Source organism: Panthera onca, chromosome B3 (assembly GCF_046562875.1).
Source record: "Panthera onca isolate mPanOnc1 chromosome B3, mPanOnc1 haplotype 2, whole genome shotgun sequence".
NCBI classification, from domain to species: domain Eukaryota; kingdom Metazoa; phylum Chordata; class Mammalia; order Carnivora; family Felidae; genus Panthera; species Panthera onca.
This window is the reverse complement of record NC_138344.1, coordinates 133,135,582-133,693,438: the sequence shown is the minus strand read 5'-3', so window position 1 is coordinate 133,693,438 and position 557,857 is coordinate 133,135,582. Positions and strand designations below refer to the sequence as shown.

Genomic DNA, 557,857 nt, shown 5'->3' with positions numbered 1-557,857 from the left:
ATGTATTCCTAAAGAGTTCAAGAAAAAAAGAGGGTTTTGTTTTTTTGTACCACCCTTGAAATTTTTCTGTCACTTTGTGATTGTTTCAAAATTTAAAAATGACAAGAAACAAATATAGAAAATTAAATTGTAGATAAATAAAATGTAGCATATACATATAATGGAATATTATTTAGCCTTTAACAGGAAGGAAATTCTAACATGTTACGAACATGGATGAAGCTTAAGGACATTATAGAAAGTAAAATACACCCATCACAAGGGACAAATACTGTATGATTCTGCTTATAAGAGGTTCCTGGGGGCAGGGGGCGCCTGGGGGACTCAGTTAAGCATCTGACTCTTGATTTCGCCTCAGGTCATGATCTCATGGTTCAGGTCATGATCTCATGGTTCATGAGATCGAGCCCCATGTTGGGCTCTGTGCTGACAGCACAGAGCCTGCTTGGGATGCTCTCTTTTTCTCTCTCAGAATAAATAAATAAGCCTAGAAAAAAAAAGAGGTACGTTGAATAGTCAAACTCATAAGGACAGATAATAGAAGGGTGGTTGCGAAGGGCTGGGATGGGGGTAACGGGGGGTGAGTGTTTACTGGGGCCAGGTTTTAGGTTTGGGAAGATGAAAAAGTTCTGGAGATGGAGGGTAGTGATGGTTGCACAACGATCTGGATATATTCAAGGCCAGTGAACTGGTGAGGACAGTAAATATTATGTTACGTATATTTTGCAACATTATATTTAACTTAAACAAAGGAAACTGTGATTTGCTAAGGTGCATTCTGGTGACATGTTTAGTTTCAAATTGTTGCTGTGAAAAGTGTCACCAGGGTCGGTGTGTGTCTTGAATTAAATATCAAATATTCTCGGGGCGCCTGGGTGGCTCAGTCGGCTAAGCGTCCAACTTCAGCTCAAGTCACCATCTCGCAGTTCGTGGGTTCAAGCCCTGCGTCGGGCTCTGTGCTGACAGCTCAGAGCCTGGAGCCTGTTTCAGATTCTGTGTCTCCCTCTCTCTCTGACCCACCCTGTTCATGCTCTATCTCTCTCTGTCTCAAAAATAAATAAACGTTAAAAAAAATTTTTTTTTAATAAATAAATAAATAAATACCAAATATTCTCCAACTCAGGGTTCCTGTTCCAGCTCCGTGAAAAGGAGCTTACCCTGAAAAAAGGAAAGATTTTGTGTAAATGCTTCACGTCGCCAAACATTAACTTTATGACTCTGTGACAATTTAGGAAAAACTCTTCCCGCCAAACGTGGTGGTGAATGTCCATTCTTAGAGAGTGATAGAATATTTGGGAGCCTCATTCTTCAAAGTAAATCTGCTTTTAGTTACTTAGCTAAATAAAGCAACCCAACCAAGTGGCAAGACTCCAAGGTACGACATTGCTATGGGCAAACAAGGCGAACCCTTCTGCTTCATAGTTTGCCTTGCTTGTAAAACTAGAGCACGCATGTCTGCTTATTTAATACAGAGGTTCTGCAATGCTCTGTCAGAGCGAATTCCTGTGGCCATGAAACATGACACACAAATCCAGACGGAGGTTAAGTCTATGATGTTACTAACAGTAAATGCTGCCTTGTAGTTCCTTGGGTGAGTCCTAGGGATAAACCAAACAGTTGCTTTGATGTCTAGCTCCCCATCCACTGCACTGCTCAACCAACAGCACGACCTACAAGCCTACCTCAAGGTCACAATGAACACTGTTCTCTGGTTGGAGGAGCTGGAGGCTCCATGCCCTTCCTTGGCTGGGAAAGGTCTCACCTAAGTGGTAATAATCTGGCACAACGTAGAAGATACAGTGAATCAAACAGCAAAGCACCTTGATTCCTTTGGCCTGGTTCCTTCGTGTCAAATGTCAGACGTGCCAGGATAGACATTTCTTTAGTGCTTTCCAGTCCTATGGTTTTCACAATCTGTAACTACTCAGGCAATAATTTATGAGTTGATGGTGGTATGGGTTACTAAAGTTTTGTTTTTGTTTTTTTTTTTTTCCTTAATTCCTGTGTTAGGGATATGTATGTGTGTTTCTTTGAGAGTAAAATTAACTCTTAGTTGGTCAGTTCTTGGAATGATTGGTCTCAGAACCACACATTAGTCCGGAACTATACTTACCCTACCCTGCAGGAAGTTTGCCACCTGAGATCATAATTGTACAGAAACAAATATATTCAGTAATAGAGCCCCATTCCAGAAGTACATATTATGAGACAGATATAATGACACATGTCCTTTAAACCTAATCCTCTTATGCTGGGCCTAATATAATTTAGGTTTCAAGGCCATATGTATATATGGGTTACATTTCGGAAGACAGGCAATTGGTCTAAATCCAAATAAAAATGAGCTAAGTTTGGCCCCCTTTCATTTATATCCATCCATCAACAGCTGTACAGAGACGGTTGTGTAAATGCTACGGGATGGCTCAGGCAGTTGTTCCAAAGGGTCTTTCAGTCCCGTTAAAGCTGCATCCAGAAATAGCTGAGGCCGAGCCAGGGTCTGCACTGCCTGAGGTCTCACAAACTGAAAAACACACTCTCAGACATGATTATGCCCTTCCCTGCTCTGTTTTCTGGTTAAGATTCTCTGAGATTTCATTTTATGAGTATTCCTGACCACCAGATGTTTGCGACTCAGGGCCTACACCGCAAGCTCTTTATTACCTGTTGCATAAAACCAGTGACAGCTGTACATCTAGGCAGGATGGGGACAGTGCAGGGGACAGCGCACTCCCAACGCTGGGGAGGGGAACCACGGCGGGTGCTAGTTCAGAGGCCGCTGTTTGCCTAGGTGATCGGTGTGCTGGGGCAAAGGGAAGAGCTCCGTAAGGGAGTTGCCCAGGAGGATGCCCCCGCGGGCGCCCTCAGAGGGAGACCATCAGAGGCCTCGGACAAACACAGTGAGAAAGTTAAGAGCTTCAAGGGGCCTAGGAGTCTCTTCTGACTAAGCAGTCGGCAGGTGGGACAGGGCCCTTGGAAGGTCCCGTTGTGCCCAGCAGCCAGACGCAGCGGAATCGCGGTGCATTTCCATGGGAACGGCTGGGCAGCCCCACACTCAGCGGTGTGCTCCGTCTATTTCTATGGCACCTATCACCATGGCACCTACTTGCTCTGAAAAACACAGGCTAAAAACAGAACCTAAAGTAAAGGGGGGCAATCCGCTTCCCCGCAGTCACCTTCTGCAGCTGCTGTTACACTTTGTGATTGCTCATGCGGACCTTTTGCGTTCTGAGTTTCCGTGTTTTTGCTGTCGGTGGCTTTAAAAAAATAAAAGGCTTACTATCAGCATCAGCATCATCTTGGGGTGATGTGGCCTGAGGCTCCAGGAAGTCTGTACTTACTTGCTGCAGGTGTAAAATTTCCAGCCAGAGGGAGCTCCTCTGAAGTGGCTCCTCCTCCCAGGGCTTGTTCAGGGCCTCCTGTAAGGTGTTTGGGAAAGTGGGGGAAAGCTGGGGGTTAGTGGACAGGGACAGTGACAGTGACATCAGTATACACAGATGACCCAAGAAAGGACCTGTGTTTATCCCAACAAGTGGATCACAAGCTCCTCTGGGAGCGAAATCCACAAGGACAAATAGCTTCCCTGAAAGTTTTCCCTAAGTTAATGGCCACCCTTTGTAGCACAGCCGTTAACTCAGTCTCTGGAGTCAGACAGAGCTTGAGTTTGAATCCTGACTCTGTCACTGGCCAGCCATGTGAGATCGGTGTGCAACCTCTGAGCAGATGGTTAACGTACTCATCTATAAACTAGGGATGAGAAGACACAACCCACAGGAACAAGCCACTTCCTGTGATCTCAGCCTTCGTGGTCGTTCCTTCATTTGTCCAGCTATAAAATGGGGAGAATAACAGCCTCGAAAGCTCAAAAGAGCTTTGTGACTGTTGAGGAGACAATATATGAAAAGCACTGAGCAGAGTACTCACAGCTGCTAGAGAGGAAACTGTGAGCAGGTGGGCAATGACAATGGCCAGGACAGAGTGCTCAGCCTGCCCTGGTTCTCCAGGCCTGACTTCCTGCCCTCAGGCCTTAGAAACAGGGCCCTCAGCCATGAGTAGCTTCCTGCTTCCAGACTCCCACAATTATCAGTGTCCTTGGGCACAACAGATGTGGCTAAGGACAAGCTCACTCTCTGCAGCAAGAGTAACCATGCAGAAGGGTCATCAACCTGGTACTTTCTGTGATACATAGGACAACAAAATTCTCACGAACTGGAGAAAACCCCAACGCAGTTCCCTGTTTGTAGGCTTTGGAGTCAAGCAGGCCTGGGGACTCAAGTCTCCCCCCTGCACATCTGTTGGCTGAGTGACTCAACTGAAATTCCCTTTCCTCGCCCATCTGTGAAGTGGGCTGCTGCCTCCTATCTCAGAGAGAGGTTGGGGCATTAAAGGAGAAGATGTAGGAAGTGCCTCCAGCCCAGAGTCCACACAGAGTGGGCTCTCAGTAAATGTGGGCTCTCCTCTTCTCTAACCCCCACTGAATGTTTTAAGGTACAGTAAATACTCTATTTAATGAATTAAGGGTTAGCCTTTATAATAGAAGGAAACAGGCGTGTTTCCTGAATTTGCTGAGGTGCTGGTAAATGCTGGTAAATGCTGAACTCCCAGGCTCACACAACACCCGGCCCAGGGTTGGCATGGCCCCCCTCCAGGGCCCCCGCTGCCCTTTCTCACCACCCCCTCTCAAGAACGCTCTGCCAAACAAGCCTGTAGGCTCGCTCTCACCACTGCTTACCCTTTCCTTTTTATTTTATGAAAGTAACTTCCCCCTTGTGAGCATTGTGGCTGTCTCCCTACCAAATCCCACCCTCCAAGAGGTCCCCCTTTCCACTTGAGGCTTCACGTGCTTCCAAGAAACTGGGCACGACTCCAAGGTGCTGGGGACGGAACATGTGGCCTGAGCTAAGCCAATCACATAATTCCAACCCCCCTGCATGCAGGGATTGGTTCATGGGTTCAATGCCACTTGGAACTGTCTGGAGAATAGGGAACAGAAGGTCTGCAGGGGCTGTCGATGTGAGGCTGGGCCGCTCCAGTCATTTGACTATCATAAGCAAAGCCAGCCTGTTGGCAAAGCCAACACATGAAGAACAACAACCAAAGCCTCACGAAGAACGGTTGCCAGGAGCCATGGCGTCATTCGTAGGCCTAGATCAAACTGCGTCTCAGACTTGCCCCGCCTCCTTCTTGGGTCTGTGAGTCAGTATAGTCCATTCATGGTTAAACCAATTTGAGTTGGGTTTTCCATAACACGAGGATACAAGCACCAGGAACATTACTTCCTCTTTAGAGTTCCAGAGCCCTCATCACATTCAGACCTCAGTTCCAAAGCCAGGTCTTGAAGAAAGCCCGCCTAATTCTATTTCCTCCTTTACCCCCAGCTCCCGTGTGTTGTTTGTTAGGAATCGACCACGTGTGTGACCCTAACAATAAAATCGGTCGTGTCTCCATTTTCCCACCGAGGACACTGAGGCCCCAGTGAAATCATTTTCTCCATGGCTACACATTTAGTAGTTGGTAAGATCAGGACTAGTCTAGAAATGAGGACCCTGTATGATAGGTAGGCTATTAATAAGTTTTCATTTTTTTCTAAATATGAAATTATTTTAATTCCCCAGTTGGATTATAAATTTATTGAGTCCAAAGCTATTTTTTCTTCCTATTTTGACCATCCATTGTAGTCGCTTGAGACATGTTTGTTACCAAATGGCTAAGGGAGTCTCCTGGCCCAGGGGCCCGACAATGTCCAGAGGTCTGCTGAGTACCAGGCATTGGGTGAAGTGCTTGACATATGTAATCTTATATTTTTATTATTTTTTAAATTTTTATTTATTTTTGAGAGAGAGTGCTCATGAGCAGGGGAGGGGCAGAGAGCTAGGGGATAGAGGTTCCAAAGCAGGCTCTGTGCTGACAGCAGAGCCCGATGAGGGGCTCAAACTCACCAACCACAAGATCATGACCTGAGCCAAAGCTGGACACTTAACTGACTGAGCCACCCAGGTGCCCCAGTAATCTTATTTTTTTTTTTAAATGGCTTATTGTAGGGGCACCTGAGTGGCTCAGCCAGTTAAGCATTCAACTCTCAGTTTTGGCTCAGGTCATGATTTCACAGTGTGGGATCAAAACCCGCATTGGGCTCTGCACTGACAGCATGGAGCCTGCTTGAGATTCTCCCTCTCTCTGCCTCTTCCCCCTCTCAAAATAAATAAATAAACATGAAATGAAATGAAATGAAATGAAATAAAATTAAATTAAATTAAAAAAAATGGCTCATTTTAGGGGCATGTGGCTGGCCTAGTCAGTGGAGTGTGCAGCTCTTGACCTCGGGGTTGTAGGTTCAAGCCTCCCAATGGGTGTAGAGATTACTTGAAAATAAAATCTTAAAAAAAAAAAAACCAGCTCATCATATTTATGTGATTCTTAGACCCGAGGATAAGTGACCTTTTGCCAAGGCCTGTGAGCAGAACCTGATTGTACTGGAAGGGGAGGATCTATCCTGAAGAAGGAACACAGAGAGCAGTGGTCCCCTACTGTGGCACATGGCTGTGTGGAAAGGGCAAGGACTCTGGGTTTGATTCTCAGGCATGTGTCCCCAACCCCCACCCCCACTCTGTGGATGATGGCCAACCCTACTCAGGAGCCAAAGAGAGATAAAGAAGTTCAAGGAAACACTGGCCACCAGGTGGGGAGAAGTTTCCATCCCATTCCTTGCCAAACATAGATTTGCTGCTGGAAACCCAGAGTGCGCCAAGAAACAGTTATAGCCCAAGCTGCTCTATTTCCTTGAAGATCATTGTGTTTGGATTATAAGAAAGTGTTTTTCCTTTTGTCTCTGCCCAGCAAGCCATGAACAGTTCCAGATCTGACAGCCTGAGCACTGGGTCTAACTTATTAAAGAAAGGGAAGGGGATTTGCTGCGTGGCTCAGTGTGTATTTTCAATTAAGACGTGAAACTGTTCCTCAGACAAGCCAGGCTTTGCTCAGGTGTTGAGCGTCATCATATAACCAGTGTACCTCTGCTCAGGGCTCTTTGTCAGTCATGGGGAATGTTCTTCCTCTTTGGGTAAATGTGACAGAGCAGCCCTTCTCTGTGGCTTGGGTGGGGAGTCGGGTAGGGAAGCCTGAGGGACAGGAAGAGATAAGATATCTGACATTTTGTCACTTCTTCTAATCTCCTCTTGCATTCACAGAAGGGGGTAGGCCCAGCAGCTTGTTGCACCCCAGGGTGAGGCTTCTGGTGTTAAACAGTTCTACATTTCTGCTGGAAGCCATTCAGTTTCCATTTATGGGAGGCAGTGTTCTCAAAGTATAGATCTCTAGGACACCTGCATCAGAACCCTGGGGTGCTTGGTAAAATTGCAAATTTCTGGCTCCAGAGGATTCCCACTGATTTAGACTCTACCAAAGATTGAGAACCTTGGGTAGCAGGTGAAGAACGTGAGTTTTAGAGTCAGATCAGTAAGGGCTGAACCCCAAGCTGCAGCTCCCCTACCCACTACCTGTGGATCTTGGCCAGGTTATGTAACCTCTCTGGGTCTCCATTTCACCTGCACAAAGGGAATGCTGAACAGTCAAGACGGACGGAGCTCATGTGGTTGTTACACGGATGAGGTGAAACATCACGTGTTTAGCCATGCTCGGCAGAAACATTCATTGCATGGTAACTCTTCTTTTTATATAACAATACCTGTACTCAAAAAGTCTGAGGACTTTACTATTTACAAGAAACAATAAACTTGGCCATCACAAGCAGTGTTAAGAGTCCTACTAGTACGTTCCACTGGTACAGGTTTTGATAAGTCTACAGACCAGCACCCAGACCTGGAGGTATCTTGAGCCACATGAAACGCCACCAGAACTCACATCTAATCCTCAACAGTGAGCCAGCCAGGAGAGGGCAGCAAGAGAGAGCCAGAGTCTAACTCTAGCTGTTCACGTCACCATGCCTGAGTGTTAGAGGCACTTGGTGTGATCCTGGTTGGTACTAGTTTGAAAAGACACTGGATTTGGTGGAGGGAGATATGGTAGCATGGTTTTCCTGCTGTGCGGTGGCTGTCCCTCTGACTCTTGACTTCCATACATATTTACTTTAAGAAATCACACAAGCATCACTATATTGTAGGAAACAATAAAACTTTATTCAGATGTAGATACTGGGAGATAATCTAAGTCAGGGATTGGCAAATTCTTCTGCATAGCCTGTGAATTAAAGAATAGTTTTTTATATTTTTTCTTTTTCTTTTTAAAGTTTATTTATTTATTTTGAGAGAAACAGAGACAGTGTGAGTGGGGGAGGGGCAGGGAGAGGGAGAGGGAGACGCAGAATCCCAAACAGGCTCTACGCTGTCAGCACGAGCCCGATGCGGGGCTCGAACTCACGAAACCTCACGAAACCATGAGATCATGACCTAAGCCGAAATCAAGAGTTGGACGCTTAACTGACTGAGCCAGCCAGGCACCCTAGTTTTTATATTTTTAAAGCATTGTTAAAAAAAGAGGTGGAGGGGAACAATATCAGTAACAACAAAATAAAAATAATGAAACAAATAAATAACAAAAACAAGAACACTGTGATAGTTAATTTTATGTGTCAACTTGGGTCGTGGGGTGCCCTGGTAGTTGGTTAAACATTACTTCTGGTGTGTCTGTGAGGGTGTTTCCAGATGGGATAAGCATTTGAATTGGTAGACTGAGTAAAGCAGATAGCCCTCCCAGGGTCGTGGGCATCATCCAATTCTTTGAGGGCCTGAATAGAGCAAGAAGGCAGAGAAAGGGAGATTTTGCTTTCTGCCTGATGGTTTGAGCTGAGACATTGGCCTCCTCTTGCCCTCTGACTAGGTCCTATACCACTGGCTTTCTTGGGTCTGTAGCTTGCAGCCAACAGATTGTGGGACTTCTCAGTCTCCATGATCCCATGAGCAATTTCTTCTATATTATATATAAGATATAATAGATAATACAGACATAATATATCTCTCCTACTGGTTCTGTTTCTCCAGAAAAGAAAAAAATAACAAAAAATTTATACCATGCTTAATGGTGAAATATTGAAAGCAGTCCCTTTAAGATCCGGAACAAGGCCTAGGAAGTCCCATTATCACCACATTCTACTGGTGAGTGTGGTAGAGTAAGGGAAAAAAGAAAAGCAAATCAAACTGTGTAAGGATTGGAAAAAAAGGAAAAAAAACCTTTCAGGTCTTATGATTGCACAGAAAATCCAACATTATCTACAAGTAAATTATTAAAATTGGTATGAGAGTTCAGGAAGCTTTCCAGATACAAAACCAATATGTGAAAGTCAATTGCATTTCTGTTCATCGGCAACTGTTAGAAAATGTAATTTAAAAAGATACCATCTATAATAGCATGAGCAAATGTCAATACTCTAAATCTAACAAAAATTGCGAAAGCCCTTTATGGAGAAAATTGTAAAACTTTACTGACTTTTTACAACACCTATGTAAATGGAGAGACAGCATGTTTGTGACAGGAAGACTCAGTATTGTAAATATATCAGTAATCCTCAAATTGATGTACATGTTTTAGGCAATTCCAATCAAAATCTGAACAAGATTCTAAAAAAGAAGCTCAACAAATGATTCCAAAATTTGTTTGGAAAAGCAAAGGGCCAAGAAATGCCAAATCATTTTTTAAAAACAGACAAATATGTCTCTTTTTGGCGGGAAGTTACCTTTCCTCTACCGGATATCAAGACTTGTTATAAAACCATAGCAATTAAGATTAAATGAAAGAACTCCCACAACTCAACAGCAAAAACAAACAAATTAAAAAAAAAACAAACCCTCAACCCAGTTAAATAATGAGAAAGGACTTGAATAGACATTTCTCCAAAGAATATATACAAATACAAACGACTAACAGGCACATGAAAAGATGCTCAGCATCACTAATCATTACAAAAATGCAAAGCAAAACCACAATAAAATACCACTTCACACCACAAAACACAAAAACAGAAAATAACAAGTGTTGGCAAGGATGCGGGGGAAATTGGAACGCTTGTATATCGCCGGCGGAAATGTAAAATGGTGTAGCCTCTGTGAAAACACTGTAACATTTACTCAAAATCATTACGTATCAAACTGCAATCACACTTCTGGGTATATGCCAAAAAGAATGGAAGGAAAGAACTCAAACAGACATTTGTACACCTATATTCATAGCAACTATTCCTAACAGCCACAATAGGTGGAATATTCACAAAATTATTGTTTACGGTATTTCACAATAAGTGGAAACAATCCTCATGTCCATTGATGGATGAATGGATAAACAAAATATGGCAGACACAGACAATGGAATATTCCAAAAAGGAAGGACATTCTGAAATACCCTGCAACATGGGTGAACCTTGCTGACATGTTTGTGAAGAAAGCCAGCCACAAAATGACAAATACCATATGCTTCCACTTCTCTGAGTTAGCTAAGATAATAAATTAATAAAGACAAGAGTAGAATGGTGGTAACCAGGGCTTGGATGAGGAGGGAGTGGGGAGTCATTGTTTAATGAGGACAGAGATTCAGTTTGGGATGCTGAAAAGTCCTGGAGATGGATGGTGTGGATGGCTGTATGTTAAGTGAATGTACTGAATGCCACTGAATTGTACATTTAACAGTGGTTAAGGGGCACCTGAGTGGCTCAGTCAGTTAAGTGTCCGATTTGGCTCAGGTCATGATCTCACGGTTCGTGAGTTCGAGCCCCACATCAGGCTCTCTGTTGTCAGCACAGAGCCTGCTTCGGATCCTCTGCCTCTCTCTCTCTCTCTCTCTCTCTCTGCCTCTCTCTCCAGAATAGATCAATATATTTTAAAAAGTAAAAATAAAAATGGTTAAGATGGGGAGCCCCTGGGGGGCTCTGTCAGTTGAGCGTCTGACTCTTGATTCTGGCTCAGATCATGATCCTGGGGGTTGTAGGATCAAGCCCCACATTGGGCTCTACACTAAGCGTGGAGCCTGCTCAAGATTCCCTCCCTCTGCCCCTCTCCCTCGCTCACACGTGCAGGTTCTCTCTCTCCCAAATTAAAAAATTTTTATAATGGTTAAAATGGTAAATTTTAAGTTATGTATGTTTTACCACAATTTTTCAAAAAGATTGGGGGATATTAGAGCAGGAATAAACAAACATATTAGTAGGGCAAAACACAGTAGCACCACTCAAAGTGTAGTCTGAACACTGCTTGTCATCTCTGAACTGTTTGCCATGGGCCAACCATCAGTACAGACGTGAATAGTAAGCATTTGGAAACTTGGATAGCAACTTGACAGAGTACGTTTAAATTTGCTGGGTCTTGGGGCGTCGGGGTGGCTCAGTCAGTTGAGCGTCCGACTTCGGCTCAGGTCATGATCTCACAGTCTGTGGGTTCGAGCCCCGCGTCGGGCTCTGTGCTGACAGCTCAGAGCCTGGAGCCTGCTTCAGATTCTGTGTCTCCCTCTCTCTCTGACCCTCCCCTGTTCATGCTCTGTCTCTCTCTGTCTCAAAAATAAATAAAACATTAAAAAAAATTTTTTTTTAATTTGCTGGATCTAATAATAAAAAACTGGGGACTTTATTTTGTGTATCTTTTTGAATTTCATTTTTCTAGCAATTGATTTTTATTGTATTTCCAAAACCATTGTTCTGCAATGGACTATGGGAAAAACTGGCATTCAACACAGAACGTTTGAGAGGTCGGAGGAAAAAGAACAACCAGTCACACATGGAAACTTGATTTCTGATGGAGTGGGGAAAAAAGTAGAACTGGGAGCCGATCATCTTACAACAGTCACAAAAATCAAATCCAGGTAGATTAAATACTTAAAACATGAAAGATTTCATACTTCAAATATGAAAGACAAAATATGAAATTCTTAGAAGATAATAATAAATAAGATCTTTATGACCTCAGCTTGGAAAAGTTTTCTTAGACAAGAAAAATTTGGCATGAAAATGAACAGCTTCTGTTCAAGTCACTACAAGTAAAATGCAAAGGCAATCCCAAACTGCAAGTAAATATCTGAACATATAGAACCAATATCAGATTGTAACCCTCTAAATCCATAAAGAGCTCTTATAAATCAAGAAAAAATACCAACAGCCCGTTAGAAAATAGAGAAAAGACACGAACAGGCATTTCACAGCAGAGAAAAAGCAGATGGTTCAAAAGCATGAAAAGAATTTCCAATCGGTGGTAAGCAAATACATGCAAATTACAACCATAATGAGACACAGGCCATGCCCATTCAACTGAGAAAGTTAACAAGAATGAGACCAACCAAAATATTGCCGTTGACTTCTAGTAAAAATACAGATTATTATAATCATGTGAGGGGGGAAATTAGCATTACCCAGTAGACTTGAAGGTGTGAGCACCCTTAAAACTAGCAATTTCATACACTGGTATACACTCTAAAGAATAGAAGAAATACATGCCATGTGGGATTATCCCACAGTGGAATAGTATGTAGCGGTAAAAGTGAACTACAGTGATTTGCATCAACAATGAATCTCCTCAGATATATAATGTTTAATGAAAGAAGTCACAGAATATGTATTATATTTTTTTAATTTATTTACTTTTGAGAGAGAGAAAGACAGACAGAGTGTGAGTAGGGAAGGAGCAGAGAGAGAGGGAGACATAGAAAATGAAGCAGACTCCAGGCTCTGAGCTGTCAGCAGAGCCCGACATGGGGCTCGAGCTCATAAACCGCAAGACTATGACCTGAGCCGAAGTCAGACACTTAAGCGACTGAGCCACCCAGGTGTCCCTATCATATTATTAAATGTAGCATTAAAATAGGCATCCATGCTCTACAAAATCAAACAATATACTGCTCAGAGATTTAAGAGTGTGTGTGTGTGTGTGTGTGTGTGTGTGTGTGTGTGTGAGTGTGCATGTGGGTAATAAAACTGTATGGAAAAGCATGGCTGATAAACATAGAATTCTGTATAGGTTCTCTTCGATAGAGAGAGGAGTGTTGACTAGGGAGGAGCATTCAGAGGCTTCTAAGAAACTCACACTGTTCTATTTTTTAACTTGGGAGGTGGATGCAAGTGTTTGTTTCACTGTTCTTTAAGCTGAACATATGGCTTATATGTATGTATGATACATTTCACAATAAAAAATTAACATAAAGGAAAAAAGGCCTCTCAGTGATGGGTAAGGATGCAGAAGAAGGTCAAATCCTCCGAGGGTGCGAGCGAAGGCTGGGCAGGCTGCCATGCTCTGGACCAAAAGGAAAATGCAGATCAAGAACCTGCTCAGGGGCCTAGCTCCTACACATTTATTTTTGCCTTTCAAGCATTTTTTTCCTTTCAGAGACTACCTTTCCCTGCAACCCAGAGGGGCTGTCTGGTGGGCATGTGACTCAAGGCAGCTAGGCAGGATACTTCTGCTTTTCTGGCTTCAGTGGTTAATACAGGGATGAACAGAGGTCCCAAGCCAGCCCAGTCAGAGTCATCCATGTCCTTCTGTTGGAACAATCAAGAAAGAGGTAACATTACTATATGTAAATGCATGGCAGGCCCAGAGCTCCATGAAATCTGTCTGAAAATGAAGCTAGCAGAGAAAAAAGCAGAAAGGAGGACTGGAGAGTCACAGAGGGGTAGAGAGAGGGGTAAGACAGAGACAAAGTCCTCATCCTGTCATTTGAGTGTCTTGATCCAGCCATTCCTGATACCCATTATGCAGACAGCTGCAGATCTAGTTGCAATCAAAAGTGTGCTGTGTGTAGTGTAGAATTGTGTATCATGAGCAGGGGTTTACAAGAGGCAAGACCTACTATGTGGAATTGGCTGTGCTGGGGTGGGGACCAGGGCCGTGTGGAGCTCCCTTTCCCTGACCAGAAAGTAAGCAATATCTGCTACATGGAGCAAAGCTGCTAAACTCTCTCCTGTTGGGTCTGGGGAGTCAAACCACATGCTCAGTGAGGTTGGAAATTTAAAGAGCGTATTTTTTAAAAAGCTGGGCTCTGGAGTGCATTGGCTACTTCTTCAGACTTTAGTAAGGTTCTATAACAAAAGACATACTTGAATCTCAGCTGGCCTTTCTGAAAGCAGAGAAATGGGAAAACAGAGCCACGAGATCCTCCTTCTGCCTGTGGCCGGTAATTCAACTGAGCTGAGAGCCAGAAAATTATCTTTCAGGATCGCAGAAGTCAAATCCCTGCCCAGGCCAAGAGAAGGAAAACACAATGGGAGATAAGAGAGGAACACTGGAGAGGGCCTCTTGTCCTCCAGCAGCTCTTGCTGGGCCCTCCCTGCCTGGCCAAAGTGACCATTCCCCCCCACTGTAGACAGCAGTCCACTGGGAAAGAGCCTGAGGGCAAGTGGTCAAATCAGCCCTGCCTCTCCCCCACTACTCAGTGTGTCCAGGGCAGAGGCCAAGTGGCTGTGCGTCTAAATGAAAGCTGGCGGAGGGAAGAGCACGGAGATGACTGTTAGCAGACAGACATGGTAAGGACAAGGTCCAGATTCCAGAGCATGACTTGACTGGGCTCCAGCGTTGGTTGCCAGCTTATGGACTTATCAGAAAACTAACTGCCCAGCAACTGTCTCCAAGTTTAAAGAGTCATACTGCCAGTGACACCCCCGTCTAGCAAACCACAGCATGAGATTGCTCAATTGCTGGGTCCAGCCCCAGACCTCTGTCCTCAGGTCCTCATCTAGTGGCCTGCTAGAGTATACAGTTTCCAGAAGGCGCATTCTCTCTGATGCCACTCATGGAGGGTAAAGAGCAACAGAGAGTCTTCCGGAGAGCAGAACCCCAGGCACCCCTGGACGATTGAGGAACTCAGATCTTCCAGCAGATATGAAGTGGCTTCTTGCCAATTCTCTTCTGTAGAATGTTGGACGAGTGACCACAGTGTGCTGTTGCCCCATTCCCTTTAATAAAGGCAAGTGGTTTTTATTTTTTCTCTCGACCATTAAATGCTGGGGTGTTTGACTTGACCACTTGCTCTTAATAACTGACAGATTATTAAGAGTAACATCCAGACCCGACCAAGAAGAATGCACATCCACCAGCTTGGCTGACATGTGGGCAGCTTGTACCATGTTGGGGTGGCACATTTCTGAAATTGTTTGTATGGGGAAAAATGTTTGTATGGTGGTGCATTTCTGAAATTGTTTCTATGCTAGGTAGTCAAGGGGCACAGTGTAGTGGCTATCTATTACTTACTTTCTGCCCTATAATTAGTTGAATTATGCCTCCTCCCCCCAAAGATATGTCTAAGTCCCAATTCCCAGTACCTGTGAACGTGATCTTATTTGGGGAAAGGGTCTTTGCAGATGTAATTAAGTGAAGGATCTCGAGATGAGATCATTGTAGATTAATCAAGTCGGCCCTGAATTCAATGACAAATGTCATTATAGGAGGACAGGACACCCACATAACAAGAGAAACACAGAAGGAGCAGTCATATGACAGTCAAGGCGGAGACTGGAGTGATACAGCTATAAGCAAAGGGACACCAAGAACTGCCTGGGGTCAAAGAAGCTGGATCAGGCAAGGAAAGATGATTCCTGAGTCCTTGCAGGGAGTGTGGCCGTGCTAACAACTTGCTTTCAAACTTCTACCCTCCAGAGCCGTGAGGTAATATCTCTCTGTTGTTTTTAGCCACCAAGTTGTGGTAATTTGTTGTGCAGCCCCAAGAAACCCATACATGCCCAGACATTTTTAAGACTGTCCCTCCCCTGGTAGGGCTGTCAATCACTATCTCAGACCCAGGTGACCAATCAAAATACTCCATCCCCAAGATCATGCTGTTTGCCTTGGGGATGGTCCTTGCAATGGACTGTTTATCTGTTCCCTAAATTCATATACTGGAATCCTAACCCCCAATGGGATGGTATTAGGAGATGGGCCTCTGGGATGTGATTAGGTCGTGAGAGTAGAATCCTCATGAATGGGATTAGTGCTCTTACAGAAGAGACCCCACAGAAGAGTTGCCTTTCCCATTCTGCCTTGTGAGGACATAGTGAGAAGATAGCTATTTGTAAGCCAGGAAGTGGGCTCTATTCAGACACCAAATCTGCGGACACCTTGATCTGGAACTTCCCAGCCTCCAGAACCGTGAGAAATAAATGCGTGTTAAGTCCCCCAGTCTGTGGTATTTTCTTTTTAACGGCCCAAACAAACTAAGATAGCCACATGACCCAGAGTAGGCAATTAGAGGTACCTTTTGACTCTGTATAATTGTTGGGAAAGAAGAATTTCTTGTCCTGAAATTGCTAGATGTTAAGGACAATTTCTGTCCCTCCATAGAGAGCTTGAGAAGGAAGCCAGCTAAGAAGGAAGCAGAGCCAAGGGTACACAGGGAGAGACATGCCTTGACGATGCTATCCCTGACCCTAGAAACAAGCATATCCAAATACAGATCTCCCTCTAGCATTTTTCAGCCAGAGAATTCATCTTTCTTGCATAGGTCATGAGTTGAGACTATCACTTGCAAACCCTGGGTCTTGATTTGCACATCCTGTGAGATTCCAGCCAATCTCCTCAGTCATGGGAAGCCCAGACTCAGGGGAGCACCAGAAGTAGAGGTCTTACCTGGTGACAGGAATGAGGCTCCTGATATCTCTGGCTCTCATGGTCTGGGAGATGGGACCAGCCTAGTTCCACACTGCTGTCTAGCCAGCCAGTGCCGTATTCGAAATGCTGAGGCGACCACCAAAGACTAGAGATAGAATCTCTGCTGTTCCAGAGAACAGATTTGGCAGCAAGTAAATTTCAAGCATGGCAGCTAAAACTATCATAACAAACAATGAAAACTTCTGTAAAACGAGAAGATTTGCTTCTGTGCTGCTGGAGAATTAGAGCGAGACACAAACAATCTCTCTGGAGCACTATGCTTTCCCTGGCCAGGGCAACATCACCTCCCCCCAAAGCTTTCTCCAAACCTTCAGTGCTCCTGGCTGAGGAAAGTCACCGTTCACAAAATGTCCAGTCCACCATGAATTAACAAGCAGCTACCCCCACAGAGACCCTATTTCCTCCCTGAAACCTTGAATCCTGCTGAACTGTCAACCCCTCCGGCCTAATGCAATAATATAATGAATTCAGAAACCCCCAGAGAATAAAGGACCCCAGGGCATATGCAAAAATACCGTGCACGCTGACAGCCCAGAGAAAGGAGGCAGTGGGGAAGAGGGGCAGTGGTTCTTCCTTTTGCTCAAAACTTGGGAGTGAATGAGGAACGACTAACTGGTCTACCCTCAGCTGACTGGCTGCGCAGCTTCTACATGTCTGGTTGTCAAGGTCAAACCGTGCTTCTATTAAAAAACTGGAGACCCCTTGAAGAGCTTTTACAAGGGACCTTAACTTGATGCCTCAGGCTTCCTGAGTGAGAATTAAAAGTTTCTGAAAAAAATAGTCCATGCCTTCACCATTTGTAGAGCACCTTGTGTGTGCTTCGGCCCTGGAGCTGCTGACAGGGAATCTGGTGTGTGAAGTTGTGACAGCCGTGCCGGGCAGACGTGGCCTGTGAGATGCTGCCCGAGCTGAGTTTTGACAGACAACCGGAGATCAGCACCAGGAGGAAGGCAGAAGGTGCTGTAGGTGAAGGCATGTCGCTAGGCATGAACCTGCACCGCCCCGCGTGGGGTAAAGATGGAGAGGGGCTGTAAAGGTAGACCCGGAATTATCAGGAAGGGTTGTGTGATTAACTGAAGGAGTGTGAGCTTTATCCAACATCTCTGGGAGCACTGAAGAGCAGGAGGATGCCCTGAGCCAATAGCATTAGAGGGACGACCCTGGCAGTGGAGGATGGAAATAGAGGCGGTCCCTCAAGGGCCCTTTGCCATGGCTGTGTGAGAAGCAGTACAGGCTTTTCCCCCAGCGGCAGGAGAATGAGGGGCAGGGAGATTCAGGAGCTGGAGGAGCTAGACTCACCAGAACATGATACCTGTTCACTGAGATGCAGTGAGAAGGACGGATCCAAGATAATTACTAGACTTCTTTGCTCTGACATGGGCAACTGGGGTAACGGCACCGTTCCTGACAACGGGGGGCATAAGAAGAGGGGCAAGTCTTGGAAGAGCCTGACGAGGAGTCTGGCTTTAGAATGCTAAGTGGGAGGAGCCTGGAGAGAGCCAGAAGCAGTAGTCCATGAGAGGCTGGACATTCAGGACCAGATGTCAGGAGGGAGAGCAGGAGAGTGTCGGCTCATATATGGTTGAGGACACCAAGGGAGAGGGTGAGAAGGGCAGTGGGTGGGACAGAGAGACCCTGGAGACATTCAGGGAGTAAGTAGAACAGGAGGTCTCCATGAGGAGATAGGAAAAAAATATCCAGCAAAGTAGGGTGGAAACCTAGAGAGCAAAGTCATCTGGGAAGAGAGGCTCAAAATGTGTGGGTGTGTAATGGTACCAATGCCCTCGAAAGATGGAGTCATACCAGGGAAGAAAAACAACAACTAGCTCTCGGGAATGGCTGTCTTTCATGACGTTAGTCTGGGCATTTGATCATGGGAACATACGCCAGACGGGTGATGGCGGACTGAATGGGCAGGGGGGCAGTGTCAGCAGCCAGTGTAGATGATTCTTTCAAGAAGCCTGGGCTGCGAAAGGACAGAGAAAGGGAAACTGAAGGCAGAAGTAGACAGAAGTATGGGTTCGAGAACAGGGTACTATTCAGATTGGAGAGATTGAACAAGTTCAGGTAGTGATGAGAAATACTGGTAGGCAAGAAGCTGAAGATGTGAACAAGAGAACAGAATGATTGGAGGGTGTCTCTAGGGGAGATGGGAGAGTGTCTGGAGCACAAGGAGTGTTGGCCGTGGGCAGGAGCACACCCCTTCCCCAGCACGGGGGGAGTGGAGAAGCAGAGTAGGAGACATGCTGGGGGGACTGCCGGAGACGACCTTGAGAATTTCTTGGGGCCTTAAACTGTGCTCAGTTTTATCAACGGACAGGATGGATTCCCTGTCAATGAACAGTGACAAGCAATGAAATGGAGGTTTAAACAGGGCGGATGAAAGAGGAACAGCCAGGAGGAGACACCAATAATAATGGGACAGGGGAGGCCTAGGGACATCTGGGAGGGTTTCCAGGCAGCCTTGGGAACCTAGTACTCTAATGGTCCAGACAGACTTGGCAGACAATTCCTCCAGCTATAGTCAGAGCCCAACAAAGGAGCAGGGCAGAACTGTTCCAGAAGTGGGGTTCCACCGGGTGGGTGCACAGAGAAGGATCAGTGGGCAAGGGTGATTAGAGAGAGATGCAGGTTAGCGCAAAAAATCCAACCACCACAGTCAAGTGAAGCCAAACCCCTGAGTTTATAACAGTCACCGTTTCAGGTGTTTAGCACAGGGGACCACGTCTCTCCTACATATAGGCTAGATTCCCTCTTCAACACAAAAAGTGTCTGGAGGCCGATGGAATAATAATGGAAAGAGCAAGAGTTTTAGAATCAGGTAGATGTAGGTTTAAAAGCATCCTTACCATTTCCCTCTCTGAGCTTGAATTTTTGGCCTACAAAATATGAAAAATACACGCTTTGCAGAATTTACAAGGATTAAATGAGATGGTTAATGCATGGTACTCCTGCTAGGTTGTAAACTCCATCAGGTGCATGTTTTGTTACTTAATGCCTGGACTGCTGCCTTGAGCAGGTGCTTGGCACATAGCAGGCCCTCAACAAATACAAATGTCCTCCTTCATCTGTTAGGCAATATACCTCAAAGTACCTTCTCTGTCCCTGGAGTAAGCTCCCGCTAGACCATTGATGTGCCTTTCTTTGACCCAACCAATAAGTTACTTGCAATAATGAGAATGGAATACCGATCCACACTTCCTTTCATTGAGCCAGGCTGCTACTTAAACTAGTGCTTTCAGGAAAGTATGTATCACCGAAGTTGAACTAAAAGACTACAGAGCTCTGGGACCACGTGGCTGCCCATCCATTCAGCAAACATGTGGCTTGATTTCTTTCTTACAGTCCTGCGGGCTCATAGATAATCCTTGATGAGGTGGGGAGAAGGTTCCCTCTTCAACGCATGCAAGGATGAGCTCTAGGAGAATGGAAGGACACAGGGACCCTTCCTTAATCAGCCACCCCAGACTCAAGATCACAAGGAAGAGTGACTCTCTGGAGACAACAGAGTGTGGAATTTACATTGCCTGTTGGGGAAGTTGTCAAAAGAGCCAGAAGAAAATAAACAAACAAAGAGAGCCAATGCCACTCTTGCTAGGAGGTTTGGGCAGTAAGGGGACAGGCTGCCCAACCCTGTGGACAGGCAGTCTGACCAGCCAGCAGGAGATACCCATGCTGCCACCAGGGGTATTTATCTGAAACATGAACCAAGAGCTGTCCCTGGATTTTTCTAAAGAAGAAATCCACGAGCAAATCAGGCATCCAGTCGGAAGTAGAGCTCAGGTGGGCTAAGAACCCAGTGACCATGAACTGTTCCCAATTTCCACTCTCCCTTTCTTCCTTTTAGTAAGAGAATTCCTAAGTTTTAGTTGGGCATATTTAGTTGGCCTAGCTGCAGACTACATTTGCCAGACCCACCTGCAGCTAAGTGTGCCCAAGTTCTGGTCAATGAGGGATATGAGTGAAAGGGCATGAACAGCTTCAGAGTTACAACATTTGGAAGGGGGCCGTTTGCCTGCAGGCAGGAGCAGAAAGGAGATATAATGTTGGGGAGCTGTAACTAGGCAGAAGAGGGGGACACCCTAGGGGATGGGAAGAAACACAACACAAGGAACCTGGGTTCCTTAATGACCCTGTGGAGCAGAATTGTTTACCTGTCCTGGACCGACCATCTACCTCCAAGCTAGCAGGTGAAAGAGAAATAATACGCTTCTATCCTTTTTGAGCAAATGCATTTTGGGGTCCTTTTGTTACAACTTATCCTGTCGCAAAGGTACCGATAATAATAATTTTAGTACTGATAGTAATATTTACTGAAAACTTACAGCGTGCCAGGCGTTGTTCTGAACATTTTGCATGTGTTATCTCATTTAACCCACACAACACTCCCTAGATAAGGGCTGTCATACCCATTTTACAGAAAAGGAGGCACAGGGAGATTCAGTACTTTGTCTAAAGACTCACAGCTACCGAGTCACCTAACCAGGAGTCAAGCTAGTACTCTGGATGGACATCCTACCTATGGTCACTATGCTTTTCCAAGCCTAGCTTTTTATAATTCCATGCAGTCTAAGGGACACAGCTTACTTTTATTAACTTTTCTTCACAACTGCTGCAGGACCAAGGCATTTAGTTTCTCTACTGTCGGTTTTCTCCAAGAGAGCACAGGAAGGGGGCCCAAACTATCCACCTCACGGAACTGCCGGAAGGAGAAAATGAATTCGTGCATGTTGCAGAAATGCTTTAAAAGCTAGAAAGTGTGGCATACATGAAATATTGCCTTCAGGCAGGCTGGGAAATACTTAAACCAAAATAAGAAAATGCACTCAAAAAAATTTTTTTAAATGCAAATACCATCTCGCAATTTGGCAGATAGCCTGGAAAGGCTGCAGAGTCTGTAAGGAGAGGGGTACATTTGGTTTTCTGCATCTGCCATCCTCAGCTGAAAAGGGGAGAGATTAATTGAAATTAATTGAAAGACAGCCTACCTGTGTGCTTGGCATGTGCACACACACAGCCTCACGCGTGCACGCACGTGCGCGCGCGCGCACGCACACACACACACACAGGCTCAACAGAAGAGAATCCTTATGATCGAGACCAGGAGTAGCAGCAGTTTGCAATCAATGCCTGTGGGAACCCGGCAGGTAACAGAAGTTGGGGAGTGGGGGTGGGGAGAAGACCAAATGCTTGCGGTGAGTGGGGACTTCGGCGAACAGGTGCAGCTCCAGCTTCAGCTGCCCTTCTGCAGTTTAAGCCTGGTGTGCAGACCTTTCAGAGTCACACGTGGAATCTCCCCACTTTCCGAGGGTGCTCAGATTAATAAATAAAACATGCCAGGGGCCAGCAATTGATCTCTGGGATCTAGCCCCCGCAGCCAGAAGCCACATCTGGCTCTTGAAGATGCTTCATCGTTATTATGGGCAAGCTACCACTCGGCTTCCTCTCCACGAACCCCGTCCTGCCCTGCCCTGCTCTCCCCATGCCACCTTCCTCTTCCTTCTTCCTCATCTTCACTCCACCCACCTGTAAAGCCAACTTTCTCTTTGCTCCCTACTCTTGGACCTCCCCTTCCCTTCCTTTTAGCTTGTACCCAGTTATCTTGAAGACACAAAGTAGCTTCCCTCCTCTGCGTGCCAATCAATGCCAACCTTCTCTCTGCCAACATAATCTCAACCTGCTACCCGCTCCCAACGCATGATAATTTTCGCATACGTTCTCAGGCAGTAAGGTGGAGTATAGTTAGCTCTCAATTGTCTGTAATGGAGGAGGGGGCAGGGCAGCACAGATGACACGAGAGAAGAGACACCCAGAAGTCACAAGGCTTTGCCTTTAGCATTTGGTGGCACACACGGGTCAGGGGCATGCCACCGTAGCCACCTGTGCCAATTGGTCCTGCCCCCTCCCAGTGGAGACTGAGTCAAGCGGACTCAAGGCCTGGAGAAAGTCTTGAATAGGATTAACAGAGCTCTGCCTCCAGCCAAGGTGGAGGTGATGTCCTGGCTGCTGTCTCCCCTCCACCTTTCCCTCCTCGAAGTCCCTGCCTATGCCCTGCAGGTGCCTGGGGAAACTTGGGACGCCAACTGCCCCGCATCTGTCACAGCCCCCACAGCCACCCCCATTTTGGCCATTAGCTTCATTGCCTTGTTCCAGGCAAGCTGGTGGCCCAAAGACCGACAGTTAAACTGACAGGTTTCAATTTCACTTTCTCTGCTTTCACGACGGGACCAAGGCATTCTCAGGACAAGGACACGGACCTCAAGGCCCCTGCTGGCGGAGGGACAGAGTGCAGAAACACCACTCACACCTGAGGTGTGGGCAGTCATCAGGTGCTACCTGACCTGTGCTGAGCCCTGAAGTTCAGAGCACACCCCCCATCCCCCAACCCTGGAGAAAGAATTTCAGGGAATTTTCTGTCCTGTTCACTGGCTTGGCCAGGCTGTCCCTGGGTGGGCTGTGGGCAGAGCCTGTCCCTTAGCTGCAGGGGTGTGTGTGTGTGTGTGTGTGTGTGTGTGTGTGTGTATGTGTGCATGTGTGTGGTGTCCTGGGGGAGGGGCTGTGCGGTGTTCGTGCCCTCCTGACTTACTGTTTGTTTGGGACGTCTGGACTAGGGCTACAAACAGTTCCTCTCTTTGTTTCCACGGCCTCGCAGAATGTGTGCTTCCCCCAAAAGGCATAAAGGTCCCCTTTCTTCGGCTTGCCGGCGCCACTGCCGCTGGGGCCGGCCTGCGGGGCTCGGGTCTGCAAGCCCGGGCGGGCCCAGCGCTGACTGTCGCCGCCTGCAGCCTGTGCTCACGTGGCCCGTGCAAGATGGCAGGCGGCCTCCCGGGGCCTCCGTGGCTGGCAGCCAGCTCCCCTTCTTAAAGCTGCAGAGCCTCCGGGGGCCGGGAGCCCAGTCCCCCCTCCCCCTCCCCCTCCCCTCTCCCCTCCTTCCTGCAGGAGTCAGCCTGACCTCCCTGGAAAGGGGGACGCGTCACGCAAGGGCTTGGGGGAACTTTGAAAAAATCCTGATGCCTGAGCGGCAGCCCCAGAAACTCTGCAGTCCTTCATCCAGGGGTACAGTCCACCCAGGAGAGTCTCATATGCAGCTGGTCCCGGGAGTCACCTTAGAGCTTCTCTAACTTCAGTGTGCTCAGGAATCACCCTGGAGGATCCTGTTGAAATGCAGATTCCATTCTGGAAGGTGTAGGACCAAGGTTCTGCATTTCCAGCAAGTTCCCGGAGATACGGTTGATTCTGCTCCCCAGACCACACGGAATAGCAGCGGTGATGGTTATGATGACGTTTTGGGGGTGATGATGGGTTCGGAGCTGACGGCCAAGAAAGAATTCTTGAAGATGTCTTTGGTGCAAGAAAGGTGATTTTGTTAAAGCGCGCGGGCAGGAGGACCCTTGGGCAGAAAGAGCTGCACTGGGGTTGTGAGGAATGACTGGCTATGTACTATAGAGTTGGGGAGGTAAGGTCAAAAGGGAAGTTTCCAAAGAGATTTTCCTGTGCTGAAAAAATTCACAGGATACTGGAGGCCTCGCTATTGTCAAGCTAAAGTTGTTTTCCCTCTAGCAAAGCATTAATATTAAGACGGTGGGGGGTTCCTGGGGAAATGTTTTCTCTGTATTTGCCTCAAGTATTTGTTAATGGGCTGCAGGTTATAAGGAAATTTAATTTTACCTGCCATTTCTTTCTTGCCTTTGTTCCCCATATCACTGAAGAGGAGATGTTGGGGCTCAGGAAACTGAGCCTACCAGTTTCTAGAGATTAAGCAATTGATAAGGTTGCCTTTTTCTTGTAATTTACTAAGATATTTGTGAACTGATGGAGACTCATGTCCTGCATGACTGTGATCTCTATCAGTTAACCATTTGTTTTCTTTCCTTTCCTTTGGTCTTGGGCAGCCGGGAGTGCCTGAGAGATGTCACACACATCCCACCTATATTTGTACTTTGCCCTCAGCCTGCCTTATGGTCCCTCATCAGTGGGATCTGCATCCTGCCACCCACGCCTGGAGGCCTTGGTAAGATTCTCTCTAGGTCTCATCATTCATCCTGATCAGCTGTTGTGAGGGTTAACTGAGATAAGCATGAGGCCCCAGAGCAGCACTCAGGCCTCAGAAATGCTCAGTAGATGTTGGTTCTTAGGATTTTCAGCTGGATGCCTCCTTCAAGGGTAGAACAGGATCTGCTTTCTTCCCTGGCTTCAAAGCCCTCAGAACTTCTCTTTTGCCCCAGGGTTGAGCCCAAACACCACATGAGTTCCCCTCTCCAAATGATCCCTGCCCACATCTGTGGCTTCACTGCCTCTGCCTCTCACACATCTCCACACCCCCACCTCAAATCCCAAGTCACACACGTAAGCCAACTACAGGTCCTTCCTTTCATCTCTGGGCCCTTAGGTGACCCTCCCTAGGCCTGGTTCACCCTCTCCATCCTCTGCTCCCTCTGGCTAATTTCTTCCCTTCCCTAATGACTTGGCACAGGTGTGAATTCCTTCAGATAGCCTTTCCTGGCTCCCGAGGACAGGAGGGGCACCTCTCTGGGTTCCCATGGCATGCCATCCTGCTTCTCCCAAAGCCCTGAATGTTGGGTTTTGTCAGTGTCAATTTACGGGCCTCTCTGCCTCTAACGGTTAGAAGCTCAGGGCAGTCTGAGCTCATCACTGTGTTAAATAATATTGGAATGAACGAGTGGGAGAATGATAGAATGAATGAGTTTAATGAATTGAATGAATGAACGAATGAATGCAAGTTCTCTTTTATTACAGAGTCAGAACCCCCGTGTTGTGCAATCCCACTCACCCAGGGTGCCGTCTCCGACCAGCTAGACCCTCAGGTGTAGCTCTGCAAAAGTCCATAGTGACCACGGGTCCTCATCTTTCACTGACTATCTCCAGCACCAGTTTTGCCTGCAGAGCCCTGGTGGTGCTCTAATCGATGTCCTATTTCTATTTTTTTTTAATGTTTATTTATTTTTGAGAGAGAGAGAGAGAGTGGGCCTGAGCAGGGAAGGGACAGAGGATCGGAAGGGGGCTCCATGCTGACCCCAGAGAGCCGATGCGGGGCTCAAACTCACGGACCACAAGATCACGACCTGAGCCCAAGTTGGACAATTAACGGACTGAGCCACCCAGGCGCCCCGATGTCCTATTTCTAGAGAATGAAATGAAGTAAAAGGTAGTTGTTACGCTGGTCATAGGTCACAGAGGAGCCAGATCCCATGTATTTATTATGTTAAACTTTATTAGACACTAGGCCAAAAATGGAAATAACCCAAGTGTCCACCAACAGATGTGCTGGATAAACAACATGGGGCATATATACACGCAATGGGATCTACAAAAAGGGATGAAAGTCTAATATATGCTACCATGTGGATCAACCTTCAAGACGTTACGCTAAGTGAGATTAAGTCAGACATCAAAGGACAAATATTATCTGATTCTACTTATATGAGGTAGTTAGAATAGTCAAATTCATAGTTAGAAAATAGATTAGTGGTTACCAGAGACTGGAGGAGAGGATAATGGGGAGCTACTACTATTTAATGGGTACAGAGCTTCTGTTTCAGATGATGAAAAATATCTGAAAATGGATAGTGCCAAAGATTGCATGACATTGTGAATGTATGTGATGCCACAGAATTGTATGCTTAAAAATGGTTAAAAGGGTAAAATTTACGTATATCTATTTTACCAAACACACACAAAAACCTTTATTAGAAACCTAAACTATGGCAACATGCTAACATGCATCCCTCAAGGGATGACTATTATTTTATTTTTTATGAAATTTTTTATTAAAAAATTTCTTTTAATGTTTATTTATTTTTGAGAGAGACAGAGTGCAAGCAGGGGAGGGGCAGAGAGAGAGGGAGACACAGTATCTGAAGCAGGCTCCAGGCTCTGAGTCGTCAGCACAGAGCCTGACATGGGGCTCGAACCCACAAACCATGAGATCATGACCTGAGCCGAAGTCTGTCGCTTAACTGACTGAGCGACCCAGGTGCCCCAATTTTTTATTATTCTTTAAATGTTTATTTATTTTTGAGAGAAGGAGAGAGAGTGCAAACAGGAGGGGGAGCAGGGAGAGAGGAAATCTGAAGCAGGCTTTGTGCTATCAACGGAGAGCCCAACGCAGGGCTCGAACTCACGAACCATGAGATCATGACCTGATGCTTAACCGACTGAGCCACCCAGGTGCCCCAAGGGGTGACTATTTATAAAGAAGCAAAGTTTCAGGGCCTAAAACATACCCCAGCCTTTTCTTTCCATTTTCCCTTGAGGCTTAAAACTGAAATGGAGAGCCCCAGAAGGCTAAACAGTGCGGACTACCAGAAGTACAAGGAATGTCAAATATTTACAGTTGGTTTCTTCAGTGGGTGAGATCCAGGCAAAACTGCTGGGGGAGGGAAATATTACAATATTCCGATAGCTCAGTGCATGCTTTGGAAAAGAAGCAGTTGCTTGTGTCAAAAGCATTTAGAAATATAATCAAGCTATTGTTTGTAATCGCTTAGCTAAAATGAGTTCCCCTCAAAAAAGAAAAAAAAAAAATTAAACCCAGGTGACTATTGTATGCCGGGTAATTGAAGCTATTTCGAAGTTAAGAAAAGGGAAGACAATTGAATGGATTTAGTGGGTGATAGAAATAAGAATTCAAGGCTGCTTTTTGCAGCCTGAATTAGATGTGAAGCTTCCAGAAGTGGCTGTCCCTGACAGCGGGGAGGCTGAGGGATTAGTCCTCAAAAGTTGATTTGGCCTCTGCTTGGAATTGAGCTTTCTGCCAACTGCTGAAGAGAGATCAAAGTCCATGTGTTGTTTTGACTCCACGGAAACCTCAAGGAGAAACCACAAGCCATCGGCCCGCAGCCAGCACCCCTCAGCAGCCCAGGAAGTATCCGTTAGGCAGGAAAGATCCAAGTCCCCTTCTGCCGAGTCCACAGAGGTAGCTGGGAAGGGCTTGGATTCTGGTTTCCAGCTGTCTTCCGTTCGGGCTGGGTCTCTAGCTGGGTCTCTGCCTTCGCGGGCTTCATACAACTTCCGCTTTCTGCAGAGCACATTTGCACCTCTGATCTCCAGTCTGCTGGACCTCTCGAAGAGAAAACAGGGAGGGAGGTGACTGTAACAGTCTGTGCCTTACAGCTGGCGGGTGAGACTCCCAGAGTATAGGGGAGCTGAGATGTGAAGACCTCCAGGCATCAGAGGGAGGGACACGGGGGTGGACTTAATCACTTCCCTCATCCGCAGATCTCAAATCAAACTTTATTTCCTCCAGAAGTCTCCTTGACCCCCTAGGCCAAGCTGGCACCTCCTGTTATATAAGTTCTCATAACTGCCAAATATTTCCTTCAAAACACTCATTACCTTTGGGAGCTCTAAATCCGTAAAATTATTTGATCGTCTGATTCTCCCACTAGATCTTAAGCTGCACGAGAGTAGGACGCATGCCTGTTTTGCTGGCTGCCATGTCTCCTATTCTTAACAATGACCGGCAGAGAGTAGATGTTCAATAAATGCTTGTTGACTGAGTCGGTCAAAAGGAACCAGAGGAGATGGAAAGGGAGTTCTGAAATAATTTCACTGGGGTCCTGAAATTCAACTTGCACCCATGTTATTGCACTTTATTCCAAAATGAGGCTGGAACAGCTTACCATTTCCAACCATGGCAGCAATTATATTAACCATTTATTGAGTTCTTACTGTATGCCATGTTCCTATTTTATCTCATTCAGGGGTTTGTCTCATTTGATCCTGACAACTAGGCTCTGGGGTCGGCACTATTGTTATTCCCGCACCGAAGATGAAAACACCGAAGCTCTGAGAAACTGGCTGAGCGTCTTGCCCACGGTCACACAAACGTGTGGCAGAGTGGGGTTTTGACTATTGTTGGGTTTCGTCTCACAAACGCCATGGAGGGTCTGGGGCTCAGAGAGGTTAAGCAATCTGCGTGAGGCTACCCAGCTAGGAAGCCACAGAGTCAGGTTTCAAACCGGACTCTGATTCCACAAGACCACTCTCCAAAAGAACATCTTCATGGCCCAGTGAAAAATGTCATTTTAGAAAATGGCTAGAGATGTCTGAGCAAGTGAGGCCACCAGAGTGAACCGGAACTGGCAATTTCATTTCCGCTGAACAGAAGACTGGAAGTTCCTGCTGAAGGGTCTGGCCTCCCAACTCCAGCTTGGTACCGACCACACATTCCTGTCTGCCTCTGTCTCCGGGAATTACCTTTCCTCTGAGTTTCCCCAGCCTGCGGCCACTACCTCACATTGAACCCTTTATCTGGGACCAAAGCCTGGGCGGGGGGAGGGTTTCCTGTGACCTCCCAGTAAATCTCCCTGCCTTCACAGTGCCCGCCTGGCACTCAGCCAGCCCCTCTCCACTGCAGTGCCAGGGCCCCACGCAGCTGGGAGTTCCCGAAAGTCTAAGCAACCTTGTCCCCTGTCTTAGGAACAGAGCCGCTCTTGAGTTCATTCTGCTGGCAGAGCAGAGGGAAATCACGGCCCCTGTTGGAAAGGGGCCCACCCGACGGGAGATTCCATAAGCACGGCTGAGCTAGTGGCACAAGGGACCCATGGTTTTTAGAGTTCTCAAAAGTACATTGCTCGGCCACAAATAATGCCATTGTCACAGCAGAACTTCCTGTTTTGCACAAATCAACCATATTAAAAACAGAAAGAGGCAAGAGGCTGGCATTCATTGTGTCTGCTCAGTTGTTTGGGAGATGTTGACTTCTGGGGGTGGTTTAGGGGCAGGCAAAAATACGTGAGGGGCACAGGGCCACCGAGCTTCCTTTCTGCTGCCTACTCTTCCAGCAGCCCTGGGCCTGACTGTCACAATACATTTCCTGACTGGTCCCGGCGCTGGGCTCATTCCCCTTCGGTCTCCACCCGGCTTCCAGACCAACAGTCCTCAGGTGGTATTTTCAGTCACATCATCTATTTGCTCAAGACCCTCTAGTGGCCTTTCCAAAGACCACAGAGGAACTTCTGAAGACTTAGCAAAGCATCCGAAGCCCTCCTCTGGTGACTGTGACCACATTTACACAGACCCTGCTTCCGGGGCTGAAACCAGGGTGAAACCAGTGTGCAATTGAAGAGGGCACCAAAGAACTCAGTAACCAAAAGTACCGATCTTAAAAAATCGAAATGAATGCCCCAAACCCCTGCGATGAACAAAATACCAAAATTTCACATAAAGACAGGGTCGGACCCTGTACTCGTAGCAGCCCCTCAGGGGCCTGTTCCCTGTCTCCCACCCTCCCCCACCTGGTTCCTGACCTGCTTTAGTTTTTCATGGCATTTCTCACCATCTGATGCGTCATTTTGTTTACTTCTCGCCCGTTCCTGTACTAGAATCTAAGCCTCACGAGAGCAGGGCCTGATGACCCATGGCTGACTCCCAGAGTCCGGAACGGGGCCCGGTGTGTGGCACATATTCAATTACGTTTGTCAAATTAAATCTCTTCAGTCTAACTCCTATGTGCAGCCTCAACACATAAAGCAGATAAATGAAGATTTTAGTTAGTATGAAATAATTTTCTACATTTAAATTTATATAATTACTTAGGCAGCAGAAGGAAATATTTTATGTTCACTTGAGCATAAAAATTTGAAAATTGATGTTAGGGACACTTGGCCTCACCACACAGCATCCTCATTTTATTTTATTTTGTTTTTAATGTTTATTTCTTTTGGGAGAGAGAGCGAGAGCGCATGAGGAAGCGTGAGTGGGGGAGGGGGAGATAGAGAGGGAGAGAGAGAGAGAATCCCAAGCAGGCTTTATGCTGTCAGTGCAGAGCCTGGCACGGGGCTCGATCTAGTGAACCATGAGATCATGACCTGAGCCAAAATCAAGAGTAGGACACTCAACAGAGTGAGCCACCCAGGTGTCCCTCTTATTTTACTTCATATTCCATTTTCTTGGTACAGTCTCAAGAGAATCTTGATTGACCAAGATAAGCAGTTGAAATTGTAACTATTAAAAAAACAACAGCCTTTCAATGGGTGAATTGTATGGTACGTGGATTATATCTCTCATAAAGCTGTTAAACAAAACAAAATTGTTCCCCTTGCAAGTCTCTAGATGAATGAAGATTTTCTTTTATGAAATAGAGGTGGAAGGAGACACTTCCCCACAGTCTGGATGAAAATCTATCAACCTGAAACCAAGCTTACTGTGTCGATGCTCTCTACGATCTTGAAATTTAGCCTGTAACCTGTCATAAGTATGTTCTTATTTATTACAATTAAAAAAAATTTTTTTTAGTGTTTATTTATTTTTGAGAAGGAGAGAGTGCAAGCAGGGCAGGGACAGAAAGAGAGAGGGAGACAGAGAATCTGAAGCAGGCTCCAGGCTCTGAGCTGTCAGCACAGAGCCTGACACGGGGCTCGAACCCACGAATCGTGAGATCATGACCTGTACTGAAGTCAGATGCTTAACCGACTGAGTGAGCCACCCAGGCACCCCTATTATAATTTTAAAATAGCTTTTTTAAAATTTTTATTAAAAAAAATTTTTTTAATGTTTATTTATTTTTGAAGGAGAGAGAGAGAGACAGAGTGTGAGTGGGGAGGGGCAGAGAGAGAGGGAGACACAGAACCCGAAGCAGGCTCCGGGCTCCGAGCTGTCAGCCCAGAGCCCGACGCGGGGCTTGAACTCACAAACCGCGAGATCACGACCTGAGCCGAAGTCGGACGCTCAACCGATGGAGCCACCCAGGCGCCCCTAAAATAGTTTAAAATAGGGGTGCCTGGCTGGCTCAGTCAGTAGAGCATGTGACTCTTGATCTTGGGGTTATGAGTTCAAGCCCCATGTTAAGTGTAGAGATTACTTAAAAATAAATTAATAAAAAAAATCCTAAAACAACTTTTTAAAAAACTTAATAAATTTTACTAAAATCTTATCATTAATTTAATAAAATAGTTTAAAATACACCTCAAAACAGAAATTTGAATACTGAATCTCTAGTTTTAGCTGTGCGCCTAAAACCTAATATTATGTGTCAATTATACCTCAATAAAAAAAATAGAGATTTGAATTCAAAAATTTGAGGACCCACCTACTTGAAGTGTCCCTGATGAACAGGTTTCTGAAAATCACTGTCTTCCAGTAGTTGGGCACCCATCGTATGCCAGCCATTACTTCCTCGTATTTTCTGGGTTTCTGTCCTGTGTACTCCCAGCAAATAAGCTCTCTGGGGCAGGAATTTCCAGCTGTGCCTGGCGCACAGCTCATGCTCAAGCAGTGTTTTTGTTTCGTTTTGTTTTTAATTGGCTTGACCCGTCTTGATTTGATCTGGTGAGTCCTCAGTGTCTATCGGTTTTTGGCCTGTCTGGTAAAAACTAAAAAGACATGCAGTTTTCATGTCAAAGAGTCGTAAACACCAATAATAACAATTAACATGCGTTTAAACTCTCTGTTGTGAGATTTACTTGGTTTTCTCCATTTGGTGATTACAACTCTGTGCACTAAATGCTATTCTTATCCCCATTTTACTGAAGAAGAAACAAAGGCTGCCAAGTTTCTGAGAAGAAATTGTTACTACGGTCACACAGCTGGGAAGCTGAGAGCTGGCACTTAAACCAGACAGGCTGGCACCAGAGCCAGCGTGCAAATGATAGGAAGTCACTGGATGGGCCAATAGGAAGAGAAGGGAAAGAGAAATACAAGAAGAAAGCCCAGAACTGAGTCAGGTGGAGGAGGAACATGCAAAAGAATGGCCCAAAATATAGGTGAAAACCAAGAAAGAGAAGCATCACAGAGTTCAAGGGAAAATGGCTGAGTGTGTCGAGCATGGAAAATAGTTTCTCAGACTTAGGCATCATGGGAACTCTTGGAAATCAAGAGTTGGAAATCAAGAGTTGGAAAACAAGAGCCCGACGAGGGGCTCGAACTCACGAACTGTGAGATCGTGACTTGAGCTGAAGTTGAACGTTCGACTGACTGAGCCACCCAGGTGCCCCTGTGGCTAGATAATTGTGTGCTGTGGGGGCTGTCCTGTGCATTGTAGATCGTTAAGCAGCATCTCTGGACTCCACCTGCTAGGTGCCAGTGGACCCCTCCCCTGAGTCATGAGGACCAAAAATGTTTCCAGACAGTGCCAAGTGTCTCATGGGGACAGAAGCTGGATTGGAGTGAGGAGAGGAGAGAACAGGAGGTGCGAGGGGAGATCCAGAAATGAGGGGGGAGGCAGGGCCAAGGGGGACATCTGTTGTTGTCTTTAAAACCCATATATACTTAAGAGTTTTATATAGATGTGTATGTATATATACATGTAGATGTGTATACATATGTGTATACATGTATACACATATGTATACATAACACATACATCTACACGTAGGAGTTATTTTTACATGTATATTATGCTTTAACGTATGCACATGTATTTTATATTAATACTATATGTTAAAGTTTTAAAACTCTTTATGTACATATAAGAGAGAGCAGAGAAAGTCTATAGGTTGGTCCAGGGGAGAGTGAAAATTTGCAGATGAAGGAGAGAGAGAGAGAGAGAGAGAGAGAGAGAGAGAGGAGATGTGATTTTCTGGGATAGACAAGAAGGAGTAGGATCCAGGCCACAAGCTGAGGGGTTTGCCTTTGAAAGGAGTGGGGACACTTGCTCCAGTGTAAGAGAAGAAAGAGAGGCCTGTTGCAGAAGTAGATGTAGGAAGGTGTGTGCATTTGGTGGCAGCAAGAGGAGGGAGTTCCCATCTGTTGGCTTCTATTTTCCCAACCAAACACGCGGCTGGGTCAGCAGCAGAGCTGGGGTGGAGAGCGGGGTGGAGGAGGGAGGAAAAGGCCCAATACTTGCATTGGAGCAAAGCAAGCCAAAAGGAGAAGAGGCAGTGTTGATAGCCCATTTGCAATCTGAAACCAGGAGTTTGGACTGAAGACAGCCCATGGTGGTGTAAGGATTTTCTCCAGTAACCTCATCTGTGCTGGTGTCAGCGTGGAGCAGGTGGATGAGGCCTCTGGTCCCTGGCAGTAGCTCCCCCAGGCAGCGTTCCGGAGCCAAGCCTCAACATTTGGTTGTTCTTCCTTTAGCCAGAGGGAAATGTGCACCTTCAAGATCAAGAACTGGGGTGGGGTTGCACAGCACCCTTTCGTCCCCAGGAGCAGGTGCACAAATCTCCCAGCCCGTCCCCCGTCCTCCAAGTCCACATTCTGTGCATGCACCTGTGAGCCCTGACTCTACTCCACTGAGCTGCAGCCAAAGTCCACTGACCTTCCACATCCTGCCAGTGATGCCTCTGCTCCTCTGCAAGTCATGTCTGCCCCCCACTTCCAAGGACACCTTCCTTTTGGCTACTGTTCCCAGTCCCAGTGAGAGGAACAGCAAATATGAGCAATGATTCCATGTAGGAATCAACATGCAAAATTCTATACCTTATGATCAGCTCGTCTTCAAATGAAGCAAGTCTTCCAGTAGACACGAGACAAAAGGAAATTCCAATGAGAGAAATTTCAATTCACCCCAACACCTCCTTCTAGAATCCACTCATCTTCCCCTAGAGAGCATTCTGGAATGCTGATCACTTTTTTTGGAGCCAGGAAGTCAAATTAGAAAAACGATCTCTGGCAGCTTATTTTGACTTGATTCAAGAAGGATTCAATAAGCCAACTTTATGGTTTCTGTGACATTTGGAACACCCATGATGTCAGGATATTACCCCCAAACCAGGGAGTGGATGGTTTTCACTGTCCTGGTCAAATCATTGTGAGGGCATAGGAAATGTTGGCTCTCTGAAGATCTCCACAATGTGACTGCTGACCAAGCTACTGGCAAGGGACAGCCTAACATCATACAGGGGTTCTCAAATGTGAACAAGCATCAGAATCCCCTGGAGGGCTTATTGATTCAGTAGACCTAGGGCATTTGCATTCCTAAGCTCCCAGAAGATGCTGCTGCTCTGGAAGCCATACTTTATAACGCCGGCATAATGGAAGAAGATAGGCATTGATTGGCGTTAGATTCGAGTTTGAATCTGGGTTTCATCGAGCTATGGAAGCCTGGGAAAGTTACTTCACTGCTCACTTATAAAATTGGGATCATACTGTGCACTTGTTTTGAAAATCGGAGAGAAATCATGTCAAGTCCAAGGCCCTTAGTAGGCAGTCAGTAAAAGAAAGTGGCAGCTATTTTTAATCACTATTCTAACACACCTGCACAGCTCATAGTTATTTGGATTAGGCATTCAAGACAAGCATCGACTTGGCCTCAGAAGTCGTGAGGAGGTTACTGAATTGGTAATCTCTCCACCCTCTCTTCCTCCTCTTCTGAGCATCCAGGCACCAAAATAGCCCCCCCAACGCCCACCAATGCACTTCCAGCGATGACATTGCCAAGCGGAGGAGATAACTGATCACTTTCACATTTTGTAATATTTTAAGTACATTATCTTTAAAATCTAGGTCAGGATGAAAAATGAACTTGGGCTCATGAAATGTTAGAGCTGGGAAGAAACTTTAAAACCATCTAATTTTCTTGTTAAAGATGGGAGAGTTAAAGGTGAAGAAACTGAGACCCAGAGAGGGGCAGTGACCTGTGAAGGTGGCACAGTAAGTCAAATGGCAGGTGCAGACCTGGAAGCCAGGTATGTTGCCTGCCAGCCCTGGGCCATCACCTCCTGATTCTCAGCCTGCGGGGTGAGCATGGAGAGAGGTCATTGAAAAAACAGCCCAATCGTGCTTTCTCCTCTAGGGTTTTGATGGTTTCCTGTCTCACATTCAGGTCCTTTATCCATTTTGAGTTTATTTTTGTGAATGGTGTGAGAAAGTGGTCTAGTTTCAACTTTCTGCATGTTGCTGTCCAGTTCTCCCAGCACCATTTGTTAAAGAGACTGCCTTTTTTCCATTGGATGTTCTTTCCTGCTTTGTCAAAGATGAGTTGGCCATACGTTTGTGGGTCTAGTTCTGGGGTTTCTATTCTATTCCATTGGTCTATGTGTCTGTTTTTGTGCCAATACCATGCTGTCTTGATGATGACAGCTTTGTAGTAGAGGCTAAAGTCTGGGATGGTGATGCCTCCTGCTTTGGTCTTCGTCTTCAAAATTACTTTGGCTATTCGGGGCCTTTTGTGGTTCCATATGAATTTTAGGATTGCTTGTTCTAGTTTCGAGAAGAATGCTGGTGCAATTTTGATTGGGATTGCATTGAATGTGTAGATAGCTTTGGGTAGTATTGACATTTTGACAATATTTATTCTTCCAATCCATGAGCAGGGAATGTCTTTCCATTTCTTTATATCTTCTTCAATTACCTTCATAAGCTTTCTATAGTTTTTTTTAAATTTTTTTTTTCAACGTTTTTTATTTATTTTTTTGGGGACAGAGAGAGACAGAGCATGAAGGGGGGAGGGGCAGAGAGAGAGGGAGACACAGAATCGGAAACAGGCTCCAGGCTCCGAGCCATCAGCCCAGAGCCTGACACGGGGCTCGAACTCACGGACCGCGAGATCGTGACCTGGCTGAAGTCGGACGCTTAACCGACTGCGCCACCCAGGCGCCCCAAGCTTTCTATAGTTTTCAGCATACAGATCTTTTACATCTTTGGTTAGCTTTATTCCTAGGTATTTTATGCTTCTTGGTGCAATTGTGAATGGGATCAGTTTATTTGTCTTTCTGAACAAATCAGGAGACTATAAATGCTGGAGAGGATGTGGAGAAATGGGAACCCTCTTGCACTGTTGGTGGGAATGCAAATTGGTGCAGCCACTCTGGAAAACAGTGTGGAGGTTCCTCAGAAAATTAAAAATAGACCTACCCTATGACCCAGTAATAGCACTGCTAGGAATTTACCCAAGGGATACAGGAGTACTGATGCATAGGGGCACTTGCACCCCAATGTTTATAGCAGCACTCTCAACAATAGCCAAATTATGGAAAGAACCTAAATGTCCATCAACTGATGAATGGATAAAGAAATTGTGGTTTATATACACAATGGAGTACTATGTGGCAATGAGAAAGAACAAAATATGGCCCTTTGTAGCAACGTGGATGGAACTGGAGAGTGTGATGCTAAGTGAAATAAGCCATACAGAGAAAAACAGATACCATATGTTTTCACTCTTATGTGGATCCTGAGAAACTTAACAGAAACCCATGGGGGAGGGGAAGGAAAAAAAAAAGAGGTTAGAGTGGGAGAGAGCCAAAGCATAAGAGACTCTTAAAAACTGAGAATAAACTGAGGGTTGATGGGGGGTGGGAGGGAGGGGAGGGTGGGTGATGGGTATTGAGGAAGGCATCTTTTGGGATGAGCACTGGGTGTTGTATGGAAACCAATTTGACAATAAATTTCATATATTGAAAAATAAAAAAAAATTTAAAAAAAACAGCCCAATCAACCAAAACCATTATGCTTTCATAAATAAAATTGCAAATCCCCTGGGCTGGCGGGGAGACCCAGGAGTTCTGAGTATGAGAGATTGTCATCCAAAGGCAATGGTTCTACTCCCTAGGGGGACAGATCACAATCTCTGAGGAAAAGGGGGCATTTTTTATGCTAATCAGTGAAGGGTATGTGTTCAAAAAAGTTTGGAAACACTGACCTTATGCCATGTCACCTTCCTGCTTAATCTTTCATTTAGTAGGTCAGAAGGTAAGCCAGATTCTTTGCCTTAATTCTTCTAAAACTACTTCCTATAAGCAGATTCCTCTGGTCTCCATCTTCCATCATCTTCCTGTAACATTACGCTCCACAGGCAGAGAGATCTTGTTCTGTGCCCAGTACAGAACAGACATCTTTCACTTGTATTTAACTTATTAAAATGAATAGGTTAAAGACCGATTTGCATTAATTTTTCTCTTACTCCATTATCTTCCGCTGTTCAGAAGCCTATTATTTGCCAGTCTTTAACCGCTGTGGTGGTTCAAAGATAACCTCTTGCTGTCAGTCAGCGAGCATGTGTTGAACATGCCTTGTAACTGTTGGCCACCGAACCCCACGGATGATTAGATGATCAACAAGCATGGGCCCTGTCCCTGCTCTTGGGAGTGTCCAGGCTGCGTTCTAGGAAACGATGTCTTTCCGGCAAAAGGGCAGGCCTGGCCAGGTGGGATGCTAGAGCTGGCTCATACAAGCTTGTAGGAGCTGATGGTTAACTTTTCAGGGATTTTGTGAGCTGGTGATTAAACACAGCCATTATTTCAAGTTAAGTTGTATAAACTGACAATTAACTAAATAAAAGACAGAGGTACACCCTCAAAGCTCATCACAAAGATGATGGAAACACACTCAAAGTTGATGTGCACTCAAAAGTCCTCATTTCCCAACCGTTTTAGGATGTTTTGCCATGGTCCTGAGGTAATTTGCATCTGTATGGTAGAAATGTTACCTAATGGTGTCCTGCCAGGCACTTCCCAACTCTGCTTCAGCGGTCAGGTACTGTAGCTCAGGTGTGGTGTTAGTATTTACATCCCAGAAATCATCAAATGTTACAAACTAGGGTGTGGTTGGTTTTTTTATTTCCCTGAAGAGCTGGTTGTTAACCCTGTAGTAGCACACCGCTGCATAAAAGTGACATAGTATAAGGTAGAGGAACCAAATGAGGAACGAAGAACATTCGGAGGGAGTGGCTCCAATCGGTCCTTGAATGCTAAGCGGAGAGAGACGGGGTGAGGGGTAATCGTGGGTAAATCTGCCTACACACCTGTCTTGAGGGGATTGTCTTTGGAGGGAAAGATGAGGCTATTTGTTTCAATAATCGGTTTATTGAGATTTAACTCACATACATGGCTTATTTAAAGGGCACAACTCAATGACTTCTTAATATATTCACAGAGTTGTGCAACCATCACCACAATTACCTTTAGAGCATTTTCATCACCCTGAAAAGAAACTCTGGTACCTATTAGGGGACACTCCCCATTTCCCCCCAAGTCCCTTCCCCGCCCAGAATTTTAGGCAACCACTAATCTACTTTCTGCCTTTATAGATTTATAGTGTTGTTGTTTTTCTTTTTAAGCTGACACAGAAACCAGAAACTATGAGTTAATCTTGGAGAGTGTTTCGTGGGTTCCATGCCCCTGTGCCAGTCAGTAATTTACCTGATTTTCCCAGTGTGAGCTTGATAAAATGGCCTCTTGACTGTCGCTGACTCACCCCCTCATAGTGGGCCAACTGGTTTCCCTGGGATGGAGCGAGGAGGAAAAATTCATACAGGTGAGCTGAGTTGTCATTAGAGATAGCTTCAGGCTGAAGGTAACAAGCTGTGATCTTGATAGTTGAGGAATTCAAAGAAGCAAGCCAGGGTGCTGCTCACGTTGGGTGTGACTGGATGTAACTGTACACCCAAAACATTCTAAGGGCTGACAAGCCTCTCTGGAGAACTGTGCAGTGGTCAGTCTCCAGACATTTCTAAGAAAGCCCAAAGCCTGTACAGCTGTACAGACTGTTCTACCACTGACTTGGTGGCCCCAGGAGGAGTGGAAAGAGGGTCTTACTTCCTACTTCCAACAATGCATCACTCCACTGGTTCAGGTGGCCACTTGTGCAATATAACTTGAGGGCATGACGAAGACTTCACCTATCTTGAAATAAATGCCCATCTCTAGCCTACAACAGTGCCTGAAATCCCTGTCATTCCTCTGAGTTGCACCATCATCCCCAGAGGCTACAAGAAAGGTTCCTGTGATGTGGGCTAGGGTCAGGTGGTTCAAGCCAGCAAGATGTTACACTGGGGAGCAGGGACTGGATCCTGTGTGCAGTGGGACATTGAGATGTGAGGTGTGGATTGAAGTGGTGAGGAGTAGTGACCATTCTAGATTATAAAGATAAGAGGGTATATTTTGGGGAAAGATGGGTCCAGATGAGAAAGTGAGGAGAGTAGAATAGGCCAGTGGAGAGTACCATTGAAGAGATGTAGAAAGGAAAGGTCCCTACATTTAAGGAAAAATATGGGGCGGTCGTCCCATCCCATCTAGTTCCTTCAGCCACCATTTTCTCTCTGTTATTTGCACAGTCTTTGTCCTCTCCTCCCATCCATATGACAAATAATTGCAAGTATTTATTTTTTGCGTTTGATCTCCTGCTGTTGCCACATATCTGAACTGAATAAAACATCTCTTTTGAAATTCACAAAAGAAATTGATTGAACTGTGTTTTTAAAATATATATATATTTAAAGAGTCTGGATTCCATTAGGAAAAAACACTCCCTTGGAAGAAAAAAAGAACATGGAGTGCATCAAATACTCACTTTCCTTCATGCGCAAGGATGTAGTGGTGAGCACGCTCTTACTGGCCACTTGCCTTGCTGTGGCGGGAGGTGAGATAAACAAGTATAAGCTGGAAGTAGGTCTGTACTCTGTGAGGATCTTGAGAACCAGCCCCCACCCACCCCCCCCCCCCAGCCCTCCTGTCCCCTCCAGGGGACAGCATTTCCCAGCCAGGACTCTTGGAGGTTCTTTGGGCAGTGACTGATTAATTTCTTAGCAATCATCACTGTTTTTATGATCTCCAAGTGATCCCACCTGTGTCTATAGGCTCCCAAAGTGTTATTTCTGAATGGTCACCCTGTCTCTGGGACCCTGTCTCCACGCGGGCTACTGTTGCTATTTTTGTTTGTTTTGTTGTTGTTACTGTAAATTGTGGTAAATTCCCATAACATAAAATTTGCCATTTTTATTTGTTTTGAATTTTTTTCATATTTATTTATTTTTGAGAGAGAGAGAGAGAGAGAGCAAGAGGTGGAGGGGCAGAGAGAGAGGGAGACACAGAATCCAAAGCAGGCTCCAGGCTTTGAGCTGTCAGTGTAGAGCCCATCGTGGGGCTCGAACCCAAGAACTGTGGGATCATGACCTGAGCCGAAATCGGACGCTTAACGGACTAGGTCACCGAGGTGCCCCCAAATTTACCACTTTTAAAGTGAACACTTCAGTGGCATTAAGTGTATACACAGTGTTGTGCAACCACCAGCACTATCTACTTCCAGAATATTTCATCACTGCAAACGGAAACCTCATATCTATTAAGCAGTTCCTCTCCCCTTCCCCACCCCTTCACAGCTCTTGGCAACCACTAATCTGCTTTCTCTCTCTATGGATTTACCTATTCTGAACATTCCATATAAATAGAGTCATAGAGTGTGTAGCCTTTTGTGTCTGGCTTCCTTCATTTAGCAAAACACCTCAAAGTTTGTCCATGTTGCAGTGTGAACCAGCCCCTTGTTCCTTTTTTATGGCTAAATAATATTCTATTGCATGGATAGACCACACTTTGCATACCTGTCATTGCTGTTCTGTATCTCATCTACCCACATGCAAAGCTTGAGCCCTTCCTCCATTTTCACAATGACCTCCACTCACAGTTTGCTCCTGGGAATAATGATACTTCATAGAATTCTATGACGGGTAAGTCATACGTAACAAATAAAATGACCTGGGGTGCCTGGGTGGCTCAGTCGGTTGAGTGTCTGACTTTGGCTCAGGTCATGATCTCACAGCTTGTGAGTTCGATCCCCACGTCGGGCTCTGTGCTGACAGCTCAGAGCTTGGAGTCTGCTTCAGAGTCTGTGTCCCTCTCTTGCTCTGCCCTTCCCCTGCTCATGCTCGCTCTCTCTCTCTCTCTCTCAAGAATAAGAAAAACATTTAAAAAAAATGACCCAAAGCATCCAACAATTAGTGCTCAACAATAAATTATTAATGCTATCATTATGAATCTATGAATTCTTCCTAACCCCTTTTTCTGTAGTATCCATCCATGTATTTTACAAAATATCTTTTTTAAAAGTTTATTAATTTATTTTGGGGGATGTGTGTGGAGAGAAAGAGAGAATCCAAAGTAGGTTCCGTGTTGTTAGCACAGAGCCCAACGTAGGGCTTGATCCCACGAACCGTGGGATTATGACCTAAGGTGAAACCATGAGTTGGATACTTAACTGACTCAGTGACTGGGAGCCCCTGTTTTATAACATATCTTAAATGCAATCAGGGTTTGACAGCAGAGAGAGAAGGTGCACGGATTAGGTACTTATAAGCATGGTGTTGAATGCATCCCCCAGAGGTTCCCAATCTGTAGGCCACGGAGTCATAGGGTCTCTGCTACCCAGTTACAGCAGAGAATTCCTGAACCGTGTCTGCAGCAAACATTCTCCAGTGCTGAGTGGCCACTCTTACTCTGCTGCATGGCATGACTGTTTCTCAAATGTGTTAGTCGCTGTTGGGATGAATAAATGATAAGTCATCCAAAGCATTTGTCATCATGTGCCCCCTCAGTCCAGCAAAACTCACAATACCATTCATCTCGGGCGGAGGTCCTCCTGACTTTGAAAAGGTCAGAAGCTACCAGCACACAACGAAACCAAATGGAACCAAGGCATTTCCTCTTAGTCTGAATATCAAACCATTAACAAGAGTTGATTGAACATCTATTGCGAGTTCGGTACTATCCCAAGCAGCACGGTGGGGGAGTGGGAGTATGAATAAGCAGAAGGTAGTTTCTGTCCTGCACACTTTGAAACTGAGAAGACTAGATCCGGGGGCAGTGCAATAGTGGAGAATGTCTGCACAAGATTGTAGGGAAGAAAAAATACATTTTCCTCTACCCTTCCAGGATCTTGGCGGAGATACCCCCTGCAATGAAAGAGAAATTAACAGAAAAAAATTAAATTTGTGTGTACTGGGGTCCCAAAGATATGAGACTCAAAGAAGTGACCAAAGTGGGCAGCTTTCATACTTTTTAGACAAGGAAACAATACCTTTGTGAAGAGTTGACAGGACACACAAGTATGGGTTTGGGGGTAGAATATGAATGAAGAAGTAAGAGGTTTGTTTATATGGCCTTCTCAGCACTGAATTCCTTTTCTCTGGTGATAAGGATGCCTTCTATACTCCAGGTGCAGAGAGAGTACCCTTTGCATGGGGGGTTTATTTTCTGCTTTCAGGGGGACAGAGAAAGTTCAGAGTGTCCTTACACTGGCTGTTTCCTAAGTAACTTTAATTCAAAATAATCAATATGCTGGAATGGCACACCTTGGGGCAGCCCGCCCTGAACCCCATCAAGATCAGCTGTTAAATTAGCCAGGTGGATACTAAATAAACTCAACGGGGGCTGATATCCTCAGGAAAGGATTCAAGGAAGAGTCTGTCTTAAAGGACAGGGGAAGCTTAAAAGGGGCAGGGGGTTCCAAGCAGGTAGAGACGGGAATGAACAAGAAAGTGAGGATATGGGAGGATGGGTATTGGCTTGCCTGGAGTCCAGGGTCTGATTTGGGAGACATGGTCAATTCCTATGATGAGGAGGTCAGAGGACAGAGCACCAGAGTTGCAAGGGTGACTGATGGGCAACCAAAAGCCCTGAAGTTTTAGTGCTGTAGATGGCTGAACCAAAGCTGTGTCCCAGGCAACTCAGCCTGGCTGGAGCAGGAGAGCCGGGGGCCAGGGATGGGTTCAGGGGACTCAGGGACATTTATTCCAGGCTGCAGTTATATCACAAAGACTCCACCAGGGATGAAACAGGAGTCTGTACCCATAGTGTCTCTTTCTCTCTCTCTTTTTAATGTTTGATTGTTTGTTTGTTTGTTTGTTTATTTAGAGTGGGACAGAGGCAGAAAAGGAGAGAGAGAATCCCAAGCAGGCTCTAAGCTGTCAGTGTAGAGCCCGACACGGGGCTTGGTTTCATGAACCAAGAGATCATAACCTGAGCCAAAATCAAGAATCAGATGTCTAACTGACTGAGCCTCCAGGTCATAGTGGTCCTCATAGTGGTCTCTTATGACAGGAACTGAACGTGTTTTCCCTGTGTACCAACCATCTTGTGCCCTAGACATGCAAATTTGAATTGCCCAGACAGGCTATGGACTTTTGCTTAGCTGCCAGAACTTTTTGCATTATTTCAAGGTTTGGGGAAAGACCTATGCCCCCCGGGAATGGATAAATGGACTGGAAATTTGCTAAGCTGGTTTTATAGATATCTTCCCATACTTGACACTCCTTAGAACAATAGCCCTTCACATGGCAAAGTCCACACTGGCCACACCTTTCACCCACTCTTGTTGAGCGCAAAGGTGGAAGGCTAAGAGGGAGGGTTGTTTAGAGAAGCCAGAGTACTTGGCAGATTTACACCTGAGGATGCAGCCTCTGGGGCTAACCCTTGATAGTCCTTGACAGCTCACCCTAAGTGACCTTGGAGGATGGGGCCTTCACCACCCTCAGCGTGTACATTTCCTTGGATTCTGGCCAGAACAGCATATAGCAGACAGCCTGGCTCCACGAGAAGCCATGGGCACCTCCCCCTTCCTACTTGTCATGAGAGCTGACCTGTGTGATTCCTCAAATGGCACCAGGTTGGGGGGGGGGGGCTGGACCACTGGATCATGCACTCCAGGGCCATCAATGGACTCTCTTTCTTAACACCAGCAATCTCCTGCCAGTGTGGCTCCTAGTTTCCTAACTAGGTTGCCCCCCTCCTCCCCCAGAACCTAGGCGGGAGACACTACCCAACCCTCAGGAACATCTTGTCGTCCTCAGCTCGGATGAGTAGTGATGCTCATGGTCAAAGTAACCTGGGAGGTGAAGTTTTAAAAAAACACACAGGCAGGTGGTAGCTCAGGAGGCAGTGACATCTGAGACAGGAGAGCGGAGCATGTGGGGACAGCATCCCTGCCATTCAACAGCCTACCTTCCCTTCTTCTTTTGTGGGTTGAGAAAAGTGGGGTACAGGGATAGTAAATGATCCTTCCTAAGATCCACCTCTGGGGCCGGGACCCTCTAGTTCCTAATCTGTGGAGGTCTCCCCACAAGAACCCCACGCAGTTTGGAACGCCGGGAACAAGGTGCTTTCCTCTCTGTGCTGTAGTGAAAGTGTGGCCAGGCAGTGGGGAGGGAGGAAAGGCTACGTGGGCACACAGTTCTGCAGCTGCCGACTCCATACCTACCGGATCAGGCACCCCCTCCATCTTCTCGGTCCCGCCCACTACACCTCAATGCTGGACGGACTGATTTCCCCCATCATCATATTAGTGGGTTAAAGGGAGCACCCGCCTGGGACTGCCCCAGGTGACATCCGTTGTCCCAGGGTAATTATTACTAGTGGCGTCTTTCATTTTTAAAGTGTCCTGGGTTGGACAGTACATTCCTTGGTCGTCCTAGTTATGAGGGACAGGCTTACATAAAGCACACAAGGTAGCTTAAGCAAAGTGACATTCTGTGGTCACGTCTGCGTGACAGTCGGATACAGTGGGAACCAGGGACTTGCACCCCACGTGACCCCTCGCTGTCTGTCCTGCTTTTCCCTGAGGCTTCCGTTGCCTTTTCTCTCTGCACTACTGTCCTTGTCTTCGTGACAAGAGCTGCCACCAGCTCCTGAGTTGCACATTTGACAGCTTCCATCATCAAAGGGACACCAACGTTCTCAGGTGCAAGTGTGAAACTGTCCCAAGGCAGGGACTTATGGCCACATTGTGGGCAGGCGGGCCAGGAGGCTTCAGAATGTTGTAACTCTCTGGGCAACCAGAGACAGAACGGAGGAAGAGGCAGTTTTTAGAGGAGAGAAGGTGTAGAATAGACAATCCCTTCAGTGTCCAACACAGACAACTTCAAGTAGTTATTAATGATCCCCGTGGCGTGCATCTGATCACTTGTCTGTTATTTATGTACCAGAGAGGAGGCATATTCCTTCTCGGTCCCCCAGAGCGATGTCATTTGATCTGGAGCAGGAGGCGGAGGGGCTTCCTTGCTCAAGGGAGGGATTCTTGGGGAAAGATGCTGGTTCCCAGAATGCATGTGGCTCTAGTTTGGAAGTCCCCTGCCCCTGAAGCTGTGTCTGTGTGTGTGTGTGTGTGTGTGTGTGTGTGTGTCTCCACAGGACCTGAGGCACTGGGGTTGAAGTCCATTGTGTCATGTAGCATCCCTCATTGAGCGCGACTCAATGGAAAGGAGGCCTCTTCCCTTCCTCTCTCCCTGACTGCAGGCCACATCTCTGCCCCCGATGAGCTCTGTCCCAGGTCCCCGTGTGTCAGCAGAGGCACTGCGGCAACAGCAGCAACAATAACAGTGTAGAACACAACCTCCTAGGGGGCTCCTCAGCTTTTCTGATTTTCTCTCCAAGAGGCAGAGTCACTAGGATGCCCTCGTGGACCGAGGAAGGCCCTGGGATTGTGGGATTTATCGAGGTACTCCCAAGAGGGGGGAAAGGCATTCTCCAAACAATAGCGGGGGGCTCAGAAGCACATTTAAACTGTCATTTTATTGGGGCACCTGGCTGGCTCAGTTGGTAGAGCCCGTGACTCTTGATCTCAGGGTCTTGAGTTCAAGCCTCATGGTGGGTGTGCAGCTTACTTTAAAAGAAGAAAAAAAAAAGAGTGCAAACTCTCATTGTATTAAGTAACCCCTGGAGAGGTGAAGCTGAGAGTCGTGCTTCGAATTGTTACTTATTTCACTTTTCATGTATCTTTTACTGTAAATTCTTGAGGGCAGGGCCTCTGTTTTCCACATTGTGGTAACCCCAGAGCTGGGAACAGCATTTGGCACGTACACTGAATTCTCAGTAATTTCAGTAATTACTTGCAGTTCCCAATGGGGCCCTGTTCTGCCCGGCTTCCGGCTTGCCTTCTCTGCCTGGAACATCTTCTTCTGACCCTTTAGCTGCCTAACCCCTCCTTGTCCTGGGAGACCCCGTTCAAGTGTCCCCTCTCCAGGACGCCTCCTCCAATTCCCAGGCTGGGCTAGCGGCTCCTGCCTAGGGCTGTCTCAAGGTCCAGACCATTCTGCACTATTGTGGCTGGTTGTGGGTCTGTCTCTCCTACTTCTGGAGTGCAACACAATTCCTGGCACACGGTTGGTGACCAATAAATCTTTTCTGAATGGACAAGATGATTTTGCAAGCAATGTTTGATTCTAGGCACAAATCAGAGGAATAAGACAATGGCCCAGTCCCTTGAACTTCTTTGGGGATTGACTTTCTCAATCTGTGACAAAGAGACCAGGTGACAAGATCCATTTATGTCAACATTGTAGCAAATTGCTAGATTCCGTCTGTGACTCTGACTTTCCAAGGTGGGTCCTGTGAACTGCACCTGCTTTGGACCCTGGGATCAGTCCTGTCCTTAGTCAGGGGGAATTGAAGGAAGCATAGGTTCTTTCTTTATTTAAAAATGCTGGGCCACCTGGGTGGCTCAGTCGGTTGAGCGTCCGACTTTGGCTCAGATCATGATGTCGCAGTTCGTGGGTTCGAGCTCAGTGCAGAGACTGCTCCGGATCCTCTGTCCCCCTCTCAGCCTCTCCCCTGCTTGCCCTCTCCCCAAAAAATAACTAACTTTGAAAAATGCTTACTGAGTGTTATGGACAGAATGTTTGCACAAGTTCCCCTGTCCCACCTCTCATTCATACATTGAAAAAGGGGCTTTGGGGAAGTAATTAGATTTAGATGAGTTCATGTGGGTAGAACCCTGGGCTGATGGGATTAGTGTCCTTATAAGAGACACCAGAGAAGTGCCTGGGTGGCTCAGTCAGGTGAATGCCTGACTTCAGCTCAGGTCATGGTCTTGTGGTTCATGGGTTTGAGCCCTACATCAGGCTTACTGCTGTCAGCACAGAGCCTGCTTCCTATTCTACGTCTCCCTTTCTCTCTGCCCCTCTCCTGTTCATGCTCTCTCTGTCTCTCTTTCTCTCAAAAATAAATAAAACATTTAAAAAAAGAGACACCGGAGAGCCTGTTCTCTTTCTCTCTTTCTCTACCATGTGGGGCACAGCAAGAAGGTGGACCCCACAAGCCAGGAAAAGAGTTCTCACCAAACCTGAACTTGCTGGCTCCCTGATCTCAGACTTCCAGCCTCTAGAACTATGAGAAAATCATATTCTGTTGTCAAAGCCACTCAGTCCACGGTATTTTGTTATGGTACCCTGGGCTGGCTAAGTAAGATACTGAGTGACGGGGAATCTGAACAAGTACAAAATAATTACCCGTCAGAGCTGTGGACACAGTGCTCTGAAGCTTAGGGAGTGTGCAGTCCTCTTGGCTGAGGAAGAAGAAAAATATGTGGGCAGGCATCACAGAAAAGCCCTTTGAACTGGCCCATGAACAGAAGCAAGGATTTCCTAAGCACGGATCGGGAGGGAAGACCTGCCTGGGTAAGGGCAGGGTGAAGGGGTGAGATTTCCCAACCTATCTAGGAGTCAGGGCAATTGACTGCTCCCTTAGTTTTAAAAACCACACCCCAGCCTCCTTGAGAAGCACAAAATTGTAGGCCCTTCCCTAACATTTGATACAGAAAATTAAATACTGCGAGTATAGAACAAAGCAAAGCTACGGGGAGGAAGCACAGCTTTGTTTTCAACCTGCACGTCCACATCCTCAATCTCACCACCAGCTTCAGTGCATCCGCGTGGTAAGGCCCCCCTCTGCGCTGGACAGCACAAGTTTGCACGGGGTGGCAGCAAAGGCAAAGCTTGTACACGGGGAAACACAGGGAGCCCTTGGTGGCAGGGTGGGACAGCAACTGCGGCAGACAGAGCAGGGAGGACCACTGCCATTGTCTTTAGGGCTGAACATTAGTGCTGGGGGTTAGGGAGGGCGGAGAGGAAGAGAGGGACTCGAGATGGGTGACGGGGGAGAGAACTGTTAAAGCGTGGAGCTGAGTGGATGGGGGGCAAGCAGGAGCTCAGGCCCTTGGTCCAGGCAGCACCCCTCCCTCATCCGACAGTATGTACCACTAGGGCTGCTGTAGCCAGAGACGGTGCTAAGCACTGCGCATGCAGCAAAGACCCGCAAAAGCAATCCTCCTATTTGCATGGAACTTGTGTTTGAGAGGGGGGAAGATGGGCAGCCAACAAACGAATGAATGCATGAGCAAGATCATCTAGTTAGTGGTCGAGGCTGGGAAGACAATACAGGGGGGTGAAGAGACGGGGATGGGACAGAGTGGAAGGAAGCTTGGGGGTCATGGAAACCACTCTAAGCTGAGACAGCTGAGCTGAGCCCTGAGCAATGCGTTAGCAGTGAGCTATGGGAAGTCTGGAGGCAGAGCATCTAGAGCTCTAAGACAGGAACACGTATTTCTTACATACTAAAAAACAATTTTTTTAAGAGTAAACATTGCTGGTATGCCCGTTCTTAAGTTGACATGGAAGCAAGGAGACATCCCCATTCCCCAGGAAGGAGCTTCAAGGAGCATATTCTCCCTTCTCCTTCTGTTCTTGCTTGCCCACAATTGGACATATGGAGACCCACTCTTTTGTGGGTCTTTCTCACTTTGTTCTATAAGAGCGAGGCAGACCACAACCCTCAGTGTGGTAGAGGTGTAAATGTGCTTAGAGCAGGCTCGCAAACAAGACTCCTCTATGCTGTTCTCCATATGCAGATTTAGGGTTGAAAGTGGGGGTGGGGCACACGATGCCTGCCCTCTTTCAGAATGAAAGATGCCCACCTAGAGCTCCAACAAAGTTAACCAAAGCCATTGTTGGGGATGATGGAGTCTACACTGAGCCTGAGCTTCACTGGGATCCTTAAGTCCTCCTTACACTCGTTTTCAACACTGAAGGCAGGAAGGGTGGTTAACTGTCACCCTCCAACCTCTAGGAGCTGGCCTCAATCTTATAGAATATCAGAGTTCCACACTGAGGGCTGGGAAATGTTGAATTACAGGAGTCGCAACCTCAATAAGTCAAATGTAGGCCATATGCTCACAAGATTTGCTGGTCTCCCTGGCACTGAGACCTAAGAAACCCTTCCCTTCGTGAAGGGCGTGATGAGGTGCACTTGGTTCTCAACAGTGTCCCTGAAGTGACCACAATAACAAGTTCCATGTGGCTGTTTGTTAGAAGGTCCCTAAATCAAGGCCAGAGTCTGAGTAAAAGCAAACCGATTTGGTCAGAATGGTAGGTGGGAACATCACATGGGCCACACCTGGGTCGTGTACCTCTTTCATGGGAAGAGGGTTGCCTGTCTCACACTTTATCTTGGAATCCCTCCCAAATATGAAAGGGTTTTTGCATGCTGGTGGTCCAACTGACAAATACCCTTTACATGTTCTTTCGAGCACAATTTCCCTCATTTCTGCTTTTCCAGATGTTGCTCAGCTGTGGTAGGTTGAATAATGGCCCCCAAAGATGTCCACAGTGATTGCTGTAACCTGTGAAAACATCATTCCCTCACATAAAGGGGACTCTGAAGATGAGATTAAGCTAGGGATCTTGAGATGGGGAGATTTTCCCAGATTTTCGAGGCAGGTCCTATGTAATCACAGGGTCCCTATAAGAAGGAGGCAGGAGGGTCAGAGAGGAGAGAGGAGATTCAACAATGGGAATAAAGGTTGGACAGATAGTCTTTGAAGATACAGGAAGGGTTCATGGGCCAAGGAATGCAGATTCTGGAATCTGAAAGAGCATGTAAAATCAGATTTTCAGAATCTGGAAAGGACAAGGAAACGGATTCACCCTTGGAGCCTCCAGAAGGAACACAGCTTTGCCAACATCTTGATTTTAGCCCATAAGACCCATCTCAGACTTCTGACTTCTGGGACTGTAATAAATGTGTGTCGTTTCAAGACACAAAATATGTGGCAATGTATTACAACAGAAAGGAAACTAACACACCAGCTAAAATCCTCCAACCTTTGGAAAGGTTCTGTAGGCCCAGACCTGAGGTCTTCAAGAACTGTGCTAGTTTATGAATGCCTATTACTTGCTATTTAGGCATTCAAAAGTTAATACCGTGCTGCTGTGGGATGGGCCTCCCGTTTTCATCTTGGGCATGTCCCTTGGGTTAGTTGACATGGCATTTCTAGAACACAGAGCAGGGCTTTACCTATTTTGGTGAGTGAAAAATAAACTATTTTTTCCCTGGGCTTCTTTGCATTTCTCGAGAGAACGAACACTGCACGAAGCACACATAAGGTACTCATATATTTGTTGATCATTTTCCGGAAGTTTAAAGCATTTTCCCCAGGACCCCTCTTTTGGCACTGGTTTCACACTTATAGTTGAAGGCTTTTTTTTTTTAAGTTTACTTATTTATTTTGAGAGAGAGACAGTGTGAGTGGAAAAGGGGGAGAGAGAGAGGAGGGAGAGAATCCCAAGCAGGTTCCGCCCCACCAGCACAGGGCCCAATGCAGGGCTCAGACCCATGAAGCCATGAGATCATAACCTAAGCTGAAACCAAGAGTTGTATGCTTAACTGAGTCACCCAGGCACCCCTATAGTTGAAGACCTTTTGTATGAGTTTGGGACTGGTTGAATAAAATGGGGGAAACCATTAAAAATGGCAACACCTTCTCTATAATCATTTATAAACGTGTAATCATTCACCAAATTTTGATGGAAGACCAAGGACTTGTGTGTGCGCTAATAGGAGTTCCTGCTAGTCACGCTTGCCTAAATTACATACAAACCTCATCTGTTATTTCCAGGTTGGGTCTCTATAAAATGGCATGAGGTTCCTCAAAAAGTTAAACATAGAATCACATACTTCTAGGTATATAAAAGAGTTGAAAGCAGGGACTAAGACATCTGTACGCCAATGTGCAAAAGAGCATTGTTCACAACAGTCAAAAGGTGTAAACAACACAAATGTTTACCAACGGATAAATGGATAAACAAAATGTGTGATAGTGGCAATGGAGCACCACTCAGCTATAAAAGCAAAACGAACATTTGTTGGATGGCCCTTGAAAACATCATGCGAAGTGAGATATGCCAGTCACAGAAGGAAGAATATCATATGATTCCACTTATATGATAAGTGCCTGGAAGAGACAAATTCATAAAGGCAGAGAGTGGAGTAGAGGTTACCACAGGCTGGAGGAGGGGGTCACAGGGGATTATTGTAGAGTACAGAGTTCGTGTTGGGGTTAATGAAATGTTTTGGGCGGGGGTAGATAGTGGTCATGGCTATTATAACATGGTGAATGGATTTAAGCCACTGAACAGCACACTTACAAATGGTTAAAATGGTAAATATTATGTTTTACATATTTACCACAAATTTTAAAAGTTATAAAAACAGGGGCGCCCGGGTGGCTCATTCGGTTGAGCATCCGATTTCAGCTCTCACGGTTCCTGGGTTCAAGCCCCACATTGGGCTCTGTGCTGATAGCTCAGGACCTGGAGTCTGCTTGGATTCCGTGTCTCCCTCTCTCTCTGCCTCTACCCCACTTGCGCTCCCTCTCTCTGTCTCTCAAAAATAAACATTAAAAGAATTTTTAAAAAGTCATAAAAAACATTCAAATCTCTTCTCTGAAGTTATTCTAGTGTAGTAATATGAAATGCAAGCATCCCCCCCCCTTTTTTTTTGCAGAAGACTCTTTACCACATGGTTGTTTCTAATTATAAAATATTCTAAAGACCTTATAGTTTACTAGCAGGTGATTTGTTAGGAAATTACTATGTGTCCAAAGTATGGACAGGCCTTAGAAGTCATGTTTACGAAGAGATTTTGCTGACACGAAGGAATGCTTATAATACAATGTTAAGATAAAAAAAGCAGAGTAGGGGTGCCTGGGTGGCTCTGTTGGTTCCGCGTCAGACTCTTGTTTTCGGCCAGGTCATGATCTCAGGATTTGTGAGATCAAGCCCTGCATTGGGCTCTGCTCTGGCAAGGTAGAGCCTGTTTGGGATTCTGTCTCCCTTTCTCTCTGCCCTTCCTCCACTCACACACATACACACACTCTCTCTCTCTCTCAAAATAAATAAATAAACGTTAAAAAAAAATTTTTTTTAAAAAGTCAGAGTATACTATTGTGCTTAGTATGATTCCCAGGTATGTTCAAAATAAAAAACCCCAGGGCATCTGGCTGACTCAGTCAGTGGAGCATGTGACTCTTGATCTCCAGGTTGTGAGTTCCAGCCCTACTTTGGGGGTAGAGATCACTTAAAAAAAAAAAAATCTTAAAAAAAAATTACAAACCTATATAAGAAAAATATTAGGAGAAAGTACTCTAAAATGTAACAGAGGTTGCCCCTACATGATTGGAAAGAAGGTTACTTCCCCCCATCTCTTAATTACTTCCCTGTACTCTCCGGTTTTCCTCAGAGAGCCTGTATTATTTTAAAGACCAGAAACCAAAACCCAAAAATGTCCCAAGCCCCAAAACTTCAGTGTGGCATAGTCCTTGCTTATTTGGGCGTCTGCCACATCCTCCCTGGTACAAGACTGTCTGTCTTCTTTTCTAACAACTGCTACTTTAATCCTAGTTGTTGAGGTCAACCTAGTGTTTTCAAAAAGAGGCATAGGCTTGTCCACAGAAACGCATACATATCTGTCAGTGAATGGATGGGTGAAAAGACAGAGAAAGAAAAGGACTCCAAGGAGGAGACCCACTGCGGGCAGGGCGGGGAGGCGGGGGAGGAAAGCGTTTCATTCTCCCCCACTGTAACCTCACCATGAAAAATTAGGTTCTAAAACCACAAGTTTCTGTTTTCAGTATAAAAGCAGACGACCAAGTCCCCTGAAAGTAAATGTAAGGCCAAGGTTATTAAATTCAGTTTTGAGTTCAATTGTTCACTAGCTTACCATCCAAAGTAACTTTTACGGACGTTGATATTGTCTTTAAAAATAATCAAAACAAAATAGTTTTTTAAGGCCCACCAATGCGTATTGCACCACAAAGACCCTATCAGCAGGGTCTGTATTGCAGGATGTTATTAAAAAGAAATTTATATATTTTTGTTCTGTTTACTCTGCCATCAGTGATTCCCCAGCTCTGCGTGGTTGCCATGGCCCCAGGGCTTGGCATATGACGCCCTCCCCACGTGTAGCCTCACTACGCTGGGCGTTTGCTGTCCCCAGAACTTCCTGGGCTGCGTCGTGCCTTTTTGTTTTTGTTCTTCTGCTCCGTCTGCCTGGAATGCCTTCTCCAGCCCTTGCCCGTGCCCACACGTCTTTCGGTACTTAACCCTAGTATGGCCATCCCTGTGAAGTTTCCCGTCCCTCTCCTAGTGGGCTTGAAGCCCTTGCCCCTTCCCGCCCCCCCCGCCCCGCCCCCTGATTAGTCCCTCTGCAACCTGCCTCTGTGCCCTGATAAGTTACCTGGGGTCTGCTCTGTGCACACCCCAGGGGTGATGAGACAGATCACATGAGCATGTCCAGAAGAAAAGTTTAGGACTTTTGTTATCATCCCATTGTTTTAAATTCTGCTTTGTGGTGCGCGAATGATAATAGAATGTTTGTACCATTATTAATAACCCTTATTTAGCACTTATATACTGTGTTTCAGGGACTGTTCTAAGCAAGTTACATATATTCACTAATTTAATTCTCAAAATAATCCAATAAAATAGATACTATTTTTATCCCCATTTTTCAGGGGAGGAAACTGAAGCATAAGGCTAGGAAATTTGTCCAATGTCATAAAGCTAGTAAGTGGTAGGTCTGGGATTTGAACTCAGGCAATTTGACTGGATAGCTCTAAATATATTCATAGCCCTGACTATGCTGCTTGTATACATTAGTAATGTAGTATATTACTACATATTATACATATTTTTTAATTTTTATTTTATTATTTTTTTAAATATGAAACTTATTGTCAAATTGGTTTCCATACAACACCCAGTGCTCATCCCAAAAGGTGCCCTCCTCAATACCCATCACCCACCCTCCCCTCCCTCCCACCCCCCATTAACCCTCAGTTTGTTCTCAGTTTTTAAGAGTCTCTTATGTTTTGGCTCCCTCCCTCTCTAACCTTTTTTTTTTTTTTCCTTCCCCTCCCCCATGGTCTTCTGTTAAGTTTCTCAGGATCCACATAAGACTGAAAACATATGGTATCTGTCTTTCTCTGTATGACTTATTTCACTTAGCATAACACTCTCCAGTTTCATCCATGTTGCTATGAAAGGCCATATTTCATTCTTTCTCATTGCCACATAGTATTCCATTGCATATTATACATATTAAGTAATAATGCATGTAAAGGATGTGCACGCCCAAACTTTTTCTTGGTGAGAGTATACAACAAAAATAATTATATTCCATAACTTTCTTCAATCATTGGTTATGCCAGGGGTGGGAGATATTTTTCTGTCAAGGGCCAGATAGTAAATAGTTTAGGCTTTGTAGGCCAAGAGGCAAAATCAAGAAAATTATATAGAGAATCATATAACAAATTTTCACAAATTTTTATTGAGGTCAAAATATAATAATAATTGAATATTTTATCATAACAGACTACTAATGAGAAGAATGGAATTCTTTCCCATAGGATAATATTTCACCTATGACATTGGGGCTCAAAGTTGGTATTCCCTATCATCAGATCTGTAAAAACCACTCTTAACTTGTGGCCCCCAAATAGACAGCAGATTCTGCCTGAAGGCCATAGTTTGCTGTTCCCCTGTGCCACTATTGCCCAAATTACTGCAAACTTCTCTGCAATACAGGCCCAAGTACCTTTCCAGCTTTGATTGTTGCTGTTCCTCTGATGCTTTTTTTTTTTTTTCCATCCAACTGGATTACTGGTATTCCTCGGACATTCTCTGATTTCTCCTGAAAGTGCTCATGGTCTAGTAGAACAAGCAGAAGTCAAGAAGATCTGGGTTCAAATCTGGATTGTCACTTTACAGCTCTACACCTTTGAGCAAGTGATTTGGCCTCTTTGTGCCTCACTTACCCCATCTGCATGTAACATGGTTTCTAAGCCTCAACATGTTGTGGGCAGAGACGGGAGTCACCAGTTTTCCTGGTATTCATCCCCACCATCTCATTTAGAGCTTCTTGGTCCCTGTCGAAGCCTTCCTCATGACTGCTAGGGGTCCCACTCCTAGAAGCCCATGCCTGCTGGGCACCACCATTGTCCAGCCAGGCACCATGGACCCTGCTGGTGCCCTGGGTTCAGACCCCACCTGTGATATCAGAGTGGTTTGCTCAGTCATCTGGGATGACTTGGGGAGGCGGTTGCCTTGTCCTGTCTACAGTCCACTTAGAGGGGTGCTAGAGCAATCTACTTATGGCCCAATGTTTAAGAATTTCTGGTAATATAATCCTTCCATGTCAGCCCCCACGCTACAGAATTCAAAAAGATCACTAGAGCCCGAACCAGGAGAAGCCTCAAAGGCCCCGCCTGGAGACTAACTTTAGAACCGCCCTGTTTCTCCAACGACCCTGACATTCTTATCAGAGAAATTTCCTAGTGCCTGGCTGGGCTGCTTTTTCTCCTGGGATGTTCACTCTGGAAGGCTTAATGGCTCCTCTGAAAACAGTTCTCTGTTGAGCTTATCCCACTCATTCACTTGGACTTGAAGTAACATCCCCCCAACTATCACATGTCCCAGGGTCAAGAATAAAAGCAATGATTTAATTGCAACTTGCTTTTGCATTAAATAACAGCTTAGAATAAGCATACGGAGCTCGGCTTCTGCTGATACACACTGCTGAGTTCCTCTTCGTTCTTTTGTTCCCTGTCCTGGTGACCTGGCTCCTCTCACTGCAGATGACATGGCCAATGGGGGCAGTGTCCCCATATGCAGCCTTCTCAGAAAATATACACTAATGGCTTCTGGGGGATTTCCCAGATGCAAGTGTGCACAGAGTATACAGGGTCTGTAGCGTTCATTTCCCCTGAACGCTCCAGATGTGTCTGTCTGGTGTGAACAGCGTCACCTCTGACAGCTGCAGACCTCACCTGTCCATAGGCTGCAGACGCTTGTCCACACTGCACAGCTGTGCTGCGTTATTTCAAGTCATGATTCCGTCTGCTCTCAGCTGGCCTGTGCTGGGCAGAAGTGGATGTTCCCAGCCTGCCTTGGTCCAGTCCAACAGAACCACATCTGTGTTGTTAACCATTCCCTCATAGGAACCAGTGTGCAAATATATTTTTAATAGCTTCCTGATCCTTCATCATCAAAATATGTTGTATTTAACCATTCTCTTACTGTTAAGCAAACATGTCATTTTCAAATTGTTTGCTTTTGTAAAGATTGCTTCAGTGAACATATTGTACATGAACCTTCGTGTCATTCAATATGAAAGGTACACAATAATGATGAAACTGAATGACAAAGCAGACACTGTTTGAGTCTTGGCCATAATCTCCCAACCAAAAGAAATTTAGAAGTGCCTGCTCTTCTTCTGGTAGCTGAGTTGTCTTAGAACTGAGTGTGGCCATGACACCACAATTCTCTGTCAGTTTCCCAAAAGACTGCAAGTCGTAAAAGGGATTCTTTGGGAGGAGACCAGCACATAAACAGAGTTCTTAAAAACTTAAGAAGGATGCATGTGTTCCAGAAATGCTCTTCGTAGGTCATCATTGGATACAGGAGTCAGCATATTCCAAGGACTTCCGATGAGAGGCTCACTTTCTTTTCTAATGTATTTTGTTATTTCAGGTGTCTGATTATTTAAATAAGTTTAATTAAATAAAATAAACTGCAGCCCATTTCATCAGACAGGATGACATCAACCTCAAAATGACTGGAAATTTCATCACAGGGTAACCTTGGGATATTTCTGAGGTTTGTTTCCTGCCCCCACGTTGTACCATCCAAATGCATTCTTAATTTCTCCAACAGAGGCGATAGTTTGTTTGCAATCACAATACCACCACTTTGCACATTATCTCATTTGATTCTCGGAACAATACTCTCAAGTACAAACAGCTATTTTTATTATCTCAGTTTATTAGAGGCAAGAAGCTCAGGCTCAATGATATTTAAATGGTTTCTGGTCCATTTCCCAGTTTCCAGGCAGGCCTCTGGCTAAAAATGGCCCCTGTCACCAAAGTATGCAAACCTAGCAGATCAGCTACTCAAGCACGGGTTCACTCATGGGGGTTCTGGTCTTAGTCCTCACCCCCCCCCCCCCGCCTTTGATACCTGAATATAGTATTCATGAGTCCTTCATATGTGCTGTTGGCTCTGTCATCCAAAAGGAAGAAGATTTTTTTTGAGCCCAAATGACTTAAGAGAAGAAAACGAGAGAGACCAGCTGGTTTAGGATCTAAGAGAGGCAGTGGAGTTGTGAATGTTACAAGAATTAGGAAATGATCACCAGATCCACTCTAGAAAGTGTCTGGCTCAAAGAAGACACACCGCCTGGGTTTGTTTAAAACAGGCTTCTGGGATAGGCAGGGGGTGGGGGGGGGGGGGTCCTGTGATGGCTTTTACTTTTGTTCCATCTACAAATCTCATTTCAGGTTTTCTATCCCACAAGCAATGTCTAGAGGCAGCAAACTAGTTGCTGCAGCTGGCCTACAGTCACAGTTGAACTTGAATTATTTGCCAACCTTTAAAATCATTACTTAATATTACTTAGTAATCTGGATTTTGGGAGCACCTGGGTGGCTCAGTTAAGAGTCCAACTCTTGGTTTTGGCTCAGGTCATGATCTCGTGATTTGTGGGATGGACCCCTGCCTCAGGCTCTGTGCCGACAGCATGGAGCCTGCTTGGGATTCTCTGTCTCCCTCTCTCTCTGCCCTCCACCACTCACGTGCATGCTCTCTCTCTCTCAAAATAAATAAATAAACTTTAAAAATAATAATAATTTAGATTGTGATGTTTCTTGAAAAATCACAAGACCGGGCTGTGGTTGGCCAGCATTCCTGCGTGGCAGCAGCTGACGAGTGACTGACTGCCACTTTGAATGAGGTATGTGTATTGCCACCACCATCCCCCCCACGTACCCCCCACGCCCAGTGGCTGCTTCATTTTACCTCTCTGGCCTATGTAAATATTTAAGTCTGAAATTTGTGAAGGAAAGAATATGATCCTAAGGCATATAAGCACTGAATAGTGAACAAATCTATGATATCTGTTGAAAAAGAGGCCCAAATTTCTCACCCTTCTTTATCAGTCCTTAAGCATGTAGTTCCTAGAATGCTATGGTTAGTGGCAGGCACCTCAGCTTTGGAATCAGAGAGTGGGTTTGAGCCCTAGCTCCAGCATTCATGAGCTTTGCGATGTCAGGGGGGAAAATAAAAGTCATGGTTTAGATAGGATGGTTCCCCAAGTGGCATACAAGAATCCAAGGAATGGCAGGGGACCACTCTTTGGGGTACACATGGAGGAACAGGAAGCTGAGCTTCCTAGCTGAATCTCAGAGAAGGCCAGGATGTGAAAACATCAAATGCCACAGAGGATGTGAGACACAGGGCTGGAGACAAGAGAATTAATTGAAAGTCTGAATATGGAACAATTGGGCCTTCTTATCTCACCCCCTATCCCTAAAGCAAGGTCTCTATCGCCCAGGAAAGGTACTATCAGATTCCACTCTTTTTTTTAATGTTTATTTTATTTTTGAGAGAGAGGGAGAGTGTGAGCGAGAGCGCGCTTGTGAGCGGGGGAGGGGGAGGGGCAGAGAGAGAGCGAGACACAGAATCTGAAGCAGGCTCCAGGCTCCGAGCTGTCAGCACAGAGCCTGACATGGGGCTTGAACTAATGACCCTAAGATAAAGACCTGAGCTGATATCCTATTGGACACTTAACTGACTGAGCCACCTAGGGGCCCCCGGATTCCACTCCTAAAAAAAAAAAAATATTCAGTACCTCTGGAGGGAGAAAGTCAGCACATTGTAGGACTGCTGGGCATTTACATGAAGCCTTTACAAGCCCAGGCACACAGAACTAACCAGATTTTTGGAGCTTCACTCTTTTTTTTTTTTTAATTAATTTATTTATTTATTCTGAGAGAGAGATATGCCTTAAACTTATACAGTGATGTACATCAATTATTTCTCAATAAAACTGGGGGGCGGGGATGAAAGTAAATAGGAAAACACAAGAAGCTTGGAAGAAACAATCAATTATTTTAAGAAGAGAACCCAAATCAAAGCAAACTGAACAAAAAACCTTTGGTTAATATATTCAGAAAGACTCATGAAGCTATTTCGTCCACAAAAGAACAGAATGCTATGACAAAGAAAAAACAAGATGAGCTCTTACAAATTAAAAATATGCTTGCTACAGTTATAAAAGAATCAATAGAAAGTGTGAGAGTTAAATTATGGTACTCTCTGAAAGTAGAACCAAAAGACAGAGATTTAAAAAAAAAAAAGTAAGGAAAAGGAAAGGAAAATAAATACAGGATGTCCAATATCCAGTTAATAGTAGATTGAGAGAAAGAGAGCAAAGACAACCAAGGAGGAGGACAGTACCAAAGAAATACGACAGGGGAATTTTCCAGCACTGAGTGCCACACATCTTTAGACAGAAAGGGCCCACTGAGTGGTAAACACAGAGTTTGAAACAAAAATCCACTTAGTCACATAATCTGATTTTAAACATCAAAGTTAAAGGGAACAGTTGGAAAACTTCCAGTATAAAAAAAAGGTCATCTATAAAGGAATGAAAATAAAAGAGATTTCTCATGGGCAACCCTGGAGACTAGAAGGCAATAGTGTAACGCCTTCAGTATTCTGTAGGAAAATGATCTTCAATCTAGGACGTTGTACTCAAACCATCAGCCTACTGTGGGTGCAGAATAAAGATCTTCTGGGACAAACAGGGCTCAGAAAATTAACCTCTCACACACCATTTCTTCGGAGGATACTTGAAAATATGTTACAGCAAAACAAAAACATAATCTAAGAAGTAAGAAGATATTATCTTGGAAAATCTAGAATTGACCCAGAAAAGCCATTAAGGGAAATCCCATCATGTGAGCACTGCATGAGGATGGTGGGCCTCGGGGAGGGGGGTGGGGGCTTAAAAACTCAACAGAATACCTGATTGGTTGAAGAAGCTGGGGGAAAAAAGAGCAGTAATAAAGAAAAATGCAACAAGATAAAAGAAAGACAAATAGAAAACCCAAGAGGAAAAAACGTTGTACCACAAAAAGAAGAACAATCTTCATAAACATTTTGCCTCTTCAGAAAACAGTATTTATAGAGTCACAACGATGTAAATGCTGTTTAAATGCTATTCATGTTTTATGATAAGTCTGTGGGAAAATTAGTTACCAAGAAGAGAATGCAAATATTCTTATCTTTCAAATTGTATATGGCAGAGATTTGGAGGTAGACGTGAAAGAGAAGTGTAGAGACGCTGTTACCTTCATCCTTTTTTCTGAGCAGTCAGGAGATAACTACCCTTAGTTGATGGAATAAGAAATAAAGGCACATTAATGTAACACAGAAAACCTATAGAAAAACAGAGTTATGTAGCTATATAAAGAGGAGAGTGGGTGTGGGTGACTATGTGTTCAATCCTCATTTATCATGTAAGGACGAAAATACAGGAGGCATAAAACAATCAATAGTGATAAGAGCAAATTACTTAAAGGTACAGAGATGACACCAGAAGAAATATCAGAAAGAGATAAAAATGATTATTTCTGAGGACCAAGAAAAAGATGAGGTGGGGCAGAGATATTTTCACTATGTTTGTCTCCTCAGGCCCCCACCATGTTGCTTTCCTACCCACTCCCTACCCATTGCCTCCCTCTCTCCTTCGTCTCTAGTTCTCTGGCCCCATCTTGTCTACTTATTCATTTAAAACCTTTGCTTGTTTGGTTGGTTGGTTGGTTGGTTGGTTGGTTGGTTGGTTGGTTGGTTTAAAAAGTCAACTAGTACAAAAGGCATAATCTGACTCAAAGTCTCCGTGAACATCCCATCCCAAACTAGAGTCTTCCAGCTGTCACATAAAACAGTCCCCATTTTCTCACAGAGTCTGTGGGGGCTTCAGGAAACGTTCTGAGCTCTGCAGATAAAGTAACGAGGATGTGCAACAGGGTGAGGATAGCATGGGCAGGATGATGAGGTTGATGATGATGATTGTGATTCTGTAAGTCTGGCACGGAGCAAAAAATGTCTACTACCTTCTTTAGTTTTGTTAGTTTTTATTCTTGGGTGGCAACTGACTGCAAACTTGAGCAGCTTAACACAATATCCACTTAGTCATTCACAGTTCTGTAGGTCAGAACTTGCCAGATCAAACAGGTTACCTGTTTAAGGTCTCATAAACTTGAAACTGAGGTGCAGGCCAGGTGGGGTTCCTAGCTGGGGGCTCTGGGAGAGAATCTCCTTCCTATTCACTTAGGGCAGAATTTAGGTCCTTGCAGGAGTAGGGCTGAGGGTCTTGTTTTCTTGCTGGTTTTTGGCAGAGGGTTGCTATAGCTCCTTGTGGCTGCTCTCAGGGCCTTTCCGTATGGTGCCCTCTATTTTAAAGCCAACATTGGGATATCTCTCTTGCATGGAAGTCTTTGCATGCTTCAAATCTCTGTGACTTCTGCTACCAGCTGGAGAAAACTCTCAGCTTTTCAAGTGCTCATATGATTAGGTTGGACTCACACAGATCATCCTAATCTTAAAGTCAACTAATTAGTAACTTTAATGACATCGGTAAAATCCTTTTGCTGTCTAACATGACATAAACCCAGGAGCAACACCCAAGGACAAAGACCACAGGGCCATTTTATTGTTCTACCACACTCCCCAGAAAATAGCTGTTATTTTTATATTTGATGTGTTTTATGATAAAAAATAACATAGAACAGTTCAAAGAGGAAGTTTCAAAAAAATGCACCCTAAATCTCACCAGAAATGACATTTGGAACGATCATCTCAACAGGTCCTTGTGCATAGAACCAGAGCAGCCAGATTGATAGACAACAGCGGGATTTTACTTTGCAAGTTACTTTTTTTTTTTTTTTTTGAAAATATTTTATTTTGAAGTAATCTCTACACCCAATGCAGGGCTCAAACCCACAACCCTGAGATCGAGTTGCATGCTCCACCAACTGAGCCAGCCAGGCACCCCTGCAGATTACTTTTAAGTAAAATGATTAAAATTAATCTAGGGGCACCTGGATGGCTCAGTCGGTTAAGCATCCACCTTCAGCTCAGGTCATGATCTCCTGGTTTGTGGGTTCAAGCCCCGCATTGGGCTCTGTGCTGACAGCTCAGAGCCTGGAGCCTGCTTCAGATTCTCCCCCTCTCTCTGCCCACATCCGCTGCTCATGCACTCTCTCTCTCTCAAAAATGAATAAACATTAAAAAATATAAAAAAAATAATCTAACAGAAAGAGAAATGGAAGTAAAATAAAAGCTGTTGAACTTGAATTAAATGTTTCGATACCACAAAAATTCTTACAATATCCCCTTTAAATATAAGAAAAACTGAATATAAAAATCATCAAGAAGTTAGAATCCTGCTTGCCTAAAAAGCTGCAGTCCATGCATTTTCTCAGAGTGATTATTTCCTTGCCATTAAACATGAGTACATGTACATCCTTCCAGTCCTTCTGCTGTGACTTTCCCCTCATTTTTGTTAGGTATATAATTACTTCTATAGTGTTTACATTTTGTTCTTCAACAATAAATTCCATGGCTGTTTCGTCTTAATTCTGTATTTAAAATGTTCAAAACTGATCTTCAGTATTTTTAAAAAATCCTTAATTTTTCTCTTGATTTACTTGGGTTCATCCAAAAACTGACTGGATTTCAGTATAAAAGACTTTTTTCAAGAATGTGGAAACCCTGAGTCTCATGTTCGAGAAAGACTGGGAATAGCCTTTATGCTAATGGACAACTTGGCAGAATATAAAATTTATGAATCATACCATCATGCTCCTAACGTTTGTAGACCTTGCTTTATTGTCATTTAATATTAGGTGTGGCTTTTGCTTATTTTTATCTGCTATATTTTATTATTGATGACTCTGAACAAATTTTACCTTGACAGTGTGTGCTTTCTACCTGCTGACTCAATCTTCATTCCAATCAAGTTCCTTCTGTTGTTCTGTTTGTTCTGGGCATTTCTTCAGGCATGCCAATTACTCATATACTGGATCTCCATTGCTTTTTTTCCATAACTATCACATTTTATAATTTTTAATGTTGTTTTCCATATTGTTCCATTATGTTTTTACTGGTGTCCATTCTATTTTTGGCTGATTCTGTTTTTAATATAGTTTTTAATGTTTATTTATTTATTTTGAGAGAGAGAGCAAGCAGGGGAGGGACAGAGAGAGAGGGAGAGAAAAAATCCCAAGCAGGCCCCGCACCATCAGCACAGAGCCTGATGTGGGGATCGAACTCATGAAACGTGAGATCATGACCTGAGTCAAAGTCAGATGCTTAACCGACTTTGGGGGGGCTTAACCAGGCCCCCCAATTTTTGGCTGGTTCTAAAGTTGCTTTCCTCTCTTTCCTTTCTTGAGCTTTGCCACTTGGTTTCATTGTCTTTTATTGCTATATAATTCTTTATTTGTACCCCTGAACGTCCTCTTTGAGATTTTTTCCTGTAATTTGTAATTTTTATAATATTATTTTGTAATTTTTTCCAGTGAGATAGGGCATTCTTTGTTAAAGAATAACATGGGAGGGGTGGAAGAAGAATGTTGAGGCACTTGGCAGCTTTCTTTGGTGTGTTTCCAAATCTGTCAATTTCTTCTCTATGAGAGAATGTCTCTTAGATTCCCAGGTTTGGGCACTGAGGGGTTACTGAGGTCTCCAGCAAGCCTTTTTTGGGATAAAGCTCTCTGGATTACAATCTAGCAGTCACCTCTCCATCCCTTACTCTCTCATCTCCGGGAGACTCCCTTGGCATAGAGGCCAGGTCACAGAAAAAAATGAGCATCCACCTGACTTCTCCTTGGCATTGGCCCTCCCTGCTATCATCCTGGTTCTTTGCAAGAACACTATTTCTCTGTGAGGTCCTTGGATCTCGTTACTCAAGTCTAAATTTCAGTTATTTGGACGCCACTTCTACAATTTTTGCTTCATCTGAATATCACCTCTATTATAATCAATGTTCTTCTTTGAATCAATTCCCAATTATTACTTATTTAAAAAGGAGGCATATCACTATCAGAAATGAAAAGCCAGTATCATTTGTGATAAATAGGAAGTAACTATTAAGGCAAATGCTGAAACAGAACAATGATAGTATGTTCTACCTAGACACAGTTGTCTGCTGGAAGCTGAGTCTGAGGGCTACATATTCCTGGTTAGAAAGAGACATCATTACAAATTAGAGACAAGTTGAAGACCATTGGCCCCAAACCAAGACTTTCTTCCTGATGTAATCACAAGTGGAAGAGAACTCAAAATAGCCTTTTCATTATGTTATTTGATATAATCAAATGACTGTCCGTGCACCCCCTAAACTTATTTCCTGTTCCCCAAGTAATACAAGGCCCCCTTGCCTTTGAGAAACCCCACTCTCATTCAAGGATCAATGATTTGGTCCCTTGGGACTGTGACACTAACATCTAAGAAAAGGTGTTTCCTGCTCAAGGCTGGAGACAGTGTATATTGGCTCTCAGCATTTTAACAATTTCAGTGCAGATTTTACAGTATTTGGCAGGCAAACTTCATGGTTTGTGGTTTGAGGTTTTGAGAGTTTCCTTGTTTCATTAAAAACGGGGCTTTTTCTGTGTTTTTGCTTTGTTTTGTTTTTCGTTGCTTCCAGCAGATTTGGTGTGTGTGTGTGGGGGGGGGGGTCTGGGGAGGTCGGAGGTAGAAATATCTTTACTATCTTTCACTGGATCTGTATGTGATGTGCATGCCTCTCTCCCACTGTGCACTAGTTGGCACAGTTCCACGCTGCCAGAGCTCAGACCAGAGACTCCAACTCAGCCCAGCACTCCACATCTGCCACACTCAAGGATTTCTAAGCTTGTAGATACCTTATCTGGGATACCAGAGGGAGAGTGTGAAATTGCCTTAATGCTTCCGTCCCCTTACAGAACTTCCTTCCCGTTTTGTGGACTCAAGGTGTGTGTGCCTTCCCAACATCCTTTTTGAGAACAGTGGCCATATGTCAGCTTCAGCAGTGGATAGGTGTCTTCAGAGAGTATGAACCTTACACCCCCTAACTGTTGGTCTCTGTATCCTGCAGTGACTCCCTTAAATTTGCTGCATCTATATCACACAGAGGAGGTTCTGACCAGGTGAAAGATGTTGACAACGTCACTTTTGACTTTTCGAAAGAAGTTCTTTCTTCTCTGAGTGTTTACCTGAGTGTTTTGATAGAGTCAGTTAGAGGGGGTCAAGATGTGGTAAGCCTCTGGTGTTCTCTAAATCTTATAAATCCAAAGGTGAGGAGCTTCCCTCTCACACTACAGGAAAAACGAGATCATTAAGCCCTAATGGCTCACACCAAATGAGGTCCCCCTCCACTTTGCTTCCACCCTTCCACTCATGCTAAGGATAAGTGAAGCCACAGCATGGTGCCATAGACACAGGCCCACAAGATAAAGGGGTGGTGTGCACACCTTTGGGTGCCCTCATTCTGGCACCAGGAACCAGCAAGCCTTGTGAAAGGCAGTTTCTAAGGCGAACAAACATATTTTCAAGCTTTTTCTCTATTACTCTTCTGGGCCTTAGCAGAACCATGACACCTTCCCTTTCCCAGACAGACTTGCCCTGGCTACTTGCTCATCTCTCAAGGCCAGAAGGAACAGGGATATTTTGCTTAATTCCAGCAGCTACATCCAGCCCATCAACCATTGTCTCACATGCCTTCAACAACTTCCTCCGTGGATTTTAAGCCATCTTCTCATATCACTGTCTCGTTAATTAAGCCCCTCCCACACATTTTTTTTTTGGTGTTTTCAGCCACTGATTTATAATTTTTCTTTCTACCATACCTAGCATCATGATCGCCTATGAGAAGTTGTTGTTTCAAAATTCCAGCATGTCCTTATTTATCTTCCTCTACTCTAATGGTTGTACGTTACAAAACTGGTTCTACCTCACAATCCCTTGGGGACCTTTAAAAAACATCCCAAAGTTCAAGCCCCATTCTAGGTGCCAGGGATACTGAGATGGATGCCCAAGAAATCCCCAAGCCCACAAGCTAATCCATGCCTGCTTCCAGTCCCTCCTCCCTCTGTCCAGCCACAATGAAGGACTAGGTTTCACAATGAAGGACCTCCTACTCAAAGGCAAACCTCTCAGTGAGCTCAGGTTCCCAGCCCCACTCACTTTTTCAGAGATTCTCTTCATTGGTTCTCCTACCTCTGCCCCATCCACCTATCTCATGACCATTCAAACATATTCCAGTATTTCTTATCTTAAAAGACAGTCAAATAGAAAATTACCATTAGACTATCACAGTCATAACTGCAATAGGCAAGACCCACCAATGGATGCTAAATTTAGTGGGAGAAAGTTTAAGGAGAAACCAGGTATTTGCATAGTCTACAAGTACCTCACACATTCTCCCGATACTTATTAATTACAATAGAAAAAATAACACCGTTAGAGTAGAGAGATCTGGCAAGTGCCACCTTAACCAAGTGTTCAAGGTTAACACCAAAAGTAATAAGAATATAAACTTCTTGTACCTCTGATATGGCGAATTGACAAAGAGCACATCACGTCTGTGTTACTCTTGCCAAAAGATGCATAACTTCAATTGAATCATAATAAAACATCAGACAAACCCAAGTTGAAGGGCATTCTTCAAAATACTTGACCAGTGCTTTTCAAAAGAGTTAAGGTCGTTAAAGTCAAGGGAAAACTAAGAAACTGCTGCAGACTGGAGGAAACTAAGGAGCCAGGACAACTACATATAATGTAGGATCCTGAATTGGATACTGGCACAGAGAAAGGACATGGTTGTGTTCCAATAAAACTTTATTTATGGACATTGAAATTTATATTTCACATAATTTTTATGTGTCGTGGTATACTCTTCTTTTTTAACCATTAAAAAAATTAAATCATTTTTATGGAAAAAGTGGTGAAATCTGTAGAGTCTGTAATTTAGTAATGTTGTACCAATGTCAATTTCTCAGTGTTAATGATTGAACTATGGTATGTAACATATTAACATTAGAGGAAGCTGAGTGAAGGGTATGTGGAAACTCTGCACTGTTTTTGCAACTCTTTTGCAATTTAAGAATTTTTTGAAAATAAAAAGTAAAAAATAAAACAAGAAAACCTCCCTGGGTCCCTCCAGCTAGGGCTTTCTCTTCTCTATTTTCCTTCAGGGTCAAACTCCTTGAAAAATATGTCCACACATGCTGTTTCTACCCCTTCACCTCCCATTTGCTCTACCAAAACCACTCTGGATATTGTCACCAATGGCACCCAAGTTGACAAATTCATGGGATCTTTCCAGACCTCATCTTATATGACCTCTTAGGGCATGTGACTCAGCTGACCGTTCCCTCCTTCTCGAAACACTTTGGCTTCCAAGAAGCTATGGGTTTTCCTTCTACATCTCCAGCTCTACCTTCTCATTCCAACATCTCAATGTTGAAATTCCTTAGACATGAGTCCTGGGCTCATCTTTTCTTCCTTCTGCACATTTTTGCCCCAGGTGATCTTATTCGTACCTCTGACCTCAAATACCATCTATCTGCCAGTGATTTCCAAATTTATATCTCTATCGTAGAACTCTCTGCAGAGCTCCAGGCTCATATATCCACATAGCTACCTAATATCGGACTTGGATGTCTCAAAATAAAACTTTTGATCTTCACTCTGGTATGTGTTCTTCCTTTAACTCACCCCTCTCATTAAATGATACCAGCATCCCCTCCCATCCACCTAGTTGCTCATATTAAAAACTTTGGTGTCATTTCAGGTACCCCATTTCCCTCACCCAACAAGTCCAATCCTTTATGAAATCTAAAATACATATCCAGAAACATTCCATTTCTTACTATATCTCCTTCACCCACTGTCATCTTCTGCCTATACTATAGTGATAAGTTCCCAACTGGTCTTTCTGTATCCCCTTTTGCTTCCTTCAGCCCAGGCTACAAACACTAACCACAGTGACCTTTTGGAAATAATATTCCATTATATCGTTCTCCTGTTTATATTCCTTCCATTGCTTTGGACTTCACACAGGAAAAACTCCAAAAATATTAATAAGGTTTACCACATACTTCATGACTGGGTCTCTGTCTCCCTCTATTAACTAATCTCTTGCTCACTGTGTTCGGGCCCCACCAGCTTTCTCTCAATCCCTAACATACATAGACTCTTCACCTGCCTCAGGACTTGGCATCTGTATCTTCCTAAAATTTCCTCCCACCCCGCCAACAATTCACTTGTGAAATAGTCAGGGTAGACTAGATTTTGCTTTGGTAGCAAACAACCCCAAGATCTTGGTAGCTTACGCCTAAGATTTATTTATTGCTCATATCACTTTGTATGTAGGTCAGGGAGGCTCTTCTTCAAGTGGAGACTCAAGGGTTCAGGGTTCTTATAAATTGTGGCACCCCATATTCGAAAGTTAGCCTTTGTAGTTGCTGTGGAAAGAGAAGAAAGTGTAGGTGATTATGTAGGGGGTCTCTGGCCAGGCCTGGAAATGGCACATATCATGTTTGCCCACACCCCGTTGGCCAGATCACAGTCACATGACCTGAGTCTAACTACAAAGGGGAAAAAAAGTAGTTTTCCTGTGTGTCCAGGAAGAGGAAATGAGATTGGTGAGCACCAGGCCAGTTTCTGCCACATCCTGGTTAAAACCTACTCATCTTTAAAGAATCAGCTAAAATAACACTTCCTTATTAAGGCCTTCGAGCTCCTCCAGCCTAAATTAGGTTGATATATTTTATTGTAACAGCCTATAATTTTCCTTTATAGCATGATCACAATGGAAATTTTGCCTTTTGTTATGTGATTATTTAATATTTATTTCCTTTTCTAAACTGTAGGCTCTATGAGAGCAAGAAGGATTACATCTGTTTTGCTTCCACTGTTTCCAGCATCTATCACACTACTTGGTATATAATTGGCGTAAAAGTTGTTGAGTGAACAAATGAACAATTACACACAGTCATTCCCTGGCTCCAGCTAGCACACTACTTGTGGAGGAGAAAGGCAAGTAAGTAGGCAGTCATGGTTTAGTGGGATAAATGTTCCAGGCAGGTAAGCCCAGGTTGCTGAGGCAACCTGAATGGGCTGTCAAAGCTTCTCCGCTTTCTCTTCCCTGACAGTCTAATCCAGGAGTCTGCAAACTATGGCCTGCAGGCCAAATCTAGCTTACTGACTGCTTTTTACAGCCCAAGAGCTAAGAATGGTTTTTACATTTTAAATTGTTGAAAAGAATTAAAAGAAGAGTATATTGTGTCACATGAAAATTATGTGAAATTTAATTGCAACGTCCTTAAATACAGCTTTATTGGAACATGGTCATACCCATTAGTTTACTTATTGTCTATGGCTGCTTTCACACTGCAATAGCAAAGTTGAGTAGCTGTGAAAGAGACCACTTGGCCCTTTACAGAAAACGTGTGCTAACCTCAGATCTAATCCATGCTGAGTTTAAAAAGTCACTTCTATGTGAGTTACATCCAAGAGGCCATCTTTAATCCTCCCCTTTTCCTATTCTCAGGTCCACTGCCAGAAATTAGGCCCCATAAATTGTGTGAAAATCAAAAAAGGGAAACCTCACTAAAGGGGAGCCTACCACTCCACAGCAAATACAGGAAGAAATTGGCAATTACAGACTCCAGTAAGTGAATAGTCAAGAGGAAATAATGGTCAATTACAGGATCCATAGGAAAAGATGTACATTGTATCTCTGATAAGAAATTGACTGTCTCTACAACTCAGCCAATGAGAACCCATCATTACCCTGAACTCTTGCTTTTCTCCAATGGACTTTCCTTCAAAACAACCCCTGCCAACTTCCTCCTTTTCCACTAAAAAAACTCCTCTCCTTTGTTTATTGGACCTATGATTTTTCCATAGCTTGCACCCTCAAGTTGCAATTCTCTGATATTCCTAAATAAACCCATTTTGCTGGTAAAATAAATGGCTATTTTATTTTATTTTTTTAGGTTAACGGTTCTATCTTTGCCACAGTATTCTTGCCCTGTTATTTTTCTTTTTCTCCAGTCCATCCTTCTCACTGTAACTGAAGCTAACTTCCAAGAGAACAGCTTTGGTATTATAACTACTCTTTGAGACTCCCCAGCCTGGACTGCAGTGCAGTACGAAATCCGCACTGCTTAGAATGGTAGTCAAGGTTCTCTATTGTCTTTAAGCACCTTACCTTTTTTAGCTGTTTCTCTTAGGTCATACTTCCACCCAGTCTTATCAATCACTTAACCCACCCTTGCCTTCTCTACTTCCAGGCTGAACGTCACAGCTCATTTCTGCAAGAAATGTCTGCTGCTGGTATTTCTATCTAACCCATCCTTTAAGTTGGTTATCTCAAATTCCTTCTTGCCCTAAGAGCTTTCCCTGCTCCCCTACTGAGAATAATTATTGCCATCTGTGCAATTCTCTAACAGTTTGTACCACTGTTTTGTTTCACTCTGCTTTATATTTCCTGTGTATATACGGATTGTTTCTCACGTTCTATTGAAAGCTGTTTAGGGGAAGGTATTGTATTCTGTTTTATTAATCTCTGTATCCTTTTGATGACTTGGAGTATTTTGTACAAAATGGAAATGTCTATCCTTTGCAAAAGTCCTCACCGAGAGAGCTGGGATTGTGAATTTTTGCAATGTCTAATAACTACTACCTGCATTTACGCACAAATTCCACTTAACTTGTACAGGGCACACTAAGGCAAGTAACATCTTTTTTAAGACACGCTGTCTTTCCGCTGGGCACACGTCCGTGGATCGCTGCTGGACCCCTCAGGTGTATCCGCAAACACGTGTGTGAGAAGCTCTTCCCTCTAGGCCCCTCCTCTGTCCATTGTGATTGGCGGACCAAATGTTCCAATCAGCCCTCCCCGCCTCTTTCACCAATAGCCAATCACAGACTCCAAGCGCCTCCTGACTACTAGACACTGTTTACTAACAGATCGAAGCTGGGGAATAAGGGGTGTGACAGTTCTGGAGAGGTGAGGGAAGGGAAGGTCCTGACTGCGCGTGCGCAACAGCGGAAATGGGCGGGGCAGGATCTCAGGTCTCACCAATCAGAGTAGTCGCGTTTCTCCCTCTCCTGCCTCCCCGCCAAGCAACAACAATTCGAGGAGCTGGGCGGGGCGGCCCCCGAAGCATCAGAGAGGATTGCCCAATGGGAGCCGGCGTTCACAGATGCGCGCGCCCTGTGCCCAATAAGCGATGGCGGCTAGAATGGCTTCTCTACCTTGCTGACTGTGGGCGGAGCGGCCAGGAGGAGGAGGCGGCGGTGCAGGGGGCGGTTTGGTTGCGCGGTACTAGCGGTGCCCGCCGAAGGGGGAGGAGGCGGAGGAGCGAGCCGTGCGGCCAGAGCGGGAAAGAGACTCGTCGCTGCGTCCGAGTTCTGGAGCCGCCGCATCCCGGCTCCCGGAGCTGCAGCGCGAGCCGTGAGGAGCCGGGCGTCCGCTGTCTCCCGGGTTCCCGCGTAGGACCCCGCGGGATCGGAAAAGGGAGAAGATGGAGGAGGGCGGCAGCGGCGGCGGCGCCGCGGGGACCAGCGGGGACGGCGGCGCCGGGGGAGAGCAGCTCCTCACTGTCAAGCACGAGCTGCGGACGGGTGAGCGACCCCGCCCTCTGGCGGCCGGGCCCGGCGCGGGGGCGCGCCCTGAGGGCACGCGGGTGCCCGCACGGGCCGGGGGCGCGGGGCCGGGCAGTGGGCGTGGGGGGCGGGCCCGGGGCGGGGCCTCGCGGGCGGGGCGGGAGCCCGGGGTCCCTGAAGGTGGGGGCGACCCTGAGGGGGGCGCGGGCCGAAAGTTTTCCCGAGCCCGGGAATGAGCGGCGGGCGCGGGGCGTTGGGGCCGGCGGAGCGGCGGACTGCTGCCTGTTGGCACTCATCTCTGAGGATGTCTTCGCGCCCCCTTCCCTCACAGGTGACAGATCTGTCACTGCATCCTGTCCGGGGCGAAAGGTGCGCCTTCCTGAGTGTGGGGTGAACGACGGTTTGTTGGGGAGCCTGAGTCGCTTCTCCTCCCCTCGTGTCCTTCCCTAACGGTGGTCCCGGTGGGGGTTTGTGGAACCATCCCCTAAGCCCCGGGGTCCTGTACAGAGTAAAGGGTGGCTGTTCCCCGGGGTGTTTCACGAGTCCAGTGTCTTGTGAGGTAGATAGGGATCGCGGGGTTTCAGGATCTGAGTGCTTTTATTTGCAATTATCATGAAATACTATACTTGGCCTTGAAGTCTTTCAAAGGTCGCTTGCGAAGAAGGTTCTGTAAATTTAAAGCTCTAAGTAGAAGCGACTAACCAGCCTGGTTAAGCGCTCACGTTGTAATGTTCTAACATTTGAGATCACTTGAGTTGTCCCAAGCTTCATACTTGTGAGATTACTTTATTCGTTGTGTGGGTCCGAGTGGCTCATTTTGGAAAATGGTTATTTTGACTAATCACTACAGTTTTGGGTTTAGATTTGTGGAGCCCGGTCTCGTATTAGAGATACTTTTTCATTTCTGGACAATACATTTTAATACATTTAACGAGTTCGTTATTACTATTAAATGTTCTCGTGAGCATTTATTAAGGGTTATGATTCAGTTTCTTTGGCATATAAAGATGTAGATACAGAGCTTATACAGCAGATATCAGGTGCATACCTGGTACACCTCGTTATCATTTTGAACAGACTGTAAAGCTAACATCTGTCACCTGTTCTTTTAGTTTTTGTTATTTCTAAGGAGATTGCTGGTTAGCATTCCACTGCGTGCCAGTGTGGTGACTTAATTGAAGAGGGATGTCAAATGCATGTTTACTTATTTCAACATTTTTGAACTTTTTTTTTTTTTTTTTTTTTTTTTGGTCATTGTGAATGTCTTACGTATCCTGAGCTAGTTACCCCAAATCTTTTTGAATTCCTAACATAACCTGTGTGGGTTTGGTTGGTTTGTTTTTTCTCTCTCAATTTAATAGACAACTTATGTTTTGAAAGAGCCATGAAGTCAGTTTTTTTTTTTTTTTTTCAGTAAACATTTATTCAGTATTAAAATCTGATTTGTGCCAGCAGGCTCAGTATCAGGTGCTTTCTGGTGTGGAGATTTTGAATTTCTTTCCTTCTTTCTTTTTTTTTTTTTTTAAATCTTATGTAACAATTCACCAATTTATATATGTAGAATTGTGCTGTATCACAAAAGCTACATACACTCCTCAGCTGTTGGCCATGGTGCAACAAGCAGCTTTTTGCTAAGTGACCAAAGAGCAACCTATTTGTTATTAGCAGTAGACCAACTGCTCAGTTTCTGGGTTTTGCAAACAATGCTAGTTTTATAGATAACAGTGAGTGCTGCTTTACTTCTCCTTCTCTGCTAACCCTGTGAATCATCACCTTCAAGTTTGCATTTTAGAAATTGTTCTGATAGATGGTGAGATTATCCTGAATTCATTAGTACTGTTAACTGTCAAAGGAAATGAACAGTCATTTTGATTTACTGCTGAACACTGGAACAACTGACCGGATATAGTGGTCAAAAATAGTGTTAAAATATAACTTGAAAGATTTGCTCATCTATAGCCAACTGCATCCTTGTCAGCACATGATGCTATAACAGGCGTCAAAGTAATTTGATCTGATGTGGTCCTTGGCTTCTCACAACGTGGACAAGCATTATAGCCGTATCAAGTCAGCAGCTGGTGACTGTCCATTTGTGTCCAACACCATGTTGTATGCTCTAGAATGAATGAAAAGGCAATGAAAGTCACATGGAAAGCGTTCCACTTGTGTAGACATGGGAGGTGTTCCAGTTGTGTAGATTGAGTGGCCTGGTATACGTGGACATGGGATCGGAAGACTTAATTCTGAATCCTAGCTCTGCCGCTTATTTGCTTGGGCAAGTCACTTCAACTCTTTCGAGCTCACTTCTCTCATCTACGAAATGGGAGAATTAAATGAGACCCTGCTGAAAAGGTGCTAAGCAGTTTGCTTGGCACATGTGAGACACTCCGGAGATGTTGGTTGCATGTAAATCTGAAAATCATTTAATGATAGTATCTTTTCTTAAAGTGTGCAAATTAGTCCCATGTAACCAAGAAAATAAATCACTAATTTGGTGCTTAGCCTATGTCACATTGCTGGCTCTCCTCTTTTCCTGGGTATATTTTGCCTTCTGGAGTAGAGTGGAAACTCCCCATGATCCCTGCTACTGCTTAGCAGCCTGTGTGTATCACTTCAGTAACATTTAACACACAGCGCTGTAATAATGGATTCACTCGTCTGTGCTAGACTGTAGGGTTCTTGAGGGCAGACACCGTGTCCTTTGTCCATTTTCAGCCCCTGGTGTATGGTATGGATTCAAATATTTGTTGAATGAATTCGTTGAGTAGATGAGAATCCAGGACCAAGCAACAACCAATAGTTGATTGTATTTCCCAGTATCTTGTAAATGTTAAGTGTTTGATAAATTGATGGCATTAATTATAAACACTGAAGAATGGAGTAAACGATTGCTTGAATCAGTTAAGCATTTCTTGTCACTTTCTGTTTTCTAGGCTAAATGGCACTGGTGATACCAAAAATGATAAGCAAATGTTTTGCGCTCTGACAGGGGAGGAGACGATGTGGACCAGTAATTAGGATATATTGTCGTAATCACAACAACAGAGGGATATACAGAATATAAAAGCAGCAAAGAAAAGGTTAGGACCTTTAGGCTTCAAATAATCAAATCTCTCTGTTGAACAGCAACAACAACAAAAAAAGAGGGAGGGATTATTGGAAGGATATTGGATTACTTTACCCACTCATTTATTCAATAAATATTTCATTACCTCTTACGTCCTGAGTGCTGGTTTAGATGGTGGGGTTACAAGATAGATATGGTCTTGCCATTGGAAGGGCAGAGTCGCGTCAAAAATCCCTTGAGCCAGAGACATATGTTGTTTGTACTCCCTCCATCTTGAATATTTGCTTGTTTCTTAGAAAAAAAGCTTTTTTAAATGTTTATTTATTTGAGAGAGAGAGAGAGAGAGAGAGAGAGCGCGCGCGCGCATGAGTGGGGGAGGGGAAGAGAGAGAGGGAGACACAGAATCTGAAACAGGCTCCAGGCTCTGAGTTGTCAGCACAGAGCTGGATGCGGGGCTCAAACTCACAAACTGTGAGACCATGACCAGAGCTGAGGTTGGACACTTAACCGACTGAGCCATCCAGGCACCCCAGATCTTTGTTTTTATGTGAAGGCTTCCTTCTTATCCATTGCTGTCTACCTTTTCCCACACAGGAGAGATCATTGTTGCTGACAGACCCCAAGTTTTACATCTTACAGCCGTAGGTATTGGAGAGATACTGCCTTTTTCACAATTTCAGGAATAAAAATTTCAGGGGAAGGACCTTATTGACCTGGCTTTGGTCAGATGCCCACTTTCAGATCATTCAGTGAAGGCCAGGGAATGGGATCATGATTGACTAACATGACAGCTACTGTAGTGAACATGTGGATGGGGGTGAAACCAAACTCTTAGAAGAGGAAGGGTTGCTGGGAAGACATTTCTTCAGATGTCCTGCATTAAGAGAGAGAGCCCAACACTAAAGAGAGGGTCAAGGAAGGGATATTAGTTACCTATTGCCGTGTCACAAATTACCCCAAAACTTAGTGGCTTAAAACAACATGATTTCAGTGAGTCAGAGATCTAGGAGTTGCTTAGCTTGATGGTTCTGACTCAAGATCTCTCATGAGATTGTAGTCAAGATGTTGACCAGGACTGCAGTCACCTGAAGACTTGTCTGGGACTGTAGGGTCCTCTTCTAAGGCATCTCTCTCTCATGTTGTTGGCAGGATGCCTCACTTCCTTGCCATGGGGACCTCTCCATACTGCTATTTGAATGTCCTTATGATATGACAGCTGGCTTCCCCAGAACAAGCAATTGGAGAAAAAGAACAAGGTGGAGGCAGCAGTATTTATTAAACAGAGTTTTTGAAATATAATTTACATACCATAAAATACACTTGTTTTAATTGTACAATTTAGTGAATTTTAGTATATTTATAGAGTTCTGCAACCATCATCACAATCTAATTTTAGAACATTTCCATCGCCCTGAAAAGAAACATCTTGCCCATTTTTATCAGCCACTCCGCATTGTCACCACCCATTCCCAACCCTAGGCAACTGCTAATTCTACTTTCTGCCTCTGTACATTTGCCTAGGACAGTTCATGTAATAGATTTTTACGATATACGTATCGTATATCCTTTTATTGCTGGCTTCTTTCACTGAATGTAGTGTTTTCAAGATTCATCCATGTTACAGCACGTATCTGCCCTTTATTTTTTTAATTGACAGATACCATTCCATTATATGGATATGCCATATTTTGTTTATCTGTTCATTAGTTGACTGACATTTGGGTTGTTTTCACCTTTTGGCTGTTGTGCATAATGGTGCTATGTACATTTGTGTACAACTTTTTGTGTGTGGATCTATGTTTTTGTTTCTTTTGTGTACATTCCAAGAGTAAAATTACTGGATCCCATGGTAGGTCTGTGTTTAACTTTGTGTTTTCCAAAGTGGCTTTACCACTTTATGGTCCCAGTAGCAATGTACAGGGCTCCAGTTAACATCCTTGTTAACACTTGTGATTATCATTTTGTTTGTGGCCATCCTAGTAAGAGGTGGTATCTCACCGTGGTTTGGATTTGTGTTTCCCTAATGGTTAATAACGTTAACCATCTTTTCATGTGATCGTGGGCCAGTTGTATATGTTGAGAGAAATGTCTCTTCAGATCCTTTGCCCATTTTTTAATTGGTTAATTTGTCTTTTTATTATTGAAATGTGAATCTTTATGTATTCTTAATTCAAGTCTCTTACCAGATATGTTCTCCCATGAAGTGGGTTGTCATTTTGTTTTTATTTTTGATGGCATCCTTCTAGGCACAAAAGCCTTTAATTTTGGTGAAGTCCAATTTATCTTTTTTGTTTCTTGTGCTTTTGGTATTGTATCTAAGAAACCATTGACTAATCCAACGTTCAAGAAGATTTATACCTATTTTCTTCTAAGAGTTTTATGGTCTTAGCTGTTGTATTTGCGTTTTTGATCCATTTGTTGAAAGACTATTCTTTCCCATTTTATTGTCTTTCCACCCTTGTGGAAAATCAATTGACCATAGATGGATGGATTTATTTCTAGACTCTCTTTCCTTATGCCAGTACCACATTGTGCTGACTATTGTAACTTTTTAGTGAGTTTTGATCTTGGGAAGTGTGAGTCCTCCAATCTTGTTTTTCTTTTTCCAAATGGTTTTAGCTATTCTGGGTCCCATGAATAACCGTATGAATTTTAGGATTAGCCTGTCAAATTTTGCAAAGTTGTCCACTGGCATTCTGTTAGAGATCACATTGAGCCTGTAGGTCAGTTTTAGGAGTATTTCCATCTTAGCATAGTAAGTCTTCTGATCCATGAACATGGAAGGTTTTTCCATTTATTTAGATCTCCTTTCATTTCTTTTAACAACATTTTGTAGTTTTCAGATTATAAGTTTGTATATTTTTGTTAACTTTGTTCCTAAATATTTTATTCTTTTTGACGTTATTGTAAAAGGAATTGTTTTCTTACTTATTTCAATTTCTGTTCATTGTTAAGTATGTAGCGATATAATTTATTTCTGTATATTGATCTTGTATCCTGAAACTGAACTAGTTTATTAGTTCTAATAGTTTTTTAGTGGATGTCTTAGGATTTTCTACCTATAAGATCTTGTTATCTGCAAGTAGAGATGGTTTTACTTCTTCCTTTTCAATGTACATGCCTATTATTATTATTATTATTATTTTTTTTTTTTTTTGCTTAATTGCCCAGGCTAGAACCTTTAGTATGATATGTTCAGTAGAATTGGTGAGAGTACACATCCTTGTCTTGTTCCTGATCTTAGGGAGGAAGATTTAGTTTTTTACCATCTTTCACCATTATGTATGAGGTCAGCCACAGGTTTTTCATAGATGCCCTGTATGAAGTTGAGGAAGTTCCCTTCTTTTCCTAGTCTATTTGGATGTTTTTTTTTTGTTTGTTTTTTTGTTTTTTGATCATGAAAAGGCATTGGATTTTGTGAGATGCTTATTCCGCACCTATGCAGATGATCATGTGGTGTTTGTTTTTTGTTTTATTGGTATGGTATATTACATTAATTAATTCGGAGGTGTTAAGCCAATCCTGCATTCCTGGGATAAATCTCACTTGGTCCTCAGTCCTTAAGTCAAGAGGGATTCAAGTATATCTTGGGCAGAAAAGCCTTCTCCGGTGGCAAGTCTCCTGTCGTATCAGACCCAACATTAATCTTCTACTCCAGAGCAAGAAAGAATCTTGAAACCTCAGCTTCCTGGAGACATAAGTGGTTTGGTGGGCAGGATTGAATTCTTCCTGTGAAAAAGAAGCTGATGCTTGGTGAAAACCCCTCTCGGGAAAAATCTAACATAATAACATCATGTGTTGATTGAAACTTCACAATTAAATCCACCATGGAGAGATGTCAGTCCCAGAATGCAGTGGGGGTTGTCACAGTTATTTCCTTTGAGCTCCCATAATGATTTACAGATCTCTTTATGCACCTCCAAGGTGTGAGCACTCCTACATTCCTCTGGTTTGTGAAGGAAGATGAATAGGGTCTGAAATAGAATCTTGCCCTCATTATGTTTGTCCCTAGCAATGTCCCTTTGGGTTCAGCTATAGTTGTTCCTCCAAAAATCAAGTGAGCTCTCTGGGCTTAATACCTTCCTAAAGTATTGAGTGAGCTGATGATCTCACTTTTTTTTTTTTTTTTTTTTTTTTGACATTCAGTAGGCATTCTCCCCTGTGACTGCAGACAGAATAGGGAGGTAAAATTCCCAATTTTTAGTATAGTACTTGGTATTGCAGTTACTTTATTTCACACTCAAGTTTTTGTGTAGGTGTGCTTCTTTTTATAACCAGTGTGTTCTTGACAAAAAATTGTGTAAAATTTTTGTATATCAAACTATTTAGGATATAGAAGGTGAACTTGCTACTTAAAAGAATTCTGAGGTTAATTCTTGAATTAAAACTTTTTGATTGGAGCGCCTGGGTGGCTCAGTCGGTTGAGCATCTGACTTCAGCTCAGGTCATGATCTCACAGTTTGTGAGTTCGAGTCCCACATCAGGCTCACCGCTGTCTGTGCAGAGCCTGCTTCGGATCATCTCTCCCCCTCTCTCTTTGCCCCTTTCCTGCTTGTGCTCTTTCTCTATCAAAACTAAATAAAACTTAAAAAAAAAAACCCTTTTGATTAAGTTCTCCATTGGTAAGCTTTACCATTACTTTGTAGATTTGGCCTTACATTGCTGTTTTCTGACATCATCCTCACAATTTAGGTAGGTGCAAATAGGTAAATGGTGGAGTCTTGTGTGGCAGGCTGAATAAAGACACCCCAAGTCCTCCAAGGTGTCCATGCCCTAACCTGTAACCTATGAATGTTTCCTTACAAGGCCAAGAAACCCTGCAGGTGAGATTATCCTAGATTATCCAAGTGGGCCTCATGCAATCACAGGGTCCTTATAAGAGGGAGACAGAAGGGTCAGAGTCAGAGAAGGGGATGTGACCGTGGAAGCAGAGCTTGAAGTGATGCCATTGCTGAAAGGGGGCCATGAGCCAAGGAATGTGGGCAGCTCTCCTGTCACCTTGATTTTAGCTCTGTAAGATCCAGTTTCAGACTTCTGATCTCCAGAACTCTAAGAAGACAAGTTTGGGTTGTTAATAAACCATGAAGTTTAGGGGTTGTTTTTCTTTCTCTTTTTACAGCAATAAAAGGAAACTATTAAACCTTGCTTAAGATTGGGTGAGCCAAGAGATAATTTTGCCCCAAGCCTGGATAACTGGGTATGATAACAACGTGCAGCAGGCAGTTATTGAAGCAACTATTTTAGTAGAAAATGGTAACAAGTGTTTTTCTTAGTAGAAGCAGAGTGGTGTCCTCTCTAAGGAATCCCCAAGAAGACATTCCTTTCTGATGTTAGTACCAACCCTAGCTGAACTGCTTTTGACCAGCTGTTCTGTTTTTCCTAGGAACGCTGTGAAATGGGTCCCTCTTTTATCAAGTTAGTGCTAGAAAGCTTCACAACTCAAGCCTGTATCACATAAAATTGTGGTCTGGCATGCATCTTAAGTCTTTCTAGTATCATTTTTTTGTCTCTAATCTGCCTTCTTTTTCTGTTTTCGTTCTTATGCTTTAGTTCATCCAAGTAATTTGCCTTGAATCTTTTCTAGACCGGAGGAAGGATTAGGTAAATATGTAATTAAATGGATTTATATTCAAACACATACAAACAAAGCATAAATAATATTGGCAATATGGGAAGATACTTGACTTTCTCTTCGCTGTTTTGCTTTCTTAAATAAAATCTTTGTCATATGGTGTTCATGCTATTTTTATATTTCTCCTAAAAGAAAAAAAGTGAGGTCTTTATTAACTAATAGCACTTTTGTTTTTTTATACAAATGATAAAAATGAGAGAAATAATGAGAAATTAATAAAATAGAGGCATACTTTTAAAAATGAATTCTGTTGGCAGAAGGGTGGAGAGCGTACACAGGGCTGTCTTTGTACCAGGCAGTTTTCTACGTTAGTGGAATATCCCTTCATCAACTGGAAAATTCAGTCAACTGAAGCACTCTGTCCTCTGACCACATCAATACTGGAGTGGACTTATATGTTTTTCCTAAGGGAGAAACTATTCAAAATATGCAATAAGGATAATGTTGCACCTCAGGTCTAAATATGATGCTGCCTTAAGAGGGCATGAATGCTGAATCCTAGCAGAATTGCAGTGACACTTTCCAGTGAACTTGCCCCCGTATGTCCTTTGTATTTATATCATCTGTTCGTAAGGAGGCATTATAATTACGGCTGGATTAGGGCAAATCTATGGTACACACACAAATCAAACTCATCACCTAATTTTGCCATGTATAAGTTGGGCAAAACAGCCACAGTTTTATTCATTCATTAAGGACTGTTGAATTCCTACAGTGCGTCTGGCACTGTACCAAATGCTGGGTTTTAGCAAGGAACAAACTGTATGGCTCCTGCCCTCACTGAGCTATAGCTGAGAGAAAGACCTTAAATACACAATCATACAACCAGCTATATGATTGCAATTGTGATAACTCTGTGAAGAAATACAGGGTTCTGGGGTGCCTGGGTGGCTTAGTTGGTTAAGTGTTGGACTCTTGATTTTGGCTCAGGTCATGAGCTTGCGGTTTGTGGGATCGAGCTCTGCGTTGGGCTCTGTGCAGATGGTGCAGAGCCTGCTTGGGATTCTCCCCTTCTCTGTCCCTCCCCGCTCTCACTCTCTCTCTCTCAAAATAAATAAATACTAAAAAAAAAAAAAAAAGATACAGGGTTCTGTGAGAGTCTGACAGGAGGGCCTGGCATCATGTTAGGGGTGAGAGAAGGCTTCTGTGAAGTGGTGACATTCAGCCGAGGCCCTGGCCATCACAGGGTGGTGAGTCGGGGGAAGTGACACAGATGGTCCTAATGTGGGACATGGTTTGGCACACCAGGGTTACTGGAAGACAGGCCTCTGTGCCTCGGACATCATATCCAAGCAGGTGAGTCACAGGAAATGAGGCTGAAAAGCTGGCCAGAGCCATTTTGTGCAGGGATTTGAAGGTTATGATGAGGTGTTCAGGTGTTACCCTGAGTGCAGCATGAGGCCGTGAAGGATTTTTCTGAGATTAGTTTTGCACTGTAAAAAATGGCTCCCGCTCTTGTGAGGAGAATAGGCAGGAAGATTGCATGAAGGGAAGCTAGTTAAGTGCTGTTGCAGAAGTTCAGATGGAACGTACAGTTTGGATTAGGTAACAGATTAAGAATCGTGAATATGTTTGCGATGTATTTAGGAGATAGAATCTCAGCAGAGCTTAGTGTTGTATTCATAGAGCGTTTTCTGGCTGGAACAAATGTGTGTTTGAAGGTGCTCTTTGTTCAGATGGTGTATTAATTTTCCATTGTTGCATAACAAATTGCCACAAATCTAGGAATCATAATAACACCCATTTATTAGCTCATAGTTCGGTGGGTTAAAAGTCCTCCCTCCCAGCATGGCTGAAATCAAGGTAGTAGCCATACTACTCTTGTCTGGAGGCTCTGGGTAAAAATCCACTTCCAAGCTCATTCTTGTAGTTGGCAGATTTTAGTTCCTGTAGTTGTTGGCCTGAGGTCCCAGCTTCCTCGCTGGCGGTGAGCCGGGGGCCTCTGTCAGCTGGTAGAAGCCATCTGCATTCTTTCTCATTTGGCCCTCCATCTTTAGGCAACGGAAAGTCTTTGACTCCCTGACTTTTAGATCTTCTTCTGTGATCTCTAGGCCCGTGTGATTAGGTCAGTTCTACCTAGTTACTCTGCTCATCATAAGGCCAACTGATTTGGGACCTTAGTTACATCTGCAAACATCCTTTATTGCAAGGGCGTTACCAGATTCATTCATTCAAGGGGCAGGAGATCATGCAGAGCCTCATGACGGGCTCATCTTAGACCTCTGCCTTAGAACTCACAGATGGTAAATCATATATGGGAGTGGGCAGAAAAGATAGGATCCAGTTTTACGTGGATCAAAGCAAGTTTGAGATATGTTTGACATATTCTAATGAACATACATGGTAAGAGTAATCATGGGTAATGAAAGCTTGCTGTGTGCCACCTAGTAGGTAGGTGCTTTCATTGACTCATTTAATCCACACCATAACCTTATGAAGTGAGTGCTATTACTATTCCAGTTTTCCAGACGGGGAGGCTGAGTCTTAGAGAGGTTCCCTGACCTGTTCAGGGTTACCCAGGAAGTGAGTAGAAGAACTAGTTTTGAAACCCAGGCAGTCTGGCCCAAGTCCCATCTAAGTCACCGTGCTTTAGTTCATTAGTAAGGTGTGGGTCTGAAGCTTGGGAAAGATGTTTGTGCTGCAGGCAGTGATCCTAGCATCGGTGGCATTTAGGTGACATTGAAGGCCCAGGTGGAGATGGGATCAAATTAGGAGAAACTGTAGAATCGAGAGAGGAAGAGGACTCAGAAGCAAGCCCTGAACAGCTGGACAGTTCAGAGGATGTGTAGAAAAGGAGGTGCTACAAAGGGGCACCGAGGGGAAACAGCCAGAAGAAAAGCCAAGAAAGAACCTTGTGGAAGCCCAGGTGGAATGGTGCTTCATGGGCACATGTCCAGTCCGACTGCTCAGCTCACCACCTTATCTAGAGTGGCCGTGGCCCCGAGTTGGCAGGAGAAGCCAGAGCGGATGGGCTGAGGGAATGGATGCAAGGGGAAACAACTTTGAGAGACTTGGTTCTGGAGGGGATTAGAGAGAGGGACTTAGCCAGACAGAACCTGGGGGTTCAAGGTGGGTATTTCTGGTTATTTTAATGTGAGTGGTGTTAGAACATGCTAGATACCACGAGTCTGAATCCATTACAGAGAGAGAGAGAGATTGAGATCAAAACTCCACAAGTGCGAGCAGATAGCTGATAGCAGCAGGGTCCCTTAGAGGAAGGGGACATGAATTGGGAGCAGAGATTGGCCTCTGATAAGAGAATGCCACCGCTTCTAGGATAATAAAAGGGAAGAGGGAGAGGATACAGGTGCATTTGTTGATTTAGTGGCAGGAAGATATGGGAGTTTTGAGCTCTTGTATTTTTTTTTTCCCTCTATGAATTGTGAAGCAAAGGCAATTCTGTATTCAAGAAGAGAAAAAGAACTTCATCGTTTAAAAAAAAAAATTGTTACTCTGGTCTTTTAAAAATTCTTAGATCTAGAAAAACACCCAGAAAGTTGACACAGAATGTGCCCGCTATAAGATGAAAGTTTACAGAACGTTGTGGAACCGCTTATGGAAAAGAGGTTTTCAGGCATAGCCATTGAAATGCTTCTGTGCTCTCCCAGAGGTCAGTTCTCTGAACATGTTCTCTGGATCATGCCAAAATTCTTAGTAAGCATAATGTTCTTTTTCTTCTTTTTGAAGTGTTTTATATTTAGTTCACTTCTTCTAAGTTAAATTTATTTGGTACGCGTATTGGAAAAAAGGCTGTTTGTTACTGCTTTATAAGCATTTTGTTTTCTTATTGACTCCATTTTCATGCTGGCCCAATCGTGCCATTCCAAAATCAGCTGGATAAGTAAACATGACTGTTTTATACACCAAAAGTACAGTGAGTCTTCAAGGTAAGTGACCCTGGCAGTAAGAGAAAAGTGGGCAGCATTGTCTTAAAGTACACAGATATTAAATATAACTTTGTTCTGCCTCCAGCAGAACGCTGTCCAGAGACATGGTTGGAGGCCCAACCACAAATCTAAACAGCTTCAGAATAGCTTACCACCTGGCAGTTAAAAGGAACCTGATGTGCTAACTATTTAGCGTATTTTCCGGCTCTCATATATTCCCTAGAACTGGGCTAATTGGACCCTGCTGACAGAGGTTAAAGATTCTAGATTTCAGAGTTATGTATGTGCTGGCAATACTGTGCTGGACACACAGAGCTTATCTGATAAATTGTTTCATAAATAATTTAGTTCCCCCTGACACAAAGAAAAAAAGAACTAAAACAGCAGAGGAAGATTTGTTTCTCACTGCATACAATTGTCACCTTTTGACTGAAACTAAAATTAATCCAAGAAGCTTATGTTTTTGTAGTGTTGAATAAGAAAAAGCAAGATTTCATAAGAAAAGTTATTTTATAACTTTATTAGGTTGGTCTCAGCAAATTAGATGCTAAATACATATTTCCTAGTTGGCATATTAAAAATAAAGCCAAGCATATTAAATAAAGATGATTGAGTCAGATCGTGCTCTCACACCTCTTTCTGAAATCTTCCACTTCCTCAGAGAACTTACTCCCATTTTCTCCCTCCCCTTTCCCTCATCCTCAAACTCTCCTTCCCACGAACACATTTGAATCGTCTTGTTAAGAAAAAAAAAAATCTTCTGTGGCCCTCGAGTCTTTGCTGTCGTTCTCTGTTCCACCAGTTTTTGAAAGAGCAGTTTATACAGCTGTTTCTACTTTGTTATCTCCCGTTCATTCTTTGATGTGCTGCAGCAGAGGGCTTCTGTCCCAATCTGTCCAGCATGACGGTACCCTCTGAAGTCACCAAGGTTTCCCTGTTTTCCTGATCCGGTGGAAATGTCTGTTTTACTTAACCTCTTTCAGAGCACCTGGCGCTCAGGTGCTGGCACTGTCTTCCCTTCACCCAGGGACACTGTGCCCTTCCTCCTGGTTCTTTTTCCCTGGCCTCCATCGCTGTGTGTGTCTCGTAAATATTGGTAATCCATCGTCAGCCCTCTTTTCTTGTAAATATGCATACTGTTTCTGGGAAATCAGTCATCGTCGTGGCCTGAACTACTATCCAAGTCTATTTTCAGCATGGCTGTCTTCATTGAGTTTCTGATCAGTTATTCCCAACTGCCTACTGAACAGAAAACGGGCAGGCTGCCCATAGGTACCTTACACTCTCAAGTTGAATAATGCTTCTTCCTCCAGCTTTCCATGTTGTATTTCGTGGGACTGTCATTCTCCATCCCTCCAGGACCCTAGCTAGAACCATCCTGGACTTCCTCCTCTACCTTACGTTCTCCCTGCCTACCTGTTCACTCTCCCCGTTGTGTAGTTTATAAGTCTGCAGTATCTCCTTTATCTGTTTCTTGTTCCCCCATTGCCGCTGCCACAGTCTTAGATCAGTGTCTAACCTGATGGTAATACCTATCATCTATTGAGCTTTGTGTGTGTTAGGAAATCTGCCAAGCATTTTGTGTGTTTCATTGAATTCTGAAAACATACACATGATTAGTATTGTCTCTGACACCCGCAGTGCCCAAGCCCATTTTCTATCTGCCTCACTCTAGAGTCCAGTCGTAGCACAGAGTTCTGTGTGGGCTTCGGCTCACTACAGTTTGATGGTGTCTAATTTCAGGTATACGTGCTGAACATTTTTACTTTCTACCCCAGGACTTTGACTTTAAGGTTTGGGATCCTAGTGGGAGCTGGCTTGGCAAGCACAAGTGCGTATCCCAGAAATGTACAGAGTGAATGTCCCACTGGGGCCACCCTCACCTAATGGGGGATGATGGAAGCTGATAATAAATGCTTCTCTGTATTGATCCGAGAGTGGAAAATTCTGACGGGCATTCCATACATTCCTCAAAAGGTCCAGTTCCAGATTAGATTGAGTTGATAATGCATCCTTGTATTGGCTTTTCCTTCTTCCCTATTCACTCTCCTGAGTTCTTCCTCACTCCTTCTCACTGGGATTACTTTCCAAACAAACTATGTGCCCGTGAGCCCCAGCTAAGACATTACCTCACTGGCTCTAGGAAGCATACTTCAGATAGGGTATCGGAGTGGGTCGCCCACTGGTGACATCGCAACAGGGAGGGACACCATTGCTGGCGGTAACCCCTGTCATGTGTGACAGAACAATTACTGAGACTCCGACCTGCAAGGCATTGGGACTGGCATTGAATGGAAGGCGAAGCATTGGGTCATGTTGCAGCTCTGTGACTCGAGTGGTATGGGGACAGTGGTAATTATAAAAGGACCCTGGAGTTGACTGACCTCTTTTACCTTTGGAAACGTTGAAAATGAGGGACTGACAGACTTAGGCCAGCCAGCTATCATTGCAGGACACACTGTGAAAAGACAGCCTCCATGGCAGCATTTGAAAAGATTGTCATTGCCTGCAACCAGAGGACAGCTGATGCTAAGGAAGCAGGCCCTGGATTTAATCCTAAGGGTGGGAAAGCCGTATATCTTCTTGGGTAGGTTTGTACCGCGGCGGCTGAGCTAACCTGAGAATTACGTTTCCCGGAACTCCCCTCTGGGTTCTGGGTTAGCACTGGCCACAGAGATATTTTGAGCAAGATTTAAAGGCAGAAGTGAAGCAGCAGCCGTATTTCTTTTACGTGTGAAGGTTGGTACTAGGCACTGCTGCGGCTCCCACACGTCGTTGCCAATCTGCTGTGTCATATTGTTGGCATGCAGCTTTAACCGCCAGGCCTGTAGCTCTTTTAGCTCCTGTTGGTTCACCTCCATCAACTGCTTAGGATCCTTGGTCATAATGTGCAGCTTTTCCCCAGGGTGCCTGCGTCATCAAAGTTGGAGGCGCGGAAGGTATGAGAGACAGACAGGTTGTTACTTACCTTCATGGGTTCCAGCTTGTCTTTGGGATTACAGTCTATCCTTGCTCCTGCCCCCTTCACGTTCACCTTTCCTTTCCACTTGCTTGCCCTGCTCTTTTCAGACTCAGCTCCAGACACAGAAGCAGCAGGATTACGTAGACTCTTGAACTCTCATACGTGTGTGGGATCAAATCCCTAAGTAAGTCCTTTATTCTGTGTTGTTCATATATACACCCTGCCTCTTCTATACACCTGAATACATACCTAGGGTATTTAGAGTCAAAGTCAGCACCCTCAGATGGAAAGAGTAGGACCCTGAGATCTCTGATGGGGACATCTGGGTGGATGAGCCTGATAATTTTGGACCCCTGAATTTCCCTGATCCTCGGGACAGGCAGAATCAGTGTCTTGTTAGAACAGAACAGCCCTCCCTTGTTTGGACACCATGCAAAGAACTTGTTGAGGTTCATGCCTCCCAGAATGATGCTTGTCCTCTTTAGAATCTGCCCCACCCTCTACCCCTGTTTCTTCTAGAACAACTAGATGCAATCTTTGCATAATCTAATCAGGGATATTCTTGTTCCGGGAGGAAATACTCAGACAAATAATTCCAGGAGCCGGCTAATAAGTACCAATAGGAACAGGAGGAGTTTGTGGGGGAGTGGATCTTGAAGGTACTGGGCCAGGAGTGGCAGAATAATAAGGCTGGATGGGGGAGAATTTATTAACATGGGAGCACTATTCATAACTCAGGATTTAATATCCTAGTAACCTGGTCCTAATATACTGCAGGGATAGTTTCTTGAAGCTTGGACATGCATATGACTTACAGTAAATTAGATAAATATGTTCTTAGATAAATATGCAAGAACAGCTTTGGCAGAGTATCAAAGTCAGAAGTCTCAAAGAAGAAAGAATATTAGAATCGTTTTATTGTATGAGACTAGAGAACATACTATCTGATATGTTCCTTAGGAGGGTCCAAAGAAAACACTTCACTCAACAAGGTAATCCAGAATGCACTGGTGATGGGAAACAGACTGGGGTTGATAGGAGGTGCTACCATGGAATGGGGTTCCCTAGTGTCCATAGAAATGATAGGATTCTGGAGACACAAAAGCCAAATGGTGGTACTTACCATCAGGGGCAAGGTCGATGTAATTACCATAATGGTCCAGGTAGCATTCAGGGTGCCTTGACCTGCAGAGATCTGTGGCAATGGCACCAAAAAAGGTGGACAACCAACCAGGATGTTAACTTGATTAAGACCTTCGTCTCTGAGGGATCTGAGCCTTCACTTGCCCTTGGACTCTGGTTTCTCCAGATGCCTCTTCACCGTTATTTACCAGGCACAGAAGCACCAACAAACATCCTAGTAAATTCCTTCAGTTCAAGATAAGCTCTTCCCTGTCACCATTATATGGTAGCAACCAGCTCCTCCTTGAAAGACTCAGTGACTAATTTATTTTTTTCCAGATTTATTTGAGCTATAATTGACATGTAACATTGTGTAAGTTTAAGGTGTATAGTGGAATGATTTGGTACACGTGTGTTCAGTGACAGAGATGGGAGGGAATTTGAGCTATGGTCTATCAGTTGCCTCTGAAGCAGCGCCTCACATCATTTTCAAACTCTTTCAATCAGGTTTTGACTCACTTTGCCCTAACAGTGCCTTCTCTCAAGTATGCTCACCACCCATCTTTTCCTTTCGGCTCCAGGGCTTTTCCAAGGTCCACCACCCAGCAGGAGATAGTGGCGGGAGGGTTCAGAGGCTTATTCAGACTGGAAATGCCTGGAAGTTAATGTACCCTCTAGGACAACCCTTAACTAGAGGGAGTCGGAGCCAGTGGTGAAATGCTTCTCCTTGTCTTTGCACAGGCCATTCTAACAGCTTTCTAATCATTTTCAGAGAGTCTGGTAAGATTAAGCTCCAGTTGCCCACAGCAATGAGCATCTCAATACAGCATCCTCGTATTGGTTCAGGCTCCTTTCCAGTTTCACCCTCTGTGGTCCTTTTTTTCTCCTGCCAATTAAATTGTCTCTATACAAGTCCTCTGTGATGCTCTGTTTTTGGAAGGAATCTAGATTCAGACAAGTACAACTCTGTGTGTGTGTGTGTGTGTGTGTGTGTGTGTGTGTGTGTGTGTGTGTGTATGTATGTCGGTGTCTCCCTACCTACCTATCCATCCATCCATCCAACCAACCAACCACAGATTATAAATAAGAGTCTTAGAGGGATAGGAATAATTTCTTAGTGCAGCTTTAGTAACCGGTGGAGATTGAATTCATCTGAAGCCAAAACACAGCAGTGCTCTTCTTCCTTGATTTTCTGCCTCCCCACATTTGAAGATGAAATCAGTAAACCTTAGCTGGTCCTTCAGTGTCCTTAGTGATCTGGCTCTACCTGCTTGTCCATAGGGTTGTTCATAGTTCACTGGTCTGCAAGTTGGTGCCAATAAGTTTCTTGCCTTTCCTTGTGTTTTATTGTAGGGAGATGCACCCCTCACAGTCTGTTTGGGAAAAGTGTACTTTTTCTGTTTCTTTTCTGAGATCAACTCTTGTTGTGTTTCTTTTTTCGGTTGTTGTTTGTTTGCTGGTTTCTGTTCTTAGTTTTTGTATTTCTGTTTTAGGACTTTTTTTTTTTTTTTTTTTTATCCCAAATGCTTGTTTGAAGATTTTAAATTGCATTTGGAGTGTTGTGCTGCCATTTTCTTCAGCTTTGTGTCTTTTCAAAAGGAGGGGGAGGGATTCACTGGCTGAAATGCTTTTATTTAGCGTTTTCTGATTTTCACAGTAGTTTTTCTGTGTCCGTGACCTGCTCTTTCTGTGTATCTGTTAATTCCCTACTTGGAGAGTTCTATAGCACCCTCCTCTGTGCACTTTCTTTTATGGATGGTGTTGGGACGGGGGGCATGTCTTGTTTGTCTTTCGTTTCTGTGGGATCTTTCATTTTTTTCCTATTCCCTTCTTTCTCTCCACTTCTGTGTTCCCAAGGGTACATCTCCTTCTCTCTCTGTCTCTGGTTTGCCCTCAGAAGTTGTGCTTCTCTCTCCAAGGCTGCCATTTGTGTCCAACCCCACTGACCCTCGACCTTCTTTCCTGGCTAGTGTTTTGAAGTAAAGTGCTGGCCTATGTGTAGTCTTTGGGCTTTTATCTTGGGCCCTTTCTGGGCATGATTTTTTTTCTTGCTTTGTCTAAGTCCTCAGTTCTCCTCTGCTCTTTTCAGTGCCTCATAGGTGTCCCTCCCTGCCTCCAAACCTGCAGGCTTGGCTGTGGGAGTGGCAGGAGCTTGGTTGGAATTTGGTCTGTTTTTCTAGTACAGGTCATTTGAAGGTTGTGGTATTCCTTGGTCCTGCCCAAGGCATGGGTCACATGTGGCTTTATTTCCTCTCTTTGTTGGTTTTATGGTGGTTTTTATTTTTTTTGGGGGGGGGGGGGGTGAACAGGAAGCCTTTATCATCTTCCTAACCTGAAGTTTCTCTGTACTTTGAAACACTCAGCTTAGACTTTACATTCTTCTCTTCTTTGAAGTCTTCCTTATAGTTTTCCAGTTTCCATGCTCAAATATTTACTACTTGTGCTCCTAACTACTTTTACTTCTAATAGGTGCATTTTTATATTGCAGTGTAATCATATATTTGTGTTTCCCTTCACCCCATCAAATTGTGACTATCTCTAAACCGACAGACCACATTTCTTTGTTGTGTTACCCTAGTAGGTACCCACTAAATAGATTACTTTACTTAAAGCAGCATAGAAACTGTCAGTTGATGAATGCCACCTCTATCAGCTATGAATAATGTGAATATTTTTAAGTCATATTGTTTAAATTTTTTTTTATTTTAAAGAGAGTGCGAGTGGGGGAGAGAGGACACAGGGGAGAGAGAGAGAGAATTTTATTAAGCAGCCTCCACGCTCAGTGCAGAGCCTGACATGGGGCTCGATCCCCCCACCCTGGGATCATGCCCTGAGCAGAAATCAAGAGTTGCATGACCAATCAACTGAGCCACCCAGGTGCTCCTGATTTTCAGTTTTAAAAGAAGATAAATAAGTAGAAAATTTGAATAATGATCAGGTTTATATTGTAATACTACTAAAATTTAAGATAGTAAAAATAACACTCTCCCATTGAGCTTATAATGTTAATTGTCAAATTTAATAAAGTTGCAATGACTTTCATATATACCTTTCCTTGCCTTTAATATTGCTGACTAGTTAAAACTCTAGAATATGAAATTATTCATGGTTTGTTCTTTTTTTAAAAAGACTATCTATGAAAAGGTTTGGCAAAATTAATGTTTTTAAAGGATCATTTTAATGTATCAGTGTCCTTTTACCATTTTGGTATACAGGAAATATTTTATGTGTTACATGGCTAAAGTTCCATACTTGTGGAAAAGACAAACTTGGGTTCTTAAATGTCCAAGGCTCCATTTGCCTGATTAATTTCGGGTGTAGGTGTCCCAGAATCTCATCACGGGGTCAGTTATTGCTACTTTCTACCACTTTGCTGATATCTGACTTGTGCTTTTTCTATAACTGGTTTTGAAATAAAGAATTTGACAATATGAATGTATATCTTTAAGGAAACTCTGACAATTCAGGCCCTTGACATAAAAATTATTAAATATTCTATTGATAGAAATTGGTTTTTTTGACCTAACTTTTCATAACATAAACATTTTTTTTTTTAAAGGGAGCAATTTCTTCTCAAACTAAGGGATCCATTTAATCCATTTGTTACCTACAGTATTTCATTTGGTATTGTGGGCCATGATTATTATACACAAAAATTAGACAAAATTTTGGAAGATCAAATAAGAGATATATAAAACTTTATTGCAGTTCATGGGATTAAAAAAAACCTGACTTCATCCAGAATTCCCTGTAGAAAGATATTGTTATAAATAGCGGTGTTAGTCAACATTGTAGTGCATTGATTTACTAATGTACAGGTCAGAAGGGAAATTTATTTCTGTAAATGAATTTGTTCAGAAAATACATTTGTTAGTTTTCCATATTCTGAAATTAATAAGGAAAAAGAGTGAAAGGAACAGAATGGATAGTCATCTGAAATTTGTGTGCCATAATTATAGGCATTCTTTCCAATATTTTTTTGTTAAAAGATCATTTTCTTTAGTTTTACTATTTGTAAGATAATTTTTGAATTGTACCATTCTGTATTTTGACTGTCTTTACTCTATTCAAAAGAAATACAAAGTAAGCCACATGAAGCTAGATTTGTGGAGTAATTTCTTTGGAAACACTTTAATTTCAGGTGGACATTACAGGAAGACATTTGACCCTATTTTTGTCAGCATCACTTACGAGCCATTCAAAAAATTGGAACAAACCTCTCTTTTCTTTTGAGGTAGTGCATGAAATTTACTATACCATTAATCAGTTTTGATTGCTATTATTAGTAGTATAATTCAGGTAGGTACTCTATCTATGCAATCTCATTAAGTCATTAAGTGCCCTGTATAGTAAATGCTGTCACTCTCTCTGTGGTACAGAAGATGAGACTAAGGTTAAGGGCTCTGCTCAAGTTTACACCTACTGCAAGTGGCAAAACTGTGTATGAATATTTGGACAGATATTTGGACTCCAGAAACTGCTCTACCTAATGCTTTTTCCACAACTGATTTTTCACCCTGCCTGAGAAGAACATACCTTTGTGTATTCATTTATTTATTTTCAAATTCGGGGTGGTGCAAGCTTAGGGGTGGTGAGCGAGCCAGGAAGGGCAAGCTGTTTTTGTATCTTTAGAAACTGGTCAATTCTCATTACTTTAGTTTTATTTATTGTTTTAAGAGGTCACTTTTAAAAGCATGGATCTTTTCTGATAGCTGTAAAGAGTGAACACCCATAAACCTACCAACTAGCATTATGTAATCTTAAAATTTTGTGATATTTGGGGTGTCTGGGTGACTCAGTCAGTTAAGCGTCTGACTTCAGCTCAGGTCATGATCTCACAGTTCATGGGTTCGGGCCCTGCGTTGGGCTCTGTGCTGATGGCTCAGAACCTGGAGCCTGCCTCGGATTCTGTGTCTCCCTCTCTCTCTGCCCCTTCCCCCGTTCACATTGTATCTCTCTCTCAAAAATAAATAAACGTTAAAAAAACCCCAATTTTAACGTTTTGTGATGTGGAGCTCGTATCTGTTTTTCAAGAAACAAAGCATTGCTAATTCAGTTGAAGCCTCTGTGCCCCTCCTTGATCCCATTCTCCTCCTTGTCTTCCTTTCCAGAAGTAACCGCTATCCTGAATTTAGTTTTTGCCATCCCAATTACGCTTTTATACTTCTACTGTATAGGTATATGTCCGTAAATTACAGTACATAATGATGTTTTGCATGTCTTTGTCTTTACATAAAGGACATTATGTTATATATACATCTTTATTACCTGTATGCATATCCTTGTTGCCTATAGTACCTATATCCTTCCTTGCTGACATTGTAAGTGAGAGCTGTTTGTATGGACCGCTTTAACTTTTTAAAATTGACTTTCACTGCTGTATGGTATTCCACTGTATGACTATATATATATAATAATTTATCTGTTGCCCTGTTGATGGACATTTAGGTTTTTAATTTTTTGCTCTCATGCAGTAATGTTGACTGTGGCACTGTATGTCTTCACACACATATGTGCAGGAGTTTATCTGTGGCGTATACCTAGGCATGGAATCACTGAGTTGTAGGTAGGCACACCTTCATCTTCACTCGATACTGCCAAGTTGCTTTTGAAATTGTACCAGTTCATATCCCTGCCAGTGTGACGCAGGAATTAATTCTACTTTGTTTGCCAACCCCTGGTATTACCAGGGTTGTAATTTTTATCAATTTGATGGGCGTATTCTATCTGAATTAGCAATTCCCTGAAAACGGATAGATTTTACAGGGTATTGACCATTTGGTTTTTCTCTTTTATGAAATTGTCATTCTGGTCCCTTGCCCCCTTCCAAACTGGATTTTCTGTTGGATTGTTTCTCTTTGTGTAAACATAGTTCTTTATGCTGCCTGCCTTGTATCCCTAAGTTTCTTTCTTTCTTTTCCATGTTTTTATTTAAATTCCAGTTAGTTAACATACCGTGTAATATTAGCTCTGAGGAGCACTGAGTGTTGTATGTAAGTGATGAATCACTGAGTCCTACACATGAAACTAATATCCCTAACTTTCTTAACAGAGTATTCTGGATATAATTTAACCTTTTCTTTTTTAATAGTGACTGTGAACAACATTTATTGTGCTGTGTTTTGATAGCAGTGCTGAAGATGTATGAGATCGTTGGTGTTCCCATACTCGATGGTCCTGGGCTGCTGTGCTTTTTACAGCTATTTTGTTTACTTTTTATAGTATTCCCTTTTTCCTCCTTTGTTTCTTGTTTCCATTCTTGATGCTTGCCATCTATTTCATTCTTGCTTCACTGTTGTCTGGTTTTAGATAAAATTATCTAGGTGAGGCTCTAAGGATTAGTATTGTCTTTTGTGAAGTGACTGTGCCGTGAGGAGCCACTTTCTCAAATCTTGGAGACCCATCTTTTTCAGTTGGGGGCTTGTATTTGAACTCTGGGTGTTGGATGTGCTCAACCTCCAGATTAGTGTGAGCACTGCTATACCCTGTCAGTAGTGATGATAAGCTTTTGAGACTGGCATGTGTTATTGTAAACCAACATAAGTTATCTTTAAACCTTCTGAACTACAACTTTCCAAAGTCACTTTTTCTTTTGGGTTTCTGAGTGTTGCTGGATCAGTAAAGAAATCTTTCTGATTTTATGCATTTGGCTGGGACCCTACTCTGCTTAACAATGCTTGTAGAGTTTTTATGCTCAACAGACTTTTCTGTGTTTGGGCCACATGGTGTCATATGGCCATCTTTCTGCAAGGGAAGCTGTGAAATTGAATATTTAGCTTCCCAACCTCTCTAGACAAGGAACAAGGTGATGGAGACTTGTGTTAGGTGGACCAACATGTAATGTCTGCCATAAAGAATATTCAACAAATTAATCCATGTAAGTACTTAGTCAAATACCACTACAAGGTTTACACCAAAACAAAATCAGCAGTCCCTGACCCTCATCTGATATTCCATTTCCAGTTTCTACTCTCTTAGAATATTGTCTACCAGTGGTTAGTGACGTTTAAGAGCTCTTGAGTCCTTAGTTTTAGACTTTTATTTCTTTGCTCATCTACAATAATGGAGTTACGTTACAATTTTGGTGGAATCCATATTCAACCTTTAATAGCTATATAAATATCCATTGCTGAGCTAAGTGTCTCATATTTTTGTTTTCTTCATTATATAATTTTTTTTCCTGGAGTTAAATTACCCCAATGTTTTCATTTATTTAATTTTCTTCAAGTCTCTGGGTGTCCCCACATGGTTTTAATAGCTCTGTAAAATAATTTTCAACATGATTTTCTGTAGATCAGATAACCCATGAGCACTCCTTTTTTTTTGATGACATTCCTTCTGGAGCTTTCTGTCCTTTTCCATTGGGATTTGTTGGTCTCTCTGTGACTGCATAGTTGTTACCATGGAACTTTACTTCACTATCATCTTGGGAATGGTGTGCTTATTTATTGCTGTTTCCTGGATCCTGTGGCTTTTTATTTCTTAAAGATTTTTCAAATCGGAAAATGTCTTCATTATATTCTTTTATGTGTGATAGGTTGGCTTGGTACAGAATTCCAGATTGAATTGTCACTCAGGATTTTGAGGCTTGTCCCACTGTCTTCTAGTTTCTAAGGATGGTGATGAGAGGTTTGATGCATTCTGATTCCCAGTGCTTTGTACATAATTTTTTTTTTTTTTTTAATCTCAGGAAGGTTTTAGGATCTTCTCTTTATCCTTGGATTGGAACTTTGGACTTTCACATTTACACGGACATAGAAATTTCATATTTGCATGTGGATACTTTTTTATTCAGTATGCTAAACATTGAGTGCACCCCTTAAAACACTCTCAGTTCTGGGAGTATTTTTTAAATTATAGCTTTGATAATTTCCTCCTCTTGGTTCTTTTATACACACTTTCTAGAATTCTGTTAGATGTTAGGTTTCCAAGATATTCTGTAACATTCTTATTTTTCTCTCCTATTGTTCATCTCCTTCCATTTTTTACTTTACTTTTGGCTTATTTCTTTAACTTTATCATCCAGATCTTCAAAATACAACTTTTATTCCCAGATTTAAAAAATTTCTAAGAGCTTACTTTTTAATTTATTATAATCTTTTTTTTAAAAAAAAAAGATTTTATTTTTTTAAAGTAATCTCTACATCCAATGTGGGGCTTGAATTTACAACCCCAAGACCAAGAGTCACATGCCCCACTGGCTGAGCCAGCCAAGGGCCCCATTAATTTATTCCTTTTTAATTGTACCCCATTTCTGTTTCATGGCTAAAATGAATTAAGGATTTGATTGTACTTTCTATAAAGTTTTATTTTTCTTGTACCTTGAATTACCACTCTTTCTTCTGATTTCCCTTTTTTTCTTATTTATTTTGATGTCTTGTTTGTAGGGATTTTTCTCAATTACCTTGCGATCCTTGACTGGTAACTTGAGTAAGACACTAAAGCACTGGTTAGAAACTCTTTTGTGAGGGATATGTCGCTTGCTAGTTGGAGGCTTATACAGTAGAGCTTTTGTATTGGGAACCGTATATGTCAATATCAGTTAGGCTTTTACTCAAGATTATCCATTTCTCCAGAGAAGGATCCTCCAGACTATTATTTGGGGAGCACTAGCCTGGCCCTCTGCTTTTGAAGCCAGCAGGAAATATGTGGACTTGTATTTAATTTTTTGTTTTCAGTCTACTATCTCATCCTTCCCCATCGCTATGTCTTATAACCCCAAATCTGGTTCTTTTCCTCCCCAAATTATTAATCCTGTATCATGTGTGAGTGTGGGGACATGGGGAGTAAAACTTAAAAAAGGCTTTCAGACATTTTCCCTGTTTTCATGTTTCACTTTGCTCCTCCTGGTCAGCCCTCTGCCGTCCACGGTTACCTGAGCCTCCGTATCCCAAGCCTTCTTGGGGTCCCCTGGGGGTAATTCAGCTTCCTCAGGAATAGCTCCATCTGCAGGCGTTTTGACTTCACCTTTCTCCACTCTGCTGAGTCACTTTACCATTCTTTCAAATATTTTCTATCCTCACACTTTGCAGTTCAGGATTATAGATGTCTTTGGGTATTATTAATTGTAAAGTGAATTTCTGTTCCTTGTTTACCTTGTTTGGGAGCAGTTTTTTGGAAAAACTAGGATGTAGAAAGGTCTTTACCGTCTTGAAATTGGAAGTCAATAAATGATTTCATTTCAGTGAATTATATAGCAACCCATTAACCTATATTGTGCACTTACTATCTATGCACCACCAGTGTGTGCATGCATTATTTAATCTGTACAATATGTGGTTTGTGCCATGCATGGACTTTATTCAGAATTTTAAATATTTTAGCTCTCTCTATCCCATGACAAATTTTACAGGGCTGGTACTATTAGCATTCTCATTTTATAGATGAGGATACAGAGATACAGAGAGGGGTTAAGCAACTTGTCTGAGCATGCATTGCTAGCAAATGGAGCGTGCGTTCTAATCTGTACAGTGAGACTCTAAGCCCCTCTTGTTCTAGATAGCTACTTGTAATTACAAGTGTTTAAATATTTGTAGAATAAGTGTTTTAAAGTACACTCTGGGTTTTAATTTTTTAATTAGAATGATATTTTTATAGGTATGCTTTTGCTTAGCTATTGCCTAGTTGCTATGCTTTTTTATGTGAAATCTTAATCTTTTTATTTTCCATTTTTTTGGAGTCAATTTCAGTATCATAAATAAGGGCAGCTTAGCAAAGTAGAAAGGCCTTTTTAAAAGCTAGTATGTTTTTCATCTTCATTTTAGTAACTATTGAAATGGAAGGCTATAATAAGGCAAATAATAGGAAAGCAGAATAGAATTTTTTATGTCACTTCCCACAAGGAGTCTATGGGTATTCAGTTTTTAATTACTGTAATATTCCTTTAAAGTTCCCTTTTGCAGGCACATAGCAGAGAAAGGAAAAATCTTCATCAGTGGTTAATCTTCTTTTACCATGGGTGTCCTTGACTTATTTAAAAAAAAAGAGTTTATGCTTATCAACTTACTGTTGTCTAGATATTTTAGATACTTTAGAATTTGCCTGTTTATCTTCCTGATTTATAGCCCCAAATAAGAACAACTATAAATCCAAAATAAAATAAATACTTTCCTTTATTACCCCTTCAGATATACTGATGTTAAGCAGGTAATTAATAACATGTAAATTTATATGTAGATAAAGATCTCTGGGTATATGAATGTCAACCTATGTATGCATATATTAGCGGTTTCCTTTATTAAAATCATGTAATTCTCTTCATAAGGGTATTATGGATACTGTTATCTTCCATAATTTAAAGTTTGTAATAGGCTTGCATTGGCAATAGCTAAATCTGTTTGATGGGAATTTTTCTTTTTCTTTCCTTTTTTTTTTCTTTTTAGAGAGTATGTGTGCTTATGTAAGTGGGGAGAGGGGCAAAAAGAGGGGAGGGGAGAGAATCTTAAGCAGGCTCCATGCTCAGTGTGGAGCCCAATGTGGAGCTTGATCCTATGACCCTGGGATGATGACCTGAGCTGAAATCAAGAGTTGGATGCTCAACTGACTGAGTCACCCAGGCACCCTTATTTTATTTTATTTTTTTTTCATTTTTTGACATTATTATATTTCCTTTTATTTAGTAACAGTGTCTCATCCTAATGTGCTCTGGAGACTGAAGGCTATAAGGCTATTCTTTTTTTTTTTTTTATTATTTTTTATTTTTTAATATATGAAATTTACTGTCAAATTGGTTTTCATACAACACCCAGTGCTCATCCCAAAAGGTGCCCTCCTCAATACCCATCACCCACCCTGCCCTCCCTCCCACCCCCCATCAACCCTCAGTTTGTTCTCAGTTTTTAACAGTCTCTTATGCTTTGGCTCTCTCCCACTCTAACCTCTTTTTTTTTTTTTTTCCTTCCCCTCCCCCATGGGTTTCTGTTATGTTTCTCAGGATCCACATAAGAGTGAAACCATATGGTATCTGTCTTTCTCTGTATGGCTTATTTCACTTAGCATCACACTCTCCAGTTCCATCCATGTTGCTACAAAAGGCCATATTTCATTTTTTCTCATTGCCACGTAGTATTCCATTGTGTATATAAACCACAATTTCTTTATCCATTCATCAGTTGATGGACATTTAGGCTCTTTCCATAATTTGGCTATTGTTGAGAGTGCCGCTATAAACATTGGGGTACAGGTGCCCCTATGCATCAGTACTCCTGTATCCCTTGGATAAATTCCTAGCAGTGCTATTGCTGGGTCATAGGGTAGGTCTATTTTTAATTTTCTGAGGAACCTCCACACTGCTTTCCAGAGCGGCTGCACCAATTTGCATTCCCACCAACAGTGCAAGAGGGTTCCTGTTTCTCCACATCCTCTCCAGCATCTATAGTCTCCTGATTTCTTCATTTTGGCCACTCTGACTGGCGTGAGGTGGTATCTGAGTGTGGTTTTGATTTGTATTTCCCTGATAAGGAGCGACGTTGAACATCTTTTCATGTGCCTGTTGGCCATCCGGATGTCTTCTTTAGAGAAGTGTCTATTCATGTTTTCTCCAGGCACCCTTATTTAATGGGAATTCTTAATAAAGCATTTTAGTTTCCGTCATTTGGTCAACTAAAATATTGCATGTATTGGACAGGCTTATTTGGATTTACTGCATGTCATTTGAATTTCATTAGATTATGATTTCTTTAATTTTAATATTAAGAGTCAATCTAGTTTTCACATACTAAGAAGTACATTGTCTTATTGCTGTTAACAGTATTGGGCATATTTTAGGTTTAAGATGCAGTTTCTATTGTAGAGATTTCTGATTCTCCTGCTGGCACAAGACAGGTGCATTTGTAGTTGGGTGGAGTCATGTGACTAGTTCAGGTCAACGAAATTGATCAGAAGTTACAGGTAAGACTTCAGGCCTGTGTATTTAATTACCGGTATGACACCCTTCAAAGCTTTTATTCCCACTGCTTCAGCAACTGACAGTACTTTAGATGGTGGCTTCTTTGTAATCCCAGGTACTGTAGTAGAAGATATGGAACAGGTAAGTCACGATGCACATGAAAAATGAATAAAATAAACTGTGGTTTTGAGCCACTGAAATTTCAGGATAATATGTTATGGCAATATAATTTAGGTGATTCTAAGTGATAAAACCTCCTATAGGGAAAGTGTTATATGAAGGCTTTCAGAATTTGTTAAGACTATAAAGCTGCAAAGAATCCACCATTTTTTAACAGGAAAAGGATGCTGACATTTAGCTTTACATTGAGGGTCAGGTGGAGATGGGTTGGAAGGTTTTTAACTTTTGGAACACCTCTAAGTGACTCCCAGACCAAGCTGGAAACTTCCTAGTTGCCTTGAAGAATTTTTAGGGGGATGGGGGGAGGACTTCAGAAATGACACTTTAACCATGAGCAAGGATAAATCTTTTAGGTTTGGAGGATAATGACAGTTGTCTGATTGCAAATCTCCATTATACATCCCTCCTGCAAAAAAAACCCACACCCCATAATATTAATTAGAAGCTCAGATAAAACCATCTATGATGCTTATCTTCAGCTTTGCTGGGAGATAGGGAATACCATAATATTCAGATTATATCCAAGGAGGGAAGGAAAAATAGCACCAAATTCCAGCAGAGCTCTTGCAACAGCAATCCTGTGGGGCATAGAGTGGGAGAGGGGAGTCTTAAGAGACTCTGAAAAAAAAGCACAGAAAACCGAAGCAAAACACAGGCAAAAAAATCGCGCTCAGAAAGAGAGTGTCAACAGTATGTTGCAAAATACTGATCCCCAGCCCTGGTGCTTGGTAGCTCACAGCTTTGGCCACAGAAAGGGCTTGAAGTGAAGAGGATCAGAAGTGGCAGTGTTAAAGAACTGCTTCTATAGGAAAATAGATAAGGAAGAAGTGAGCACCTTGGGAATGTGGCTAGTGAAGAGAAAGAAAGAAAAGGAGAAAATAACAGACCTTGCAGAAACAAGATAACTTAACCTGTCAGTGCCTTGCTGTCATCCATTACACAGTGAACCCCACTAAACTTATAGGCCTCTTTTACACCACCAGGAACCCTGTACACCAAATACCTAAATATAGAAAAAAAAAAAAAAAGAATACAAAACTACTATAAAAGGAAAATAGAAAATGTAAATCAAAACATTCCTACTGATGCAGTCCCCCCTAAATCCAGCAGCTATGCAAAAGAAACACAGAATACAATACTCCTAACTGAATAAATATCCATAGAAAAGCACCAGATGATATTAAAAAAACCTTAAATCATATATTCAAAAACAAAACAAGAAATGGGCAAAAAAGCAAAAACCAAAAAAACTAGGGGAACTGCAATGAGAGTTGATCAAACTTAGGGAGAAAAAAAAAAGAAAAAAGAAGGAAGGAAAAGACAGAATCATTTTGGAAATGAAGACTAAATAACAAAAACACCAAAGAAGAATAGAGCCACATGAAAATTAATAGGAGGTATTGAAGAAAGCAGGGAAACAAATTGCTAAAAATTAGATTAAGAAAGAAAAAAGGTCAGAGATAAAGTAGTTGAAATAGAGGACAAAGAAGATGTAGCATGTTCAACTAGAGTCCTAAGAGAAGAAAAATGAACTATCTAGGAAATATAGTTCCAAAAATCAAAGAATACTTGAGCCTACACATTGCAATGGCCACTGGGTTACTGGGAAAAACTGATGATATAATGATCAGCTCCCATAGTGAACAGCTCTGAGACGTATCTTAGTAATACCACTAGACTTTAAAGATTAAAAAAATTCTCAGAGCTTCAGGCCAAAGGATCAAATAAATTACACAATTGTAGGATAATTAGCTGGCATCAGGCTTCTCAAAAGCAACACACATGGCATGGCAACTCTGGAGCAACTTTTAAAAGAGAAAACTACTTAAGGAAAGGAAGTGCAAAGAAGAATTATATACAACCAACTGCCTTCATGATTGAGGTTATAGAGAAAGTTTTGAGTATGCAAGAACTCAGAGAATACCTACACAAGTGGTCCTCCTGAGGAATCTGTTGGATTGAGTTTCATCCAAATAGATTGGGGAAAAGGACTGATGATGAGCCCGTAATATTTATTTATAGAGCTGAGACTGAAAGAAGATGGGGCCACAGATAGAAGAAAAGCATGTGAACCTTAAAGTTTTATTTTGTATATAACTATTTGTAATTTGTATCACCTAAGAACGCTTAGAGCATAAGTTTGTGAACATATTTGTTCCCAATTTTAGATTCAGTTTCAATTTTTCTTGACATTACAGAAAAAATCTAGTTTTTCACAATGAAACACACAGAAGCAGAACTAAGAAACCATGCAAACCATGTACACATTCTCAGATTCAAGTATTTATTTCCAAGCTAAAAAGGTGGTGGGAAAGGGGTGTAGGACCTGCCTCCTCAAATTGCTCAGCCTCTTTTTCTGCTTCAGCCTCTACATCAAGTATCCTCTAGTTGCCGACATTCTGACATTTCTTGAGCATTCAGGTTGTTTGCTGGGAAGTGGCTTGGTAATGGCATATGGCAGACCATCTAGATACATGGACATCATTGGTGTACTTCACATTCCATTGGTTCAACATTATAATATTTGGATTTCATCATTCAGCATTAGATCATTACTCTTGTACTCATCATGTTCTTTTATTTCTGGGTGAGTTGGCCATATGCGTTTTGGTTCATTTGGAATGACTTAAACCAGTAAATAAATTGAAGGTCAAATAATTTCATATAGAATAATTTTCTACATTAGCAAATTGTAAGCAAATAGTTTACACCCACTGAATGAGGCATCTCTTATAGTATTTTGGAACACATACCACATGTGTATACAGTGTATGTCCATGTACAACATAAGTCCATATAGAACATAAGTATACAAATATATGTACAGAAGACTTAAATATATATGTAATGGCATAAATATACATTCCCCAGCTCTGTTTGTGAAAAGGCCTAGAAGGCAAGATCTCCCAGTAGCAGTGAGCACACCTGGCACCCAGATTTTGGCTTCTAATGCCATTTACCATTAAAAGGAATCAAGGCTACTTGTAAGAGAAAGCAAAGAAATGCTAAGAAGAAAGGAAGAAAATAAATGAAGGGGTCATGTCAGGACACAGAAGCCAGCTTGCAGATGCTTCTACCAACCAAATCTGGGTCCATTTGTGCAGGAAAATAATTGACAGGAGTGAATTTTAAGGCACTGAAAAAATGGTAATCCACGAATTGTCTGATGATAGATAGATAGGAAGAAGGGAGGACTCTTCTTGCAATACAGTGCTAACTGGTAGACATAGAGGGGCATGGAAGAGGTGGAAAATTATTATTATAAAAAAGTATTATTTTGTAACCATTATAGCAAAGATTGGTTTAGGCAAGAATCAATGGATGCTAAATCTAGGTGTGGGAGTTTGATGAGGAATGGGATATTTTGACGGCCCTGTAGTGTCTCTCCACAGATTTCTCATTGCAAAAGGGAAATTAGTACCTTTATAATGGAGAAACTGGACAGCACCTTGACTTGGTGATCAAAACTAACGTTGCCAAGGCACCTGGCTGGCTCAGCAAGTATAGCATGCGACTCTTGATCTCAGGGTCTTGAGTTTGAGCCCTATGTTGGGCATGTAGCCTACTTAAAATTAGAAATAAATAAAATGGGGGTGCCTGGGTGGGTCAGTTGGTTATGAGACTTTGGCTTAGGTCATGTGGGTTTGAGCCCCATGTTGGGTTCTGTGCTGACAGCTCAGAACCCGGAGCCTGCTTCAAATTCTGTGTCTCCCTGTCTCTCTGCCCCTCCCCTGCTCACACTTTGTCTCTCAAAAATAAATAAAAAACATAAAAAAAAAGAAAGAAAGAAAAAATAAAACTAATGCCACCAATGAGACTGACATTGTCTCCTTCTGGTTGTGATACCCTGAGAAGCACGCATCACTTAAGTAGTATTCCAGCTGGGCATGTACAACCTGAATCATGAGCAGACTTCAGTCAAACAAAATTCTGTTTGAATAAAAAAAATTAAATAATTATATTCTTCAAAAAACATCAGTTATACAAGACCAAGGTTGAGGAAATCTTTTGGATTAAACAAGACTAAAGAGACATGACAAAATAAGTGCAATATGTGATTGTATACTAGATTCTACACTCAAGGAAAAAGTGCTATTAAAGAATGTATTAGTCAAGGGTCTCCAGAAAAACAGAACCAAAAGTGTGTGTGTATGTGTGTGTGTGTGCACGTGTGTCTAAAAAGATCTATTTTGAGTAATTGGCTCGTGATTATGGAGGCTAGCAAATCCAAAATGTACAAGGGTGGGCTAGCAGCTGGAGGCTGAGGAGAACTGATGTTCCAAGTCTAGTCTGAGGGAGTCTGCTGGAGAATTCTCTCTTCCCCAGGAGAGGCTGGTCTCTTTGTTCTATTCAGGCTTTCAACTGATTAGATGAGGCCCACTTACATTGTGGAGGGCAGTCTGCTTTACTCAAAGTACGTAGATTTAAATGTTAATCAAAAACACTGTCACAGAAACCCAGAATAATGTTTGACTGACCAAATATCTATGTATATCTCCTTAAATCATACTTAATCTCCAAGTAAAGACAATAACAAGGTCAAGGTTCCCATTAACATGATACAACTATCCTGTGTACAACAGAAAACATGCTGTTTTCTCAGAAGAGGATTCACAGTCCTTGAGTGATGTTTATTCTTCTCCTTGGTATCCATCCTGTAAGTTAAATACTACGATGTAAAGTCAATACATCATATATGTTACATGATAAAGGAACAAGAGAGGGAAGAAAACAAAGATATTTATTTTACACACACACATACACACACACAGAAACATATTAATAACAATATAAGGAAGAAATACCCATGACAATTGCAGTCTTCATTTCTGTAACTGGTCACATGGTGCTTTCACATTTCTTCAGGAATGTCCCAGAAAGGAGCTGTGGTGTTGTAACTGTCCATTTCCAGGTGGTGATGGCATGTTGTACAGAGCCATCTATAACCAGTCCTGGGTCTTGTCTCTTCTGTCTATTGATCTTAGGGATCTCTATGAGGCCATAACTACAGGCTGGGAGAATGAAGGTAGTGTGGCAAGAGCGGTGACCACGGGCATTTGGGCCACTTGTTCTTAACTTGTCTGCTTTCAGGACCTGCTCAGCCCCAAGCTCACGTTACCACTTCCATTTGATAATGGAGGCTTCTGTAAACACCTGACTTTATGGAGAGCAGTTTGCTTTACTCAGAGTCCACCGATGGAATATTAGTCTTATCCAAAAACACCCTCATGGAAACACCCAGAATAATGTTTGACCACATGTCTGGGCACTGTGTAGTTCAGCCAAAGTGACACATGAAATTAACCATCACAAGGAACATCAGACAGTTGACAGATTGGAATGGGAACCACAGATTAAAGTATTTTATCAGTGTTAAATTTTCTGAATTTGATAACTACACTGACGTTACTTAAAAGCATTTTTAGGAAATGCATACTGAGGTGTTGGGGGGCAAAGATGCATGACATGTGCAAACCACTGTGAATAGATCAGAAAAAGTAAGTCGTGTGAGAGTGTGTACATACACGTTGAGTGTACGAATAAGACAGAAATGTGGCAGAATGTTAAACACTCGTGATTCTGAATATGAGAGTTGTCCCTTATTTTGCAACTTTAGACTTTGAAATCATTTTAAAATAAAATAAAAAATTCATGTGACCAGGGAGCACTATAATAGTGTTTAAGAGGCATGAAAGTTCTGTAATATTTTCACTGGCAACACCATTGTGCTGATACCCTTGTCATAAAATCAGAAGCGTTCATTGCTTGACTTGGTTTCAGCGGAATGGGTTACATGCTTCATGTGTGAAATAAAAAAAGGAGGGGACAGCACAGGAGCACGGTCCTACAGAGCTCTAGTGCCGGCCCGTAAGTCCTTCTAGAATATTCTCTGACCTTTTCTTCTGAATTGAAGACTTGGTAGGCGCCTGGGAGGCTCAGTCAGTTAAGCGTCCGACTCTTGATTTCAGTTCAGGTCACGATCTCACAGTTTGTGAGTTCCAGTCCCGTGTTGGTGTCTGTGCTGATGGTATGGAGCCTGGAGCGCGCACGCTCTCTCTTTCAAAATAAGTAAATAAACTTTAACAAATAACAAATAAAAACGAGGAAGTAAAATGCAGACTTGGTGTCGGAGGCTGGTTGTGGTAGAGAAGACCGTTAAAACTGAGATAGAGGAAGGATGGGATAAGACGGGATGAATTTAGTCTGTCCGGTCCCCAGTGTTCATAAGCGTGAAGTTAGTTCATTCACTAGGAGTCAAAATTGATACTTTTTGTAAGTAGAACTGTTCTTGAGAAGCCAGTTGGCGGTTGCCCCTCTGGAAGTTTATAGCCATAGGCACATATTACTGCAAACTGATCTGATGCAAGGCTGCTACATTTAAGTGCTAATAGAAACCAAACTGACACTATTAGCAGCATGTCCTCTGGAAAATAGAAAAAGGAAAGGGTGTCGGTAAAGTACTTTCTCATAATAGAATCAAACGTAGAGGCGACACTAGAATTGCAGTGGAAAAATGAGGTATGGCTTAGGAGGAACAAAGTATTTTCTGCTGCTGTATTTTCTTACATCAAATTGAAATCTGACTCTTGGGAATATTACTTTGGACTATTTGAAAACTATATCTTGCGTGGAAGGTACAATTTCAAGTATGTCAACAAATACCAAAATAATTTTGGTAGCACATTGGAATCTGGAGTATTTACCTTCTGTAACGGTTTAAGGTTTTTATCATTTGTAAGTTGGCTAATTTTTTGCCTACCGAAATACTGCCGCATGATTTCCATCGCAAATGAACATATACCTTAAGAATAAGGAAAGCTGTGCCGAGTGTCAGTAACGTGGTTCTGTTGTCTATCCAGATTCAAGTTCAGAGCACAGTTGTCTCTAAATTGTCCGTCAGATAGCTAATGACTAAAAATTAACACTAAGTGATAAACTAACACTGAGGGAGCTTACTTTTAAAAGGAAGTCTTCTAAAAACTTCTACACAATCCTTTCGATGTGCTATATTCCCTAAATTATCTTTGTCTTCACATCTTTGTATGTATTAAGTTCAGTCATGCGACATGGCCAGGAAATGAAGTATTCAAGTTGACTGTTCTTGTAAAGCTGTATGTTTTATAATAATTGTGAATTTTCAAATCATCTTACTACAGTAAAATTCTTTACTGTGTATTGTTCATCTTCATTTGGAAATCCCACAGACATTTTACATAGTTTTAACTCACAAAGTTTATGTTTACCAAATCTATAGACACCCTCCCCCACATCTGTATCTTACGATAACCAAGTACATATCAAGAAAATTCTAGTTGAATCTGAAAATCTCTTCTATGTAACATTTGTGTTTAGAAAATATCTTCATGGGGAAAACCCCCCAAAACAAAAAAAAAATATTTATAGCTCTCATATTTTTATATCGAAGTATAACTTACATACAGTAGAATTCATTCTCACTGGCATACAGTTCTGAGTTTTAACAAATGAATACAGTTCATGTACAACATTTTGAAGATTTATCTTGTCTTTTATTCCAAGTACTTTGTGATTTCGTGGTCATTGATGGATTACCATTTTGAATTGAAGGGATTGTACTACAGCTTTTCAGAATTTTGTAATTTTAGTAATTTCCGATGTTTTGGCTTTGTGCTTAGGAGTATTAATAAATAACATACTAAGGAATTTACTTTTCTTCTCTTTTCCTAACTTCAGCACCTTAGTGTAGCCTGTATCGTTTCTGGCCTCAACCATTGTAGCAACCTGTGCGTCGGCTTCGCTGTCTTCCACGTGAATTCCTTTCTAACTCATTTTCCACGCTGCTGCTGCTGCTGCTGCTGGTCTTTCTAAGGTACAGAACTGATTATCTCAATTCTCTGCTTAAAAGCTTTCATTGGCTCCTGTTGCCTGTAGAACAAAATACGAACCTTTTCAAATCAGAGTCTTTCACGAGCTGGTTCCTGCCTCAAGTCTGGCCATGCCTTCCTGCCCGTTCCTTCTTTTGCGTTTGCCTGTCCGCGCTAATTGCTGATTCCCAGACATGCCGTGTTCTCTGTCATCATGGTAGTTTTGTGTTTTCTTCGGACATGCAGGCCTTTTTTTTTTTTCCCCCATCGGTGCCTCACTTCCCCAAACCTTCAGATGTGGTCAGGTGTCCTCTGGGTGTTCTGCGTGCCTCGTGCCTCTGCAGTGGTGTTTGTGCCTGTGGCTTCTTCACTTGCCCAAGCACCTCCTCTGGCCCCTGAGCTGCTTGGCATCAGGGAGGATGTCCACTCCGGTGTTGCCACTGGTGTGCACAATACTGGATACAAGTAAGCGTTCAGAGTATTGTTCACTTAGTATCGTTTGCTCTAGGTAGGGAGGAGGGAAATGTGTTATCACAGCAACGGGCACCAGAATTCTTTGTATGGAGGGAGCGGCCTTGCAGGCAGGTATTGCCTTGACCTCAAGCTCACTCAGGGATGGGAGTATGGGTGTTAGCTAGGGCTGAGAGGTCAGAAGTAGAGGAAGCTGCCTGACAGGAAACACGGGGACAGATTTGTTGGGTTTGCTCCTCAGAGAGAAAGAGAGAGAGAAAAGGAGGAAAGTCGGAAAAGCCTTGTGAAGCCAGGGAATAGGTGAGCTAAAGACCCCCTCCTTCAAAGACTGGAAGACGGTGAGAAATTAAGACTGTTCCTCCTTCTGGTTCCCTTTTCATTGCTGCCCTGTGTGCCAGAAATCTCTGCCTTTCTGCAGAAATCTCCACCAAAGCCTTTCTTACCAAGGGATGCTTTCTGCTTGTGTTCGGGTTTTGTTACTTTCATAGAACTCGGGAGGAGCCCCTGTCACGCAGGGATCGAGCAGTGCGGAGCAGAGGTACCTGAGGATCTCAGAGGGCACTGAGGATATGTCAGCTCTCCTGGGAATTGAGAGAAGCCTTGGAGGGGAGGGAAAGGCTTTGGACCAGCACAAGTCCTGGCTCTGCCGGTGTGAGTCCTTTGGTTTAGATTATTGAGCTGGCAAGCCCCAGCCAGTAACTAGGATACATACACGAGAAAAAAGTGGAAATGAATGTACAAGATGAGAGTAGCTAGTATTAGGATGGGGGGGTTATAATCGCTGCCACCTCTGAAACTGTTTCTGTTACAGTTCGTGATAAAAGAAAAGTTCTAAAAAGAGAGAAATGTCTACAATATCGTGCTGTGATCTTATTCTCCCCAGTACTTGGAAATTAGAGGTCAGTGTTGATTTCTTTAACATTGAAGGTGCTAGAAAGGGGAAGGTGAAAGTAATTATTGAGGAATAGGGAATTTGAGCCAGGACTGAAACTCCTTTCTTTACCAAAAACAGGAACTTTTTTTTTATTGACTTGTTAGGCTTTGTCCCCCCTCCCTTTTTTTTTAAATTGATGAGATAATGTCTCAGAGAGGAAAATTAACCTGTTAAGTGCCTGAAAGTTGGGCAAGCTCTTGTGTAAGACAAGAGTAGTGTTTAAGCTTTCTAAGTTGGTGTTCTGTAGATCACAGATTTATAATAAATCATGGCTTAATTGTTTTGGTTTCAGCGGGGACAGGCTGTTGCCCGACTTCCTGTTGCACTTGCGGCTAATCTCACAATGCTGCTTTCTGTAATTGTTCTCCTTTTCTTCCGAGATGAAAAAAGTCACAAAACCATTGACAAGGTCACAGTACGCTACTATGTTGTCTTATAGTTATTGCTGTTATTGAAGTGTTCTTGATAGTGACAAGATTGATGCTGGATTGTTCTGTCATTTGTGTCTTCTCCTCGTGCTCGGGTTTCATGCATGTAGCTATAATTACAATCTCAAAAGATTGACGTATCAACTCAAATGACACTTGACCAATTTAGAGTGGGAAACACAAACAACTACCTGAAACACTTGTGTTTGCTTGATGAGTGCATGTTTTCCTTTTGGGTAAGGCTATCAATGTAAAATAGGGCTGCTTGCAATGCATGGAATTAGAAAAAAAGGGAGTTGGTTGTATACTCTACCAGAGAAAGGCTTAGGAGAACAATATGGCCGTCTCCGGGATAGGGGTGTTGCTTCCTAGGGGACCTGGTATTTGAAGCTAATGATCAGGGTGTCCCCTGGAAAGTGCTAGAAACACATTACCTCATTTAGCATTCTGTTTTTTAGTGTTCATTTTTTCCCATCTACCTTTTGTTGTCCACTCTTTAAATATCTTAGTTCTTTCTGTAGTTTCGACAGTTCAGATTCTAGGTTTATAGTGGTTTTTGTCGCGTAAGGTGACTTTTTAGAGATCTCATTTCATCCCCCTGTGCATGTTGGCCAAGCTGATTTCTGAGGCATTTTGCTGTTGACTCAATGCATTGCTTCTCTGGTACTCCCGCCTGGAGTAGAAAGACCATGGATAATCTTTTTTTCCATCCTTAACACAGCCTTATTCTTCTCTCTGTCTTTTAATCCTTCTCTCTTTCTGTCCTGGATCCCATCATTTATCCCTTCCCGAAGGATCTACTCTCTCTGCCCACAGGCCTTCTCTTTCATCTGACTGCTGAGTTGGAAAAATATTTCATATAATTCTTTTCCCATTCTCACTCTGTTCCTTCCTTTCGTATCCTTAAATCGAATGAAGTTTTTAAGGTTGTTGTCTTGTTTGCCCCTCCCCAGCCATATACCCTGACCTCCCAGCCTAGACTTGGGGATGAAACTATGACTCAGGAACAGCCAACTGGAAGAGATGCTCAGGACAAGGTGTTGGTAATAGGGGAGCAGCAGGGAACTGTGCAACTCGCGTGCCCCGTCAGGGAGCACCACCATCCCAGCACCTCTGTGTTCACCAGCCCTAAACTCTCAGAACCCGTGTTCAGGGTTTTTTCTGGAGATTTCATGATGTAGGCATGACTGGTTAAATCACTGGCCATTGGCGATTAACTTAATCCCTAGTGCCTCTCTCTTCCCTGGAGGGAACAGAGGGGAGGGTGGGGCTGAAAGTCCTAGGTCTTTCTAGCAACCAGTCCCCAACCTGAAGTTCTCTGGGGCCCTTAGCCCCCAGTCATTTTAGCATACAAAAGACACTCTTACCACTCTGGACATTTCCTAAGCTTCTAGAAGCTGTGTGCTGGGAGCCTCGACAAAGACCAAATCTACATTTCCCGTTGTACCGCCTTTTGACTTCATCGTTAATGAGGGTTGGGTTTTTTTGTTTTTGTTTTTTTTGTTTTTTCCTGGCATTCTTTCTTCGGATTCTGTACACTGTTCATTTCCCCACCTTTTCTCTGGCTCTTTTTCTTCCTGCATCCTAACTCCTGATTGTCAGCAAGACTTGCCCTTCTTTTTGTGTGGTCTCCTGAGGACTTTTTTCTTAAAGTGTTTGCTCCTCTCCTAATAACTTGTTTTCCCTCTGCCCTTCTAAGTTCTTTGGGACCTCTGGAACAAAAGACAGATTAATATGAGAAGAACATACAAATTTATGTAAAAAGTCTTATGTGACATGGGAGCCTTCATAAGGAAAGGAAGACCCAGGAGACATAAACCTGTGCATTATCGTGTTAGGTTTGATGGAGTGGAAAGTTGTAGAAAAGGAGTAAGAGAGGACCAAGGTATGAGGTAAGTGTGGTAACTGGAGAGAAACCTAGCAAGGCCTGTTTGTTCACACTCCTCCCTGTGTCCCTTGTCTACAGAGATAGGGATGCTCATGGGACTCCTGGGTGGCTTAGTCAGTTAAGCATCTGACTCTTGATCTCGGCTCAAGTCATGATCTCATGGTTCATGAGTTCATGCCCGGCATCAGACTTCTGCACTGATGGCGCTGAGCCTGCTTGGGATTCTGTCTCTCCTTCTCTCTCTGCCCCTCCTCCGCTTGTGTGCTCTCTCTCTCTCTCTCGCTCTCTCAAAATAAATAAATAAATTAACTAAAAATATTTTTTTTATAAAAAATAAAAATGAAAAAAAGAGATAGGGATGCTCCTTCCTCTGGTACAGGGAGGGTGCGTTTCACAGGAGGTCTTGCTTCAGGGGAAGGTCAGAAACTCCTTCCTGTACCTGCTGTTGATTCTGAGATTACTTCAGTTTAAAATATCCACCATGCCAAGGTGCTGTGTTTGGTGGGTGGATGGCATGTTCTGAGCCCCATCAGTGTGCTGTCTCTGCCAAACTTCAGTTCCTTGTCTAGAACTGTCTACATGGCAGCCTTTTCGGAATGCCTAGCTGTCCCTCCAAAATCAGTGTTGAAACCCCAAAACTTCCCCGTTCAACTTCCCCTTTCCACAGTATTCACCAGTAACACTACCATTCACCAGACTTTCATTTCTTGTACTTTAGATATGGGGCCAAAGGGCAGAGGGAGGAACAGAGTTTCGTTTATTTATTTATTTTTGAAAGTGGGGACCCTGTCCTGTTTGCTTTTGTGGTCTCAGCACCCAAATCCCAAATCAGGGGTTCAGCAAATGTTTCTTGAACTGAATATTGCAGTGATTCTTAGGTTCGCCCGTTCCTCTTTGCTCTAGTGTCTACTCAGACCAGAGTCTTGTTAGCATACATCTGGTTTATTGCATTAACCTCACCACCTTTTAGCTTTAGTCTTCCCCTTGCTGCTTTCCACATGGCACACTACTGCCAAAACAGTTTTCTAAAACCTTACTTTCATCTTGTCAAGAGCCATTATTGTTTATGGATTCAATTGAAACCAGTCTGGCATTCTAAGTTTTGAATCCCCTAGTTTCCTGTTCCTACTTGATGTAATATTTTTCTGTTTTTCCCACATAAGCCCATTGTAGCTAATTAGAACAATCCTCTTCTTATTCTGTGTTAGGAAAAGACTTATTCCTACTTACGCTTTTGCTCCTGATATTCTTCTAGCCCAGAATTCCCTAGCTGATCTCTTATTTTCAAATCATATACTTCTTAAAGACCTAACAGCTGGCTCATGTGTCAGTAGGTACTCAGTGAATGTTTGTTAAATGAGTAAATGAGAACTTGTATTCTCAGTGAGCATTTGTAAGTAGCTTTACATGACAATGATATCCCCCCCAATATCCATAGACTCCATAATCCTTTCTAATCAATTACATTTCTTGTAGTTTATTGCAAGTTTATTAAGTGATTAATCCATTGGATAAAATGGTATCTGAGTACCTCGCTCATTTACTAACAACTTACTTGAAATGGCTTCAAAAGCATTCTTCTTCTTCTTTACTTTTACTTTAATTGTAAAAGTGCTTTAAATTAAGCCTTTTCTTAGCTTTAACACAAGTGAATTCTTGGATCTAATCAAATGATTTCGGCACATGCTCTGAGCAATTACATTTGTGCAGCTTAGCAGAAACTATGGCAACAGAATGAAAAATGTGTTTTTCCTGATTGTTTTCCTCCATGAGATTGGGAAGTTCCAACTTAAACATCTCAAGTTAAAAGAAATGGTCATAGATAAGATGCGTTACAAATTACTTTTGGTGGAATTGCCTAGAAAGTTGGGTTAAGAAGCCATTTATCAATCATAAGTTTATGGCTCAAATCCTGGAAGGAGGTGCCAAGGATTACAAATAGTAATCTTTGCTGGGAATATGGGAGATTTTCAAGGTTTACTTTAGACCTATTTATATTGTCTATTTTTTTAAGCCACAAACCAGGATTATTTTATAATAATAGAACAAACAACAAAGTTATTTAAATTTGGGAGAAAAGACAGTTATCTGGTTTGTCTAAATTTATTATTTAAAAAAATACATCAGTCATATTTTCCTACACAGGCACACAACCATATTATTATACAAGGAACCAAAGGAATCCAGTTGTAGTGTAAAACACCAAGTACTTTATATTCATTGTGTAAGACAAGATTTTTCCTTTAAGAGCTATTAATAGGTCAGACTGTTTTCTAAAGAGAATCAGTTAAACAACTGAAATTCGTTTAAGTTTTGGCAAATCTTTTGTAAAGTTCCATTGACTTCTTGTAAAGGAACTCATGAAATTCACCCTTAAAAGTGATTTCCTTATCAGGAAATATGCATTATAGGATAATAACACTAATGAAGAAGTGAAAGATTTTCAATGGGGGTAGTTTCCAATATCTTAATAAGAAAAAAATTGGTGAAAATTGCTTTATGAAAGCATTATCTTTTCTAAATGAATAAACTGAGTAATGCATTAATGTAAAAAAAAATCCTTTTGATGAGAAGAGACTGTCTAAGCTGATTAACAATAGAGATAGGCCTAACATAGATCTTGAAAGGTTTAAAAATATTTTCTTTGTTTTAGTCTGCGCTTACTAATATTTAACAACTCATGAGATAGGCATTGAAATAGCTGCTAGACACAAATAACTGACATGGTTGTACTATTATGTACTAATTAATAGCTTATGTAGCAACTAAATAGTTTGTTGATATTCTTTGTTATTTTATATATTTGTGAAGAGGTTTCATAAGGCATTCTTTCTGTGGGAAGGAGTTAATCCTTTTAGTTAGGATTTGGGAGCTGAGGGTAAGGTTTTGGTGCCATTAAGTTATTAGAGCCAGAAATCCAGAAATGCCCAACCTCTGCCCAGCCAATCTACTCTTATCCTTTGGGAGTCATGAGGGGACTGTCTGCAAGGAACAGTAGTAGCCAGTGGGACTCAGAGGTGCCACATTAATAAAGGCTTGTAAACTTCCAGCACATCAGTGTAGAAGTCTCCTTAACAGTGGCCTTGGTGCAAGCAGTTTGGGCTTAAGGCCTATGTCGGGACTCCTGCTTCCCTTCCAACTTCATCCAATCACCAATCACCCCATCACATTCAATCAGCATGTTGAGATGAGTGTTTGATTTGGAGGGGAGGGGCACCTGGGTGGCTCAGTTGGTTGAGCATGGGACTCTTGATTTTGGCTCAGGTCATGATCCCAGGGTTGTGTGATTGAGCCCCATGTCAGGCTCCACACTTACTGTGGAGCCTGCTTAAGATTCTCTCTCTCTCTCTCTCTCTCTCTCTCTTTCTCTGTCTCTCTCTCTTTCTCGCTCTCAAAAAAAAAAAAAAAAAAAAAAAACTGGAGGGGAGAACAAACTAGTAAGTGAACCAAGTCCCAAAAGAACCTCTGAATCTGCTTAGTTGATTATCGTATACAGTAGTCTCCCACCTTACCCATGGGAGATCGATTCCAAGACCCCCAGCAGATGCCTGAAGCCACAGATAGTACCAAACCCTCTATATACTATGCATTCTCCTATACATATATACCTATAATAAAATTTACTTTATAAATTAAGCACAGTAAGAGATTAACAACAATACTTAATAATCAGGACAGTTAAAACAGTGTACTGTAATGAAAGTTGTGAGACTGTGGTCACTCTCTCAAACTATCTTATTGAACTGTACTCACCCTTCTTGTGATGATGTGAGAAAATAAAATGCCTGTGTGATGAAGAGCTGAGGTGAGGTGGATGATGTAGGCATTGTAACATAGCGTTTGGCTACTATTGACCTTCTGAGGATGGTCAGAAGGAGGATCATCTGTGCCCGGCCCATGGTGAACTGTGAGTAACTGAAACCACAGAAGGTGAAACTGTGGATAAGGGGACTGCTGTGTAGTGAAGGAGAAGTGCAAGAGAATGGCCACTGCGCCCCAGGAGGTCAGGCCAGGCCAGGCCAGGAGTTGGAGGCAATGAAACAAACCTTGTGTGGAGACTGTTGCTTTAACACAGTGACCCCACCTACTGTTAACTGTGCCCAGTCAGGATTTTGGACTCCTGAATAATTAGATTAGTAACTGCTCTTACCTGTGGGTAGGACTAGACAGGGGGTGGGCAGAGGCTTGCCTGGCACAGGAAAAGGAGCTCCTGCAAGCACAATAAAGTGCCATTTACTTTCACTTAGGAAGGCAAACAATGGACAGTTCTGTCTCTCAGTTCTAAATGCTCGGTTCTGGTACGGTCTGGCCCCAGGGATGGAGTAGCTCCTGATCAGCATACATTTTGGACTTTACTAAGGCGTGTAATGACTCAGAAACGCAGATTTCTGTGATTGGCTGATGTTTACTTTACCTCCAGGGTGAAATACAATGTGTAAATATTTTAAGTCTTGTTCTAATAAATGTTGGTATTGTGCTGGGAAGTTGGAGCTCTTGATCTTGGCTTAATAATTTAATTAAGAGGAATATAGTTTTAGACTTTCATATTCAAAGGCTTCTAAATAGTGACAATAGCACAGAAATGAGAACCATTTAGACACCTAGACTCACATGCCCAAACATATGTTTGTTGGTTCTTAGGATTCTATATATAGTATCATATTTACCATTTGTCTATATGTGTTTTATTGTTAACACAGTGAAAAAAGTCTTTATAACTGATAAATTCTTCCTCATGCCTAAATATTGATAGAGCTTCCTATTAATTTGCTTCCATATGTCTGATTACTCACTTTGCCTAACAGATGTCGTGTAAAAGAATTATATGGATATTAAGTTCAAGATCCCTGAGTTGGGCTTATAACAAATTACCTTTTTAATTTTATTTTACTCTTTGAAGTTAACTTGCGAAGGGAGCAGTTAAAGTAGAAACTCTGTAATTGTAGGGGAGGAGAACCTTTCCCTTCCTTTCTTCTAGGTTCTTTGGCTGGCCTAATAATTAAATTGATATAACACAAGTTAACAGGGGGAAAAAAAACACATTTAATTTTGTATGTACAGGAGCCTAAAGAAATACAAGACTGAAAGAAGTGACCAAAGCAGGTAGCTTTGTGAAGAATTGACAAAAGGGTTTAGGCTTGGGTATCGAATTAGGGAGGCAGTAACAGTTTGTTTATATAGCTTTCTTGGCCCTAAATCCCCTATTTCTGATAATAAGGATGCCTTCTACCCTCCTAGTACAGGGAGGATACCTTTCAAATGAGAGATTTATTTGCTGCCTTCAGGGTAGACCCAGGAGGTCACTGTCCTTTCACTGGCTGTGTCTTAAGGAACTTTAATTCTAAAGAACCAGTATGCCAAAGTGGCGTATTTGGAGGGGGCGTGTTCTGCTCCCCTTCATGATGTTGACTGTAATGAGGGAAGACTTATGTTTCTCATAATTTCACAAAAAGACCGTCTACTGGAGAATTCCATTGTAGAAAACAGCTGTAAAATCTGGATTTAATGTAAAAAGCAACTATTTAAGGCACTGGAGAGTGAACAGAAGCAGATAGACTCTACTGGGGAGTACACAGTTGGAGGAGGGAAGGGAGGGAGCTATAAGAAGTAACTTTGCCTTTTCACTGATTTTAGCTTCAGGCTAAGTACAGTCTACTCTGGGGACTCTGGTGGAAAAACAGTAGTCTCTTTGGCCAGGGAGACTAGAAAACTGAAACCAGAGAACCCTGATCACTGAAGATAGGGGAGAAATCCCAGAAAAAGAAGAGCCAGAGGAGGGGGAGTCCTTAGCTTTTGTGAGCACACATCTCTGACTGCCCTCTGAGCCCTGCGTGAGTACAGTGGACTCAGAAAAACTCGGGTAAAGACAAAGAATCTCAACTGGACTGGAGCTGCCTCCTAAGAAAAATAGTTTACAGTTCAAGCCGACCCAAGATATTTGCCGGCTGAAGGAAAGAAACAACTGTCACTGGAGAAAAAAACAATCTCTCATCTCCACAAATTAACATTTCTACAGTCCATAATTACCCCATATATGGAGAATCAAGAAAATGGAACATATCAGAGAGGAAGAAAATCAGTTGAATTCTACCCTGAGATGAACGAGATATTGGCTGTACCAGGCAAGACTTTTAAAGCAGCTGTTATAATATCCTCAGTGAAATAAAACGTCATGCTCTCAGTGAAAAACAAAACAAGAAATCCTATCAGGAAAATAGAAACAATGAAAAAGAACCAAATGGAAGTTCTAGAGTCGAAAAATACAATATTTGAAATAAAAATTCAGTAGCTGGATTTAACAGTTGAATGGAGGTGCAAAAGGAAAAGTACATGAACTTTGAAGATAGAGTAATAGAAATCAATTTGAAGAACAGAGAGAAAACATATTGGGGGGGCGGAATGAACAGAGTCTCAGGGACTTTTCAGGTTGAATCAAACAGTCTAACATGGACATAATTGGAATTTCAGAGGAGAGACAGAATGGGATAGAAAATTTTCTTTTGAAAAATTAAGGCTGAAACCTCCCAAATTTGATGAAAAACAAACTTACAGATACAAGGTCCTTAGTGAATACCAGGGTGACTGAACCCAAAGAAGTCCACATCAGTACACATCACGGCAAAACTTTCAAAAGCAAATGTTGAAAGCAGTAAGAGAAACATGATACATTTAAATTACTGCCTTCACCTGGGAAACCATGGAGGCCAAAAGAGAATGGAAGAACATGTTTATATAAAGTGCTGGATATTGAGGAGGGCACCTGTTGAGATGAGCACTGGGTGTTGTATGGAAACCAATTGGACAATAAATTTCATATTAAAAAATAAATAAATAAGCAGGAAAAAAAAGTGCTGGAAGAAAAGAAAAAAGCCTGTCAACCCAGAATTCTTTATCGAAGAAAAATATGCTTCAAAAATGAAGAGGATTCCAGATTTAGTTAGTGGCAGCAGTGACACAACTTGTGACTAGACTAAAAAGCATGGACAGATACGCTTTAAGAGGGTGAGTTTTATGGAATGTGAATATCTCAATAAAAAGATTTGAATGAAGGTAAGAAAGACTCTTTCAGATCAAAGAAAACTTGGAGAATTCTGCGCTACAAGAAATGTCAAAGGAAGTTCTTCGAGGCTCAAGAAAACTTACACCAGATGAAATTTTGGATCCTTGGAAAAGATAAGAAAGATCATCAAAAATGATAAATATCTACAGAAATGCAGAAGTCTCTCTCTTTCCTCTTTCTTTGTAAATCATATAAGGAAAACTGATAGCATTGTCTTGTGCATAATCGCATATATAGAAGATATTAACTCCATTTAATATATATCAATATTCCATAAAGAATGATTACAAAGTTTCTACAGTTTTAGGGAAATGGAACAGTATTAATTATAAGAGGACTGTGGGTAATTAAAGATGTACACTACTCCTTAGGGCAACAACTGCACTAATAATGTAACAAAGTAGAGCTAAAATGCCACGTGAAAATTGAAATGAAATTCTAAAAACCATTTAAATGTTTTGCTGTTGCTGTTTTTAAGTCAGGAAAGTAGAAACATGGGAACAAACAGAAAAAACAAGTCAAGGGGCGCCTGGCTGGCTCATTTGGAAGAGCATGCGACTCTTGATCTTGGGGTTGTGAGTGCAGGCCCCACGTTGGGTGTAGAGGTTACTTAAATAAAGGGAAGAGGCAAGTTAAAAACAAGCAATAAAATGGTAAACCCAAATCCAGCCATCTCAACAATTTCATTAAATTGTCAGTAGGTTAAGTTCAATGGGTGTAGGGTTTGGTGTGCAAAATTAAAAAGTTCCAGAGATCTGTTGCAAACACAGTACATGTACTTAACACCACTGTATTATATACTTAAAAATGGTTAGGGTGGTAAATTTTATGTTACATGGTTTGACCACAATTAAAATATTTTAATTATGCATTTAGTTAAACTTTGGAAGGACACTGAAGTCACTTATCCCCCTGAAACTTTTAATTCTAGAAGTTCGCAGTTGGGTCTGACTTGCTTGAAGTTGGAGGCCCAGAGCATTATTTATTTGCAAACACTTATAATGATGCTCAGTGGCACACAACAAGCTCCATATAAATTTAACTCCTTGAATCCGCATCAGATCCCTGTGAGGTAGGTGTTATTTTATTTTCTGCCATTTTATTATGGACATTTTCAAATATACAGAGAATTTGGAAGAACTACATGTTGAACACCCTCCCACTCACTGTCTAGATTCTGTAATTAACATTTATCGTATTTGCTTTATCACATATCTGTCCATACCTCTATTCACCCCTTAATCCATCTTATTTTTTTAAGCATTTCAAAGCAAATTGCAGAAATCAATATGCTTTGAGGGTAGATATTTTTATTATCCTCATTTTACACTAGAGGGGACCTGAGACACAGAGAAGTTAATTAATTTGTTCAAGGTCACGTGGCTTTTAAGTGGTAGAAATAGAATTTAGCTTAGGCCTCCTTTAACCACATCTATAGAATGCTGGTTGGCACAATATTAATAGGTATTGCCATAAAAAATAATTTTGTGATCCAATAAATTTGGTAAATATAGTATCTGAGTTTTAGATTCACATGCAGATTTTCATGGTGTAGAATCTATGAAGTTCAGCAGTAAAGAAACCTGTAACCTGATTAACTTTGTTTAAGCCGAGAATTTCAGGTTTATTTGACTTGAAAGTATCTTTTCCCCCTAAACATAACACCAATTAACATCTTGTAGTATAGGACCAGAATCAATGGAATATATTTTGGAAAATGCTCATTTGTAAGATATCCTAATTTTGTTTATCTAGGACAGAATATTTTTTTATTAAATTTTTTTTTTAGCATTTATTTATTTTAGAGAGACAGAGCATGAGTGAGGGAAGGGCAGAGAGACACAGAATCTGAAGCAGGCTCCAGGCTCTGAGCTGTCATCACAGAGCCCAATGCAGGGCTCAAACTCACAAACCACGAGATCATGACCTGAGCTGAAGTCCAATGCTTAACAGACTGAGCCACCCAGGTGCCCCTGAAGACTTCATTTTTTAGAGACTTCATTTTTTAGAAGACTTCATTTTAATTTATAGAGAATTGAGCAGGAAGTGCAGAGAGTTCCTTCAGAGCACCTGCCTCCACCTTCTCCCAGAGCCTCCCCTCTGAACATCTTACATTAGTGTGTCTCATTTGGTACAGCCTATGAGCCAATTCTGTGACGTTATTTTCACCCGAAGCCCACAGTTTACAGAGCTCCTTCTTTCTTGTAGTTGTGGTAAAATACGTATCATATACATATCAAATTTACCACTTTAACCAGTTTTTAAAAATGTTTTAAATGTTTATTTATTTTTGACAGAGAGAGATAGAGACAGAGCATGAGCAGGGGAGGGGCAGAGAGAGAGGGAGACACAGAATTTGAAGCAGGCTCCAGGCTCTGAGCTGTCAACACAGAGTCCTGCGCGGGGCTTGAACCCACGAACTGTGAGATCATGACCTGAGCTGAAGTCGGACGCTTAACCAGCTGAGCCACCCAGGCGCCCCCAGAATATGTTTTTAAAGAGTTAATACTTTCAAACAAATTTTAGAGCTGGCAGAGATCTTAGATTTTATTCAGGTCTGACTTTTGATTTTGGCTCAGGTCATGATCTCGCGGTTGGTTAGTTCCAACCCCACACTGGGCTCAGTGCTCACAGTGCAAACCCTGTTGCACATACTCTGTCTCCCTCCCTCTGCCCTTTCCCCACTTGTGCTATCTCTCTCTCTCTCCCTCTCTATCTCTCTCTCTCTAATAAATACATGTTAAAAGTTTTCCTGTAATATATAACATACAGAGAAGTATACAAAACATAGCTGTGTAGTTTAACAAATAATTATAAAGTGAACCCTGGCTTAACTACCCAAGTCAAGTAGTAAAATATTGCTGGTATTTCAGAAGCCCCCAAGGGCCCCCTCCTGTTCCTGACCCTCTTAATTATTTCTTTTTTCTCTTTCTTTTTTTAGCTAATTTAACAGGACATGCAGAGAAGGTGGGGATTGAAAATTTTGAGCTCCTCAAGGTCCTAGGAACTGGAGGTAAGTCTTAAAAAAGCATTTGTTACTCCTATGACAAAGGATTGGTATCTCCAATACAGAAATCAGTTAAAATTTTAAAAGCGTAAGGAATCCAGTGGGAGAACTGTCAAAGAGCACAAACAAACGATTCATAGAAAAAATACAAAAGGAAAAATTTGGAAGAATTGGCAGGGATTTAGGAAAACCAATTTCTTTTACCCTGCTGTTGGGAATGTAAATTAGTTCAGTCTTTACATAGGACACAATACTAAAATCCCTAAAATTTATAGAGAGCTTGTTACTTGCCAAGTATTCTGTGAAATACTTTATGCTGATTAACTCATTCACTCCTCACTCCATTTTATTCATATCCACTGGTCATCATTGTTAGTAACGAAAAACCCAAGACCCTTCAGAAACATAACAAAAGTTAGGTTTGAGTTTGGTTAAATTGAACAGGGATCTTTATGTTTTGTAATTTAGACAATAGGATTGAAATGATGTGTTTTTAACATTTTTGAAAATTCTCCATAATGTAAGAAGCTTATTAATAAGCTTAAAAAAAGGCTACAGACGAGAGTGTGCAACATACCACTTCTGTATGAATCAATGTCTACATGTGCACTTGACCCTTGAACAATGCAGGGGGTTACCGGTGCCAACCCCTGCACTGTTGGAAATCTGTGGGTAACTTTTGGTTCCCCCAAAGCTTAACTACTAATACAGTCTACTGTTGACAAGAAGCCTTACTGATAGCATAAACAGTTGATTAACACATAGTTTGTATATGTATTATATGCTGTATTCTTGCAATTAAGAAAGCTAGAGAAAAGGAAATGTTATTAAGAAAATCATAAGAAATAGAAAATATATTTGCAGTACTACACTGTATTTATCAAAAAAAAAATTACATGTATAAGTGGACTCATGCAGTTCAAACCTCTGTTGTTGAAGGGTCAGCAGTATATATGAATATAGAAAATTCTGTGGAAAATCACCAAAATGATAACAGTGGTTGTCTCAGGTGGTAGGATTTTGGACGATCTTGGTTTTCTGCCTTATACATTTCTGTGCCTCCTGGATTTTTGCTGCTGCCATTCTTGCTGCTCAAGAGTCAGGGCCTCTTGGACGTACAGCCTGTGCAGTTGCAGAGACCCCCACACTCAGAAGAGCCCCATGTTAGGTTTAATGCTCTGCTTTCACTGTCCTGAGATTCTAAGTACTTCATGAGCAGAGCATCCCACATTGTCATTCTGCAGTCGGCCCACCATTTACACAGCTGGTCTTGCCAGGAACGCACCTGGTCTCTTCAGCTCTCTCTCTGGGATGTGTTGCTCTGTAGGTATGCCGCTGTGAGAACTTGGGACTCTCATTTTCCATCTTTAAGGTAGGGATGAAAAGGAGGATTTTAATTCTTTATTTTTGCAGTCTCAACAGGCCCTATTGTCTCTTTCCTGGAAGGGGAGGGAGAGCCTCAGAAAACAGACTATTTTTCTTCTCCACTAAAGTTTAGCTTCACACTCTCAGGGGCCTGTATGCCTTCCTAGATTCCCAGCCTCTTACCCGCCGTTGTCCGCAGGAAGGCACCTGCCCATAGATTCCTAAGTGCCGAGGCTTTTAGCAGGAGAAAAGTCCTTTCTCCTGGGCTTCCAGGATCAGTCCCAGCCACTGCCCTCGCATACCACGTATGCAATTTGTCTTTAGGTCATTCGGTATTGAGCTGTCATGCCTAGGGCCTTGTCATATAAATTTTCATGATTTTCCTGAGTAGTTCAGCATATTGTATAGAGCCAGCCTTTACAGCTGCCAGTGCATAAGCCCTATAATTTATTTTCATCAGCTAAATATTTTATTGTCAGGAAGAGTTTAGTATAATTGTCAACTTGGGAGAGTTTACTGTGCATTCTCTCCATCAGATCATTTGTAAAGATGTATTTTTGAAACAAACTAGCCTCACCCTACCATATCATTAAGAAATCATGCAAAATATCAAAATAATGTCTTTTATTCTTAACATTTGTTTCCTCTTTCAAAGGCAGTATCTCCTCGAAGAAGAAGAAGGGTCACAACTGTATGGTGACTGAATTTCCTTAGAAATAGTTTGTGGCATTTTGTCAAAGGCTTTTTCAGGTCAATTTATGTTATAGCCACAGAATTTGTTTTATCTGCATGTTTTTTATTCTAATAGCTTTACTGCAATATAATCACATGCCATATAGTCCATCCATTTAAAGTGTACAAGTCAGTGGTTTTAGTATATTTACAGAGCTGTGCAACCATCCCCCCAGCCAGTCTTAGAACATTTTCCTTACCTCAGAAAGAAACTATGAACCCTTTGTGTATTACTTCCCAAGCTTGCCATCCTCCTAGCCCTAAACAACCACTGACCTACTTTCTATACATTATATTTGCCTGTTCTGGATATTTCATGTAATTGAATCATATAATTTGTGGTCTTTTGTGTCTGGCTTCTTATAGTTAGCATAATGTTTTATAGATTCATCCATGTGGTAGCATGCATCAGTATTTCTTTCCTTTCCATGGCTTAATAATATCCCTCTATATGGGTATACCACATTTTGTTTATCCATTCATCCGTCAATGGGGTTTTTGGATTGTTTCTGCCTTTTGGCTATTATGAACAATGCTGCTGTGAGCATTCATGTATAAGTTTTTGTGTGAACATGTGTTTTAATTTCTCTTGGGTACATAGCAGTGGATTGCTATTCCATGTGATAATTCTATGTTTAATTTCTTGAGGGACTACTAGACTGTTTTCTAAAATGGCCACATCATTTTACATTCCCACCATTTTATACTCCCACCAGCAGTGTATGAGGGTTTCAATATCTCCACAACCTTATCAACACTTGCAGCTGGTCTTTTAGAAAATAAGTTATGAAAATCAGCATAAGATCATGTTTTATTCCAGATATGGTCAAAGCCAAAAAACTTTTATTTAATATTAGTGGATAACCTCTCTGAAGCAAAATAGGCATAGAAACTACAGATCTCCTCAAGCCACTATTAACATGTAATATTAATTAATTTTCATCGCTGAATTTTATAACATGTAACAAAAACCATGAAACTAATTCTGTTCCTTGATCTGTCAATTTTATATTTGGCAGTATATTCCAAATACATAAGTAGAAATAGAAAGGCAGTTTATGTTCTCTTTCTGATAAGATGACAGCTTGCATATCTTGGAAAATCTTCCTCATTTTTAAACCCCTGAAGTGCTGGATAAAAACCTCTAAAGAAAGTCTACTAAATAGTATAGGTCAGCTTGTAAGAAGAAGAAAAATCCTTGGAATCCAAAAGGAAAACAGAACAGGAATCTAGAGAATAAATAAGCCCCTTGAAGGCAAAGGTTATTCTGGGGAAATGTACCAGTAGATTGTGAGCAGGTTCTTTGGACTTAGCATTTCCATGCCTGGTATGAGGGACATCATCTAAGACTCCCGAGAGGTAGAAAAGGCTACTGCTTAGCAAACCACTAAATAAGAAAAAAAAAAAAATCCAGTCTGCAAAGGGAGGTGCAGAGGAAATTTTTCTGCCTCAGCATTGGCTCTGGGTGAAGGGAAAAAATAAATAAATAAAAGCGTTCCCTGAGCATTCACAACATAAGCCAGGCATCATGCGGGTTTGCAGCTTGAATTTGTACACATTTGTGTAATTCCAAAGAACAAAAAATAGGTAGGAATTTAGTTTACAGTCGTACTGAGTTGGTAGTATTCCCAGGTGCCTAGGAAAAGCAAATGTAAATCCTCTTTGAAAGAATAAACTGTTACCTAGACCATAAAGAAGTATCGAAGAAAGTTTTACAGACATGGTCTTAATTGTCAATGATCACAACATCCAAGAAGCAAGTCTCCATGAGTGAAAGACGTGGAAACAACAAACAGCAAAATTAGACCTGTAGAGACTATTGGAATTATTAGGTCTGAAATATGATATAAATGTTGATATGGTCTTTAAAATTAAACAGAGCTTTGATGGTAATATTAAGGAAAAAAAGCATGCTACAAAATGGACAGATTTGAAAGAGAACCAATAGTAGTTCTAGAAGTTGAAAAAGTAATTCAGATTATAAACTCAGTAGTTGGTTTACTAGCAGATGAGATGTAGCTAAAGAGAATTAACATATTAAGAGATGGATTTGAGGAAAATGTGCAGAATATAAAATGGAGGAAAATGAGATGGCATTTATAAAAGAGAGATTAAGGGGCACCTGGGTGGCTCAGTTGGTTGAGTGTCTGACTTCAGCTCAGGCCACAAGCTGGTTAGTGAGTTTGAGCCCTGCATCAGGCTTGCTGCTGTCAGCCCGTCAGCCGGTCAGTGGGGAGCCCACTTCGGATCTTCTGTACCCCTCTCTCTGCCCCTCCCCTGCTTGTCCTCTCGCAGAAATAAATAAAAATTTAAAAAAAAAGACACTGTAAAAGAGAGATTAAGACATGGAGGACAGAGAGAAGGTACAAGGTTGTCTGATCAGAAATCCTAGCTGAGAATTTACTAAGATTGATTAAACATGTGAATTCACAGGTTGAAGAAACAGAACAAATTCCAAGCAGACAAGTATATAGAAATTCTCACATGAATACATCATAGAGAAAGTGATGAGCACCAGAGAAATACCCTAAAAGCAGCCAGAGAGAAAAGACTTATTTATGAAGGAACAATGATCAGATAAACAGATGACTTTTCAACAGCTACCATGAAAACCAAGGGAGAGTACACAAATATCTGCAGAATGCCCGGAGAAAATAAGTCCGTTTAGAATTGTATACCCAACAAAACTATTTTTCAGAAGCGAGGGCGAAATAGACATTTTCAGACATACAAAAGCTGAGTGTGTTTTCCACCAACACGTCCTCACTAAAAGAATTTCTAAAAGACCTAGTTGTAGGGAAAAAGGAAAGTAATCTCAGGAGAGTTTCCGAGATGCAAAAAGGATTGGATCTAAAGAAAATCTAAACAACCATAGCTGTAATGTTGAAATTGTGGGGTTAAAAAAAGAAAACTGAATCACTGGACAAAAATAGCATACAGTTTGGGAGGTGATAGGAGTTAGTGTTCTGAGGTAGTATTCCGCAAACTTTAACATGCGCATAAATCTTGCAGTGTGTAAATTTCCAAACTGATTAAAAAAGACCAGTCAACCTTAATATTCTGTAACTGTTAAGGAAATTAGTAAGCAAAAACTTTCTGCCAGGACAATAGTTGATAGAGTTTTAAGAATGAGTTCTGCCAAGCATTCAACACATAGATAATTCTCATCTTCCACAAACTCTTTCAGAGGATAGAAGAGTGGGATTCTTTTTTTCCAGTTCATTGGATGCGGTATGGCTTTGATTTCAAAAACCACAAAGAGAATATGAGGAAGGAAAATTATAGGCCAGTTTCATCCGTGTGAAATTTTTAATAGCGAATTTATCGAAATCAAACCTGGGGTATATTTTCTTTCAACACAGTTAATACTTTGTTGCATTACCTGCTTCAGCTTTTTGAGTGGTATGATTCCAGGTCCTTAAGATAACTCTACAAAGGTGAAGAATGAGTTTATCAAGAACGTTTTACTTGGGCATTTTCATTTCATGCTTTTTCGTTGCCATATTACCAATTATACTCTTACTTCTCTTAGGAGAAGACGGAATAACTAAGGTGTCATTTGTAGGTATTTCTGTATTTAAAATCACATTTTTGATGACTAAATGGAGTAGGTGGAAACTTTTCTTATGAATATAATAAAATCTCAATTTTTATTCAAAAATTTCACCACTAATCTTTCAGTTTCATTACCTTTTTAAGATAATTTTTTTCCAACACCACCTAGAATAATAGAAAAGCCTCATCAGATGTCTTTATGTGTCAAGCCAGGTTTTCTTTGGAAGTGAAACTGAAAATTCTTCTGATGAATTAATTTTTATGTGTTTTGAACTATGTAAAATGCTATTCACCCAGTATCTTGAAGACTTTGTGGAATATTAAAATATCAAAGATTTGCTTTTTGATCTCATACTTAAATGCATGTAATATTCATTTCAAAACCTCTCTTTCACTCAGAGTGTTGATTTATTTCTCTTTCCAGCTATCTTGTTCCCGTTGGTCTATCACTAGTCTGTCGATCAGTTTCCTAAGATAGACACTTGGAAGTAATTTTTGATTTTTCTCTACTTTTTATTTCTTATTTCTTACAAAGTCTTATAATTTTTCCTTCGAAATGACCCTTGGATTGACCTTTTCTGTTCCTTGTGCCATCACTGATAGATATTACCTTGTACATGGATTGTTGCTAGGGTTTTCTTAACTGATCTGCTTTTCTGCAAGTTCTCTCTTCTGTGTTATGCATTTTACTTATATTCTGTTATAAATGGTATGCATCCTCATTAAAATTCAACATTACTGCGCTTTTCTCCTATTTCAGAATTTATAGTGCCTCCCCCTCCCCCAGTTAATTAATTCAAATCCAAATCCTTTTGCCTTGTTTTCAGACTTAGCTTTGTTTTCTCCTGTCTTTTTTGTCCAGTTACCCTGATATTCCACCTACTTTCTAATCTGGTTACTTTTGTTTTACTCCCCTACATTTAGGCATACTTTCCCATATTCTGATGCTCTGCCTTATCTTTTTTCCCATAATCCTAGTGCTCCTTTTCTCTTCTGCCCGTCCAAATCCTGCCTAGATCCCTTCCTTCTCTGAATTGGGGTGCTGAAATTTCTTTGCAGAGAACACAGCACTGAGTGGTTCTCTGAATTTTCCTTCTTTTCTGCTATTTTCCTTCTAGATTGTAAGCTCTTAAGATCATTTTCATACATCTGTCCAACTCTGTAGCCCTGCCCCATCTCCATAGCTCACAACAGTGTGAGATGATAATGGTCTAATGAGTATATAATTCATGCTCTTGTCTCTAGCATGATTCTTGAGATTGATACCTCCAAGTCCAGGAAATAGCTTTGGTTCATCTTTTAGAATTATACTTGACTCTTGACCAGTATGGCAGTTAGGGGCACCAACCCCCTGCCTAGTTGAAAATCCGTGCATAACTTTTGGCCCACCAAAAACTTAACTACCCTCCTGTTGACTGGGAACCTTACTGATAATATAAATAACTGATCAACACATATTTTGTGTGTTATATGCATTATATACTGTGCATTTAACAATAAAGCACGAGAAAAGAAAATATTAGGAAAATCGTAAGGAAGAGAAAATACATTTACGATATTGTACTGTATTTATTTTTAAAAAATTTTTTTTTTTTTTTAACGTTTATTTATTTTTGAGACAGAGAGAGACAGAGCATGAACGGGGGAGGGGCAGAGAGAGAGGGAGACACAGAATCGGAAGCAGGCTCCAGGCTCCGAGCCATCAGCCCAGAGCCTGACGCGGGGCTCGAACTCACGGACCGCGAGATCGTGACCTGGCTGAAGTCGGACGCTTAACCGACTGCGCCACCCAGGCGCCCCTGTACTGTATTTATTTTTAAAAAATTAATGTGTAAGTGGACCTGTGTAGTTCAAACCCATGTTCAAGGATCAACTGTATTTTGTTTCATGATGAAATTTTAGATTGTTTGTGCGAATACTGATTCTGTTTTCATTTCTCTCCTTACCTTTTCTGCTGCTTTACTTTTAACCATTTGCTTTCTCTGAGACATGTGCCCAGGTAGAGGTGAAGAAAGTCTTTAAGCATACCCATTGTGTACATTCTTAGTACTTCTAATGCTTAATGGAATGGAGCATGATGGTTTTAGCTAAAAAAAAACTTTAGTATTCTCCTTGAATTTTCTTTATTCATCATACATGATCCTGTACTTTGGAGATCTTTTGTCATTACGCCTCCCCAAAAGTTAAATAAAGTTTGCCATGTGACCACAAAGGGTGCCCCCGAGTTGATTTCCTCTTCCAGTTTTAGTGCATTCACAACTGTGAAGTACTTCGTATCCAGGATGACATAGCAACTTCAGGCTTGAATCTTGATGTTTTCATTACCTACTTGTGTTCCCTGGGTAAATCACTTGAACTCTGAGAGCCTAAGTCCCTATTGGCATAAGTCAATAATACCCATCTCACAGTGTCGTTATAAGATTAATGAAATAATGGATACGAAGTGCTAGTTGCTGGATAACCATCAGTTGTGGTTGTTTCTTGAATAGGAAACTCCACTGTAAAGCTATATCCTAAATTTGAAAAAAAAAATTATTTGGGACTTCTTCATAAGGATAATTAGTTTTTTCATATAGATATGTTAGCATATCTGGGAGTAATTTCAACAGAAGTTATATTTCTAATAAGAAAAGTCTAACAAATGAAAAACTGCTTCATAAATGAGATATTGGTAGTTGAAATTTGATGAACATTTCTAAGAAGTTGATTTGTCTATTACCTTAAAAATAACATATCAAATGAAAGGATTGTGTTTCTTATTCTGCTTTCTTCTTTTAACTATACAGACATTTTAGGTTCTGAACACCCTTTTATTTTAGGTTGGCGATCTTATACTTAAATATGCAGAAAATGAGTAATAAAACATTTAGAGTGCCTGACACATAGTAACTGCTGTATAAACTTCAGCTAGTTATGTAACTAAAAGAGAAAGAAGCCCAGCTTCTTAAAAGAGATAATATAATGCATTAGCGAGGTCTCACATGAGTGTGATATGTGTCATTTTTTAACAAATATTTTATGGTACAGCCTAAAATATGTCCAGCAAGAGAGGAATAGAGCCACCAAAGATCGTCCAGGTTTCAGGCTGGTTCTTCTGGTCCATTATCCACTCCACAGCCTGAGTGATCCTTCTTAAGTGCAAAATTGGACATGCCACTTCTCTATTTGAAACTTTCAGTTCAGGGGCACCTAGGTGGCTGAGTTGATTAATAAGCATTTGACTTGATTTCGACTCAAGTCATGATATCACGGTCTGTGGGATGGAGCCCTGCATTGGACTCTGTGCTGACAGCTTGGGGCCTGCCTGGGATTCTCTTTCTTCCTCTCTCTTTGCCCTTCCCCAGCTCGTACTCATGCTCTCTCTCTTTCTCAAACACTAAAAATAAACTTTCAGTTCATTCCCATTGCTCTTGGGATTCACTCATTTACATGTGTTTATCAAGAGGCAAGTACTGTTTTGGGTGCTGGGCTTAGAGTAGGCAGTATTAAAAAAAATGATAGATTACATACAAATCTGCAAATTGAATAATAAGGATCTAGGCATTTAATGTAGTCATTTAATATAGAATTATTCCTGAGCTTATGAAACCTTAGAATGAGTACTGGCAAAGTACAGAAATTCAAAATGCCTTACCTCTAGGAATGTCTAGTGGGCAACTATCATTTGTGCCTACCTCAGCCCCTGGTGCCCTTATGAGAAGATAACTTTTTCCTTATTGTGTTGATTTTTTTTGGGGGGGGGGGGGTCATCTAATCAATAGCAGATCTTGCAAGCTGTTGCATGGAAATACTTATTTATCCAGTAGAGAGACCATCTTTTGGTTGCTTACCCCAATCTTAAGTGCCATCCTTGAAATGGTGACTCTGGTGTTCTTTACTCATTTTCCCAGACTCTATGAAAATCATCCTTGATGGGACAGCCTTTTTTTTTTTTTTTTTTTTAATTTATACTTCAGCGTTATCAGAAGCACATTTTCTTTATTAAATGAGACAGATTTCTATTTCTCTTGGGTAATTTGCCACTAGAGGGTGCTAGAAATCACACTAGGCAACTTAAAGACAGCTACTTTTTGGTGATAGGATAAAGGGGAATAAAACTTTGGTTGAATCATGTAAAAGACTATTTTATAAAGTATGCTGACTTAGTCATCATTTGTCATTTTATTCCCTTAAGTGTTTGGAAAATATCCCTATTAAAATAGTACTTTTCCAAGCATGTATTCATGAATTGTCAAAATTGTTATTCAAAAAAGTTTATAATTCTGCATCTGTATATATCCACTGTACCTTATGCTTCAGTGTAAACCTACAGTGTTTATGGAAGCCTTAGAGGTTCAATGTTTGTAATGATTTATGCCATGATCATAAAATGATTCCATAGGAAGATGTTGGTTGACATTGACATGATACAACTTATTACTGATGCTGTCGTAGGTCATGTCAGCTAGAAGCAGAGGCCAGGACAGGGATTTAGGTGCATGTGATTAATTGCAGGAATGCTCTCAGGAGAGAGTGAGGGAAGCAGAAGGAGCAGGGGAAGAGCCCAAGCAGCATGTGGTCTAAGCTCGGGTCTAGATTCAGCCTGGACTCATGGGAAGTTTTGGAGCAAAAGTAAGGAGGCAGGCCTTTTGCACCTATGTTAGTCACTGGCTGTAGGCTGCTTGGGTTGGGACGGGTTAGGGTATCGCTGTCTACCTTAGGCCTTTCTCCTGAGAAGGAGGCAGCTGTGGATTATCAGCAGCTCTGGTGTATGGATATATCAGCCTGTCCAAGTGTCACTGGCAGAGCACCCTTCACTTCTACTACAGATGGTATGTAACACTGGCCAATAAGACATAACTGTGTAGCTAAGCAGACAGCTTGTTTGTTGAGGTATAAAGGGAATGATTTATGAATGTGCTTCAAGTAATGGTTGTTCTTACTTCCTTGTTCTTGTGGATGTTTCTTTTAGTAAGATTCTCTGACAATCATATTCATGGGCAGTCATTTCCAAGTCTAGACCTCACAGTTGGGCATGGTTTCCTTTGTAGCTTTTTCTTCTTTCCTGCTGGACCAGAATCTTTGGTTTTCAAGTCATTTGGCACCAGGGATAAGATATGGCGCCTGTGATGTAATGGGTCACTCATGTGGAGATAGGCAGGAGTTGGCCACACCCACTTACATATATGCAGTTATGAGCTGGCTTCATGCATGTAGTGTCTTAGTGCTTTCTCTGAAACTTACAAAGTGCTGATCTAGAAAATTATTACACAATTAGTCTTTAGTTACTCAAGCTAATGCAGTATGCACAAATGGTAGCCATAGATAGTTATTCCTGTGACTATTTTTATTTTCAACCTTTGTACATGTTAAGTCTTTTTTAGACGCTATCACCATCCATAAGAAAATGTACTGTTTTGTGTTCCTGATTCAGCTGTACAACTGTTTCTGACCATTGACGTAGTTAAGCAAATGGGTCAAATGGCCGTGTTTTTAGTTTAAAAACTACAACTGGATTAAATCTAGAATGCTGGCACTTTTATTATGTCTCATCCAGATCCTCTGTATTACATATCTTCAGAAGGATATAAATGTTTATGCCCCAAACAAATGGCCTACCTCAGTGTCTTTTATAAAAATCACTGCTTATGATTTCATACGCTTTTACTGTGCCTCTTTTGTTTACTTACAGCATCTATTTATTTAATTGTGTTTGGGGTTCATAGCTTTTCCTTATATCTTAGAAGAGTATTTTAGTCTGCCTTAATTAATTTGATACATTTGGGGTGTTTTTGATTTTACAAATCAAAGCAGTGGCCAATTTTTACAAAATAGTTATATGAAATTGCTCAGATTCTCCTTTTTTTTCCTCTAACAATTTTATCTCTCTAAAAATTGTATTTCTTTAAAATTTTTTTTATTCAGACATTTTTTCTTTTAAAATTTGGAATATTTCATTTTATAGGTATGTATTTTTTAATATTTGGAATTTAGTGTACAGTTAAGATATCTGTTGTATAAAGGAATTTAGGAATCAATGCTTGTTTGATAAATATATAAAGTCAAGTGCATTTATTTTAAATATGTTTTGAAATTTACCTTCTTTCAAAAAGAGATTTAAGGGCATTTTCAAGATAAAAAAGAGAGAACCTTAAAAAAAAAAAAAGTGAAAGCCAGATAAAAGGAAAGTGAAATAGATTTTACAGACATCCGGGGTGAGATAGGCATTATAATTGAGTCTTAAATTTAACTCTGAGGTTATTAGGAGGTAGGGATAAAAGGGAAAATTCTGTGGCTTACATAATTTTTTTTTTAAAGGAAAGGCATATAAATTTACTTAGAACAGTGACTTTCAAGCTGTTTTGGCTATTTCCCATAGGACGAAATAAGCACATTTTTATATTGCAACTCAGTATGTGTATTTATGTTATGTCTGTATACACACACACACACACACACTTTTCTTCCACTAATACTTCTATAGTGTTTGTTATCTGCCAGGATGCTTACATTAATTTATTTAATCCCTGGAACAGAAAGTAAGATGTAGGAACTATTACTCTCCCTAATGTGGAAATTGAGACACTGTGATCTTAACTGTTCTACCCAAGGTCATACAGTTACTAAATACCATATGTAGGGTTCAGCCTCAGGCAATCTGGCAGAGTCTTTGTGTTTAGCTGCTGCTCTGTACTCCCCTCTCTTTTCCCCTCCCATGTGCTCAGATTTGTTTACATCCATATATACATACACATGGGCATGCATTTATAAAGAGGAAGCACGGGTTTCATGAAACACTTTTAGTGTATTTGTTTATCTTATTTTTTTTTAAATGCTGTTTAGACCCACTAATTGGTACCACTGCCCACTGTTTGGAAAAAAACAGTCTAAAGAGCCCCTTTTTTTTTTTTTTTTTGAAGTTTGTTTGTTTATTTATTTATTTATTTATTTATTTATTTATTTATTTTGAGAGAGAGAGAGCGCACACAAGCAGGGAAAGGACAGAGAAGGAGAGAGAGAATCCCAAGCAGACTCCATGCCATCAGTGCAGAACCCGATGTAGGGCTTGATCCCATGAACCATGAGATCAAGAGTCGATGCTTAACCGACTGAGCCACCAGGTGCCCCCAAAAACCGGCCTAGAGAGACTTAACAAGTGCTGAAGTTATCAAATGGTTCCTATATCATGAACATTAAATGATATCATGAGAACAGCATCTTTGACAGAAGATGTGTCAATATTATTGGAAAAACATTGTCTTTTGGACAATAATGTTTCTTTTTGATGCTAAGGTCTAATTAGATGTTTTAGATGGATCTTTTAGAAGTACCAAATTATGGTTAGTTGGTTGGACTCGTGAGTGTGTGTTTTTGTGGCTAATTGTGCTGTAAGAACACTGAAATGGAGCTATTTCTCTGACATGGATGATGGTGGGTTTTCTGGGGCTTCATACACACCACTCTGGCATTACTCACCACGTACGTTCCACTCGCCTATTGACAGGGATCTCGTTTCCAAGGGCAGGACAAATGAAATTCAGAATTCCATGAGTGTATTTCTTGTTTGGTTCCATTCCTGACAATGTTGTCTTGGGGTCAGTGAAGTTGTACAGGGGAAGGAGGAAGGGAAGGCAGGTGGCCTGCTGGTCAGTGCCAGGACATATCACATGTGGAAAGACAGAAATTTTTCCCCACATTAAATTATATCTGAGAAAGGGATGTGGCCAGGCATTGTGATTCGTTCTTCAGTGATTGTGGCAGATCATAACACAGTGGCCATAAGTGGACTATGTTAAGACATTTTCCTGCTCTAGAATGGTGGTTCCTAAGTTTCCTGAGTTCACTTTCACCAGGGAATGTTGCCAGGAATCAAATTTAATACCCAAATTAAAAGGAATTGCTTCACGAAAGCTGATTGTTCCTTCCTCCGAGGGAAAGAGTTGGCTGGGGGTAGCTCGGTACCACCGGTCTGCATTACTGGTTTCTTTTGTTAAAGACTCAGTTTCAACTTTAGAGCAAAATTATCAGCCGAGAAGAGGGTATTTGGCTATACGCTACGGAGCTCTTTCTTTGGTCTGCTCCTGTTTCCTAGCTTGTTTGTTCTTTTTTTTCATGCACTTAGCATCGAGTCTCCAGTTACTTGCTGATGATACAAGGAGTCAAATCACAGTGTATGATTTCGTGGAATTTCCAGTCCTGTGGAAGTGGACAGTGAAGCAGTCACACAGATCAGTGAAAAATCATGTTTCTGATCATTTCTGTGACAAAGAATGCATGGTGTTATGAGAGCATAAAATTTGAGGAACTGTGCTAGTCAGAGAAGTCAGAAAAGGCTGGAGGTCTGAAAGAGTCTGCTAAATGAGACAGAAGGGGGAAAGAGGGAGGTGGACGCCAGATAATTTAATTATATTAAGTATTCTCCTTATCTTAAGGGCAATTGGACATCAACTGATTTGAGCCAGAAGGGTTATATTTTTTATCAACAATTTAGATGGTACCACAAAAGCTGTGCTTGCCAGGTTGAGGATGAAAGCAAGCTGGGGCCATAGTGTGGTTGATGGCCGAGTCACCCTTTAAGGAGATTCCAATAATCTGGAAGGAGGAGAGACTTCTTGGGTTCCAACAGTAATGAACAAGATCCTCTCTCATAATGACATGACTGGTACTTGTTAATCAAAAAAAAACAGTTAAAGTGGAAAATCACTTTAAAAGGGTATATATAAATATGTGCTTTGAACATATTAATTTCACTTAAAATAGATAAATATATATTCATCTGCCAGTGAGGCCAGTCTTTGTGGTTGTTTGTTAAGTAGGGGCTTGGGGCTTGAACTCACCACCCTGAGATCAAGAGTCAGATGCTCTACAGATTGAGCCAGTCAGGCACCCCCACTTGCCAGTCTTTGGATGTAGGCATGGGACCTTTTCTTTGAGAATAATTTTTTTTTAAACTTTTTTCTAAAGTTTATTTATTTTGAGAGAGAGAGAGAAAGAGAGCACGAGCAGGGGAGGGGCAGAGGGAAAGAGAGAGAATCCCAAGCAGGCTCCACGCTGTCAGTGCAGAGTCCCACGTGGGACTTGAACTCACAGACCGCAAGATCATGACCTGACGCGAAACCAAGAGTCAGACACTTAATTGAGCCACCCAGCCGCCCCGAGAATAATTTCTTAAACAATAGTTTATTTTGTATAAATCACTTGTAGTGATGCTTGTAGTGCATCATCTAAAATTAAGTTTCGGATTCTTCAAAGCAGAGTGGGAACCAGCAGCATTTGAAGTACTCTGAGTCCAGAATCCTTCTAGATTTCCACAGTTTTCCCCCAAGCCTTTTATAGTGTTCCACCCACACCTAGCTTTTCAGCAGTTTTTTTTTTTTAAGTGTCTTGCTTCTATCCAGTTCTTCCAAAGTATTCAACCTCATTTTTCTTTCACATTTACATTTCAGTGGTTTATGTAACATGTAGTTAAATTATATAATAACAATAACAGGAGTAAATGGGTGAGGCCACGAGTGAGTATCCACGAGTTGGTGTGAAGCAGACAGCTGAGCTACATGGAGACAGAAACGCATGGGTGAACCCGTCCTAGGCAGTCAGTGTGCAGCAGTGTGTTGTACAGAGGAAAAGGGGGGCGTATTCCTGGTCCAAGTGGAAGTCGCTAACAATTTCTGCCATGCAGTTTTTTAAAAGCCATGGTTCAAGTACAGCAGTTTCTGCTAGGAGTTTGGTATGAACCCAAAGTGTGGCATAACTGATAAGCAGTGTGTACAAGGCACACAGTTTTCAATAGCATTAGTAAAAATTGGGAAGCAGTGATCTCACAGTGCTTGAGCCATTTGGGAATTCCAGTGAGAGCGGCATGTCCTAGGTGAGGACTGCAATTAAGTAAATAAACCAGAGACCTTCTAGAACAATGGCTCCTAACTAACTCTTCCTCCAGAATAATGCATGTAAACATATGCACATTTTGCATGCGTTTAATTATATGGCATTGTAAAGTGATTGCTTTTACAGACTGTAAAAATATTTTTTAACAAATTGTGATCTCATTATCATGAGATTAGATGCTACTTCCTAAAACTTTTTAATGAATTCACATTTTACAAATAAAGCAAAAAGATCGGTTCAGTTATGCTCAAAATATATTTCAGCAAGAAGGCTGCTTTTGTTTAGCCTGAAAATGTAGTTGAAATTGTGTGGTGGCTTTTGATATGGCAGCATGAATGTCATCTTGTTTTCAAACCGTCAGTCAGTTTTAACTTTTCTTTATTATGACAACAAGCACTAAACACCTGATTGATAATACTAATTGTGGCAAGTGGAGTAAGATTCCCACACTTGGAAAAGCAAACTGAGACGTACTCCAAGGAACTAGACATTTCCCCGTGGTGCTTGGTTTTAGTTCATTTTATATTACTTGCTTTATCCTCAAGCTATTGAGATCGTTGTCAACAAGGTTTGCCAACACTGTGCTGTCTGTGTCAGCGAGGATAGAATTCTAAATCCGCATTTCACTTTGAACAGAAGTAACCTTCATAAGGGAGCTGGTTTCCTCCCAGCTGTGGAGTTCTTTCTCCAGCTTTGTGGGGAAGTTTACTTATGTGTCTTGATCCAGTTCTCTCCTCTGAAATGGCTGCTTGAAGAGCACTCCGGTCTTAAGCAGAACCCAAAATGGCGTCTGTTGGGCCTAGAATTGAAGGGTTTACTTCCTTCATTTGGTCCCAGATGTCTATCAAGCTAAAGTCAGGAACTAATCCTTCTTGTCATGCATTCTTAGAATTGACTTTCCTTCAGTCTCAAAAGAAGTAGAACCTCTACCTCTCCGTCAAGCGCCGTTAGACTGGTCCTCTGGAAACCCAGTGAACTCCGTGCCCTCTTTTTCTCACATTTCTTGACAGAGTATCTTGAAGAGGCGCTGATGCTAATGAAATTGATAAGATTCACGGCAGTACACAGGACTTCCGTGAGGATTGCTCATAAAGCCTTTGAAACCATTGCGTGTCCATGTGAAAATTAGAGTCATGCTGAAGCAGGAAGCTTAGTCTCTACCTAAGCAGCAAATCCGGATGTGTGGCCAAACATCCATTTTAGGGGCTCCATCTGAGCAGGAAGTACTGTTCATTTTTTATGGCCAGGAGGGTTGTCAGCATTGGTAGCCTTTGCAGCTTCCAGACGATGCTTTCGGAATAGGAATTCTTTGACGAGGTCGGCACACCACTTACCGAATGAAAGCCAGTTAGTTGTTGGCTGCACTAGAAGGCAAGCAGTCATTCATCTGGTTACGAACTAAAAGGATACAATACTTCCATCAACTCCACTTTTCGTGTCCCCTCTTCAGATACTGGAATGCATGTAGGTGGTTCTGGAGTGGATGGTGCTGTTCACTAGAAGGGCTGCTTTACTTTCTCTCTCTCTACTCATCTGCAACCCAGTTTACCCAGGGAGGGCGTAGCGACTGGGTTTTCTTCCCCTCTGCAGTGTGACAAGCAGCCTTATGGGTGCTTCAAAAACAAGTCTGTTTGGACACAACTATGTTTTAGTTAGACCACCCTACTCCTAGGATCCTACTTGTCTGAAATGTTTGTTGTGTGGAATGTTGTAAGGCACTTGTTGAATTTTGTTGACATAAACACCTTTGGCACTTACTATGTGATAAAAGTACTGTAGCCTTAGTTAATCGTGGCAACTATAAAAGTAAAAACAGAAGATTTGTAAGCTTTATCCTTCTTTCTTTTCCCTGACGCTTTCTGATAGGGAAAATAATTGTATTGGCAGGATATATGCAGTCTTTAGCTTATGTTATTGGTAAGCTTCTGGATCTCATCACATGGTAAGGTGGATGACTGTTTACTATTTGACAGTATATAATGTAGCAGCAGGATGATTTTATATTATTTGACCACATACATTAGCATCCTGTGCTACCTCATATTTAGCATAATAGGACATTTTTTTTAAATTTCTTAACATTTATTCATTTTTTAGAGACAGAGAGAGACAGAGCATGAGTGAGGGAGGGGCAGAGAGAGAGAGGGAGGCACAGAATCTGAAGCAGGCTCCAGGCTCCCAGCTGTCAGCACAGAGCCTGATACAGGGCTCAAACTCACCAACCATGGGATCATGAGCTGAGCCGAAGTCAGACGCTTAACCGACTGAGCCACCCAGGCTTCCCAATATAATAGGACATAGTTTTAAAGTAATAGGAAAGAGGGGCACCTGGGTGGCTCAGTCGGTTGAGCATCCAACTTCAGCTCAGGTCATGATCTCACGGTTCATGGGTTTGAGCCCCGTGTTGGGCTCCGTGCTGACAGCTCCGAGCCTGGAGCCTACTTTGGATTCTGTGTCTTCCTCTCTCTGCCCCTCCCTTGCTCTCTCTCTCTCTCTCTCTCTCTCTCTCACTCAAAAATAAACATTTTTAAAAAATTTTTTTTAAGAGTTAAAGTAATAGGAAAGAAATCAAAGAAAAAATATTTGTAACTCACAGAGTACGTCAGTGGAACCTCCTAGTGGTGAGAAGTCTCAAAATCATTTACTTTAAGTTTGGCTTAGGGAATAAGGACATTTTGCATAGGTGAGATGGCATGGTAGTGTTTTTAAGTATTTAAAAAATGATCGTACAGGGAAGGGTAATACTCTTTTTGTAAGTCCAGAGGGTATAGAAGGACCAACAGATAAATATAAAAAAGGTCTGTGTCCACTCGATAAAAGGAACATTTTCTAATATTTCCATCCCTTCTCCCCATCAATAAAATAGGCTACTTTGCAAGACTTTCTCCTCATAAAAGTTAATGGCCCCGTGTCCATCACACCAAAAAACCACCTTACTTCTATTGCGACTTCTGTTTAATGTCTCACTCCCTATTTATTTGCCTGTGAGGTCGTCCACTGAAGGGAGGCAGATGGAGCAGAGCTAAGTGTGTGGGACGCAGGGCCAGGTGGGCAAGCATGGTCTTCGATGCTTCAGTTTCTCAGTGTGGTAATCCTTCTCCCTTACTTACAGGGATGATGTAGGAATTGAATGAGTTAATATACCTCTACAGTGCCCGGCAAGTACTCAGATGTTAAGTGCTAACACCCTGCCGTCTGTCAGCCACACGGTCAACACTTAGGCTGAAAGACTAGCTAGCTATAAGCTGAACAGCCATCTTTCAGTGATGTCTTGGGAAGATTTGCTTTGTTGGACAGCACACATAATTTCTAAGGACTGGAGCATTCTGGAGACGGGAGTCTCAGAGAACGGGGGGGGTGGGGGGGGTGGTGTCTGGGTGGGTGCTGTGTGTGTAGGGAACACAAAAGCCCCATACTTGTAGAGGACTTGACTTCCTCCCGACTTTCTGTCATGGCTGACTCTGTGGAAGATATAGCACGCTTCATCAGAATATTTTCCAGCTTCCTGGCAGGGCTTCTGGAATAGATGAGCTTTTTTCATTTTTATACTTTAGGTTAATTTGTTAGCTTCGGAAAGTTGTCATTTTGGTTTTTTTTGTTCACCTCTACCTCACTAAAATCTCAGTCTGTGATCATTTTATTTACAATGGGGTAGGACACAAACGCTTTATGCACTTTCTCTGTATTCCAGAATGTGTTCAGTATGATATGATAGTGATTTTACTAAAACCAGGGCATCCGATTTCTAGTATTCGTGAAGAATCATCTCTTAAATTCATTTTCAGCCCAAAGCGTGGTCCCTGAAGTTTGTATCCATTCTGCCACCGCTTACCCACGTCTTTTGGCCAGTTCCTTACGGTCCTGGAACCCGTTTCTTATCTGTAACATGCAGTCACTAAAAGTACCACCTTCACTAGCTGTTCCGAGGATTAAGTGAACCCGTGTGGAATGTGTTCAGCACAGAGCCTGGCATAAGCAAGTTCCTTAGGAAGCGTCCTCCTCAGGAGCATTCCAGCCTTTCACCAATCCATATGCATACGTCTGTCATGTGTTGGTACTAATTTACTTCTCGAAGGACTGACCTGAACAATGTGGAGTATTCAGGAGCCCCTCCCTTTAAGCGCTCTCACACTAGTGAGTGGATCAGAACAGAATTATGGGCTAAATACCGTAGAGGTGTGGGCAGGGTGCAGGGAGGCCCTGGAGGGAAGGTCTGGGTCAGAACTCAGACTAACTCCAGAACGGTCTGATGGAAGTATCAAACTTGGGGCGCCTGGGTGGCACTGTCGGTCACGTGTCCGACTCTTTACCTCAGCTCACGTCGTGATCTCACGGTCGGTGAGTTCAAGCCCTGCATTGGGCTCTGCTCTGATGGTACGGAGCCCGCTTGGGATTCTCTCTCTCTCTCTCTCTCTCTCTCTCTCTCTCTCTCTCCCTCTCTCTCCCTCTCTCTCTGCTCTTCCCCTGCTTGTGCTCTTTCTCTCTGAAAATAAATAAAGTGCTGAACTTCAAAAGTGGGACTGGGCTTACCCACCCAGGAGGTGTTTCAAAGGAAAGAGAATTTTAATACACTGTGAAGATGCATTGGGGACCTACCCCTTCCCTCTTACAGTGTTTTTGTCTGCCTTTCCTTCACCCTCCTCCTCCTACCCCTTCCTGCCCTCTTCGCCTTTCTCTAGGGAAATAAATGCAGATACCTGCGCATTCGGCCCCAGTTCCTCCATCTGGGGGAGTGGCACCACACACAGGATTTGTCCAACTGAGCCCTTAGGGAAAACTTTTTGAGGTTGACCTACTGAGCCATGAATTACTGCCCAAAGATGTAAAGGGGCTTTTCTGTCAGGATGCTTACAAGTTAAGGTGTTTTAGTGTTTTCTAAGTCTGAAGATCTCTTCTGTTTATATAATGTCAGCTTACGTTTCTTTAGTTTTTTTATTAAATATAGAGGGATAGTCGAGGTGCTAGGTTTATATGTGTATGAGATTCTTAAGAACTGTTTTCATTTGTTTACATCAACAGCAAAACCTGAAGATTTTATCTGATGTCTAAAATGTCCTAGTTTTTCCAGAATCAGATTGTGGTTAATTGACCATAATAGCAGCTAGTTCCCTACAGCTAAAAATATTGAGGAGAAAATACCAGTAAAAGAGTGAAAACATAACGCTGTCAGCAGTGGTGAAATATGTAAATACCAAGGTTTAGACCTAGAAATATATTTGGCCTACAACGAAAGAAATCTGTCAAAGCTGTTTTATTTGAAACCGCAATAAAGGTACTTTTTCATCAAGGAAAGTTTGTCGTGCATCTCGTAACTTTCACCTGCCAATAGATTACCGTTCTGTGTAGTATTTTCATTCTTTTTCTTTTTTCTTTTCATTTTCAGCTTATGGAAAAGTATTTCTGGTTCGTAAAATCAGTGGTCACGATACTGGAAAGCTGTATGCCATGAAAGTACTGAAAAAGGCAACAATAGTTCAAAAGGCCAAAACCACAGAGCACACAAGGACAGAGCGGCAAGTCCTGGAGCACATCAGGCAGTCAGCATTTTTGGTGACGTTGCACTATGCTTTCCAGACAGAAACCAAACTTCATCTCATTTTAGGTAAGTGTCCATTGGCCCTCAGTTGTCAGTTGTTCTTTTTACCAGAACACTTTTTCCCTTGGGTCTCGAGTCACAATGAACTCAAAGGACCGCCTCCTTCAGACTTAGAAGAAATGAAACGTTTTGACTCTCATTCTTTCTGTGACGGCAGTTCCTTGAACACCATGAGTTGTTCGGGATTTGGGACCTCCCACCCTGAAGGGGTTTATATACTTCTATTCCACAATCCTTTATTGGTCTTAAGGAATACTTGAGTCATTAGGGGGGTCTGCTTCCCTGGGCATTGTGCTTCCACTCAAATGTGAGGACTGGAACGGTGACATGGGCCACAGTTTCTGCCTCAGGAGTTCTCAGGAGCTTTCCATGTTCGGGCTGAAAAAGGGATATTTGTGGAAACTGGTAATTGGGGAAAAAGATAAAAGGGAGACTTCTATTCTTGGAGATGCTTTGCTTTTTTGGTGAAAAATCTGCATTTAAAGGAGATGCTCACCAGCCAGTCAATGGGGGCACTCTCATTTCTACCCACAGACACTTTCTGAATCCTTTCCTTTCCCAAACAGAATTGGCCCATCATGTATGAACTTTGGAAATGTCCTCTGTTACACGTTGCCAGATTGCCTCGCGGGAAAGCCGTAGCGTTTTCTGTTCCTCCTAATGATAAATGGTGATGCTGTACTCTGTCCTCATTGACTATTTCATCTGTTCCACTTTAGTCCCACCCTTGTGATAATTTGCATTTATGTGCTGTGCTCCCCTGGTTCTCGAACTGTTCTGAGGGTTAGAGGAGATAGAAGTCCACATCGTGCTCTGTAAGCGTCACCTATTTCTTGAGTGTGAGTGGTGTGCCTGCACCATGCTACGTGCCAAGTATTATCCATGGTGATCACTAGCCCTTCACGACAGTGCCGCTAGAGTCCCCTCATTAGTGATGTTGATGGTTCTAGAAGCTGTATCTCCTGAAGTTACATATCTTGTGTAAACTTGAGAATGAAGATTGGAACTCGGGTCTGACTCATTTCAAAGTCCGCCAAACAGTGCTGCCTATACTCTTTGATTATTGGTAGTACAGACAGGTAGGTTCTTAAATATATATTTGACGATTTTGTCGAATGCCTTTATTTTGGAAATTATACTTTTATCAATGACGCCTAAAGTTGCATTCACTTTTTGAGTCATGAAGTTACACTTCAGGCTCAGTTTGGAATGCTTACCGTCAACTAACAGTCCTAAATCTTGTATACGTAGAGGTCACACTCTCCCTTGCCCTGTCAGGGTCCCCTGTTACCATCATCATCTACCCGGTGTTCCTGCAAGTCAGTTATCATTTGGCTCTTCTTTCTGCCTCCTGGGTCTACCTGCTCAGCTTTGTTACTTACTGATTGTTAAATATGTATTCCCGGAGTATCCCAGGTATATGGCACAGAGCGCTTTCGTACAATGATTTTGAACACTTATGGCAGGAGAACTCTTCCCTCAAGTGACGACGCAAACATTCAAATGGAAAACAAATAGAAATGAGTACCCCTGCTTGAATCTAAGCCCAAGGGCACTAAGTCCTGCCAGTTTATTTCTATACCCACCCTACAAGAATCTCCAGGGAAGCTTTAGGAAGTCCATGAACACTGCTTGAGAAGTAATTATCTTGTTTAAGCTTCTCTCCTGATAAAGAGCCGGCTCATCAAAGTGAAATCATGCGCCTAAGTTCATGTAAGTAGTGTGAGCCTGAAGTGGCAAAGCAGTCACACTCCCAGACTCTGCACCACCGCAGAGCAGCTTTTCTCTTCCGCTCCTCTTCTTCCTGTTCTCGCACCATAACTGGACTCGGTCTTTTCTTTTACTGTTTATCGTAAATAGTGTAGTTTGGTAAATCATGTTTTTAATTTAGAAGTAGATGAATGGACGATTTTGTATTTGATTAAAAAACAATAGTCTTGGGGTGCCTGGGGTGGCTCTGTTGGTTAAGTGTCTGACTTCGGCTCAGGTCACGATCTCGCAGTTCGTGGGTTTGAGCCCCATGTTGGGCTCTGTGCTGACAGCTCGGAGCCTGGAGCCTGCTTCCAATTCTGTGTCTCCCTGTCTCTCTGCCCCTCCCCCGCTTGCACTCTGTCTTTCTCAAAAATAAACATTTAAAAACAAAGCAAAACAAAACAATAGTCTTTAATAGTATTGTTTTTTAGCTGTTGGTTCTCCATTAATTTTGCTCTTTGTTAGTGGCCCATAAATAAATACAGAAGAAAACAAGAAAACCTGTTTCTCAAGCCATCTCAGGAGTAGAATGTGGACTAGAATAGCACGCTGGCTCCATCATGAGTGAGGCAGTACCTTTGGAACGCATGCCCTCTACTTCCTCTCTGTGTTGATGTATTTAACATAATTTCTCATTGTGCATGTTAATAGTTGTTTTTTCGGCTTTAAAATCGAAACTTTGCAGAATCTTTGAGCAAGGCTTTATTATCAACTGTTTTTATGGTTCAGTTTGCAATGCTTAGAATGCACACTAGGCCAGTTTTCCAAATGTTGTGCTATACACTTAGTCCTCATCTTAGTCCGTTTGAGCTGCTGTAACAAAATACCACAGACAGGGGGCTGAAACAACAGACGTCTGTTTTCCTCACTGTTGTGATCCAGATCAAGGTGTTGAGTCCCAGATCAAGGTGCCGGTAGGGTTGGTTTCCTCTGAGGGCCATAAGGAAAGTCTGTTCCAGGCCTCTCTCCATGACTGGCAGATGGCCGTCCTCTTGCTGCCTCTTCCAACAGTCCCCTCTCTGTGCATCACACCCGATGGTGCTTTATGTGTTCAATAGTCCTCTTATAAGGATACGAGTCTGATTAGATTAGGGCCCACCCTGAATGCCTCATTTTAGTCATTTAATTACCTTTGAAGACCCTGTCCCCAAATACAGTCACGTTCTGAGGTAGTGGGGGTTAGGGCTTCAATATATTAATTTAGGGCAGGCAGGGAGGACACAGTTCAGCCCATAACTATCTGTTAAGTTTATAGATTAGAGATAGCAAGAATTTTCATGTTGAGCTCTTCAGGGACCTAGCTGACCTTTTTTTTTTTTTTTTTTTTTTTTTAAATTTATTATTTTTGAGAGAGAGAGAGAAAGCACATGAGTGGGGAAGGGGCAGTGATGGGGGGGTGGAATGGAGGATCCAAAGTGGGCTCAGCACTGACACAGCAGGGAGCCCGGCGTGGGCTTGTGAACCGTGAGATCATGACCTGGGCCGAAGCCAGATGCTTAACCAGCTGAGCCACCCAGATGCCCGCCCAGCTGACCTTTTTGTCTGAAGTAAATATTATAGGCCTTTTTAAAATATATATATATATATATATTTTTAAAACTATTTATTACTATAAAAGCACATATATGTGTATGGAAAATATGGGAAAGCAAAAATAAAACCTTTTCACTACTGGGAGTTTACCTCATTCTATATCGCTGTTATTACTTAGTATGTGTATCCTAGATCTTTTTGTCTGTGTGTCCGCATGCAGGCACATTTTGTCAGATGAGGTGGTCCCGTGCTACCTACGGTTTGCGCCCAACATCCATTTTTCAGCTGATGATGCCTGCTTTTCCTGGTTAATAAACTTTCACTTCATTTAATACCCAGTGGTACCAGTGATGTATTGTGCATATAACAAACCGCTCTACAAAGTAGTTGCTTCAGCAAGGATTTGTTTTCTCATCATTTTGTGGGTTGGCCGGGCGGAGCTCTGCCGGTGGAGCCCAGACCTGCTCGTGGGGTGGTGCTCAGCTAGCTGCAGGGTTGGCTGGCCTTGAATTGCCAAGATGGTTACACTCTCGTGTCTGAAAGCGAGTGCTGGCGGTTGTCTCGGGCACCTCTCTCCTCTGCGTGGCCTGTCATCCTCCAGGGCAGTAGATCGGTTTCTTCCTAGCACAGCAGCCTCAGGGCAGCCGCCGAGAGGGCAAAGGTAGAGGCTGCAAGGCCTCCCAAGGCCAGGCTCTGGAACTCATGGTCTCTGACCTGAGACCAGCCTGGATTTGATGAGTAGAGAAATAGATTCCCCTCCGCCTTTTTTTTAGTTTTTTTTTTTTTTTAATTAAGATCTAATAGACATACAGCATTATATTAGTCTTAGGTATACAGCGTAATGATTTGGTATTTGTATATATTGCAAAATGATCACCACAGTATATCTGGTTAATGTCCCTCAGTACACGTAGTTACAGAATTTTGTTATGATGAGAACTTTGAAGATGTACTCTCTCAGCAACTTTCAAATATGCAACACAATATGCAACAACTCTAGTTGCCCTGCTGTACGTGACATCTCCATGACCTGTTTTGTAACTGAAAGTTTGTACCTTTTTTAAAAAATGTATATTTATTTATTTTGAAAGAGGGAGAGAGAGAGAGAGAGAGCTCTGAAGGGGCAGAGAGAGAGGGGGAGAGAGAAATTCCCAAGCAGGCTCCACACCATCAGCACAGAGCCTGACGCAGGGCTTGAACTCACGAAGTGTGAGATCATGACCTGAGCCAAAATCAAGAGTTGGTCACTTAACCAGCTGAGCCACCCAGGCGCCCCAAAAAGTTTGTACCTTTTGACTCTCATCACTCATGTCACCTACTAATCCTCATCCCTGCCTCTGGCGACCACCTAAGTGTTCTATTTATAAGCTTGGTTTCTGTTTGTCTTTTGTTTCTTTTTTAAGGTTCGGCATATAAGTAAGATCATATGATATTTGTCTTTCTGTCTCTGATTTATCTCACTTAGCATAATGCCCTCAAGGTCCATTCATGTTGTCACAAATGCCATGATTTCATTCTTTTTTATGGCTGAATAATACTCCACTGTGTATATATACCACATTTTCTTTATTCATTCATTGATGGACGCTTAGGTTATTTCTATATCTTGGCTATTGTAAGTATAATGATGCAGTGAACACGGGAGGAGGGCATATATCTTTTGAAGTTAGTGTTTTCATTTTCTTCAGAAAAATACCCAGAATGCAGTTGCTGGATCATATGGTAGTTCCATTTTTAGTTTTTGAGGAACCTCCATACTGTCTTCCACAGTGGCTGCACCAGGGCGCATTCCTACCCACAGTGCAGGAGGGTCCCTGTTCACGTGCTCGCCAAAGACCTCACTTCCTGATGAGGGGACTACAAATAATTGGTGGCCGTCTACCACACAAGGCCATATTCACATTTCACTGTCACATAGTATCTTTTTCAGCTGATTCGTCCAAACCAGGATCCAGTCCAGGAACATGTACTTGGTTGTTATGTCCTTGAAGTCTCTTAATCTGGAACCTACCCTTTTTTGTATCCATGGCTTACTGGTCTGAGAAATTATCTCGTAGTATCTTTTAGCTTATCCCTCTCTCTACTGAATTCTAGTAGTTGGGAAGTTAGATCTGGTCTTGATAGGTTGACGTTCACTATTTTAGCTGGAATAAATCGTAGGTGGTGTTGCATGTTTCATATTGTATCGCATCAGGAGAAACCCATTATCTGGTTGTTAGTGTGAAGACTAAGAGAGATGACAGTCTGATCCCTTTATAACAGAATTATGTTTTTTCCTTATTAGTGAAAATAATTTGCATGCTGTTTTGGCACTTTATGGTTTTAACAATTAATACTTGATAATTACTTGCTAAAATCAACGAATTATGAGTTGCAAAGTGGTGATTTTCTACGTCTATCATTTCTTCTATGTTTATTGGCTGGCATTCTTTCGTCAAGTGTGGCTTTCTGTCATCCACTGTAATTCTTTGGTTACCCTGAGATACGGTTTCTAATGGAAGGGCAAGAATCATTTCCTTTAACTGTCTGCATTCAAAGCGAGACGTTAAAAAGCAAACTCCAGTAGGCCTGTATTTCAGGGTGCCTGATATCAACTACCAACACTCATAACCAGAGGTAGCTTGTCCCGTGTACTGTTCTGATTGTTCTCTTTTTCACTTACAAGTGTGTCCTAGAGCTCACCCTGCATAAGTTCATAAAGATCTTCTCATTCTTGGGATGCCTGGCTGGCTCAGTTGGTAGAGCGTGTGACTGTTGATCTTGGGGTTGTAGGTTCGAGCCCCACATTGGGTGTGGAGATTACTTAAAACTAAAATCATAAAAAAAAAAAAAAAAAAAAAAAAAAAAATCTCATTCTTTTAAATTTCCTTTGTAGCAATGCCATTCTTTTCTATGGTGTAATAACCAGTTCTGTATGACTGGATCTTTGGGCTGGTTCTAATCTTATTTTGAGGCTTCAGATACAACTTTGCACATGTAATTTCCCACTTGTGTAGGAAAAAACCAAAGGCTTTCTAGGTCTGTATTTTGCATATACCCTTCCATAGCAGTTGCATCATTTTATACTCCCACCAGCATTGTCCTCGAGTGCCTGTTTGTCTGTGGAGCACGATTGAACTCGTGGGTGTTTCCTGGTCTCATAGGCGAGGAGTTGCATCTCAGTATAGAGCTAATGTACGGTCTTGTTAGTGACAGTGAACATCTTTGCTTATGTTTTAAAGGTCATCTGGGGTTTTTTTCTGAAAATCATTTGTACCCTTTGCTCATTTTTTTCTTAATTTTCGAGGAGCTCTTAGAGAGAGGAACCATTTGCAATATGCATTGTAAAAATTCCCCTGCTTTCCATTTGCCTCTTGACTTTACGATGTTTTTACCAGGTAAACAATTTAAATTTATGTGTAGTGGAATTTATTTTAAAACTATTTTTATGGCTTACAGATTTTCAGTCATAAAAATCCTCATAAAAGATCTCCTCAAATTTGAGGGTTATAAAAGAACTCAGTGATGTTTTTTTCCAGTGCTTATATAGTTTTATTTTTTGGATTGAGTACTTTGATACATGGAGCATTTTTCTTTGGGTATAACATAAAATAAGTATCCAACCTAATCTTTTTCGTATGACTACTGGTTTTCTCAGTACCATTTAGTAAAAAAAAGTCCAAATTTCCACTGACCTGATGCTCTGCCTTTCCCATATTTTAAATTCTCATATACATCAGGGTCTGTTTCTTGATTCTCTGCTCTGTTTGGTTTGTTGAATCACCAGCCATAATCATGCTATTTTAGTTTATCCGAGTTCTACAGTGTGCTTTAATACCTGGCAAGGCTGGTCCTCAGAACCTTTTGGGGGGGCCATCACGTTTGTTTATTTTTCAACATGAACTTTAGAATCAAATTGTTGAGTTCTGTATGGGTGTTGAGCTTGTTAGGGTGTTTTTATTGGGATCGTTTTAAATTAAAACAAATTTAGGGAGAATTGACATTTTTATGATACGGGTTATTCCTGCTTAAGAACACGGTATGTCTTTTCTCACGTGTTGAATTCTGAGACCTACAGGAGCGTTTCTCATTTTCCTCCCACCCACATTTCTTAAGTTAATCTTAGATAATCTGCCACGTGTCACCATTGTAAATGGGGTCTTCTCTTCTACTGTATCTTCTAGCTGAGAGCTGACAGTCTTTGTACATTAATTTTATACCTGCTGTCTGACTGCATTTTCTTACCCTCTCCATGGTACTTGTGTCCCGTCCTGTTCTTTCTCAGCCTGCTCATGGCACACTGGTTTGTCTCTAAGTTTTGCTGAAGGAACAGGTTATGAGATTTATTACCATTCTTGCTGTTCTTTAGGATGTGTTGGGAGCTGACGTGGATACCCACAACTAGGTTGCTGTCACATTCCTCCTCGGATTCATGGCTCACTGGGCATTTCTTGACCAGTCTCCTTCCCTTGGGACAAAATTTGCCTGATTGGCACAGGCTTCTCCAAACGATAAGATTATTGTAACGTTAGTATTATCTTGACAGATGCTTACCCTTGACACTTGCCAGATATGGAGTATAGTGTTTCTGTCAGAACTGCGTAGGTACGATTGTTTCCTACAATACACCTGGTTTAGTTGTAATTGTCTTCCATTCATTTCTGTTGTTTTACTGTCTTCTACCTTAGGGCTCAGTAGCAGTGACTAGACTTGTCTCCTGGGCTGTAATTTGTTGACTACTCCTGTGTACTCCCATCTGTTGTAAGTCGCATTTCTGTGGTTTTTGTTTTTTTTTTTAATTCTACATCATGAATATCTTCTTAGGCTCTGTTGTAATTTACATCTAATGGTATCATATGGATTTAATGGGTTTTCTCCGTTATATAATTATTTAGCCTTTCCAAGTCTTATAACATGCAAACCATACGTACTTCCTTTTATAACTTTCTTTGTACCTCTCTCTGTATGGTTATAACAAGAAATACAAAAATATTTTAATCTATTCTTGTTCTCTGTCTCTCTCTCTCTGTCTCTTAAAATTGTATTCATTTTAACTAACAGTGGGAGAGAATTCTCTGTGGAAAATAATCTATAAAAACAATTTTTCTTTTGGTATTCTCTGATCTGTTAATGGTAATTTTGTCAAAATACCAGCTGATTTATGACTGTATAAACTATCCGATTTATCAGTAGAATTAAGACACTAAAGAAGAGAGTGAAGAAACAAATCACAAAGGGTTTTATAAAGGTGATGCCAAGGAGCTTTGTTAATAATGAATGCCACCCCGGCCTTGTAGACAGTATCATGAGTCATCCTTTCAATATGAATTGAAGTTATTGAAAGCATTAAAGTTTCACTTTTGAGTCTTAATATCATCTCACACTTTGCAGGGCGAGGACATTGCCGAGATGGTAGCAGTTGGATCATGATACATTGCAGTCTGTAGTACTTGGCGAAACAGGCAGTAATGGAAGGAACTTCCTTTTCTTTGTTTTGAAGTCAATATGACTAATGTCCAACACTGATAGAGATGTCTTAGTCAGAACTTGATTTCGATAAGCTGGAATGCATTCATGGAGAAGTGCTATTAGGAAGTTGAGCTAAAACCAAAAGAAAAAAAAAAGGAAGATGACTTTGGCATGACATTAAAAAGAAATTATGTCTGTATGGTATGTGTGGTATATCATATTAAGACTGTACTTGAGATACAAGACAAGAAGAGGTGCGATCAAGAGAGATTTGGGTGGTCTGGAGGAGGAAGAGTAGGTGGAAATGAGAACCAGAATGTGTAGGAGTTCATGTATTTGAGGCCAATCTGAAGCAAGAGAAAAATTTGTAGGGGAAGAAAAGAAAAGAAGGCCAAGTAATAGTGCACAGTGGGAGTAGTGGTGAGGGCAGAATATGGGACTTAAAGCAGATAGCTCTTTGGAGGGTGCCACCGTAAGAGGAAACATGAGAGAGAAATGCTAAATAAAGGGATTTGAGATTAAAAAGGTTAAATGACTAGAGGTCAGAGTATTGCCAGACATAAGTAGATCTGTGGAGAGTGAAAGTAGAACCAGAAGATCTCCCTTTGAAAACAGGAGATGTAGGATTTCACCCTTGCTTTTGTCTGCTAGCTCTGCTTCCCCTCCTGCCAGCTGATTTCCAGGAGATGACATAAACAAAACAGAGCCTTCAAAAGTTGACCCAACTCTTCCCATGGTTATCCTTGTACGCCCTCGGGGGAAAATAGTGCTGTGTAGGTCGTTTCTGTAGTCTTTTGTAACATTTGAAGGCTCATCAAACTTAGTATCTCGAGTGGATTTCAGTGTCTCGACCTATTAATAGAAGCACATAAACTAAGAACAGCAGAGAGTTTCTGCGTTCAACAGTAAGTCACATCAGATGTGCATGGGTCTGAGCAGCTGAAACTATCCTCTACCAACTAGCAATGTATGTTTCTTCTCAACAAAGTGAACGTGTTCCATGTTATTAATGCTCTTGTTGCATGACTTCTCAACAGTATACTCAAAGCATGAACAGAAAAAGTTGTTGCAAATACTTAGAAGTGACTTCGAGTACCTATTTTTTTTTGTTTTGAAATGGAAAAATTAAATAATACGTAGAAAGTAATAATTGTGATTGAAAGCAGATGCTGTTTACTTTAATGTTAATCCCATAACATATTTCCCCAGTCTTACGGAGATGTAATTGACATATAACAGTATATTAAAGATGTACAACATAATGATTTGATATGTTTATATGTTGTGAAATGATTACCACACTAAGTTAGTTCACACCCATCACCTCAGAGAGTTACAAAAATTTTTTCTTCTGATGAGAACTTTCAAGACCTACTCTCTTAGCAACTTGCAAATATACAGTACAGTATTGTTAATGAGAGCCCCACAAAATATTGTCTCAAAAATACGAATAATTTGTCATAGGGAGTTGCTGGAATCCTGGAAATTTTGTGGGGATCTTCAGGTCGAGTTCTGAAGATTAGTTCATTGTTTTTAAAAAACAAATGTACTGGCTTAAAGGCTACTTCCTTCTCTTCCAATCTCCTCCCCCTTTCCCAAACACACACAGAGGCAGACCCACACCACAGAGTGTGCTGTCCTAAATCCAAGAAGGAAATATTATTGAGGATGCGATAACCCTACAACAACAAAACGGAATCTACTTGCTATTGTTAAATATCTGTGTCAGTTAAATGTCATTGAAATAAGACCTAAATTGCATCCCTTGTATGAAAAAAAAAAAAATTTGGCCTAAATTAGAGGAACATCATTCTAGCATAATAGAGAAAAAGATTCTTTTAATGGGAACTGTGAAGGATCTGGCACTTTATAATTATTTTTAATTATTTTCTACAAGGACATATTAATGTGTCACAGTACTAGAATTGCTGCCCACTGGTAGAAGTCTTACACACTGTAACTTGTTACTTCTCTAGACATAAACTTCACCCAGACTTTTGGGTGAAGACTTCTTCCTCAGTCCATGGGCCTGATACTGAGCCAGTTTAGAAGCATAGGGACTCTTGCAGGTCTCAAAAGTAGACGAATAAATGATGGTTCATGGGAGAGATGATATGTGGCTTCAAATTCAAGTTCATTGTGTAGGTTTCCTGGAGGACTCTTTGGGATACTGACCCCTTTGGTACAAGAGGTGAACTGTATCAAGATTTTGTCAATTCTAAAACTCTTCATGCCTGCTTACCCTGTGCCAAGTGCTTGGAAATGGTAGCAAACAACCTAGACAAGATTCTCTACCCTCAGAGCCTTGTAATCGAAAAGGGGGACAGACATTAAATAAATTAGCACATAACTGAGTACTTAGTTGAAGCAAGTAGTCGGAAGGAGATGCAGAGGGCACTAATGAAAGTCAGTCGTGAAAACACCTAAGTCTAGTCTGTGTTGTCAGGCAAGACCTTCCCAGAGAAGTGACATTTAAAGTGCAATTTAAGAGGAAGAATAGAAGTTAGGTGAGCAACAGGAGGGGATATGGAAGAATGTTCCAGGCACAGGGCTCCACCCAGCATGTGTGGTAGCCTGAAAATAGGAGCAGTAGAGGGCTACCAAAATGTCAATGTGAACCCAGTGGAAACAGTCCTGTGTGGTGTGGTTGTGAGGTCAGATCATGCAGGGCTTTTAGATCTTGGAGTCGGATGGATTTGTGTCACCTTAAGCAAGTCCCTTGGTTTTAAGCACGATTTACAACTTACCAATGTCTTCTCCGTTAGCTGTTTTGCAAAACGGACTACCCCAAGTTAAGTGGCTTTAACACAACCATTTTGGGACAAGTCACTTTGGGCTGGACCCACAGGCATGGTTCCCCAGTCTTACTTTACTCTCCTTGAAATCTTTCTCTTGGTTTGCAAAGTACAGCTGAAAAGTCAAGTAATGTGAGGGCTGAAAAACATTCATTGTCTGGTAATGCAAGGTTGTTTTTTAACCCTAGTCTACGATGCTATTATGAAGGTGGACATTGTTCTGTAGTGTGTTAAGCAGTAAATAGAGGCTATGGTGGGCTGAATGATGGCCACCCAGAAATGCTCACAGCCTAATCCTTGGAACCCATGAATATGTCAGGTTATACGACAGATGAGAATTAAGGTTGCAGATGGAATTAAAATTGTTAGTCAGCTACCTTAAAATAGGGGGATTTTCCCAGATTACCTGGACAGGCCCAGTGTGATCACAGGGGAGGGTGGTTAAAAGTGAAAGAGGAAAGCAAAAGAGGAGAGTGCACTGGAGATGTGACTACAGAAGAGGTTAGAGCAACGGGGTGTGAGCAGTTGACTTGACTGCCATTGCTGGCTTTGAAGATGGAAGGGGCCATGAGCCCCAGTGTGGGTAGCCTCTTGAAGCTGGAGAAGACCAGGAAACAAGACTTGCCCCCAGAACTTCCAGAATAAATGCAGCCCTGCTGACACCTTGATTTTAGCCCAATGACATGCATGTCAGACTTATGACCTACAACATAAAGTAATAAATTGGTTTTGTTTTAAGCCACCAAATCTTGTAGTAATTTGATTACCAACAATAGGAAGTGAACAGAGGGTAGGGAGAGTCGGATATCCACATAGACCCTCTAAAGAAGTTTGCCATCAAAGGAAGAAGAAAGAGAAGATGAGGACCTGCAGGATTTAGGGAGGATGGTATTGTTTGAAAATGGCAGAGATTCTGCACTTTTGAATTTTTACATTATTTGTGTGATTTCTGAGTTATTTTTATGCTTCTTAGAGATACAGCAACAGAGTGCTTACCCGACACTCCCCACTACTATCACATAAAACTCTTTAAAAGCAAGTTAATTGTACTTGAATACAAATCAGATATCTCTGCAACTTTAAAACTTGATTGCACTAAAATACCAATTCTATAAGAACATTTCTCTTTAGCTTAATACTGACTAAAACTAATTATACCCTAGTAGTACTTGACGGTAATATATGTTAAACATTTATAAGCCTTGAAATTATGCTTACGTTGAGAAAGTAGATGTCAGGACACCATGAATTTGAATTTTATTTCTAAATCATTACAAGTAAACTGGGCATTATTTTTCAATCCTATAAATTGTAATTGATCTCTATAAACAATAACAGTAGTCAATAAACACTGTGCAATGCATGCTTATTATATCTGGCCCAAGTTTAACTCTTGGTAGCTCATTGAATCCTCATGACAATCTTATGTGGGAGTTGGAATTATTTATGTTCACATTCTACAGATAGAGAATATGAGCCATTAAACGTAAAAAGACCCATTTAGCAAATACAAAAGAATTGAGATATATTTTTTTTAAGTTTTTATTTATTTATTTTGAGAGAGACAGAGACAGCACAAATGGGGAGGGGCAGAGAGAGAGAAGGAGAGAGAGAATCCCAAGCAGACTCCAAACTGTCTGTGCAGAGCTCGATGCGGGGCTCAAACTCACAAAACCATGAGATCAGGACGTGAGCAGAAACCAAGAGTCAGACGCTTAACCAACTGAGCCACCCAGAGTGCCCAGAGATATAATTTGTATTATCTTAAGTTGGCTTTATTGTGATTTTTTTTACAAACTTCTGCCTTTTAAAATATTTTTTTAAAAATTTGCATGTAGTTGACACACAGTATTACACTGATTTCAGGTGTACGACATAGTGTTTCATCTTATCTATATGTTATGCTACCTCACCACAAGTATGGTTACCATCCGTCCCCTTACAACACTATTAGAATACCATGGACTGTCTTCCCTGTGCTGTGCTTTTTATTCCTGTGACTTACTCATTCCATAACTGGAAGCTTGTTGACCCATTTTGCCCATCTCCCCACCCCCTTCCCACTGGCAACCATTAGTTTGTGCTCTGTATTTATAAGTCTGATTATGCTTTTGTTTGCTTACTCATTTTTTTGTTTCCTAGATTCCACATATGAGTGAAATCTTATGGTGTTTGTCTTTCTCATTCCGACCTACTTCATTTACCAAAATACCCTCTGGGTCCATTCTTGTTGCAGACAGCAAAATCTCATTCTTTTTAATGGCTCTGTAATATTCCAGTGTGTGTGTGTGTGTGTGTGTGTGTGTGTGTGTGTACACACCCCACATCTTCCTTATCCATTTGCCAGTAAACATTTAAGTTGCTTGCTTCCATATCTTGGCTGTTGTAAATAATGCTGCAGTAAACATAGGGGTACATATATCTTTTCAAATTAGTGTTTTCATTTTCTTTGGGTAAATACCCAGTAGTGGAATTACTGAATCACAAATATCATGACCTGAGCCAAAGTCAGACGCTTAACCGTCTGAGCCACCCAGGTGCCCCTGTTGCTAATTTTTTTTTTTAATGTTTATTTATATTGAGAGAGAGAGAGAGTATGTGCGAGCAGGGGAAGGAGAGAGAGAATCCCAAGCAGGTTCTGCCCTGTCAGAGCAGAGCCTGATATGGGGCTTGGTCTCATGATCATGACCTGAGCAGAAATCAAGAGTCAGATGCTTAACAGACAGAGTCACCCAGGCGCCTTCTGTTTTTAATTTTTTGAGGAAGCTCCATACTGTTTCCCACAGTGGTTGCACCAGTTTACATTCCCACCAACAGTGCATGAGGGTTTTTTTTCCCTCTACATCCTCACCAACACTTGTTATTTCTTGTCTTTCTGATTCTAGCCATTCTCACAGGTATGAGATGACACCTCACCTGTGGTCTTGATTTGTATTTCCCTGATGAGGAGTGATGTCGAGCATCTTTTCATGTGTCTGTTGGCCATCTGGATGTCTTTGGGAAAATGTTTATTTGGGGTTTTTGTCTATTTTTTAATCAGATTGATTTTTTGGTGTTGAGTTGTGTAAGTTCTTTATATATTTTTTATATTAACCCCTTAAAATGTAATCATTTGCATATAAGAAGTTTCTTTTAGTTTACTCAAGGAACCAGCAGTCTATACAAGCATCATTTAAGGTCTGGCATTGTATGGACTATAAAATAGGTTCCAGCTGCTGCACACTCTCAGATTTTCTTCCTCTCTTCTTTCTTTTGCACGTTAACAATTTCTTGGAAATTTTTGGAAATGCCTATCATATTTGGTAAAAATTTAAACATAACAATAATATCAAGAGTTGGTGAGAACTTTGTTTTTTAAGGCATTCATTCACTGTTGGTGGGGAGTATGAGTGGCTATAAGCCTTTCTGAGGAAAGCGCTTATAAAATATTGTCAGCAATAAAAATTTAATATGTAAGTATGTTATAGCTCTGCAGTCTAACTCTATGAATCTGTCCTACTAATCTATACTTGCCCAGCCAGACAAAATGTACGTCCAACAAACAAAGAGAAAGAGCAATGGAATTAGAAAATCATCATTGGATCCAAAGTGGGTAGACAGTGGTTTGATGAGGAATAGGATATTTCTACATAGTCTCAATTCATCTCCCCATAAATTACCAGTTAATTACAAAAGGAAACAGAGTAACTCTACTGTGGAGAAACCTGGCAAACACCACACTAATCATGTGATCAAAATTAACACCAATATTGGGAGAACTAGCATCACATGCTTCCTGATATTTTCTAAGACGGTCACATCATGTCATTGCTATTCCTTCCAAGAATGCATAACCTGCATCTGATCATGAGAAAACATCTGGGGGGAAAAAATGAAATTGAGGGTTTGTCTATGAGATAACTGAACTATCCTCTTCATAGATGTCAAGATCAAGAAAGAAAGACTGAGGGTCCAGACTAAAGACCTAGGATCTCCAATGCATTGTGTGATCATAAACTAGGTCCTAGGCTAGAAACAAAAGTAGCTAGAGAGCGTATTAGTGGGACAGATGACAAGACTTGAATAAAGGGCAAATTAGATAATAGTGTTTTTATCATAAAGTTTCTGATCTTGATAATTGTACTGTGGTTATAGAAAAGGGTGGGGTTTTTTTTTCCTTAGGAGGTGCACCCTGAAGGATTTAGGGGTAGGAGCGTGATGTCTCCAACTTATTCTCAGGAAGAGTATGCACATATATAAAAACACGAAAGAATACTAAAGCAAATGAAGCAAAATGTAAACAGTTGGTGAATTTTCATCATGGTTATGTAGGGATTCCTTGTACTGTTCTGGCAAATATTTTTTGTAAGTTTGAAATTATATCAAGATAAGTTTAAAAATAAATAAATAAAGCCCACAGGCAAGGCAGGATGACCTAGGAAAAACTTTTCAAATAGGGCCCAGATGTAATGACTAGTTTTCACCAGCCTTTCTTGACTAAAGATGATGCCACATTTCGTGTCAATATTCCATATAATGTAAGCCTGAGGAACAAGATTAGAGTATAATTTGTCCAAAATGGTGTTATTCAAGTTTATACTTCTCTTCTGTTCTGACTTTGGCCAGAGCCATTATGGCATATCCAGAAAGAGGTATAGATACAATTACATGTATCGTCCTTTGTATGTATTATTTCTCACAACCAAATATTTGATGAGATTTGGACTGCCGACAATTTGAGGTTCTAATCTCTGACAAGGACCTAGACTGTAGTGGTGCCTGGCTGGCTCTATTGGTAGAACGTCGGACTCTTGATCTCAGGGTCGTTAATTCTAGCCCCATGTTGGGTGTGGAGCCTACTTCAACAACAATAACAACAACAAAGAACCTGGACTCCTAGACTGTAGCTCTTCTGTGTTGCCAAATTCAATTCATCGTCTTGAACAGGCAGGTGGGCTAAGGTTATCACCTCTTAGGAAAAATTAAGGAGTCTTCCACAAGGATGGAGGTATTCCTGAAGGCAAGGCCAAATAATTTCTTTTTTTTTTTTTTTTTGAGAAAACAGCCCAGTCCATTCCTGCAAGATATAAATTGACTCTTTTAAATTATGTGCTATAAATGGGTCAGTGATAATTTTAGCTTGGTACATTCTTAGAAGAGATTGAAACTCATTGTTTACTGTGGCCGTTAAAAAAACCCCTCTGTGTAGCAACCCCCCCTCCCGCCAAGAATGTCTACTTTTGAGCACTGTGACATTCAGATGAGCCCTCCAGACTTGTCAAACTTAATTGTGAAAAACATGTAAGATAGCACAATTTTATGACCAAATATATAGAATTATTGGCTCTAAGCCATTTACATGTTTGAAGGACAAAACAGTTGATTTTCTTTTTTTTTTTTTTAGAACAGTTGATCTTAAGGCAGTTTTTTGGACAGTAATTAACCAGACCAGCTGCACGATGAGGCTGCTGTTAGTAAGCAACAGTAAAACCATATTTGGAGGAAGTGAAGCACATTTCTAATATGGCATAAAAAAATCACTCTTTGGAGTTAGACTGCCCATATTCATAATCCCTATCCTCCCACTCACAGGATATACAACTTTGTATATTTGTTTAGCCTCACTATTCTCTAGGGAGTACCTATTTTCTCTGGGGATCATACTATTAGAATAGTACCTAAGAGCAGTGTTGATAAGGGTCAGATTCACTGTCATATCTAAGTGGAACAGGCACATAGAAGGTGCCCCATGTCTGTAGTTGTTATTACTTCTTTGTCTGGTCTCAAAAGCAGCGAGCTGTGTTGAGATAATAAATTTTAAAGGAGAGCAGTGAAAACCCTGTTTTATGTTCCTGAATTCCTACCTGTCAGCAGCCCTTTCCTGCTTCCCTGACTTACAGGCTATAGAGATGCGGCTTCCATACAAACAGCAGTAGCCAAGAGCCTTCACTGAGTCAGTACCACTTGGTCCACTTTATGTCCAGAGAGGCAAGAAGGTTCAGGAATATCAGTAAAAATGGAGCATTCTCATGCTGTTTCTGACAGTTTCCCTATCATAAACAGAATAAAAACAGTCAGCATTGGCTTCAGTCAAACAAACAAACCACCAAAAAACGCCAAACTTCATGCTTGCAATATGTTGTGAAAGAAATTGGCAGAAACCTGAGAAATCTAATTTCTAGAAATCTAACGAATCCATAATTTGTACAGGAAACTTATTACTCAGGGTAGACATGTTGGCATGGGCCAAAAGCTGACCAAGCAGAGTAGACCTGAGGTAATTCCAGTTTCCACTCAGCGACTTTTTTCAGTCTGAGCTTTTAGTAAGTCTTTTATGGGAGGAAATATAATTTATGCTCAGTTGGAAAGGATGGGGGTGAAGGGTGGGGTTCCTTGCTTTATAAAGCTGAGAAGAATCTTCCTCCCAGATATCAGTAAGGATCTGGGTTTTTGTGATGTCACTGACCATATCCATGCCATTGCTAACTCTGTCCCAGAATCTGCCTGCTTTCCTGATTCCAGTATTCTCCTTCAAGAGAGTCAAGATTTTATAATTCAGCTCATATTTAACAATATCCCTACGGTCTTTTAAATTTGTGTTATTGTTGTCTCACTGCCTGGCTAAATTGTTTTTACTTAGGGCAAGCAAGTCCCAACTTTACCCTATTAGATTTGCTAGATCTCTTGATAAACACACCAATGTAAAGACACCAGAATGCGGTCCCAGCACATCCTCAGTAGTCAGAGATCTTGTTGAAAATGAAAACCCCTTGCTCCATTTCACTTTGTAAAGCTCTGGACCTCACCAGTCCAATCCTAAATACAAATCCCCAGGACAGCTATGCCAAGCAAGGGTAGAAGTCAGTGAGAAGTGAGCTCGGTGCCCCGGAGAGGCCGGAACCGGGTGTGTGTGCCGTGATGATAAAGTTTGCTGTGCTGGAGACCTGTAGGACACTATTTTCGGATGTTTCCCATGTGCTGGCAGCCAGTACTCATTGATTTGTTTGTAAATAGAACTTGATAGGAACTTTTCGATTCAAATTTACAATGTTGTTGTAGGGGCCATGTTCCTTAAACTGTTTTTGGCTTCCAACTCCCTGGAGAATCTGATAAAAGCTGTAGACCCTCTCTTCTCAGAAGAATGCACAGATGCTTACATATGCTTGAAAACAATTGCACATAATTTCAAGGAATTTACATGAAGCACTTTCAGAGCCTGCTCTTCATTGCTCCAAAACCAGCCATAAGAAGTCTATCTTCCTCTCCCTCAAAACGTTCCAGAGGGCTCTTTTGTACCTCTTTAACAGTCTTTGAATAATTGAGGGTGATGATGAGGATCATGGTAACTACCTTGTATTGAGCTTTCAGTGTTTGTTAGACACTGTGTATTCCTTATCCCCAGACGTGAACTCTGGGTCATCCTCTCCAAACCTGTTGTTCCAGCAGCCTTCCCCAACTCCATCTCTTCAGGTGCTCCGGTAGGACTGGATCTGTACTCCTACCACTGCAGTCGCCTTCCTCCTAACCACCATCCTCTCTCACCCTGCTTCATTCCAAGCGATCCCCTTATTTCTACCCTTGCCCTTCTCAACACAGCAGCCAGAATCATTGAGCCTAGTAAAGCGCAAGTCTTATCTTCCCTCACTGTTCTACTCAGAATCCTCTACAGGCTTCCCATCTCATTCAGAGTGAAAGATGAGATCCTTCCAATGGCCAGCTCAGCTCCAGAGGATCACAATACGTTGTACCGTGCATGGTATGCATAGCAGCCCCGGTGATGGTCTGTAAGACTTTGCACAACTCTCCCACCCCCATAACTCAGTGACTTCTGTGACCTTTGCTCCCCTGCTACGTTTTCCTTGTTCACTGGTTCTAGCCACATTAGCTTCCTTCCTAATTGTTAGGTGCACCAGGCTCTCCCGCCTGAAGCCTTTGCATTTGTTACTTCTGCCAGGAATCGGGTCCCCCCAACATCTGCTTAGCTCATGTCTTCACTTTCTTAAATTCTTTGTTCAAGAGTCACCTTGGTGAGGCATACACCGACCACCCTTATTAAAATGCAGTCCTCAGCTCTATCCTGGCATTCCCTATCTGCCTTTAGCTGTGCTATTTTTTCCATAGCAATCATCATCTTCCAACGTATTCATAGTATCTTGTTTACTTATGTTTCTCTCTTCCCACTGGAATGCAGGTTTCACTAGGATGGAAAATTATTGCCTGTTTAGTTTGGCATATGGGTGCAGTATCTAGAAAAGTAATTGTTATATAATAAGGGCTCAAAGCCTGTTGAATGAAATGAACAAACCCTAGGGAAATATATTGTTCTCCTTTTATAATTATGGTTTTAGATTCAAAGAGATTAAGCAACTTGCTCAAAGTCACACAACTGATGAATGGTATCACTAGGATTTTTGGATTTTCTGACACTAAAGACTTAGGTTCTTAAATACCAAAAATACTTCTTTCCAAGGATATATAAAATAAGAGGTCAAAATGTAGTCTAGAAGTGGCAGTCTTACAAGGCTGAGGAGTCAAAAGTTGGGAGTTTGGGGCCAACACAGTGGCTGCAAAGGACCCTTTTCCTTTGTGGCAAAGGACCCTGCCAAGAAGGGAACCACAGGTGAGGTGGTTCAGAAATCTCTGTGTGTGGACTGACTTCCCAGCAGTGAGTGCATGGGGTGAACATCTAAGTGGCCCAGACAAAAGCTGGAAAGGTTGAAAGAGCCCGATAAAGATTTCAGCAGCTCCCACCTTCGGGGAGACAGTTTGCAGTTAAATTCCTCCCAAGGTATAGGGACTTGGTAAACTCTACAAGACTTTTGTCAAAATTCTAGAAGAGCCAGGCCATAAGAGTAAGAACCACACTTGCAGAATCAAAAATAAGTGGTGGTAGCGAATTTTAACTCATTGAATAAACTAAACCCCTGAGTTCCTTCAGATGTAAATAAATAAATTGAATGATGGGATTTGGGATAATTACATGGTTTCAAAGTACTTCTCCAAAAATACTTACTAATTACAAAGTGAAATAGGTAACTTTACGGTAGAGAAGCCAAGGAGACAACTGCCTTAATCAAGAGATCAAAGTGAAAATCATTGATACTAGGATGAATCGAAATCAGGCCCTACCTGAGACGATGCACCAAGAACAGTGCGACTTCCATGATTTCCTCTAGTGATGCTCACCTGAGTATGATCATGCAGGTACATCAGACAAATTCAGATTGTGGGACAGTGTGCAAAGTACGAAGCCTGTAATCTTCCCAGTGTCAAGGTTATGAAAGTCAAGGGAAGACAGGAACTATTCCGAACTGAAGAAATTGGATGACTAAACTGAACATTTGATTCTAAACTGGAAACTTTTGCTGTAATACTTTGAGAACAACTAAGGAAACTTGACATTAGGATTGAGTATTAGATGGTAACAATATATTTGTGTTAATACACTGATTTTGTAAATGATCATGTCATGGTATGGCATACAGATGAAAGTGTGCTTGAGTGATGGGTTGTCAACTTGACAAATCACTTAGATGGGTTCCTGAAAAAAGTTTTATGACTATATTTAAGACTTGTCTTTAGATTTATGATTGTTTCAAAATAAAATGGAAAAAAAAAAGTGTATTTCTATATAGTAGGATCAAACAACTGGAAAGTGGAATTTTTTGAACATAAAATACTTGGGAATAAATTTACTCTGTAAATTCTACATTGCTGAGAGAAATTAAAGAAAACATGATTAATAGAGAGATGTACCATGTTCATGAGTAGGAACACTCAATGTTGTTCACATGCCAGTTCTCCCTAAATTGAACTATAGATGCAAAACCGTCAAAGTCACAATCCAAGCAGCGTTTTTGGTGGAGACTGACAAACTGACTCCAATTCCTATGCAAAAACAAAGGAACTAGAAGAGCTCGTTCAGTCTTAAAGAAGAACAAATATGGGAGGCTTAAATGATCTGATTTAAAAATCACTATTAAGTCACAGTAATCAAGGCAGTATGGCATGAAACATATAGATCAGTGGATTAGAATAGGACTCCAGAAATACACCCACACTTTTATAGCCCTTTGATTTTTGACAAATGTGACAAAGCAATTCAATGGGGAAAGAAGTAAGTGGTGCTAGAACAATGAAAAAAGTGAATCTCAACACTTACTTTGCTCCATACACAAGTATTAGTTTGAAACAGACCCTAAACATAAAAGTTAAGCATATAAAGCATTTATAAGAAATCATAGGAGAATATCTTTATAACTAGTGTAGGCAAAGTCTCCTCAAAACAGTAACCAAAAGGAGGAGGCGGACGGAAGCAGTATGAGAAGAGGAGGAAGAAGGAGGAGGAGAAAACTGAACTAATAAAAATTAAACATTTTCTGCTCATCAAGAGACACTTTTGAGAAAATTAAAAGCAAACCACTCACTCAGAGATAATATTTTCCATACATGTACTTGACAAAGAACTTGTATCCAAAATCTACAAGAATGCCTTTAAATTATTTTAAAAAGTAAACAAAGAGAGCTTGCTCCTAGAATGGTCATGTGAGGAGCTACATGGACCTGCTTTCCAGGGAAACAACTGTAACTAATAAAAGTTATCATTTAAAATCTCTGGGGGTTAGCCTGTGGGTGGGCATACATACAGCAGTTGAAGAAACATTTATTCAAGGAAATCTAAATGTTAGAACAGCAAAAGTGGGTGGCATTTGAGCCATGACCTTCTGCCCTCTCCCACACTGCATGACCGAAACTCCATTTGGGTGGGGGTAGCCAAGAAGTTGGGGTCCCCTTCCCCTCAGCTCCCAGTTAAGAGATACTGTATCTCACCAGGAGATTTCAGGACACCAAGCATTTCTCATTCACCCAGCTCCTTGCTACAGAGGCTAAATTGTTGGCAAAGAATTGTGGCTGAGAGTTTGGGAGCTCCTTTCCTCCACCCAGCCCCCACTCCTAGGGCAGAAGCTTTGTTCTAGGCTTGGAAAGTTGAGAATATGGAGCTCTGATGCTCTTGCCCTGCTTGATTTGTAGGGTGAGGGTTCTGTGCTGGTAGAGGCAAACTGAGAAGGCCAGGGACTAGTGCCTTCATGTAGCACCTTATTAATTAAGCAGGGGTGTCACTTTGAGAGAAGTGGGCCACTGTCCTCACCCCAGCCCCAGAGCAGTGCATCAGAGATTTCCCCAGAGGGAGTAGTGCATAAACCCGGAACTCTGAAGTTCTTAACAAAAGAACTTACTTGAAGCAGAGTATGTAGAAGTTCAAACCTAAGGATGAGGGGGGAAAATGGGGACTTTGGTGGTAAGCAATTAAGAGGAGGCTTCGTAGCTCCATTAGAGCAGCACACTAAACTGTTGGAATGAGCATACCAGGGAGATAGTCAAGGATGAAGAACACTTTTGGGGCCAGAACAAATCTCAAACACCGGCCTCAGAAACTAACCCTACAACAGAGCCTGAATTTATTGGATCAGACTGGGGAGTAACTTATGCCCCAGGGCATAAATTGAAAACAATAGATCAATCAGCCAGCAATTAGTGGAGCTCAACAACTGGGTATAATATGAAAGAGTCAGACAGCTTAACAGATCAGGTTCTTAAAGAAAGTAAAAAAAAAAAAAAGAGTCCTGCTAAACCATTCTATGAATGCCCAAGTTGTGTCCTCTAAGGAGCAGCAGCAGAGACTTCTTGCAGGTAAAACAGACCTCACTAGAATACTCAGTTATTAAATAAAGAAAAAATAAATAAAAACAAGCTTCTGGTGGGGGTAGGGAGTTGGAATCAGATCATAACTTGAATCCACAAGAAAAAAAAAACGAAGAGAACCAAAAATGTAAATAAGGCTAACATGCTAAATTATAAATATATACTTGCTCTCCTCTCAGCTTCTCTGAAAGACATAAAATTGTGTAATCATTGTTATATTCTGGTGGCTTGTAACATGTAGTTGTACTGTGTATAACAATATCGCATAAAAAGGAAGAGGCCATGAGCTCTACAGGAGTAATGTTTGTGTGTGTCACTGAAATTAAGTTGGTATATATCTGAAGCTTTTTTGATGTTAATGTGCATATAATAAGCCATAGCACAGCCACTAATAAAAAGTGAGATTCATTAAAGGAATTAAAATGTTGTATTAGAAAATATTCACTTAGTGAAACAGAAAGGAGTAAAAGAGGAATAGAGAAAAAATATATAGAAAACGAAAAAGTAGAACAGCAGACAGACATCAACAATATCAATAATAACATTAAGTGTAAATGGAGTAGTCCATGTAATCAAAAGGCAGAAGTTGTCAGACAAGGGGAGAAAAGAATCAACATTATGCTGTTTACAGGAGATACAGTGTAGATTCAAAGATACAAATAGATTAAAGAATGAAGATGGAAAAGAAGAAATCACACAGCAACTACAAGAAAGCAGGAGTGGCTTACTAATATCAAACAAAATAGACTCAAAAACAAAAAATGTTACTCCAGATTAAAAAGGGACACTTCATAATGATCAAAGTGCCAAATCATCAGGAAGACATAACAATTGCAAACAAACATGCATCTAACAATGTAGACCCAAAATACGTGAAGTAAAACTGATAGAAATGAAGGGAGAAATAAACAACTCAACAACAGTACTCCACTTTCAATAATGCTTTAGATTAACTAAGCAAAAGAGCAGCAAGGAAATAGAAGATAAACCACCTAGATATAACAGACATCTGTAGAGCTCTCTGAACAAACACAGCTGAGTACATATTTTTCTCAAGTGGATAAGGAACATTCTTTTAAGATAGGCCATATGGTATGCCACTAAAAAAATAAATACACCTCTGGGTGCTTGGCTGGCTCAGTTGAAAGAGCATTGACTCTTGATCTTGGGGTTGTGAGTTTGAGCCCCACGTTGGGTGTAAATTTTACTTAAATAAACCTTTTTTTAAAAACACCTCAATAAACTTTAAAAAGTTTAAAATTATACAAAGTATGTTCTCTGACTGCAATGGAATGAAGTTAGAAATCAATAACACAAAGAAATTTGGGATATTCACAACTGTGAGATTTAACAATTTACTCTTATGTAACCAGTGTGTCAAAGAACAACTCTAAAGAGAAATCAGAAAATACTTTGAGATGAGAGAGAATGAAGACATGACATACCACATCTTATGAGATGCAGCTAAAGTAGTGCTTAGTGGGAAATTCATAGTTGTAATTGCCTGAATTGAAAAAGAAGAAAAAAAATTTTTTTTAAAGAAGATCTCAAATCAGTAACTTTATCTTCCACCTTAAGGCACTGGAAAAAGAAGAGCTAACTCACACCAAAGCAAGCAGATACAAGGGAAATAATAAAGATTAGAGCAGAAATTAATCCAATAGAGAATGTGCAAACAGTAAAGCAAATGAGTGAAACCAAAAGATGATTCATTGACAAACCTGTAGTTAGATTGGCCAAGTAAAACAGGAAGAAGGCTCAAGTCAGCAAAATTAGGAATAGAAGAAGGGACTACTAACTACAGAATTAAAAAGGGTCATAAGGGAAAACTGTGAACAGCTGTCTGCCAAAAATTAGACAATTTAGGTGAAATAAATTCCTAGAAAGGCACAAACTATTAGAGTTGACTAGAGGAAATATAACATCTGAATAGACCTATAACAAGTAAGTAAATTGAAGGAGAAGACGTAATGAACTAACCACAATGAAAAGCCCAGACCCATGTAGCTTCCGTAGTGAATACTGACAAACGTTTAAGAAGGAATTAATGCCAGTCTTCACAAATGTCCAAAATATAGAAGAGGAAGAAACACTTTCCAACCAATTCTATGAGGCCAGTATTACCTCAACACCAAAACCAGACAAAAATATCAAGATAAATCAAGAAAATTATAAACCAATATCTCTTATGAATAAAGACACAAAAATCCTCAACAAAATACTATCAAACTGAATCCAGCAACATATTAAAAGGAAGGTATACTGTGGCCAAGTAGGATTTATCCCAGGAATGCAAGGAAAAGTGAAAATCAATTAATATACCTTACTAGTCAAATAAAGGACAGAAACCATATTATCATCATGGTAGACATAGAAAAACATTTGACAAAATTCAACCCTCCTTTGTGATAAAAACACTCCTACTGCTACTTTTTGGTAGGAATAGCGAACTTCCTCAAAATCAAGAGCCATTCTTTCCCCCTAAAATCAGGAGCAAGGCAAGAATATCCACTTTCACTGCTTTGTTCAACATGAATGGATTAACTCCAAATGTTTCAAAGATTAAAAGTAAGAGCTAAAATGAAAAAATTTCTTAGTGGAAGATGGGTAAATCTTTGCAACCTTGGTGTTGGCAATGGTTTCTTAAATATGGTATCAAAAGCACAAGCAACTAAAGAAAAAAAAGATAAATTGGAATTTAAATTGGATGGAGTGATGAAGATGTTTTAAAATTGAATGTGTTGATAGTTGCATAACTGAATATACTAAAAACTATCGAATTTCATGGTATGTGAATTATATTTCAGTTTTTTTTTTAATGTTTATTTACTTTTGAGAGAGAGAGAGAGAGAATGAGTGGGGAGGGGCAGAGAGAGCCAGAGACACAGAATCCAAAGCAGGCTCCAGGCTCCGAGCTGTCAGCACAGAGCCCGACATCAGGCTCGAACCCGCAAGCCATGAGATCATGACCTGAGCCAAAGTCAGACACTCAATCAACTGAGCCACCCAGGTGCTCCTATGTGAACTATATTTCAAATGAAGAAAAGAAAATCAGGGGCCCCTGGGTGGTTCAGTCAGTTATGTGTCTGACTCTTGATTTCAGCTCAGGTCACGATCTCACGGTTTGCAGGATCGAGGCTGTGTTAGGCTCTGTGTTGAGAACGTGGAGCCTGCTTGGAAAATTCCCTCTCTCTCTCTCTCTGTGCCCCTTCCCTCCCCTGCACACTCTCTCTCTCTCAAAAATAAACTTAAAAAAATATAAACATCAAGAGGCAAACAAAACAAAACCCACTTTAATACACTTCACCAAAGAAGATTTAAAAATGTTCAATAAGCTGGGGCACCCGGGTGGCTCAGTGGGTTGAGTGTCCAACTTTGGCTTAGGTCATGATCTCCTGGCTTATAAGTTTGAGCCCACATCGAGCTCGTTGCTTTCAGCCTATCGGTGCAGAGCTGGCTTCTGACCCTCTGTCCTCCTCTCTGTGGCCCTTCCCCACCTGTGCTCTCCCAAAAATAAGTAAATATTTTTTTAAATGTCCAATAAGCCATGGAAAGATACTAAGTATCATTATGATTCAGGAAAGTGCAAATTAAACCCATAATGAGATACCACAACACACTAAACAGAACAACTAAAATTATAATGACTGAGAGTACCAACTGCTTACATTATAGAAATTCTCACTGACCTCATATCCCAGCCACTGATTAGCACAAGTACTTAACCCATAAGGACACTTCAGTTGTACCATAGTTCCTGCCATTATAGCCCTTTGGCAGCTTCTGTATCTACTTACCACTGTCGATACCTGGACCGCTGCGTAGAGCTGGCTGTTCACTTTGTAAAGTATGCAACCATGTACCTACAAATAAAACACGTTTATTTTATGAAAGTCAGGTCTTCACCTTTGGCTCTTGGGCGATTCCAAAAGTAGAAAGTAGGTTACTTGATGCTATTTTAGGTTTGTTTTCTTAAGTTTGTCATTAGTTGTTCTCTGTCTCCCCAGTAAATGGAAAATAAACCACTTTCTATGTTCCAAGCAACCATAATCCACAGTAGTTAACCATTTCCATTGTATGGATAAAAACTGCAGCTGAGAGAATCTTGATTTGCTCAAGGCAGGACACAGTGAAACCACTGTTTGATCCCAGTCTGAGAGTTACAAAGCCCAGGTCCTATGGCCTATATTGAAGTCCCTTAAAGATAGTATATTGGATTCTTTTTACAACACACTTGCCTTTGAGTTTCAGAGTGATTTTTTTCAGAGTATATTTAATATTCCACTGTAAAGAATCTGTGTTTAATTAATATATCTATGGAGTGCTTCCTGTATGTGGGTACTGTTTGTAGAGATGAATACATTGATCCAGACTTGTAGAAAGCTCAGAGTTTCGTAGAGAAGGCAAGTGTGCAAATAAACATTTTCAATACAGTAAGATAACTGCAGTGGGAGAAGTCTTTAGTAAGTACAGTGGCTAACAAAAAAGGAAGTGATCAACTGCTGGAGTGGTTATTGAAGATGAGAAAATGGCATAGGACATGCAAGGATGGATGGGTAGGAGTTTGTCAGTTGGTCAGCTGACCTGTGGGTGTCTGTTTCTGTGTCATGACTAAGTGTGGAAACCATGTATGCATAAACATCAGTATTTGATTTAAGTAAATAACTACTTAAAGGTAGAAAAAATTCATTGTTAGTTGGCAGGAATGCTGTGTTCCTTTACACCTTTTTAATAATTAGCTTTGTGTTAAGATATAATTAAAACCTCTGAGCAAAATGCAGAAGCCTTAGAAGGGCAGTGCTTTTTATTGGCATGCGCTTTGTAAAACACACTGCAAAACAACCATTAGAGTTCTTTCATTCTGTTGCATCTGCTTTTTTGGAATTTAAAGCTAACCAGGCAAGATGAAACAAAAATTTGCAAGTTCGTGAAGATTTTGCTTTGTTCCTTTTTCAAATTTTGCTGAACTTGATAAATGAATATACTTGGGATGCATGTTTCTCAAATTTTTAGGAGGAAAGCTTTAAATTACATCTGTGACTATTTTCTAGGTATATGTTGTTTCTCACACGTAGATGTTGTGTGGTCAGGTAGCAGTGGTTAGTTTCTGATGAAGCTACTATCAGATTATCAATAAATGTCTTATTAGAGCTAATTACAAACAAATAATTTTTACAAATAATAATGGTAATTATTATTAAATATAATTATATTTATACTGTCTATATTATAATAATTATATTTATAATTAGTAATTATATTATTAATCACATTATAATATATTATTATGTTATATTATTATTATTATTCAGCTCTCTTATGTATTTCTCACTGTAGCCTTTTTTGTCTCTAATTTCATTATTCTTGGGATAAATGGGGCAAATTAAGAGGGAAATGGGAATCTTTCAGTGTCAGGTGTTTGACTCAGCCACCTTGTGCCACTTTTACTTATGGGCTGCATAGAGCAATAAGAAGGCCACCTGCTACCTGAAACACGTTTTTGAAAGGGTACATAGAAAATTCTAGAAAATAGGGAATCTGCTCAGATAGTGACTGGCAGCTATTACAAAGGAAAAGCTGAGATTTTTGTTTGTGTTCTGTTTTGTTCTGTTCCTTTTTTTATCTTAGTTGTTGCAATGGTTGATGTTTTGCTACTCCACAGCAAGCTAAGTATTATGTGGTGATGGCAGAGGTTTTGATACACTGCATTTGGAAAAATGTATTTAAATATATACAGATGTCATGTAATAGTTTTAATGGCAATACTCCATGCACATTCATTTGATTGTGGCTTAGGGTAGTCGTTATCTTATGAAATGTATTACTATGTGTATTTAGTAATATGTTCTAGATGAAACTATATACTATAGACAAAGAATTATACAAAAATAATATATTAAAGTCAGTGCCTTGTGGTTAATCCAAAATGTTTAAAAGGGAATACTTCCTTAAGTTTATGAATACAAGTCAAAGAAAGAAAAAAATATATTTCATTTTTAGATTATATAAATGGTGGAGAACTTTTTACTCATCTTTCTCAAAGAGAGCGTTTCACAGAGCACGAGGTGCGGATCTATGTTGGAGAGATTGTGCTTGCCCTCGAACATCTCCACAAGGTAAGATGCTCAGTCTTTGAGAGTTCTTTTCTTGAAAAAAAATCTATTTTAACTGAGGTAATTCTGGAGCTAAAGAGCTACTGTTTTAAACATCATTGTCTTCGTGGAGATTGTGAAAGCACACTTACACACCGTTGCCAATATTCTCAATTCTGTAGTTCCCGTTTTCAAAAATCATCTTTTTTTCTTGGTAGTTCCTGCGATACGGATTAAAAAGGTAGAATGTGAGCAGTTCTTTGGTTCTTGTTTATGAAAAATCCTGATGCTTATTACAAAGTACCATTAGAATAAAAGCTTTTCATTCTTAAAATAACCTTTGAAATAAAACCACAAGTCATAATCTATATTTGCTTAGTTGTGACTTACTCCGTTGCAGACTCTGCCTGTTTGTTTGCAGGGTATATTTCCTGATTAAGTTGGAGAATATGAGTTTTTGGAAAGAAGTGCCTGCCACGCTACCCAGCTACCCCGCTGTCCCACTCTGGTCTGCCTTTGCCTTTGTTTTGCCCCTGGGGCCCCCCTCTTGTTCCCTCTCTGTCCCTTCTCTTCCATTGTCTCCATGTAGCGCGAACTCAGTTGCTAAAAACTTTAAGTGGAATTCATGCCTGTGCTGCTGTTTGAACTCCATAAAATCCATTTGAACTTTAAAAATATATATATTATTTCAGATACTATTAATCTTGATCGAAGAAATTTTGACTAAATTTTTTTTAACTTAATGAGGATGGATTATTATAGAAGCAGTTAGCTGTGTAGACCAAGTGTGTGTGTATTTCCTCAGAAATAGAAAGTGTTTGAGTAATTTTCATCAAAGTGTGTGAGATCATGAGGCCATCACGACTTGAGTCGCTACATTAGGATGAGACAGGTGCATTGTAGAGCTACTATTCTTTGTCGTGAATTCAGATCCTGCACTGGATTAGACATGAACAGGGATTAAAGTGGTGTTTATGGAGCATGGACAGGAGTGGAGAGAGATGAAGGAAAAGGCAGGGAAGAGGGAGGAAAATTTTAAAGTGGCAAGGAGACTGGAATTGCAAGATGGAGGCAATGGACGGGAGAGGCTGTGAGAAAAGATGGTGAGAAGACACAAGCACAGAAGGAGAGGATCAAGGAAAGGGGACATCTAGAGCAGAACAGAGCCAGGACTGGATGGGGCGGGGTGGGGGTGGGGGGGGTCAGAGCAGGAGTCTTACGGAGAGTGGATGAAAATGTATAAGAACAGGAGGGAAAGAGAAAAGGCCCTGGTGGGCATGGGGGTGGGGCTGCAGTGCGTGGACCAAAGGGACAGAGGAGCAGGAAGGGAGCTGACAGACATTCCTTTGGGTGGAGTTGTCCTGGAGTGGCCAGCTTTTGCTGGTTGAGTATCCGTGGGATATAAAGCAGTTAGGACATCTTCATATATGAACCAAATTGGGCCCAGGAATGGGTTGAAAAGATCTTGGAGTTTTATGGTTAGGTGTAAGTTTTTATAATATAAAAACGATGGTGGAAATCACCATAAATAACCAGAGTAGAAACAAGCAAAACAAATACAAAGCTCCAATGGGTAAGCTACTAAATTCAGTTTTTAATTTGTGTGAAATCTTTAATTCTGTTAATTCTGTTTATTAAAGAAAAAAATCCATGAACACCTGTTATTATTAAAACAGGGTAATCAGAAGTAGAAAACCTGATGAATACTGGATATACGTGTAATTGATGTAGAGTGAAAGTAATGTAGCAAATCAGATCTCAGCTAAGTTTCTCTTAATCTTACTACCCTAAAAAGATAAATACAAAGAGATACAACAGGAAGCCAGGAATATTAACCTTGACACAGCTGCTAACATTGAGTTTCCTGAGAAGAGACAAAAATGAGAGTTTCCTTGGAAGTAATGAGGTGAAGCAGATAGTAAATAATTTATTTCTAAAATTGTTTTCAAAGAGTTTGTTTCAAAGAAAAAAAAGTCACACTGGCTGTTAGATGTTCATGAAGCTTTGAGTCAAATGTCTGCTCGGACTGCAGATATTATCCTCTCTTTCGTGTAGAACACTGAAGTTCCAGGAGGAAAATTGCTCAGCATGTTTCCTTCTGTAATTTTTTGTTTCAATTTTAAGAAATTAGTACGAATCTGCTTTTTCACATACTTAATGTTGTAGAAAGCAGGGTTTCTAAGTTTAAAAACATTTAATTTAGGCCGACATAACATGAAATGTGCAATGCACATATATCAAGAACTTATATGACTTGTGTAGATTTATTTAGCTGAAGAAATAGCTGAAGTGTTTTACTGTAACACAGGCAAAACAAAATGGAGGGATATATAAATGTTATCTAATTGACTTATGTTGCTTATTTAGAAGCCTATTATCCAACAAGCCTTTATTAATTATCTAGTTGATGCTTTGCAAGATACTAGATAAATGTGAAGAACAGAGTTAGAGTATGGTTATATCAAGACAAGGAGGAAACGCCTAGAAAATATCAGTTATTTTTAGATAAGTACAATATATGTGTAGGTGCTGTAAGAAGAAAAAGAAAGACATGACCAGTGTGGAATCTGGTTAGTCAGGAAAGCCTCCGAATCCATTAGCAAGTGATGGACACGAATTGGCTAAAAGTACCTGAAGAAGATCATGTACAGTGAGGATTAGATAATTAAGAAGATAGGAGGAAGCAATAGTCAACAGAAAGACCCCACAGAAGCTGGTCCAACAAAGATGGACCTTCGTTACACAAAGAAGGAAGAGTTAGGAGGTAGGAGAGGTCCAGCGAGCCCAGCAGATGAGCCCTGAGATAGAGGAATTCACATCTGCCATGGCCAGTCACTAAGAGCCATTAGTGCATCCTGAGCAGGAGAATCCTTTTTTTGGTTTGTTTTTAAGGTAGACAAAGACTTTCCTAATTTATTTTTTGGAAACTGTTATTTTAAAATGCATATTTGTTTGTTTTTACAGTTGGGGATTATATACCGTGACATTAAGCTTGAGAACATTCTACTTGATTCTAATGGCCACGTGGTGCTGACAGATTTTGGTCTGAGTAAGGAGTTTGTGGCTGAAGAAGTGAGTATTATATTTTAATTTGAAGTTAGTAACAATGGAATGTACACAATGATAAAAAATGAGCTGTAGAAGAAGCATTTATCAGGATAGTACCATACGGATTATGGATTTTTTGGGCAGTTTGCCTAGAGGAACATCTTGACCTGAATGACTGTAAAGAGTTTTAGCTTAAATTACCATGGAACATGGAACCATCTTGCTAGAATTGCAGTAAACATTTAATGAATATATCAGAATTCCCCAGTCTAAAACAAATCAAAACTATGCATTTAACTTTCCCTATAAAATATGACTGAAAATTTTGAATAATCCTTTGGGCCCTTTAGGAGAATTATGGCTTAGGTGATAACCGGTGGACCATTACAAAACAAAGGACATACAGTTTACATTATATTTACAAAGTAGGACATGTCGTGATGGCCCTTCGAATTCACTTGACAAAAATGGCAAGGATCTACTAGACCTACTTCTTCAACAATCTAAAATTATTGAAGTAATTTGTGATAGCTAAACTAAAATTTGATAGCTAACGTGCAGATTTTGAATATGGAGGACCTTGCACTTTCAGTAGAATTTCTTTATTATTACAGGTGCATTTAATGACATTTAAAACTGTACATCTAGTTCTAGTTAAATACTCCTCATGTAGCAGCTGTAAAAAAAAATTGTATTTTTACGCTACTGGTTATGCAAGATAACTAGATGAATTTGAATGCCAATTCATTTTTATCTAAGAAATTATTAGTTAGAATACAGAATCACAGTGGAATTTTTGTAGTGAAGAACTTTGTGGTTGTAAAACACATTGGTCTTGAATTCCAAATTAGGCGTATCTATTTCTGAACATTTGCTTTTTGGAGTATTGCCCATGTAGTCCTAAGTGAATTTGATAAGTGCTGAAATCATAAAAACTAAAGATCTCAACTTTTTATCATATCTGTATTCATTCAGTTCGCTTATTAAGTATTGCCCACCTCTACTATGCTAGGTACTGGATAATACAGTGGTGAATAAGATGCCTTCATGAAGTTACGGTTATAATTATACTGATTATCTTTGATGGGACAATCATTGTTATAAAATAGATGAATTTTTGAGGAATTTACTTCAAAGTTTGATTTTTAAGACTTTTTCTCCTTTGTAAAACTGTTAGTGGCAATGTCAGTAAAATGTGACAGATTAAATACATTTACTGTTGCTTCCTCATTAAACCCCATAAATAAAAGTAAAGGAGTAAAATAGGTATGTACTCAGAAAAGATGAAAGAATATAGCAACCAAATTTTGGAAGACAGTCAGCAGGAATACTACTTGTAGCCAATTTAAGCATCCCTGATCACAGTTGAATCCTAAGCTAGCAACGTGAGAAGCCCCAAGGCAAACTAATTTGCACTTCTGGCCCCCAGAAAGGTTCAGGACTCCCTCAGAGTAGGAACACAGGTGCCATGGGACATAGGAGGGTTGTTTGGAAGTCTGTATAAGAAACAGGTAGCCTCCAGGTCTCTGTCTCCCCTATTCACCCAGGCAGCCATGCTTCCCTTACCTTCCAGGAAGACTGAAAGGGTTAAGTAGAAAGACTGGATTCAGGGACGAGGGGCTGAAGGTGAGGCCACAACAAGGAAACTACTGGGTGGGGTGAAAAATGACACAGCGAACCATGGAGCTCCCACGGCCTCTTTCTGCCACTTTGTCCTGAGAACACGTCTTCCCAGACAGGAGTTTGGAGAATTCCTCTCTGAGAAACTGAAAACAAAACCTGCAGATGCTATCAGTAGGTGGTGTTGCTAGTGAAGTAGCCCGGCCAGATCTTTCTACAGAGATGTCTGGGACTTGACGGGCCCAGCGCGTGCCCCGGAACCATGTTTGTGATGATGTCACAACTTCTCTTTCTATTTTGATTTCAGTATATTTCACCGTAATTCGTTTCTTTTGTCTGTATTGCAGTATGATTAGTTTCCTCTGTCATACTGTGCATTTAAAAACACTATTCTGAGAAGTGGTCTGTGGGCTTCAACAGACAGCGAAAGGGCCCTTGGTTTGTAAAGGACCCCTTCGCAGGGAGATTTGGTGACCATCATCTCTCTCCATGGGACCATTCACACATTTGCTCCTTCCCTCTATCAAAGTATTTGTTGAGGGCCTTCTCCATGGAGACATTGGGCTAGGTTCTGGTAAGACACCAATGAAAAGAATCACTTAGTGACCCCTGTATTTACAGGTACATGTGGCTGAATGTTTGGCAGACTTTGGCCCTGGGCAACGGCAAAATGTCAGAAACTAAAACAAAATAAACAAAAGTCAAATATGGATCAGAGTTGTTGAGTTTTAATACAGAGATACAAATTAATCAGAAAGACTGTGTGACCGAACCAGCCAGGTCCCTCCTCACAAGAGAGATTTGTGTGTCCTGCGAGTCATGTCAGCCGCTCCTCCACAAGGGAGGCTTTCATTGGCTGCCATAAGTTTTGAGCACTTAGTTGTTTAGGTGCAAAAATGAAATACTGGGATTCTATCTGAAGTGGAGAAATACTGTACAAATTTTCTTATTTTTCACTGAATACAACCTACCTGCGTTTAATTATAGTTACGTGATAGTGTCTGTATAATTAAGCTTTCTAGTTTCATCTCTTCCCCTCAGACTACCAGCTCATTCTTCCTCTTTCTGTAGAGGACATACCATCACACTAGACTTCAGGTTTAGCTCTCATGGCTGGCATGGGAACTACCCTTCTCTGAGACCCCTACAACGGGATCTCATGGTCCTTTGCTTCCCTAATTCTACCCACCACCTATCCAGCCAGTTTCCCTGCCTAAGACTCCTTCCACCTTAAAAATATTTCCACCAAACAATTTCTGTTTTGATTAGCTAGCATTCCTTTTTGGTTTCACATGTCACGCTGAATCACTTATATTGAAGTATCTTTCTTGGAGTGAGTTTCTTTTTTGTTTATCCCTATTCTACCTCCTTGGTTTTTAGTTTAAACTCTAGTTTAAGGAGTCTCCTCCTAGGTTTCCAGTGCCTAGGGAAAGATTGTATGGCTCTAGCTCTAACTAACCTCTCTCCTTTTTTACCTCTTCCTCTTGGACCCTTTTGTTACCATTTAAGCATGCTTAGTCTCTCCTGTCTTAAACTTTTAAAGATGGAGAGTGGATGGATGGATGGATGGACGGACGGACGGACTGACTAGTAGATAAAAAGAATCTCAGAATTACATATTCCCTGCCATCTCTTGTGTTCTTGTTCTCCTCTGTCAGTATTTGTCTACACACTCTTTACTTACCCACATCTCACTCACTCCTTAGTCTACTCTGGTTTGGCTTGCACACCTACCAACTGACTGTAAGTCTTCTTGTCAAGGTCACTATTGACCTCAGTTTTAGATACTTTTTAGTCCTCTTCTTAACTTGACTACCTAGTAATGTTGAACTAGAAATTGCCTCTTACTTTGGCTCCTGTGACACCACGGTCCCCTGGCTTTCCTTATCTCTCTCACTATCTTCTGCAGGCTTTTCCTGTTCTACCCAAGTGTTCCTCACAGTTAAATACTAAGTGCTCTTCTCTCTCTATGCCTTACTCTCTCCCTTTAGGCTGGTGGTTCTTAAATATGTATGGCAACTCTGACCTCTCTTTTGGGCTCCAGACCCTAACATGCTTCTACCGTATTTCCACTTGACACTTTTGTAGCTCCTCAAGCTCAACATTTCCAAAACCGAGCTTATCTTCCCCCCACCCAAATCTGCTTCTCCTTCAGCATGTTGCAATTTTGTGTTATAAATTCTGCCCTCATTTGGTCTGGGAAATGTACTTCTTTTTTAATTTTTAGGAGTTTACTTAGTGTAAAAAATGTGTACTTTTAAAATAATCTTTAAAGTTTCTGTTCATGGCGTAATATTCATGTCTCTGTGTATTCGTTAATTTAACAATTGAGCAAATATTGAGTACAGTATGTCAGGTATTGTACTAGACCCTGGAAATATAGTGGGGAACATAACAAATTCTTTGCCCTGATGAGCCTCTATTGAGAGGTATTTGTCAAATATTCATATGATTAATTATTTCTAGATTACAGTTTGCTAAACTAGATTGTAAACAGGATAAAATTGATTTATTTTAGAAATCTTTAAAGTCTTTTATATGATAATGAATACTTTACAAGTTTGATACTTTTGATATGTTCTTTTCTCAATCATAGAATTTGATAAATCCCTTGAGACTCTAAGAATAAAAGAAGACATTTCTAAATACCTGTATGCTAGCCTATGTCCTTCAGAGGATTTCTTGAGAGTACAATTCGGTAAACATTTGTTGAGTTCCTAATGTAAGTCAGACATTTGCTAGGTATCGGATATATGATTCTAACATTGAAGATTTCAAAAACATTTGTTTAGGGGAGCGCCTAGGTGGCTCAGTCGGTTGAGTGCCCGACTTCAGCTCAGGTCATGATCTCACCACTTGTGGGTTCAAGCACCACATTGGGTTCTGTGCTGATAGCTCAAAGCCTGGAACCTGCTTCAGATTCTGTGTCTCCGTCTCTCTTTGCTCCTCCCCTACTAGCACTCTGTCTGTCTGTCTTTCTCTCTCAAAAATAAACATTAAAAATTTTTTTTTAAACATTATTTTTAAAAGGGGTTTGTTTTTACCTCTTCGTAAACAATGTCAAAATGATACATTAATGTATTATTAGTTACCCTATACTTAAAATTTTTTTGATGTTTATTTATTTTTGAGAGAGAGAGAGAGAGAGACAGAGCACAAGTGGGGGAGGGGTAGAGAGAGAGTAGGGACACAGAATCTGAAGCATTCTCCAGGCTCTGATCTTTTAGCACAGAGCCCGACATGGGGCTCAAACCCACAAACCATGAGATCATGACCTCAGCCAAAGTTAGACACTTAACAGACTGAGCCACCTAAGCGCCCCTAGTTACCCTATACTTAAATAGTGCATGCATTCTATGTTTTCATAATTTCACATTGAACATTTACAAATATCACAACAGGTTATTAACATGAACCTACAGGTAGTTAAATAAAAGTAGCAGAAAAATAATGACCCCAACATTTAAAATAGAAGTAGCTAAACTATAACATACTGCCAAACTATAATATACTTTAAAGGGACAGGCCTATGGATTAATCACTATTTTCTCTTTACAGAAAATAGAAAAATGTACCTTCGCTTATAAAATGATGTTACTCATTAATTAATTTTTTGAACATATAAAGGCTTATATACTGGATGGAACATGTATTAAAGTAAGAGGATCTTTTTCAGTTCTCCACTTTGTGGCTGTGTGACTCTGGGCAAGCCACTTAGTCATTAACCCCTCTCAGTCTTAGTTTCTTCATCTGTAAAATAATAGCTGTCATATCTAATTGATAGGATCATAATATGGACAAAATGAGTTGGTGCTTATGAAAGTATGTTCTAATGTGTGAAGCAGTAAATAAATATCAGTTTCTACTTGTAGGACATACTGTTCAAAGTTTAGATTACTGTGAGCAAAATTAAAATAGACAGATGAGAATCTTAATTATTCTCCCTTTTCTGATTTGTAAGAAAGTTTTAAAGTACATCTTTAATGAACGCCTGGTTAATAATGTCATTTGCAGCATTCTGCTATTGTGACATATATATCACAAGATGCCTGGGGAGGTTCAGGACCCATAAAGAGCATGTTTGCATTAGGAATCAGATAACCCTCCTCTCTAAGGCAGCTTTCTAGTTACTTCTGTCCCCCTCCTGCCTAATTTGTAGTGACATATGTTCACGATTCTTTGCATTGGCATGTGCTCCTGAAGAACGTATTAAGTAAGTCTCTGTAAGCAAGTCTTGTCAGTCACTTGCCAAGATGAGTGACTTTAGGATAATTTTAGTTATTTTAGGGTCAACACTGAGATGGAAGTGTTGGGAAAACAGGAGGCCTAGAAACCAGTCAGAGCATTTTTCTGTTGCCCCAGTTTTTCTTCTACTCAAACAGTATTATGCAATTTACAGATGCTAGCATGTTAGTTTCAGCCATTGTTTTTGCAATGTTTTTCTGTCAGGTATCTGTCAGGGGAAGGGAGACGGATAGGGCTTTGCCCTCAGATGTCTACCGCACAGATTCCTTTATAACTTTTCGTACAATAGAAATTATTGGCTCTGTTGCTTCCGATTCTGTGCCTCCCTCTCTCTCTGCGCCATCCCTCCTCCTGCTCACGCTCTGTCTCTCTCTCAAAAATAAATATTAAAAAATTTTTTAAAATCATTGGCTCTGTTAAGACTTATCGTTATACTATTTATTTTACGGCAAGTTTGGGGCACTTGGGTGGCTCAGTCGGTTAAGGGTCCAACTGTTAATTTTGGCTCAGGTCATGATCCCAGGATTGCGGAATAGAGCCCCGTGTCTAGCTCTGGGCTGAGCGTGGAGCCTGCTTAAGATTTTTTCTCTCTCCCCAGCTCACTCGCTCTCTCTCTCTCTAAAAAACATTTTTTTTTTAAATTTAAAAAATGAAAATAAGGCAGGTTCAATGTATAAGTTCAGTGGGCAGGTTTAATGTAAATGGCATCACAGAACAAGCAGGGACAACTTTTGAGTGGAGATTCTTTTCACAGAAACTTCTTTCATGTGTTCCATTGTTCAAATCAGGGTAAATATATATAATTTTTATTTACTTGAAAATTATATTTAGCAATCACATTATTCTATATTAACATAGGATGCATTAATCTGAAAATAGACCATAATAAAGGGAAAATTATTTAAAACCATGTTGAGTGTCAGGGATTTTCAAGCCCTTAAGGGGAATTTAGCAAAAAATATTCTGGAATACTAATCAACCCTGAATAAATGGGATGAATAAATGTTTATATCTTTTAAATATCTTTTTTAATTTTTTACATTGTGCAATATTTAACTAATAAAAATTTAAAAAAGTGATACAACAGAATCTGTGCACCCACTATTTACATATGCACTTATAAACATTTTGTATTTTTTTCCACTCAGCAAATATCAATCGAATGTCTGCTGTGATCCAGGCAGAGTTCTATCTAGTGTTGAAATCTAGCAATGAACAAAATGGACAGAAATCTTTCCTCTAGACAGGGGGGCAGCCAGTAACAGGAGAATGAGTAAAAACATGTATGGAATATGGTAGATAGTGGTAAGTTACAAGGAGACAAGTACACTAGGAAAGAGGGATGGGGGTATCAGGGAGAGAAAGGTTGCACTTTTAAATCAGGTAATCAGGAATGGCCTTGCTGAGAAAGTGACAGTTAAGTAGAGACACAAAGAGAGTGAGAGTGTGAGCCATGTCCGTATCTTAGGAAAGACATTTCTAGGTAGAGGGATCAGCCAGCGTGAAAGATCCCAGGTGGGAATATGTCTGGGCTGTTTGTGGAACAGAGGAGTGCAGTGTAAGTGTATAAAATGACTGACGGTTAGAGTAGCAGAAAGTCGGGGTGTGCAGGCAGTCATACAGAGGGAGGATTGTACAGGTCATGTAGGGTATCGAAGACTGTTGTAAGGACTACGGCTTCTTTTAGTGAAGTGGGGGCCATTGGAGAGATTCGAGTAGGGGAGGGAGAGGATCTGACTTATTTTAGAAGAGTAATTCGATTTGCCAAGCATGCTATTCTAATAGTGGGACAAGTCTAGAGACATGGAGACCAGTTAGTAAGCTTTTGCATTAATCCCAGCAAGAGATGGTAATGGCTAGTTTAGACCATGGGCTAGCAGAGTAGGTTGTAATAAGTGGTCAGAGTTTAGATATATTTTGACATTAGAGATGATGAAAGTTCTTGATGGGTTGGGTGTGGGGTGTGAGAGAGCAAGAGGAATCAGGGGAGCCCTAAGTTTTTTCGTTAGAGAGTCTGGAAGGATGAGGTCGCCATCAACTAGTGGACTTAAGATGGAAAGAAGATTTGGGGTAAGTGGAGGAGTTCATTTGAGCAGCTTGAGTTTTGAGATGACTATTAGACTTACAGAGATGTCCAGGAGGCAATAGGACATAGGAGTCTGGAGTGTGGGGGAGAAGTCCCATCTAGAGATACAGATTTGGAATTTGCCAGTATATTTAAAATCATGAAAATTGAGGAGAATATCAGCAGGGTAAGTACAGATAGAAAAGAAAAAGGGACTAAACTCTGAGCCCTGGCTACTCCAACATGGAGAGTAAAGAGAGGAAGAGGCACCAGCAAAGGAAACTGGAAAGTTGGGAAGAAAACAGGCGAGTGTGTTATCTTAGAAACCACATGAAGAAATGTTTCAAGGACGAACAAAATCAACTATGTCAAATACTGTTGTTTACTCAAGTAAGGGGAGGACAGGAGATTGATCATTGGCTCAGTTTAAACCTCAAGAGAGAGAGAATGGGAATAGACATATTGTCCTCTACCAATAAAGGCAACCTTGGGGTTTTCTGTAAAAAGGAATAGTGAAATCGTGTGGAGAGAGCAGCAGAGGATGAAGCGGGGTCAAAAGAGGTCTCTTTATTATAAGGCGGGAGAAATGACAGACGTCATAAGCTGGTTGACACATTCCTGTAAAGGAAGTGGGGGTCGATATAATAATAAGAGATGGGGGGGAGATGCTGGACCTTGGGAGGGATAAACTCAGTGCACAAATGGGGATGTAGTTCTTAGCTAGTGGCTTCGTCAGTTCATCCTTAGGAACAGAGAAGGGTGAGTTCCTGGGCACAGAAGCAGGTGGCTGTCAAGACGTGGTAGTGAGAGCTCATAGAGGGTCTTTTCTGATTGCTTCTGTGTTCTCACTGAAAGTGAGGAGGGAAAAGAAGGAGACACTGGAGTTTGAGGAGAGAGGAGAAGATACAAAATAAGCAGTCATGTCCGTGGGAGAATGAATGGATTAGGAAATGAGTGCGTTTGCTGGGCAGCGTTAAAGGCCTGCTCGAGGTTCACAGTCGTGAATTTAAAGTGAAATTGATCAACCTGATTCTATGTTTTACTCCAACCACATTTTGCTTAACAAGTGCAGGCAAAAGGCAGAAGGTGGATTGAATTTAATCCTGTTTTAGTGCCCCTACTTCAGATGTGTATATCCAGAAACTATATACACTTTAGCTCATGTTCCTAAAATGGACATAAATGACATACCATATGCAAATTGTTTTATTTGACTTATTTTTGAAATGTATCCAAGTTGATCAGTATGAATCTATTTCATTCAGTTTACCCTCTATATAATATTCTTTGATGTGAATTATCCAGTTTACTTACCCATTATCCTACTGAGATTCATTTAGCTTTCTGTGTTTATCACAGTATTGAAGTTTTTTTTCTGATATTATTGGTTTGCTGCAGTTCTTTAAATATTCTAGATACCTGTCATTTGTAATTATACGTATTGTTTCTTTTCCAAGTCTTTCACTTGTTTTGAATGATATTTTTGCCATCATCAGATTTGACATTTTAATAAAATCAAATTTACTGTAATCATTTAATATTTATATTTGATTATGTAAAATTTTTAATTTTAGAAAATACACATAAAAATTATAATCTTCACTATTTTTAAAATGTGTATTTATTTTGAGAGAGAGAGAGAGTGAGCATGAGTTGGGGAGGGGCAGAGTGAGGTGGAGAGAGAGAGGGAATCCCAAGCTGGCTCCGTGCTGTCAATACAGAGCCTGATACAGGGCTCGATCCCGTGAACCGAGAGATCATGACCTGAGCCAAGATCAAGAGTCAGATGCTTAACTGACTGAGCCACCCAGGCGCCCCATCATCTTAACTAGTTTTAAGTGTAGATCAGTAGTACTAACTATATTCACATTGTTGTGTAACAGGTCTGTAGAATTTTTTTTTATCTTGCAAAACTAAACACTACACCCATTGAACAATAACTCCCCATTTTTTCCCCTTCCTAGCCCCTGAAAACCAATATTCTACACTGTATCTATGAGTTTGACTACTTTAGATACCTAGTATAAGTAGAATCTTACAGCGTTTATCTTTTTTGTGACTGGTTTACTTCAGTTAACATAATGTCCTCAAGGTTCATTCACGTTGTAGCATGTGACAGGATTTCCTTTTTTTTTTTTTTTTTTTAATGTTTATTTTATTTTTGAGAGAGAGAGAGAGAGAGAGAGAGACAGAGTGTGAGCGGGGGAGAGACAGAGAGAGAGAGAGAGAGGGAGAGAGAGAGAGGGAGACACAGAATCCGAAGCAAGCTCCAGGCTCTGAGCTGTCAGCACAGAGCCTGACACGGGGCTCAAACTTGGGAATGGCAAGATCATGACCTGAGCCGAAGTCAGATGCTTTAACTGCCTGAGCCACCCAGGCATCCTGGGATTTCCTTCTTTTTTAAGGCTAAATAATATTATAATATATGTATATATCATACTTTGTTTATGCATTCATCTACTAAGGGACATTTGGGTTGCTTGCACTTATTGGCTATTGTAAACAATGCTGCAGTGAACATAGGTATACAAATATCTCTTTGAGATTATGCTTCCAGTTATTTTAGATATATATCCAGAAGTAGGACTGGTGGATCATATGATTATAACATTTTATTTATTTTCCCTCATGATAATTTTATTTTTAATTTTTTGAGGAATGTCCATAATGTGTCCCATAGCGGCTGCACCATTTTACATTCCTGCCACCTGTGTGCAAGGGTTCCAGTTTCTCCACATTCTCATCTGTATTTATTATTTCTGCTTTTCTGATAGCAGCCCTCCTAATGAGCATGAAGTGATAGTTCATTGTAGTTTTTATTTGCATTAATGATGCAATGAGTGATGTTGAGCATCTTTTCGTATGCTTTTCGACCATTTGTATATCATCTTTGGAAGAATGCTGAAATTCTTTGCCTATTTTCTTTATTTATTTATTTTGAGAGGAGGGGGGAGTGAGGAGGAGCAGAGAGAGAGGAGAGAGAGAGAATCTCAAGCAGGCTCCACACTGTCAGTGCAGACAGAGCCTGATGTGAGGCTTGAACTCATGAACCCCGAGATCATGACCTGAGCCAAAATCAAGAGTTAGACAGTTAACTGGCTGAGCCATCCAGGCACCCCTCTTTGCATTTTTAAAATCAGATTATTTACTTTTTGTTGTTGTTTAGTTGTAGTTCTTTATATATTCTGGATATTAACCACTTACCAGATATGTGATTTGAAAATTTTCTCTCCCGTTCTATAGGTTGTCTTTTCACTTTGTTTCCTTTGATGCAAGGAAGCTTTTAATTTTGATATTGTCCCATTTGTCAGCTTTTGTGCTTGTCCTTTTGGTATCATATCCAAGAAATCGTTGCCAAATCCAGTGTCATGAAACTTGTTTTTTCTTCTAGGAGTTTTATAGTTTTAGATTTTACATTTAGGTCTTTAGTCTTTTTTGAGTTAACTTTCGTATTTGGTGCAAAGTAAGGGCCGAATGCATGTGGCTTTCCAGTTTTCCCAGCATCATTTGTTGAAGAGACCATCCTTTGTTCACGTGTGGTCTTGACCATATGCACTATAAGGTTTATTTCTGGGCTCTGTGTTTTGTTCCATTGCTCTATATATTTGTCTTAATTCCACTACAAAGATGTATTATTTACTGTAACTTTGAAATATGTTTTGAAATCAGGAAGTGTGAGACTGCCAACTTTTCTTTCTTTCTCAAGATTATTTAGGCTATTCAGGGTTCCTTGAGATTCCATATGAATGTTAAGATTTTTCTTAATTTTTGCAAAAAAAAAATGCAAATGGGATTTTGATAGGAGTTACATTGAATCTTTAGATTATTCTGGGTAGTATGGACATCTTCACAATATTATGTCTTCCAATCCACAAGCAGGGGATGTCTTTCTTTTTATTTCTATCTTCTTTAATTCCTTTCACAGTATTTTATAATGTTAATTGTCAGGTCTTTTGACTTATTGGTTGTATTAATTTCTAAGCATTTTTGTTATTTTTGATGCTATTTTAAATGGGATTTTTTTTTAGATTGTTCATTGTTAGTGTAAAGAAATTAACTGATTTTAGTATGTTGATCTTCTGTCCTGTAACTTTGCTATATATACTTATTCTAATGGTGTGTGTGTGTGTGTGTAATCTTTAGTATTTTCTACATATAAGATTATATCATCTACAAGCAGAGATAATTTTACTTTCTCCTTTCCAATTTGGATGTCTTTTATTTCTTTTTCTTGCCTAATTGCTCTGGATTGGACTTCCAGTGCTGTATGAAATAGAAGTGGTAAGAGGGAACATCCTTACTTTGTTACTGATCTTAGAGGAAATTTCCATTTTTCACCATTGAGTATGGATGTTTGCTGTGGGCTTTTCATATACGGTCTTTACTATGGAGGTAGTTTCTTTATATTCCTACTTTGTTGCTGAGTGTTCTTATTAAGTTTATCTATGTATCCTGAGAGAGACAGAGAGTGCGAATGGCGGGGGGAGGGGGGAGCAGAGAGAGGGAGAGAATCTTAAGCAGACTCTGCACTGAAGCCTTGATGCAGGGCTCAAACTCACGAAACCATGAGATCATGACCTGAGCCAAAATCAAGAGTTGGATGCTCTAATGACTGAGCCACCCAGGTGCCCCTCAAATGCTGTTTCCGCATCACTTGAATTTTTCTTCATTCTGTTCTTCTGTTCTTCATTCTGTTAATGTGGTGTATTATATTGATTAACTTTCAAATCTTAAACCATCCTTGTATTCCAGGAATAAACCTCACTTGATCATGTTACATAAACCTTTTAGGGTGCTGTTGAATTTGGTTTGCTAATATTTTGTTAGGATTTTTGTATCAGTTTTCACCAGAAATAGAAGGCTGTGTTTTCTTTTCTTGCAGTATCTTTTGCTGCCTTTGGTATCAGAGTAATGCTGGCCTCATCTGATGAGTTTAAAAGTATGTTCTTCGGTTTTTTGAAAAAATGAGGACATTCTTTAAATGTTTTTTAGAATTTTCCTTTAAGCCTGAGCTTATTTGGGGAGGGAGGTGGGTGGGGGAAGGGTATTTGATTGCTGATTTAATCTCCTTACTGATCATGGTTCTGTTCAGAACTTTCTATTTCTCTATGATTCAGTCTTGATAAATTATATTTCCAGGAATTTATCCATTCTAGATTATCCAATTTGTTGGTGTATAATTGTTCATAGTTATTTCTTTTTTAAAAATTTTTACCTCCTTTATTTTAGAGAGAAAGAAGGAAAGAGCATGAGCAGAGGAGAGGGGCAGAGGGGGTGAGAGAGAGAGAACCCCAGGCAGGCTCCATGCCCATCACAGAGCCCAATTTGGGGCTCAATCCCACAACCATGAACCAAAATCAAGAGTCAGACACTTAACTGACTGAGACACCCAGGCACCCCAATAGTAGCTTCTTATGTCTTCTCTTTCATTTTCTTATGTCTTCTCTTTCATTTCTGATTTTACTTATTTGAATATTTTTTTAATGTAGCTAAGAGTTTGTCAGTCTTGTTGATATTTTCAAAACACCATCTCTTAGTTTTGTTAGTTTTTTTCTATTGTTTTTCTATTCTTGTTTCATTTCTTTGTGCTGTACTTATTTATTTTCCCGCTGCTTTTAGTTTTTCTTTTTCTAGTTCCTTGAGGTGTGAATTGGGTTGTTGATTTCTTTGAATTTTTAAAAACATAATCTCTTTTTATCTCAGTGCACTAAGATATTTGCTTTTATTTTCTTTTAAAAATGAGCACATTAAAATGTTAATTTAATAGGAATTAATTTCTGAATATAAAACAAAGTGGGGATAGTATGTTACCTCTTTTTATAGATAATCCAGTTGATAGTTCACGATCAGTGAATGGTCAGTTAGTCTTTTCCCTGCTGATTTGAAAGGTACCTTCTGTCATATGCCAAGTTCCTATACATGCCTGTGAGTCTATTTCTGTTCTGTTTCTCTTTACTCAGTTTCATTCTTCTGGTTGCTTCTCTCTGAGTCAAAATAAAAAATCTTAAAGGCCATGATTTTATAGTAAGTCTTAAATCTGGAAAGGTGAGATCTTTCTCTTCTTCACTCTTACCCTGCCATTCTCTCCTCCTTTCATCTGACCTTCCTTCACTCTCTTCTCTGTATTCTCTATTCTTGGTCTTTTGTTCCTCCATGTGAATTATAGAATTAAACTGATAAATTAATTCGGAAATAACTGTGATCTTTGGATAGTGAATCTTCTGATTAATTAGCATAAATAAATAGTCCTACCTTCCCAGTTATTATCTTTTATTCCTTTTAATAATACTTTATAACTTCCTGTGTAATGCTTGTACTTATATTATTAGATTCATTTCTATTAACTTTATAAGTTTTATTCCAATTTACAAAAATAAGAATATGGGGTTTTTTGGCACTACAGGAATGTTGGATCTTGTACAAAGCAATGTTGCTGAATTCATATTCCAGTAACTTACAGATTCACTTGGATTTTTTAAGTATATGACTATATTAAGAGAAAATCAGAACCACTGTTTGTCAGTAATGATGGTTTTATATCTTTGTGATTCTCATTATTTTTATTCTGTGTGTTTGTGAATGGATGGTTTGGTTTGGTTTTATTGCCCTTTTATTCATGTGTATTCTTGCTTGTTTACTTTAAGGCTATGTGTCTTGGGTTTTACAATTTAGTATGGTGTTTACTCTAGGGTTTTAGTAGATGAATTCTCAGTTTCTAATTGTTTATTGATATAAAGAAATTCTTATAGTTTTTCTCTTTAGTCACCTAGTGTTGTGAGTTATATTAATAACTTTATGTTGTTGAGTGTTAAGCCATCTTTCAATTCTTGGAAAAAACTTTACTTTCTATATTTTATTATATTTTTTTTTTACATTTTGCTGGATCTTGTTTGCTAATATTTTATTTTGGACTTTATTTTCCAGTTGACGTATAATTTTCTAATATTACATTTGTCTGATTTTGGTATCAAGATTATATACCAACATCATGAAATGAATTTAGAATCAGATATATAGATAGAAATCCTATTCCTCTTAATATTTCCTCTTACTGCACATGTATAGCTATCAGAGTGTAATTTTTTTTCTCCCCCCCCCCCCCGAGTGTGAGTAGCTTTTCAAATACTTATTTAATCTTTTAAAAATATGTATAATTATATATGGTTTTCAATTTCTTCTTCAGTCAACTCTGGTAAGTTGTATTTTTATAGAAAAATGTTATCTTTTTTCTTTTTAAATTCCTTGGTATCATTTGTTCATAGAATTCACTTATATTTTAATCTCTGTTGTGAGTGTAGTAAAGTTTCCTTTTTATTGATCTATAACTTTTCTCTTTTTTCTTGATCAGTTTGCTAGAAATTTGTCCGTTTTAATCTCTTCCAAAAAACAGCTTTTGTCAAGCTTCTCATTTTTTTCTATTTCTTTGATGATGTTCCTTTGTTCCTTTTATTTTTCAAGTGTTGCGTTCATATTCTTTTTCTAAACTTTTGAGTCAGACCTCCAGCTCACTATATTTAATCTTTTCATTTTTAATGAGATAATTTCTAAGAACTTTTAGATATATCTCACCAGTTCTGATATATAAGATATTTATTGTTATTGAAATAGTCTAATATTCATTGTGGGTTTTTTTTTTTCCTTTGGGCCATGAATTATTTAGAAATGGGTTTTTAGGTTTTCAAATATATAGGAATTTTGGGTTGTCTTTTTGTAAATGAGTTCTAATTTTATTGCTTTCTGTATGGAGAACAAAATATATATGATTTTATTTCTGTAGAATTAGAGATTTGCTTCGTGATCTAGTACATGGTTAATTTCTATAAATACGACATACATGCCTGAAAAGAATGTGTATTCTCTAACTATTACATATAAAGTTTGGGGTATTCTCAGGAACATCATGTAAATCTTCTATAGCTTCACTAATTACTTTCCTGCTTGATTAGTTTATTAGTTATAAAAAAGATATGTTAAAATGCCTGCTATGGTTGTGGATTTGTCCATTTCTTCTTAAACATCTCTCCATTTTTGCTTTTTAAGGCTTTTCAACAAATGTTGAGTATATTCAGGTTTGGGATAGTATTATTTTCCTAGTGAAATGTTCCTTTTATTATTATTCAATGACTCTACCTAATTTTAATAATCCCTTTTGCCTTAAAGTTTATTTTCTTGCTATTAATAAAATACTCCAGCTTTCTGTTGGCTAGTGCTGGTCTGATATATCTTTTTCCATCTCTTTACTTTCAATATTTCTTTGTCATTATGTTTTAGGTGTGCCTTTTGTAAATAACATATAGCTGGATTTTGTTTTTGATCCAGAGAGTTTCTATCTTTTAACTGGTGAGTTAAATCTGTATATTATGATTACTGATATATTTTTACTTATTTCTCTTATCTTGCTATGTGTTTCTCTTTATCACAGTTTCTCTTTGCTTTCTCCTCCTCCTTTCCTATTTAGATTGTTAGGATTTCTTTGTTTCATTTCTCCCTAATGGTCTAGAAGTTATATCTGTTCTATTAACTTATATACTGACTTAACAATTATGTCTATAATTGTCATGACCACTACAAGAACATGGAGTGTTTTAACCTCAATTATCCATTTCATTTTCTGTATTATTGTTACTTAGTATTTAGCCCTACCTTGTATTATATTCCCCCAAATTAATCATTATTGTGTAATTTTCATTTTATAAATTCACTACTTGTTTAGATTTTCTCACATGTTTACCTGTTTTCTCTGTTCACTATTGCTTCTTATAACTTAACTCTTTTCTTGTGAGTTCAGTTTATTGCTGAACTGCATCTTTTAGGGGTCTTTTTAACAAGGATTAATGAATAGTAAATTCTCTTTGTTTTAAAATGCCTTTATGGGGAAGTTAAGATGGTGGAGGAGTAGGAGGATCCTGAGCTTGTCTCGTCCCTCAAACACAGCTAGACAGTTATCAAATCATTCTGAACACCCAAGAAATCAATTGGAGGTCTGAGAGATCAAAAACTGCAAGTCTACAAGTAGAAAAGCAACCACGTTTTGGAAGGTAGGAGGTGCAGAGAGTTGACTTGGGGGAGATATAACTGTGGGTAAGGTGGTGGGGAGGGAGCCTGCTTATGGATGCTACCGCAAAGTATTATAAGCAAGGGAGTGGAAAATTGGAACATTCAGAAGTCCACTACCATCGGGGACATGCGTGGCTTAAAGGTGCTTAGTGGGGTGGAGTCCCAGGAATGACAGCATGTACTGAGGGTCCCCTGGGTCTCAAGAAGAAAGGGTGGCACCAACATGCTGCACTGTTTCCAGGCATAGGAGTGGGGGGTGGGGAGGGCAGGGGGTTCCTGTTGAGGGCAGGGAGCTGGAGTGCTGGCTTTTTGCTCTGTTTTGCCATAAAGTCTGAACCCCCGTGCAGCCACTTTCCTTGCACAGCCAGCAAACTGCAAAAGCATGACAAGATGATCACCCAGAGGAACAGTGTGGGTCTGTGCTGCGGAAGTCCCCAAAATTTAGATTTTGAAATTCAGTTGCACACCTGAGATGAAAAAGCTCGGACACAGGCCGGGTGAACAGAGGGTTCTGATGGCAACTGGCGACAGCTGAGGGATATTGATTGCTCTTCTGTGAGGGTGACCTGAGGAGTGGGGGTGCGAATGTTCAGCTCCAGGGCTAGAGACCAGGGTGCTGCCACATTCATCCCCCCTCATCAGCACTGGAAGCCTTCAGGGAGCAAAAGTGTGCCACATAGTAGAGGCTGGAGCCACTTCTACCAAGTCTCACCCCCCTGCACTTTGGAGGTGCATCTACACTAGGGCAAGTTCACATGAGAATCAGTGCGACAGGCACCTCCACCAGAAGGACCAGCACAAACAACTAGCTTGTACCAAGTCTACTAGGGGAATTCAAATCTAGCTTCCTTTTTATTTTCATTCTTTATTTTTTCCATTTCTTTTTTTTAATTCCTTTTAAAATTTTTTATTATTTTAAAAATATTTTATATATGGTTTTAATTTTAATTTAATTTAATTTAGGATCTAGATTCTTTTAACCAGCAGACCAGAACACACCCAGGACCTAGTGTTTTTTTGTTTTTTGGGGTTTTTTTTACTTTTTTTTTTTTTTTGCTTTTTTCTTTGTTGTGTGTGTGTGTGTGTGTGTGTGTGTGTGTGTGTGTGTGTGTTTTCTTCTTTTCTTTTCTGGACAAAATGACAAGATGGAGAAATTCACCCCAAAATAAAGAAGAGGAAGTAGATCTCACAACCAGAGATTTAATCACTACAGATATAATATGTCTGAACTAGAATTTAAAACAACAATTATAAGCATACTAGCTGGGCTTGAGAAAAGCATAGAAAACACTAGAGAATCCCTTTCTGCAGAGATAAAAGAACTAAAATCTAGTTATGCCAAAATTAAAACTGCTGTGAGATGCAAACCCAAATGGAGTCCGTAAAAACGAGGATGGACAAAGTAGAGGAGCAAATGAGTGATAAAGAAGATAAAATTATGGCAAATAATGAAGCTGAAAAGAAAAGGGAAAGAAAAGTGATGGATCATGAAGGTATTAGGGAACTCAGTGACTTACTGAAACAGAATGACATTCATATTATAGGAATCCCAGAAAATGAAGAGAGAGAAAAAGAAGCAGAAGGTTTCTTTGAACAAGTTATAGCTGAGAACTTCCCTAATCTGGGGAAGGACACAGACATCAAAATGTAAGAAGCACAGAGAGCTTCCTTAAAATTCAACAAAAGCTGACCACCGCCAAGGCATATCAAAGTCAAATTCACAAAATACACAGACAAAGAAAGAATACTGAAAACAGCAAGGGAAAAAAAAGTCCTTAACCTACAAGGAAAGACAGATCAGGTTCACAGCAGATCTGTCCCCAGGAACTTGGCAGGCAAGAAGGGAGTGGCAGAACATAGTCAACGTGCTAAATAGGAAAAACATGCAGCCAAGAATTCTTTATCCAGCAAGGCTGCCATTCAGAATAGAAGGAGAGATAAAGAGTTTCCCAAATAAAATGCCTTTATTTTGCACTGCAAATTCATTGTTAATTTAGCTGTCATGGACTATATCTACTCATGGACTAGTTTATCTTTTTATTTTAAAATAAAACATCTGCAAAAATGAAAGCAAAATAAATGTATAGGTTAAGGAATTTTTATAAGGCAAACACTTACAACCATCACTCAAGAATGGGAATTTGCCACCCATGGATATATTTTTATTTAGTCTGCTTGGGACTTTTGCAATATTTTCTCAAGTGTATCTTCTGGTTTTCAGATTCTCTCTTTATTTGTGTCTACTTTGTTTAATCAGCCTGTGTTCATTAATACATTTTTTCATTTATATAGTTAATGTTTGCTTCCTTTTCATATCTTTCTCATCTTTTTTATGCCGCTACATTATTTTATAGGTATTTTCCTTCTTTATGTCTTTCATCTTTTACAATATACTAGTATTTTATAGAATGTTGTTCTAGTGTTTCAAGTAATCCTTCTGTTTGGTTTGGGGAGTCTAGTTCACTTATTTAATAATTTTGAGACTCCAGGGCTTTATCTATGTGAACCCTGGGCCAGCTGGATTGTGGGAATTTGTCTGGTTCTGTCATGTGTTCCAGAGTATTACCACGTTGGACCAGATTTTCTCACTTCCTCATACCAAGGAGGGGAGAGTAAATTCAGGCCTCAAGTCTACAAGAGGCAGAAGCCTTGGGATTTGATTTCAAAAGGGGCATATTTGTTTTCTAAGCTAAAGGCTTTCCCTTTGCAGCTGTAGCACAGGTCATATGTCTACCTCACTGGTTTTTGGCACCCTCTTCATGGCTTGCATCTAGGGATTCCCCTCTCTTTCTCATGAGCACAGTCTTAGATGATTGGCAATGCAATATTTACTTCTTTTTAAAAATCAAACATTTCTAGGGGCACCTGGGTGGCTCAGTCAGTTAAGCGTCCAACTTCGGCTCAGGCCATGATCTCGCAGTTTCTAAGTTCAAGCCCCGCAACAGGCTCTGTGCTGATGGCTCAGAGCCTGGAGCCTGCTTCGGATTCTGTGTCTCCTCCACTCTCTGCCCCTCCCCTGCTCACGCTCTGTGTCTCTCTGTGTCTTGATAATAAACGTTAAAAAAGTAAAAATTAAAAATTAAAATTAAACATTTCTAGATATTTGTTGTAAGATTTGACAAAATTAGGATGGGAGAAAATACAGGATGGGGATGAGACTTTTCATTGGTAATTTTGCATTTATAAATTTATCATAAGCAAAGAAGATCAGGATAAAACATTGGCAAATAAAAGCTGAGAATGATTTAATCTAGTGTTTATTGAGAAATGCCTAAGAATTTGGCACTTAAGTTTATATTTGGATTTTTTCTTAGAAGGGAGCCAGTTTTTTGTTTTTTGGTTTTTTTTTGTCCAGTGCTATCTGATCTTTCTCTCCAAGAGACAGTGGAACCTCCTTGATCAGCTGGTCACTTAAGCGCAAGAACACTCTGTCTTATCTGCCAGAATGGTACACGCACACTGCTTTTACCATATTTACATTTAAGTACATTCTCATTCACAGTCTCTTAACTCTGTGCTCGCTTTAATCAATAATATTATTTATAAAATAATGTGGACCTAAATAGGGTTAGGGTATTTTTTAAAATATTAAAATAGTACTGTAAAGATATTTTGAACAAATGGTAATGAATAGAATTTAATTATGTTATCCTAGCCTTATAAAACCATAGTTCATAAAATATTACCTAGGATTCTTTCCTGCCCCCACAGCAGACCTTCCTCTGTCATACCTCATCAGTTTATCTCCTTGGTAGAATTATTTGAAAGGCATTCTGTATACTTTCCAGATAACATGCATCTTCCTAAGCAGATAAATACAAATTCAAAAGTAAGTTGGGGATATTTTACACATAGAAGATAAACTCTCAGGAAATCAAGGCTGACACACTAAAACTTAAAACCCAGAGGGAGTAACACTACCATTGGGGCAGAGGAAGAGGAAGCAGATACAGAACTGCAAGAGGCTAAAATGGCAGTGTTTTAAAATAACAGAGAAACTTAAGAAATGCTTTTCCTAATGCTTTTCACTCTTGTTTCTCAGTAACTGGAACTTCCCAAAACTTAAGCTTTAATTTTTCTGTCTCCTAGAATTTCGATCAAATAGGTAATTATTAATTATTTATTAATGTAGATACTGCCTACTCCCCTCCACTACCCACCACCCCCAAACAAATAAACACAAAACAGAGAAGCTAAAGTGATTTAAAGGGAGCTCAAAACTCATACGGAGAAGGTGGATGAGATATCTTTGAGCATGTAATATGGTTCTGAGCTTCCTCTCTGTTGAGACCTTCAAGAGCTGAGCTGAGTAGTTCTCATTGCCAGAGAAAGTAAAACATGAGAAGTGGGGGTGACCTTTCTGGCATTCATCAGTAAGACCTTTCTGGCATTCATCAGTAAGATCTATGTGCCTTATACCCTTTGAACACTAAACTTCATGAATATCTAGTATTTTGAAGAAGAGAGTGTATATTTTCATAACTCTGTAAAATTTAATCATTGTCTCATACTTAGAAGGAAAAGTGCATGATTTCAAAATGGTTTGTGACATGGAGCTGCCTATTAATGGCAGTGAAAGTTTATATTTGCTAAAAAGACTAGTTTTCTAAATAAAATCTAGAGAAGCAATAAATCAAACTCATTCTTTTTACTCATAAAACAGTTTGGAGTATTATTTATATTTTTTTCAGGATATCTAAACTTGATTTAGGATATAATGGTTTAAAGGTATTTCTTAGATGAGATCAAATGATAAATACAATGATTCAGTAATTTTCGTGTTTCTTTATGTCAACTACACAGTGATTTTTGCTCACCCAAAAAAAGGCTATTGTCTATTAAATAGCGTAGTAACTAAAAACACTGGTTTTATGAAGTTTGGATTTTTTTTAAGAGTAATTTTGTAGTATTTCTTTTTAAATAAGTCAGTGAACAGATGAATGCTTCTTAATATACACATTTTTTCTAAGCATGTCTAACAAAGTTTAAAATTATTCATTACTTCTTATATGTAAATTAAATGGAATCAATTTTATTTAGCTTTAATTTTTCTGTAGTTTGATACAAAATTTGCATTTGGTACTGAAATGATGAAGCAGAGAGATAATGATACTTGATATATGGTTTATATTAGCTACTTATTGACGATATTCTGCCAGGTAACAAAAAAAATTTTCTGCAGATCTAAGCATAAGTAAATTATTTCTTTTCGTTATACTCAGGAATAGTAATCTTTCAGCATATGTAGTATGAAAAAGAAAGAAATGAATCTTAAACCATCTAATATAATTACAATTAAGTAGTTTTAATCTATGTTACCAAAGTGTTTATATCAATTCATTACATGTATTGTCTTTGAGCTTAACTTTACACAAATAGAGAACTTCTGCTGATTCTGTAACATTGCTAGAGTAATGTTCTTTACATTTGAAATTGGCAAATAAGAAGAATGCCTATATCTCAAAATCTTACTGATAGAGGAAGAATAAAGTGCAAATTGAAAAGCTTCCTTTAGTTTTTTAAAATATTTTAATGGCACCAAAGTGCCTTAAAATGTTTCAGGTACAGCCATACAAATTGTGTCCCATTAAAGAGGAGTCCTTTTTTTTATTTTATATATCTGTATAATAATTTAGATATTTCCTCTCTTCTGTTTCATTGGGATGAGTCATATGACACAGTTGATCCATTAAAAAATTTAGTTTTCAAATCTAGACCTTTTTAAAGTCCTACAAAAGAGAAATAACTGTCTTTAAGGACAGTCTTTTTATAAAAACACTTCCACTCATCATTACTGAGCATATGATTGGCAATGCCAAACCTAGAAAAAATAAGGTAGGAAGAATTTTTTTCATCATTTTTCATCTCTGGGCTCCCTATTCCCTTCTTAGCATTTGGTCTCTGTCTTTTTTTTTTTTTTTTTTTTTTTCCCCCTTAAGGTTTCCCAGTGTTTTCTCAATGTTGCTGATCTGGAAATAAAGTAGTAAAGTATTAGACAGTTCTTGGTACCCTACTAGGACTATTTGAAGTTTTACAAAGACAATCGTACAAGAAACCACTAATTGAAATATACATACATACAGCAAAGAAGAACAGATAGATGAATGGATGGATGGGCGGCTGGATGGGTGGGTGGGTGGGTGGATGGATGGATGATGGTAGATTTCAGGCATCAAAGTCTTTCAACAGGACATTCACCCAGGACTGACTATACAGGTGATGATCTGTCCTGGTGAGAAGCGGGGGAGAGTCTGTCAAGCAGATTCTACCACTACTTTGCTACTGTGGTTTATCTTGACCAGTAACATGTAGTATTAACTTTCCTTTTTTGTCACTTGTCAGACTAGTTTGAAATCAAATGCCTTTTTGTTTGTTTGATTGTTTAAGGGTGAAAGAGCATATTCCTTTTGTGGAACTATTGAATACATGGCACCAGACATTGTCAGAGGGGGAGATTCAGGACATGACAAGGTATGTTCTGTACTTCTTTATATATCTCTATAAAATGTACAGTAAGAATCCTAGTTAATAACTTGAGTACAGTCTCTTCAACAGAGCCCTCTTTCTAGTGTTGTCTTACGTTCATTGTTTTCTCTCCTTTGCTTTGTATACATGAACACATTATGGTATCTAGTGTTTTAGAGGAAAAAGACTTTGTTGATTATCTCTTCAGTAGAAATAAGCATACTAACAATCCTTGGAGACAGTCAAGGATTCAAGATAGTCTGTTTTCCTTAAGCCCTCTAAAAACCTCACTTGCCTTTGTATGTGCAAAATGAAGATTGTAGAAGAAGCATTCTGAGTAGTTTTGTTATAAAATCTATTTTTTCCTGTATTAAAGGGTACAGATTTGTTTAGTCCCATCCTAAGTAACCAATTTTTAGGAAAGAAAACCTTTTAGAACTTCCTAGAATTCCTACAGACCTGAGGTCCAGAATAGAGCTAGTCAATAAATACTCTTTCCCATTCATGGAACAGCTTGACAACTTTGAGTTAAATTAAGTGTGACAATATATGCAAAGTGCTTATCAACGTACCTGCCTCCACACTGTTCCTTTTATGATTGCAGTCTGCCTGATCATGTTTCATATGTCATGGTTATGTATTTTCTTTAAAATAGCTCTAAGTTCATAAATTTTGCATCATATCTCTGAAACCTTTGTCCTGAAGTTGGGACGCAGAGTTAAAAATTTTAGCATCCAGTTAATATCTCATTGGTATAAGCTTGTGTATTCAAGAAATTACTGAAATCTTGATTTGCCTAATTATAAAAGAACTAATTTGCGATATATCAAAATTCCTAAATTATATATAATTTGGTATGCTCTCAATTCAGGTAACTACATTTATAAATTGGTTTCCAATTTAGATTGCTTTTTTTTTTTTTTTTTAGATCTCCTTTTATTTTGTATTAAGTGTCTTCATGCTTCCCAAAAAAAAGGATGGCTCACACAAATGAAGATGTATGTGAATGTTTCTATAAGAGGAATTGATTTATGTGGTTATGAAAACAACCATTTTCGTTTTTGCCCTTTAAGGTCAAGGAATTTCATGATACTTATTGGAGCAGAATAATCAATAAAAATGCTGAATGGGGCTCCTGGGTGGCTCAGTCGGTTAAGCATCTGACTTTGTCTCAGGTCATGGTCTCATGGTTTGGTTCGTGAGATCGAGCCCCGCATTGGGTGAGCCTGAGCACCACTCTGGACTCCGCTCTCCGTCTCCCTCTCTCTCTTCACCTTTTGGGATTCTCTCTCTCTCTCTCTCTCTCTCTGCCCCTAGCTCACTCATGTGCCCTCTCTCTCTCTCTCAAAAACAAATAAATAATGCTGAATGCTCCCTTTTCCCCTCCATCATAAGTGTAAAGATTTTACTTACAATTTTTAAAATTTATTTTAAATTTACAATTTTTTTAAATTAGGGTGCCTGGGTAGCTCACTTAACATGTTTGACTTCAGCTCAGGTCATCATCTCACCATTCACAGGTTCGAGACCTGCATCGGGCTCTGTATTGACAGTGCAGAGCCTGCTTGGGATTCTCTGTTTCCCTGTCTCCCTGCTCTGTTCCACTCACTCGCTCTCTCTCTCTCAAAATAAATAAACTTTAAAAAAAAGTTAAAAAATAAATAGAAATTTTTAAAAAATTAACTAAACTGAAACTATTACTTAATGATTTAGGAAATAATGAAAACACTTTTAGCCCCTTGATTGACTTTACTATGTTTACATTCTTTTGTGAGGATACCTCGATATTTGTTCTCTAAGTGTCTTTCGTGCAAGTGCTTAATTTCATACTCCTTACACGGAAAGTTATATACAAAGCCTTTTGGTTAAAATATTTTCCAAATATATAGCTTTATTTTGTTCATCTTTTCTTATGAAATATATATTCATATTCTATAAAATGACATTGTTGTTTTATAGGCAGTTGACTGGTGGAGTTTAGGTGTTCTAATGTATGAGTTACTAACTGGAGCGTCTCCTTTCACTGTTGATGGAGAGAAGAATTCCCAAGCTGAGATATCTAGGTAAGACTTAATAAAATAAATATATTGTTTTATCAAAGGACCTTAACCAAATTTCTGCAATTATAGGCTGATAGAAAAGATAATGTTTTTAATGAAGATAGACAAAATAACGTTCGTGGTAAATTTTCATTTATATTCACATAGAATGTAGATACATAGCCTTTATATTTCTCTATATTTTATGTGCCCAGTTAGATCTTAAGTCTCATAAGGATAGTGTCAAAATTTTTGTGTGCTCCAAAGCACTTAGCATATTGTCTTAACCTAGTACATCATATATTGAGAACTGTATTTGTTGGGTACTTTTTTCCCACTGTATACTGAATGTAATTTCTTTGCAAATAAAGAAACAGTAGTGATCTCTTCAACTCCTGGCTACATACTCTCAGTAGAAACAAATACCATAAAACCACCCTCTTATAGGTTATCATAGCATTATTCTATTCTTTTCCGTCATAGCAGTTATCGCAATTGCAGTGTTACATTTTTGTTCATAGTTATTTGATTAATGTCTGTCTGTCCCACTAGATTGTAAGCTCTGTGAGAGCAAGGGGCATGTCTGGCTTTGATCTTCAGCGTTGTATGCTCACGTGCTAGCACAGTGCTTACTATGCAGAATTCAATAAATATTTTTGGAATGAAATGAGTTAATGAACAAATAAACGAACAGTGATAAAACTTTATACTAATTACTAGTTATGTTTTTGTCCTGTTTTTACTTGAATTTTATAACTTTGAGAACAGATTTGACATTAAAAATTAAAAATTGAGACTTCCACTCCTTACCAAGATGGAATAACAGGGACCCGGATTTACTTTCCTGCCTGAAACAGTTTTTAAAATGGGCAAAATGTATGCAACAGCAATATTGAAGACATTGAACATCTAGCAATGAAGGACAGTGAACACAGTGACGGAAAATAAACGAGGTGAGCGCTATGATTGCCCAGCTTACTGCCTTGAGAGAGTATCTAGGCTGCAGCACAGGGAGGGGAAACCCAGGCAGAGTTGAGGAGATGGAAGTGAGAGTCCAGGAAGACCAGGCAGCTAGAGTTTGCAGGGCAGAGTCCAGAGAGAAGTCCAGAGATTTGCAGAAGGTACCCCAAAAGTATTCAGCGAAGTATGGATAAACACACATGTGTTTGGGAGCTACTCAGTATAGTTAAGATGTGATCTCTCTCTCAATTGATCTGTAGATTCAACACAATCCCAATCCCAGCAAGCTTTTTTTTTTTTTTTCTTACAGAAATTGACAACCTAAAATGCATAGAGATATGTGGAGGACCTAGAATAGCCACATCACCTTTGAAAAAGTAGACCAGAGTTGATTTCAAGGTTTACAGGCTACAGTAATTAAGACACTGTGGTGTTCATATTAAGATAGACAAATCATCAGTAAAATACAAAGCCGAGACATGGAATCACAGAAATATAGGCAACTGATTTTTTTTTTTTTTTTTGTAACAAAGGCACAACGTCAGTTTAGTGGAAAAAAGTCTCTTCAACAGATGCTAGAACGATTGGCTATCATATGGGGAAAAATGAACTTGAATAAATACTTTTCACTGTATAGAAAAATTCACTAAAAATAGATCACGGACCTAAACGTAAAACCTAAAACTACAAAATTTCTGGAAGAAAACAAATGAAAATCTTTGTGATTTTGGGTTAGGCAAAGATTTCTTAGGACACCAAAAGTGCAATCAATCAAAGAAAACACTGATAAATAGGGCTTCCTCAAAATTAAGTACATGCGTGCATGAGCTTTTCAAAAGAAACTAAGAGAATGGAAAGACAAACCCCAGACTGGGAGAAAATTACAAATCCTGGATATGATAAAGGACTGGCTTCCAGAATACATAAATAACTCTCAAAACTCAAGGGGGAAAAAAAAAACCTGTTTTGAAAAATGGGCAAAAGAGTTTAACAGTTCACCAGAGAAGATCTATGAGTGGTAACTAAGCACGTGAAAAGATGACCAACATCATTAGTCTTTTTTTTTTTTTTTTTTTAATTTATTTATTTATTTTTGAGACCGAGAGAGACAGAGCATGAACAGGGGAGGGGCAGAGAGAGAGAGGGAGACACAGAATCTGAAACAGGCTCCAGGCTCTGAGCTGTCAGCACAGAGCCCGATGCGGGGCTCGAGCTCACGGACTGTGAGATCATGACCTGAGCCGAAGTCAGACGCTTACCCGACCAAGCCACCCAGGCGTCCCCAACATCATTAGTCTTTAGGGAAATGCAAACTAAACCACAGTGAGATACCACTGTATAGTCACTAGAATGGCTACAAATAAAGAGCGAGACTGTATCAGGGTTCTCCAGAGGAACAAAACCAATAGGGTGTGTGTGTGTGTGTGTGTGTGTGTGTGTGCGTGTGTGTGTGTGTGTGTGCGCGCGCGCGCGTGCACACACATGCACGCAGGTATGTATAAAAGGAGACGTATTATGTGGAATCGGCTCGCAAGATTATAGAGGCTGAGGAGTCCCATGATCTGCCATCTGCAAGCCGGAGACCCAGGAGAGCCAGGCCTGAGAACGACAGGAATCCATGGTGTAAAACCCAGTCCAGTGGCAGAAGACCAGTGACCGGTGTCAAGCGGGCAGGCAGAAGGGGGACTGAATCCTCCCTTCCTCTGCTTTTTGTTTCTACTCAGACCTTTAAGGGATTCATTGCTGCCCATCCACACTGAGGAGAGGATTCTGCTTTACTGGAGTCCCCCAGCTCAGATGCTGATGATCTCATTGAGAAACACCCTCACAGACATGCGCAGAAAGTTTAATTTGGGCAACCTGTAGCCCGGTCAAATGACACTTCAGATTAACCATCACATGTCCCCCTCTCGTCAGTTTGGCAGCCATGCACATCTCCTCAAACTGTCCTTCGTCTCCATAAAGGCAATAACACGGTTCTAATTCCACCTAACGTGATACAGTTATCCCTCATACAACCAAAACCCACTAACCCCTTACATACAACCCCTAAGTGATATTCTCCCTTCTTGAAATCCCATAACTTACGTACTGTGAAAAAAATTAACAATACTTAAATACCATGATATAAAGTCAGTACATCTTATCTTACATGATAAAGGAATAAGAAAGGGAAGAAAACAAAGACATATCTGTAACAAATATATACATTTACGTTATTTATGCACACATACAACCACACAGATATATTCATAACTAAATGAGGAAATACAATAATTACAGTCCTCATTTCTATAACTGGTTATGGAGTCATAGCTGGTATTTATAACTACCTGCTTCTACTACCCACTCTGTATTCCCTTTGCCTTCAGCACCTTCTGAGGTGATCCAAACAGTCCTTCCTGAAGAATCTGGGCTTTTAGTAGTTCTACCTAGATTGGGTTATTGTAGCTTTCGGTTGACCTTAATCACAGAGCGTGGTAATACTAACAGATACCCTAGGAGATCTCCTGTATTTCAGACACTCTTCCTTACTTTCCCTGGGGAGTAGTAGTCCACAGTTTCCTCCTTGGTAGCAAGGATCATTCACCACAGCCAGCACAGAACTCCCTCCGATTGCTTCAGAGGCTTTAGGAGCCCAAAGTGGCTGGGTGGCTGTCTGAATTTCCAGCTCAGTGGAATCATTATGTGTCTCTTGGTGGAAGCATTCCTTTTCCTAGAACTAAGACCTCTCGACTAGCAGAGCATAAAGTCATGGGAACAGGAAGCACACACTTGGCTAGTGAATCACTTGGGGGGGAATAGTGAGGGGTGCCATTCCCAGTTCTACCCCATCATTTTTGGACCCATGAATCCTGGTATGGGATAAAAGGCACAATATATTGGATGTTGATTCAGAGCATTGACAGTCTTCTGGAGAACCTTGCCAGATTCCTGCAACATATTGCCACCTAGCTCACACGGTAACTGTGTCTTCAAAAGGCCATTAACTGTCCTGTCAAGCCATCTGCTCCAAGATAGTGGAGAACTTGGTAAGACCAGTGAATTCCATGAGCATGGGCCCACTGCTGCACTTCTTTTGCTGTGCGGTGAGTTACTTGATTAGAAGCAACACTGTGTAGAATACCATGACAGCGCATAAGGCATTTTGTGAGTTCACAGATGGTAGTTTTGGCAGAAGCAGCTCATCGGGAAAAGCAAATCCATATCCAGAGTGTCTGTTCTATTTAGAATGAAACATTGCCCCTTCCGTAATGGAAGTAGTCCCATGTAATCAACCTGCCACCATGTGACTGGCTGAGCACCCTGGGAATTGGTGCCATCTTGGACAATCAGTGTTGGTGCAGATTGGGCACTCAGCAGTAGCCGTAGCCGGGTCAGCCTTGGTGAGTAGAAGTCCACATTGCTGGGCCCACATATAACCTTCCCTACCACCATGGCCACTTTGTTCATGGCCCACCCCATGATGACAGGGTTGACTGGAGAAAGAGACTGACTGCTATCTACACAACAGATCATCCTATCCACTTCATTATTAAAATCCTCCCTGCTGAGGCTACCCTCTGGTGAGCATTCCCACAGGACACAGATATCGTCACATTTTTTCCTCCCCATTCAGAGAGGTCTATCCACATGCCTCTTCCCTGGATATCTTGGTCAACCAGACTTCCTTGTCCTCAGTATTCCAATCTTGTTTCTTCCAAGTCCCTGACCATCCAGCCAAACCATTGGCCGCTGCCCATCAATCAATATAAAGTTGGATGTCCAGCCATTTCACAAAATGAACATCCGGGTACACTGCCCGTGCTCTTCCTACTGGGAGGATCTCCCTTCAGCATGGCATGTCCTTCGGGGGTGTGTAGCACTGCAGCCGGCCCTCTCAGGCGGTGCCTTCATGTCATGCAGAACAGTCTGTAAATGAGACCTCGAGTCTTCTCTTCCTCTGTCAGCTGTCATAGGGAACAACCCATGAGGCCAGAGATGCAGGCTGAGAGGAAGAAGGCATCGTAGCAGGAGTGGGGACTGTGGGCATTTGGGCCACTTTTTCATGTCACTCCCTGTGCCTTCTCGGCCTGCTCAGGCCCCATCTGGTGCATACTGCTTCCATTTGATGATGGAGGGCTGCAGCGCACACCCAACTTTATGGCTTGATGGATCAGATAACACCCGATTAGTGATGGGCATTTCAGGTCTCAGTGGAACTTGGAGGGCCATAGTTAAGTGTTCAGTCTCTGTTAAGGCCCAGTAGCAGACCAAGAGCTGTTTCTCAAAACGGGAGTAGTTTTCTGCAGAAGATGGCAGGGTTTTGCTCCTAAATCCTAAGACTTTGTGCTGCAATTCACTGATAGGGGCCAGAGGCTCCGAACGCATCTGTATCTACCACTGACACATCAAGGACTACTGAATCTGCTGGAGCATATGGCCCAAGTGGCAAAGCAGCTTGAACAGCAGCCTGGACCTGTTGCAGAGCTGTCTCTTGTTCTGGGCCCCCCTCAACAGCAGCTTTTCAGGTCATTTGGTAAACAAGCGGGAGCCATACTCCCAAATGAGGAATATGTTGCCTCCAAAATCCAAAGAGGCCCACTAGGGATTGTGCATCTTCTTTGGTTGTAGGATGGGTTAGATGCAACAACTTCTCCTTCACCTTGGGAATGGTATCTGATAAGCTCCACACCACTAGACCCCTAGAAATCACTAAAGTAGAAGGCCTCTGAATTTTAGTTAGATTTATTTTCCACTCTCTTGCCAATCAGTCTAGAGTAGTGGCTACTTCTTGCTCACCAGGTTCAGTGAGCATAAGGTCATCAATGTAACAGATCAGTGTGTATCTTATAGAAGAGAAAGGCAATCAAGAGTCTTATGAACTAAATTATGACATCAGGCTGGAGAGTTGATATACCCCTGAGGTAGGACAGTGAGGGTACATTGCTGGCCTTGCCAGCTGAAAGAAACTCCTTTTGTTGGGCCTTATGGACAGTGGTGGGGAAAGGACATATGCCAGATCAGTAGCTGCATACCAGCTGTGTGTTAATTTGCTCAAGCAATGCAACCACATTCGGGTACAGCACTGCAGTTGAAGTCACCACCTGGTTAAATTTACGATACTCCAGTGTCATCTCCAAGATCCATCTGTCTTCTGTACAGGCCAAATCGGTGAGGAGATGGGTGGGAATCACCACTCCTACGTCTTTCAAGTCTCTGATGGTGGCACTAATTTCTGCAGTCCCCTAGAAATGTGATATTGCTTTTGGTTTTGCCATTTTTCTAGGTAGAGCCAGTTCTAATGGCTTCCATTTTGCCTTTCCCACTATAATTGCCTTCACTCCACAGGTCAGGGAACTAATACGGGATTGTGCCAGCTGCTAAATATGTCTCTTCCAAATATGCATTCTGGAACTGAGAAAATAACCACAGGATGGTGTCCGGGACCCACTGAAGCCATCGTGAGATGGAGCTGGAACTCCATTGGTCACCTGATCTCCATAAGTCCCTACTCTTTTTTTTTTTTCTCGTTTTATCGTAGAGAGAGAATGCACTCACGTGCATGAATGGTGGGGAGGGGCAGAGGGAGAGAGAGAGTCTTAAGTAGGCTCTATAATGAGCATGGAGTCCGATGGGGGGCCCAATCCCACGATCCTGGGGTAATGACCCGAGCCAAAATCAAGAGTTGGATGCTCAAAACAACTGAACCACCCAGGCACCCCATAAGTTTTTTGTTTGTTTGTTTTAATTTGCTTGGTGGGAACTTTTTTTTTTCAACTAGGCTTTATGCCACTACGGAGCCCAATACGGGGCTTGAACTCACGACCGCATAAGCCCCTACTCTGACTGGTGGGCACAGGGATCTCCTGGAATTAGTGCCAGTTCAGAGCCAGAGTCCAGTAGGCCCCAGAAGTCTGGTTATTTCCTTCTCACCAATGTACAGTTCCTCCATTAAAAAGCTGTGGGCCCCTTTGGAGAAGGCTGGGAGAAAGAGTAACAGTATAAATTTTCAGGGTCCTTCCTTAAGGTGACTCATCTTTCCCTTCATTCAAGAGGTTCTGGGGGATATAAACTGGCTCAAATGTGGGAATTCATTGAGGGCCAGTTGATTGGGGAAGGGCAGTAGATATGACAAAGGGACACCAGGAAACTTTGGAGGGTGATTGGCTATCTATGTCACTTACTTTGTGGCAATGATTTCACAGGTGTATACATATATCAGAACTTACCAAAGGGCACACTTTTTATGTCAGAAGCTTATTGTACATCACCGTTATTTTAATAAAACTTAAATTTTTCTTAATATGCTTATTACAGGACAGATTAGGAAGGAAATTATTTCTCACTGTTCCAATTTGTTTAATACTGAAGTGAAGTGATCAGTAATATTTCTTGTTATAATCATAGTTAAAGTCATGCCTGTTATTAAAATTTTTAAATACTACTTTGCTTATTTTAAATGGGCCTTTTGACAGTCTGAAAATGCTTCAGGATTATAGGAAACCTTGGTCATGGTCTTGAGAATTTGGGTTCCTTTGCAAAGTCATACCTGTCATGGTGACAGGTGCAAAGCTAGACTTAATGATGATGTTAAATAGTATCTCCTCTGATTCCCCACTTTATGATTCCACATCCACAAGCAGTCTCCTTTTTCCAGTTTTCCTTTCCTCCACAGGTCTGCCTGCAGAGAGGTATATTGCTGCTTATGATGGCAGGAATGTTATGAGCCATGTGATACTCAAATTTAAATTGATTTTATTGCCTTTAGGTCAATCATTTGACATTCTGGTTTTAGAAAGAGAAAGGGCCTGAATCAGAGTGTCTAAATTCTTAAAACTAGAAAATATTTTTCAAGAACTTAGATAACATTCTTTCCCTTTAATCAATTATCGATTTGGTCATGTTATTAATAATTTTTTTTAAAGCTTAGTGTTGACCCGTGATTTCGTGGTTTGGGGGTTTTTGCTGTTGTTACTGAAATTTATAAACTGTGTCATCATTCAGTTATCCTAAACTATCTTTTCCTTTCAAAGTAATCATTCTGATTGTCTTCCTGCTATAAAGTCTTTCATAGTATGTTCTTTTAAAAATATGCACCATTCAGTATATATACAATGGGATATTACTCAGCTGTAAAAGAGAATGATATTTTTGCCATTTGCAACAACATGGATGGACCTAGAGAGTATTATGTTATGTGAAGTAAGTCAAAGAAAGACAAATACCATATAATTCCGTTTATACGTGGAATCTAAAAAGCCAAACAAACTAGCAAACAAAAAATGCAGAAACAGACCCATAAATACAGAAAACAAACTGATGGTTGCCAGAGGGGAGGAGATAAGTGGCGGGGTGGGGGTGGGGGTGCAAAATGGGTGAAGGGGGGAGGAGATAATAGACTTCGAGTATGGAAAGAATAAGTCCCAGGGATAAAAAAACACCGCATAGGGAATAAGTAAATGGTAGTGTAATAGTGTTGTAGTTTTAGTGATAGTGTAATAGTGTATGTAGGTAGCTATACTTGTGGTGAGCAGAGAATAACATATAGTCTTGTCACTATGCTGGACACCTGAAACTAACATAACATTTGGTGTCAACTTGACTTCAATTAAAAAAAAAACACATAAATTTAAAAAGTGGAAAAAAATGTACCATTCAGATAAATATATCATTGTCTTGTCCCCTGTATTAATTAGCCAAGGACTTTCTTCATCATTGAACCCTTCCATTCCTTAGTTTTTGTGATCTTCCCTGAATGCCGTATACTTTCTAGAGCTTTGACTTGAGGTGCTTCAAAAGAACATCTTATCCAAGTTATCTACCTGCTCTTGTTGTCTAGACATAGCCTAAAATGAGAGCAGGCATGTTTTTCTGGTATGTCAAATTTCAAAATGTAATAAGAATGAGAGGGGTCGCCTGGGTGATTCAACTTGGTTCAGTGTCCAACTCTTGATGTCGGCTCAAGGTCATGATCTCACGGTGTGTGGGATCATGCCCTGTGTTGGGCTCTGCAGTGACAGCGTGCAGCCTACTTGAGAGTCTCTCCCTCTCTTTCTGCCCCCTCCCCTGCGTGCACTTGCTCATGCCTGTACCCCGCCCCCCCAAATAAATAGATTTTTAAAAAAGAAGAAGAAGAATGATAGGAAAAGTTTCTCCCTGATGTAAGAGTCCCTTCAACAGGGTCCTGTAGTCCTCTGCCTTCTGTCTGAGTGCCATCCATGAGCGGTGAGCACAGTTGTATAAGGTATTTTCAAGAAAGCCCCTTCCACTAATGAACAACTTTGTATAAAATCCTGCCCCCTTAACGTAAGTTGCAATAAGCTTCCTCTAACCTCTGCCCATCAATCCTGGTTCTGTCCTCTAAAGAACATAGACTAGTTGGGGCACCTGGGTGGCTTAGTAGGTTAGGCTTCTGACTCTTGGTTTCAGCGCAGGTCACGATCTTGCTGTTTTGTGGGTTCAAGCCCTGCATCAGGCTCTGAGCTGGCAACACGGAGCCTGCTTGGGATTCTCTCTCTCTGCCCCTTCCCCACTTGCACTGTCTCTGTCTCTCTCAAAAATAAATAAATAAGCTTCAAAAAAATTTAAAGAACATAGAGTAGTTCTGTTGTTTCTTCCCGACGTCGCTTTAGGGAAGTGAAGATAGTTTTATCTAGGATAAACCTTTCATTAGCTTTTCTGAGTCCGTGTCTTATTTTTAGTTCATGTATGTGGCGTGTGCTTTCCATGTGTGTCTCCCACTAGCCTTTATTCCCCTTCTGTGTAGAACTTCTCCTGGGCTCTGTGGGGAGGGGTCCACCCGATCACAGTATCTCCAGCGGTTCTGTCTGCGCCTCCTCCTTTACTTGACTGGGGCTGTGTTACCCATGGTGGTTGAGTCCTGTGTCCTCACCTGAGAATCAGGACATACAGGTTCTGTTTGCACTTCTTCCGTCATCTCTGACAGGGGCGTTTCCTTGCCTCAATTTCTCTGACTCTGAAATGTAGAAAATATTTGCCATGAGATGTTTATTTGGCATTTCATTATCTGTTTTATTTGGCTTTATTAGTGTGTTTTGTTGTATATAGCATAGTGTTCTATAAATTCAGGTCTAAGTGTTATCAAAATAATACTCAACAGAGCTCTTGCTGTACCTTTTAGGTCAGGCGGTTAGCAAACTACAACCCACAGGCCAAATCCATCCTGCTGCCCGTTCTCTTGTGGCCTGGGAGCTGGTTTTCGCATTCTTAAATGGTTGAAAAAGTCAAAAGATGAACGATATTTTGTGCCACGTGAATATTCTATGAAATTTTGAGTTTCACTGTCCATTAGTAACATTTTATTAGAACCCAGCTGGGTTCCTTCATTGGGGTATCCCCTCTGGCTGCTTTGGGGGCCACTGCAGCAGAGATGAATATTTGGCCCAGAGACTATGTAGCTTACAAAGCCTGAAGTATTTATTGTCTGGCCTTTCACTGGTTATCTGTCATCCATTGCCCAGTGAGAAACTGCCTGAAAACTCAGTGGCTTAGAACAACATACATTAACTCTCTCAGAGTTCCTGGGGATGAGGAATCTGGGCACAGCTCAGCCAGACCCTCCACTTCCAGGTCACTCGCAGGCTGCAAAGTGCTGGGCTGTCGTTGTCTCCAGGCCCACCTGGGAGACGATCTGCTTCCAAGCACGTGTGCTTGTCAGCAGGATTGAGTTCCTCGCGGTTGTTGGATTGAGGGCCTCCGGTCCTGGCTGGCTGTGGGCCAAAGACCACCCTCAGTTCCTTGCCACCTGGGCCTATCTAACTTGGCCGTTTGCTTCCTCAAAGCATGCAAACCGGGAAGGAACGGGAAGCGTCTCCCAGGTGGCTGGACTGTTTTGTAACCTAATCATGAAAGCAGTATCCTGTCACCTTTACTGATAGTATTGTTTGTAAGCAAGTTACCAGGTCCCGCACACATCTGAAGGGAGGGGATGACCCGAGGAGATTGCCGTGAATATAAGGAGACCACGGTCATTGGAGACCATCTTAGAAGTCTGCGTGCCATGGGCCCTTACAAAATGTTTGCTGACCTCTGCCTTAGGTGATTAATTTCTTATTTGTCCTCCGAAAGAGTGTCTGTCTTTAGGGAATTACGTTGATTTTGTGTGGCCTTATTATAGTCTTCTAAAACAAAATTAAGATAGTAGTTTTCTTGTATTCTTTTATGCATGCTGATTAGTCAGTAACACCTTGAATTAGTTCATTTGTATTTTTTTAAATGTTCTGTTTACGAATGTCTTGCTTTTAGAGTTACACATAGAATAACTTTGGCAAGCATTATCATTTCTTTCCCTGTTTTAAGAGATCATTTTTTTCCCCCATGGCTTCCGTGTCTCTCTCACATTTTCATGATAAAATCCTTTATCAGGATATTTTATAAAGGCTTCTTGATTCCCAGTGTGCTGCTCATTTTTTTCTTCTCTTCCTCATTTTCTGTATTTTTGTACCCAGTAGCAGCATCTGTGTTTCTTGAGGTGGTTTTGACTAGTTCCCACCCCCCCCCCCCAATCCGATGACGTGTGTCACAATAGCGATTCATCTACATGTTCTTCTCCGTGACACAATTGCAGCAGCTGGAGGGCAGAGTCCAGTGCTGGGAGGCTGCAGCTGGGAGAGGAACGGGATGGACATGACCCTGCCCTCAGCTTTCTGTCTTAGCTGCCTTATCGTCCTTCAGCTCGGCTTACTCCTGCTGCCCTTGCATGATGTGTGGGGATAGAGTTGAATCCTGCTGTATCATGAACTCGTCCTCTGAAGCACTCACTCTCTAGGGCACTGGAGGGCTTAGAGCCCTGAACAGAACATAGGAAGAATCCTTCCAACTGTGGGAAGGACCCGCCAGAGGCGCTATTAGAATGGTTACTGTAGTCTGTCAGTGCTCCCCCTGAGACCTGGCCTTGGGTTGTTCCCGGCGAGGCTCTGTGGAGGTACTTATCACCACCTCTCATTACCACCCAGTCAGCTCTCCACTGGTCCCATCCACCTGAAGTCTGAAAGGTCAGCCTCATCCGTACTGGGAGAGGCTGTGGAGGTGGCCTTCTGCCTTTGTGACTCATTTGGTTCAGTTTCTGGAGTAATCTTACTGTTCCTTAGGTGCTCATGGTTCTCCAGCGCCTCCCGGGAGGGGCCTCAAACCTTTCGGGTGATAACTCTTGGCTCTGTACTGGCTCTTTGCTCTGACCTTGGCTCTTTTCCCTTTAGCAATCTCTTTGAAATTCTTTGCATTTCACTCTGTTCTTGACTTGAAATACTGCTTTTAGTTTACTGTCCCTTGCAGCCGCTTGGTCCTACATCACCAAGGTGTGGTTCTCCACCTTCTCGCATCCCTTTCATCCTGCCGATTAAGGAAAGGTGCTCCAGCAGAGATAATGGAGTGGGTGAAGTAAAGGCTTCTTGAGCATCATCCTGGTCACAGAAAAGAGAGAAAGGAAGAGGGACAGGGATGAGGCCTGCCAACAAAAACCAGAGTCAGTGTAGTGGGGTCCCAGCTTTAGCCTAAATCTGCACCCACCCCGTGATTAAGACACATTCAGGCATGTCTGATAAAGCCGTCTGGTAGACCCACTAAGTGCACGAGAATGCAAGGAGGAGGAGCCCAGGCAGATCAGCTCGGTCCTCAGAGGCCTTGGCCCTGGGGCGGGGGGGGGGGGGGGGGGGGGGGGGTGCGGGAGGCAAGTCTAGGTCGTGTGCATCACTTTTAGGGAGAAGATGCTATACGTTGAAAAGAAAAAGAAAGCTCTTACCAAAATCTTTACAAGATCGTGCATACATCTTTACGTCCTCAAACCTCACGGGGAACAGAAATGTTCTCTCTTCTGCACCAGAAGCCATGGCAGGAGTGAGCACCCCTCAGGTGGCTTGTGAGGCAAGAGAAGGAAAGGAGATGCTTTATGTGAGAGTGAAGAAGAGTATTTATAGCTCACTTAAGACATGCCCTGGGGGCTCCCAGGGATTACTGGCTGAGATTTTGAGTAGAGTCCCAGATTTTGCAGGAGTTGGTAAAGAATCTCATTTTATTATTCTTACTGGCAATGTCTAAAGAAAGACGGGGTAGGTGGATCAAGGAAGGATTTGGTAACAGCCAAAGGGAAGTATCTCCTCTGGCAGCCAGTGTCTGAGAGCAGGAACAGTCCTGGAGTAGCCCCACAGAGGGGGAGGCTCCCCGGGGCACAGCCGCGTGCCAGCCTCTGTGCCGAGAAGTCCCACATAGCATTTCCTGGAATCCTTACAGCCTTGGAAAACAGGTAGCTGCATGTGCTGTTTTACAGACAGGGAAACTGAGGCTTGTCTTGCCTAAGAACTCAGAGCAACTGGGCGCTGGGACTGGGGTCAAGTACAAGATGACTCCTGGAAAGTTGCTTCATGCTGTCCCATGGCTCACACTTGGTTCTGTGCTGCTGTTTTCTTTCCTAGAGCTGAATGCTTATTTCAGGTAAGGGATTGGGAAGTAGTGGCCCAGACAACAGGGTGATTGATTTCATTCATCTCTGGAATATTTGCTGAGTAATTTTTACCTCCTAAGGCAGAGGAGAAATACAGAGGCAACGTTCTTGTCCTAAGAAAACTTGTATACTGTTCAGAAAGATGTGAATAAAAGGATGACAATTCATAATACCAGGAGTTTGGGGAAGTATTGGAGTGGTGAGATGACTGCCATGGAAATACAAAGGCGGCATGGACCCTTGGGGACTGAGAGTGTCAGGGAAGCGTTCATGACGGAGAGACCGCATGGGCTGGGCCAGGAGGACCCAGAGGCTTGCAGAGGCTGAAGGTAGGAAAGAAGGCCTTTTGGGCAGTGGGAAATACCCACAGAGGGTTCAAGACTTCCCAGCCCCCATGCCAGGCTTGTGCTGGTCTCCGTGGGTCTGTGATCTTATAAATCAAGTTCATTCTGTTGTTCCTGTTCTAAAAGTAACGTTCACTATAGTTTAAAATGTACATAAGGGAAAACTGTAATAACACCCAGAGACCAGCACTGCCAATATCTTGATATATTTCCTTTTAGTCTTTTACATCTGTATAATGTTGTACTTATACTAGAAATATAACTTCATATTTTCCAGTTTTTGCTTAAAGTCATACACATTCTCATGTATACAGACTCTTTGTACACATGATTTTGCAATGACTGTATAATATACCATTGAGTAGACGCACCATAATATTCTTATCTAGTTAGAGTAAATGAAGTTTACAGAAAACTTCCTAACTCAGGCAGGCATATAAGTAGTCCGGTAATTCTGGGACCACATGGGAACCAGCAAGGGAGAATCAACAATGTTAAGTCACAAAATAGGAAAGATTGTGAACTTTGAAATGGAGGACAAATAGAATCACCCCAAGAGAAGGCATATGCTATTGGTGAAAAAACAAAGATGTTATCTGCAGGCATCTGTTGCAACTGAGGAAGAAAGATCCTGAGTGAGCAAGGTATCGTAAATGGAAAATAATTTATTCAGGAAATCTATGTTGAGGACTTGCTATATGCTAAGCAGTGTTCTAGGCCCCAGGAAAAAAGCACTGAACAAAATTGCCTTTAAAACGAATCTCTCCTCCCTGAGAGCTTACATTTTAGCTGGAGAGATCAGAGTAACCAATCAATAAATACAAATAGCCTTTAAATGCCATGGAGGAAAAGAAAAGAAAGAGGGATGAATAAGGTGGGGAAATAGGTATTTTTGTTCGGATGGTTCCAGAAGGCTGCTCTGATAAGGTGACACTTGAACAAAGACCTCAGTGGGGTGACAGGTGAGCATTGCCCACTGTACTAACACCAGTGTTGAGACAGTTCCGTATTGTTATATTGTTGTGATCATAAGAAACACGTGCACACTTTCATGAGCTCACTTTTTCCACCACATTTTATATGAAAATGTTCGAATACCTGTCACAGCGGAAACCTGCCTACACGCTGCCATGATGCTGCCATGACTATTTTACCATCCTTGCTTGTTGTATATCTACCCATCTGCCCATCTTGCTCCCCATCATAGTTTTAATTTTAATCTCGATGTTAGTACTCTTTAGTTCATACATTTGTTTTTTTTAATTTTAGAGAGAGAGAGTGTGTGTGTGTGTGTATGAGGTGGGGAGAGGGGTAGAGAAGAGAGAGAGAGAGAGAGGGAGGGAGGATCTTAGGCAGGCTTCACACTCAGCATGGAGCCCAATGTGGGGCTTGATCCCATGACCCTGGGATCAAGACCTTAGCTGAAATCAAGAGTTGGATGCCCAACCTACTGAGCCACCCAGGCCCCCCAATCCATACATTCTTAAGCTAATCAGATGTGAATTTCTTTCACCACAGAGGTTCTCAGAAACTTAACATTCATGAATAGAAAGAAATTTTATATTCATTTTTATATTATTGATTTTAATTTTATTTGATTTTTCTTTTTTCATGTAATTCCTAATCCATTTGGAATTCATTTCAGGTTGTGGTATGGGGCAAGGTCTTGCTTCGTTTATTTCCCAAATAGCTGGTTTCCCCAGCACATTTGTCAAACAATGTGGCATTTCCCATGTTGGCTGGTCCCTTTTCAAAAACAATGTAAGTTTGTGTATATGTCTGGATGTTTTTCAAGTTGTCTCTTCTGTTCATGTGATTTGGCTGTTGATTTACTTTGCTAGCACCTCACTTTTACAATCTTGTTTCATAATACATTTTAACATGTGGCTAAGCAGATCTTTCCCAATTATTTTATTTTTCAAAATTTTCTTAGCTCTGTTATTTGCTGCTTCTTGCAAAAAAAATATTAGGAGCATCTATGTTCTGGAATATCAAGTTAAAATTTTGTGTGTATATGTCTTGATTTGAAAGGAATCTTTCCTTACCTTTAGAACAGGGATAATAGTGGCTGCCTATTGATAGGATTATTGTATGGATTAAATGATAACAAACACAAGAAATGTTTAACGTGATATGTCAACTCAGAGCCTGTTCTGATTTTCCAGAGAGCTCTAAGATTTATTTGGGCTCAGTGCTCCTGGGCGGCTCAGTTGGTTAAGCGTCTGACTCTTGGTTTTGGTTCAGGTCATGATCTCACAGTTCATGAGTTGAAGCCCTGCATAGGGCTCTGCACTGGCAGTGCACCCTAGTTGGGATTCTCTCTTTACCCCTCCCCTGCTCTCTCTCTGTGTCTCTCTCAAAATAAATAAATAAAAACTTTTTTTAATGTATAAAAAATAGATTAATTAATTAAAAAAAAAAGATTTGTTTGGGCCCCACCCCATTACAGTTCATTTCTCAAGTTTCCCAGATTCCCTTTGGAGCTAAAAAGAAAGAGTTCTGGGTCATTACCAATTCAGAAATCTAGAACATTCGAAGAGGTCAAGTGGCAACAACGCCTGAGAAATGTCTCCCTGCCCTTGTTGCAGGATGTTCTAGTATTGTCACGGCTAAAGGTCCATGAGCATCCTCCATCTGCGTCTCCCTTTCTGCAGTGCGCATTCTGCGTAACTGCGCTGGTCTGAGCTTCAGACTGACATTCATACTCACAGGTCACAATAGGCTGTAATCTGGCACCAGTTTTACTTAGCTTCCTGAGATACAGATCAGGAAACATGGGTATCAGCATGACAGCATCAAGCACCTCTTCATCAGGGGTCCTTGCAGTGACCAGGCCTGGCTGGCCAGCCCACAGAGGGCACACTCAGCCATTAGTGATGGGAACAGGTGGATGGGTGACCCCCACATGGGAAGGCCACCACGGGACTGCATTGTTCTACTCCTCTGTGCACAGCTTCCACCCCTCCCCCCTTCCAAGGACACCCTTGGGGTAAGAGACAACACCCAGAAACTTGTGTTCTCTGAGTTTTAAATAGTCCTGTCTGCTCACACATCTCAGGGGTGACTTCGCGGTAACCAGGCACAGCTGTCATTTCACATGCGTCTCGGCCCCGTACGTTTCAAGGAAGCAGAAGAAGAGATCATCTTCCCCTGGAGAAGAGATTTAAGCCTGCTGGGGGCTCTTTCTCCTGACCAGCGCACCTCCATTTCTGGTCCTCTTCCTGGCCCTACGGTTCTCCGCGGGATTAGGCTTCAGAACCTCTCCACGCACTGAGGAAGCCCCGTGCCACTCCGTTTACCAAGACGACAAGGAGCCTAAGAAGCGGTCCTGCTGTGCTACCTCCTGCGTGGCCCCTGCTTTCACTCCTGCGAGCTGGGGTGCGAGCTCACCATCGCCTGCCCGACCTCCTCCGGCTGCTTCTGGCCATGTTCGCTGCAGCCAGGAAAAAGGGAAGCTTTGGGGCCACCACTGGTGGTCCCTCTCGTCCCCTCGTCAGTACTGCTCTGAGAAACCCCTTCAGATTTCCACTCCGTCTCTTCCTGATGTGCTCCCTGCCTCACTCCAATGTCACGCTCTAGTTCCTTGCGTGTGGCACCTGCTGCAGCCGTCGGTCGCCCACCAATGCTGTCTGCGTGCCCAGACCTCCGCCCCAAGTTGTACGCGGAGTCTCCCGCCCCTCTTCCCAGCTTGGCATCTCAGTGGGTCCATCCCTGTTTCCGGGTGCTCCCTGTTCTCTCGATGCCCCTCCTTTTGTGGATGAACCGCCAGGGTTGGCATGACCGTTGCTTTCCCTAAGTGCCTGTACAGAGTAGACTTCCAGCAAATGCCGATGACTCAAGTGTATGGACCTACAGAATCAGTACCTTCCGACGACGTCAGCCAAAGTGCTTATTTCTCAGCCAAAGTGAATGTCAGCAACAGGGTATCTATTTCACACAAAAAGTCCCTGCCTGCTAAAAGTACATGAAAGGTGGGGAAAATGGAAAAGTCTCTGCTTAGCTTTCCCTCAGAAACCGGGCTGCCAGTGTCTCTCAGAGACGCCTGTGCCTGGTCCCAGGAGAGGATTCTGTCCAATGCAGAAAACCCTGACGAGCAGCGAGCCCTGGGGGAACACTAAAGAACCCTAAAGAGAAAAAGTGTACTTCTTTTTTTTCCCTTGTTCTGTCCGGGTTTTTTTGCATCCCCAGGATGGAGTGCCAGAAGCGGGATTAGCTTTGAAATGAACAAGACGGCTAGAATTTCTAGTGAAAACTTACAGTTCCACTGTCATTTCACTGATTCTCAGTGGCTACTGGCTGTGGTTTTCTCTGTGGTTGGTGTAGCCGAAGGGAGCCAGGGGCACACAGGTCAAGCGCTTGCAATGTTCCCGGTGCAGCACTAAGCACTGTCTTCGCTCACTTAAGCATCATAATACCCATTTTAGGTTAAGGAGACCGTGGTGTGAAGAGGTTCATTAACTCTCAGAGTCGCACAGCCAGTTAGCAGCAAGCCGGAGTTTGAATTCGGTCCGGCTCCAGAGTCCGTGTGCTTAACCACACTGTGCTGTCTGTTACAAATGTGTTACCTGGTTTTGTTCCATAACGGTTATTAATATTTTAATGCCCAACAGGGAATCTTTTTACAAACCCGAATAAAGGAATAACTATCTCCGTGTATACCGTGTTAAGCTTCTTAATTTCAATCTGTCCCTTTCATTATTCTTTCTCATTATTCATCTGCCCTTTCACAGAGGCAGAGGTACATTTGGATTGGATTGATTTCTTCCATGACCTTAGCGTAAATTCAAATATTTCATCAAGAAACTTGATTATCTTAATGTTTCACCTTCCATAGTAAACAGTAGACTTTACCTTTGAGTTCCTTATAGGGTTTACCTGACTGTTTTATAGTGGGAGATAATGAAGCAGGTGATCTCATCCCATGAAAAGCCCCAGGTCTGGTGCTCGTTTTCAGATATTAAGAGTGGAGCCATGCCCCAGTGGCTGTGACCCTACCTGCGTTGGCCTGCCTTCCCTCCCCATTCCTGCCGGGCCCAGCTGTTCCCCGGCACACAGGGAAGGGGAAGAGAGAAGGGTATGATGGTTGGAGCTGAGCGCTGGATTGACTTCTCTGAGTTTATTAGGAGTTGTTTCCATTGGGAAATCTTTCATCAGAGAGTCGAGTCAAGGTCTAACCTGTCCCAAGCCTTCATTTTTTTCCCCAATTAAATATTTGGGGTGGTGGTTCCCCATTAAGAGCGACTTACACTGAAAAAATGATCCAACGCTTTTCGTCTCTGCTTAGTTTCGGAAATTCGATTTCGTGGCATCTCATTTTAAATACTTTTGCTCTGCTTTTCACATATAGTTTAGTTTCAGAGTGTGTGGCACAGTACTTGTCTTGCTAAGAATATCGTCACTATAACTTCATCCTCTGGTTGTTTTAATAGCAAGTTTTATCTGTCAACAGGAGAATATTAAAAAGCGAGCCTCCATATCCTCAAGAAATGAGTGCTTTAGCTAAAGACCTGATTCAGCGTCTTTTGATGAAAGATCCCAAGAAAAGATTGGGATGTGGTCCACGTGATGCGGATGAAATCAAAGAACATCTCTTTTTTCAGGTGAAATTTATTGAACAGATGGTTTTATATGGCCTGCTATTTACAGGGTGCTTGGCATTCTTCATGAAATGAGTGAACATGGCCCCTTTTGGAGACATTTGCTCCCTGTCTTCACATACACTGTACCTTTTTTTTTAAATAGCAGGGACCCTGTAGGAATCCTAGGATCAGAATTCTCCTTGGAGGGGCATCTGGGTGGCTCAGTCAGTTAAGCGTCTGACTTTGACTCAGGACATGATCTCACAATTTGTGAATTCGAGACCCACATCAGGCTCTCTGCTGTCAGCACAGAGCCTGCTTGGGAGCTTCTGTCTCCCTCTCTCTCTGCCCCTCCCCCGCTTTCACTCTCACTCTCTCAAAATAAGTTAACATTTAAAAAAAAAAAAGAATTCTACTTAGAGACACCTAAATGGTCTTTTTCTGCCTAAATGAAGTGAGAGTGGGGAGGACCATAATGGCGTTCAGTCTTCCATATGCTTATTGGTTCGAGTTTTGAGTATTGGTTTCTATTTATGATCTTGAAATTTAGGCATATGGACTGAAGGAGCTTTTATTTTTTACTTTTCTCTCAGTTCATGAGCCATTCCCACCAGTGTGTTTTGCCCTTCAGACAGTGATTTCATGCTTTCTCCTTTTCTCGGGAGCAATCACAGAAAATTTAAAATGTACCTATTTCTCAGTTACGTATCTGTAACATAGATTTATTTATTTATTTATTTATTTATTTACTTACTTACTTACTTACTTATTGCTTATTCTGAAGAAACCTAATGAGACCATTCTACAGAGCACCAATACATCTGCTTAACTTAGTTTGCTCACTTTAGTAAAACGAACAAAAGAACTCCAAAATTTTAGATAACTGGGGGAAAAGAATTAAATTGGCTGAGTTGGCTAGCTATTTAAGTCTGAGTAGTCAACCCAGGATACCATGACCTCAGTTTTTAAAACCCTGAACTTAGGACTTTTAAAAAATTTCATCACCTCAGTAAGCATGACTTAAATGTTTATGGTCTAAAGGGACCATCCGGGTTTTATTTTTATTCTGCAAACTGAGCTTTTACAGTATTATCACCAGAGCAAACGAAAACGCCTAACATAACAAAGGAAAACTGCCCTAGAGTAACCTCTGTGTTGTCTATTGTTTTTTAAATCTAGAAAAACAAGTGATGGTTGAGAATAAGAATTACCTCTCTGTATTTCTTATCTTTTTTATGTGTGACGTATTTTTAAATTTTGTTTTAGAGAGAGAGACAGAGCACGAGTGGCGGGGAGGGGCAGAGAGAGAGAGAGAGCGCGACAGGGGGTTTGATTCCACAACCCTGGGATCATGACCTGAGTCAAAATCAAGAGTTGGACGCTTAACCAACTGACCCCCCCTCTCTGTATTTCTATACTCAAAAAAAGAGCACCAGTCTCTCAGTTGTAACCCGTTTAAAAATATGTTACCGCACATCTTACAGAAGTTCAGTAACAGAAATACATTTAGAATAAAATTAACTTCTCAGTGTGTACATTTCATAAATCAGCATGGCTTACAAAGATTAATAGTTGAACAAACTATTTCAAATACCTTGTTGAGAAATGTGGCTCAAAATTTAACAATGTAAAATTCAAGAAAGTGCTCAAGCAAAATACCGCCATCATATTTTCATGGGATCTTTTTCACTACAGTTCACTATATTTGTGAATATTACAGTATGTCTTTCATATTACGGAAATTTTTCTATAGCTTGAAATAGTAATTTTAGGTTCTTTAATGGCTTTGCTTTTTAAATGACAAGGACTCTTTAGGAAAGACCAGAGTCCAACTTGTAAAGACCTAAATGGAGAGGACGTGGAGAGGAATGTAACAGCGATCAATTTTCTACATACTAAACATTCTCCTGCTAACAATATATTTCTTTAAATTACCCCTTTCCTCTAGAAGTTTCTCTTAATGTATGTATAAATAGCCAAGCACAAATCATATGCTTGTAATGGAAAACATTACAGCCACACGGAGGACAGAGCGCTAACGAGAAAATCAAGAGACTGACCCTTCCATGAGCTAATGTTTAAGTGAGAAGGTTAGTTCTTACTTCCAGGCTTCAGTTTCCATCTGGGTCTAAAGGAGATGAGCTAATTGGTCTCTAAAGCCCACGCTAGCTGAAAAACTTGAAGATCTGTAATCTAATGATTTTTTTTCTCCATTGCCTCCACAAGAGGGCATAATAAAAACATTTTTTCGTTAGTTGATTAAACTTCCTGAACGTCATCCACTGTCTCTGAAATCAGAATGCGTCTTACAATGGACAGCTTAACCATTCTACTTCATAATGCCTTTTCTTTCTTCATGGTACATGAAATCATGGCATATCTCACTATGAATGAGGACATCTTAGATTTGAAGAAATATGTTAATAGAATAGCTGTGGGATTTGATTCAATAAGTATTATCTCAGGTTGTTTTAAGTGACAGAAGGAGCACAAAGAAAATAGAGCACAGAGTTGGCTCTATTTATCAGACAACAAGTGTCTGGCATGGGGGGAGACGGGGCTCGGATTGTCCCATGGGGGAGACAAGAAGCAGTATTTAAAAAGCTAGGATACAGGCTTAAATGAGAAAAGGGTGATTATATCAGTATGATAGGATCATTTAAACTTACAGACGTAAACAAGTGCATGACTTATAGTGAGTTTATTTTCTAGTCTGTCCAGATGACCAGGAGGAAAAGCAGGTCTAGGAAGAAAGCTACCTAACTTTGTCTCTAGAAAATAGGAATATTAGACTCAGCATTCATATTCATAGAGCATTGAAAAGCCCTTTGTCATCATTCAGTTTTATTTTGTTCTGGCCTTACACCTTCAGGACAAAAGTAATTTTTCTGTTTTCCCTATGGGTGAATTAGGATATCCTGGTGCCCCCCGGAGGATACGGCCAGACCCCACAGTGACGGAAGGCAGTCTCCTCATTCAGGCATAGCATTGAATGCAGCAATAAACTGCAGTCAGAAAATGTGCTCATGCTTGGGAAAAAAACATATTTATAATCATTGGTTTGAAAGATGTGCCCTTTCCCTGTTGACTAATTAAAACCCTAATCCATCTGTGTTAGTCTCAGAAAATATTTCCACTGTGCTGGTCTCTACTTTGTACCCATTTTCTTTTTCTGTTTCAGAAAATAAATTGGGACGATCTAGCTGCCAAAAAAGTGCCCGCCCCATTTAAGCCGGTCATCCGAGATGAATTAGATGTGAGTAACTTTGCAGAAGAGTTCACAGAGATGGATCCCACGTACTCCCCTGCTGCGCTGCCCCAGAGCTCCGAGAGGCTGTTTCAGGTAATCTCCAAGAGAGGGCGCTCCTGTGCGGTGGCCAGATGTGCTGTGAAAGAAAAGATTAATTTTCCCATATAAGTGTTCTTGGCGTCTTAAAAGCAAGATTCTCTAATCTCTTCAAAATGATTAAATATGGAGATGTTGCAAATTATTAACTGAAGCTTATGGTCTGTGACATAGTAGATATTACTTATGTGTTCTTTTTTTTTTCATTTTATTTTTCATTTTTTTAAATTTACATCCAAATTAGTTAGCATCTAGTGCAACACTGATTTCAGGAGTAGATTCCTTAGTGCCCCTTACCCATTTAGCCCATCCCCCTCCCACAACCCCTCCTGTAACCCTCAGTTTGTTCTCCATATTTATGAGTTGCTTCTGTTTTGTCCCCCTCCCTGTTTTGATATTATTTTTGTTTCCCTTCCCTTATGTTCATCTGTTTTGTCTCTTAAAGTCCTCAGATGAGTGAAGTCATATGATTTTTGTCTTTCTCTGACTAATTTCACTTAGCGTAATACCCTCCAGTTCCATCCACGTAGTTACAAATGGCAAGATTTCATTCTTTTTGATTGCTGAGTAAGACTCCATTGTATCTATATCTATATATCTATATATATATCTATATCCACCACATCTTCTTTATCCATTCATCCATAGATGGACATTTGGGCTCTTGCCATACTTTGGCTGTTGTCGATAGTGCTGCTATAGATATTGGGGTGCATGTGCCCCTTTGAAATAGCACACCTGTATCCTTTGGATAAATACCTAGTGGTGCAATTGCTGGGTCGTAGGATAGTTCTATTTTAGATTTTTTGAGGAACCTCCATCCTGTTTTTCAGAGTGGCTGCACCAGCTTACATTTCCAAGTTCTTTATGTAAAGAAGTGTTGATTTTTTTTACTTGAAATTTTATTTCTCTTCAGTTGCTTTTATAGAAAAATACAAGACTACTTCATTTTACCTCTAGCATATAAAATTGTCTTCAGTTCATAAAAAGTGTTATCTGATTCTTTATCTTCAGTGAGAAATCTTAACTGTTTTCCAACTCCTAAAAAAGAATTAGGGAAGATTTTATACTGAGAAAAAGGTCTTTCTCAGACTTATGCTATTAAATGGTATCAGAAAGCTATTAAAACCATTAAAGACTATTAAATGCTATGAGAGATTCACTTCTGGACCCCCATAAGTATGCCATTAGTATGGCTTCATCTGGTCACCTGGGCTGTGTCTCTGGACCTTAATGACACTAACATCTAGCACGTGGCTGAGCACATAGTAGATGTTTCAAAAATGTTCTTTGAACTAGTGAGTGTTCTAGCTTGAACAGATTTATCATCTGTCATTATACTACTTTTGGTTCATTCTGGCACGTCGTTCTGCCATTTGATTTTTATTTCTTTTCCAAAACTCCATTTGAAATTTTTAGTCTAAGGAAATCTAATCAGAGTCAAATAATTGCTAAATTAGAAACTCGCTGTAGTGAAACTTGCTATTTTTTGAGCTTGAAAAATGATAACTCTTGGGCCACTTTGTTTAATACCTTAACAGTACCTTTTTTGAGAAGCTAGTTGCGTTCCTAAGTGAACTTTCATCAGCAATGCGAAAGAACTCCATCTCTGAGTCAGATATTGGGGGTGGAATTGGACAGAAGGTTTTTCTGCCTTTAATTCTGAATTGGTTTAATTCTACCAGAAGATGGCATTATCTCCTTCGGAAAAGTGTGTCTCCATTGATTTGAAATCTCCATTGATTTGCATTTTAGATTGCAAATAAAATAAAATTAGATTCATCTCCACACATATTTGAATGTTTTTCACAGAGAGTGAAAAACATTATTACAATCTGGACTGTGCTAAACTGGAAAATTGCAAACCCTTGTTCCTTACTCTTCCTTTTCTTTCTTAGGGCTATTCCTTTGTCGCTCCTTCCATTCTGTTCAAGCGGAACGCGGCCGTCATAGATCCTCTTCAGTTCCACACAGGAGTTGATCGCCCTGGAGTGACGAGTGTCGCCAGGAGCGCAATGATGAAGGTATACATGTGCTTAATTAAATGACACAGTTATGATTTAAATACCAATGCTAATTAACATTGTCAAGGCCAATGAATTTAATAGGCTTACCATTTGAGTAAGGTGCAATTTTAAGAAATGAATAAATGGAAATAGCAATGTTTGCCCTAGAGAATTAGTCACATCCATTTCAATGAACTCCTTTTTACAGTGATAGCAAATTATATATCTTAAAAAATTATACAGATGAAAGTAGAAATGATCTAAAGCAAGCTGAATCTTGGAAGCATATAAATATATTCCATGCATATCTATTAACATTAATAATGTTCTTTAGGGGTGCCTGGATGGCTCAGTCGCTGGAACATCGACTCCGCTCAGGTCATGATCTCGTGGTTCTTGCGCTCGAGCCCTGTGTTGGGCTCGCTTCTGTCAGCACAGAGCCCACTTCAGATGCTCTGTCCCCCTCCCTGTCTGCACCTCCCCTGCTCATGCCCTCTCTCTCTGTCTCTTACACACAAAAATAAATATTAAAAGAAATAATAATGTTCTTTTACTCTGTTATTTATCCCTCTGTGTTCCTGGTATTTTCTTTTTTTTTTTTTAAGTTTCTTTTTATTTATTTTGAGAGAGAGAGCACACAATCGGGGAGGGGCAGAGAGAGAGGGAACGAGAGAGAGAGAGAGAGAGAGAGAGAGAGAGAGAGAGAGAGAGAGAATCCTAAGCAGGCTCCATGCTGTCAGTGCAGAGCCCAGTGCAAGGCTCGAACTCCCAAACCGTGAAACCATGACCTGAGCCGATATCTAGAGTCAGATGCCCAACCAACTGAGCCACCCAGGCGCCTCAGTTTCTAGTATTCTCTTAAGGTAAATGATATTGGTTTCTTATCAGGACTCCCCATTCTATCAACACTATGACCTAGACCTGAAGGACAAGCCACTGGGAGAGGGAAGTTTCTCAATATGTCGAAAGTGCATACACAAAAAAAGTAACCAAGCGTTCGCAGTCAAAATAATCAGCAAAAGGTAGGGACCATTTCTGGCATCCTTTGGCATTCTTTTGTATGGACTCATCCTGGTCAAGGAATTCTGTAAATTAGGATTTTTATTTTGAAATCAGTGGTTTCTTGTAAAGCTTTTTAACCCTGGTGTAGCCATTCAGCTCATTAGCTGATCCATTATCCTCTGACTCTAATAGATGTTTGCTGGTAAAGTAATCCATTTGGGACGTAAATCATGGTGTGACAGGCTTTCGAGTCTACCGTGAGAACATTTTCCGTGGCAGTGATAATCAGACTTGCCCCATTCATTTTGACAGCTGTTGCCACTCCTAATAGTTGTGTATCTGAATTTTTTTTTTCTGAAATTACTTAGCAATTTGGTGGCAGCTTTTGGGAGCCAGCTAGTTGTTTTGGGAACTCATTATTACTTCCATGATTGTGTATTCTTACTACCAAAATGTCAGGCAAGTGAGGCACCCATTTCTTCATGATGGGCTCTTTTCTGACTCAGAAGTAATCATTTTCTCAGGAATAATGCATTACTTGTTCTGGTGGGTGGTATGATTCATTACTGTCATGGAAACCTCATTGTGATACTTGAACACTTACATTCTGAACACGCTGTAAATAAACACAAAACTAGGGCTGGGATAATATGGACATGAAAACTTGGTGAAGAAGGTACGTACGTGGAGGCTAATCATTTTCATCCCTGCAGGATGGAGGCCAATACTCAGAAAGAAATAACAGCCCTGAAACTCTGTGAAGGACACCCCAATATCGTGAAGCTGCATGAAGTTTTCCACGACCAGGTATCTCACACTATTTTTCTGTCCCTACTGACTCACACAGAGTTCGTCTTTTTGCCAGTTGAGTTGCAACTGCCAGGGTCAGAGTTAGAGATAATGGGATGTGACCTGGCCACCAGAGAGGGCAGAGAAACTTCTTACCCACCCCCAAAACCAGTGCACGCTTTCACTTCTGCTCTTCTCACTCAGTCATAGGCATATGTGACATGGACGAAGGGCAGAGGGCAGGGTGGGTCACAGCTGCTGGGCCTCCCACCGGCTCCACTGCGGCCCTCCACAGCTTAATCCCTGGACTTCTCAGTATTCAGTTAACAATCAGCCTTCGACTCTCTTTTCACTTCTAGAATAGGATTTAGAGTTTAAGCCTAGTTAATGCAAGCTCCAGAACAAAGATGAAGCAGAAGGGCAAGGGTACCCCCTTTCCTCTCCAGAAGGCACGTTCACTCAGACCACAGGCCAGGTCCTGCTTTGCAACAGGACCCCGCACAGAAGCAATGTACCTCTGGATGTGGGAGGAATGTGTCAAGTCCGTGTCTCCTCAGCCCCTCCACCGCCAACCTCCATGACAATAGTTGCTCCATTGTTGACACATTTCCCCCTGAGACTGGGGGGGAAGACACAGTCCTACTTGAGACAGCATGCTAAGCACAAAAGCCGATACCAGTCCTGGATGCAGCTGACCCTAGCTTTACCAAAGAAGAAGCAGACTCAGAAGGGTCATGAGCCCTGTCCATGGTCACAGAGCAGGGCCATAAACATCTCGTCGGGAAAATCTGGGCCACCTCCACTGTGCTGCTGTAACAGCATGTCCTGGGTAGGCCGAGGCCCAGTTCTCCACCACACTGAAAGTTCCCAGAGCACTGGAATGATACAGCTTAGCCACAGTGACTGCCGCCCTTTAGTATTGCATACCTTACATGGTCCAGGTACCGTCCCAGACTCCACATGCGCGATTCAGTCCTTACATAAGGTAACTCCACCAGGTGGGAAAACTGAAACTCTGAGAAGTTAAGCGACAGGATCTCACAGCTTGTAAGTGGTAACGCCGGGCTCTGAACCCAAGCAGTCCGACTGCAGAACAAGCTTTTAATTACTCTGCTCTGCTGCCTTAGGGGAGGCAGCAACATGGCCCGGTTCTCCCAGAAGGTGAGCGAGCACCCAAAAATAACATCGTCATCTCCTTTCTCTTTGGCTCTCGTAGTCAGAAAAGGGAGGTCTTTGAGAGGAGGACTTGGAGGAGCTGCTCTCCGTGCTCCTACTGCGGCCACCTCATGGGGCCACCTGACTGCAGTGGAGGTAGTGAGTCCCCCATCCGCTGGAGGTGCCTAAAAGGAGCCCGGACAGTCTCCTCCTGGAGATGATTCACATAACAAGTCAAGGGACTGGTGGATGACCTTCGACACCCCCCTCTGATGTTTGCACTTGGGCCCAGCTCCATCCCAGCTCTTACGTTCTGGCGGATGTCAGATCTCAGGAACTGCATCCCTCCCTTGTTACTTATGCCACAGGTTAAATTTATTGTTTGCTATTTTTATATTAAAGAGTTACTGAATGTGAGTTGTCTCACAATGTGACCCTGTATCTACTAGTACAAATATATAATCATTCTGCTGTCCAGTTGTTGATACCTGGGGTGATTTCTTTCTGTGTTGGTGACACAGTTGCCTAGATCATACCCAAGTACACACAGTCTTCTCTTTGACGGAGGGGTGAAATTGATTAGGGTGGGTCTTCAGCCTCTGGGTGTGCAGCATATAGTTCACTTCGTGTGCGATGATTTGTATTCGTTTCCTATAGCTGCTGTAACAAATTACCACATACCTACACACTACCAATTTATAATCTCGCAGTCTGGAGATCAGAAGATCAAAATCAGTCTCACTGGTATAACGTCTGGGTGTTGGCAGGGCTGGTGCCTTCTGGAGGCTCCAAGGGACAATCCATTTGCTGGCCTTTTTTAGCTTCTGGAGACTGTCCACCTTCCTTGGCTCGTGACCCTTCTGTATATCTCTCCAATCTCTTGTTTCCATAGTCCCATCCCATACTGTTGGCTCTGATGGATAATTTAGACAGTCCTCCCAGCTCAAGATCCTTAATCACGTCCACAAAATCCCTTTGCCATATCAGGTAACATCCACAGGTTCTGGGGATTAGGACACGGACATCTCTGGAAGGCCGTTAGTCAACTGTCTCATATACATTTTCTCACTGTTATCTACATTCTATTGGCAAGGGTCCTAAAGTCACAGAGGTTAAGTGGCATCCCCAAGGTCATAAGTAAGTAGCAGAAGCAGCATTCAGATCCAGGGTTGATTCTAAAACCTATGTTCAAAAAAATGTTTTAATGTTTATTCATTTATTTTGAGAGAGAGAGATAGAGAGCAGGGGAGGGGCAGAGAAAGAGGGAGACAGAATCCCAAGCAGGCTCCACACCATCAGTGCGGAGCCAAATGCGGGGCTCAAACCCACGAACCATGAGCTCATGACCTAAGCCCAAATCGAGAGTTGGACACTTAACCGACTGAACCACCCAGGCACCCCTAAAGCCCATCTTTTAAACCATTCCATTGTTTGTTAGTCACTGGCAGATGTTTGTAACAGACCTTCAGTGTTGACCTGGTTTGTCATACGTAGAAACTCAAATTAGCTTGATCTCTGGTAGGCTGGAAGCAATTCTCTTATTAAAAATGTTCACCTTTTAAAATTCGCCCAGTTTGTACAGGATAATTATGAAGCTTTTTCTTTCGGGGAGGATTTTGCTAATTCGAAAAGAAACATATTTGTCAAGTGATGTTGGTTCTGTAATGCATAGCACCTGAATCTGGTGATTGGCTATCTTTCTTTAAACAACATGTTTGTGTTCATTTGAGAGCTGATACAGTTCCTTTGCTTTTCAGTTGCTCCTGAGTTATTTTCTTTATGGACATGTGTGCAAAGCATAGTAAATAAATAACTTTTTAAACTCTTTAAGATAACGCCATTGGTATCCAAAGCAATTATTTAAAAAAAAAAAAAAAAAAAAGGCAGTGAGTTATGGGTATTTGCCGTGGGTATTAACAAGGAACCCTGAAACTAATCTGTTGAGGTCTGACAGGAGGTTCAAAGTGACATCATGAAACACCTTTTTGAAAAGATAAATTTGCTATTCATTGGGTGTGTCAGGCCTCCTGTGGGCAGTTGCCCATTCTCTGTCATTAATCTTCTATATTATTTAAAGCAGACGATTTCACATTATTATCAGCACCAGGTCACACTTTAAAAAGAAAGCTATGTAAACTTGATCAAGAGGGTTGGAATGGAATTCAAATGAAAGAATTAGTCAAGGAAAGGATATATAAAGATTTCACTGCAGTACTTGAAATTTTCCATTACCAAAATAGAATTCTAAAAAAGCCACATTACCCTTCGATTCTTTCCTCTAAAATATTATGGACTGCTGTTGATTATTTTACCAAGGGATTCTGTAAATGTATTGGTGATAGTTAATAGTCAAGGAATGTTTCATACATAAATACACTTCTCTTCATGAAAGCCCTCCACGTTAATCTTTTTTCTTATCTAGCTTCACACATTTCTGGTGATGGAACTTCTGAACGGGGGAGAGCTGTTTGAACGTATTAAGAAAAAGAAGCACTTCAGTGAGACCGAAGCCAGCTACATCATGCGGAAGCTCGTTTCAGCTGTAAGCCACATGCATGATGTCGGCGTGGTGCACAGAGACCTGAAACCCGAGGTATAAAGTGACGTGCTCTCTCGTGTAACTCAGCCTCGCCTCATTACTGAATATCCCCCCCCGAGTATGTGTGGGCTTTTCTTGTTTTGTTTTTTAGGGCTTCCTGCTAAATAGATACTTGCAGATATCCTGTTTCTGGGATTTTTTTTTTTCTTTTCTATTTTAGTCAAAAATAAATTTGTCTTTTTTTTTTTTTTTTTTTTTTTTGCCAGCAGATCATCTTGAGGTTATATTTGTAAGTGTGAGAGCCTTTTATGGAAGAAATACTTTATGCAACAGTTGTGGGCTAAAAATAGCTATGGAAATTTTTGTAGCAGAAAATAATATCCCTCCTATATGTGTACCATTTTAGAGGTTTATTTTTTTAATGATGTATTTTGAAAGCTTGTTTCTCATTTTTGTAATCAAATTGATTAGCTCATGAATAGGAATGTATATAATTCTGTTCTAAATACTTAAACATAAAGAATTGTCTTGATTTAATTAGCCACACCATCCTTATATGTCTTTGCCCGTGTACTGTATTTATAGAATTGTGTAGCAAAGCAAAAGTAGCAGCTTTTTATATACTTCTTCTGTCAAAAGGTTAGTAAAGAAGGTTCTAACTCTAGAATGTCCCTTTGTAGTATCAAAAATATGAAAATCCCCCCCTTTTAGGAAATCATCAAAATAATAACGAAAATTGAAAAACAAAACCCAATGATTTATAAAAGGACAACAGTGACTCATCCTTACCATATGCAAAATTATACATATTTCCTCTTTTAAAATATTTTTTTTTTTTTAATTTTTTTTTCAACGTTTTTTATTTATTTTTGGGACAGAGAGAGACAGAGCATGAACGGGGGAGGGGCAGAGAGAGAGGGAGACACAGAATCGGAAACAGGCTCCAGGCTCCGAGCCATCAGCCCAGAGCCTGACGCGGGGCTCGAACTCACGGACCGCGAGATCGTGACCTGGCTGAAGTCGGACGCTTAACCGACTGCGCCACCCAGGCGCCCCTACATATTTCCTCTTTAAAATAGAACTTCATTTGTAATTACCACGTGTTGATAAAGCATTTTCAAATACTCTTAAAATAATAATTTATTTGGAGTCTGTTTTTTGTGTTAGACCACGAAAGACTATGTCTCCAAAAGCACCGTTTTTTTTGTTTTTGTTTTTGTTTTTGCCTTTTTAAGTATCTTGGATCATTGGTAGGAAGAGGGTGTTTTAAAAATGGAATTCTGTGCATCCAAGTATAATCAACTGATTCTAAAGCACATAGACTTCTGTCCCTGGACTTCCTATTACTGTTATCCATATTACTAGTAATGAATCAAAAGTGAACTGTGTTTCATGAACTTGCAACTGTGGTAGCTCTCCCTCTGCTTCCTTCCTCCGAGTTCTCACTCTCCTACAGAACGCCCACTGACAGTATGGTGCTCTGTACATTGGAGATTAGCAATCTATTTTTAAATGCAAAAGCACACCACTTAAATGTTTTCTTGATAGACAAGGAACAAGCATGTAATTTTTTTAATTGAAGAGATCTGTTCCATGACTGTATAGAATTCATTTTCACATGTTTTATTCTTTGATAACCGGCCATCTGTCATCCCATGAGTCTCAAATGATGCAACTGTCCTTTCCAACAGAATTTAAATGTGCCTTCCCATCTTACCGATACAAAGATACTTGTAGCTTCGTTCTTCTTGTTACCAACCTTTTCTTTCAAGTAGCCTTTTGAAATGAAGACATGTCAGATGAGTTAGGACATTCTACTACATTTATAGTCCTAAATCAACATAGATTCTGGAGAAATGAAAATGTGCCTTCGTACTAACATCTTCGTAATAAAATGACTTTGACTTTTAAATGGCAGAGTATGTTACTCCCAGGCCCAAAGTGTAATCCCTTTCCCACTGATGTCGTATTTTAAGACCTGATGGTGTATCTTTTGGTCAATATTAATGTGGCATTTGCTTTCGGCATGGGCAAACTCCTAAATTCTAGGTGAGAAGCAGATAAACTTAGAAGCTAGCTGACATTCTTAGTGGACTGATTTGTGCTTTTCAAACCGGTCCCCATCCTGAGAGATGAGAGACCAGTGACATCAGATGAGTTTCAGGGTGGAGCTTGAGAGGAGGCTGAAAGGCGGCTGCTTCCTGCCACTCCCGCCCATGCGCACCCAGCCCCATCGGGAGAGCCGAGAGGGGGAGCGCCCCCCTCCTTCATTTCAAGAACTGCGGTTAAGGAAGTCCTCGCAGAGAATAAACGGAAACCACCTCCCAAGACTTGGCAGGCTCCGTGCGGACGGGGGCCAGGTGTGCCCCACGGTCCTCTGTACAGATCACAGTGCTTGCGCCGCAGAGGAGCCCACAAGTCATTCGCTGAAAGACTTGCCCGGAGCTATGGTGTGTAAACCCCAGCTGGGCTTCAGTTTTTATCCACATTTTATCCACATTTTAATTCCATCACACGTTCAGGATCAAGCATCCTAGGATAGAAAATTTAAGAAAACTTTTTAATTGTTTTGCTTTTCTTTCCCCCCACTTTATCCATTTTTAACTTTTGGGTGGAAGGTGTAGAAGATGTTTTCTTCTTTATATGAATGAACCCTTGTAATGTCTTTTATTTTAGCGGAAATAATATTAACAAAAAAAAAAAATGATGTTCCAGATCCGAGGAATAATTTAATGAACATAAAGACATAACAGGTTTCGTCAGCGTGTCTGAAGACAGTATAATCAGATTCGCTTACCGTGGCTACTAGCTTGATAGACTAATAAAAGTGATGATCATGCCTTAGTACAGTTAGCATTTATTAAGCATGTGATAAACACGAAAACAGTACAGTAAAAGCTTAGTGACTGAGAAGGCTTGGCAGATGAGGGATTCAAGAGAACAATGTGTGCATAATTGAGGAATAATATCCATAAGCATCCAAAAAATGTTTAAGTCTTAGCTGTTTTGGAGAAAATATTCTGAAATGTAATGTATGTCTTTACCATGTCTTCTTTAATTTGTTTTTATTTCTTAAAGGTTTTTGATGTTTTTTTAAATTTATTTAAGCAATCTCTACATGCATTGTGGGGCTTGGACTCACGACCCCAAGGTCAAGAGTCACACACTCTTCCAACTGAGCCAGCCAGTTGGAAGCCAGCCTACCGTGTCTTCTTTAATAAGCTATACTGGATACAGCTATTTTATTTATGACTTCATTCAGTGGGCAGATATTTACCAAAGCACCTACTATATGAGTGCAGCAGGTTTGGGGAATAGAGTCATAAATAAGGTGGACACATAGTCCCTGCCCTTAGGGAATTATGGACTCATGAGGAAGAAGACAGTGGACTAATAATGCCGAGATGCTAAGTGCCAGAAAGGAAAAGCAAATATGCTAGGAGAAAATAGAAAAAGTCCTAACTTGAGTGCGGTGGCACGTTTGGGGGGGTGAGGGCGGTATCTCTAAGCAAGCAGTAGGGGCACGTGGGCCTGGTCGGTACCGAGGTTGGTGGAGGGGGTAGAGGACAAACGCCGTCCGAAAAATGTAGACAAAGGCTCTGACACAGGAAGAGGCGTGGTGCAATCGAAAAATGTTTCATAAGACGTTGTAAAATTGAAATAATATAAACAAGCATAAGCCAGAGAAGAACAGTACACTGTCGTCCAGCTCCCCGACCCTCTCCATCAGACCTCTCTCCGTGTCCAAATCCCGTATCAGCATAGAGATAGACAACGTTATGTACATGGTGTCACCAAGTCCCAGGACATTGTCACGGGAGACTGATTTACGTGTTTGTATCTTGCAGAATTTATTGTTCACTGACGAAAACGACAATTTGGAAATTAAAGTAATCGATTTTGGGTTTGCGCGCTTAAAGCCGCCTGATAACCAGCCTCTCAAGACACCCTGCTTCACCCTGCACTATGCCGCCCCGGAGCTCTTGAACCATAATGGCTACGACGAGTCCTGTGACCTCTGGAGCCTGGGCGTCATTTTGGTGAGTTCATTTCACTAGAGCCGTTAAACCTAGTCAGTTCTTGGATGGCCTCTTACCTATCTCTTCCTACTGTTTTTCTTAAAGTTGTGGGGGATATTGACAAATTGGTTTCTTTTCGGTACAACCAAGTAAAGGTCTGACCAAAGGCTATTTCCCTTTTTTAAAATTTACATCGGAGACAATGTGGGAATTTTTATTTTGGTTTATTTTGAAATATTTAAGGTATTGCATTTTATATGCATAAGAATTTATATAGTATTTTTTTTAAAGACGCAATAGTATATTTTCGAAAGATACATATCAGATATAATATGAAAATAGCAAAGTGATTTATTATTAGAAAAACGTTAAAAAATATATTCCCCATGGGGGAGGGGAAGGAAAAAAAAAAAGAGGTTAGAGTGGGAGAGAGCCAAAGCATAAGAGACTCTTAAAAACTGAGAACAAACTGAGGGTTGATGGGGGGTGGGAGGGAGGGGAAGGTGGGTGATAGGTATTGAGGAGGGCACCTTTTGGGATGAGCACTGGGTGTTGTATGGAAACCAATTTGACAATAAATTTCATATATTGAAAAAAAATAAAAATTAAAAAATTAAAAAAACTTAAAAAAAAATAAAAAATAAATTAAATAAGTAAAAAATAAAAAATATATTCCGTGAGGGGGCACCTGGATGGCTCATTTGGTTAAGCATCCTAGTTTCAGCTCAGGTCATGATCTCACGGTTCGTGAGTTTGAGCCCCATATCTGGCTCTGTCCTGGTGGTACAGAGCCTGCTTAGAGTTCTCTCTCTCCCTCTCTGCCCTTCGCCTGCTCTCTCACATGCACACCTGCATGCCCCCTCTCTCAAAATAAATAAATAAATACATATATGGGGCGTCTGGGTGGCTCAGTCTGTTAAGCATCCGACTTCAGCTCAGGTCATGATCTCACGGTCCGTGAGTTCGAGCCCCGCATCAGGCTCTGTGCTGACAGCTCAGAGCCTGGAGCCTGTTTCTGATTCTGTGTCTCCCTCTCTCTCTGACCCTCCCCAGTTCATGCTGTCTCTCCCTGTCTCAAAAATAAATAAACGTTAAAAAAAAAAAAACAACATATATATATACGTGTATATATATATATATATATATATACGCGTATATGTATATATACACACACACACATATATAAGCTTATATATATATACATATATATATATATACGTACACATATGCACACACATATATATATATATTCTATGAGATTTTCAGACTAAAACTGTAATGAGAGACAATGATTTAGGGTAAGTTAACAAATTAATGGATAAAGCGGGAAATATTTATAGTAACTTATAGTAATCGTGATAAGCATGCTTTTCACAAAATGACCTGGGCTGCTGTGATCAGAAACAGAACATTAAGCTAGAAAAATAATCTTGGCATGTTTCTTCTCAAAATAGCTTTACTTTTTCTGCATGTAACTTGTAATGCATAATCTTAGGGAGAAATTTTCGGACAAAACCGAAAGAGTAGAGGAACAAGCAGACTCACTCATGACATTGTGTGGAGGTGATGTGCGTGAGCTCCCCCTCTTCTAACCCACTGCCTGCCGCCACCATATTACGTGTGCTTTCTGGCTTTCTCCTTCTTCTGTTTACGTGTACAGCTGTTTGGGTTTTTAGCAAATGAGCTTATATTATACGTGTAGTTGGAGCCTCCAAACTTCATTTAACCTTTTCTTTATAATGAGCAGTTAGCATTTTCCAGTTTTTCACTAATTACAAACTACACAAATGACTATTTTTTAATAGATGTGGCTGCATTTGTCTCATTTCCCTGGAATAAACTCCTATGAGAAGGGCACGCACATCTTTATTTTGACATCTATGCCTCAAATTCCTTCTAGAAGGTTTACCAGATCATGTTCCATCAACTGTATGTGAATACATCGGATACTATCAATTTCAATCTGAAATTATTTTCTACTGTTGTAATTTGCATACATTTCTTTGATGAATATTCAGTTTTGAGCATCTTTTCATGTATTTGGACACTTGTATTTTCTTTTTTATGAATTGCTGTTTATGAGCTTTGCCCATTTTAAAGCTCTGTGAAGGACTTTAATCCTTTGTCTGCCATTGATAGTGGAGATGTTTTTATTCTGATTTTGTCATTTGAAAACTTTGTTTATAGTATCATGGGATTTTCACTTGTGTTTCAGGGTTTAAATGGAGAATTTTTTTATTTCTCTGTAGTAAGACATCAGTCTTTTCCTTTATGACGTGTTTTTAAAAAATTTTTTTAATGTTTATTTATTTTTGAGAGAGACAGAGACAGAGCATGAGCAGGGGAGGGGCAGGGAGAGAGGGAGACACAGAATCCGAAGCAGCTCCAGGCTCTGAGCTGTCAGCACAGAGCCCAATGCGGGGCTCGAACTCAAGACCTCAAGATCATGACCTGGCCCGAAGTAGGACGCTTAACTGACTGAGCCACCCAGGCGCCCCTGTGACATGTGGTTTTGATGTCAGATTGTCACACACCCCTACCCCAACCCAGGATTATAAAAATATTCTCCCAAATTTCCCTCCAGAATTATATTTTATTTTTATACTTAAATCTGCACTCCATCTGGGATTTATTTTGGTGTCGATTCTCCCACAGTGGCTAACCAGTTGTCCCTGCAGGATGGTTCCTCTTTTATTTTTAAGCTTTATATGGTTTTTATTTCAGCAATTTTAACTCATCATTTATAATTTTCAAATGAAAATATTTACGAATAAGGTTTTTTCAATAAAAATAAACAACGAACTGCTATAGATTTGAGAGTTTTGTTTAAGGGCCTAAACTGATTACATTTTCATTAACCTTCTCCGAAAAAATTAGTCTAAATAAAGGGGAGCTTTCCAATTTTAGTAATAATATAAAAGTACCCCTTGTAAAAGAGCCTTTACTTTAAATATAGGTCAGTTTTAATCATCATGCTTTTTAAAGTTTTACCAAACAGTCTTCGAGATGTGGACGAGTGTTTTAGAGCTTCCGAATGCCACATCTATGGAAATAGCTGTGTGTCACAGCACGGACGGGAGCCATGCTTCTCTCTAGATCTATTTGTCAAGTTTCTAAGGCAAGCAAGGGGCAAAGAACAGCTTACACGATGCCACAGGAGTACGGTCACAGTATCCAAACTATGGGCCGTTCTACAGGACGAACAACCCAGTTTCTCCTAGAAAAAAGAAAAGAGCCTGAGACCCTACAGATTAAAAGACACTTAGGAAACAATATTTACACTTACTTCAATTCTGACTCAAGCAAATTCTAATTTTAATGCTATTTATTAGGTTCAAACTCTAAGTCATCCAGATATAATTATAATAGATACATACGACGTATATAACACAGATGGAGAAATTTGGATATTGATTGGGTACTGAATGATATAAAGGAATTACTGCTAATTTTTTTTAGATGTGATAATGGTGTTGTTGTGGTTTTTAAAAGATCTTTGCCGTTTAGAGATACACAATGAAATACGTATGCAGAATGTTAGTATATACCTTAAACTGTCAAAAAAAAAAAAAAAAAAAGAAACAACCCAGAGTGCTTTGTGAACTTTTCTACATGAATAAATGCATATCTTCAGAGGATCTAGATACAAAGCCTCAGTTATTCCATAACAAGCACAAAGTTTATTTGGAGTCTCCTGATTTGCCTTAGAAATCTGTGGCCCTTGGGGTGCCTGGCTGGCTCAGTCAGAAGAGCATGTGACTCTTAATCTCGGGGTTGTGGGTTTGAGCCCCACTGGGTGTAGAGATTACTTAAAAATAACATCTTTAAAAAAATAACAAAATAAAATCTTAAAAAAAAAGAAAGGAAATCTATGGCCTTTTTGTATGTTGTATCTAATAAACATGAATGTAGCTATTATAGTTTGAAAATAATTTATATTACCCCCATTGAGTAAAACAAATACTCCAGGAAGCTGCATCATGTAGTATCGTATGGCATGATTACAACCCCCGTCTACCTCATAGATATGCAATCCCTGTCAGAAACCTACAGGACTTTGGGGCGCCTGGGTGGCTCTGTCAGTTAAGCATCTGACTTCGACTCAGGTCATGATCTCGTGGTTTGTGGGCTCGAGCCCCACGTCGGGCTCTGTGCTGACAGCTCAGAGCCTGGAGCCTGGATTCTGTGTCTCCCTCTCTCTCTGCCCCTCCCCTGCTCACACACACACACACACACACACACACACACACACAATCTCTCTCTCTGAAAAATAAATATTAAAAAATGTTTTAAACAAATGTACGGGACTTTAATTAAAATAGAGCTTACACGGTGTCTTAGCTTGGTGCTGCCATAACAAAATACCACTGATTAGGTGGCTTAAGCAACAGAAATATATTTTCTCACAGACTGGATGCTGGGAATTCCAATACCAAGATGCCAGCAGCGCTGGTGTCTGGTGAGGATTTTGTCCTTGAGTCGTCAACAGCCACCTGTTCTCTGTATCCTCACATGGCCTCTCCTCAGTGTGTATGCTTAGAGAGAGAGCATGAGCAACCTCTCTGGTGTTTCTTTTTATAAGGACACTAATCCTATTGGATCAGGACCCCGCCCATATGACCTCATTTAACTTTAATTACCTCCATAAAGGCCCTGTCTCTAAATACAGGCGCGTTGGAGGTTGGGTCTTCAACATATTAATTCTGGAGGCAGACAAACATTCAGTCCATAACACACAGTATTTACATGGGCTAGGATCGTATGCTTCCCCACGGGTACATTTAACATACCTGTGGGGTGACAGCTAATTCCATTTAAAACATGATCCTCCACTCACAGAAGCCAGATATGGGGGATCCAGCACCAATGGATCAGCCAGTGGTGCAACACAATCCTCAGGGACAGAGCCCCAGCCCCACGCGGTATTGTCCTGAGCAGCTGCCTTCACTGAGTTTTTCACGCTCTAGCAGGCCACCTATCGGGCAGTCTCAATTTCCTTTCTTCCTCCATAGAGGAAGGAAGTCCTAGAGAACCCCTCCTCAATGAGGCCATTGGCTTGAGCTGAGGAAGAAGTGCTGGTGCAACAGAGATAGGTGGCACGCACTGTGAATGTAACTTGCTCACGCCTTCTGGACTTCCTAGGGTTGATTCTAAGTGTGCTGTGTCCATAGGACATTGGATCGCTGCTCGGGCTTTGTGAATCAGTGCTGATCATAGTATAAGATGCACTGCTTTTGGTATCCCTTCTATAGGCATTCATCGTCTACTAGGAACCAGTAGCGTCCAGGAGATGCTTTTCAGAGAGTAGTTCTCTGCCATGGAAGGCATGACCCCACACAGAATCCTTCAGGTCTGCTCTACAACTCCTCTGTTGCAGCTGCCAGAGACTCCACACAGCATTCTTCCCTTTCGCAGATACCTCTAACACAGTCGAGTCAACCAAATCCTATGGCCTAGGTAGCAGGACGGCTTGTGTTTCAGCCAGGACCTGCCGCAGAGCCCTCTTGCCTCTGGGCCCCACTTGGAACTGGTAGCCTTCCAGGTCACTTGATAAATGGATTGGAGCAGGATTCTCAAGTGCAATGTATGCTATCGCCAAAATCCAAGGAAGCCCACTGAGTCCTGCACCTCTGTCTTAGTGGGACAAGGTACAGCAATTTATCTTTCAGGGGAAATGTCTCTATGCCCCTAACCATTGGAGCTCTAAAGTCTTTACCAATGTGATAGTCCCCTGAACGTTTATGGAGTTCATCTCCGTCCCTCTGACATTCGTGTGCTTAGAAGGCATTTGGGACACCTGCTAGTTCCTGCTCCCCAGGTCTCACTTAATGAAGACATCAGTATAGAGAGCCAGCATGGGATTCTTGAGAATGTCGAGATGATCAAGGTCCTAACAGACTATATTATAACAGAGTGGAAGAGGTTACACAGCTCTTGGGCAAGACAGTGAATGCTATCCTTGGTATGTGAAGATCTACTGCTTTGATCCTTCCTATTGATAGAGATCAAGAACAATCTATTGACCAGATCAATAGGTGCTTATCGATGCCAGCACCATATTGACTTGTACCACATTCAGCATGGCAGCTGATCCCTGCAGTTCCTTTGGTGTGTACACTGTTCCCTGTTCTCAGTTCTTCCCGCTCAGGAATGTAATTGTCTTCACTTCAGCTTTAGACTCTGCTCTCTGGGAAACCCAGGCTGAAGTGTTGGAGCCTCCAGTGATCTAGAAAGCAGACCTTTAGGAAGGGGCTCTAAAGTCGCCTGACTCACTGTTCTGATTCCCCACCTTCCATTGAGAAAATGGGGTCCCTGCTGCCTTCCAGCCAGAGAAAGAGGAGGAAGAACAGAGTGAAGCCTGGTATATTAGTGAGCAGGCTCCCGCTGTTACCACGTGCAATGGGTTGTGTGATCCTGTTACATTTGTTGTGTAGATGAAGAAAAAGTCTAAGAGAGGTTAACTAACATACCCAAGCTAGTAAACTAAAAAGCTAGAAAACAGAAGCTAGTAAGTAAAAAAGCAGTTGTTGGAAACCAGGTCTGTCTGACACTAAAGCTCATTTTCCCCTCCTACCGCCTATCTTCTCTCGGGAGTAACTATGACAGATGGCGGAGGCCCTCGTTACACATCCTGGAAAGTTACACCGGAGGGTGGGTGGGCCTCTGCCAGCTCAGGAAAGAAAATGGCCTTCTGAGGGGACCGAGTAGCTTGTGCGCAGCCCAGGAGGCCTAGGAACTGTCGGTGCGGAATAGGGGGTGGGAATACAGCTACTGCAGAGGCTGAGCCCAGGAGGGAAGACGAGGCCGGAGCTTGAAAGGTGCCCTGTGAATGTCGGGAAGCCGGTGTAGGAGTCTGAAGAGGGAAACTTCGGGAAAAGACATCGGCTGTGTGAATGTTGCCGGTATGCAGGAAGGATGAAGGAAAGAAGATTTAGGGAGGTTTCTGGTTTTCTTAGATTGTTCTGGCATTGTTCTTCAGGTGTCCTAGCATTTCCCTCCTTAGAACAAGGGTCTTCCGGGGCACCTGGGTGGCTCAGTAAGTTAAGCATCTGACTTTGGCTCAGGTCATGATCTCACGGCATGAGTTTGAGCCCCTCGTTGGGTTCTGTGCTGACAGCTCAGAGCCTGGAGCCTGCTTCAGATTCTGTGTTTCCCCTCTGTCTCTGCCCCTCCCCCGTTGACAGTCTGTCTCTCTCTCTCTCTCTCTCTCTCTCTCTCTCTCTCAAAAATAAATAAAAACATTAAAATTGAAGAAAGAAAGAAAAGAAAGAAAGAAAGAAAGAAAGAAAGAAAGAAAGAAAGAAAGAAAGAAAGAAAGAGAAAAAGTGTCCTAGGGAAAGGATGTGTGGAACTGAATAGAAAAAATTAGCTATTGGGGTACCTGGGTGATTCAGTGGGTTAAGGGTCATGAAGTCATGATCTCACAGTCATGAGATCGAGCCCTGCTTTGGGCTCAGCACTGAGCATGGAGCCTGCTTGGGATCTCTCCCTGCCTCTCTTTCTGCCCTCCTCCACTTATTCTCTCTTCCTCTCTCTCTTTCTCTCAAAATAAATGCATAAACTAAAAACAATTGCATTAAAAAATAGCTGTTGAGGCATTCTGCTCCCTCTCAATTCTCTGTTAACACGAATACTATTTTTTCAGAAGCAGCCGGATTATCCTTGTTTTGTTTTTCTTGCTCTTTAAATCTTGGTATCATAATAAGCCGGCTCACTTTATTTATAAGGCTTTGAAATGCGTTTGTTGCTTCAGTGATAGAAGTCTACATAATCTTCTAAACCCAGTAAGGCTAGTTATTGTATTTGGTAAACTATGCTGATGAAGTTAGTAGTGAGATTACTGGAGTGGCTTTGACAATGACTTTGGCAGACATTCTGTTCTGTTCCCTTTTTTTCTTGATAGTATACAATGTTGTCAGGGCAAGTCCCATTCCAATCTCACGACAAAAGTTTGACATGTACCAGTGCAGTGGAGATCATGAAGAAAATTAAAAAGGGAGATTTCTCCTTTGAAGGAGAAGCCTGGAAGAATGTATCCCAAGAAGCTAAAGATTTGATCCAAGGTAAGAATCTGATGCAATTTTACATTTTGTATGATGTGTAGTGATTAAAGTGGAATCATACTCATTGTGCATATATTTATTTGTTAATTACTCATGGAGCTTACATGTGTTCTAAAAGGTTTCCAGGTTAGTCTACTGAACCTTTTTTTTTTTTTTCATTTTTTAAAATATTTATTTTTGAGAGAGAGAGCATGAGCCAGGGAGGGGCAGCGAAAGAGGGAGACACCAGAATCCGAAGCAGGCTCCAGGTTCTGAGCTGTCACTACAGAGCGGGACTCGGGGCCAGAACTCACGAACCACAAGATCATGACCTGGGCGGAAGTCCAGCACTTAACTGACTGAGCCAGCCAGGCGCCCCGGCCTTATTTTTTTTCTTACCAGAACTCTGTCCCTTAGTAGTCTTACCCACATGCACAGGGCCCGCAGTGTCTCAATCTAACACCTCCAAAATGAACTGACACTATTTTACTATCCTTTCCCCCCAAACATGCCTCTTCCCATCCCCCTCTTGCACTGCCAAGCAGCCAAATTACCAAGACAGAAACCTGGACGTCACCGTACGTCCCGCACCTTCCTTACCTTCCGCAGCCACTCAGTGCTGCAGGTTCGGTGTCTCTCCTCACCACCTCCTGCGGTTCACATGGCCGCCCTCGGGTCTTGCCATCCTTCCTCTCCTGAGATCCCACACCATCCTTTCAGCCTGTCTCACTTCCTCTGACTTTACCTGTCCGTTATCAATCAGCAGAGCGAACCTTCCTCATATCCAGACGTGCTCATGCCTCTCTTCTGTTAAAAATCCTTCAGAGAGTCCCTGTTAGCTTCAGGTCAGACTCCTATATGGGAGCATTTGAGATTCAAAGTCCTTGGTGACCTGGCCCTGCCTGCCTATGCTTCCTGTTACCCTTACTCTGCCTTTGAATTCTTCAAATGTGCCGGCCCTCAGATTCCTGTGTGACTTTACTCTGGCGCTTTGTAATTCCTGGGGCGTCCCTCTTCGTTGAGCCCACCTGTACCCATCCCCCCAGGACTCATCTTCTGGAAGCCTTCCGGGGTGCCCCCACTCTCTGGTCAGAGCCCTTCCCTTGGGCGGCTAACACACTGTGCCTGGGGATTTTGCTATTGCGCTCGTCCCCTGATGCTGTCCTAGTTGGTTTTGTCTGTACATCAACTCAGAGCTCCTCTTTGTGTCTCCATCTCCATATCTCCCCTGCCTTATGGCACTTACTGACTTGTACAAGATGTTTGTACACAAGGGGCGCCTGGGTGGCTCAGCCAGTTAAGCGTCCGACTCTTGATTTGGACTCAGGTCATGATCTCACAGTTCACGCCATGGAGCCCCACGTCAGGCTCTGAGCTGACAGTGCAGAGCCTGCTTGGGATTCTCTCTCTTCCTCTCTTTTTGCCTCTCCCCTTCATGAGCGCACACGTGCACGCTCCCTCTCTCTCAAAATAAATAAATAAACATTAAAAAAAGGATTGTTTGTACACAAATGAAGTACATCTAGGTGCTCTTTGTTCCCTTGGAGCTTCCCATTGGCCAGTGGGCGTCTTTATGTGGGTGCTAATTTTCTCCTGATCAAGAAGCCAGTTAGCCTACAGCAGACATAGGCTATTGTAGGCCTTATGATCAATTAGCACCCAGCATTTACTAGGAGATTTAAATGTATATGAAAATGTAATTACCTTAGTAGGAGTTTGAAGCCTTATAGAAACCATTGTGTCATGTGAACCTCATTGAGATTTATGTCTGAAGCAACAAATCATAAAATAAAAATATCTCAATTATTCCCATAGGACTTCTCACAGTCGATCCAAATAAAAGGCTTAAAATGTCAGGCTTGAGACACAATGAATGGCTTCAAGATGGCAGTCAGCTGTCCTCAAATCCTCTGATGACTCCAGACATTCTAGGATCTTCAGGGGCTGCTGTGCAAACCTGTGTGAAAGCCACCTTCCACGTAAGGCCCTGGGCTCTGCACACATAGGGCGGGTTTGAATCATGACCTCAGAGACACATCCTTAGTGGTGCATTGAAAATAATGCGTTTTTTTTTGCCTTCGTGATATAAACACATGGATTAACACAAAGTGTGTGGGGCATCAGAGTCACTGCTGACCCACAAGCACTCATATGACATTTAGAATGAGCTTGTGAGATGGGGCAGTCGTGTGACATTTGAGTAGTTGAAAGTTTTTGGGAGATCATGAAAACAATAGGCTTCATATTGGAACTTTTCTCTCTCAAATAAGCTAAATCATTTTCTTTGAAAGCCATAAATAAACATTAGGAGCGAAGGCACATGTGAAAGTCTGTTCACTTAACAACCATTGACACATCACATATCCTCGAGGCTGCGGGGGACGTGTCGTCAGAGTACACGCATTTGTACCAAGCAGCTGCTAATGCTTTAAGATAATCGCATAAGGAATAGGTGAGTTCCGGAGAAGTACAATTACCTCTGAAGGGATCATCTTGAGAGAGGAAAAAGGACAGTTTCTTCTTCAGCGGCAGACGTGGATCAAAAATTAATGAACGAGGATACGTTGAGGTGCGCAGGGAGTGACTGCGAAGGTTGTAGCAGATGGTCGCCCATCTTCCCGGTGGTATTTGAGGCAAAGCGATCAGTAGTAGCCCCAGTGACACCCAAGCTGGAGACCAAGAAAAGTAGGGACAGGCTGCTGGGAGGAGAAACCAGGCCGAGGCATGTGGCGCCGAGCCTTTCTATGTAGATGAAGTGTCCAAGATCCACCCGGATTACCCCGACTTGGAGGTGGAGAGCAGGGGCCTGTAATGGATCAGGTCTGCTCTGTATTGGGGTTTTGTGGTCAGAATTTATTTTATTTTATTTTATTTTATTTTATTTTATGCTATTTTTATTTTATTCTTATAAGTTTATTTATGTATTTTGAGAGAGAGAGAGAGAGACATGGGAGGGGGAGAGAGAGAGAGAGAGAGAGAGAGAGAGAGAGAGAGAGACAGAGAGAGAATATCCCAAGCAGGCTCGTCACTGTCAGTACAGAGCCCCATGCGGGGCTCGGACCCACCAACCATGAGATCATGACCTAAGCCGATGCTTAACCACCTGAGCCACCCAGGTGCCCCTGTGGTTGGATTTAAATCTCAGACACAGGACCAGTAAAAGTAATGGGGGTTGGAGGGGGGGTGGTGAGTGTTTTTTACTGAGAGGTAGCGCTGACCTCGTCAAAAGATTGAGGAAGAATCAGGACTCCTGAGCAGCCTGGCTGGTTTGATTTATGCAGAGCCTTGGGGACTCTTCCCCTGAGCTTGTGTGTCCTGCCAGGAGGTTGGCAAGTACCGGTTTTAAGGACTTTGTTCCCGAAACAACTTGGAGCCGTGGTTGCCAACCGAAAGTTGTCTTCTTCTAGAAGTCAGACGTGCCCGGAAAGCGTCAGCCCCTTTGCCTTCACAGAGGCTCCCTCTCTTTCTCCCCTAGGCCTTTAACAAATACAAGAGAGAGGGGTTTTGCCTGCAGAATGTCGATAAGGCCCCTCTGGCCAAGAGAAGGAAAATGAAGAAAACCAGCACCAGCACAGAGACGCGCAGCAGCTCGAGCGAAAGCTCCCACTCGTCCTCCTCCCAGTCCCACGGGAAGACCACCCCGACGAAGACACTGCAGCCCGGCCACCCTGCTGACGGCAGCAACCCGGACACCCTCTCCCACTTCTCGGACTGAGCGCGGGCGGGCGGAGGGCAGGACTGTCGCCGCCGACGACCCATCGCACCCGCGTGCCCTCAGCCTGTGCCTGAGGTGACGTCGTGCGCTTTTAAAAACGTGCCCCGTTGGTCTTCGCGGAACCTGCCTCTTAGGGAGTCGTTTTCAGGCAAACCCAACTGGTTGCCCGTGTCCAAAAAGCACTGCACGGAGAATGTTACTGTGAACAGAGCACACGTTTTACTGTTGAGTGACCTGGCGTGACGCCAACAGGACTGTTCCTGAAAGAGCAGGGGTGTCTGTAAACCTACTTAGGGACGGGTCAGGTTCGAGCTGCTTACAAAACGAGTCTCGGGTGTTCCAGACGTCCGCCCGCAGGAGTCACGCGTACGGTGATGATGATGCCTTTTGCTTTGCCTCGGGGACCGTGTGGCCTTTTAAGAGATGGGCCCCCGCGGAGCAGTGCAGAGATTGTGTAGTGAATTTGATGCGTGGCGTTCGCTCATTTCCTGAGAGAGGGTTTTAACTTATTGTCTTTGTTTTATGGTTGCCTACGATGGTAACCTGTTGTTATGAGTCCTTTTCTAAAAAGTAAAAGAAAAAAAAAAAGATACAGGAACGTAAGGTCCCATACTCTGTACTGGGGACCGTCTGACATGCATGCTAAGCTATGTACGGTTTTAATTTCGCACCGCTCTTTCCTGGCAGGTTGTTTTAATGGTTATTGCCGAATATTGAGGTACACGTCTCTGTTTTAAGTAATACTGCACTTTGTAAAAGACTATGGATAAAGCAAACTATTTTATAAAGTGCACCGTTTAAAGCACATGTGCTGCATTTTTGCCCGTTTTTCCATCATCCGCTTTAAATTTGTCCTCACGTCCCCCTTCTACCTTGTCTGCAACAAGTGGAATGGGCACAATCACGATCCACTTAGGCACCGATGCGAAGAAAATCTAAAGGAAAATTCTATGAAACACTGTGCTTCACATCTGTGTACTGCGTTGTGCTGCAGCGAGGCATGCCCTCCCGGAGTCAGATATTATGTACATACTATTTTAGAATCATGACTCTGACTTGTCTTGAAATTTTTCTGTTAAATTTTAAATGCAGAGAGCATATTTTATAAACTTCCGCAGAGCCCTTTTGTTGCTCCAAAGTTCTGCATTCCTACAGAAAACAAGTACTATGTGATGGAGACCTTTCACCAAAAAGATTGCTTCCTTTTCAAATACAATGAATTCATTCCCTATGCAAAAAGAAAAAAAAAAAAAAAGATAGGATTTGTACGTTGTATTTTCTTTTAAAGCCATCACAGGAAATGTCAGGACTGAGAAAAGTGATCTTGGCTGTGTTTACAAGAATCATGCTTAAAAAGATAATGCCCAACATGTTTATTTTATAATTTTTGTTAGTGATAATCTCTTGAGCATTGGTTTGGAATTTGGGCATGATATTTATTTATTCCTTTCTTGAGATAATAGCAGCATTAATTTCAAACAGTTACAAATACTAAAAATATTGCACTCTATGTAATAGTATATTTATTACTAAATCAATGTACATATTAATAGCACAGGCAAAAAATGGCAAATATTAAAATATTTTCAAAATACTGTATCACTCTGTTCACATTTTTGTCCGTGAAGGTTATTGGAAATGACTTTTTATACTTTTTAGCGGCCCAAATGGCTATATAATTCTCACGAGTCAATGAAACTTTTGTGCTCCTAGCTTTCAGTCATTCCTGGTAATGATGGGAAATCTTACATGAATTATTACCACCATATAGCTAATTCACAAAATGTGATTTCCTCAGGCACGGAATTATAATAACCAAGAAAATGCCCGTTTGTATCTATAGTTATGTTAAATAGATTTGGAAATGTCTAAGTTAGCTCTTCAGGTCATTTTTTTTTTAACTGTGCATCCTAGTAGAAAATACTACTTGCAGAGTATAAACTAAACGGACTTTGTTGCTAATGGAAAACGATCCAGAAAAATGGTCCATGTAATGATTGAAGATGCCATTGACTCCTGGATGTTGAAATTGAGGGGTTTCATTTTCGTTTATTTTCATTGCCTCTTCTTCAGAAGGACTTGACAGAAAATGAAATGGGTAAAAAGGCAGAGTAAGAAGAGGAAGGAAGGAGCAGCTAATCCATCACAATGAGGGTCTCTGAATAATCTAGAATGGGCTTTTGAAAAGACCTAAAAGCACTCGGGGTGGTGCCCCATGTCAAATACCTTCATCCCCACCCCGCTTATGAATTCCAGAAAGACAGCCTCTGATGCTAAGCTTGCAGTGGTTACACTGTGTGCAAACTGTCACCGCCCAGTGAGTTGTATTCTAAAATTCACAACACTTTCACTTAGTCACATCAGAAGTAAACTAAGAAATATTTTATATGAAAATACTTCATATGAACTCTTTCTTAGTATTAGGAGTAGAATAGAAGTAGATCCAAAAAAGCCCCCAATATATAAATACATTAATTTCTCTTTATAATATTAATTTTGGAGATAAGGCGAAATCACCCCTTCCTTTTTCCCTTATTGATTTTATTGCATGTCGTTTTCATACCATCATAGACCCTGATTCAAATATTTTATAACTATATATGGCTAATGGAGAGTCAAGAATAAGAAAAGGAAAGTCGTAGAGGAAATAAATTTTAAAAGACCCATTTCTTCTAACTACTATGCCAGATCCTGTGGCTGACTGAGTTAAATTAGCTATTTTGAAATACATTAATTCTTCCAAACCTCTATAAAATAATAAGTCAATGAGCCACTGGAACAAAAAATCAAGCCTCCTGGGTTCATTCCAAACATGCTTGTTTGTGTTGGAGTTGCAGATTCATTTACCTGTGAAAAGCTGCTTTTTCATTTTTTTATATTGCTACTGATTTCTTTAAAAAAACTATGTAAAGGGCTACATTTAAAATGTAAGTTTGGGGCACCTGGATGGCTCAGCCAGTTAAGCGTCCAACTTCGGCTCAGGTCATGATACCAGGTTTTATGGGTTCGAGCCCCACATAGGGCTCTGTGCTGACAGCTCCGAGCCTGGAGCCTGCTTCAGATTCTGTGTCTCCCTCTCTCTCTGACCCTCCCCCGTTCATGCTATGTCTCTCTCTGTCTCAAAAATAAATAAACGTTAAAAAAAAAAAAGTTTTTTTTAAATAAAAAAAGACAAGGAAATTTAAGTTAAATATGAACCCAATGCTATAGCTTTGTTTTCCTGCTTGTAGGTAGATGGGGAAATCATTGTTTCTCTTGTTTTCTTTGTTTAAAATCCAGGAAGGTTGACGAACATGACATTCTTAACGGCGGTTTTATTTTTGACTTTCTATGGGGCTGGTCACGCAAAATGTGCACTGTCGTGTTGAAATATATGTGACAATTATCCTCATGAAAGACCTACTGGTTGTGTAGACCTTAGATCATTCATAACAGTTTATTTTAGGCGCTGTAGTGCTAGCCTATTTGCTGAAGTTATAAACACCAGTAAAAGGAGAGATTAAGTGTACAATAATTCTCATTCTCCTGATGAGTAAGAAGGGAAATACAGAGGGTGCCACATTACATGTAAAGGTAACGCTTTAGTACTGAAGTTTTGAAAAATATCCCTAAGAACTTTACCGCATGACTTTTTAAAAAGAAGAAGAGGAAGGCACATTCGAACATACTTAGAGAAATTTTTGAAAGACTGGCATTTTAACGGATAGCAGGTGTACTTCTGTCTCAAGGGGTATGTATGCATCCTTGGGTGTGGAATTGAAAACTTGCCGAAAATAAGCTACAGTAATCCACGTAATTATGTAAATTCTTCCACAGCCTTCATAAAGATAAGAATTCGTCTTCCTAGAAAGTAAGTAAGTGGGATATAAAAAGATGAGAAACATTGTTGTTCTTCCGTGTGAACGATTAAGGGGGACAGTGGTGTCACACAATTCAGACGAATGCCATTCCGCCCGTCGCCATCTGTGGTGTCTTCATGGACGGCAGCAAGTGTACTTTCTCTTGCTTTCCAATGGTACAACCGCACACGTGAGTGTTTCCCCACACTGACACTTTACTCCCCACTTCTTAACACACCCATGTGTTGACTAATGTTTATGGATTGTAGTTAACATCAGAGAAATCCTTGATGGGGGCAGAGAAGGGAACATTTGGGGATGAAAGGGCTGTAGGAAAAGGGAAATACTGGCCCTGTGGGAAAATGAGCAGCTTTACATCTCGGAGGTACAAACAATTGCTATGAACGTGGACAGAGGGTGACTTTACAAAAAGGCCATTTCGGTAGCCATGTGTATAAATCTCTTTTAATCAGTGTATCTACTGGGTCGGTAGGTGAACTTATTTAGCATGTCTATACAGGCTTTGTAAGATGGTTATTTTTTGCTAGGAGGCCCATGTGATTGCTTTCTCCTCTCTTTCCCTGTTCCCTCTCCAACTGTTCCTACTGCTTTCTGCCCTGGAGACCATTGACGTTCCGTGGCCAAAGGGACCAGTCCAAATGGAGCACTAAGGGTACATGTAGGTAGTGATCATATTCTTTAAAAATCTTAGGGGCGCCTGGGTGATTCACTCGGTTAAGTGTCCGACTTTAGCTCAGGTCGTGATCTCACAGTTCGTGAGTTCGAGCCCTGCCTTGGGCTCTGTGTTGACGACTCCAAGCCTCGAGCCTGGTTGGGATTCTGTGACTCCCTCTCTCTCTCTGTCTCTCTCTGTCTGCTCCTCCCCTGCTCACACTCTGTCTCTGTCTCTCTCTCTCTCTGTCTCTCAAAAATAAATAAACGTTAATTTTTTTTCTGATTTTAATGCAGTATAGCATATAAAGTGCACAGATCTTAAGTGGACAGCTCAGTGAACGTTAACTTATATATGTACCCTCATAACCATCACCTCAATCAAGATAAGGCTCCCACTCCATACTCAAACTTAACTACTGTTCTTCTGGCTTCTGTCTCCCGTAGACTTGTTTGCCTGCCCTTGTGTCTGGTTGGGTTTGATGATCATCGTATCTGTGAAATTCAACTACGTCGGTGCATGCAGCCATAACAACAGTGTGCTCTTTTTCATTGCTGTGTATTATTCCATCAGATGAGTATATCCCCATTTATTTATCCATTCTAATGTTGATAGACATTTGGGTTCATAATTTTTAGCTTTTTTGTCTAAAGCTGTCACGAACATTCCCGTGCGTAACTTTTGGTGGATATGTACATTCGTTCCCTTGGGTTTATACATAAGGATGAAACTTACTGAATCATAGGATGGATGCATATTTAGCTTAAAGATGTTGCCAAATAGTTTCCAACAGCTGTCGCACCAATTTACACTCCCACCAGCAATGTGTGAGTGGCGAAGTTGTATTTCCTTGTGGTTGTAGCCATTCTGGCGAAATTGTATTTCCTTGTGGTTTTAGGCATTCTGGCAAGTGTGGATTCTGTTGTAGTTTTAATTTGCATTTCCCTGAGAAGCAGTGACAAGTAGAGCACCCTTTTATATCTTTATTAGCCGTTTGGACATTCTCACTTGTTGAGCACCTACTCAAGTCACTGAATAAGTTATAGTTATTCGCTTGTCTGTCTTTTTCCTATTGGTTGGCAGGGGCTCTTTATATTTTATTGGTATGAAGTTTTTGTCTGATGTGTTGTTATAAATCTCTTCTCTTTGGTTTGCTTTTTCACTTTCCAATCGATGTCCTTTGATGACCAGAAAGTTCTAATTTTTGTGAAGTGCGGTATACCCGTTTTTTATGGTTAGTGATTTTTGTGTCCTTTTTCATAAATCTTTACCCCAAGATTCTTATTCTTCTAAAAGCTTTATTTTATCATTCACATTAGATCTGTGATCCATCTAGCACTGGTATTTGTGCATGGTGTGAGATACTGCAAAGTTTACTTATTCCATGAGTGTTCACTTGATCTAGTACAGTGTCTTGAAAATCTCAGTGCATTGCAGTTGTAATTTTTATAGTCTTCCCATCTGGTAATGTAAGATCTCTAACTTTGATATTCTTCCAGATAGTCTCGGCTATTTTTAACGCTTTGCATTTCCATATACATTTGTTTTTATTTTTTTTATGTTTATTTATTTTTGACAGAGAGAGAGAGAGACAGAGTATGAGCGGGGGAGGGGCAGAGAGAGAGAGGGAGACACAGAATCTGAAACAGGCTCCAGGCTCTGAGCCATCAGCACAGAGCCCGATGCGGGGCTCAAACTCACAGACCATGAGATCATGACCTGAGCTAAAGTCAGACGCTCAACCGACTGAGTCACCCAGGCACCCCTTCCATACACATTTTAGAAACAGGTTGTTGCTTTCCTTGGGGAGGTTACCTATTAGGGTTTAATTGGTATGGCATTAAGTTATAGAGATCAATTTCAGGAGAATTTATATTTTCTCAATTTTGAGTTTTGTAATCCATAGACATGGTATATCTATTTAATTAGATCATCTTTACTTTGTCTCAACAAGGTTTTAAGATTTACATGTGGAGGTTAGATTTATCTTTAGATTTTTGATGTTTATATGTTATCTAATTATTGTTCATTAGTATGTAGAAATATAATTATTTTCTATACTGCCTTTGCATCTCTCAACCTTACTAACTTCACTTTAATTATACTAATTCTATAGATTCTTTTGTATTTCTTCATGTATACACATATCTCCTAAAAATAATGATAGTTTCACTTCTCCGTTTCCAATTTTTCTTTTTTTCCCTTACTGAGCTGACTAGACTTCTGGCAAAATCTTGAATAGAATGGTGACAGTGGACCTCTTTGGCTAGTTCCTAAACTCAAAATAAGAACTCAGTATTTTACCATTCAATATGATGTTTGCTGTAAATTTTTAAATAGATACCACTTGCCAAATTAAGGGATTTTTTTCTCCTAGTTTTCTGAGAGTTTTAATTAAATGCTTGTTCTACCTCTTCTGAGATGACCATGTGGTTTTTCTCTTTCGTTCTCATCTAGTGATTAATTACAGTAATTGATTTTCAAATGTTGCATTCCTGGAATAAACACACAAGCTACTCTGTTGTGGCCCAGAGCAGAAATCTGATGGTAATCATTTTCAGTCACCAAAGTCATTTTCCCCACAGTGGCTTCTTGCAGTGATAACTTGGTTGTCATGGGTTCACATAGGAGGAAACCCAGTTTATTCGTTTGTTCCTTCACACACGTCTTTTTGAGCTCCTGCTCAGGCCAGGTACTATTCTCAACCTGGGTAATACAGCAGGAAATAAGATTTCGGCCACTTTGGGAGTTAGAGCCTCTCATTTCCTAGAAGGACTGCTCCCAAAGGGTTTCTGTGTTGTACTATTTCATGACTTTTTCTTGTGTGTGGGTGAATGAGAGACAGACTGAGCTCAAGGCCCTTAGGATGACAACGCCTTCCGAGTTTATAAAAATATTTTTAGGCTTTTAAAAAATTCTGCAGAGATTAACCCACTTCACAGTGGGTTAATCTTTTGAAAAGCTAAGGCATTATGCCTACCTCCCTATCTGCGAGTTTCTACATCATAGGGACAAGACAAACACTTGAGAGACTTACTTTGGAGCAGAAGTAAGTGACAATTCTAGTTAAAACTCCAGGAACTCGTTCAGGGAGAACAAACATAGCTCTGAAAGCGAATCCTTCCGTGAGCGTCCATATGTGATCCAGTCAGCCCACTTGTGGTTTCTCGTTTTAACTTCGGATTTTAGCAAACATTTCACATGCTACAAAGCACTTATTAAGTGCTAAGAAAAATACTGAAAATAGTAAAAGATATGGCTTGCTTTTCCCAGTCTTCCAGAATAGCTTAAATGTCACTGGTACCAAAAGAAAAAACATAACCTGAGCATATGTTACTGTTAAGATATTGTGATCAAATCAAGAATTTTAGTCCTGTTTTTTGTTATTCTTTCCCACTTTAGAAACTTCACATATTCTGGGGAATGGTAATTTGTAGTTCCGATTGTAATCCATTTTCATGCGATCAAAAGGCAGTCCAAGAACTAGAACATCATGCATAGTGGCTCTGTAGAAGCTGGAGTACGCCCATGAGGACAGACCGAGAATCTTGAACACCTGTGATGTGGTGCCCTGGGGATTACAACCCTTTTGGAATGGTTTACGAACTGCCAGTTAAAATAGACAAAGCCAGGGGCGCCGGCTGGCTCAGTCAGTCGAGCATCTGACGTCGGCCCAGGTCATGATCTCGCTGCTCGTGGGTTCAAGCCCTGCATCAGGCTCTGTGCTGACACTCGGAGCCTGGAGCCTGCTTCATAATCCGTGTCTCCCTCTCTCTCTCTCTCTCTCTCTCTCTGCCCCTCCTCTGCTCACACCCTGTCTCTCTCTCTCTCAAAAATTCACATTTAAAAATTTTCTTAAATAATAAAAAAATAAAGTAGACAAAGCCAAACACAAAAAGCCACTTCTTGTGTAAGCTCCTGTATATGAAATGTCCATAACAGGCCTATCCATCAAGATAGAAAGTAGATTAGAGATTTCCAGAGGATGATGGGAGAGAGAAATGGGGAGCGACTGCTAATGCATGTAGGTGATGAGGTTTGGAGGTGATTAAAACATTCAGAATTCAATAGGGTAATGGTTGTACAAACCGCTGACCTGTACGCTTTAGATGGGAAATTTTATGTTATGTGAACGTTACCCTAATTTTTAAAAAATCACACACACGCACGCACACACACACGATCAGCCAGAGAAGATGGAGTCCTGTTGATGCGGTCAGTGCTAACACCTTGCTCTTCCGACAAAGCCATCTCCACTGTCGTTTAAGTGGCAACAAGCCTGTTTGAAGCATAATTAATACTATGGCTGGAGAATCTTCACTAAAAAGAGAAATTAAGTTTTGAGGGACAGAGTGAATGTGTTGCCTGCAGAGAACCCCCAAACTGCAGCCTACCAGGGGACACCTCCCAGTTTTGGGTAACGTTTGGGTAGATACCAAAATGCTGTGTGTTTTGACGATGGTCTCGTTCAGCTTATCATCACTTTGATCTCCGCTCTAAAGGTTTATCTCTTGCTTTTGGCTTCATTGTCCTAATGGGGCCACCAGGCTCTTGTGTTGCATACATTTTTCTTTGGTGAATATTTTTTTCCACTCTCTCTTGCCTTACCAATGTTACCTTTCTCTCTCAGAAGCTGGTTCATGTGTGCGGTTGGCTGAAATATTATTTTATTCATTCATGAAATCATTTGGAGCAGGTGTCTTATTCTCAAACATAGTGCCATCGAGATATCTGCAAGTCACGTCACTCCTGGCTTTGCCATCCAAGTAGTCAGAGGTCAATTGTCTCCCTTAACTCCACGGTATATGGTGAAAATATCTGTATCCTCGACAATTGTTTTAAAGCCTAATCATTTCAGTTACTCTCTGTTTTTTTAAATTTTTTTAACATTTATTCATTTTTGAGATACAGAGAGAGACAGAGCGCCAGCAGGGGAAGGGCAGAGAGAGAGAGACGCAGAATCTGAAGCAGGTTCCAGTCTCTGAGCTGTCAGCACAGAGCCCAGTGCGGGCCTCGAACCCACAAACCGTGAGATCATGACTTAAGCCGAAGTCAGATGCTTAACCGACTGAGCCACCCAGCCACCCCTGGATAATTTATTTATACTCATTAAAGGTAAAAGTTTTATCAGTACGAGAGAACTTACAAATTTTTTTATTCACTAACTGAGACATCACATGAAACTGCTTTTGTTTCTGGCAATGATGAACCGTACTGAAGAAAGATAATTAGACTTTGAAATTTTCAAAATGCTTTTATGGCAAATGTAAAATAAAGTTGTTTCAAACTGCAGATTATTTCACCTAAAATCTTTCTGTGGTGAGTATAATAGCACACTAATATCAGTACTTTTTATATATTTTGAATGGTAAATGTTTTGAAGATATTTTTAAATAAAAACTAGCTATTGAAAATTATTTCTTAAAATATTTAGAATAAAGCCTATCTAAAATATATGAGCTAGTAGAAGTATCTTTTTGTATCATTGGTGTAATGGTATATATGTTTTATAAGAAGGGACTGGAAAGATAAATATTTGTTTATAGTATTATTTTACTGAGTGATGCTGATGCAGCTTTTATTTTTATTTTAAGATTTTATTATTATTTTTAAGTAACTCCACATCCAATGAGGGGCTCAAACCCACAACCCCGGAATCAAGAGGCACATGGTCCACTGACCAAGCCAGCCAAGCACCCCAATTTTTTCTTAATTTAAATTCTGGTTAGTTAACATACAGGGCAGTGTTGGTTTCAGGAGTGGAATTCTATGGTTCATCACTTACATACAACATCCAGTGCTCATCCCAACAAGTGCCCTCCTTAATGCCCATCACCCATCCAGCCCATTCCCCCCCCCCACCTCCCTCTATCAACCCTCATTTTGTTCTCAGTCATTTAGAGTCTCTTGTGGTTTGTTTCCCTCTCTTCTCTTTCCCCCCCTCCCATATGTTCATCTGTTTTGTTTCTTAAATTTCAGATGTGAGTGAAATCATACGGTGTTTGTCTTTCTCTGACTGCCTTCCTTCACTTAGCATCATACATTCTAGCTCCATCCACATCATTGCAAATGGCAAGATTTCATTCTTTTTGATGGCTGAGTAATATTCCATTGTATAGGTATACCACATCTTCTTTATCCATTTATCAGTCGATCAGGTACCCCCAGTCTAATATATCTTTTTTAGATTTGGGAGTAAAGTCCACTGTAAAAGTATTCCAATTTTTAAGTTTCAGTGCCCTTGCTTTTGAGCCTAGTGTTGGCTTTCTTTCTTTCTTTTTTTTTTTAAGTTTATTTATTTTGAGAGAGAGAGAGAGGGAGAGCACATGAGGGGTAGGGGCAAAGAGAGAGGGAGAGAGAGAATCCCAAGCAGGCTCCATGCTGTCAACACAGAGCCCAATGTGGGGCTCCAATTCACAAACTGTGAGATTACGACCTGAGGGGAAACGAAGAGTTGGATGCTTAACCAACTGAGTCACCCACGTGCCCCATAGTGTTGGCTTTCTAAAGTCAGAATAATCAAATTCTACTCACCTAAAAATTCAGAAAACTTGTTCTAATGGTGTATCTAATGATACATTCAGGGAAAAAGTTGAGTGTTCAGAAATTCTAATTAGAGTTTAAAATGACTTAGTTGTGTCCTAGGTATATTATGAAAGTGAAAAAGATAAGTATTTGTGACTATTATACTTAATGTATAGTCTGTATCATGTAGAATTTTTCTTTTAATTAGTTTCTACACTAGTTTCATGTTAAGTTTTTCAAATGTTAGCACATTATGGTGGTTATAGTAAAGGGTTTTGTTTTAAATATAGTAGCATATCCGGGAACTATTAAAGTATAAGTTACAATGTCAAATTTTTATAATTGGATCATAATTTTTCAAATTATCTATCTGCCTTGCTGTGATCCCCACCTGTACTGGAATACTCTCTGGTATGAGTTACTCCCTTATGCTGGGAGATAGGGAAATTAAGCAAAGCATCACAGGGAATTTTTTTTCATAGTAAATTCATCTTATATAGAGAATGACAAGCATATCTAACACTTTTTGCTAGCACTAGGCTTCTTTTCATTGTGATTGCTTTGCAAAGTTAATGTTCCTCACTGAAAAGAGCCTGACTGGTTTTGTTTTTTTTTTTTTTTTTAACGTTTATTTATTTTTGAGAGAGAGACAAAGTGGGAACAGGGGAGGGTCAGAGAGAGAGGGAGACACAGAATCCGAAGCAGGCTCCAGGCTCTGAGCTGTCAGCACAGAGCCCGACTCAGGGCTTGAACCCATGAACCATGAGATCATGACCTGAGCTGAAGTCGGATGCTCCAATGACTGAGCCACCCAGGTGCCCATGACTGGTTATTTTTGTTTAAAGATGAATATTTTTAATACAGAGAAAATAAAAGTTGCATATGTGCCTCTCACACGGCAAACTCTAAGGTACAGTATCCCACCTCGGCATCAGATACCAGCCGTGCTAACAGCGTGCACATGTGCATTAAATATGGCTCTTGACTTGGAAAGTCAAGTGGGTGGGCGGGTTTCCTGTGATTGAACTGATACATAAATATTTGCCCCTTTAAAGGTATTCAGACATTGGAAATTAATTATTTGCCCATGAACCACAGACTTGAAGAACAGTTTTAGGTGAAATTTCCATTCTTAACTTTTTTTGCCGATGAATCTTGGGCATAATGCTCTGTGTCTATATTCTAGGACTGTTACTGAATAAGTAGTATTTATTTCCTTGTATCAACCAACGTGTTACTAAGTTATATCTCTTGTGTTCGGAAAAGCCCCAAGACCACGGGAGACACTGTGTGGTGAAGTTAGAGGCAAAGTGACTGGTGCAGCGAGCCCCTGGCGAGAACCCAAGTGGCGGGAGGCAGGGCAGTGAGCACAGCCCGCCATCCAGGTCGGGTGTGGTCCATGCCCCCCCGCCCCCCAGCTATGTTTCTGCATGTTGCACTGTGTGTGGCGCTTCCCATCAGTATTGCTGATGGCTTTATGAAAGGAAGTGAGCAGGAAGTTGATCCCATGTTTCCAGACTGGCCACAGACTTGATCAATCTGAGCAAGTCACTTAGCCTCTCTCTGCCTCCATTTCTTCAGCCATAAAATGGGAATAACTCCACCCGTCCTTCCCTGCCTCACCAGCACACTGAAGGATCAGTTAAAGAAGAGGAAAACTTTTATATATATATATTTTTTTTAATATGAAATTTATTGTCAAATTGGTTTCCATATAACACCCAGTGTTCATCCCAACAGGTGCCCTCCTCCATGCCCATCACCCACCTTCCCTTCCCTCCCACCCCCCCATCCACCCTCAGTTCATCCTCACTTTTTAAGAGTCTCTTATGGTTTGCCTCCCTCCCTCTCTAACTTTTTTTTTTCCCCTTCCCCTCCCCCGTGGTCTTCTGTTAAGTTTCTCAGGATCCACGTAAGAGTGAACACATATGGTATCTGCCTTTCTCTGTGTGACTTATTTCACTTAGCATAACACTCTCCAGTTCCGTCAACGTTGCTACAAAAGGCCACATTTCATTCTTTCTCGTTGCCAAGTAGTATTCCATTGTGTACATAAACCACAATTTCTTTAACCATGCATCAGTTGATGGACATTTAGCACTTTCAACAATAGCCAAATTATGGAAAGAAGAGGAAAACTTCTATCAGGTGCTTTGATCCCAAAGATGGGAAGAACATAGATGTAGCTGTTGTTGAATAATGAAGGCTCTCTATTATATAGCAACTTAATTTTGAAAGTGTCTTTGCCTGGTTCTGTATAGTGAATATCAATTAGTATATTGAAATAGAAACTGAGAATAGGTAGGTTTAAAATTAAATAGATTTTTAGGGGCGCCTGGGTGGCTCAGTCAGTTAAGCATCCAAGTTTAGCTCAGGTCATGGTCTCACAGTTCGTGGGTTCGAGCCTTACGTTCGGCCCTGTGCTGACAGCTCGGAGCCTGGAGCCTGCTTCGGATTCTGTGTCTCCTCTCTCTGCCCCTCCCCCCGCTCACCCTCTGTCTCTCTCTCTCTCTCTCAAAAGTAAATAAACATTAAAAAAATTAAATTTAATTTAAAAGATTGTTAATGTTTTGGGCCATCAAGTAGTAAAAATTTATAATGTATATTATAGTTCTGAGTGTGGGTTTGAAGTGTATTAGCACTGGGCTAATTTGTAGAAGTTCTTATTATTTGAGCCAACTTTGTTTATTTCAGAGGGCTACATAGTGGATCAGATCATACTATCGTCATAGCAGTATTTTTAGCTTATCTAGAATCTTAGAGCTTAGGAACCTTAGAGCTCACCCAGGGCCTATCAGAGGCAAGGTTCCTTCTGGTGCCATCACTGACAGGGGCTCGTGGGGCCTCTTACTGGAGATTCTTTGGGGAAGGGAGCAGGCTCCTACCTTGCTGTTTGGTTTTTTTGTTTTTTTTTTTAATTTTTTTTTCACGTTTTATTTATTTTTGAGACAGAGAGAGACAGAGCATGAACAGGGGAGGGGCAGAGAGAGAGGGAGACACAGAATTTGAACCAGGCTCCAGGCTCTGAGCTGTCAGCACAGAGCCCAACGTGGGGCTGGAACTCATGAGCTGTGAGATCATGACCTGAGGGGAACTCGGATGCTTAACTGAGCCACCCAGGCGCCCCCTCCCACCTTTCCAAGGGAAGCTGTGCTTGATCTTGCTCAGTGCAGGTTACCACGTTAAGATGAATCAGCCATAGACTCTAAACCCTGCAGCAGCGATTATCTGCATGTAGCCGCCAAATAATTTTAGACAGTTTTGAACAGCTGCTTGCTGTCCAACCACACCAGCTGTGTAGCAGTCCCAGGTGGCCTTTGGGGCAGAAGAATCACTGACCGGAGTGAGTTATTCTCTGGCCAAAACTCGTTTCCAGTTTCAAAGGGCTGTTTCTGAAGGTGTCCTCGTAACCTTTTTGTTTCTGCCTCCGTTAGTTACCTGATAAGCAGTAGCTAATGCATCATTCCCTACATATGAGAGGAGCGTTTATGATATTCAGACTCCCAGGCTGCCTGTGCAGCCTTCCTGCCTAGGACCAAGTACTCACTCCCCGCCGAGGAGGGGGACTAGTCAACCTGCAGAGACTTGCTTGCACCCTTCTTGATCTCTCCCAAATTCTGCCTGACTTAATGAGGTTCTTGACCTGCACAGCTGTGTCTTTCTCTCCTGCTCTCTCAGTTTTCCAATATGGGAATCTGGGAAACTCCTCTTTGTTCGCTCTTAAGCAAAGTCTCCAGATAGGGTTTGCTTTGGAACTGGTGACGTCTTGTGTTGGTTGTAAACATCAATTTGGATGGCAAGTGGGACCCTTCTGGAAAAACAAACAAACAAACAAACAAAAACCCTTCTGGGGCAAACCTTTGACAAAGTCACTCAGCTGGCATGTAATTGGAATTTTATTTGCATGGCTTTTTTTCTAAGTCTCTCTAGAAGGACGTAATTCTCTAGAAGACCCAATTCTTACAATGCAAGAAATATTCTCACATCAAGGATTTATATCTGCCTTGTATGTCATCTTTATTTTTATTAGTATTACTATAGTATTAATTCTCCCCAAAGGGAATAGCATTTTCTTTCTTTCTTTTTTTTTTTTTTTTTTTGCTTGATGCCTCCTGCATTTAGTAAATAGTAGCGCTTTTTTTTTTTTAGCTGCTTTCTTGAATCCTATATTTATAATATTTTATGGTAGATTTTAAAAAATTGATTAATTCTAGCTGGGCTAGAATCATCAAGTATTAATTAATTTTTTAAATGTTTTTATTTTTGAGAGAGAGAGGGAGACAGAGCACAAATGGGGGAGGGGGCAGAGAGAGAGGGAGACACAGAATCCGAAGCAGTCTCCAGGCTTTAAGCTGTGAGCACAGAGCCTGATGTGGGGCTTGAACTCACAAGTCATGATAATTGGTACTGCCATTGGTTAAAGGTAAACAATATGGAGTTAAGAATTTTTATACTATGAGCTATTTATTGGGAATTTTCAGAATTCGCAGCTACTTGTCTTTAACACTTGTAAGAGGCATGTATGTTTTCCCTTCCTGGTCTTGAAGTCAGTTTTCCCTTTGTTGGGGCAGGTCTGGATGAGTGATGTCGACCGGAAGGCATACACATATCCCAACGTGGCTGTTTTGTAGACATGTGATGTTTTCTTACTTTGGGCGTTTGGCCAGAAAAGTTTTTTGTGTGTGGGTTTTACTTTTAACAAAGCAGTAAGGGTTTACTTTTTACCAACGTGTGTGTGTGTAAAGATGTATTTTTCCAAGCTTTAAGAAAAGAAAAAAACTTGTCAATGTACAAACACCTGATTTGGATCTGTGGGATTTTTTTTTTTTTTTGGCATTAAATAAGATGCTTAAAGAAACACAACAGTGTATATCCATAATTCTATGTCTTAGAAGAATAACTTGTGCTAAACTTGCACTAAACCCGTGTGTTGCGAACTGAAGGCAGAGTTCCCTTAACCATCCTTGTCTGCTCCTCTCTGCAGCCTCTGGAAAGCGTGGAAGCTTCTCTCTGCGCGGCGTGCTCTAAAGGGCTGGTCTTCTGGTTGCCTGTCCACCTTCACTTTTCTCCTAGAACTCCTGTCGTGTGGCCTGGGGGCTCCAGAAGGAACCAGCCCCAGCAGATGTTAACGGAGGTGTGCCTCAGCCTTCGTTACTGCAACTTTTTTTTTAAGTGTTTATTTATTTTGAGAGAGAAAGAGAGTGCAAGTGGGGCAGGGGCAGAGAGAGAGAGGGAGAGAGAGAGAATCCCAAGCAGGCTCCACACTGTCAGCACAGCCTGACATGGGCTTGATCCCACAAACCGTGAGATCGTGACCTGAGCTGAAATCAAGAGTCAGACGCTTAACCCACTGAGCCCCCCAGGTGCCCCCATTACTACAAATCTTGGCAGCTGCTTCCCTGGGCTCCTTGCTACCACCCACCCGATCTTCTGGGACTCAGACCCCCCCCCCCCCCCCACAGAAGTGACTCTCCCCCGGCTCCTCTGGCCCCTTATCCCTCACTTCATCCTCTGAAACACCCACCTGCCATCCCTCAAGGCCAGCTTCTCTCGATTTTCTAAGGAAAGAGTGACCCGATTCAATTATTTGGGGGGCAGCAGCCGTTGATGGAATGAGTGGAAGCCCAGGTCCCGTATGAGCGTCTTGTCGCGGCGAAACAACACAAATGCAGTGGCTTAAAGCAATAACCATCCATTATTGCACAATTCCTATGGGTCCAGAATTCAGGAGCAGCTTAGCTGGATGGTCCTGGCTCGGATCTGAGTCTCTTCATGTGTTTCAGTCAGGATGAGGATGTTGGCTGCTGTCATTTGAACACCACCCCCCCCACCCCACCCCCCACCGTCTCCACTGCCCAGACTGTCCCACAGTGCTAGAAGCTTCCCTGCAGTCATATCTTCTGCTTCTCCTGGCTGAGTCAGAGAATGAGCCAAGCTGGGCACTGGCGCGAAAAGTGCCAGCTTCTGAGCTGGAGGCCACTCTGTCCTCCTGCTCCCCACCCTGTAGTAGACAGAAAAACGGCCATGTCCTGATCTCAAACCCTGTGAAGATGGCCCCTCACGTGGTAAAGGAACCGTCCTGGTGGGATTCGGGTGAGAGTCTTGAGATGAGAGATTGTCCTGGATTGTCCAAGGGAGGCCCCGTGTGGTCGTGCTGTCTCCCCATGAGAGGGGCGGGAGGCCGGAGAGTGGGGGAGATGGCGTGCCCTGCTGGCTTTGAAGAGGGAGGAAGGGCTCCCAAGCCTGAACACAGGGTGGTCTCTGGAAAGGCGAAGAAACGGATCCTCCCCACGAGCCCCCAAGAAGAGCTAGGCCTGCTGATCCCTTGATTTGGACCAGTGAGATGGACTTCGGACTTCAGCTCTGCGAGGCTGGGGCGCCACTCCAGAATAGCGCCTCTGAGAAGGCGGAGCCCCTGCCCTCCAACCCCGGCATCCGGTCGGAGGGCCCTCTTCCAGGAGAGGTGGGATGTCAGCATTTCTCAACCTGGCCCAGCTGCCTGTGGTCGAGGCCAAGTCCCGGGCAAGCACAGGAGGGAGCTGGGGGCTCCCTTCCTCCTTCTGGCCCCTACTTGTGGGGTGGAGGCTCCACCGTGCCCTGAGAGCTCGGGGGCCCCCACCGCCTTGGCACCTGGGGCAGACGTTCCTGCTGGGGGAGGCAAGCCCAGAAGACCAGAGGCCGCTGCCCGCTGTCCGGGCCCACCGAGCACTCTGCTCCCAAGACAAGGTGTCACTCCGAGGGAAGCACGCCATGCTTCCCAGCGCCCAACAGAAACTAGGCTCATGGTTGCCTAGGGCAGGGCTGGGGGGTGGGGGCGGCGTGAGGGGTACCAGGGCTGACGGCTGAAGGGTGCCGCAGGCTTCCTTTCTGGCGGTGCATGGCATTTGGGGAAGAGGTATTTTGCACTTACCTTGCGGGAGACCACCTTTACTTCCCACGAAAATGGACATAACACACAGGAGACTCCTTAAAAGCCAGGACACAACCTTGCCATCTCCTGGGACCCTTCAAGAAGAGGAGCAAAGCTCTCCCCTTCCCACCCACCCCCGGGAGCGGCCCCGCTTGGGACCGACACCCCAAGAGCTTTTCCCAAGACATTTGGATCCCGAGTTCAACCAGCCGAAACAAAACGTTGGGAGTGAAATAAATGCCTTCCACTTAGATGCTTAGTTCGTTATCTGGCCCGCGAGTAAAGCTTCATTGTTTTCAGCTGCCTCTGGGGTCCCTGCAGCTGGGCTCTGTCCAGCACACTGTTTATATTTTGCACCCAGTTTAAAACCGCAGCGTATCTTTTCTAAGGCTCTGTTTTAAACTGGATGCATAAAAAAGAGAGCAATGGATTTTTTTATTTGCTGAGATGAAAACCTGCCTGTCAGTCGTTCATGACTTTGTGGCCTGGCTCTTTTTGCACTTAAGTTTTTTTGTGTGTTTCTTGGAAATTATGACCCAACCTCCTGCTTCCCAAGCCCTCGTTCTCGATTCCCATCCCCTCTCCTCCCTCTCACTGGGCCTGAAGACATTCTGACCGAGCGGAGGAAGTTCACGTTCACCACAAAGGATTCCCAGCGGGCCGCGGGGTCTTCCACAGCATGAGGCCTGTGGCCGTGAGGGAGTGATGTGGGATGACGTACACGGAGCTGCCTTATGGGGACGATGCCCCTCGTGTGTCTCACTCCGATCAGTTCTCAGATCCAGCCACAGACTCAAACTGTGTGGACCTGGGCTTCATAGTCTGTGTTTCTTTAACTTGGGTCAGTTATGCCACGTGGGGCTCTTGGCTCGAACCCAGGTAGACGTGATTCCAAAATCTCAGAGCCAGCGCCACGGATTAACAGCTAACCCGGGCGCGTGTTCGGCTATTTATAAGACAGAGAAGAAATAATCCCCAGTCTAAAACCAGGTGACATCAAACGCCGTGGCTAAGCTGCCGCATAGAGGTGTGGGGCGAAGGGTTAACAGTGGACCACCCGATAGCCCACAGGTAACCTGGTCTTCGTGTTTACTTTGCAGAATGTTCAGCTGCAAATGACACTGAGTCACAGGACTGAGTCGAGAATCTCATTTGCGTACGATAATAATGTATGTCAAGAAAAACCACCAGTCGGTACTTTCCAAACTGTGCCCTGGTGGTAGTTTGAGGCCACGGCTGGTATTGATATGGAACAAACAGGAAACATGGGTTAAGGCCACACTGGGTCCCTCCCTTTGTGGCATGAGCACAAGTGGCTGAAAAGCATCCCAAAGGGTGGATGGACTAGCCCGGCAAAAACCAGAATCAGACTGTGGTGCGAGGCCTGGGGAAGACCCCTGCCTCCAAACCTAGCCTCCCCAGCAGGTTCGACACCCCTCAGCACCGCCTGAGTTCCGACCACCGGAGGGTGAACCTCTCTGGGCCTCAGTTTCCTCACCTGCGAAACGGGGGTGACCTTATTGTCATACTTCAGCCACAGGAAACTGGAACATCCCCTGGGGACTTCTTGGTGCTCTAAAGTCTATCTGAAGTCTCTTGATACTTTCAGACTGCTCAAAAATCATAATAGTCATGATAGATTACTAGTACGGAGGGAGGGTCTGAGGCCAGTAATACACTGAAGGCTCGAAGGCGGAACCTAACGGGGGACGAGCCAGCTCTCCCTGAAGGAGCTGGGCATGGCGGTCGGACTAATAACCCCCCCAACACTGGTTATTATTAGGATGCGAAGGGGCCGTGGAGAACTAGAATCAAATTTTCTACATGTCCCCTCTGGAGGCAGAAAGCTGCAGCGGTAGGGATGATGTTAGCAATCTCCTAGACCCCCAGCGACTCTCCAGTGTCTTACCAGATCAGAGGCAGAAGCTACTTCACTGTGGCCCCACCTTGAACTGCTCTTCGTGCCAAACGCAGGGGCAGGTTGCAAAGCTCTGCTTTCGAGTTTGGGGCTCTTTGGGCAGGCATTTGCATAGGAGGCCCAAAATGCATATCTAATGTTTGATTTCTTTTTTTTTAATATTTTTTTTTTGAGAGAGAGAGACAGAGCACTAGTGGGGGAGGGGCAGAGAGGGAAGGGGGACAGAGGATCCGAAGCGGGCTCTGGGCTGACAGCAGCGAGCCCAACGCGGGGCTCGAACTCACAAATGTAAGATCATGACCTGGGCTGAAGTCAGACATTCAGCCAGTCTAGCCACCCAGGTACCCCTCATAATGATTTCTTAAAGGACAGTGTCGGCCAGTGCCACCAGCAAAAGGCAGTCGGTTCTGGATTACATAACACGTAGGAGAGGGCCCCAAAAGCAACAGATCAGCAAGGCAGACGCTGGTCCCACCAGTCTTAGAACGTTTCCCTGAACAACCAGTAAGGAAGACGGTCCGGCTGCAAGAGGAGGCCACCCAAGGATTGAAATTTGAACCCAGATGATCCCCAGGGTGACTGAGGAGATGGTACGGAGTTCAGTCTGAGGAGCTGTGTGTGCTCACTCATGCGGGCCATCAGGCCACAGGGCGCACGGGCCTGGAAGAACAGGTGACCCAGGGAACTGAACCCATCCACAGGCCCCCTGTAAGCAGTGAGTCCCACTCTGGGGGACACCCTATCCTGAGCATGCAGGGGGTGGGGGGAAAAGCAGGGAGGAGATATTAAGATCTCTGTTCATCTGACCGGCCTACACAGAAGAAGCCTTTCCACGCTCTCCAAAATCAGGGTCTTCTTGCTTCTATCATCAGAGTTCACAGCCGCATCCCAGGGCCAGCCATTCTCTGCCCGGGTCTGGGCTCTGGACAGTTCTGTCAGTCTTCCTGAGTCCTGGGCATGTTCTCTAATCTTTTCCAACCCTGAGGGATATAAAAATAATCTGCCGGTGTCCCACTTGGGTTCTTTGTGTGAAAGCAACAAAAACTATCCCTGAACAACTTCAGCAAAAAACGGAATGAATGACAGCAAATGGGAGGACCTCTGGACCGAAGGAACAAAGAGCCAGGTGTGGCAGGGGCAGGAATCTGGCCCCTTGGGGCCTGAGGAAGAAAAACGAATGGATTGCTTCATCTGGGACTCAGTGCTGAGCAGTGTCTGAGGCTGACGTGGAGGGGTGGGCAGCCTGTAACTGAGCATGCGTGCGTGTGCGTGCATGTGCGTGCATGTGCGTGTGTGTGTGTGTGTGTGTGTGTGTCCTTTTTCCTTCATCATTGTCTCCCTCCAGGCAAGACTGAACTTCCTGGGGGGAGGGTCCTGTCCGCCTGGGCTAGAGGAGGGCGGGGCATCTTCCCTGAGTCACAGAAGAGGTGCTAGTTCGAGGTCATTCCTCAAAAGTCCAAGGGGAGCTTAACCAGAGGGTAGAAACAGCATTAATAGCCACTCCCGCCACCTTCCCCACCCCATCTCTGCTCTCTGCCTTATGTTTTCGTCCAGCCTTTTAACCAATCCGTCTGTCTCCCCGGCAGAGCCCAAACAGGACAGGGACATTCTCCTGCACTTTTATTCCCCTAAGGGGCAGGGGTGGGAGGGAATTCAGCACCAGCCCCAATCGCGATCGGTGTCGCCATCACTGAGTAGCTGCCTAATAACTACTGATGGAATTGAGTTCAGTAAAATCAAAGACAAGAGAAATGAAATGCGGATCTTCTTAACACTTCACAACATCTCTGCACCCCAAGGTAGAGTGGCAAGGGTTAAACACATCACACCGGCTTTGTGTTCCTGAGGGCTTGTCACCCTGCGGGTGCCTTCTTGCTACCTCCACCTCCATCCACCCTGGGCAGGGTGACCCTCTGTGGTGTTGCAGAATAATGGAATAATTTTGCCACTTGCTGTCAAGACGTTGCATGTCACCATGAGGGTCTTACTCCGAGATGAAGTATGAAAGCAGGCCCAAGAGGGGCCAAATGTTCACTTCCACCCTCAAGAAAGGAAGGTGAATTACAGCAAAGTCGTGTTGACTCATTCTGTTGATGCCCACTATCTTCCCCTTGGCAACAAAGAGCGTGACTCATCCCCTCAGACAAAGGTCACCTATGTTCTCCCAAGAAGTCAGGCACCTTCCTCTCTAGGTTGTGATTGCTTCAACACTGTGATTTCGCTGAGAAATCTTCATCAGGGCGACCCAGCAGCCAGCCGCCGCAGGAGCAAGCTGGTCTGCTTATCACGGTCCAGGCGGGAAATACTCAGCTTTTCTATCTTCTGTGCGAAATCAAGACCACTCCTTGGATTCATAAACACCGTCTTCTGCTGCTGTGTTCCGCAGCTGAAGAACAAACTTGGGCTTTCCCAGGAGCATGGGAGAGTAACTGGCAAACCCCTGCAGCATCCTGCAGTGTTCTAGCTTTCGTTCAGAGCTACTCTCAAAAAAACTTGAAAGAGGGCTCCTGCCTGGGTGGCTCAGCCGGTTAAGCATCCAACTTCAGCTCAGGTCATGACCTCATAGCTCATGAGTTCGAGCCCCGCGTTGGGTTCTGTGCTGACAGCTCAGAGCCTGGAGCCTGCTTTGGATTCTGTGTCTCCCTCTCTCCCTGTTTCTCCCCCACTTGCGCTCTTTCTCTCAAAAATAAAGATTAAAAAAAAAAAAAAGGCTTGAAACAAATGAACAGACTTGAATTTTCTGATGGTCATTGGGGTGACGCCCACCTCAAAAATCCCTGCACCTGGCTTGCCTGGCTTACCTGGCTTACCGCTGAAGTTCACGCCCCCCTAGCCCAAGAGAGCCCTGGGGGAGGTCAGCTGCCTTCTCTGCAAGTGGATCAGTGGCCCTTGTATAGAAACCACAGCTCATGACCACCTTTTGATAGGGGGTGGTTCCTGGGGTTTGAGGTCACGACCTGAGCTGCTCTAGGGCTTTGTGGAACACAGATGCCCCTTAGAAGTTTGGGGCCCACTCCTCTGCATCCATGTGAGGCCCTCCAGGTGACCCTGTGGGGTCACTCGGGGAGGCCCAGGATCTCAATGCGCTTGGGTTTCTGGACACTGCACGATTGGCCACTGACCAGGATGGGGTGTCCTGACACTCCTACTCTGAGATACTTTGGGGTCATGAGAAATTTACAACAAGAAAACTGAGGCCCAGGAAGGTTAAGTGATTTGCCCACAGTCTGGAGAAAAGACACTTTAGAGATGGCTCCACCCTGGACACCATGTGGGTTTTTTATTTTACAAGTTTTTCAGAGAAAGAGAGAAACACAGGCAGGCAGACATCATCCCCAGCCTGGATACAGACACCCAAATCAACAGAGCACAGAGGGGTGGGGGGCACAGGAAATCTAGAACCCAGCTTCCTGACGAGGGGATGGGCCTCAGCCGATTTTGTCTGCTCGACAGCACCCTTCACACTGTACAGATACTGCTGGTAAAGAAGGAGGTGCCCAGGCTCTGCACCCTTCTGCCCCGGCAGCTGGACCACGCGGACCCTAGCACTCCATCCCAGTCGGAAGGTGGCTCTGTAGCTTTCCCAAGATTTCAGAGAGGTGCAGAGGCCCGAGGGAAAATGGTACCTTCTGCCTCCCAGGCACAAAGTCAGGGGCCAGCCAGCCCAGAAACGCCCCTGTGCTCTGGTGTCCAGCTCAGAGAGGGCCAGATGGGGGTGCCCCCGGGAGCCAAAAAGACTCCCTGAAGCTGAGGGCCAAGAGTGGGTTTCGATGTCTCCTGGTCTTCAGGAAATAAAAGTAAGTTTGAGCTGTGGTTTCTACACAAAGGCCACTGATCCGCTTGCAGAGAAGGAAGCTGGCCTCCTCCAGGGCTCTCTTGGGCTAGGGGGGCCTGAACTTCAGTGGTAAGCCAGGCGCGGGGATTTTTGAGGTGGGCATCACCCCAATGACCATCATAAAATCCAAGTCTGATCATGTCACGTTCCGCCGAAACTGAAACTGCTCGGTGGCTCCCAACTGATCCTAGGCAGATGCCTTCAAGCCCCCTGTGGTCCTGCTCTTGTCTTAACCCAGTAGAGGGCAGGCCCCAGCCCCCGAGCTCCTTGCCCTGCTCACTCTGCCCCCAGCACTCCCTGACCCCATCCTGACAGGAGATCTCTACTTCCATCCTCTGCCCAGAGGCATCCCTGATCCCTCCACTCAGTGGGGGCCTTCAGATTGTTCCTCGCCTTCCCAGACCCCACATATCTTCCTAATATAACTCATAGTTATAAGTACGTGACTTCATAGCCATCTAATGGCTGGGTGTCCTCCCCATTCAGCTGTCAGCTCCCCACTGCGTGTCGCCAGTATCCAGCTTTGTCCCCGGCACCACAGTAGACACTCAGTAAATCTGGAAACAATGGCCCCGGCCTGTGTGCAACTGTGACCCATAGCACAGAGAAGAGAGCCCTGAGCCTGGAGCTCCAGTCTGGTCTGATCCAGGCTTACCTCCAGACCACAGACAGTCCCTTGGATGTCCTCACCTTGCTCTTTTCTCTGTGCTCTGTGACCTTCTGCTCTCTCAGGACTTCCCTCAGGCCCCAATGTCTTAATCACCAGGAACTGGTTCCCCTGTTTGGGAAAAGCTGGATGTCAATGAAGTTTCTCCAGGGCACCCTCCCACACTAACCTGGGCAGACAGGGCCTCTGCGCCCTTCCTCGATTCCCTGACAGCCCCTCCCACCGCAGGGAAAGGGAGGTAAGAAACTAATTTGAGCTGGGAGACCACAGAGACTATAGTTTCCATATTATCTTCAGACACATTTGCATGTTAACAGGCACCTGCCCAAGACCAGACTCTCTAAGGACTGTGGGGAGGACAGGTAGGTGAAACGTTGGGGAAGAAGCCTTTTTGGTGCCCTTGAAACTGACCTGGAGGTTACTGTTTGCCTGAATGACTTGATTGTTTATGCAGCAAAAATATTTGAGGCCCAATGTGTACAAGCCAACCTATCATGGGCTTTGTTAATGTGGTGAAGGTTCCTGAACACTCAGCTGGGAGCATTTGCTGATCAGGCCTGAAATCTTCAGCATTTGCTGAAAGAAGCCCTGAAATCGTATCCATATTGGGGCCCAGGAATTCTGGCAATCAAGCATGAGATGATCTTGCCTGAAGCTGAGCCTTGATCCCTTAGGTCTCTGAGACCAGAAAGGCAAACCTCTTCTGATTTCAGCAACCAGATGCCCCGGAGGCCATTGGAACCCAGCAAATCCAGCTCCCGGCCTCTTTTAAACAGCAGCAATTCTGCAGAGACAAGGGACAAGTAGAAGACAGGATGAGACTTAATATTCTTAAGATGTCAGTACTCAACCAAATTAATCTACAGATTCAACACAATCCCTAGCGAAGTCCCAGCTGCCAGCTTTGGCAGAAGTGGGTCCGAATTTTAATATGAAATGGATCCAAATTTTAATATAAAAATGCAACGGACCTTCAATGGTCAAAATAATCTTGTAAAAGACAAAATTAAGAACTGAAATTTCCCAATTTCCAAAGTTACTACCAAGATACAGTGATCAAGAGAGTGTGATACTGACATAAGAATAAGCATGTAGGGGCACCTGGGTGGCTCAGTCAGTTGAGCGTCTGACTTCGGCTCAGGTCATGGTCTCACAGCTCGTGAGTTTGAGCCCCGCATCGGGCTCTCTGCTGACAGCTTGGAGCCCGGAGTCTGATTCAGATTCTGTGTTTCCCTCTCTTTATCTGACCCTCCCCCACTCACACTCTCTCTCTCACCCAAAAATAAACATCAAGAAATTGAAAAAAAAAAAAAAAAAAAAAAAAAAAAGAATAAGCATGTAGATCTATGGAATAAACACCAGAATTCAGAAATAAACCCTTTATGGTCAATTTGTGGTCACATGACTTTTTGTAAGCATGCCAATATCGTTCAAAGGGGGAAAGAATAGCCTTTTCAATAAAGGGTGTGGGAGCAACTACCATGAGAGACTCTTAAATACAGAGAACAAACTGAGGATTACTGGAGGGTGGTGGGTGGAGGATGGGCTAGATAGGTGATGGGTACTTAGCAGGGCACTTGTAGGGATGAGCACTGAGTGCTGCACATAAGTGATGAATCATTAAATTCTACTCCTGAAATCACTAGTGTACTGTACGTTAACTAAGTTGAATTTAAAGATAGAAAGAAAGAAAGAAAGAAAGAAAGAAAGAAAGAAAGAAGAAAGAAAGCTGGAATAACTGAATATCCACAAGCAAAAGAATGAATTTGGACCCCCTACCTCACCATACACGATAATTAATTCAAAAATGGATCGTAGTCCTAACCATAAGAACTAAAACTACAAAATTTGTGGAAGAAAACATAGGTGTAAATCTTCATGACCCGAAGTTAGGCAATGGTGTCTTAAAAACAATACCAAAAGCACAGGTGACAAAAGGAAAAATTAGATAAATTGGATTTCATCAAAATTAAAAACATTTGCACTTCAAAGGACACTAACAAGAGAATGAAAAAATAACCATAGAATGGGAGAAATATTTGCAAATCATATATCTGATAAGAGACTTATATTTAGGGGTGCCTGGGTCGCTCAGTCGGTTGAGCATCTGACTTCAATTCAGGTCATGATCTCGCAGCTCGTGGGTTCGAGCCCCACATCGGGCTCTGTGCTACTGGCTCAGAGCCTGGAGCCTGCTTCGGGTTCTGTGTCTCCCTCTCTCTCTGCCCCACCCCCACGTGTGCTCTGTCTGTCTGTCTCTCTCTCTCTCTCTCTCTCTCTCTCTCTCAAACATAAACATTAAAAAAAATCTTTTTAAGAGACATATTTAGAATATATAAAAAAACTACCACTGCTCAACAATAAAAAAGACAAAAAAATCCAATTTAAAAATGGGCAAAGGATTAAAAATGGGCAGAGGACTGAATGGATATTTTTCCAAAGCAGACATCCAGATGGCCAACAGACACATGAAAAGATGCTCAACATCACTCATCATCACAAAAATGGAAATCGAAACCACAATGAGATACCACCTCACACCTGTCAGAATGGCTAGAATCAAAAGATAAGAAACGGTGCCCGGGTGGCTCAGGCAGTTGAGGATCCGACTTCAACTTCTGCTCAGGTCATGATCTCAGTTTGTGAATTTGAGCCCCTGATCGGGCTCATAGAGCCTGCTTCTGTCCCCTTCTCTCTCCACCCCTCCCCCACTCTCTCTCCCTCTCTCTGTGTGTGTCTCTCTCTCTCTCTCAAAAATAAATAAACGTTTGAAGAAAAAAAGACAAGATATAACAAGTGTTGGTGAGGATGCGGAGAAAAGGGAACCTCATGCACTGTTGGATTTGCCTGGCAGCATGGCAGTTCCTCAGAAAACGAAACATAAAACTACCATGTAATCCAATAATTCCACTACTGGGCATTCACCCAAAGAAAATGAGAACATTAATTCAAGAAGATATAGGCACCCCTATGTTTACTGCAGCATTGTTTACGATAGCCAAGATATGGAAGGAGCCCAAGTGTCCGTGGATGAATGAATGGTTAAGAAGCTGTGGTATATATACATGATGGAATATTAGTCATGAAATAGAACAGGACCTCGCCATTTGTGACAACATGGATGGACCTAAAGGGTGTCACACTATATGAAATAAATCAGAGAAATAAAAATACCGTACGATTTCACTTCTACGTGGAATCTAAAAAACAAAACAAACAAACAACAATGATGAAAAAGAGAAACAGACTCATAAATATGGAAAACAAACTAGTGGCTGCCAGAGGGGAGGGCACGGGGGGAGGGGGGGGTAGAAGAAACAGGTGAAGGGAATTAAAAAGTACAAACCTTCAATTATAAAACAAATAAGTCGCAGGGAAGAAAGGTCCAGCATAAAGGAATATAGTCAATAATATTGTAATAACTTTGTGTGATAACAGATGGTAACTATACTTATCATGGTGAACATCTTGTAACGTATATAATTGTCAAATCACTGTGTGGTACACCTGAAGCTAATATAATGTTATATGTCAACTGTACTTCAATTAAAATTTGAAAAAAAAACAACTAAAAATAGGCAAGGGATTTGAATTTTCCATAGAAGACAAATAGCCAATAAGCACACAAAAAAATTGGTCGAGAATATTATCCATCAAGGAAGTGCAAATCAAAACTGCAATGAGATACACTTCACATCCACTAGGATGGCTAGAATCAAAAAGACAGACGTTGGCGAGAGTGTAGAGAAACTGGAACGCTTCTACATTGTTGATGAGAATGTAAAATGGTGCAGCTGTTTTGGAAAACAGTTTGGCAGTTCCTCAAAGAGTTAAATGTAGAGTTGACATGTGACCCAACAATTCCACTCCTAGGTATATACCTGAGCAAAATGAAAATGTGGGTCTACACCAAAATCTGCACACAAAGGTACACAGCGGCCTCATTCCCAATGGTCAAAAGGTTCAAACAACCCAATGTTCAGAACTGTGGCCTCCACACAATGGAACATTATTCGACCATAAAACTGAATGAAGCACTGATACATGCTACAGTGTGGAGAAATCCTGAAAACATTATGCTAAGTCAAAGAAGCCAGTTATTTAAAAAACCACATATTGTGTTACGCCATTTAAAAGAAATGGCCAGAATAGGCAAATCCATAAAGACGGAAAATCAATTAACGTTTGCCAAGATCTGGGGAAGAGGGACTAGGAGTGACTGCTGATGGGTCCAAGATGTCTTTTGGGGATGATAGAATGCTCTAAAATTGGTTTTGGTGACGGTTGCACAACTCTGTGAATATATTGATAACTATTAAATTATATATTTTATATTGAGAATGCATGCTGATTTCTATCTAAAACTTTTTATTTTTTAATGTTTATTTGTTTTTGAGAGAGAGAGAGAGGGTGCACACACATCGTGCCAGTGGGCGGCAGGGGTCAGAGGGAGGGTGGGGACAGACGATCCAAAGCGGGCTCCACGCTGACAGTAGAGCGCCCAATGAGGGGCTTGAACTCACAAACCGTGAGATCATGACCTGAGTTGAAATCAGACACTTAACAGACTGAACCACCCAGGCGCCCCCAAACTAAATGACACATTCTAACGCGCTACACGGATGTTATTAGGGTAGGTGGCCTCTTGTATGACAATCCCATGCAATGAATGTTCCTTCATTCAAAAACTATGGCATGCCAACCACATGCCAGATGCTGTGGGGGTTGTTGAAGTGACCAAGACCTCGTCCTGGCCTTTCTGAGAGACACAGTCCCCCAGAAGAGCAAATGCACACCCAAATGCCTCTAACAGGAGAGGGACTGTGTGCCCCTGTCACAATAAAGCACTAGTGTAAGAAAGAATGACAAAGGAGAGAACTGGAAATCCTAACTGTCTCTTCCTCTTGGGGAAGGAGAGGAGTCTGGTGCAGAGGGAGGCATGGTTCTGCAGAAATTTCCGTGCTCCTTCCTTTGGGGACTCTCCAAGCCACCCCCGCTGGATGGATGGGTGAACTGGCGAGTACCTGCTGAGTTGGGTGTCCTGAGGCTGCACGGAGGGCTAAGCCATGGCCCCGCAGTGCCTGGTGTCCACAGGCCCCCGGCCCGGGGACACTGTGAGAAGCTGACGAACAGAGCCCATGACCTGTAGAAGGCAGCATGTGGCAGATGCTGGCTTGATGTTCAGGATGGTAAGGGCCATAGGAATGCCATGTCCTGCTTCGGCTCTTTCCAGATTGTGCTCCTTGAGGTCCCCTGTGTGGGCAGCTGCCTCCTTGTCCATCCATCCGGACTTGGACTTGCATGAAGGGCTGTGCTGCAGTTGGTTTAAGCCGGGGTTAGGAATGAGATGAGAACAGGAGAGGGAGGCCAGTCTATGGGGCACCAGACTCTGTTCCGACCTTTTAGGGACCTTTCCCTCCTCCTCTTCTTCCTCTTCTCCCATGTCTAAGCACCCCTGCCGCACCTTGCTCATTGAATCCCTGCTCCCAAGAAAGGACCTGATCCCTGGCCCCACCGTGTACATCAGTGCCTCCCTGCATGGGGTGAAGCCCCACTAGAGGGACCCCTCAGCCACTCAGGAGTGGGGTCCCCAAACCCTTCCTACCTCCACCCCCCCAGGCTTAGGCCCAGGAGTCAATTCTAATAGGATTAATATGTATATTTTTAATATTTATTATTTATTTTTGAGAGAGAGAAAGAAAGAGCACAGATGGGAGAGGGGCAGAGAGAGAGGCAGACACAGAATTGGAAGCAGGCTCCAGGCTCTGAGCTGTCAGCACAGAGCCGACATGGGACTCAAACCCATGAACCGTGAGATCGTGACCTGATGCTTAACCAACTGAGCCCCCTGGGTGCCCCCCAGGAGCCTATTCTAATGCACACAGAGTTGCAAGGGCTCAACCCACTGGGATTAGTTGCTCCCATCAAAGGCAGAGGTGCAAGATCTATGCTGGAGATTTTAGGGAGGTGAGGTCCCTGAAAGCGTTGCTTTTCCCTGTGAAAGGAAAGTCTGGGGTGCCTGGGTGGCTCAGTCAGTTGAGAGTCAGACTCTTGATTTCAGCTCGGGTCATGATCCCAGGGTTGTGATATCGAGCCCCATGTGGGGCTCTGTGCTGAGCATGGAGCCTGCTTGGGGTTCTTTCTCTCTCCCTCTGCCCTTCTCCCCTGCTCCTCTCCCCCTCTCTCTCTCTCTCTCTCTCTCAAAAATAAAACAAATAATAAGAGAAGTTCACCCCAAGTTAAAATAGTATCTTAGGGGAAGGACTTGGCTATTTGGGCCCCAGGCTGGGCATGCAGCCTGAGGCCTCCCGATCAAACCTGAGAAGCCTCCCACGATGAGGATGAGGCAGTCTAATTGACATTCTTGAATGAAAGGCTTAGAAAGCAAGCCAGACTTGCAGGAAAACCCTCCAGCCCATTCACCGTTCCTGTGACCCTTGGTGACCCAAGTGAGGAGCTGGGGGAGGCTCCTACCCACATGTGACTCACTTCTCTCTGTTCAACCCATGACTTGGTCTCAAGGACAACACTGCTGCCGTACTCTCCCTGCTCAAATGCCACTTCCTCCACCCGGGCACCTGTACCCTCTTCTTGCCCTGCTAGTGCCTGGCCCTCCTTCTGGAAGCCTCCTCCCTCAGTCCTGTTCTCCACAGAAACCAATGGAGGCTGGTTTCTGCATTAACAGAATTAACCTCAGATGGCTCACAATCTCGGGGATGACAGGGACCAGGATGGAAGCTGGGCAGCCCTCTACAGAGGCCAGAAATCCTCCCGAAGACTGGTCTGGAGAGGAGAGGGCATGGCGCCACTACTGGGCGTGGTCACGCAGGTGCACGTGGGCCGACACCACCCACAGCAGCCACAACAACCTGGACCAGATCGGGACGCGGCTGCCCCCAGGCTCTGAGAGGTTGTCTGCCCAGCAGAGCTGAGGTTACCCACCCTCATCCACAAGGGAGTTTGGCACAGTGAGTGCCTGGCATTCTCAAGTTCCCTGGTGGGAGGGGGGATCTGCCTCATCAAGTGGGGTGTTCCCCAAATACAGGAGGGAGATAAAGATCCCAGGTGACCACAAGGCATGACAGATGGCCATTCATCTTTGGATAAATACCCAGAGCAAGGGCATCCAACTCCACTCTTCCTACTCCCTGCCTTCCTGACCAGCATGAGCTCTGAGTTTGACAACAGTTACTCATGGCTGAGTCAGCTATTCAACACATATTTGTTGAGGTCCCAGGCCAAGTGCAAGGGTCCTATTGCTTGGGAAAGCTCCTTAGAACAATGTTCGACACACAGCTGTTAAAACTATTTCCTCTGGTTCTAGGGGTGCCTGGGTGATTCAGTCAGTTAAGCATCTGACTTCGGCTCAGGTTATGATCTCACAGCTCGTGGGTTCAAGCCCCACATCAGGCTCTGTGCTGGCAGCTCCGAGCCTGGAGCCTGTTTCAGATTCTCTGTCTCCCTCTCTCTCTGCTCCTCCCCTGCTTGTTCTCTCACACACTCTCTCTCTCTAATAAATAAACATTAAAAAAAATTCTTTTCCCTCTGGGCCAAAGGCTCTGCTTCCCTGGACTGCAGCAAACCAGAGGCTGTTAACACAAGAACATCTGTAAAAACATGTCCTTTTAGGTTTTTATTTTTTTGAGGCATAATTGACATATACCCTTATATAGTTTCAGGTGTACATGTGTATGTTCTGAAGTGATCACAGTAAGTCTAGTTAACATCCACTGCCACAGATAGTTGCTAATTTTTTTTTCTTATGATGAGAACTGTTAAGATTTACTCTCAACAAATTTCAAATATGCAGTACAGTATTATTAACTACAGTCACTGTGTTGTACCTTACCTCCCCATGCCTTTATTTTATAACTGGAAATTTGTGCCTTTTGACCCTCTTCACCCATTTTGCTCCATGGCCCCCCAGCCTCTGATAACCACCAATCTCTTTTCTGTATCTATGAGGGTTTTTTTTGTTTTGTTTTAGATTCCACATATAAGTGGCAATCATACAGTACTTGTCTTTCTGTGTCTGACTTACTTCATTAGCATAATGCCATCGAGGTCTATCTATGTTTTGGCAAATGGCAAGACTTCATTCTTTTTTATGGCTGAGTAATATTCCACCATATATATATACACACACATATATATATCACATCTTCTTTATCCATTCATCTGTCTGTGGACACTTAGGTTGACTCCATTTCTTGGCTTCTGTAAATAATGCTGTAATGAACATGGGAGTGCAGATATCTTTTCAAATTAGTGTTTTTGTTTTCTTTGGATAAATATCCAGCAGTGGAACTGCTCGTTCATATCCCTTTATGTGCTAAAAAGAGAAATCTGGGTGGGGTGAGGACCCGTGCAACCTTCATCATGCTCCTGCAGCAACAGAGACATTCAAACCATCCACCCCACTGGAGCTCATCAGAAAATAACTTCCTACAGTAGACAGTGCTGGCAGCATCTTTCTGCTGGCCACAGACTATTCTGGGCAATGTTTTGAAAATGAAACTGATTTATTAAAAGCTTACAAGAAGAGGCAAAACACAAAAAACAAAAAAAGCCTGAGGTTGACTTGACTGCTTTGCTGTGGGGAGTGGCCCAAGATCATGAGGGTGAGTAGCCTGGGGGATGCAGCGGTGGCCTGAAGACACAGTTTTCTTGTCCCCACTGTCCCGCTCACTGGCCACATAGCCCTGGCCCAGTCACTCGGGCCTTTGTTTTCTGGTCTGTAAAATGAGGCTGAACCCCTCAGGAGTCCTTGAGTGGCAAACATCAGGAATCCACACGGGATGCCAGGAGGGGTGTTGTCAGAAACACAGACTGGGAGGGTCTCTTGCAGCCTGAGGGCTGGAAGCAGCTGGGCCTTGGGAAGGCTGGGAAAGTGATCTCTTCTTCATTTAACATTTACTGAGCTACCACTCTACATGCCAGGCACGTTCAAGGCCCTGGGATCCAGTGATGAACAAACCCCCAGGATCTCGGCTCTCAAGGAGCTTATGGAGAGCTGGTAAGCAAATGAATACCCATGATGGTACTGAAAATGTCACATGCGAGGAAGACACGGAAGCAGGCTAATATGATAGAGTCTGGCTGCAGGAGGGGTCCTTTTAGAGTGGCCCTCTCTGAGGAAGGGTCACTTAAGAACATTCCTCCCCCACCTCAAAAAAGAAAAGAACATTCCTGAATGTCAAGCCTGAGGCAGCATGGGAAAGACGGTTCAGAGTTCTAGGCCGAGGAACGACATGCCCCAAACCTCGGGTGGGACCAGGTTATGCTTGTTTAAAGACCAAAGTGCCCTGAGGTCCATCAGCCAGAGCCAGTGGCCTGAATTAAGTCTGAGAGGGAGGCAGGGGCCTGGCAGTGCAGGGCCTGGAGGGCATCTCAGCATGGACTCTCTTTCCACCTCCCCTCTCTGGGCCTATGTGTCTGCTTCACTGTTCTTCCTTCTGCAGACTGGTTTCCTCTGCTGCCCAGGCCACAGGGCAGAACAGGGCTGCCCGTGGGTACCAAGTTCGCGCTTGGTCCAGCCACTCACAGGGACTGCCTCGATCCAGGAAAGCCCTGGTCACACGTGAATCTCTGGTCCAATTTCCTGTAGCCCAAACCACGGCAGCTGCTAGGAGCCGAAACAGGCTCCAGAAGTCCATGGTGAGAACAGGGCAAGCACTCCAAACTTACCTCCCCCACAGGGGACTGGACCGGGGGCCCCTTTCCCAGCCCTAGGATTCTGAGTACAGAATCCACATTGTTCTGAAGCAGTCTCAAAGGTCACGAGGACTTAGGTCAGTTCTCACACATTAGTGAGCACCAGAACCACCTGCAGGGTTTGTAAAAACACAGATGGCAGGGCACCTGGGTGGCTCAGTTGGTTAAGCGACTGAATGGGCTCAGGTCATGATCTCGTGGCTCGTGGGTTCCAGCCCCGTGTCGGACTCTGTGCTGACAGCTCAGAGCCTGGAGCCTGCTTTGGAGTCTGTGTCTCCCTCTCTCTCTGCCCCTCCCCCACTCATGTGTGCACGCGCGTGCTCTCTCTCTGCAAATTAAACACACACACACACACACACACACACACACACACACACACACACAGATGGCTTCTGATTCAGTAGGTCTAGGTGGCAGCCTGAATATTTGCATTTCTAACAAGTTCAGATGATGTTTTAAATACTTTGGTTCTTAAAGTGGAGTCCAGCTCTCAGGCCCTGCCAGTGTCCTTATCCGGCAGGTTTCAGAGTCAGAAGGACAAGAGTCAGGGGTAGGGCCTAGCCTCCATAGCCAGCATTCTGGATCCCTCTGTGCACCAGGGTTTGAGGATCATGGTTTTAAAATGTTTCAAAACACCAGAAATGTCTTTGTTCCTGGCCTTGGGTGTCTAATTAATCAGTATGTTGGGACTGAAACAAGACAAAACAAGCTCTCCACTTTCACCAAAAATGAGGGTTCCTGGGAATCCAGCCTCTGGGTGGGTTAAGAGCTCTTTTGGGGGGCATTTTCATTTCTCCCTGCAGGAGGAGACCGGGTCCTACTCACCGCGTGGCTCGCTTCTCTGCGTAAATAAATACTGGGACAAAGTTTGGGGACGCGCCCTCCCGTCCCAGCCCTGGCTCCCGGGCCTGCGGCTGCTACCCGCCGTCCTGCGGGGCAGTCGGCGCCAAAGCCTCGCGGGGGGTCCTCCAATGAAGCGCCGAGGAACTCCATGACCTCATCGGGAAGCTCTCTCATTGGCTGCCTCCGCCGCGCCGGGCCTGCCCCTTCCATTAGAGCTCCGGGTTTCTGCGCGGGCCCGGCCCCTAGATTGAAGGCTGCTTGGGTTCCTAGCTGCAGGCTTTGCAGGCTTCTCTTTAGATTCCTCAGAAGAAACTTCGTTTCTTGAGAAAGACTGAAGTGTTTTTTTCAACCTGCCAAAGCACTGGTTTTCTGCGCTAACTTTCCACTGGTGTGTTACTGGGGTTTAGCTGGCACTTTGATCCTAAGTACCTGACCGATCACATTTATTTCCCATTTATTTTAATCATGTATTCTAAAGAGTTTTGTCTTTCTTTCCAGTGGATGAATTTCTCACGCCCCATCTTACTGCGGAATGCTAGTGATCTTCTCTCCCACATTTACCCTGAGAATTCAGTGATTTCCAGAGAGGGAATATGACTTTCACAAGGTCACACAGCAAATTAGTTAGATGAAAGTCAGATCCCGGGCTCCTAACTCCAGCTTCAGTGTCACACATATTCCACTTGGACCAGACCCGAAATCATTTTTCAAGGCTTGGCTCAGGGGTTACCTCCTCCAGGCAGACTTCCTGGAGCCCCTCTGTGGCCCAAGGGCTCCCCCAGTCCCTGGTGTTCATCTGAGTGCAACCACAGAGCTATTTTTCACTTCTTTGTCCCTTTTCCCAATTAGACTGTAAGTTCCTTGAAGGATAGCATCACATTTTATACAATTTTGTATCCTCAGAACCTAACATTGTCTGGCACACAATAGATACTTAATAAATGTTTGTTGAATTAAACTGTGGAAACTTTGCATGCTGGTGGCCTTGTGTAGGGAAAGATCACTCGTAAAAGTAGACTCTGTGTTTCTGAGGCTCTTTCATCCTGAATGAGAATTAACTTTTGTTTTTAATGTTTAATTATGAGAGAGAGAGAAAGGGGGGAGGGGCAGAGAGAGAGGGAGGTAGAAGATCCAAAGTGGGTTCTGGACCGATAGGAGACAGCCTGATGCAGGGCTCAAACTCATGAGCCCTGAAATCATGACTTTGAGCCAGAGTTGGACATTTAACCAACTGAGCCACCCAGGCACCCCAGAGTTAGCTTCTTTTTACTAATAAAGTGTTTAAAGCGAAAATGTTTGCTAATTCAACTCTGCAGGAACAACCAGATCCTTTGTGCTTGCCTAGTAAATTCCTGATGGCCCTTTAAAATTTCTGATGTGTGAATCAACCATTATTCAAATCAAACCACTCCATTTATTCTCTTCTGTGTCTGATCTTCCAGGAAGCTTAAAAATCATTCTAGTCACACTCTTGACTAGGTGACAGGTACAATATTCTCCCCTGCATCCATGTAGTTTCTGATCTTTATGTTGCTGTTCATTCACACATGCAGTTGGGTATTTTATCACTAAGCCTATTTCTGGCAGAAGGTAGGACAGGTGGTATAAGGGTAACAGGAAAGTGTCCCCTAAACTCTGAGTGTGAAAAAACACTCATGAAAATAAGGGATTCCTATCACACAGGCTTAAACCCAAACCACCTTGATTGTTATTATGGTGTCCAAAGCCTATGCAAAGTAGGCATGCGTGGAGACAGAAAGTGGAAATTCACAGAACGGGTCCAGCTTCATCCTGAGCAGAAGACAAAGATCTGGGACATATGGATATTCTCACCCTTGGAGAGGTAGGCTCAAGAATGGGACCAACACAGTCCTCCGATCTTTTCCAGGGCCTGAATAATGACCTTCTTGAGAGTTGCCCTACTCTGGTTCCAAATCCTGCTCACCAAGCAATCTCTTAACAACAGTTTCAGCTTTGCATGCATCGTGACACTGGGAACAGGGTCTCCAGGGATGGGGTACTGGGGGAATGGCTTCCATCATCAACGAAAGTTGGCATGGAGTATAAACAGTGGTCTGTAGTGAGCTTCTTTAGTGGAAGCAGGTGGAGTGCCCTGGAGCCCCCGCATGTTTCTGGACTTACAAGGCTGAAGGCCACCTTGGGAACATGGTGTCCACGTGCAGGTCATGCCATGCCCAGGCCTTCCTCGAGCAGCCAGCCGGCCTTCTATCCCTGGCTATCTGGCTATCCCCCTCAGATGGCAACCGATGATAAAATAGAGACACCAGCCTCAGTGCCTGCAGTGGGACTGCCCAGCAAGATTCCCACTGGTGTGTCCCTACAGTGGGAACCATGACTCCAGGCAGCAGGTGGCCTTTGGGAAGAAACTCAGGGGACCCTAGGGCACTTCAAAGGGGAGGGGCATGGAGCCTTCTTGAGTCATCCTCAGAAACCCTGCTCAAAACAACAGCACTGATGCAACTTTTGAATAGCAGCTTTCTGGGGCACCTGGGTGGCTCAGTCGGTTAAGCGTCCGACTCTTGGTTTTGGCTCAGGTCATGATCTCTTGGTTCGTGCGTTCAAGCCCTGTGTCAGGTTCTTCGCTGACAGTGCAGAGCCTGCTTGGGATTTTCTCTCTCTCTCTCTCTCTCTCTCTCTCTCTCCCCCTCCCCACTCGCTCTCCCTGTCTCTCTCTAAAATCAATAAATTAACTTAAAAAAATTTAAAAAAATAGCAGCCTTGTTCAGAAAAGTGTGGGTGCTGCGGGTATGATAATGTGGCTGACTCAGGGTGTCATGGGCACACTGCAGAGTATTACACACGGGGAAAAAGAAGGAACCACGGCCTTCAACAAGGCTGTGCCAAGGACAAATCCAAGAAGAGAATGAGCAACAAGGCAAGTGACAGAACATGACACCATGTTTACAAAGCATGAAACCAAACAATATCATATATTGGGTTACATGTAACATTCACGGCACAAGGGACAGCAGAAGGCTACTTACAAAACAAAGCCAGGGTATAATAAATGCAAAGATCAAGATGATGGTTAACACTGGGATAGTCAGCAGGTGCCTTGGTATTCATTTTACTAGTTTACTACGTAGGTGCCCCTTGATTATATGGGTTGTATGAATCAAATATTTCATAATTATAAACCACGCAAAGGCACGGCACCTGTCATTACTCAAGCCCCAGGCCTGCAGGCTCTGGCACGTTTTCCAGGGTCCTCACGGGCATCGCCACAGTGCCCACTTGCCCATGGGGTGGCTGCTCATGGCTCACACCTTCCAGGGGTCCAGGGCCCAGATGACAGGGCTGCTGCCTGGCCTGGTGAGGTCAACGGTTAGAAGTGACTGTTCTGTTAGCACACTGTGGTCATTGTCATTTGCTCCATGTAGATTTCCATCTCTTTCTTAAATGCGACCCATTTGCTTCAGCAGGCAGATCCCCACTTCTGTGGGCCTGTCCCCGGGGATGCTCAGGACTCGGCTACACCGGCCCAGCCCAGCCCAGCCCAGCCCAGCCGCATATCTACGGAGCACCTACTCTGTGCCAGGCACTGTTCTCAGCGCTGGGGAGGCAGCCGTGGATAAAATCCCACAAAAACCCCTACCCATGGAGCTTTGAGTGAGGGGAGACTGACAGTAAACACTGAATTAATACCTAGAAGTCAAGAAGAAAAAAGAAAAACACCACAGTGAAGTAGAAAGATCAGGAGTGAAGGGAATGGCAGGAAGTGGGTTTGGATGGGGTGGTCAGGGAAGGCCTCCTTGAGGAGGTGACCTTGGTGCAGAGACCTAAAGGAAGGGAGGGGGACCACGTGGATATCTGGGGAAGAGCCTTCCACGTTGAGGGAGGTGCAGAGCAAAGGCCCCTGGCCCCTCTTCTTGCCTTCTCCTCAGTCTCCTGGAGCTCCCCCAACTCCAGCCCAGACCTCTCTCAAGCACTCTCCCCCCACTCCCACCCCCCACTCATCTCTTCCCCTATTAGAGTTGTTTTTTTTTTTTTTTAACTTTTTTAATGTGTTTATTTTTGAGAGAGAGAGAGAGACAGAGTGCGAGCGGGGGAAGGGCAGAGAGAGGGAGACACAGATTGGAAGCAGGCTCCAGGCTCTGAGCTTTCAGCACAGAGCCCGATGTGGGGCGATGTGGGGCGATGTGGGGCAATGTGGGGCGATGTGGGGCTCGAACTCACCAACCGTGAAATCATAACCTGAACTGAAGTCAGACGCTTACCCCACTGAGCCACTGAGACACTCCCCGCTATTCTAGTTGTAAAGGAGACCCAGGCTTTCGGGGGAAGGGGAATGGGAGGTTTCCAGACCACAGGGGCGCCCCTGTTTGTACCGGCCTTTGCTCTGAGCCTTCAGCCCGCCCTCACCACTCCGGCAAGCCAGATTTACTCTAGGGATTAGCCAGGACTCATATTTCCTGAGCCATCTTCCACTTAGCTTCTTTCCTTCTGGGCATCGCCAGCCTCGGGGGTTGGCCTACAAGCTGTGATTTTTCACATCTTTGTCAAACCTGTAATACCAGTGCCTGGAAACAAAGATGTTGGCTTAATTATTATCATCAGCACGTATGACTTCCTACCCCTGAATTTCCGAGTGCCACCTGCAGGTAAACTTACCTGGAAAACAATCTGGGGAACTTCTCCACCTGCCACCTCTTGTATGTCTCCAGGGTTGTCATGGCAGCTGCCAGAGCGGCCGGGGCCATGGGGAGGACCAAAACATCACAGATGTGGGGCTGAGTCCAGACCGAGGGGCCCTCTCTGGGGCTCTGCACAATGAGGGGCCAGAAAGTTCTTGCCCTTGGCCGGTCAGGCTGACAGTGTTTGTCAGCTCTTCTCCCAGTCTCTACACCCCAGCAACCTCAGGGCTCAAGCAAATGACCTTGAGGACTCTGTTGGGTGTCTACTACTTCCAGGGTGGCCTGTGGTGAAGGTGGAAGCCTCAGATACAGTCACAGATACTGTTCTGTTAAGTCCAAAAGGAAAACATTTGCAGGCTGATTCCGGACCTTGAAGATCACCAGGCTCATTCGTTCACTCAAACTCCTACATCGTTCCTATGCTGGGTCCAAGGGGGGTACAGAGACACAGAATGAGAGCTCACGTTTTTTTTGCATTCCTATGGTGTGTCAATGCCATTTTAAAGTGCTTTGCTTGTATTTTCTTATTTAATTCTCCACCAACTCTACTGAATAGGTATGCTAGCTGAGGAGCTGGAGGCATGTAAGGTGTGGAGAGGTGAAATGTCACTGCCCAGGAGGCACCTCCTGGGTTAGGGTCCAGGCTCCACTCCGCCCTCATGACGACATACGCCTTGTCTTGGAACTCATCACGTAGGGGGGCATAAGCGGAACTCTGATAATTCACATTCCAGCGTGGCCACTGAGGCAGTCTTAAACGTCACTACAAAGCTTGTTGTTAGAAGCCCTAGCATGGCCTGGGGCTCCAAGAACGCACAGGAATTTCCCTCCTGGACCAGAGGGGACAGAACATTCCAGGCAAATGTCGGGAGAGACAGATCGCCATGCCAGAGCCTCGAGGAGAATATGAGGGTCTGAGGGGGAGGGGAAATATCTCCTGTGGACATTTCTCCTCCTGTTCTTCCTGTTCCCTCTTGGCAGAACCGAAGGCACCAGGCACTAAAGGGTCCTCTGCTAAGACATGTCCCTTTCCTGGGGCTTGTCCCCAACACCTGAGACCCTTCAGGTCACCTTCGACACAGGTCCTTGGGGGTGCCTGAAGGTTATGCTGGTCACGGCAGAAGTTATCTCCTGACCTTCCTTTCCTAACGTCCAATGTCTCCTTTCAGATTCCTCATGGTGAACCGCTGTCCGCCATGTCTGTTCTCCCCAAGAACAGCCCCAGGGCTGCTGAGGAGACAGGAGACAAACCCATGTGAAGCTGGAGTGAGGTCCCTGGAAGGGGTGCCGCTGCTGGGGACAGTGCTTCCTCAGCACTGGAGCTCCAGAGCGTCAGCTCCGGCCTCGGTCACACTGTCCAGCATCCAACATCCTCACCTCAGCCACAGCTATCACCCTGGGGCATCCCCAGCCATCTCTCTCCCCAACTACTGGCAGTGTTCTCAGCCATAGTGACATACCTAAAATGTAGGTCACAAAGTGACACTCCTGTTAAAAGTCCTGCACGGACGTCCCATTCCACCAGAGTAAGAGCCAAGGTCATTACAACGACCCACAAGGCCCGCCATGAACTGAAATTCCTCCTGCCTTTTCTTGACTCCCTCCCTCCACTCCAGCCACACTGGTTTCTTTGCTGTTCCTCCAACTCCCCAAATGCTCTCTCCCCCTCCCCCAAGGGCCTTTGCGCTGCTGTTTCCCATGCGAAGAATGCTCTTCCCCCACAGATGTCCTCAAGGCTCTCTCTCACCCTCTTGAAGTCCTTGGCAAGTGTCACTTCCATGAAGCCAAGGCTAACATCCCATTGAAAATTGCAACATCTTTCACATCCCTTGCCCCCCACTCTGTATTCTCACTTGGCCCCCTCGTCTCTTCAAATAGCCATCTTCACTTTCTAACTGACTACTGTATTTTGCTTATTTCTTCCCCTGGCTGGAATGAAAGCTCTACGAGAGACAGAAGTCTTGGCTGTTTAGTTCTCCACTGTATTTATTCCCAGCACCCAACCCAGGGCCAAGCACAGAACTGGTGATCGCTACATAGTTACCAAATAACTGAAAGAATGCACACCTTGGACACCTGCCCCCAGCTCTCAGTCCACAGAGCCAAGGCAAGGAAACCCCACTGGTGACTTTGCATACTCCTCAGGGGGCAAGGCAGCTGGCGTCTGAGCTGGTAGCAGTCCTTGCCAGGCCCAGTTCAACTCAGCAGACATTTATGGAGCCCCTGGACAGGTGCTGTGCCGGCCTGACACGGATGACTCTTCGCCCACCTCGTCTGCCTGGGGGCTAAGGCTGCCAGGGGCAGAGGGGGGCCTCCTGAGGGGACAGGCCAACCCTGGCCCAGAAGGATCTACTGAAACCTGAGATGGCAGGACAAGCTCAGGCAGGCCTCCCCCTCACACTCCCCTCACACCAGGCCCACTAGTCCTGTCTGGCGGGTGACCTTCCTCAGGGTCGCTGCCCTTTTAGGCCCCATCCCCATCCGCCCCTTTGCAGTTTCTTCCCTCCCTCGGGTCCCCAGGCCCCCAGCCCGCCAGACCCACACCCCTCACCCTTGCCCTTCCTCACCTGCCCGCACCACCGCCGCTCCCCCCACCCCTTCCACCTCGGGTCTCGACCCCAGCCCCAGCCCCCGCCCCCCTCCAGGTCCCCCCTCCCGCCGTCCCTCCCCCGTCGGGCCTCCGCCGCCGCACCTCGCCCTCGCTCAGCCTCCCGCCGCCCCCCAGCCGCGCCCGGCCCCGGCCCCCCGCCCGGCTGCCGCTCCGGCCCTGGCCGGCAGGGGCCGCTCCTCGCGGCGCCCGGGGCCCCGCCGCCGCCCGCCGCCGCCGCCCGCCTCCCCGCCCCTTCCCCAGCCGGCGCTCCCGTTACGCCGCGGAGCCGGGAGCCGGAGCCCGCGCCCGCGGCGGCAGCGGGAGGCGGCGGCGGGGGCGCCCGGGCGGCGGCGGCGGCGGGGCCTGCGGGGCCTGCGGGCGGGCGGGCCGGGCCCGGCCAGGCCGCGATGGCGACCAGGAAGGCGGGCTCGCGGCTGGAGACGGAGATCGAGCGCTGCCGCTCCGAGTGCCAGTGGGAGCGGATCCCCGAGCTCGTCAAGCAGCTGTCGGCCAAGCTCATCGCCAACGGTAGGCACCGGGCGCGCCGGCCTGGGCTGCGGGGGGGGGCGCCGCGCTCTCCGCTGGGCCGGGCCGGGCCCCGGAGGCGCGTAGGGGCGCGGGCAGGGGCGCGGCCGGGATCGCGGGCGCCGCGCCGGCGAGGTGCGCGGGGCCGGGGCCTGGGCAGCCCGGGCGTCACGCGGTGGGGGCGTCCGGCGGGCGGGGGCCGTGCCCGGCGTCCCGGAGTTCCGGCGTGCTGGCGGGCTCCTGTGGGGTGCGCGCGTCGGGGGGCTCCAGGAGCCGGCTGCTCCACCGGGGTCCCAGGGGCCGGGGCGGCCTTCGGGTTGTAAGAAGTTGGAGGCGATGGGGGAGGGTGCTCCCCCGGGCACGGCCCGGCCCGTGCAGCGTGCAGCGTGCAGGGGATTACAGTGTGTGCGTGTATGCTGTACCCAGGGGGGTGTCGAACAGAGACCCCTGGGAAATAGGGTTTGTAAACACATGACGTTCAAGGGGCTCCAGGGAGAAGCTCAGACTTGGGGTGTGTGTCGGGGGTGGTTGGGGAAGGCAGGGGAGATGTGTGTCCTGGGGTTCAGAGAGTAGAATGTCAAAGCTGTGGACCTAGGGAGGTCGGGTTTGGGGAAGTAGAGTCAAGAGAGTCAGGGAGAGAATATTGTAGAGAGAGGTGGGAATGTTGTGGAGGAATGGGGTTGGATGGGCAAGGGGCTCGGTGCCCGGAGGAGGAAGGGGCCTAAGGGAGCCACTGAGTAGAAACCTGGTGCTTGGAGTTAGTCTATGGCCCCGTTGAGTGAATTGGTTCTTGTACCCAATCGAATCAAAATTGCATCCAAAATCCCATTTCAGAGCGCAGCTCCACGTGGCCTTATTTGTTTTGGAAGCAAGTATCGTTAATATTTGCTGGTCCTTTAGTACCCGCCAAAAACCAAGGGCACCAGTGGACTGGTGAGAGGGCAGAGGTTTTGTGTTTTATATCATCTCTGGCAGCCTGAGGCTCTGTGAGCAAATGGTGGCTGAACAAATGAATGAATGAATGAATGAATGAATGAATGGATGGCACTGCTCTAAGAAAAGACATCACACTATTTTCAACCCTCTAACCTCAAACTACCCAGAAATGGAGAGGGATGTCACGTGTCTTCTTCAAGAATGGTTTATGACTGTGCCTTTTACGGTATTAGTGCCTTGAAATAAGAACTTGGTTTTGCACACTCTCAACTGTGGTACCCTGCTTTGGGCAGATATTTCCTGAAAGGACTCGGGTACCATGACTGCCCCAGGGGCATGGAGGAAGCATAGACCTACCTGGGCTCAGCTTGGTGGAAAGTGTTGACTCTTCTCTAAGTTCTCCCTTGACAACAATGGTGTTTGGTCCCGTGGGCCCCAATGGCAGCTTGACCTTGCCCTTCCTTTAAGGTTCACCGGCTTCTCCTCCTGCTTCTCCTCTCGTTACCTGCAGCAAGGTCTCATTTTTTCCTTGGAGTTTGGACAGTCCTGGGTCTACTTTGTCACTTCCTGGCTGGGTAGGCATAAAATACCTTCAGGGCAGGTTGATGTTAGGGTTAAATGGGTTCATTTGTGAGCCCCCCCCTGGTTCTCTTCTTCAGAACCTACTTGTTTTCTGCTTTGTTTACTCACTCATTGTGCTGATATTTGCATGCCCACCTGTGCCAGGAACGGAACAGAAGTGAACAGCACTAACCAAGCTCCTACCCTCGTGTACTTAAACTTTTCTGAGGAGATAGGATAGCAAATACAGAAATCAATACATAGGTTAGCTTCAGATAGTGAGAGGTGATTTATTTTATTTTTTAATTTTTTTTAACGTTTATTTATTATTGAGAGACAGACACAGAGCATGAGCAGGGGAGGGGCAGAGAGAGGGGGAGACACAGAATCCGAAGCAGGCTCCAGGCTCTGAGCTATCAGCACAGAGCCTGACACAGGCTCGAACTCACAAACTGCGAGATCATGACCTGAGCTGAAGTCGGTCGCCTAACCAACTGAGCCACCCAGGCGCCCCCGTGGGAGGTGATTTAAAGAAAACAGATGAGGAAAGGCGATTGAGAGTGATGAGTGGAGGAGAGGCAACTCAAACTATGGTGGTCTTTGGAATAGATGGGCTTTTGGTGGTATGGACCCATCTTACCTTCACAGCCTCCCAAGGCTTGGCTTTCTTCTCAGGGACTGGTCCCTGGGGCCTGAGCCTCAGTCATTATGGGGCTTTTGGGGGAGTGGGTTGTGTGGGGCACTGCAGTCCGTGGGTCTGTGTGTGTGTTTGCTTTTGGGAAGCTCGTGAGAGGCACATTTCTGCCCCAGAACCCACCTACCTTGTAGCAGTAGTTGATGGCAAAAGGTCACCCACCCAGCCTTCAAAAGGTCAAAGAGATTGCTCAGGAACGTAAAAATACACAGCAAGGAAAGAGATGAAACAAAACCAGAATTATTGTGGCTCTTCTTTAGGGTTCAGAGAAATGTTGAAGGAGGGTCCTTCCCTTCTTTTGGCTGCTGGGGGCTTCCTTTGGCTGGCGGTGGGACTTCCTCCTGGGTTTGAGGGCACCAGCTCCCCCTTAGATCCTTTTGGGTGCACTGGACCTCAAGTTCTGGGCAGATTTGGCAAAATCCTTCGGCTAAAGCATTTGCTGCTTGGAATAAGGAAAGCGAGTTAATGTCATGTTTTTCATAGTAAGACACTTTGAAGGCAGCCACAGGCATAACAGAACAGTCTTTGGAATGAGGCAGACCAGTGCCTGAGCCTGACTCTATGTCCTTGGCCAAATCACTTAACCACGCAGAGCCTCAGTCTCCTCACCTTAGAAGGGGAGCTGAAGACTGAGTTTGCAGGGATTGTTACGGAGATCACAGGAACTAATGACTCCCAGGGCTACTCGCAGAGTCTGACATCTTAATATGTAGGCCCTTCATTCGTTCATTCATTTGTTCGTTCATTCATCCGTTCCATAAATACCGAGTACTTGCTACTCACTGCTTTAGGCACTGGGGATATACCAGTGAACAAAACAGACAAAAGCAACAAATGTCCCTGCCTTTGTGAAGTCCACATTCTGGTGGGGAAGGGGCAAGGGGATGTAAATAAAAATCACTCAGTAAAATTTGCAGGTTGCCGGATGGTCGTAAGTGGTATCAGAGGGGGCTCAAGAGGGGAAGAGGCAGCAGTGCTTTGAGAGAGGGGTGGTTGGGGGGCACAGAGGATACTAATATGTGGCCAGGGAGGGCCTCACCGGGAAGGCAGCATTTGAGATAGGACCTGAGGCTGTGGCCAAGCATGTTCCAGGGAGGGGACCTCAAGGGCAGAGGCCTGATGAGGGCAGAGGGGTGGCTGGGCCAGATCACCTGAGGCTTGGAGGTCACGGTTAAGGCTTTGGCTTCTCTCTGAATGAGGTGGGAGCCAAGGGAGGTTTCCGAGTGGAGGAGACCTGCCTGCAGAGGACTTCCTACTCAGCAGCTTTTGCTTCTTCTGGGACGGGAGCACGGCTGCGGGCTTGAAATAGTAGACACTTTCAGAGCACGCTGCTCCAGCCTGACTCCTCTGAGATAAATTGGTTTAGACATTTTGCCAAGAGGTGGATAAGGAAGAAAAGGGCAAATGCCAAGCTGAAAACAGACCCCAGAAGTCCATTTTCTGCCTCGTGCCCCCCTGTGGGTACCATTTTAACCACTCCATCTCAAAAACACAAAATGCGTGGCAGTGATATGCCAGGCCCCTGTGTGTTCCAGTAGGACAGTGACCACACAAGTTAAGGGGGGCGGCGGGTTGAGGTGGGAGAAAATTCGACTCAAGTCTAGATTCTTGCTGCAAACTAGCAGCTTGGGCATCGTGTGGGAGTGTGTGAGGAATGGACTCTCAGGCCCCACCCCAGACCTGCAAGGTCAGAATCTGCATCTTAACAAGGTATCCAGGAGATTTGTGGGTACGGGGAGTTCTGAGGTGCGGTGGCCTGGAGCTGAGGTGGCAGCCTGAGGGGGTGAGGGGGTAAAGACGGAGAACAGCACATCAGCTCCCTGTTGGCTCGTAGGTCGGTCCTGGCCCTAGGAGGACAGTCCCAGCTGCCTTCTGTCTCCAGAATGTCACCCTTTAGCCTCCCCATGGTGAGTTCACTGCTGTGTGACAAAGTGCAGTGGTCTGGCACCTGGGCTTCCATCCAGTCTCTACCTGTAGCTGGCTGGGTGACCCTGAGCCAGTTAGTTAATCGCTCGGAGGCTGTGTTTCTTCATCGGTGTGATATGGTTGATAATCCTACTCCCCTAGGGTGGCGGTGAGGAAGAAATGGGGTGAGAAAGGCAAAGCTTGCTACATGCAAAACACCACTGTTTACTCTCTCCACCTGATGCAGTATAACCCTGGACAAGGCAGGCCATTTCCTGGATATCACCTGGCTGGGAAGAAGAATGGGAGGCCTAGAAATGACACACTTGAGCTTGTGCCCGGTGGAGACTCTCGCGTATTTCAGGCACAGAAAGAGGCATTTTGGAGCCTGTGCCAGCCCCAACAGACAGCCACCCCCTTTCTGAAGCAGTGTCTGTTTTTCCTTCCTTTCCCTGTCTGCTAATCTTAGGTGAGCTCAGTTACTGAGCTCACTTACAACAATTCGGCCCCAAATGGTGGTTTCTCCTTTAAGGGATCATCACCGTTCTGATTAAGTGTGATTTTGAGACCCTTTAAGTACCTCTTGGTGATGGGCAGGTAGGGAAACGGTGCCTGAAACAAAGAATATTTCTGGCGCAAAGTTTGGTTCAAAATGTATGCAGACCATTGAGTGGGAGTGAAGTTCTTGCATTTGCCAATAACTGATATTCCCCATGGCATTGGTGCCTTCAGCACCGTGGCTTTCCACTCTGGAGCTGGGCTGAGTTCCTGGACAACTCCCTGGTCTCAGGCCTCTGGAGCCTTTCCTGCTGGACCAGGGGCTTCTTTGGAAATAAGGCTGAGGTTTAACTGATAGTCTGCTGTGGGGTGGGAAGGTGTCACTGTGGTTTGCAATGGCTTCTTTGGAGGTTCCCAGGACGTCAGACTGTTCCCGGACAGTGGGGAAGGACACAAGTCAGACCTTGATGACACTTCATCTCGGCCTTCCTAGGGCGTCCATCCTGCTTTCACGTACTCTGTCCTGTTGTCTGTCCTCTGAAGGACGCACCTTTGTGGCAGACCATACGTCCTGATTTTTGGATTCAAAGGTTCACTTTTTTGACAATAATATGTTGATAGCTCTGAGATAAGCACCGGGGCTCAGGCTCATGGTTGCTGTGAGAGGGCAGAAGGACCATGACCTTGTGGCTGCACACAGTGGGGCTGGGACTGCTCAGCTTCTCCCTGGCCTCCGACTTGGAGGGATTTCAGGCTCTGAGGATTCCTGACGTTGATCTGCTTGGTAAGCCAGCCTTTCCAGTGTGTCCTCCCTGAGTTCACCCCCATCCCTGTCTCCTCCGCATCCCCCCCCCCCCCCCCCCCCCGCCATGGCTGGTTTGGCCTATTGGACCCTCACACTCACTTTGCTCACTGTCTTTGCCCCCATGCTCACACTATTGCTCTGAAGTCCTCTCTGCAGTCAGAAGCCTACCCGTCTGTCAAGGTCTGGTTCAAGTTCCTCCCAGCTGTCCTCCCTTCACAGAAAAGGATTTGCTTCAGAGAAAATAACCATACAGTGTTAGGACCAGATGGGTCCTGAGAGATCCCATTGTGTAGCAGTTTTCAAACCGCGTGGTTGAGGAACCCCTCTGGGAACACGCTTTAGGGGCCTGGGGGCCAGGTGCGCGGGCCTCACACAACGGAGCAGCGATACTTTTCCCTAAAGTTTCCTTTGAAAGAAGAGCTAATGTGCTTTTAAAAACATATTTGAAAGCCATCGATCTAGTCTTTGGCTCTCCATTTTACAGGTGAGAAAACAGGCTCACAGAGGTGTCTCCTGCAAAGCCACCAGCTGGCGAGTGGCAGAAAAGAGCAGAGTGGGTCAGAGCTCTGGCTTACTGGTTCAGTTGCTTGGTTCGAAGTGAGGCTGTGCTCCTTCCTAACTAAGAGCGTTATTTCCCCTTGTGAAACCCCGCATGGGAAGGGGTGATACACATTCAGCATCCCTTTTCTGAAACCCTTGGTGCCAGCTGTGTTTAAGAATGTAGAATTTTCCAGAAATACTGGAAATTTTCCATATGCTGGCCAGTATGTGACCCTCTCAATGGGTCCGGGGCAGCACTTGATAATAAAACATGTCACTCTTTCTGTATCAAAACACACGAGCAGTCACTGCAAAGGGACACATAGAATATAAATAGCCCACGGTGGTGGGTTTACGATCTCCCATCCCCCAGTCCAGGGCTGTTTCTCCTCCCCCATGTGGGCTGTCTTGGCACATGTCTTGTCTCCTCACCCAGGCGTTCAGCTTCTAGGGGACCGAGGGCTGTGGTTCTGCTGGGATGAACTGTCAGCCCGCTTGGCGTGCTGTGCGGCCAACTGGGCCCGGACTTTTGCGAGCGGAGGCCTCTGAGCGATTGGAACAGGCGACGGGAGGTCCTCTTCTCTGGACTTGCTTGTATGTGGGGTCATAAACGTCTTGTTGTTGAAGTCACACTGACTTGGGTTCGCTCCTTACTTGCCGCCCAAGGCCCTCCAGCAGGTACACCTCCTGGCTCACTCGGGGCACCCCCAGCTGCCCCGCCAGCTTTGCACCGGGCACGTCATCGGGAACGGCCTCCGCTTCTGATGCACGTTGACCTCACTTGGGTAGATTCCTGCCCCGCTGGGTGACCTCATGCTTGGCGGGTGGCGCAGGGTTGCAGGGCGTTCTGTGAAAGCCAGTGTTTCCCATCTGAGAAGCCAAGAGAAGGGAAAAGGTTTTCCGACACCTCTCAAAACCCTCTCCATCAACTACCAAGACAAGAAGGAGCAGGCATTTGGCAGCTGGGTCAGATGAATGCCATGTAACGTAGAGAGGGCAGTCACAAGCCACAGGAAACCTAGCAGTGTGTGTGGCCACAGCCCCTGTGTGTCTGCCCCTGCTCGTCAAGTGCGGTGGAGGGGGACGTGCCAGAGCAAGGCGGAGCAGACGTTTTGTGGTCCTTTTGGACGCTGGCTAGACCTGGAGTCAGAATCTGCATGCGTTTGCCCTCTGAGTGACCTTGTGCACCTCACTTGATTCTCTGAAGCCTTAGTTTTCCTGACTCCCTGGGTGTTAAAATGGTGCGAGTAGGGAACGAACAAGCATTTCTTGAGCTTTTGCCGTGTGCCGTGCTCTGGGCATCACAATGACCGCGTGAGGAATGGGGTCGGGGGTCGTAATTCTCATTCGGGGATAAGTGGACCGACGTTTGGAGATGTTCATCGAGCTGGTTTCTAACCCTCTTCTCACTCTAGTTCCATTTTTCTTTATACCAACCAGTTGTTTTCTAAACTTGTCAGATCAAAGAATCACCAAGTAGGCTTGTTGGGCCGCATCCCTAGTGATTCTGATGATGCAGCGGGTCTGGGGCAGGGCTCCGGGGTGATGCCAGTGCTGCTGGTCCGTCCACCCATTCTGAGTAGCACTGAACTAAGGGAGCCTGGACATCATGGATTCCCAGGCCTCTCCGGTGGGGTGGTGATTTCCCTTGGTCCAAGGTGGGGGCTGGACATCTGCATTTTTTTTTTTTAATGTTTATTTATTTTTGAGAGAGAGAGACAGAGCACAAGTAAGGGAGGGGCAGAGAGAGAGACAGGGAGACACAGAATCCGAAGCAGGCTCCAGGCTCTGAGCTGTCAGCCCAGAGCCTGACATGGGGCTCAAACCCACAAACCATGAGATCGTGACCTGAGCCGAAGTCAGTCGCTTAACTGACTGAGCCACTCAGGTGCCCCAACGTGTGCATTTTTAAATAGAGCCTTAGGTGGGTTGTGTGATCAAGCGGGTCTGGAAGCCCTGCTCTCAACCATAATCCTTAGCATTTAATGAGCACCTCCTATGCGTGGGGACTGCACCTGAAGAAATAGAGTGAGGGGGTCACCAGCCACGAGGAGCTTCCAGCTCAGGGTAGTCACGTAATCTCTGGGCAGCTGAGTCGCCTGGGGGCTGCTTAGCAACTCAGATTCCCACGCTGGGCCCGAATTCCGCTTCAGGAAGCCATAGTGGGGTTGGGGTTCAGGAAGCACGATTGTTGACGAGCATAGGTGGTTGGAGCACAGCAAGCTCCAGGACCAGATTTTAGACACGGTTGTCCAAGTGGTGGGGACAGCGTGCCCCGCCTGCAGCCTGAGGAGAGCAATGACCGCGTTACGAGGCTTCAGGGTGCCGCTGGGTTACTGGGGGGCTGAGGGCAGGGTGCGCTGAGACGACAGTGGGAGGGGCCTGGCAGAGTGCCAGGAGGAGGATCTTGGGGAGGGCTGTGGCTTTAGGGTGACCAACATGTCCCAGTTGGCCTGACGCTTTCTTGGTTTTCAGAACTGAAAATCCTGTGTCCTGGGAACCCCCCAGGCCTGGGCAAGCAGGCCCATAGATCCCCTGTTAAGCAGATGGAGCGGTTTTTAGCAAAGAGGAAAGGAACCTGGTGCAAAGCAGGGCTTTGTCCTGTTAGACCTGGGTTCAGATCCCGACTCTGATGCTGCTTGTCCGGCCTTGGGTGAGTTACTCAGCTTCCCCGAGCCTCCCTCTTTAGCTCAAAGGTTGTTTTGAGGAGTAAAAGAGATAATGCAGTTTCAGGCACCAGCAGTCATCTGCAGCAGCCTGCCTGAATCAGGAGTACTGTGTGTGGAAGGAGGTTAGAAAGGTCCAGATACTCAGCCCTTTACAGGGAGGAGGAAGCAGGTGGGGTGACAATGACAGCAGTGATAACAGAGCCGTGCAAGAGGGGTTGGGGTGGGGTCCTGTTGTACTGACTTGTGGCTGAGGCCCAAAGCTGAACAGCAGTCGCTGTTAGCTGGGTCCCCGAACTAGTCAGTGTGGACCTGGGGCCTCACGCCAGGTCTGACAGACTCCCCAGCCCTTGCAGCCTTCCATCCTGCACTTTAATGAGCCGGGATAGGATGTGGGGGTGTCATGATGTGTACTGGGGACGCAACAACGAATGTGACCCCTGGGCTGTCAGCCCCATGAGGGCAGGGCTGTTTCGCTCTTTTGTTCTCTGCTATATCTCAAGCACCAGCAACATGTCTGACACACAGTAGGTACTCAGTTAGTTGTTCAGTGAACACCTTGGCCGCTGCCCTTGAGGAGTTAACTCGGATTCATTTCCTCCTCAAACACCTGCTGAGTGCGTGCTGGGTGCCAGCCGCTGCCTGAGGGCCTGGGGTGCCGTGGTCATTAGGCCCACCCTGTGCTCTAGTGTAGCACACATGCTCAGTGCTGGGAGTGGGAGTGGGAGACGACGAGGGCTGAGGAGGTCCTGGGGAGGGAGTGTCGACCTGAGAGGCTAAGACTCTTGGTATCGTCCCTCAGGTGACTGGATGGCCCCGCCTGCCTGGGGCTCTGGGTAAGTTCTGGCTGATGGACTGCTGTTCAGGCTGACCGAACGCCCATGACCTTCTCTTCCTGTGTCTCCTGTGCAACTGTAGGGTTGACACTTGCTGAGTGGCCAGGGCTCCCTGCTGCCTCTCCTTGTCTCTCCAGTCTCCTCACCTGTGGGCTGGTTCAGCCCCTTTGCTGTGAGGCCTGCCTGCCTTGAGTAACTGCCTTCTCCGGCCCTTGCAGGTTCTGAGTCCAAGAAGAAGCAGTATGTTTTCTCAAGTAAGGGGTGTTGAGTCGGTGAGGTGATATTGCTGGGCATGTCGAGCACAGGGACCTGCAGTAAATGCCTTTCCTTTCTCTGGCCTGCCAGGCCAAGAGAGTCCGCTCTCCACTGAGTCTTGGGCCTGGAGGCCTGGGAAGGTGGGTCCCTCAGGCCCCTTGCAGCTGCCCCACGGCCCGGGGCAGCCTCCTTCCTACCTCTGCCCCGCCGCACACACCAGTTTTGGCGTCTCCTTCTGCCTGGACTCTCACTTGGAGAAATCCTACCTCACCTGTCTTCTGAGTGTCCCTGGTGGTCTTTCCACCCCACTGTGCCTGGGCTTGATGGTCCCACACTGAAGTCTTTGAGGGCAGGGACAGGATTAGAGCTTTGAATCTTCAAGAGATGCTTGTCGGCTCTGTGTAGGTATGCATTTAACTTGTCTGTGTGGGGCCAGCTTCCTGAGCGAGCCCTTTCCAAGCCTTCTGGGTTGGCCTGATAACATCCCCCTGCCCTGTTAGAGTCATTTCCTGCCCTGCTGAGCCCTGGGGACAGGCCAAACCAACTCCAAGATCATGACTTTCAAGTTACCTTTTCTCTTCTTAGACTAGGTTTTTCTAGGGAAGTGTGTGTGTGTGTGTGTGTGTGTGTGTGTGTGTGTGTGCATGTACGTGTGTATGAGCGTGTGTGTGTTAAACCAGTATACTTATCTATTCTGCCAGCGCAGTGGAAATATTGTCTTCTGTTCCCACATTTTACTCTCTCATCCTGTCCCTCCAGCTTCTGCATTGTACGTGAACACGGGCAGAAGGCTTTGGCTTGAAGCCTGGACTCTAACTACCAAGAGTTTCCCAGAATATAGCTTTCTGCCAACTTCTTTGAGCTCCTTAATCTTTGACTTATGGCATCTTTGCCTTTCAGTCAAGATCCAAATGGCCAGGTCCTCTGAACCGGGTCATAGTTTAAGCAAAGATGGCGGAGGGGGAACAGAGGCAGCCCTGAGGTGGAAATGGGAAGGCCAGGGTCTCGGTCAACAATCATATCCCAGCTACATGCCAGGCACGCCTGAGGGGGGCTGAGGTACCTGATTAGGTCCTGTCCGTGAAGGGGAGACTAGAGATTGACTCATTCCTTTCAGAAATATTTAAAGAATACCTACTGTGTGCCTTGGAGACAGGGTGTGAAGGGGAGAGTGACAGAGCAGAGGTCAGAGCCAAGGTGGTAAGGTACAGGGATTTTGGCTTTGACTTCGGGTGAAAGGGGAGCTCCCGGAGGGTTTTGAGGGGCCGGGTGACATGACCTTCTCTTCTCTGCCCTGCTGCATGGCCCTACCCTGGTAAAGCCCAGCTCCCGGCCTGCCCCTGCGTGCTGCATTTTGCGGGAGGAACCTTGCGCGTCATTTGCACTTGATGACAAGTGACCTCGGAGGCACTGCCACGCTTCTGGCATGTTTGTATTCCTGCTCTCACGCACTCTTTTCCCTTCTTAGGCCTTTTATCTGGATGGCATCCTCTCCTACCTCATGACGTTGCCTCATATTTTAGCGAGGAAATAGAGGCGGTTAGGAAACCCCCTTGTTTCCCACCACCGAATCTGTGTCCACTTTCCCTCCTGTCACTGCATGGAGGCTCCAGTTCCTTTCAAGGCCTGCACCCCCTTCACCTTTGCTCACAATCGCCCTGTTGGAGCCTCCTCAGGACTTCACGGCTTCTGGCATTTCTCCTCGCCTCTGGATCAATTCTCTGTCTCTCTCTGTTTCCTGGATCATGCCCTTGAGGGTTCATAGATACCCAAGACTCTCCTGTAAAAACCTTCCTCAGTCCCACGTCTCTGTCTCCTCACTGCCCGCCTCTCTGCTCTGTCTCAGCAAAGCCTCTTCGAGGAACCTTTGTCTCCTCGGCCCTCTCCACGGAGCTTGTGTCCCTGCCCATCCCGCTGCTCTTCCTGTCAAGGTCACCCTCCGATGTTGCCTCCCTGTTGCCAAATCCAGTGGTTACGTTTGTGCTCTTATTTTCTTCCCTATTCCAGCTGCTTTAACCCGCTTGGCCACTCCCTCTTTCTGGAAACTTCTCATCTCCGTTTTTGTAACAGGCCGTCCTGGTTTCTTTAACCTGGTCCTTTCGCTCACTCACTCTCTCCAGCTTTGACGCCGACCTCCATCCACCGATTTGATGTCTCTACTTGGATATCGAATGTTATTTAAGTCTGTCGAAGCAGAACTCTTGGTCTTATTCCTCCTCCCCTACAGTAAACGGCAAAACGGTACCACTGTCTACTCCACTGTGCAGTGTCATATCTGAGATTAAAGAATTTATCTTTCATCCCCGTCCATTCCTCATCCCTCGTGCATCCGTTTCCTATTGCTGCCGTCACCGATTATTACACATTTACTGGCTTGAAACAATGCAGCTGTGTTCTCTGACTGTTCTGGAGGCCACAGGTTGGAAATGGGTCTCATTTAGGCTAACCTCAAGTGTCAGAGGGGCTGAGTTCCTTCTGGAGGCTCTCGGGAAGGATCCATGCTTTTGCCTTCCTGGCCTCTGCGACTGCCCACATTCCCTGCCTCGTGGCCCCGCCTCCATCTTTAGAGCCAGGAGTTAGCTTCCTCTGTGACTAGACCTGTTTTCACCACCATCTCCTCCTCTGAGCCGCCTACTTCCCTCTTCCAAGGACTCGGTGGTGCCCCCGAGGTAATCCGGAATAATCCCGTCTCAAGGTCATTAACTTAATCCCATCTGCAGAGTCCCTTTTGCCATGTAAGGTGACATACTCACAGGTCCCAGCAATTAGGGCACAGTCATCTCTGGGGCGCAGGGGGTATTATTCTGTGTGCCACACCTCCGGTCCAACCCATTAGTAAATCTTGTTTATTTTTACCTCCAAATCGTGTCTTCCCCTCTGCCCGTCTCTCCCCTTCGGCACTATTTCTCACCTCTGCCCCCTTGTCCTGGCATCCGTCACCCCTCACCAGACTCCTCTGCGGTGACCTTCCAACCATCCCTGCCGTTGCCTCGCCCTCTCCAGCCCCAAGTTCTCCACACGGCGGAGGGAGGGGTCTTCACAAAACCTAAACCGATCACTTCAACCCCCTGCTTGCACACTCCCCGCCCCCTCCAGAGGCTTCCAGGTGCTCTGAGAAGGAAAGCCACACTCCTGAGCACAGTCTGCCACAGTGTGTTCGTGGCTGCCCTTTACCGCCTCTCTGACTACCATGCTCCCATCTGTCCCTTCCACTCCAGCCACACGGCCTTCTTGCTGTTCCTCACGCATGCCAGCTGTGTTCCTGCCCCCGGGCCCTTCCGTGGGCTGCCAGAATACTCCTCCCTCAGATCTTTCCATGGCTCGCCCAGTCTCAGGTAGCCACCCAGTCGCGCACTGCCAAGCTGCCCTGTTTTAGCTCTCTGCGCGTCTCTTACCGCTACCTGGCCTTTTCCTGGTTTGTCTCCCCTTCTGGAATGCGAGCACCACGAGGGCAGAGACGCTTCTGCCTCACCCACCACTGTACGTGCTGGGTGCTGGCAGGTGCTAAGTAAATGCTGGCTGGTGGCTAATGCGTGCAGCACTCTGAGGTCAGGCCAAGGGAGCAGGAAAGCTTCTCCAAGGTGACCCTGAACTGCAGCTCACACGAAGCCTGGGCTGTTGGCAGGAGAAGGGAGGGAGGTACAGCCTGTCCAGGCACCCCCAGGTGAGACAGATTGCCACAGCCTCGGAAGGATGTGGGGGGCCTGGAGAGTGTGCATGTGGGAGGCTGGTGGCCCAGGGACAGCGGTGACGAGCTCTGCTTAATAACTGCACACCCAGACCTCCCTCACCTGGTTCTGAGATGACGGGCCAGGTCCTGCCAGCCCCCTGTGGGTGACCAGATTACGCACTCCCGAGTCAGCACACTCCAACACGGGCCATCTTCTTTTCTTGATTGTTATGATTATTTTATTGGTTTTAAGAGAATTTAGTGCTTCATCACTTGCATATAACACCCAGCACTCATCCCAACAAGTGCCCTCCTTAATGCCCATCATTCATTTAGTCCCCCTATCCCGGTCCACCTCCCCTCTTTTCTTTTTTATTAAAAAAATTTTTTTTTTAACATTTACTCATTTTTGAGGGACAGAGAGAGACAGAGCCCGAGCAGGGGAGGGGCAGAGGGAGAGGGAGACACAGAATCCCAAGCAAGCTCCAGGCTCTGAGCCCCCATGTGGGGCTTGAACCCACGAACCATGAGATCATGATCTGAGTCGAAGTCGGACGCTTAAGCGACTGAGCCACCCAGGCACCCCTCCCCTCTTTTCTTGTGAAATTAACTAGTTAATGTTTTATGCAGGCAATGAATGTACATGGTAGTAAAAGTCAAATAATACAAGGGAGAAAAGTAACTTTATTCCTACAGCATCCCTGTGTCCTCTTGCTCCTGTCCACAGACGTAGCCACTCTTGGAACTTTCCTGGGGGTCCTTTCAGAACTAGCCTATGGGGTGCCTGGGTGGCTCAGTCGGTTAAGCGTCTGACTTTCGCTCAGGTCATGATCTCACGGTCTGTGAGTTCGAGCCCCGCGTCGGGCTCTGTGCTGACAGCTCAGAACCTGGAGCCTGCTTCGGATCCTGGGTCCCCCCCTCTCTCTGCCCCTCCCCTGCTTGTGCTTCCTCTCTCAAAAATAAATAAACATTAAAAAAAATTAAAAAGAAATAGTCAGCATATCTGTATGTGTATAAGAAAGAGTGTTGTTGGTTTCTGGTTTTTACACACAATAGTAACATACTGCACACCCTGTTTTGTATCCCTCTCTGACAGTGTTACCTATTGCTGTGTGACAAACCATCCTCAAACTTGGTGCCTTCAAATAGCCACCTTTTATTATTTTTCACCATTCTGGGCTTGCCAGGGGAGCCAGCTGTGGGTCTGCTCCGCGATGTAGCTGCCCTTGTCTGGGCCCTCTCCCGTGGCTGGGCCTGGCTGAGACGACTCAGCTGTGTTCCCTGTGGCCTTTCTTAGCCAGCCCGGCTGCGTTCTCAAGGTGGTCCCAGAGAAGTGAGAGGAAAGCAGACGCGAGTAAGCCCTTTTCCGAGCCTCTGTGTGTGTCACACGTGTCTGCGTCTGTCCTGTCAATCAAAGCAAGTTACGCGGCCAAGCCCACGTTCAGTGTGAGTGGCCAGAAAGCATGTGGGTTCAGGGGTATGAAGAGCTGGGGCCGCTCGTGCAGTCAGGTACCGCGGGACTGTATGTAGATCCGTTTCCTTCCGTGTAAGGGGCACGTTATGTCCCATCACGTGGGGCACGCCGCAGTGAGGACTGTGCAGGTTGTTTTCTGTCCTGTGCTGTTCCCAGTGGGGCCGTATGTAAAAACATCCCCGTTGGTACACGTAGGTGCTCAGGAGTGCACGTATGTGTGAGATAAGTTCCTAAGCCTGGAATTTCTGGGTCAGATGGTGCAGGTACATAAATCGTTTTGTAGATGTTGCTAATTGCCCTCGGTTGACACTCGTACCGATTTATGCTCCTGCCGACAGTATCCCAGTGTCTATTTTTCTGTCACTTCCTGGTGGGGAGGGGATGCCAAGTGCTGTAGGTGCTGGGGTACCTGTGACTTACAAGAAGCCAAGTAAATGAGACGAAATTCACTGAAGTCGTCCTGAGACCAAGAAATGGAGAACCTGGCTGACTTCGCAGGGCAGCAACGGAGGTGCAGGGGACGCTGACAACGGCTGGACTTGAGCAGGGGTTTGTTTTTCCTCTTGGATCGGAGCCACCGCGGGATTGGTTTGAATAGACCTAAATGCTTTTCTATTGACAAATGCAAGTTGTTGAGAGTTTTTTGTATTGGTGTCACGTACTCCCTGGAATAGAGTAGAAACCTTAAGCTTTTTTCTTCCGCGTCTGATCCAGTCTCTGGGTGTCAGCTGTTTATCCCGTGAGGGAGAAGGCTGGGAGGAGGGGGCAGTCACCTGAAGTGGCAAAGGCCACACAGCGCCTCCCTCCTTGGGGGAATCAGGGAGGCCAAGGCCGCCTGGGCATCGAGCAGGGCCAGCCGCCAGGCTTCGGGGATTGTCTGTTTGCGGATGAAGCTCAGCACAGGGCTCTCGCCCGGGGCCGATTCCCCATCTGCTTCTCAGTGAGGGTCCCCAGGAGCGGTCTCTGTTCAGCTTCAGGCTTTATCTCTACCTAAGTCCCTGGGAAGCTGGTTTCTGCAGCCTCACTTAAACCCTGAAAAATACCCGTGGGAAAGGTGGAAACCAGCCCCAAGCACCCCTGAGTCCCTCCTCACCCTGGTCACCTGACAGTCCTGGCAGGCGGAGCAGGAAGGGGCTTAGGAACGGCCCGCGCAGCCCTGCGGCAGAAGGGTGAAATGGCTTGGCCAGCGTCACATGGCTGCTTGGGAGGGAAGCTGGGCCCCTTCTCTGGATGCTGATGTCCACACGGTTCGTGCCTGACGCGCCGGGGTAACGGCGCAGGTAGATGGCCTGGGTTCAGAATTCCAGCTCCAGGACTGACTGGCCCTGTGACCTTTGGCACATGGCTTCACCTCTTGTGCCTGGTCCCTCATCCGTGAGGATGGAGGTTGAGAATAGGTCCTAGTGAGGTTTGGAGGACTAACGGGGTGATGTGATGTCTCAGTGCGCGGCACGGCATTTAGTAAGAGCCCAGCATGGCTTGTCTAGTAAGATTATACAACATTTTTATCGTCCTACTAGATCGCAGGCCTCTTGAGCACAGGGATTGTGTCCCCTAGAGCTTTCTGGTCTCCTAGATGCAACATAACCATTCTGGGAGATAGCAAGTCCAAAATGAATGGCAATGACAGTAATCGTAACTCACATCTATTCAGTACCTGCTCTGTACTCTGTGCATTACACCCACGTCTAATCCTCGCTGTTGCCAGGTGAGGAAACTAAGGCTCAGAGAGGTTAGGTAAGTTGCCCAGAGCCGCTCAGCTAAGTAAGCTAGGGAGCCGACGTTAATCCTGGGGCTGCCTGAGGCCAGAGCTCTGTCTTCCACGTTGTACTCCTAGGCTTTTCCATTCTGGAAAGTACACCCTTGGCCCCACTATGCAGTCCTGCTGTGCTCCCTGCAGGGTGGGATGGCCGGCTGTGCCCTACCCTGTGCCTGGTGAGTGTGAGTAGGCAAGTGAGTGGGGAGAGATACTCAGATTTAAGTATTTCATGAGGGGGAATCCTCATGTAAGGGTTCCCTGTTCCAGTGGTGCAGCCAGAAACTCTCAAGGCAATTACAGAGCTCACCTTGTCTGCTCCCCACTTTTCAGGGACCACTTTTCTCTGTTGTCCCACATCCAATGTTGTGAAAATTGTTTTTTCACATATTTTGTCTTGTGTTTATGGTTATTCATTTTTTTCACTTGAGAGGGAGAGCGAGAGAGTGCATGCGCAAATGCAGGGGAGGGGCAGAGAGAGAGAGAGGCAGAGAGAGAGAGAGAGAGAGAGAGAGAGAGAGAGAATCTTTAAGCAGGCTCCACCCTCAAAGCAGAGCCTGACATGGGGCTCGATTCCACGACCCTGGGATCATGACCTGAGCTGAAATCAAGAGTCGGACGCTCAACTGACTGAGCCACCCAGGCGCCCTGTGTTCGTGGTTATTTTATACAGGAGGGTAAATCTGTTCCATCTTGGCTGGAAGCGAAAGTCTGTTTTTAACTTTTTATTCTCTTTTATTTCATACTTAATTCTTTAATCCAGCTGGAATTAATTTTCTTGCATGCCCTGAGGTGCCATTTTTTTTCCCCTTGTGCCTCACTTTCCTAGCATGTAGCTGGACATGCTGTGGGCAGTAACAACTGGCTAGGTGACATCTGTGTCCTTTGTCACTCGTGGCCTCTGAATCGGGGACCCAGAGGTCCTTGACGAGAGCCAGCAGCGCCGGCTGAGGATGGAGCCTCGCAGCCTCCGTAGAACTTCTCCAGCGTGAGTTCATAGCATGTTTTTCAGATCTTTGCCCTCCTGGTTGGGAGAGTGAGTGGTAGAGAAGTCACCTTTTTGGAAGGAGAGAAAAGGAAACATAATTTGCCTGGGCGATTCCCTGGAGCCTGAACAATTTTAAAGTTTCACAAATTATTTTGCAGCCGCTATGTTCATTTCAGATTTTCAATTTGCAGCCGCTCTTTGCTCAGAGCGCGCGGCTCCTTCGGGAACTGAGGAGCTGATCCTCGCCGACCTGGCAGGAAATCCCAACTCTTCCCCTCTTCCCCTCTCTGCCCTTCATGGTTCAGCTCTTGGAGTTCCCCGAACAACGGGGCTGTGCCATGCCTTTGCACGTTCTGTTTCTTCTGCTTGTGAACAGGTACCTGTAACATTGCTGGTGAAGGCTTTGTCTCCTCCTCTTCCTCCCGTCCAGGACTGTGCACATCTCCAGTACCACTGCGTTGTGTGGAGCTTCAATGAGGGAAGGGACCGTGTCTCCTCAGTCTGAGCAAGGCCTCTTCCTCTCAGTGAACCTTTCCCAGGGCCCGTCCAGTGTTTCTGTTAGAGCTGGGCTCCCTCCACAGCTTGGCAGCAAGACTGGTGTGTTCCTCCATTATCCGGAGATCGATACGCTAAAAGTCTGTAAATCCTACAAAGCACTGAGGTGGTAGCTTTATACGTCTCTTTATGTAGTCCTTTGTCCAAATATTTTTGCAAGCCTAGGATATACAAGCCGTGAAATGGCAGAGGTGGGACGTCGGGGCATTCTACCAAAGCCCTCAGTTGGGTTCTGTGGAAATTCCTTTTAGACGTGAGGGACCCTGGGCATGAGTATTGTTCGGTGAGGTGTTCTCAGATAGCCGTTCTCAGCTGGAAGCCTGTTTGGTGGTCGGGAGATCTAGTCAGGATGGCAGTGTGGCCACTGTAACTAAGGTCCGAGTGACAGTGACTAAACAACAAGAGCCAAGTGGAAGTTAATGTTTCTGTCTCACGCAGTGATTGATCGTAAGCGGTCTAGGGCTTGGTGGCAGTTCACGCGTGTTGGAGACCGAGGTTCCTCGTGTTGTGCCGCTCTGTGGTCCTCAGTAGATGGCTTCCATCTGGAGGGTCAGAATGGGCGCGCCGTTTCCCAGCAGCGCGGACTCTTTCCAGCTATTGGGGTAGGGCGAGGAGGAACCGGAGGGTGAGCTCACTTCCTGTGGGGCCAGCAGAGAAGCTGCATGCGGCACTCTGTTCACATCCCACTGACCACAACTTAGCACCCAGCCCCCAGGGAGCCCGGGAAGCAGTCTCTACCTTGACAGCTATGGGCATGGATAAAACTCAGGGACTCTAATACTAAAGGAAAAAGGGGAGAATGAATATTTGGGGACAGTTGGCAGTTTCTGCCACAGGCAGGACCAGACCTAACACTGGAGGGTGTAGTCCAAGTGCCTTGGCCTACCATTGAGTTACTTCACCGTTTATTGAACGCTGGTTCTGTGCCAGACATTACGCTTGGTTGGCCCTGAGACTGAAAACAAGTGACATAGAGATTGTTCCTTCAGGCCTCTCATTTCAGTGTGGAAGGGGCAGATAGATAGGTAAAGGCCTAGGCTGGCGTGCTTGAGGTTCCTGGTGGCAGCCGGGGGTGGCGTGGGATAGGGCACATGCGGGGAGAGATGAGCAGTGCCCAAAAGATCAGTAGGTGTTTATCAAGGAGCGGTGGATGTGTTCTCCACATTCCGAGTCATCCCAGAGGCGTGGAGGAGGTTCACTGGGCCCACGTGTGGAGAACTTGGCCGGAACCTGTTTTCCACGGAGATGGGGCTCAGCGGGGAGAGGGGAACCGTTAGTCCCAAGTTTTGCTCCCCGCTTGAGTCTCCGTTCTTGCCCTCCCGCTCGCCCACACCCTCTTCTCTGGCCACTTGGTCCGGTGCACTTTCCTTGCCTTTGCACCTTCCTTGTGCTCTGCTGTTCCCTCAGCCTGGTTTGTCCTTCCCTGTGCTGTTTGCCAGTCCAGATCCTACTCATCCTGTAGGGTCTAGTTGAGAGGCATGGCAGGCCAGGCCACAGCATGTCCCTCCCCAAGAATGCATTAGCTCCCATCCATGGTCTCGTTGTGGTCACGGTATCCTTCCCATTTTATACATGGAGGCTGGTGCTTCAAGAGGGTGAGCAATGTGCCCCTGGTCGCCCAGCTAGAAAGAGGTGGCAGACAGCAGAGGGCCCAGTCCGCTGTCCTTTCTGCTTGCTGGCCTAGCGATTCTGCTGGGGACGGCCATTTCAGCTGTAGGTCAGGGGAGCCCGCAGTGGGGAGTTAATCGGAGTGGGGAAAAATGCGGAGCGAGGAATCCTCAGTTCACACGTACAGTGGGGCTTTCTTAAAATTGCTCCCCCCGCCCCCCCAGAACACTGAGGTTAAATCCTAGGGCCACAGTCCCAGCGTGACAAACTGGGATTTATATCTATAACTCTGAATCTAACGTTATTTTAGCTTTTGGAAATTTAAAATCTACAGAAAAGAAAGTCCGTGTATATGAATAGTCTCACCCCAGAAATAACCACTGTTCCTGTCCCATCATATATACTTCCAGTGTTTAAAGAAGACTCGCACTTTTTCCTAATATTAAGGTAAAACAATTCTGCTCAATGAAAACAATTCAAACTACACAGAGTTAAAAAATTACCCCAAATCCTATCATTCAGAAATTTTTATTACTCATTCTTAAGAGATACTCATTCTAGACATGTTTTTAGGAAAACAGAATAAAGGTAAGTAGGCAGACTTTTATGAAGAGTGATCACACACTCCTGTCCAACGTCACAGCCATCAGCCACGGGCAGCTTCTGACCACTTGAAAGGTGGCTGGTTAGAATTGAGATGTGCCATATATGCGAAGTACCCATGAGATTTGGAAAGCTTTTTTTTAATTCATTTTTATTTACTAATTTTTTTTTAAATAAGCTCTGCGCCCAACGTGGGGCTCGAACTCACGCCCCAGAGATCAGACTCGCATGCTCCACCACCTGTGCCATCCAGGTGCCCCTAGATTTGGAAAACAATGCAAAGAAAGAACATAAAACTATGCCAGTAGTTAAAAAACATGGATTGCTTGTTCAACTGATAATATTTTAGATATATTGAGTTAGATAAAAGATATTATCAAAATTAATTATTTCACCTGTTTCTTTTTCCTTTTTTACAATAGCGACTGCAATTTTAAAATAACGTGTGGTTTGTACACAGGTCTTGGGCGCAGCCGTTCTCGACTTGAAAAATAAAGTATTAATAAGTACTCATGGGAAGAAAGAAACGAAAGTGAATCTCAGGGAATTGTTGAACTCCAGATAAATGCTTCGGCACACGGCATCACTTCCTAAAAGAGTTCAATCAACTCTTCAAAAGACTGGAGTCATGTGTGTGGTTTTTTTTTTTTTTTCTTTAAGCCTATATTACCGTGTTTTGAAAGATGGTGCTCTAAAGCTCCTCCCAATTTTGATACATTGTCATTTTTGCACTGTGTTTAAAGCAGTCACAGTCTGTTCTTTAACTGTAATTCTTGTAGGCACCTAGTATCCGGTAAATGTGTGGACCCTCCCTGTCAGGCCTTTGCCCACATATCCTTCACCCCTGAGTCCCGAGTTTCTTTATTAGCTGGATTTCATTCTCAAGAATGTGCACTTGGGCTACGCTTTGTGTCCCTGTGCCTTCTGTAGACGTGGCTTCACTGTCTTCGGTTCAGGATACTTCTGTGGATCTTGCCTGATCTTCCCCCTCATCTTGTAGGTGATTTGCTTTTTCTTCTTGGACACTTACAGAATTTTTGTGTTCAGTCACTTATCTCAGCCCTGTTCTGTTGTTGCTCGGCTTATCCTAGGACCCTCGGTCTCGTCTCTAAGAGACTATTTTAGGCTTCCTGGTGCACAGACAGAAGCACTGCTGAGAACTTTAGATTTGGCAGATCTGGGTCACTGACCACAGGACTTGGGAAGGCTCTCGTTCCAGCTTGCAGCCTTCAGTGGACCTACCACCCAGAATCTCAGCGGGTCCTCTGTGATTTTTTTTTTTTTCTTGAGTTAATTTTAGATTACCTAAACAATAGGCAAATCTGTTCTCCTTTCTGGGACTGGAATGTTAAAGGTAAAACTGAAGTCCATTTTGACCCTTTACTCCAGTTGAGGTCCTTGCCACTCTGCATCCCGGTGGTAACCACGGTCATGGATTGGAGATATATCCTTCCAGACCTGTTTTGTCGCTCTTACATCTTGATACAATTGCATCCCGTCCCGTGACAGCAGAAATACGTCGTGCTCAGGCTGGTGTATGAATTGTTCTGGGTTTATTCAGGACATCTAGATGTGCTCCCAAAGAGCTACTTCTGGAGTGAGCTCTTCATTCTAATTAACAAGCCAGCACGGATATTAGCAGAATTGCAACCATAAGTAGTATACTCTTAAGGGTAAAACCTGCATCTAGACATTCCCAGCTGTCAGTGTCTATATAGCTTCGACTTTTAGGCAGAAACAGACTGCATGCAACTCAGGTGTTTTTGACACAACTCGTTTTAAGAATCTGACTGCAGGGGCGCCTGGGTGGCTCAGTCGGTTAAGCGTCTGACTTGGCCTCGGGTCATGATCTCATGGTTTGTGAGTTTGAGCCCCGCGTCGGGCTCTGTGCTGACAGCTCAGAGCCTGGAGCCTGCTTTCGATTCTGTGTCTCCTTCTCTCTCTGCCCCTCCCCCACTTGTGCTTTGTCCTCTCTGTCTCTCAAAAATAAATAAATATAAAAAAAAAAAAATTAAAAAAATCTGACTGTAGGAGATATTCTGCCAGCTCACCTCCGCATTATAAGGCCATAGAACACAACAGAACTAGGAGATTTCACTGCATTGCTCTTGGAAAATACGTAGTATTGTTTTATAAAGATCATGCTGAAAAATATCGTAAGACAACTTTGTGTTTTCCTACTGAATTTGGGCTCTCTCTGTTTACATATATCAAGCCTTTCTAGATTCAATCAATGTGTGACAAAGGAATGAGCTACCACCTGTCTGAATACAAACTCTGGAACATTATTTTTTTTTAATGTTTATTTATTTTTGAGAGAGAGCATGAGTCGTGGAGGGGCAGAGCAGGGATGGACAGAGGATCTGAAGAGGGCTCTGCGATGACAGCAGCAAGCCCTACGTGGGGCTCAAGCCCATGAACCGTGAGATCATGACCTGAGCCGAGGTCAGACGCTCAGCCGACTGAGCCACCCGGATGTCCCTGGAACATTCTTATTAATGAACAGAATTCACCATAAGATGGTGCCTCCTTGGACTCCATCTAAGGTTATGAAGTTCCAGAAGGGCCTTGCTGGGGGCACGGCGCAAGGGTGTGGTGGTCCTGAAGTCCTTGGGGGGCCTTCCCGCTTAGCCTCTCGCTTTGTTCTCTGCAGATGACATGGCAGAGCTCCTCCTCGGGGAGTCGAAGCTGGAGCAGTACCTGAAGGAGCACCCCCTACGGCAGGGGGCCAGTCCCCGAGGCCCCAGGCCCCAGCTGACCGAGGTCCGCAAGCATCTGACCGCCGCCCTGGACCGGGGGAACCTGAAGGTACTGCGGGTGTCCGAGATGCGGGGGGCGGAGGGGTGACGCTGGGCCCGACCCGCTCCGGGCAGTGAGCAGTTACGAGGAGCCGGGCAGGTGGGAAGCACGTCTGTACCCTGCTGTGGCTTCTGGGAAGCAGGCCGACTCGCTGCGCGATTGCTGTGCCGGACCCACGGCTGGCTGACCACCGTGCGGGGGCTTCCGGCTCCTAGGGGCCTCTCTGGTGATCCTTCGACGACACATTATCCTGAAGCATCATCTGCCCCAGGTGCTTGGATAAAGCTGCCGTCTGAGGCCCAGAGCTCAACCTGCCACCTTGGCCCACTGTAGGGAGGAGAGGAGTTGATCAGGAGTGCCCTTTACCGCCAGTTCCTGCCTGAGACACGCATGTCCTGAGAACTGGGTGGGGCCCCTGCTGGTGACCGCAGGCCTGGTACCTTGGTGTAGGAAGGAGCCAGGACAGGAACTGCCCTCTGCCTGAGCAATGACCTGTTCCTCACGGCACAGAAACCTGAAGTGCTACCCTTCTGCTGCCCGCCTGCTCTGTCTTCTGGTCTCTGCACCCAGCTTGCCCTCTCCCTCTCACCACAGTCCTTTCTTGCTTCCTTTGAATCTCCCTTCATCTGGATTTCGCTCCCCCTCCTCCCTCCCCACCATTACCTCGCTTGCAGGGCTCTGCACACCCATGGCCCCGAAGGCTGGCTCTTATCGCTTCTGCAGGCTGCTGCCCGTACCTAGCCTGTTCCCATCATCTTCTCTAGCCGCCGTTGTGCTCTTGTGCCCCCCTCACTGTTATCACAGCTCCAGAACTTTTTCATCATCGCAAAGTGAAACTCTACGCATTACCCTCTAACTGTCCATTCCCCCCTCTCCCCGCTCCTGGCAACCCCCATTCTGCTTTCTGTCTCTAATGATATTACCTGCTCCAGATCCGTTATAGAAGTGGAATTGTATAGTGTTCGTTTTTTTTATGACTTGCTTATTTTATTAATATTATGTCCTCGAGGTTCATCCATGTTGTAGCACGTATCAGAATTTCCTTCCCTTTTAAGGCTGAATAATACTCTGCTGTGTGTTTAAGCTGCGTTGTGTTTATTCATCCATCAATCAGTGGACACTGATATTGCTTTTACCTTTTGGTAGTTTGAATAATGCTGATATAAACATGGGTTTACAGATATCTCTTCAAGATCTTGCTTTCAATTCTTTTGGGCATATACCCAGAAGTGGGATTGCTGAATCATATGCTAATTCTATGTTTAATTTTTTGAGGAACCTCCCTACTGTTACACTGTTTTCCCCAGCAGCTGCACTATTTTACATTTTACATTCTCACCAACACTGAGTTCCAATTTCACAACATTCTTGCCAGCATTTTGTATTTGTGTGTGTGTGTGTGTTGTTTTTGGATAGTAGCCATCCTAATACTTTTGAGGTGGTATCTCATTATGGTTTTGATTTGTATTTCCCTAATGATCAGTGATGTTGAGCATCTTGTCATGTGCTCATTGGCCATCTGTAGGTCTCTGGAGAAATATCTATTCAAGTGCTTTGGCCAGCTTTTATTCAGGTTGGGTTTTTGTTGTTGTTGAGTTGTATCTCTTTGCTTTTGACCTGGATGATTTCTCTTTCCCTTTTCTTTACTTCCTGTCTCCAAATCCTCTGGGACTTTACTCTCCTGTTTGTGTACATTCCCTCCCCCCCCACCCCAAGAGACCATGTTTTCCTCGACTTTACCTTCTGTATCTGTTTTGGAAACCTGTGCCTATTCCCAAATTGCTGTGTGGCCCCAAGGAGATCATTTCCCTCCCTAGGGCTTAGCTTCTCTTGGTTTGAAAGGGGTGGGCTGTTGGAGGGGTGAGCTTGGACCCTCCCAGCTCCAGTATATTCCAAGCCTGCAAGCTTTCATTCTGAGATGTCCTTTCCTCCCTGTTATCTGATCACCTCCTTGGCCCCGGAGCAGTTGAGGGCGTGGGCAGCATTTGAATACGTGAGTGTTAGTGTTCATCAGTTATGTGGCTGCAGGCTTCTGGAAACCCTGGCAGAAAGCCTCCTTTCAAAATGGCCTTTGTGTATGTCTGTCTCCAGTGGACATAGCCCCAGGCCCCTCAGAGGCTGGCTTGAGAGCATTCACTTTAATATAGGAAGTGCAGTTTACTAAGCACTTGGTGCTGCAGGTGGGGCTTTAAAAACACATGTTCTCTCTTTCCTTGTTGCTTTCCAGGGGCCATGATACACTTTTCTTCAAAGTCAGCTCATGATACTAGCAGGTGTTCGTCAGTGCGAAGGGGTAGAAGGACAGTGGACACGAGGGGCCACGCTTCACAGTGGCAGCCATCAGATTCAAGCACTACTCCAAGAGGCGTGAGGATGTGGCTGTGTGTTAGGGGAGAAAGGCTGAAGATCCCGCTCCAGGCCTGACATCTGGCCAGTTTCTTTCCCCCCTTCCAGACCCCTAACTTCATGGTGAAAAGTTGACCTTTTGTGTTACCAGGTGCTGCTGGGTTTTGCTCTCCACCCTCTACAACCCAGTGTAGTGGTAAGAACACGGAATTTCAAGTTAGAATGCCTGAGTTTGTGTTTCAGTTCTGGATTTATGAGCTGTGTGACTCGGCAAAGTTACTTAACCTCTCTGAGCTTCACGCTGCTCATCTGTAAGCATATAGTTAGCTCAGGGTTGTTTTGAGGCCCGGACGTGGAAGTTCTTTCACAGCCACACAGCACCAGGGACCTGTCATTTGTTGCTGTTTTACTGGTACTGGTTCTACCTGGAGGAATGTTCTCCTCCTACCATTTTGTAGCTTCCTCTACCCTATACAGAGTGTTCCAGAGTCACACAACTTTTGTACGGGAAACTTCCTCTCTTCTTGACCTTAAGTCGGTTTGTCTCCTGGTTGGGAGCTTGCTAAAGCCCAGTGCAGACAAGGTACCCACAAAACACACGTGGACTGACGCAGGAAGGACCAGAGCAAGGAGGCGATGTGGCCTGGCGGAAAGAGCCTGACCTGGGAGTCAGGAGCCCTGCTTCTGATTCAAGTCAAGAGAACTGTGTTTATCAAGGGCAAGGCCACGCCCGAACACCGTGGGGGAGGTGATCTCCGTCCGCCTGCGGCCGATTGGACTCACCCAGCAAGGCTGTTCCCTGCATCCAAACTGTGCCTTTCTGCTTGTAATTCTCTTCAGGCTCCTACATCTTTTCCATCTGGCCTCGTAGTCTACTTTTCTTTTTGAAAAAAAAAAAAAAACTTACACTTTTTTTCAAGCTGAATATTAAAAATCTTCTTCTGTTGGTAAAAAATATATAACACAAAATTTAGTGTTATAGCCATTTTTAAGTATACAGTTTCAGTGGCATGGAGTGCGTTCACACTGTTGTGCAACCATCTCCACCGGCCGTCTCCAGAACCTTTTCATTGTCCCAGGATGAAGCGCTAAGCCTCTTAGACACCAGCTTCCGCCGCCCCTCCCCCTTGCTTTTAAGCCAGTGGTCTCGGTGCCGGAGGGCTTGAGGTAGGAAGGAAGACACAGCCTAGCCGGCCAGGAAGCCTTTCCTCTGGGTGGAGAACCCAGCAGTGGGTGCTTTTGTCATGCTCTTTTTCTCTTAAGTCTGCTTTGATTTCTGCGTTTGCAGATGTAATTCTAATTTCTTGCATTGGTGCCCCCCCCCCCCCCCCCCCGGACTGCCCCCACTTAAAACTCTTTTGTTCCCCCTTTTTTTTTTTTAAATTTCTTTTAACGTTTATTTTTGAGACAGAGAGATACAGAGCATGAATAGGGAAGGGGCAGAGAGAGAGGGAGACACAGAATCCGAAGCAGGCTCCAGTCTCCGAGCTGTCAGCACAGAGCCTGACTCGGGGCTCGAACTCACAGACCGTGAGATCATGACCTGAGCCGAAGTTGGACGCTCAACCGACGGAGCCACCCAGGCGCCCCTAGAGCATGACACTTTTGATCTCAGGGTTGTGGGTTCAAGCCCCACATTGGGCGTGGAGCCTACTGAAAAGACAATAATAGTGAACTTAAATGAAAAAGAAACCCCTTTGTTCCCTTCACTTCCTGTGCCCATTTTGCCATCTCTCCAGTGCTGCCTGTTGCCCCTGTTCCCTTTCGAGAAATAACGTTATGATTTCACTTATATGTGGAATCTAAAAAACAACAAATGAGTAAACAGACAAACAAAAAGTAGAAACAGACTCATAAATACCGAGAACAAACTGATGGGTGCCAGAGGGGAGGGGAGGGAGGGGTGGGTAAAATGGGTGAAGGGGAGCGGGAGATACGAGCTGCCAGTTTTGGACTGAAGAAGTCATGGGGGTAAAAGGCACAGCCTAGGGAACACATTAATGGTATCCTAAGAGCATCCTATGGTGACAGACGGTAGTGACACTTGTGGTGCGCACAGCCTAGCTTACGGAGTTGTCCAATCACCATGTTATACACTGGAAACTAATGTAACACTGTGTGCCAACTGTACTCGAAGAAAAAAGAAAGAAATACGTGGAAGCTGACCATCCTGGCGGACAGCTGCTTTGCCATGCTCTGGCAGGTGACCTGTGCATTGCCCACCCCCTCCCAGCTGCAGGCTGCGGGACAGTGCAGCTTCCTGGCGAGCTCCTGTATGCTGGCGAAGCTAGCCTCGCGTAGCTTGGGTTCCAGGGAAAAGGCCTGCGCCAGGGTATAAATCTGCTTCCTTCTATAGATGGCTGGGTCGTCTCTTCTTTTCCTGCTGAGGAGTGGTGGCCTGGAAGAAGGGTAGGGGGTGGGGTGGGTGTGGACTGGGGGAGCCAAGTGCTCCTGGCTGGAGAGGAACGAGGGCCCATCAGACGACTGTTAGAGCTTGCAGCCTCTGTGGAGGCGACCAGGGCTCAGTCACCTTGACAAGGAGAATGGCTCAGTGGGAAAAGTTTGCCCCTGGAAAGAAAAGTCCTGGGTTTTGCACTAATTTGTTTATTATTATTTTAAAATGTTTATTTATTTATTTTGGGGAGAGAGAGAGAGAGAGAGAGAGAGAGAGAGAGAGAATGCATGCACATGCACGGGGGTAGGGGCAGAGAGACGGAGAGAGAGAATCCTAAGCAGGCCCCGCATTGTCAGCACAGAGCCTGACATAGAGCCTGATCCCATGAACTGTGGGATCATGACCTGAGCCAAAATCAAGAGTCAAATGCTTAACCAACTGAGTCACCCAGGTGCCCTGCACCAATTTAGAAAGCCTCTCTCCTGGAGTCCTTTGGGTTACGGTCTTGTGGCATACCCCCTGTGCAATGGGCAGGACCTACCCGGATGTCCTTTTTTGAGACAGGTGCTTGTATGTTTTTGTTCATAAAGTGTCCCTTCCATTCTGGGCCCAGCATAGCCAAGCACAGGGGCCAGAGGGGAGCCTCAGTGTTCTGTTCTGTTCTGTTTTGTTTTGTTTTACAGCAGCTTTATTGAAATGTAATTCATGTGCCATATAATTCTCCCATTTAAAATGTCCGATTCAGTGGGGTTTTTTTTTGTATATTCAGAGACTCGTGCAGTCATTACCCTTAGTTTAGAACATTTTCAACACCCCCCAAAATAAACCCGTACCCATTAGCAGTCACCTGCCATCCTCCCACCCACCGGCCCCAGGCAAACGGTAATCTACCTCCTGCCTCTATAGGTTTGACCATTCAGGCCATTTCACATAAATGGAAGCATTAAATATGTAGCCATTTGTGATTGGCTTTTTCACTTGCCGTAAGGTTTCTGAGGTTCGTCTGTGTTGTGGCGTGGGCCAGTACTTCATTTCTCACTCTGGCTGAGGATTATTCCACCGCGAGGCTAGCCCACATTTTCCTTATCCGTTCCTCAGTCGATGGGCATTTGGGTTGTTTCCACTTCGGGGCCGTCGTGAACACCCTGCTTTGCACGTTCAAGTGTGGGTTCTGTGTAGAGAGCCTCAAGGCTTTGCAGCAGCAGGTGGAGGGCCCCCGAGGGAGCGTGACTCAGAGCATCGTCGGAAAACGTTTCTCTCTCTCCTTTTCCTTCTAGTCAGAGTTCCTACAAGAATCCAGTCTGATCATGGCCAAGTTGAATTACGTGGAAGGAGATTATAAGGAGGCTCTCAACATCTATGCCCGGGGGGGCCTCGATGATCTGCCGCTGACCGCCATCCCTCCTTACAGGCTGCGCCTGATTGCGGAAGCCTACGCTACCAAAGGTGAGCCCGAGCCCTCCCTCCCCAGAGGCCGTCCCCGGGGCCACGCTGCCCTGCGTGGAGCCTGCAGGCCGACCCGTGCCCTGGACTGGCAGTCCCCAGCAAGGCCTCGGGGTGGAGCCCACCACGTGCATTGCATAGTTCAGGCCCAGCCACACTCTGCTTCCTCAGAGCCTCCGGTCTGCAGTTCTCACCAAAACAAGGAAAGGCCGAACACGGAAAGGGTGCTGATAACTAATCTGCAAGGAAAGCAGGGGTTTATGGGGTAATGGGGATCCTGCACAGCACATGCAGGGAGTCTTGTCATAGGGCCACGTGGCCACGTGGCTGACCAGTCGTATTCATTGATGCCGCCTCTGGGCTAATTAAGGCTGATCGGTCCCTGCGGATGGCCATCCCTGGCACAGTCAGTCGTCCGGTGTTTAGCTGTGTGCCTGGGGGCTGTAGGGGTAGAAGCAAGTATAAATCACCCCAGTTGCCAGGAAGGAGTTTGTAACCAAATGTGTGAGAATGCAGTCTCAGAGAGGGAAAAATGCCAGAGGCAGGACACATACATTATTTGACCTTTCCAAGCTGCTACTTCCTCATCTGTGAAATGGGTATGATCATATTCGCTTCACAGATGTATTCTAAGGATTCAGTCAAATAATGTATGCAGAGCACCACAGTACCTGGCCTATGAAGTGCTTATTAAATAACATTTTAAAAGATCAGCCCCAAACAAGGCAGCAAACGGTAAAAGTCGGGCACGGCTAACAGCTTTTTGGAGACAACAGAGGTCGCACAGAGCCGCAGGGCCAGGAAGGCTTCCTGGAGGAGGAGGGACACTTTGAATTCCAAAGGCCTTGGGAGGAAAGGGACCATTTGAAGCTGCTCCTCTCCCTCCTGCCACCTACTGTCCAAACCGTGCATGTGATGGACTGTGGCTGGGCACAGGGGCCACCAGAACGGCGGCGAGCTGGTCATCTGTGTGCTGCTGGCTGTCTGACTGGTTGTCCTATGCGATATTGAACAAAGACCTGGCCCGAGGCACACTTATGAGCTTTGTGACAGGGGTGACATAGTCACCCAGTTCCCTGGGGAGCCTCGAGTGCTGCCAGGTTTATCTACTTAATCTTCTCTACATCCGTGTGGGCTGGGAAAGGATGCCGTCTGTCTGGCCAGGGCGTTCTGGTAGTTTGCTGCCTGCTTCTTCGTGGTACCCACTCCGTCACCTCACATCACCTCACGTGGCTTAGGCTTATGGGAGCTCGTGTGTGATTTGGGGCCAGGAACGATATTCTCCAGTGAGAACAAAGCTTCCTCTGGCAGTTTCCAGTCACCTGGGGGCTGGTGGATTTAGCCAGGGGTGTTTGCTAGCTGGGGGTGGGGGATGGCTCTGAGGCCTGCTTCGCAGCAACAGCTCAGGTCCTCGCATTGGCTCCAAGACAGGCTGGTGGGGCAGACCATCTGCAGGTAGCACTGCCAGCAGAGTCTCGTGGCTGCAGGTGGGCAAGGAGGACAGAAGACTTGGTCCCTGAGTTGCCCTGGGTGACATGTGGTGAGCAGTGGGCCCCTAGCCATGGTGCTGAGGTACTTTGCTCTTTTAAAAAAATTTTTTTTAATGTGTATTTATTTGTGTGTGTGTGTGTGTGTGTGTGAGAGAGAGAGAGAGAGAGAAAGAAAGAAAGAGCGTGCACGCGGCAGAGAGAGAGACGGAGACACAGAATCCCAAGCAGGCTCCAGGCTCTGAGCTGTCAGCACAGAGCCTGATGTGAGGCTCAGACCCATGAACCCTGAGAATCATGACCTGAACTGAAATCGGTCACTTAACCGACGGAGCCACCCAGGCACCCTGAGGCACTTGGCTCTTGAGACACGCTGCCCGGCTCACGGGAGACCGGGCCCTGGCTAGCTTCTGACTTCCGTGGGCACATTCAGTGTCACACGTGTATGGGAGAGGGAAGGGTCACTTTTGCCAGTGGAGGCCCCCAGCCCTGAGAACCTGCGTCGGCCACGTGAGAGGCAGTGTGGACCACCAGTGCTTAGCCATCTTTCTGGGTCCAATGCCTACCTCCATCATGTACTGGCTCTGCACCCTTGTGCAAATTCTTAATGGCTCTGTACCTCAGTTTCCCCATCTGTCAAGCTCTCCTTGGGTTGTCATGAGGATTACATGAGATAGTATATAGAAAATGCTTAAAACAGTGCCTGGCACATAATGAACATGACACAACTCTTGGCTTACAAGCTAAGTGTTTAATGGGGGGACCACAAGAAGTGACTATGAGTGGCAGAAAAGTTGCCCCTTTAGTTCATGGAGATGCCCAAAGACAGGCCAGTTTCTGTGAGGAGTTCAAGAGGCTCTTGGTCTTAATTCTGTGTAGCAATACTCTTTGGTTCTTCTTTCTTCATCAAGGTCCTTGAGAAGTTTTTAGGAGAGATTGCGGACAAATGTTCGATGAACGCAAAATATACGGAGGACTCACCGCTCCGTGCGAACCGCTAACCTGCAGGCCCTGGAGACGGGGTTGGTGTGGTCAGCTCCGTGTTTCCAGTGCTTTTGAATTAGCTGCTGACATTTCCAGATTGGGACCATCCAGTTAATTCCAGCTCTGTTGGGAAGAAGGAAAGAGCGGTCCCCTCACTGCCCCCGGGCAGGCCCTGGCTGGAGCTGAGCACAGCAGCCCCTGGGACACCCCTCCCCTGTGCCACCTGCGTGCTGCTGCAGGTGGAGGAATTCCCTTTCACAGGTCACCTAAACTGGTCCATGGCTTCCGGAGGCCTGACTTGAGCCGGGCTGCCAGCCAGAGCCTGGAAATGTCCATGAACTTCCATATCTGCTTCTCCAGCCATTGCTGGGAGCGCTTCCCCTGACGGGCTGATGTTAGCCTTGGCTTATTGGGAATCAGAAGCCAAAATCATTCAGTTATCAGTTACGGCTTTAGTGTCTCTTAAATCCTGCAAACCTCTAATTTACAGACCAAGGAAGTGAGACTGGGCGAGGTTACTGGAATGTTACCGATGCCTACTTGTGCCAGGCTCTGTGCCCCTCATTTGGGTATCAGCCAGTCTTCACAACCACCCTATGAGGTAGGCTCTGTTATTCTTTCCATTTTAGAGATGAGAAAACTGAGGCACAGGGAGGTTAGATAAGCTGCCCAGGGTCCCAAAGCCAGGAAGTGGCTGAGCTAAGACTTGAACGCAGAGACCAGTGCTGGAGCCCATGCTCTCCTACTGAGCGGCAGAAGGGGGACTCAGTCTGAAGCGTGAGCAGCTCCAGAGCCCATGTTCTTAATCATGCTGCTCTGCTGGCATGTGGGTCAGAGGATGCTTGGGCCAGGTAGGGTCTCCTCATGTAGAAGACATTCAGATCACTGGAGAATACCCGTGATTTGTATATACACCCCTCTTTGCAGACTCACCTTCCTTGTTCCTCCACCTTAATTCCTTCTCCTTGCCTAGAGTTTTACCTGTAGATTTTGTGCCTCAAGCTCACACCTCCCATCTTCTCTGACCCCTTCTGGGACTCACACGTTCAGAGTTAACCAGGTTCACTGCTGTCTTTGCGTGGTAGATTAGCAGACTGCCTGAAAATCATAGTAGTGTTAGCTGTCCTATGATCAGACACCCCCACCAGTCCATGAGCTCCTCTGAAGGAAGAGCTCTTTGTTTGTTTGCGAGCCTCAGCACTTACCACGGTATTTGGCACATGATTGGTGCTCAGTTATTGAGTGAAATTTATAAAAGTTCCCTTGCTTGGATTTTTACTGAGATGCCCGTCGTGTAGCTCAGGTGATTCCCGGTGCCTTGGCTCATAGCCGGTCACAGTGAGATGCGTTTTGTTTGTAGGCAACATATTGGGCATATTTTAGTGATTCAGGGTCATATCCTTCCAATCATGGGAAGTACCTATGAGAGCATATGCTGGCATCACACCATGACAGAGCCGGACATGGATCTCTTTCCAAAAGGTTGTACGTTTCAGTTCACTTCCATGATCAGAGAGTTCCTAAGTGGATCTCACCTCCCCCTCATCCCCTTAACTCCTTCCTTCATTTCTTAAACCGAAGCAGACAAATAGAGGGTGGGAATAGAGGGAATTGAGAAACACTTTAGCTTCTGATAGCATTGGTTTAATCCAGTGAGTAGACATCTTTGTTCTGGGATACAGCTTGAGGTTTCAGGTGAAATCTCCAGGACACCAAATGGCCACAGATGTTTCTTTCCCAAACGGGAAGGCTTGGGAACAGTGGACACATGGCCACTGTCTATTTTGGGACTTAGATCTGCTGGACACGGGGTGACTTCCTGCAGATGGGACAGTGAAGCTGAAAGTGGCTTGCCTTCCTGGATGTGGACTTTATAGACAGCCTTGGCATGTACCTTTTCATCCTACAGGGACCAAACACGCACTGGCTCCCGTCTGAGAGAAGCCCTGTAATATTCCAACTGGTCACAGCTGGTGGGGCAGCTGTGTTCCCTGAGGTTACCGTTTCTCCCCAGGCACTAGGGTGTCGTCCTCATCTCTGTGATTGAAGCCGGCTTGCTGATGTGTTGCAGCTCCTGCAAAGGGGAAGAGAGAGAGATGTCTGGGTGAGCACAAGGAGCACACCTCGCTTCTGCTGACAGTCCATTGGTGAGACGTTGCTATAGGACCATAGTCACCTGGGAAAAACAAGACCAGGGGCACACGTCAGCCTCTGATTAGACATGTCCAGTAGAGTGTGGTCTCTCACCCAGCTGGAAGTGGCCGAAAGAAGTAGCCTGCTCTCGGGTGAATGGAAGGGGACGTGCAAGACTGAGGCTTTGGTGCCCAAGAGGAGGGACATCATGGACCCGGAGACAGTGGCGTGGTATTACACTTCCTTTCTAGATTGCGTGGTATCAGGCAGGGAAGGATTGGTTGCAAAGGGCAAACGGGGCCCTCATACAAATGTTCTGTGTTCCAGTGGGGGAGACTGTGCCAGCGTGGCTCAGGGACTTGCCTGATGACACCCAGTAAACTGGAGGGAGGGCCAGGATGAGGTAGGAGACCTGCCCGTCAGGCTGCACGGCCTCTGTGCCCAGGTAGAGAAGGTGGCACCCTGTGGGGGAGCTCTCTGGAGCCACATTCTCTCTTCCTCCTTTGCTCCTGGTTTCAAATTGTTCCTCTGATGCATTGGTTAAGAGCCTGGGGCTTTTGAAGCCCGACTGCCCAGATCTGATCTCCAGCTTTGTCTCTTATCAGCTATAAGATCTTTGGCCAGTTGCTTTCACGTCACTGGGGCTCCGTTTTTTCCTCTATAAAATAGAGATAATAATAGTATCTGCATTGTAGGGTTATCGTAGGGAAAGAGTGAATACCTGTAAAGCTCTTAGCACAGCACCTGGCAGAGCAACAAAGTTTAGCTATTTTTGTTCTTGGGTGTGACCTCAGATGGATAGACCTCTCCAGAAGCCCCAGGTAACATCTAGCTATGGAGAGAGGGAATCGTTGCCTTAGTATATCTGCCTTGTCTGGCAGAGGGTTTGGGCCCAGGAGTGGGACCTGGGAACAGTATATTTAGAGGGAAATCTCTAGGGGCAGATCAAGCCAAAGATCTGAGGCCTGGAGTGCCCCATAAAGAGGAAAAGGTGTTGATGGTGTTGGAGGAGGGCAGTACCCGGTGGCCAGGGGCAGATGGATAGGTTACCCTAAGGGGATTGCTTGAGGGTGGGGCCCAAGACTAGTCCATTTGCCCCTCACCAGTCTTGCCCAAGGCTGACCCAGAGGGTTAGAGGTCTTTGGAATTGGGCCCACATTCATGGTTTTATCACAAAGGACCATTCACCTTGGAATGGATCAGTTGATTCAAGTAGTGTTCCTGTAAGAGGCACGAACAATTCACACAGTCATCTGACAGCTGTCTTTGTAAGGAACATGCTAAATACGTTGGCTGATGAGAGGAGAGATAGCTGAGGAGAAACCATCTCTTGGTTCGGCTCCCAGGAGGAGGGCTTGTCTCTTCTGATTGGACACCCCTTCCTGACCGGAGGTCGAAGGTCGGAGGCTGATCCCTAAAGACCTCCCCTTCTCTAGAATCTGCAGAGCTCATGGGCCCCTTGGTCTTCCCAGAAGCGCAGGTGTGATGAATAGCACGAGAATCATATAATGACTTCCCCTTGGAAAATGTTACATCCTCTTTTGCCTGCCTCCAGTAAAGCTGGCCCTAGGGTTCTCTTTCCACTGTCCGTGTGCGTTCTGAGTGTCTCCATCTCAGGGGTCAGCGTCAGGGAAGGAACGAAGACACCTGCCTTGTGCAGTGGGCAGTACGAAGGGGCAAGGGAGCTCTCAAGAGAGGCTTTCCAGAACCACCACCTGTCTTCCGCAACTGATAAGCACTAGTCTGTAAATAGAGAACCCGTCTCCAAAAGGTTTGGATCCCAGCCCTGTTCTCCCCAGCTTGAAACCCAGTGTCTTCACACACCCGCCGACTTCAGCTCAGCATAAGCGGTTGTTAGGCCAAGAGACTTAAACATTCTCTACGAATGTTTTCGGAAGAGGCACCTGGGGATTGCCCACTGTCTCCTGTGGGCCTCCTACCAGAGCAAATTTAGATAAGTCAGCATAACGGATGCAGTCCATTGATGAGGGGCTTTTTATCAAGTGTTGCTCCGGTGTGACTTCTCCACACTTGGCTCAGTCCTGGGCATCTGGGTGGCATGGAAAAAGGCTTGGAACAAGTTGAGTTGGAAATTCTTCAGACGGTGGGTGGTTATGGCTTGAGGACCGTCATACCCCCCAAAAGGCTGCCGTGTTAAGCAGGGGTTGCCTCTGTGGAATGTAAAAGATACAGAACGAAGGCATATCGGCTCTTCTCCCTAGGGGCTGATTCTAACAGCACTGTATGTCAAGGCGAGGCCAGACCCTCGACCAGGTGACTTGAGGCATTCGTTTCCTACACGGTGGTTTACTTTTCTGCTTCGAAGCGTGTTTTCCCATCGTGGAATATTGGCTCCCAGGAGCAGCCCCAGCTTCCCCCAGGAAAGTGGAAACATGTTCACTGGGGGCTTTCAGCTTTCAGGATGCTGTGGGCTCCATCCTTGGAGATGTTAGTTTGCTGGTCCCGGGGCAGCCCGGGTGTGGTGGGTTGGCTGCAGGCTGGCCATGCCCTGCCAGTGCTGAAGGCCTCCGCGGTCACACTCACGTAGGGGGCCCCCTGCCCTCTTCAGGCCGGGGGGCTGAAGTCTTCTGAGCCCTTTGCTCGGCCTCAGGCACAGGGGCGGTGACCAGGGCTTGGGGTGAGGCCACTCGTGTACTTGGTGGGAGAGAGTGTCACCGAAGAGATGTGATGGTCACCGGGGACATGGGAGTAGGGAAGGGGCAGACCAGTGGCAGAGGGTCCCTGTCCTCTGCTCTACCCCGCCCCAGCAGTAAACGAATGTGTTTTGTTCACAGAGAGGATGGGAGGCGGCAGTGCAAATCCTAGTCAGCAACTCAAACTCCACCCCACAAGGCTTTCGGGAGGTGGGGCCAAGCCCCTGCCCCCAGGGACATGCAGAAGGGAAGCAGTGTAAGGGGAGGTGAGGCCCCGAGCCAAGCTGGAGGCTCATTTTGAAGTTCTGCTAAGATCTGTGTCTTCTGAAAGACAACTTTCAGTTGTCGGTGAAAGAAAACCCAACCCAGGCCGACCTCAGCGGCAGCCGCATTCAGGCCTCAGAGATAGGTGCTTTCTCTCCATTTCTCAGCTTACCGTCCTCTGTGTTGGTTCCCATTCCAGGCTCCAGGCGGCTGGGGCGGCTCCAGATTCTTGATTCTCTTAGGTGTAAGTCTCAGAAACCTCGGCCACATTCTCACTGTGTCTCCTTGGCCCTGGTGGATCACATTCCCATCCTTGATGTAGTTACAGGGGCCAGAATCGTGCCCAGGGACTGGCTTAGGCCTTGCATGAAGGCCGTGATGAGGAGGGGTGGTCCCACCGGGAGAATCAGACTTCTATGATAGAAGTCCATAGTGTGGCTCTTCTGAATAGGAGTCCTCTCGTCAAAGAGGCCCAGGGCCCTGAACACCCTTTTCTCCCTGGCAGCGGTCCTTGCAGGGTAGAAGGAACATGAGAGGAGCCACATGGCTGCTCTGTGACGGAGTCTCTGTGGACTGGACTGGAGGGGCCTTCCAACCAGACCATATCAGGTGGGTAAGCGCTGAAGGAATGGGGCATTTTGGAAAAGAACAGTCTCCAGGGGTGGAGGGCCCTTGGGGGAAGAAAGACTGCTCTATTCTGTCCTCGGGGATGGGGCCAGAGCGGGGCAGTGGAAACTTCACCGAGTCCAACGTTAGGCCCGTATCTGGAAGTCTTTCTACTAGCAGGAGCTACCTCAGGGCTTGGCTGCCCTGAGAGGTGGGGGTTCCCAGTGGGTTAGCATTTATCGAGCCCTGCCCAGAGGCAGGCGTGATGCTTGCTGATTTACCTGTGTGATTGCACCCCATTCTGGCAGCAGTCCTGTGCTCAGGGATTATCATTCCCTGTGAGTAGTTGAGAGGCTGAATTTCGGACGTGAAGTGGGATTCACCTCAAGGCCTGTGGACCCCAGAATCCCTACTCTCTCTGCTTTATCGAGCTGCCTTTCAGCTGGAGCATAAACTCATTTAGAGTGGGGTTGTTGTCGACAAGGGTCTGGTGTCAGATAACCTGCGAACCCCTCATTCTGTTCTGTGATTCTTAAACCATTTGATTTAAGTGTCTAAGTCCTACTTGTTTTACCTGCAAAATGGGGATAATAATATTCAGGTGAGAGTCCTGAGAAGGCTGAATTAAGACAAAATGGGAAAATGCTTTGAAGTCTATAAATCCGAGGTCAACAGAAGGAGATTTGTGTAGTCGGACATACACCTGCAGTTGGGGGCGACGGGTGGCTGTGATGGTCTCACCCTCCCCTCCCCAAGGTCCTGTCTAGCATGCTCCTTTCCTTGGGCAGTGAGGTGGGACTTCTGGCTGTCCCTGTGTTTGACCTCCTGCCCCTTCCCCCATCATTTTATTTTACTGTTCTTCTTGTTACAGACAACATACATGTGCATTATATAAAAATCAGAAATACAGACCAGTCAAAAGAACATAAAAATATCCATCACTTGGTCTATCCAGAGCCAACCTCTGTTAACATTTTAGTGCATTTACTTTTAGATCTCTATAATTATCATGTGTGATTTTTTTTTTTTTTATAAAAATGAGTTTATACCACATACACTGCTTTGTGACCTGCTTTTTCCACTTCAGATCATAAACACTTTTAGCAGCTGTACAGCATTTCATTATATGGGCAAGCTATAATATATTTAACTAAAAAGCCCCTATTTTTGGACATGTAGGTTGTTTTCAGCTTTTTACTGTTACACGTAAAGCTGTGACGAACCACCCTCTCGGCCTGGTCTTTGTGCTTGTCCTTAATGATTTCCCTGGGAGAGATTTCCAGAAGGGGAGTTTCTGGGTCAAAAGAGAAGTATTTCCAGACTGTTCTGCAGAGGGCTGTACCTTTGTGCTTTTTTGTCCATAGGGTAGGGGACCTGCTGCCTCTCCTTCTGGCCCACACTGAATAGAACCCCTTTGACCTAAAAATGAACTTCGATTCTTTGGTTGTGTGTTGAGTGCCGGCTGTTTGGAAAATAAAGAAAAATGTAAAGCAGAAAGTAAAATCAGTCCTCATGCTACCACTTAAGCTAGTTGACCACTGCTAAATATATATATATATATACACACACACACATACATATATACACATATATATTACATATAATATATATATAATATAAATATATATTTTTAAATTTATATATGTCTACATATAGATATTTTATATCTAAATATCTATATCTATATCTATATCTATATCTATATCTATATCTATATCTATATCTATATCTATATCTATTTAATATATAAAAAAATAAAAATATATTTATATAATATTTTTAATTTTATTTTGAGAGAGAGAGAGCCCACAAGCAGGGGACAGGGGCAGAGGGAAAGACAGAGAATCCCAAGCAGGCTCCGTGCTCAGTGTGGAGCCTGACGTGGGGCTCAATCCCGTGTGCCTGGGATCATGACCCAAGCCAACATCAAGAGTCGATGCTCAAGTGACTGAACCACCCAGGCGCTCCTATGCTATTTTAAATACAGTTAGAATTACGCTAGATATACTATTTATGGTCTATTTTTTCACTATATGTATATATGTATATGTATAATTATTTTTCCAGGTCATTAAGTATCTTTGAAAAAAGTTTTTAATGACGGCATGGTGGTGTGCCTTATGGGATATTTTTGAGCCACTTTTCCTATGGAACATCTGTATTGTTTCAGTTTTTCATATTACAAATATGGTCTTTGTATAGCTTTTTTGTCTAGCTTATATGGTCTTTGTATAGCTTATATGGTCAAATATAGCTTTTTTTAAAAAAAACAGATTTATTAAGATATAATTCAGATACCATAAAATACAACCTTTTAAAGTTCAGTGGTTTTTAGTACATTCAGAGTTGTGCATTCATCACCCCATCACCAGTGTCACTTCCCATTGCCTAATTCACATCCCCGCCAGCCGAAGTCAACCACTTTGTGTCTCCACTACATTTGCCTGTTCTGGCATTTTATACAAACAGGATCATGTAGTGTGTGATGTTTTGTGTCTGGCTTCTTAGCATGTTTTCAGGGTTTGTCCCTGTTGTAGCATGAATCTGTGCTTCGTTCATATTTTGGCCAAATAATATTCCATTGTATGGATATGTCACGTTTTGCACATTTTATTAATCCATGCATCAGTTGATGGACAAGAGGTTGTTTCCACTTTGGGGCTATCATCAATAATGCTGCTGTGAACATTTGTGCATAAAATTTGGGGGGCATGTATAGTTTCATGTGTCTTGGGTATACACTTGGGAATGGAATGACTGGATCATGTGACTACTCTGGGTTTCACGTTTCAAGGAACTGCAACTATTTTCTGAAGCGGCTGTACTACTCTAGAGGCTCCTGTTGCTTTACAACTTGTCCGCCGTGAAGCTGACTTTATAATCTGTCCTCTTGATTATAGCCATCCTAGTGGGTATGATGTGGTATGTCACGAAGGCACCCCCCAAAACATAAACGTTTTAAATTTTTGATTAAGTTTGGGACGCCTGGGTGGCTCAGTTGGTTAAGCGTCCGACTTCCGGCTCAGGTCATGGTCTTGCGGTTCGTGGGTTCAAGCCCGTGTCGGGCTCTGTGCTGACAGCTCAGAGCCTGGAGTTTGCTTCGGATTCTGTGTCTCCCTCTCTCTCTGGCCCTCTTCCGCGCACTCTCTCTTTTTCTCTTTCTCAAAAATAAACATTAAAAAATTTAAATTCTGAATAAGTTCAGTGTTTCTTCTACTTTTTTTTTTTGGTTGCTTTTATGTTTTTGGTGTTGTAGCTAAGAAATCACTACTTAATTGAGGTCACAAAGATGTATTCCTATGTTTTCTTCTAAGAGTTTTACAGTTTTATCTCTTAGATTTAGATCTATAATCTACTTTGAATTAATTTTTATGGTGTGAGAACTTCATTCTGTTGCATGTGGATATGCAGTTATTACCACAGCATTTGTTGAGAAGACTATTTTTCATTGAGTTGTCTTGATATCTTTGTTGAAATCGATGAACATGAATGTAAGGGTTTATTTCTGGGTTCTTAATTCTAGTCCACCATTTGTCTATTTATTTCTGTCCTTACGCCAATACCACACTGTCTTTATTACGGTAGCTTTGTATTAAGTTTTGAGATATGGAAGCGTGAGTCTTCCAACTTTGTTCTGTTTTAAGATTATTTTGGCTTTTCTGGGTTCCTTACATTTCCATATACATTTTAGGATCAAGTGGTCAATTACTGGGAAAAAAAATACTGCTGGGAATTTGAGGATTCTGTTGAACCTATAGATCAATTTGGCGAGTATTGCCATCTGATTAATATTGTCTTCCAGTCAATGAACACAGAATGTCTTCTTTAATTTCTTTCAAAAGTGTTCTGTAGGGGTATAGCTCAGTGGTAGAACATTTGACTGTAAAAGTGTTCTGTAATTTTCAGTGTGACTTCCATTCCTTTTCTTAAATTTATTCCTAAGTATTTTCTTCTTTTTGATGCTATCATAACTGGAATAGTTTTCTTAATTTCATTTTCAGAGTGTTCACTGCTAGTGTATAAAAAATACAAGTGTTTTTTTGTATATTGATCTCTTACCTTATAACCTTGCTGAACTGATTTTTTTAGCTCTAATAATTTTTTGGTGTGTACAGATTCTATAGGGTTTTCTCTAGACAAGATCATGTCACCTGTAAAAAGGATAGTTTTACTACTTCCTTTCCACTCTGATGCCTTTTGTTGTTGCTGCTTAATTGCATTGGCTACAACCTCTATTCTAATGTTTAATAGAAATGACCAGAACAGAGATCTTCTAAGATAGGGGAAAAGCTTACAGTCTTTCATCATTGGATATGACGTTAGCTGTGGGTTTTTCATAGATGGCGTTTATCAGATTGAAGAAGTTTTCCTTTATTTCTGTTCGTTGTTCGTTGAGTGTTTTTTTATAATGAGAGAATGTTAGGTTTTGTCAAATGCTTTTTTCTAGTGAGATGATCATGTAAATTTTTGTGCTTTATTCTTCTAATGTGGCGTATTACATTGATTTTCATACGTTTAATCAGCCTTGTATTCCTGGGATAAATCCCACTTAGGGCATATATACACTCTTTTTATATGTTGCTGGGTTTGATGCACTAATATTTTGTCCAGGATTTTCACTTCTATACTCAGAATGGATATTGGTGTAGTTTTTTTGGTGATGTCTTTGTCTGGTTTTGGTTATCAAGGTAACACTGGTGTTGCAGAGTCAGTTTTGAAGTGTTCCTCCTCTTTTGCTCTTTGGAAGAGTTTCCCAAGTATTGTGTTAATTTTTTAAGCATTTGGTAGAATTCACCGGTAAGCCATCTGAGCTTGAGTTTTTCTTTCTAGGAAATTTTTTGATTTCTCAATTCTGTCTCTTACTACTCTATAGTTTTAAAAGATTTTTAAAATTTAAAATGTATTTTTTATGATTTTATTATTTTTTTTTCAGAGAGAGAGGGTGCAAGTGAGCGAGAGGCAGAGAAAGGGAGATGGAGAGAGAATCCCATGAGGGGCATAGAGAGAGTGAGAGAGAAGTGGGGCTCACCCGAAGCAGGGCTCGTGCTCACCCAGAGTGGGGCTGGAGCTCACCAACTGTGAGTGAGATCATGACCTGAGCCCAAGTCAGATGCTTAACCTACTGAGCCCCCCAGGTGCCCTGTTTTAATAGATTTTAATTAGCCTTTACTTGTTCTCCACTTCCTTTGACATGGCATTTTTTCATTGGAGCCCCGAGCCTCTTGATCGTGGCAAACAACCCTGGTCAGAAAGGAATGATATTTAGCCATTAAGTTCAGTAATACCTTCAGCAGCAGCCCCCATGTTATATACCCCGTATACCCATTCTACGGTGTGGTCAAGGGAACAGCACTTCCTGTATTTGGCGTTCATTGACAAAGTCAGCCTGGGGGAGGAGTCCTCTTTTGCCCTGCCAGGAAACTGCCAACCAAGAGTAACTTAAGTTTATAAGTAAGAACGATCCTTCTGGCATGGAACGGAGAATGGATTAGAAAGAATTAAAGATTATAGGGAAGGGGACTGGTCAGAGAGGTGAACTGGCTGCGGGCTCTTTCCCTCTTGTTGCTCTACATCCCAGGGCGCCTGACTTCTGCCAGCTGTTTCCAAGATCCTCTAGTCAGTTGGTTGCTGCCTGGGTTTGGCCAACAGGAAGCATTGGCAGGAAATCGGGGAGCAAAAGGAGAGAGAAGCCAGGGTATTTCTCTCTCGCTCGCTCGCTCGCTCTTGCTGTCTGCCTCCAGCAGCACTTTTGACAGCAGGTGCCCCAGCTGTGGGGGTCTGACAGACTTCCCCTGAGGTTTTGGCTCCCACAGGGGAGCTTCTGCTGGGTTGCGTCTCCCACCCAGTAGCCCCAGCTTCTGAGCTCTCGTAACTCCATCTCCTCCCTCGGTCCTTTCTGGCCCTCGGGATGTCAGTGGCCTCCTGACGTTTCAGAATTCTTGGACGCCACACCATCCTGTTTGTCTTTTCATCTGTTTCATCCCCTTAAATCTCTTTTATCTGTAAGAACTAGAGTGATTCTCTTGTCCTACTGGATCCTCACAGATACTGCAAAAACCCGGGTTCCAGCAGGCCCCGGAGACGTGTGTGTTGGGGGGAGTTGCTGTGGGAAGGTGGTTGAGGGAGGAGTCAAGATGACTGGGATTTTCAGCGTCACTCACGGGGCAGAGAATGATGTTGAACCAGGTTAAGGATTACAGGAGGAGAAGCCAGCTTCCCTTGGAGGCGGGGGGAAGATACTGGGTTGGAGGGGAACATGGTGATAACCTCTGTGACCGCAAGGGGGTGCTGTCCAGGGAACCGTTCTAATTCTGGAGCCTTTGCTCAGCACAGGGGTCTTTAGGCTTCGGGTTTGTTGGTCAGGATTTAGGAGCTGATTGTGTATAGAATTTGGTCACAACCCAGCAGTGGCTGAAGCTCACTAGGAGGAACACAGAGAGTGAGGAAAGGCAAGATCTGAAGCTGGAACCCTGGGGGCCCTGGGGATGTACCAGAGAAGCTCTTCCTTCAGGCAGAGCGCTCACCAGGGCTCTGGGAGGAGAGGAGGAGGGAGGCAGGTGACACAGAGCTTTTCCCTGGGGTCTACAGGGTCTAAAACACAGCACTGTACATTTGTGGCAGATTTATATTCTTAAGTAGGCTGAAGTTAAAGTGTGGTGAAAGCAGTCAGTAGACAGTGGCCTGAGTGTCAGGACAAGTCAGTCTGAGGTTTAAAAACTATGGAAAGTTACTGAGGTAATCAAGAGTGGAGCCCCCCACCCCCACCCCCACCCCAAGTTAGCTTTTCCCTTACTGTTGAAGCTCAGGTTCTTGATGAGTGCTTCTGCTGAGCAAAGCAGGTCTAGGCGGGGCCGAGCAGTTTTCCAGATTCTGGAGGCTCTGTCCTGGTCTTGCTGGGGCAGCCCCATATCCTGGTCTGTCCCACCCGTGTGCTGCCCACCTGCCCTCACCCCTGCCAGGCCCACTCCCCACCTCTACTTGTCTTCTCCCTCCAACCAGGGTCTCCTCCTTTTCCCTGTGAGGAGTCCACCCCTGGTGACATGTCAGTGACCATCTCTCCAGCTCTGTTGTCCACTTCAGTCCCTCCTTCCTCTTCTACCTCTATTTATAGTTAGTACCATCCAATTTGGCATTCAGTTTTTGTTTGATGACTTCACACCTGTCACTTGCCTTTCTCAAACTAGATTGTATATTTAACTCATTAAGCTAGCAAATATGTGAGCGCCTGCTCCGGGGTGGCCTCTGAGGGCATGTCATGTCCAAACTGCTTGTTTTGTGTCCCCACATTCACGCAAGGGACAGTACTTGCCACACAGGGCTACTGGCGGTGGGGTGGTTCTTTAAACATTTTCCCCTGTCAACCCTGGGGTGCACCGCTGAAGGTGAACTCTAGCCAAGTAACACAAGTTGCTTAACCCAAAGTGCCGTGTTTCCAGTGTATTCTGAAATCCTCTCCAGTCTAGATAAAAATAGATTTTGGTTTGGGCCTGACATGAGACGAATCGTGTCTCTGACTCGTCTTCTACCACATTCAGCTTCAGGTCGGCTCGTCCCAGGCTGTGGACTGTGTTTCAGGTTGTAGGGCTCTAGAAACCTCTCTCCCGTGGCTCCTTTTCTTTGAAAGCCAGTGACTCTTTGGACGTCCTTAATGCAGGTTTCTCCCCTGCACTGTGCTATGGCTGCTCTATTTTTCACTCTTGGGATTTGGGTGCTTTCTGCTAGGATCTCTTTGGGGCCTACGCGCATATGAAGCTGGCCAGGTTTTAAAAGATCATTTAGTTCATACTCCTGTTGAATATTTTAAAACCAGGACTCCTGACGCCTGAGACCGTGCTCCCTCTGCCACCGCCCATCTCTTGGCTTCCATCATTTCCAAACCATGTCTGGTGTTCATTTTCTTCCCCCAAATGTTCCCGATGCTTCGGGAATGAAAAAAGCGTCCAGATTTGGAAAGCTCCGAGCTCTGTGGGGGCGGGAGCGGAGCACAGACTGTTCTGTGGAGAAGGAGGGTGTCGGATTGGACTCCCCAGCCTCTCCCTCACGCTGGGACTGGTGAAGAAGGGCCGCAAGCTGGGGCGGGGCCCGGGCGGGGCCTCCCTGGCCAGGGCCCTGAGCCTTGAATGAGGCAGAGGCCCGCAACTGCCCTACAGGGGACGCGGCAGCCTCACTAGCCGGGGAGAGGGCCTCAGCTTCGGCGAGCGCCTACTGTGTGCCGGCTTCTGGGATCCTAGTAGCAGGTTATTAATGGTAATTACAGCATTAAAGATGATTCCTTCTAAATACCATTCTAAGCCCTTGCCCTTCAGCGCCCTTAATGCTCACAGCAACCCTGTTAGATAGAAGCTGGTTAGGTCCCCATTTAAGAGGAGGGGTGAAGGGTGGGTCCCCCCTACCAGCCCCTGGCCCTTTTTTCCCCTGCCTCCTAGACTGGGGCTGGTGCATTGTGTGGGTAGGGACCTCCGGGTCACCTCCAGAGACTGCCCAGGCCGCACTCAAGAGGCCGAGTCCACGCTGGGGTCCTGGGGGTGCCTTGCCTTGGTGCCAAGCCGACTTTGCAGGAGCTTCTGGAAAACTTCCATCTCCCTGAACACAGCACAGACAGCACTCGGGGTTCTTATTTAAGCAGTAGAGTTCTGTGGTTCGGTGAGCACGTTCCAGAACCGGAATTCCACAGACGGCCTCGAGCGAGGCCACCTGCTCAAGGCTCTGTCGCGGGCCACTCCAACAGGGACGGCGGCCAGCGGCCGCGCCAGGGCTTCCAAGCCGAGCCGGCCGCCGCCGCCAGGGGGCGCCGGAGCCGCGTGCTTGCCGGGCTCCCGGGGCCGCGCATGCGCAGGGCGCGCCTCAGCGTCCAGTCTCCGCGCTGGTCCTGCCCGCCTCCGCGGGCCTGCGGCAGGCAGCGGACTCGCGGGGGCAGGCCCTGACATTTGGGTCGTTCTGAGATTCCACGCGAGGTCAGGGGTCGGAGTAGAGGGGTGAACTTGCCAGGCTTCATTAAGTCCGTGAGCCGCCCGAGGAACTCCAGGCCGGTTTCTGGAAACCCAGCCTCCAGGGGCAAGGGGGCCTCTCTGGCAGGTGCAGATCCAGCCGGGCCTTTGCTGTTGTCCCGCAGGCGTCCGCAGTGCCCAGTACCTGGAGACATTCAGTGCATGCATCGCTTTAAGAAGGAAAGGGATGTACCAGTATGTATGCCGATAGTGGAGGTTTAGCAGGAGTTAACATGCCTTCTTTTTATCACCGACCGAACTCCCCTCCCCAGTTATAATTAGGACTGTAGAAGCCCAAGGAAGATTTTCCTGGAGTAGTGGTTGGTAGATTAATGTACCAGTCTTGAAGTGACAGTGTCTAGGCCTGACCTTTATGAATTGCATATCTGCTAATGACCGTGACCTTCTAGGTATCCCGGAGGTGCGCAGCACAGACAAGTAACCATTGACAGTGTCTCTTCCCTTGCAGAAGAAGTCTCCAGTCCAGTGGGGGGCCCGTGTTCCAGCTACCGGGGACCAGCTCTGGTAGTTAGCTCATTGGAGCAGGGCTCAGGGCTGGCTCTACCGATACCCTCTATGTGACCTTGGGCAGATTGGGAACCCTCTCTGAGCATAGATTTTTTCATCTGCAGAGTGAGCAGAGAAGATAGGGGAACTTTCTTTTTTCCTTGAGAAGTTGCTTTCCTCCCTCCCTCCCTCCCTCTCTCCCTTCTTTCCTTCCTTCCTCCTCTTACTATTTTTTGAAGCCTCGAGATCCCTTTGGTACCGGGAAAAAAGTAGTTTTATAGAAAAGTAGATGAGTAGGGGTGCCTGGGTGCTCTCTCTCTCTCTCTAATAAGTAAACAAATAAGTTACTAATAAATGAACAACTTAAAAATTTTTTAAAAAGAAAAAAAAGGAAAGTCGATGGGTGGAGGAAACAGGGTGATAGAGTTGGGGCTAGGGAAGGCCTTGCTGAGTGCTGGCTTTTGCCAGTGTGCCAAACCCAGAAAAAGTGATGGCTGAGGCCAGGGCCTGGGAGGTTCCTGCATCAGAAGCCTTCCCGCTCCTGATCTCTGGCCTCCTCCCAGCCAGATGTAACCATGCTCCCACTAGCGGGAGGCTGCATGCTCTGTGGCTGCTCATCTCAGGTTGCTAGTCAAAGCTTCCTGTTTATATTTAGATGGTGTGAGAAGTGTAAGAGCCCTTTTATTGCCACTGACCCATATTCATATTTAATGTTGGTTGTGTTAATAGGCTCCTCATCGGTTCTCATTTTGGAAAGCAAGCAGAGACTCAAAGAGACCAAAGAAAGTTTGGGGGCTGGAATCTGAGGCGAAGGTCCACGGAGGTGCTTGTCCTCAGTTTCTCTGTGATACCTATTCTGTCTTAGTCACTGCACTGCTTCCATTGTTTTGAGAATGTCTTTCTCCCCCATTGCACTAGAGGTGAACTTCTCGAGGGAGAAGACCATGGCCTGTTTTGTGAAGCCCAGCCCTCAGCAGAGTACTGCCCACAGGTGGTGCTCAGTGAGAATTCTAGAAGTGAAGAAAGGACCAGCACATCTGGTCACTGGCAGCCCGCGCTCCTTGCTGGAGTTGGGGCGCCCAGGGCATGCGCTTTGCACTGTGGGGATCCCTTGTCTACTTTTCTTGGGAAGGAAACTAAAGCCGAGACCAGAGTTTACATGGCATCATGAATGCTTGGGGTTGAGGGTGTATGCGTATAATTCTGCGTGGTGGGAATACGGGTGATTCTTCTTCTCAGTGCTTTTCTGCCTTACTCAGATACTTCTAAAAAAGGGTAAAGGTTCGTCATTGTCCCCAAGAAAGGTGCTTGTTGGTAGTAGTAGTTACTGTTTATCAAGGACTTACTTCCCTCTGTGCTAGGCACCCGGCTAAGCCTCAGAATATTCTCGTTTACTTGATGAGGAAATAGAGGCTCCAAGATGTTGAGCAGCTTTCTCAAAGCCACGGAGCTAATAAATGGAGAAGCAAGGGTTGGAGTTGAGGCCTGTGTACTCAGAAGCCCATGTATTTTCATTTCTTAATGTTTTACCTAGCAGTGTGGCAGTTAGATAGTAATGCGATTTTTTTGAAACAAAGACTGAAAGTAATACAACAAAACATAGGATTACCCCATGTTCTGTATCAGTTTTATTCTAGGGATATAGCCAAGAGAATGGAAAACACTTAGGATGAGCGCTGACTCACCGTTGCACAACTGAAAGTAACATAACACTGTTAACTGTCCTGGAATTAAAGTAAAAAAACTTAATGAAAAACAAAACAAAATAAAGAGCAAATGTTAGAACAACAACAAGGAGAAAACGTGTGTCCATACAAAAATCAGTGCATGACTATTAACAGCACCATTTTTCATAATATCTAAAAACTGTAAATGGTCATCAACCGATGAATGGATAAAGTGTTATACCTGTACCATGGAATGTTATTCAGCAATAGAAAGGAATGGAGTATTTGGAACTAGATACAGATGCTGGTCATACAATATTGTGAATGTACTAAATGCCAGCGAATATTAAAAAATGGCTAATTTTGTGTTGTGTGAATTTCCCCTCAATTAAAAAAAGGAGTGAAGTTCTGATACTTGATACGAGAGGTATGAACCTTTCGAAAAAAACACACCAAGTGAAAGCAGCCAGAAGCAAAAGGTTTCATACTGTATGATTCCATTTATGTGAACTATTCAGACGGGGCAAATCCCTAGAGACAGAAAGTGGATTAGTGGCTACCAGGGTCTGGGAGGAGGGTGCGCTGGGGAGGAGCAGCTAATGGGAGTGGGATTTCTTTTTGGGTGATGAAAATGTTCTTGAGTTAGCTAGTAGCGATGGTTCCACAACTAGGCGGATGGACTAACACCACTGAATCATGATGTTTTAAACAGGTGGTTGTGGTATATAAGTAATATCTCAGTAAAGCTGTCATTAAAATCTGTATACAAATAATATAACAAATGACTATGATGCTCCCACTTGGAGACCTTCCAGCCTGCTGTTACCTAAAGATAATAGTGGTGTAGGGAATGATCATGGTAGTTACTGTTTTTCAGGTGCTTAATATGTGTCGGGTACTGTTCCAAGCACAGGGCGATTTTACATAGAAAGTCACCTGTGGATTGGAAAACCAGGGAGTCTGACTCCAGACCCAAGTTCTTAATCACTACACGGTACTGCTTTACATATAGAGGCAGGTAAATCAGAGACCAGAGAGTGTAATGTGAGACCTAAAGTCAAGTAATAGTATCTGGTTGGAACCCTAGCTCTGCCACTTACTAGGTGCATCATCTTAGGTGAGCTACTTAATAGCCCGGAGACCAGTTCCCTCATCTCTCAAAGGGGATGATAGTAAATCCTCGCTCATAGCATTCTTGCGAAGGGTAGAGAAATTATGTCAAACTCTCAGAAGTGCCTCGTGTGTAGGTGTGCAGCTAGTACTCACTCAGGGTTGTTATTACTCTTATGTTGTTACGAAGTAGTGACTTACTGAGCGTCATTCAAATTGCAAATTTCATTTGGCGAGCATTTCAGGTCGAGTTTACGTCTCACTTGGTCACAGCATTGTGGAAGGGGCACTGAAAGATGGTCTGCTGTAGCAGGTGAGTGTGTAATTCAGGGTCTGGCATCTTCTTTTGTGAGTGATGTGTGTGCGTTGTGTGTGTAAGTGTATATACATGCACGCCTTCTAAGAAGAATATGCCGACTCTGGAAAGAAGACAGCAGTTTCTAAAAGCATCCGGAAGGGGCCAACCGAGGCTCCCAGCCCAGAGACCACTAAAAATTATAGAAGCCCTGGATTGACGGGGACTTCACAAGAAGTCTAGGCCAGCCACCCCACTCCCTTACCCCCACCAGCATTTGGTGGTTTCCATTGGCTTTCTCCTGCCTACACCCTACACAGTGGCTTGTCCTTCCACTGAGTTGAGTACATGTGACACCTGGTGGGAACCTGGCCATTCTAGAGGTGAGAACACAGGACCAACAATCTGGAGCTGCCTTTGCCAGGACTTGGATTTGAAGATCTGGAATCTCTTTTCCTGAATTTCTTTTCAGCCTTGGGAATTGAGATCCCTGGAAATCGTCTTACTATCTTTGAAGGCCATACCACAGGGCTGGGTTATCAGAGACAGTGTATTATAATAAAGTTTTCCTGGTACTCCCAGTTATACACTCCCTTATAGGTCATGTTACAGCCAAGCGTCAGGGTCTGGCTTCCAGAGATGTGGTTAAGATAAATGAGGAAACAATGCCTAATGTTGTAGTCCCTAATTCATATGATTATATTTTATAGGCTTTTATTGTGTTGCGTAACTTTATAAGAAATTAATTCCTTGTTCATTTTAATGCGACTAAAACATTCAAAATATTGGTTTTGGCTGTTCTCTGAAGTTGTGCAGCTCAAGCTGGTATCGCGGTGGCTGAGCCCTTCCTGACACAGACAAAGTGTGGGAGGCCCAGTGACCCACAGAACTGTCCAGGGAGGCATAGCTCTTGGTGGGAGAGATCACTGCCTTTGGGCTCTGGACTTCGACTTCTGTGTCTTTACAGTTTGAAACTCATTTTTATCGTCATTACTCTTATCAGATACTGAATATGCTGTCAGCAGCTCAGCGAGACTGGCTATTGTGAGTAGGGTTTTGTGGTCTGATAGACCAGGGGTCAAAACTTGACTTTATCATAAAATTCACTAGCTGTGGAGCCCGAAGTTCAGTCTTATCTGTAAGGTGCTGTTAACACCCTCCTTGCATGGTGGCTGTGGGGATTATAAATGTTGTGTGTCAGCCCCAGACATAGTGCTGGGTGCTGAGTAGGGCCTTGATAAATGAGCCTTTATCATTATTGAAACTGTTTAGTCTCACATACATATCCAGACCAGGCTCTCACTGAGGGTTCTCAAATTTGAACAGTCCCAAACGAATTTGGGGTGGTTCCCCCTCAGCGATCGCTGGAGTTTTGGCCAGTGAGATGTGCAGCTGGCCACTTCCTCAGCCAGCCCTCCAGGGATACATAGCCCTTGTGGAGATAAACTGGAGCTCCCTTTCAGAGCTGAGGAAACCTTGCTGCAGAAGGAAACCAAGGATGGAGAGTCCAGGTTGCTATGTTATATGTTCTCTAGGCCACACGCTATGTTATATGTTCTCTAGGCCACACGCTATGTTATATGTTCTCTAGGCCACACCTAAATAGAGCAGTTCAGAGGCTGCACACATTTGAGCTTTTAAAAGTGTCTGAGGTCCTCAGCCAGCTCCCTGCAGCCTAGCCCCCTCCCCCTGCCCCCCCACCCCTACTGTGACGTCCCTTTGGTCTGCTGGTGGCCATGTGACCCCTTTGCCTTCCAACACCCCTCCTGCTGCATCAGACTCGGCAGTCTTGGTTTCTTCCCTCAGAATATTCCCCGGGACAGGACACATTTGCCCAGCTCCCAGGCCCTCTTATAGTTTCCTCTTGGCCCCTGCACAGACCTTTTGGTTGTCGCTTCATTCTTCTGAGACTTTCTTTCTCCATGAGATTGGAGGGAGGATGGTGTCTATTAACCAGGACCACACAGGCTTCTGTACACGGAAGGGCTTCGAAAGCAGTCAGGTGTGATCTAAATGATTTTCTGATCACTAATTTATTTAAGCGTGTTACCCTTCATAGGAGGGACCTTTCGGAAGTGAGTGTACCTGTGGGCTTCCCCTCCAGTGGCAGGGGGATGCATTTTAGGTCCAGTGGCTATTCTGCATTTTTGAAATTGTAGCACACGGTCCGCTACTGTTTTCATCCATGCTGATTGGGCAGGGAACTGTTGATTTCCACTCTTTGTATGCAGCTTTGATTTTGGAGGCACAGAGCTTATCAAGATGTGCATTGGACATTGCTGTCACACCAGCTATTTGTCAAGTCTGTTCTTCACTATTTTTTTGGTCATGCATTTCTTTCGGAAAAAGAAAGTAACTAAAATCATTATTGATGATAGCTTTCCAAACTGACAGGGTGTCATCTGACATTTTAATGGGGGCCAGTTTGGGCCGTGACCTCAGGACTTGCTTCTCAGACAGTGTTGATCTGATCCCAGATGCTTGAAAATTTATCGTCTAGTCGAGAGGCCCTGTAAGTAGCTTTTGACAGAGAATTAAATATCCTGGAGCTGAGCTGCATAGCCACGAATTCACTGTGGTAAATCAAGGCTCTGCTGTTGCTCTGAGATGTGCCCAGTGACACATGGAAAGAATGTCATAGCATTTGGGAGAAGGAAAGGAATGATGTTTACCATAAAGAGCCCCCTACTAAGAATGATTCCTTGCCAGGGACCTATTTGCCAGCCCAGACCTTGGGTGTCCACATATCTCCCGAATTAGAACACAGACCCACAGAAAACACCGGTGTCTCCTCACTGTGGAGGATTAAGTTGTGGAACTGGTTTGAGTGTTCCTACTAACTATGCGTGTTGATGGATTGCAAGCCTAGATGACTGGATTTCAGATATTTCAGACCCTCAAATACAGATGATAGACAAACTGTGCTGAACTGGAATTGGCTTTTCTTTGATTTGGTGGGTTTGGCGGGTCCCTGAAGGTCGTCTTCACGAGCGTTAGTGGTCAGGGTCCAGCCTGCAGTGATACAAAGTGCCGCAGGATAGACCCCCCCCACCCCCCCACCTTTTTCTTTTTCCTGGCCCTTCAACACACCCTGGAGATTTTTTTTCTTTATATTAAATTCCCGATAACGACTTGCACATTATTTGGTCATTTTTCATACAAGCAGAAGGCAGATTATGGAACCATTGATCTGTTTTTGTTTTCCGGTGGTTTAAATTTTGCACAAGTGAGCACTTAAAGCACATCGAGGAAGCTCCAGTCAAGCACACGCTTCAGAGTAGTTCCAGAGCTGCTCTGGCAAATGGTGAATTCGTTTAGTTTGGTTTGCTTTTTGAGTGTGAGGCAGTTTGTAGTGGTAGTAATAATACCTTAACAATAATCATAGCAAACCCTTCCTGAGTGCTTTCTATAAATAAACTCAACTAATACTCCCATTGAATTTGTTCAATTAAAATTTTTTTTTTTTATGTTTTATTTTTGAGAGAAAGAGAGACAGAGACACAGCACAAGCGGGGGAGGGGCAGAGAGAGAGGGAGACACAGAATCTGAAGACAGTCTCCAGGCTCTGAGCTAGCTGTCAGCACAGAGCCCGATGCGGCGCTTGAACTCACGAACCAGGAGATCATGACCTGAGCCGAAGTCGGACGCTTAACCGACTGAGCCACCCAGGCGCCCCAGAGTTTGTTCAGTTTATCTTGTATGCTCCTCCAAAGAAAATTTCAAGAGGCTGTAGCAGAGTTCACACTGGAGAGAGGCTGCATAGTGATTTTTTTGCAACTGCGTAAACAAATTTGACTCTAAATGGGAAAGGAATGAATATTGAACATTCTAGGACTGAAGGGGCGTTAAAACAGGAATTAGAGCTGTATTCCTTCCATTTAAAAATTTAGTGGAGACATGGAAGATAAGAATAGACATAAGTTGGGGCACCTGGGTGGTTCAATTGATTGAACATCCTGTTCTTGGTTTCAGCTCAGTTCGTGACCCCAGGGTCATGGGATCGAGCCTTCCATTGGGCTCCATGCTGAGCATGGAGCCTGCTTAAGATTCACTCTCTCTCCCTCTCTGTCCCTCTCCCCTGCTCACATGCTTTCTGTCTCTAAAAAACAAACAAACAAACCAAGAAACAAAAAAATACATGTAAGTCAAGTTTCTAGAAATGAAAACTGTAATGTCTGGGATGCAAAATACACTGGATATGATTAATGGCAAATTAGACATTGAAGAAACTAATGAACTTGCAGGCGTAGTAGTAGAAACTATCCATAATGAAACAGAGAGAAAAATATTCCTTTCAAAAAGTGGAGAGAGCAAACGTGAGCTATGGAATAACTTTACGTAGCCTCATGTGTGTGTGATTGGAGTCTCCTAATAGGATGGGTAGCGTAAAAGATTTTTGAAGAAATAATGGTTGAACACTTTTCAAATTTTATGAAAACCATAATTCCTCAGATCTAGAAAGCTCAGTGAAGCCCGAGCGCAAGAAACATGAAGAAAACTGAACCAAAACACTTAATAATCCAAATTGCTCACAACCAGTGATAAAGAGAAAAATCTTAAAAGCAGCCAGAAAAAAAAAAAATACACATTACATGCAGACGGACAAACATAAGGGAGATTTATTGTCAAAACCCATCCAAGTTTATAATCGTGGTCGATTTACTGTCAGAAACCATGAAAGTGAGAACACAGCAGAGTGACACCTTTAGAGCGCTGGTGGGGGACACGGGAATGAACTATCGGCCCTGAATTCCATACTTAGTGAAAATATCTCTCAAAAAACGAGGCCCAAAAAAGCCTTTTCCAGACATACAGGGGCTGAAAGAAATCATCATTAGCTGAACTGCAACTCTAAGAAATGTTAAAGGAGGCCCTTTAGGTAGAAGGAAGATGGTACCAGGAGGAAATACAAATCCATGCAAAGGAACGAAGTCATAACTGTGTCGATGGCTGTGTGTGTTCTTCCTTGTTCTTTAAATGTCTTTAGCATGTAATTGATCATTTCAATAAAAATGAGAACTATGTAGGGTGGGACTTAGAACCTATGTGAAGGTAAAGTGTGTATAATAAGAGAATAAAGACTGGAGAGAGTTAAATGAAAGTATGCAATGGTGAAGGCGTTGTACTGTATGAGATGTGGAGTACTGTCATTTGAAGTAGACCGTGATGAGTTAAACCCTAAAGCGACCACTGACAGTTCTCGGAGACGTCAGTACCCGTTTCAATACGTGATAGAACAAGTACACAGTTGATTGGTCAGTAAGGATAGAAGACCTTGGAACAAAGCAGTCTACTGATTTGACCTAACTGACATTTATATGGCACTCCACCCAGCAACAGAATACACAGTCTTTTTTTTTTTTTTTTTTTTTTTTCAACGTTTATTTATTTTTGGGACAGAGAGAGACAGAGCATGAACGGGGGAGGGGCAGAGAGAGAGGGAGACACAGAATCTGAAACAGGCTCCAGGCTCTGAGCCATCAGCCCAGAGCCTGATGCGGGGCTCGAACTCACGGACCGTGAGATCGTGACCTGGCTGAAGTCGGACGCTTAACCGACTGCGCCACCCAGGCGCCCCTACACAGTCTTTTTAAGTGTAATGAAACACTTACCAAGATTGACCATATTCTGGGCCAGAATTTTGATTCAAGTTTTAGCAAATTAGAAGGGTTCAACTATGTTCTCTGGCCTGTGTTAGGGATCCTTAAGACCAATTCTCAGGTCAGTGATTCACTAGAAAGACTCGCAGAATTCAGAAAAGTTGTTATGCTCACGGCTTCAGTCGATTACAACAAAGTTTACAGATTACAATATGTAAAGGGAAAAGGCGCTTAGAGCAGAGTCTGGGAGAGGCCAGCCTCAGTCTTTCAGTGGTCTTCCCCCAGTGGGGTCATATGGACAGCACTTCATTCTTCCAGGAAGGTTTTGGAACAACACCTATGGAGTATTGCCAGTCAGGGAAGCTCATTCAAACCTTGGCGTTTAGGGGTTTTATTGGGATTCTGTTATGTAGAAATGGAGCACCCATGGAACTGACTTTAATTATTCAGTTTTTACTATTTCCAGAGGTCAAACGGATATAGGGTGGCCCAAGGCCTTCACCATAAATCACATTATAAGTATAACTATCTGGTGTGACCCAGATTAACAAAGACACTCTTATCAGGTATGATTTTCCAGGATTCTAGAGGTTGTTCCCCAAGAGCTGCACGAGGGCCAGTCCTTTCTTCGGAATGTGCGGAGTTCGAACATCCCAAGCCCGCTTAGCCTTTTACTGCACAGACCATAATGGAATTAATTTAGGAATCAATAATAGAAAGATCTTGGGAAAATCCCCAAGTATTTGGCAACTAAATAATACATTTCTAAAGCAGAAATCAAAAGTTAAATTAGAAAGTGTTGTGAACTGAATGAAAAAAAACCACAACATATCAGTATTTATAGGGTACTGCTAAAGCGGTACTTAGGGAGAAATTTATAGCTGAATGCCTATATTAGGAAAGAAAAAAGGTCTCAGATCTATCCTTTAGCATTCACTTTAAGAAATAAGAAAAGGAAGAGTAGATCAAGTTCAGTGTATACAGAAGAAAGGGAATAGTGAAAACCAGAGCAGAAATAAAGGAAATAGAAAACAGAAAAACAATAGAGGAAAATCAGTGAAACCCCAATCAATGAAGTCAAAAGATCTTTATTGAGAATTTCAATCAAATGGATAAACCGTTAGCTAGACTGTCCAGGATAAAAAGAGAGAACACAAGCTGCCTTGATCAGAGATTCTATAGATTTTAAAAGGATCAGGGAATATTCTAAACAGCACCATGTCAGTAGATTTGACAACTCAGAAGAAATGGACAAATTACTTGAAAGATGTAAACTACCAAAGCTCATGTAAGGAGAATGGGATCATCTGAACAACCCTGTATCAAAGACATTGAATTTGTAGTTAAAAGCTTCCCACAGAGAAAACTCTAGGTCCAGATGGCTTCCCTGGTAACTTCTCCCAAAAACTTAAGAACAAAATAACAATTCCATGCCAACTCCTCCTGAAAATTGAAGAGGAGGGAATATTTCTCAAGTCATTTTATGAAGTTAGCATTTATACAAATCCCAAATCCATTACAAGAAAACTATGGATGAATATTCCTCACGTACAGAGATGGAAAAAATTTTAAGCAAAATTTTAACAAGTCAAATCTGACAGTATAAAAAAAGATAATACATCATGGTCAGTGGGGTTTATTTCAGGAAAGGAAGTTTGTTTTAATATGTGAAAATCAGTCAGTGTAATTCACCAGATTAAAAAACTAAAGGAGAAAAAAGCCATCTGATTATCTCAGTGGACACAGAAAAAGGATTTGAGAAAATTCAGCATCTATTCTTGATATTAACTCATAGTAAAATTGGTGTAGAAGAGATCTTCCTCAGCCTGATAAAGGGCATCTGTGAAACACTCACAATTAACATCAAACTTAATGGTGGAGGGCTGGTGCTTTTTCCCTAACACCAGGAATGAGGTAAGGATTTCTGCCCTCACCACTACATTCAGCATTGTACTGGAGATTCTTTGCAGCAAGGCATAAGGCAGTACCTAGAAATAAAAGGCATCCGGATTGGAAAGGATGAAGCAAAACTGCCTTTTATTTGCAAACAACTTGAGTATTTTTGTAGAAATTCTGAGGGACCCTACAGGACCCTACAAAAATGGTGGTAGAATAAGTGAATTTAACAAAGTTACAGATTTCAAGATCCATATTCAAAAATTTATTGTGGTTTTATATATAGCAGTGAACAAAAGGAAATTGAAATTAAAACAGTATCATTTATAACACCATGACAAATATGAAATACTTAAGGGTAAATCTGCGGAAAGGTTTGCAAGGCACATACACTGGAAGCTACAAACCGTTGCTAAGAGAAGTTAAAGACCTACAGAAATGAAGAGACATACTGTGTTCATGAGTCAGAAAACTCGATATTGTTAAGATGCCAGTTCTTCCCAAATTGATCTATAAATTCAACACAATCTTCATCAAAAGCCCAGCCAACTTAAAAAAATATATTGACAAGAAGATTTCATGTGGAAGTGTAAAGGACTAAGAATAGCCCTCCCCCCCCACCCCCCAAAAAAAGAACCTGATAAATGGGAACAAAATTGGAACACTAACACTGCTTTCAAGATTTATAAAGGTGCTGTAGTCAAGACAGGGTGCTATTGGCATAAATATAGACAATTGGCTCATTGAAACAGAATAGAGAGTCTAGAAAAAGACTCACATGTATATCCCCATCTGATTTTTCACAAAAGTGCAAAGGCAATTCCATGTGAAATAAAAATCTTCGATAAGTAGTACATTTGGATGTCTATCTATAAAGAAGTAAACTGCGATCTCTATCTTGCAACATATACAAAAAATATTTATTCTTTAAATGTTTGTTTTTATTTTTGAGAAAGAGAGAAAGAGAGCATGTGTGCAAGCAGGGGAGGGGCACAGAGAGAGAGAGAGAGAGAGAGAGAGAGAGAGAGAGACAGGGAGACACAGAATCCAAAGCAGACTCCATGCCAACAGTAGTGAGCTCAATATGGGGCTTGAACTCACGAACCATGAGATCATGCCTAAGGCGAAGTTGGATGCTCAACTGACTGAACCACCCAGGCAGCCCTACAAAAATTATTTTAAAATGGATCATAGACCTAGATGTAAAACCTACCCTATAAAAATTTCACAAGAACGTATAAGAAGAAAAGCCTTTGGGGGCACCTGGGTGGCTCAGTTGGTTAAGTGTCCAACGTCAGCTCAGGTCATGATCTCGTGGTCTGTGGGTTTGAGCCCCACGTCAGGCTCTGTGCTGACAGCTCAGAGCCTGGAGCCTGCTTCGGATTCTGTGTCTCCCTCTCTCTCTGCCCCTTCCCTGTCCACACTCTGTCTCTCAAAAGTAAACACTTCAAAAAAAGAAAAAAAAAAAAAAAGAAAGAAAAGCCTTTGTAACCTTGGGTTATGCAAATATTTCTTAGATAGGAAACCCAACGCACAGTCTATAAGAGAAAATATTGATAAGTTTGACTTCATCAAAATTTAAGATTTCTGATCTTCAAAAGACATATTAAGACATGTCTTAACATTATAGATGAGAGAAAATATTAGCAAATCCCATATCTGATAGAAAACTTGTATTCAGAATATATAAAGAACTCTTAAAAGCTCAATAATAAGAGAACAAACAACCCAGTAAAAATGGATAAAGAATTTTAATAGACATTTCTTCAAAGAAGATCTATGAATAACAAATAAGCACGCGAAGAGATGGTTAGTTTCATTAGTCATTATGGAAACACCCATCAAAATCACAATGAGATCACTTCACACCCGCTAGGACGGCTCCAATAAAACAGACAATAATGAGTGTTGGGGAGGATGTGGAGAAACTGGACCCCCCCTAAACTGTAAGATGCTATTGCCACTTTGGAAAACAGTTTAGTATTTCTTAAATAATGAAACATAAATTTATTATCTGACCCAATAATTCCACTTCTAAGTGCATACCCATTGAAAGAGAATTGAAAAGATATGTCCACACAAAAAATCATACATGAATGGTCATAGCAGCATCATTCATAATAGCCAAAAGGTGGAAACAACCCAAAGGTCCATTAGTGGCAAGTGGGCAGGTACAATGCAGTCTATCCATACAACAATACAAAGAAATGGAGTACTGTTGTAATTTGGATGAACATCGAAAACCGTATGCTAAGCGAAAGAAGCTAGACGCAAAAGACCACATATTAAATGATTCTGTTTTTATGAAATGTCCAGAAAAGGTAACTCTCCGGAAACAGAAAGGAAATTAGTGGTTCCCTGAGGCAGTGGGTGGGCAGAAAGGATCACTGGGGGATGACGGAAATGTTCTACAACTGTATCGTGTTGATGGCTGCACAGCTCTGAGTTTATTAAAAGCTGTTGAGGGGTGTGATCAGAGCAGGGGGCCTGAAGAAATGGCTCTTCTGTTTACAACACACCCAACAGGAATCTGGGTTCGTTGTGACAAGGGGCACAAACCTTGTGGCTTTCCTATGAACAGATACCCTACATGTGTCAAAAAAATAAAAATAAAATAAGATAAAAGTTGTTGAATTGCATACTTAAACTGAGTGAATTTTATGGTATATAAATTATCCCTCAGGAGAGGTTTGTTTGTTTGTGTTTGGAAAAAATGGTATAAAGTAGTTAGGACAGCCTAGTATTGTGGAAAGAATAGACAAATAAACGCATGGAACAGAACAGAGAGGCCAGAAATAAACCCATTCAACTATAGCCAACTGATTTATTTTAATGGGGATATGAAACTTTTATTTATTATTTTAGAGAGGGGGAAAGAGAGAGAGAGAGAGAGAGAGAGAGAGAGAGAATGTGAGTAGGGGAGAGGCGCAGAGGGAGAGAGAGAGAATCCCAAGCAGACTCCATGCTCTGTGCCGAGCACAATGTAGGGCTTGATCCCATGACCCTGGGATCATGACCTGAGCAGAAATCAAGAGTTGGACGCTTAACCGACTGAGCCACCCAGATGTCCCATATAATCCACTGATTTTTGATAAAGGCACAAAAGCAACTCAGTGGGGGAAAGATAGTTTCTCCGACAAATGGTGCTGGTACAACTGGACATCCACATGCAAAAGAGAAAAATCTAGACACAAACTTTACACCTTTCACAAATGTTAACTCAAAATGGATTAGACCTAAGTAGAAAACGCAAAGCTGTAAAACTTCTAGAAGATAACATAGGGAAAAAAATCTAGGTGACCTTAGGTTTGGCAGTGGGGTTTTAGATACCACACCAAGATCACAGTCCGTGAAAAAAAAGATTGATAGGCTTTATTAAAACTAAAACCCTCTCGTTCTGTGAAAGACATTGTTCAGAGAATGAAAAGACAAGTCATAGACTCTAATAAAATACTGGCAGATATTTGCAAATATCCGATAAATGAGTTGTATCCAAAATATACAAAGAAATCTTAAAACTCAACCATAGGAAAATAAACAACCCAATTGAAAAAAGGGCAAAAGATCTGACCAGACACTTCACCAGAGGAAGTATACAGATGGAAAATAAGCATGAGAAAATATGCTTAGCATCATTTGTCTTTAGGGAATTGCAAATTACAACGAGGAGATACTACCACATACCTATTAGAATGACTAAAATCCAGAAAACTGGTAACACCAAGTGCTGACAAGGATGCTGAGAAATACTAAGTCTCATTCATTGCTGGTGAGAATGCAAAATGGTACAGCCACTTTGCAAGACAGTTTGGCAGTTTCTGACAAAGCTAAAAATATTATTGTTTCAAAGTTATTTGTAAACAAAATATGTTTATGTAGCTATTAAAAAAATTTTTTTTAATGTTTATTATTGAGAGACAGAGAGACACAGAGCATGAGCAGGGGAGGGGCAGAGAGAGAGGGAGACACAGAATCCGAAGCAGGCTCCAGGCTCTGAGCTGTCAGCAAAGAGCCTGTCGCGGGGCTCGAACTCACAAACTGCGAGATCATGACCTGAGCCGAAGTCAGTCGCTTAACCGACTGAGCCACCCAGGCACCCCATTTGTAGCTATTTCTTACAGAGTCTCACTCTTGGTATTGATTGACCCATTTGAATTGAAGACTATGTTCACACAAAAACTTGCACGTGAATGTTTATAGCAGCTTTATTTGTAATTGCCAAAACTTGGGGTCAACCTAAGTGCCTTTCTCCCTTCCTTCCTTCCTTCCTTCCTTCCTTCCTTCCTTCCTTCCTTCCTTTCTTTTTTTAATGTTTATTTATTTTTGAGAGAGAGAGAGAGACAGACAGAGCGTGAGTGGGGCAGGGGCAGAGACAGGCTGTCAGCACAGAGCCCAATGCCGTGCTTGAACTTGTAAACAGCGAGATCATGACCCAGGCTGAAGTCAGATGCTTAAGCCCCAACCAAGGTGCCTTTCAATGGATTAATGAATAAATGGAATATTGTAAAGGGACAAAAAGAAGTGATCAGACCACAAAAAGATGCAGAGGGACCTTAAATGCTAAGTTAAAAGTGAAAGTGAAGTTAAAAGTGAAAGGGAAAATGCTACATGCTGCATGATTGCAATTATATGACATCCTGGACAAGGCAAGACCATAAAGACAGTGAAAAGATTAGTGGTTGCCAGGGGCTCGGGAGGAGGGGTATAGAGATGAGTAGGTGGGGCATGGGACGTCTTTAGGGCAGTGAATTTGTCTGTAGGACACTGTAATGGTGGATACATGACAAAACATTTGTTAAAACTCATCAAGTACAGAACACAGTGAACCCTAATGTGGTTTAACTATGGACTTTAGTTAATAAAACATAAAATTAAATAAAAATAAAAAATCATCATGATGAAACATTGAAAAAAATGTTTTGCTTGTTGTATGCCAATTTCACCCCAATAAAGCTGCTAAAAAAAATGACAAAATCTTTGAGCCGTCACTTTCTGTGACAAACTGGTAACCTCTGAGCTCCCAGGCACGCTGTCCTCAGTTGTTGCGTCCTTGTGAATAGAAGTGGCTTCTCCTCTTTCCTGTTCAGTACAGACACCTCTCTCGTGGCTTTTTGCAGCCTTGGAGGGACGGTCACTGATAAGAGCAGCTTGGAAGAGGCTGTTCTCAACATGATGACACATGAAAGAATGGGTCATTTGCTGACGCTCAGCATGTCTGGTCTCCTCTCTGTAGTGGGTCTGCTCTGAAAATTAGCAACTAACTAGATGGGTGTCATTTGGGAGGCTGGAGACCTGAATTCTGATTCCTGTTGTTCTATTAACCGACTGTCAGGTTTTAGACAAATCACTTACTTTCACCCTGGCCGATCTCAGCTTCTTGGTCTATAAAATGAGTGGGTTTTCCGGGGGTGGGAATTTCTCTGGCTTCTTCCAGTTCCAGACCCCCTTTCTGTCAATATCAAAACTTCTCCCGCACTTTTCCCTGGAGTGGAATATATGCCATGGTGTATACATATGTCCCAGGGCACTTGTCACAGGAGAAGCCCTCTTGTGTAGAGTCACCGGAGACCCTCCCTCTCTCTGCCTCCAGTTGTGGGTGGAGACCGGGGGGCGACTGGTTGCCCAGGGCCGGGCCAGAGGTTGGTGCTGGTTCAGGCAACAGCTGTTCATAGCATTCTTATTTTTTCAGTCTTCGTACTTTTGTACCTCCCAGCCCTGAACTCTCTCTTGGCAAAGAGGATCTCTTCTGTCTCCAAAGAAATGCCCACAAAGCAGCTCTGGTATTTTCTTAGCCCACAGCGGAGAGGTGGTCTGTGGGGCTATTGTGACTCCCAAAAGTCTAAAGCTCAGAGTTGGAAGATTTTCCTAGTAACTGAGACTCCTGAGAGCATTTAACATTTTTTTTTTTTTTTATGTTCAATTAGTTAAGTGTAGATTTTGGGATAGAAGATATTCTTTAGCTAGTATTGTGCTGTGAGTCAAGCTTTGCTTACTTTAAGGGCCTTGGGCCATACCTTGAATGAGAAGCTCTGTTAGGTCTGAATGGGGTCATGGTAAAGTACCCGGTCAAATTCTCAACCTGGATATCAAAGTCATGGGGTAATTTCTGTGTATTTGGGGGCCTCTTTCATGTGTCACATACGGATATTCTTTTTGGTGTCTCATTTTGATGTTCCATTTTGTCCTTAGGGAGGGTAGAGGGCAGAGAAGCTGCTTCTCTGACAGTTTATGATATCCTGGGACCATCTTCTGGTCCTCTAGGGCAATACTGAAAAATTAAGCTCCATGAAAAACAACTCACCCAGTTTTTGTATGTTTGATTTTTTTGTTTGTTTGTTTTTTAGGACTTTGTTTAGAGAAGTTGCCTGTTTCCTCTTCTACCAGTAACCTCCACGTGGACCGGGAACAGGATGTCATCACCTGCTATGAGAAAGCAGGCGACATTGCACTCCTGTACCTCCAAGAGATAGAGAGGGTAAGTGAGGAGCGTGTGTTCGCTCCAGCTGATAACTTTTTAAAAATTTCAAACCAGACCGTAGAGAACTGTGGTCAACCTCTGGAAAACCTTCCACGTGTCTGCCTCTGGGTGAAAGCTTTCCTTACATTTTTCAGCGCATGGGAGATGGTGGGGATTGTGGCATCTTGTGAAAAGTGTTTGGGAAGCATTTTAGTATCCTCAGAGCAGAAGTGACAGTGTGCCCCGGGGCTGGTTAGTCATTCATGTTCTCCTACGCGAAGTGGGTTGTACTTGCACGGATGATATGCCCACATGATGTACATCTGGGGTTTGGGAGGCTTTACATCCATAGTTACATGAAAGGTCGGCTGGGGACTCCCGGCTGACCTGCTCGGAGCAGGTGCGTATCCCCCAAAACCATCTGGGATGGTTTACCTCCAGCAGACAGTGGTTGCCTGTGGTGTGGGGAACCAAGCCGGCAGCTGACAAGGGGGCCCCCCTGGGCAGGGATGGAGGGAAGATACCTGCGCTCACGCCCTCGGGCAGAGGAGGTCGGAGCCAGCCAGGAGATGGGGCCAGCCAGGTGCGGGCAGCTTGTCTGTTTAGAAGGATCGCTGTCTTTTGGCTCTGCTCTCTCCTCAACCTTTCTGTGTGTAAAAGGAACGTCTACTTTATGAAGTTCTTGTGGAGATGGTAAAAGGACGTGTCAGTGAAGGAACTTAGCCCCGATGCAGAAATATACTGGATTCTTGGTACACGTCACTTATTTTCTACTAATAACAATGGGTTCTAGCCATCTCTACCCCCAGCAGAGTTTCCTGGCATTCTGACCAAGGGCTTGCCACCGGTGTTTCCCCCTTCATACCCAGAGACATGTCCTACGAGACTTTGAAAATGACACATGTCTTGTTTCTCATCAAGTTTATGAGTTCTCTGTTTCCCTAAGGATTAGAATGGGGAGGGGCTGCCAAAGTCTGGTTAGCTCTGTTACGTTGTATGTGTACAGACTGAAGCAGTTTCTTCCCTTAAGTCTTCTCATAACGTGTTGATGTGTGTGATAAGGATCAAAATTGCCTTGTAAGGGGCAGGGAGTGCAGGTGAGAGCCACAGAGAGGAGTCTGGGGGAATGAGGGGACCAGCGTTTGACCTGGCCGACACCAGCATGGGTTGTAAATCGAGGTCATGGTGTCTGGGAATTCAGGAAGATACTTGGCCATCTTGCCAAAACGTCCCCTCAGAAGGCTGCTCATATGAGAAAGGAATTTTTCAGTTATTCAGAATTTCTGGTATGATCTTTAAAGAAATGGTCGTGCAGCCTGCTTTAAAATGCACAGTGTCTTGAACGTCCGTCTCCCTGATAGCCAGTGCTTGGAAGTGGAGACGTCTCTTACCCAGCCAAGCAGTTCTTGTTGACCACACAGCCTTTGCCACTTAGGGGCCCTTATTTTGCACCTTACTTGCCAACAGTTGTCTGGCCCCATTACCTCGGGGCTGCCTTCTCCCGGCTGGAGGAAAGGAGTTCATCTGTGACACGTGTCTTTAATGACGTGGGGACTGGCAGCTCTGGATGTACTTCCTGTTGTGTTCAGTGACAACCACCAGTTCACTGTCGGGTTCTCCCGCCAGACCACCAAGGAGACTTGTATAATCATAGAATTTAAAAGAAAAACTTTTTTGTGCGGTGTTGGGGAAACAGTGGTCATAGGATGTGAGATTTGGAGATGAAAATGGAGGCCCAGACAGGGAGGACCCACAGGAAGTTAGGACCACAGGTAGGATTAGAACTCTTCTGACACCAAGTTCAGGGCTCACTCATGTCAGGCTGCTGCACACAAGTACAAGGCAGTGTCGTTTCCCACACCCTTCCCGACAGAAAGCGCTCAGGAGGTATTTGGCCAAGCGAGCGTAGCTCTCGGTAGCGCGGGGAAGCAGCCTCAGCCTAGGGTGTAATCTCGGGGTATAGATGATTTTCACATTTCTGGCTCTGATTTTCCAGTGTGAGTTTTGCTTTATGGGAAATCACTTTGGCCCCCCCCCCCCCCCAGATACAACATGCTGGGGTATTAGTGATGAGAGAGACGGAATGAGCCACATATCTGTTTTGACTGTAGTAGGTGCTTGAGAAGCCATTTGTAGATTGATGGGAAGCATGGGGGAAAAATAGCCTTTCTAAGTGACTGCTGGGCTGGGTGGATGTTCAAGGTCTTGATGAAGCAAGATTGGTGTTCTATGCAGAAGATACCTACTTGGCCTCTTTTTTTTTTTTTTTTTTTTTAAAGTTTGAAGTTAAAATGACTTTTAAGAATTATGCTAACAGAAATGTTAGGGAAATAGAATCTGAAAGAAGTCACAGACTAGGACAAGCCGAGGTTCATAGTGCTTTGTTTTTCTGGGTGGGCAGGCCTTTGAAGTAGAAAATTCCACACACATTGTTCTGGTATTCGTTCCGCTGGGCACAGGCAGACGGTCACTCAGTGGTTTCCCCCCATTTACAGGCCATTCCGTAGCAAGGAAACTTCCGTTGGCCAGGACCTTCAGCATTTTATCTACTAGTGGTGGTTTTTTGTTTGTTTGTTTGTTTGTTTGGGTTTTCTGAGTGGTTTTCTTCATTCACTAGCAAGAAGAAAATTGGGGGAGAAGTTTTGAGGACAGGGTGGAGTGACACGGTCAATATTTTTTCATGATGTGACACCCCCAAACCGTGTTTCGGAGATGTTTGAGAATGTTAGATTTGTGAGGCAGCTGACTTAAGCTGTGAGAGGCAGCAGAGCGCAGTGGTATAGTGACAGCCAGGGTTGGGATCTTGGATTTGCCACCTCCTAGCTGTGGCACTTTGGGAAAGTTACTCAACCTTTCTGTGCCACCCGAAGATCCTCATCTGTATCATGGCAATAATAATTGCTGTAAGGGTGCCATGAGGATAAAATGGGTTCACTCATAGGCCTGCCATCATATGGTTAGCGGTGGAATCTTTCCTAATCTTAGAAGATTTCAGATAGTTGGATAAAAATCTGGAATATTATTAACACACTGGTTTTGTTTTTTGTTTTTTTTGTTTTTTTGTTTTTGTTTTATTAAACTGTTAAATAATTTTTAGCAGAATATTTATGGAGTGATTTTTTTTCAGAACTTTTCCCTTTCTTGTGCAGAAGCCCTAACAGGATGGCGTCTTGCCTGGAGTCCTCATGTCATATCTGGATTCCGGACTTCTGTTTACCCCTGACTGTTTGACCTTGGTCCAGTCATATATTTCCGTGTGCTTCGACTTTCCATTGTCACGGTGGGGCTAACACTGCCTGGTGTGTTTGGGGCTGGTGTTTTCCACCCCTTATGGGACGTGCCATGTGTTATTGTCCCCCTGCCCCTTGTCCAGAGGTGGAGGCAGGGCCGAAGAAAATTTGAATCCACGAAAGCAGGGTGATTCAATATTTGTTTAGAGTTGTTCCTGTTATCTTAGGGTTAAAGAGCCATCTAATTTTCTCAGTTTGTTCTCTGAAGGGGAGTAAGACACTCCTACAATTGTGCACATATAGTAATTTAATCAAACAAATCGAATTAGAACGGATCGAATTAGAAAGGACACAGGCTGTCCTTGATTTGTTTGTCTCGAGCTGGTGGCATTATGCCAACGGTAAATAAAGTTACCTGCCCCACAAGGAGCGTCTCCTGGTGCAGCGATAGGAATAAAGATGACTTCATTTTTGAAGAGCATAAGCCGAGCCCCGCTTTTGGCAAATGAAATCATCCCGTCTGTGTCCTTTGCACGCCTCAGCCAACCAGCTGGTTACGGCTTTCTTGAGGAGAAGCCGCGCCGGGGTTCAGCTTCACCTTCTGCCGGCAGTTCGTTTCTTCACGCCCGATTTTAGAAAAGAAGTCACTGCTAAATTACGGGGCGCCGGAGACGTTTCGTGGGCAGTTTCAGTGCTGACGTTTGGAGGAGAAAACAACTGGTCCCCAAATATCGCGGGGCCCGGCCCGGGACTCCTGCTCCATCAAGGCGTTGCTCCCTGGCCAGCACGGGAGGCTCCCGCAGTGACGTCGTTGACGTGCCGGACTCTGGACCGGATGACATGGAGGTCACGGCGGGTCTTGAATTCACACGAGGTGTCCCAGGAGAAGGACCCCGCGCCGCTGATGGGGAAGGCAGGGGGTGACTCTGGAGGTCCACATGGCTGTGCTTTTGGCTTTAAAACGTGAGACGGTAAAGAAGAAGATCCTTGGTTCCCTCCGCCTCTCCACGGCCTGCCTTTCCACCCAGGCCAGAGCACCAGGTGACTGTTCGTAGCTTACGAACTTTGCTTCCTTAAAGAAACGTCGAGAGGCTGACTAGCCAGTAAATGTGCTCTGACTGTGGGCCTGCCATCTGGCTGCCTGGGAGAGGAGGCCACACACACTTGAAGCAGAGGTAGAAAAGTCTGGAAACCGGAAAAGAACAGCAGCTGATTTTAATTTTCGTGTGTTCCCGGCCAGCCTTTCCCCTCGTAATTGCGTGGCATTCAAGAGTTTCGTATCTGTCCTTTGTCACTCAACATTACGTCGGGACTTCAGAATGTTTTCATGGCCAAATAATATTTCATCGAGTGGCTGGTCTCTCTGACAGAATCAGCTTACTGCCGGGTCTGCCCCGTTGTTGTAAATAACGTGGCGATGACAGCTTCCTGCGGGGACCTCTCCCCCTTTGCTTTCGTTGTTTCCTGACGGCAGATTCCTGCAAGTGGAGATATTTTCGACATTCTCATTAACTACATATTGTGTCCATTGGCTCCCTACGAGTCACACTAACATCTCCCTTCGGCGCTCTGGGAGCATAATGGTTGCTTTGCACTCTCAACGGGCTTGCTGTTGTGTAAAGGTTATTTTGCTGATCTGCTAGGTGGAAAAATGGGACCTTGCTTGCAGTTTTCGTTTGCGTTCCTTTGACTATCAGTCAGGCTGAAATTTTGTCCATCTACTCCCAGGTTGCGTTTTGTCTCTTTTTGAATGACAGCTTTATTGAGTTATAATTCACCTACCATACAGTTCACCTATTTATTTATTTATTTATTTATTTATTTATTTAACGTTTATTTATTTTTGAGACAGAGAGAGAGACAGAGCATGAAGGGGGGGGGGGTGGGTCAGAGAGAGGGAGACACAGAATCCGAAACAGGCTCCAGGCTCTGAGCTGTCAGCGCAGAACCCGACGCGGGGCTTGAACTCACGGACCGTGAGATCAGGACCTGAGCCGAAGTCGGCCGCTTAACCGACTGAGCCACCCAGGCGCCCCCAGTTCACCTATTTAAAGGAAACCATCCATCTGTGGGTTTCAGCCCCGCATCATGCTCTGTGCTGACAGCTCAGAGCCTGGAGCCTGCTTCAGATTTTGAGTCTCCCTCTCTCTCTGCCCCTCCCCCGCTCAGGTGCTGTCTCTCTCAAAAATGAATAAATGTTAACAATTTTTGAAAAAACAGCTATTTTAAAGGACACCATGCAGTACTTTTTAACATATTTAGAGTTGTATAACCATTCGCCAATATTTAATTCCAGAACATTTTTGTTACCCCCAAAAGAGACCCTGTACCCGTTAGCACTCACTCCCCATTTGCCTCCGGTCTCCCCGGTGTGTATAGATTTGTATATTCTAGATTTTTCATTCAAGTAGAACCCTACCACCTGTGGTCTTTTATGACTGGCTTCTTGGCTTCGTCCATCTCGTGGCACGTTCCAGTGCTTCATTTCTTTTTATCGACAAATGTGCCATTTTGTGGATATACTGTCCAGCATTTTATCATTCACCATTCGGGTTGCTTCCAGGTTTTGGCTGTTATAATAATGCTTCTATAAATTTTCACATATAAGATTTTATGTGGGCAATGTTTTCATTTTTCTTGAGTATATTCTTAGGAGTGGAAACTGGTAACTTTATGTTTAACCTAGTAACATTCCTTTCTTGCCTGTGTTTACTTCCTGTCCAATTTTTGGATGAAGTTTTTCTTTTCTGATAATTTGAATAAAGTCTTATATCATAAATATGTTAGCCTTTTAATCATGTTTGCTCTGAATATTTTCCCAACCAGTAAATTTCCGTTTGCAAGTTGCTTATAAAATTTAAATCTGTATATAGTTGAATCTGATTTTTTAAATTACATGTACCTCATTGTTTTAAGGCTGAAATCATTGGGGCACCTGGGTGGCTCAGTCGGTTAAGCAGCCGACTTTGGCTCAGGTCATGATGTCACGGTTCATGAGTTCGAGCCCTGCATCGGGCTTTGTGCTGATGGTGCAGAGCCCGCTTGGGATTCTCTCTTTCTCCCTCTATCTCTGCCCCTTCCCTCACTTGCTCTCTCTCTCAAAATAAAGGAACCAAACCAATTAGACAATAAATTTCATATTAAAAAAAAAAGCTGAAATCTTGGGATAACCCCCTCCAGGATTTAACATTTTTTTCAACCATTTTCCATATTTTTATTATTTATTAAAGAAATCGTTTTAATGTTTATTTATTTTTGAGAGAGAGAGACAGAGACAGGGTGCAAGCAGGGGAGGGGCAGAGAGAGGGAGAAGTAGAATCTGAAGCAGGCTCCAGGCTCTGAACTGTCAGCACAGAGCCCGACGTGGGGCTCAAACTCGTAAACGATGAGATCATGACCTGAGGTGAAGTCAGATGCTCAACTGACTGAGCCACCTAGGCGCTCCTCCATGTTTTTGAAAACAACTTTTAATTTCTAAATCTTCTTGGGATTTATTTTGTTGTATGATGTAGATATGACTCTAAATTACTGTTTTTCTCCAATTTTACTGCTGCTTTGAGATGATCTTTTTTTTTTCACATTTTCTGTCATATATTTTAAGTCATTCAATAAAATTTTAGATACAACAGTCATTTCTGGCTGTCCTAGTTTGTTCTCCTAATCTTCTATTGCACCAATATGACAATACTTAATAAGTACTTCTTTATGATGAGTTTCAACATCTGAAAGGATTAGTAACTACGCATTAGTCTTATTTTTCAGAATATCCCTTGTTCTTTTCTCATGATACTTCTAGGTGAATTTTAGAATAATTCTGTTGAGTTCTAGAAAAATCCTGTTGGGATTGGTTGGATTTTTATGAACCCTATACATGATTTGGAGAATCATATCTAGTCTTCACTCATCTATGACCATGATACCACTTTCCGTTTTGTAAGACTTCTTGTTTCACAGATTGTAGTCAATTTACTTTATTCCCAGATCTTTTCCATTTGTATTGCCTTGTGAATAGGATCATTATTTTTTAATTATATTTTCGCGCATAGCAGTGCTATTAATTTTTTCGTTCACTTACACCAACATTTACCGAGTGCCTTCTGTGCTCTGCAGTGTGCTTGACACGAGGGACACTGGAATTAATAAGCCACAGAGTACGTCCTTAGGAAACGGATGATCTCGTGAGGACACAGGTCTGTAACCAGTGTGGGCAGTGTTTTGGTGGGGAACACTCAGCAGACTCTGCAAGCCCAGAGAAGGGTCTTGGTGGAGCAGCATGGTAGGTCAGGGAGGGCTCCTGAAAGACAGGACACCTGAGCTGAATTTTAAAGGCTGACAAGGGTGGCAGCATAGGATCATTAGCCACAGTCCTGAATTCTGTAAAAATAGAATTGATTCTTTTCATTTTTCTAAGAATATGAATACATGGCAGAGGAGTGATTTTTGTTGTTGTTTCCTCCTGTCTAATATTTTCCGTCTTATCCCTCTCATGCCGTCCCTCCAGATCTTTCCCCCCATCTCCAGTTTTTCTAAAGCAATGTTAAAAGAATGAAAGTGGTAGAAAATGTAGAAAATGCCCTTGTTTTGTTCCTGTTTGAAGGTAATTCATAAATACATGCCCATTAAAGATTAAAATGTTTGTGTGCTTATTAAGTTTCCCCCTTACAATTCATAACCATTATGTCGGGTATATATTATTATGTCCATACACAGATGAGGACAGTGAAGGTCTGAGAGATTGAAGGAATTGTCCTAAGTCCACAGTGGTGAGGAGTATCAGAACATGATCTTGAACCTGGGTCTTTTGACCTAAAGTTTTCGGCCTCTGCCCCCTTACTGTCATGCTTCTGCAGTCACTAGGTGCATGCTTTTGCCAAAGCAGACTGCACTTGTGAAGAGGGTTTGTTGGCAGTCTTCTTGCAGGGAAGTGTTTATCCACAGAGCAAGTGGTGGCTTCGACATGCCAAACAGTGCTCCTGCCCAGGCCCATGTGTTAGAGGCTCTTTGTGAAGACGGGATGAAATCCAAGGTGCTTAAACTTAAGGTGCTTAGCTGAGCTAAGTTATTCTCTGCCTCCCCACTGTGTCTTTCCCATTCTTCCCACTTATAACCTAAAGCCTCATCCTGGCAGCTCTGACCTCTTGTCTTCTGAACTTTGTTCTGCAAGCAAACACAGACGAAGAGGACAGAGGCGGAGGAGCTGGACTGCAGAGTCAGGTGGACCTGAGTTTCAGCACCAACTCTAACACGGGCTAGCTGCGCATTTTGGGCAACTCACTCAATGGGACAAAGCCTCGCTGTCTTCTTCAGTGAAGAGAGGATAGTGTATCTCGGTGGTCTTTTGTGGGGGAATAAATGAGAGCCTGTGTACCTACATAATACCTAATGCATACTAGGTTACCCTCGTATTGCCTTTTTCCCTGCCTTTCTGATTGGTCTTGCAAATTTATTCATTCATTCATTCGCTACATATTTCATTTATTTATTTATTTATTTATTTATTTATTTATTTATTTATCTATCTATCTATCTATCTGTTCTGTATATTGAATGCTTACCCTACACCAAACACTGCAGTAGGCACTGAATGTATTAGCAAATGAGATAGATGTGGCCCTGACTTTGTGGAAGTTTTAGCACTGTGGAGGGAGACAGCCAGTATTCAAAGACAAAAAAAAAATACATCAATAAGCGCAGTGAAGGAAAAGGATGGGATGATTTGAGAGGGAATAACAGAGGCAGACCTACTTGATGTTAGGTGGCTAGGAAAGGCCCTTCTGAGAAGGTGACAATCAAGCTGACACCTGAAAGGTGAGAAAGATGACAAAGGTAACAAGACCCAGATTGTGTTAGAGAAAAGTTATTCAGGCTGCTTGTGGAAAGTGGGAAGGAAGAAAAGGAGAAAGAGATTCCATTTAGGAGACTAGTGTAGAAATCTAACAGGAAGTGATGGTAGCTTAGATGGAGGTAATGGTTGTACTAATGGGTAGATAGAGACATATTTAAGAAACAATTAGAAGGGACGTGGTAATAGATTAGATGTGAGAGAGTGGCAGGGTGTCCAGGCTCACCCCCAGTGTCCGATTTGGGCAGCTGGGTGGATGATGTTCTTTATTAAGACGGGACAACTAGAGATTTGTGTTTTGGAGTGACCCTGGACTTCTGGAGATTTAATCATGCTCAGAGTTTTCCTGGGGGTGGAAGTTAGGCAGTTCTTGTCTCAAGAAGGCATTCTAGAAGGTAGGAAGGAGGTGCCCAGAAAGGGGCCCCTGAGGAAGAGTCTTCTCCCTGAGCTCCAGGTGTATAGAACCTTCCTAAGACTGAAATTGGACCAGGAAAAGCAAGAATTTCCCCCTCCCACCACCAGCCACATAACAAACACAACGCCAAGTAATGAGTAACAGCAGAATACTGCTGGGAAAGGGGCATGAAATTGGAGAGAAATCCCCTCTGTAGCCCAAGCACACAGGGACTGCTGAAAACAAATTGGAACAGAAACACCGAGGAAAACCCTCTGGCATACCAGGTCCCACAGTAAGCACAAGTTAGTAGCCCACTACTTGAGGAGTTTGCAATCTGTGGTACTTTGGAAGTAACTATAGAGACAACAAAACCCAGCCCAGCTTCATCCTCTGACTGCATTGGCTCAGTCCCCCCCATTTGTTGCCTTTTAGATGAAAAAATGTGCCCATTTTCAGGTGTAAATATTATTTACCTCATTCTGTTTTTCTACACATAATCTTCAACATTGAATTTAAAAATACCAGATATATACACAAATGCACACACAAGCAGGAATAAGCAAACTGTTGTGAAGAGCAATAAACCAAACCCAGAAATGGCCCACGTGTTGGAACTATCAGGTAGGAGCTGAAAAATATCAATGAATAATATGTTAGAGGATATTGTAGAAAAGGTAGACAACATGCATAAATAGGTGGGAGTTTCAGCAGAGAGATGGAAACGATAAAAATGTAATATTGAAATGCTAGAAATAACAAAGCAGCATATAATAGAAGAAGAAATTTTTTTTGATATGTTATTTTTACACAATCTCTATCCCCAACACGGGGCTTGAATTTACAACCCTGAGATTCAGAGTCACATGCTGTACTGACTGAGCCAGCCAGGTGCCCTGAGATGAAGACATTTTTTGATGGTTTGTTAGAATACTGGACACAACTAGGAAAAAAATCTTCCAGTTGAAAATAGGTTAACAGAGATTATTCAAACAGAAACACAAAAAGAAAGAAAAAGTGAGGAAAAAATTAGAACAGAGCATGCAAGAATTGTGGAAAAAATATCATGTATGTATTTGGTGTCTCAAAAGGAGAAGAGAGAAAAACTGGAACAGAAGAAATATTTGAAGAGAAATGGCTAAGAGTTTTTCAAAATTACTGAAACACAACAAACCACATGTCCAAGAATCTGAGTACACCAACCAGGACAAATAGAAACATACACTTTGACGTATTGTAGTTAAACTGTTGAAAATCAAAGATAAAATCCTGAAGGAAGCCAGAGAAAAAGAAATTTTGTTTTATTTATTTATTTATTTACTTATTTACTTATTTATGTTTTAAGTAGGCTTCAGGCCCAGCATGAAGCCCAGTGCGGTGCTTGAGCTCATAACCCTGAGACCAAGACCTGAGCTGAGATCCAGAGTTGGATGCTTAACTGACTGAGCCACCCAGGTGGTGCAAGAAACTTTAAATACAGAACAATAATGGTAATAGTTACAGCAGACTTATCATTAGAAATTCGGTAAGTTAAAAGACATCAGAAAGATAACCTTAAAGTACTGGATGAAAAATTCCAAAACACCTCAGAAGAAAGAAGACAAAAACTTTCTGTTTCTTCTGGGACAAACAAGACTTGAAAGAATGCATTACCAACAGACCTGCATGACAAGAAATGGTAAAGAAGTTCAAGCAGAAGAAAATACAGATAGCTATAACAAAGTGAAGATCATGCAGAAGAAAATACAAATAGATATAACAAAGTGAAGATCATCACAGATGGTGATAATGAGCATACATATAAAAGACTTTTTCTTCTGTTTAATTTTTTAAAAAGGACACTGACCCATTTGGAACACCTGGATGGCTCAATCATTTAAGTGTCCAACTTCAGCTCAGGTCATGATCTCATGGTTCATGAGTCCGAGCCCCGCATCGGGCTTGCTGCTGTCAGCCTGTCAGCGCAGAGCCTGCTTTGGATCCTCTGTACCCCCCTCTCTCTGCCCCTCCCCCACTCACACCCTATCTGTCAAAAAATAAAACATTAAAAAAAAAAGATGATAATTGACCATCTAAACCAATAATAGCATCAACATATTGTGGGATATATAACATAGAAGTAAAAGGTGTGACAACCATCGCACAAAGGATGGGGAAAGAAATGTAAGTACATAGCATAAGGTGTTTATGCTACATATGAATTAGTGTAATATTATTTGAACATGAATTGTGATGAGCTAAAGAGCTGTATTGTCTATAGTTGGGCAGCTGAGAGAGAAAGACTGATGGATGGACACACAAACACAATTAACCAGTCATTAGTGGAAATGAATTGGAAACATCAATCTAAAAAGCAGAACGAGAGAGAAAAAAGGAACAAACAACAGATGAGACAATAAAAAAAAACAACTAGCAAGATGGTGCCAATCATGTCAATTAGTACATTAAATGTAAATGGTCTAAAGAATTAAAAGGAAGAGATTTTCAGATTGGATGCAAATGCAAGGCCTAATATATGCTATCTATATGAAAACTATTTAAAATTTATATATATAGGTAGACAAAAAGTAAAATTATATATCATGCAAACAATAATCAAAGCAAAGCTAGAATGACTGTATTACATCAGAGAGTTAAATTTGGAACAAGGAATATTACAGATAAAGGGAGATGTTACATTAAAAAGGGGTCAGTTAACAACAAGGCATTGTAATTCTAAAAATGTATGTACCTAAAGTAGAGCTTCTAAATGTCTAAAACAACACGTATAGAGGAATTTATAACATTAAATGCATATACTAGAAGGGAAAAAAAATCAAATCAGTGATCTAAATTTCCAATTCAAGAAATGAGAAAAAGAAGAAAAAATTAAAGCCAAAGCAAGCAAAAAGAAGGAAATAATAAAGATCAAAACAGAAATCAGTAAAATAGAAAACAGATAAACAGTAGAGAAAATCAGTGAAACCAAAAATGGATTCTTTGAAATGATCCATAAAATTTGTAAACCGTTAACAAGATTGGAAGAGTTAAAGAAAGAAGACACAAATTATGAACCCATAAGAAGAGGAAATAGTACTACAGATTCATAGTATTAAAAAGCTGTAAGGGAACGGGTGCCTGGCTGGCTCAGTCAGTGGAGCATGTGACTCTTGATCTCGGGTTGTGAGTTCAAGCCCCATATTGGGTACATAGGTTATTTAAAAATAAAATCTTTAAGAAAAAAAGATTGTAAGGGAAAATTATGACCAACTTTATGCCAGTAAATGTGATCACTTACAGAAAATAGATTCCCTGGAACATGCAAACTACCAAAGCTCACTCAAGAAGAAATAGATAACCCAAATATTCCTATATCTTTAAAGAAATTGAATTTGTAATTAAAAACCTTCTAAGAAAACTACAGGCCAAGTTGACTTTATTGGTGAATTCTACCAAACATTAAAGGAAGTGATTATAGCAATATTATAAAAACTTCGAGAAAACAGAGGAGGAGGAAAACACTCCCTAACTCATTTTATGAGACTGATATCTCATATGACTATAGATGCAAATATCCTCAACAAAATACCAGCAAACTGAATCCAACAACATATAGAAAGGATTATGCTTTGGGGCGCCTGGGTGGCTCAGTCGGTTGAGTGTCCGACTTCGGCTCAGGTCACGATCTCACGATCCGGGAGTTCGAGCCCCGCGTCGGGCTCTGGGCTGATGGCTCAGAGCCCTGAGCCTGCTTCCGATTCTGTGTCTCCCTCTCTCTCTGCCCCTCCCCCGTTCATGCTCTGTCTCTCTCTGTCTCAAAAATAAATAAACGTTAAAAAAAACAATTTAAAATAAAAAAAAAAAGAAAGGATTATGCTTTGACTGAGCGAGATTCATTTCAGGAATGCAAGGTTGACTTAACATGTGAAAATCAATTAATATAATTTATGAATAGAGGGGTGCCTGGGTGGCTCAGTCGGTTAAGCGTCCAACTTCGGCTCAGGTCATGATCTCTCATTTGTGAGTTTGAGCCCCGTGTCGGGCTCTGTGCTTACAGCCCAGAGCCTGGAGCCTGCTTCCGATTCTCTGTCCCTCTCTGTCTGTCTACTCCACCCCCCACTTGTGCTTGTGCTCTCTCTCTCTCTCTCTCTCAAAAATGAATAAACATAAAAAATTTTAAAAAATATATAATATATCAATAGAATAAAAGACAAAACCCACATGATAATGATAATTTCAGTAGATGTGGAGAAAGCATTTGACAAAATCCAACACCCTTTCATGATAAAAACGCCTCAGCAAACTAGGAATAGAAGTTCACATCTTCAACCTGATAAGGAGGCACCTATGAAAAGCCAATATCTAACAACATATATAATGGTGAAAGATTGGATGTTTTTCCCCTAAGATCAGGAGCATGACAAGGATGTCTCTTCTCACCACTTCTATTCAGTATTGTAGTAGAGGTTCTAGCCAATACAATTAGGCAATATAAAATAAAAGGCATCCAGATTAAAAGGGAGAAGTAAGACTATTTCTGTTTGCAGATGACATGATTTTGCATACAGAAAATCCTAAGGAATTCACACACACAAACCCTATTGTAACTAATACATGATTTCAGCAAGATTATAGAATACAAGGTCAATATAAAAACATCACTTTTATTTCTATACACTAGCAATAAACAATCTGAAAATGTAATTAAGAAGTCAATTCCATTTATAATAGCATCGGAAAGATGAAAATACATGGGGATAATAAAAAGAAGTACAAATCTTATACCCTGAAAACTACAAATCACTGTTGAAAGCAATTAAAGAAAATCTAAACAAATGGAAAGACATCCCCCTTTTTGGATCAAAAGACTTAACTTGTTAAGATATATCTGTATCTGTATCTATACTCTCTCTCTTTCTACACACACACACACACACACACACACACACACACACACACACACAATAAATACAAGATCCATTTTTAACTTTAGGAAAAGTGCCCAGGCCTTTAATGACTATGTGCTTAAAACAAACAAACAAACAAACAAACAAACAAACACTTTTCTGAAGTTGAGTGATTACTCTGATCACATTTTAGTTTTTCCTGTTAAATTCAATTAAAATTAATTCTAATGGTTTAAGTTTAAAACTGGCTTATATAATACAATCTGTTTTTGTAAAATGATTTTTATCTTTCTTCCCTTGATACGTATGTATAGAGACATCTGGATTGTTGTTTAATGCACGCTAACTGGTTATTTCTGTAGGGGGGATATTTTGAGATGATTTTTAATTTTCTTTCTGTGTTGTACGGAATTGGTTTTTTTGCTTTTTAAGATAATCATGGCATTTTTAAAAAATTAAAAAACTATTTTTGAAAGCACACGAAGGCTAACTATTGGGCCCCAAAGTAGGGATGTCAAGGAGGCCGTTGAATATCTGAGTCTGGGATTCAGAGGGAGAAAGTCTGCAGCAGAGAGGATAAATTTGGGAGTTGGCAGCATAGAGATGATTTCTGAAGCTCAGAGGAACGGATGAGATCATCTTGAGGAGAGACTTACAAGAGACGGCGTTCTGTGCATCCGCAGCACTTGCAGGATGTTGGGGAGGAGCCTGCAGTGAAGCCAAAACCGACGGTTCGCAGGGTAGGAGGAACACCCACCTCTTAGCACTTGCAGAGACAAGTGCTAAGTCGGGAAGGAGCCAGGCAGTTTCGAGAAGATGCTGGGATGTTGTTCAAATGCAAGGGTTGCCCGCCTGGATTTCATTCCACAACATCTGTTCATTGTGTGCTTTCTTTTCTGTTTCCCAAAGCTCGAGAGTTAGAGATCCAGCAATCGCTTCAACTCCGTTCAGAGAATAATGTCGAGACCTCTAAGAGCTTTGGGGCGTGGCTAACAGTTGGGTCTTTGGGGAGCTGCTGACTGTCAGCAAACGTGGACAACATGTTTGGAGAACACTTGTATGGTTTTTAAATGGGCCACAAGTAGCTTCTGTTTGATAAATGCTTTATTCGACTTGCCAGTTTAAGGCGAGTAGCCTCTGTAATAGTAGATATGTGTTTACATGTCACTGTAACCCACTCAACTTACAGGTCTTTATCCTGCTTACTTGGCAGTCTTTCTTGCCGGGGCTAAAAGTTTAAACCTTTAAAACCTCTCTGTCTGTTGACAAAAGATCAAGTCTGGGGAGAGAGAGAGCTTAGGTTGTTTGTCTCGGCTCTCCCCTCGAGAGTCCGTAACCTTGGCTCTGTAGCTTAGAGGGTTCGCCCTCCCTAGGGAATTCTGGGGCCAATGCCAATCATAGTGCTTCTTAGGCTCCACCCTTTTTGAGTTCATCAAGCTTATGTAGGGCTGAAGCTTCGGTCTGCCTGTCTGTGACGTCGGCCATTGGTAGCTGATGACTATTCCCGCCTGTTGCTGGGACCTGTTTCTGTCTCACCCAGACTCTCTGTCAACATCCTGGCATCTAGCAGAACCCTCCGCCTCAGCTCTTCTCCCGGCACCGTGCACCCTTCAGCACCCTTCAGTCCTCAGCCATCCTCACCAGGAGGGCCACACATGCCCCGTCTCCTAGGTGCCATTCTCTCGGCTCTCCTAATCCTTGCACTCGCTTCTGCACCAGCCCCGATGCACCGGTGTGTGCGTGAGGAAGGTGATTTGTCAGGTCGTGCAGCGCGTGTAGACATGCGGTTTGAAGGGACGAGGCTTGGATGTGGATCTGATTAGTTTTCCGATTTTCTCCCCTTCTAGGTAATACTTACCAATATTCAAAACAGAAGCCCTAAGCCTGGCCCTGCTCCCCACGATCAAGAACTAGGTTTTTTCCTAGAAACAGGACTTCAGAGAGCCCATGTCCTCTATTTCAAAAATGGGTAAGCCTTCTTCATTTTTTAAATCAGGTTCCTAAAGAAGGAAAATAGAAAGCCTTACAGTGAGTGCTGTCTCCGGTTTAGCTATTGTAACAAAGCAATTTTAAGTATGAACTACGATTGGAATAGTTTTTTAGAATAATGGATATAGGCTCTTTTGTCTGTTCTCCCCCGGCTCTCTCACTTTGCCATGAGGTTTGAAGGTGGGAGAGGGAGGAAGGAGGGCTGTATGGGTATGAGTCACATGAACGAAGCACTGGCCCAGCGGGAGTCGGCGGGGGCGGGGGGGGGTCCGACGGGAGCCTGCTTTATGCCATCCTTTCTCCGTGGCAGTGGCTCTGCACACAGGCCTCCCCCTTCTTTTGGGGGACAAGTTCATGATGTGGAAATCCCAGCACACAGGGTCACTGTCCCTTGAATGGCTTATCAGTCCAGAGACTTGGGTTTGCCAAATATCGGACAGTTTTTATGAACGTGGGGGCGGCTCTGAGGCCACACAAGAACACTTTCCATTTGAGCTGCCTTTGGAAAGGGCACGCGAGGGCTAGCTGTCTAAGGCATTTGGTGGTGGTTTTCCTTTTTGTGTGGCTCTTACAAGAAATGCGATGATTGTGTTCCAAATCTCTTCAGCTGTCCCTTGTTTTGACCTTGTGCTGCAGGATAGATGTACATGAAGTCCAACAGTAGGTATCTGGCTCTTCCGTAGCTCCTCCTGGGTTGGGCACGGGAGGCCCCTAGGGGCCCATCCCCCTTCCTCTAGGAATAGTCACGTAGCGCTTTGAACGACAGAGGGGACGCAGGTCCCAGCCTTGGGATAAATGAACAGTGGAGTTGCTCCCTGTTCATTTTTAACAGCTTCAAACCTTGGGGGCGTAGCTCATGGAAAAGGCATTTCATCTGCCTGGGGGCTCAAAGCCACACGCATCCATCTTCTGTTTGTTGTGCGTAAATGCTTATTTTCCAAATCTTGTTAAACTGTTTGTAGAGAAGGCCTGTTTGGCTCCAAAGGCCATTGATTCAGATTGGCACGGCCTGTAAAGGGCCGCAAGGACACCCCAAGGTTTGGACTGTCTTGAGGCCTTGGCACCAAGAAGATGCTCTCAAGTTTGATCTCATCCTCCACTGACTGAGATCATCTGAGCAATAGTGCATGTCCCCTAAGCTCCATTTTTAGTTCTGTTTCCAATGATGTTATAAATAGAGGGAGAAGGGAGGGAGCATGGAATATTTTTTTGAGGATCTGTTTCTTCTCCCTTTTAATAATAAGTGGTGGTCATCAAAGAGAGACCCTGACCTTGCTCTCCCTCCCTCTAACCTGTAAGTGTGTGTGGTTAACTCCCAGATGCAAGTCTGGAGGGGTGAATGCATTCCCTTGGGGCTCTCAGAGGTGCCAAACCGATACCTGCTATTGAAAATGCTTTGTGTAGGATTGGTGAGGGTGGGCTGGATCATTTGTTTTCATCTGAAGCCTATTCATTGAGGAGTAAGCCGGTCATACTGGGCTCTGGCCTCCTGCCCTGAAATGTTGGTGGTCCACCGGAGTCCAACTAAAAAATAATAACGATGAGAAGTTTGCACGAGATGATGGATTACATGCCAGGGATTGCTTACCGGCTCACTTCTCTTTTTGTTTCACCCAAGTTCAAGGAGATCCCCATTGACGTAGCCAAAGTGAAGAGACCGCTTAACTTTGAAGCCTTTTCTTCTCCTTTCTTGCCGTCTTGCTGTTCTGTCTGGGCTCTGAAGACCAGTGATGGGATTGGCCAGCTACTCCAGAGGGTCCTTGCCAGCTGCAGCGTCCTGAAGGCTGGGATTGTGCGGCAGTGATGAGAGATTACTTTGGGGTGGATAGAGGTGAAGGCCAGTTAGGGGACCACAAAATGTGGATGAAAAGAGAAAAAGCAGCTGGAGCTTTTGGTCATGTCCAGTGCTTCCAGCACCACCTGACTTAGAGCAGTGGGTTTCTCAGGGCCCAAAAGCCAGACCTGGGTCATTTGTCAGTGGACGTCTGCAGCTAGGGTCTCTGCAGAATAGGTGGGGACATCCGGAGGTAGCTGCTGTCCCTAAGCACCAGTGGCTTCTTACATCCCATCTCCTCATGTGTTTGCTCCTTTTCATCTTTCTGCCCCTGAAAAATATGTATCTGGAAGGATATAATGGACAGGGTTAGACTGATTTGTGAGGATAATAAAATGTACTGTAGAAGAGCTTCATAATAAGAGATGGAAATCGATAAAGCAGATCTTTTTCTTTAGAAATACACTTAGGGGCTCCTGGGTGGCTCAGTCAGGTAAGCGTCCAGCTCTTGATTAGGCTCAGGTCATGACCTCATGGTTCGTGAGTTCAAGCCATGCATCGGGCTCTGTGCTGACAGTGTGGAACCTGCTTGGATTCTCTCTCTCTCCCTCTCTCTCTCTCTCTCTCTCTCCCTCTCTCTCTCTCCCTCTCCCTCTCTGCCCCTCCCCCCACTCACACTCTCTTGCTCTCTCTCAAAATAAATACACAAACTTAAAAAAAAAGAGAAATATACTCAGATGCCCTCAGCTTTTTAGTTGTCGTCCCTGAGGACTTAATGAGTTTTAGTAATCAACTTTATACTTTTGTAATTCTCCCATCTTTTCTAAGAGTCAGTGCCAAACCAGTGAACTTGGGTCTCTTTCAGAAAGAGCCTGAGCTCCAGACCTTGGATCCCAGGGATGTCGTTGTGTTCATCAAGGCTCTTACTTTGTCATCATTGACCCTCACAGTGTTCGCTCTTTCCTGGGCATTGCCGCCCCGTGAGGCTGGCGCTGTAGGTCACCCCACGAGAACACGGTGACCTGGCTGCCGTTCTGCCTTCAGTCCTTCCAGCCCTGTGCCACACAGGGGAAGGTCTGTCTGTGTGTGGAGACGCTTGGTCCGACCCTCCGACGGCGCATGGTCTGCCGTCATCCTGCCCCCCTGGGAGGAAGCGCTGGACCCAAGCACGAGGCGTTGCCAGGGGACAGTTCCCAGGCTCTGCTGTTGATTGGGGTTTTCTCATCACATTTTTCCTCATGTCTCATGCAGAGCATGTCCCAGGTCACCATTTCTTCCTCTGTCCTCCTCTCCCCTGGCCCTTCCTGCAGCCTCTTTCCTCCTGGAGGGAGAGAATGCTTGGTGGCCATCCCAGCGCCACACTGCCCCGTCTGTTTCACATCTAGTTCTTACCCTGTGGGTAGCTCAGCCTCTGCAGAGGGTGCGATCAGAGAGTGTTAGCCTTCAAGCACCAGGACTGCTCCCTCCGTGGGTTCTCGGAGGGCCTTGCCCAGGCTGGCGCTCGGATGAGGGGCAGTGAGGGTGGGAGCCAGAGGCCTTGGACTTGGATGGAGCCAGTCCTTCTTCTCACTGGGTCTCAGTTTCTTTATCTGTGAAATGGGCGTAATCCCACCTATGTCACAGAGCTGAGGTAACGCACACGTGAGAAAATGCACGTGGAAGCTTTTTGTAGGGCGTCAGGCGAGCGGCAGGCGCTAAGTTGTCATTTCTGGTGATGATGGTGCCCAGCCGACTTTCCAGCAGGAAGTGGAACCAAGTTGAAGCGGGAGTTTGTGAAGCAGCCATCACTCATTTGGTTGCTGAGGCTCACACCACACGTTTTTCAGGGAAGGGCATTTATTTGTGACTGCTGCTTTGGGTGAGCTGTGCTCAAGATGTGTTATCAGTGAGCTTGGATAGCACTAATGACCGATGGCCTTGGTGCTTTAGGGAAAGGAGGTGGGGTGACTGGTCTGATGCGGTAGCAACGGGTGTTCACTGGGCAGCACAGGGGATCTCAGCCTGGCGCTCCCCTCAGCCTTCTTTTTTTTTTTTTTGAAAGATTTTTTAAAATTTTATTTTTAAGTAATCTCTACACCCAACATGGGGGCTCGAACTCATAACCCCAAGATCAAGAGTCGCACACCCTTCTGACTGAGCCAGCCAGGTGCCCCTCCCCTCAGCCTTCTAAGGAGAAGAGAAATGATTCTCCTCTCTTAAGTCCCCATGGCTCTTCCGGGAAGCTTGGCTTTGGGATTCCAGTTATTGATTACATGCTGTTTTAGGAATATTTGATCATCTTTTATAAACAGAGGTCAGCAAAGGACATTTCAAGTGGCTCTGCTTCTTGTCAGCCATGTCAGAGGTACTGGCTGAGCAAAACGGATTGCAGTGTGTGTTTTCCCTGGCTCTGAATTTCTTTTACTTCAGGGAGGGTGGGGACAAGTTAAAACAAGGCAAATACCAGCGACACCTGGGAGGCGTGCCTGTGGGTTGTAGTTTTTGCTAGAGCGCATCCTGGAGTTGTACCTGGGAGACCCCGACTCAGAGAAGGTGGGAAGTCAGGCCTGTGGTCAGACTCTGAGCTCCCCGAGATGCTTGAGGCCACACCGGGGAGTAAAGCGGTGTAGAGCGCCTTTTTGGAGTTTTGTTATTACAGGCAATCAAATAGACCGCTAATCACCACTGTGCATTGGCTTTAAAGATTCCTAGACTTCCCCAGTAATTTTGGTGCCCTTTGTAACTGTTCAGCTTGGCTTACTGTAGCCTAGAATCAGCAGGCCAAAAAGGGGCAGAGAGGCCTGCAGTGTCCCACGGGCTGCTGAGTAGGGTGCTTCCTGTGTTTATGGTCCCCAGATAGCAGCCACAGGCAGACAGACTCCTACGGCCCATGTGACCATGGGGAAGGGGCCAGCCAGGAAGCCAGGGGGGCCGTGCTGTATGCACCATCTCCCAGGCGCTGAAGCAGCTTGGCCTTCACCTTTGCCTGCTAGCTGGCATACCGGCTGTCTTCCCACCTGCAGTGGTCCGAAGTTTTCCCTTCTTAAACCGCACATGACTTTTTTTGTATCAGAAGCCAACGGGGAACATGGGAGAATTCAGATACATTTCCAGGAAGCTGTGTATCAACTTCTTGTCCGTGACGATCTTCCAGGGATTCAGAGATTAGAAGGAAATGGGCCTGCACTCTAGGAGATAGTAGGAGAAAAGAAAAGGTTAAGACGTAAACCTAAGTAGGGGCGCCTGGGTGGCTCAGTCGGTTAAGCATCTGACTTCGGCTCAGGTCACGAACTTGCCGTTTGTGGATGTGAGCCCTGCATCAGACTCTGTGCTCACAGCTCAGAGCCTGGAACCCGCTTCAGATTCTGTGTCTCCCTCTCTCTCTGCTTCTTCCCCACTCATGCCCTATCTCTCTAGGTCTCTCAAAAATAAACGTTAAAAAAAAAAAAAAAAGATGTAAACTTAAGTAACTTTAAAGGTTGTGAAATGAAGGAGGACACCTGATTACTTTAACTGAAGTGAGCTCGAGTTTCTAGGCCCATTTATTTATTCACTCAGCAAGGTCATTTGTTCATTCGTTTAATGAGGATTATTGCATACCTGTGAGGTAACGGACCCCATCTGAGTTAGGTGCTGGTGAAAAGGAGGGGCAATGTCCCTGCCCTCCTGCAACTTACAGTCCCATGGGGAGTTAGGAATTAAAACAAGCAATTTCTGGATAGTTTGTGTGAGTTGCCAGGGCAAGGTCCAGGTTGCCACAAAAGCAAATAGGAAAGCGGCCATGTCGAGACAGCCTCACGATTTGTAAAGGGAGTAAAGCTTTGAGGACGTGCACTTGAAATGCTGTCAATGCAAATCGACTAGGGAGTGCCAGGGCTACCTCCCAAATAGCTGGTAGAACTATGGAGTTAGAACTCTAGTCAGTATCGTATACATTCGGCTGGAGTGAGGGTTTATGTAGAGATCTGTGGATTTTCACATAAACCTCTCAGCATAGGGCCTGGCACGCCATAGATTTGGCCAGTCATCTGACAAGTATTTGTTGAGTTCTGCTGTATGTCAAGTACTGGGCTTGGTACTACATTGGCCAATAGAAGAGACATAGTCCAGGCTATCAGGGAGGATGCAGTCGACTGAGGGAGACAGATAATAAACTGGGAAACCGATGTGTGCAATTACAGATTGGAAGAAGTATCAGGCATTGAGTGGGTGCAGTGGAGGCAAAGAGCAGAGGACCTGCTTAGGTAGGGTGGTCAGTCCAGGCCTGCCGAGGAGGAGACACTGAGCCCAGGGCTTGACCGTGAGAAGGAGGTAACCCTGCCAACAGCAGGAGAAAGAGGATTCCAAGCAGAGCAGCCAGCATGTGCAGTGGTCTTGACTCGGGAAAGACCTTGGCGTGTTTCAGAATCTGAAAGGATTCTGCGTGGCTGAAGCAGTTGCAAGGGGAGAGTCACAGACTCGGTCCGGAGGACTTTTGGTCAACCTAGCTCACTGCCCTGAGCACGTCACACGAGTCATTTCCCTGCTAAGGAAAATTTCCATAATAGTTCAACTGATGACGGGGTATAGAATCTGGAAATCTGGGGACTTATCAGAGCACATTTGTTTCAGTCACTGCCCTTTACAGATGGGGAATCTGAGAGCCAGAGAAATCACGTTCAGTATCATCTAATAAACGTGTATGGAGAACCTTACTGGGTTACTTTACTGATGCCGAACACTGATCTAAGAACAGGTGTGACCCAGTCAGTGCCCCTGTGGAGTTTACATTTTGGTTGGGAAAACAGTCAGTAGATAAGGCAGCAGGATTTTAAACCACACAACCAGTTGGTGGCACAGCTGGGGCTTGGACCTCCTCCTGACACCCAGTCCTGTTCTCTCACCACTTGGCCCACATGGACCATGCCCAGTTGGTACTCTGTTCTTGACAGTGGTGCACTGGGCAGCGTAGCTTGGAGGAAAGCGTTACACTTAGAAAACAAGGACTTTTAAAAGGCAGTCGAGATGTAATTATTTATGTAACAGAATGCATCAGCCAAATCTTCTCTGTTTTGTTTAAATGTAGACTAGGTCTGGCTAATCCCTTAATGCCATCAGAACTTTAGTATGGAAACAAAGGAATCTTTGTCAATTTTAATTATGAAACCCCAAGACCACTTTCAGTGATGAATTATGGGGAATGAATTATAGGGAACAGGTAATTGCTTTCAATGTACTCACAATGAATGTTGGAGCCCTGTGTTGTCTGAAAGCTTTACGAGTGCAAGGGAGGTGCGTCCATGTTGGTCTGCCCTTGGCTTTAGTGGAAGAGGGTAGGTCATTTTAGGCTTCCAAAGTGCTGAGATGGGAGGGTTGAAAGGGGAGGGACCGGTGAACTAACCGGCAGTTCATTGCATCTCATAAAGGCCTCTGTGCACATGGTTTTGACCGGCTGTGCGCTGCCTCCTTTCAGTCACCATTTAGAATTGGAGTTCCCTGGAACATGAGCTAGTAGATGAGTTTAGTTCAGTTCTTTGCAATAGATCTGTCTCTTGGTGATTTTCTGTTTTGACGGGGACAGGAGGGGAGGGAGAGATTATTTGTTTATTCATTCACTTATTTATTCATCCATCAAATATTCATGGGCTAGGAGCTAGGGTTAAGCACACAAATGATCCCTATGGACTTTCTAGTTCAGCAGGAAAATAAAAATTCCCAGTGAGTCAAGCCTTCGGAAATAGGAAAAAGACAACGCTAATTTTTAAATTTTTAAAAATTTACCCTTTCACTTGGCAAGTTTTCCTGAAAGAGATAGTTGTACAATATAATGTCTGACAATCAAAGTTAACAGGTTTGTTTTTTTTTTTAATATTCCCAATACCTCTTGATATGACTGGAGATTGATCCCCCTGGGAATTACTGATAGCAGTGGCAATATTTGCAGAACAATTCTTGGGTCATGCTCTGGATGGGGATAGCCCAGAAAAACACACACTGGTGGTATCAGTGCTATCAGGAACACTACCCACCTCTGTTTGGTTTCAGATGATGTGTTGTGACCTTCACTTGTTCTGCCAGCATAAATATCTGAGGATATTTACCTGAGGATAAAATGGTGAGCAGCCCTACCTGCTCCTTGCTCCCAGAGAGAAATTCGATCATTATATTCTTGGGTGTCTAGGGCTGAGATAGTGCTCAGAAGGGAAGGTCCCCATTTCTGTGGGAGTCCATTTTGAAATGACATTGACCTAGATTTGGTGGTGAGGGGAGGTTTTCCTGAGGGAGTGACTGAGCAGAAGCCTGAGAAGATAAATCATTGCGTGGCAGCTAAGTGGCAAAGTCAAGGGTTGGGGGGGTGGTGCTTATTGTTTAGACCTGCAGGGATCTTCAGAAGCGGCTTGCCCAACGGACCCATCCTTTTTTTCTGTCTTTTTTTCTCCTTAGCGTTTAACCAGCATCGAATATACTATACACAGTGCTCCCCAGGGTCTTCTTAGGTTCAGTGAAAAACACTCTAACTCACAAGACTTTCACAGGCCACCGTTGACACCCATCTAGATAGAAGAATCCAGAACAGGATCGTAAATTGCCAGCAGGGCAACGTCAGGGGTTTCTCTTCTTTGTGAATCATGGTCTCAGCAGTCCGTATGGCCACCCAGCAGCTGTTGTATTTGCCCCTCCCCCATCAGAGAATGAGCCTCGCAATTAGTGGGCACGGGATCTGTCCCAAGTACTCAGGGTTCCCCTAGGGAGGTGCTCAGTTTTAAGCCCTCACATTTGAGGAAGCCCAAGCTACGACGTCCTCGTCAGATGTATATGGTTCCTTCCAGTCCAGATGCAAGTTATCAATCAGGGGTCACTTTTATCATAAGCAATGTTGCCTGGTAACATAATTGACATTTTATCTTTATTAGGTTTCCTGGGAAACAGAACTGGAAAGTTAACCTCGGGTCAAGTTCTCAAGCAGACGAGGAAGGGAATTTGTTAACCCTTTGCTCGAATTGTATTTTTTTTTTTTTTTCTTATCTAATTTGTCTGTCTCCCATCACTAGAATATACGTTCCACTTGGGCAGAAGTTTCTCTTTTGTGTGGGGAGCAGTGTCTGGTACAGAGCTGTACGTGAATGAACGAGTGAGTAAATGAGCTTCTTGTTTTCAGCTGAGATAGCCATGGCTCACAGATGCCTGACGTTTGTGTGCTTACCTTAAAATTAGGTGATGTAGCATATATTTATCGAGAGCTCAATGGAACTTACTGCCCCAGTTAACTGCTTCTCGGTGGTAAAGAGGGAGATGTTCTCTCCTCATCTAGGTCTTTCTGCATATCATGTCCTTCTGTTAAAGGAGGGTGGAGGGGGCCAGGCATCAGATAACTTCCTTGACCTCAGTAGGAAGTAATACATTTTCTGGGTAAAGCTTTGGGACCTCTGCTTTCCTCCTTACCTCTGGGATTGGAGGATATTTGCAGTAACGGCGGCTTAACTATAAGAAAGGTCTCAAGCAGGCCCTGGCCTAGCTTAGTGCTCCTAGCTTAGTGGAATTTTGGTGACTTCAGGCCTCCTCACGGAAGCCTCATATGCACCCGTCTGGATGGGATTCCAGAGTTCCCACAGCAGGGACGAGAATGACTGTCTTCCGTGGTTTAGTTGTTGAGAAAGTTTGCTCCCAGGGCTTCCCAGACCCGCATTTTTCAAGTAAGGAACTCTTCGAGTTGAAACTTCTTGGGGCAAAGTTGGACACTGAAGCACGTCAGAGTATTTTAAGTGTGGCCTTTGTACGCGGCCCCCCAAGGGCCAACTGTTGAAATGACACATGTGTGTTGGGAAAGAGGAATTCGCATCCTGTCTGGTCAAGAAGGAAGCCAAATTTTACCCTCTCTGAGCCTGTCAGACTCCGGGAAGCCTTCCTGGTGGTTTAGTGATATCCATGCCACAGAGCAAGTCCAGAGGTATTAGCCCTGGAAGCAGGGTGGATGGGAAGGAGAGGGGTGGGGACACAGGCAGCACCCCTGTTCCGGCTCTTGGCCAGAGCAAACTCATTAAGCCGCTGTTTTCTTTCCCTGGTTTCGGTGTCAAATGCATTAATACTTTACACGAGAACAGGGTCGGAGGGGATGGGGTCCCCAGCTCTTTCAAGGGATACTTCCTACCTATTTCTTTTTAAATCATTGTGTTTCTCTCCATTCTTTTTTTCTCAGAGGTATTTTTAGTCAAGTCTTAGAGTGGCAGAGAGAGATTGAGCTAAAGCCCAGAAAATGACAAAGGCATCTTTGCAGACTTTCTGACTTTTCTTAGGAACTACTAGAACCTTCTACTGAAAACGAGCGGGGTTATAAATTTTCTTACAAATATCTGCCTTTATGTTTGTATATTTATATTTATATGGCAATATCTGCCATAGATCTGTACACCAACAAGGAAATCTACGATATAATTGTATTTTCTCATAGCAAAGCTCTGTTAAATTACAAGATTTTTATTTTTTCATTTTTTATTTTTTTTAATGTTTATTTATTTTTGAGAGAGAGAGCGTGAGCGTGTGAGGAGCAGAGAGAGAGAGGGAGACACAGAATGTGAAGCAGGCAACAGGCTCTGAGCTGTCAGCACAGAGCCCGACGCAGGCCTCAAACCCCCAAACTGTGAGATCGTGACCTGAGCCAAAGTCGGATGCTTAACCAGTTGAGCCACCCAGGTGCCCCTGTTAAATTACCAGACTTTTAAAAATTAATGAATTAGGGGCGCCTGGGTGGCGCAGTCGGTTGAGTGTCCGACTTCAGCCAGGTCACGATCTCGCGGTCCGTGAGTTCGAGCCCCGCGTCGGGCTCTGGGCTGATGGCTCGGAGCCCGGAGCCTGTTTCCGATTCTGTGTCTCCCTCTCTCTCTGCCCCTCCCCCGTTCAAGCTCTGTCTCTCTCTGTCCCAAAAATAAATTTAAAAAGAAAAAATTAATGAATTATTTCTTTTCAATTGACATTTGGTTTTTCCACTTTCCTCTCTATTTTAGGTTTGAATTTTTCCTGTTTATTTGTGAGTTTGGTGGTAATTCTTTAGGCCTGGCACAGACACATGGTACCTTTCTTCTGCTAGTTCTTCCTCCCATATCCTCTCTGTGCTGGCAGGTGCTTGGCTGAAGGGTGTGGTAGCTGGTTCTCCTTTGAATCTCCCTGGCAATTAGCATCAGAAGCAACAATCTATGCATGTTGGAAATAAGCAGCTAAAATATCAGTAGAATCAGATGCTGTGTTTCTTCTGAAGAATGCCCCAGAAAAACTCATTAGCCAGACTTGGTAAAACCTCTGAATTACAGATTAAAAAAAAAAAAAAAAAAAAAAAAAAAAAAAGATGCAATTATGTTGCTTTCAAGTACATTTTGAGCTAGTTTTAAGAAAAAAAACTATTGCCGACTCAGTTCCATCAATGTTTATTGAGAGCCTGCTGGGCGCTCGTCGCTAGGGTAAGCTCTGGGATAGGAGATGAATAAAAACTGTTCTCCGAGCCCATGGGGAAGACAAGGATGTTGACGAACAATTTTAACACCTGGTGAAAAGCACAATCATAAAGGGATGGGTTGGAGAAAAGAAGGGGGAGGAAGGAAGAAGCAGCCACCTCCCTATGTGAGCTCATCCAGTTTCTTAGAAGAATTGACATTTGAACTTGGTCTTTGAAGGAGGGGTTACAGTTTCCCATCTTAGGAAGGACTGGGGGGACAGGGGTGTTAGTCACAGGTGAATGCTAGATCTATCAGGCCAGATACATTTCATACGCTCACTGGAGGCAGCATTGTCTAGTGGTTAAAGAGCACTGACTCTAGGTTTTATAGAGACATTCACCAGCACTGTGATCTTGGCAAGTTTCTTGACCTCTCTGTTTCAATTTCCCTATTTGTAAATTGGGGATAATAATAGTGCTAATTCATGTGTTGTTTAAGCAGATTAAGTGGGTTCAGTAACGATAGTGTGCTTGAACGGTGTCTGGCACATAGTAAGCTCTATACCAAGGTTTGATCGGCTCCACAGACTGAAGGATTTGTCAGCTTCCTAGAGGGAAAGGTACGATTGGCAGCTAAGAAATCTGGGAAAGTGATGACAACAGGGGCCGCATGGCTTTTGGATCTTCTCACATATCCACGTAAAAAAGACACAGTAGGGGCTGCTGGGTGGCTCAGTCGGTTGAGCGTCTGACTTCAGCTCAGGTCATGATCTCATGGTTCCTGAGTTCGAGGCCCATGTCAGGCTCTGTGCTGACAGCTCACAGCCTGGAGCCTGCTTCGGATTCTGTGTCTCCTTCTCTCTCTGCCCCTCCCCCACTTGCACCTTGTCTGTCTCTCTCTTAAAAATAAATAAACATTAAAAAACATTTTTTTTTAAAGATACCGTAACCAGGCAGCAAACCCAAAACAACATTTATAACAGAACCAGATGCCAAGGTATACTCGTGAACACCAAGGTACAAGCTGATGTGACAATTCCCGACAGCTATGGACTAGCATGTTACTTGCATTTGTGTAGGAGAATGCAGAAGGAAGCGATGGGGCATCTGATGGACCTGAGAGTAAGAGACTTTAAAATAGCCAACAAGAGTTGGCTGGACAGCTTGGCAGGCCAGTTGGGATCAGCGGTTAAAAATGAGAGGGTTTTGCCGAATAAGGTCTAAGGGGCTGGAGCAGTGTGGCCCCTCTGAAGACTTGAAAATGGACCAGTGGGCTCTTTGCCGGGACTGGGCCCCACAATGAGGGGAAACTGCAGAGCGTGGAATGGAAGTTGACCAAGAAGTGACACAAGAGACAAAAGACTGAAAAGGTAAACGTTGGGGGGAGAGGGAGATAGCCAAGAGTTATCATAAAGCAAGCTGCTATGTTTTTTAGCAGCTTTATTTAGGTTTTATAGATATATATCAAAAACTCACCTGTTGTAAATTTGCAGTTTAATTGCTTTGAGTAAATTTTTACAGTGGTGCAGTCATCGGCACATGGCACCTTTAGAACATTTCCATCACCCTAAAAAGTTCATGCGTATTTGTTTCCATTCCCACCCTTAGCCCCGGGCAACCACTGATCTGTTCTCTGGCTCTATGGATTTGCCTTCTCTAAACATTTCACAGAAAGGAAATCATAGAATATGGAGTCCTTTGTGTCTTGCCTCTTTCACTTTGCATGGTTTTTATGTGCACCCACATTGTAGCAAGTCTCAGTAGGTCATTGCTTTTTATTGCTAAATAGTTATTGCATCACATGGCTATGCTATCTTTTGTGTATTCATTTACCAATTGATGAACGTTTGGATTGCTTGCACTTTTTAACTGTTATGAATAATACTGCTATGAACATTCATGTACAAGTCTTTCTGTAGACATGTTTTCATTGCCCTTGGATGGATTCATGGGAGTGGAATTGATGGGTCATATAAGTTTGTGTTTAACTTTTTAAGAAACTGCCAAGCTGTTTTCCAAAGTGGTTGTGCCATTTTACATTCCTGCCAGCAACGTGGGAGCGTTCCAACTTCTTTTCATCCTCTTTGACACTTAGTGTTGTCAGTTTTCAAATTAAAGCCAGTCTAGTGGGTTTCTAGTGGTATCTCATTGTGATTTTAATGTGTATTTCCCTAATGATTAATGAGGTTCAGCAGTTTTCGTGTGCCTCTTGGCTGTCCTTATATCTTCTGTATGAAATATCTATTCAGATCTTTTGCCTGGTTTTCTACTGTGTTGTCTTATTATCAGGTTGTAGGACTTCTTTATATATTCTTGATGCAAGTCTTTTATCAGGTATATACTTTGCATGTATTTTCTGCCTGTCTGTGGCTTGTATTAATTTTTTTTAATGAGGTCATTTAAAGAGGAAAGTTGATTTTGATGGAGTCTAATTTTTCTTTTTTATGGGTCATCCTTTGGTGTCGTATCTAAGACTACAGATTTTCTCCTATGTTTTATTCCAGAAAATTTCTAGTTTTAGCTTTTACATGTAGGTCTGTAATCTGCTTTAATATTTGTGTATGCTGTGAGGTAAGGGTCTGAGTAAAAAAGTTTTTTGTATCTAGATATCCAGTTGTCCAACCATCATTTGTTGAAAAGTCTCTTTTCCCACTAAATTGCCTTGACACTTTTGTAAAAAAATTAGTTAACTGAACATAAATCTAAAGGTTTATTTCTGGAATCTCTGTTTTGTTGCATTGATTTATATGTCTGTCTATAAGCCAATACCACACTGTCTTGAATATGTAGCTTTACAGCAAGTTTTGAAATTAGATAGTGTGAGTTCTCTAACTTTGTTCTTTTTCAAAATTATTTTGGCTATTCTCAGTCCTTGACATTTCCATATAAATTTTAGAATCAGCTTGTCAATTTCTACAAAAAAAGCCTGCCAGGATTTTGATAAGGTTGGCAGTGAATCTCTAGATCAATTGAGGGAGTATTGCCATAAAAGTAATAGTGAATCTCCCAATCCAGGATCTCTTCATTTATTTAGATTTTCTTTAATTTCTCTCAAGAATTTTTTGTGGCTTTTATTGTGCAAGTTAAGCATTTATTGTTGTTTCTAATTATTTTATTCATTTTTATGCTATTGTGAATGGAATTATTATTTTCTTTAAAAAAATTTTTTTTTAATGTTTATTTTGGAGAGAGACCGAATGCAAGTGGGGGAGGGGCAGAGAGAGAGGGAGACACAGAATCTGAAGCAGCTGCAGGCTCTTATCTGTCAGCACAGAGCCTGATGCGGGGCACAGACCCATGAACCGTGAGATCGTGACCTGAGCCGAAGTCGGACGCTTAACCGACTGAGCCACCCAGGCCTCCTGAGGAATTATTTTCTTAATTTCACTTTCAGATTATTCTTTGCTATCATATAGATATACTGTTGATATATTGTTGTATTTCAATATCGTTTCTTGTGATGTTGCCAAACTTACTAATTAGTTGTGGTAAATTTTTTAATAGATTCCTTAGAATTTTTATATGCGGCATCACATCATCAGTGAATAAAACCAGTTTCACTTCCTCCTTTCCAAACTGTATGCCTTTTACTTCCATTTGTTACCTTGTTGCATTGCCAAGAACTTCCAAAACAAAGCTGAGGAGAAGTGATAAGAGTAGACATCTTTATCTTATTCCTGCCTGATCTTAAGAAGTAAGCATTCGGTCTTTCACCATAACATGTTAGCTGTAGGTTCTTTATAAATGCCTCTTTGTCTCTGGTAATGTTTCCTCACTTACAGACTGTCTTATGTGATATCAGTATAACCATACTAGCTGTCTTGTAGTTACTGTTTACATAGTGTATCTTTTTTATCCTTTTATTTTCAACCTGTTTGTGTCTTTGGAGTAAAGTACTACTTGTATATATTTCTTGTAGATAGCATGTAGTTGGATCTTGCTTTTTTAATTTAGTATAAACATTTTTGCCTTTTGATTCAATTCCCATTTAATGTAACTGTTGATGTGATTCGACTCATGTCTGCATCTTGTTTTTTTTCTATATGTCTGGCATCTTTTTTGATTCTTTGTTTCTCCCTATCACTTTCTTTTGTGTTAAGCAAATACTTTTTAGTATTACATCTTAACTCTTCTGTTGATTTTTTATGAATTACAATGTAGATCTTAAATGATCATGGTCTACTTCAGCTTAACGCTGACTCAATTTTACTAAAATCTACAACTTGACTCTAATATAGCTTCATTTCCTCCCTTCTTTGTGCTATTAATGTCTCTCTATGTTATAAACACAACAGTGCAGAAAATAGGTATTCCCTTATACAATCTTATAGGAGTTTAAAATGATTTAAAAATGTATTCATACAATATTTTATATTTACCCCTATATTTACATTCCTGGTACTCTTACTGATTTTTGTCCTGTGGATTCAAATTGCCCTCTGTTGTCATTTCCTTGTAGTCTGGACTTCCTTTAAAATTTCGTATTGGGTGTGAGAATTCCCTAGCTGAGAATTCCCTCACTCTTTGTTTATCTGGGAATGTCATTATTGGCCTTCATTTCTGGGTGATAGCTTTACTGTAGATAGAATTCTTGGTGATAGTTTCTTTTCTTTCCGTACCTAGAGTGTATCTACTCCTCTGATGAGAATAGTATGGTTGTTCCCCTGTATGTGATTAATTTGGTTGTTACTTTCAAGGTTTTTTTTTTTTCTTGCTTTTGGCAGTCTTATAATTACATGTTTGTTTTTCTAAAGTACTTTTTCTCTCTGTTCTTTGGACTGGACAATTTTTATTCATTCATCTTTAAGCTTGTGATTTTTCTGCCATCTCAAAGCAGCCAAATTCCGTTCAGGGAATTTTTCATTGTACTTATACTTTTTAATTCTAAAAATCTTCATTTAGTTAATTTCTATCATTTCTGTTTCACTATTGAGATTCCCTGTTTTTGAATCGACTGATCTTAAAAAAACATCTTCGTATATGGTTTCTGTTAATTCTTTGATTGTACTTATAATGGCTTCTTTGAAGTCTTTGCTAAATCCAACATGTGGATCCATTTGGAGTGAGTTTATATTGATTGCTCTTTTTTTCTGGCCATAGGTCAGGCTTTTCTGTTTCTTTGTGTGTCTCATAACAGATAGAGTACAATCACAAATTTTAAAATGGAAAGAGAACGCTGATAGCACATGTGGAAAATAAATTTTTAATATTTCAGTAATCACAATGATGGTGGTATTATTAGTACTGCTACTCCAAAACACTTTCATGTGACATGGAATAAAGCAAATGAATACTTATGGAATGTTCTATCTATTATGCCCTGTGTCCTTGAGAACCAGATTTCTTGGTGTGGGAGAAAGGCAAAACAGATTTAAAATGGAAGAAATCAAGAACAAACTGTGTCAGTCATGAATGATTAAATTGGAAATGATTGAAACCATGAGGTATTGTGTGTCTGCATATGTACATGTGTGTGCATGTGTGTATATATACACATATATACACCTGTGTGCGTGAGAGAGAGAGAGGGAGGGAGAGAAAAAGGGAGAGAGGGAGAGAGGTCTGAGTCAGTGACTGACCCAGTAGCAATGAACATCCCTAGTGCATGATTGTGATCTTGAAGTATCATTTACCAATAAAAGAAATCATTCCAGTTCTGGAATAAGAAATGAATAGGGTGAGTTTGGAACATCTTTACATACCAGATAGCAAGGAAACTCAAAAGATTTCTAGGATCATGTTTAAAGAATTCAGGCCAAATATGGGACAATTTGAATTTCAAGAAGGATAAAAATTGCAAGAGACTCATCAAATATGTTTAAATTCATGAGTTCTAAATCGGTATCAACAAAGTAAATAAAAAGCACTGGAAAACCGAATATTAGATGAAAGGAAACACCTTCCTATAAGATTATTCCAGCTAATGAATGAAAATGCAAAGAGAGACTTAGAATATCACCATTTTGTACCTCCCAGTGAATTCATGTATCTAAGGGCTGCTAACACCAAAAAAAAAAAAAAAAAAAAAAAAAGTGACAGCCAGAAATGATGTGCCTCCTGATAGAGGGGTACACCACTGGCAAAATCTTGAGCAAAGGGATTGAACTTGAATAGGTCAAGTCTTGAATTCCAACTACCAAGTTTAAGAAATACAGACAACAGAGAAAAGTATGAAACTGTGCCGTTTTCCAGCTAAGGAGAAACTCGATGGGGCAAACAGTTCAGATTCTTTAATAGATAAATTCTAAGGAAAAGAAGGAGGTAGAAAGGGCACCTACAGATTAAGAGATTTTAAAGACTCCTCGAGTAAGGAGAAAAGTGGGCAAGACTGAACTGTAGTGTAGGTATGTATACTCGAGGGAGTAAGCCATAAGGAAATGGAATGAGGCGATTATTCTAAAGGACAGGGTAGCAGGTACTTTTGGGTGGAGGGAGGAGCCTGTTAATTGGGATAGGGTGTTTGACAATGGTCTTTTTTTTTTTTTTTTTTTTTTTTAGAGAGAGAGCATGTGTGCACAAGCAGGGGGAGACACAAGAGGGAAATAGAGAGAGAGAAAGAGAGAGAGAAAAAAACAATCCTAAACAGATTGCAGGCTTTTTGCAGAGCCTGATGCAGGGCTCGATCCCACGATCTCCGGGATCACAACCTGAGCCGAAATGAAGAGTAGGATGCCCAACCGACTGAGTCTCCCAGGCTCTCCTCCCTGACAGTGGTCTTTTTTTAAACCTGAGTGGTAGTTATAAGGGTGTTTGCCTCCTAAGAATTCCCCAGGAGATTTATTTGTTTTATTTGGCTGTCTGCTCTATATTTCATACAATAAAAGTTAACAAAGAATGGGGGAGGGTGGGCAGTGAAAGATGAGATAGAACAGTGCCCAGCAGAGAGCAGGGGAGGGATCCCTGTACTGGGAAGCCAGGGGCCACTCACTGATGGAGCTGCTGGGCGGGCCTCTCCCTTTCTCTCTCAGGGACTCGGTCTCCCTCTCTGTCAGTTGAAGGTAATGAAGTCCTACATGCCTCACTAGGTTGGTGGGAGACCATCTGGAATAATGGGTTGGGAGATGGCATGGAACCAGTTGGTGTTGCCTCAGAAGAAGATAATGATGGTGGTTCGCATTTACTCAGCGATGACTGTTACCTCACGTAATCCTGACAGCAGCCCTGTGAGTAGCAGGTATGCAGCTGGGTCGTATCCTGCGAGCACACGAGGACCCAGTCTCTGTCCTGAAGGAGCTGAAAGTCTTAGAGGGGCTTTCTTGATGAGGGAGTGAAATATTTTTTAATTACCTTGTCAGTGGTTTATTAATACACTTCTGAATGGCTTCGAGGGGCTTGAAAATAGCTTATTCCCCCAAGACAATTAAATATGCTCCTCACAGATCACGCTTGTCCTGTCCTGCTTGTGTGCTTAGCAAAGCTTTTTTTTTTTCTATAGATGGTCCAAAGGTACAGTTGAGCTCACCATCTTAGACGACTGGTTGTGAATGGGAAGGTCAAATAAACGAGTCACTGTATGATGAAAGAATTTAATTTATAAGCTTGTCCTGATGACTGGGGAGAGACCCGTCTCTGTACTGTCGTCCTTTGGTCAGTGTTAGTCTCTCTGATACCGTCTTACTTCAGAGTTGTGTTTCTGCCCAGACCACTCAGCAGAAATTCCCCGAGGTTCCTTTGTCCTCCGCCCCCAGGGGAGGGGCCTCCAATCCCATCCCTTCTTTAGAAACCAGTGTATTCAGGTGGAGACTTGGACCCTCGCTGCTCCCAACCTTTCTGGCCTCTCTTCTGCCTCTGTTTCTGCGTCACGCGAAGCGGCCACAGTTTCCAGGTTGTCTGCGGGCTTCTGCACGACGGGGATGGTCTTCAGCTTTCGCACCAGAATCAGATTGAGCCTGAGTTCAAATGCTGGCTCTTCTATCTGTGGGCTGTACGATGTTACGTAATTTCCTGAGCCTTTGTTTCCTCATGTAAAAGTTCTGTAAAACTACAGAAGGTGCTAAATAAATACTTGTTGGTTGGTTGAGAAGAACATTTTGATATAGTATTTAATAGAAGCTGGTCCTGATTTGCCTCTGTTTTCTGCTAAACCAAAGGCACACGGACATAGCAGCGGCTGCTTTTGGCTCTGGCCCAGTCAATGTTGACATGTGGAGCGGAGAGCCAGATGATAGATGGTGGGAGGCAGTGGATGGTTGGAGAACGGGGGGAGTTCACATGGTTCTGAGCACTGGGTCAGGAGCTGTACAGGTGTCATCTTACTCCGGTGTTTGGAGGGAAGATAGTCCCATTTTCTAGACGAGGAAACAGGCACAGCAAGATAAAGCCAGTTGCCCACATTCTTACCCTTCGCGGTGCGTGCCTAGCATCTGGTATTGTTTTCCCTTCGCTGTGTTTCCAGATGTCTCACATTCCATTCTCCCTTCCTCCTCTTCTGCTCATGATCACCCGCAACCTTTGCCCTTTTCTTCTTTTCTGTCCCCAGCTTATTAGCCTCTCCCAGACCCAAGCAAGTTATCTGGCATGACTCACGGGAATGTCTGCGAATCCCAAACGGCACCACGCTGCCTCAAGCTGAGATATACTGCTTTATTTCCCCAAGAAAAATACTGGAGGCTCTCATTTGCCAATTTAATGGCGGAGCTCCCCCCCGCCCCGCCTTCCCCACATGGAGTGTATCTGGTCTGATTTTGAACTCTACACCTTAGGCAGGCCTGGGGCCCCAGCACCACCCGCAGCTGCTGCCGCTGCCTGGCCCCACCCACGTGGCTGCTTGCTTGGCTCCTGAAGGCGTTTGGACCCGTGACCCTGTACATTTAAAGATCTTTTTCTTTTTTTTCTTTTTAACTGAGTCCCTTGGATTTTTTTCCCACTTGTCATAGCTTTTAAAATATTGTCCCCAGACGTTGTTCTGGAACTGCAGTTCTGTTTTCCGCTAATTGAAATGGAAGTGAGTATTGCACTCTGATCCTTGTACTTAACTTTCAGCTCAAGTATTGCAGTACATTTGGAAGGACTGTCCTCCCCTTGATGTCTTCTCCGCCTTTTTCCTTCTCCGTAGCACAATCGGCTGGGTGAGCAGGAGGTCAAAAGTACTTGTGAGACAGTTAGTGGTTCAGCCTCCCAGGTTAACCTTTTTGAGTTTGGCCTGGCCCTCATCAATTGATTCAGAGCAATCTCTGTAAGTTGGCTGTTTTAACTGAGACAGCACGAGAAGGATTCAGTTCACCTCCCTCAGTGCCTCTGCTTCTCAGTGTTGCATTTGTCCCGGACCGTCCCCTACAGCTTCGGTGGGGACTCTGCACTCCTCCCTGTGGGCACCAGCACACTTGGGAGATCTCACCATCATTTCCTGGGAGAGTGATTACAGAGCCCCGGAGAAGGAGCTTCTGTTACCCTCCCTTGACATGGGTTGTTGTCTTTTGTCTTTGAGGGCATGGTAGGTTTTCAGTAAATAACAAAGTGAATGAGTGAATCCAAACCAGGAATAACTTTTTTTTTGCTTCAAAGTGAAATGTCTCCAAAGCGGTAAAACAGACTTTCATGTTCCGTAAGTTGACTGGGAGGTAGTTTCCAGAATTCCAAAACTATTTAGAGCAACGACAGAGTTGTGAGGAAATAGTAGTAATAATGTTAAACATTTAAAAGCACTTGCCATGTGTATTAACTCATTTAATTCCTAGAACCAGTCTGTGGGGGGGAGGGGGCTACATTTGTTATCCCCATTTTACGGATGAGGAAGCAGAGGCACAGGCTCTTGCCCAAGGTCAACAGTGAGTGAGTATGAAGCTGGGGCTTGAGCCCTTACCATGTGGCTCTAGGACCCATGTTCTGTTTGGTCTAGGTATAAGTATATATGTAAGTATGTGGATTTCCAGGTGAGCATATGGGAGGGCCAGCCTCACGTGTTAGATAAGTTCTGGTTCTTTTGGTGCAGGTAGCATTAGACTGAGGAGTCCTGCTCTGTGTTGGATACTGCTGGGATTCGGGGCGAAGGTGACCATGGTCACAGCACAGCTCATGAGGATGCATGTGTATTGGCTGGCTCACAATTGCACCCCTGTGCCCCTTTCCTGATGCCCATAGGCACTCAGTAGATAGATGAGGATTGATAGCCTTTGACCCATTCCCCAAAGTTGGAGGAGAAGAACGTGAGAGGAAGCAAGCCTCTCCGTATTCCGTGTTTCCTCAGAGGCCGGGGGTCCGGGCGAGTGTCAGGGAAGAGGTTGTTGGGGGAAGGGTGCCGTTCTTTTGCCCGAGTCCAGCTTGCATCTGGGGGCCTCTAGTACACCACGCTGGAAGTGTGCATGTCCTGTCCCGGCTCCGCGACAGCCCTGCCTGCCTCACTGGACTTGTCCCTCCGCTGCCTGAGACGCTGTCTGATACACAGAGCCTGCTCCGCGTGCTGCCTGCTGCCTGGCCGGCTGACCGAAACGCCTGATTGACTCTGCTTTTGTCACGGGGAAGCCTCAGTTGCTGAGGTAGTCAGAAAAAATGTTGTTAAGCCTAGTACAACTCTCATTAGGTTTGCAGCGAGACTTCCGGAAGCTTCGCCTGCTTGATCGCCTCCCAGCGTGGATGGCTGTCACACCCTCCACCACTATATCTAGGCTGCAGCTGGCCTGCTCCGTTGATCAGACAGAGTCCTTTGCTAACCAGGCCAAGGTTGTGGGTTTGATCCCTGGCCTCTGACTACAGCAAGCCATCTGTCTTCACAAGTGCATGTCATTGGATACGAGGCGAAGAACGTGTACAGAGGGAGAAGCTGGAGTCCATTCTGGGACAAAAAGCAGCTCCCTGACAGCCGGCCAGAAGTGCCCTTTTGGACTGCGAAGGATGTCTTTTTCTTCTCACACTTTCCCGATCTGGATATCTGGTTTTGACTTCAGACTTTTTCCAAATAGATGATCCTAAGGTTGTATAAATGAAGAGGAAGCAATTCTCAAGCCTGAGAGCTAAGAGAAATTGACCTAGAGAAGGCTGGTTTATTTCTGTCCTTCTGGGGTTGTGTTGACAATGTCTAGCGTACCAGTGGGGTGTGTCTCATGTAAGAAGGGTCTGCTTCAGTTGTCCCATTTGTGGTCAAGAAGACTTTTCATCAAGGAGATGGGGAAAGGGATTTTGGAATACAAGATAGCGCTCACTCTTTCTTTTGAGGGCACACAGCTTCCTAAGTGTCACTGGGTGCCTGGTTGGCTCTATGTAGCAGTTGGGACAAAGAGGGTCTTTGCTCCCAAGGTGATCACGCTTTGGTTGGCAGACAGACAGAAATACATGTGAAAACCAGTGTGTTGAGTGCTCTCTAGGCTCAAAACACAAGCGAGCTTGTTGGGAGAACCCCAGGAAGCAGTACCTGCGTTTTCCTAGGGAACCTAGGAAAAGGCTCCCCAGGTGGCCTCTGACCTGGGTCTTGAAGGATGACTAACAGTTCCTAGAACACTTCAGACAGAGAGGAGCAGGTGTAAAAGGCACGTGAGCAGGAAAGCTTCCCTGAAATATTTGGAAGGTTTTTAAAAAATCTTCAAAATCCTTCTTATCCGTGCAGCTCTCTAGAAGCTGTCAGGCCAGGCATGCCTCACTCTGCCACTTGGGACAGGCAGGTATGTCACTGTTCCCCCAGGCACCCATGCTGCAATGCCACCGAGGGCATCTGTGACATATTCTATTTAAGAGAGTGCATTGCTGTGCTGTCTGCCAACCCAGTGCAGCGAGAAAGAAGGGGACAAGGAGCAGGTAGAAAATGTATTCCCTTGTGATCTTGGTTTATTCGACTTACAGTAGCTCTGAAATTCATTCAACAAGTATTTAAATTTTTTTAATGTTTATTTATTCTTGAGAGCGAGAGAGAGAGAGAGAGAGAGAGAATCTAAAGCAGGCTCCAGGCTCCAAGCTGTCAACACAGAGCCCGACGAGGGGCTCAAACTCACGAACCGTGAGATGATGACCTGAGACGACGTCGGATGCTTAACTGACTGAGCCACCCAGGCATCCCTCATTCAACAAGTATTTATTGAGCACTTGCTGTATGCCAGACTCTGTTTGAGGGGCTTGGGGTATGTCGGTGAACAGAACACAGATCTTGGTCCTCGAGATGCTTATTACGTTCTTATGGGGTGTGTGAAGCTCTCTGAGCTCCCTGGGGTGGGATGGTGTCCGTTGCTCGCCAGTGTATCTTCAGGGATGAGCCTGGAACCTGAAGAACAATGCACTCAGTGACTGTTGAAATGACCCTACTGCTGAAGAGCCTCAGGGGTGCTAGTTGGTAAGAAAAGACCTGGGAAAAGCCAGCGACTTCTTAGTTCTGAGAGATCTACTAGCTTGACTTGTTCTGTAATTGATCTTTGGTTATAAATTTCTTAACCACAGAGGAGAAAAAATATTGAACTTACTCTAGCAGAAGCACTTTTTCCTTATCATCCAGGAGTTTGACAAACAGCATAAAAAGTATTTTATTCACCCCAGAACTTTGGGTTTGCATGACCGTGATAATGGATAATTGAATCGAAGAGTGTTGGTGGCCTGGGCCAGACTCTGAGGTCAGAAAATAATCTGGAAGGACAAGTTAGGGGAAGAACTGCCCCGTCCCACCCACGCTGGTCCCAAGAAACGAAAGGAGAAATAATAACGAAAAAGGTGTATTGAGCTTGCTGTTGAAGGAGCCACCTATCACAAGGTGTAACGGTTCTGAACGTCTCCGAGTTTCTCCCAGCCCTGGTTTCCCATTTTGGTTTTGATTCTGGAGCTCTGGTTTCCTTCCCAATGCAGCTCCTCCTTGGTTTCATGGCACAGAGGCACAGGTGGCCGTGTCAAAGAGCTCTGAATGTGGCTCAGAGTCGTGAAACAGGCGCTGCCGTGGACTTGCACGTGGCAGGGTGTAAATTTCAGAGACCAGCCTTCAAATGGCTGCCGCAGGGCCCGCAGGGTCCAGAGGGAGGCCAAGTGCTGGCGGGGCCGCCTCCCTCGGTGTCCTCAGGAAGTCATGCTTTTGCCCTGACCTAAGGGCCAGCAGACGAGACCTGGGAGGTTCCTCCCATCTGAAACCAGATGGAGAAAGGAGGAGGGAAGAAGAAGTGCAAGTAGGTCACCAGGAACAGAACGCGTCCCTGGGAAAAGTGGGCGGGCTTTCCTGTCAAGACAGAGCAGTAGGTTGCCTGGGTTTGAACACGAGCAAGGCGGTGGGACTGGCCCAAGCTCTCCCCACAGGGTTGGGGACACACAGGGATGTTGGCAAGGGAAGGCAGGGTTGTGCCTGCTCGTCACACTGGACAACCGGCTGGGGCTCAAGGGACGCCCAGGCCCCTTCTCCTTGGTGATAGCTGAGCTGTTGGGAACCTTTCCACATGGAGGGAGACGCACCCAGCTCAGGAAGCTTACCCAAGCAAGATGCGGGAGGTGAACCCCAAGTTCTGACAGCTTGCCAAAGTGCCCGCTGCTCACAGGCTGGCAGGAACATTCATTTTGAGACTAGTTTGCCATAATGAATTCTGACATCATTGTGCTCTCTCAGTCAAGGGTGTTGAAATGGAATCAGTGACCTAATGTGGAGGGTCTGTGGAAACCCTCAAAACCAAGGAACGTCCTGGCCTCCCTTGTCTTCGTTTTGGAGTGGAGTTTTTAAGCAACATTTCATTCTAGATATTTAATGATCTCAACATTTGAAGAATAAACTAATAGTTTAGAGACATGAAGGCAATCCTGTGGCTTTTATTTCCCTCAAAATGGAGTATTTCATAGCATTTAGGCTATAATTCTTATAAGTTAATTTCCCCTTTTTGTTCCTTTCTGTCATGATCATCCATCTAGCTTAAATTTTTTTCCTGCTGTCATGGCAACGGTTGGAAATGATTGGTTGAATAAAATTATGTGCCTAAAAAAAAATATATGAATGGTATAGGAGTTGCTGAGAAGGAGATGTTTCTGCATCTGGGAAACTTTCTTCCTCTTCTGCTATTTAAAATCTTTCACCTCCAGCCCCTTCTTCCTGCTGTCAGCCTGGTCTGTGGCCGGACACCCACATGTGGATGGTGCCACATTCGTTTGATTGGCACGGCGGGGTGAGGCCTTCGGGGGTCACTGTGGATCCTTTGTTTACAAGCAGGATCCCAGAGCTTGAGGAACAATTCGATTCTGAAAAGCTCCCGCCAGAAATACCGTGGAAACAGTTGAGAAAAACTGTTTGCTTCAGAGGCAGCGTGGGTACCTTGGGAACAAGCACCCAGAGGCTGATCAGCCCCCTCCTGTGCCGCACCCCTGAGGCCCAGACACTTCCTCCAGTCATCCAGCAGGGGGCCTCGGTCCCGCGCGGGAGAGCCTCCTGGCCCTCAGAGAGTAGTTGAGTTTCTCCAGCCATCCTTTCTCTTTTAAGGCAGCCGAGGCAGTACCCTCCAGAAGGCTTCACCTGGGCTGACGCATTTTCTTTTGGATCGTGAACCACTTCCTAGCAGTAGCTCATTAGCTGTGGTCACTGGAACGGGTAAAATCTGTATTATGTATATATGAAGTGATTTGCATATAAATGTTACAAAACAGAGACCTGAGCTCTCTTATTCGTACTTTGTTCTTTCTTCTAGAGCCTCACTTGGCTTTCAGAGCTGACATTTCTTTTGCCCAGAAAGGTGATAGAACCCAGGAGAAAGCTTCCAGCTCATTCTCTCACTGGGTTTGTGAACCTGAGCGAGCCATTTCACTTCTGTGTCATAATGGACTAGGTTGCGTTGGATCGTGTCTAGCTGGAAAATTCTGTGTGTCTGTAACTGGATAAGTGTCTCCTTTTGCCAGCAGGGCGCGGGAGACATTCTGAATGACCAGTGCCTATCTTGCAGCCTTCCCTGGCTCATCATATTCAGATTTGATGCTACTTTCAGGCCTGATTTCCACCCTGGAAAAACAGCCCTTTACACACTGGGTCTTTAGTTGTGTTCCCTCAGCCCCACCCTTACGTCCTACAGTTCAAACTGCCGTTCCTTTTGCGCACAGTAGGAGCTTGGTCTGTGATTCTGGAACAAAATTAGCCCACCGTGCCCACACCCATCCCTTTTTTAGCTGTTGCTATTTCCTCCCCCACCCCCCACCCCGTTACTTAAGAGAGCTGAGCTTCAGTCCAAAGCAAATGTACTTTGTTGCCTGTGAACACAGATCCCATAAAAACAAACGAAGGGGAAAGCAGAGGAGATTGTATGTCCTGGGGCCCATTACCTAATTTTTATTCACGCCTCTGTTAGATTTTCTTTAGCGCCGCTTAGAGTCCTGAGCACACGCTTCTCTTTTTATGTCACCATAAAGCTTCTGATCTGGTATCATCTGATATGTGTGGGTGAGAGGAATCCGAGAGTATTTATGTACATACGCCAGTAAACTATTATCTTAAAGTTCCAGGGCTGTACTTATGAACGAGAGTCCTGGGACGTCATGTAGGTATCAGATACAAAGGAACAGCCTGCGTGAGTGCTTGTAACCTACAGAAACCCCACATTCAGTTTGATTAAATACCTTTGCATGATTTAAAATGTCACCCAAGAAGAGAGGCAAATACCTAGAGCATCTGTCCCAGCCGGCAGAGGCTGGCTGACAGGTTTGTACCGGCTGACCCGTTCTGCGGCTTTTTGGAAAGATGAGATGTGTCCTAATGAGCAAGTTATAAATATCACCGAGTTATGTCATAGGTGGTGGCAGCACTCAATGTAAATGGGAAGTGTTCCCAGCTGAGCAGGGCAGGCGCAGCTTTCAGGGAGGACAACGGGCAGGGGCCTGGACATCTGCACCAGGATGTCACTAAACAATGATTTGTCCGTTTGTCTTGGGAGGTGTGGGGCCGGGAGGGGAGATGTGTTCTGAGCAGAGTCAGGCAGCTCCGGGTTCCAGTCCTCATGCATTTGCTCTCGGAAGGGCCTTTGACCATTTGCTTTTTCTTGTTGGTGCAGGGTTGGGGGGAGGAAGGCCGGTTTGATGGGTTTTGGGGACAGTGATTTCTGTCCTCAAAGATGCAGAGTGATTGCTTGGTGGAACCCCACCGTTTTCATACCTGTTACCTTTGTCTTGCCCATAAAAATCGCAAGTAACAGGAAGCCTTTACCCACAGTGCATTCAGTGCTGACATTTCTGTACCCTGTTGCCACCCACCTTTTAAGTGAAAAGATAGATTTCAGCACCAATCAATAGAGCAGGAAAACTACAGAGCCATTGTAAGGTTGAGGAGAAACTCTTGCAAGATATCTTACATTTTCTTCCTCCCTTCCTCCTTCCCTCCCTTCCTTTCCTTTCCTTTCCCCTCCCTCCCTCCCTCCTTCCCTTCCTTCCTTCCTTTCTTCCTTCTATACCTTAGAACCGATTTTCACATTTTTTTTTTCTTGAGGAAATCTGACTGTGGAAGCGCAAAAGACCACCAATCCCAGGCCAAATTTTTCAGAGTTGAACAAAGATGGATGGACATGTGCAGAATAATTGTTTGCTGAAAATCTAGCCAACAGCTTTTATGTAGACAAAATGCATTGAAATATGTGTATAAAATATTTAATATTAATGCGCGCCAGATGGAAACCCTGTCAAATTCTGTGTGCACACAGGAACTTGACAAGAGGAGTCGGGAGATTTAGAGAGATCCTCAGAGCAGTAGAAACAAGAACAACTCAAAACCTGCGAATGGTGAGTGTGATGGAGAACTTGATTGAGGCCAGAAGGGCACTTCAGGTGTTCTCACTCCTTGCCCCCCTTCCCCTCCCTCTGTCCCGCTGCCCCTCTGTCATAGATATATGAGCTTTATTGAGATCTAATTTCCACACTATGCATCTCACCCATTTAAAGTCACTGGTCTGTAGTATGCTCGCAAGATTGCTCAGCCGTCACTACTATTTAATTCCAGAACATTCTCATCCCCAAAGAGAAACCCCATACCTATCAGTAGTCAATCCCCACGCTCCCCTTTTCCCCTGGCCTCCGGCAACCACTAATTTCTTTTTGGCTTTTATGGATCTGCCTGTTTTGGACACTTCAGATAAACGGGGTGATACGTACCATGTGGTCTTTTTATGACTGGCCTCCTTAGCACACTGCTTTCAGGGTTCACCCAAGTTGTAGCACGGATCAGCACTTCCCTCCTTTTTGTGACCAAATACTATCCCGCCGCATGGATAGAACACATCTCATGTATCTGTTCATCAGATGGACGTTTGGATTGTTTCCACGAGTTGGTGACTATGAACGATGCCGCAGTGGACATTCTCATGCGAGTTTTTAGGTGGAAATATACACTCTTGTACCTAGGACTGGCATCGCTGGATCGGACGGTAGCTCTACATTTGTTTGTTTGTTTAACTCATTAATGATTTAATTTACATCCAAGTTAGTTAGCGTACAGTGCAATAATGATTTCAGGAGTGGAAACCAGTGATTCATCCCCTACATATAACACCCAGGGCCCATTCCAAGTGTCCTCCCCACTAACCCCTTGTCCATTTAGCCATCCCTCCACCCACCACCCCTCCAGCAACCCTCAGTTTGTTCTCTATATTTAAGAGCCTCTTCTGTTTTGTCCCCCTCCCTGTTTTTATGTTATTTTTGTTTCCCTATCCTCTGTTCATCTGTTTTGTCTCTTAAATTCCACATATGAGTGAAGTCATATGGTATTTGTCTGTCTCTGACTAATTTCGCTTAGCGTAATACCCTCTAGTTCTACCCACATTGTTGCAAATGGCAAGAGTTCATTCTTTTTTGATTGTCGAGTAATATGGTAACCCTACGTTTAACATTTGGAGGAACTGCCAGATGATTCTCCAAAGTGGCCGCACCATTTTACATTCCCCCCCGAAAGTTATGAGGCCTCCAATTTCTCCATATCCCTCACAGCACTTGCTGTTGTCTTTTTAGTCGTTGCCATCCCTGTACATGGGACGTGCTGTCTCATTGTGGTTTTAATTTACATTTCCCTGATGGTTAATGATGTTGAGCATCTTTTTATGTATTTATTGTCAGTGCTAGCTCTTGAAACCTAAGGAATGCATTCCATAAGGCAGGGGCTACGTAAGCCCTCCCAGATGCCAGTGTAGCAAAGGAGTCGGTTGTCTGCTGATGATTTCACACCAAAACCTAACCAGAGCAAAAGCAGATTAGATCCTGAAGAGTACTTAGTTGTTTGATTAGTTCTATTGACTCTAAAACTCAGAGGAGAAATATAAAAGCTGGTTCCATAAACCAAGCTGTTGATCGCTGTTTGGCTCTCTTATTGACTTAAGTTCTCCCTCTTCCTTTTACTCCTTACACTTTCCCTGCTGGGGGAACTTATTGATGGTACCTCCATAGCTTGGCCTGCAGAGCCATAGCCAAGGGGTGTCTGGGTGAAGGTCTGGAGCTTACCAGAAGCTAAGCGAATATCACATACAACCCCACACAAGATTCCACTTTCCTTTGTCTTGTTACCATGCCACTGTCCTCCTCACGTCATGGCCCCTTTTCGTGCCATGGTAGAGTTTCACTTGGGCAAGGCCAAGAGACTCCTGTTGTGGGAAGAGAGGCTGAATCTTCTTTTTGGTGTCTTCAGGGTTTTAGGATGCGCAACTGTCATGGGGCCAGGTGGCTAAGCCAGAGGCTTTCCTGGAATTAGTGGGCATGAGGGAAGATGGGTGACTTTACACCCCCCACCCCCTACCCCCCACCAAGACTTCACCTGGTCTGTGAGATTTATTTATATATTGATGGGATTTTTAGGTGCCTTAAGAAGTTCAAACTAGACATTTTGATTTGTAGAGTTCTTTAAGGGAAAACAAAACAAAACAAAACCCTGAAAAAGTATAGATAAAAATTATTGCCAAATGTCTTTTCTCTCAGATTGACCTCCTCCCAACATTTCATAACACTCCTTGCCTGGTCAGCACGAACAGGTTCTTTTAAGATTTGGAAGCACAATTAAAGTAACTGATTATACTGGCAAGTGTTCTTATAATTGTTTTAAGAGCTGATTAAAAATCCAGTCTTTCAAGATTGCTTAAATATGATGCATTTGTTCATATTGTTGACTCAAAAGCATATATATTTTATTAAGGAGATTAATGGTTTTCCCCCACTAGAAGATGCGAGTACATTGAGTGCACTATGGGGATCTGCCTGCTGTTTACTTCGACATTATTTTTCACAGAATTAGAGCATATCTTCCACTATTGCCTAAGGTTTGTGGTATTGAAATCAATGTACTTTAACTTATAAAAATCCTATGAGGTGGGATTCTGAATAAAGATATGTCAGGAAGGGAGAGAAGTTTTTTCAATTAGTTTTCCTTTTTTTTCTGAGAAGTACCGTGAAGAGGCTCCTAAAGAAGTCTGGATAGACTGGAGTTGCCCCTGGGCATTTTCAGCTGCTAACTGGTTGGTGCTGACGCGAGAGGAGTCACTTCCTGTCTGTGTTGGACTTGAGGCACGAGTAGACCTGTGGTCTTGGTTGATGTGGCTCACGTGACCTAGGTTGAACTGCTTCCAATTCCTTGAGGGCTGAACCAAAGGTGTGCATCAGAATTATGCGAGCAACATTTTTGAACAAGTACACATCCCTAATCCTGACCTCAGAAATGTCAACTGAGTAGGTTTGGGGCAGGACCCGAGAATTTTATTTTCTCATTTCCACAAGGGATTCTTTGCCTTCCCCAGCTGAGAAGCACTTTGTGTTTGGTGGGCTTATTCACTGGTATCTTGGTCTGCACCAGACATCAGAAAGCTTGTCCAGTTAATACCGCTCATAACCATAGGATTCCTCAAGGATCAGCTGATCATTGCAAATTTATGACACACTTAGGAGATGCAAACGTTGCTTTGTAAGCTCTATGGGGTGAGACCATAGCTGAGGACTTAACAGTACATTTACAGCAACCCCACTGTTAGGGAAACACTCCAAGGAACTGAAAGCAGGTGTTCAAACAAAAACTTGAACGTTAATGTTCGTAGCAGCACTGTTTATGATTGCCAAAAGATGGAAGCGATCCAAATGTCTATCCGCTGACGATTAGATAAACAGAATGTGGTATGTCCACACAACGGAGTATTATTCAGCCACAAAAAGAGTGAAGACTGACCCAGGCTACAACATAAGTGAGCCTTGGAAACATTACGCTGAGTGAAAAAGCCAGATATGAAAAGGCCACAAATTGTGTGATTCCATTTTTATGAAATGTCCCAAACAGGCAAATCTACAGAGACAAAAAGCAGATTAGTTGTTCCCAGGGTCTGGAAGGGGGGAATGTAGTGACTACTAGAAGGGTACAGGCTTTCCTTTTGGGGTGATATTCTGGAACCAGATAGAGGTGATGATTGTATAGCACTGAAGGTACTAAGTGCCATTGGATTATACACCAAAATGGTTAAAATAGTAAATTTTATGTTATGTGAATTTTACCACAATTTAAAAAACACATACAAAACGGATTTACATAATGGATTTACAAAACGGATTTGTACATAAAAACCTGACTTGCTTCTGGCTCCCTTCCTCTCCTTTCTTTCCTTCTGACTTTGATAGCTACCAATAATTTGTTAACTTTTCAACTGCAAGCAAATGAAACCTGAGTGTAAAAAAGTAGAAGGTCTGATTGACATTGGGAATGTTGCTGGTAATTTCTCATATTTAATCTCCTGTTCTGAACTTCATGTGGGCTCTCAGTGCCCACAACCAAACTAGTCGGCAGTGCAGTGGTGAAGTGCCACCCTTAAAATATGCAATCACATCAAAACCTTATTTTCAAAGTCTCTCTGGAAGGTTAATACCCTGAGGTAAAGTGAGATCTCGCATGAGCTGTCTAGTAGTGGACAAGCAAACTGTTTTTAGGACAGAGATTTTTATAACTTCAGAATCCCTCCATGGCAGATATATCCAGAAAATGAAGTTCCTCGTTCATTTTTTCTCCTTTGACGTTTTTTTTCCCCCTCAGCTATAGCGAGTGGAGGTTATTTCTGCCAGTTGATGCTTCCAGCAGAAGTCATTAACGTATATGACTGCAATGAGATGGAAATGGAACTATAATGGAAGGTTTAAGAAAACAGTTCGGGAGCTGTTCAGGTCCTGAAAATTGTGTGCTTATGAGATCTTTACAGATGGCTCAGTTGGGGATGATAGGAGTGCATTTAATTTCACATTTTTGTAGACATTTAAAGCCAGTGGGTCTTACTTGGGAATAATTAAGAAAATTTGCCTTTACCCAGTGGTCATCAGAAACCACTAAGCTAGTGATTTGGTTGCTTTTAAGTTTCCTTGTGGTGTTTTAGGAGATTTCATGTGGATGAAAACCTAGTAGAGTTCTCTCCTGGAACATATTTATTAAAAAAAAAAAAGTCTCGCCCTCAGGGAAGATCAGCATTCTCTGCGTGTTCTAAAGAATGCTAAAACCTTGTGGGAAAACCTAATGGTTGAAGTTTTATTTTGCCACCTTTGGCTGATCATGGGGTAGCCTGGACCACCCTCAGGTGCAATGCTTCTGTTTTCAGAGAGATTTTGTGGGTTTGTTTGTTTGTGTGTTTGTTTTTACTTCTCCTCTCCTTTATCTCTGGAAGATTATGAGGTAAATGAACTGATACGCATCAGCCAACGAACTATTTCTTAGTAGATGCCACACACACCCTCTTCCCATTCATCCTACGTGGTACTGTTCTATATGTTCCATGACAGAGGGCTTGGAAAGCATAGTAAATCTGTTTCTAACTCAGGATGGCAAGACCCAGATATGTCTGGGTTTTCACAGTGAGAAAAGAGATACCTATCCAGCTTTGAAAAGAGGTCTCTCTTGATCAGCAGCCACGCTCCCCACCTTGCTTTCTCTGTTGCACAAGGTCAGCAGGAGCCTTTGGGCCGCAAGGCCCAGGGTGCTCCCGGAATGAGGTGCCCAGGTGCTGAGTCCCAGGATGGGGCCACCATGGGACTGGCCTGTGGCACTTCAAAGAGGGAAGGCATTCTAAAAATCTGCCCTGATTGTCATCTTACCATCAACGAAGAGATTTTTTTTTTTTTTTTCCAGGAATAATGTCATCTAGGTTGATGCCAAGTTTGGGTTTCAGCAGGGATCTGTTGGGAGGTGATGAAAATATTTGCAGTTCACCTGTTACAAGAGCTTTTGGGAGAGAACTTAACTCAAAGTTTCAGTTGCTTTAGGCATAAAACACGTTTAGCGTTTCAGAGGCAGGGTGGCATTCAAAGGACATGAACTTGTGTTTCAAAATGGTTCAACTATCTTGCTGTATTGTATTTTATTTTTTGTCACCAACTGATATAATTTTCATCAGAGAAGTAAAAAATTTTTAAGCATGAGTCTTGGAATTGTGCCTAGCACAAAATGATGACTGCAAAATATTTATTGAATGAGTGAACGAGTGAATGAATGATACAAAATTGATTCATAGCTATGCCTTTCCTCCCTTGTGTTTCCAGACAATAGCCAGGCAGTTGGCGGAGATCTTGTTGCGGGGTATGTGTGAACAGAGCTACTGGAACCCCCTGGAGGATCCACCCTGCCAGTCACCTCTGGACGATCCTCTCCGGAAAGGAGCAAACACCAAAACCTACACCCTGCCTCGGAAAGCCCGCGTCTACTCAGGAGAGAAGTATGGCAGTTGATGTCCTCATTTGTAGGTTAGGGGATTGGGGGAAAACTCAAGGATGAGTAGAAGTTCAAGGGTAGATTCTTCCCCGAAAAGAGAACCAGACAACAAGTCTCATTTGCCAATTTAATAGATATACCTCATTATTTTTCATAACTTCTACAAATATCTATGCACCAGTGGGGCATTTTAAGTAGGAAAATTCTCTCTTTCGGTGGTTGGCCACCGTTTGCAGCCATCACTGTTGGTCTTTGGGATTCTCATTCTATTTATTGTAAGAAACCTAGCATTACCCAGCAATTAGCGACAAATCTGTTTGTAAGCCAGAGTTAACCTTTTTTTCTTTTCTTCAGCAATTCCTTGATCTTTTTGTTTAAAAATTTGTTTTAGGGGTGCCCAGGTGGCTCAGTCGCTTAAGCATCCGAACTTCGGCTGAGGTCGTGATCTCACCGTTTGTGAGTTCAAGCCCTGCGTTGGGCTGTCTGCTCTCAGCGCAGAGCCCACTTCAGATCCTCTGTCCCCCCTACCCCTCTGCCCATCTCTCACGCACTCTCTCCCTCTCTCAAAAATAAGAATAAAAATAAACATTAAAAAAATGAATAAAAATTTGTTTTAAACTGAATTATCTATAAGAAGAAGGAGAATTAAATAATTTGTAAGTGATTGGAAGATGATGTCATTTTTAGATCCTCTTAATTTTTTTAAGTTTTAAATCTAGGACTTAACCACCTTTGAGGAAGGTGGGCTAGGGAACCACTGCAGTCTCCGTGTGGACCCTCCCCATTTGGGGGAGGGGGACGTGGCAGGGAGAGACCATGAAGAGGGCCAAGAGACAGGGACAGTTGTTGACTCACTCTTGATTCCTCCCCTTAGAGCCTCACCTTCCCATCTTTGCCTGTCCCTGCGAGGACAAGGCATGATGGCTTTTCAGAATCTCTCCATGAGGGAAAGGTGGCGTGTATGAATGCATATGGAAGCCTCCACGGTTGTTAATCAAATCGGGAAAATGGCAGAGAGACTGCAGGCTGCTGTATTGCTAGATACTACATGTGTGACTTCTGAAAATGATTGTCGCATTTTCAAAGGGGACAGCATTTCTCCAGGCAGCTTCTCTTAATCCTCTTATGTTGACCCTGGCTTCTCTCCGTCATCATCTTCCTGTTCAGACTGTATTTCTTGTATGGATTCAGAGTGAGCATATTCTTAACTTTTTCCCTAGGCTTATTTTAATTTGTGTTTAATCCCCTTTTAATTTAATCCCCCCTTTTTATGGCCTCATTGAACCATGAGTTTGCTTAATTCATGGCCTGTGTTCACTCCTTAGTCCTTATCTGGATTCACAGAACATCTGTCCTAACAATTCCCAAACTCTCACTTTAAAAATGCTGACTCCTCATTATGAACTATTTAGAAGCAGGTTTGGGGTTCATTTTTAAAGTGAAACTTACATCCTAAAAATAGACCTGAGATTTTTGTGTGTGTTTGTGTGTGTGCTTTCCATGTTTCTTAATTGACAGGTATATAAGATGCCAGGTATATTGAGAAACTCAGCTCTTACTCCCTCCCCTGATCAAGCTGGACACATAGATAGAGCTCTCTGTCTCTTTGCGTGTTATTCCAATGTGGCCTCACCTCTTGAAGGCAAAAAAGCTCATAGAGCCGGCCACTTCTCCTTTATTTTGTGAACCACTCAGACTTTGTCACTGTTCTGACGTCAACTTCCCCATCTGTCCAAGGAGAATTATGGAGGCAACATGCAGATCTAGAAAATGCAATTACTGGTTCACCAGAGGATTCCCATACCAGGGCTGATTGCTAAGTCACAATTTCATTTTGCACAGATACAGTCAGTTGGGTTTTTTTTAAACCGTTTTGTTGAGATATGATTCACATACTTTACAATTTACTCATTTAAAGTATATAGTTCAGTGGCTTTTAATATGGTCATATAATTGTGCTTCCATCACCATAATCAACTTTAGAACATTTTCATTACCCCAAAAATAAACTCAGTACCTCTTAGCTGCTGTCACCCCCATCCCCCAGTTCCTTGCATTTTCATATAAATTTTAAAATCAGTTTTTGTCCATTTCTGGGGGGGGGAAAAGGCAGCTAGGATTTTGATAGGAATTACATTGAACCCATAGATCAATTTGAGGAGTGTTGCCATCTTAACAATATTAAGTCTTCTGATCCATGAACATGGGATGTCTTTTCATTTATTTAGGTTTTGTTTGATTTCTTTCAGCAGTGATTTGTTATTTTTAGGGTTAAAGTTTTACACTTATTTTGTGAAACTTATTGTGTGTGCTATTCTTTTGGATGATATCATAGGTGGAATTGTTTTCTTCATTTCGTCTTTGGTTTGTTCATTACAAATATATAGAATACAATTGATTTTCTATATCGATCTTTTATACTGCAATCTTGCCGAACTAGTTCATTAGTTCAAATAGTTTTTTAGATTCCTTAGTATTTTCCACATACCAGATCATGTCATCTGCAAATAGAGGTGATTTACGTCTAACTTTCCAACTTAAGTGACTTTTATTTCATTTTCTTCCCTAATAGCCTTGGCTAGAACCTCTGGTATAACGTTGAATAGAAGTGGCAAGAGTGGCGGACATCCTTGTCTTATTCCTGATTTTACGAGGGAAAAGCATCTAGTCTTTCACCATTAAGTGTGCGGTTAGCTGTGGGTTTTCATATATACCTTTTATTAGGTTGAGAAAGATCCCTTCTATCACTAGTTTGTTGAGTAATTTTTTTGTGAAAGGGTATTTAATTTTGTCAAATGTTTTTTCTGCATCTATCAAAATGATCATGTACATTTTTTCTTTATTGATGTAATGTATTACATTAATTAATTTTCAGATGCTAAGCCAGACTTCATCAGATTTCATTGATCTTTTCAAAGAACCAGATTTTAGTTTTGTTCCTTTTTTTTAATTGTGTCTCTATTCACTATTTCATTAATTTCTACACGGTCCTTATTTCCTTCAGTCATTACTATCATTTTTTAGGTTTCTAGTTTTGTGTGTTCCCAGGGATATTCCTGGTTTATTAGTAAACAGAGAAAGCCTGTTGGGATTACACGTGTGTTGGCGCTTCCTAGTCACCAGGACTATCTGATTGGTCAACCCTGTGGCGAGAAGGGCATTACCACCAATTCATTTGCGGTAGTTGGGAGGTGAAAAAGGAAATCCACAGATAATGATTAAGCCCCATCTTGGCCAATAGTCCCAAATGCTTCCCCCTTCTCAGTCTCTTATGAGAAATATGAGCACAGAGCAGACTTTAGGAGGCACAGAGCCTTCTAGCTCCAGCAAATCGTAAGAATCCTTCAGAATAGTTGGTCATAATGGAAAAGTGAGCTCTGTCAGAAAACTCCACTCCTTGTCAATGTGGCCTGCATGTGAAGTGGAAACAGGATGCTCATTCTCTCCCCATCTTGAATTTTGAAAGGAAAGCAGATGTTGACAATCCTAGATAGAAAAGAGGGGAGGGAGCACATGCTATTGGCTTCTTTACTTCCTTCCTTCTAGGTCTTTCCATGTGGAATTTTTTTTTATCTTTGCTTATTTATTTTTTAAGTAAGCTTTTTACTGATACGTGACACACATTGAGAGAAATAAACCAGAAGTATAAAACTTGATGACTTTTTACCAAGTTCCCTATCCAAGGGAAACCATCCTGAGTTCTGTCCCAATAATTAGTTTGGCCCATTTTTTTTAATTTACGTAAACGGAATAATACATGAAGAACTCTTCTGTTTAACTTCTTCTAACATTATGTTTGAGAGATTCACCCATATTTTTGCATGCAGTTGGAGTCTGTTTTCATTATTGCACAGTATTCCATAGGTATTCTAATGTATTGATCCGTTCTGCTCATGATGTATGTTGGAGTTGTTTCTCAGTTGGGGCTGGTTCCATCTCATCCAGGCCTTGGCCCAAATAGCTTAACTGTTATCTTCTCAGAAAGGATTCCCAGTCACTGTATCTAACTGTCCTTTCCGAGCATATTCTATCACATTAGCTCCTTTATTTTTCATCATAGCACTCAAAATATCTGATTTTTTTGGTTCATGTGTTTATCTGACTCCTCCTTCTAGAATGTGCTACAATGAACATTCTTACACATGTTCCTTTAGTGTACACACGTCAGGTATATCTTCCTTCTATTGTATTCCTCCTTGTAAAGAACACTTGAGGTGGCTTAGATCATTAAATGCATATTCGACTTCGTGATTTATGCAAAGTAAGGAAAACTACTTTTCTGGCACAAAAAACTACTTTTGTGCCAGAAAGTGGTTGATGAGAACATTTATTGAAAGCCTAGAGCCAGATGTGCTGAACTCCTTTGTAGGCCCAGGAGGAGAGAGTGACTATCATGGAGTTCTAAATATAGGTCTGAACCTCCCAGAGCCAGTGCACAGGTTTTGGGTAAAGATGAGGACACTGTTTAAAGTGTGAAGATGGGGGGCTTGAAGGGTCAGGAAAACCACCTGATGGCAGAACTGAAGCTGTGTGAGCAACCCCCTGTGCCCCCGGTTCCTGCCCTGGGCTCACCTCTAGTGTACATGGCCCACCTTCCAGTCATGGTGGAGGGCCTGTCTTCTCATCAGGAACGCGGAAGGCCTCGTCCAAGGCCATATGCTTTGTGGGACTCACCCAGTCCACTCCAGAGTATAGCTCAGGGGACTTGATCCAAACGAAGGACCCTTCTTTCTTTGTCATGAGGGGATGTTGACCTGTATGGAATTGTGTGCCTGGTTGATCCTCACATCAGGCTAGCTGATCCCTCATAATCAGCAGGTACTCTTAATGGTTAGTTTTTCTTTCTTGGAATCCTTGTCCTTCCACACAAACCTGGGACTGATGTGTTTTCTGTCTCAGCATCTTTAACAGTGTGACTTGGGGATGGGGTGGGGCTGCAGCCCTGTTGGCTTTGATTCTTTAGCTCTTCTCCACTGGCTGTGGTTCAGAGGCTGTATTTGTCCAGAGATTCCTTAGTAGTATCACAATCAGGCAAGACATAGTCAAAATAAAAGGCACCATTGCTGGGCCTTGGAGTTGATGTCGTCATTACTTACACATAACTTTCTTACAGGTCGGAGGTGCTCAGGGCCATCTTTGTACCTAAATAGGGTCTGCTTTGACTCCCAGATGGTGCCGTTGACTTCCAGACATCCGACTCGTCATTAGTTGTGTAATGGCTAAAGATGACAGAAAGATGAACGGCAGTTGGATAAAATTGGATTGATTTCTTTTGTATGATGGTTTCTACCACATACAGTGACATTTTTCACCTATCTGGGAAAATTTTAAGAAAGGGCTGTTATGTGGGAACCTCAGCAAGGTCACGATCACTATTTATAAGTGAAGCTTCTTGTCCTTGTTTCTTTTGTGTAGAGTCAGACAGTGAGTTGGTAAATTTCATCCAAAGTCAGAAAATGAGTGGCTTGCCTGCAGGTCAGCCCGTGAGTTAGTAATGTGGCTGGGCTTTCAGTGCAGTCCTTCCATCTTACCCAGCAGCACTGTGCTTCCACCCCCTCCGCTGGCCACCAGTCTGTCCCCCAGGAGCTTGTCCTCACCCCCCACGGGCCCTGTTTTCTCTCTGCTCCTTTGAATCCTGCACCCTACCCTTTAGTCAATGTCCTGTGGGTCTAGAGCCCCAGCTTTCCCACTCCACAAGGCTGAGACCCAAGCACCCTGAGACCTCCCCTGAGGCTCTTGGTCCCCACCAGGAGACTGTCACAATTCCGACATCCACCCTGAGCTCCACATCAGGTTCAACAGAGAAGAAGGGAGGAATGGACAGAAATGGGTCTAGAGAATCCATAAGTACTGGAAGGGGTGCATTCTGATATATAGTTTTTCAACATGCCCCTTAAAACTACCCTTCCTCCTTCTCTCACCCCCCATTTCCTCCTGCCAGCCCTGAGAGCTTTGCAGTGCTCCTGAGTACCCATCTCGCCTGCCTCAAAAGGAAGGGTAGAGGAAGTGGAATTAGAATCAGTTAATGTGTTACTTGTTAGCAGCTCTGGTAAAAATAACACAACTTAGCATTTAAGCAGGCTGGATGGCTCAAATGGAATTTAGGGATTATCCATGGACTGAATTGGCTGGTGTTAAGTCACAATTAGCATGGGCTGTCTCTTCTTTTCAATTAGTCTGGACAATGCAGAACTGGCTAGCCATGAGAAAAAAGGTTAATGCTACTGCTTTATTTGTAAGGTCCCAGTTGTATGTAAGCTGGAGCCAGAATATCAGGAAATGATTGCTGGGTGGACACACAAACACACACACACACGAGCACTCTTCATTCAAATTCTGTAGGCTCTATTTCTGAATTTAAGGAGAAAGAAGAGTTCCGTCTCTGAAAAACCCAGCTCACCTCAAGCTACCTCCTTTAGGAAATTCACTGCAAATCCCAGAATCTTGCTCATCATTTACAGGCCAGCCTTTTCGTAAAATTTTAGCCCACAAGAGCAACGGGAACCATCCACAGGTGGTTTCCTTACCTCTAGGGACGTCAGAGTTGTAAAAAGAGAACCAGGCCCTGTGCTTTTTCTGTCTTGCTCTTCACAGTCCTTTGTCGCCATACAAAAGTTGCCAGCACTTCAGAGAAAACAAGGATCTATAATGATGTGGAAGACATTTTTTTTCACCATTTTGGTGGGGGAATCATCCCATCTCTGAAATGATTGTGATGTTATCACTGGGAAGATTTATTCTTTTTTAATCGTCTCCAAAACGTCCAGGACATTTGTTTTGTTTTGTTGTTTTGCGGGGGGGGTTGTTTGTTTAAAAAAATTTTTTTATGCTTTATTTATTTTTGAGAGAGAGAGAGAGAGAGAGAAACAGAGCACAAGTGGGGGCGGGGCAGAAGGAGAGAGAGAGACAGATAGACAGACAGAATCCAAAGCAGGCTCCAGGCTCTGAACTGTCAGCACAGAGCCTGACACAAGTCTCGAACTCACAAACTGTGAGATCATGACCTGAGCCAAAGTCGGACGCTTAAACGACTGAGCCACCCAGGCGCCCCTTGTTTGTGTGTTTTTAACCAAGTTCATTTATATTGCACTCCCCTTCCTTTCCGTGAAAGAGTTGAGTTTGGCTCAGTTGGTGATAACACTTCCAATTCTACTCAAAGGATTCTAGAGCTTTTAGAACAGAGGGAAAAAATGCTATAAGTCTTTTAAAATGCTCAAAGCGCAAGGCTATAGGCTATAAAGAATGGAGATTGGGGGTATGTTTGGGTTTTTTTGTTCTCTAATCTCAAGGAGCAACATTGAGCTTAAAAGCTTTTTCTTTCAATCCAAGATGTTGTATAGCTCAGCCAACTTCCATAAAACAGATTAATAAGACAGCTAGCTCTTGCAGGCCACCCTGTAACGAACATGTGTGTTTAACTAAGGTGGCTCGCCAAATTCTTACAGTATTCTAGAAATGATTCAAACTCTAAAATTGCTTCCAATCTCTTATTTCATCTAATGGACAATATAAGATACGGCAGTTAGCAAGAAATAGGTAAGCAGACACCTGCTTAGTAAAATGCCTATAATCGATACCCCATAATGGGTTTAAGAGAGAGCTTTATCATGGAGGTAATGTCAGTTTGTAGCAAATTTCTGCCTCTGTAATTGGCATATATGTTATTTGGGCTTTGAATGTGGTTTTTACAGCTTTACTTCACTCTGCTGCCTGCTATTAAAATGCATAGTTAAAATATAGTTAAAACTTCCATGGATTGCCATAGAAATAAGCAAATTAATTCAAGTGTCCAGATGATACAGTATTTTTTTGTGTGGATTCTATATAAAAAATCTAAAAGCTTTTAATAATCAGTTCCGTTCATTATATTATTTTGAAAGTGCCATGTATAACATTTGATTTTCTTTACACAGCATTTTTTGTCCTCAAGAAAATACTGAAGAAGCCCTGTTGTTACTGCTGATCAGTGAATCAATGGTAAGTAGAATGTGTTTTTACATTTTTCTTTCCCCTCTTCCTACAGTCCTGTTTGTGATATGGTGACTCCATCAGTACAGTGGCTGTTTTTCTTTGGAGAAGAATACTTTCTAGAGGGGATAGCTGGGTGGGGGGAAAAACAACGGGGGTTTGAAAAGAGGGATGTTTCTTAATTCTTGGAATGGTTAGAAATGTCCCCTGTAGGTTAATGTCAGCTTGGGGCATGGGACTTGTCTGCCCTAGTAGGTAACAGGCATCTGAGTTCATTTATTTGCCCACCTAGTGAGTATTGATGGAACACTAGCACAGTTGTGTATCGGAAAACTGCAGCTAAAAAGACCATCAAAGTAACCCTAAAAAGGGAAGGAAGCCCCCAGAGGGTAACCTTTTCGAGCCTTCTCAACTTGCCTGGGTGGGAGGGAGAGTTTAGGGATAAATAACTTGTGGTGTATGCGAACCTCTTTTTTTTTTTTTTTTAATGTTTAAAAATGTTTTATTTATTTTTGAGAGAGAAAGACAGAGCACAAGTGGGGGAGGGACTGAGAGAGAGACAGACAGACAGACAGACAGATTCTGAAGGCTCTGCCCTGTCAGCACAGAGCCTGGCACAGGGCTTGAACTCATGAACCGTGAGATCGTGACCTGAGCTGAAGTCGGACGCTTAACCGACTGAGCCACCCAGGCGCCCCGAACCTCTGGTTTTTAAAGCAGGAGCCCGATGGAGCAGACTCAGCTCCTTGGGCAGGTCTCCCGCCCGCTCCCCGGGCATTGCAGAGTCCCTGGCCGTGAGAGCTCGCTCCTGTTACCTGCTCTGCTGTTGTGCGCGAGTTTTTGCCAGGCCATCAGATTCCTTTGAAATGTTTTCGTAATGTCTGGCCAGAATATCAAAGTTTACATCTAGTGTTTCATTACTCACCATTTATTGGGTTTCTACTCTGCATATCACTAGGCATGACCGCCTGGCTTGAAACTCTGAGAAGCAATCTGTGTTATAGTAGTTAGTACGTTAGCACCTAAATGGTGTGTGCTAAGCACCTGAGCAGAATGGCGAGCCTCCTGGAACTTGGAAGGACCTAGATATCCTCCCACCCATTCACTCATTCTGTAGATGAGGACCAGAGCAGGCAAAACGGATGCATCCCACAGTGGTCTGTTGCTCTTTCCAGATGAGGCTGCATCCTCTCATAACCCCCTCCTCACCAGGCAAGCAGGTGGAGAAGGTGGAAGAAAAGGAATCGAAACTGAAGCGAGAGAAGGTCGTTTCCTTCTTCCCCAAGTGTGCAGTTTAAATGGAGGCATGAAATGCGCTCAGCTGAAGAAGATTTAGAAATGGAACACAAGAAGAAGGCTGTATGCCGAGCGAAGGAGGGATTGGAAGAGGCTGGGATTAGTCAGGGAGGCTAGCATCCTTGCCTTAATTTCGAGCTTTGGGTTTCCTTGTTCTGTGAAATGGCCCAGAGATGTTTACAGGAGCAAGACTGCTTGAGTTACCACTGCTTTTTATTTGGAACCTCTTTGACGTCATTGGCCTTACTTCCTCTGAAGGAAACAGGTTGCCCCCTTGACTCATCTTTCCTTGACTGTCAGCTGGTAACTTAGAACGGTGTCATTTACATTCTCTACTCTGCCTTGGCACAGTCAGGGAAAGCATATATGTGAACAGGCTGGCACTCTGTGGCATTCGGGAACTGTTTTGCGAACGAGCCGGTCTCTCCGCGCTTCGTCATCAGTTCTTTGGTGGGGGCCAGCTCGAGTTGGCCTCCTAGCTCTCGTGCCCTCCTTCTAGGCGGGGCTCTCCACAACCTAGCAGTTAGTTTCATTTGGGCAGACTGGGATGGTGACGTTGTAAAAGTTCTGAAAGAGTGGTGACCACACATTTTAGATTTCTGGGACAATTCTGATTGAAAATATGGTGTTCTGTGGTCAGGTTGTGTGTTCCAGTTTAGAGTTTGGAAAACACAGGCACATCGCTGAAATGCTCGCTCTAAGTGGAGATGTCTTGGGAATGATGTCTCCAACTTTCCTGCTCCTTAATTGAAATGATAGAAACTAATAATACTCAAAATTGAGATCCCTTTGAGGCAGTCAGATTTGGCTCTGTGGTATTGAATTTCTGGAAACTCTCTTCAGAGGATGGTGAAATCCAATGACATCATCAGTAAATATGGAGGTCTGGGTTTCCAACCAAAATGACTGTGCTCTCCCTGTAAATTATTCCATAATTATGTAGGTAGAAGTCTCAGTTAAGTTGCCTTTGCAAGCCTTTTTTCGTGTTCCTTGACTTCTTGATTTTTCAGCTTATAGACAGAAAGTTTCATGTGTTCAATTTCAGAACCAGTTGAGAATTGCTGTGTTTTTTTTGGTATCTGAGAAAATTGTATCTTCGTTGGTTCTGACTTTAACTTAGAAAAGTCAATTCATCCGTAGTCTCTCCACCTGCAAGAAAGTGTCAAATGAAGTTTCCCCAGGAGAAAGGGGTCATCAGAACTACATTTCCACAATTACCACCAACACGGTGTTCTGCGGTATTTATTATCTGTGGATGCATTGAGGTTTTAATCAAAAGACGTCGATAGATTTTCTCTAAGAATTAAAAAAAAAAAAAGTGTGTGCTTGGCATAACTTGAAAATATCCCCTAAGTAGTATTTTGCTTTGTTTTGCTTTGTTTTGTTCTCTTCCAGGCATTGGTCTCAGTATGGAACATTTATGGCAAGTAAATAAAATGAGACCCCTTACAGGAGGCCCTCCTATTTCCCTCAGGGTTTCTTTTCTTGGCTCAAAGACACTCCTAACAAGAAAACCTTAGAATGAAATCTTCAAAAGCAGGCTTGTATCCATAAGAGATGACTCACTTTGTAGGAAGTGGCCTGTCTTATGTATTCTTATTTGTCTTTGACATTTAAGAGCAAGTTTTCGAGTCAGTAAGTACTGATGGGTGGCTAAAAGTGAGTGCCTCGGACTCACACACAGAGAAAGCATTTTGTCTCGTTTGTGAGAGAGAAGGTGTGCGCACGGCCATTCCAAATGTCAGGCAGGGAGATGATCATCAGCCGGCCTGGACAAGCGACCCTGGTATCTCAGGCACCCCTTCACAGGAAAAACCAACGGGCCCCTTCTGTCCTCCTAGAGGTGGATAGATCTGGAGACTTCTGTTAACTAGCAGGGGGAACAAAGACAGGCAAAATCTAACTTAGTTGATTCCGGCTCCCTATTAGGGAGAAAAAGAAAATGGTTAGAGTAGGTAGCGTCCCTGATACATGGGATATGTGTGGAGAATCTGTAGAGAAATTAAATTTCGGAAGTAACGAAAACAAGTTGTCATAAAGAGCATTTGATTTCCAGATAGATGAGATTAATAAGTTTGAATGTGCCTGCTGTCTTTCTGTGCCAAGCAGCAGCGATGGAAAATAGGCAAGGTGATCTCTTGAGTCCTCGGTAATATCTTTTAAGACAAAAATCTGTTTGCTTCTTGGTTTCTCTGATACAGCTGTTTTGTGCTTCCCTAAACAAGATTGCATTAGTCTTTGTAGTCTGTTCCAGGGAAGGTGCCATATAGGGATTTGAATGTTGCTTTAGTGACACAGGAAAAGGACCACATGTCTCCGCAGGAGTGACACAACGTAATGGCACCCTTTGATGATGGGAACATGGGACTGGGGATTTCCCCCCTGCTCTTTAATGTAGAGCAGAAGAAGGACCTACAGGCAAGGCACAGCAGGGCTGCCCCAGAGCACTGGCTGTGTCCGCAGAGCCTGGCTGTGAGCCCGAGCCCAGGAGAAACCACCCTGCTCCCCATCAGCCCCCAAAGCTTCCCTCAAATGCCTGCTGACAGGTACCGAGCGTCCTCTAGAACCATACCTCCGGGCCTTCGTGTTTGGATAACACCCTGTACCATGTGCTGCAGTGCTCTGGGGAATTTGAATAAACAGCCCAAGGTGACAAGCCCCGTACTCGTTCCTTCCCCTGTCTCCAGGCCCTCGGCAAGCTGTGAGGGGCAGGAGGGCCTAGATGGCTTCTCTGCCCCGAACACTGGCGGTGTGCAGGGACTGGCTCACCATCTGCTTCTCTCTTCTGCGTTGTTTTCAGGCCAACCGGGACGCTGTGCTGAGCCGGATACCCGAGCACAAGAGTGACCGCCTCATCAGCTTGCAGAGCGCATCTGTGGTCTACGATTTGCTGACCATTGCCCTTGGGAGGAGAGGCCAGTACGAGATGCTGTCGGAGGTATAGCGCTTGAGTCTGGTACTTTCCGGTGGGGAGTGGTGCCAGCAGAATAAGCCCGGGGAAGGGCTGTGAGACCTGGTCCTGACCCCTCTGCCACTGGCAGCCACGTGACCTTGGGCCCATCACTTAACTCTGTGGAGTGGGAATTGGGCTAAATGATTAGCTCGTAGAATCCACTGGTGGTGACTTCCTACCTTGGTCCATAAACCCACTGGCTGTGAATTTGCGTGTGAGGGAAGGCAAGCATTTCTCAAGCAGTTTCTCTTTGAGGGTAATTTCTACCGTAACCCCAAACCTCCCATCCGTGATACTAATGTCCTTATGAAGGTTTTACCTTATTTAAAGCATCGACGCATAACTCCTGGGGCGAAATGGCACCGCCGTGTGTGGTCAGTGAGCTGGCATAGACATTCGTGTCGGTAAACACAGTCTTCGTTCAGAGATTTTGGCTCGATCAGAAGACACTCTAGTTGATTACAGATCTTGGGCGAGGTACTGTCATTTTGTTCCTTCAGCTTCTAAAAAATATTTGGGATGGAAGCTTGACTATTTTACAATTTCGGAAGAAGCTAGTTAATCTTGGGCTGCGGTCATGCATTATTGAGCTGCTGCCCAGAATACCAAATTCCACCATGGTAAGGGCTAAATAAGTAACACGATCACTTTGTCCTTTCTTTAGTGGAGTAAGAAGAAAGAAAGAAAAGAAAGAAAACAACTCATTTTGTTAAAATGGACTTTTCCATGTTATTTATCTTTTTCTTTCTAAATTTACACACATTGCAACAGCCTCTGGGCACGAGGACAGGGAATGAAATACAGTAACAGATTGGCTGAAATCAGATAAGCACCCGGCTCACCCTCTCGCCGGTGCTTCGCCACATTAGGCAGGAGCCTTGGAGAACAGATGAGCCTGCGCGGCCCGGGTCTTTTTTTAGGCTTCGGTTTGGTGACTATACAGGGCAATGGTTACTCAGTCTTCAAAAAAAGCCCCTCACAGGCCGGGGCTCAGTGTGTCCAGATGTTCCTGTCGCACACGGTATGCCCCTGGGGACGCTGCCCAGATTCTTTGCCACCGTGGGTGCTTTGATTTCCCCGGCCCCTCTCCTCCTGGCCGGCTGAGTTCCCATCTGCCGTGTCCACCGTGGAGCCTGTCCGTGGGGACAGGGCCACCCAGCTCTCCGTTGAGTTCTTTTAAGGTGAACGTTTTTCCTCTAGACAAACCGCTAAAGCATCTCTCTGGGTCCGAGCGTGATTGCGGTTTGTGTGTCTGCTTTCGTCCCATCATGTGGCCACGTGGCCTTGCCTCAGCTTGAAATGCGCCAGCGTCAGAATCAGGTGTGAGGAACTGGAGGTGGCTGGCTGGCCCCTGCCCACGGACTTCTCGACATGCCATGAATGACTCTAGGGGGACGGCTGTCACCTTAGCAGCGTTCCTCTGCAAGCCTGGCATGTGCCTCCTCCCAGCACGGAATACTGGGACCTTGTTTGCACTCCGATGACTTTCATCTTGGTATCACATGTGGCTTCCATCTTGTGGTGATGACCTGACGCCCGAGTCACCGGGCGGTCTGGTTGCCGGAGCTTTTGCAATTCAGAATTTCACTGCCCTGGTCACGTTTAAAATGATGGGGACAGGGGCGCCTGGGTGGCGCAGTCGGTTAAGCGTCCGACTTCAGCCAGGTCACGATCTCGCGGTCCGTGAGTTCGAGCCCCGCGTCAGGCTCTGGGCTGATGGCTCGGAGCCTGGAGCCTGTTTCCGATTCTGTGTCTCCCTCTCTCTCTGCCCCTCCCCCGTTCATGCTCTGTCTCTCTCTGTCCCAAAAATAAATAAAAAACGTTGAAAAAAAAATTTAAAAAAAAATAAAAAAAAAAATAAAAAATAAAATGATGGGGACAGCGTCAGAGGTTACCTCGTAGGTGAGGGAGCACAAGGGTGGGAGAAAGGGAAATTTACCACGGTTACATTCCTTGGAGGCCTTTGGATTTTATCCCATGGCTGTGTTTTATCTATTAAAAATATAAATCAGGGGCACCTGGGTGGCTTAGTGGGTTCACTGTCCCACCTTTGATTTTGGCTCAGGTCATGAGCTCACAGTTTGTGAGATGGAGTCCTGTGCCAGTCTCGTGCTGAGCGTGGAGCCTGCTTGGGATTCTCTCTCTCTCTCTCTCTCTCTCTCTCTCCCCCCCTCCTCCCCCCTCCCCCCCCCCCCCCGCTTGCATGTGTTTGTGCACTCTCTCTCAAATAAATGAAAATAAAAACTTAAAAAATATATATAGAAGTCAAGTGATAAGATATATAAAATGGAGGGCATTCATTTCTTTAACACAGGTATATGCATTCCCCTGTTCTGAGCCAGGGACTGTGATAAAGGCCGGGACACAGCCTTGCACGAGGCATGGTCCCTGCCCGTGAGTGGCTCCCAGTCTTGGGGGAGGCAGCCAAGCAGCAGGCAGTTGCCATCTGGTGTGGCTGATGCTGGGGAGGGCTCCCCGCAGGGTCCGCTTCCAGTAGCAAAGCATTTGAATATGTGGCTTCAACCTTTCTTGCTGTTTCTACTTGATTTTGCAGTTGGAGCTTCCCGCAGCAAATATTTGATGACCATGTTGTCTCATATCTTTTAGCTAGAACAGGAGGTGTCGTAGGAGAAAGGTGAAAGCTCCCAGTATCTGGAGACGGTGGCACCTCGGTGCTCAGTTACGGAAGGTCCACGCTTGGCTGAGCAGGGACCCTCTCTCCTCCGGCCCCAGGCCACATCTTCCGTGGAGTGTCCTGCTTCCTTCATTTGCTGGGACTTTCTTTCTTTTTTCTTTTTTTTCCTTCTCATTTGCCCTTCCATTTTATTGGGGCTTTAGGTTAAAAGCTAATTGGACTGTCTTTTCATTGAGATAAATTCATGTAACATAAACTTAAACCATTTTAAAAATGCACGATTCAGTGGCGTTCCGTGCATTCCCCGTGCTGTGCAGGCATCACCTCTATCAAATCCCAAAACATTTTCAGCACCCTAGAAGGAAACCTCATCCCCAGGAAGCAACTGTCCCCCTCTCCCCTCCCCCCAGTCCCCGCCAACTACTAACCTGCTTCCTGACTCTATGGATTTACCTATTTTGGGTATTTCCTATAAACAAAATCATCTAGTAAGTGACCTTTTGAGTCTGGCTTCTCTCACTCAACATAATGTTTTCACGGTCACCCACACTGTAGCCTGTCAGTATGTCATTCCTTTTTATGGTCGAATAACAGTCCATCATGTAGATTATACCACAACCTGTTCATCCGTTCATCTGTTGATGGGCATTTGACTGTGGTGAGCCGTGCTGCTGTGGGGGCAGCTGGATTTTCAACTTCCTGTACTACTTCTTTGGGCCCCATGAGAGTTAGTGATTGTTGTTGCTGTCATTCATCGCGGTAGAATAGTATGTCTGTCTTCACCTCCTGCATTATCCCCGAGGTGATCTAAGTCACAGGTGTGGCATGCCACCCTTCTGATCAGAAACACGTGATGGCTTGTCCCATCCCTCCCTCTTTTTCCTTTCTTTTTCTTTTGTTTTGTTTCCCTTTTCCTCCCATGATGAAATTGACTTCATCGGTGATCATTTTTGCAGTATGCAGCACCTTGCAGACTCCTTGAAAATCAAACTGTACAGACAAATATGGAAAAGGAAATAAAAGGCACTTAAAGCCCCGCCCTCCTGAGACAGCTGACTACCCATTGACATCATAGAGACCATCTTTTCATGTATCTCTTTGTGAATAAATGCATGTATATTTACGTAAGTTTCAAGGAATGGGATAGTATCGTATGTGTTTACTATAGATATTCCCACTCACTTTTCTCCCCTCCATTGGCTCCCCACCCCGTCTTTGTTTTCTCAACCCCCAAACCCAGGGCAGCAACCAAGTGTGGCCCAGGCCTAGGCTCTCATGTCAGAGAGCTTGGGTTTGGGTCCTGGGTCTGCCAGTTACCAGTTGTGTGATCCTGGCAAGTCATTGACCTCATATGCCTCGGTTTTTCCTTCTGCAAAATGGGGCTAATAATCACACCTCTCTCAGCCTCTACTGTGAGGCTTATTTGCCAAACCACATAAGGTACTCAGAACAGAGCCCACCACTGGAGCTTATTACGCGGCCGCTGTGTGCTTCTGTGCTATCCCCACCACCGTATGCTCAGGGGTTTCCAGGCACAGGGGAAGCAACAAAGTGTACAGAGAAAGGTCTTTGGCTTCCAGAAACTTCCAGAAACTAATTAGGGAAATTAAATAGAAAGACACAAAAGGACACTGATTAGAGAAGACTGGTTAGCCCAAGGCATGCTAACCACAGGTGGACAGACCGGGTAGGCTGCCGCAGTGTTTGTAGGTGGGGGGCCAGTGCGAGAGGAGGAACGCTGGTTCCTGAATTGGCTCTTCAGGGACTGCTAGGAATTAAAGTCTCAGAGCAGAGAGACACCTTCATCTTCAGGACTGTGGGGGTGTGAGGGCGTGAGGCCTGAGGACGTGGGAGACAAGGGCTCGCTCTCACGGAGGAGCGGGAGGAGAGGACACCAGATGGGCACAGGGCTGGGTTGGGAACCCCCGACATCTTGGGACAGACTGCTTGCGCCCTTCGCTGATGGGATCCGGCCGTGCCCCGCCGCAGCTGGTCTGTGAGCAGGTCCTGCTTGCCATAGCAACACTGCACAGACCTTCCTTTATGCCAGCTGGGACCTTGCGTGAGCAGAAGCCAACAACCATCCTTCTGCCGCTGACCTGGGCCCCTCGGCACCCCTGCACCGAGGGGGTCCCTCTGCCGCAGCACCTGGTGCGCCTTCCCCTTCCCTCCCCACATCACTGACACCTTTGGGTGCTGTGCAGCTCTGTGCGGACCCAGCCTTTTAGGAACGGTGCCTTCGCGGGGAGCAGAGCCACCTTGACCAGAAAACTGTGTTTGTCTCTGTCTCTCTCTTCAGTTGTGTTCCTTCAAGATGGAAGGCTCCCCTCCCGTCTCGAGATCGGCCGCCTCTGTGCGTGTGCCCACGGAATGCCTTGCTCTCTTTCAGGGCAGCGCACAGCCAGATAACCGGGCAGGAGCCTTGTGTAAAGGCAGTACAAACCAGAGGTTTCCCACATCCTCGTTGTGACAGGCTTAAATATAAGCACGGTGTTTACCGTATCTCTGGCGCCATGAGTTTTCGTGTTTTTAGAAGACTAATTGTGAGCCCCGCTGAAACGTTTGTGTAGGAAGGAACACTTCTTTCTTCCCCTTCAATTTAAACAGCAGCACTAGTTGGCATGACAACCCGTGCTATTAAAAGTAAAGCAACAAGCCCCGCTTCCTCTGTTTTTTTCAGAATGAACCCAAACTGCGAAGTAGGTTTGTTTCTTGAATTTGACTATTAATGGCTCCCTCTTGACAGAATGTTAGGGGGTCCTTTTGGGAAGGGTGTACGTGTCCCCTCTACATAGAGACGGCAGCTTTAAAGACAGAAGTGGTATTTTTGTCTTTCCTTTTGAACTCCCAATTCGTTTCTGGTAAATCTCAACAACATTATAGTTCTGTGGGTAGAACTGTCTGGCTAGTGCTTGTACCAAAGGGACATTTACACATTCCTAACCCAAACACTCATTTAATCAGGGAGCATGTGAAAGACACTTGAATGTCTAAGTCTGTGGAACAGGCCTACCATTTGTCAGTTTATATTAGAGTTTGGTGTTTCATGCAGCCCCACTTGGGCTACAGAAGCCCAGCCTTGACCTAGGTGCCCAGCTCGCTAGGAGGCATCAGTGTGGCCTGACCACTAGAGGTGTGGCCTTCTGAGAGATCAAGGCAGAATGTTTAGTGCATGGTAGGTGTTCAGTAGAAACTTGCTGAATAAACTCAAAGCCAATGGACATTCTCGTCCTGCTCCCTTTTCTTTGATTTTCAAGATAAACTTTCCCTGGATATGCAGTGAGTATATCTTCCCAGGTGAGTCCAAAGAGTAAAGGTCATTTAGCTGGGAAATAGGTAACAGAGGAAGAGCCGGGCCCAGCATGGGCCAGAGCACCTACAGATCCCCACTCTGGTCCAGCTCTGGGGGTCACCCAGCAGGGAGCGGCTATGTCACGTTTGTGTGACAGGCCTGCCCCAAAGAATCTCACCTCCTGACGTGGCCCCTGGCACCTCCATGTCCACCATTATGGAAACGTTTTTGAATTAAGTATCATTGCTCTGTTTTTATGGCCCTCAATAAATTTTAATGTGCCATTTTAACCTTTTTAAGGTATACAATTCAGTGATTTAATTGCGTTCACGATATTGTACAGCCTTCATGACTATTTCCAAATCGTCCATCACTCCAAACAGAAAGTCTTTACCCATTGAACAATAACTCCCCATTTCCTCCTCCCCAACCCCATAACCTGCTAGCCTCCGATCCACTTTCTGTCTCTATGAGTTTGCATCATGTGAAGGGAACCATGCCGTCCTTGTTTTTTATGTCTGGCTTATTTTACCTCGCCTAATGTTTTCAAGATTCCACTCTGTTGCGTAACACATCTGATCGCATGTATCAGACTTCATTCCTTTTTTTGTCTGGAGAATATTCCTTTGTATGTATACGCCGCATTTTATTTATCCATTCATCTATCGGTGGACGTGTTCAGTGTTTCCACCTTTTGACTGCTGTGAATAATGCTGCAGGGAACATTGGCAAACACATATTGGAGTTCCTGGTTTCAGTTCTGTAAAGTCATATATACAAGAGTGGAATTGCTGGCTCATACGGTAATTGTTTAACTTTTTGAAGAACTACCAAACTGTTTGCCACAGCAGCTGCACCATTTGACATTCTCAGTGGCAAGGCACAAGGGTTCCCAGTTCTCCACATCCTCACCAACACTTGTTATTTTTGCTTTGTTTTGTTTTCTCGTAGCCATCTTAGTAGTTGTGAAATGGTATTTCATCGTGGGTTTGATTTGCATTTCCCAAATGACTAATGCTGTTGAATATCTTTTCATGTGTTTTTGGGCCATTTGTGTGTCTTGTCTGGAGAAATATCTATTCAAGACCTTTGTCCATTTAAAAAAAGTTTTTTTAATGTTTTTATTTATTTTTGAAATAGAGAGAAAGAGACACAGTGTGAGCGGGGGAGGGGCAGAGAGAGAGGGAGACAGAATCCGAAGCAGGCTCCAGGCTTTGAGCTGTCAGCACAGGGCTTGAACTCACGAGCCATGAGATCATGACCTGAGCCGAAGTCAGACACCTAACCGACTGAGCCACCTAGGTGCCCCTGACCTTTGCCCATTTTAAACTTGGGTTTTTGTCTTTTTGTTGTAGAGTTATGGGAATTCTTTCTTTATTGTGCATAATAAATCCTTAACAGATAATGATTTGCAAATATTTTCTCCCGTTCTGTAGGCTGTCTCTCCATTTTCTTGATAATGTCCTTTGATGCACAAAAGCTTTTCATGCTGATGACGTCTACTGTGTCCATTTTTTTCTTTTGCTGTTCATGCATTGGGTGTCATAGCTAAGAATCCATTGCCAAATCCAAGGTCATGATTTACTCCTATGTTTCCTGTAAGGATTTTATGGTCTTTGCTCTTACGTTTAGAATGTTGATCCATTTTGAGTTAACTTTTGTATGCAGGTAGGGATCCAACTTCATTCTTTGCATGTGGAAACCCTGTTGTCCTAAAAACATTTGTTGAGAGACTGTTCTTTCCCTCATTGAATGGACTGGGCACCCTAGTGGAAAACCAGCTGGCCATAGATGTGTGGGTTTCTTTCGGGGATCTCAGTTCTGTTCCATTGGTCTATATGTTTATTCTTATGTCCGTACCACACTGGTTTGATTACTGTAGCTTTGCAAGCTTGGAAATCAAGAAGTTTGAGTCCTCCAGCTTTGCTCTTTTTCCAGATTGTTTTGCCTATTCAGGGCCCCGTGCAAGTCCACATGAATTTGAAGATTGGCTTTTCCATTTCTGCAAAAAAGACTTGTTAGAGTTTTCATAGAGATTGTGTTGACTCTGTAGGTCATTTGGAAAGTGTTGCCCTCCTGACAATATCTCATGTTTTGATATCAGATCTTAGTTTGAATCTCACTTCTGCTACTTTATGTGCTGATTATAAACGTAGGCAGATTCCTTTACCTCTCTACACCAATCCCCTTACGTGGAAAATACAGGTAATGATAGGACCTACCTCTGAGGGTTATTGTAAGGATTGATGGGATAGTATATGCAAAGTGCGTGTTGCTGTTCTTATTGGTGGTGGTGATCATGTGCTTTCTCAAGTAAAATCCCCTCTGTAATTACCCTGGCAGATAATGCTTGAGTTTTGGTAGGGTCTTTCATTGTACAGTGGAAAAACTCAGCCTTGGAGTCCAAGCATATCTGAGTTCAAATCCTGGCACTACACTTTCCTAGCTTGTGATTTTGGAAAGAGTTAGCCATTCTTTTTTTTTTTTTTTTTTTTTTTTTTTAAACGTTTATTTATTTTTGAGACAGAGAGAGAGACAGAGCATGAACGGGGGGCGGGGCAGAGAGAGAGGGAGACACAGAATGGGAAGCAGGCTCCAGGCTCTGAGCCATCAGCCCAGAGCCCGACACGGGGCTCGAACTCACGGACCGCGAGATGGTGACCTGAGCTGAAGTCGGACGCTTAACCGACTGAGCCACCCAGGCACCCCAAGAGTTAGCCATTCTGGACTCCCACCTCAAAGACCGTCATAAAACTTGGTGAGACAATAGGTATAAAATAGCACAGCTTTTGATATGTGATATGTACCATTCCATTTCTCTCTGGTTAGTAGAAAGGATGGATCTGAAGTTTGTCTCCTATAACTTCCATCTATTCTGTCTCTTTGGAACAATAGAGCAAGTTGGGTTCTGCCTCAGTGACAGGCAGCTGTTATGCCGTCTTCTTTCCTCCAGCCTAAAGTGCCCCGTGCCTTTAGTTTGGGGGTTGGCAAACGTTTCTATAAAGAGCCAGACACTAAACATTTTAGGCTTTGAGGACCAAGAGGCAAAATCAAGGATATTATGTAGGTATGACGAGAAAGGAAACAAATTTCCACAGAATTTTTATTGATTACATTCCAACTGTAACAATGAATACAACTTTCTGTGATACAGGTCCACTAATGAGAAGAACGGGATTATTTTGGAGGATGACATTTCACTTAATTTGGGTTCAAAGTTGGTATTTCTGCTCATCAAATTGATGGCAAATGTTCGTCTATAAAGGACTCCTAGCTTTTGGACTCTATGCCAACAGGCAGCAGGTGTGGTTTGGCTCACAGGCCATACTACAGTAGCCCTTCCTAACGTGATGCCAGCTCCAGGTTCTTGGCACTTTACTGTACTCTTCCCAAGTGCTTCCTTGTTTGGGTGGCCTCCTAAAAGCATGTCTGGAAGAGTGGGTCGCCACTTGACCCAGGTTTATTCCTTCCTTCAAGCATTCGCTGAGCATCTGTTTCGTGTGTGACACTCCCCTGGTCTGCTGTTACCTTGACTCCTCACTTCCCTCCCCCAGCCCTTGCATGGGTGAAGCGGCAGCCGTGGTCGAAGGGCAAACACCCGGCACCCCCATCCAGGGCAGGTGGACTGAAAACAGATGAAGACCCAAGGTTAGAAGCAGTTGAGGAGGAGGTAGATGAACAGGATGCCCGTTTCTTGAATTTAGTGATTCATTTTGCAAGAATAACAGCTACATGAGCGCAGCGGCAGATGGAATCGTTTTTGATTAGGACCCTGGAGACCCTTTACTCGCAAGGCAAACTTGATCAAGTCACTTCATAGAGTTGAGCAGAGAGCGTGCCAGAGGATGGTGTCCAGCGTTCAAAGTCTACAATAAAGTCGGTAACCTTTGGAAACCAGCCTGCTCTCTATTCCTCCCACCATGGCCAGAAGCAGTGGTACCCTTTGGTTTAAGCACTTGTCTGAACAATAAAGGTTTGAGACTCCTCAGCTTGGAGCGGTATTGGTGTTTGAAAGCAAAAAGATAAATGGGATGGGGGCACAGATGTGGGGTTCACTCTGTTTTATTTCTCATTTCTGAGGGGAAAACTTGAGTGAGACTTGACGGACCTCATCTATTTCCTCACAACCTGGGTGGGGGGACTTTTATTGGTAGCTGAGAGTCCCAGAAGCATGACTTTTAGAAGCTTCTCCTGGACTCAGACTCAGAGTAGATCTCTCAAGTAGATCTGTAATTTGCACTCTTATTTTTAGTTAATATAGAAACAGGGGCTCGGAACTGAGTGTCAAAGCTCTAATTTCAGATCTGCCCCTATGTGACCCCTGGGCAGGCCCTGTTTTCTCTCTGGGTCTTAGTTGCCACATCTGTAAAGTAAGAATAGGGCTGGGCAGTCTCCAGGGTCCCAACATGCTCTCTGATGATGTCGTTCTGTGGGTCTGATATTGGTCCAAAATGTGTAAATTGCTTAGATAGTTTCTCATTGTTAAAAGTAAAGAGGTGAAATATTATCCATACGCCACGTTAAAGTTAAAACAAAAAACTACAATTTTATACAGCTGCAAAGGATTACATTTATCAATGAACTCATTAAGTATATATGATGTAGAAAAGAAAATTCTCCTAAACCACTGGAGGATCTGTGTTACAAGAACTTTTAGTTAGGATATGGCCAACCTGTTCACGACGGTGAATAATGAAGACAGCTCGGTGTGTTATTTGTTCTATTTTAATACTGATGGATTTGAGACATAAGCTCCAGGGTAAAGCTGAGGGGTATCTGATTATTTTATTCCTGTCCCCTCCCCCATGGGTTTTGGCTGCTGGATCTCACTCTTGAATTCCAAAAATAGGCTTTGGCTTTTCCTTGCTCGTGGCATTGTCCTGCTGTCACTGCCACGCACCCAGTTCATGTAGTTGGGCTTTGGGTACTAGGAAGGTAATCGCTACATCCCTTGCCTGGGCCAGAAGAGCTTCTCATTCCTGGAGCCCCCTCAGGACTGGCTGGTTTATGTAGAGCCAAAATAGACTGGAAAGGGCGAGCCCTTGCTCCCAAAGGGAAGCGACATTTTCGCAAGTGGCATTTTGACTACCGCTCAAATGATTAGGATGCCATTTAGAGTCTAATTATTGCTCTACAAAATATTCGCGGTATTAAATGAACATGACCTGGGGTGTAGTGAGCTGGCAGAGGTGTGATTACAGCGAATGGACCTGCCTTTCCTGGTAGACGTAATGCTACTCCCAAACCCCCCTTCTTTTCTTGCAAGGGAGGCGATCTGGAGATGTCACCTGCCACCTGGGGTGTGTGGCCCAGGCATCATCTGCCCCACGTCCCTCTGCCCCGGCCACGCTGCCACCTCTCGACCCAACACCACACGTGGGAAAGGGCTGGCATCTGGCTGGCATCTCTCCCCTTCCCCTCTTCCTTCGCCATCTACCGGCACCCCCGCGCCATCTACAGGGCCCTCGGCCTCCCCTTCGTGCCCCCTTCAGATCAGACCCGAGCCCTTCAGCGTCAGCTACTTTTCCTCATTTCATCAAAGCACCATCAACAGCAACGCGTTTATAGCGTTGGCTCTGTGGTGGCCACTCTTTCAAGTATTTGTCCACTTAACCCCATGACAACCCATGGCTGGTGAGTAGGGAGTTTGGATGAAGCCTGGGCAGCTGGCCCCAGGGCTGGCCTTCAGCACGTGACTGCTCTCTCTCTCTTGGCCTCACGGGCTCCTCTCCCCTTCTGGCCGCCGGCCCCCGCCGGGCCTGGGGATTGAAGCGGCCTCTCACGTGCCCCTGGCACACAAACACCCACGTCTTAGACTGGAACCGTTATTGAAATATGAATGTTCTTATTTTGTCTGACTTTATTTTACAGCACGTATGGATTGCCATCTCCCTCGGTCCATTAAAACTGGGAAATGTTTACTTCGCCCTATACAGATATGATTAGTGGGTGTTTAAAAAGGGTAGTCAGGTAGAACCGGGGTGAGCAAACACCTCACCTAAGGAGCAGAAGCCGTGGATAGCAAATGCCTCCAGAGATGACTCAAGTGCCTTTTTATTCAGATGCATCCTTTGGGAGAGGGCTTCCGTTCGTTGTCGAGGTATGTTGACTTGAGCTGCTTCGGGGCTATATAATCCCCGTGTTTAGGGGGCCACGGGGAGGACATGCTATATACCCAAGAGGTAGGCTTGGCCTCAAGCTTTCACAAGCATCTGGAGCTGTCTAGGCACTTTCTCAGAGACAGCGTGCCGTCACCGTATATAAGATGCCAAGAGCCTCAGGAGGACAAGAGCCCTCAGCTGTGATGCCGGAGATCAAACCCCTCAGAATTGGGGGCGAAGGGCTACTTTGTCGCTGTTGGCTTGTATTTCCTAATTTTGTGACACACCTGGACTAACTTTAGGAAACCGGTTTCATTATGGGAGGGAGGTCCAAAGCGGGAGGGGCCCATGAAGGATGCCACAGTGGAGGGGACATGCCTGAAGGACACGAACTGAGCACCTTTGCTTGACTGTGGTGCTGGTGGATATCATGGGGTCTGGGAGGTTTCTTGAAAATTCCGCAAGCCGGAAAGGCCTCAGTGCTTTGAAGCCTCGGGGATCCCAAAGAGGCCACGGGAGCGAGGGCCCCATTAGCAGTAAAAAATATTGCTGAATCTGCAGAACAGTTCAGGTGAGCATGTGGCATTTTGGGGGGCCTTTTATTTTAGCTGTCCTTTGCTTTATGCGGCAAGAGTGGGACTGATAAGTGTGGCTGGCCTGTCTGTAATTAAAGTCGCAGAGGCAGGGGAGTGTCGTGGTTGAGGGCTCTGACTCTGGAACCAGACCTTCTGGATTCAGGTCCTGCCTCTTCCACCAGCTCACTGCGACCTGGCACGTCTGTGCTCCAGGGAGGACCGTCATAGTGCCGGCTTGTCCTTGGAGGGTTGTGAGGACGAGCAATGAGGCAGTTCTTGTAAAGCAATGAGACTAGCTCCCGGCTACAGAGTCAGTATCCTATAGTAAGGCTCGTCGTTGTAGTCTATTCAGGCTGCTGTAACAAAATTCCACAGACTGGGTGGCTTCTAAACAGTAAGCAGTTATTTTTTGCCATTCTGGAGGCTGGAAGTCCAAGGTCGTAGCTCTAACAGATTTGATGTCTGGTGAGGGCCGACACTTCTGGGTTGCAGGCTTCTTGCTGTGTCCTCACACGGTGGAGGGGGCAAAGGATCTCTTCTCTCTTATGAGAGTATCATTCCCATTCCTGAGGGTTCCACCTTCATGACCTAATCACCTCCCAGAGGCCTCACGTCCTGACACCATCCTAGTGGGGGTTAGGTTTCAACGTATGAATTTGGGACACAAACATTCGGTCCGTACCACTTGTTAAGGAAATAGATAATTAACATATGTTCTAGTCTGATTCTATAAAGTGTGCTATTTTCAAGGATCTCAGATTGAATCCTTTTCTAAGATGAGAAAGCATTTTGTAAAGTAATTATTTCTGATATATTATAAATTTGAACTTTAATATTCAGATTTTCATTAAGTTTAGATAAAGTGATGGGAATTATACAGTTTTGCTTCTTAATGTAAGAATGTTAAATTTTTAGGGGCGTCTGGGTGGCTCAGTCAGTTAAGCCTCAGACTTCAGCTCAGGTCATGATCTCATGGTTTGTGAGTTCGAGCCCTGCGTCGGGCTCTGTGCTGACAGCTCAGAGCTTGGAGCCTGCTTCGGATTCTGTGTCTCCCTCTCTGTCCCTCCTCACTCGTGCTCTCTCTCTCTCTCTCCCAAAAATAAATAAACATTAAAAAAAATTTTTTTAAAAAGAATGTTAAATTTTTATCAAGAACTAATAGCTAACTTTTATTTAGCACTTACTAGCCAGTATCTGAGCTACTGTTCTTATTGCTTACGTGTATTAACTAATTTAATCTTCCTGATAACTCTCTACATTAATTACTATTATATTTCCCATTTTACCACGAGGAGTCTGGATAGAGAGGGGTTAATTGGCTTGCCCGAATCCACACGCCCCATCTGTGGTGGTGCCTGGCTTTACTTCCAGCTACTGTTCAGGTTGTGAATTCCCTATTCTGGAAGGTCCCCGGGCAGAACTAGTACAACTACTTGCTGGGGGCTAGGAGGCAGGGCTTGCTTGTAAGAGCCTGAAGCATCTGATTGGTCGTACCTTTAGGGCTTTGATTGTAGGTAGCAGAAGCTGACGAGTTCACTCCGGCGGAAAAGGCAGTCGTCCCTGTGTGCTGCTCACAGGATCCACAGAAGGCTGAAGAATGGGTCTGAGCAGAAATTAGGAAGGCAAGGTCCCTGGCTCAGTTTGGGAGGACACCGTTCCTTCCTTCCAGGGCCTCCACCAACCCTTCTTCTACTGTGGCCCCCAGGCCCTCCCCTCCCTGCTCCAGATGCAAAGCTCCGGCGGGAGCATCTGATTGGCTGAGTTTGGGCCACGTGACCCACTCCTATCGCTTCTGTCCTTCATTCATCCTTAGGCCTTACTACAGGGAGACAGAGAGGCTGCTTTCCTCCAATGTCGGGTATCCCCAACTCTTGAAACAAAAAATCAGAAGTGTTTTGAGGTGATGGGAAGCCAAAACGACAGAGATGTCTCCTTTGGAGACTTCAACTGGACGTTTCTCAAGTTCCCTCGTAGCCCCAAGATTCTCCAGGTCTACTTTTTAGGAGGGCTGGTATTTTCCTGGTGCCATGGCTGGTAGCACGTGGAATGGAGCTCTGTACCAATTGGGCCTCCAGTAAGTGTTTTTCACTGAGTATAATGAGTATGTTAGCCTCTGGCACAAAAGAAAATAAGGATGCACACTTATTTATAGCATCTAGCTTTTTGATTCAGAACAGGCTGTTTCAGCTGCTGAGCTCCTTTTGTTTATCGGGAAAACAGTTGATATTTATCATTCCTCTTAGCAAAAAGAGGAAGAAAAGCGTTCAAACATTTAAATGTTTCTGTGTACATATTTAAGTACTTAGTGGTCATATTGCAGTGAACTGGTTCCGTAGAGCTGTTAGGACAAACCTCATTTTTGATTGTCATCTGCGACCTTCTCCACGCGCCGGCTCCTTTGCCTAATTCCTGCAGTGTGATCATGTTTTCCGTTTCCTCCTCCTCCGCCGTCCCTCATCCCCCAACTCAGTTTCCAAGCACTGTTGGCTTTTCACTGCTTGGTGTTCTCTCTTTAAGAGCCGTCCTCCCCCACCTCTTCCCAGCTCCTACCACCCCACACCTGGATGAGGTCTCCCTTCACGCATCTTGCCTACTTGATGTTTTCAGCAGGCTGCTTTAGTTTTTGTTCCCACAGTGCTTCTTAAAGGCACAGTGAGGGCTTTTTAGGGCCCTTCTTAAGGGTTTCCTGTTCTTATCAGTATAGCAGAGCCGCTAAGGGGGCTCTGGGGTCAGGTTCGGATCCCAGCTCTGCCATTTAGTGTCTGTGTTAGTGAGAGGTGCAGCCAGATGTAATCAACAAAACCAGCTCACAGTGACTTAGCCAAATATGAGTCAGTTTCTCCCCCCACAACAACAGCAACACGTCTGGAAAGAGGCTGCAGTCACAGCCACAGCATGTCACAGCCTCAGGGGCCCAGTGCTTTCTCTTTCTGCTCAGCCATTCTAGAGAGTGGCTCTTGTCCTCATGCTTCAGCGTTCCTGGCTGCGTCCCAGGTGGGAGGGAGGGCCAGGGCTGAGGGCAGAGCGTGCAGTAGCCCAGAAAGCCCTCCTCTTAGAGAGCCATGCCGGAAGCCTCACCCAGCGGCCTCTGCCGACATCACATGATCCAGAATGAAGTCACATGTCCAACCCCCCAGATTTTGGCTAAGCAGTTTGCCAGTGTGATCGCAATGAGGAACCAAATATTCATCTTACTTGGGATCTGCAGATCCCCATCCTATCCCATCACCAGGTGTGCAGTAGGTGCTTCTTAACTGCTTATCGCTTTACCTTTTAATATATTTTTATTGGGGTAGGTTTTCACAGTGAACCAGCTAGCATAATATTTGCTGTGACCTTCTCTGTAAATACTACCTAAAATTCTGGAATTCTTTTCTCTCCTCTCCCACCTCCTCACTTCGCCTTTATTATTTCCTGCCATTCGTTCGTCACCCTCTCTGTGGCTCCTTTGTTCCTCCCTCAGCCCCTAGCCCCCTACCCATCCCTGAATGTCTGCCTGTTAGTCCTGAGACTTCCGTAGTTGCTCTCCTCTGCCCCAGGCTGGCCACAGAGCATCACTAGAGAGAATTGGCAGCAGGTGCTGCGGGTGCCATTGCACACACACCAGCCTCTAAGGTGACACTGGTGTCTGTCTGTCTCAGGGTGAAGTTGATGTTTAAAGCTTTTCTGTCTTTTTTAAAAAAACTCCCAGCCCTATTCTGTTTCCCTGCTCCTACACCCACCTTAGCCCATCTTTACAGAGGAAACAGTGGCTGGGAAGGACAGCTGCTGGTAAGGGTCTCTCCTCTTTATCTTAAAGAGCCTGTGTCCTTAAGAGAATGCCTTCCACCAGGGGCCCGTCTATTCCAGGGACCTGGCTCTCTCTGGTCCTGGGGGACCTAATTTATCTCCTCGGTTTCTTCTCTGACTTTCTTCCGCTTGTTCGTCTCAAGTTGTCTCCATGGAAAGATAGGTGCATAGATAAGTCACTGTTCTTCCATTTGCAGACTCCCCTCCTTCTTTTCTCTGCTCATTAGGCCCCCGCAGCCCGGCATCCTCCTGCACCGCATCCCAGAACCGTGCTTTCCGGAGCTCGGCCACCTGCTGCCGGGTCCGGGGCCCCTGGGCCTCCCGCACTCTGACCGTCTCCTCGTCCCCGTCCTGAGACTTGTCTGTGTCTCCTTTCCTGGTCCCGAAGTAGAGATGCTTCCCACGGTCCTGCCCGAGCTGCCCTCTCTCCGAGCACTCCTTTGGTGTTCTTCAAAACCTCTTCTGATGGCTTCAACTGTTTTCTCAAATGTACTTTTCCCCCAGTTATTTTTACTGTGGTAAAATACATGTCTTACCTTCTTAACCATTTTAAAGTCGTGCAGTGCAGTGGCATTAAATACATTCACAATGTTGTACAGCCATCAGCACCATCTATCTCCAGAAATCTCTTCATCTTGTAAAACTGGAACTGTCCCCATGAAATGCTACCTCCCCCATCCCCCTCCCCGAGCCCCTGGCACCCACCATCCTGCTCTCTGTCTTTGTGATCTTGACTCTTCTGAGTACCTCATACAAGTGGAATCATATGGTATTTATGTTTTTGTGACTGGCTTATTTCACATGCAACAGAATTTCCTTCCTTTTTAATCTGAGGCTGGATAATATTCCATTGTATGCTTATATCTCACACATTTTGTTTATCTTTTCATCCATTGATGGACACTTGGGTCCCTTCCATGCTTTAGCTATTGTGAATAATGCGGCTATGAACATCAGTGTGCAGATACCTGTTTGGGTCCCTGCTTTTAATTCTTTGGGGTCTGTCTTTATGCCAGTACCATACTGTTTTGATAGCTGTAGCTTTGTAATAAGCTTTGGAATGAGGAAGTGTGAGTCCTCCAACTCAGTTCTTTTTTATCATTGTTTTGGCTATTCTGAGTCCCTAGAGATTCCATGAATTTTAGGATAGGTTTTTTTTTTATTTCTGCCAAAAAAAAAAAAAAAATGCCATTGGGATTTTTATAGGGATTGTGTCAAATCCTCAGATCTCTTTGAATAGTTCTGACATCTTAATAATAGTAAATTTTCTAATCCATAAACATGGGATGTGTTTCCATTTATTTATGTCTTTAATTTCTTTCAGCTCAAATGTATGTCTTTTTTTAGATTTTTCTCTTGAGGCCCCAGATTGTCTCTAATTATCATCAGTAACCACATGACACCTCAGACTCACCATGTCCCTTACCAAGCTCATTAATAAAACACATTTCTTCCCCAAATTCTCTCTTTATTCTAAAAATTTTCTTTCTCTCTCTCATAAACACACACACACACACACACGCATATGTGTGTGTTTACACAAGGGTCTTCTCTGTCATGGGTTTGCTCCCAAGTATACAAGCCAGAGACTTTGGAGGCCTCCTTCAGCCTCTACACCTCACCAGTCATCCCTCCCCCCTCCTTGGCTGCCCTGTCTTTGCTGAAGTCTCTAGACCATTCTATCCACCTTATTCCTGGTCTATCTTCATGCTGGTCACACATCCCTCTCCCCGCCCCCCAAATGATCCTTCTAAAGCTCTGATGTGATCATATCACTCTGTGCATAGTGAAGCCTATTGTAGATTACCCACCTAGGTGGGTCCTGAGGTGACAAAGTCAGGATTTCTGCCCTTGATGGTTTTTCACAGTGGAATGTGGCTGGGCTGGGGCGGGAAAGTTGAAGACCGTGATATTAACATACAGTTATGAACTTGAGGAGCACCACCAAGCCTGGGGTGGAGGAGGGAGATGGAACATCTTTGAAAAGGAGCTGCCATGTCAGACTCTCAGTGACATGGGCCCAGCCTATGCCAGCCTCGCAGCCTCATTCCGCCCATTCCTGCCTGTGTGCCCTGGGCTGCCTTTATTACTGGACCATTTGCTATCATCGAGTCAAAGCATTCCCTCTCACCTCCACATCTCTGCTTATACCCCCCTCTTCCAGATCAGAGCTGCATTTTTTTTCTTCCTCATTAATCAAGGCCCAGCTCAAGTAGCATTTTTCCAGGATGCCATTTCTCAATTCTGTGATTACTTGCCCATTGTTGGGGCACATATCAGTCTGGGCCTTGTGTTTGAGTTGTTTATGTACGTGCCTTTTTCTTTGTACTGGATGAAAAACTACTTAGTCAACTGTGGATGGTCCTGGCTTCTGGCACAGTGACTCATACCCTGTGGGAGCTCCTCAGGAGGGGTCTGGTGGAGGATTAAGTCTGACGCATTCGAGGGAAGCAGATTTTGTAGGACTTACCTTAATACGTGTAGACACAGACTCACACATATCCCGTTGTGACACTGGCAGTTCTCAGATGTCTGCATTTATTCTTCTTTCCAACCAGTGCTTGGAAAGAGCCATGAAGTTTGCCTTTGAGGAGTTCCAGCTGTGGTACCAGTTTGCTCTGTCCCTCATGGCCGCCGGAAAAGTGAGTTGCCCTTTGATGCGTATTCCTCTGTCTCAGTGCTTCATGTCTTGGAATTCCAGGGGGTGATATCACACCTTGCAGATGTCTACACCGACTATCTGAAACTCTCCTGTGGTCATTTATAACTAAGTCATCACATGTAATGATTTGGGAGCCAAACACGGACATGCCACTGAGAAGAGAAATTCTGAAATATTTGCCCTTTTTTTGGCCACTGTAACTTTGTCGTGTGAAGGCGGGACTTAAGCTAAGGCTGGTTCTCCCAGCGACCCTTTCACTCATTTGGAAGTATAAACATATTCCTGGAGGGGGAAACCATTCCGTTGTCTTTACAAGGCATTATATCAGGCAGCGTAGGATCCTGGTTGAAAGCTTGGGCTGTGGAGCCTTGCTGCTGGAGTCGAGGCCTGGAGCTGCCCTCACAGCTATCACTGAGGGCAGGCCACTTAGTATCTCCATTTCCTCCTCGGCAAAGTGGAGACCTAACGGAGCCTCCCTCACAGAACCGTTATCAGGTAAATGAGGTAAAACCCCTAAGATGCGTAGAATAGCACCCCCCCCCCCCCCTCGCCTCGCACAGGTACACACACAGTAAAGGTAGTAGCCACCATTCTCGTTAATTCGGGCCATTTAGCGAAGCTGCCATCTAGTGCCTTGTTAAGTCTGAGATATGAGATTATTTGGGCCAAGTGGAGACAGAAATTGAGTATGGCGTACTTTAAATTGTACCGTTTATTCTTCATGATAACTGAAGCCTTCGCTGCCTTTATTTGTTTATTTTTTCTTATTTTTGCAACGGCGACACAAGTAAGGAAGAAAATTAGGGCGATTCCAGGGAAGCATTTCTACTTGTCCTAACCACAGTTTACTCCCGTCACTCGAGAGCCCCAAGCTCCGGTTGTCACCATCCTCAGGCCCCTGCTCTGTTGGGTTCAAAGTTGAGAAGCCTCGTGAAGAGGCCACCCTTACCGAAACCCCTCAGGGAAGGCTTTTGTATTTGGTCCTGTCAAAAAAGTTTGAGTTTTACAGAAATAATTTCCTTTTGCCAAGTCTGCTCGTGCCGTGAAGGTGCTGAAAGAGTGTATCCGTTTGAAGCCCGACGATGCCACCATCCCGCTCCTCGCCGCGAAGCTGTGCGTGGGCTCCCTTCACTGGGTGAGTAGGGCTGGGGCCCCGCGCGCTCAGGCAGTGACCTCTTTCACTTCAAAACACTGAGAGAGAATAGTGGAATTCATCAGCTACCCAAAAACAAGGCCGCCCAAAGCCCCAAACCCCAGAACCCCTCCGGCCTCAACGCGCCGTGCCAGGACTGAGGAGAATCACGTTCCCAGGATACTCCAGGGTTTTCTTTTTCACAGGAATGTGCTTCAGTTGATGAAAGAGGCAGAAGTGATAAAAGAGAATGGGAACTCGTACTCACACAAACCTTGCTGTATGCAAAGAAGGGATGCGGGACTGGAAAGGTGTATGTCACTGAGTGATTCACTCTTAGCAGAGCGGAGTTTTCTATAGAAGAGAAGAGTCATTCTCTCCTGCAGCTCACATGTAAACCAATGCTGTTCGTTCCTCCTCCTTCACGTAGGCTTTCCTCTCGCTCAGATTTGAATTTGGGAATAGTCCCATCTGTAACAGTTCTAGTACCTCAAAAAAAAATACCGTTTGAGTAGAAAGTAGAAAAGCCAGACTAACCGCTGAGGTGGTGGTATGGATCGTTACCACAGACGATCCAGTTTTAATTTCTTTTCTTTAACTTCACGTCAAGATTAATTAGAAGAAGAATTTGCTCCAAAGACCGAGGTGCCTTGCTAAGGATTTTTACTGATACGGTCCTCGCTGCTTGTTTTTTTTTGTTTTTGTTTTTTTTCCCATTTATTCTCACGCAGCAGGACGAAAGTAAGCCCTGGGAAGAAAGTGTTCTACTTCCGCTAAATTGTACTTGGGGAAGTGTGGAAGGAAAAAGACATTTTGAAAGGGCAGGTTCTCACCTGAGGCTCACAGCTCTGAAGGCGTCGTGTGGTTCATGCACTTTCGGACAGTTCGGTGCCACAGGAGAGGGAACCACACAGGCAGGCTCCAGCAGTGGGCGGAGGAGCTGGACAGACCCTTCCGTTTTGAAAATGCCACTTTCCGGCGATGACTGTCGCGCCCCTTCCAGCCATGGCATTGTTCGTGACTGTCACGTAGATCTCTCCCTAAGGCCAAAAATAAACTGGACTCTCTTTTATTGTGTGTAAAGATGAGCAGAACAAATCTTTTCTGTATATATATATTTTTTTACATTTTTATTATTAAAATTTCCAAACACCCCACAAGTCAAGAGTGTAATGAACTCCCGGGTACTATCCCCCAGCCTCCGTGGCCCCAACATTTGCCATATTTTAAAGAAACAAATCTTATTATTTTGGCTTCTAATAAATTGTGCAAAAGGTCTTACTGTGGGTGCCTTTTCCGGGTGCTTGGAAAGAGCCATGAAATTTGTGGTCCTTTCACATTTTCTCATTGGAATCTGCTGATGTGAGGTCCATGTGCTCTGCATTGTAAAATAAATAAATGGGGCGTTCTGAAGTTTTTAACAGCTGTGGGAAAGAGAATCCAAGCCCAAATGTGTTATTTTTGTCATTAAAAAAAAAAAAGGAAGGACCAGACACCAAATATTTTAAGAACTTTATTATATGTAACATATACATATTATATATGTTACATCTATAATTATTATAGATATTATTTATTTACAATCCGATTTCTGAATCCCTAGCACAGCCCAATTACAGATCAAATTAGTAAAAACTAAAGATGAAAAAGATAGAACCCCACCAAGAATGAAAATGACCTTGGAAAAGAAGTGAAAAAAAAAAGCATTAAGGCAAACTCGAAAGAAAGAAAGGCAAGGTGGGAGCCCTGAGGTCTGTCAGACAGGCTCAAATAAAGAGAACAGAATCACCAGAGTGGAATTGGAAGACCTGGGAGTTATTTTCACAGTGACTCATCAGAAATCTGGTTTTGCCAGCAGACGCTTATGGGAACTCATGTTAGAAATTCTGCAGGTTGTTGTCGTTTTCAACTTGTCTGGTTTTTCAGTTGGAAGAGGCCGAGAAGTTTGCCAAAACCGTCGTTGATGCGGGAGAGAAAACGTCAGAGTTCAAGGCCAAAGGCTACTTAGCTCTGGGGCTCACGTACAGTCTGCAGGCCACTGACGGTGAGAGAAGTCCCGCCCCAAGGGATCTGGGCTCCTCAGGGCTGGGCTCCCTACGTCTGCACTGCAGGGTTGCCACAGCCCTCACAGAGGACTGTCGCAGGAGTATGCATCTAAGTTGGGTCACTCGGGTGTGCCGTCCCGTGGGGACCTGCTGCTGCTGTCCTTTTCGCTCCCACTGGTTGGAGAATCGGAGCGTGGGGGCGAAGGCCCTGTGCGCCAGGTGCACTGACTGGTGGTGCACGGGGTGCCCAGCTGGCAGGTGCAGGGTCTTGAGAGGTGGTTCACCCAGCCCAGCCTGCACCTGCGTCTGCCCTGGCACTTGGCTGGGCTGTTCCCATGTGAAGGGATGTTGTGTCTTAGGCACAGGAATGTGGAAGAGTTTAGGGCCAGCCTCCTCCAGGAAGCTTCCCTTGACTGCTCAGGATGCCCCTTCCCTAGTAGCACATTTTAGTTCACAGATATGTGCATGTGCTGTGCAACAGCTTATCAAATAGCCATGCGGGGGGACATGCTTGTTGGATGTACGTAGAATTTGGGGGTCCCAGCTATTTATTAAAAATCTTAATTATGTTTTGTACACCTGATGAAGCTTTCAATGGTACGTTTGCAGGAAATATAAACTGATAAATTACTTTCCTGAGCTCTTATTATGTCTTTAACATTTTGTTGTTAAATATAACACGAATAAAAAAAATTTTCCAAAGCAAATGCATCATTAACGAATGAGGATACAGGAGATATCCTTGTAATCACCACCCTACTCAGGAGATAGAACCTTACCAGCCGCCCGGGGAACATCTCCTGTCCCCCCCCCCCCAATCCCCCCGCCGCTCCTGATCACAGTCCCCGTGAAGAAAAAACACCATCCTGACTTGTATAGTATTCACTTTCTTTTTCTTTCTTTATTGTTTTGCTATAGTTTACTTTACAAATTACCCCAAATCCTCTTCTCCTAAAAAATCAAAGACCTTAGAGAAATTTCACATTATCAATCGATTTCCAATAATGGGCTTGGATTTTGTTTTTGTTTTTTGTTTGTTTGGTTTTTTTTTGCTAATCTTTTTTGCATACATGATATACTGGCAACACCCAGCACATTGTTTTAACTATGGGCGACTTTCAGTGAAGTTTAAGTTTAATGCTGTGTATTTATCCAGATAGAGTCTTAGTCTGGACCCCAGCCCTGATTAGCCCTGTAATTTTGGGAGAGGTGCTTGACCTGTTGAGCTTTGTCTTGCATTCATGGTTTAGTAGGATCACCTGAGATGCTCTCTAGCTTAGTCACTGTTGTTCTAAGTTAGCTATGGCCCTTGGGACAGCTGTCCACCATTCTCAGTATCATAGCTGGAGGGGATCGGCCATGCTGGTTTGTTCGATAGGGCCTCCTCAGTTCCAACCCTAAGCAGGTTCCTCCAGGACTTTTTCTCATGTCTTAGTAAAAAGTACCTTTATAGTTCCCATGACAGACCTTAAGGAAGCCATTTCTCATATGCTCTATACAGGGGACGTGTGGGCTCACAGCAAGATGGCCTCACACTTTTCAGCTGATTTTCTAGTATCATTTGTGGGTTTGCCTGGTCTATCCCTTATGTTCATATCAGGGTATTAAAGGTCCTGGCCATTGTCCAGTGTGACTTAAACCGGCCTTGTATGGCATCAAGCTAGTTCCCTTGGCCCAGTATCATAGTTGTCAGTGCCAGAAGCAAGCGAAGTCCGTCTGATCAACACCATTGGTGCTTGAATCTCTCTGGACCATCCAGTAGAGGCAGTCTTCCCCCCCCTGGAAGCCACATGCCCGCGCTCGAGAAAGCAGACTCACTCCTCTCTGGAATTCCCAGCTGATCTTTTGACAACAGCCCCCTATGCCTGGGGCATCAAGGTGACCAGCCAACTCATACTGTCCCCTCGGCATGGCTCCACAGCTGTGCCCACAGAGTGCAACCGTCTGGGGGCGGTCTGGGCTTCATTTCCCAGTGCCCGGACGGGGCTGGGCACACAGTCCTGTGTTGCTTTTAACCCAGTTGCATGTACAGTTTTTATGATGAGCTTTGTGTTTGTCAGAAACTCCCCGATCTTCCATGCCACTGACTAATGGAACCCTTTTCTTAGCTTCTTTGCGAGGGATGCAGGAGGTCCTACAGAGAAAGGCGCTTCTTGCATTTCAGAGGTGAGTGGGAGTTCATCTTTTCACTCGGCTGTGCATAATGACACCAAAGTATGAAAAGTATAAAAAGAAGAGATATTTATAAAGATTATGTAAACAGTATTTTCCCCCCGGGAGTCTTTTCATCTTGAGCACCGAACACACCGTATCAAAACTTGCTGCCCCACTTGTTGCTATGTAAATCTGCATTGTTAATCTGTTTATCCACTTGGGCATGTTATTCATTCCTAATTAAATGATTTCAGCTCTAAGAAGATGGACACTTTGTATGTCTGGGGAGATGCTTCCTTTTATTAAAGACAATTGTCATCATCTAGAAAAGGGATCATTTCTTTTCTAGCCTTTTTTGTTTGTTTGTTTGTTTGTTTGTTTACACGTCATGCTGAAGATGTTTATAAGAAATGAAAAGGCCAGATTTTAGGACAGTTTCTGAGACGCTGTGATAAGACAGGCCAGCAAGTCTCAGGACCCCGCACTGCCACTGAGCTCCATAAGCCTTGTGATTGTCTCCATCAATTATGCTCTTCATGAAATTAGGAGGGCGCCTTTATAATTAGAGAATGCTCGAGTGACCTCTCGCATTCCTCCTTGAACTTGATCCTCATGCCAATAAGACAGACAAACAAGTGATGTGTCTACTGCAGGTAAGGGACTAAGGTGTGCAGGAGGGAAAAGAGTTGCCAGAGTCACACAGCTACTGAAGTCAGGGTAGAATCAAGGTCGCCTGACTCCCACTCAGCTTTCCTCGTACCTACGATACTTTGCCGCCCTAATTTTATTCCTTACCACAGGTATAATAAATCACCCAAACGAATCATTGCCTGCAGGGGTAGCCCCGTGATGTCAAATCTTGAATCGGTATTGATCCTGTCACCTTAAATGTATCTGAGTTACACTGATTTCTTGGAATTGTGTTAGAAACTTCGTTACTTTTCTGAAAATTTTATGAGGACCTCTCAATACCAAATAACCTCTGTTCAATTTCTTTTCTTAGTAACTGGGGTTGCCTACAGATTTGTCACTGCGCACGTGTCCCTTTTTTCATGAAATCATTATCACCCGGCTTCAGTTACTATGGGACTCTTTTGTCTCGTTTCTTTTCGTTTCCTAGCAGGCATACTGATAGCTTCTTCCCTTTTGCCAGTCCCAGACTGGTTAATGACGCAAAGTACCACTTGACATCTGCAGACAGACCTCCTATCTCCATGCTAAGCTTTTGTTAACGTTCTTCAGCATGGAGTGTGGAAAGCATTTCCATTTCAAATGATTTGGAGTTTCACGTCCTGCAGTCCTAGTTTGTAAAGCCCACACATGGATGCCTATGAAAAGTGGCCATCACATCTGTTTCATTTTTCTTAAATCGGCACATCTTCCCGACTGTCTAAAAACAGCCATGGCGGTGGTCTGCCTTGAGCTGCCAGAATTCGTAACTTCATGTTATATAACAGCTATTCCATTGGCCTGAAATCCCTTTTTGTTCCTTTTTTTGCTTGGGTTTTAATTCATGGAGATTTTTAAAAATATTAGTTCATATGGGAATAAAGAGTAATAAAATCCTGCTAACCTACACGATCATATTGGGGAAGGCTAACCTAAATTAGTATTTGTGTGAAATAAAGAATATTTTTCAAAGGAATAAAATTATTTTGTTTCAAGTACGTTCATTAGCTAGAGCTATTCCAGTGCACTGGAGACTTAACAAAAATCTATAAGGGAATGATGTGAGGTAAATAAGAATGATTTGTATTACTTCTTAAATGTAAATGGGTATTTAAAAACCACTTGGCTGAGAAGTACTTATTTACTGTGTATTGTAAATCTTCTGCCCACAATTCTGTTTATACCGTTGTTTGACAATTTTTTTGTTTAGAGAAAACAGTATAATTCAAAAAGGATGACGTTGGGGCTCCTGGCCGGCTCAGTCGGTGGAGCGTGCAACTCTTGATCTCGAGGTTGTGAGTTCGAGCTCCACGCTGGGTGTGGATCCTACTTTTCAAAAGAAGGGGATGGGGTTATAGATATAGCATGTGAGAATTAACTCTTAATTATGACCGGAGTCAGAATTCAGAAAGATTTGCTTTCTAGTGGATTCCAAAAGTCGATTTTTGAAGACCTCCTAGTTGCATGACTGCATCTTAATACTGAGACCCTCAGCTGTTTGCTGACTCATACACTCAGCCCAAGCAGCTGAACCAACTCATTTGCCTGGTACGAAAGAATCACGAGGAAAAAGTGTTGTCTTCTGAGCTTTCTGAAGACACACAAGTAGTCTGAGTGGCTACTTCTGTGCTCTTGTGTCCTCCAGAGGAAAGCAAGTCTGCAAACAGTCAAGAGCATGTTTCAGCAGCTTGACCCCCCAACGGCAGCAATCTGGGCTGCCCCACAAGGAAGAGGTGACATGGTGTCATTCACATTTGCCATATAAAGTGTTACAGGGGGTCCAATCTCGCTCTTTTTTTTCTCTCCCCCTCCTAGCTTCAGTTTAAGTTAATGTGGCATGTTTTATGCACAGTTCGTCAGGAACTGGGCAGTTTCCCAGAATATGGGACTTTCAGTACTAAAACCAGGAATATCCTGGGCAAACCGGGACAAGTTGGTCATATCCTATGTGTGTAACTAAAGGGAGGTTCCAGAGTAATAACTTTCATCAGGTTTGTATTTTTTATTTCCTTAATAACACACAGATCCCATGTCCACTGTAATTAGGACTAATGGGACCTTAAGAGTTGGCTAAACAAGGCAATGGGGTGTTATGCTAGGGAGACAAGGCCTCAGAATTTCACTTCTGGCTTTACCTCTTTTGCTGGATGCTCTTGGACAGGATGCTTAATAGTAGATGCTTCATAAACTATAGTTGTTCTTGTTACCAGGTATGTGTCTTATGGACCAGGTTGAAATTGGTCAGCCTTCTCTATATTCTTGGTTCATCTCTAGAGGATGTTGGAACCAGAGTCTAGGAAAGCACTGGAGTGACCTCAAGGCATTCTGAGTTTCAGCCAGGTGGTCTGGGAGGCACATCCATGCTCTCCAATAGCACCCTGGCATACCTCTCCCAGGACATGCTCCCACTGCACTGTAACGATCACTTTGGGTCTCCCCCTCTGCGGGGTTGTGGGGAGCTTCTGAAGGAAAGACGCTTGTGTTGTTCTTTCATCTCCTTCCTCTCCAAGAGGCTAGGACATGTCCTGGCACTGCAATAGGTACTGCATAATATGGATGGATGGATGGACAGATGGATGGATGGATAGATGGATAGATAGATGGATGGATGGATTTATGGTTGGATGTGTGATGAGGATGGATGAGTGGATGGATGGATGGATGGATGGATGGATGGATGGATGGATGGATGGATGACTAGGGTGAATGGATGGATGAGTGGTGGATGGATGATTGGATGGATGTGTGAGTGAATGGATAGGTGGATATGGATAGATGGATGAGTGGATAGAGGGGTGGATGGTTGGATATGTAGATGGATGGATGGATTAGTGGATGGATGAATGACTAGGATGGATGGATGGATGAGTGGTCAGATGAGTAGATGGACTAATAGATGGATGGAAGGGCAGGTGGATGGATGGGCGACTAGTTGAGATGGATGGCAGATAAGTGGACAGATGGATGGATGGGTGGATGGGTGGATGACTGGATGGATGGGTGGGTGACTTGGGTAGGTGGATGATGGATGAGTAGATGGATGGACAGATGGGCAGCCTCAGTGAGCCAGCAATCTAATAATTTTTTCTTATGGAAGAGAAACTGACTTAATGGATATGGAGGTGCTTTGACAAGGGAAGTGCTTTGTGAGCATCCATGGGGTGACATTTTTAGGTCTTTGGGTTTCTCTTAGCAGCCTTACCAGGTGCTGACTCTATGGGAATGGGCTTTATGAGGCTGCTTTAAGTCCATATGCTGAGTCCAGCAGGCTTACAGTTTTCAAGATCGCTACTAATGTCTTTCCTCTCACTTGCATTGCTTGGTCATTTCTGTTGAGCACGTTTTCTGTTGGCATAGTTTTGTCACAAGAAGCCTAGCTGCTGAAACTGTTCTACATGACCGAAGCAAGTTTTCTGGAGTCTACGTGAGCTCCACACTGTGCGCTTTTTCTTGTTTTCTTGGGCATTCTCCTTATCTCCTTTTTTCTTTCATAGGCTAAAGTGGTCAGTTTAATTCATTAGCAGAATTATTGAAATAAGATTTTTCAATGTGTATGTTTAAGTTGTGTCCTGTTAGAAACTTGGCAGTTGGGCAGTCAAGTTGGCAGTCTTCAGGTTTTGTCCTGATGCACCCCAGAAATGCCAAGATTTCTGTCGTTTCTGGTTTGTTTCTTTCATAGTGCTGTGGCTAGCAGTTAATCACTATTTGAGGAGGCCAGAGTGGGCCTTTGGTCAGAACTATCCCCATCTACTTCCTGAACTCACCAAGCCATTGCCAGCTTTTCTTGGTTGGTGTTGGGCAGAAGCAACCATGACTTGATTTAACTTCATTTGTGACGAGTCTAAACTGGCCTGAGAAAATGGTAGCTCTGAGGAATTTGGGGTTTTTTTTGAGGGTTGTAAAAACCTGGCTTCATCCATTGTGAAAGAAGATAAGATAAAATAAATAATGCTAAATAATTCAAAGTCTCTTCATAATTAAGTGTGTATTCGTTTTCCCTGAATAATTGGGAGAGACAGAAACCATGACATTCCAATCTCACTTTTTATGAACACCAAAGAAAAAAAATTCTTTGATGTACAAATTCATGGAAAACCAATACTTGTAAAATCATAAAACTTGGAGCCCACCGAGTAGGCCTCTGGCAGAAATATGACATTTAAATTTTTTTTTAACGTTTTATTTATTTTTGAGACAGAGAGAGACAGAGCATGAACAGGGGAGGCGCAGAGAGAGAGGGAGACACAGAATCTGAAACAGGCTCCAGGCTCTGAGCTGTCAGCACAGAGCCTGACACGGGGCTCGAACTCACGGACCGTGAGATCATGACCTGAGCCGAAGTCGGACGCTTAACCGACCGAGCCACCCAGGCGCCCCAGAAATATGACATTTAAAAGGACAACACGCACACCTCTTCAGTCTCAGCCTCTTAAATGAGGGCTGTGTCTTGAGGCAAGATGATGAATGAAGATTCGCAGGAATGGGAGTCTGGGTCCTTTGCTGTTGAGTGTACCTAAAGGACAGTCACCACCCCAGTTTCCCCAGTCCTGCACTGGAGCTACCACATTTGTCTAAACAATGCCCTACTTGTTGGACCCAGTAGCGTATTTTCTGGATCCCAAATACCTGGAAGACTGTTTAGCCTTTTTCTCCACAGCAGACAGATGGTTTCTGCAAAAGGCCTTATTACTACAGGAAGACATCCTTGACGTGTTTGCTGCCATTGAATACATAATGATTTGGCTTCCTTTTCTATCTCAGATTTGTTTTCTGCTGGTAGAAGATTCTCCTTTAATCCCAGAGTGTTGACAGAGGACCGTGAAGGGTTGTGTACTGTCTGCCCCACCCCCACCCCCAGTTGTAATTAGTCGGCCCCATAGTGCCTTTTGAAGAAACTGAAAGTTTGTTTTTCTCTTCCTACCAGACTTCTGAACACAGACTTCTGCCTCGTCGAGTCACATTTTGAGTTACTCTTGGTGAAATACAATTGGCCTCCACATAAAAGCAAGAATGACTGTGTTTGCAATCAAGTAGGAGGCCAGTACAGCCTCTTCCCCTTCGCTGTCAAAGGCCAGTTAATAAAACGAAGCCTAGTGTCTGGCCACAGAGACTTACATGTCATAGTTACACAGACTACATTAGTAAGCTGGAGGGAGCTTAGTAGAAGCTTCAAGAGGCTGAATGAGAATCCTCCTCTTCCCATGGTTCATCAAAAACCAAAACCTCATTTTACAAGCAAAGCCAGGTCTTTGATTTTCATACGGTTTCCCTGAAATCCCGAAATTTGGAGGGAGTAGTGTTAAGGCCAAGCCAAAACTTAACCAAAGCAGCCGTCACCTTGCCAAGTGTGCTCATAGCTTCACCGTGTCCTAGCATGACACGTGGGCTTCTCCTGCTCAGCCCAAGGGAGGCGTCTGCTGGGGGGTTGGGGGGTCAGACCTCAGGGCCTTGTGGCTTCACCTCCTCAAAGCCAAGGATCCTTGGCTGCCATTTCAGATGCTAGACGAAACACAGAGGCAGGCTCCGGTGCCATACACGCACACAGCCATAAGAGGGAAAACACATCACACTTGCTAATGGACAAAAGAGGAGAGTTTAAAGGAAACGTTGCGTAGCTAAATATGTGGCCTGCGTGTAAAACTGCAAATGGGAATACTCATTGGATAGGAAGGGTTCAAATGGCCTCTCCCGCGTTCTAATGGCCATCAATACTTTTTCAGGGCCCACAGCCTGTCACCTACAGATCACCAAGCAGCTTTCTACCTGGCTCTGCAGCTTGCCATCTCCAGACAGGTCAGTTTCTCTCACGTTCTCTGAACTTGGTGTGCGCGCCTTCTTACAGTTCCTTCGGCGCCTCCCTCTGAGGCAGTAGCTGGTCTTCTTTCACTGACCCGAAGCTGACCCGAAGCCAGTCTCTTCTCAGAGGATGCTGACTCCTCACGGCACAGCCACTGGTGTTTTGGTCAGTTTGGGCGTCTGCTGTGAAGACACAGATGTCCTGGGCTCCGCTTTGGGAGATTACGTCCACACATCTGGAGGGTTCAGAGGGCAACACGGGCTGCAGCACGTGGCAGACACCCTGAATGAACCCAGGAGTCACCAAAGAGCCTTTGTCCCTTGCTGGCAGACCCAGGGCCGAGCCGCGTGGTGGGGATCAGCCACTGGTCATCGTAAGGTGCTGGCGATTGACAGGAAGTTGCCGACAGGCATGGGCAAAAGGTAGCAGCTTCCTTTATAACATGTGGAAGAGAGGGACAGTCACAGTGGCTCCCCCCTTGACATACGGGACTCCTCAGCACTCTCCTTGCTGGAGAGGCAAGCTTCGCTGGCCTTCCTCTTCCCAACAGCAGCTTCCAGAAGCCGTCTTGACCATTCTCATACCCTCCCGTCCCCTCCCAGCTGCTCTGAGAGTCTGGCCACATGCCTGCCTGCCCACCAGGTGCAAGACACTGGTGGTAACCCCAGCACATTCCTGAGTGCTGACTGGAGGGTGAAGCAGAGGTCAGTTCCCCAGACATGCCATTCCCCGGATAGGCTGGGGCTGTGGGCATGCTTCTGACTCCCCGCGGGCCTGGGAATGGTGTTGAGGAGTGCCTTGCCGTGGTGACCCGGGGACCGAGGAAACCAGGATGCCTCCTCTGTGTGGGCCCTGTCGCCCGGCATGGTAGGGCTCACAGCTGGACGGATGGGGAGCTTGCTACTGCCTCAGCTGCGCACTGGGGGTCGATCCCCCTGGGCCCTCCTCCACCAGGAGCGTCTCTCACCTTCTCCCTGAAGCCTCCTTCCTGCAGAAGCCATCTCTTCTCCTTCCTCCTGCTCAGCCCTCCTGTTCAGGACCTGTCTTCCTCCCTAGACTTCAGGTTCCAAGAGGGCAGGAAGCTGTCACCTTCATCACTATACCCTGGTGGCTGGGACACTGCCCACCATGTGTTAGGTACCCGGTAACACTCGTTGAATGAAGAAACCAGCTTTGAATTCCTTCCCAGTCAGCTCTCCATTAAGGCCATCATGTTGAATCCTGTTATCAGTTTGTCCCTGATTGCTCTGGTCACCCCTGCAGATCCACACCAGAAGTACACCTGCCTTCGGCCTTCCTAACAGGAAGCTGAGGGCTGTTCACGCAGTGGGTTGTCTCCCTGAAGAGAGGTTACATAGGTGGGGCCTTGTGGGTCCAGCCACTATCTTTGCAGGCCCGCAGTGTGAAGACACCAGACCTCTGTGGGAGAGTGTCCCTGCTAGGCAGGGGCCCCAAGGCTGTGGCCCTCTTATCTTTAGAGCCAATGCCATTTGTGCAGGAGGAGAGGACAGGAGAGGAATCAGAAGGTCTAGAGCCACTCTTGACTCAGTCACTCACTAGCTAGATGGCAATGCTCAAGTCTTGTCACCTCCCTGGACTCGGCTCCCTCCCCGTAAACAAATGGCTGGGCTGGATGAGCCCTCTCCCAGGCTGTGACAGCCCTGATTCTATGGCTCGGTGGCAGAAAGTCTTTGTAGCCAGGCTTTATAACTTAAATCATCCTAAATGGAATTTCAGAGAGGAAAATGAATAGGTTTGGGAAGTCGTGGCTTCTTGCTACAGAGTGAGGTTACCAAGGGCTGGGAAGAAGCAGGCGAACAGAGAAGAGGTCTGGACTAGAGTTGAGGCAGGGGGACAGGAAGCAGTCCCTGGGTGGTTGTGTAAGAATGCTTCAGTCCTGAGCTCTATTTCGAAATCCAGTGTCAGGTTCTAATTCCCCCCCAGTTACGGTTAAACCTGCACGGAATTTCGGGCGTTCAAATATCCATTATGTATGCGTTTTATCAACCCTGGTGCTTGGACAATTTTGAAGAGTGTTGCACAGCTCTTGCATTTTAAAGGTTAAAGTTTTATCTCATCCTATTTGAATTTGGATACATCTGCTTTGTATGCAGCATTGCAATTTGTTTCTTGGATCAAGTTATTTTAGGTTGTAGTTTGGAAAGGTGTGGGGTTTTTGTTTGTTGGTTTGTTTGCATATTTCCTTGATGCCTGATGGAGATGTCCAGGACAAAGGAACTTGAAAAGATTCACAGGTGTCCGATCCTTTGGAAAGCTCTGTTTAAGGTTTTGTAATTTCTTATGTACTTTAGTTCACTAATACTTCAAAAAAAGGGAACAGTTCAGCTAAGGCAGCTTAATTACACTAAAAACCTCTGGCAACTTGTATGTGTCTCCATTGAGAGTGAAACAATCTTGGGCATAATCAAGAGTGGATCAGTTTTGTGGAAAAAGAGAAATTGTGTTTTGGAGAGAAACAAAAGATTTGGTATTGGCAGTTTTACAGAGAAACAGAGCATCTAGCATCACTCCGCAGGTCATGCTGTCGCTTGAAGAAGACATCTGTCTGCATGTTTGTGGTTAATATCCTGGGGCTATCACAAAGGTTAAACTCTGAATGTGGCACAGGGTGAAGCAACTTTTGATGTTTATAGAGAATCAGATATTGAAATGGTATCTTCTTGTGTGTGTGTGTGTGTGTGTGTGTGTGTGTGTGTGTGCGCGCGCGCGCGTGTGTGCGTGTGCGTGTGTTTTAAAATTCTTTTTGATTTTGTTTCAAACCAGATACCAGAGGCTCTGGGGTACGTCCGCCAAGCTCTTCAACTTCAAGGCGATGATGCCAACTCCCTGCACCTTCTTGCCCTCTTACTGTCTGCACAAAAGCATTACCACGATGCTCTGAATATCATTGACATGGCCCTGAGTGAATATCCAGAAAATTTTATGTAAGTGGTCCTGGCCTTTTGTTTTCCCTTACTCAGAAGTTATTAACTTTACTTCTTTCCCCCTTCCGTCACTCTATCTAATTTAAGTCCTTCATGGATACCCTGAGGGTAAATAGGACAAAATTCCTTTATTCTTGTTTTTCCATGATATTTAGAAACAAACATAGCCTGTTAGGTCACCTTATTACATTAAAAGACCTTATCCAGTCTTTCCCAATGTGTATGTAGCTTTGGTGCACATTAGATGATTTTAAATGGATGGTGGATGAACATTTTTATTTTTTAAGATGCACATTAGAAAAAATATACCTGTGTATCAAAGTGTGATTTCATAGAAATTCCTGCTCAGAGGGAGACCACAGATTTTTCAAATGAGTTGTTTCAAAGTCAATTTAAAGACAAATATGAAGTAAATGCTAATACAGATACGCACGGATATGGCACCAGTTAAATCGAGCCGACTCCAGTGCCTGAAGCCTGGGAAACATGCTTTATGGCTGGTTTGTCCTGGTCACCGGCGCCTTCTGCTAGTTTCAGGCGGTTGTCATCTTTTAGGCACCTTCCAACAAGGTACTGACCTCCTTGTACCTTGGTTTTGTTCTCTAGGAAATAGAATTCCCTAAATAAATCAATTAGTGTCTGTACCTAACTGAAGAATTGACATTGTAAACTGCCATATGCATGTCGGTCTACTTGAATTCACAACATTCCCTGAATCCGGGCCTGTCGGTTAGGCTTTGTGGAGAAGGACACTGTTGTGTGGGTGCCTTGGTTCCCGTTTTATCCTCAGTGGAGTAGCCTGGTAACCGGTATACAGTGGCCAGAAACAGTAAACACCCCACACGCTGGCAGGTTCTAATTGTCTAAGTGGCAGGGTCAGTGATGGGGCGGGGGTGGCTTGGGGCGGGAGGGAGGGAAGGAATGCAGACGAGGGCTCAGGGCAGCTCCCTTCACTTTCAGAAATCAGTGCCGCCGTGGCGAATTTTAAGTGGCTCTGCTTTGGCTTTATTTCCGTGCCTCATCACTTCACTGTTTTTAATCAGTGCGTTTCAGCTCTCCTTGGAAAATTGGTTCACGCATTTCCATTACAAACATTTCTTTGTCTTCAAGTGAAAAGGGCACTTCTCTTCTCCCCATCGAGAAAATTCTCATTATAACCCAGGAAACCTCTGACTAGAGATTTCTTTTGTAGGTTCAGCTATTTGTGCAGAGTGAATTAAAGAGCTTTGCTGCAGTGTTTTACTTCTTGTAGGCCTCAAACTTGCTCTCTTGCACACCGAGTGTATTTCTGGACTGTATCCAAAGCCGGTTAGCCCAAGGAATCTTAAAATGGTGAAAGCACTTGAAAAAGGACTCGGTCCTTTACCCATCAGTAAAGTACAACCTGATGCCGTTGAATTCGGTTTCTCTCATCAATATTTATAAAGCAGCATTCCTTGCCTCCCACCCCAACACCTTCATTAGACGTTAGACTCCCGCGTGTGTCTCCTGTGTAGACAGCCTCGGGTGTCATCCGAGAGGAGGCTTATTAAACTAATAGCCACGCCACACAGTGAGCAGTAAACAGTGGCGGCTAATATGGTAATGCTTCCAAGTGACAGCAGCTGACAGCCTTTTCAAGTAGAATAAGTAAGGAACAGCAGTAGAGATATTTGAAGAATGCAGGCCTGTTATTTTAATGTTAAGCTGTAAGCTCAAAAAAGCAAAGCATATGGCAGCAGGTCTGAGAGCAGCCAATGACTTGTTTGCTTTTTAAATATTTGTATTTCTTCCTATGTGATGGGAAACTTCTTCCCAAGAATACTTTGTGAAAAGTTGGGGCCAGATGTAATTGGTGGATCCCATGGTTTCTTTCCAACGTGGGTAAAACATTTCATCACCAACCTAAACAAGACCATGTGGGCACCTGTCCCGAATGCTGACATGTATTATCCGTTTGTGACAAGCTCGTCTCCCGCAGAACCGTAGGCTCTCAGAAGCCTGGGAATGCCTCATGTTTCTCGTGTCCCAATGGCCATACACAGACTGAGGACACGCTTGATGTTTCCTCCTAGATAAACTTGCCAGATGGAAGAGAAAGCCCCTCCCACAGTTGGGCTTAGGCCTGTTTAACTGTTGGGCAGTTAAACTGTTGAACAGAGCATTGATTTAGCTAGCCTCTTAGCCTGATGCAGAGAATAATAGACTTTTTGGTCCCTGTTAAGCTCATTCAAGGTACTCAAGTGCCATCTTTTATCATTTCATGGTGACAGTTAGGATAAGTAGTACTTGAGAGACCAGCTGCCCCTCTGAGGACGTTCAGCTGTCTTAGCTAGTGCATTTAAGGCATTTGTACACGGTAATCACTCAGTAATTGGTAGGAATCCATGTTATTGGTATTACAAGTCCTTCTACAGTGTTCTCAAATATGATATTTGAGAATCCTTTAAAATGATTCTTATTAAATATTGAGTAAAAGCTAAAGGTTATTTATTAAATATATTTAAAATAATAATACAGTTAACATGTGTGCTCACTTCTTAGTTTAAGAAAAGGAAGATTAATATTGCCTATGAATTTCCTATGTATCCCTGCCTGTCCTATCCCCTTACCTCTCCAACATCTCTGGACGTTAACTGCATCCTGAGTTCTATGTTGAGCATTCCCTTGCGTTTCTATACCATATCTGTTTGCACTCCCAAAGAATGGAAATTTCTGGTTTTGCATATCTAAACATTTTTAATGGAACTGTACTGAGTATATCCTTATACTGCTTGCTTTTGTCGTGTGGCACTGTATTCTTGGGGTTGATCCTTACCGCCTGCAGCAGCAATTTATTCTTTATACCGATAAATAGTATTTTATTATACAAATATACCAAGATGTATTTTTCTAGTTGATCGCAAATGGATATACAGGTTGTTTTCCATTTTCAGCTGTTACAAACAAAGCTGCTGTAGATATTCTTTTTTTTTTTTTTAATGTTTATTTATATATTTTTGAGAGAGACAGAGCACAAGTTGGGTGAGGGTGGGCAGACAGAGAGAGGGAGACACAGGATCTGAAACGGGCTCCAGGCTCTGAGCTATTGCAGGGCTCAAACCCACAAACTGCGAGATCATGACCTGAGCCAAAGTCAGATGCTTAACCAACTGAGCCACCCAGGCGTCCCAACATATCCTTGTACAGGTCACCTGGTGCACATGTGCAAGCACTCCAGGCATTACGTAGCAGTGAGATTGTTGGGTCATAGGGTATCTGCATCTTCCATTTTACCAAATAATTCCAAACTATTTTCCGAAGGGGTTATGCCAGTTTTCCACCAGCAGTGCCCAAGAGCCCATGTGGCTGCCTACACCAATACCTGGTGTTTCAGACTTATTTTTGGCAATGGTGTTACATTGTGAATTTAAGTTGCATGAGGTTGAATACCTTTGTTTATTGGTCATTTAGCTTTTCTGTTTTGTGAAGTACAGGGAGAAATCTTTCTTCTTTCCTAATTGGGTTGACTTTTTCATACCAATTGGTGACATTTCTTTATATATTATGGTTACGAGTCCTTTTGTTGGTGACATGTGTTGCAAAAATCTTCCACCAGTCTGTGCCTTGTCTTCTGATGAACAGAAGTTCTTATGTTTAAAGCGATTGAATTTATCAGTTATTTCCTTTATGGATTTTACTTTCTGTGTCTAGTTTAGGAAACCTTACTTTCCCTTCTCTAGGGTCACGAAGATAAGTCTCCTAAGTTATATTCTAAGAGCTCTCTTGTGTTACCTTTCACACTTAAATCTAAGGGTCCATCTGGAAATGATTGTTTTATATATGTATGGTGTGAAGGATGTAGTGTAATTTTTCCCTCTATGGAAAAATTGCTTGTCTTAGCATCATGTATTGAAAAGATTCCTTTCCCTGTTGTTCCACAGTATCATTTTTGCCTTAAATCAAATGCCCATATCGGGGGGAGGGGGTTGCTATTTCTGAGCTTTCTGTTTGGTTCTTTCAGTCAATGTACCCATCTGTGTGTGATTGCCACTTTCTGAATTCTTACAACTTTATTATATGGGGGGTAAGTTTGTCCCCATATCTTGCTCTTCAAGAGTGTTGTGGCTATTCTCAGGCCTTTGAACTTGCATATAAATTTTTTTTTCCTTAGAGAGAGACAGTGAGTGGGGGAGAAGGGCAGAGGGAGGGAGGGAGGGAGGGAGGGAGAGAGAGAGAGAGAGAGAGAGAGAGAGAGAAAGAATCTTAAGCAGGCTCTATGCCCAATACGGAGCCTGACACAGGGCTCGATCCCACAATGCTGGGATCATGACCTGAGCCAAAATCAAGTCGGACACTCAACCAACTCAGCCACTCAGGTGCCCCTTGCATATAAATTTTTGAATCAAGTTTGTCAAGTTCCAAAAACAAAAACAAAAACAAATCTATTGGAATTGCATTTAGTCTAATAGCTCAGTTTGAGGAGAATTATATATTTATGACAGTTGGTTTTCTAATCCATGGCCATTATATCTAATTATTTAGGTATTTAAAAATACTTTTTAATGAAGTTTTATGATTTTTCTTATAAATATTTTGCCCATTTTTAACTAGCTTTATTCCTAACTACCTGAAAAAAATTTCATTTGTATACACTATATATGTAGTATTTTCTTCTTTATCAAATCTGCTATCTATATGTTGTTAGTGTGTAGAAAGGTGGCTGATTTTTGTATATTCTTCTTGACCCACCTACTCAGCTAAACTCTTGTTACTTCTAACAATCTATGTATAGATTACTTTGGGATTTCTGTATAGACAATGACTTTTATCTGAAATAATTAAAATTCAGTTTCTTTATCTCTAATCCCTCAACTTTTTAAAACTGGCCTTACTGGGCCTTCCGTATAGCTGAATAAAATTCTTTCAGTGTTTTGCCATTACAAATTATGCTTTTTACAAGTTTGTTTATAGATATTATTTAAGAAGATAAGGAACTTTTCTTCTTACTGGCTTGCTAAGTGTTGATCTTTTTAAATCATGAATTGATATTGAATTTTATCAAACTCTTTTTCTATATTTATTGAGATTGTCGTATGATTTTACTCCCTTGAATCTGAATGTTATATTAATTGATTTTTTTAAAATTTTTTTTTAATGTTTATTTATTTTTGAGACAGAGAGAGACAGAGCATGAATGGGGGAGGGGCAGAGAGAGAGAGGGAGACACAGAATCGGAAGCAGACTCCAGGCTCTGAGCCATCAGCCCAGAGCCTGACGCGGGGCTCGAACTCATGAACCGTGAGATCGTGACCTGAGCTGAAGTCGGACGCTCAACCGACTGAGCCACCCAGGCGCCCCTAATTGATATTTTTTAATGTTAAATTAACTCTGCATTCTTGGAATAAGCCCAACTTGATCATGACATATTAGCTTATTTTAATGGATTCAGTTGACTAATTTTTATTTTTATTTATTTTTTAAATGTAAATAAAATTGTAATTATCACTTCCAAATGGTAGTAATGCAAAAGATGTTATGAAATTATATGAGATGAATTGCTATAGGTGATGAGAGAGTTGGTTGACTAATTTTTAAAGGAACATTTATATTTATGTTCAGGTGTGAAATGCCTTGTAATTTTCCCTTCTCTTTGTATACTTGTCAAGTTATGGCATCAAGATTAGGCCAGCCTCCTAAAAGGAGTTGGAATCATTTTTGGGTGTTGTCGAATCATTTGTGTGAGATTGGAATTACCTGTTTCTAGAATAATGAGTTTCAGTAGAATTTGCCTATAAAACCATCTGGGGCTGGGTTTTTTTCTGTGGAAAGACTTCTGATGCTTTTAAAAAATAATGGGGGGTGGGAGGGAGGGGAAAGTGGGTGATGGGCATTGAGGAGGGCACCTGTTGGGATGAGCACTGGGTGTTGTATGGAAACCAATTTGACAATAAATTTCATAAATACTGCTACTACTACTAATAATAATTAGGGGGTTTTCACGTTTTCCACTTATTTTATTAAGCTACATATAACATAGAGGCTGAAACATACAACATATATTTTAAGGGTTTGTTCATCTCATCTAAATATTAAATTTCCTTGGCATAAAGTTGTTCATGTTTTTTTATGATCTGTTTGTTGTCACGTAGCACCTATGGTTAAGTCTTTTCCATTCCTAATACTGCTTAATGTGCTTTCTTTTTAATTTTCTTGAACAGCCTTGCCAGAAATTTGTCTGTTACATTGATCTTTTCGAAGAACCAGCTTTTTTATGGTCTCAACTGTATTTTTACTTTGTCTTTCATGAATTTCTGTTCTTCTATTATTTTCTTTCTTCTATTTTCTTTGAGTTTGTTTTGTTTTGCTTGGTTTTCCTTCTTAATCTTTTAAGTTAGGTGTTTAGTTCATTTTTAATTTTTGTCTTTCTTGTTTTCTGACATAAACATTTAAGACTAAAAATTTCCCACCAAGTGCTGCTTTAGTTGGGAGACCACAATTTCGGTATGTGAAATTTTTATCATTATTTTATTCTAAATAACTTTAAATCTCCATTATTCTTATTTGACCCATCGGTTATTTTAGAACTGTGTTTTATAGTTGTCAAGTATATGGGTCTTTCCACTTATCTTTTGTTAATGGGCTTTTAATAACTTCATTGAATTGTGTTCAGAAACTGCAATCTATATGAACTTGAAATGTGTTGACTTTTTTTATGGCCCAGCATGTGGTCACTCCTTATAAATATTCCATCTGTGCTTGAAAAGAACGCTTTCTGTATTTGGAGGTACATTTTTATGTATTTGTATATATTTCATATATATTTATTAGATTAAGCTATTAATTGCACTATTCAGATCTTCTTCATTCTTACTGATGTTTTTTGTTTACTTCATCGATCAATTGTTGAGCAGAGGTGTGTTGAAATGTGCCACTGGAATGGCAGATTGTCCTATTTCCCCACATAGTTCTAGCAATGTTTGCTTTATATAGTTTAAAGCTGTGCTATAAGGTGCATATAAATTTAGAATTGCTTGTCTTCCTGGTAAATTCAACCCTTTATCATTATGTAATAAGTTACATAATTCACTTTGCTTCAAAATCTAGTTTGTCATGCTATCCACACACATCCACAACATTTATCTAATATGTGCACACATACAATACATGTGCACACTGCATGCACGCTTGGAGTATCTTTCTTCATTCTGTTATCTTGAACTTATTATATGCTTATGTTTTAGATTCACTCTTGTGCTCAATATAGACAGCTAATTTTTTTTTTTTTTTTAACTCAGGCCGACAGTCTTATCTGGAACATTTAGTTCATTTCCATTTACTGTAAATACTATTATATTTGCGTTAGTGTCTCCTACCTCATTTGTGCTTTCTCTTTGTCCTGCCCTTTTTTTCATAGGTTATCGTCTCTTTTCCTACCTTCTTTTAGGTTAATTGTGTTTTTGTTACGTATTTTTTTACTTGCCAATTTGGAAAAGAAACATTCTGTTTTGGTTTTTGTTTAGTGATTATCCTAGAAATTTTAGTGAGGGTCTGTTGCTGGCACACTTTCTCAGTTTGTGTCTGAAAATATATTTGGCTTTACTCTCAAAAGAGATTTTCCAACTGGATATATAATTCTAGGCTCACATTTTCTCACAGCACAAATGATCTTGCTTTCCTCTTGGAGTTGTTGAGAAGTCAGCTATTTGTTTAATTTTAGATCATTTTAATGTCATCTGTCTTTTCTCTCTGGCTATTCTTAATTGCTATTGTTGCTGACACTGTACATTTTCACTGTAATACAGATAAGAGTGGCTTCTGCTCAGATTCACTGGGCTTACTTAAATGGTGGATTGGTATTGTTTATCATTTCTAGAAAATTCTCTGCCATTATTTCTCTTCAGCCAAATACTTCTTCTCTTATAGATAGCTTATGATTGGGTCTTGCTTTTTTATTTAGTCTGGTCATTCCTGCCCTTTGTCTTAAGTGTTTAGTGCATTCACATTTAATATAAGTAATGGTATGGTTGGATTTATGTGTACGATTTCTGTATGTGTATTCTCTTATTTTGTTCCTCTTGTGGTGACTTCTTTTTCTCTTAAAAAATTATTTTTTAAAACCCTTTATTAAATACCTAAACAAAAGAATGACAAATTATTTGCTGATTATATATTAAATGTCTATTTATTTATTTATTTATTTATTTTAAGAGAAAGAGAAAGCACACGCAAGCAGGGGAGGGGCAGAGGGAGAGGGAGAGAGAGAATCCCAAGCAGGATCCTCCCTGTCAGCACAGAGCCCGACACGGGGCTCAGTCTTACAAACTGCAAGATCATGACCTGAGCCAAAATCAAAAGTTGGACGCTTACCCGACTGAGCCACCCCAGTGCCCCAAAATGTCTTTAACACATTGTAAGTTTTTCCCAAAATAAAATCTAACAAAGAACACATTTTTCTATTGAAGAGTGTAAATTCGGGTAGATTCCTTATCTAATGTACTTGTTAGAGGAGCCTTGATATTTCTCCTTTTGAAATACAGCTTTGCAAAAATTTCCTGATTGATGAATACACTTTACTTGGTAGATTTCTTCATTGGCCCAAGAAGGTAGATGTAGGTGACAGGTGATGTTTGGAACAGGTGTCTCTCTGGGGGACGGTGTGGCAATCTGTCTGTGAGTGTCTTGGTCAGCCCCTCACAGACTTTGTGTTTCTGCCGTGGGGATGCATTTTTAGATAAAATAATGGGATGGAAGCTGACAATTTGTTCCTTTTTGTCTTTGAAAAATATATCAGATAGTATCCTATTTACAGTGGCATCTGAGAATTTTAGTGTAACTAAAATGTTTTCTTCTAATTCAGCCAGCCTTACAGTAACTGCTAAGGGCAGCCGCTGCCAGGTTTAGCTTCTTGCCCTGAGACAAATGGTGGCTGTGCAGCCTGACTGATTACAAATTGTTAATTGATTTGAATTTTAATCTTTCTTATTTAAACCACAAATGCGGTTTGTGATGCAAAGCATAAGAAAGCAATTTTTAGAACCTCTCAAGGATACAAATCCAAGTGGCATCATTAAGGTGTGTGGCCAACTCTCTTAAGTATATTTCCTTTAAATTTTATTTTATCTATTTATTTTTTAGAGAGAGAGCATGCGAGTGGGAGGGAGGGGCAGAGGGAGGGAAGGAGTGAGAATCCCAAGCAGGTTCCACGCTCAGTGCAGACCCCAGACGTGGGGCTTGATCCCACAACCCTGGCATCATGACCTGAGCTGAAATCAGGAATCAGACACTCAACCATCTGAGCCACCCGGATGCCTCCAGTATGTTTTCTGATCCGTAACTTTGATACATGAGAAGGTACTGACATAAGTCCTCAGTCACCTGACCAGAAGACCACCAGCTCTTCTAAACACTCTCCTGTGGGTGATCTTATACTCTCACACATGCGAGAGATCACATTTCTTTTGGCACCAATGGGAACTAACTGCATGGAAAGCAGTGGACATACATAACATCTACTCATTCACTTAGCAGTGATAATTATTAGCATTTATGATAATAGTTGTTATAGGCAACTCTTATCAGCACATTGTAAATTCATTCTAAACTCATTTGATCACGGTGGGCAGTGTTATCGCCCCCATTTTACAGCTAAAGAAATCGAGGCACAGAAAAGTAAACTAGTTTGTCCAAAATTACCCACCTCGTCAGTCACAGTCCTGATTTGAACACAGGTGGTCTGGCCTCAACATCTGTGCTCTTAATCACTGCCTTTGAAGCACCGAGTTCCTACCACCTTCCAGGTACCATGCTAGGCATTGGGAAGGCTGCCATGAATAAGAGAAAGACATTTTATGCTCAGAGCTAGCAATCCAGAAGGACCGCATTTTTATGCTGTCTCCCCTGTCAATCTTATCAATAAACTGGAAAACATGGTTAGGATCATTCTGTACTTGAGTGGAGCATATATCTGGTTTAAAAAAAATCATTACTTGGCAAGTAAGGCTGTCTCTTCCTCACTGTGTCTCACTTACACTCAATGTAAGTTGAAAGATGATACTGAGTAATGTTTTGATGTAGTGATTACTGAGAGGCCAGGTGCTGTGGGCTATTCTTATGCCTGAGCCGAGTGATGGAGTAATGAACATGCCCATTAAATTTGCACTTGATAGAAAGTTGGGCCACAAGAAAGAGATTATTCTTCTCGGTAGCTCAGAGAAATAATCCATGGAAACCTGAAGGATGTCTGGGAGGGATGAGTGCAAGGTAACCCACCCAAGGATGCCCACGCCTGAATACAAGCTGGAGAGGAGGATCTTTGGGCAAAAGAAAATGGGTGGCACCCTCAAAGACACCGTGGATCAAAGCGGAGCAGATTCATGGGTGCAGTAGGTTACTTTTTTTTTTTTTTAAATTTTTTTAACCTTTATTTATTTTTGAGACAGAGAATGAACGGGGGAGGGTCAGAGAGAGGGAGACACAGAATCTGAAACAGGCTCCAGGCTCTGAGCTGTCAGCACAGAGCCCGATGCGGGGCTCGAACTCATGGACCGCGAGATCATGACCTGAGCCGAAGTCGGACGCTCAGCCGACTGAGCCACCCAGGCGCCCCTGCAGTAGGTTACTTAAAAACAACTTACGACAACCAAAAAACAACCCAAACAAAAAAAATCGGCCAAGGAACTTGAATAGACATTTGTCCAAAGTAGATATTCAACTGGCCGACAAGCACATGAAAATATTCGTAACATCGCTAATTATCAGGGAAATGTAAATCAAAACCACAATGAGATGCTACTTCATACCCATTAGGAGAGCTGTTAGTAACACGCACGCACACACACACACACACACACACACACACACCAGAAAGTCATGAATGTTAGCACAAAGGAACTGGGACCTTTGTGCCCTGCTGGTGGGAATGTAAAATGGTGCAGCCACTGTGGAAAATAGTATGGCAGTTCGTCAAAAAGTTAAAAATAGAAATACCATATGATCCAGCAATTCCACATCTGGGTAAGTACTCAAAAGAATTGAAAGCAGGAACTCAAATAGATAACTGCACACTCGTGTTCACAGCAGCACTCTTCACAATAGCTAAAGATGTGGAAGCAACCCAGGTGCCCACGGATGAATGAACGGATAACCAACGTGTGATGTATACATAGGACGGAATATTATGTGGCCTTAAACAGGAAGGAAGATCTGACATAAGCTACCGTATGGATGAAACTTGAGGACGTTATGCTCAGTGAAATAAGCCAGACACAAGAAGACAAATACTGTGTGGCTACTGTTCTGTGAGATTCCTGGAGCAGCCAAAATCACAGAGGCAGAAAGCAGACTAGGGGTTGCCAAGGGGCTGGGGCAAGGGGAGCGTGAGGAGTTACCATTTACTGGGTACAGAGCTTCAGTTTTGTAAGAGGAAAAACGTCCTGGAGATGGATGGTGGTGATGGTTGCACAACACTGTGAATATACTTAATGCACTGAACTGTACACTTTGAAATGGTAGATTTTACGTTATGTATATTTTACCACAATTAGAAAAAAAAAATCAGCCTTCCAGCCTCTCTCCCTGTAGACGTATGTGGTGGTAGGAGGGTTGCCAGCATTCTTGAGAGGCTGAGATTAGATGGCTGGGGGCCCCTCCACCCGTTGACTCTCTGGCTCTGGGTCACAAAGCCACGGTTCTTCTGGGAGGGGCTTGCTGAGGCAGGGGAAGTGGTCGCCCCCTGCACCAGCCCGTTGATATAATCTTTCTGTGAAGTTCTGGATCTGCCGTGTTGCCTTCAGTAAATGTAGATGCTTGTTAAGAGAGACAAAATACCCAAAAGCCAATGAAAAACGGCTTAGAAACTGAAAACTGGGTTTGTGAGGTATGGGTAGAGGAACTGGAAAAGAGGAAATGGAGGAGAAATGTATTTGAAGCCATGTTGGGTCATGAGAAGACCTCCCTGCTCCAGGATTAGGGATGGCTTTGTCCTCATATTGGGAGTTGAGCTGGCCCAAACTCTGCTCCCTGAGTCCACATGCCCAGTCCTAGATATGCATGTGGCTGTTTGTCCCCCAGTCCTAAGCCCTCATGGGACTCTCCTGCTTCCTTTCCAGAGAGTTCCCCTTTTCCTGGTTGTTTCAGAGCATGCTGGAGAGAAAGCCTTCAGGATGTGCCGCTTTCCCATCAGCCAGGGGAGAGAGCTCTTCAGGAGGCCTGGCAGCTGGGAGAGGCCAGGCTAAGGCGGCCACCCCAAAGCCATCTATCCCCAGTGGTGGCATGCACAAGGTTTATTTATTCTGGAGCTTTTCTTTACAAGATTGCAAGTTCTTCTAGATACCTTATTCAACAATTCAAAGTATGGAGTGTCATCCTCAGACTTCATGCAAGGTGTTTCCTGAAACCTCTGGGTCCCTAGCACCTAGCCCATGCTGTACACATTAATACACGTTTGCGCAGTGAGTGGTTGAAACCGATGACCCTACCGAGTAGTCTGGTAGCCTTAGTTCCACCTGTGTGTCTACCTGTGTTTCTTCCATTGCCCATTTTGGTTTTAATCTGCCAAGTTCTGCTATATACAATGATGATATCTACTTACTACATATGGATCATATAAAGCACCTATCTGCTAGTTACCTAGCCAACTGTGCGAAAAATATCCAACAGTCCAAATACAGGTGAACGTCAGTGCATTCATAGTGGTCTTTTTGCATTTTAAGGTCATGAAAGATTACTATTTACTATTTGTTTAAAAACAAAACACAACAAAAGTCCCCGAGAGCAAAGAAGACAGTCTCCACGTTTATCCTGTCAGTATTCTTGTGGGAATCCTCAGCTGGAAACAGCTGGTTGGGATCAATAACCCACCTACAGATGATCCGATTATCTGTTCTTTGAGCACCCCCCTAGTTAACGGTTAGAGAGCTCCCACTTTCTGCCACGGCCAAGGAAAGCACCGTCCCTGCCTTCGTGCCGCTTACAGTGCCGTGTGAAGAATTACTCTAGAGTGTCCCGAGCACCTCAGAAGAAACAAAGATCATGGCTGTGGCCCCCGCCACGCACACAATTGGAGAGCAGGGCCCCCTGCTAAAGCTCCAGCCCCCACGGACAAGGGTCCTGCTTCTGGTCTCCTTGGCACCGCTGAAGCAAAGCCAAGCAAGACAAAACCCTTCATGATGTGCTAAGTGAGAACACACAGGACGTAAAGACCGAGAACATGGGACATGTGAAACAGGCCAGGATTCACAGCAGCAGTTTTCTGGTGCAGAAACTAGGTCCCATTTCACATCCAATCCCAGAGGGATGGGTGCATTGTCCACCTCAGGTCCCAAAGAGCTGGTTCAGCTTCCCAGCCCCCTGCCAGGTTCCTTCCTTTCTGGTTCCCATCCTGTCCTTGAGTGGAGGGTGCCATTCCTATACTGCAGATCCTCATGGATTCCTTTGTCTCTGTCCCATCTGGCCTGGGCTCTTCCCCATCTAGGTCCATGTGACAGAGGATTCCCATTCTTTTGACATCTGCCACCATCCACTGAAATGGACCCATGTGTCTCATTTCTGTGCTTAAGCTCCCAGCTTCAGACTCGGGAATACAGGGAAATCAGGGCCATGGGAGCTAAGTCCGAAATAAGGACAGGGATACCCTCCAGAGAGACGGGCTCTGAGCAGGTGGCAGGTCAGTAGAGTTGCTTCTGGTTCACTCCCTCCCCCGTTTTAGAAATGACCGATGGCTTTGTGGCTCAGCGAGAATAGATGATTTTCTTTTAGCCAGAGAGTTTAATGGGAAGACTTGCTTTCAGACACATTTACTTCCTCGATGGCCACTGTGCCAAAGGCACTTGCTTGCCGGCTTGCTTATGGCAAAGCAGAGGGCAGGTGCTCCCACATCCACGGTACCCCCTCGGCCTCCCCCCACCACCCGGTGAGACAGCGCTCAGGAAGTGGCCCTGACCGCTCATGTTGGTTCTTTGGTGCTTCGTGGATAGCACTAAGTGAAATGGCTCCCTTCCAAAAAATGCCAAACTCACACCCTGGAGGAGGTCTTTGAAACACGGGCACTGTGGTTCCAGGGGTGTTTTTAGTTCACCCTGGCCATGTCATTTCCAGTTTGGCTGCTGGTCCCGGTCACTGGTCTAAGTTGAGATTAAGAACCGGAGCGGGAGCAAAAAATGAGCCAAACCGGGGTTTCTTGAGGTGATTTATTTTAGCTAAATATGTCAGTTGTTTGTTTGTTCTAAAAATACCGCTAGAAGGATGGGGGAGTATTCCAGATTGTTGACACTTTGACTGAAATGAGAAGCGAAATGTAACTGATAGGGGATCTAACAGGAGTCCCTGCCTGTCATAAAGAGGAGGCCGGATTAGGATACCGAGAGGCGCAGCTGAGCCCTCACAGACGGCAGGACGCCCCGCGGCTCCCGTCCCTTCCAGCAGCCTCCCAGCCAGGGATGAGGGGCGGCTAAGTTCTGGAGAGCGAGGCTTCTGCTCCTGATACCAGAGTTTGTTAAACAAGAGTGGTGCCGCTTTTCCCAGGAACCAGCAGACCTGGGAGCCTGGGCCCGGGATAACATGGGTGACAGCGAGGCCAGTGTGGGGAAATGCTGAAATGACCTCCCTGACGGGCCGGCGCGTTAGGCGACCTCTTCTTGAGCACCCAGGAACCTTAAAAGTGGTCAGGTTTTTAGAACTTGCTCAGGGGTTAAAAACTCCCGGACAGAAGTTTGCCAGGGACCCACCCGGGGCCAGCTCCTGGACAGGCTTTATCCCTGGACCAGACACACTTATGAGAAGACCCACAGTCTTCCCACCCTCCTTCTGTGGTGGTGTTGTGCTCTCGGGTTTTGTCAAGAAAGCCAGCTCCTCAGATTTGACCCCTGAAAAGCTTGTAAACCAGGGGTTTCTGTCTGGCGGCCTGGGAGCTGACATTTGCTAGCGGAGTTCCGTTAGGTCAGCGTACATTTTAAAAATGTTTGGATTTGATTACCTCTCCGGTAGGCAGGCACGACTCCAAACGCTCCCTGACATCTTGAGCCCAGCTCCTATTGAGTTGCCTGGTTGTGGGAGACATTGGAGTTTTCTGTCCCTCAAGAGGACCCACAATGGCAGTGGGTGATGCTCAGTGCCCTGCAGACTCAAGGGGGTGCCCTTGAGACACTTGTGCCCTTGAGACAATGTGAATGTGCCCCCAGGGTTGATATGCTGACCCTTGCTGGAGAGACTCTCAGGGAGGACCTGGGCAGGGTTATAGCACGGCCCTCAGGAAGCTGCCCTGGGAAGCCCTCCGGAAGGAACAGAAGCATTCTGCTCAAGATCATGGGTAGGGGTCCGCTTCATCTGTGAGCTTAATGTGAGTGGTTGATCAGAATTCCCACTGAATTCAAGAATAAAATACTCCCAAAATTCTTACTGGAGGGAAATAAACAGAGGCGGGCTTTCCTAAACGGAGGGGCTACGGGAACACTTCCTTTGGAGGTCTTTAAAAAGATCAGCTGATTGAAAGTTTGGATGGAGAGTTATGAACCAGGCTGGTGGCCCTTGAACTTCAATTCGCACACAAATCGTCTGCAAGTTGCGTTCCGTGAAGACTGTAATGCACTGGGTCTAGGGTGGGTGGCTGTTCTGCATTCTTCACAAGCTCCCACGGTTGCCTGACCCAAACCACACTCTGAGTAGCAAAGCATTACAGGACCACTGGAGGCCTTTTCCAGTTTTGGATTAATTGGAAAAATCTCTCTTTTTTTTTTTCTAACAAGCCAATGAACAGTGTGTCAATACAGCGATTCTGTAAGCCAAATGGTCAAAGAAATTGCGTGTTTCCCGTGTAACAGTTGAGTAGATAGATCACTCATTCAGGTGACTTTTATTGAACATTCACCATTAGTGAGTCCCCAAGCACTATTTGATGCCTAGTGGGAAGAGTCACATGAACTGGTTTCTTACCACCCATCCCTTCCAGCTATTGTCAGAGGACCCTCGGGAACAGTTTGAGGGCGTGGCTTTGGGGCCCTCACTGCTGTAAACCCAACATCATTGGCCCCCTTGGTGGTGAAGGGGCCCTGTTGAACCGTCAGGCCAGGCAGCTCACAGGCCCGTCATGGTCTTGATTTTCAGTGACAGTGACTCAGCCCAGGCTCAGACCTTCTGGGACTGGACCACTTCGGAAGCCCAGCCAGGAGAGGCTCCAAGACCAGATCAGAAATGTTGGTGACAATGAAGTGAATTAGATTTCCTTCTTGAAAGCCACATCGGAGCCTGGAAGAAACCCTTCATTCCCCTCTGAGGGGTTGGTTAGATTTATCTGATGACATACCTCTGCCCGATCAGCAACGGGCTGCTTTCTCTATCCTTTCAGACCTCGTTCCCAGCTGACTCATCTGGCTTCAGATTTCCATCTTTCTTCCCCTCGTCACCACATGCTTTTGGCACATCTCTTACCTTACTGGTCTGCGGCTGCCAAACCGTTTTCTCAGTTTAAACTTTAATTTCAACATACCTGCACCTCCTACCCCCTCCTGACCCATTATTTCTTTTACCTGGTGACAGATTCTTACTTTCTTTCAGGTGTTTGGCAGCCAGCCCCACGTCAGCTCTCGGATCAGATTCCCTGGAAGTGAGGGATGGGGGCGGTAGTCAAGGCCCCCATGGCCATTGCCCCACTTGGGCAGACACCATGTGCTTTTCTTCACAGCTCTTTTGCATCCCTGCCTATATTCAGCAGATAAACAAAGACCATGCTGGGCCCAAGAGCATTCAAACACAGACCAGCACCAAATACCGAATGTTCAAGGTTCCTGTGATTCTCATTCTGAATCATCTGCCTTGAATACAGCATTTACAGATCGGCTCATTAGTGCGGGTTTTGTATATTAATATGCATGTTTCCTCCTTGATGCACTTAATGAGTGCATTTTATATCCTGCCAAATAAGGTCGGAGGGAAGTATTAATTTAGTATTTCTCTAAACTTGTCTCATTTACTTTCTTGGAGAGTTCTTCACCAGAAAGTTTTGTGAGGCATATTAAATTCCAGAAATTTGAAATACCTACCCCTTCACCTTTATCTCGGGCCCCAGCCTTATAGCCCGGATTCCAGACAGCACTCCTAGCTTACTGTGGACGCTCACACCTCCCTGCCTGTGCTCGAGAGGCTGTCCATCCGCCTCCCTGGAAGGCCCTCCCAACGCCCCCCGCAAGGGTCCCACTTCTTTGTGGTCTTCCATGAGCCCCAGGCAGAATGTTCTTCCGGTTGTGCTCCCACAGAACTTTGTCCGTATGTCTGTTCTTCACATATCATGTGTGCGTAACGCTAGACCGTGAGGGAACATTCCACGTCTTATTCCCCTTTGTAGCCTCAGGCATAATAGGCACTTTGAAAATGACTGACAAGAGGCTGGGGTGGTTCAGTTGGTTAAGCGTCTGACTTTTGGTTTCGGCTCAGGTCATGATCTCACGGTTTCTTGAGTTCGAGCCCCTCATGGGGCTCTGTGCTGGCGGCATGGTGCCTGCTTGGGATTCTCTCTCTGCCCCTCCCCCACTCACACTGTCTCTGTCTCTCAAATAAATTTTAAAAAATAAATAAAAACATTTTTAAAAAATGACCGACAAAAGGATGAACAAATTTGAGTTCATTATCAGGTACATTGATGTATATAGGTGGTCAGCTGTACAAATATGGATGAATTAACAGATTAGAAAAAATGTTTTGTACGTGTAAGGGGAGGCAGGAAATAGATTTCTGCCTGAGTCTGGGGGCCATGGAAGATGTCAGACAGGGGGATTTTCATAGCTGGGAGTGGGAAGAGCACTGGAGAGAGCAGACTTCCAGGCCAGCAGATACAACACCATGGGCGTAGGTGGGAGCCGTGAGGGTGAGCGTCTACAGTGGACTCAAGGAGGAGCGTCTGAGGTCTGGGACTCCTGGGGGTGGGGGATAAAGTTAAACTGGAATGAGCCACTAGAGTTGAGGGTCTGGTGGTTGGAGGCAGTTTCCAGGGAGTCAGGAAAGTCTTCCTGAAGATGATCATTAGACATTAAACCTGGCCCCGATAAAATGCCACTTTGATGCATTCCCTAAGGTACCCAAGGAAAAGTCGCAGTACCACGTGCCCCTGAGCTTCACGGGGGCTTACATCTTCTTTCTAAATTCTACACTAAGCCAAACACAGGTGTTATTTCAAGAGGTATCTTGGGAGTCTTAAAAAATTCCAAAAATAGGGTAAAATGTTATTTCTGTTAGGTGCAGTGGAAAGTAAAACCTTGATTAACTGAATCCTTCAAATGACTCGAATTTTGTATGCACCGGACTTTTGGGTGAAGGAGGCAAGTCACAAGAAGCACAGACAAATGTGATCATTTTGTAAAGAAGCCCGTCTGATGTATCCCAGGAACAATCCCCCAGCAGCCCAACCCCCATCTTCCTGCGGCCGCAGTCGAGTTCCAGGGCCGTAATCTGTCCCTAAACCAGGAAGCCTACCTCCTATTCATGGCCAGATCTTTTCTTCTGATTGGACTTATGTTCTTTGAGGGCAAGGGACTATATTTTATTATATTTACCACTTTCTATGCCACACAGCGACACAGGTCTTTGCACATTATACAGGGTTTTAAATACTTGGCAATGGATTAGAAAATGCTGTCTATCCTCGTTAATGTCAGGAGCGTGATTAGAGCATTTTCAGTCACTCTCCTTCGTTTCTTGTTCAGTGCTTTGGAGTCCGAGGGATCCGGGTTTCTGCTTCCATTCAACCAGTGACCAGCAGTGCGAACCCGGGCAAGTTACTTAACTCGCAACCTGACTTTCAGGGTTAGTGTAAGAATCAGTGATTAAATAGTTAAATTTAAATTAACTGTTTAAAGCTGTTGTTATTGTTATTATTTCGCTTGTCTTGAAAGCAGAAGTTTCCTGGCTTGTAGGCTCTTATCCCACAGCTGAGCTCTCGTGTCTTCTCTGGAGTTGCATTTCTCTTTGGGACCTTTAGCTCCTGTTCCTTAAGGTCGGCTTCACTGGGCAGTGGGGGAAGGAGGGAGTGGCTGTTTGCCCCGAATCTTGAAAGATGAGTAGATGCTTTAAAAAGCAGAAATGGATGGAAAAAGCATTGCAGACAGAAGGAGTAGCATGTGCAAAGGGCCTGGGTCACGAAGGAGAGTGGCATGGAGGAAGTTGATCACGGCCAGAATGGGGGATGCACACGATGGGCAGGGGGCAGACCGAGGCCAAGCGTCTGGGCAGGAGCCGGATCAGGAACAACAGTGTGTGAGACGCCAGATTTGGGCTATCAGGAATGTAGTCAGAGTCGTATATTGGCAAGCTTCTTCTATCCTTCATTCATTTTCTGTAAGTTTCAGTGAGTGTGAACCAAAATTGTTTTAATTAGGTCAATGACCTTTGAGCCAGGCATAGGGCATAGGAATAGACCACTTTCCCAGCACGTAACTTCTTACTAAGAGAAGTGCCTTCCTCAGCTCATGGTCAGACTTGGCTGCTGTGACCGGCAGACTATCTCAGCCTGAAGTCCCCTCTGCCCGCCCTGCCGGGTTGGTAGTTCCGTGTGCTGGAATGTACTCAATGCTGGTTTGTCCCAGGCTTTCTCATGACTTCGTGTTTTGTCCTCAGGGTTTCCTCAGTAGGTGGAATCTGTAATATCTTTGGATATCACCTGTAGCACACTCATGCTAATCATTGTTTGCATTCCCTTCCTATCTGGGCTAATGTCGCGTTCCGCCAGCCAGATGTTTTCAGACAGTCTTGAAATGTGTGAGCAGGGTTTGGCCAGTATGCCGACAAGCATCACCTGTCCTGTGCTCGGCATTATTCTCTGCTTGTAGACAAGCTGAGGTTTGGGGAAGCGGTGAGAAGGAGCAGTCTCCTGGAGGCCGTGTCTCTGCCTCCTGCTTTTACGTGCCCATCCGAGGGAATATGTCAGAGTTTGGCTCGGCAGGGCGTCCTGCCCAGCGTATTGGAGATACCTGACAGCAGCTGCGAGGCTTTGCTTCTGCTCCCCTGCCCGTGTTTTCCAGCTCTTTCTTTCTGCCAGTCTCTCTCTCATGCTGTTCCCCCAGCCTCACTTCCAGGTGCCTTTCCCATCATCTGTGCTCAGCCGTTCCCCCCATTGTTCTTCCTGTCTGGTTCTCTTAAATCCAGCCCACCCCTTTTCAACTCCATATCCTGAGTCAAGTGTTTGAAAGCTGTTATTTCGTGTTAATTAGAAGTTCTTTTTGCAGCCAAGAGGCTTTGCATGGAACCGTTCCCCCAAGTTGAGGCTTGGAGACAAGCTCCGGCGTTTTGTACCTTGAGTACAGTGAAAGCGATCGTGGACGATTGGAACCACACCGTCAGCGTGTGAGGCGAAACCCTCCCCACCATCTCGCGGCCCTCCCTGGGGCAGCTGGGCTCGATGTGCCTCTCAGAGAACATCACCCTGGTCCTAGGTGGGGTCTTCCTTGGCCAAAATGGCTTGGCAACCAGACCCAAGGGGGTCTCTGGCCTCTGAATAGGTCTCTGCCAAATGCTGCTAGGTGACCCTTGGGCAGCTTCTCCTCCGTCTGTAACACATCCCCAGCTGACCCATGTTTGGTGGCCGATTCCGGTGGGAAGAAACTCTCACCACTCTCTGGGCTAGTGGAGACATTGGCAGGAGTCGGCACCTGGCTCCTTAGTAACCCCTTGAGATGCCCTGAGTGGCTGTCATTCTTTGTGGGCAGTCCTGGAAAGGCCTCTGGGAACCTCTCCTTCCTGAGATGTTTTGAGCAGATGCCCATCCCTGTTCTCACGTCTGGCCTCACCCTTTATACCCACCTGCCTGTAGATCAGGGACTGCGTCCCTGTCATCACCCGGCCCGTCGCTGTCATCCCAGGCGTCTGCAGATCCAGGCTCCAGGAGGCTCTGAGAGCCACCCAACACCCACCCCCTTGGGCGTCCTGTGTTCCATTTGGAGGGAGCGGGTGACACTAACCCCTTCTGGAACCTGGGCAGTAATGCATTCGGACCACCCTCATTCCATCTCCCACTGAGGAAAAGGAGACTTTTTTCTTCTAAAGTGCCTCCAAATGAAGCCGTTGTGTCATTTGTGGTGGAAGAATTCTCTTACATATCTACCTTAAATCACTGGACACATATTTCACAATCCGTGATTTGTACAGAAAGCAGTCAATGAGCAAATGCAGATTTAAGGCCCGCTGGCCTCTGAGCACAATCCTAGGCACTCCGGAAGTGAGGGGCGCTGCTCTTTTCTTGTAGGGAGAGAAACACCACCGGGCCCGGAAGAGCTGTTACAAAGATGCCCTTGATATTGTCTGTGAAGTGCCAACCACGGGGCCTGGCACAGAGGAGACCCTTAATAAACAGGAGCACCTCCCTCTCTTCTTTGTATTTTCATTAACAACCAGCAGCAGCTGATGTGACACGGAGTAGAAAAGACAGAGACGTAAACGTGGTCTTGTTTGTTGAGGTGGGGTTTTAGCCGGGTTTAGAATTCAGGAAGAATGGGGGAGAGTAGTAGATTCATCCATACAGATGAAAACTGAGGACACGGCAAATATATTCATAGAGTTAGGACAGAAACCTGGCCTTTGGTAGGAGTAAAGGGGTCCAGAGGGATGTGTGGCCCAGAATGGGGTGGGTGGTGACACAGGAGTGGCCGGTGGGCAGGGTACTCTCGAGGACTCAGTAAGGAATTTTGACTTATTATTACAAACAATAAGGAATCATTGTAGTTTCTTGAGCTGGGAATGAAAATGATTTTTAGAGATCTACAGTTTCTTAGAGCCGGGCAACTCAGAGGACTGGAAGACCACCAGGGCGGTATCTGGGCTCATGTTGGGGCCTTCGCAAGGATAGTACTGATGGGCTCTGGGCCCAGGGGAGCCAATGTCTTCAGAAAGGCATAAGTAGAATTTAGGAATGGGATAGCCGAGGGGCCGAGAGAGAAGGATCGAAGCTTAGCTCTCAGAAGGTCTGAACAGAGGGTGAAGCCATTGGTGGTAACAAAAATAGGGAAGAAATAGTTGGTGATTACGAAGTGAGTTGGTGAAATCCTAACCCATAAATAGCAGGACTGAGAAGATCCGAGGACAGGGCATGAGCCAGATGCCCCCTTCTTTATGTGCCTGCAGTTCAGGCTCTGCGAAGCTTATGAGATTTATTCACCATCACATGATGAGGATCATTGTGGAAGGTTATTTGTAGACACTTGTATCAACTGAGTCACACCTCTTGTGTAATTTTGTAAATAAATCAAGATTCCCTTTTAATGAATTTTTGAAGCTTTGCAAATGAATTGGTTTTGTTTTAAAAAGCTCTTAATAAACAGCTTGGTTTAAAAATCGCTCTTGAGACACCTGGGTGGCTCAGTCGGTTAAGCATCTGACTCTTGATTTCAGCTAGGGTCATGATCCCACAGTTTGTGGTTGAATTCCTCATCAGGCTCTGTGCTGTCAGTGAGGAGCCTGCCTGGGATTCTCTCTCTCCCTTTCTTGCTGCCTCTCCTTCCCTCTCTCAAAATAAATAAATAAACTTTTTTAAAAAGTCGCCTTAAGAAAATCCTTGTGTTCTCAATAAAATTAGCCACCTTGATGCTTTTTTAAAAATTTTTTTAATGTTTATTTAGTTTGGAGAGAGAAACAGAGAGAGTATGAGTGGGGGAGGGGGCAGAGAGAGAGAGAGAGAGAGAGAGAGAGAGGGAGACCCAGAATCCTTAGCAGTCTCCAGGCTCTGAGCTGTCAGCACAGAGCCTGACGCGGGGCTCAAATTTGTGAACCGCAAGATCATGACATAAGCCGAAGTCGGATGCTCGACCGACTGAGCCACCCAGGTGCCCCAACCACTCTGATGCTTTTAACCTGATCACAGATGGTCCTGTTTGGCGTGCCTGCATTTGCCTTCGGTATACAAAGCCATATATTGAGCTGGGAGTTCTGGAATCCTTGGTCTGCACCACGGCTTCCCCTGGACCAAGCCTTTGGACACCCCTTTCTAGGATGAGCACCATAGCATCCGGGTCTAGGCCAGGCCACGGTGTTTGGTTTCCGGTGGTGACTCTGGCTTGAGCCGTGTTGTTTTCTCCCTTTGTCTCCCTGCTGTAGACTACTGTTTTCCAAAGTGAAGGTGGAGTCACTGTGCCGGGGCCCGGACGAGGCGCTCCTCACCTGTAAGCACATGTTGCAGATATGGAAATCCTGCTACAACCTAACCAACCCCAGGTAAGAGGCCAGCAGCGCCTGCTTTGTGTGGTGTTTGCATGGGTCCCCGCCCCACAGTGCCGCCGCCGATGGGCATTTAGCAGATGGTAGCAATGGAGCCGCACACACTCCATTCTTAAGGGGATTTTCTTCCAGTGGCCGATGAGGCCCCCACACCGTGGGTTTCTTTTGCGGCTGCTGCCGCGATGCCCCTCTAGGGCCCGGTTCATGGGCGACCTCTATCTGATTCCTCTCAACCAGCCATTCAGTTAACTTCTTTGACAAGTCTTACCATCTTTCGGGTAATTTGTGGATAGACTCGTCAACTGTATACTCCAGATGGGGCTCCTATGGTAATATCTAAAAGGCCTCCGTAGACAATAGGCCGCGTCCTTCTAAAGAGAGTAGAAATCACTGTATCACTATTGGCAGGATAAAGCATGATTTTCAAACAGTTCAAATCATGGCTCAAATACAAAACAAGGACCTATCGAGATTTTATTTACCTCATTAACGAGGGAACCAGTAAGATGTTAAGACTGGTTCAGAGAAGAATTCAAAAACTAGATAACACTAAAATGAATTTGCAAAAGATAGATATGCTAAAATGAACTTGCAAGGACATGCAAAGACAGGATCCTATAGAACAATGAAATATATGGTTGGGGGTCATCTTTTTTGCAGGGTAGAAATCAGTCATATCTCATCTGCCCACAGAGGCAGATAACCTGCGGAAGGTTCACTAGTCAACCCCCAGCTCACCGCTGTAAGACACCCAGTAACCTATTGTGCCCTTTTTCAAGTCTTGAACAGTTTTTCCCGGTGTGTGTCCTGCCTTATGAAGGATGTCATTTAATGAAAAGGGACCTAATAATTCAAGTGAACTCAGACAACTGCTCAGACACACTCGGAACATTTTTCAAGCTCATAGCAAGATGTACGGACAGCCCACACTAGGCTCTTAAAAGTCAGGAGCCTAAATATGTTCAACTCACATCGTAAATGTGTCATAAATGTGTCACTAGCCCAGCACAGTCCCCCAGGAGGCAATAGGCCACTGGCCTAGAGAGCTGGTGGGATGGGCGCTAAGGAGGGCACAGAGTACAGGTGGGGTTCCGTGTGGGATTTTGTTTTACAAAAGTTTCCGCAGTTAAAAAACTATATTCAAAATCAGGGCCCTCTTAGGGGATGGATGTTTGTGACCTGACATTCGACAGACTTGTGACCACAGGCCTGGGGGCAGTGCAGCTGGATGGGAGGAAGCTCACCCTGAACAGCCAGCCTGCCGTCCAGTTCCACGCCCAGCGGGCGGCCAGGCGACCCTTGCGTCACTGGAGTCGCAACAATTAGACAGGAGTCCCCTTCACATAGCCGGTGGCACATGACTGCTCATGCCCCATCTTCCTCTCGGTGAAAAGATAATCGTGAAACTGGCCTCTTCCCTTTTGCGGATATGTTCTGAAAATAAAGATCATTTTAATTAATTCTCCTTTTCTGAGTCTGTCAGCAGAAATAGAAAATGCCCATCTTATGTTCCCGAAAAGCCCCCCGCTCCTGGCTTACCAGAAGCAGCAGGATTTGGGGTAGAGTCTTTGCCACAAGCCCAGCTAACAGGAGACGCTCCCCAAGCTGGTTGCTTCCGTGCTGGAGCATTCCTTTGCCTGTACCCCCTTTAGAAATGAGAAAATACACCCATCAGCCTTCACATTGCCAATTTTCCCTCCGTTCTCCACACCTCTCCCACCTCCCCACATTTCCTCCCACTTAGCAACCAAGAATATTGAATGTGAGGAGAAAAAAATAGCAGAATTGGAAAGCTTTTTAAAAATACTTAACCAAATGCCTGGGCTGTGTGTCCATACTTCCTCCATTTCCTGAAGGATCTTTCGGGGCCGGAGCAGGGAGGGACCCTGGCTCCAGACGCAGAGTCTGGGTGGGGTGTGGGGGGTGGGGGTGGAGGAGGACCCATCAGTTGGCGGAGCTCTCGCTCCTGCTACTCAGAGAGCCTTGAGGGAGGGGGGACGGGTGGCAATCGAGCAGCCCCTTATTAAGGAGCTTCCTGATTGTTTTTTTAACTTTATTTATTTTCTTTGGGATATAAATAAATGTTTCTCCTGTAGGCCTTACCATTGCGCAAATTTAGACATCCTCCCCAGTGTGGTCAGGCAAGACTTGACCCTGGCAATAGAATAAAGCATAAAGAGGAGAGCGCTGTGTCTCGACAAGGGATCACATACTTCCTAGTTCTCCAGATAAGGGCAGCTCTGGGTCCAAGAGCCTTGAGTCTATGATCAGGTCACACAGGGTTTCAGAAGAGGGTAGAATTGCATGAACCAATGCACGAGAAGCATCCCTGCTTTAAAAAAAAAAAAAAAAAAAAAAAAACCGAAAATGAAAACAGCAGAAAGCATCTTGGGAAGTGGCTGCTTTGTACCGAGAGAAGGTCCATACTGACTTCCTGACTCAAGGCGCCCTTATTTCTGAGTGTGCTCAACCTGCCAGGGTTTCCCGCTGTCCCCCACCCCCTCCCAGCTCCATCCCGGGGCTGACACAGGCCTCCAGAGCCCGGGAGGCGGTGAGGCACAGAGGATGGTATGAGCAGTAGTGGGCCACACGGAGACTCAACGTGGCTTTCGTATTCTCTGCAACTCGCTCCGTCTTTATTTTTGCTCGAAGGAAAATCACACCGAGCTAGTGGCTGAACTGAGCCTCAGACAGCTTGCAAAGAGCGCTCCACCCGCAGTCTGAGAATGCATCTCTTGCTGTGAGCAGCACAGGGGGGAGGCGTTCTCTCCAGTGTACATGTGGCAAGGTGTGTGTCATCTCAGGAGCCTGGGTTTATTTGCTGGGTGTGTGGTTTTATGTGCATTTAGGAGAGAAACCCGTTTCCTGTTTCATCTCCTCTCTCCCAGTAAAGTAGCAAGCCCCTTTGGTTCTTGCACATTTTGACTCTGCCACTGGGAACAGTGTGGCTTGTGAGCAGAGCACCCCACCCCCCAGAAGGCCCCAGCAGCCTCCTCGAACTGAATGACCCTTCCCTGGGCCATGGCTGTGCTGGGCCATCCACTTGTGCCTTGCCTTCAGTCTGCACGTTAGCCCTGCAGAATCACTACTGTTCTCTCCGCTTTATAGAAAATAAACAAGTCTGAATAATTTGCCTCCATTTTCCCAATCAGACAAGCAGTAGAGCTATGATTCAAGCCCCGGTCTAACACCAAAGCTTCCTCCATCAACCTGCGTCAGCAACCAACTTCTTTTCCTTTATTTTTATTTTATTTAAAAAAAATTTTGTTCAATGTTTACTTTGTTTTGAGAGAGACAGAGCACGAGCTGGGGAGGGGCAGAGAGAGGGTGCTTGCATGAGAGAGGGTACGTATGGGCGGGGCGGGGGAAGGCAGAGAGAGAGAGGGAGACAGAGAATCCCAAGCAGGCCATGTGCTGTCAGCACAGAGACCGATGCAGGGCTCGATCTCATGAACCATGAGATCATGTCCTGAGCCGAAATCAAGAGCTGGACGCTTAACAGACCGAGCCACCCAGGTGCCCCTGTTTTTATTTTTTTTATTGTTAACCCCTTCTTTCTCCCTCTTGCCACTACCACTGGGACCATCTCCATCATATAGCCATGTAATTGGAAGAAAATGTTTTCTTCCTCAGTCCTAGTCCTTACTAACAAACAGCACTTAACGTTTTTATCTAAAAGAAAAGACACTTTCTTTACTCTAACTTCATTTGGGAATTGGAACCCCCTTCCCTGCTAATTGTCACCAGCATTTTGGTGAAGCTTTTCTGTTTACAAAGCGGGCTCTCATTTCATCTTCAGAGCAGCCCCGTGAAACGGGCAAATGTCATGTTCTCTCATACCCATTTTACTGATGAGAATTGAGGGTCAGGGATATTGGGAGCTTACCTTGATTCCTATTACCCAGTTGTAAGAGGCCTGGAGGACACCAGGCATCTCCTCTCCCACCTGCCCCTCTCTGGTGTCCTGTCCCAGGCCCCTCTCTTACACCCGGCACTTATGTGTGCCACGTGCTAGTTCAGAAGCTGGCGAGAGGCTGGGTGGCAACAAGAACTCCCGGGCTCTGACTCCTAGCCCGCTGCCAGCTTGCCTCTTGCGTCTGGCCACCTCTGCATACCACGGAAGGTAGAGAGGATTTCCAAGAGAAGCTTCCAATCTCTGGTATAACTTTAACCGTCACTACAGTGCACTCTAAATGTTCAGTCTGAGCGGGGAACAGAAGTTACCCACACCTGTGCATCTGCCTACATGGAGATCTGTAGCTTACGTACCATGGATCTGGGGCTCCTGCCACTGTCCTCTCCCTAAACTGTCTCCTAGCACCACTGACCAGGAATGGTTTTGCTTCCCTTCCTGCTTGCCTCCTTGAGAGGTGCTCCTGGCAGCCTAAAGCACCGGGCTCTACTAACTGGGTAGTAAGGTGGCAGAGGGTGGTCCATGGGAGGGGCCCAAGCAGGCCCCAGAGGGAGAGAGGAAGTCTTTTGTAAGAGACACTGGCCAGAGAAAGTCAAAAAAACTCAAGGGTTGGCCAGGGCCTCCCTTTGCCCCTTCCTCCACATTCCAGATGTCATCGCAAAGGCAAATCTTGATGGGTTAAGACTCCATACCCTCTAAAGGTAGAACTAACCATTGCTTAAAGCAACCAGCCAAATTCTCAGTCCCAGCATTCAGGGTGGAAACAAAACCATCTCCATTTTGAAGAGTGAATTGTTGCTTATATACTGTTTTCAAAAGGAACTATGGAACATGCACTATGGGTTGTAACTATGGGCTGGTGGAGGGGAAGTCGATCCTGTGTCATTACCAGTGGGTATGGCTCACAAGTCACAATTTGGGTTTTGGTTGCAGTTTCTAACATTGAGAGCAGGAGGCCCTTAAATCAGCTTTCCCACCCTTATCGTTGCACCAGAATGCAAGGAATAAGTGGTCCTCAGAAATTAGCCAGCCATATTAACCTCAGCTGCATGTATGGGTATGTATATTGATAACGATGCACGGAGTATACCCAAAAGTTACAAATCTTCTGAACACTGTGACCACATGACCTCAGTTCAGCCTTGCAAAGCTGTATGTAGGAAGACAACCCTTATCTTCATCTGACAGGGAAAGTAGACCCCAAGTGACCTACTTGTTAGGGACAGATAGAAGGTAAGAAGCCAGACGACCCCCCCCACCCCCACCCCCTGGCTGGCTTCCAGGACCCAGCAGCACATGTGACAGCCAACCTTGGGCTCTGAAACTTGGTAAGATGGGAAGCCCGGAGGGTTAGGGCCAAAACAAACACTTCTGATCCATTTCCTCAGATTGGGTCCACCAAAATGCCAGGCGAATCCTTCCTTTGCAATGCCAACACCTTATTGTGTGGCCTGGAATCCCCCAGGAGATTGAAAAAAAAAAAATCACTATATGTTGAGATAACATCTTCTGGAAAGCTCCTAAGTGAGGAGCCATTGCAATATTCAGACAACTCTTTATAATATCTTTGTCATATTTATATTAAAAATATATACATGAACAGACCAATGTTGGAACTGTTCAGTCGGTAATGTGATTAATGCACATTTGCATGTACTTTTGTGCTGTCTTCTGCTCAGAGACATTTATTATTTCTCAATTGCGGAAATAATGAATAGAGCGGTTTCCAAAAAACGCGTATCCAATGATGTAATAAGTATAGGCTGACAAATAGTCTGTACTGAGGCAAGTTTCCATCTGTTTCCTGTGGATTTCTCTAACTACATCACTGGACGTGGAAATTGCAGCCTGAGAACCATATTAAGTTTCATACCAAATCTTGTTTGTATCACTTTTAGCAACAGCTGCATGCAGGAAGGAAATCGTGTCCCTTTATTATAGAATTTGAACTTCTTAACAACAACAACAAAATACCACTCCTAGAGCCCCCAGATTGACAAAACAAAATAGATGCAAAGAAAAGCATTATAGATAGACTCAAACCTCAAGAGATAGATGGGCTGCTTTTTGGAGCTTCTTTGATGGAATCTCATGATAGAGGAAAAAAGGAAGAATGTAACTGTTTTTGCTTACAAGCTTCTTAGAACGAAAGAAAACAAGAGTCTGTATGAGCTCCGGTCCCCTACCTGTGTTTCATTCCACCCGGGCCTGATGTGGTCTCCCAAGCGACTTGCCAACCAATGGTGCCAAGCCCGTTCTGTGGGAGCAAGGTGGGGAGGGAGGGGTGGTGCAGCTGGCCTGTGTGACCTCACAGCCCCTTTCCCTCCTCTGTTAAGTAGGGACACAAACCAGGCCATGGCTGTGGTTGCCCTTGGAAAGGAAAAGCAGGGGCCAGGGGTTCTCAGATCTAGCTACACATCAGAGCCATCTGGGGAGCTTGGAAAAATGTTGACTGCCCCAGAAATGCTGATGGATTTGGTCTGGAGAGGGGCCTAGGGTTCAGAGTCTTCTAGAAATGCCCCAGGCAGGTGACTTCCCTGGGCAGTGAGGGCTTAGGTGTAGACCGTTGATTAGTAAAGCAGTTCGAGGACGGTACGGGCTTGAGGAGGTGCAAGACATTCAACACAGAATGCCAATCCAGTGGGTTCCCCATTCTAAGGTGGTTCGAGAACCTGCCTTCAAGGTTTCTTTCTTGTATCTTATAATGACACAAAAAGGGCGAAAATTAGCAAGGGTCTGTGGGTGTGGTTTACGTGTGTTTGTGACAGTGAACATGGAAAGTAATCCCAGCCCAGGCCTTGCCGCAAGCGGGATGCCTGGTCGTCAACGGAGAGAGTGTTAAAGAGCATCGAAAACGCACAAAAGGGGTGTTACTGCACTTCAGGGTCAGTGGTGGTTAAGTCTGTGTCTTTCCCCTGCCCCCCTTCAAATGACTGACCTCTGCAGCTGTGTTTTGCAGTGATTCTGGACGTGGGAGCAGCCTCTTAGATAGAACCATTGCTGACAGACGACAGCTTAACACAATTACTTTGCCAGACTTCAGCGATCCCGAGACAGGTGAGAATAACAGACCAGAGGGGACGAAACGGTGTCCACGAGAACGTGGGGCCTGGCCCCGAGTGGCGTGGGGTGGAGACTGCCAGGGACTGGGCTTGGAAACGCTCCTCACGCAACTAGGTTAAACTCAATCGAGGCGCATTTTCTCCAGCGTCTCTTCAAGTGTGTGTTCACAGTGGGGGTTGCGATAGTGCCTGCCCGGCAGAGCTCTTTGAAATCTTTTCTATTTTTCCCCTTGTTCTCAGAGCCCAAAATTCAAAACTAAAATTAGATCGTTCCCATCCCCGTGAAGCTTCCCCTCTGCTTTTCTGTCTGCCTCTCTCTCTCTCTCTCTCTTTAGGTTTCAGACCTTGCTGAAATCGGTTTTGATTTTTAATCAGTTGCACATAGGAACATCCTCCCCACCCCCACCCTGGGCCAAAAGGCCCTTTAGGGACGCAGGTGGGTTCCGAGCTTCTGATGCCCCTGTCCCCACGTGAAGGCCTGCTGCACTCACTGCCTCTGAGCAAATAGGTACACCTCGTCATTTGTGCTTCCACATCTGCCGGGTAAGGAGGAGCAAATATGCCTCTGTCATTTCCAAACCTCCAAACAAGTAATGCTAACAGTTACACCAACCATCCAGGGGCAGTTTGGAGGATGTAAAGAAATTCCCTCTGCTTTGAGCCTCAGAGACCATTTCACAGCATCATTGGAAAGCCGGCTCTGCTTCCTCTCCCCCTGCCCCGCAGAGGCAGTCTGTGTAAGGCTTTAATCCCCGTCTGGGTATGCCTGCTCTTTTATGGGCTGGCTTCATGGAAGGAGCCTCCCAGTCCTTCTCCTGACCAAGCCTTTCCAGAGAAAGCCAGGGAGCAGCCCTGAGGTGTGCACAGCCATCTCCTGGAAGATCCGGCCCCTGGCAGGATGGAAGAAATACCACCTCTCGGAGCCAGATGTGCTACCCGCCCAGGCCCATGCCCATGCTAACAGCTGCCTGCAAACAGCATTCCTGTGCTAGGCTCCCTTTTACCAAATTTGCAGTCTTCAGAAGTCTGCCCCCAGGGCCCCAGGGTTCCTAGGTCAAAGGAGTGTTGGGTATTTGGATGCAGCATGAATTGCAAATCAATGCGGTTTAACACTGGCAGCCTGTGCTCAAAATGCAGACGACCAAGCCACAGAGAAACTCCCCCTCCCCGACCCTGCAGTGGCCTGACCGCCTCCCTCCCCTTGACCAGCAGTCCTTGGAGGGGGGCCTCTGGCTTTGAGTAGCACAGAAGTGCTCCTAGAGACACTGTGTAAGCCCTCGTTGCTGGAAAGGCTGTCCAGACTGGCCGCTGCAAGGTGAGGCTGGGACACGGTGGGGAGGAGGGGAAGCTCACGGCCGCACCTGCAGCAATTTGGCTGATTCAGAACAGCTGCTGCGGCTGCCCAGGGCTTCCTCCCCCGTCACCCCTCCTCACCACCCTGGGAGGACAGTCCTACTGAATGCAGACCCCCTCTCCTTCCAGCTGGCCTGGACCTTAATTTCCCCTGAAGTCCCAAGGCTCGAATGCCACATCGCATTAAATACAGAGAGTGGCAGAAAATAAGAGAGACCCTGCTGTTATTTGTTCTCCCCTTTGCCCCGTGGGGCATTCTCCCTAGAGACCTCAAGAATCTCCCTCTTCAGGTTTGAGCCTTCTCAGGTGCCATAGCGTCCAGGAGGGGTGTGTCTGTGGCACAGGCAGGGGCTCCTGCATCTGCTCCGTCACTCACTCCGGGGGTCCCAGGCGGTTAGAGTCTGGATTGCTTGCACAGGTGCCCCGCCCCCAGCAGGAGAGAAGCACAGCCTCCCAGGCCTGGCCACTGACCATTTTACTGTTGTTGTTGTAGTATCCCTGCAAGATGATTCTTGCAGGAATCCCTACAAGACTTCATTCCCCAGCCCTGCCCCCAGAGCCCCACACTCTTGGTTTACACAGCACCAATTACTTACCCAGGAGGCCAGGGAATCAGAAGAATGGAAGGCCACCTCAGGAGGCCTTGCCAGTTGCCCCCTGGTTGTAAATGAGGGTAGTACGTTCTGAAATGACAGTTGAAAGCAAAGAGACGAAATTTAGGGAGGCTCGCCTAAAAATGGGAAGTGTGCCTCCATCTTGGTTACTAGAGCCCAGTTTTCTGTAGTTCAGCTTGGGGGGTGGGGGAGCAGTCAGAGGGCCAACGCATTCTCATTCATACACCTATGTGGATGGCCTAACTTGTGAACAACACACAGATTTTAGGTTTTGATTCGGAAGGTGCCCTAGAGAAGTTTTTACTCCCGTCCCCGCACCCCCGTCTTGTTTTTCCGTAAAGGCAACCATTTTTATTGACTTTTTGGTTTGCCCTTCCAGTGTGTTTGCATTCAAATATTCAGAGATATCATTTCCATGTCCCCCCACACGACAAATAGCGGAATAGGGTGTATATATGCTGTTCAGTCCCTGGCTCAGTTCACTTCACGGCATGTCCTAAAGACCCCTCCGTATCCATCCGTACAGAATGTCCACATTCTTTACAACAACGTAGCATTCCATGGCACACACACCTCGCACTCTGGACTTAACCCGTCCGGCGGGGATCTCGGCCATCTTCCTCCTTCCCTTTGCCACAGTCTTCAGCGCACGTGAGGGAGGAGGCTGGCTAATTTTGAGTATCCACTGCAGCTCTGCTCATTTCGGAAAGCAACTGGGCTTAGAGAAAAAGAGAAAAGGAACTTACCCGAGGTAGAAATGCTCCTGAATCAAAACAAAGTGTCTGAGAGAACCCAGCCCTGCAGGTGACATCTTGCTAACAGCATTGGTCCATGCAACACCTGCTCTTCTCTTCTTTCCCCAACTTCCTCATTTAAAGGGCACAGGCATGCGACACTAGCAAAGCCACAGCGTTGGCATCGGCAACGATGCGGCCAGAGCCATGGCGAACTTCCACCGCCATGACCCCGTCCGTTCTCAGTCAGCCAGCGTGCAGATAGGCCCTCTTGGGTTACTTGTTTGGGTGTTGCAGAACAAAAACGTATCTCCTTTTAAAAAATTTTTTTTCTATTGTGGAAGATCTTCAAACATACCCAAAATAGAGATACTAATATAATGAATCCCCACGTACCTACCACCAGCTTTCAGCAATTAGTATTCCTTTTGCATCCACCTCTCCTGTCCCACACTTAGATCTTATAGAGTATTTTAAGGCACATCTCAGACATCATATTTTGTGTCCTAAAATTTCAGTGTACACGTCAAATAGATAAGAACTCTTAAAAAATGTAAGTCCAATGCTATTATTATACATCTGGGTCATTATAAGGTGCAGGCTCAGCATTATTGATATTGGAAGTGGTTAATTAACTAGGTATGGTTTTTTACCTCCGAAATTGTCCACATGAACATCTATGGAATAACATCAGGGGAACTCTTGTCTGGAAGCTTTGGATTGGCCAAGTCCACTGTGGCTAAGAAAGTGGGCATTGGGTTCATTAAATGGATGTGACAAATTGAAAAACCCCCCTAAACAACATGTTTTCCCTTTCAGTGTCACCTCTGGTCCCCCTTCCCCCACCTCTGATAGGTCCCAGCCATGGAAAAAGAGGAATCAAATAGAGTGACAGTCTTAACGTTGAAGCTATGAATCATTGTCTTTTCTTAGGAATAAGTTGGTAGTTCCTTAAATAGAGGATGAAAAAAAAATTTTTTTTTCTTCCTTTGCCTTCAAAACAGGATGTGGAGTAAGGAGATTTATCTTTAATCATTAGTAGATATCACTGGACACCTGTCCAAAGCGAAGTCATTCTTTTAACTTGAAAGTTTGGTCCATTGTGTCTGGGAAAGGTGGTCTCCCTCTTACTTGTGTATGTCTCCAGCTGTGAGACCTGAAGGCGACAATAACAGCTTCCTTTTCAAAGTGCCCCAGCCTGTGCACCGAACCACAGACCAACTTAGAAAGCTTAGCACTCTGTTGTCATGATGCTGGGACTAAGACATATCATCATACCTCAGTATCTCTACCTAGGAAAACCTAACCTTTCAGGTAAACTTTATATAAGGGCTTCTCCTAAAAAACAAGTCCAGGAATAACCAAGGTCTACTGCACCTTTCCAAATGAAAAGCGGTTTCCTCTAGAATGTTCTGGATATTGTAGGTTAGAGATGGTCATTGGATCATGCTGCTGAGTCTGTGCCCAGGTAAATCTGAGTTATTTTTATTCTGTGGTGTTGTTGCAGAACAATTAAATAACCAGTGGGGAAAAAAAACAACAAATTTGTTTTCTTCGAAAAGCACTTGTATGCTATTGTCCAGTACAGGAATGATTGTCTATTACATGACCTCATTTTCTTTGCAGCTTATGTGAGTATATGAAAAGCTAGTTTATTTTTTCCTTTGTGTTTCTAAAGCTTTTTTTGCCTTTATCCTTTTTTTTTCTCTTTCACTTTTTTAGTGTCAGATTCCTCCTCCTCCTCCTCTTCTCTTTCAAGAACCGAATCTCCTCTCCACCTGTTTGTATCTCCTCATCTTCATTCTCCTCCCAAACCTGACACCTTTGTGTGGCCCCCTGCAGCTCATTCATTCAATGACCCAGGTCCCCGCCAGGAGCCCTCTCTGTGTAAACATGCTTTATGGTTTTTCCTTTCTTGTTAGACCTGCTTCATTTGCCTGGTGTTTCATTTTCTGATAATCTTCCTAACTGATAAGCTGAATAGGAAACTCCCATCAAATTTATCTGAGGGGAAAATCTTGCTAATTTAAAAAATCCAAGAGCTGTTTGGGGCAGAAAGAGACATTGGTGCCCAAGTTCCAACCTCCTCTTTGAAAAGGAAAGGAAACCTGTTTTGAGCAGAATAAACAGAAGCTTTTGTAGACAATTACGTCCTGTCCTTGGTTACTTGTATGCTTTCCTGGAGTTAATGTTAATGCATAAAAACGCTATTTTTAAAAAAGGCAAATTAGAACATTTTGCCAATAACTTATTTATGTGTATTTCTGATTTTCTATTTAGAAATTAATTCGACAAGCATACAGTGATCAAGGTGATATCCTAAAGATAATGGTCGTATGCCCTTTAAGTTTGTGGTTCTCAAACTTTACTTACTGTCCATCAAAAGCACACGAAGAGCTTTAAGAACCACAGATCCCCTGAACCCCATCCCTATAGCTTAGGACTCAGTAGGCCTGAGCTGGAGCCCAGGCACCTGGATTTACAGAATACCCACTTGGGATTCCAAAGCCAGTGGGTCACCACATCTTGGGAAGCAACGGTATAAATTGTTTTCCATTGGCTAGGAAGGAAAATGTAGGGTTTGGGTGAAAACCCATGAAACCATGTAGGGAAATTGGATGGTATTTTAATCTGATCTTGCTTTTAAATAATACAGAAATTTGAAAGTCTCTTTTATAGTGTTTGGGGACCTGTCCATTAAAAAGAGAGAGAGAGAGAGATTCCTGTACTAAAACGAAACCCTGGTCGGTAAGGTCCTTAGATGGGACCCAACTGTGGGTCTCCCCCCAGGAGGTACAGCCTTGCTTCCTTTCACTTATTTATTTAACATCCACTTTGCCCAAAGCACTGCCAGAAAATTTAATCTCTGTATCCATAATTTAGAAGGGCTCATCTTTGTCCCAGATGCTCAGTTATATGCAGAACAAAAGCCCCTGAGGGGAGGCGCTGTCAGAGAGAACTGCTTCCTCTAATGTGCTCATCGTTTGGATGGTAAAGCTGCTGTGTTAAATTCACACACGCACAAAGCCGGGGCAGAAATGAGGCTATCATCTAAAATAAATCATCCAAACCAGGAAACACTCTGGCTCTACTTATCTGTGTAGTAAGTGTGCTCAACTTTGCTTTCGTGGCAATCCCAGCTTTATGAAACGCAAGATGAAGATAATGTTTATAAACTGCTTATGTTGTTTTTAACCCACTTCTTAAAATAGACATTGTCTCTTAATACAATGCCTCCAGGCAATTGCCACCTTCAGTTTTTTCCAGAAAAGCTGTTTTTTTCACATTGACTGTTGCCCAGTTTTTTGGTCTTAAAATGGGATCTTACCATTCTAGAATAGCATGATACATTCCCACTGGCCCGTCCTCTCCTGTTATACGGCAAACCCACCTCTGTCAACACCATCCCTAGGATCCCTGTGTTCCTTTAGACTTTATAAGGTTGAAGTCCTGACTCTTCAGTGAAGCACTAGATATCAGATGAATTAGTGAATTTTTAGGGCGATGAGCCCCCCACTGGGCTTTCTGCTGAATGTGCTGTATTCCACGAAGGACTCAACTGTTTATTCTTTGTGAAACCCCGAGCCATCTTCCCATCCTTAGAGAGTGCCTAGCCAGTAACCAGGTGTTTTACACCAAGACCGATGTGCCCAAGAATCTTTCTCCCCCATAGATACAACATTTCCTTAGAGAAGGGGAAAACATACCACACATTACTGATAAATGTAAAATTTCTTGATTAAAACTGTAATGAATTTGAATCCCAGCTCCTTTCGTTAGGAGGGATAGCCAAGGCCCCAAGTTCTACGAATGTCTCTCCCCAATCCTTTGACTTCATAGGAGCAAAAACTAGCCGAGGTCTACAAAGTATTGGAATCATGATTAGGGTTAGTGGTGGAAAGATCTGAAAAGTGCTTGTCTGATTATTTTTCCCTTCCCTTTGGAATTTCCTGCCCTGGAAACAAAACACATTACATGAATCGGTCAGCTTTCATGTGCTGGGTGAACATTTCAATGTAGAGGGGAATGCCCAGTTGGCCTTTCTTTGGTTTAAAAAAAAAAAAATCATTGTTAGTGGAAAAACATGTGTCACTCTTGAGTTGAAATCTAATTCGACACAGCCAGACTTAACAGTTGGAAGGTTATTAGAACTCTATTTGCTTTTTTAGCCTTAATTTTGATTTTTCAAATGTTTTGTTTCTTGGTTTTAATTTTTGATTTGGTTTGTTGTTCCAAGGCAACTCTCCAGAAGTATACTTTCATGGTTTCCCCTCCCTTTTTTCAGTTAGTAAGTAGCTTACCAATCTATTAACCTCTCTGAGGGTCTCCAGAATCACGCTTCCCTCCACCACGGAACGTGTGTTGTCGTTGTCGACCGCTGGGAATGCTGAGATGACATGGACGCAAAGCTGCCACGTGCTTGCCCACTCCGCCCACCCCCAGTTCCCATCTCTCCCAAGATTCTAATGCATTCCGCTGCAGCTTGGGCTTAAGCAATGAGGAGGCAGCACTTCTCTGGGAGGGACCACAGAAGGAGGCAGTGTGGGAAAGATGCCCTAGTAAGGGCATGCAGTGGATTGGTCAGCAGCCCCAGTGGCCTGATTGGAAGTGTGAGGCACTCAGCCTCCCCAGTGTGGGTCGTCTGTGAATTTTAGGTAGAGGGAACCAGTTGAATCTGGAAATTTTTTTTCCAGTTCAACCATTATTGCTACATAGGAAAGCAGTCCTAATCATGAATTTTCCTAAAATAAGCTAAACAGATGCCATAAAACTTAACCTACACCTACCAAAATTTAAAGGAGACTAAGCGGTTCCCTGGGTGTAGGACTCATACTTTAGGTGGTATCCTTTTAAGACAGGAGTGAAGTTTCACATCTTTCAGAGGATGTTTCCGAGACTTCTGATTCTCTCTGGGCAAATATTTTTGGGAAATACTGCATCTCCCTCTTAGGGACTGACAGTTCACATTAGCGTATTAAAGGCTCTGAGAAGTCCTGCAGTTTAAAAAAAGTTCGAGCTAATTTCCTGAGCTAATTTCATCATTTTTCCCACCCTGTAGAATCAGCATTCCAGGCACTGCATTCTGGGAGATGCTCACGTATATGGTGATCCGATGCATTTGAATGATCTGAGCCTTTACTGCTTATAGTAAATATACCCCTCAGGGAGTTGATTTCCCCTCTGAAATCCAGCTCAGCTTAGATGTGACTTTATTTCTGGCTTCTAAAAGTGTCAATACAAATAAGACATTTTTTAAAATAAATACAAGTCCATAATAGAAGAGATATGTTTGGTGTTGTCATCACATTAGGGTTCTTCATGGGGAAAAAAAAAAAGGTTTTACCGCCAAGGTTCTTTCGATATCAGGCTCCTCGGATACATTAAAAAGATTTGATTTTCAGAAAGTCAGGTTACCTTAAAATCTTCAGGCAGCCCATATTAGTGACAGTGAGGCTCGATACATTTGTACAAGGGACTTAACTATCTTCTGTGGGAACCATTCCAGCTCTCTCCAAAGTCAGGAAACCTAGGTTCAAGGGCCACTTCTGTGGAAGAACCCAGGGAACTCATTTAATCAGAGTCCACCTTAGTTTCCCCATCTGTAGGGATGTCAGCTTACTAATTCTTCTGTTCACACATGCCTTTGTGGTATGCCAGGAGCCCCTCCTGATCTCAAGCTTCCGGTCAGGTACCTGCTCCCGAGGGGCAGGGAGGTGGCCGCCAGGTGGGAAGAGCCCGACTGGGACACAACTGTCCAAGGCTCTCTCCACGCTGCTCACCACTCCTTAGACCCGGGGACCCCAGGCAGCCCCCTTCTTGAGTGCCCTTGCAGTCCTTATCTTGGAGGAGAATGTGTGTCGACATTTTATTTGCCTCTCCAAGAACATGCTCAAATCAAGAACGCCAACTTGGGTTCTTGGCTCAGTTTTTCCTATCACTGATTCTGGTCAAGCTGCTGCCCCTTTTAGGAACCTGTAACCCGGAGAAGAGAATAAGCAGATTAATGATAAACAAACCCCTGGAATGAAATAAGGTTGAAAAACAAACTCAAGGTCATTGTTTTTTCCCCTTTTCTTATGGCTAGCATTTTATTATTGACCTTGCATTTTCTGACAGTTAAAAATGTATCTCGTGATCAGGAAATGACCAGTCTGTTGGGTGTCTATTTCACCCTCTGCTCCTGCTTAACAGAATAAAGTCGGGGTTTTTTTTAATCTATATTTGAACAAGTTACTCTTAGTGATGACTCCACTGCTTTTGAGGGGTGGCAGTTAAAAAACTCCAGCCCTGATGAGTCAAGTATGAACCTCTTCTTGCTCTTTTAATGAAATTACAGTTAATTCTCCCCAATTAGTTCTGTGGTGTCTTTCTCTAAACAAGATTGAATAGAATCTTAGGAGATTGACAAGTCAGTAACAAATGGCACTCGGATAGAAGTTAAGGAGTGTGGGTCCAATCATTAGACCCTCACCCAAAACCGGGAAGGCTTTTCCCATAAGCTGCGTTCAAAGACAAACACAGCCTTCCCCAGACACTCGAGTGCAAAGACACAGCCTCATGAATATGCAACGGGGAGGGTTTCTGATGGCGATGAAAGCATCTGCCTGGTGTCGTCCTCCAGAAGGTACTGTCTCCAGCCCAGAGCCATGGCTCTGCTCACTCTGACAGCTGGCATCTTCCTGCATGCTTGTGAACGGCTTCCCTCCACGCTTCCCGTGTGACCTCCTGGCCCTGCCAGCACCCGCCAGCAGCATGCTGGGTCACCCCCGCATGCCCACTGGTGACCGCATCCCCCAGTCTCTCCCTGCCTTAGTGGGATCCTTCCCTAAAGCTTTCCCTGGAAAGAACTTTCCCCCTTCAGGAGAAGACACATCCTGTCAGGTTTCAGCTGTGCTTGATATTCTGTTAAAGTCACTTGGAAATTGTGATCTCGTCTTGAGACCGTGGGTTTGGCTGTCCTGATTTATTTGGCTGTCTTAATCTCTTTCCCACTCTGTGAAAAAGGGAAGTATCTCCTAGAATGGGCACCAGAGTTATTGATCAGAGGAACCCACAAGCAGGAGGCCTGGTTGTCATGGGAATTGGGTAGGGCCGGCGGTTGCCTGTAGAGCACTCGAGCCCCACGCCCCTGTCACCCCAGCAGACATGCTACAAAGAGGGGAGCTGAGAAGGACACGTCGCACAGCACAGCGAGGAACCCACCCCCAGCCCCAAGTCAGCCTCCTTAGAGAAGGAAGACCACCTCCAGCAGAAATCAGGGCCGGAGTGGGGTGGGGGGAGCCAAAATGTTTAACGTTAAAAAAAAAAAAAGGTACAGAGATAAATAATGTTGATGTGAGAGTGGGTTCTCCTCCCCCTTCAAAAAATAAGAGACAGTCATCACTGGCTACGGAAGGGCTGTCTCCTTCTGCCCCGAGGACATCCTGGGTCTCAGAGCACAGGTGGCAGGTGTGAAGTCACCAGCTGCCAGCAGTCTGCAGCGTCGGACTGATTTACTTTCAAGCCCTATCTCGAGAAACAGACGTTCTTTTCCTGTTAAAAGTGAAAAATTGTAAGCAAAGCTCTCTGGCAAGAATGCTTAGTCATTCAGGGTTGCTATTTAGTATTCGGGGTCTTTAAGAAGGTATAACTGCTTCCATTTCCTTCTTATTGGAATTGTTTTCGGGGCGGGGGGGTGGAGCACAGCTTCTCAGAAACTGGAAGCTGAACGAAATCTACTGACAGATAATATTGCATCATTTCATAACCGAGGGGAAATCAGTAGAGGGGTTCATCAGCCGTGGAGGATTTCTGCGTGCCCACTACTGGAGTGGCTCTGTTTCTTTTCAGAAAAACTGTGGGGAGGCCAGGTATCTGCCACTGTAGCGTTAGGGAGAATGTGGGTGACCAGCAGAGAGAGGGGACCTGGGGCACAGCCACATGCTCCATCACTCTCTCCATATTCATACACGTGAGGCATCTGAGTTGATTCTGGGGCCGCGAAGCAGAGAGCAGCCCGGATCCCAAGCAAACACACGCGAGCTGTGTCTACTGACTCTCCGATAAGCGAGTTTCGTTGCACGCAGTGTAACACCTGTCCCTTGTTCCTGGACTTTGATGCTTGCCTAGTCACTAGGGGGGCAGGGTTCCTTCTCAGACCCAGTTTATCTGCTACACGCTGAGAAGATAGGAGGGGAGAGGGAGGGACACACCCTTCAGACCATAGCCGCTTACCTAATGCCACCAGAACAGTCAGAAGGACAGCTGGAATATAAATATAGGCCATGCATTCAGTGACCACGCTTGTGAAAATAACGCCTCATTGAACATAACCAAGCCACGTCATTCGTCGTGCCTTTTGCTTAACAAAACGGTTGCCTTCGGGATCCCTTTGAACGGTCAGATGGGGTTCGCATACAGCTGCCACGTTGGAGGGCTGTGTGATGTCGACCACAGGTGTAGCGTGCTTTGGAAAAAGGATTTTCGTAAAGGCTGCAGCTGCACAAGCAACTTGAGCTGGCTGTTCCCAGTGTCCTGTCTGTGGCAGCGTTTCTCAACAGGGTTTTCAGCACATGATAGCAGCATGGGTCAGCAGAGGGGTTCAGAGCTTGGACTCACGGCTTCCTGAGGTCAGTGGCCTCGGTCCTGAGTCCTCTCAGCCGTGGGGAGATGCCTGTCCACTTCAGTTCCCCGGGGCCACTCTGTTGCCGTCCCCTCCCCCCATCCCCACACACAGGGTGGTCCAAGGAGAACCCCGATGACAACCCGGGATGTAGGGATCAGAACAGTTCATCAGGGGACACTTTGCCTTCGTAAGAGGTGCCCAAGATCATATTTTCTTTGGGGGCATCTTGGTGGCAGGGAAGAGAGAGCAGTTGGCTTGAGAAAATACAGATCTCAGCTCCAGGGCATCTGATCCCCACCCCCCACCCCCTCTGGACCATTTGGACGATTAGGTCACAGAACCTGGACCAGGTTTTAGGGCACATTCTCACCTGCCTGTGTCAGCTCTCGGTTCAGTTAGGTTTTGCGGTGGCTTTTCAGGGCCTCGTGCCCTGTGGCTGGGGGACTGGGTGGAGCACCACAGCTGCTCAGCTTGCAAGGTTAGGACAGTGATAAGCACGTCTCGAATTCCTGTGCTAAATAAGAGATGTACAGCAGCCGGCCTCCCTGGCTTACCTGTGGAACCTGATTATATGGGAGCTGATTCCTCCAGAGTCTTGGATTTCAAATTAGAAATATGTCTTCCATTCCTTCCTCCGTCTGATTCCTTTTTTAAGCCTCAATTTGTCCATTTCTCTGAGGGTAATAATCCCTTCCACCCCCACGTATGCTGTGGGAATACTTTTACTTTGGTGAGAAGGAGAGTGGTTGCTTTAAAAAAAAGTGTTGGTTAGAACTAGCATTTCTAGTTGTGTACCTACATAAATCCAAATCTATTTTGATATCGTATCTATTTTGGCACTTACCGTTTTAGTCCCATGAGACAGTAAGATACAGGCTGTTTTGGTTATTTTCTTTAATCAGATACATCCATTCTGATTCATAATCGTGTTTATTTATTTTTTTCCTCCAAATTCTAATCCAATGGAGGAATCTGATTGATGGTGTTATTGCCAGGAATAGTGGGTGTTAACTATTAGATAATGTTGCCATTGTTACCAGTCACCTATTATTAGTACATATCTGAAGGCTCTAATATCCATCCCTGGTTTAGGACGTGAAGGGTCTCTGCCCTTGTGAAGCAGGTGTTAAAAGGGATTGACTGGGAAGGGAAAAAAAAAATATTTCTGAGAAACCTCCGTTACCCTCCATATTTAAATGGCTTGGTTATATTAGAGATGGGAGAAAGTCACGGAGTGAGGTGACTTGTGTGCAGTCCGGGTGCTTGGAGGCGATGACAGCCATGCTGAGAAAACCCTTTGAGACCGTGAAGGTTCTGGCCTCGGAGCCACTGTTAGTCAAGGAGACTAGAGGACACAGACGTGCTTTCCCAAAAGAGGGAACCACTGTCTTCCAGATTTCAGACAGTGACGTGCCTGTTGACAGTAGTCATTCATTCATTTTTTCGTTCCACAGGCCTTTACCAGGTATCTCTCACGGGCTTGGCGTCGTTAGCCCCTGAGAGCACCTAAATGCACGCTTCCTATCTTCCAGAACCACAGTCTAAGAGGGGAGACAGTTACATTAACTTGAACATGAAACGGTGTGGTCTGCTCAGTGATAGCCACACCCCTAGGGAGCTATAGGAGCACCGAGGACCCAAGGCACCAAGGCCTAGCTTCTTACAGGGGAGGGGCAGGGGGAAGAAACGGAAGGCTCACAGCAGCCTTCCTGGAGGAGGTGGCTCCAGAGCTGGATTTAGAGGCTAGAGGCTAGATTTGGAGTTAGATTACTGTTTAAGCCCTAGCTTTGCCACCCACTGGCCGTATGACTTGGGATAAGTTCATAACCTCATGAAATCTCAATTTTGTCCCCTAAACCGTGCAGATAACATTGTTAGCAGCCCCACAGAACTGTTTAAAGGTTAAATGAAATAATCTATGTAAAGTGCTAGTTGGGAGTGCCTGAAGCCTGCTACACCATGTTCACTAAAACTCATCATCACTACCGTCATCATTTGCCAGAACTTATCCACAGTGAAGCATACTATTATGTGAATAATTAGCTACTTTGGTCCTATATAGATATCACAAAGAGAAGGAACTTTAACAGTAGCTCTGATTAATTTGTTTGCAGACCAAATGAAACAGTGAATCCAAAGAGCAAAATTAGCCCCTCCAAAAGTCACAGGTCCCTTGTAGCAAGGGAACCATAGAACCTACTAGAAAATGTGTAGAATTTTTCTTCAGTAGTAGTTTATTGTTGTATTTTGTAACGAATGAATGACCAAACATTTGAAGCGCTTCTCAGTTTTGGTTTCCAGTGTGGTAAATATAGAGAGATATATAACCCCTATAAGTACAATCTCTTGAGGGGTTCTCAATAACTCTGCAGAGTCTATAAAAGGATCCTGAGACCAAGAGAATTGAGAACCAATGTTCTTTAAAGAACAAGATCTTCCTGGAACTCTGTTCTCCAGAGCCTTGGGCCGCAGGGAAAACTCACGCTCGCTGCCTGGCGTGTGCAGAATATGCTTTTAGGCTTCTTTTGACCAAACATTAATGACATCTGCTTTTCTGTCTCTCCAGGTCGGTGGGTCTCAGTCTTAGCTGCACGGTGGAATTACCTGGGTGATTAACAATAGGCCTAGCCCCATCCCTAGAGTTAGTGACTCAGTTGGTGTGGGGGGTGGTTTAAAAATCCATGACATCATGGGTTTTGAAACATACCCCCCCCCCCCGCCAAGTAATTCTGATGTGAAGCCAAGGTTGAGAACCACTGTTCAAGGCAGTCAATGAGAAGGCAAGCCACCGTGGTGACGTCAGACTATAGCAATGGCAACCTTGTTTATTTAACTGACAGCTGCTCCTGAAACTCTCAGGAAAACTATATGAAATCTTTGTTCTCAAAGTTAAAATATTTATTTTCCATTAAAAAAAAAAAAGTTCAAAACGAGACCAAAAAAATCAGCAGTGTAATCACTTTGCTGTTTAGATTTTGTTTTTCTGTTTTTGTTATTTCTGAGTAGTCAGACACACTTTGTCTACCCAAGAGTCAGTTCTTAGCTGAACTTCATTAGGTCTTCCGGATGGTAATGGCATCGATTGATGTCTTCTAACTCGGCCTCCGGTTCCTCCTCCTGTGTGGCTGCATTCACTCTGCAGGACTCACTTCCTTCCCGGGACAGAGGGCATGGGGGGTGGCGGGGGTGGGGGGGGCTCTCCTCTTGCTCGTCCTCGTGGGTGCCCTGTGTGGATTATCCACAGAAGGTGAATTCCTGGCCTGGTTTCTGTCCACCTCCCATAAGCCACCTCCACCAAATCCCTGCTGAAGGATTTGAGTGTATTTAGAGGTATCTGTGTTTCCTTCATGTTGGAACAGTCAAAACGCAAAACGGATGGCCAGTCTATTGCTGCAAATACTCTTAAAATGAATAAATTATGGTGCACTTCAAAGCCCCAACAGAAATTATGTTTATGCTCACAATTTTGTCTTATCTAGAGTATAACCAGCTCCGTTTATTTGAGTAGTCAGCATTGGTCTTTATATATTATCACTGTTTGAATCCTTATGATAAGTTGATGGTTCCATGTTTATCTACATATTACACTTTATGATGAATTCAAATTTAGAATGTGGCCAGTGATAGAAGTATCAAGTTTTCACCTTGAAATAACTGAGACCCTTTCTCTCAGCTCTGAAACAACATCTCCAGGAGAGAACTTGGGGAAGAGGTGAGGACCAAGCCCCTGATGGTCTCCAGCCATCAGGACCCATAGAAGGGCCACACGAAGAGGAATGAGTCGATCGATTTCCGAATAGAAGTTCCTTTGCCAACTCCCTTTGCCTGTGAATGTGCTTGGTCCACACCTCTCCATAGCCTTTTAGGACAAATTTTACCCAAGAGTCAGGCAGGTAGCAACTCCTGAGCATAGGTGCTTTTGCTACAGCCCATCCTCCCTCAGCTTAGCCTTGATGACAGACATCTGCTTGTATGTAGGGTGAAAGCGTGCTCTCTCTCCTACTCCTAAGTCATGTCCTAGAATGTGGTTCCAAATCCAGGGGTGTTAGCTGCCTTGCAAAAGCCAGGGAGTGGAATGGCAAGTGGCTTGGTTTATCTTAAGAACGGCCTCCATCCCTAGGAGGCAAGGCTGATTCTTCCTCCAGTCACCAATTCCCCCCCCCCGCCCACAATAGTTTCCAGGTTTAGGCCCTGACAGGGTTCCTTGTAACTTTCCTTTGTAGCACTTCATTTATGCCACGTTTCCGCATGAGCGCCATAGCTGTGTCTCTAGCTGTACCCCTGTCCCCCCCCCAACACTCGCGCTGTCCTAGACTGAGCTCCTCAAGGGAGCACCTCCCACGGCATGTGCTCTGGATGTTGACTAAAAGATTAGCTAGAGCCTTGGATGGAAACTCAGGTTCAAGGCCATAATGATTGTCCGTATTTCTTTATGGACATAAGACTTAGAAACGTCCTGGGGAAGGAGTGTGTGTTCGTCTTGAACTCGTGTCTGTGTGTGGGAGGGGGTGGGGGGGGTGACTAGTCAGTCGGGTCTGTCCTCTGACTTCTGATGCCGTCTTCTCGGAAACCCCTCACAGGCTCTGTCCACGCCACGTCAGTAGCAGCCTCAAGAGTGGAGCAGGCACTGTCAGAAGTGGCCTCTTCTCTGCAGAGCAGCGCCCCCAAGCAGGGCCCACTACACCCCTGGATGACGCTGGCGCAGATCTGGCTTCATGCAGGTACTGCCCTGCCCCTACCCGTGGGCCCTCCCACCACCCACACCCACACGACTGAGCCGGAGGCCGGAGCATCCTGTGGGCACTTGCCTATTTAGCCTTCAACCCCCCATCAGGAGAAATCACGGCCTTTGTGGTCACACGCCAAAATGCCACTACTTCCTTGCAGGAACCACGAGTTGCTGTGTATCTCCCCACCCCGTCCCCTGCCTCGATACCCTGACCCAGAGGCTGGTACAGAGCAGGCATCCAGCGGAAATTTTCTGATTGGACGTCAAGGGTCCTGGGGAGATCTCGGTGGCGGTTGTAGGGTTTGTGCTGCAGCAGGGACCCCAGAGCTACACCCAGGCTTTCTTTGCAGGGGACAGTGTAGTAGGGTGTCCCAGGCTTCAGAAGTCTGGAAGTCCATTACTCTTTACTGGCTGTGTAGACAGGAGCTAATAGCTTCACCCCTCCCCCTCAGGGTCCACATCTGCACAGTGGGGGTAATAGCACCGGCCTCCTAGGGTGGATGAGCGCGGCGCCTGGCGCATCCTGGGGTCCCTGGGAGAGGGGACGGGTGTGTTGATGGCTCAGATGTCTTCGTCACGGCCAGGGAAGGGGCAGCGCTCTCGATGTCCCTGCCCCCTCTCTGTTGGCACTCCTGCTAATCCGCAGAGGCAGGGGCGGGTAGCAGCAAACACAGGGCTGGAAACCAGCCCAGAAGGCAGATGTGATTGCCCCCCCTCCTCCAGTTTCACATGGTTGCTGCCGCATAGCTGGAGATCCCCCAAATAAATCCCACGTGCAGGCATTGCAGCAACGAGCGCCCCCCCCCCCCACACACAGAGGCTCTGGGTAGGTGATGGCTGCAGATTTCCTTCCGTATTTATATCTGGGTATAGACGGTAACTTCTGTTCCTCAAGTTTTATCACTGGGTCTGCGAGACCCCCAACTGGGCCTTCCCAGGCTAGACCCTCGGGGTGCACAGCGGAAGGCCAGATTCGGCTGAGGAAAGTACTTCTTACCCACCGTTGTCCATCTATTTAGTCGTCTTTTGCCAAGGCTCATTATGTGATGTTGAGCCTTGTTTGGAACCATCGGCGGACCTTTGTTGGAAACATGGTCGGATCTACCTGGCTTTGGCGGGTCACAGAGCCAAGCTCAGCCGGCCTCTTCTGTGTTGGCATCTTTAATTGAGCCATAACAACTCCCGTAAATTAACAAATTACATTCTTCTAAGCAGAAGTACAAAAGAGGGATGATTCATGAATGTGCTGATTGTTCTTCCTGTGCAGACGCTTGCCAGCATGTGGCCTCTCGCCGGGTCCTAGATGAGCTGGCGCTCAGGGCGTGGGGACAGCAGCAATGCCTTCCTCTGCACTAATGCAGCTCTCCCACAGAAGAGCCCAGTCCCCAGTCCAGGGCCTGGCACCTGTCCCATCCTGCCGCCTGATGAGCGGTGACTCCAGAGAGCAGAGAGGGAAGGCTTCAGTGTCAGGGCCGGCCAGGAGAGACTGGCTGACCCTGCAGGGCCAGTGTGGGGGCAGAAGTGTCTTTTGAATTTGAATTAAAGTTGGGATTTTGGAGGGCCACAGTCTAAAAAAACCAGAAGAGCTGAAGGCAGTCCTTCTAGGCTGGAATGAACTTCCTTGACTTCAGGGACACTTCTTCTTGCCCATTTCTTGGAAAAGTCAGTGACCTGAGTGAGGGTCACTGAGTTCCAGAATGGCCTCTCCCGCTGGCTTGCTGCCCCTTATTCGGTTATTCAGACTCTCTTCCTTTTTGCATATCCCACGTGACTCTTGGGAGGGAATTTTGTGGCTGCTGATGAGAACATTGAAGAACTTGGTAGCGAAGATTCAGTTTAGAGCTGTCCTTGAATTTTTACGTGATCACATAATATCCACTTCTCATCGGCACAGCTTACAGCACAGAACAAAGTTCTCGTGGTTAGTTTATAGGTGTGGCTTTTAATAACCTACAAGTTGGTGGGGGGGCGGGGGGGGGAGGGCAGCTCCTGAGTTGCTCAGTCAGTTGAGCATCCCACTTCAGCTCAGGTCATGATCTCACAGTTCGTGGGTTTGAGCCCTGCATCGACCCGCTGCTGTCAGTGCAGAGCCCGCTTTGGATCTTCTGTCCCCCTCTTCCTCTGCTCCTCCCCCACTCACGTGCCTACGCGCCCTCTCTCTCTCTCTCTCTCTCAAAAATGAATGGAAAAACATTTAGAAAAAAAACAGTCTACTAGTTGGTGGCATTGGACTGTGGGAAACGAATGCCATACCTGCCTTATAAACTCTGGACAGAATATTCATAATGCTTATGTTATGTGAATGCACTGAGTAAATTAGAATCTTATGGGGTCTGTGCCATATTGACTCTTTCAAAGCAATGACTTTGAGTCAAGATTTAGAATCGGATCATATATTCATATAGTCTTTGGAGAGGTAACTTCAGAATGAACTGAGAAAACAGCTTCCACTTAACCGTAAGACCTTACCATCTGTGGTTTGAGCTCTACTGCTCTCAGAGGCAAGATAGCAGTGACCAACCACCCTGCCCCCGCCCGCCCTGCCCAATGCCGACTCTTGGACAATTTGTGGTTCCATCGTCAGGCCTAGCAATACTGCCAGATTCTGTAAATTTTGCAAGCTTTGGAAGAAACTAATTAGATCAAGGCCTAATGCCCAAAGCCATGGTGTTACTGTGGCATTTGTGGGTCTCTCCTCTCTAGATTGTGTTCTCTGGTGAGCTGAGTATAGTGGGAGCTCATGACGAGAGCCCATGGTGAGGGGGCCCCCAAAGCTAGCAGGTGAGGTCACTCTGAGACAACCTTCGATTTTCAGCCTATTGGATGAGCAGGTCCATGGGCCACTGGTATGTCCATTTGAATGGCAAAGAGATCATGAATTGGACACCAGAGCCTCCAGCTGCCCTGTGAAGGAATGGGCCAATGGCCTAGCAGGGAGCACAGATCCGGGAAGACCAAGGACATTTGGCCACATAGGGTCCCTCCATTCCTGAGCGGTGGGACTCGCTCCCAGTTCACACCCTTCCCTCTGACCAACAGCTCTTCACCAGGACACCTGGTGGCTGACCAGCATGGGTTGTGTGTATTTTGTTCCTTAGTTTGTTGGGACCTCCGTGACAGTTTTATCTAAATCATTTTTGAATAAAGAGTACCTTCCCCTGGTATACAACTGGAAAGGTACAAAGGATGGAGAGTGAAAAGGCTCCATCCTGCCCCTGAGCCTCAGCCACCCACCCACAGCACCCTCTGTTAGCAGGTCCCCTGTGTGCTTTCCTGAGCTGTCACTCGCACACAGAGGTCATTGCTCATCAGCACATGTAACGCTGACTCAGACTTTTTCCTGGCTGCATAGTATAAATCATTATATGACTCCATTAGTTAACAGATTATTTCTAATATTTTGCCATTACGGACAATGCATCAGTAAGTATCCTTCCAAATATTTATTGCTCTCTATGTTGCGTGTAAGATAAATTCCTAAAAATGGACTTGATGGACCAAAAGGTATACACTCTTCAATTTTGATAAGTTTGGTCACATTGACTTCCACAAAATAGTACCAACTTATAGCCCCGCCAACAGTGTGTGAATGGCCCACTTTCCCTGCATCCTTATCAACACGACGAACTCTCAGACTTCTAGATCTCTGCCAGTCTGATAGGTGAAAAGTGGTATTTCAATCGTCTGTTCATGGTTTCTGCTCACTTATCTTCTTAGGTACTGAGCTTTCCTTTTTTATTTGTAAGCACATGTTATGTGTCAAAGAAATCTGCCTTGTGTCTGTGATATGAGCTATAAATATTTTCTCCTGTTTTTATTTTGTTAGTGTTTTCGTTGGTCTTTTTTTTTTTTTGGCCAATTTTTAAAAAATATATTTATCAATCTTTTCTTGATGGCATCTGGGCTTTACATGACATTTACCCATTTTTATGGTCTCCTTTTCAGAAGTTCCAAGCACCTTCTGGGGCCATTGGTATATACACCATCTTGTAAAGGTCAGAAGGGGTTATCTCCCCTCCTTTGTGGGAGAACCCAGGCCAGATGGAAATAAGTGCCTCTGTGGTCTTACTGCGGAATGAGACAGACTCAGGGGAGCTCCGTTAGAGCACGTGATGCTTATTGTACCGCAAAACCCGTTTCCCTAGGAGCCGTACTTCTTTAGGATGCAAACCGATGGTTGGCCATCGGAGACTCACACATTCACAGACCTTCCAGGTTGAACCAGAGCCTTTGCCACACCAGGCGGCAGCTTTTTGTTGCCCATCTTTTAGTTTCCACGTTGGGATGGCGGCTAAAAATGACTTTGCGGTAGGTGGTTAATTTCTGCTTGTTACTTACTAATAATTATAGCTTTCACTTTGGCGCTCTCACAGTTGAAACTAGTGGCTATTCTTAGATGTGCAAGATCAGATTTTCTGATTTCTGCTGGGAACTTAAAGCGGTGATACTCTCACGAATTCCCTGGCCCTGGCCCAGCCTACACCCCACCCCCACCCCCTTACCAGGCTCCTCCCAGCCTCTCAAAGGCTGCATCCGCAGGATCGAGGGGTCATCCTGTGACATAGCCCCCAGCTCCCAGACGGGTGGTGTATGGGTCACCGCACAGAAAGCCCCTGCAGGAGGGAACGCTCAGTACCTGGGGGTCGGGCCAGCCCCATTCAGGGCCAGTCTAGATTAAGCAAACCAGCACCTGCTCCTGCCCGGAGTGGCTTTGACTAAATGGTCTACATCCTGCAGGTAGCTAACATTTACCAAGCACTGTCCAGGTATCAGACTTTATTCCAAGGACTTTATATGCCTTAATTGCCTTCTGAGGTGTAAACACCTTAATCACCCCATTTTACCTATGAAGAAACGGATACACAGCTGTCAAGTCACTTGCCTAATATTACATGGCCAGTAAGGGGAGAAGCCAGAATTCAGCACCCCTGCTCTAACCCCGGGTGGGCGCTCAGGCGTTCAGCCCAACGTCTTCCGGCACGTGTTTATGGGCCACAGTCAGAGTGAGGCTCAGGAGGGCAGTGGTCATAAAGACAGACACAGTCCCTGCCTTCATGGAGTTGACAGATGTGAGAGAAAACAATTACAGATTAATTCTCATTGTGCCACGTGCTATGAAGGGTCAGGGTTGGTCTCTCATGAGAACTGACGACAGAGGTCGCCCCAAGCCGGGAGCCAGAGCAGGTCTGGGCATGGGACCGGAGGCCTGAGGAGTGATTGGCGGTGGTTGGGACACGGGCGGGGAGGCACAGGACAGCACCCGGGAGGCCTGCAGACGGTGCTGGAGAGTGTTGGAGAAATGGCAGGGCCCCTGGGCCTGGAGCCTAAGGAGAAAGAAACGACGTGGCCCGAGGTGAGGCACAGTCCAGCAGGGCCCCTGGTAGCCATGCTAAGATCTTTAACTTAATCCTAAAAGCATTGAAAAGCTACCGATGGCCTTCCGGCAGGAGGGTGAAAGGGTCAGACGGGTGGGAACAGAAAGAGTGGAATACAGAGGGTGCGGCTCGGTGTCTGAGGCAGAGGGAGGTGGGCCCTGAGACGCACTGTCCAGCAGGATCCATAGGACTCCCCGGTGGGTGTGAAGTTGGGGGAGAAGGAGAAAAGAAGAATCTGGGAAGAGTTCTGTGTTCGGGGCCTGAGTCAGCAGGTGACTGGTGACGCTGTTCTCTGTGATGGGAAGCCAGGGCGGGGGAGCGGGCATTGAGAACTGATGCATGGGGGTCAGGGAGGAAGGGAAACCAGAGTCGTGTTTGAACTTGGAAGTGTCTGGTGCCTGAGGATGCGCAAATGAAGACGGCACGTGGGCAGCTGGACAGTCAAGCCTCCACGTCAGGTTTTGGCTAGAAACAGACATTTGGGAGTGAGTGATAAGAAGGCCCAGGAAGAGAATGTCCAGGGAGCAGGGAAAGGGACAGGACTGCGTGTGATCCAAGCCCCTCCCACATTTAAAATTGGGGTGGCGGGAGGGGAAAAGCCAAAGCGAGGGCAAGGAGGGGGAGGTCAGGGAGGCAGGAGGGGAACCGGAGAGGTGGCACTGTGGCAGCTGAAAGGGTTTCCTTCCAAGGGGCCTGTGCGGCGCGATCAAGGGCTCTGAAGTCGGGCTCGTGAAAATCCCAGTGTCACCTGGGTGTAGCCTAGTGCTCTCCGACAGAAGATGAGGGCAGTTGTGACAGCTACACCACATAACGCATGGGGAGTGTTCAGTGGGCAGCAAGCGCTTGAGAACTCCTCAAATCACTGTTATTAAGGAGGATACGGCTGGTAGGACGTGCTGCTGGGAGGTTGAAGAGGTGCAGACAGAAGCATTTGTTGGTCGTGGCGGATGGGAGTTGTCGGCGGCCATGACAGGTGAGGCTTTGGGGGCCAGAGATGGAGCCTCCTGATGTGGCTGCAGGGTGGATGGCAGGTGACGAAGACAGGCACGGGGTACCTAATCCTTCCAGGAAGGACCCCTGTGCAGCAGAGGGGAGAAATGAGGGGTAGCTGGGGAGGAGTGTGGGTTCAAGTTAGGGGGCTTCACAAATGGCTGACACAGAAGCATGTTGATTGCTGCTGGGAGTGATCACGTCAAGACTGAGACCTTCCTTGCCCTGAAGAGAGAGAGGATACGTGGGGGGTCTGAATACCTCTAGAAAGCAAGAGAGTGGTGGGTTCCAGGGCACAGGCAGAGGGATTGGCCCTCAGTTAGGAGCAGAGTGGATAGGCACAGAGGACAACAGAGGGCTTGTCAATGTGGTGGCAAGAGAAGGCTCAAGGTCTGCTTTGCCAGCTTCTGTTTTCTCTTTGAATGATGAGCCAAGGTCAGCCAAAGGGGCGGAGGGCTTTGGGGAAGGATTGAGGCATCAGGAGAACAGCTGGGCCAGGGCCCGGAGGGGTCAGGGGTCTCCGATGCAGCTAGAGGGTGAGGAGCCCGTCCTGCCACCCCTACCAAGCCACCGGGGGAGGCATTCCCCCCTGACAGGTTGACACAGCCACTCGGAAACTCAGAAATAAGTGTTGATCCGGAAGCTGAGACCCTGACAGAGGCATTTGGCCAAGCTTTCATGGAGGAAAGGCCCTGGCTATGTTCATCCTGGGGACTGTAGGCCCAGCTTGGGGCCCGGCCCAGAGAAGCTCAGGTTAGGACCGATGCAAGCAAACAAAATCACTGCCTTCTTTCACTTCTGACCTTCCCCGGAGGAAAAGTAAAGAACAGTTCTGGGGAGAGCTGATAAGGGCGCAGCCCTCCTCTGGGCCTTCATGACTTGGAAGGGTGACAGGAAACTCATCAGGCCCTCGTGCTGACTTTGGTATGAAAGAGTGAATTCAGTGGTCCGGGTGCTGTGCTCTAGGAGCACCTGATGCTTCCGGAAGATGCCCTGTGCTCACCATGGGGACTCCCCGGCCCCCCATGTGCAGGAGCTATCCCAGAACCAAGTTGCTAAGGTTTGTTTTCCAAGCGCAAGTCAGGGAAGTAGGGTTTGGGGTAAAGGAAATGGTTTTAGAGGGTCAGGGGGCCCACTGGCCTAGCTCCCTGCCTGCCTGCAGGCCTGACCTGTATGATTGGGGAGCACCTGATGGCACACAGGTCTTTTCCTGCATCCCTGTCGGCCAGACCTCAGGTGGAATGGAAGATCTGAGCACCCAGATAAGGTGCCGCCCTTGAGCTGCCTCCGGCATATACTGCTGCTCCTTTATCTGAGTTCCAAAATAGGTGTCCCCTCCGGGTAGACTATCCCGCAGAGAACAGGCCTAACTAGCTGAAGGCACATTTGTGAGAAGGCACTTTGCATCTCTCTGGGCAAATGCAGCCCTGCAGCAGGCACACAGCCTGCCAGGATCCAGGCTAGATTTCAGCCCCCCTCTGCCCAGCACCTTTGCACAGTGCACAACATGCACAACCCTGAGCCCAGAGAAGGCACGTTGTAAGCCACTTCTCAACCTAGCGGTTGACATGAAGCAGGTGCTTGACAAATGTTAGAAGAATGAATGAATGAATGAATGAATGGGGAAACCAGACCTGTGGGAGACTGTGAGTGCATCTACACTGGGTCCCCCAACCAGGAACAGCTCTTCACCTTGAGGAAGAAACAGTCCTCAGGCTTACACGCAGAGCTTAGCTCTTTCAGATAACACCCATAGATGGTTCAGCAAAGTGATTTCAGAAGGCCCTCCACGCAAGGCATGGTTCAACGCCAAGGCAGAGAAGCTCGACTGGCCGCCCAGGACAACAGCCTCTAGTGGGAAAGCGAGCACACACACAGATCTCATGGGACAAGGTGGACTGGGGTGCGTGCTTCCCAGAGCACACTCAAGGCACTGGAAGAACAGGAGTGTGAGAGGTGGCTTCCCTGGGGGTGTCTAGGGAAGGCAAGTGCAGCTGAAGTGCACTGGGGCTGAGACCCAGGAGTCTTCACAGATGGCCACTCGGGGAGGGCATTTGGGGCAGAAGGAACAGCACAAGCAGAGGTGTGGGGGTGAGACCGTGAACTAAACATCACGGGAGGCAGTCGGAAAGGTGGCAGGGCCCTAATTTTGAACGCTGAGCAAAAACAATTGGGTTAGAGGGGCACCTGGGTGGCTCAGTCGGTTGAGTATCTGACTGTTGATTTTGGCTCAGGTCATGATCCCAGGGTCATGGGATCGAGCCCCATGTCAGGCTCCGCACTGAGCATGGAACCTGCTTGAGATTCTCCCTCTCTCTCTCTCTCTCTCTCTCTCTCTCTCTCTCTCTCTCTCTCTCTCTCTCCCTATCTCTGTGCTCTTCTCCCTCATGCACGCTGTCTCTAAACTAAAAATAAAAATTAAAACAAAACAAAACAAAAAACATTCGGTTACATTCACCTGCAGTAGGGAACCATGGGAAGTTTGCAAGCAGAGAGGGGATTTTATTTCCAACATGTTCCGCAGCAACAGAATGACAAGGACAAACCAAGTGATTCCAAAGGGGACTGTCAGAGCTCAGTGTGAGCTCTCAGAAAGGTGGAAAGTGTCCATGACCCTGAGCAACCCCTTACCTCCAGTTAGAGGCTGTCAGCTGCCAGCAACCAGCACAGAATCTCTGTGCCTGGGACCCCATCAGAGAGTGACCTCTCAGAGCCTGCCCTGCATGGTTCAAGTGCATTCTCGTAGGACCTGACAAGCTCTCGGTTCCGGGAGCCAGCTTCATTCTGTCTTGCTGTTCCTTTGGTGCAGACTCTTACCATCTCTTACATAAGCTCACAAGGCCCTTTGTTCATTTTTTTTTTTTTTAAACTTGAATTTAGCCATCGGTGAAGGGTCAGGGAAACTGTTTGCTGTTGCTTCTCTGACCCTCAACTTGCTTCATTGACCTGTGCCCCAGAAATGGCCCATCTCTGGCCTTCACTGAGCATTCGCTAATCTTCAGACTGCACTTTGAACACCTGCTAAACGCTAGAGCCTGTGCTAAGGAATGCAGAGATGGCTGTGGCTGGGAGTCGCTCATAGTTTAGAGGGAGAAAACAAGTCTGGTCATATGCTGGAGGCTTTAGGAAAGTACGAAACACCCTTTAGCTCCTGAGTTCTGGCAAGTGGAGAGCAAACTGCCAGCTCACTTACTTAAGGAAGTGGAATCTGAGAATGTGGCTTGGCATCTAGTCTCGGTTAGATTCCCTAACATCACGGCTCAGGTAAATTCGCCCATCCCAAACTGCTGGCCTCCCCGTGGCAGAGGCAGAGCCCTGCGACGTGCCTGCAAGAGCAAGCCAAGAACTCAGGCATCCGAGAGACAAGGCCTGGGGCAGAGGGGGCTCTGAAGGGCCACCGCGAGCATGCCCAAGGCCCTCTCCCAAACGCATCGATCAGATGGGACCTGGGGCGGGCGGGGAAGGGCCAGGTGCATGGCTATGGCAGATGAGCCCCCGGCAGACATGAGAAGCAAAGGTTGGAGGGTCCTCTCGAAAAGATGATGTGCTCCAGGGGATGGTAGAGCTTATTTATGGAAGCCACATGGAGCCACAAAGGCGGGAGCTGCAGCCCTGTGGACTCAGGGATGGACACTTGTGAACCCCTCATCCAGGAAGGTACTGGGCCTTGTTTGAGCTGAGGACCCCCAGGAAGGAAGGCTTCCCAAGCATCATAAGCTCAGAGTAAATACCTACAGGGACTCGTTACATTCTAGAAGGCCAGCTGTGTTGTCTAGGCAAGAGGACCCCTCTGGGGATTTCAGGGATGCGGGGAGGCCTCTGTAATCCTTCCCTCTTCCTCCCCAATTCGTCCACTAAGGTCTTGCTCCTGGAGCCTAAGACTGCACCCCAAGAAGACGTGATTTCCTCGTAAAGGGGGAATGACTATTTCAAGCCACTGTCTCACAGGAGCCGAGGTAAACAGAAGGCTGGCCCTGCACCCCCAAATATACCGATCGGCCCAAACTGCTGATGGCTCTCCCAGGTGGCTTCAGCTCCCCGTACTCTTGTTTCTTCATGGCCATCTGGAAGGCGGCAGGGCTCCACGAAGCGCCATCCTCCCCAGTTCCCACCACCCTGGTTGACCCTTACCGCTGTCCAGGGAGAGCTGTGGGCCAGCCTCCGGCCCCAGCTGACAGGTGAACGGGCCCAGAGAAGTTGACTGCGTTGCCCCAGCCACACACTCGGCCCAGGTACAGGAACTGAACCCTCCGTGTTCTCGTGATACTGGCTTACAAACTGAGGACCCTAGAGCCCTGAGGTCCCCAGAGGTGCCTCAGAGGCCGGAAGAGGGGACCAAACCAAGAGGGAGGCCAGCTGCCACTCTTAAGATCCGTTTGGAAAAAGAGGCTCCTTTGGAGGAAATGGTTTGAAAATCACCCCAGGATATCTGCCCCGTGTCCTTCCATTTGAGCTTAAAATGGATGCATTTAGGAACAGCCAGGCCATGCATCTGTCTGCCCCACCTATGTGAGGAGCACAGGCCTTGCCAGTGACATAGGTTTCCTCCTGTAACTTCTGCACCACTGAAAAGAAATCCTTGGAGGCCTAGATTCTTTCTCCCACTGTCATGATCATGACTCAGCTGAGTCTCTGTCTTCCAATCGATTCCTCAGGAAGGAAGCAATAGCATCAGACACGTGGCTGATGACAACACGGTGGTCATGAAGATACATGGTCCCACGGAGAACCTTCCTAGAACAGGGCTGACGGGTACATTGTCATGTTGGTGTTTAAGCCCGCCCCCCCCCCCCCCCCGCCCCACCTTGATTCTTGTTATAAAAATTCTAGAAGCACTCGGTCCCCACTCCCAAGCTGGTCTTTTTTCATAGTGATTTAGATGACAGAGGCCCAGTGTGTCACCCACCCAGTCAGCTCTAGGCCCTGGGGACCTCAGAAATGTACACAAGCCCACCCCCAAAATGGGAGCAAGTCAGGAGCCAAGCGTACAGTGGGAGGAACGTTCTGTACAGCTCTCCCGAGTCACTGGCACACTCAGGTAACCTAAAACCGCAGTGGGCACGCAGCCGGCTGGCTAGAGCCGGGAGGGAATTGCATGGTGAGAGACATCAGACGGCCCTGCCGTGTCCTTCCCAGGAGGGGCAGACTTTCACCGGGGACAGACTTTCACCCTTGTTTCTGCAGAGTCCCTGTGTGTCATAGGAGCTCAGTAACTACCCGGTGAGCTGAACCTCCAGAGGACGGGAGACAGGCACGGTGCTGGCATTGCTACCGTCAGGGCTCGGCTGGATTTCAGTGGCCCGAGTTTCCACGTCTGAGGGACCCCTGGGCCAGCCCGTCATGTCTGTGCTCCCTGTCGAAGAGGGCACCCACAGATCGGAAGAACAGACGGGCGGTGCGGGGCCCGCTTTCCCCAGGGCTCTGTCCCTGCCTGAGGAGTCAGTGGTTGGTGACCATCCCTGGGAAAGAGAGGGGGCTCGAGGAGAGGGGCCATCAGGCCGGTTGAGGTCAAAAAGTAGTCAACATTAACACACCCCAAGTGTGTGATCCACACCTGCCCTTTTCCAGCCTCTGGGCCCAAAGCTGCAGGTGGGGAGACAGAAAGTGTGCTGTCTGCGAGCGGACCCCAGACCCCTCACAGAAACACATCTAGGGCCACAGCCATCAGAGACCGCAGAGGCCGGGCTCCCCTCTGAGGGGAAGAGCTGGCTGCCAGGGATGACGGCTATTGAGCAGGCCACAGTGGGGGGAGAATGGCACCACAGGAAGGGGCAGAAGACTGGACACGTGTGTGGAAACAGCAGTGGCTCACCAGAGCTTAGGGTGTCGGGGAGCAGTGGAGACAGGTTCGTAAGGGCTGTGGAGCCAGTCATCGAGGGATCTGGATGCTATCTGGGGTCAGGGCCACTGTTCTCTGTAGAGACCCAAACCAGGCTCTGCCTCCAACTTGCCCTGAAACCTTGGACAAGTTGTTCAGCCTCTCTGTACCTCAGTTTCCTCATCTGTACAATGGGGATAAAATAATAGTACCTATGGCATATCGTGTGCCGATGAAGGAGAAATGAGGGCACTTCCTGGCATAAGGCACAGGCTTAATGAATGTTAGCTACTGTTGTTGTTACTGTTATTCATTCATTCATTCATTCATTCGCTCAGTGACTCTTCCCTGAGCTCTGACTGGGCCAGGTGCTATTCCCATCCCCGGGGACACAGCGGTGAACAACACGCACACAGTCCCTGTGCTCGTGTGCTGATGGCTTACGTTCTGCAGGGGACACACAGACAGCACAGGAAACCAACGAGAGGAACCTGTTGGTCGAAATTATGGAGGACAAGAAAACAGCATGGAACAGGGTCATGCTGAGTACGTGGGGAGCAGCAGGCTAAGCAGGACGGTCAGGGAAGGCCTCCCTGGGAGGCCGCTAGAAGGCAGGCTGAAGGGCGTGAGGGCTGAACAGAAGCAGTAGGCCTTCAGGAAGGGGCGCTTTTCTGCAGGTGGGATGACCAGCCCCGAGCTCTGCCTCAGGAGGCTGACCTGGCAGCGGCTGTGTGGGACAGACAGGTGTGGCAGGCAGCAGGTGAGGGGCCCAAGGAGGGCCTGCCCTGGTCAGGGCAGTTCCAAAGTGGCCTCCAGTACACAACTTGTGAAGTGCACAAGGAAAATACTAGGACTTTTCTATTTCTTTTGTGTTGTGTTCTACTCCTTCTACTTTGGCCTGCATTTTATGACACATAACATATTACTGTATGTGTAACTTGGGGGCATGGGTGCAGACGTCGCTGACCACCAGGGGTGAGGGGGTGGGGGTCCAGGCAGGAGCCGATGAGCCGGGGGCTGCCTTGGAGGTAGAAGCAGTCAGTAGGCCCCAGGGCACAGCGGCCGGCCGAGTAGGACTCTGGGCAGTAGTGCTGACAGATTCGGTGAGGAGAGAGGAGAGGGGTCTGAAGTCTTTGGAGACACCTGCCCAGCGCCGGGAAGAAGGTGGTGCCGGGGTCACAGGCCTCAGGAGAAGAGGGCACTTGAGTGTGCCCGAGAGACAGGCGGGCGGCCGTGCGCGATGGGCCCTTTGGGAGGCAGGGGCCGCAAAGCGATTCGGGACTCCACCGTTGAGAGCTGAGGCCTGACATTGCAGGAAAGGTCGTTTTCCTGCCTTTTTGAAAGTGACAGCTTGGTTTTCAAAGGGCTTTGTCGGTGTCATATAGTTAATGGTCTCCAGGGCGCAGTAGCTTTAACTGGTCGGAGGGCAGGGTCTGATGGAGCCGCCGTTTTATTTCATGCCCGTGAACATGGCAGCCACAGTCCGCTCCCTCTGTATGCTTTTTGGCATCAGGAAAACAGGCCGGAGGGCAGAGCTGTCCCCCTTGAGGGGCCGTGTGCCTCTGGTTTTCTTGGCCTTCAGCTCGTTCCGGCCCTTTCTTTGTGGTTGTCAGAGCCGAGGGCAGGTGCCCCGGACACCAAGGCGCCCTAGGTCAGCCCTGAGGGTGGGGGTGGGGGGTGGCGCCAGGCAGGCCTCACTCCCCTCTGGCTGGTGGCGACTCGTGTACCTTCCAAGGCCCTACAGCCAGAGACTCGAGTCCCGGTGTAACGGAGGGCGGGAAGGGCCGTCACTGCAGCTGTTTCGACTCAGGCTGGGGGACTGGCTGGCTCTGGGCCCTGCGGATTCCAGATGGGCCCCTGCCAGACTCCCGTGGGGGGGATGTAAGTGTCCCCAACTAGAGTCACAGCTGTTCGCAGGGCCTCAGAAGGGCAGCAAACCAGTAAAGCATCTGTCTTCTGCTCTCCCCCCGACAGCTGAAGTCTACATTGGCATTGGGAAGCCTGCAGAAGCCACGGCCTGTACTCAGGAAGCCGCCAACCTCTTCCCGATGTCCCACAACGTCCTGTACATGCGTGGCCAGGTTGCTGAGCTCCGGGGAAACCTCGACGAGGCCCGGCGGTGGTATGAAGAAGCCTTATCCATCAGTCCCACCCACGTGAAGAGCATGCAGCGACTGGTGAGTCTCAGAGCCAGGCCGGGACCCCGCTCCCGGGCCGGGGCTCCCCTCGGAGCGACTGGCGGGTCTCCTCCGGTTCGGAGGCCCATGCGGTTAGCCTGCCAGGCTGTCACACAGCACAGAGCCAGCGGCGCCATTTCTGTGTGGTTTATGGAGCCCCTGGGAGTTGGCGGTGCACAGACCTAGCAGCCCTGCCCAGCGGTCCTGTTCCACGCAAGGGGCAGGCATGAGTCACCAGTCTCCTGGGCACTGCCACTGTCACCTTGGTCTCTGTGCTGCCACCTCGGGAGGGTGTCCCCACCCTGGGAGACTCCAGCTTGTCTCCGAGGCTACTGGCTGACAGGGGCATCCTGTCAGAGGAGGGTGGGATGGGCCCTCTGGTACCGAGAGGACCCAGCTAAGTCACCCGGTTTCCACACTGCGCGTGTGTGGTGGCTTCCCAGAAATGCATGTGCGCCCGAAGCCTGGGGGCTGCCTGGCTGCTCCTCTCCCTGCCTTGCCTGGAGTCGGCTGTCCCTCCACCTCGTTTTCGGTGGGGTGGGGGAGCAGACTGATCCCTCCGCGGGGTTCGCATTGGTGGCATTACCGTGTTAGGCACACGCATTGAGCACAACTGCCCCACAAAGCCGCCGATCTCCTGTTATTCTCCCGTGAGTCTGAATGGAAACTCAAAAGCTAACCAGAGTCTGAGTTGCTGATGAAAAGCCATACTGCTTCTCTGGGCCTGCACGCCAGGCTGACGTTTGGGATTTGCGCTTCGTACTTAGTGGTGGGATATCTGTGATTTCGTGAGCCACGGGACAGAGGAGACTTGTGAAACTGAGGTGGCCTTCGTGTCAGCAGCCCTTGGGAGCCTGGTGTCCGTAATCAGTGGTCAGTGTGTGATACCACGAGTGAGCAGTGGACGAGGAAGTCTGGGAACAGCGTTCCGGACCCTGTGGTGTCAGTTGCTCACTCTTTAACTTGTGAGCCTGCCTAAGCTCACAAAAAGAAAGACCCTAAGCTGTCTGCACTCCGTTTCCTTTCTGTAAAATGAAAACAAGCAACTAAATAGGCTGGGAACCTCCTCCAACGCTAGGAGGCTATGGTTTAGTACCTAAGAAATAAAATGTTCTCCAAAGGATCCCAAAGCCTTAGTTCTCTTGCTACGTCTCTTAGTGATATTGCAAGATGTAGAAGGGGTTCAGCAGTTTCAAAAATAACTAACTACCAGTTTTCTGTTTGTTTGTTTGTTTTTTTTATTTTTATATTTAAAAAAAAAAATTTTTTTTTAAAGTTTATTTATTTTTGAGACAGAGAGAGACAGAGCATGAACGGGGGAGGGTCAGAGAGAGAGGGAGACACAGAATCTGAAACAGGCTCCAGGCTCTGAGCTGTCAGCACAGAGCCCGACTCGGGGCTCAAACTCACGGACCGCAAGATCGTGACCTGAGCCGAAGTCAGCCGCTTAACCGACTGAGCCACCCAGGCACCCCTCCAGTTTTCTGTTTTAAAAACAAATCAGACTGGGGCGCCTGGGTGGCTCAGTCGGTTAAGGATCCGACTTCGGCTCAGGTCATGATCTCAACGTTCGTGGGTTTAAACCCCCATGTCGAGCTCTGTGCTGACAGCTCGGAGCCTGGAGCCTGCTTCGGATTCTGTGTCTCCCCCTCTCTCTCTGCTCCTACCCCACTCGTGTTCTGTCTGTCTCTCTCTCTCAAAAATAAATAAACATTAAAAAAAAATAAAAATAAATCAGACCTTATAATTGCAGCTACTTGATTTTTTTTTCACCTTCCCTTTATGAACATTTTGTAGCTTGGTACAGCTTTATAAGTAATTTTCCATATTATCCAAGCATTAGTCTGTTTGATTAAAAATATTACATGGCTTTTCATTTTTGTCTCCCTGTTGTAAGAGGGATTTGGTACAGAGCTTCTCAGATCTCTGTGCTTTTTGGTAGAGCATTGCAGAAGAGGTATAATCAACACCGTGTACCCAGCCTTTTTATTGAAAAGAAGCAGCATATTTCTACCTCGGGGCCTATGAATTATTCAGACAAGTATTTCTTGTTCATCCCCAAGGGGAACATGAGACAAAAGATCGAGTAGGAAGATCGCACCAGGAAAGTTTTCTGTTTCACCTTTGGAGCTTTTCGAGTCACCCGAGCTCTCCAACAAATGTCAGATGCTCGCCTTTCGAAAGGAGTAGCCTCAGGCCTGGTGAGGGGAGCTGGTGAGCGGGACCCAGGTGAGGCCGGGCCATCACCAGCAATGTCTGAGCCTTGTCTGGCTCAAGGGCATTCTTGCCAGTAGAAAATAGTAATCACAAACCCTTAAGACTTTTCTCAGTGCATCCTGACATATTCAGAAACTACGCAGACTAGAGGCAGGTTGAGGCCAGCAGGCCTACAAAGTTTAGGTCTTGATTCTTGGAGTCCAAAATACTGCTCAATGACTATACTTGGTGTGAGTTCCAAAGGGCAGAGTGGATGGTTCCTTCTTGGTGACCTTGTAAATGATGCACCATGGCCTGTGTTCTCCAGACTACCCCCCACGGTCCATCTCACAGCTGGCAGATTCCCTTCCCGCTGGTGCTGCTGGATCTCCTGGTGTCTGGGGGGGGGGGGGCGGGGGGGGGGGCCCCGGGCGGGGGGGGGGGGCGGCCCCCCAGGACCCCCGGGCCCTCCGGCCCCAGGCTGCACAGAAAAGCTGTGTTTCTATGGCTTGGAGCATAATAAGGGAAGGAGGCGGCCTTTGCAATAGAAGCTAAGGATGAGGCTCCAGGCCAGAAAAGGTGTGAGATTAGAATCCCAGCTCTGTCCCTCGCTGGTTTGGGGACCATGGGTAAGTCACCCTCTTTGTGCCTCAGTGTCCTCAGATGTATAAATGGGGTCAATACTAGCACCAGACACAAATTAAACACAGAACCGAAATCTCTTTACTAAGGCACAGTAGGTCCTTGCCTCTGCCCTCATAGAAACCAGACTGATTTGCAGGCCCCTAAGTTGAGGGGAAGGGGTCAACAGAGAGGTCAGAGGCCTCTTACCAGGCCGAGTCCCAGGGAGGAGCCAGGAGCTCGAGACTTCTGTGCTGGAAGCAGGGTAGAAACAGCCAAGATGACGGTTCTGACACTCGGGGCGAGGAGTGTGCAAGAGAGGGCTTGGGTCAGGCCAGGGCGAGGCTCAGAAGATCACAATGAGGAGTTTGAAGAGCACGAGCACTGGAGACCGCCGGAGACCAAACCACGAGAGTCAACCACAGGGGTTCCCAGGGAAAGAGCTGGCTACAGGCCGATTGCGGGTCGTAGAAAAAACCAGAGGGTGGAAAGTGCGTCCACGCCAGCAGTCAGGCTTGGAGAGGAAGGAGGGGAGCCGGAGGGACAGTCGGAGGGAGCTCTTCTGGAGGAAGGAAGCCACATCTGTTACAGGTGGAGCCCAGGTGGCAGATGGAGAGTGTGAAGAACCCAACGGTCAGAAGCTCTGCCTGTTTCGTGAAGAACAAGGATTGGTTAGCTTCTAGGGCTTGTTAGCAACAGCATGTGCCAGATTGTCCGGCTCGGAGGACAGGGACGACTTAAGCAGAAATGCAAACACGTTAATATTGTTAGAAAAGCAGTAATGACTTGGAGGCAGATGGTATTCACTAAAGTTAATAGAAGGTCAGACTCGACAAAAGAAAAGTAAATTACACCCAGTGAAAATTAACACTTTTCTAATCGTTTCAGCCTTCATCTATATGTTTAAATTCACATATAGAGAGAAGGGAGAAGAGAAATAATGTGTTTACCGTTAATAATGATTTGGCACAAGATAAGGGAGGCAGAGAGCTGAGTGTGGGCAGGTATTAAGGGAGCAGGGAGCTGAAGGGATAAAGAATTACAAAGTAATGTTGTTGACAAGGGGAGGAATTCATAGAATGATCAGACTTTTCCCAGAAAATCTAAAGACATATTTTCATACCATTTTGCATAAGTGAATACATTTACATACATTTCCATGCCATGTTTCATCCCCAGGACCCAAGATGAATTAATGAAACACAGAGCACCCTTCTCCACATCAGTTGTCCTGTGACCTGGAATGGGGGTGGGGGTGGGGGGAGGGAAACAGGGCTGTCAGTGGGCTGGGGGCAGCTGGGCAGCACTGCTCAGGCCCAGGGCAGGCATAGAGACTCAAGGTAGCCGAGGACGGAATTACCAGGACAGGGACAGGCTCTGCAAACAGGGACGTCTGCTCAACATCTGATAACATCAGCCTGGGCTCATGGGGGCAATGCATGAGATTGGAGGATGAAAAGAACAAGAACTTGCAGGAGATGAATGAGCACGGCAGGGAGCCAGAAAGGTGATATGGAGAGGAGCTGATAAGGCGAGGAGGGGAAAGTATTGCTAAGAAATAAATGTATCCTAGATCATATTACCAGGATGCTCAGGTCTTCTTCTAAACCACTTGACAGGTTGAGAAAAGGCATGGAACAAAGGCTGGGGGGAGGGGGGCGGTGCTGCCCAGGGCTCCCAGAGTGGACAGCACATGGAGGGAAGGACACAGGGCTCTGAAGAGGGCTGTGAGCCTGAGAGGAACCAGGGGAGGAGGGGCTTAACAGAGGCACTGGTGAGCCAGAGCCTGCACCTCTGCAGGGGGCAGGAGGAGAGATGGCGTCAGGGGTCAGCCTTCACCTAAAGCAAGTCTTTGTGCAACAGAGGCAGTGATATTCCAGAGCTGATGCTCAGAGAAGAGAAAACACAGGGGCCATCCTCTTGAATGTTGAAGTTCCCGAGACAAGGCCTAGAAAGGGACAGAAGCCATCAGTCATTCAAAGGAGGGCAGCCAGAAGACTGGGGAAGGTGGTAAGTTTCACCACCTCCCCCAGAGGAAGTAGTGGTAAGAAACCACTGGTGGATCTCCCCAACGAGAGGGGAAGATGGCTGGGAAGAGAGGAGGTTGGAGGTGATGGGTTAGGCTAGGCCATTTGCCCAAGGACTGTGGCTGAGGCTTGTCTTCTGTGGAAGGGTCATAAGACATGAAAACCCCCAGTGCAGTCAAGATGGCTTCTGGCTAACAGTTTCATACTCAGGCTATCTTTTTTTTTTTTTTTCCTTAATGTTTATTTATTTGGGGAGAGAGACAGAGAGCATACACGTGGGCATGTGAGCAGGGGAGGGGCAGAGAGGGAGGGAGAGAGAATCCCAAGCAGGCTCCGCGCTGTTAGCACAGAGCCCGACATGGGGCTCAATTTCATGAACCATGAGATCATGACCTGAGTCAAGATCCAGAGTTGGACACTTAACCGACTGAGCAACGGGCACCCCCATACACAGGCTGTCTTGAAGGGGTTTCTCCATGATCTAATGTTTTCTGAAACATCAGAAATCTGAAGTGACATTAACAAGTTAGAAGTAGTGCTATACTTCTGTTCCACGGCAGTGTGTTAGTGGGAAAGACGCAGGGAGAATGGCTGAGCTGTTGGAAAAGCGCGTTCTATTACGAAATAGCAGGGGCGCCTGGGTGGCTCAGTCAGTTAAGCGTCCGACTTCGGCTCAGGTCATGATCTCGTGGTCTGTGAGCTCGAGCCCCACATCGGGCTCTGTGCTGACAGCTCAGAGCCTGGAGCCTGTTTCAGATTCTGTGTCTCCCTCTCTCTCTGACCCTCCCCCATTCATGCTGTGTCTCTCCCTGTCTCAAAAATAAATAAACGTTTAAAAAAAAAAAAAAACGAAATAGCAGAGGCACGTCACATCGACGGTGGGTTTGGAAGGAGGACATCAATTATGCAGTGCAGTGGGTTATGTCTTATGGATTGTGACTACATTTTAAGTTGTTTTAACAGCTCTAAAGTTTGATCCAGAAGTATTCGTCACAACGAGGCTGGCTAATGACATTGTTCAGAGGAGAAAAAGGCTCCTCTGAAGTTCAAAGAAGGGCCCGAAGTTGGAGCTTTCTTTTAACTGTCTTCGGGTTTACATGCCTGTTTACTGTGAGAAAAGGCTTCATCCCATTCTGCATGAGGAGCCAGAAGGATTGCAGAGAGGCGAGGGAAAGAGGTGAGCTCTGGCTTCCCTCCGGCGACTTGCACTGCTAAATTCTGAACCTTCGGTGTGTTTTCTCTCTCCCATCTTTTCAAGCGTCCATCTGTTTAATGAGATTCGGAGGGGAAATTGCTTGTGTCTCCTCTTTTACTGGTTAGAAGCATGTTTTCCAGTTTGTGCCTCTGTTGGCAGAGAGGTGCGGAATGAATGGGATGGAGTTGCAGGGGTTCATTCCAGAGACAGGCATCCTGTGTCTGTGTATCTGTCTGCTTTCGGCATCAGTCTGGCGGGGGGCTCTGGGGTCGAGGGCGGCCCAGGGCACAGACACATCGGGCAGGGTTTCACCTCGGCACGGCTCGTTTTCCCACTGCAAAACCTGTCTTGAAGAGGGGCCCTTGATCTCTAATGCTACTCTGGGTAAGACAATTAAGCCAATGAAATAGCATCAAGATACCCTTCCTCTTTCAAACGCTGATCTTTGGAAATGGATCTCTTTCATCTGAAGTATCAATTTTCTTCCTGTACATAGAATGATTGGCAGGAACAAAGCCTTGCCATAGTCAAGTGAGAAGGCTCTTTTATCTATTAATTGCATTTTATTTACTTGATTGTTTTTTTTTAAAATGCTTTTCAAATTAAGACCAATTTTTTTCTTTGAAGAACGACCTAATGAAATATTTAGATGCTCTCCCTTCCCTACGCATCTGTGTGCTTACGGAGAGTACTCTTAAATGTACGGCGCTCAATTTCTACAGTATCTTCACTGGCTGTAACTGGGATTCAGACTAACAGTGCAAGAGAAGGAGTAGCGCATTCTGTCGGGGGATTAGGTCTTTGTTCTTTATTCTGCCTTCTCTCCCTTCTTTTAGTAGCACACACTACATTTTAGCCCCATGAGTAGCTCAAGGCCCTTTCGAGAACTCTTAGTATTTGGCATGAATATAATAACCTTTACAAAGAAACTGAAAGCCTCATAGGTCCTACCTGATGCGTTTGTTCTCACGATATGTGCTGAAGTGGACAATTTCTCTTTTTACTGCCGTGGAGACTGCTCTTGGTGACCGGCCCCAGGCTACACTGCAAATCAAGAGCAGATCCAGGGCTGGGCGATACTAAGATCGGATGTTTGTGGAGTCACAGAAGCGCCTACAGCTTGAGTGATAGCACGGCACAGGGGTTCAGAGCCTGGCGCGAGAGCCAGCCTGCCTGGGTTCAGGCCCCAGCTTTGTCACATGCTAACAGTGTGGCGCGAGAGAAGTTCCTTAATCTTCCTGCACTTCCGTTATGTCAGCTGTTTAACAGGGGTAACCACAGTACCCCTCGGTGTTATTGTGTAGTTAAACGAGCTCATACGGGCTGCATCGCACTCCACAAACACTAGCTGTGAACGCTACTCTCATTCTGTATAATTTGAGTCGGTGGAAGCCCCTCTGTATCTACTTGACAGTGAGGGAGGCATCTCCTTTCCAAAAGATCTGCCCATGGGCGTGGCTTTCCTTCTGAACCGAATTTCAGCAGCCGGAGGAGCTGAAATAAGAATATGTCATGAAACGTGGTTGGCCAAAAGCTTGTGCTTTTGCTTTTAAGTATTACTTTCTGTTTCTCTGGGGCCCGTAGTCCAGCTTATTAAAGCCAAAAAGAGTAGGAAGGCATGGTGTGGTTTGTCAGGCAGAGACAGGAAGCATCTGGGCTCAGGGGGGCCAGACCAGGGTGGCGGCAGGCCCTGGACCTGAAGGGGGTGCTGGGCAGGCTCCATAGATTGGCCTGGGTAGCAGGGAGGGCAGAGCCTGCCATGGAGGCCGGCTCAGATGTCACACCTCTGAGGAGGCTTTCTTGACCCCTACCCACCCACCCCTGCAGAGGGGCCTTTGGCCCGTTGACTTCCCTCTCTTGAAGCACTTGTGGAACCAATATAGGGTTCTTTCTTTGCAGATCTGTCAGGGGAAGGCGCCATGCCTGTGGTGACACAGCGGCCAGTATAGACCAGGAGTGTCAGGTAGATGAGGTATGGCAGGGAGAGATGGAGAAAAACAAGTTCAAGAGCCAACTTGACCTTGACAGATGTCATCATTCCCCTTTTACAAAGACCCCCCAAAGCACCGGGTGCCATCTCCCTTGAATGGACTTTGAGCAGGTATCATGGGAACACGCTATTTTTAACTAGGCTAACTATTTCTCTATGCGGAGTCCTTTGGGCGTTTGTTGGCTTGGCCTTGGCACAGTCCCTTCCCACCACGAGTACAGGAAGTGACACCGAGGCGGGGACTGGAGGATGCAGCCACACAGTTTCACACGAGACCATGGAGGCCGAGTCAGCTAGTTGATGGAACCTTCCAGTGCAGTGGGATCTGAGTGTGTCACAGGCCGGGTCTCAAAGAGGACGTGTTGTGCTATAAGGTGGGGCTCCTGCCAGGCGTGGTTGGCACAGCCAGGTCCCCAGGCCAACCTGTAGCACCTGCTCCAGAGGGGCAGCCCTCTGCCCCTGGGCCCTGGGGGACAGCAGTGGGCCCCTCTCAAGTTCAGACACCCTGTCTTGTCCCCAAGCGCATGCTTCTTTGTCAGCCCCTGTGCCCCATTTGAGGGTGGCAGTGGTCACCATCCGTAGGCCAGAGGCTGCTGTGGAGCAGTGTCCAGGCCATCCTGCCAGCATCAGCCCTGGTCTTCCAGGCCCCATGTGTCCCAGGCTGCCTGCTCTCTGTCTCTCATTCAGTGAGACGATCATCCTCCGAGAAGCTGACCCATAATAACTGTGCCCATGAGAGACCTAGTTTCAGACTAGAAAGTGAAACGGTAAATTTATAAAGATTGATGCCTTTCCTGGGCCGCACCCCTGTGCTTTCTCACCCCTCGTCCTCCCCAGAGGCACTCCCCCTGTAAGCCGGATATCAGGCTCCACGGCCCATCCCAGAGACCCCATACTGAAATGGCCGTCCCCAGGCAGCCTGGGGCACCGAGGCAGACAGGTGGACGTGGCAGGGACCGAGGGATTGGGGCTGTGTCGATCCAGGCAGTAGCCCCGCCTCTGATGCAGAGAGAGACCCTCTTCCCAGGCCCCAGACTCTCTTGCCCTTTAGGCCAGAGCATCTCGCCTCTGTCCTGTGGTTACAGATGAGCCAAAGAGAGGACAGCCTCTGCCCTCGGGAGTGTCAAGGAAAGGGAGTAGTGTGTCACATGTGGCCTAGAGCAGCCCAGTCCTCCTGCCCCAGGGTGCCATACAAATATCATTAAATACCATTTCCTGTTTAAGGAAAACAGACACCCAAACACTGATCCTTCTGCTCAAATGAGTTCTCTTGTGGAGTTTCTGTCAGCCACCCCCTAGTCATCTCTTCACTTGCCCCGATGGTGACCCCGATGGTGACCCAGCCCTTTTTATCTGGTTCCCTCCATAGACTGTGAGCCTGGTGTCTTGTTCAGGGTGTGACTTCTGATCTTGGCCCCAGGCTGTGGGAGCCTCTGTTTGTAACCCCCGTCCCTACCCCAAACCCAGATTCAAGCAGCTTCCCTTGTTGCCACAGCACCAAGACGTGTCCCTTGAGGGTGGGCTCCTCTGGCGAGAGGAGAGGGGGCCGCGTCGCTCCAACTGGGTTTGCACGGTGCCCGCGCCCGTTTGGGGGTAGGATGCCAGCAGCGGTAGCGACAGTGAGCCTCCCAGAGCCAGGTCAGAGGTGCGAGCCACATGGGGAGGACATCTGAATAGGGGGAGGGATTGGAAATTATTTGGGGGAAGAACCAGGTAATTGAAAGGGTTTTTTTTTATGACTCAAGCTATGTCCTCACATCCTTTTGAAAATGCGTATTTTTAGCTTAAAGCATTTTCCGTTTGTTGGCGTGTATGTCCTCCTTGGAGCAAAAGGAGGGTCACCTGGAGATGTAGAACTTCCGCACCCACGTGGCTCCTGTGTGGCTTGTGGCCCTTGATCTTGCCAACCCCTCCCGCACTAAAAGCCCTCCCACCCCAAACAGCATCCTTTGGTGCAGAGATACTCTCTGCAGACATTTTCTGCTTGGTTTTTGGATTCCTCCTTCCCACTGCAGCATTTTCTCAGTGCTGGCCAGGGAGATATGGCATCAGGCCACCCGGCTTTCAGCGAGGACTGAAATCACAGACCCGGTGCAGGCTCCAAAATACCAGCCATGTCACTGGGCCTTCCTTCGCCGCGGCTTAAGGAAAAAATTAATTCTGTGTTTATTTCTATTTTCTGTTTGGGAGTCTTAGATGACTAATTACAGGCAGTGCAGTTCAGTGTCTCATTAGTAATTATGATCTAAAATTATTTAAAATCTGACATACTCTATCCAAACCATTTATTCTTAGAAATTCTGGCCCATTATTCCAGTATGATTTGACATTTCACTTCCACCGCATTCCTGCCTTGCCACGGTTGCTGCTCCCTGGCTTGGATCAGACTGTCTGATCCAAGTTTTCCCTTATCTGGGTTGTTCTGTGTTCCCAGATACCTGCCCCTAATTCCCCTTCCTTATTTCAGGCCCCCCTGGATTTGAGCCCTGCTACAGCACCCTCATCCCCCACACCGCCTGTCCCTGAAGTCAACAAGAGGGCTGTTGCCATGAGAAAGTGGCATTCAGGTCCACCTGGGCTGGCTGTCCCAAACCCGCCTCTTGTCTGAATGGCTTCCCCATCATTCAGTGCTAGTCCCAGAGGCTCCCCACTCCCCAGGAGTGCTCCTGGGCTCTCTCTGGGACATGCCTGCACACATGTTGTCTAGACCTTCAGTTTGAGCCTAAAACCCTTCAGCCCAAAGGTCTGGGGAGGACACCCTGGAAGTTTCTCCCAGGTACTGCTTCTGGTGTTTCTTCACCAGTATCAGGGGTGAGAGCCTAAAGCGGCCGGGACATCTTTGGACCTAACACTCATCAGAGAGCGAAGGCATCGCAGGATTTAGAACACCAACGAAATTCCGTAGTCTAAGCACCCCTTTTTACGGATGGGGTAAAAAGCTGAGGCCAGAGGGGGGAAGGGACTTGCCAAGAGCACAGGGCAGCGGGTGGCAGACCCAACCAGGAATCCTGACCGCATCATTCCCGAAGGTGTCATGTCCACTTTGTCTGTGAAGTGAGCGGTAGCGTCTGCCTTTTGACATTGGGGTGGGAGTGGGGAAGAGACGAGCTCCCAGGACTCCTCGAGGGTAGGCCCTGGCCCCAGAGAAGCCCGCTCATTGCTCTGGGGAGAAGGGGAGTAGGGGCTCGAGCCTGTCTTGGCGGGTCGTGTAGCATCCGCTGAGCTTGCATCCTCTCTCAATTTTGCTCCCAATTGGAGTCAAGACTTGGTCTCCCCACTTGCCTCTTACCTGGCCCCCCTGCTGTGTAGCACCCCTTCTCACAGCCTGGATCAGCAGGATCAGCACTGATTTATGAGCCCAGCTGGGCGCAGGAGAGAGTAGCCTTTGGCACCCCTCCCGTTGCCAAAGGAGTGGGGGTGAGGGGTTGCTTAGGAGGAAGGAATGACAAACGGATTAGTGACAAAATACCAAAACTCACCAAGCCTCAAACCCTCGGACTCTAGGAGGGTGGTGGCCTGGAGCCAAGGCAGGCCCCCTCCCCTGCACAGATCACAGAAGCACGCTCTGGGCCCTTTCCTTGGGGAGCCCCTGCTCTCGGAAGCCAGTGAGCGCCACTGACCAAGGAATGGGGTGCCAGTGTGCAGAGGCTCCCTCCAGGGGCACTGGGTGAGAGCACCGCCCAGGGTCTGGAGGCAGCCTTGCCCCTGATGTCCCTCCCCGGGGCCTTGGCGACCTGCTGCAGAGGGAGACCAGAACCACAGTCTGAGGGCCCGCCCCTAGCTCCCAGATCTGGGCCCCTGCATCCAGAAAGCTCCAGGCCTGCAGGAGCTTTAGGAAAGCCCTTTGAGAACTCCTCTGCCAGGGTCCCTGGGACTCCAGCCCCTTTGCCTGGCGGCAGACCCCCAGTCCCCACGGTTACTTGACCGCTTTCACCTCCCGCCAGGCTCACCGACTGACGCGTGATCTCTCTTCCCTCCCTTTCCTCATCTGCTTGGTATTTATGGGACACCTGCCTCTTCAGATACCTCTGCAGGCATTGTTTCTCTTCAAGCCTTTCAGAACATCTTCAGCTGGAGGCTTGTGAGCAGGAGGGAACCCGGCACTTGGGCACCGGCACCTTCTCTGTGTCAGGTATTGCTCTGGCTTCACCTTCAGTATCATGGATTCTGCACAATGGCCTCTTAGTTACTGCTGTAAGAATTAAATGGCATGATGTACGTAAGCTGCGTGGAGCCTGGTTCTGTGCCAGATACTGGACTAGACCACTCCCCTCAAGTCTCGAAGGAGAGCCATAAACATGTATAAGTAAGTGTAGGAAAAGTCACAGGGGAGGGGCACCTGGGTGGCTAAGGCGGTTAAGCATCTGGCTCTTGATTTCTGCTCGGGTCATGATCTTGAGGTTCATGAGGTTCAAGCCCTACATCAGGATCTGTGCTGACTGCACGGATTCTCTCTCTCAGTCTCTTTCTCTCTCTTCCTCTGCCCTGCCCCCACTCTCCCCCCCCCCCCCAAAATAAATAAACTTTTAAAAAAGTATTTAAAAAAAAAGTCACAGGGGCTCTGGTAGACAGAGGTACAGGTCACAGGTTGTCTGGTGTCATGAGGGAAGAGGGACAGACACGGCTCCACCGAAGGTGTGACCTGGGGGCCAGGATTCAGCAGCAGAGTAGAGATGTCGACTCTTCCACAAGTTAGGGACAGATGGAGCTTGAATACCTAGTAAACAAACTAGCTCTTGGAGATCTACATGGGACAGTTGGGGCCCGTTAGTAGACAATGGTGAGCAGGTACTATTAATTTTGTTAGAGGTGGTTCTATAAGGAAACATTCTTTTTTTTTTTTTTTAAGAGATTCCTGCTGAAGTATTTAGGGATGAAGTGTCCCAGTGCCTATAGTTTACTTCAAAATACTAACGCTTGCCCCCAAAATAGATAAAGCAAGTGTGAAAAACGTTAACAGTTGTTAAATTTAGGTGATAGGTATATAGATGTTCATTATATCAGCCTTTCAAATTTTCTGCATGCTTGAAATTTTTCAAGATTAAAAAAAACTTAAGACAAAGTAGTGAGATCAGGTTTGCATTTTGGAGTGATCAATCTAGAAGCTGTGGAGGATACGTTAGTAGAAGCTAAGAGACACCAAGGACTGGACTCCACTAATAACATCTTGACAGTCCAGGAGAAGAGATTTCGAGAAGGCAGATGCAGTAAGGCTTGGTGAGGGAATTGGAAGGTTCTCGTCTGATTCTCAGGTACCCGGGTCAGGTACCTGGATGGATAAGACGACTTCACCAACAAGAGGAAACACAGGAGGAAGGGAAGCAATGGGAGGAAGGAAGGTACAAGCCTTGCACATGGTCTGGAGGCAGAACATTCCAGGGCAGGGGCCATGGTTAGGAAGCAGTGGTGGCCTGGAGGTGGCAGCTGAGCTGCGAATCAGAGAGAGAAAGAAAGAGGGCCAAGGACGGAACCCAAGGAGCACCAGCATTCACAGAGCGGGAGAGTAACTTGGCTAATGAGGACACATGGGTTCTGGTCATTTACACAGTTTTCCCATGCACCCAGCTCATCCAAACTGTAGCTGGGATTTGGGCCTGACCCTGCAGATCCCCAAGCCCTCTTGTTCCCATGGCCCCACTCAGTTCTTGGCTCCGGGCTGTGGCCGGCCTAGGGCCCTGTGAGGTTTATGGGATGTCCATGAAGGAAGGGTCCCGGTGAGCAAGATCACTGTGATAAGTGTGAGAGACAAGAATGACTTGAATTACAGACATGGTCCCACACAGAGGAGCTGGGAGCCTTTGAGCTTCTCTGGGCCTCAATGTCTTCCTCCATGAGTAGAGATGGTGATGGGAGAATCAGATGGGATCACATGTGTGAGCGAGAAGGACTTGAATGGTGTCTAACAGTGAACGGGTGCCTTGGTTCCTAGGAGGGAGGTGAAACATGCCCTCTCGTGTCTGCTGGAGACCCGATTCTCCTGCTGGGTGCCAATGTCCGGGGGAGGGGGCGTGCCCCAAGCTGATATCAACGGTGACCTTTTCTGCAAAGACTCTTGAACACATGCACACACACACACACACACACACACACACACACACACAAACAAAACCTGGGATCTGGCCTCTCCAGGAGGTCAGTTTTGATTAGATCCGTAATTGCAATGCTGGCTGATGTCCTTCCGAATGAAGGAGAAACTGCTGGCCCAACCCTGCAGGGGAGCCTAGGGGACATGATGCTGAGTCTTTCTTCATAAAGAAAGGAGCAAAGCTGCCTATTGCAGACAACGGCTCCCCCCTCCACAGGGATCCGAATCTCTCTCCCTCCCTGCACCCCCACGGGTTTTCTCTCCTCCTCTGCATCCGGGGCAGCGGGAGTCCAGACAGATGCATGGGGCTAGAACCAAAGTCCAAGCAAGTGATCCCTGCAGGGATCCCCCAGAACAAACTAGAAGCAAAATCTGCTTCTTCCTACAGACAACATGCGTTTTTCCAGGCCTTTCAAAGCCAGGCAGGTCAATCGAGTTATAATTGGCAATCTAATTAGAACTCCCACAAGCTGTTAAATTCTTTACCTGCTGCCTGGCATCTTACACAGAGGTGATGCATCTGCTCCTGCCTCTGGCATGATGAAAGAAAGCCCTCTACAATCCCATCCTTCTTGCCGGCAACAGCCCCCTCCAGCTACCCCCCCCCCCACTGCCACCACGCAGACGCCCACATGCCCACCAGCAAGTATGACATGGGACACAGCCCAGTTGACAAGAAAATTGGCTTTAGAGAAATCAGGCTGAAAGGGCTGTGTTGCTGGATGATCTTGGGAGACTAAAGGGGAGAAATGAAGCCCCCAGCCCCGTTTTCCTGGATGTGGGAGGTGTTCTGAGGGTGGTTCAGTGGTGCCTTAAGCTTCCCGCAAGTCAGATTGCTCAATGACAGAAGAAAACGTGTCCCTCTGCTCCCTTTCTGCATCCTTAACCCTGAAGAAAATAGAAGTTTTGTGCCGACCCCCCTCTACCATCAAGACAGCAGTGTGCTTTGGCTGACAGGATGGGCGGATTTTATGGCACCAGCGTCACCTGCATCTTCTGTGGTCCCTCTGCTACTGGGCCAGGGGCCTCTTGCGGCTCCTGCTCGCCAGTAGATGCAGGCAGTGTATGCCAGAGCCGGCCAGCCAGCTCCGTTCATCCTTTCCCAGCTCTGCCCAGAGTGACCTCGTGGGTAGCTTGAAACCAGCCATGGTGGGAGTCTTGATACCCTAGAAATTGGCAAGCACTACAAATCAGGGCTTTTTCTTCTCTTTCAGAGGGCCAGCAGACCAGCACAACACTGGACGTACAGATCTAGGTGGTTTCACGGGGGGAAGGGAGGCAATGGGGGAGCAGTGGGTAGGCAGAGAAGAACACACGTGTCCCTGCCTCAGGACTTCCAGGGCGGCAGGTACTCGTGGGACAGGTAGAGTGGAGCTCACCTTGCCACTCTAGATAGAGACAGAACAGCTACGGGGAGGCTCAGGGGAGAAAGAACGAGACTCAGAATTGCCTGGGTGGGTGGCAGGAAGGAAGGTATGGTTTGGAGCGAAAAGTCCTACATTTGAATTCTAGCTCTCCCATTCATTGGCGATGCGTAGGACCTTGGACATGTTATTTACCCTCTGTCATACAAGGGGCCCCTGGGTGGCCCAGCCAGTTGAGCATCGACTTGGGCTCAAGTCATGATCTCGCGGTTTGTGGGTTCGAGCCCCACATCAGACTCTGTTGACAGCTTGGAGCCTGGAGCCTGCCTCAGATTCTGTCTCCCTCTCTCTTTGCCCCTCCCCTGCTCGTTCTCTCTCTCTTTCTGTCTCTGTCTCTCTAAAATAAGCATTAAAAAAGAAAATTTAACCCTCTCCTACATAACACCTTAGCAGAGCTGTCATAAAGGTTGAACACAGTTCTGAGCACTCCCAGCACATAAGATCTGCCTGGCAGCTTCTAGTCTTCCAGGCCCTCCTTCTCCCAAAACAGTGTGGCTGTGAGAATCATGTGTGAGGTGAAGAGATCCCCCAGAGGCCACAGAGGATGGCCGTTGGGTCTCCCCACGGTCCTGCTCTTCACCGTTCTTTGAGACAAGGAGAGGGCTCACTCCCCGGCACAGCATCACCACTGGAGAGCAGCGGGTGCCCGAGTGGGTTACAGGGAGGCTGAGACCTCGTCCCCTCAGCTCCTTGGCAGCCAGAGCCTCTGGGCAGGTCCCCCTGGGCTGTGAGCAGCCACCTGTGTGGGCCCCAGGGAGCGGCACAGTATTACCTTTCCTAAACCCACGTGGCGTGAAAGTCACACGTGCTGCAGCTCGGGAACAATCCTTACTGTTGCTTTGATTTGCTCTTCCGTTGTCCCGTGTCCCTGCAAATGAGCGGCTCGACCCCTCCCAGATCTGTTGGGAGCTCTGGGCGTGGGCTTGGCTTGGGAGAAGGCTCCTTGTTAGCTACAGCCCGTCCAACAGCAGGTGGCCCCTGCATGTTAGCTATGCCCGAAAAGCCTCTGTTCCGGAGACCGGGCACATCACTGTGCTCCTCTCTTTAGAGTGCTGGGGGATTTTTGAGGAAATGACTCTAATCTTGATGCTGATTTATTCCATATTGAAGTGGTCAGTGATAAGAGCTCAATCGTGCTGGAAAAGAAAGTGCCACGCCGAGTCTCTGTCCCATTTCCACAGCAGCCATGTGGCTCCCTGCGGGCAGCTGCTCCCACAAGTGCCCTAGCTCGTCTGCCATTGTCACTGTTCCAGTCCTGGGACAAGGTCTGGGGGCCCTGGGGCAAAAGTTTTGGTAAAAATCCTCATTTCTGAGCAAATTGCCTGTTTTCTTCTCTCACTAGAGGGTAGCTCTCCTGTCCTCTGGCGCACCAGGAATGGCACGGGGCGTGAGGGGGAAGCGCTCGGGGGCAGGCGGAGCACTGGCCAGCGAGCCCCCTGCCCTGCCTTCCTGCCTGGATTGGAATCTCTCTTGTTATTTGTGGAAAAAATTTTCCAAGGCCTATCAATCCCAGTCCTCTCTCCCCATCAGAAGTATCTTATCATTTCTGTTTGTTTCTCTTTAAACATGGAAAAAATAGCTGGTGCCAGACCCTGGCAGGGGTGGGGAAGGCGCCTGCCAAAATGACCTCGTCCCCCGTGGCAGGTAGTGAATCACCGGCATTTGCGTCTCCGTGCGTTGGCGCGTTGGCGAGAGAACCGTCTGTCTCCATCAGGGGCGTGGCACTGCCGTGGTGGCCTGGGGCCAGCAGCCCCCAGCAGGGCCTGTTGAAAACCCAGACTCGGGGAGCACCCCGCTTTGCGTCATCCTGGCAGCTGCCTGTGGAGCTAGTGTTCTCCATGGAGCCCGGATGCACCCGCATCCCCAGGTGGCCTTCAGGGCTGGGGTCTGGAAGCTTTGCTGGCCACCCAGGCTGAGGGGCACACCCATCGCCCCACCACCTGGACAGCACCGTCCGCTCCTGGGCCAGCCTCCACTGCACCCAGAGTTACAAGTTAGCACCGAGCTTGGGCGAGGTTTCCACGCCCTTCTGGCGGGCCCTGGCCTGGACAGCAGTGGGGGGCTGGCTCACAGCTGGGAGATGACACCCATACTGCAGTCATTGATGAGTGCCCACTGGGTCCTAAGGACCACACCGGTCTCTCGGGATACAGAGACGAGTCGCCGAGGCCCCTGCCTCCGGGTGCCTGAGTCTGCACAGGTCAGAAGCTGGTAGCCCTTTGCGTCTGCACTGTTGGCTGTTTGCGCTTCCCAGGGCTTCCTGTAAATCCAGCCGTCTTCCAGTACCGCCAGTGAGCCCACTTTCTGACCCCACTCCACACTGGGCCGAAGTGTCTCCAGCCGCTGGCTGCCTTTCAGGTGTCAGAGAGAAAGCCACGCTGCACTGCCCAGTGACCCCGCAGGCCCCACTCAGCCCAGGCAACACAGCACAGCAGGGAGCGAGGTTCCAGGGCCGCTCTCTGGGCTGTGGTGGCCTCTCCTCCTCCAGGAAGCCCTCCCTGCCCCTTCTTGGCATGCTGTGGGCAGTCTTCCCTGAACCCCACAGACTGCAGAAAGAGGCTCTTCCCTACGGTGCTTTCTCTAGTTAACATTTAAGTTCTCAAACCGGAGGCGTAACAGGTGGTCCGAAAAACACTTGCTAGATGGAAGATTTTACCAAACCCCTAGAATTTTCATATTGATCACCTACCCTTTGTTTTCTAGGTTAGGAAAGTGAGGCAGACAGAAGGTTCTGCCCAAGTAGGATGGTTGGCAGTGGGCCACAGAGCAGGCCCAGACAGTGTGCCCCCCGCCAGCAGGATGTCCCCCACAGCCCTGTGTTTCTGCCCCAGGGAAGGCCAGGACTTTTCAGTGCAGTGACATCCCAGTGGAAGGTGTGACAGCCTCCCCCTGCCCCATCTGAGGACAGGTTAAAGCAGAGGCCCAACGTGAGTCTGTCAGGGTCACTGGGGAGGAGGCCCAGCCTTGGACCTTGGGGATGGGGCTGGGGTTTCTAGGACTCCCCCACTGTCGATGGCCCAGGGGCTCCCAGCAAGCCCTCAGCTCAGTTCTGCGGTGTGAATTATTCTCCTGAGGACAGAGAACCTGCAGCTGGGGCTTGTCAGACACATCCCCCACCAGAGCTCTGGGCCATGTCTCTCCCTCCATACCTACCTGTCTCCATCGCCTCATGGGGAGCTAAGCATCTGCCTGGGCCTCCCTTCTCACCTGTGGAAGCCAGGGTGCCAGGACCCCAGGGGAGGGCTGGGCTGGAAGTTTATTCGGAGCTTCCCTGGCCCACACCTCTCTGGCTGAGCTGGACCAGCCTGGGGTGGGACGCCATCTTCCCGAACACACCTGGGGTGCCAGCAGCCTCCCGTGAGGCTGGGAGGCTGGGCCTTCGCCCCCTGGGAGTGATTAGCACCAAACTTTCCACTGCGTGGATAACTCGGGGCCGTGGGGAAGCGCTGACTTCCAGGCCGCCCTGGGCTGCTATGTCCGCCTGACTTGTTTGTCGGGGAAGGTAGATAAAAATAAATAAATCAGTCAACGAGGGAGATGTAGAAGTAAGTCAACAGGAGTCTCTTGCCCATTACCAATGGAAAAGTACGAGCAAGGGGAGCCACATTAGCACCCGCAGAAAATGCTGGCTGGGATGTGGCCGGTCCCACAGCACCAGGGCCAAACTGCAGATTCCTCTCACCTAAGAATTGGTAGCTAATATTTATGTCCACCCTGAGGCTCTGCACTAATACTCGTTGTAAAAACCAGGCGTGCAATTTAAATGGCAGATTGGGTCAGGGGAGGATGGAGAATCATCTGGAATTTTACCAAGAACTGTCACGGGCTTCAGAGTAAGGAAAATGCCCAGCATCCCAGGCTCAGCAGGCCCTGTCCCCTCTGACCCCTCACCAGGGCCCCCTGTTCAACCCGAGTCGCACAGAGGCAGACCTTCTCGCTCATGTCCTTTGATAGTGCAGGGGACTTGCCTAGCAGGTGCACCATGCGGAGCTTTATAGGTGCTTATGCTGGTGTGTGTGTGTGTGTGTGTGTGTGTGTGTAATTTGTGAGTGCCTTGCTTTGGGCTGCAGTGGATAGAAGGGAAGGGGAGGGGAGAGCTTACCCCACCAGACACAGGGATTCCCCATTGCCCTTGGCCTAGTCTCCAAGGGCCTGCTGGCGGTGGTATCTGACCCTCAGGCTTTATACACAGATCAAAGTGATTCACCTCCCAGGGCTGGGGTGGGGGCTGTGCTTGGGACCAAGAGGGAGCAGCTCGAAGGCTGCCTTTGAGCCGTTTCCAGGGAGGAAGCAGCTGCCTTTTTAGCCTTCTCGATGAAGTCAGAGAGGGGCTCTGACATCTTTTTCCTAATGAAATCTCCGCACCATTCTGAAGAGCAGGTAAAGAAAGGGACTTGGGGTGCTAGATAGCTGGGTCCTAATTAGGGCAGGAGAGACTGCTGAGAGCACAGGATACCCCATCTCTGATTTGGAGTGTGACCAGTGTCTTAAATGATCTCATTTGCCAGTAGACATTACAGATGGGGGGAGGGGGGAGTGTTGTAAAATTAACACAGCAGGCCGAATAGAAGGGAGCTGGGCTTTTCCTGCTCTGCATGGCAGAGTCCAGACCTTGAGGGACTGCCGTGCAGGTGACCATCTGGGCCACTAGCACAGGGTGCTGGGTGGGGTGGGCATTCGTCACGTCACGCAGATGTGAGCAGCCCCATCAGCCCCTCTCAAGGTAGGTCCTGTGGTACTCACCTAGGTCCAGAGAGCCCACAGTCTAGCCCCACTGGAGTGGCATCCCCTGCATGGAAGAAGGACCTAGTGTCCAGGCTAACAGAGCTGGACTGGGAAGTCCTGTCCCCAGAGCTCCTTCTGCAAAGAGGACTGCTCCCTGGACAGCCCAGTCCAGAGCCAGCTAACCCTGAGAAGCCCTCTTATAATGTGTCTCTTGGTCCCCTAAATGCCCAACACCTTCTAGAGACCCCGGTACCCTGACCTAAGAGAAACAGCCCTGAGCTGGTCCTCCACAAATCTGGCTTCTGAGACCCAACTTGGCCTCTACCTGGCTTGGTGCCTGACCCAGGTGCTTGCCCGCCCAGGACCCTTTCCTCACTTTTCTGTCATCAGTGAAGCCCCTCCCAAGCTTGGCTGCCCACATGCCTGCCCACAAGGAGCTTTTTGAAGTAGCTCTGTGGCCATGAGCCAGTCATGCCCAACTCTGAGCGTCAGCCTTCCCATTAGTTAAAAAAAAAAAAAATGGGTGGGAGCATTGTGTTATCTCTTCTGGAATGACCTCCCTTGTGCTCCTTCCAGCAGGCCTCACTCTGTTCCAGATGCTGGACCTCCACATGTACCGTCACCCCTGCTGGGCTCAGGGAGCTCTCTGGGGCAGGACCCTCAGCAAACTAGCCCCCCCCCCCCCACACACACACACACACTGGTACCAGAACACCCACAGGTGCTCAGTGGAGTTTATAGAAGGGAGGAAAGGACTAGAAACGGCTTTGGTTACAGCAGACCAAACAGAGCCCCAGCCTGGGACCTCAATGCTGTTCCTCAGCTCACTCTGTCACCTGGGTAGATCAGGGCCCCTGTTTCCTGCCTGTGAAATAGGAGGGTGGCCCTTTGGGGAATGCTCATGTGCCCTTCTTTGCCATCCCTGACCACCCTCTGGGCATTTGTCTACAGCAGCGGCAGGCTGTGGGTCTTTGGTGCTGGGAAGCTGCCGGCAGGTGGGCTGACTGTGGTCCCTTCCCTAAAATGTCCCTCTGATCCCCAGCAACTGTTCTCTGAAAGCCACCACAGCACGTGGATATTTTGGCACCGACAGTGAAGTACCCAGTTTCAAAGAAATTAGGCCAGAGGAAATTTGGGGCCAAATTGGGATTTCTGTGTGAAATCCACTTGAGGCTGGACGGGCCCTTTGGCTTATGACCAGACTGCCCCCATCCTCACTGCTGGCACGTTTACTGCTGGACAGCCTATAGCTCTGCTATTTGAGGAATCAGCTCCTCCAGAATATTCCAGACCATTCTGGAAGAAAGCAGCTTTAAGCAATGCCAGTCAGATGCTTTAAGAAAAGGAAAAGCCACAGTCACATTGTCTTGGGGCTTAATGGCTCCTTCTTCTGAACCCACCATTCAGTCTCCTTTGGGTATCATGCTCAGCAGCAGAAGTCAGTGAGTTGGGGAGATTAGGGAGGCCTGAATTTACTGTTCCTCTAATGCCCTGGACTGAGAGAGAGAGGGAGAGAGAGCTTGTGTGTATGTGCGTGTGTGATTCTGGAAGTTTTCTTCGGATCCTGAAGGACTATCAGATATAAAGCGGAGGGGACTTTTTCCATATGACTCAAGAAGACTAAATGAACATCAGAGAACAGTAATTAGATAAAAAGCCTAATTAGGGCTCTACATTTTTAACTGACAGTTCAGACTGCCCACTAATGGTGTGGGCTGCCCGGGGTGGTGGTGAGCTCCCCGTCACTGGAGGGTGTAAGCAAGAGTGGGAGGCTGCCTGTCAGGGACTGCAGCAGGGGCTCGTGCGTCATGAAGCAGAGGCCCAAGCCCCCTCCTCACGCCAAGGAGCTCTGCTTCCGTGGATGGTTGGCTGCTGGCTTAGAAATATAAGAGGTTTGGGAAAAATTGAGTTCTGTTTCCTTCTGAGTTGAGTTAAATGCTATAAAGACCTGGTCTCCAGAAGGCACATTTCTTCAAATAAAACACTTGACCTGGAAAAGGGGCCTGTGAGAGGACAGCTTCCCACAGCCGGCCGATCTCCTGCCTGAACAAAGGTGCCAGCTGCCTCTCGGGCACGTCTGGTCCTCCCTGGGTGGAGGAAGGGAGGCGCTGGGGTCTTTGCCTCCCTCCTTCTGGAATCCTCAGCACCAATTCACAGCACACCCTGAGGGAAAGCCTCCACAGGGTGTCTGCTGGGTTCAGACCACTGCCCCTCCTCGCCCAGGCCTGCCCAGATTGTCCTGTAATGTCTGCCATGTCCATCTCTGGCCCCACCATGGATAGAGCAAGGCCAGCTACGTGGGGCCCTGGCTTCCACTCACCTTGTCACAAGGAGCCACTCCTCAGGGCAGCCTGAACAGTCGCTGGCCCTTCCCCAGGAGCCGCTCAGCCCACATCTCCCTCCTCCCCTTTGTCCCTCAGCCTCTTCCTTCCTGCTCTTCAGCCCCCATCCCCAGTACCGGATGTCAGTGGCCCTTTGCTCTGAAGGTCAAGCGGCCTCGTGAATGTTGTGTCCCTACACGAGGGCCAGGTGGGGTGGACGGGACCCGGACAGCCGCGGGTGGGGGCTGCGACAGCCTCACCTGCTGTCCGTGGTTAGATGGGTGTCCGGCTGCCGGGAATGGCTGGCCCCGGCCTTTGGGGAAACTGGGGGCAAAACTAAGTAAAATGGCTAAAACAAAAAGACCCACCCCTTATCAGTTTCTACCCAAAACTTCTGACCTGCCGAGCCACTGCCAGAAGGCTCTTCTCCAGGGTGCCCCAAACTCATTCTTGACCAACGTAGCAAAGGGGGTTGAATTGCAGCGTGTGACCCCCGCTGCGCTCTGGAGGTGCAGTGGGCAGCGGCATAGGCTGTAGGGCAGTGACGCCTGGCATCAGCCGGGACACCTAGAATCTGGCCTCTGGAGCTCCTGGCCTGGTTAGGCAGGCCCTTCCAAGCCTGGCATAGTTGGCCAAGGCACACACGCTCGGCCCCCTGGCAAGCCAGTGTGCATTTCTAAGCACTCAAAACACACAGAAATGAAACATAAAACAGAGCCCAGGAGAGCCCAGAGCCGCTGGAATCCAGGTAGAGAAGCTGAGCGCCACCCCCACCCCATCTGAGTGTGTTTTCAGTTCCTTTTCAAGGCATCATTGGGAAGCGGGGCGGGGCTCAGGCTGCCCCTTCAGTTGCGCCCACAAAATGCTGGTGCTCACAACTGTCAGTGCTTTTGATGCTTCCCAGAGAAGAAAGGGCCACTCCCAGGGCGGGGGGGCGGTGGGGGGAGCCGGCGGCAGCCCCCCACCTGGCCTTCCCACCGCTGCTCCCAGAAAACCTTTGCAAGGCCACCGTCTCCCGCGGCCTTCTCAGGGTGGCCCTGCTTGGCAGTCCATTTAGATTCTGACTTAAAAGGAAACTATCTTTGAGGGCACCGCCACTACCACCCGGCTTCTCTCTGATGGATCGCATCCTCAGGAAGGAGAACGCAAGTACCTGACCAGAAGGGGGACTGGCGTCCTGCTTTCCTCGGCGATGCAGTATCTGTAGGGGAGACGGTGGCAACCCCCTGGGAACAGAGCGCCTCTTCCCGTCGGGCTCAGCCGCCTCAACGATGTCCCCAGAAGGCACACATGGAGGCTCTGAGCGATCGGGCTCTGATGCGAGTGTGGACGAGGGTGACCCGAGGCCAGGCCTTTTGGTACTCATTGGTCGAGAGCACTGGCAAGAAGTCATGCCCGCCCCCGTCCTCCCACCATCAGACAGTGTCCCGTGCCATCCGCTTGTCTATCTTCCCACCCGTTCACCAAACATTGACCAAGAACCCCCTCTGTGTGCAAGGACAAGCCAGATGGCCCTTGCTGTCACAAGCTCTACCCAGAGGCACACAGGACGGCAGTGGAGGGTCCTGCAACCCTGGGCATCTCGGGAGGGCCTCCCCTCCCCCTAGGTCATTAAGGGTAACGATAACGGTCAGGGTCTTGTTGATGATGGTGACCATTCACCAGAGGTTTACTGAGCGCTCTACAAACTTGGGCTCTTGTAGCCTCATGACTGTCCTGTGAGTTGGCATTTGTCCCCATTATACAGATCAAGTATCTGGGACCCGGAGGAAGTTGTCCAAGTCACTGGTGGGACTGGCTCACACCCAGTCCCAGTGAGCCCCAGGCCACGCTCTTAACCTACACCTCCCACTCTCTAAGAGGGAGCCGGGCCTCTCACCTGCGCGGCACGGGTCCTCTGGCGGTGGCCAGAGCCCGCAGAGCTCTTTGTAACCCCTCGCCTGCGTCCTGATCCCCCAACAAGCTACCTCTAGTCAGCATAGCCGCCGCTCAGGCTACAGCCAGGCAGCTCTGTCACCGTCCCAGAGGGTGACGGGCTGAGGAGATGGGCTTTCCTCTAGCTGCCGTCACAACAGAAGTCCCACCAGAGGGGAGGCTTAGGTGTCTCTGTCCAAAAGTCTTGGAGGTGCCAGTTTGGCTTGAGTGGCCCAGGAGGGGCTGCAGATCTGGTCCTCAGCCCATGTCCACTTCCTCCAGGGACAGCCTTGCCTTCAGGCCCCTGGCTCCCTGGTGCCGGCAAAGTCCTCCGTCTCTCCGACGCATGCCGTGGCGGGTAGGAGCACAGGCTGTGGGCCAGACCGACCTGGACTTGGCCAGCAGTGGCCTTAAACATGATCCTCGTTTCTTCGATCTTTGGGGGCTCCTCATTTATTCGTTCTGCACTGAATATGGCCCTGCCTGCTCGGCGTCGAGCCTGCCAAAGCAGAGACGACCCACAGCTTGCCCAGCCCCTGCCCTCCGGCCTTTCAGAGCGAGGCCTAGTTGGGGAGCTGGGACGGAGATAAGCCACCTTGACTGACGTAGCACCTGTCGCGTAGGACGGTTAGGAAAGCATTTGGCAATCAGTAACACGCAGCGTGTTGACTATCACACTTTGCCCATTAAAGATTAATAGAGCCTATGGGGCGCCTGGGTGGCTCGGTCGGTTGAGCGTCGGACTTTGGCCCAGGTCACGATCTCACAGCTTGTGGGTTCGAGCCCCGCGTCGGGCTCTGTGCTGACAGCTCGGAGCCTGGAGCCTGCTTCGGATTCTGTGTCTCCCTCTCTCTCTCTCTCTCTGCCCCTCCCCAGCTCGTGCTTGCACTCTGTCTCTGTCAAAAATAAACTTAAAAAAAAAAAAACAAAACTTAAAGATTAATAGAGCCTAGTGGATCCATGCATTTGTCCTTGCAGGTTTACCTGTATTTTTGGAGGAACCTCCTGACAATACTGCCCTAAGCTCCCGCCCTCACCCCCACCCCTACCCCCACCCCCCTGCAGTGATTTAATGGTGGAGGGTCTGACCCAGGATGGGACAGAAAACTCTTTAAATACTCCAGTCCCACCCCAGACACCAGACTTCCTCCCACCCCCCGGCCTTGGTGCTTCCAGCAGCCTCTGCAAAACCCAGGCTGGCTCGAACACAGCAAGGGCACCTGCTGGTCTCTGCTCCAGAAGTCAAGAGCAGCGGCCCCGGGGTGGAGTCTGCAGCAGCAGCCTGGCGCGGCATGAAAAGCACAAGGGAGCTGTTCACCCCCATCCTGCTGCTGACCCTTTGATTTCCAAAGCATCCTCCCCGGAAAGAGTGATAGGCACACGGAGACTGCGGCTTGACCCCCGAACCAGAGCTGAGCTGCAGGACTGCTTTTTAGTGGTGGCTCGGCATTGAGAAGGATGCTTTCCTGCAGGGACATTATCTCTCTGTGCCCATACTCCTACAGGGACAAGCAGTGAGCCCAGCAAAGGGCCATCTTGGCACTTGCACAGAGCACCATGGGGATGTCTGAAATAGTGGCTTTTGTCCTGCCTCTTTGCTATTGGTCACCTGATCCAGGGCTCCGAGTGCTCTCCAGAGCGAGGGCTGTAGCAGGACGCCTTGGGCACTAGAGCCCACGCAGAGCTCCTACACGGGTGCCCACGGCATGTGGCAAGGTCTTTAGTCCTTGGGCATCAATTATCTCACACACACACACACACACACACACACACACACACACACACACAAGACATGAGTGAGGAAGATGCTAACCGTCCTCAAATTAGCCAAGTCCATTTTGTCTCATTTGAAATAACAGATTTAATTTAATCTCTCACTTCCAATTTGGTGTGGCACCAAGAGCTTATTTGTACAGAACACGTGATTATAATAATCACAAGCTTGGGAGGCTGTCTTCACTTGTGTCCAAGAAAAGGGACAAGTAAGTTACCTCTCAGTGATTCCCCTCTTCTCAGAAGGCCGGCCCAGCTGGCTCCCACGGTGGCTCAGGAACCCCAGGGCTGGGAAAGGTGGAAGCCTGTTTGCACAACCTCCAAGAGAAGAGAAGGGGCTGGTGTTAAGAGAAGGCACGGACCACGTGAGTTCCCACCTCGGCCTGCAGTGGTGTCTTAGGCCTTAGGGAGCGATTGCTCGATCTGGTTAGGATTTTCACTGGGCCCCGAGCTTTGAGAGCAGACTTGACCTCCTGTGTGTCGCCGGAACGTGGCTGGGATCTGGACAGTCACTCAGTGGGGTTTTGGATGTTGACATGGGAGAGAAGGCGGGTTGTTGTGGTAATGAAATATGTCACTCATGGAGAGCTCTGTCTCCTACCAGCCTGAGTGCTGGGAGCCGGACCCGTGCCTCTGGGTAGTGCTGCCTAAGGGGGGCAGTGTGGCCTGGGCTCTTGGGGGAATGGTGATCTGCAGGGCTTTGAGCAGATGGACTTGAACTCCAGCAGGAGGGGCCAGACCAGGAATGACTACGGTTGGAGAGGGGGAAGAAGGCTGGGGGAGGCATCCTGCAGAAATGGGTGGGCTTTTAGACCAGCCTGGCTGAACCAAGAGGTCTGTCCTAGGAGGAAGTTGGATCCAGCCGTGGTGAGAATAGTTAAACTCGAGCCTCACGAGTTAAGCCTTTGATGGTTGGAGGAGAGAGGAGGCAGGGCCTAAAGAAAAGGGTGTCGGGATTCTAGTGCATAAGAGCACGGCAAAGCCAGGGAAGGCCTCTCCCAGCACACCAGGGCTTGGGTGGCATGTCATTCCTGACAGCCAGGCGTGTCCAGGTCCCAGCCCACCTCTGGCCAACCTGCCGGCGACGCTGGCCCCAAGCAATGGCTCAGACCCCAGCTGGAGCTTGTCCTGGTTGATCCCATTATGTGACTGATTTCTGAGCTGCTCTTGGCTTGCTGGGGCACTGGGCAGAGGCTGATTTTTCATTCCCTTGCCAAGCCTGAGCTGGCAGCCCCTGGCAAGCTTCTGATGTCTCCCTGAGCAGCTCCAGCTTTAGGAATTAATTCCACTAAACAGATTGCTCAGGAAGCCTCAAGGTCATCTGGAAAGGGTAGCCTGTTCCTACATTAGGAATATAAGTCCAGGTACACGGGCTGGAAATTTCCAAGCCCACAAGACCTGTGTGACACTGGACAACATGAAGACTCTTAGCTTCCCAACACTGCGGGTGATAGGTCAGATTAGCCCATTGGCTGGTTCTTTGCAAGCATTTGGGAGTGGGGAGACGTGTCCCCTGCCTTAGACCCTGGAGCCCCCATGGTAGGCTATACCCAGATACAACAGCCTGCCAATTTCTAAACAAAATTCCCAGTTAAAAGGACTGGTGACCTTGTCCCCACTCAAACAGGGTGGGGGTAGGTCACTGCTGCTGAGTGCAGTGGTCTCTGGGTCTTGCTGGGCCAAGGCCCTGGTCGTTCTGGGTCTTCACGTCTCATTGGCCCCCAGTCCTTTGGCACCCATGTCCATGCCAAGCCTCAAGATCACAGCTAGCCTCTGGGCCACCAAAGGGAGGCAAGGAGCTGTCCTCGTCCTTGAGTGAATATATAGGATACTGCCAAGCAGCAACCCGAGCTGGAGAAAAGCTGGGCTGGAGAGGAACCATCTCCTGGCCATAACCACGGGGAGGAGTGACAGAGCCAGTGATCGATCAATGGTTGGAGAAGTGAAAAGGAGACCCAGTGCGGCAGATGCCCATTTGCCATGGCTCAGATGTAACTAGGTCAGTGCCCAGGGGGCTCCAGGCTCATCTCTTAAAGCGACAGAGGCAGCAGTGAGCAGGCGGGCCGGCTGGGAAGGTGTGCAGGGAGCATGGGGGCTTTGGCCTCCGGCAGACCTGGGCCGGCCCGCAGCTCCTTATCCATTGGCCCTGGGACCTTGGGCAAGACTCTTGGCCTTTCTGAACCTTGTCTCTGTATCTATAAAGCGGTGGTAATGTAAGACGAGCCAAGTACAAGTGCCTAGCATCGTGCCTGATGCGGAGAAAACATTCCGCGTAGAGGAAGAAAGCAGAGCCTGTCGGGACCCAGACCGTATGCTCGGCCTGCCGCCAGGTAACCAGGGACGCCTCTTTCCATCTTACCCGGTGGCTTGTCCCTCCTTACTCATCTGCCTGGCACACGCAGTGCGTGTCTCCCTGCCTGGGAGGGCCACTCAGAAAAAGGTGGTGTGTATTCAGTAATTTGATGCACTGAGAGAGAGTATGACAGGGTCACTTGGGTAAAATTCATGCCACTGCTTGCTGCCTCCACCCGGACCCCCTCCCTCCTCTCACGGCTCTGTTGGTTAAATCGGAATGTTCTAGAGTGAGCTCAAGCTGATAACCTCGCCCGGAAGGAATGAAGGCAGGAGCTCGTTGGCCCTCACATCCTGCTGCCTGCAAGCCGGGGAGGGCCTCTCGTCCTTTCCGCCTGGACCTCCAAGATTGAGAAGTGTGGGTGTCGAGCTGCCCCAGTGTCTCTGAAGGAGGGCCAGAGGGAGGATGCCCCACGCCCCCCCAACCCCAGGAGGTGGAGGTGGCCGCTTGTAGCCCCGCCCCGGACTCCGCATCCGAATGGATGTCAGGCAGGCCCTGAGAGTTAGGATGCGGGTTGTAGTCCAGCTCTGCAGCAGCTGGCTGTGCGCCTGGGGCAGGAGACGCAGCCGTGGGAGCCATAGTTCTCACCCGCAAAACGGGAGGAGTACCTAGTGCGTGGGGAGATTTCCTCCTCCGCTGCAGGACCTTTGTCCACCGCGGTCGAAGCCGGCCTTGCAGCCAGGTGCAGACATGTCCCGGCCATGCCCGTGCGAAACCACTTCGGGGTCCCCGGGTGGATTAAGTGAACTAATGAACATGAGCACTTGGAATGGTGCCTGGTGTGTCAAAAACACTGAAAGCCCTTGCTGCTGTTATCACTGTTAATCATCCTGCCAGGAAGCTGGGTCCATGCTGAACCGCTACCCCTGCTCTCAGCACATGGTTCCCTTGCCCGCTCCTAGGTGGGTGGAGGATGGGGCTCTGGGGAGACAGCTGGGAGGCTCTCACCGGCGGCCTCTGCAAAACTGACCCTGACCTTGGGGAAGGCGGCTGAAACCTGCAGTTCACGCTGGAGGACGGGAAGGCCTGTAGTCTGAGGAGAGAAGAATTTCAGAAGCCAAGGTGAAATCCTAACTGCAAGGACTGACTTCCGGCCACCTCTCGTGCCCTAAAGCATCAGAGGGAGCCACCTGTCTGCCCGGCCCTGGCCACCCTCTCAGAGCCTCAGCTCTGACGGATCCCATTTAGGACGTGGACTCCAGCAGAGACGTAATTAAGGCACATATCGAAGTTAATAAGAAAGGGAATGTATAGTGTTTCCTTTCAATTGTCCTCCCAGAGAGAGTCGAGCTGACAGTGAGGTCTGCTGTACCCTGGCCAGGGGAGGACAGCCTCTGTCTGCTGGAGGCCTTCTCCTCCTCGCTCTGGAAGGCAGTTCAGGGAGCCGGAGCTGGGGGCACGGAGAGTACCCCTCCACAGTATCTCGCACTGCCCTGGGGTTGTGGGTCGCCTTGGCCGTCGCCCCACTGACCTTGGCCTCTGCCAGAATCATCCTCACAGCTCCTGCGCTGGGTACTCTTAAGTGCGGGTGATTCTCGGAAGCAAGGCTGCTTTCCAGGCCCTCAGACGCCACCTCCAGGGCCACACGCCCTGGGGGAGAGGCCAGCCCTAGCAGCCCACAGGACCTGGACACCGCCCACGGAGGCGCCTTCCTCACAGCCTGTCTCGGAGGCCAGAGCTCTTCAGAGTGGGCCCCACCTGGTTCCCCGATGCTCACGTTGTCTGTGGCCTATGGCTCAGGCCACAGCCAGCCCCCTGGAAGGCGCGTATATGCCCCCTCCCCAGCAGGTTCTGCTGGCCCTCGCCCCTTGGTGACGCATATGCTCGAGAACACTGGGGGTGCCTCATCGGTTCTGCGCGTGAACCACAAAAAGGTAGAGCAAGGCTTTACCGGGAAATTTAGGAAGAGATACGCGGGACCAGCCGACCATGCCATGTTCTTGGTTGGGAAAACCCAACACGGTAGATGTCGGGCTTCTCCACACACACCTAGAAGGTTAACGCAAGCACGATTCAACTCCCGAAGAGAATGAACAAGATGATTGTTAAGTTCATCGGGCACGGTCGTGCAAATACTCAAAAGCAAAGGGAAGGAGGAGAGGCTCTCGTCCCCACCCCCGCCATTAAAACATGATGTAACAGCAATCTTAACAGCACAGTACTGATGCAAAGGCAGGAGGGGGTTGTTGTGGCTCACTGGAAAGTTGTAGAAGGCCCCGTGTTTCATGTAATAATTCACTTCATGACGGGCAGTGCCTCACGGGAGGGACGTGGAGGGAGGGGTAGCTAGTTTGTGTCCGGCAGAAAAGAAGAAATCCGGGTAGGTTCCTGTCTGCCAAGATAAAGCAGACAACTACTTAACAAAGCGGGATTGAACACGCGTCAGTTCTTTGAAAGTATAACTTTCAGAGCTTTGAAGTGACCAAAAAATGAAACAAAACCCACGAAAGTTCAACAAATCCAACTTAAAAAACTAAAAACTTTTGTTCAAAGAAAAAAATCTCAAAAGTTAAAGAACAATCTAGACAAGTATGCTAGCAGATGAATAGCAGTCTTCTAAAAGACTTGTAAACAAAAGCATGGAAAATCTTTAACCTCAGTTGTTGGGTTTTTTTTATTTTTATTTTTTTGAGAGAGGGAGAGAGAGCAGGGGAAGGGGCAGAGGGAGAGAGAGAATCTTAAGCAGGCTCAGTGCATGCGCGGTGCAGAGCCCAACACCGGGCTTGACCCCATGACCCTGGGATCATGACCAGAGCCAAAAATCAAGAGTCAGGTGTTCAACTGACTGAGCCACCCAGGAGCCCCAACCTGAACTGTTACTAAAGAAATGCAGGTTTTACTAAGGACAGACGTTCTGCACTTATGAAATTAGCAAACATGAAGAGTAATGATAGTGGGGGACAGGGGACCAAGCACTGGAATTCTGCAGATGGGTGAGAAAGTGACACGGCCTGGGGCACCTGAGTGGCTCAGTCGGTTAAGTGTCCAACTCCGGCTCAGGTCATGATCTCACAGTTGGTGAGTTCAAGCCCTGCATAGGGGTTCTGTGTTGACAGCTCGGAACCTGGAGCCTGCTTTGGATTCTGTGTGTGTGTGTCTCTCTCTCTCAAAAATAAACATTAAAAAATTTTTTAATTATTAAAAAAAAAAAGAAAGTGACCCTTTAGGCATATAATTTGCAGAGTATTTGGAAAACTTAAAAAGAGTCACATCCTCTAACCCGGTCAAGGTCACTTTACGGAAATTTGCTGTAAAGGAAGAGTCTCCAAATTGCTATCAAGCTGGTTCCACTGAGCCCCTTCCAGGGCTGCTGCGAGGAGCCCACAGAGGCCACTGCCCCCACCCCAGCGTCCCCCCCAGAATATGTGGGTATTCTCAGTAAGGTTCCATTTACCCACAGGTTAGCAGGACTGTAGAAAAGATTTGAGATCTGCCATTCTGTAAGAACCAGAGGCGCTGTCTGGAAAGACCATCGCAGCATGATTTATAATAGCAAAGGGAGGGGCACCTGGGTGGCTCGGTCTGTTGAGTGTCTGACTCTTGAGTCCAGAGTGGTCGGATCGAGCCCTGTGTGGGGCTCCGTGCGGGCAGGGAGCCTGCCAAAGATTCTCTCTCACACCCTCTCTCTGCCCCTCTAAACAAATAGAATAAAGTAAAAAAAAAAAAAAAAAAAAAAATAGAGAAAGTGGGCACAATTTCAGCGTGTTCCCCGTGAGGGAGAGATTGAGCAAAGAGAATATATCATCGGATGAAAGAATACAAAAACATCGGTCATCGAGATGCATAACTTAGAAACACGGTCATGGTCAAATATTTGGGGACCAACCCCTACGTCCTAATTAAAACTGTGTAAAATGGCGGGCGGGCCTGCGATGAGCAGGGGACAACGAAGGCAGGGGCTTGTTTATGGTAGGGAGACTGAGAGCAATAAAAAAAGGTCTGTTCTAGTCACCACCATAAGTAATGCCACAAATGACATTTCTTCAGGTTAGAAAACCTGTTACGTATCAGCCGGTACACCCGGGAGGGCCCCCTGGGTCAGTACAGACTGGCCTCTCAGATTGGTTCGCTCCTGGGGGTTAAGTAGTAAGATGAACCGTGTGGAACTGCCTTTTGTATCTTTCAAAAAACGGCTGTACGTAGGCAACTACATACAGTTCGAGCAACTCTTTGGAACATTGCCCCTGAGTGCGGGAAGGGTTCGAACTTGCCGGGTGCCCAGCCCAGTGGAGATTCACGCCAGCCTCCCAGAAACGTGCAGAAACTCCAGGACGGCTAAGAGCCTAGAGCTGCAGAGACTCTCTCTCTGACTGTCTGTCTGTCTGTCTCTCTCTCTCTCTCTGATGCCTGCAGGCCCTGATTCTTCATCAGCTGGGCCGCTACAGTCTGGCAGAGAAAATCCTCCGGGACGCGGTGCAGGTGAACTCGACGGCCCACGAGGTCTGGAACGGGCTGGGCGAGGTCCTTCAAGCTCAGGGCAATGACGCGGCGGCCACCGAGTGCTTCCTGACAGCCCTGGAGCTGGAGGCCAGCAGCCCCGCCGTGCCCTTCACCATCATCCCCCGGGTGCTCTGAGCAGGCCCCTGCCAGCCTCACTGCCGCTCGGGCCCAGGAGGCCCCGCCTGGGGCGCCCCGCGCCGAGGCCGTGGCTGAACATGCGATTGACCACAGTGAACTCACCAAACAAGCCCCGGATCGTCGCTCTCCCCACGTGCATTTCTGTTGTTGTTTTGGCCAGCCCAATGATAGTTTCCAAGCCCACCGACATTGTTCAAAATGGATTATGTGCCATATTTTGTTAGCTGACATCCAAGTTTTAAGTAAAACAATAATGGAATGAATCAGCCAATGTAGAAGAATATATTCAAAGTTAAAGTTCACTGGCAGAGCAGATTATTTTTATCAGAGCTGTAAAGGAAACTCTCCTCCCCGTCACCACTCCTCCCCCAACCTCGGCCGGGAAACCAAATGTGAATTTTCTGGTTCCCACCTCAGTCCTAGTCCAAGCCAGGACACCAGCTGACAGTTTCTCGATTTTGTTGTCAGTAACTGTACCATGTGATGAATTCCTCTCCTCACTTAGAACAAAGCCTGAGTCCGAGAATATTTATATTTCACCAATATATGCCTGTTACAAGAGAAGGGAATAGGAGCTATTTAAGTTTAACTTTTTTATGTGAATTCAGAGTTTATTTATCGATGGAAATATGTACAAAGAAGCTTCAAATGGAATATTTACCGACATTCCTTATACATGACAGACACTTGGCTAAATGGGAAGATGATGTTAATAATAAAATGATTTTTAAATGGACCCGTGGTCTGTGGTGTTGACGAAAGCCCACAGGGCTGAGGGGCTAAGGCTCAGTTTGCGGGGCGGGAGGCCGTGTGCGCCCGGGACCCGCCCTGACCTTCCTGTGGAAATTCACCTTTCCCATCGCTCCCCTGCTGTCTGGGATTGGAGCATGGGACTCGGGCCTAGCAATTGATGTCTGCATTCACGGGCGCACAGGATCAGGAATAAAGTGACCCGATTAAGGCAGGAGGTGTGAGGAAAGGTTTTTACTCTCCATGCTGAGTGGTGTGGCTAGGACTTCAGCAACCCTCCTGCCACCGTGGCGGGAGGGAGGGAGGGCAGAGAGGTGTTAGAGACAAATGTGAAGCCAGAGACTGACTCCAACAGGATGGATAACAGCAAGAGCCAGAGAGGACCTTCCAATCCCCCGGGGCTGCTCAGCCAAGCAGATATGGGGCAGCCCCGCCCTGCCGGGGCCCAAGAAAATGGGGGATGGGGGGCAGGGGCTGAGTTCCAGTCTCGAGGCCCCCCACCCAAGCTGAGCGCAGCCTTCCCGACTCACTGGGCAGGCAGGTGAGGGGGCAGCTGAGGTCTGGGGAGAGACCACAGGCAGGGAGCCTGCCTGCCATTAGCAGAGCAGGTAAGCCCCCCAGCCTCAGCACTGGCATTGCCAGGGGGCATCTGGGGCTGTGGATGGACAAAAATCATGGAATTTTCAACACTAGATACAGGCAGGAAGGGGCAGGTATCCAGTGGGGTAGCAGCTCACCCCGGCTGGAGGGTCAGGGCCCAGCCCTGCCATCCTGTGCAGGAGTGTAGGGAGAGGCCTGCCCAGATCAGGACCAGGAAGGCAGGAGCCGGGACTACCCAAAAATAACGGTCCAGGGACCATACCGGCCATTAGCTCCCAAGCCAGCCCTGTGCCAGGCCCTTGCCTCGGAAAATCCCTAAGGCGACAGGCTGTGCAAGGGCACTGGTGATGGATCGTGTCTGCCTGCCCCCCATCCATCCCCTCCCCAGGGTCCCATCTCCCTCGGGAGAACCCCCTCCCCCACTCTCCATCCACGTGGCTCAAAGGCAAGCACATGGGCCCCGCCTTGCCAGGCAGCCCCCAATTTTAGTGGTTCACGTTTGGGCCTGTGGTCCAAGCTTGACCAATGGGAACGGGAGGCCCACCTAGGATTTGTGTTACGGAAATAGAAAAAAACCCTCTTTCTGTTGCGTTTGATGTCCTGAAGGGATGCCAGCCTGGGGTTGCTGCTGGCCACAAGCACCATGTGGGACGGCCTGCCTGAGAGTGATGCCAACTCAGGAGGAGAAAGGAGACAGGGACCGGATCCCAGACTCATAGCTGGAGCACCGGAGCCCCAGACTTTTCCATCACGGGAACCTATGCATTTCCCTGTTTTGCTTGTGCAAGCAGAGCGCGTTTCCGTGAGGGACTGTCACTGTCCACCCCCATTAGGGAACTCTTTTCAAACCCCTTGGTCCTCTTCCTTAATCTCACCTGCTCCCCACCCCCCATTTTACCTGTCAATGAGGCCGGTCATTTCTACCCGGATCATATGTCCATTCTCCCTCCCCACCTGCCCCATCAGCCGGCCCCACCACCTCTGACTGGACCACTGCAGTGTCCTCGCTGCTCCTCCCTTGTGCCCTGCAATCCATTCTCTGAGGGTCCTTTATAGGGTGAGGGTTGGATCAGGCCTCTGCCCACTTCATCCCGCTCCATGGCTAATCCCACTCTTTCTTGGAACCAGGCCCCGAGCGCCTGCGGCCTGGCCCTGCTGTCCCCTCCTGCTCCCCATTAGTCTCTCGCTGCTCCGGCCCTGGTCCTCTAGCCTGCAGGGCTTTCCCAACCAATGGCCTTCATTCACTCACTCATTCATTCATTCACTCACTCATTAACAGACCAGGGAGCAGAAGCTGAGTGGGTGAGACACCAGCCTGGGGTCATGTGAACACTACCCGGCAGAACCCAGATTGAGGGGCGCCTGGGTGGCTCAGTCGGTTGGGCGGCCGACTTCGGCTCAGGTCACGATCTCGCGGTCCATGAGTTCGAGCCCCGCGTCGGGCTCTGTGCTGACAGCTCGGAGCCTGGAGCCTGTTTCAGATTCTGTGTCTCCCTCTCTCTGACCCTCCCCCATTCATGCTCTCTCTCTCTCTGTCTCAAAAATAAATAAACATTAAAAAAAAAAACAAAACAAAAAAACCCAGATTGAGATCCAGGCCTGAGGGATAAACCTTTGAAAGGTGCCTATGGCTGCCCAGCTGAGGAAAAGTGAGATGTGGCAGTTGCTGTGTTCGATTTATTCCCCTTCCCTGGTCTCAGTCTTCCCATCTGTAAAATTCCTTCATTCATCCCTCCATCCAACAAATATCTGTAAAGTGCTCACAACACCGGAACACCTATTGTAGGCACGGAGGGTAAGCAGCACACATAAACGGCACTTACGTTTTCATGGAAGAAAAGAGAGAAATATATAATCTGGTGTATGCACCATATACACACAGTGACACAGGTATGCAGGGGTGCAAGGGGGCATCAGAGTTACGGTTTATAGGAGATGGTTAGAAAAGCTTCTGATAAGGTGCCATTTAGCCAGAACAAGCCAGGTGGATCTGTGTGTGTCGGGGGGGGGGGGGGGGGGGGGGGAAGGGCATCCCGGGAAGCAGGAACAGCAAGTGCAAAAGCTCATAGGCAGACGGGGGACAGGGCGGTAAGGAGGAGAGGAAAAAGATGAGTCAGAGGGGCTTAACAGGGGCCAGATCATGCAGGGCCTTGTGGCCCACATCAAGGGTGCACATTAGCTTCCTGTGGCTGCTCTAAAAAAATTACCACAAGCTTAGCAGCTTAAAACAACACACATTTATTCTACCGTTTTGGAGGTCTGTGTTGGCAGGGTTGTGTTCTTTCCGAAGGCTCTAGAAGAGAATCCGTTTCTAGAGGCTGCCGTTTCTCGGGCTCGCGGCCCCACGTCACACCACGCTTGCTGCCACTGTCACGTCACCTTCTGCCTTCTGTCCTCGCGTGCCTCTCAAAAGGAGGGCCCTTGGGCCCACTTGGATAATCCAAGATAATCTCCTGTCTCAACATCCTCAATTTAATTCCATCTGCGAAGTCCCTCTTACTACGTAAGGTGACACAGTCACAGGTTACAGATTGCGACGCAGACCTCTTTGGGGGAGGAGAGACATCACCCAGCCCACCCGAGTGGGAGACTATCAGGAAGACGCTATGGTTCCTCCGGATGAACACGACGGTGGCGAGGCCGAGTGATCAGGTGTGGTTGGACTGAATATCTTGAAAACGGAGCCAAAAGGATGTGCTCACATGTAGAACCAGGGCTGCGAGGGGAAGAGAGAAGTGAGGGAGGATGGCAAAGGTTCGGTCCTGAACCACAGGATAAAGGGAGCTGACGGCCCCGAGGGGAGGGCAGGTTGGCGAGGCGGGAGAAAGGCAGGCGTTTGTTGTAGGCAGGTTGACTGTAAGACGCCCGTGAAGGCTCCAAGTGGGGAGCAGCCGGCTAGACAGGGCTGGCGCACAGGCGAGACTCCAAGATGAGGGCGTAAACGTGGGGGCATCAGTGAAGGGGGATGTGGTGGGGCCGCCTCAGGAGTGTAGACAGGAAGGGGAAAAGTCAGGGCTGAGCGCCAGGGCATGGCAAGGTTAACGGGTTGGGAAAATGCAGACGGACCGACAAAGAATGAGGAGAAGCAGTTGTGAGGGAGGAGAAGCAGGAGAGTGAGTCTCAGAGGCCAAGGAGGAAAGGTAGCCGGCTGTGTTCCGTGCCCAGAAGGCCAGTAGGCCAGGCCTGAGAACGGACCCCTGGGTTTGCCACCACGGAGGTTGGTGATGATCCTGACGAGAGCTGTGCTATGGGTTGAGTCATGCCCCCGCCCCCATTTACAGTGGAGGCCCTACCCCCACAATGTGCCTGTATTTGGATATAGAGTCTAAGGAAGTAGTTAAGGTTAAATCAGGTCATAAGTGTGAGGCCCTGATCCAACAGGATGAGTGTCCCTGTAAGAGGAGACGCCAGAGAGCTCACACCGTCTCCCTCTCTCTCCACCGTGTGAGCATATGCGGCCAGAAGGCGGCCGTTCTCACCACAGGCAGAGGGTTCTCACCATGACCCAGGTGGGCCAGAACCCTGGTCTTGGACCTCCAGCCTCCAGAACTGTCAGAAAATAGATTCCCGTGGCTAAGCCCCCTAGTCTGTGGTATTTCAGTTATGGCGGCCTGAGATAACTACGATAAGCTGTTTGGACAGAGTGGTAGGGTGGAGCCAGTTTGGAGCGGGTTCAAGAGCGGGAAGAGAGATTGGAGTGCAGACGTCTCTTTCAAGCATGTCACTGCCAAGGGACCCTGAGAAGGTGGGGGCACAGGTGGGCCGGGACTGTTTTTAAGATGGGCTCACGCTCAAGTTTGCAGACGGGACATGGATGGACTAGGAGAGCAGGGCCGGAAACTGCTAGAGCTGCGTCCCCGAGCAGCTGAGAGGCAGGAGGGAGCTCCTTCAGCCAGGAGCCCAGGTGCTTTCCGTGGGTAGAGCACCCGACCCCTGATGCCGATGAGCCTTGGTGGTCCTCTTCCTGTGGCCCCCACCTCTCAGCAAGCTAGAGAGCAAGCTGAAGGTGAGGGTGAGGAGAAAATGTGGGCAATTGGAGGGGAAGGGGGTGTGAGGGGGCCAGGGAGGGAAGGAGGAAGAGGTGAGGGGAGAGAGGAGAGAGGAGGTTCTTCTTTACAAGGAGCCAGCCCCTGCCGGCAGAGAAGGATCTCGGGGACAGGGTCCTGCACACCCTCGGGACTGAGAGGGATGTGAGCTCAGATCTCCCCGGGTGAGAACCAAGGCTTCCCATGCCTGTGTCCTTACCTGTCTTATGGCCTAAAGGAGGGCACACGGATGGAAGTACTCCAGATGGTCGCTCAGAGCTCCCCTGTGGTCCCATGGTCGTCCCTGCCCTCTGCCCGGCACCCTCCACCCTGTCAGTGCGGCACCTGGGAACCTCCCGCCCCCACCCAGCCCAGCCAGTACCGACTAAACTGGGCCAGCAGCCCTTCCCCTGCACCCCTATCCTGCCCAGCCAGTACCCACTAAACTAGGCGGCGGGGAGAAGGGGATTCTGAGGGGCCCTGCTGTCCCCTCTCCCATCCCCACCCTCAGCCCTCCCCTGAGGATTGTGGGGGGGTGCCTGTCACTGCTCAGCTCCCCCTTTCCTCCTCCCCTCCTGTCTCCTTTCTGCTCTTCTCTCCCCGCTACCTCTCAGGGCCGGCAGGGTGGACGTCATCCAGTGGGGGGGCACCAGTTGAGCTGGAGGACTGGTGACTAGCACTCTCAGCCTTGAGTGTGGCGGCCGGCCCGTCGGCGGGCGCTCCTGTCCTTCCCTGCCCTCCCTGCCCCTCTCTCGGTTCCTCTCTCTGTTCCCTCCTGCCACTCAGAGCCACACGCTGACCGCCAGTCGCCGAGACCTTGCTCAGGGCCAGCAGGCCCCCCGTGTCTCCCTGTGACAGGGAGTGGGGCCCCAGGAGGCTGGCCCTCTGTGCTATGCTGCTCCTGCCACCGGCCTTCCTCTCACACTTGTTCTCACTCATTTCCTGCCGCCCCCGCCCACGCTGCCGCTGGACGGGACCCGGAAAAGGACATCCTGCAAATGTCTCAGACAAGCATGGCCTCCTCCGGAAGGTCTTTTAGAGCCCATCTGGGACCCCCTCCTCAAGGCCGTGCCCTGGGAGACCCATTCCAGCTCTATGCCTGCCTGGAGGTGACCCTGACTGAGTCACTGTCCCTCTCTGGGTTTCAGGGTCCAGCGGGGATGGATGGTGGCCTCACTTCTGGGCTGAGATGCGAGTCGGCAGGCTTATAGGGATTATAATCCCCATAGGGATTATGGGGTGCCAGGCAGGGCACCCATGGGGCCTCCACATGGGGCTTTGGGGCCCCGCTGTAGCAGGACCCCTCCTGGGGGTTCGGGCCCTGAGTGGGGCTGGCTAAGGGTTAGGGTGACAGGCAGGTCACGGGGTGCCTTCTGCAGGTCTGTCTGGAGCTAGGATCTCCAGCTGGCCAGTGGGCCACCCACTGCCTCCGCAGCCCCCCTCCCTCCTCCATCTGCTGGTGGTTGGCCCCCGACCCCCTGAGGACAATAGCGTTTCCTGTGGGTCACACGGATCTGGCTGGAATCCCAGCTCTGCCCGGTCACATCACCTCTGACGGCAAAGGGTCGCAAGCTCCTGTCTCAAAGTGGCTTGACACTTCCCCTCACGGGGCTACCGGGCGTGTGAACGTAATCTTGATGGAACACGGTGCCTGGCCCCAGAGGTGCACCGCAAGGATATGCTTTCTTCCCTGCCAAGCACAGGGTGTGGGGGGAGCAGCCCTGAGACACGCCAAGCGGCCCTGGGTGGGCAGGGAGGCATGTGCTGGCTCTCTTCCCCCCTCCCATACAAACCGTATGCAGCAGGGCCGGAGGCCATGCCACGATTCCCTCTGCGGATCGAGTCCCTCTCTGGGGACACCTGGGTAGCTCAGTCTACTAAGTGTCTAACTTCGGCTCAGGTCGTGATCTCACGGTTCGTGGGCTCAGGCCCTTCATCGGGCTCTCTGCTGTCAGGGCCCCTCTAATAAATTTCAACTTGATAGAAGAGCAACGTCCTGCAATAGCAGTAGGTACGTGATGCTGGACGTGACATGATCACAGCTGCTTTGATATACAAGTGCTTTGATATATAAGCTTTGATATACAAGTGCTCGGGATTACAAGCATGTTTCCAGAATGAATTATGCCCACAAACCAAGGTTTTACTGTATTTTTATTTAGCCAATGATGGTCTTAAAAATAATAAATCAGGGGCGCCTGGGTGGCTCAGTCAGTTAAGCGTCCAGCTTCAGCTCAGGTCATGATCTCACGGTTTGTGAGTTCGAGCCCCGCGTCGGGCTCTGTGCTGACAGCTCAGAGCCTGGAGCCTGCTTCCGATTCTGTGTCTCCCTCTCTCTCTGCTCCTCCCCTGCTCCCACTCTGTCTTTCTCTCTCTCTCAAAGATAAATAAACATAAGAAGAAAGCATTAAAAAATATGTAAATAAATAAATAAATCACAAACATCTTTTGCTTTTCATTTATCATCGCAAAATACCCACTGTGTTAATTTCCTATTGCTGCTGTAGAAAATTGCCACAAACTCAATGGCTTAAAACAACGTGTTTATTAGCTTAGAGTTCTAGAAATCAGAAGTCTGAAATGGGTCTCATAGGACAGAAATCCAGGTGTCAGCAAGGCTGCGTTCCTTCTTTTTTTTTTTTTTAATTTTTTTTTTTAACATTTATTTTTGAGACAGAGAGAGAGCATGAACAGGGGAGGGTCAGAGAAAGAGGGAGACACAGAATCTGAAACAGGCTCCAGGCTCTGAGCTGTCAACACAGAGCCCGACGCGGGGCTCAAACCCACGGACCGCGAGATCGTGACCTGAGCCAAAGTCGGACGCTTAACCGACTGAGCCACCCAGGCGCCCCAAGGCTGCGTTCCTTCTGATGGCTCTGGCGGAGAATCTGCTCCTTGTCTTTTCCAGTTTCTAGACGCGGCCCACGTTCCGTGGTTTGTGGTCTCCTTCCGTCTTCAAAGCCAGCAGTGAATCACTGTGACCCGTGATCTTCTTTGTCCCATCTCCTTCTTCAACCCTGCCTTCTGCCTCCTTCTTTCACGCGCAAGGACCTGTAATTGCTTTGGACCCACCTGGATCATCCAGGATAACCTCCCCAAATCAAGATCCTTGATTTAATCACATCTGCAAAGTCCCTTTTGCCATAAAAGGCAACATATTCACTGGCTCCAAAGATTAGGATGTGGACATTTTGGGGGGCCATTATTCTGACAACAACCCCCACTGTGACCAGTCTCAGAAATACAAAGACTAAGGTCATTAAACGTCACCATCTAGTGTTTGTCTTCTCAGCATTTTGCCCTGTTGCCTTCCAGTATTTTCCTATGAGGGTATTTTTTGATGTAATGGAAATTACATATAATACTTACACACCTTTTCACGTAATATTCCCCTGTCATTGAACTCAGTAGACGATTTAAGGATAGCGGACACTTCCATCACACGGGTGCACTGTGAATCATTCCACCTGTCCATTATTGATTATTGTCAGCCATGGTCTCTCATGGTCATATCACATGAAGTGGAATGATGGAGGCCAGCTCACATTTACTGAGCCTTTACTATGCACCGGGCACCGATCGAAGCATTGTACTTGGATGAACTCCGACACTCACGACAACCCTGTGAGGTGGATACTGTTATGACAGGTACTGGAACAGATGAGGAATGAAGGCTTCTCGAGAAGGTGAAGCAAACTGCCCCAGGTTTGGGTGATGCTGTGGATTACCTCATTCAACCCTCGCGATTCTATGAGGCGGTCTGTAACTTGACCGGAGCCACACTGGTCAGTTTGAATCGCTGGCAGGTCTGTGTGGAGGCCAATCGTTGGCAGGGAGGGCTGCAGGCTCCTGACCCACAAGTCCACCTTGCCAGCTGAGCCCCGTGAATGCAAAACCCAGGCAGATCATGCTATCAGCAAGCAGGTGCCAAAGCAGGTGCACGGTCTGGGATGGGGTGGGGGTGGGGTGGGTCCCAGCTCTCCGGCATCCCGGGTGCCAAGAAGCACTCCCAGGAAAGGACTGGTACGACAGGATTCTGATGGCAAGATTCAAAATTCAGCTTCCCTCTGGTCAGATCAGACATCAAAACCTTCAAAGGAATCTGGACACAGAACTAGATTGGGTCTTTGGTCCTGGGCTACTCCTGGAGTGCTGGGCACGTCAGAGGTGCCTGTACAGTCTTGCCAGCCAACCCACACTAACGCTTTAACACCAGTAATTTCGCCCCCCCAAAAAAGAGCATTTTTCATATCCATTGTACTAATTAGCACCCTCCCCAAACCCTCTGGACCTGGTGGAAGATATAGTAGCTGAGCAGGTCATAGCTGCCTCTTAGACCAGGGGCTTCTGATTAGTCTTTCAGATGTTGACCAACCAGCCCTGGAGTGTATATTCCTGCTTAGACTTCTTTAAGCGTTAAGTAGTCATCTCTAGGTGCACATCAAAATTAATATATGTTGCACTGCCCTTGCTGAATTATGTTAACGTAATTAAAAACAATACAAAAGGTAGATGCAGTGATTAGCCCCATTTTGTAGACGGGAAAACTGAAACAGAGTGACCAAGTGACTTGCCAATGAGCATGACCTGTATTCCACCCAGGATCCATCTGATTCCACTCGCCTCCCTGCAGGAACCAGGGCAAACACATGAACATTTTTAATGCCCTTGATAAGCATTAATAAACTGCCCTCCCACTGGACTCTCTCACCTGTGAGATGTAACAGTGTCTGCTCACTATGGGGGTTCTAGTTCCTAACCGGCCACTCAGAGGGTCATCTGTAGCCAGCGGAAGCCCCAGATCTGGGCTCCTCTAGCCCTTCTGTTGTATGGCCAACGTGGGAGGCATTTGAGGCTCACAGCAGGGGAGTGTGGGGCTGTCTGCCCTTCAGCATCATTCCTTCCCTAGTTTGTGCAGGGAACTAGCAGGTGGCAGGTATCTGCCTGGCCTATGGTGTCCACCAAGAACCCTCATCACCTCTGGAAGCCCTTACCATTCACTCAACATATACTCGCCTCATCTATCCCTAAATACCTACTGAGCATTTACTCTGGGCCAGGACATCCTTCCAGATCTCTGCCCTGGTCTGGGGCCCTGAGATCCTTTTACTTCTTATCTTTTTTTAATGCGGATTTATTTTTGAGAGAGAGAGAGAGAGAGAGCATGAGCAGGGGAGGGGCAGAGAAAGAGGGAGACAAAGGATCAGAAGCAGGCTCCGCGCTGACAACACAGGGCTTGATGCGAGGCTCGAACCCACGAACTGCAAGATCATGACCCGAGCCGAAGTCGGATGCTTAACTGACTGAGCCACCCAGGCGCCCCCGTTTTCCTTCTGATCGTAGTGAGATCATAGGTGAATCACTTCCCTCTCTGGACCTCAGTTTCCTCATCTGTAAGAAGGGCAAGACAGGGCTTGACTAAATGACCCCTGATCCTTTGTAATCTTAAACATTACCAAATTTAGGGGTTATTGGGACCTCTCCCAAAGGGACAGTGGTAGGGTTGGGGACAGTGTGAAGTGCCTGGCATAGAAGATTCTCAGATAAAGATGAGGCTTCAGGAGCTTGAACACTAGAGTGTGCTGGACTTAGGGACTCCCAACTAAAGAGCAGAGTTTAGAAAGGGGAAAATGGTACCACCACAGCGGAGAAACCCGGCACACGATCAAGGTCAATGTCACCAGCAGTAAGTCATGTGGATGGCATGTACCCCCAGTGGGATGGGATGGGATGGGAAGGCACCTCTCCTCTGGGGTCTGCTTCCCCCAAGACCATTACCCTAGTTTAGTAATGAGAAAACATCAGAAAAACCTATATTGAGGAACTTTCTACAAAATATCTGACCAAGTCTCCTCAAAACTGTCAAGAGCGTGACAAACAAGGAAAGTCTGAGACACTAACCAGAGGAGCTCACGGAGACACGACCACCGCATGTGATGTGGTGTGGGTTCCGGGGTGGGATCCTGGAACAAGAAAGGGACATTAGCGTTGTAAATTAGTGGGGTCTGAATAAAGTCTGAAGTTTAATCAATAGTCATGTAGCAATACTGCTTCTTTAGCGGTGACATGTGCCAGGTAATATAAGGTGTTACTATTAGGGGAAACTGAGTGAGGGGGTATGGGTATCGGTATTGTCTTTGCAACTTTTCGGTATAGCTAAAATTATTCCAAAATTAAAAGTATGTGCTGTTTTGTTTTGTTTTTTTTTTTAAGTGAGATCTGGGCCAACAAATGCAGGAAAAGATGTTCAACATCATTAGTCATAAGGGAAATGCAAATCAAATCCACAAGGAGACACAACTTCACACCCACTAGGATGGCTATAATCAAAAAGACAGACAACAACAAGTGTTGGCAAGGATGTGGAGAAATTGGAGCCCTTATCTACTGCTGGCGGGACTGCTGGTGGGACTGCAAAATGGTGCCGTCTGGCAGTTTCTTAAAAAGTTAAACATAGAATTACAGGTAGTATTTATCTAGGTATTTATCTGAAGAAAAGGAAATACCTGTCCGTACGAAGACTTGCGTATGAATGCCCAGAGTTGCTTCATTCGTAACAGCCACAAAGTGGAAAGAACTCAAATGTCCATCGGCAAATGAATGGGTAAACGGGTTGTGATGCAGCCGCACAAGGGGGTACCAGTGGCGATAGGAAGGAAGGAGCTGTCGAGATGTACAGCCAACGTGGATGGATTTCAGACTACCGATGATAAGTTAAAGAAGCCAAAGGAGAACCTACTGTAGGATTCCATTTACAGAAAACTCTAGAAAATGCAAACTCATCCATGGTGACAGAAAGCAGGGCCCCTGGGTGGCTCAGTTGCTTGAGGGTCCGACTCTTGATTTCATCTCAGATCACAATCTCAGAGTCGTGAGTCTCTTGATTTCGGCTCAGGTCATGATCCCAGGGTCGTGGGATCCAGCCCCACGTCAGGCTTTGCACTAAGTGTGGATCCTGCTTAAGATTCTCCCTCCAGCTCTGCCCCTCTCCCCACCCTGCTTTCTCTTTCTCTAGAATTAAAAAAAAAAAAAAAAAAAAAAAAAAAAAAAAAAAAAAAAGCAGACCAGAGGTTGCCTGGGGCAAGTGGGTGGGTAGTGATGCAGGTGGAGATGGGAGAGGAGTGAGAAGGAGGGGTTACAAAGAGGAGACGGAAATTTTAGGGGATGATGAGTGTGTTCACTATCTCGGTTGTAGGGATGGCTTCACAGCCATCAAAACATATCGCGTAGCTCGTCGGTTGAGCATCCAACTTCCGCTCCGGTCATGATCTTGCAGTTTGTGAGTTTGAGCCCTGCATCGGGATCTGTGCTGTCAGGCAGATCCCACTTCGGACCCTCTGTCCCTCTGGCTCTCTGCCCCTCCCCCACTTGAGCTCTTTGTCTCAAAAACAAACAAACAAACAAACAAACATTAAAAAAAGCAAGTAAAGCCCGACTGGATCAGTGGATCCAGTGGACTCTTGATCTTGGGGTTGTGAGTTCAGGCCCCACGCTGGGTGTAGAGATCACTTAAATAAATAAACAAACCTTAAAAGAATAAAATAAAAAGTAAAATGCGAAGCCGGAGTATGGGGTCAAGGAAAGCATGGCCTCAGTCTCCTTGCCTGTAATGTGGGGTGATCTCATGTGCCCTGTCCCCTCTGAGGGCCCAGGGTGAGGTGGGGGCCAGTGGGAGCCCCTCCCCTGGCCCAAAGTGCTGAGCTCCTAAACCTCACAGCTGGACAGCTGCAGGACCCTGGCTACTGACCCTCTAGGGAGGGGACATTGTGAGGCCCCTCCCAGTGTCGGGGGTGGGGGAAGGGGATGGGGGGAGTCCACTTACTCCCTCTCTTTTTTCTTCCTGAAGGAAAAAAAATGCATGATGCTACATGTACTTTGGGGATTTTTCAACACAATTGTCTAAAAATAGCCTGGGCCACTACAGCCCAATTCCTTTTTAGGAAGGGTTTCGGCGGCCCAGCCCGTCCTGGAGGCCGGCTCAGGAAGCAGAGGCTTGGCTGAATGGGGCCTCGGGCCCGGGCCACGGACCGAGGCCACAGGGACGCTCCCCTTTCCCGTGGTTGAGTGGACAGGACAGGCTCTGGAAAGCCACAACCTGACCGAGGGCCCACCTGAGCCAAGCCCCGGGCTTCAGCACCCTCCATTTCCTCAGGGTGCAGGCACCAGGTTGCACCCCCTGAGCGGTGAGGGTTATCACGTGTATGTCCCCGGACAGGTGGCAGCATCCAGGCTTGCCAGCCTACATTTCATGATTAATAATCCTCACAATGTGGGCGTGCGGGTGGCTCAGTCAATTGAGCATCTGACTCTTGATTTCGCCTCCGGTCATAATCTCACACTTGCTGGGATCGAGCTTCGCGTCGGACTCTGTGCTGAGAGCGTAGATCCTGCTCGGGATTCTCTCTCTCTCTCTCTCTCTCTCTCTCTCTCTCTCTCCCCCTTTGCTCCTCCCCCACTCACTCTGTCTCTCTCTATCTCTCAAAATAAATAAACTTAATAGTAAATAATCCTCATAACAACCCTGTGAGAACATACTCACGTTATGCCTGTTAAAGGGCTGAAATGTGACTCCCACCAACAAATCACTAGATTGAAGTCCTAATCCCCCAGTACCTCTGAGTATGACTGTATTTGAACATAGGGTCTTTAAAGAGGTGATTCCAGGAGGCCATTAGGGTGAGCTCTGATGTCCTTAAAAGGAGATTAGGGCACAGACATGCACAGGGGGATGACCACGGGAGGACACGGGGAGAAGGCGGCCACCTACAAGCCAAGGAGCGAGGCCTCAGAAGGAACCAGCCCTGTGGACACCTTGACATAGGCCTTCCAGCCTCCAGACTGCGAGTCACGGAACGTCCGTTGTTTAAGTCCTGGTCTGTGGGACTTTGTCACGGCAGCACGGGCAGACCAATACATGCCCTGTGACAGCCGAAAAGGCCAAAGCTTTGGAGA

At 44.9% G+C, this 557,857-nt stretch overlaps 2 protein-coding genes, 3 long non-coding RNA genes and 2 other non-coding genes across 23 annotated transcripts; 4 read left to right on the top strand and 3 right to left on the bottom strand.

Moving 5' to 3' along the window:
* Positions 1-25,589: 25,589 nt before the first annotated feature.
* Positions 25,590-31,911, bottom strand: LOC132670216 (uncharacterized). Its single transcript, XR_009606535.3, has 3 exons — positions 31,636-31,911; positions 26,744-27,665; positions 25,590-26,537 (listed from the first exon to the last, which is right to left on the bottom strand). It is a non-coding gene; the product is annotated as an uncharacterized LOC132670216 (long non-coding RNA).
* A 36,616-nt stretch (positions 31,912-68,527) lies between these two features.
* On the bottom strand, positions 68,528-71,759 carry LOC144616621 (uncharacterized). The gene is made up of 2 exons (XR_013555981.1): positions 71,452-71,759; positions 68,528-68,651 (listed from the first exon to the last, which is right to left on the bottom strand). It is a non-coding gene; the product is annotated as an uncharacterized LOC144616621 (long non-coding RNA).
* Positions 71,712-252,838, top strand: RPS6KA5 (ribosomal protein S6 kinase A5). Of its 11 annotated transcripts, none has more exons than XR_009606532.3 (18): positions 71,712-71,820; positions 122,106-122,177; positions 143,074-143,292; positions 172,497-172,612; positions 175,553-175,660; positions 199,011-199,094; positions 201,048-201,151; positions 220,323-220,473; positions 223,634-223,795; positions 225,697-225,822; positions 226,693-226,826; positions 227,520-227,613; positions 231,173-231,343; positions 235,138-235,329; positions 243,212-243,371; positions 245,166-245,329; positions 250,882-251,080; positions 252,024-252,838. XR_009606532.3 is itself a non-coding variant. In XM_078447908.2 (18 exons), exons 4-18 carry the CDS (start codon positions 143,136-143,138, stop codon positions 247,063-247,065), a joined length of 2,163 nt encoding a protein of 720 aa, XP_078304034.1. In that variant the 5' UTR covers positions 71,720-71,820; positions 120,096-120,236; positions 122,106-122,177; positions 143,074-143,135; the 3' UTR covers positions 247,066-248,664. The 11 variants fall into 11 exon arrangements, 10 of the variants coding, with proteins under 10 accessions (XP_060476526.2, XP_078304033.1, XP_060476527.3 ...); XM_078447908.2 differs by lacking the exons at positions 250,882-251,080; positions 252,024-252,838 and adding exons at positions 120,096-120,236; positions 246,826-248,664 and having other exon boundaries at positions 71,720-71,820; XM_060620543.3 differs by lacking the exon at positions 252,024-252,838 and having other exon boundaries at positions 250,882-251,602.
* TRNAN-GUU (transfer RNA asparagine (anticodon GUU)) lies at positions 149,292-149,364 on the top strand. Its single transcript has one exon. It is a non-coding gene; the product is annotated as a tRNA-Asn (tRNA).
* A 36,613-nt stretch (positions 252,839-289,451) lies between the features above and the next one.
* Positions 289,452-544,266, top strand: TTC7B (tetratricopeptide repeat domain 7B). 6 transcript variants are annotated; one of them, XM_060620534.3, is made up of 22 exons: positions 289,452-289,762; positions 312,763-312,917; positions 318,927-319,095; positions 353,627-353,757; positions 369,939-370,060; positions 397,796-397,874; positions 403,629-403,801; positions 411,711-411,774; positions 415,862-415,999; positions 434,965-435,048; positions 436,099-436,203; positions 438,127-438,244; positions 440,354-440,411; positions 446,789-446,861; positions 449,650-449,810; positions 472,839-472,955; positions 479,831-479,928; positions 484,357-484,521; positions 486,872-486,922; positions 495,820-495,960; positions 510,126-510,328; positions 543,306-544,266. In XM_060620534.3, exons 1-22 carry the CDS (start codon positions 289,642-289,644, stop codon positions 543,525-543,527), a joined length of 2,748 nt encoding a protein of 915 aa, XP_060476517.2. In that variant the 5' UTR covers positions 289,452-289,641; the 3' UTR covers positions 543,528-544,266. The 6 variants fall into 6 exon arrangements, with proteins under 6 accessions (XP_060476517.2, XP_060476518.2, XP_060476520.2 ...); XM_060620536.3 differs by lacking the exon at positions 289,452-289,762 and adding an exon at positions 298,201-298,351; XM_060620535.3 differs by lacking the exon at positions 486,872-486,922 and having other exon boundaries at positions 289,453-289,762.
* LOC132670655 (small nucleolar RNA SNORA11) lies at positions 349,747-349,876 on the top strand. Its single transcript, XR_009606875.1, has one exon. It is a non-coding gene; the product is annotated as a small nucleolar RNA SNORA11 (small nucleolar RNA).
* Positions 473,200-479,247, bottom strand: LOC132670209 (uncharacterized). 2 transcript variants are annotated; one of them, XR_013555982.1, is made up of 6 exons: positions 479,058-479,247; positions 475,062-475,112; positions 474,771-474,863; positions 474,498-474,604; positions 474,203-474,392; positions 473,200-473,329 (listed from the first exon to the last, which is right to left on the bottom strand). It is a non-coding gene; the product is annotated as an uncharacterized LOC132670209 (long non-coding RNA). The 2 variants fall into 2 exon arrangements; XR_009606527.3 differs by lacking the exon at positions 479,058-479,247 and having other exon boundaries at positions 473,201-473,329; positions 475,062-476,969.
* Positions 544,267-557,857: the final 13,591 nt, after the last annotated feature.

Coding starts and splice junctions, on each gene's coding strand:
- RPS6KA5 (XM_078447907.2), top strand. CDS start 71,721: ATGGAGGAGGGCGGCAGCGGCGGCGGCGCCGCGGGGACCAGCGGGGAC. Junction 223,796..225,696: donor GCTCCGAGAGGCTGTTTCAG/GTAATCTCCAAG, acceptor TTTCTTTCTTAG/GGCTATTCCTTTGTCGCTCC. Junction 243,372..245,165: donor AGCTAAAGATTTGATCCAAG/GTAAGAATCTGA, acceptor TTATTCCCATAG/GACTTCTCACAGTCGATCCA.
- TTC7B (XM_060620534.3), top strand. CDS start 289,642: ATGGCGACCAGGAAGGCGGGCTCGCGGCTGGAGACGGAGATCGAGCGC. Junction 438,245..440,353: donor CAGTCTGCAGGCCACTGACG/GTGAGAGAAGTC, acceptor CCCTTTTCTTAG/CTTCTTTGCGAGGGATGCAG. Junction 495,961..510,125: donor GCAGATCTGGCTTCATGCAG/GTACTGCCCTGC, acceptor TCCCCCCGACAG/CTGAAGTCTACATTGGCATT.